Source organism: Lissotriton vulgaris, chromosome 8 (genome assembly GCF_964263255.1).
Source record: "Lissotriton vulgaris chromosome 8, aLisVul1.2, whole genome shotgun sequence".
NCBI classification, from domain to species: Eukaryota; Metazoa; Chordata; class Amphibia; order Caudata; family Salamandridae; genus Lissotriton; species Lissotriton vulgaris.
The window spans coordinates 732043580-732620295 of NC_141696.1; the positions used below are offsets into that span (position 1 = coordinate 732043580).

Consider the following 576716-nt stretch of genomic DNA (forward strand, 5'->3'; position numbering starts at 1 on the left):
AATTCTTCATCAGGTTGCCGAGAGCATGGCAACACAAAATGGAGTCTGTTGGGTCATTTTAATTACAGTTCAACACAGACATAGTTATCCGTATAGGCCACAGAAAGGCTAAGAAGTAAGTTTTCTTTAACTAGAACTAATATTGCTGAAATGTGCTTAAAAGCCGCAATTTTGCTATTTATTTAGTAGTTCATATTTTTCACAGTGAAAAAAATTTGAGAAATCGGCTGTTGATCGGAGCTCAAACGCCTATGGAAACTAAGTCTAATGTTTCCAGAATCTAACTACACAAAACTGACTGCAGCTAACTTTGTGGTACACTTTGAAAGATGCATGCATTTTCGGGGAAACGGAGGAGCTGAATCATGCAACCATCCTATTGATCCATGGATGAAGAAGCTTGATACAATGTTTTTGACATATATTCCTGACTTTTATATCAGTACGTGTTTCTAGGTAGAGGCATTGCTTTTTCTCTTTTCCCTTGCCAGACTCTTGAAGGTTGTGGTCACTGCTGCTCGTGTTACCCCTTTGTTTTACTTTGCCATTTTGATATTTGACAGATTGCTACTGAAACTGTATGTTAATTTAATTGGATTTATTGAGACTCTTCTAAATTTCTTGAACTACTCTTTTATGGGAAGTTCTGCTGTTCTAATTTTGGCTTTGAAGCTTAATGCCCCTCTAATCTCACGCTTTTCCCTTTTAAATTCAAACTTTTCATGGGTTCTATGAATTTAAAACTCTGATCCTGTTCTTTAGACTAGGGAATCATACTTTTTCGAACGTGCTTAATGCAATATTTGATGCTTGATTCTAACCATTTTTTAAATGAGATTTCTGTAAACTTATTTAATGGACTAATCAAAATAAAAACAACAAAAAATAATGTACTAATCTCTTAATGAGAATAAAGGTTTTGAAAATGTATCCCATCTCTCTTCATTGACTGAATTTTACATAGTTGATGAGATTAAAATTTGCAATGTTGAATGTATTCCTTGACTCCTAACGCAAAATTCAAAGATCCATCAATTGAGGAAAGAAGGACACAGTGCTTAACCCTGTAGATCAGGGGTATTCAAACTGTGGGGCGTGACCCCCAGGGGGGCCGTGGAGTGATAGAAAGGGAGTCGCGCCTTCCCAGTCGCACTTCTGCCCAGGCCCATAGCTTCAGCCCCCCCTCCTTCCGTTTGTGTGTCTCAGCCTGGCGGCTGCAGTGCAGCTCGAGCTGCTGGGGGCTTGGCTGGGCAGTGTCTGGAGTCTTATCTCCGGCACGCCCGAGTTTTTCACTGGTCATTAAAGACCATTAGCATATTTACATACCTTTTGTAAACTGGTTACAGAGGCTTCGTATTTTTTTTAGTTCCAGTTACCCCTGGGCCCCCACTCTGCCTATTCCTTACATTTGCATTTTACATTTACTGGTGTAGTGTGAGAATGCATTCCCTGAAAAAGAATATAAAGTAGGGTTGCTTAAAGGAAATGCCAGCCCTGTGTTGTTTAAAGAGCCTGCAAAGATGTCCTCTTGACAGTAAATAGAGTTATAAATAAAAAAAATGTATTCATTTGTTATGTGACTTTTCTGTCTTTGTTCCCTTTAATTATCAGCCATTAATCATTGAGGCAGCCCTAGAACACAATTAAAAGTGCTTTCTAATTATATTTGCTGTTCTAAGTATGCACAGATAAGAGTGCAGAAAATACAGCTTTAGGTGTCTGCTTATTTTTGCACCATCTGGGACATCAAAAATAATGAGCAGGCAATCCTAATCATAGGACTGGGTGTGGGACAGCAGTGATAGGGGAAGAGAGGGAGTACTGAAGTGGGTGCAGAACAGTGATTAATTTGTAATAAAACATGCGTCAGGGCCCTCACCAGTAGACCACTGCAACTTTAACCACCCACCCATTGCCTTGCTTGCGCGGCCAATGACAATATCTATGCAACAATGAACCATAACACTTGCATAAGTGTGACTATTCAGACTATTGCAAGCCTCCAAAACTATAAGAATGGCATGGGTGTCAGGAGTGTATCATTTTTTATGTATATTGAGTTAATAAATAGCTCTTTTGCTCATCTCTAAATTACACAGATTAGACAGAGCCACCATGTGGCAGACTCTTATAGTGCCAGTGTGCACAATTAGGTGCCAGTGCCGAGCACTCAAAACCACCTTCTCAAATTAGGCACTGGTGCTGAGGTAAAAGGGGAGAGGGACATTGGTTGAAGAAGGTGTTCAAGGACAAAGGTGTGGAAGGTGAATGGGGGACTGAATAGGTGTAAGATACAAATAGACAAAATTTGAATGGAGAGACTTGAGGTGAATGAGAAGTGCTGAGGGGCAGGGAGGTGACAGGCCAGAGAGGCCATGAGATAAATGTGAAAGACTGTTAGAGATGACGGCAGTGAAAAGACAGAATGGCAGAAGGTGGTTAAAGGTGAAGTGAGAGGTTGAATGGGAAGAGTTCAGGAATTGTATAAAGGGGTGATGAAGTGGCCTGTAAATTGAGAGAGGGATCCGGGATTAGAAGAGGAGAGGGGGCGAGAGGAAAGCGGCATAGGTAAACTGCTTAACTCTGCACAAGACAGCCAGGGTTTTAAGGGACCCCTGCTGGTCCAGGCCAGGGCCAGGTGAGCTTCTAATGTGGCAGCACATACTCCTGTGGAGTGGAAGGCCCATCACAAAGGTTAAATACACATCTTTCTGATGTTAATTGCTGTATTTTATTATAAACTGGTACTGATAGGGTGATATTGATTCTCAGTGTTACTGTGTGTAAAAAACAACGGAGCAATGCTAACCCAAAATACGCGTCATCACATAACATTATTTAAATTTTCTTGCCACGCAATGTGGTCAAGCCTGTCGCGTAATTTGGTGCTCACTTGCCTCATAATCCAGTAGCCCGGACTACAGGTTTAGACATTTTTGTCAGGGGGTCCTTACGCCTGAAAATGTTGACAGGGGGGTTCTCTCTTCTCTGCATCTTAAAGTTTCTGCTGTAGGTGATGGTGAACTAGTGATTGAACGTTGACTGGGATAAATATTTAGGAGACCAGTTTGCGCTATGACTCCCGTGACCCAACAGAGGACTATGTAAAAGATGCCGACATTTTAATTATTGACATTTTAACATACTTCAATAAAAAGAGTAAGCCGTTATATTCTTGCCAAAGGGCAAATCCAACCGATTTACGTTTTCCATTAACTCTACCTAATTGTCTGTGATACTTAAAGTTCATATTTACAACGTTAAACGTTATGGGACTAAACAGCAACAAAAAAGTGATTTTCCTATCCCTACTTCCCTGGGAAATTCACACATGAAATCCTCCGAGCAAGCCCTCTGCCCCGTTTGACTATTGTTCTAGGCGGACTTGTGTCCCCGGTGTCCCGCCCTGCGCTCCTCCTCCCCCCCAGTAACAGCACTCTCCCTGCACAGCGCCACGCCGGGAGGCGGCCTGTCTTCCCTGTTTCCTCTCTCTCTGGCCGTCCCCTTTCCCTTGCCCGAGGCGCTTGCGCGGCAGGGAGGGTGCAGGCTTGGCCGAGCTGGGGCTCCGTGAGTTCGGGACAGCGTGGGACAGAGCGGCGGCTGCTTGCTGAACAGCCTGGGGGACACAAGTGAGTGCGAGTGATGCGACGCTGCGTTCCACTGGGACTTCTCTACTGTCGCAGACCGTCGCGTGGCTTGGAATTGTCCCGGGCCAACGGCTGGTGCGCGCGGCCACTGCGTTAATGACTGACACCGCGAGCGCGCCTCAATCCACTCTGTGGTCAGTTTGGGTTCATAGGACGGTGTCCGTCTTTCTGTTAGCTGAGCACCATGTCGGACGTGACCCCTTCTGTCTCTCGCTGGGATTCCCCCCTCTGGACGTTCGCTCGTTATTCTAAGACTGGACAGAGACGAGGCTTAGCGGTTGTAGCTCCCAGTCCCTGGAAGTCCTCTCACTGGACGCGAAGCTCGCACTACGTCTGTTCCCAACCATACAAAGTTGGGGCTCGCGTAAACTGGAGTAAAGTTTCTATTTAACCGCAGTGGAGAGGGTGGCTATTTTGCAGTGTCACGACATTTAAAGTCGTCGTTTTCCGACCCTTAATGAGCTGGGGACCCTCCCGTCTGAGGGTCTCCTGAGAAATACGAATCGCGCTCGACTCCATCAGCCCGAAAGTAAAGATGGTGCATATGTTAATACGCTCTATTGTTTAAATGCCACACTGATTGCCTCAAATCTCAGCGCTCATCCAGTGACCCTGCTACAGCTATTTCACCACAATAACATGCAAGGGGCGGGATGCCTTCACAGGCACGTGACGGCCTCTCTTATTGATCTTTGCCTCAAACACATTAATAATGAATGCTGTGAGCCCTTGGCTGTCTTGTGTCCCAAACTGTTTCGTTTTTCACTTCACTGGGAAAAAAATATGCAGCGTTAAAGACTGCTCGAGACTTTACCGAGTGCGTCACCTATACCACTCCTAAATGTGGAGTTCAAAGTTCTTAGATTCGATATCTGATAGAGTGCATGATCAAAGTGTGAGAAATACGGCAAGATTAAGATTGGGGTGGCTGTTTCTCTGACTCTTTGTAATGGTTGCCAAGCGCGTGCGGTGGGTGCAAGGATGCTACTGTTGGTGTCTCACTTCTGAAAAACACAGACTAGCGGAATTGTCTGGATTGTTCCCGTATGTGACAGTTTGGCAAACGCGCTGTTTCATTTGTTGTTACAAAAGCCTACTTTACACAGCAGCTCAGTCTATTTAGCTATTATTTTCCATTTGCCTTTGATGAGGGATGTCGCTGATTTCTTTTACTTATATAGTCGGCACAACAGCCCAGTCTGTTCAGCTATTATTTTCTGTTTTGTTTTGACGGGGGCGTTGGCTGTTTACGTTATTTTTATGTAAGAGTTCAATCCTTTTGTAGCTCTTTCTTAGGACTCGGAGCTGGTAGCGGCAAATGGCAAACTTAAAAGATGGGGGTGGGGTAGGGGGGTGGTCAGTCCCCTTCATCTATTAATTAATCTCTTCGGGTGTCCTTTTCATCTGTCTTCCGCCCGCAAGTTTGCAGCATGGGCCAGTGGGTCAGCTCACTTCACACGTTGGCTGGCTTGCACCGCGAGTGACAGAATTTTGACAAACACGTGAACAATTAAAAACTTCTACTAGGTTCGGTTGGTAAGGCGGGCACTCAAGCAATGGGACAGTATCTGAAGTGCAGCCATGGGCCACTTTTCTGGGCAGCATGGAGCTTGGGCTGTGTCTCTGCTCTTCATATGCCGCCAGTGGGGACCGAATGGGCTTACTGGCGGCTAATGCGCCTCAGTTACCTCCGTTTTACCAAGGAGGAGGTGTCGTTCCGATTCTCTCGCTGGGCTGACCCATTAATGTGTTCAGGGCGCCTGAGCAGAAACGCCCTCACTTCTATTCAGGTGTTATTCACCATTGTGAACTAATCCGTGCACAAAGAGCCCTGACAGTGTTGTTTTTTTTAAAACTCAGTGAAGTTAAGAAAACATGCCTCCTTTAAGACAACCCTTCCCCCTTATTTTCATAAGACTTAAAACACTGTTTTGTGAAAAGTGCAATCCGCAAATGTGGGGCACTCTTTCTAGGGTGCCGCTCTTTCTAGGGTGCCTGCACCTATTTTGCATCCCTATCCAACCTGACTACTACTGAAGTAAGTGTTATCATGCACTACATTTACCATAATGCATTTGAGTTAATTGAGTGCTGGAATGTGAGGCAGTGTGCTCTCTCCCATAACATCATGTTTGCTCTCCATACCTTCCTTGCTTTTCACCCATCTGCCTTCTTACCTCTCCTCCCATTTACCTTCTGTAATCTGAAGCAGCTTCTCCACTTTATTTGCTGTATAGGCCCAAAAGTCATTTTATCATTGAAGGAGGGGGACATTGAAAGGTTTATGTTTTAGGAGCAATTTTTTGGGGATCAAAGCATAAGTTCCCGCACCAGACCTAACATCCCTAGTTATCTAATTCAAAGGTGCAAAAGGGCTTGAGGCACAATCCCCTATACCTCTGATTGGTAAGCCAACAGTTACCCCACTGGCTCGCCCAAAACGAATACAAAGACAGTTAGCCCAGCACACTTTTTTAAAGGTCAAGCAATTATCAGAATTATAATACAGTTGTCGCACAAAGATGAGTTGATGTTTTGTTTTTCTTATTAAACTTCATCTTTTATTTTCCTTTCTTTTAAAAACCCGTTTTGCACCTGCCAACGCGTTTCGTCCACACACGGTCTTCTTCAGGGCTCACAATGTTTTTTTATGGTGCATTTTCACAGGAAAAATTTAGACCGTATTTGTAATCTGTCAATTTTCGGTTAATAGACATTTATAGCAATGTCAGCGAGAAAATCAAATCTCAGGATCGTCCACAGCAACAGTATCGCTACTGTTGCTGTGGACGATCGCGTGGTTTGATTTTCTCGCATTGTTATAAACACTGTAATATTACTTGGTGCGAAAGAGGTTTACATACAAAAGAAAACCTCCAAAAAACACCCGATATATGGGCCGCCGATTATCCCCAAATTGACTGATTACAAATACAGTCTAAATTGGTCATGTGAAAATGCACCATAAAAAAAACATTGTGAGCCCTGAAGAAGACCGTGTGTGGACGAAACGCGTTGGCAGGTGCAAAACGGGTTTTTAAAAGAAAGGAAAATAAAAGATGAAGTTTAATAAGAAAAACAAAACGACGACTCATCTTTGTGCGACAACTGTATTATAATTCTGATAATTGCTTGACCTTTAAAGAAGTGTGCTGGGCTAACTGTCTTTGTGGACATTGAAAGTTTTGACAGTAGACTGCATGGGATGGGCTAAGGACTTGGTCTGCAGTCTTTTCTAACTTGGTGTAGTAGCTCTCAAAGAATCTGTTGTGACTTTCATCTCTAAGTACGTCCCTTACTAAAGAATGTACCAGTTGGCTCTGTCAGCGCTTGTTTTATTGCTGTATTGCTTGAAATCAAACTCAGTACTGAATTTGGCTTTGTAGGTGGTACATTGTTTTCCGAAGAGGGAAGTGAGCTAGCTGGCCAGCCCCACCCCTCTGCCTCTATGAAACCAATACATGCACTATTGTACTTGGAGATGCAGAATAACTGAACTCAGTAGACACACTCCACCTTGATTTAAAATGAAATTGGTCAAACTTATGTGCGAACATTTACATGTTGTCATACCAGGTGAAGCACTTTGAGCTAACCACATCTGTTGTGTCTGTCAAATTGGCTCTTGAGTTTTAGTTTCTGGCGGCTCCTTCCTGACAATTTGACTGAGCTGGGATTTACACATACCCTCCACAGAATCTCTTATGATGCAGTGCCTGTAGCAAATGCCATAGCGTCTTTAGTGAATTGTGGGGTAGGGGCAGACTCCTGACCTCTGTCTTTTGGACTTTAAGATGCAAGTAGACAAGTGTCCTATTGTGTTCTTTAGGCCACTTCCACATATCACTCTCTTCTGTTGATGCATTGAAATCGAGCCTGCCATGGTTGAAATTTACCTGCTCAAAAAACACCCTGGATGAAAATTGCAAATGGAGACATTCCCCATGAGTTCCCTAAAGGCAACTAGTAGGTCCTAAACTCGGGCCGTGTAAGCACTTCCAGGTAAAATGGGTAGGCTCCCTTGTGGTACATTTCTTATTTCATGTATCCCTCCTTCTTTAGTGGCTCCTTTGTTGCCTAGCCCACACAAGGCTTGAAACCAATGGTCTTTCTATGTCCCACCTTCTTGTTGGTTTCCTGTGGCAAAGCAGCCACTTATGCCACAAACCATTCTGAATAAATGTGAGTGTCCAAGCGCTCTGCAAATTTCACCAACATTACTTGAATGTTTTTGAATTGTGGTCCAGCCAATGGCTCTCCTTCCTCATGCACCAGGAGGCACTTCTGCCGCCGTGGCCTTACTTCTAGGTCTTGCTTCAAACCTTTCACTGCGCACACTCCCCTCTTTTAGCTCCTGCACCACTTGACCCAAGGCTATGCTAGCCTGGACTCTCTTTGACCTGGCAATATTTTTCAACTCAGTCCACCCGTGTGTACCACTGAACCACCTGGATTACCCTTACAGTTTCCATGTCTCTTTCAATCACTTTGGTAGACGAGGGCTCTGTATCTATGAGGCCAGAAGCCATGCTTCAAGGCACTCATGCCTCCTCCTACTGTTTACATCACCATCCTATCGTGCCCAGGTCCTCCTGTGCCATGCTACATCCTGGCCATGGGACTTTCTGCAGGCCTGCTGCTCTCAGCAGGGCGGCTAGTGCGAAGAGAGTACACCAACCCCATTCCCCTATATATTAACTTGTAGCCATAAAATGCGTGGGCGTCTGTCCGAGGGGATGTGCAGCCTGGTGGGTGCTGCCATCCTGTCCCACACATGACCTCAACCACACCATGTTTTCTTAGTGACTCCCACCATGGGAGTGGGTAGTTCTGCGCTGATAGGGCATTAAAGGAGGAGATTTGTCCTGGTACCTACAATTTGTACTCTGTAACTAGGCAACAAGGGTTAATTTGTGGCATTTTCTCTGGTGCATTTTCGTGAACAATTCTTGTATTAGAGTTATAATATCAGCCAAAGTTGATAGCACTCGAATAATTTTAGTTGTCATTAGCAAAGAGCTTATAATAATAATAATCGGGATTTCAGTCAAACTTCATCTATTCGTCTATTGTTGTCATTTTCTTTTTAGGTCTTGCTTGAGACAGCGCATATTTACCAGTGATTGGCTTAATCACCACTCATTTCTTTTCATTGGTCAGTGGCAGCGTGTTTAATTTTTGCAGTCTCACTACAGAGAGTTTTAGGAGGGTTTTACACACACACCACCCCGCCTTCCCCTCCCTTTGCAGGGAGTCAGCTGTGTGTGCTTTAAAAGTCCATTTTCCTTGTTCGCTACAGTTCATTACACAAATAAGCAGAGTTGCCACAACATTCCTTTCTGTATGGAGAATAACGTGCTCCTAAAACCGCCCAGGATTTTACAGTAAAACTTCTTGTGAATAAACACATGTAATGCTTTTAACTCCGGCATTGCCGGAGGCTCCACACCCTTAAGCTAGGAACAGTATATTGCACCAGTGCCTCACTGGTGTTTATATTTTAAACATTTCCACTTGTATTTTTATTTGTATATAACACATGGGTATGTTTTCCCTTGTAACTTGTTTTCTTCTGTGTCAAAAGAAATCATTGCTTGTAAGTTTCCATATTAATTTTCAGATTTGTTAAAAGAAGTGACAGAACGTCCTATTATTGATTTAATCAATCAGGGTTGGTAAAGCGCAGCTACTCACCTGTGAGGGTCTCAAGGCGCTGGGGGGAGGAGGGTTTGTTGAATCCTGGGGTCATCCGAAGAGCCAAGTCTTGAGGTCCTTCCTGAACTGATGCAGTGGGGACTTGGTGGAGGGGGTGTTCGTTCCTGGCCTTGGCTACGAGGTAGGAGAAGGACTTTCCTCCCGTTCTGGTCTTGTAGATGCATGTGATGGTGGCTAGGGAGAGACAGCTGGTCAGCTGTGTCTCTTGGGTGCGTAGAAGGAGAGGCAGTTGTTAGGTAAGCTGTTCCGATGTTGTGGCGAGCCTCGTATGTGTGAGCGAGGAGCTTGAAGGTTATTCTTATTTCGATGGGGAGCCAGTGGAGATCCCAGAGGTGTTGGGTGATGTGGTTGTGACGGATGATGTCTAGGGTAAGTCTGGATGCGGCGTTCTAGACTGTCTGGAATTTGCGGAGTCATTTCTTGATTGTGGCTTAGAAAGCGTTGCTGTAGTCCAGTCTGCTACTTATGAGGGTGTGCGTAAATGTTTTTCTGGATTTGGATGGGATCCATATGAATGTTTTTTGGAGTATTCAGAGGGTGTTGAAGCAGACCAGGGATACAGCATTGATCTGGTGATTCATTGTGAGCGATGACTCAAGTATGATTATGAGGTTTTGTGCATGGTCCATCGGGGTGGGGGCGTTTCCAAGGGCGGGAGGCCACAAGGTGTCATCCCATGTGGAGGGGGTGGAGCCAAGGATGAGGACTTCTGTTTCCTCGGAGTTGAGTTTCAGGCAGCTCTTCATCCAGGTGGCGAAGGCTTTCATCCCGTCTTGGAAGTTGTCTGGTGATGTTGGGCTCCTGGTAAGGGAGAGGATGAGCTAGGTGTCTGCGTAGGAGAGGAAGTTGAGCCTGTGGTTTCTGACTATGGTTGCAAGTGGGACCATGTACATGTTGAAGAGAGTGGGACTGAGGGAGGATCCCTTAGGCACTCCACATCTGGTCTTTGTTGATTCCGAGAGGTAGGGCGGGAGTCTGACTCTTGAGTTCTGCCTGTGAGAAATGAGCATATCCATTCAAGGGCCTTTCCACGGATGCTTGGTTTCTGGTGGCTAGTGTGCAATGGGAGACAGTGTTGAAGGCAGCTGAGAGGTCCAGGAGAATGAGGGCTGCAGTTTGCTCCTAGTCGAGGAGAGAGCGGATGTCGTCTGTTTGCGGCAGATAGGATAGTCTCTGTGCTGTGGTTGCTGCAGAATCTGGATTGGGAGATGTCCAGGACGTTGTTGGCATTGGTGACGGTTGCTAGCTGGGTGTTTAAGGCCTTTTTGATGACCTTGGCTGGGAATGGAAGCAGGAAATGGGCCTGAAGTTCTTGAAGTCAGTTGGGTCTGCGGAAGGTTTCTTCAGGAAGGGGTTGACTTCAGCATGTTTCCATTCGTCGTGGAATGTGGCGGTTTTGAGGGAGCAGTTAATTGTTCAGCGTAGTTCGGGTGCGATGGCCGTGGCGGCTCTGAGGAAGATGTGGGGTGGGCAGGAGTCTGAGGCTGCTCCAGAGTGGATGCTCTTCATGTTCTTTAGGGTGTCGTGTGTTGTGAGCGGGGTCCAAGTGTGAGGTTCCGTGACAATTGTAAGTGGTGTTTTCGACTCGCACGAATATGGTCGAGTCTGGTATCTATGAACCGCAAATGACGAGTTTAGTAAGTGTGCGCAGTTTCGCTGTGCTAACCTAAACCGTTCGTCTGTTACGTGGGTATTTCTATCTGTACCCACGGGTTCCATCTTAGATACGGCATCCATTTTGTCTCTTGCCCTCAAGTAGCCAGCGAACGGACGATGTCCGCTTCGCGACCCTGGGACTCCCAAGATATTTGCGGAAGACACATGTCCTTTGTAAGTGTCTTTATGACGAGGGGGATGCTACTGTAAAGCAGATGGCGCCGCTCGAGGCTCATCTTGCCGCACGGACTTATTGTCTCAGCCGTGCATCTCATTAGGCACGTCCCTTTCATGCCTGTATCTCGTGTTTCCCGATACCTCCCCTTTTACACCCTTTCCGATCTCCCCACTGTCTCCGTCTTCCTCTGCACCTGTCCTTGTTCCTATTTTCGATCTGTTTTACTGCTGATTGGAATTCGCTAATGGTGGGAAGATGGGTTTTTACAGTTGGGAATCGCCAAATGTTTCCGCACTTATGTTCCGGACCTTATGTGTATCAAAGTGACCAAAGCGACCCCTCTGGGGGATGATGGTGGGAACCGAGTTGTAAACCTTTGTGTGCCATGTTGTCCTATGGGCAAAAACTGTATAAAAGGAGCGATCCACAGAAACAATTTGAAGCAGTCTCCCCGAACTACACTCGATGTACTTCCTGTGATTTCTGTGTTCCCTGCAGCAAATAAACCCTGAATCTTTGACGTCGAAGGAAGTGTCCCGTGTCTCTGTCATTCGTACGCCGGAGCAGGTTACCTACGAAGGTTTCAGGTGTTGTGCCCTGGCACCGCTGGGTCTTTAAGAACCCAGTCCTTCAGTTGGCGCCCAACGTGGGGCTGCATCAGTGGTACCGGTCCAAGCCCGACGATCGTGAGGAACTTCGTGTGAAATCTCCGAGGGAAGGTGCACTCCGCTTCATCGATCCTGTTGTCGAAATAAGTGGCCCGAAGACTTTTCCCGCGAAGATTCCCGCCTCCTGACGGCTGCGACGGACTGCTGCCCTGACTGTAGACCTGTTTTGGCGCTTGGCGTAGACCTTGGTATAGCGAGACGATTGACGGGCCTTCCTGGTGACGCCATCGATCTTTGAGTTAAGTATTTGTGGGTCGCTCCCAGAGTTCTTGGTTGTTGACACTTTAGCGAGTGTTTTTGTTGTTAACGCTGTGTGAGTGTTTTTGTCGGTGACACTTTGCTAACGTACTTTGTTGTGTTGTTTGACGACTGCAGCCGCCAAAAACCGAGGGTTTTGTTCTTTGCTGGGACTTGGTAAATCCCGTAACCCTTGAAGTTTGTGAAACTCGGCTAGTGTGCAAGATGCCTGGCCGCAGTACTTTGTTTAGTTGTTTCAGACCTTGTGGTACGGATTCCCGACTGGAGGACTCGTGTCCGATACCTCCAGTTGGAACTCCCACTTATGAACTGTACAGCAAGCATGGGCTAGGCCCAATTACCTTTAACGATTATTGGATTAAATACACGAAGAAGGACGGCGACCTTCGTTGGCCACCTCATGGTAGCTTCGAGGCCCCGATCTTAGATAATCTAGAGATTAAATTGTTCGAAAGAAAGTCAAGGCCGGCCATGTTTGATGCCTTTCGGTTGTGGCGTAAGGAAGCCCGACAGAAAGAAATCAGACAGACTAAACGTAATCACCGAGATAATGTTGCTACCATAGTGAAGAAAGCAGAGCAATTTCAGCGTGATAAGGAGGTTAAGGATAAGGAAGTGTTTGATAGACTACAGCGTATGACCGTAGATAAATGTTATCCCGCTTTGCCTACGGAGTCGGAAAAGAAGGAAGAGGCAGTTGAGGATCCTTTAATGTCTTATCTTATGAAGTCGCCACCTCCGTACGTACAGGGTGCCACAGCCCCTGTGATTCCCCCTGTACCTGTTCTTGCACCTATTCTTCCTTTGCCTGTTCCTCAACCTGCACCCGCCCTTCCGACTGTTCCTGCTCCTTTGCCTGTTGCTATCCCTAATGCTCCTCCGCTTCCACATACTCCTGCTCCCGCTACTGCTCCTGTTTTGCTAATTCCTGCTGTTGCTACTGTTTCTACTCCTTCACTTGTTAGTCCTGTGTCCTATACTTCTCCCTCTACTCGTTCTCGTACTACTCCTCTTGCGGCTAGCTTCTTTCATTCGCTCGGACCTGTTCATGGGTCCGCTGGTTCAGATGGTCCTCAGAGACGTAGTCAGCTTCCTGGTAATAGGGAACGTGCTTCGCTATATAATATGGCGATGGGTTGGATGACGCACCCCCTTAGAAATCCACCACATGTTGTGCTCAACACGTTTTGTCAGTTTAACATACCAACCCAAAGATTTGTGTTCGAGGAAATGTGTAAGGTTCTTCGTGATCAGATATCGGCTGACGCACCTGACGAGGTGCTGACCGCGTTGTCTGATTTTACAGCTTCAGTTCTCGACTGGACTGATAGTGGATACTAATGTTCGACGTGCTGTTGAACGGTTGCTATCTTTTCGTCCCACTCCTATACCTCAAGCCTTGTTTGTCGAGGATGTCGAAAGACAGACAGATGAGTCTGGTCAATTCCCTATGCGTGAAGTTCCACCGGTTTGGATACCAGCTAATCCTAATGCTGCTCCTCCGGTATTGGCGCACTTCCAGAGAGTATGGATACATCTCCCATGGAAACGCTCGGAAGTGTTACAGGTGAAGCAATCTTTGCCTGATCCACGCAAAAATCCTACAGGGTATTATAAGGAATTATCGCAGCTCGTAGATGCTACGGTAATGAATCTTGCCGATATCGATATGTTGTTCGGCAATGTCGTACCGCAGCCGGTATGGGCTAAAATTCGCCATGAAAACCATCCAAATGAATTAGGTGGTGCTTGGGCTGCCATTGTAGCGGCAGATGCCGGACAAGCGGCTGCTACTAAACCCGACCAGTTGATTATTGACCTTCCTCAAAGAATTATAACGCTAATGAAAACTCTTATGCCAGCTATGAAGGTAAACTGGGACAAATTGTCGGCTTGTAAGCAAAAGAAGGACGAGAGTGTTTCCGACTTCTTTACGAGGTTTGAGGAGGCATTCATTGATCATAGTGGTCAGGATATGAGCACTGAGGGTGGTCAGAGGTTGTTCGTGGATAAATTTGTTTCGAACTTACTGCCCGATTTGAGCAATAAATTGAGGAATTCAGAAAGTGCATGGGCCGTTTCTACTTCAGCTCAGATATTGGCTACGGCACAATATTATGAGAATAGAGAGAAAGAAGAGAGCGACCGAGCTGATAAAAAGACCAAAGAGCTAAAAACTAAAGTGCTGCTTCAGCAAGCGTATCCCCCACGTTCAAATCAGAATAATTCACAACAGAATAGATCGCAGCCGCAATCAAACCGATCCCAAACTCGTAATGACTCCTCCTCCCACAGATCTTCGTTAGGGTACAATCAATGTGCTTATTGTAGACAAGAGGGTCACATTAAATTCAATTGTCCTGTTTTGAATGAACGTAATAGTGGTAACTCATCTAGAGGAGGCCGTGGTGGCTCGCAGCAGGCACCACGTGGTAGAGGCCGTGGAGCTCAGAACGATCGCTCAGATAATTCATCAAATCCTGATAATTGTGTTGATCAACGTGGATCGTCGCAAGGACGATCTGCGCAGTACAATGTGGACGATTATTACGTCGATCAGGGAACTGACGACAGTAATTACTAGGACAGCCAAAGACAAGGAGAGGGAGTGGTATCAGTTCCGGTTGATCAGAGAGGGCCTTACGTCGCAGTTGCTACATCGGGCGTCGTTGAGCCTTTTCTGTTGGACACTGGTGCAGCGAAAAGTTCCATTAAGCATTCGAAACTCCCTGGCGCACCTTTGTCTGGCTTAACAAATGTTTCCGTTGGATTCTCTGGCGCCCCTGTTAGCAATCCAGTTTCGCGCCCTTTGCCCCTTAAAATTGGGCCACGTGAGCTAGAAGCTCCGTTGATTTTGACTACGGGTTGTGGTGAAAATCTTTTGGGCCTGGATTTGCTTAAACGTTTGTATGCGACTTTGTATTGTTCTCCTGCGGGTGTAAAGCTTACGTTAGGAGAGAGGGTTGTCTCTCCCATGTACTTGTCCCTCGATAAGCTCCCACCGGAATTGAGTTCTCTTCCTGCGTCTTTGTGGGCAACGGGTCCCAACGATGTGGGCCTACTTGATATCTCCCCATATGTCGTACAGTTGAAATCTAATGTGCGATTGCCACGTATTCCCCAATATCGTATCTCCCTTGATGGTGAACGAGCACTGTTAGCGATCATCTATGATTTGATCGAGAAAGATGTTATTGAGGAGACTCGGGGAAACGTGTGCAACAGCCCTGTACTGCCCATTCTTAAACGTACTGATCCTTCAAATCCGCCTGTTTATCGCTTTGTTATCGATTTACGGGAGGTGAATAAAATTGTGGTTCCTCAATTCCCCGTTGTGCCTGACATCACGGCGCTACTGACTCTGATTCCAGCTTCTGCATCGTGGTTTTCGGTGATTGACTTGAAAAATGCGTTTTTCAGCATCCCGATTGCAGAGGAGAGCAGAGACCTTTTCGGTTTCTCTCTTGGTGGACGCAGCTTCCGGTTCAAACGCGCTCCTCAGGGCTACTGTGAAAATCCATCTATTTACAGCCAAGCCTTGAAGGGTCAACTGGATGCGTTTAGGTTGCCGGCTGGTGCGGCCTTAATCCAATACGTCGACGACTTATTGGTAGCTGCTGATACTCAGGACATTTGCAAAATTGCTACGGTGTCGTTGCTGCAACATCTCTGTGAGTCGAATCATAAGGTGTCCCCTTCTAAACTCCAATATTGTTGTCAAGAAGTAACCTATCTAGGTCACTTATTGTCAAAGGAGGGAAGGAGGTTGACCCCAGAGAGAATTGCAGCAATTGCGCGAATGGCTGTGCCAACAACCCAAAGAGATGTGCGTGCCTTTTTAGGTATCACGTCGTACTGCAGGCAATGGATTCCAAATTTTTCATTGCTAGCGAAACCATTGGTGGCTCTTACGTGCAAGGATGTTTCGACTCCTTTACCATGGACGGAAGAATGTCAGAAAAGTTTTTCTGAATTGCGTGACTCATTGTGTTCGGCTCCTGTGTTGGGTACTCCTGACTACAGCAAGCCGTTTACATTATATGTTCACGAGAGAGAAGGTTGTGCTTTGAGTGTCTTAACGCAACCTTTTGGTGGTAAGCAACGTCCATGTGCATATTTTTCCTCGACTTTGGACCCGGTAGCTAGAGCATTGCCGAGTTGTTTACGAGCAACAGCGGCAGCCGCGGTCTCTATCCGACAATCAGCAGGATTGGTCATGGATAATATGCTTACGGTGATGGTTCCGCATGCAGTCGATACTCTTTTGAATCGTACGAAAACTCAGCACTTGACGAGTGCGAGGTTGTCTGGGTACGAGTTGACGCTGTTGGCAAGCCACATTCAAATAAAACGTTGTAATGTTCTGAACCCGGCAACTTTGTTACCAATTAGCGCAGAGTCAGATGAAGTAGCAGAACATGATTGCTACTTGAGGACAGAGGAAGAAACAAAAGGTCGAGTGGACCTTAAAAACACCCCATTGGAAGATCCGGACGGTACACTGTATGTGGATGGGTCATGCTTTAAGTTGCCGAATGGCGATGTGACTACTGCTTATGCTGTTGTAACGTTGAATACTGTTGTTGAGACTGCAAGGTTGAATCAGAATTCTGCCCAGGCTGCAGAGCTGATTGCTCTTACTAGAGCGTGTGTGTTAGCGAAAGGGAAACGTGTGAATGTGTTTACCGACAGCCAATACGCATTTGGCGTCGCACATAGTTTTGGACGATTGTGGAGAGAGAGAGGTTTCTTGACGTCGCATGGTACGAAGATTCAGCATGGCCAGCTTGTGAATGATCTTCTGGATGCACTGACGCTGCCTAAGCAAGTTGCGATTGTTAAATGTAGTGCGCATCGTAAGGTGACGGATGATGTTGGTCGTGGTAATGCGTTTGCGGATGAAACTGCTAAGGAGACTGCCCGGAACCTTAGCACTCGAATGTATGTGACGAGTTCGGTTAGGTGGCCTACAGAATCGAGCATGTGTGAGGACACTATCGAAAGTGTGAAAGAAATTCAGAATGAGGCCACCGAGACTGAAAAGGCGAAGTGGAAAGAAAGCACGGGAAAGTTGGATGCGAATGGTTGTTGGATTGATTTGTCTGATCAGAAAAGATGGATGTTACCGGATGCGTATGTGCTGGCCGTTGTGACAATGGCGCATGGGTTAGCACATATTAGCGCGAAAGGTATTTGCAAATTGTTGTCCCCTGTGTGGAAGAATGATGGTATCACGAAATGTGCTCAACGTCTGGTGAAGAATTGTATGGTGTGCATGATGTACAATCCTGGCAAAGGAACCCCAACTCCTCCTGGCAGTTTTGCTCCCCCTTCATGCCCCTTTGAGGTGATTCAATTGGACTTCATCCATATGGAGCGATGCAATAACCTGAAATACGTTTTAGTTGTGGTTTGCGCATTCTCCCGATGGATCGAGGCTTATCCTCTCAAAGACAATACTGCTTTGTCTACTGCGAAAATCCTACTGAAGGAATATTTTCCTCGGTATGGAATGCCTAGAGTCGTGTGGTCAGATAACGGAAGTGAGTTTGTGGGTAGTGTGATGAAGAGTGTGTGTAAGGGCCTTGGAATTAATCAGAAATTCCACAGCGCCAATCATCCCCAGTCAGCTGGATTGGTTGAAGGGTATAACGGCACCCTCAAACTAAAGCTAGCGAAGATTCAGGCTACGACTGGTCTTTCGTGGCCTGACGCTTTACCTTTAGCATTACTGTCAACTAGGGCGACTGTACACTCCCGAGTAGGGCTTAGTCCCTATGAAATAGTGTTCGGCCGTCCTGCGAATGTGTGGGGGGTTCCTAGGCCAGGAATGTTCTGTGATCTTGAGTACCCGATGTTGATCGATTATCTTCATGACTTGACTGCTAAACTGAGGTTAATTCACCAACAGGTTTACGACGCATTGCCGACGCAGACGGAGGGTCCAGGCCACCAGCTCCAGCCCGGAGATTGGGTGGTGACGAGAAATTTTTCACGCAAGAATAACCTGGACCCGAGGTTTACTGGACCCTATCAGGTTCTCCTTGCCACGAGGACTGCTGTTCGTCTCGAGGGACGCAAGAATTGGGTGCATGCCACCCATACCAAAAAGGTCCCTATCCCTTTGCCGACAGACCCGTGGGTAAGGAGAGGCATTGCATCAACTGAAACTGAAGGATTGCCGGCGTTTGTACCTTTCAGCGACGCGCAGCCTGTTGGAGAATCCTCAGCGCAGCAGAAAGACACTGTTGAACAATTATCATCAAAAGACTCAAGACCAGAACACTCAACTGATCAGCGGGACGCTGTCTCTTCAACGGATCCTTTGTTTGACGATCAGACACGTCCTGGGAAAACTCGATACTTTTTACGATCTAGCACTAAAGACTAATAAAAGATCCTGCTTTGTTGTATTGACAACTGCATTATCCCGTTTTCCGTGATCAGTTTTGAACATTCGTACCACTGTAATTATTTTGTACATATATATTGAGTTTCATTCCTTATACTTTTTGCTTTCACAGCTGAGAGACTTTGTTTTTGCATATATACATATTGTGCATTAAAGGCCGTAGGGCCGCGCGCGTACTTCCTTCTGGATAGTAGGTCTTGACGCTAGGTTAAAGGCCGTCGGTTCCTGGGAACTCCTAGGGATTGACTATTGCTACACAGAACGAAGTGCGTCAAGAAACGTTGCGGACGGTCGTAGGGAATGGCATTCTCGAAGCTGAATGATTTGGAAGGAGCTCAGGCTCATAGATTTAAGCTGCAGCAACTCAGTCGTACCAAATGTTTTATATTCCAACTGTTTGTATTGTTTTTGACTGCTTCTGCATTATTGGCGGGTGGGGTGTATTACACGATGTCTTACTTCTTACCTTCTGCTACACCTACTCCTACTCCTGACCCTAAACTTACCTCCACTGTTTCTCCTCATTCCTTTCATATGTTACCCGAACACGAACAGGCTAGACGTGTAGAATTCCGCAACAATTCCTTTATTCAGCTCCTTCATCAGCATCAGTTAGTGGTTAATACTACTAATTGTTGGGTGTGTGGGTTGATGCCACATACTACGGATAAGGGAATTCCATATCTGGTGTTACCGTATAGTTCCCAAGGGTCAGCTCGAGCATTTCAGACAATGTTTCGAAGCGCACTGGGTTTCCACCTCATTCGAGAACCACGTTCTCCCTACTCTGGTCCTACCTCGTATCAAAAACCTTTGTCGATAGCAATAGAGGATTTAGATAGTGATATCTATGATCCCTCGCTTATTCCCGAAGAAGAGGTACAGGCCTACAGGGTCCTAAGTAGAGGTGAATATAGTGCGTTCACTAGTGAAAAGCAGCTTAAAAGCTCGCCTCCGATATGGGTCGTACCCTACACTGGTAATTTTTGTCTCATGGGTCGTGGCCGAAGATCGCAAGCCCGACTTGGAGCAAGTGCTTGCACTGAAAATTACATATTGCCGATGGTCTCGTCCCCTGTGTTTCTGGCTGCCAAGGGTACATACTTTATCTGCTATGATCGTGCATATGCATGGTTGCCCGCTGACTTCATGGGCTCATGCTTCATTGCAAATTTGTTGCCTCCGACGTTCACTGTAGATGCCGATTATCATAAGACTAGAGTTGTGCGAGGCGTAATTAGCGAAGAGGATACTGCCGGTCAAGAGGCAGGAGACTTTTTCAAGGGTTTCCTCCCGTTTTGGGGACCTATGGTTAATAGTAGGAACCTGAGACAGTTGACTCGAGTGGTAGAATCGACAGCTAATATTACTGCCAGTGCCCTTGGTAATATCACCACAGAACTTCAGGCGGATAGACTTATGACGTTACAAAACCGTATGGTTTTAGATGTCATCTTAGCAGATCGAGGTGGGGTATGTAAGGTGATCCATTAGAGCTGCTGCATTTTCATTCCAGATAACGCTCCAACTGTTTATCAAGCCATCTCGAGGTTGCATAAGATCTCCGAATCCATACACGTGGATGTAGGGGATTGGACGCTACTTGGATGGTTTTGGGGCCTGATGTCGACTTGGGGTTGGAAGATTCTGATGATCATTGGAGTCGTTGTGGTGTTCCTGTTCACGTGTTGCCTTTGTGTGCAGTGTGGTCCTGCCTTATGTGGCCTCTGTGCTACAACGTGTATGAGACAGCCACCTGTTACCAAGGGGACTCGGTTGGACAGAGCTATGCTACAGCAACATCTCGATGGTCTGATGAATATCGAATATGATTCCGACTAGTGCTTGCCTACATGAGGGCAAAAGGAGCGTCTGAGGTTCCGTGACAATTGTAAGTGGTGTTTTCGACTCGCACGAATATGGTCGAGTCTAGTATCTATGAACCGCAAATGACGAGTTTAGTAAGTGTGCGCAGTTTCGCTGTGCTAACCTAAACCGTTCGTCTGTTACGTGGGTATTTCTATCTGTACCCACGGGTTCCATCTTAGATACGGCATCCATTTTGTCTCTTGCCCTCAAGTAGCCAGCGAACGGACGATGTCCGCTTCGCGACCCTGGGACTCCCAAGATATTTGCGGAAGACACATGTCCTTTGTAAGTGTCTTTATGACGAGGGGGATGCTACTGTAAAGCAGATGGCGCCGCTCGAGGCTCATCTTGCCGCACGGACTTATTGTCTCAGCCGTGCATCTCATTAGGCACGTCCCTTTCATGCCTGTATCTCGTGTTTCCCTATACCTCCCCTTTTACACCCTTTCCGATCTCCCCACTGTCTCCGTCTTCCTCTGCACCTGTCCTTGTTCCTATTTTCGATCTGTTTTACTGCTGATTGGAATTCGCTAATGGTGGGAAGATGGGTTTTTACAGTTGGGAATCGCCAAATGTTTCCGCACTTATGTTCTGGACCTTATGTGTATCAAAGTGACCAAAGCGACCCCTCTGGGGGATGATGGTGGGAACCGAGTTGTAAACCTTTGTGTGCCATGTTGTCCTATGGGTAAAAACTGTATAAAAGGAGCGATCCACAGAAACAATTTGAAGCAGTCTCCCCGAACTACACTCGATGTACTTCCTGTGATTTCTGTGTTCCCTGCAGCAAATAAACCCTGAATCTTTGACGTCGAAGGAAGTGTCCCGTGTCTCTGTCATTCGTACGCCGGAGCAGGTTACCCACGAAGGTTTCAGGTGTTGTGCCCTGGCACCGCTGGGTCTTTAAGAACCCAGTCCTTCAAGTGAGCAGGGTCTGTTGGGTGGCGTCGCTGGGGGTGGGAGCTGAAGTGGTGCGGAGGTCTTGGTTGTTGAAGTTGTCATAGATCATCTTAATCTTGAGGTGAAAAAAGGTGCTGAGTCTGTTGCAGAGGTCTTAGGAGGGTGGGACGTCTGTTGTTTCACTGTTGGGTTTGGCAATTCCTTGATGATGGAGAAGAGTTCTTTGGTGTTGTGGACGTTGGTGTGGATTCTGTCTTGGAGGAATTTCTTCTTTGTGGATTCAAAGAGTTGATGGTGTGCTTTGGTGGCTGCTCAGTAGGCGGTTCGTGTTTCTGTGGTTCTGTTGTTCCTCCACGCCTTTTCAAGTCACCGGCAGGAGCGCTTAGATCCTTGGAATGCAGGGATGAACCAGCTTACTTTCTTATTGTGCCGTCCTGTGACTGTCTTGAGGGGGGCGAGGGTGTTAGCGCAGTTTGTGATCCAGTGGTGAAGGTTGCATGCCGAGGTGTTGGCGTCTGGTGTCGGTGGTGGTGGGGTGCTGATGAGGGCAGAGGTGAGCCGGTCTTCAGTGACTTTGTTCCAGCCTATATGGGGAGCCGGTGGGTGTGCTTGATACGGTGGGTTTTCTGAAGGAGAAGTGGATGCAGTGTTGGTCTGCCCAGAGGAACTCAGCTGTGTGGCTGTAGGAGAAGCTGTTTCCTTCTGTGAAGACTGGATCGATTGTGTGTCCTGCTGCGTGCGTGGGGGCGGTGGCCAGTTGCTTCAGTCCTATGTTGGCGAGGTTCTCTAAGAGGGTGGTGGTGGTGGGGTCATCTGGTGGTGGTGGGGTCATCTTTGTTGTCCAGGAGGAAATTTAGGTCTACAAGTAGTCAGTGGAGGCGGTAGCACGGGGTTGCTACTGTAACACTTAAAACACTTAAGTGATCATTCACCTTGTGTAACTTTCACCGCGCGGGCTGCCTAAGTGAGCTAGTGACAGTTATTCTGATAGTAAAATAGTTATGTAGTGTTTTCGACAAAACTCCTTACAGAGAACATGTAATTTACAATTTTCAATACCGAATTTAAATTGGTGCACAGCCTTTCTCGTAAGGATGAAAGGCTGAGTTCCCTTGCATATTTATATTTTGCTTACTGCCCAAGCTCAAGCTTTTTATGGATGGGCCTCACGTGATCCTAAACTTTCCTCTTTTCTGTACCTATGTGCCCTGTCTACCTTTCAGTTTATTTTCAGTGCACAGGGGTTGTCCTGATCGTGCTAGTCTGTGCAAGTGCTTAGCAGATTCGTTTTAGTACTTTCACTTCAATATTAATTTGATAACATATGTATCTGCATATGTCCAAGTGAAGTACCATAACCATATTCTATCATGACATACCATGAATTACAATAACTTATATACAATGGCAGGTCATATAATACTATACGATATGATAATATGAGGTACCTTACTATAAAATCACCGGCCATACTATCCTATACAGTGGCAAACCAAACCTGTCAGAAAGCAGGGCTTTTTGCACATGTCCTCCCACTTTTTCCCCCATTTGAACTACTAGATGCTTGATTTTGACTCTGACAGTGCACTGGAGCGTGCTAACGAGGCGCCAGTGCTCTTTCCCCAAAACTGTTGTGTAAATTGGCAATCTCAATTGACAGAGCTTTCCTTATACACCCCTAGTATATAGTACAGGGTTACCCAGGGCATAGGTGGTAAATGGGGCCGAAAGACTGCAGCACATGTTTTATGTTATCCTGGGTGACCCATACAAACTGCTCACAGCAGGCCTACTATTGCAGACTCCTGAAGTGGCACAAACTGCTTGAACTAGACTGTACCCTCACTGTACCCTCACTGTGTGGTACTGCTTTTGGTTTGTGTCGGTCACTCCTAGAGGAGGCCTCCTGTTTACAGGCGGCAGGGTGCAGTATAGAAAGAGTGTAGACATGTAAGTGCAAGCTTATATGACTCTATAGTGTCTTTACCATTAAAGTACACAATAAGTGATAGGCAGTCAATAGAATAACATAGGACTTGCACCTGTACAGACCTGGGTTGCTAGCTCCATTATAGTACCACCTAGATATGTTGAGTTTGGAATCAAACAACGTGCCTTCTCTCCCCTGACACAAATCTGGCGTCAAGGGAAGGCTGGCATGCACCCAGGAGGCACCTTAGAGGTTGCCCCAACTTTACTGACCAGCCTGCCCTTTCCCATGCCTGTTGCAGCCAAGACATGAATCTGACATCCTGCCAGACAGTGTGATCACTCCCATGTGCCGAGAACAAAAGCTGGGCAGAAAAGAGGTCACATCTCCTTCACTCCTACTCAGCAGACTAGTGAAGTGACACATCAGAGTGGTGAGTTTCAAAGTTTGTGCCACCTCTGGTATGCATCTGTGCTATCCCCCTGAGGACACAGCCCTCCCTTGCCCCTGGCACGCTAGCACCCAGGCAAGGTAGGAAATTAGGTATGCAGGAGGTGTACGCCTCCAGGAAGACTGGCCACACCTCCAGGGTGGACAGCCTGATCTCTACACCTAAAATAGAATTCGGCCATCTGGGTAGAAAAGGTGACCTCAACGCTCGGATGTGGTCACGTCAGGGGTGGATTTGCTGCAGGGACTAGCTGCCCATTGGCTACTAGCTCCCACCACCGCAACTCCTAACTCCTCTAAATCTAGGATTTAAAGGTCACCTGACACTCGGACCTCAGATCTGAACCACTTGCATCAAAGAAGGACCAAGAGGAGACTTGTGTCGCCAGCAACTGGACTTTGCCCATTGCACCAAAGCAAAAGAGGGGATACTTTGTATCTGAGGCATCAGATTTGGAACTTAGTGAACAACTCTGCCCCCCTTTTCAATTTTTTATTTTTTCAGCATAAACAAACTTTATTGGATTTCATTCTTACCCAGCACCAAACAGTTATGTCAAATGCAAAGATCATCTCTTCTTGTATTTGTCATTAACCTCATCCCTGCGGAGGATATCCTTCTCCTGTGCTGGGCCCTAATGTAAATGTGTGTGGTCATGACAAGCTGAGCTCGTCATGAGCATCTAAGGGGTTAACATAACCGTTAATATTAAAACTTTACAATCCCACCCACCCACTGCTGTGCCCCTTATTCACATAACACATGTCGGAGTTACAGTGTAATGCAACCATGACAGCCCCATCAGTCCAAAAGAGCCTTCAAACTGTACTTAAGATTCAGTCGTGCCCTATCTGATCATCAATCTCCGCTTGCTTGGAGTCAACCATCCAAAAAGAAGACGTCCCTACAGAGTTCCTAATAATGCACTTGGAGATGGAGGTTCTGGGTTCGTTATACAGTCCACCAGTGCCTCCCAGGCCCGGCCACATCTATCCTCTTGAAGCAGCAGTGTGTCTTCATAATCCGCTTATCGTTCCAATTCTCTCTGTCACACTACCTCCCAGGGTTCCCCTGGAGCCTTCTAAATTTCTTGTAATATCCTGATTTGCAAGAATAAAAGCTAGGACCTGAAACATACTTGTGGCTTTGGTTTTAGCAGTGTCTGGAAACCAACTTAAGTAATGTTCTGGAGTGTGGGTGACGTCTCTCTGTTACTGCAGCGAGTACACTAATGACTTCCTGCCAGTAGGCAATGAGCATCGGGCAGTACCAGAACATGTGTATACATTTCTCTACCTCCTAAAGCATTTTGGACACTTTGTGCCTTTTGTATGAAAGTATTGAGTTAATCGCCCTGGGGTGATATACAACCCCAATCTATAGCATAAAAATTAATATGTTTAAAGTGAGTGTTTCTTGAGATTTTGGCAACTCTCTCCAATATGCCCACCCAATCCTCTTCAGGTATGGAGTTCCCCAGATCTTCCACCCAATGGACTCCGAGGGTAGAGAATGACCCTCATCCTTGGCTATAACTTGGCACTACCTGGCAGGGAGATGCCAGAAGCACCCTCCGACTCCCTTGGCTTAGTGGGACTAGTCCCCTGCAAATTGCAGGTAAAACTATTCTCGGGAGCGAAAGCTGGCCATCGGGCCCTCCAAGGGATTGCCCAAATACTGATGGTGTAGTGCATTGTGGGAATTGTAGTCAGGTCTTCCCCTAAATTTCAAGCCACTAATGCACTCCCTTGGACCTCCAGACGTTGAAGTTACCTTTTACTACTTTTACCGCTACCCAGGCTTGTTGGTCACCAGATCGGTTACTAACCCCTTAACTCGACACTGCAATAAGAGGGCATTCCATTACACCTGCAATTAATGTCTGAAACAACCACGCTCTTGTGTATTTACATCTTATTTTCAGCAGAACCTTCTCAGTGGAAAAAGCAGCTTTACTACTGGTCCTGCTCAGCACCATGGCCAGTAAGGACAACTCTGCACTCGTATTCCATGGGTTAGGTGAAATTGAACGAACTGACTGGGCCGGGTCCTAGGACCTGCAGCACCTTTATCATGCAAGGGTACAATACAACTCGACCTGCAAGTGACCGATTGTCTCTAGTGGTTTTTGCCATTGACTGCAATGTTTTCTTTTCCATGTATTTTATTGCACTGATTTAATATTGCTCAAATCATCTACAACTATAGGTATATGTATGCTATTCCGTTAGTTTTAGTGTCTAAATTAAGATAAAAATACACTCTATTACTTGGTTTTGGATTTCTCTTGAGCCGTGTCAATTAATTATTGTCCATGTAGGCAGGGTCGGATTGGGATCACTATTCGGCCCGGGCACGGACGAAAAAAGTGGCCCACATTCAAGAGGCGTGGCCCATATTTAAGGGGCGTGGCCCACATTCAAGGGGCGTGCCATTTCATGAAACACCATTTGCACAGACAATGAATGAAAGTGGGAGGATACTGTGCGTGCACACGACACAGGGCCAAGGTGACTGGCCTACATGCTGAGCAACTAAAAAAAATAGCAAGGGCCCTTTTTGTCACAAAATTTTTCCAGCCCATCAACACAGGAGCACCTGAAAAGCAGCGAAGCCCCTGCTATTACTAACCTACTCAGCCCTCCTCAGACCTTCAGCTCAGGAGCACATGAACAGAGGTAAGGCCCCTGCAATTAGTAAATTAATCAACCCTCCAGGCCTTGGGAAAATGTCCTGGCAGGGGAGCACAAAACACAGCTTTCTGGGTCATCCAAGGTAGCCAGGTAGCCAGGGGGGAGACTGAGGTGAAGCTGGTGCATGGTAAGTGCCTTCCCAGTGTGTTCTGGCAGTTTGAGTATTTACCATTTACTGTAGTATTACCCTTGTACCTGTGTATGGTACCCTTTTGTAACTTGCACACATCACTTTTCTCTTGTAACACACTGTTTGCTACCTCTCACTTTTGTTTCCTTTAGATACTTGCACAAGTGCCACCATTGCCTACATAACGTTTGTTCTTTTGCTGGAGTGTCTGCCATTAATTGCAGTATTATACCTCTACTTGTATTTTGTACGCTTTTGTAACCTGCACACATATCACTTTTTCCTCCTGTAATGTATCTTTTGCTGCTTGTATTTTAGTTGCTCACTATTGTCATTTTTGATTCATGTAACTTAACGTTTGCTTTTGTAATTTGTCCACTTATAATTTTCTCCATGTATTATTGCTGTTCCTAGTGTGAAGTGCTCTGACACCTTCGGGTAAAGTCTGCGCTATATAAAATCGCATAAATAAATAAATAAAACAAAAAAATCCCAAACATCACCAGGCCCCCACAGCAAGACCCATTCTTCCTCGTCCACTATGCCCTGAATGTGAAGGGCTGTGGGCGAGGTGTTAAGACTAACACCGTTTCTGGGCTGCATGGGCGCCAGCGGGTCGAGGTGCAAATGGCTCAAAGGCCTGAGAAACACCTGGCCCCCAGGGAGGCCGATTATTGCAAACAATCACCCCTCCCCAGCCCAGCCTCAGCTTGATTGCTTGGCAGGGTAGGGGTGAAGGAGAGCCCACAGCTGACAATCGCTGTCTGGCCGCACAGCGAGGCTGCTTTCATTTTCTCAGTCTCTGTCTCCGTGCACTCTGTGGGCCGTTTTTTTTCTCCCCTTTCCTAGTCCACTCTCTGTGGACTGGGACAGGGGAGAAAGAAAAACGGCCCACAGATGGCACTGAGGCACCGGCCCTTCGGCCCATTCCCGAATGCCCGCCTTGCCAATCCGCCCCTGCATGTAGGTACTCTGAAATGACTGACACATGTTCCCCTAGTAAAGCCGGGCTGCTCTTTGCCACTCTACCAGGACTGAGAAGGATTTATGAGTGTGAATCCAAGAACCATCTTTGGGGTATTGTGATATTGCATGGTAATGCTACCCAGCCATACCACATAATATTCCACTTTCCTACAATACCATGCAAAACAGTGACAAACCATACCATACAATACTAGACCGTGACAGGCATACCATGCTAGACTATATCATAACAGGAGATACAATATCCTATCTTTCTACACAACAGGCCATAACATACCATGCTATACAATATAACCAAACAAAAAAATTGACGAGGGCAATACATCACACATTAGAAAGACCTATTGGTTTTGCCAATGCTTGTTTAGTCTGCTGTCTACAGCATGGGGCAGTGGGTCAGCCAATCTCAGCCACTGGCTAACTTCACTGCAAGTTATGGGAGTTTGCTCATACACAAGGAGCTCATCTGCACAAACATTGTGTCCCTTCAGTGCCAGGGCTTATAATAGCAATGTGTGATTTAGAGACCTAAAACTTTTTAGCTTGACAGCTCCCCAAAAATGACGTTTCGCAAAAACCATGAAAAAACAAAGCGAGTATTGACAAAGACTTAAGACCGGCATCCATTGCCAGACCTATTTGCTTTGCCAATGCTGTTTGTGTTGTGTAATAAGCTTTCTCAATAGCACCTCTTTATAGACGGTCTACTTAATTGTGTGCTTCCAGACCTATGGAATCAATGTTTGCTCAGTCTGTTGGACTCTAGTTTTGGTGTAGTGGATCTTAATTGCCTCTTCTTGCTTTGCTGTTACAGAAGGTATGCTTCACGTTGTGTACCTCTGTAAAAGGGTGCGCCAATTGTGGTACATTATGCCATAGTACATATAGGTGCAATAATTTCACACTGTGCAGGTTTAAAAAAAAACTGCCTAGCGTAAGCAGACATTAGTAAAGCCAATAGATCCCGTGTATGGGAGAGCTCTTGGTTTTAGCAATTTGTTTTAGCCATGTGGTACAACGGTGTGGCTGCTGTTCAGCACGGCTAAAAGTTAGTGGTGTGGCATGTCGTCCAGTGAAGTAGAGGACAGAACAAGTTCACACCCAAGGAGTCGTTCTGGCACAATTGTTGTCAAGTACAAAGCTCCTTGAACTCTGCCCCCAAAAGCACATGCTAAAAAAATTAACGTGACCTTCTGTAATGTAACTTGTGCGCATGTAATGTGCTCCCTTACCTTCGGGTTGAGTTTGCTCTGTAAAAATATTGTAAAAAAGAAGAAATTGTACTTCAATCACAGCATGAGCAGCGGACAGACATTAATTAAGAGAAATTAATTTGTACTTTGTCCATGAGCCCCACAAAAAATTGAAGTGAAGCAGAAACTAACGTCTGTGACAAATTAGAAGGCAGTTAAGAAGAGTGCTAATAATGCCTACCAATGGTAAGTAATGTAATCTGGTTCACTGCAAAAGTGCTTAACCCCTTCGACGCTAATGACAAAGCCAGCTCGTCATGGGCGTTACCTGCGCTGCGCGGATGACGAGCTGGCTTTGTCACGTTACGCGGGATTTTTGAAAATGCCGCGCACAGCGGGAAAAGCCGCCGCAGCGATGCGGTTAAATGCCCTGGGACCAACTTTGCGCCATATAAAACTGCAGGAAAAACAAACAGAATGTATATATTTCTTGTAAACTGACTATTCCCACGAACCAAAGGCTGACGGTAACCTTTCCTCATACAAATGTGCAAACCTTAATGTGCATTTTACCACATTCAGGTGCAGAAAAATACAATATAGATGGATCCCAAATTAGACGATGTCCAATTAATGGGTTCAAACGTCATCCTAAATGAAAATCTCAAGGTTATAAGGAAACTAAAAGAAATAAAACACCGAAAAATGGGCAGGAAAAAAATTATTTATATGCATAATCCAAAATTATATCATATGCGAATCCCCCTTTTAAATACTTCCACGATCTTTGTGGGATTCAGAAAATTAAACAAGCACTGGCAAAGCCAATAGGTCGGGCTAATCAATATCTATTAGTTTTGTCAAGGCTTTTTTTGTTGGTATAATATGGTAGGGAATTGGATAGTATGGTAGGTCATGGTACATTACAGTATGTCCTCCGCACAGGCCCACTGTGACGTTGGACGGCCGGGGGCCGTCCGACGCATGGAAGAGGTTCATATGGTATTTATACTATGGTATGTACACCGGGTATGGTATGGCCTGGCCTGTCATTGTATAGTATGATATATTAAGGTGGTATTTTACAGTATGGTATGGGCTTTCATTTTATAGCATATTATGGTATGGCGTGGTCTGTCATTGTATAGTATATTATGGCCTGTCATTGTGTATTGTGGTATTGTACGTTGTGGCCTATCGTATGGTATGGTACAAACTTTATTCCTGCCTACAGTATAAACACAGAAGATGACAGCCAAGAAAACATACAGTTGCATGAACTGCTTTACTAAAAATGTAAAAATGCATGATGAAAAGGAAGAAAATGCTTTTCAACAAACTGGGCAAGAAACAAAACGGGAGGAATGGGGCAAACAAAAACGCAGGAGGGGTCAGGTGCAAGTAAAGACAAGCATTTACAATGCAACGGTTTCGCCTTTGCAAAAGTTAGAGCTATTGGCATTGTAAATGACAAAATTGCCATTTATGTGTTGGTTTTGAAAACGGATAAATAAATGGCATTGTCATTTACAATGCCAATAGCTTAATCTCTCGCAAATGCCACACACAGACCCACACCTACACACACACAGACCGACATCTACACACACACAGAGCCCCCCCCACACACACAGAGCCCGCCCCCACACACACAGAGCCCGCCCCCACACACACAGAGCCACACACAGAGCCACACTTATGTCTACTATAGGCAACAAAAACGTGTCCCATCAAAACAAAGATAGAAGGACTCATGTCAAAATAGAGGATGCTCTTCCAAAACGACTTCTCAGTTAACAAAATTTCAGCCATTATAGCTTTGAAACATGTTTGACATCTTAGTACACGGTACTTCGACTGACAGAACAAGTTCAGGTTGCCCAAAAAAGGGAGGCACCTCTTCGCTTCAGAAATGCGCCCAAAATTACAGCCTCTAGCACTCGTGACACGCTGTTGTCGCGGCCTCAGCAATTAGCATGTAAACTGATAGAAAACTGCATGAATTAAAAAGCTTTCCAGAAATGTCGTATGATAGCGTGGAAAGCCGGGTCAAATGCGGTGTCAGCGGAAACAGGCCGCAGTGACAGCAGTGGGAAGAGCCCGGGGGAGGGAGGCTGACAGTGCCAGGAACGGCAGCTCAAGAAACGAAACCTAGTGCCACTGACAGCTACCCACGTGTGAGTGCCGGTGGCGGCGTGGTTATCAACTGGTAAGATCCACTGTCGGAGGCTACAGAGCTACCTTTAGGCACACACGTCTGCTAGAGGCGCCAGGCCCACTCTCTCTCAGCATTGGCACATGTTTCACGTTTTGTCTGTGTTCCCGCACTGTGTCAAATAAAAATGTGATACCAGATCTTACGTAATCTTGTAAAGAAGCAGATAATATTTACAAGAGTCCTCTAATACTTCCCAAAGTTCTATCCAGATTTCTTAGTGGTATTTACCGCACGCACGGCTGCCTTTACTGTTTGAAGATGCCCTCAAGGTACCAGACGTTAGAAACAATTTCTATCCAAGAACTTGGTAAACAAGTGGGGCCGGAGACACGGACAGCGGGAGGGGGGGGGGGCGGGAACGGGCACACAGACAGCGGGAGGTTGGGCGGGAACGGGCACACGGACAGCAGGAGGGGGGGCGGGAACGGACACTTACCTGCATTAAGTTGAAAAATAGCAACTCTGAACACGGCCTGCAGTGCCACGGATTTTAGATCAGAATGGGATAACTCTAAGATTGCGGGCAGTGGGAGAGAAGGACAAAAATAGTCGAATTTAAACTTTTATGAGCCAATGATGCTCAGCTGGCGAAGTGTCTTGCACGCAGCGATGCCTGGCCTTGATAAATATGGGAACAACCGATGCACAAAGAAATCTGGAACGGCTGGTGGACACACACTGTTTTACTCTCTTCTTTCGGAAACCATTCAAGCATTTTCCGGAACATTGACAGATGTTTCACGTTTTGTCTGTGTTCCCGCACTGTGTCAAATAAAAATGTGATTCCAGATCTAACGTAATCTTGTAAAGAAGCAGATAATATTTACAAGAGTCCTCTAATATTTCCCAAAGTTCTATCCAGATTTCTTGGTGGTATTTACCGCACGCACGGCTGCCTTTACTGTTTGAAGATGCCCTCCAGGTACCAGACGGTAGAAACAATTTCTATCCAAGAACTTGGTAAACAAGTGGGGCCGGAGATACGGACAGCGGGAGGGGGGGCGGGAACGGGCACACGGACAGCGGGAGGGGGGGGCGGGAACGAGATAAAAAAAAAGTAGTAAAAAATGCCGCTTACCTGCAAATCAAGGAAAGTGAAATCGCGCAGCCCACCCCTGCAAAGCACACGTTGGAAATGAAACAAACATGCCGAGACAAAAAACAACCGTGAACATTGGCAGATGTTTCACGTTTTGTCTGTGTTCCCACACTGTGTCAAATAAAAATGTGAAACCAGATCTTACGTCATCTTGTAAAGAAGCAGATAATATTTACAAGAGCCCTCTAATACTCTAAGACAAAAAAAAAAAACGCCCACCGCTGCATGACGTTGTTAAAGGGGCGGAGAGCGAAAAAATCGCCGGAACGCCCACGAATCTGCTCGGGCAATGACTGACAGATCTCTCTTCCAATGGCTAGCCTCCATTTATGTAGCTAGCCAATGGAACAGAGAGGCGGGTTAAAGCCCCATACTGATTCTCAAAAGATTTCGCCTGCGCGAACACTGCTACGCAGTGGACGCCAGGCGAAACCTAAAAATGAAAGTATCTTGGAAAGCAGAAGGACAGACACTGGGCGAGAAAGGAGTCCTTTGGCCATGCTCCAAGGGATGGACAAACACATGAAAAGAAAGTGCTGCCAGCATGTGCTGACCAAAGAGAAGCAAAGAAATAAGTGTTGATTAAGTCAACAAATGGGAGGGCTCTAATCCCACTGTAAGTAATGTTTTGCAAGTATATCATTATTTTACATATGGACCGGGCAGCTGTTTGAAATGTTTGATCACTTGCGTCAGATTGGGCAGCTACCCAAATATCCAACCACTTATATTCTGAAAGAAATATAGCTACCAGCTTAATTTTGGGTGAAGGACTGCACTTTTGTTTCAACTTTGACAAAGCGCGAGGGAATATTAACTATTTTCCTGAGTTATTATTCTCAAACCTAGGCATAAGAAAGTCCCTAAAAGGGACGAAACACACGGTGACTAAATATCATCCATGAGCTACAATCATCTATGGAGTAATAACATCAATCTACCTACAAAGCACCACCTACAATTGTGCTTATAATGAAGAAACTGGCAAATTACTTTTATTGTGTAAATGATATTATGTGATACTAAACTCAATTAAAAAGTGAAACACTGCTTACCTGAATGTCCGATGTTCAAAAGAGGAGGAAGGAGGAGAGGGGGAGAAGGGGGGTGGAGGAAGGTGGTGGTGGATGTGTACACACCAAATAAAGGGGGAACAATCAGAGAAGGCAAAATAATCCACAGGGCAAAATGTGCATGGTGGAAATGCTTCAAATGAATAAAATTAAGATGACTGACAACGTATGGACATTGGTAACGTGACCTGTAGCCCTGCTCCAAACGGTAGACGAGCACTTGTTGGGTGTCAGAATGGCACCTGTGAGGGTAAGAAATGAAGTGCTTGTTAGGTTGCAGCTCTGCAGCGCAACAAATTAGCAGGCACCAATGTTAGCCTTCTACTTTACTCCTCCAAGCGAGCCTAAAACATTTCTAATAATCCTGAGACCCTTGATTATTCTACTTCACATGAAGAAGCATGCTCCTGCCCTTCTACAATTCCCTATACATTTCCAGTTTCATTGTTTGATGCGATTGACATGCCAGGGAGAAATATGGGGAAAGGAAGCTTCAGCTGCTTCCATCATTATGCAGGGGCGGCTCCTCCACTAGGGCAAAGGAGTGTTGCCCCACTGGTTTCTCGCAGTGCTAGAAGCAGAAACATAAGATGGTAATAACTTTCCGTTATTACCATTTTATGTTTGGTTGCGGGTGGGCAGGGCTGCTCTGCGAGCAGGGGATGACTGGTGTGCCCACTCCTGAGTGTGCAGAGACTGTTTGCTTGGCCCTCTGGGGCCCCCCAAAACCAGCCATGCTCACTCTGCCCTTCTCAGCCTGCATGGAGAGCATGGCCTCCCCATCAGCCCCTGGCTGGGCGGCCTCCTGGCCAATCACAACAATGCTTGCAGCGTTGTGATTGATTTAGGGGAGGGAGCCTGGCTGCCTGGTTCCTGTTCCTATTCAGAAAAGGGGGTGGTGATGAACAGAGTGTCTGAATTAAGCAGACCACTCTTACCCACCCTAAGCGTGGAAGGGTATTCTCAGATGTGAGACCCTTGCTCATTGCACCATCAGGATTCAAGCAAACCGGGCCGAAGACGGCTGTAATGCCAGAAACCGGTCCCCGGGAGCTTGTTTCCTTCCCAGTGTAAGAATTGGCTTTTGTAGTTTGGTTTGCCATGTTCCCATCATGCACTGGGACAGGAACAGACTAATTTGCATACAGCCAGGTTCTGAAACTGGGATGGTGCAGTGAGCTAAAAAACGGTGTTGGATCTAGCCCTGATCTCTTGACTGGGTGAGAGCTTTCTGCTTAATTCAGAGACTCTGTCCCTCACCATCCCTTCTTGTAAATATGGTTCCTGTTCCTGGCGGAGGCAGAAGAGCAGGAGCAGTGAAGACTGAGGGACCCAGCCGGTGGAAAGGTATGTTTAAATTTTTTAAATTATTATTATTACATTAAACCCCTGTGCGACCCCCCGGACACGATTGTCACTATGGCTTGGATAAGAGCGCTGCACAGATTTGGTAGTTCTCATTTTGTTCAATCCTGAACCACCTGTTCTCCGACAAGTGAGCGAAAAGAGTTTTTAAGATTGGTCTCTACAAATTAGCTTTGGTTCCGATCTCATCTGCCTGATCCCTTCCAAGCCTCCCTCACACACACCAATTAACTCTGCTCGCACCTCCAGTAAGTATCATGTGAGCCATAACAGTATCCAACAGGTGCTGTGTCGTGTTCTAGACAACACCTAATTCAACCTACCTAAATGCAAGCTCCATCCATAACATGTGCTCACATACCTGTTCAGGTGTGTGATCCTTTCATGATGGCGTTACTAGTGCCCACTGAGCACAACTGGCTGTCATGCCTAGCAGGCGCTTGACATTCACCCATATTGGGTGTCAAGTACATATTATCTCCCTTGTTTCTGAGACGTCCCCATCCATTTTCTATTCTTAGACATCCATGAGTGCTAATCATTAGAGGAACTTTTTTTTTATTTACATATTGGTTCACATGCCACACATCACAAATTCCAACTGCTGGACACAAAAAGTATTTTCCACACCATTTGAAGTGTAATTTAGTCCCCTTCACCACTGAAAGAACATACAAAATAAATGAAATACATTTTAAAAACTGGGCGAAATCAGCACACTTGATTCGAATATTACTAGACTAATACATTTTCATCCTCGTTACAACCCGTAATCATGTCAGAATAAAAACAAAGAAAGCAGGTGCTTAGGCTAGAATGTATCATTTTAGGTCGAACTTTAAACTATTTTGTTTACTTCTTACAAATGTTTCATTCATAAGTGCCGTTTACGGGTACACTTACACTGTTGGGGAGAATGATTGGCCTACGCATTCAGTCTTTTTCTTACATGATAAGGTCGAGCTTACAGGCTACGCTCACGAGCTGCTGTCCCTTGGCGACCACCTGTATCTATAAAAAAAAAAATCCTTAAAAAAGGGGCTTGTGGCCCACGCATTACACATTTTTGTGCCTGGGGAAATTAGGTGATTTTTCAGAATCACAGAATGTTGAACCGAGTCTTGGATTGGAACCAGTTCCCCACTCTCAAAATCAGCAGCTCTGACCGTTATGACGCCTCTACTCCCTGGTGTAATAGAGTGTTGCTTTATTTGGTCTGAGTTAGCTCTGGGGTCTGTTTCTAAATATAAAATAATTAAATGTGAGCTACTTTGGTCTGATTTGTGGCAGGGGCGTGGCTTGACTGTCCATGGCTATAGAGGGTCTGTCAATAGTATATGCTGATGTTTGGCTACCCAAGAAATGCTTAGTCGCCCAAATATTGATACCACTCCGTAGTAATGTGTAAATTACATTACGATGTCATTAGTTCTAAAAAAAAATGTTAAGACTTAAGGAACACACAGTATTTACAAGCTCCATTAAAGGATACCAATTAATTATATTTACTGTGTCTGATGGACTTCTTTACACACTCCTTTGTGGTGTGTGGTTTTTTTTGTGTGTTTTTCTACGTTTTTAGTACTTTAGTACTTTCTTGTACACTCACTGTCCCAATTAGTTTTGGCGAGTGTTTACATTTCATGTCAAAGTTTTTGTTTTAATTTTACTACTTTGAGTACCATGATTGAAGATGCTTTAAATTGAAATAAAACATATGCACCCAATTTCGTTACACGGCCAGAGCAAACGCGTAAGATGCTTTTGTCAGCATATTTTTTTAAACTCCAAAGATGATGTCCAATTTCTCTGTTACCTGTTGCTTTCCCCACTATGGGGTGAAATATCCTTGGTGCTAAACAGTAGCGAATTAAACCCTTTTGAGGCCCCTGGGCACTCGAAATTTCGGGCCCCCTCCACAAATGATCTCCTAATACGTTTTTCCTTTTACCAAAAGATAATTTTAATTAACTAATTATATTAAATATTAACAATGATGAATGTTATTACAAATGAATTGGAAACAATTTAAGACAGCTTGATTGTAATTTAATTATGAATGTTAATAAAAATGAATTGGAAACCATTTAGGAAAGCTTGATTGTAATTTTCTTTAAAAATCAAATCAATATTATTTTGATCCATTGTCGCGGGCCCCTAAAAGGAGCTGGCCCATTGGCCGGTTCCTACTTTGCCTATTTGGTAATCCAAGACTGGTGCTAAGCACTAATGTTCTTATTACTTTATGGGAAAATATCCTGTCTTGGAGGAATGAAGGGGGCGGGTCCGAACCTGAACTGTCTAGAGCAGTGCTTTCGAAATAAAAAAAAAAATTAAAACGCTTTCACCTTTACTCGACTTAAACTGATCAGCAAAGTGGGAATGAGTTTTGAAATTAACTCCACCCAAATGTAAACGCTTTTTTCTCGCTGAAAAGTCTGACCTTGTGTGTAATATGTGCGTTGTGAATACTGTTTATTTAGTGGGAGGGATCGCGGGTTGCATTTCTGCCACCATAGATGACCTAGTCTGTTTTCATAACGCCATTGGTTGATATATAATGTTGTTTCACTGGGCTGGTCTCTTTTTTAGGTCTCGCCTGTCGATGCGCATGCGCATCGAGCAAGCGAGACTATAGGGGCTCATCGACTCTTTATCTAACTTGCAAGGAATCGTGGCGATTCCTTGCAGTGCCCGTGACTTTTAAGGTCAATGCGCATGCGCATTGAGCTTATGCGCATGCGCATTGACCTTAAAAGCGCGTGCGCGTGCACGTCCGTCTCCTAACAACACACACACACCCTCTCCCCCGCTCCGCCCCCTCCCGCCGTGTCGCATTTCTCTTTCTCCTCCCCCTCCCCTCTCTCCCCTCCGTCTCGTTTCACACACACCCTCTCCCCCGCTCCGCCCCCTCCCCGCCAACACCGCCTCGCGAGCTCGTCATTCCAAACCCGCCCTCCCCCACCTCCCCCCTCCTCCTCTCCTCCCCTGCCTGCCGCTAGCCTTGCCTACTCTCTCGCACCCTCCCCCAGCTCCGCCCCCTCACTACTTGTTTTCTTTGCCCTTCCTTCCTCTTTCTCTTGCTACTTTCAGTGTTTAATACTCTGCCCCTTTCTTTTTCCCGCTAATCTTCTCCCTCTCCTCTTCCGTGTGCCCCATCTCGTTCCATTCCTCTTGTCCACCCTGGCGCTTTCCTCCGTCACCACCTGCCTTCTCTCTGTGTCCTTCTCCGCTTCCGTGTCTATTTGGAGAAGGACAGACGGAGATCCCACTAGCTCGCGGTACTCCATCCGAGGACGGCGGCCGAAACGGGCTCCAACATTTCCACCAATCATGTGTACCTTCTGGCTTCTGGTAACTCTCTGTTATTCCGTCTATGACAAGAAGTTGATACCGTTTGCTGCAGTTGTGTGATAAATGCTGAGACGGGCCAAGCTCCGGTTCTGCGTGTGTTTCTCTGCCTGTTTGTGAGCGCGAAAGAATTGAGATGGTTCTATGTTCCCTGGCTGCTCTTTTCCTAAGCACCTTGAATGTCGAAACCCGACCAGTTTCCCCATGGCCCGTTGCAAATGAGCAACCGGTATTGCATTTGTTACAGACTTATTTATTTTTTTTTTTTTCCAATCATATTCCGGTTTTTGGTCGTGCCTGCCAGACATCGTAGCTTTCTGGTTGCAAAAGACTTATTGTTGGTTTGCTATGAAAATACATATCGGATTGAAGCCTGCCCGTTGGTTACCACTTGTTGGCATTCCTGTCACCCTCGTTTTTCAGCGTCTTTGTGTCCCAGCTTGTCATTTGTGTCTTTGTCCCTCTCATGAAGCCAAGTCTCTTTACCATCTCTTTTGATTGGATTTTTTGCCCCCACCCCAATTGCTTTTCAAGCACTATTTTTTTCTTTTTGGTTGAGCACTCCATGAGAGTGTACGTGTTTTCCACCTGTCTCCGTCATGTACCTCTATCCCTCTGCAGTCTTTGTAGTTATCTGTTACCTGTGTGCTTCTCCCTGCCCCGCCTCCATGTTTTTGCACACACTCTTGTGTCCTCCCCGTTGAGCTTTTGCTCGTGTGCTTCTCCCCCATCTACTCCACATTGCTTACTTGCCCCCTGCTTCTCTTTCCCACCACGGCTTTCTGTGTTTGTCACCCGGCCCTTCATGTTGCTTCCCCACCTTGCCCTCCTTTGTTGTCACTTGTTGCTTCTCTTGCCCACCCCCCATTGCTTCCCCTCACCTGCACTCTGTGTTGCCACACCAGCTCCCGCCACCTGCACTTCAAAAAATCACAAAACACTTGCATACGTATTTTCTTTTAACTTGTTGATCCAGCTCGGATCAGTAATAAAAAGAACAACGGAAAAAAAAACCTGAAACTATCTGCGTCATTTTGTAGGCATGCAAGTGTGCGGGCACAGCAACTAAATGATGCAACTGGTCACATCAAGGTATTTTTTTTTATTTAGCCATGCTGCACATTTCATGGTGCCGTTCAGCCTGGCTAAAATCCATTGACAAAGCCAATTGGTCTCCAAGGTTAGACCTATTAGCTTAGCGAATGCTTTGTATCTTGTGCTCTTAAAGGTAGAGTTGCCAGTGTATTATAGGCCATAGCTGCTGCCGATTACCAGGGCAGCCTTTCGTTCAAGTGGAGCATTATGTGATCACTACTTCTGGCCATAAATGCTAATCCATGCACTTTGTTCACAAAACACGTTTTCCCAACTCCTCTCGAGATTTCAGGCTTAGCCTCTGACAGTCATTGTCCCATGTTCCACCCTCTCCCCCACCCCAGCTCAAGAGTCCTCCTCTGGTTCATCCCACCTGTCATTCATCTACTGCCTTACATGCTTCTGCGTCGGAGGGCAACTATTTGGAATCATTTGAACAGGAATGCTTGGTTTTATCTACGTATCGTTTACATCAAAATGAGGTAAATTTGGTACCAGTTAGCCTCTCTGTTAAAAGTCTACCCTTTTTTGATGCGGTGTCTGTTAAAGTGCTGAAAACAACTGCACACCTCACCCTCACTCACCCTCAACCCCTCACCCTCACCCACCCCCAACCCCTCACCCCCTCACCCTCACTCACTCACCCTCACTCACCCTCACTCACCCTCACTCACCCTCACTCACCCTCACTCACCCTCACTCACCCTCACTCACCCTCACTCACCCTCACTCACCCTCACTCACCCTCACTCACCCTCACTCACTCACCCTCACTCACCCTCACTCACCCTCACTCACCCTCACTCACCCTCACTCACTCACCCTCACTCACTCACCCTCACTCACTCACCCTCACTCACTCACCCTCACTCACCCTCACTCACCCTCACTCACCCTCAACCCCAACCCCTCAATCACCCTCACTCACCCTCAACCCCTCAGCCTCACCCTCACCCACCCTCAAAAACTCACCCTCAACACCTCACCCTCACTCACCCTCAACCCCTCACCCCCTCACCCTCAACCTCGAACACTCCCCCTCAAACCTCACCCTCACTCACCCTCACTCACCCTCACTCACCCTCACTCACCCCCTCACCCTCACTCACCCTCACTCACCCTCACTCACCCTCACTCACCCTCACTCACCCTCACTCACCCTCACTCACCCTCACTCACCCTCACTCACCCTCACTCACCCTCACTCACCCTCAACCCCTCACCCTCAACCCCTCACTCACCCTCACTCACCCTCACCCTCAACACCTCAGCCTCACCCTCACTCACCCTCAACCCCTCACCCTCACTCACCCTCACTCACCCTCAACCTCATGCTAAAGATTTACAAAAAAACCCATAAACAATTCTAAAAGCACTAACTCTAATGCTGCGAGACCTATTGCATTTCTAATGCTTGTTTTGTTTGTTTTTTATAACAGCGAGTAGTGAATTTGTATTCAGTTCCTTTTAAAACTTAGCGTATTTCATAAAAAAAAATCTTATTGATCAGAACTGTGACTTCAGTGAAATTGATTTACCTTTCCTTAACTTTGTAAAACTCGGACAAAATTATTCCATTGAGGATTTGTCGCCTTTTACAAAACTGAGTGGTTAAGTGCCATTTTGTTCAACACTCTGTGAGCCTCACTCTGAAACTATAGACCTAGGTGTAGAATCAATGTCGTTTGGACTGCTGGCTAAATTGAAGCACAGGCAAAGTCCATAGGTCTGGCTTCAATGTGTTAGCACACGGAGGTATACACAAATATATAGAAGGGTATTAGTGGCTTGCCACTGTGTATCCTGTCTGTTTCTGTCACTTTAGACCCAAAGTGAGTGGCATTAAACATCATAATGTTGGCTGATGTCTCAGATCCTGGCGTCCTTAAACTCTAAGTGAGAAGGCGCAGGGAAGCTTGCCTGTTCTTGCAGGCAAGTGTGTTGATTAGTGTTTGGGAGCATTGGGGCTTGCCGTTTCCTACATTTTAACCTGGGCAAACATCTGCGAACACACATGCACCAGGACAGTGAATAACAGTTTTACAGTTCAGTTCAAAGCTTTATTTCGCTATGTGTGGTATCATAAAAGCACATTTACAATTAAAAACACAGTTCATTTAACAGTGCATTTAAAAAAGATTACTTATAAAATCCTTTTATATTACAATAAATAATTAAAAGAATATTACACTTTAACAGCTTTGTTGATATATTAAAATAAAAAAAGAAATTCAGCTTGGATTTAAATCATCAAATAGCCTTCAGCCTAATCAGCCAGGCCCAACTAAGAAAATTGGGGCACCCCACACACTAAGGTTGTACTACAATCAGCCTTAAGTATTCTAATTGTAGTACAGCCTTAGTGTGCGGGACAGTGAATAACGTGCCACCCTTCCAGAGACCGGATTAAGAGATGCAGTTTCCACTTACCACTGACAGCAGAAGCATGCCTTTATTATCCACTAGCTCAATGCAGACAGTAGAGCTTTGCAGTGCCGTCTTAACGCATGGGCACGCTAGGCAATTGCCTGGGAGCCCAATGAGCATAGGGGCCCCACGAGCATAGGAGCCCAATGCAGACCAGAATTTAACATTAATTTTCTGTTAAACATTTTTATTCCTGTGAATGGTTGTGTAGGCCGGGCCCAGTGCACTGCTTCGGCCATGGGCCTATAATGCTGTTAAGACAGCCCTGGAGCTATGTGTCTCCTGTCGCAATCGGTGGTGATACCCCTTGATTGCCACTACCCTTTACTTGCCACAGGTAGCAGAGCTACCTTTTGTTTGACAAAACAATCACTTGCTCACCTGACTAATCTTGTGCTCTATATACAGCAGGTTTACACCTCGCTTATCACAGATGACTTCAGAGCTAGCCCCCTATAGCTACCAGACTGCACAGCCATGCATTGCTCCAATACTCTTTCCAAGAGCACACCAGTCTCTACGGTTAACTTGCAGCCTACCTGCCTGTTCCGTCTGCTTCCATCCATCTATCACATACATCCTGTAGCTGAGCCCCCCCTATACGACAAGATATTCACACTGTTAAACAGAAGGCAATGCTACCCACAGGGGATCATTGAATTGGATAGTTAGGTTTGCTTGTAACAATATCTGTATGTTCCCCGTTCTACAAAACACCATGGTAGGGGAAACGGCCTTTATTACACCACCTGTGTTTAATCTGGCCAGGGGCAGCTTGAAATAACACCCTATCCCCGACTCTGTAGAGGAGATTTACAAAGGCACTAGGCAGACGGACGGTCAAAACTGACATGGATTAGGTGGAGGATCACATGACCAACCCCTTACAGTAATGCACCCCCTCAGAGACCCTATACAAAACACACATCTGAGCTTGTCCGGCAGGTTGCAGTGATCCCCCACCCCCTTTGGAATACACTGTAGGGAAAACCCAATATTAAACCATTCTTTTAATATAATGGGTACAACCTGTCCATGAGCAGTCCAGTAGAAGAACCTATGAGCAAACCCACATTTGTCTGTAATGAAAAGTGTATATGGGTCCTTGCAATTGTAGAATATGTACAGGGTTACTAGAATTATGCGATTCTGCCTCAGATGCAATTTTTGGATTTGACACATAATCTGTAATCTGCAGCATAATCTGCAGATTTCCCCCAAAACGTTTGTTTCTAGCTCAAACTGATTAAAAATTACTAAAATATGGCGACACTACACTCATAATAACTGGCACTCCAAACACAGACTGGCTACAGTGTGGGCTGATCAAAAATTTGACTTGTCAATTTCGAGAAACCAATGACTGGAGGGGGAGGGGTAACCATTATTTTGCTGCTGTGTTTGTGGTTTTAGGTGCAGTAGCGCCATGGCCAATTGGCCTGAGGGGCTCATTTCCCTGATCGATCTGTACATAGTAACGCCCTTCGCAAAGGTTGACTGGTCATCCTTCAGTTGCTTATTGCTGTATTTGGGTGTTTTAGTATTAAGAAGATTAATTATTTGCCAGACAGTGTTATCATGTGTAAAAATTACAAAATAATTAAGAAACACTATCAGAAAATGAACCACATTACGCCGCTTAATTTGCCTTTTATTGCGGCATAATTTAGTCAGCCCTGCTGCATAATGTGATCTTCATCTGCCGCATAATTCCGCTTGCCCTGGATATGCAAGAATCACCACGTAGCACACTTAAGGTTAAAAATCTTTCATTTGCAGATCTCTGTGGTTTAAAGTAAGCAAAATAATTGTATCACATGTAGGCTCAAAATACCATTAATATGCAAAATCACCCTCGATGCAACATCCCCAGGATTTTTAAAACTCTTCTAGGTGCACAAATACATTCTTCACTTTAGCATTCAGCCACTGCAGGGAGAAACTCTGTTTAGGCAGAGCCTGAAATACTCCTTTGACTTTATCCAGCTGTTTCTATCTAGACCTAATGAGCTCCAACACCGCAGAAGGATCTGCCTTTAGATCTGCTTATGTTTTACTACCGCTTCTGTGCTTCTAGCAGCCCCTTCCTTAAAATAGCATTGCCATCGCTGTTTATCAATCTTGGGACGGACTGGACTCTAGAACGGCTCTCTCTTCCCCTCACACCCCCTTGGGGGAGTGTAGCCATGTAAGGAGTCAGTGTTGCTGCATTTTGGGGATCAAGAGCATGCCACGGGAGCTTTAATCAGCAAAGGGTATACATTATGTAATGTTATGCAGCCTGTAGGCTACCTCTGCTCCTCCCAAATGCATAACTTGCTAGTGGGCGGTTTAGGCAGCAGAGGGACTTCTTTACCTCTTGGTTCTTTCCCCGCCTGGATGCTGACTGGCATAAACAAGCAGATGCTATCACTCATGATAACTGACACTGCAAACACAGACTGGCTGCAAGGTGTGCTCTTTAAAAACGTGACATGGCACTTTCAAGCAATCAATACCTGGGGGTCAGCAGTCCATTTTTATTTGGTGCTGTCTTTGTAGGTTTAGGTGCAGTGGCACCGGGGCCACTTGACCTAAGCAGTCTGTTGAACACTGATAGACAAATATTGATTGTGCGATGAATTAAAATTATTGCTCAATTTTAGCTCAATCAATGTAATATCTAGATATAAATATTTCTCCATCCTGAGAGTGTCAAGCAAACAGGCACCGACTCCGTGAGAACTTTTGGCACAGATGGCGTTTATTCCATACAACAAAGGTCAGGCGCGTTATCAATCTCTCTATAAAACGGCCATACAATCTCTAGCTCTCCTGATAGGGATGTAAAGTCATTGCTGCTCCTTAAGGTGATTTTGGGCCTTGCATGTATATGGACTCCCCACTTGACTCTGTTCCGTTGTGGCCAGTTTTATATATTTTAAAAACTGTGCTCGCCGTTGAATAGGTCCCTCATCTGGAGAATAGCCTCTTTAGTTGCTCGCTTTTAGGGAATTACTTTTATCTTTTTGCTTAACGACTCAATGAGCGTGCATTTGTTCTAGTTGTCTCCTTTGTGTGCTTCTCCTCCTGCACTTCTGTCTCTCTCTCTCTCATCTGTGTATGTCCCTCCTGTGTGTGCTCTTCTCTCTCTCTCTCCCCTGCACTCAGTTTTGCTGTCTCTTGCTTGTGTGCTTTTCTCTGACTATTTTGCTCTCCCTCGTGTGCTGCCTTTTCCTTCCCACTCTTGGTTGTTGTTTTTCACTTCTCAGTTGCAACTAGAGACGCACTGGATTTGCCAATGTTTTTTTTTGCAGTTGCAGTCATAAGTATTAAATTACCTTTAATTTCTGCCTTTGCAAGTATGGTTATATTATCAAAGCCATGCATCAACAAAGTCTCTTGAAATACAGCTACCATATGGAGCCAACCACTGGATAAAGATATACCCCAGCAAAAACAAACAAGCAGCAAGGTCCTCTGACTCCCCCATTTATGCACATATTGCTACACATGGATCCCTGCCATGATCTGACTGACCACTATCCATAATAATCCATCACTAAACCATACACTAGAGTACTCCAGCCTTACCGACCATAGTACAGCAGGACATGCTTCAAACAACAACAAAAATCTACAGACTCCTTTGACACCAGTAAACAAAAAATCCTAGAACGGCAACGGGTGCTCAGACCCCTAAGGTTTTTTAAGGCTATACACACGATGGGATTGAGCTATGTTTTCTCGGTGGGACTCTGAGAGTGTGGTTTTCAAGCAGTTATGAGATGTGCAGACTTTCAGTAGCAAGTTGCAGCCCTATTGGTCTGTCAAAGACAGGTTAAATATATAGTTAGGTTTTGGCCATGATGGTAGCTTCTATTTTGTTTCAGCGTGTAAGATATCAAAACTAGGAGCCTTTTCAGGTTTTGAGATCTCTGTGTTAGTGATCTGATCTGGAACCTCCCAGTGCATATGTTACAAATGAAACTCTTAAAGATCCCTGTTGTTCCTGTTACACATTGGTAACTTTTATAACACTTTAAATCCGAAAATGTTTCGACCATGGCTCATTGATAGCACGGACAACCCAGGGATAATCCCTGTCCTTTGGAATCTCACTAATCACAGTGGTATGAGACCCATACAGTAGGTAAACCGATTATCATTAATTATTTTGCTAATTGATTTAAATTTTGAAATGAGGACAGTGTCCACGTTGTATATAACCTGCTGACATTAGCTTGCAACATTAGTAATTCAGTGAAAATACAATAAATTAAGTTATTCATAGCAGAATGGAGCATTTAAAATGGAATACAATACTTCAATGTCCTGCACTATCTGATACATGTAATGATAACCAGGGGTTAACTGAAATCTGCACTTTGGACAGCATGGTGTTGAAGAACCACTTTATGAAACCTTGGAAAAGGGTCACGTCTCAGACATAGTACGATATTGTAGACCGTGCAGCAATGTGTAGTGTTTATTAAAGTGTGCACGGGTCTCTAACCCTTTCTGTAACAAGAGCTACTTATGTTCAATGAAAATTATCCCGAGCTACTAATATTATTAGCAGGGCCGGACTGACAACCAAAACCAGCCCTGGCAAAGTGCTCGGCCGGCCCCCTGGGGGTGCGACCGAGCTCTTTGCCGGGGTCGGTTTTCGCCCGATATTGTTACAGGCCTGCAAAAACGGCCCTGTAACAAAAACGGCCGCCAGGGCCCAAAACGGGCCCCCACCCTTGCGGCGCACCGGGGGATTACCCGGTGCCCGCAACGGCCAGTCCGGGCCTGATTATTAGTGTTGTAATAGTGACAACATCAAACAAGATTAGTGCCATCCTATGCAGGATTACCAGAAGGGATTACCTAAGCGCATCAGGAAGTGTTACCAGCAGCAATGTAAACAAGCATTTGCAATGCAATACGTCGCGCATTTGTGAAAGTTTGAGCTATTGGCATTGTAAATGTTAATGTTTTTAACTTATGTTTTTCTTTGAAGTGCACTAACGTTAACAGGTAAAGCTACTTACTTGTAAATGTTTAGTAAAAGCGGGCTGTTAATAAATAAAGGCGCGTGGCCGTGCTGTGTTGGAAGGGGTCGGCTTTGGAGAAAATTCCACAAACACTGCAAGCAGACGAGCCCAAAGTGAAAGCGGCGCTGTGCGTGGCCATGCTGCTTCTAATGTGGGAGGGTTGTTCTATGCTTACGTACGGAAAGGGGGAGATGTGTGAAAACCTGTTGATAACATCCTGGGGTGATAGAAGTGTTCTGTTTCCTCAGGTGGGGGGTAGTAGAAACTGGTCAAACTTTCATTGATGCCAGTAGTCCAGTGAGTGTAATTGGGAGAGCACAGAAAGGACGACAGCAGAGTTCAGGCACATTGAAACTCGTGTACTCTGGAATTTGGGATTTTGGGAAATAGGTAATTCAGTCACTGACCGAAAAAGAAGCCAGTTTGAATAACCTGGGATTTATAATTGTTAGATGTGCGCTAGAATTGCAGGTATTTTATTGCAAAGGGAATATTGAGTAAGCACCTCGGCTTTGCCTGCGGCCACCAGGGAGTCCTCCTGGCTCCAGACGGCACGGTCTTGCTAAAAGCCTGTTCAGTATTAACCCCTTCCCTGCTCATGACGAGCTCAGCTCGTCATGCAGTACACTGGTCGTGTGCTTATGACGAGCTGAGCTCGTCATGAAATAAAGCCTTTCAAGCTTTTCCAGCACAGGAGGAGAAAAGCCATAGCAGTCATGTGGTTAAAAGCCATTTCTGGGCTTCTCTTTGCCTGCTGCTGTTATTTGTTAAATCTTTGTCTGTGGCGCTCGAGCTTCGGGTTGGTAACCATTTCGATGGACAACCAGGCCCTAATGCAGTTCTGACCTCACACATCTTTACTTTTTATTTTAGCTGCGGCAATAAATGCCGGTGAGAGGTTTTGATGGCTGTAGATCGCAGCTGATGGGAGAGAAGCTTGGTCGTTCTAGAGCAAGGTGGTAACAGAGAGCAACGCAGGGGGTAGTTTTTCGGCATGTAGCACATTGTCCAGTTGCCTAGTGAAGGGCGTGACAAAGTGTCACTTTTATAGGGTGTCATGGTATGTTGTTTTGTGTGTTTTGGTAGCTAAACATCACGATAAATGCTGTGGAATAACCTTAAATAGATGGAACTTAAACTGACCATTTTGATTGCAGCAGCACGCATGCTTGAATTTAGCCTGCCTTCTGTGCACTTCAGTGAGCTCCAGCTCGCCCTCACCGTACTCCCCTTCCCCATGTTCCACGCCGAGCCTGTGTTTTGAAACAGAAGGCAGCAAGGTGCCAGCTGTCTGTGTGTTAAATGAAGGTTGCTTGATGTAGATTGTCGCTTGCTTTCTTTAACAAGGGAAAGGGATTGAAAAATAAAATACATTACCTTTGCAGTGTGTTAAAGGGAAATAAAACTGAATGAAAGAGCAATACAATAAATCTCCTCTGCAGCATTTAAACACTTTAAAAAGAACAGGGTACAGGAAAGGGGCTGCAGGAAAGGGACAGCGGGCCATGCCTTCTATAGCTATATGGAAAAAGACATTAAGTCACAAAATAGTGTCCAGTAATAGTAAATTAAAGATACTGAGTAACCACACATGTAAAAGGGCCAGTACTTATGGGAGGTAACAACAAAGTAGAGGGAGGTACTAAGGAGGGACTAACACGCCTATTTACAAATCAGAAGCCCCATTTACAAAGCACAATGACACAAGCCAATGAAAAATGTGGGCGAGGCTTCAAGCCCCTACCTGAATACAGCATGCCTCGAAGATACAGCGCAAGCACTGCCTAGGCGAGACCTAAAAAGGTGTTGTTCATTTGTTATGCCTTTACATAGGTAATACTTAAGTCATAGTTGCAATGCTCGTGGCTAAGGTAATGTTAGTAATACATCTTCCTAACACCACATGAGTCATTCCTCAAATATCAGCTTAAAAATTATTTTAGAAATTAAACCACTTTTCTTCAGACATCCTCTTACGAGTTCTGAAAATAAACACATTTTTATTTCGAATACATACATTTCAATTTTAGTATATATATATTAATTCTATCAAACAAAATCTCCTAATTTGGTTGACTGGGCCACACACACGAGTCACTCAAAGGCAGCTGAACTGTAGTTTCTTATACAATGTAGTATCTAATAGGGTCTAGTCAGGGGAGTAGCTTCAGGGGGGTGTTTGGGGTGTTACACCCCATAATAAATGTATTTTGTGATAACTAGTTGGGTGCAGGTGCTTTCAGTCGGGTATGGTGAAGTGTTTGTCGGATTTCACAGGGAATTTTTACACAGGCACACACTCTCCCTCTCTGTTTGGAAACACTTTAAAAATGTTGGTTATTTCACAAAATAATGTGCTTTCTCTCCCTTAGTACCCATACCAATGCATGTTCCTCTCAATTTCCGCTACCACTTAAACCCCTCTGGTGCGCCCTGCATTTGATATAATGTGTTTTAACATTATGTGCCAGTGTTTTTTTTAGGGAAATCTTACTGACCAAGCGACACCCCTGGGTATGGTACCCGATATTCTGTCTGACATAGTGTAGTGTCCACTAAAATGTACAGTCCAGCACAATTGAGTGTCTGGTAAAGTGCACTGTCAACTGAAGCTTTGAGCTTTCTAAACTTTAGTGTCAAACAGTCATTAGGAGCAACCAATTGGGAGTGGGATTGGTTTATGTTGTCTAAGTAATAGAGCTTAGCAGTCTGTAGGGTTTATGTATGTAGGGATGTACGGTATAAGAATTTACTGTCTTTTAGTATCCTGCATGCTTGCTGGGATAACATGTTTTGGGATTTAGGCTGCAAAATGTACTGGTTAGGATTTAGGACTGATTGGTACTGTGGTTTATTCGGATACTCTTGATAGCTTTAATGCTATACATTCACAACCTTAAACACAAGACATCCCATTGAATTCTAACCAATGATTCACCATTGTCTAGCCGTGTGAAAGAACGATCTGAAATAATGACAGTCCCTTCACCATTTTGCGCTGGAATTCCGAACATTAAATTCTTTTTCTTAGTCTCTCCCTGGGACTCAATCAGCGTTTAGGTCTTGCCTATGACAGCACATGTGCTCTTGCTTGCAAGAGATATTGTATAGAACACGGGGCTTGCAGCCCGCTCATGGGCTTCATTGTCACTCTTATTTGCTGCCTTCAACTTGGCCAGCGTGTGCTTGCTTCACTTGCTCTTCGTTCGGCTGGGGCATGCACCAAGTACTGATTGCGCCACTTTAATTGTTTTTGTTCTGCTCAATCATGCTGTGATTGTGGTGCTATTTTTAGGTCTCACCTAGGCATTGCTTGTGCTGTCTCTTCGAGACATCCTGTATTCAGGATATGGGCATTCAACACGTCGAGTGCTTCTGGTTGGCTAGTTGGCCTACCTTTCTAAATTTCTTTACTCTTTTTGGTGATTACTGTCCATATGTCCCGCCTTTGTGTGCTTGGTCCAGTGGACATCACCAATTTTGTATTTATTTTTTGGATGGCCATCTCTGGCCAACTGTTGCCTCCTCGCTCGCACACCCTCCCTCCTCTCATCACTGCCGTCGTTTCTGCGCTTCTGCTGACCTGCACAACACTGCATTAACTTTTGTATCAGTGGCGGCACACTGCACTTTAGCTTTAAACAGCTAAAGCGCAGCGTGCCACCATTGCTACAACAGTAAAAAAAACATAAAATAGGAGAGCGGACGCCTCATTTCTTTTCCATCTGTATAGCCAATAGCTCTGCATTTAACAAATGCAAGTATTATTGCATCACAAAGGCTTGTTATTTTTCTTCTCTTGTCATCCTTGTTTAACATCTTGCCATTGGTAGCTATGTTTTACTATGCCATATACACATCAAAGATGCCCTTTTTGCCTTTGAAATGGCTGTTTATTTTGACATCAGATGTTATCTGCTTTAACATGTATTTTCACAGGGGCGTGGCTTGGACGGCAGAGGTAATGGCTGCCTAATCCCGACTCTTGGAAAATGGAGGAGTGACATCACCAACAATCTGGAGTTCTAGACGGCGGAAATTGAAGCGGACGCCAGCTCCTGTAATATGAAGGTTGGCGGCATAAGTTGTGGCGAAGTGGGCTCATACTAACAGCTCTAATTGCCGATAACCCGAAGAGAAAAGAGCGGATCCAGACCGACTCGGTATAAACAAAATGGCAATTGCAGCGACAGACTCATCAGAGACATAGTAAGATTCAAGTAGCTGCGAAAGTGTTGCACGCTCATATCTCGCAGATCACTCTCGGGCTCGGTAGATGGATACCCATTTTAACGCTATTCCCCAGAATACAATAAGTTAATCGCCCCCAGCCACGCGTTCAGCCTAACTGCCTGACCCTGCTATGGCGACTCGCGCTGTATGCAGCCCGTTTTTTCGCTCCCTCACATCTCCGCTTATGTGAACGCAAGGGCTCCAGGCATATGGCACCATTTGCAGGATATCACCATAGATGATGCTCCCGCTCACCTTGCAGCTCCAGGCAATCATCAAGGTGTCTTGAATAAAAGCAAACCCACCCTCAAAATAGCGACCTAAGGGCAAAACAGAAGTGCAAAACCAGGCTGACTAGCTGATGCTCCCACTCACCCTGCAGCTCAGGACACTCATTAAGAAATCTTAAATAGGCATACCCACCTTCAAAATGGCGTCTTATATAAATCATACCCACCTTCAAAATGGCAATCTAAGGGCAACACAGACGGCAGGAGAATGCGCAATCTAATAGTGAAATCCAGGCTGCCTACACTGCTGCGCCGATTAACCTTGCAGGTTAAAGCCACAAAGAGGCACAAATGCGATGAATGAGTGGAATGAATATTGAAGGTGAGACGTTTTGAGTAACTGTGAAGAATGGTTGTAGCCACGTTCAGGAATACTGTGAATACTGCTTTCAGGAATACTGCGAGAAGTGGAAGCTAGTGAAGTACTGCAGAGAATTGGAGGCAGTGAGGACCTCAGGAATTATTGTGTCTCCCACCTCCCCCAGAGTTACGGATTGTCTGCAGGTTGCCTCAATCTGGGCTACACATCACAAGTTTCAATCTACATGCTTCATGACTCAGTTTGCAGTTTGCATTTCTCGGCTTCACACGTAAATAACATCCCTACAAAGTATACTTCGGTACGCAACACAAAAAGCGCTATAACAAAGAAGGCAACAGCAGCCATTCTGACCTCTCACAAACATGAGGGTCGTGTTGTACTACAAATGGTGCTACTGATGTAAATGATGCTCTCCCACTGATTCGGCTACAGAAACTTTGCTAAGCACATATGCAATTAGCGCACTTGGTTTAGTGGAATTGTGGTGGCACATCACGTCCAGGTTCCACGTCATATCATAACTTTGTTTGTATCGCCATATCAAACTGCACCTGCACAAGGACGAACAACAGAGGTGCCCAAAAGGATTTCAACAGCTGTCGTCACTCTGGCCACTAACGTCTTGAAGCTAAGGATCCCTGGTATACCCTTAACCATACCTCTGCAAGTTTCAACCTTATCAGCCGGACCTGTCTCTGTCATACGGAGTTGACACCCAAGTCTCTTTACTGCTCCTTCCATCAACTGAGGCGCGCTGTACGACACAAGATGGCCAACAAGGAATTCAGAGCTTCCTTTAAAAAATCTAAAGCAGAACCATCTATCTCAGACTCACCGATTAAAGCCAAGTCGGATCTAAACAGTACAATGGACATGATAGTAAAAAAATTAGCTGAGGTGCATGACCTGATGAAATCGACAAAACAAAATACTGATTCCATTCAGCTGGAACTCACCGCCATCCAAGCGGATATGAACACAATGAACCTAAAAATTAACGATTCGGAACACGGACGGAACAACGCGGAACAAAGAATAAGTGACGTCGGGGATGTTGCCACTCAGGCTGGCAGAGAAATTAAGCACCTCCGAGACACCACAAGTGAGCTTAAAAGTCATCTAGTGGAACTGGAAGACAGAAATAAACGTGGCAAAAAACTTATTTTTGGGATCCCAGAAGGTTCAGAGGAGGCTGCGGGTTCCTGCGTAACATTTCTGGAATCTTGGATACCCATGCTTACTGGGATAACATTTCAGCATGGTTTAGAATTGGACAGAGCTTATAGGATTCCCTTGTTCAACTCCTCTAACAGGAAAGAAACATGCCCAATGATATGCAAACCATTACGCTACCAACATATAGAGGCCATACTTAACTTTGCCAGGAAAAACCATCAAGTTTTATGGAAAGGCCACCGAATTAACTTCACACAGGACTACTCGAAGGAGAGGGTAGACATAAGGAAGGGATTCCTTCAACTGCGAGATAAGCTGAGAGACCAAAGCATTCAATTCTCATTTGCAGGTCCTTCTATGTTTATAATCTTTGAAAATGGGAAACCGCACTTCATTACAAACCCCATAGAACTGGCGCAACACTTAGAAACAGATCCAGTACAAGAGATGGACCATTCTGCAGGAGCCTCTAACAAACGGAAGACTTGATATCCTTTATCTAATAATGTATTTGTTATGGTCACTCTTCTTTTTCAAGTTCTGTTGTTCACACAAATACATTTGTATAGTCTCAATCATAAGTGTTCATTACTGTAAGGCAGCTAATTAGACACAATTAGGGGCTGTACTGCTTTGTTTTTTCATGGTATGCACTGCACCATTACTTAGACTTATTGTTCACTGTATTGACTGGCAGAGAATTGCTTTGTTGGGTTGTCAGATAACCACCAATGGGTTAAAATATTAACAGGCTAAGAAGTTAAGTTAAATGCAAGTACTCACTAATAGCTGGTTAAGATACTATTGGGGCTCCCATTGTTAGATGCGAGTACTGCTTCCATATAGTATGATTCTATAACTATTTCATGGTATACACTCCAGAAGTAACAATGTTCAAATTAACACCCTCCAGGTTGCCGGATGAGGGACCTGCCGTCGCAGCCCCTACATCCGATTTTCTCGGGGAGGGAGTGGAAGTGGGGCTGGGGTGGGGGGGTCATAGGGTAAACAAGTTTGTGGGTGTTTTCTTTTTGAGTTATGTAAATTTTATTCTCTCCGTAGATTATGTTGATTTGACAGGTATGCTCTATTTCCAGTGCACGGTCAAGGTGAATCAAAAACGATACAGTGCAGTGTTTGAGGGCAAGGACACCATCTATCTGTACAGGCTGGCTCCTTTACATAGCGATCTATAGCTCTACAGATGGCTCAAGTTAAAGTCATTGCAGAGGACCTAAATGTAAAAGGGGCTAAATCACCCAGTCAAGCGTAAGAAAATCTTTGATTATTTGGCCAAGTCCAAGGGTGACATCATTCTTCTTCAGGAAACTAAACTCTCAGAGGCGGACGTGGGCTTTATTAAACAGAACTGGATCTCCCTTATTTCCTGCTCACCTGCAGTCCATGAGAAAAAAGGGGTCATTACTCTTACAGCCAGAAAATCCAATATTTCCACTGTCTCACACACACATGATGAAGAAGGCAGGATATTAGTCACACACCTGAAAAAAGGAGACACCTCCATTCATGTCCTCAACATTTATGGCCCCAACTCCGATGAGCCCAGCTTCTGGGAAAATATTTCGGATACAGTAGCGAGCCTCCCCCAAGATGATCTCATCGTAGTTGGTGGTGATTTCAATTTGCCTTTAGATCCACTCCTTGATCGTCAGTCCAAATGTAGATCTCCCTCCCCGCTCTACTCCTCTCCACTTTCCTGCTTCTGACCTCTGCCCTCACCTGTCCTGGCCCTAGTACCCACCCTGTTTACCTGTGAATTTTCCCTCGTCATTTGAGATCTAGCTATTTTGTCTGATGCCCAATGGAGCTACCTGGTTTAGCTTAAGGGGAGACAGGTCGGGGATTTCCTCCTTGGACGTCACCTACCCAGTCGGTCTCTAGCCAGACTTCCTTTCGTCTCTCCTGTCGTCTCTTCCCACACCCTCCCTCTATTTATGTCTCTCCTTCTCTCCTCTCTCAATGTATTGAGACTGAACTATTTTGTCTGATGCCCGATGGAGCTACTTGGTTTAGCTATAGGGGAGATGAGCCGTGGACTCCCTCCTTGGTCGTCACCTACCCAGTCGCCTTTAGACAGACTTCATTTTCGTCTCTCCTTGTTGTCTCTTCCCCTATCCTCCCTTTCTCACCTTCCCTGTCCCCTCCCCTCTACGCTCCATTTATTTTGCCATCCATGTTTTTTAAATGTTTCCCATTGAGACCTAGCTATTTGACCAAAGCCCGATGGAGCTATCTGATGGCTATAGAGGAGATGGGTTTTGGGACTTCCCCCTCGACCGTCACCTACCCAGCTGGACTTTGGGCAGACTTTCCTTCGTCTTTCTGCCGTATCTCCCTCCCACCCCTTTACCCTTACCCCCTTCCCCTCCACACTTCACTTATCTTGTTTTCTATGCTCTTGTAATTGTTTGTCTAGCAAATGATGTAAATTGTAACTGATGTAATCTTGTAATTTTGTGGAACCTCATGTAAAGCGCTCTGCTACGTCCGGGTCTAGCCAGCGCTATATAAAACTCTTAAAATAAAATTAAAATTAAATAAACCAACACGCTCACATATAGTTCTTAACAAAATCTGCTCAAAGTTTAATCTTAGAGACTCATGGCGCCATCAACACTCCGATACAAGGGATTACGGGCCAGATGTAGGTCACCAAATACCGGTCGGTAACGGCCGATTTCGGCCGTTACCGACCGGTATTTGGTGATTGAGTTGTAGGGTGCCTGAATTTTACAGAATCAGTAAATTTACCAATTCGGTAAATCTATATGTAGGTGGCACTGCAAACAGTGCCACAGGCCCCTAAGAATTCGTTATTTAACATGTAATACTATTGCATGGTAAATAACGAATTCCTGTGTACATGCACATCTGTGCATGTACACCTGTGCCAGGTGGCACACAGACATGCCCTAAGGGCATGTATGTGTGTCACATGGCACACAAGCCAGAAACAGGGGTGCAACATGGTGTCAAAGTGACACCCTGTCCCCCTTGGCAATTCGGTATTTTTACCGATTTGGTAATTACTGAATCGGTATTTGCCATTGATTCTTATGGGCTGCAAGGCCCATAGGAATCAATGGCAAATACCGATTCGGTAATTACTGAATCGGTAAATACCGAATCCTACCGATTCGGTATTTGTTACCGAATAACTACCTACATCAGATTTACCAATTCATGAATACCGAATGGGTAAAATTCGGTATTTATGAATCGGTAAATCTGATTTACCTACATCTAGCCCTACACGTTTTATTCAGCCCCACATAATTCCTATACTAGGATTGATTACATTTTAATTTCAGGCGCATACACACATCTTATAGACCAAACGGACATAGCCCCTATACTAGTATCAGACCACTCTTGCATTAACACCAAACTAGCTGGTGCTAATTCCATTCTCCCTCCTAAAAGATGGCGGTTCAACGAGGAAGTACTTTTAACCCAGCTGACAAAGTAAAGATCGAATCTGCTATTCACAAATACATTAAATATAATGATATCCCAAACACAGATGCATTCACATTGTGGGATGCTCTAAAGGCGACCATCAGAGGGGTCATCATTGGAATTAAGGCACAAATCAATAAAAAATTAAACTCAAAATTAGTCATTAGAGAAAGTACTCAAACTCCTAGATACTTCCCACGGCAGGACATTAGACGATGAAGAGACCCTAGACCAACTTGTTAAGAAAAAATATGAATATAATAAAATCGTGAGTAAGCAAGCAGGAGTGTGGATCAACAAATTCAAGGCACTCAAGCTTTGCGAAGGAAACAGGGCAGGCAAACTATTAGCCTCATACCTTAAACACAAACAGACAGTTCACGGTTTCCTTGATCAAAGACTCTAATAATAACATTCAAACAAAACAAAAAGAGATCCTACAAGCTTTCCACTCCTTCTACGAAGATCTATATAAAAGTAAACCACCAACAAACTCGGAAGTATGTACTAGCTACTTAGACTCCCTAAACCTACTGAGGTTGGCAGAATCAGAAAATGCAGAACTAGGGAAACCCATATCTGAAAAAGAATTAACCAACTCTATCAAATCTCTCAAAAGCAACAAAGCCCCGGGCCCAACGGCTTCTCAGCTTCTTTCTACAAGACGTTTGGTAGTTTCCTTCAGCCAATCTTATTAAAAGTATTCAATAACATTGCCAGAGAGGGGCGTACATCGACTTCAATGAAAGAAGCTAATATCGTCATACCGAATGAAGTGAAAGACCCTCTTTTACCCCAAAATTACAGGCTGAGCTCCCTGATCAATGTGGACAGTAAATTATGCAAAAATCCTACCTGTGAGATTGAAAGAGGTTTTCTCTAAATTAATCATCAGTAACTCTCAGGTTGGCTTCCTCAAATACCGAATGTCGAATGACAATACTAGACTCTTATGTCACATACTCGAGAAGGTAGTATTATCATCTGTCCCCTCTATTGCCATCACTTTGGACGCTGAAAAAGCGTTTGAGAGAGTTTTGTGGTCATTCTTGAGACACTGTATGATGTCTTTTAATCTGGGTAGTCCTTACATAAACATGGTCATGGGTATGTATTCAGATCCCACTGCCCGTAGAACGATTAATGGCATTCTTTTGGATGCCTTTACATTAGAACAGGGTACCAGGCAGGGTTGTCCTCTTTCCCCCTCCCTATTCCTACTAGCGTTAGAACCACTAATCCAAGACATCAAACGCAATAATGATATAAAAGGAGTCACTTTTGGACATTCTCAAGTGAAACTTGCCGCATATGCGGATGATATTCTTATAGTCACAAAAGACCTGGGCTCATCCATTAAGGCCCTGATTCATTCCATTGAAATGTACTTCAGCCATTCTGGGTATAAGTTAAACAGGGACAAATCTGAAGTTAAAACCTTAAATGCCCACTGCACCTGGGAGGTACTAGGAGATTCAGGACTTACCTGGCAACCAGGATGTATCAAATACCTGGGAATAGATTTCAGTAGCACTATCTTAGAGTCACTCCAACGCAATGAGACAAACACCCTGGGGAAAATCAAAACCCTCCTCCAGGCATGGTCCCTTAGAGTCATCACATGGTAGGGGAGGATTGAGACCATCAAGATGATGATTACGCCCCTAGTGAACTATTTAATTACCATGCTTCCCCTCATATTGTCGGACGAATTCCACCACAAATTGGACGCCCTGCTCTCAGACTTTTTATGGCAGGGGAAAAGGGCCAGAATTAGTCTGAAGGCACTCAGGTTAGACAAATCCAGGGGGTGGGGTAAACCTTATAGACTTCAAACTCTACCAAACAGCATTTCTAGCAAAACAGGGTTCATACTGGCTTGTACCACCAGAAGATCTACCCCAGTCTGACTAGAAATAGAAAAATCATTACTCAAAAATCCTACCTCAGCAGCCCTTCTAACTTCAAACTTCACCAACGTTACTTGTTCAAAATCAATTTTTAAAAACACTATGGCTGTGCTATTGAAAGTAGACCAACACTTAGATACCAGCATTCGAAGCTCTAATCTCGAGTCCCATTGGGATAATCACAAAATCCTCTACAAAGGGAACACACTACACAACGAAACCTGGATTGATAGTGGAATATTTTTTCCATATCAGCTGTTCGACTCCGCTTACCCTTTAACATTCAAAGAAATCCAGACTAGATACAACCTAGACCCCTTAGTGTTCTATAATTAAAAAAAAATAAAAGCAGCACTGACGAAAGATAAACTTTTGCCCTCACCACCCCCCCTTCCACAATACATAGAGAGAATAAACAAATCAGGACATCAAGTCTCTTGGATCTACAAATTAATCCACCCACAACACACCACCCACCATCAACAAGAAGATTGTATTTTTATGGGAGTCACACTCCTCTTCCCCGCTGTCTGAGGCCGCTTGGTCCAATACTTGGCACTCTGTCTCGAGGAATAAAATCTCACCAGCCCTTTCCCAGACTAGATTCTGGCTTCTAAATAAGGCATACTTGACACCGTCCCGCCTACATACACACAAAATCCGTGACAACCCTACATGTTGGAACTGTAATAAAGAGGTGGGAGACCTAGCCCATCTATTACTATTTTGCAAATGTGTGATACCCTTTTGGGACAGTATTTTTGACTTCATTCATCTCCAATCTCTTTTCATGCTCCCTCAAAAGAGAACTTTCCACGCTGATATTTGGGTTCCTCAGAGTAGAAACCCAAACTGACAGCAGCAAATAAGCTCATCCTAAATAATTGTAAAGACACACGGAAAGCTTCTTTCAAATGATGGCTGAACTAGGTCTCCAACTTAAGGGGTGCTGACAATCTGGCCCCTAAAAATTCTCCATGGAAACCCCCACTCAGACACATGTGGGACAGTCTAGATCGATATTTCACATCTCACAAACCGCCATGGTCTGGGAGTCACGAAGGTCCAGCCAAAGGACCATTTCATTGCCCTCACACTAGCTCTCAGTACCTTAAAAGTACATATATCCTGTATACGCATACCTTAACCTATTCGGTATCTATAATTAGCGATGTTTCTTTTGCTTCCTAGTTTTTCCGTTTTCCTATTTCTTTAGGCTTCTATTATTATATTTTACATCCCATAGAATTTTGTTTATGTATACCATATATTATCGCGGGTCTGAGGTTATATGAGGTGACAACTACAGCCTTTTGTTGATCTCAACTTGTTGCTGATTGTTTATCCTGCTTGCTGTTCTTACATTGCCATGGTGTCACCTTCATTCCAATCCTTATTGTATTATGTCATCTCTCATTGCATATATTCATTTGTTTTTTCATATGTGCTATATTATTTGTTCAGATCTGTTAAAAAACAACCAATAAAAAACTATTGAAATTAAAATGTATTTTCACTTAGACATAGACCTGGGCACAATGGCTTTCTTTGTGATAGGATTTTTTGCCAAATGTCATTTTTTTCCACGCATGGTTAAATTAACTGATTTCCTCAGAATCACAGGGGGATTGTGACGACTTAACAAGCATTGGCAAAGCCAATAGGTCTTGCCTTTCAGACTATTCATGTTGCCTTTTGTTCATGTTGCACACCTTGGGTATTGCCAATTTGTAGCCATGCTGTATAGCAGTGTGACTGCGGGGCAGCATGGCTAAAAATAATAATAAAAAGGTCTATGATGCATCCAGCACTAGGGCACTTATTAAAAGAAAAGAAAAAAAATCATTTGCACCTAGCAGTGCCATAGCACGTTTTTAAAATGTTTTCGGCACACTACAAAGCATCAGTGCTGTTATACAGCATGGCTACTACTAAATATTGTCAAAGCCAATACCTCTCATAGGCGAGACGTATTAGCTTTGCCAATGTTTTTTTTTAAATAAAGCTCTACATGGCTACAGATTTTGCCTGGGTGCAGTGCAGTAAATGGGGCTAATAATATCTTTGATTGTATTTAGAACGAACAGTGAACTGCTCTAAAGAAAAGTTTTGAATGGGGTTAGCGGTGAAAGAGGTTAATGATTTAGAGTGTGGTCGATGACAAAGGGCTCCTTGTCCTTGTCCTAGCAATTAAGTGTACGGCAGATGCTCAGTCAAATGCTTCAGGCAGTCCGCTCATGCTCTGGCTGGAGATTGCAGTTAATGAAGAAAGTTCAGGGCCAATAATACAATGAGTACAGCAGAATAATCTTTTATACTGTGATGACTGTATAATGCCCACAGAGTTTCTGTAATTATTGTATCCATACATCTTCGATATTAAGTATGTATTCCACTTCAATTTAAATGTATATGCTTTCAGAACACAGTCTAGAAAGGTCCTATGCCTTTGCATTAATCCTGAGGGAGAAGTAAAATGTCAGCTATATAACAATTTTGTTGGCATCTTGACTACTAAACCACCAGCAATGTATTTGTAATGTGAAGACCCCGTGTGAACACAGCATGGTGATCAAAAAGTGCTCGCTGTGACATGCTAATGAAACAAGTTTTGGTGAACTCGATAGGTCTGGCTTTTTGTTTGGAGAAGCGTTTGATGGTAGCTGGATGATTTTATTTGCATTGTCCCCTGCTGTACTAGAAAGAAAATCTCACAATGAAGCAAACTCTTGGGCTGCATTAGTATAGAAACTGGGCGTGAGACCACTTTGAGGAAGAGACTGCATCAGCAAGCTGTATCCCTCAAAAGAATAGTTTTATGAAAAAAGTCTCAAGATGAAGTGCGCCTTGTAATCGCTTATCTTGAAAGGCGTAAAGAGCAAACTATCTCAAAAAAGGCGATTTAGATCCAGGATTTCATTGTATTTTTAAGAAGGGCTGTGTGGTCACACATCTTTGCTGTCATGAAACATGTTGGATGTATGTGCTTTTTTGTTCACAAGTGAAGGGAAACATGATGTGTGGTGGCGATTAGTAGTAGGACTTACCTTAATGAGAGACGAATAGGAAATTAGAAGCACTTGCTAAACAACCCGTAAATTATCGAAAGTTCGGTGGGTCAAAAAAGTCAATACATCAAAGTATACACACTTGATCTCCAGCTCTGGGTTGTATCTACAGTCTAACAAATAGACTACTTGATGGCCCCATCAACCTAAACTTAAAGTATGCACAAATGCGACAATGGAGTCCTCTTCATTATGCCCTGGTCTCGATGGGCAGCCCATCCAAGCAAAGGCAAACCATTCATTGTATTGCTGTGTTTTAGACTTTGCTTATTGGGTTACTGCTGGGGCACACTGTGTGCTTTGAATCCTAAAACATGTAGAAGTTGGCTAATCCGTGATTGTCTTATTTACCTTTCATATAAAAAACACAATTTATGGTGCAGAAAATACGCCTATGGCTTAGAATTTTAAGCGCCCTGCAGCAGATGCCTTTGTTGTAGAGCAACGACTCTTGAGAAACCTAACGGAGATGAGCCCATGCCGTTCCGGTTCTCAGATTCGGATTCAAAGTGTTGGCAGCCGGATTTGCGTTTGCCTCTCGATTCATTTCATCCTTGGTCCCCGTATTGGTTAAAGGAATTTCTGTGAGCATTGAGACTTCAGGAAATTCACTATAGGATAATTATATTCCTCTGTGGTAATCATCCAACCATCAAACTCCAAATAATCGTTAATCTGGAGGGTACATCCTGGTCATCTGCTTCCACTCAATAAGAACATTGATGAAAAATAGGACCGGTAATATTGGCACTTTAGACTTGAGCGGAAGTACGTTTAGTCCCCAGAACTTCCTGTCTTGAAGAGACTCCGACATTCAGATTGTAGTCGAAACGTCGTCAACAACTAATATAGGATACTCCTGAAAATACCGGAACATATTCACATTCTGGTTTACTTGGAAATTTCCAAAGGACATCCATAGAAATTCCAATAACCTGCTCCTTTATACAGTTACTTTCTGTTTAATCATATGGCGGTTATGGTCACTTCACTGGAGTCACATTGAGTCACTTTTCTACTGTTTTATATATGTGTACATAGTATCAGTATATGTGTATTCTGCGAGTAGTTTTATTGAGAAATGTTGTATGAAGAAATAAATAGCACCCACTTCGGCTGAAGTGAGTATTAATGATCCATTCTTTTAGGCTACTTTTCGTATGTTAAATACTACAGTGTGTAAATTCGTTTAAACATATTGTTAAAGTATTTTTTGTCCGGCATTATAAAGTCATTGCAAAATAATATATTTGCATAAATAATATTAATTGTTTCAAATGAGTTACTGTGTGAACGATTGTGCTTAAGCTGATTTATTGTACGAGTGGTGTTGGGGCAGGCCTTACTGTGGCAGCCATCTGGGCGGACTCTCACCTGAAATGTGACCTCTTCAAAGGAGATGGCGAGTCTAAAGATATGGCATTAGCATACTAAGTTACTCTTTAACATTCAGTTGAATGCAGATGCGTAGCAAAAACTTGTCAACCTTGAGCCAGTCCACCATTTGCCTACACCTACTTACTGACACCATAGTTGACAGGAGAACATCGAAAGAGTGCTTACTGAGTGAGCTTTTTGGTAATTGTTTGACTGGCAAAGGCCTTATGGGAGTCAGCCATATGGCAAGCAGCTCACGAAGAGAGCAGCTGAGGTTCTCCGCATGGCCAGTTTTGCTCCTTAGACCTAACTTGCCACTGCTCCGTTGGCTGCACACGCAAGAGTCACAGAGTCTGCAATGCTTTAGCTGCCTCTAATCAGCAAACGATTAAACTAGTCTAATATGCCTTTCTGCCCCAGGATAATCACTCAGGCGAGTCTTTTCCTCATTCTTGCCACATTTCTCTGTCACAATCTATTTCCTAAAGTCCTACAACATCGACCCTCTCATCTTTCTCTACTTTAACTCTGGATCAAATTATCAAAACCATCTCAATAGTGAAATCAGGATCCCCCATGGACTCATGTCCGCCGAGAATTCTTCACTTCGTTCCAGAGATCATTGCAACATCTCTCTTGCCTATCTTTAATCTTATGGTTACTTCAGGGCATTTCCCCATCGATTGGAAGAAAGCATCCATCCTACCACTTTTAAAGAAATCTATCTTAGATCCTAATAACCCCTTGAACTACAGACTAATTTCATGGCTGCTGTTCCTACAAAAACAATAGAAAGGTTTATAAATCAAGTACTTTCCACCTTCATCACTGAAAGTGGCATTCTTGATCCATCACAGTATGGATTTTGGGCTCATCACAGCACCAAATTGGCTTTAATTACGGCAACGTAAGAGCTTAGACAAACCCTAGATGGCAGGGGGAGCACAGCCCTGCTCCTACTAGACCCGTCAGCGGCTTTTGACACGGTCAACCACAATGTGTTGGTTGACTGTCTTTCCTTGCTGGGGATCAGGGACAAAAGCGCTCGCCTGCTAAGTTTTTTTATGTCAGATCGGTCTCAATGGTGGCCCTTGGAGACTTTGTTTCCCCTCCCTTTCCCTACCCTGTGGAGTCCCTGGGGGATCATCTTTGAACTCTACCTGTTTAACTTGTTTGTTATTCACCTGGGAAAATTAATTTCAAGTTATGGCTTTACTCTTGTGTCATATGCGGATGCCACGCAGATTATCGTGTCAATCAACAGTGCACTCGATGAAACTGCAGCCCGACTTCAAGATTGTATGGGCCATATAGAAAATTGGATGCAAAACAACTGTCTAAAATTAAATTTGTCAAAAACTGAAGTCATTCTCTTTTGGCATTCATCTTCAACATGGTCAGACAGTTGATGGCCTGGTCACATGGGTTCTTTACCAGTACCCTCAAACAAAGTGAAACATCTTAGCGTTTTCTTCGATACCAATCTATCATGCGATTAACCACAACATGTCTGCTTGCTTTTTTATTCTTAAAATACTGAAGAAGGTGCTTCCTTTTATCCCTTTCGAATTGAGGAAACAATGGTCACTGCACTTATCGCATCTAGGCTTGACATCTGCAATGCCCTGTTGACCAGTACGAGTAAACGCAGCATTCATAAACTTCAGACTGCTCAAAATGCAGCAGCAAGAGTCCTGTTTGGGCTCACACGCTATGGATCGGTCACTAAGACTCTCATAAATAGCACTTGTTGCCAATTGCCAAGCATATACAGTTGAAGGCCTTATGCATAGCCTTTAAAAACCCGCTTGGTCTTGGTCCTTGGCAATTGTCACAACATTTGAAACCTTAAAACCCGGCTAGCCCACGCAGGTCTTCGGATTGTGGAAATTTGATCTTTCTTAGGGTGCGGAAAGTAAAATGGGAAGGAAAAAGCTTTACCCATACCACCAACACACTCTTGAACTCCTTGCTTATCCTATAACACTGAAAAGAAAAACCAATCTGCTTAAATTTAGGAAAGGACTGAAAACTTGGCTTTTTAAATAGTGAGTGCACCGTAATATTTTATATTTTATATCCATTTGTCTAAAGTAGCCTCCCTCGGGTATATGTAGTGCTATATAAATTCTTGATTTCATTTAACTTTAAAAAATATATATTTTTAGTGAGTTTTCAACTTATATCAATTAGTTTCCATACACATGTCATAGCATGAAACAGTGATATCCATTTAGAAACAATCCGCATGACAACATTAATACAGCATCAATTAACAGAGCAAACTTTGAGGCACAGCAGAAGGCTGTGCCTGCTTGTATCCTATGGCTAGAGTTTGTGTGCATCAGCGTGTCCTCTCTGGTTCTGTGACTCAGGATATGTGCGAGTGCTATGACATACTACTGTCTTATGACTCATGTTGTAGGATGGTGGGCAATAACTATATTGGGGCAATTTAAGATATGACACGGTTGGTGTAACAAGTTCAGAGTTCCCCAGCTTCTCCCCCTCCTAAGTTAACGCATGTATAATTACCCTTGCCCATTAGTTCTCACTTACTTGTTGTATAGTGCTGTTTGTGGTGTGGGCGCATCTGGCGACCCTTGTGGCCAGCTTGCTTGCACCACTGGACTGACGACACCATGTATATGCCCACATTCAATCCGCAGCATTGGCGATGAGTGGGATCTTGTCCGCGCCCTCACCAGCTCGCAGCAGCTCAGTTAGCATTGCATCCCAGCTCGTGGCCATCGGAATCTTGCATATGCCTGTGATGTCTTCATGGCAGATTGCAATGCTTTCCGCTTTGGCCAATTTCATTTCATTTCACAGTGTGCAAACGAAATACAGAAGCCACAGTGTGAGGTCACTGCAAGCTTTTGGGATCCCCCAACTGGAGCTGCACAGTAATGGCCTGCTCAAATTTGAGGCCTGTGCAACTATGCTGGCTGCATCAATTATCAGTATGCCCCACGTCTTTGCTTTAGAAGAAGTTAAGATACCCAGATTTCTCTTACACACTCCTCCCTCTGCAGGTCCCGAAGATACTTGACTAAGCAGGAACAATTAAAATTAGTATATCTGCTTTCAAAAATAAATAATGACCCATTAAAACAAGTTACGTTCTAGTCTGTGTTATTTTATAACTGTAAGCACAATTGAAATCAATACGAGCAGAAATGAAAGACTGATGTTACTATTGTAACTGAGAATCTAATGCTACTCCTGGGCATGCGAACATTGTATTGATATTTGTAGTACTTGATGTAGTCCAAGCAAAGTACATTGTAAGTCAATTCGCCACCTTCCTTTCATCTTAATAAAAATATTAATGCTTCTATGTAAGAAAGAGCAAGGTTCCTGCCATAGATATTTTAGAGTATATTGATTTCCAATTTGATGGAATACTTTAAGGACTTGAATGAACTACATTCCTCGGATTTTAGTAGTGTAAGCATTTTCTTTTTTGTATTGTTTGCCTTGTTGCAAGATACAGCTATCAAAGAGAGGAATAAAGTGAAGAAAGCTCATTTTTATAAAGTTCTTGTAGAAAAGTAGGCTGTTACTTAGTTTTTAGGTCTGGCATTAGCCAAGGCCTTTTGATTTTACTAAAACTATATGTATAACTTATTTAAAGGAGCTTTCAGCCACTTCACTTTACCCATTGGTCTGTTGCGGTGTCTTCCCTTTTTGGTTACGCCCGACTCCAACATACAACATGGTGCAATGGGTCAGCCTACTTAAGCATCTGGTTAACTTCACTTTGAGTGACTTCATTTTGCTCTTTCATAATGAGCACATATGCAAACAAGGTAGTTAAGGTACCTTTAGTGCCAGTTTTGCCTTATGTGATAGCAGGACAAATTTGAAGTGAGCACAGGACATTTTCCAGCTTTATCTGTTCTTTATCCTCCCAATGTGGTTGTAAATTCCTTTTGAAGTGAGCTGCTGCTATTTAACACAATACCATATTATCTTCCTGGACGTAGTTTCACCAATGATTGAACTTTGCCCAAAAAGAAAACCAAACCTTATCATGTTTGATTTACAGCACACTTGTAACAGTTTCATTTAAACATAGGTGGGATGTAATTTGAGTTGTAGTATTGAATATTTTATACTGTGATCCCTTATTCCTTGGTTTCATTTTTTTGCATTTCCCCCTTTTTTTTCCTTTTATTGCCGCCTTTTCTTTCTGTCTTTCTATTGTGGCTTTGCTTTCTTTCTTTTTCCTCCTTTTCTTTTTATCTTGCCTATTTTGTTTTTTCCTTCATTCTTTTTTCATGCTTTCTCTTTGCTTCATTCCTTTTTTCATTCTTGCTTTTCTTTTTTGTTTCAGAAATTATCTTTCTTTCATTCTTTATTTCCGTCTTTCCTTATTGCCTACTTAGTTCCCTTCAGTGCCATGTGTACCATGGTAATGTGTACTTTTTTGAAACCAGAAAACTCCGAAACCTTTAGCCAATGTTTTTCTTTAGATTTAATTTGGGCCAAGCGGCATCCCGAACAATAACCTTTTACAAAAACCATGACAAAACAAAAAAAAATTGGTGAAAGGCTGATGGCCAATGCCAGGTCTGTTGGCTTTGACAGTGCTTGTTGTTTTTTGTATTCCGTGAGTGCCCCTTTGAAGGTGCAGCACGTGAGTGCAAGCAGAGATGTGGGGGAAAAAGAAAGGGTACAAGATATGTTTGTGCAGCTATCCCATGGCCTTGTGCCACTTCCTACTGAAGGTGAAGGGTCTAATTTTGACATAGACCCACTCTGCTAAGACGTAGACTGGTATCAGATTACATTAGTGTCTCGGGGGCTCAGTGAGGATTTGCACCTGCATTTTGAGGCCTTGGTACACATCCGTATTGCAGAAGGGGCTGTAAACACTTCTGCAGCCATTTCTGTAATATCCAATTGTGTGGATGTGCATTTTAGGCATATGTTTTGATGTCTAGTGTTTGTTCCCTCATTTGCATGGGGGAGTGGCATTTGGCAAAAGTCTTAGCTCCTGCATCCCCTACCGCATTATTGGCAGACAAGCTCACATGAGGTGCATTAACAATGAGCTACTTAGGAAGTGGGCTCCGTTATTGAACCACCATATCTGTGCCATTTGTACCTGGGACCTCAGGTGCCCTTCGGTAGATTGGTGTATCCATCAGTATAACTGCCTGTGTGCTGGGATTGTGGCCCCTGCCCTGTTCCTAAGATCAGGCTAGTCGCCTGGTGTTGAAAGACTTTTGACATACAAAATGCAAAATTCAGTGCCAACCTTTTACTCCTCTCCTTCCATCTGGTCTCTACACTATGCCTTCGTCTTCCTGCCATATTAAATCCTCTGCTCTTCTTTTTTTCTCTTTCTGCCTTTTGTACTTCGATTTTTCCATTCCTTCTTATGTTCCTCCTTCGGTCCTGCGACAAACCGCTTTAGCGGTCTGTCAAGAGAGCCCTTGTCATCAGTAGAACATAAAGCGGCACAAGGAGGTTTATTAAGCTTTGTATCAACCCTTCAGCCACTGTGTTTAGGTCGAGCTATTTATAGCTCTGAACTATTGCAGTGGAAACAACCACTCTTGAACAAGCGGATTCCTCCCAATGCATGTTGTCTACTGAAGCGTGATGCTTCGCCAGGCACGCGCTTGGCCTCACACCCCATTCCCTCCCACTCGCTCGCTCCCCCGCCCACCACCAAGCTCCCCCACAGCAATGCCGAGAGCTTTTCAAGCGCCCACTTCCGCGTTTTACCTTGCATTTGCTATACGTTGTCAAACTTTCCACGAAGTTGGAGCAGTCCTGCTGCTCAGTCAGTGCTTGTTTGAATTATGTATTTTGTTTGCTCCTTGCACGCTCTGTAGTTACTTCAGACCGGGTCAGCCTACTGCTTGTTTTATTTATTAATTTACTTTGCTCCTCGAATACCCACTTAGGAGACAACTACCATTTAACACATCCCCTCCCTTGCACTCGCTCCCCCGCCCCCCCACCATGCTCCCCCACAGCAATGCCGAGAGCTTTTCAAGCGCCCACTTCCGCGTTTTACCTTGCATTTGCTATACGTTGTCAAACTTCCCACGAAGTTGGAGCAGTCCTGCTGCTCAGTCAGTGCTTGTTTGTATTATTATGTCTTTTGTTTGCTCCTTAAACGCTCTGTAGTTACTTCAGACCGGGTCAGCCTACTGCTTGTTTTATTTATTAATTTACTTTGCTCCTCGCACGCCCACATAGGAGACAACTACCATTTAACACATTCTATAGTGACTTGTGATCGGGCCGTCCCACTGCTCAGTCAGTGCTTTTTTTTGCTGGCTCCAGTGTTACCTACCCTGCTCTTTATATTTACAGGTTTCTCGTTCCACTGCTCCGCTTCTTATCTACAGCTGCTCTTCTCTTATCATCCGTTGCTCTTGTGATAATGCTCTGCGCTTTGCTTCCTCCTATAATATGCATGGTGTTATAAGGATAAATGTCTCAAAATTGCTCTACATACGTTTGTCATACTGTTGCTCCTCATCTTATCGCGCACTTCTTGTTGTCTGCTACTTCTCCTGCCATCTGTGGCCGTTTAGGGGCATTATTTCCCTCCAGCAGTGGTGCCCCGTCACAATGTTGGTCTATTTAACCATCCCTGCTCTTTAGATTAAGTGCTGTCAGTGTTCCATTTTGGCTGCTCCTCCTCTTAATACCTGCGTGTCCTCATCTTATCATCTGCTGTGATATCGCTCTGCTGGGTTTCCTGCTATCATTTGCGGTGAGTTGTGAGGATAAGTGTCTCAAGGTTGCGGTCCATACGGTTGTCACATACTGGTGCTCCTCATTTTAGCGTGCACTTCCTGTTGTCTGCTACTTTTCGTCATCCTTGTCTGTGACTGTTTAGGGGCATTACTCCCCTCTAGTAGTGATGCTTTGCCAGTGTTGGTCAGTGCACCCTCGGGGCTGACTGCAGCAGGTCATCAGTCATTGCTGTGCAGGGTCTTCTTGTTTGTCATATACTAAACCCATTTGGTGATTTTTGAAAAGCCTTTCGGACTCACAAAATGGGTTTATTAAGTCTTTTTGAATCGCAGTAAAGGGTGCACAGGTAGAGCTGCTTCTTCATATTTGTCAGCACCCGAGGGATTTGGCAATGGTCTAAGTGGGAAACCTTTTTTAAGCAGCACTTGAGAAGTTGCATATCCTGCGCTGCATACAGAAAAGGTTTCACACACGCACAGTGAGAGAAGTTTATTTCTGCGCAGGCCAGTAAACACCTCGTGAATAAAATCTGTGAAATTCAAGAAACTAGACTAAAAATCCACTGCAGCCATAACAAGCACAACTGTTGTAGGAACTGGTAATTTATATTCTAGACAACTTCAGGCTTTCTAACGGCGCCAGCAATTGCTTAACCGTTTATTTATTTAATACCCACGTTCCCATGTAAGTCCAGAGTAATTATTAAAGGTCCACCAAGTGATATTGTTTCCTTATTCTTTGAATTTCTACTTTATTAAATGCCTAATCTTTTTCGAGTTCTTATGTTTTTTGTACATTTTCAAATTAAGAGCAGCACATACCATACTGCATTATTCCCAAGAGGGACTCCTGTATGTTTCTGTATTTAACTGTAGTCTTCTAAACTCCCTGTTTTCTTCTCCTGTGCTAATCTGCTGTTCTCTTCCACCCTGCATCCTACTTTAACTCTGTGTTCTTTTTTGCTGTGCTGTTATGCTGCTCTCTTCCACACACCTCCTTCTCTAACTCCTTGTTCTCTTCTCTGCTCCAGAGCTGATCTGCTGCTCTATTCAACCTGCCTCCTTCTCTACCTCCATTTCCTCTTTTCACGTACTGTTCTGCTGCTCTCTTCCACAACACCTCCTTCTTTAAATACCTGTTCTCTTCTCCTGTGCTAATCTGCTGCTCTCATCCACCCCACCTCCTTCTTGAACTACCTATTCTCTTATGCTGTGCTGATCTGCTGCTCTCTTCCACACACCTCCTGCTCTAACTCCCTGTTCTCTTCTTTTCCCCCTCTGCTGATCTTCTGCTCTCTTCCACCCCACCTCCTTCTTTAATTCCCTGTACTCTCCTCTTATCCTGCGCTGATCTGCTGCTCTCTTCCACCATGCCTCCTTCTCTAAGTCCATGTTCTCTTATCTACTCTTATCTATCGCCCTCACTCTATATATCTATCACCCTCACTCTATCTATCTATTGCCCTCAATAGATCTATCTATCTATCTATCTATCTATCTATCTATCTATCTATCTATCTATCTATCTATCTATCTATCTATCTATCGCCCTCAATAGATCTATCTATCTATCTATCTATCGCCCTCACTCTATTTATCACCCTCTATCTATCTATCGCCCTCACTCTATTTATCACCCTCTATCTATCTATCACCCTCACTCTATCTATCTATCTATCTATCTATCTATCTATCTATCTATCTATCTATCTATCGCACAAACTCTATCTATCGCCCTCACTCTATCTATCGCCCTCACTCTATCTATCGCCCTCACTCTATCTTTAAATCTATCTATATATCGTCCTCACTCTATCTAACTATCGCCCTCACTCTATTTATCACCCTCTATCAATCTATCGCCCTCACTCTATCGCCCTCATCTATCTATCTATCGCCCTCACTCTATCTATCGCCCTCACTCTATCTATCTATCGCCCACACTATATTTATCTATCGTCCCCACTCTGTCTATCGCCCCCACTCTATCTATCGCCCCCACTATATTTATCTATCGCCCTCACTATATTTATCTATCGCCCACACTCTATCTATCGCCCTCAATCTATCGCCCACACTCTATCTATCTATCTATCTATCTATCTATCTATCTATCTATCTATCTATCTATCTATCTATCTATCTATCTATCTATCTATCTATCTATCTATCGCACAAACTCTATCGCCCTCACTCTATCTTTAAATCTATCTATATATCGTCCTCACTCTATCTAACTATCGCCCTCACTCTATTTATCACCCTCTATCTATCTATCGCCCTCACTCTATTTATCACCCTCTATCTATCTATCGCCCTCACTCTATTTATCACCCTCTATCTATCTATCGCCCTCACTCTATTTATCACCCTCTATCTATCTATCGCCCTCACTCTATTTATCACCCTCTATCTATCTATCTATCTATCTATCTATCTATCTATCTATCTATCTATCTATCTATCTATCTATCTATCTATATATCGTCCTCACTCTATCTAACTATCGCCCTCACTCTATTTATCACCCTCTATCTATCTATCGCCCTCACTCTATTTATCACCCTCTATCTATCTATCGCCCTCACTCTATTTATCACCCTCTATCTATCTATCACCCTCACTCTATCGCCCTCATCTATCGCCCTCATCTATCTATCTATCTATTGCCCTCATCTATCTATCTATCTATCTATCTATCTATCTATCTATCTATCTATCTATCTATCTATCTATCTATCTATCTATCGCACAAACTCTATCTATCGCCCTCACTCTATCTATCGCCCTCACTCTATCTTTAAATCTATCTATATATCGTCCTCACTCTATCTATCTATCACCCTCACTCTATCGCCCTCATCTATCGCCCTCATCTATCTATCTATCTATCGCCCACACTCTATCATCTATCGCCCACACTCTATCATCTATCGCCCACACTCTATCATCTATCGCCCTCACTCTATCATCTATCGCCCTCACTCTATCATCTATCGCCCTCACTCTATCATCTATCGCCCTCACTCTATCATCTATCGCCCTCACTCTATCATCTATCGCCCTCACTCTATCATCTATCGCCCTCACTCTATCATCTAGCGCCCTCACTCTATCATCTAGCGCCCTCACTCTATCATCTAGCGCCCTCACTCTATCATCTAGCACCCTCACTCTATCATCTAGCGCCCTCACTCTATCATCTAGCGCCCTCACTCTATCATCTAGCGCCCTCACTCTCTATCTAGCGCCCTCACTCTCTATCTAGTGCCCTCACTATCTAGCGTCTATCTAAATATCTATTTATCGTCCTCACTCTGTCGCCCTCACTCTATCGCCCTCACTCTATCGCCCTCACTCTATCGCCCTCACTCTATCGCCCTCACTCTATCGCCCTCACTCTATCGCCCTCACTCTATCGCCCTCACTCTATCGCCCTCACTCTATCGCCCTCACTCTATCGCCCTCACTCTATCGCCCTCACTCTATCGCCCTCACTCTATCGCCCTCACTCTATCGCCCTCACTCTATCGCCCTCACTCTATCGCCCTCACTCTATCGCCCTCACTCTATCGCCCTCACTCTATCGCCCTCACTCTATCGCCCTCACTCTATCGCCCTCACTCTATCGCCCTCACTCTATCGCCCTCACTCTATCGCCCTCACTCTATCGCCCTGTCTATCTATCTATCGCCCTCACTCTATCGCCCTGTCTATCTATCTATCGCCCTCATTCTATCGCCCTGTCTATCTATCTATCGCCCTCATTCTATCGCCCTGTCTATCTATCTATCGCCCTCATTCTATCGCCCTGTCTATCTATCTATCGCCCTCATTCTATCGCCCTGTCTATCTATCTATCGCCCTCATTCTATCGCCCTGTCTATCTATCTATCGCCCTCATTCTATCGCCCTGTCTATCTATCTATCGCCCTCATTCTATCGCCCTGTCTATCTATCTATCGCCCTCATTCTATCGCCCTGTCTATCTATCTATCGCCCTCATTCTATCGCCCTGTCTATCTATCTATCGCCCTCATTCTATCGCCCTGTCTATCTATCTATCGCCCTCATTCTATCGCCCTGTCTATCTATCGCCCTCATTCTATCTATCTGTCTATCTATCGCACTCACTCTACCTATCGCCATCACGCTATCTATCGCACTTACTCTATCTATCGCACCACCACAGCATCACTCAGAGGCACCACAACATCACTCAGAGGCACCACGACATCACTATGCACTACCACAGCATCACTGAACGTCACAGCATCACTCGTTGCCACCACAAGATCACTCTGGGCCGCCACAGCATCAATCTGTGCAACCATTCAACAACAACTGTTTCAAATATATACTCACAATGTTTCAAGCTTTATTAGAAATGTCACAAAAAGATGTTGTTATTTCACTTTTGTTGTTGGATTTTCGTCTCAATAAAATACACTGAACATAATCTTCATAAAAGGTCATTACAAAAAGGTACGCTAGTGCAATTATAAATTACAATAACTTTTATTTAATTATAAAAAAAATAAAAGACATTATGTGTATCAGCAATACATCTAAGTCACGTAAATACATCACATATTGCATTACAAATGCTATAAGTGTCACATTTGCGAAAGTTATAACTATTGGCATTGTAAATGACAAAGCTATTAATTTGCTATTTTTCAAAACCAACACATAAATAAAAAATGTGTAATTTACAATACCAATAGCTCCAAATTTCCTAATGCGAGACCTATTGCATTGCAAATGCTTGTTTTATTTAGTTGCCAGTGCCTGGATGAGCTGTCCTTCAAGGCCTTGTCATTTTGAGGATGGTGACTTTTCGATTTGTGTCCCCATTAGATTGTGGTGATGTTGGGTAATCCTTTTGTTAAACTCCAAATGCAACATGATGTGTAGTATTACAGTAAGGCTCTGTTTCTGTTTTTGTGCACAGAAGATACAAACCTAACTGCAATGATGCAAACTCATCTTACATACAGAGCTGCTATAACATAGGGTGTAGAAATTCAAGCATGGGGAATTGGCAGGTGATGCTCCTCCCTACTCCCAACAGTGTAAGCGGACAGGTGTAGGGCTGGGGCTGTTAAGTCTTTATGCTCCTCAGTGTTTGCTGGCGAGAGGGTGTAGGGGGGGGTTGTGGGCTGTTCAATACTCTGGCTTTTGCTTCATGGAGTGGAGGAATAATTGCATTTTTTGGGAATAGGTGATCCCACAAGAACTTCTGCGGCCCTCCTGAGCCCTTCCTCTGGTGTTCAAACTCGTTAGACTGTATACTATAGGTCCATAGCGCCCCTCAGCTGGCCGGATTTGAATCCCTTTGCCTGCACTCAATCACCTCCGCCTGGCTGTTTAGAGGCACCCTCCCAGCTTGCAGTTCATCTGATGCCTACAAAGATCCCTTCGCTGGTCTTCACGTCCTTTTCCAGTCCTCACGGACCCTCCTGTGGCTGTCATGAAACTTCAGCCTACCCGAAAAGATTTCAAAGCTATACGTTTGTGGTTATTTTGTCCTTTCCCCCTATCTCCCACCACAACCCATGAGGGGATAGCAAGGGAAACTATTGTATTTTTCTATGCTAACCCCACTTGTGAGTTCGGTTAGGAATACACCAATGTTGCATTTTCTTTTTTTACCCAATAAATAATTGTATTTTACATGTGATCATTTCTTAATTTTTTTCCTTTATTTTTTTACAAAAATTGCTTTGCACACAATTTTGACTTTTTTCAAGTTATAACTAGGACGACCAGGTCTAGTGGTGCAGAGCGTTTTAAAAAGTGGGTTAAGCAACCACATGCATTTTTAGGTCTCGCCTACGCAGCGTGCATGCGCTGCATAGGAGGACCTTTAGCCGTCGTTCTGCTCTTTTTCGAAGCACATACTCGTGCTTGTGGCGGCATCCACCTTGCGGGAGCGAGCAGGGGCGCGCCACAAGCACGAGTATGTGCTTTGAAAAAGAGCAGACTGCACATGCAAACACGCACGCACCACTCCTGGGCAAGACAACACATGATTGCAGCTCTTCTCTGGCTTCAATTTATGTCCGCGCTTTCACTTTTGCTTTTGCCACAGACTGTCCCGCTCTCACTCACTTCCTCACGCGGCAGCTCGGATCCCGGCCCGGCTCTTCCGGTCTTCTCCGGCTCCAATTTATGTCCGCGCTTTCACTTTTGCTTTTGTCACAGACTGCCCTGCTCTCACTCACTTCCTTTCGCTGCAGCCTCGGATCCCGGCATGGCTCTTCCGGTCTTCTCCGGCTACAATTTACTTCTGCTGCCCTGTCGGGTGGGCTCTGACGTGAAGGCTGCTCTCGCTTTTGCTTTTTTTTCGCACCATCCGTAGGCCGCAGATCAGACTGCCCCGCTCTCACTCACTTCCTTATGCGGCAGCCTCAGATCCTGGCCCAGCTCTTCCAGTCTTATCGGCTCCAATTTACGTTCGCTGCACTGTCAGGTGGGCTCTGACGTGAAGACTGCTCTCGCTTTCACTTTTGCTTTTTTTTCTCACCATTCGTAGGCTGCGGATCACAGACTGCCCCGCTCTCACTCACTTCCTTACACGGCAGCCTCAGATCCTGGCCCGGCTCTTCCAGCCTTATCCGGCTCCAATTTACGTTCGCTGCACTGTCGGGTGAGCTCTGACGCTGCAGCTCTCTTCCCTGATGCCAGCTCAGGGCTTCGTTGAGCGCCGACCCCCTTCTGTTCAAGGAGGTCTCCCGCTGCCTTGATAATCGCCAAACCAGCCGTGTTCCGCTCATGAGGTCTGACTCTGCTGGCTGCACACTCAGCGCTGCTCCCTGTGACTCGATGCCCCCGAATTACAGGATATATCCCGGATATTTTGTAGCCTGGACAGGATCTGTTTTACTTAGTGGACATCTTGGTCCTCGACTAAGCCACATCCCCCCCATCTTTGATTATTTAACTCAATATCAGTACTTCAAGGGTTTGTGCACTCTGTGCTGCAGGCCAATCTTATTTCACCTAAATACGAACTCGGGTGCTTCAGGAGACCACCCCCATCCCCAGAGTATGACCACAGTGTACTGCAGATGAATATCCTAACCTCAGGGCATAAACACCGGGTGTTACAGTTGAATATGTCCCAACAGACTATGTGAACAAGATGCTGCAGTTCAGTATTGGCATCCGCACACAGAGCATGACCACTGAATGCTGCTTGTGAATACACCCATCGCTGCAGCATGAATGCTAGGTGCGACAAGCCAGTCTGATTACTCCAAAAGACTGAACACATTTTTCTACAGATGAATACAGCAGCCACGCTGCTCTTGAACATAGCTTACAGACATTGCTAAAGCCAATAGCTCTGGCAAACCACTTACAAGGTCCCAAAGGCGAGACCTATTGGCTATGCCAATGCTTGTCTGACTTGTAAGAGAAGGGCAATTTCGCAATAAAGGTATTTATAGAGCAGTGACCCAGCTAGAGAGATATAGCGCCAATAAGTTTGGGTACAGTGTGATCCGACTCGTGATTGCTACCAAGGAAAAAAATGTTTGTGGGTTGAGAGTCTGAAGGTTTAGCGCTGCAATACCATATGAAGAGGTTTGTTTTTAGCTCTTTCCGAATTGCAGGAGGGCTAGAAAAGTATGGATGTTGATTCGAATTGTATTCCAGATCTTTGGAGCCAAGATTGAGAACGTCTGTGTTCTATTTTCTCTTCTTTGAAGTTGGTTGTTTCTAGTTGGCCAGTGAGCTAGCTTTTAGTGTGGTTCTACAGACCTGAGGTAGCTAATTTCTTAGCCAGGTAAATATTTTTTCTGTCTTTTTGCCATGGTTGTTCCTAGTAGTGCATTAACCAGTGTGAACAATTAATGCAGTTTCCATACTTCTTTTGTATGGCATTATCTACAGTACTGTAGTTGTGGATCAGTTCAGCCCTGCAGCAGACGTTACATCCTCTAAAAACTGGCACAATCACTCATTTATAAATATCTTTTTCCTCCTTTGCTCTTAAGCAGACCTCTTGTCGTGCCAGTTCTTAACCTTGTCACACACAATACTGGCGGGGCATGTTTGCGCAAATATCAACTGCGAAATTTTAAAAAGCTATGTTGGCATTGTTTGAAATGCTATAATCTATGTATCCAACCACAAAATTGGTTAGTGTGGCACCTCAACTCTTACAAAGCTATTGTAACAAATAGTGCTGACTGGAAGTAAGGTGGCAATTGTCAGGAATTCATCCCCTGTTGGCAGTACAGTAACACAAATACACAGTACGAGTTTTTATAAAGCACAACAGTTTTTTTCCATTTCGATAAAATGTTAAAAATGTGCTTTCAATTTGACAAATTCGCCATTTCAGATATATTCAAGAGCTGTTCTTTCAATTATAAGGTTAGGTACTGTTGTGGTCTGTGTCCTAAATTTTTTCAAGCAAACTGTACGCAGACGTAACTTCTTTTTACTTCTGGTTTGATAGCGCCTCTGTCTACAATACATTTTGTTAACAATCCTTTAAAATATTCGTAGTTTGGGCCTTGGCTCCACCCTGACGAGTAACAGTCTTTCACCTCATGCTGTTGACTTCAGGTGATGTATAAATCCGAAGGTCAGTAGGATCTGCCATTTAATGCATGAGGGACTATTTTATATCTGAGAAGTACACTTGCGTCATGCTGTTTATCACATTCTCTTCTTTATCGCCTATGTGCATTTTATTCAGAAAACAATACTTTTTAGGTCACGCCTTCATGGGCTGCGCAGTTGCGCAGTCACGCTGGCGAGATTTTAGTTTTTTTAGGAGCTTTCACTAGCGGGGTTTAAGCCCCGCCCCTCTTTCCCATTGGCCAGCATCACTGTTTATGCTAAACGGTGGCCAGCCATTGGGAAAGAGGTTAGTGTGACGTACACTTTTCTCTTGGTCAGACGGCCTGCTTGGACGGGCTCGTCTGACTTACGTGTGTAGTAAAAGCTTTGTTATCTTAATGGTTTTGTTCATCGTGCTTAGCTCAACACATCCTGTAGCCGGAAGTCACTTTTCAGCAACTATCTGGTTCACGGTCTAGTCGTCCGCTACCCGGAAGTAGACTCACTCGTACAACGCAGCAGGGCGGGAATTTGCTTCAGAGTTCGTATCTCATCTCGCCGAACACAAGACGCTGACCGGACATGGCTATATTTTCTCAACGCTGGAGCATATACTCGAGTAAGTGCTGGAAAGGGTTTTTCTTAGGCAGGCAACGTGTAACTAACTGATACAAGGCAGGGTGTGAGCACTGCTGCTTTTTTGTTTAGGCATACCTGGTGCTGCCCTCGCACTTGATGTTTAATCTCAATCTGATGACGAATGTAACAATCTTTTGGGTCCCCCCCCCCCCCCCCCCCCCTCCCCACGATGACACACAGCTTTATTCACTTTTTCTTGTGAAATATTTCCAGTCAGTCGTAGGTTGAGAGCAAGGTGATGAGGTAGTTGGTCCAGAGGGGAGGGGTGCGAAGTTGCCAGCAGGTCAGGATGAGTCACCTCAAACATTTCCTAACTTACGTGTCAAACACTTTCAGACAGCGCTCCGGGCCCCAATTTGCCCTTCACGGATCAGCGCACTTCTATCACATTAAACACCTACCTGTGAAAGTTCATAAAATGCCAACTCCAAGATGGCGCAGGCACCGTGGAGGAAGGGGCTGGTCATCCTCTGCGAACACCTTGACCTCCTGCCTGCCCTCCCTCCCCTGTAACTTCTGTTATTAATTTCCCATGTCCACAGCCCCCCTTTCCATGGAGGAGCTGTGCAGGGGTACTCACGTGGCCCCTTTCCGTGGGCGCGCAGAGAGCCCGGGTCCGCATCGAGTGCACACCCGAGAGGCGCACCGAACAGGCAGCCATTCTGGGTACAGTTTTTCTGTGTGTCCAACAATCTCGCTATTGTCAGGAATGTAACGGGGGCCTTGTTCCCAGACTGAGCCGGGAGGTTCTCACACCAACTCCTGACCCCCTGCCTCCCCCGCTCCAGTGCGAACAGAAGCCCGCAGCTCGGACAATGTGGGGTCTGGTTAATTCAGAGACAACGGCAAAGGCATGGGACCCCTTTCCTGCTTCTCACTGCACAGAGGACAGTTACATCTATTGGCATGGTGCACGTGCTGCCATTGGCTTAGCCTTTAGCGACATTCTTTTTACATAGCGCTTGCTATTAATTACAGAGCCTTATGAAGCACCACCTGTATCCTTGTGGCTACTTCAGAGCGTTATTGCGCATCGGGAAAAGTATGGAAGAATGGTGGGGTGCGAATTTCAGCCAGAGAAGAGAGAGGAGGGGGGGTGCGAAGCTGACGTGTTACACCGCAGTCCTCCGCACAGGAAGTTTTGCCTTACAATCTTTCTGGGCAGATGAAGTTTGAGAAGTGCCTCAGACTCGCAGTCAGGGCACTCCTCGACCCTTGACCCGGACTCTTTAAAGGTCCTTCCTCCTTGTTTCAGCCGCTGAAGGTCTCTGGGGATCTTGTGCGTCATAGCGGGGGAGTAGCTATGAATAGTTAAGCGGGTGCTGTGGCACTGAGTCCCAGGGGCTGTGAGGGGGCCCACTGCATCACAATACCACAATTGTGGATGTTTGTCCTACCCAAGCACTCATACCTCATCACTGCGCCATAATGGACAGCAAATTTCTTAAGTAAAAGGTGCTCAGAGTAGCCACTGTAATAATGGCAAATGCAATGTTTTAAGAAAGATGAAAGGCTGAGCCAGTGCACTGGGGATATCTAGACTCATGTCAGCAGCAGGTGCTAATGCACTGTTTACATATCTGGATGATGTTAAGCATAGATTAAGTTAAAGCCATTTTTTGGGAAGGTAGGTGGTTCATATGGCTTGAGTACCACTTGACAAGAAACCCCTATAATTATTTGGGTTGCAGTGAAGTGGAGGGGCCAATGCAAAGGTTGATTGGTCACCTTTTTGTTGCCTATTACTGTATGAGGGAGGTTAACTAGTACTAATGAGATAACAGGTTTTCACAGACAGTGTTAGCGTTTTTTGTAACAAGCATTTGTAATGCAATAAGTCTCGCATTTGCGAGAGTTTGAGCTATTGGAATTGTAAATGACCATGCCTTTTATTTATGTGTTTTGAAAGCCTGTCGCTAGGCTCAACCTAAAAATCCCATTTTCGAGAATTGGAACGCTTAGTTAAAATTGTGTAGCTATCTGCTGTAACTTACTTTGAACATAATTAGCCGGCGCATGCCTACCATCCAGAATATACAGTTTCCGTATGACTAGGTAGATTTCTCCATACTTGTTTTTTCTAGTCTTGTGCGGTTTGTTCAGTCTTGCTAAATATGCCTTTGTGGGTTGTGACAACATAGGTGTCAAACTGACCTATTGCTAGCAATATACAGTCAGTGGACTTTATCCCCACTTCTTTCAACCATTGGATATTTTCGAGCAGACTCTTTTTGCCACTGTCTTGACAATTTGACAATCCAGTCTTGGCTCAGTCCAGTGGATATTCATATTTCACCTAATGCTATTCACCCCATCGCTTGCCTAGACCTTCATGCATTATTATTTAACAGCCATAACCCTCTGTCCGCTGCTGCTGGATCCCTCCCATGTGTGCAGCTCTTATGTGCGAACAAAGACATGCATGCGTTAAACTCTGAATTATTGGCTTTGCCGGTGATTTTTGTTAGTTAATAATCCTTTGGGATATGGTCCTGTGGACTACAGTAGAGCGATTGGAAAAATGAGACGGGAGAAGTGTCTGTTTTAGCAATTGATGAGTTCTGTCAGACAAGTCAACAAATCAAAATCAGCTCTTCAGCTTCCACAGTCAGTCACAAGGCATGCAGCCAGGGATTGCCCTTATCCCCTGTTCAGCATCTACATGAAACCAATAGAGAAGATGTTACCATAGCACAATCTCCAGCTTCAAATGTACACAGATAACGTTCAATTACACTCAAGGGTAGCTCTATCTGAGGTCCAGAGGAAAAATATAAATATCTGTAAAGCTCCCTTTCAACACTGGATGAAGACCACCGACCTATGACCAAACGACTCACAGACTAGCTCCTGTGAGGAGGTGGCCTCACAACTAGCTGCCTCCCCACTCATCTAGACTACATACTACTGTAAATGATGTACAAACAGTAAAGAACCTACCAGGTCTGGCTTGACAAATTTCTTTAGATCACCAAATTTCTACGGTAATGAAAAACACCAACTTTTATCTCGTGCTCCTAAGGAAGATCTGTTGATTCAAGTTCCACACCACATTGAACTTTGGAGCCGTCAAAACATTGTCCACATCGGCGCATCTAAGAAAGCAATGCAAAACTACAATATATATTCAAAACCAAGCAGCAAGAATGTACCACAACTTTAAGAAATTAGACCACATCACCCTGTCTTTCAGATGATAATAACCTGAGGACGTCTGCTCTGACATCTTTTTATGTTGCAAACACAAGATGATGATGAACGGAGAGCTGAAGCTTTTCAGACAGTCACGCCCAGTCACAGATCTGGATTGAATCCAGGGGTGGCTCCTCCTTTAGGGCGGAGGAGCGTCGCCCCACTGCTTTCTCGCAGTGCAAGAAGCAGAAACATAAAATGGTATTTTAAATACCATTTTATGTTTCTGCTTCTCGCGCTGCGAGAAAGCAAACGGTATGCCTAGTTAGGGGCGTGCGGGAGAGTAGGCCTGGTTGGGGGCGTGCGGGTGGTGATGTTGGGGAGGAGTGGCGTGCCCACTGATGTGGGCCCTGACAGTTTGGTCGGCCCTCTGGGGTCAACCAAACCAGTCATGCGCACTCTTCTTTTTCTATATGTAGGCTGCATGCAGGCTACGCAGAGAAAATGGCTGCTCTACAGGAGCCCGGCTGGGCGCCATCCGTACCAATCACTGCGCTGCCATTGCAGCATTGTGATTGGCTTAGTGGAGGGAGGATGCCTGCTTCCTGTTCTGCTAAAGCAGCAGGAAAACGTGGGACCCGGCCAGAAGCAGAGGTGGTGCAGGACCCGAGGAGGTACTTTTTTTATTTTCCAATTAGTCCCCCCGCGTGAACCACCCAGTAATGCTAGTCGCAACTGATTGAATCCATCATCATCCTTTAGGTCACTTCGCCACCCCAGATCAGACGCAGCCATTTGCAAATCAGTCTTGACCCTGTTCCTCATGGGAACAGTCCAGCCCGAACCTCCAAGCCAGGTCTTCCCTGGTCCAGAAACAAGCATCCTGGGACAGGTTTCAGGGTAACACCACTCATCAGCCAGGCTAGCTTGAATCCAGTAGCAAAGTGAGTAAGGGACCCATGTCTGGCACAGCCTGCCAACTTAGGGCAAACAAAGCAAACACAAAGAGATGTCTTGCTACCCTTCCCCTACTTTAGGAGCAAGGCCCCTTTAATGTGTAAAGCACATTTAACCACAGTAGAAGTCGTCATTTAAAAACCTGTTCGAAATGGATGATTCACCAGCCGCCCCCCCACCTCCAACTGACTGGGCGAGAAGACCCGACTAACCAAGATGAACAGTTTCCTTACAGCGGCGCTGCATACTGTCTCCATCACAAACTAGCGCTATACAAAACTCATAAATATGTACAACCTGGTACTTTTTGGCAATCGTTTTTGCAATGCTTTTGGGATTAATTTTCCAAGCTTTTCAATGTCATAAATGTAACTGGCTGAGGCCAGCTTTAAGCATTTTTTAAAATGAATTTATCTTTTCCCGTGCGTATGCCCTCTCCCAAGAAACTGAGAAAGATTCACAAAATATGCAAACTCTACAATGTGGTATTTGCAGATATAAATATAGCCTAAGACCAGGTTCCGATCTGAGGAATGTATGAATTGTAAGCGCGCCACTCCTAATGTGGGAAGAATTGTTTAGCATAAATGTGAAAACCTACCCTGCTTACAGTTTTAAATGGTAATTTAATTCTTTGCGTTTATGCAGCAGATAGGTGGTTTATGCTCAGAACATTCCAGAATAGGGTGAATCGACTGGGAATTAATCATAAACGTTTTCCAGTCAATATGTGTGAGTTCCTAGTTATGGTGGTAAGCAGGATCTAAATAGAGATTGCTCCCTCTCCATATTGTTTATTAATAATCCACCATTGAGTGTGGTACTTCATGATGGTCTTGTTTTTAGGTCTCGCCTGTCGATGCGCATGCGCATCGAGCAAGCGAGACTATTGCGAGTTATCCACTCTTTATCTACACTGCAAGGAATCGTGGCGATTCCTTGCAGTGCCCGTGACTTTTAAGGTCAATGCGCATGCGTATTGAGCTTATGCGCATGCGCATTGACCTTAAAAGCGCGTGCGCGTGCACGTCCGTCTTTGTTTACCCACTCCGCCCCCTCCCGCCGTGTCGCATTTCTCCTCCCCCTCCCCTCTCTTCCTTCCGTCTAACGCCCTTCCGCCGCAACGGTCACATCCTGCCGTGTCGCACCTCTCCCCTCTCCGCCCCCTCCCCGCTCCGCCCCCTCCCCTTCCCTCCGTGTCGCATTTCTCCTCCCCCCTCCCCTCTCTTCCATCCGTCCGTCTTGTTCAATCGTTCTTCCCCTTTCCAGCCTTTTTCTAATTCAGTTCATGCTTCTTTTTATCTTACCATATTTACTTCTGACTTTCCTGTTCCAGCCCTCTTTCTTGCACATTTTCTCTTTATTTTCCCTTCTCACTTCTGCTATCTTTCCAATTCTAATGCATTGTCCTTGACACACAGAATCTCCCTGGATCACTGTTATGGCTTACTTTGAGCCCATAGGCCTCCCCTTGCGCTCACAGTCATGTGATTGTATCTTGCCTTTGGGTGATGTACTTCTGTCCGAGAGACCAAGGCAAGAGGCCATACATAATTTAATTTAATAGTCTGACTTTCTCCGATCATTTTCAAAGGCGGGCGGCTTTTAGCAAATGCCCATTTTGCGCAGTCCTTGAAACGATTCTGTCTGTTCACTGTCTCCTCTCCCTCCGACTCACTTCTTTGTTCTCTCTTCACCGACTTCTCAACCTCTTCTGCCATCACGGTTTCCTTTCGTCTCTTTCTTACTCAGCCTCCCTCTCCTTTCTTTCTACTTCTTTGTGATAGGGGATAACCCTCCAGTTAACACAAGTGATTTCTACCTATGATGAATATCACGACCTCGATGTGAAAGGCTCGGCTCCTCTCGCTTCCCACCGGTTTTGTTTATACAGGTGTCCAAAAGGCGTTCAAATGTAGTCAGAAGTTGACAAGGGAGATGGTTAGCACAGGATTCTTGTAACGTGACATTACATGTAACGTGTGATCATTGTACCACCAGACTTGCATCAGCGCTAACAAAGCACGTTGGTCTATAGAGGCCAGGACCTTTCATTCAAACAGAAATGCAGCTGCAACACTTGAAATATGCGAAATGACTCACGAGTCCCTTCAAAATACGGGTTTCATCATCATAAGTAGAACCCCTCGAATCACTACTCGGATTTCGCACCTCTCCCCTCTCCGCCCCCTCCCCGCTCCGCCCCCTCCCCTTCCCTCCGTGTCGCATTTCTCCTCCCCCCTCCCCTCTCTTCCGTCCGTCCGTCTTGTTCAATCGTTCTTCCCCTTTCCAGCCTTTTTCTAATTCAGTTCATGCTTCTTTTTATCTTACCATATTTACTTCTGACTTTCCTGTTCCAGCCCTCTTTCTTGCACATTTTCTCTTTATTTTCCCTTCTCACTTCTGCTATCTTTCCAATTCTAATGCATTGTCCTTGACACACAGAATCTCCCTGGATCACTGTTATGGCTTACTTTGAGCCCATAGGCCTCCCCTTGCGCTCACAGTCATTTGATTGTATCTTGCCTTTGGGTGATGTACTTCTGTCCGAGAGACCAAGGCAAGAGGCCATACATAATTTAATTTAATAGTCTGACTTTCTCCGATCATTTTCAAAGGCGGGCGGCTTTTAGCAAATGCCCATTTTGCGCAGTCCTTGAAACGATTCTGTCTGTTCACTGTCTCCTCTCCCTCCGACTCACTTCTTTGTTCTCTCTTCACCGACTTCTCAACCTCTTCTGCCATCACGGTTTCCTTTCGTCTCTTTCTTACTCAGCCTCCCTCTCCTTTCTTTCTACTTCTTTGTGATAGGGGATAACCCTCCAGTTAACACAAGTGATTTCTACCTATGATGAATATCACGACCTCGATGTGAAAGGCTCGGCTCCTCTCGCTTCCCACCGGTTTTGTTTATACAGGTGTCCAAAAGGCGTTCAAATGTAGTCAGAAGTTGACAAGGGAGATGGTTAGCACAGGATTCTTGTAACGTGACATTACATGTAACGTGTGATCATTGTACCACCAGACTTGCATCAGCGCTAACAAAGCACGTTGGTCTATAGAGGCCAGGACCTTTCATTCAAACAGAAATGCAGCTGCAACACTTGAAATATGCGAAATGACTCACGAGTCCCTTCAAAATACGGGTTTCATCATCATAAGTAGAACCCCTCGAATCACTACTCGGATTTCGCACCTCTCCCCTCTCCGCCCCCTCCCCGCTCCGCCCCCTCCCCTTCCCTCCGTGTCGCATTTCTCCTCCCCCCTCCCCTCTCTTCCGTCCGTCCGTCTTGTTCAATCGTTCTTCCCCTTTCCAGCCTTTTTCTAATTCAGTTCATGCTTCTTTTTATCTTACCATATTTACTTCTGACTTTCCTGTTCCAGCCCTCTTTCTTGCACATTTTCTCTTTATTTTCCCTTCTCACTTCTGCTATCTTTCCAATTCTAATGCATTGTCCTTGACACACAGAATCTCCCTGGATCACTGTTATGGCTTACTTTGAGCCCATAGGCCTCCCCTTGCGCTCACAGTCATGTGATTGTATCTTGCCTTTGGGTGATGTACTTCTGTCCGAGAGACCAAGGCAAGAGGCCATACATAATTTAATTTAATAGTCTGACTTTCTCCGATCATTTTCAAAGGCGGGCGGCTTTTAGCAAATGCCCATTTTGCGCAGTCCTTGAAACGATTCTGTCTGTTCACTGTCTCCTCTCCCTCCGACTCACTTCTTTGTTCTCTCTTCACCGACTTCTCAACCTCTTCTGCCATCACGGTTTCCTTTCGTCTCTTTCTTACTCAGCCTCCCTCTCCTTTCTTTCTACTTCTTTGTGATAGGGGATAACCCTCCAGTTAACACAAGTGATTTCTACCTATGATGAATATCACGACCTCGATGTGAAAGGCTCGGCTCCTCTCGCTTCCCACCGGTTTTGTTTATACAGGTGTCCAAAAGGCGTTCAAATGTAGTCAGAAGTTGACAAGGGAGATGGTTAGCACAGGATTCTTGTAACGTGACATTACATGTAACGTGTGATCATTGTACCACCAGACTTGCATCAGCGCTAACAAAGCACGTTGGTCTATAGAGGCCAGGACCTTTCATTCAAACAGAAATGCAGCTGCAACACTTGAAATATGCGAAATGACTCACGAGTCCCTTCAAAATACGGGTTTCATCATCATAAGTAGAACCCCTCGAATCACTACTCGGATTTACCATGGGCAGAGCCACTAGGATTATGCGGCAATGCAGGACTGAATCCAGCAGCGTGGTTATATACCCAATGTGCCACACTTGTAGCCTTTTATTCATCATATACTCTTTTATTTAATTACGCTGTCTGCCTTCCAATGATTTGGGCCAGTGTCCTGGCTATCTAACCCATGTACAGTAGCCCTTGGGGCCTTCTTTGTAATGCTTGCCATTTTCCGCAACCTCACCCTCACTCACCCTCAACCCCTCACCCTCAACCCCTCACTCTCACTCATCCTCACTCACCCTCAACCCCTCACCCTCACCCTCACTCACCCTCAACCCCTCACTCACCCTCAACCCCTCACTCACCCTCACTCACCCTCAACCCCTCACTCACCCTCACTCCCTCACCCTCACTCACCCTCACACTCACTCACCCTCAACCCCTCACCCTCACTCACCCTCAACCCCTCACTCACCCTCACCCTCACTCACCCTCACTCACCCTCAACCCCTCACCCTCACTCACCCTCACTCACCCTCAACCCCTCACCCTCAACCCCTCACTCACCCTCACCCTCACTCACCCTCAACCCCTCACCCTCACTCACCCTCACTCTCACTCATCCTCACTCACCCTCAACCCCTCATCCTCACTCACCCTCAACCCCTCACCCTCACTCACCCTCAACCCCTCACCCTAACTCACCCTCACCCTCACTCACCCTCAACCCCTCACTCACCCTCAACCCCTCAACATCAACCCCTCACTCACCCACCCTCACCCTCCCTCACTCACCCTCACTCACTCTCACTCACCCTCACTCACTCTCACTCACCCTCACTCACCCTCACTCACCCTCACTCACAGTCACTCTCACTCACCCTCACTCTCACTCACCCTCACTCTCACCCTCACTCTCACTCACCCTCACTCTCACTCACCCTCACTCACTCACCCTCACTCACTCTCACTCACTCTCACTCACCCTCACCCTCCCTCACTCACCCTCACTCACCCTCACTCACCCTCACCCTCCCTCACTCACCCTCACTCACCCTCACTCACCCTCACCCTCACTCACTCTCACTCACCCTCACCCTCACTCACCCTCACTCACCCTCACTCACCCTCACCCTCACTCACCCACCCTTACTCACCCTCACCCACCCTCACCCTCACCCACCCTCACCCTCACCCACCCTCACCCTCACCCACCCTCACCCTCACTCACCCTCACTCACCCTCACCCTCACCCTCACTCTCACTCACCCTCACCCTCACTCTCACTCACCCTCACTCACCCTCACTCTCACTCACCCTCACCCTCACTCACCCTCACTCACCCTCACCCTCACTCACCCACCCTCACTCACCCTCACCCACCCTCACCCTCACCCACCCTCACCCTCACCCACCCTCACCCACCCTCACCCACCCTCACCCACCCTCACCCACCCTCACCCACCCTCACCCTCACTCACCCTCACTCACCCTCACCCTCACTCTCACTCACCCTCACCCTCACTCTCACTCACCCACCCTCACTTACCCTCACCCTCACTCACCTTCACCCTCACTCACCCTCAACCCCTCACCCTCAACTCCTCACCCTCCCTCACCCTCACTCACCCTCACCCACCCTCACCCTCACCCACCCTCACCCACCCTCACCCTCACTCACTCTCACTCACCCTCACCCTCACTCACCCTCCCTCACCCTCCCTCACCCTCACTCTCACTCACCCTCACCCTCACTCACCCTCACTCACCCTCACCCACCCTCACCCACCCTCACCCTCACCCACCCTCACCCTCACTCACCCTCACTCACCCTCACTCTCACTCACCCTCACCCTCACCCACCCTCACCCTCCCCCACCCTCACCCTCACTCACTCTCACTCACCCTCACCCTCACTCACCCTCACTCACCCTCACTCTCACTCACCCTCACTCTCACTCACCCTCACTCTCACTCACCCTCACTCTCACTCACCCTCACTCTCACTCTCACTCACCCTCACTCTCACTCACCCTCACTCACTCACCCACCCTCACTCACCCTCACCCTCACTCACCCTCACCCTCACTCACCCTCACCCTCACTCACCTTCACCCTCACTCACCCTCAACCCCTCACCCTCAACCCCTCACCCTCCCTCACCCTCACCCACCCTCACCCTCCCTCACTCACCCTCACTCACCCTCACTCACCCTCACTCACCCTCACTCACCCTCACTCACCCTCACTCACCCTCACTCACCCTCACTCACCCTCACTCACTCACCCTCACTCACCCTCACTCACCCTCACTCACCCTCACTCACCCTCACTCACCCTCACTCACCCTCACTCACCCTCACTCACCCTCACTCACCCTCACCCTCACTCTCACTCACCCTCACTCACCCTCACTCACCCTCACTCACCCTCACTCTCTCACCCTCACCCTCACTCACTCTCACTCACCCTCACTCTCACTCACCCTCACTCACCCTCACTCACCCTCACTCACCCTCACTCACCCTCACTCACCCTCACTCACCCTCACTCACCCTCACTCACCCTCACTCACCCTCACTCACCCTCACTCACCCTCACTCACCCTCACTCACCCTCACTCTCTCACCCACTCTCACTCACCCTCACTCACCCTCACTCTCACTCACCCTCACTCTCACTCACCCTCACTCTCACTCACCCTCACTCACCCTCACCCTCACCCTCACTCACCCTCACCCTCACCCACCCTCACCCACCCTCACCCTCACTCACTCTCACTCACTCTCACTCACCCTCACTCTCACTCACTCTCACTCACCCTCACTCTCACTCACCCTCACTCACCCTCACTCACCCTCACTCACCCTCACTCACCCTCACTCACCCTCACTCACCCTCACTCACCCTCACTCACCCTCACTCACCCTCACTCACCCTCACCCACCCTCACCCTCACCCACCCTCACTCACTCTCACTCTCACTCACCCTCACTCACCCTCACTCACCCTCACTCACCCTCACTCACCCTCAATCACCCTCACTCACCCTCACTCACCCTCACTCACCCTCACTCACCCTCACTCTCACTCACCCTCACCCTCACTCACCTTCACCCTCACTCACCCTCAACCCCTCACCCCCTCACCCACAATCCCTCACCCACAATCCCTCACCCACACTCACCCTCACTCACCCACACTCACCCTCACTCACACACCCCCACTCACCCTCACTCACACACCCTCACTCACCCTCACCCTCACTCACCCTCACCCACCCTCACCCTCACTCACCCTCACTCACCCTCACTCACCCTCACCCTCCCTCAACCCCTCACCCACCCTCAACCCCTCACCCTCACTCACCCTCAACCCCTCACCCTCAACCCCTCACTCACCCTCACTCACCCTCACCCTCAACCCCTCAGCCTCACCCTCACTCACCCTCAACCCCTCACCCTCACTCACCCTCAACCTCATGCTAAAGATTTACAAAAAAACCCATAAACAATTCTAAAAGCACTAACTCTAATGCTGCGAGACCTATTGCATTTCTAATGCTTGTTTCTTTTTCCTGATTTACGTTGGAACGCGGTTGCCATTTCCATCCAATAGACCTTTGTGGTTGACTGAGAGGCAAAGGGGTTAGCAGTCAGTAAAAAAAATGTAAAGTATGGTAGCCCATTTGACATCTCCTTAAGGACCAGGAATCTCTAAATAATGTTTAGTGGGTTTATTACAAGTTAATAATCAATTCAAATAAATGCAAATTGAGTATCATTTTGAAACTTTTAAAAACCCACTTATTCCCTTAATCTGCTGCATTTGTTTCTCTGATTCCCGCCCGGTCTTTTTGTTTAGGTTTAGCGCTGGGATGCTTCCGGGTAACTACGCGCTCTATAAATCCTCATTCATTCATTCCTCATTCATATATAATTCAAAAGGAAGCGTTAGTCAATGAAGTAAATTCACTTTTGATACCATTAGATATACAACAGCGCAGCCACATAAATACAAATGGCACAATCCAGAAGTTGATGTTCCTTTAAGAAACGAAAACGCTCCCTTACCAGCATGTATACATCTTAAAGACATCTAACCAGTGCTCTAGGTTTAGATGAGGATGGTTCAGAATTAAAAATCTCAGAGAAATGTAATAAGGAGAAGGGTGTCAGCATAGTGAAGATTTCAGTAGAAATCTTCTAAAAGGGAACACATGTTGGCATATAGCTTTACACACTCAAGAATAGAGCAGCAGAGAGGTCTGTCTGTACCTTTCAATGTTCAAAGGGGTCTGCTCTAAACTCTACAGTGTATACATTAATGAAAGAATTCAGATACATCCTCATCATCCGATCCTCACACACCCTTGGTGTTGCAGTTCACATTGCACAGGCATCCCACGAAACCTGGGCATTCACATAATAATAATAATAATAAAAGAGTTTATAAAGCGCCTGGTGACGCCATCTCGGCGTGTCCCCGCGCTGTGGAGAAGAGTACCAGGATGCAGAGGCAGACATTATAGGGTGAACAGGTAGGTTTTTAAGGCTTTTCTAAAAATAGTTTCTGTTTCAGCTAGTCTGATGTTCATGGGAAGGGCATTCCAGTTTTTGGCCGCAAGCACGCGGAAGGAGCGTCCTCCCATCCTGGCCTTCTTTATACGAGGAATTTTAAGGAGACCAGTTCCCATAGAGCGAAGTGCTCTATTTGGCTCATAGGGTATAGCTAAATCTTTGAGATATTCAGGGGCTCTCATAGAGTTGATCCTGTAGCATATAAGCAGAGTTTTAAAGAGGATCCTTTTCTTTATGGGAAGCCAATGAAGAGCATCCAAGGTGGGTTTAGAAGGAGCTCTTTTGGGTAACTTAAGGACTAACCGTGCTGCCGTATTTTGTAGGACTTGAAGCTTTTTCTTGTTCTTTTCAGTTGTCCCTAAAAGAAGCACATTTCCGTAATCAATACGGGAGGTGACTAGTGCTTGGGTCAGGGTGCATCTGGCCTCTAGCGGAAGAAGGTCTAGAGTGCGATTTAAAGTTTTTAGCACCCCGAAGCACTTCCCTACCACTTTGTGGACGTGACTGTCAAAGGAGAGTTTGGGATCAACCCAGACCCCCAAGTTCTTGGCTTCCTTGGCAGGGGTAGGTAAAGGTCCTAGACAGGAGGGCCACCAATCCTGAGTCCAGCTGGTATCGCTACCACCTATCACCAGAACCTCTGTTTTGGAGCCATTAAGTTTTAGGCAGTGTTGGTTCATCCAACCTGCCAGCTCCTGCATGCAGTTTTTGAAGTTATTTGCAGCTAAGGTAGGGGCTTGGGATAGCGAGATAAGCAGTTGGGTGTCGTCGGCGTAGGATACTAATTTTATGCCATACGATTGTACCACATCTGCTAGAGGGGCCATATACAGGTTGAACAGGGTAGGGCTCAGGGCAGAGCCCTGAGGCACCCCCTGTTCAAGGGAAATGCTGTCTGAGAGGAATGAGCCTCTTTGGACCTGAAAACTGCGGCCCAGAAGGAAATCTTTGAGCCAACCTAGTGCTGTCTTGGTGACCCCAGCTTTGTTTAGACACTGTAGCAAGATGGAATGTGCTACAGTGTCAAACGCAGCGCTGAGGTCCAGCATGATGAGTGCCATTGTGTGACCCTCGTCTGCTCCTGCCCGAAGAGTTTCAGTCGCTCTAAGGAGAGCAGTTTCCGTGGAAAAGTTCGTTCTGAAACCAGATTGGGATCCATGTAGGGAGTGGTTGGATTCTAGGTGAACCATCAGTTGTTTGTTTACAATTTTCTCGGCCACTTTCGCAAGATAGGGGAGGAGGGAGATAGGTCGGAGATTTTCTAAGGTTTCCTGACTGATGTTAGGTTTCTTTTTAATGGGCAATACTATCGCTTTTTTCCAATCTTCCGGAAGACAGGCCATGGAAAAGGATACTAGAATAACATGCCTGAAATGGGGTTCCAGTACTTGTAGGCTAGTAGTTAGAACATGACCTTGGGTAGAACACCATTACTGATACACGACGAATAGGTAGCTTCTTCAGCCTGTTAGCTCTTTACATCTCTGTGAAACTGTTCTTCTCATTCTCACCATCTCTAATACACATCACTCCTTTGTCTAGCTACAGAAGCTTTGAAACCACATCTGCAGAAGAGAGAACATGCAAGGCAAACATGCATTTCAAATTCAGGCCTAGTTAAATTAGCTTAGTTAAACACTAAAATGTGCACCTTGAACACATGATTATACGTGCACGTATGATTTCAAAGGTAATGCAACTGTTCTGACCCCCCACTACAAGCTCAGTCACTAGACACTGCAGGAGCGAAGAAGAACTCAATCCTCTACCCATGCATCCAACTCTCCTGCCCTTGATAAATCACAGACAGGAGAGAAAAGATACCTTGGGAGAAGGGCGGGAAAAAGGGGAAAATAAAGACCCACAGCAAAGGACCTCCAATCCAGTCTCCTCAACTTGGCCGGGGGGGGGGTGATATTCACAATTACCACTGACACTGCAACAAAGAGAGGAAAAGAAACACAAAGAAAGAATTAATACAGATGAAAAAGAACATGTCCCCTCCCGTCCCTTCCAAGCACTTAGCTTACCCCCACTAGGTCAAGCTGTCCTCTTAGGTGTATCGTTTCTCCATAAGGTCCATAGGCAGAACGTATCGTGAGTGCAATATTCAGGAAATAACCATAACTATTCAAGTTCTAACTTCTCTGGAAAAACCCAAACGTGGGGGAAAAAAACCTGTGTTTTAGGAATACTTAACACAGCAAGGGATACCTTCCGATAAAACGGCAAACACAAAAAATGCAAAAGGAGAAAGGGCAATGGTAACCAAGTAATGAATTGCCTCTGGGAACCATACGTCACTGTTCATGATTGAAACCCGACAGGCGAGGCACTAAAGAAGAGTCCAGGATGGGGAATGCTCGAACGATGTCCTCGAATTTCCAAAAATGATGTTAATCCCACTCCAGTCTCGAAGAAGCGCTTCCAAACGTGCTTGAAATACCCACTGAGAAATGTCAGTGTGACCAACACAGCTGATGGGAAAGTCCTTCCGGGGGCATAGACCGGAAACAAAACCAAGCACAGAAGCGACGCCATCTTGTTTTCGTCTGTCAGATTCCTTCTGACAGTGGTGAGTTTTTGGATACCGAGGCAGTAGCCTCATTACTCCACATTAATTTCGAATTTTTTAGTCGCTGTTTAGGTTGTCTTATTGATGTGTGACACTTTGTCACAGTTGAGGTTGTATCACATGGTCAGCTCAGTGATGGGCCGAATCACAGAAGCACTGACGTGCTTGCCTTAAATGCGGGACAAACCACCGTGCATCTGTGAACTGCCCGCCCACAGCCCCTTAGGGTAGCCAAACAGACAGCATAGAAAGAGGACAGAGAGAGTGGAAAAATAGCAAAGGCATATCTACGCTACTGCCTCCGAGACATGACCGCAACAATCTAATGTCACCATGGGTAAATGAGTTCATATTTACATACATATAGCATTTTCGAATAAATGCAACATATCTTGAGGCATAAGTGTAAACATGTATGAGAACTACATTTTTTCATGGTTAGGCTAAACATTAGTGTGCACACGTTTATGAATCTCTAGTTTCTACTGTGCGTGCATTTCAGTAATACACTTGAATTCTTGACTCCATTAATAAAGTTAGGCACAGAGTATATGGTGCTAGATGCACATAAATATTGCACTTCTGTGACATGTAAGGGTGGAGCTAAAATTGCGCTGCTCCATTTTCTTGTAAATGTTCCCTAGTTGATTGACCGTGCTCACGTATGCAAACGGCAGCAAGAGTTGTATATGGTCCTTCATTAAAATGAGTATTTCTTCAAGTCTATGTTTAAATTACAAAAATGAATTTAATTACCAAGAGCTGCAGTGCAGGAAAGAGTTGTGGGAAGAAATGAGGGTTCCTTGAAAACATGCCAGTGGCTACTAGGGTAGTGATTACTTTGCCCTGATAAAGACCGCACTTATTTTAGCAAATATTGAAGACTGTTTCATTCCATATTGAAAATGACCTAAAGCAGGGCTCGACAAATCCGAAAAATGGTACTAGTCCTGCTGGTCTAGTACCATGGAAAATCCCCTCGACCTGACTGCAACCCACTTGACCTCCGTCTCTGAAAACGGAGCAAAAGTGACAAGTTAACAAGATTTAAAGGCATCTTTATTGCTCATTCCCTTAATGAGCAATAAAAATGCCTTTAAATCATGTTATCTTGTCACTTTTGCTCTGTTTTCAAAGACAGAGGACAAAAGTTAGTTTGACTTCCTACTCGCCAGAAAGGGCGAGTAGGACCTAAAAATAGCTCGTCCTCATCCATTCTCCCTCGCAAATGCGAGCGGGCGAGTGGATTTGTCGAGCCCTGCCTAAAGGAGTTCTACGTGATTCACAAATACATATTAAAATGGGCACCCAAACATGTCTATGATCATTATTTATTTGGGGGACCTGCGGTCTCCCTTAATGTGTCAGAAATATACATATTGGTTAAGAAACTAAGTTTGGCAACTCAAAGTGAATCTTTCCTGAGGGTTGAGGTGGGTGGATTTATTCTCTGAATGTCTCCCCATCAGTTTCCTTTCTTCATTCGATCACCAAGGTGTATACATTTTTGCCGTAGTTTGGCTGTGACTGTCTGCTTCTTGCACTGGACTGTTCTGAGTTGACGTCTGCATTTGTAATTTTATGGTCTCGCCTACGCAGCGCGCATGCGTTACATAGGAGACCTTTAGCCGTCGTTCAGCTCTTTTTCAAGCACATACTCGTGCTTGTGGCGGCATACACCTCTCTCTCCCGTTGCAGCCTGCACGTTTTTTTTAAACTCTCAGCCCGAGGCACGCGCTTGTTTCCATTTACTTTTGTCTAGACTGAGAAAAGATGATCTTGGTTGTGTCTCGTTTTAATGGACCACCGGGTGTCGAATTGAGCGACCAGTAGCGTTCTTTGTGTCATTCTTTTTATACCTCTCGTTTTCCCTACTGAGTTCATATAGTAGGTTAATAACACTTCTATTTTCAACTTAGATTGTTCTTATAATGCATTATATCGAGGGGCATCACTATGCACTAGTTTGAAACTGGTTTAGAGCATCACCTTATGCTTGCCACCTTTCTGTATTGTTTTAAAAGCGGCGTTTGTGTGGTTGCGTGTTTCAGGCTTGTGTTTTTAGATTCAAGTCTTGCAGTGAATGTAAACTCTGAACTAACGCCAATTAAATTAACGTCAAAAGTATAATATTGTCCGTATGAGTTCTTTAGTGGGGTTTGAGCTGATTTGAGTTGAGTAGCTTTTTTACAGCAGTCAGCCTGGTCTTTAGCTATAACTTCATCTACCACAGCGTACCGTTCAAAAAATGAACCTAGTTTGTCCCCAAGAATATCTTCTCACCGCAGCTGCATACACTATTGTACCAGATTTTTGTTTGAATGGGAAAGACCCTTCATCGAGTCTCATTGTATTAGATGCTCTTCCATCCACCATTAAGTGGCATTTATCTTTTCTTTTCTTTCTCAAAATGTTAAAGCCATCTGTACCTCTATTTTCTTTTAATTCTGTTGTATTTTTTGTGACGTGTTAAATATTTGGGTACCCATTTCTACTCGTAGCAACTCAAAGCACTGTAGCTTAATGTGTGACAGGAGTACATCAGCCTGATTTGGTTTACTTGTGGTGCACATGGCCTGGTGTAGCTTGGCTGTGCAAACCAAGATGAGGTAGACCACACAGAAGCATTGAATCTCTATATTCAACAAATAGTCTGCAGCCAAGAGCACTGTATGAATAGCCCATGAGCAAGGTCGCCTGTGCAACTACACAACTGACAAACACTAAACTAAAACATTCAGGACTGGAATAGTGTCATATCGCTGTTTGATATCACACAATACAAGCATGTACTGCACGTCTTACTTCTAAAGGTGATCCACACATTCACATTATTGATTGAAGCCCTAATGATTACTCATACCCAGATTATAGCGTAATTTTTCCATGAAGATCTACCATTTTGTCTTTCTTTCAAAACCACACACACATTTTGTTCCACGGCTCTACATTTTGTACTTTTACAGCATGCCTATACATTTCAGCACTAACCTTTGTTTCACCTTTCCATGGCTTTTTGGAGAAGACTAGTATTTATTATATTCTCTCTTTCGGAATATGTTCCACAATAAATTGATAGCAATTCAATTTTACTGTTAAGAGCCTATGGCCGGACAAACTGGCGGGGCACCCAGGTGCCTTTAACTCTTAAAACCATTTTCTTCATCTTAATTCCTTCTGAGTGCCATTTTGTGCAACATTTTTGCTAGAGCTTAATTCCTGGTGGAGACTATTGGCGCACATTGAGCATTTTTTTGTTTTAACTTTATTTATTCATCATTTTATATGAAACAATAAAAGACCACATGACAATGTACAATTAGCAAACAGATGCAGCTTGGTAGAAGGCAGGACAAGCTAGTCGAGGAACATGAATACAGAGTAATAGTGCATGTTTACAAGAAGAGTTGTACACATGTTCGAATTTATACAGAGCTCAGAACACAACAGTTTAGGTCTAGTCGGTGGGTTCCAATAAATTTAGCAATTATTGCGTGATTAGAAACGTGCCTCAGTTCATTCTTGCCTTTCGGTTGTGGAGCATCTAAAGCAGCCTCTATTAAAATATATTGTGGTTTTATGTCACCATTCGCATTGCTGTTCAAAAATCAGTCATTCCCAATTATTTTAGCATTTGGAAAACTAGATAAGGTTTGACTTAATATGTAGGAAAGCTATAGAGAATTCAGTCGGGTTTCAAGAAGGCGCTTATAAGACAGTAGTTTTTCTTAATTTCTGTTTGATGAACGACATCTGAGATGTTCTTAAAAAGACTGTGATGTAATTTACCCATCACTTCTTGGATCGTGTGATCTTAAATCAGCACATATCCTTAACTTACAATCTTAATTGGCAAGCAATATTTAGGAAATCCAGGACGTGAAACCCAAGGGCTCAGATACAGCTATGCACAATTTCTCTGAAATGTTTGAATGGTGTCATTACACCCGATGGTACATTACTTAGCTTGTGTTTTGCAGATCATAGAGCTGATTGTTGTATCCCTTTTCAATTTCTTTCTTGTGTGGGGGGAAAAACCCCTGCAACCATCTCATTGTCATTTCTTCTGCACTGAAACAATTACAGTGAGTACTTACGGTTTGTCACAAGGTCCAAGGAGTACGTTCATATTGTGTTAATTGTATTTGCTTGGTGTATGCTGACCATTTTTGACTACATTTAATTTACCAGTTGTGGTTCTTCCTTAAAACCCTCACTGCTTATTCCATCAGTATTATGACTCGCCGGTGTTCTAACTAGCTTATTTAGTATAGCGCTTAACGCCCGCAAAAAGGCATGGCGTCAATAAAGTAGAAGCTCTCACTGGGTCCTGCAGTGGTGTGAAATCCTCTGCGCACGATGTTTGAGAATCCCCTCTAGCGCCAAGAAGCCTAATCCATAAACTTAACTTTAAAAATGCTGTTGGAAGGTCCAAGGGGCCGCTTAGTAGCACCTCTCTCTCTCGCTCTCTCTCCTCTCGGTTTCTCTCTCCTTTTCTCTCTCTCTCTCCCGCTCTCTTTCTCTCTCTCTAGCTGTCTCTCTTCGGCTCTTTCTCTCTCTCGCTCTCTCTTGTGGGGGCGGGCCAGTGGGGGGGGGGGGGGGGGGGGAGGGGGGAGAGCTACAGTAAATAAAAAAACATTGGCATAGCCAATATGTCTCGCCTTTGGCACCTTATAAGTGTTTAGCCATGCAACAGTTAATATTGTTGCAGTAAGGATATTATGCTGCATAACTAAATACTTATAAGGTCCCAAAGGTGAGAGATCTATAGTCTATGCCAATGCTTGTTTGTCATGTTGCTTCTTTTAAAAGCTTCTTATTTTCTGTGAGCCATACCTAGTTCTGACACAAAGGAAGAACTCCAGGTTCTTTGTATCTGTATTGGGTGGGTTTGTTTCCTGAAGGCTGGCTGCTCCCTGCCTCCGCTCCCTGCCTCCTTCGAAAAATCCTCTCAAGTTAGTGACCCCTCTTTGGACAGGTTCTACTTAAGACCATAGATTTTGTCTTGAAAGGCCTCTAACCATCTCTGTTTCAGGCTGAGCAATTCTATGGGTGGGATCTCCGGTTGAAAACACTTACCTTACCAGACAGAATACCCAAATGGCAAGAATATTTATTCTAGAAATGTCGCCCCCCCATGGAGGAATCTCTCCAGTGCCAATAAGTTACGACAATTCCCTTGTCTGCATAGATCAAACTTTTTCAAAGCCTCACATAATGACTTAAGCCTTGTCCTGTCCCTAAACGTACAAGTGATTCAACTAGAATAGAGACCCAAAGGTAGAATGACCATAAGTTAAAACTTTCCAGCTGATCACAGGCAGTATCTCCATATCCGTTCATGGTGCTCTTCATACAAATCCTTGTTAAAGAGTGCCCTGGATGTCGAGCCAGTCCCAAGGTTCCTTCCTTTGAAGGCTCTTCCTCATCTTCCAAGACGCACAGAGGGTAAGACTCCTCTGCACTGACTAATATGGCAGGGTATATGCATTTCATCCTGTTCCATGATGATATAAGGTCAATGCATGAATTCACTTTCCACCAAGACTCCTTATCGGAGTTCCTAATCTGAGCATGGCCGGTCTTGTTCACGGATATCCTTCCACTCCATGCCTGAGATTTCCCTTGTGTTAATATAGAATGGACTTCTAAATAATGTAATCAGTGGCAAATGTCCATAAGAAGAGGGTCACAAATTTTGTTCAAGTTGCCGGGTAACGTATACAAAGTAACAGATCAGGTTGTAATTTTCATATTTTTTTCTGTGATAAGTTTGGGTTTTATAATTTGAATACGTATGCTGTACATGGCTGTTTTTTCTGATTCCTTATTTACAAAACAACAAAGATCCTCAGCCGCATAGATCTTTAAAGTTTATCATATTCTCCATGTTTCATAAGTCTTTATTGATTATAATAACTTATATAAAGAGTAAGCACATGCATATGCTATGAATTTCATTGCGTGTTAAATTTTCAGTGTCCTGAAACCTACTGCCTGCTGACTTACTGACAGGCGCGTGACCCATGCCATATATGTTGATATGTAATACCCATGACCCTTGCTACAAACAATCATCGTTTCACATCAGGGCCCACCTACCTATAACTCAAGGTATAGCATAGCACCTAGGTGTGAGCATTGCAATCTTGACTCCATGTACCTGGTACTTGTCAGAGAATTTTCATTTCTATTTTGCTTATCTAATGTAAGGGGGTGTTAATGCTGTTAACAGTTTGTTACTTGGTCCTTTTCACAATTGACTTATGTATCTTATATAGTCCTCACAAGCCCAAGTGGACTATCCCCACTTTCAAAGCGAATGCAGCCTTTTCACTAGAGAAGTAAAACAAGCATTTACAATGCAACGGTTTCGCCTTTGGAAAAGTTTGAGCTATTGGCATTGTGAATGACAAACTTTTTATTTATGTGTTGGTTTTGAAAACAGATAAATAAATGGCATTGTCATTTACAATGGCAATAGCTCTAACTTTTCCAAAGGCGAAACCTTTGCATTGTAAATGCTTGTTTAATTTACAGATCCAAGATGGTGAACGCCACTTGCTGCAGAAAATATGTGTAAAAAAAATTCTATTCGATCGAAGTGCCTTTTCTGGAAACGTAGTGGCTAGTAGCAAACCGGAGTTGCCAGGCCCACCAGCAAATGTAATATTCATTTTTAAAATGCTGTATAAGGACTGCGAGGGGTGGGCGAGCATTGAAGGAGTGGATTAATTAAAAAGAAAGAAAGCGGGGGGAGAACAGTTCGAGGAGGGCAATACAGGAACGTGGGCTGCATGGGGTGCTGGAATTTAGTAGGGGAGAAGCACAGGAGTGACGAGTTTAAACACATGCTCCAATATGTAGTCAGCCAATCAAAAGTATGATAAAAAGAGGCTATGCTGTAGGGAAGGAGCAAACACAAGCCCACTACATTTTTGGTAGGGTCCTCTAGCGGCTTTCATCAACGATCAGCTAGAAGGTGGCTGGTATATCTGGTAATGGGTACCTGTTAAGGATTGCTGTAAGTATACAATGCACGGACAAGATGCAGAATTACATTTGTAAAAGGCTGAGTGTACTTCCTAGATGGAAAATAGGCATGCATTCTAATGTAGGCAAAAGGATCTACCCGAAACAGCTAATCGAAAGAAAGTAAGATTAAAAGGCAAATCTTGAGAGATTCAAGTTGTGATTGACGATGGCTCTACAAAACAAACTGAATCTTCCTGTGTCAAAGAAAGCATTAGCTAATGGAGCTGAACCAAAGCCCCTTAAAATGTTTAGAATAGAGTAGTTTGACCATGACATGTCAAGACTGTATAGGACTCAGTCTACTGTTGCAGCCTCTGCAAACATGTAGCAAACACATTCTCGACTGCATTAAAATAATTCTAATTCAAGTGGTATACATAGTGAGAAACGAGTTCAAAAGTGCTGTATTTTAAGGCAATTACCCCAGTCACTGCTTACTTTATGACGAGCTGTGGAAATACAATCTTACCCGATGCAGGACATCTCTGGAGTGAGAGGCAGCAGGACTGTAGGCAGCATCTCAAACCTGTCAACTTCTTGCAAGGCATGCAATGCTGGAATAGCCAGAGCAATGGTAGAGAAACTCTTTAATTCAAGGCATTAAACAGCAGGTTTTACCATGGCTCCCCAAAATCTAATCCTGAAGCACACTTCCTATATTTTACCAGAAATGCATTTTCCTGATCGAGAGCTCACATGATCCTTCCACATCTCGGTGCTATCTTTTCCAAGAGAACTCTCCATGTATTAGCTGTTCAAGCTTTTCCTGCTGGTCTTTTCCTGAAATTTGTACATTATTTCTTAGTGACTGAAACAGCCCAATTTGATATTTACTATCATGTTCCTTAGTCCCTAAGCAGCAAACCTGACAACAAAGCCTTGATACATGTTTTCAGTATCTCTGCCTTTATTTACTCTAAGGATTCTTTTCTTTACCAATATTCGCTGCGTCTACATTGAAAACCAATTCTTATTTTCTATCAAAATTTGATGATGGTGTCAGATACATTCTCCATGGTATTTTCTGCACAGGTTCATATCACAGGGTCACTGCCCACCTGCAGTTCGCTCGAATGTTGGGCCTGTGTGTTTTAAGGATACTAATAAGTTGTTATCCTCAGTTATGCACACGCTTAAAGGGGTCTGGTTAAACCACCTCATATCAAGCCTGAACTTTTAATAGATTTGTTTACCAAGTGAGAATTTCAACTCTAAACTCTAAAGATTAGCACCATTACCTGCAAATAACAGTGTTCGGGTCCATGAAATACAAACACCCTGCTTCTAGAAGGAAGATGTGGGCTAGCACTTAGGTGATCTGACTGTAAGACATGAGTTGAAGTCACAGGTTCCTGACTTCATCACTTTGGGTAATGTTGGGCAAACTTCACCATCTTGCTGGGCCTCGGCTGCTTCCATATCTGCAGAAGTGGCCGAGGGCTTAGAAATGTGCTAATTTCATTTCAAATGCTTTATAAATCACTGGACATCAGGGTCAGATTAGGGAAACTAAAATCAGCCCTGACATAAATGCTTAAACAAGCTTGTCATCTCGTCACACAATCTCTTTCCACCTATCCATTCCCTCTCTCTACTTCTCTTCTCTCTCGCTTTTCCCTCGCTGATCGCTTTCTCTCTACCTTCCACCTCCCTCTCTCTTTCTCTCTCTCTTGAAACCTCTCCTCGATGACTCCAAGTAACCTCGGGGAGATGTGGGGGATTGACAGAGGCACCAAGAGTGGGCTTGGGCTTTAAGAACTGGCCTCAAGGGCTCCACCCTAACGGGGAAATGCCCAGTTGAATAAAAGACCTGTACGGTCATGCTGAACATTCATGTCTATCTTCCATCTTGTGTATTCGGAAATCTGTATGTACCTCAAAACGCTGATCTAGCATTGAAAGGCTTGTTTAAAATGCATTAGAAGCTGGACTAACCCTTGGTCTTTCAGATTCCTCATTTCTGTCTGTGTAGTAGCTTGCTTGCCCAGCATCTCGAGAGCAGACTACTAATGTTCATGGGCTAATAAGATCCAGTCTACATCGGGTAATTCCTTCTTTCCATAAATTTAGCACTGTTGCTAATCTCACAATTACAGTTGCTTACATTTTTACAGACCATGTAAAAGGATCATCCTTAAGAAGATAAATGGGAATTAAATCTGTACCAGAAGCTTTCAGTATTTCTTAGACCTCGAGCCATTCCTCGACCATTGTATATGCTGCTACTGAAGTGGAACTAGGTATAACTTTCTGAACTTTTCTATCACGGATATAAAGGCTAACCTTGCAGGCTTAAGCTTTGCAATCTCCTCATTGCTTATGTTCCTTATAATTATTTGAAACTCTCTTAATTAAACAGGATGTAATTTATATATATCTGCCGGCACGGGTAGGACGTTTGCTGCACTGAGCTTTGCTGCGTAGTTTAATTCCACCACGCAGCGTCCTACTTGCCTGGTCTGTCTGGGGCACCCCAGACTTTTCGCTTGTGTCTACCCCCAAGAGACGTTCTTTATGTCCATGTAAAGTATACAGGACATGCACTTTATTGTCTCCCTTTTTTGCATATTATTCACAGGGCATGGTTCACATAGCTTCCATTTTCCCCATCCCTGTGAAGTGTAGAATTAGGTCTTCCTGGTCAAATGCCACGATCCACTATGGACTGTAATAGGTATGAAACAGGTTGACCTCTCCACCCATTAACTTTGTAGCTAATTAGATCGTTACATAATTTCTACGCTCACATCAGGTTTTTATCCTTGAAAAAGGGAACCTGGAATTAAAACTTTACTTCCTGTCCGGATCCCTTCAGTCAATTTTAACACACCTTTTTTTCATCCATTCTACCTCACACTTCACCACCCGTCAATGCAAAATACATTGGCTAACAAGGGTTCTCACCTCCAGCCATCGCTGCGCCTCAGTGAAAGCCGGCTCGCAGTTTTCCGTGGAGCTGTCTCTCCACTCCATGGCCGGCGGGACTGGTGCAGGCGCGGGCAGGGGTGGTCAGCGGGCGGGCAGGGTTGATCAGCGGGCGCGCCGAGACTTTATGCCGCTGCAGAGCTGAGCTGGAGTTCCCTCTGCCTGGCCAGTCAGTCCTGCTGCTTCAATGAATTGAACGAGGAAGCGGCGGGTCACACGCCCCTTCCCTGCTGCTACCGCTGTCTGGGGCACCAATGTAATAAAAAACCTGCGCACTCCCGCAACGGAGGAGGTTTGAAGAAAACTTTCTGCAGGACGCTCCTCCGCACAGCGGTAGAATTGTTCCACAAATTGAGTCACCCGTTCGAGGAAAGCGGCGGGCGAGCTTCTTTCACTCCGACTGACTGGGATAAAAGTCAAACTGAACACATTCGGTAGGAAGAGACTCCTGAACTGAAGCAGCCGTGGGACTGGGAGCACGGTTAGGGGCTGGGCGGGCCCCGGGGTGGGACTCGCGTTCCGCTGGGGGCGTGGCACAGGTGGGAGAGTCAGGCGCTCCAGGTACTAGTCAAGGAAAAAAGTAAGAATGCAGACTATTGCGGTGGATGCGCAGGATCGGCACACGGAGGTGGGAGGGGGGACGGCGGGAGGGGGAGGGAGGCGGGGGACGGCGGGAGGGGGAGGGAGGCGGGAAACGTGCCGGGGAAAAACACTCACGATGCCTCCGCCCCAATACATCGGTCCCAGTGCTGCTCTGGATGTGGTGCCTCGGGTGACTGCTCTGAAACAAACAAGCACCTACGAGGACACGGGGGGGGGGCGGGAGAGGAAAGGACGGCGGGAGGGGGGCTGGAGAGGACACAGGGGGCGGGAGGGGGCGGGAGAGGACAGGAACGGCGGGAGGGAGGCGGGAAACGTGCACAGGACAGCGAGGGGAGGGGGGACGGCGGGAGGAGGGACACAGAGTAAGGCAGGACAGCAGCAAGCACGGCCCGGCCGGACCAGATTCGGGGGCGTTCCCGGCTTTTGGCTGACGTATCATGACGTAGCCAAAAGCCAAAGATTCTCGGGAACGCCCCCGAATCTGGTCCAGCCATGACGGACGCCTCTCTGTTCCAATGGCTAGCCTCCATTTATGGAGCTAGCCAATGGGACAGGGGGGCGTATTCCAGAGTCCTTACTGAAATCAAGAGATTTCTCTGGAGGCGGAGCTTACAGCTCCGTTCCCCAGCGAAACCTAATAACAAGCATTTACAATGCAATGGTCTCGGCGATATTATTGGTAGAGCTATTGGTATTGCTCATTATTATTATTATTATTTTTTTTTGTATCCCTAAATGGCATTGTTATTTCTATTGGCATCAGCTTCCCGCGTGCGTCCATCTTCTGCGCACACTGTATGTATTCGAAGCCCTCACCGGTTGCCCCCACGACCTGCCCTGCCCCCCCCTCCCCCCGCCAGAGTCGTGGTTAGCCGATGGGCCTCTTCTGGCCGCTGAAGCCGCTTCCCCTGCCCCATTATCAGCTCTTCACGCCGCACCCTCTGGCTGTGCGGGGACAAAAGGGACTGGAAGAGCCCCCGCCTGCCCCCAGGGGGCAGCCACTTACCCTGATAGCGGGGCACTTACTAGCGCCGCAGCACAGCATCACCGCGACTCTATGAATATGTCAACATGATCTGGGGGGGGGGGGGGAGCGCGGGAGGAGGGAGAGGGGGGCAAGGAGCAGAGAGAGGCCGGCCCAGGAGCCGGAGCACACCCCACGCCCGGCCCGGTCGGCACAGACGTAGGCTCAGCTCTCACCCCGCGCCGGCGCTTCACAAGTCCCGGGCAGATAAGGCGGTGGGAGGAGGCAGCGCGGGCAGCTTTTTATCTCCCCTGCACCTCCAGCTCAAGCTGACCCGTGTTTTAACACCCAATGCCCGGGCTCCCACCCGGCCCTTTGAAGGTGTTTGGGCAGCCAAGCACTTTCGAAGGAGGGGGGGGGGGGGACACAGTCTTGCATTGGCAGGGATCAGAAGTGAGGGTCTGTGCACTGCGACTCAAGTCAGTGTGACCTTTAGCTGCATACACAATGTTTTTTTTTTTTAATTACATGAAACCACTCCTTCCATTCCACGTGTACGCGTAATAGACTTGCATGGTGTGTTTATACATTATAGAGTGCATGAATATATGAGCTAGACAAAAAGTACCACACTCATACACAAATCACAACACACCATGCACACAACTACATTGACTTGTACACCCTTGCCACGTACTACACACAAAACACCCGCTTACATTAGCTCACATACGCACTAAACACTCACACATACAACACACCACCAAACAACCCGCTCCCTCTCACATGCGCATGCACAAGACACAATTCTACAGCCACAGTTACAGCCTCTGGTAATATAAGTATATAGTGCCAGCATTTTGATGAGTAATATGTTGCTATGGCCCGGATGTATGCACATGCGTCTATATACACACACACACAGTGCAAAGCTGTCCGTTTCTGCACGTCAGAACTATTGAAAATAAAAAACACCCGTACCCGCCTGAATCATCGTTAAAGCCTCAGTGACTGTGCCAACCTGTCACCTCCCACATTGCCATCTCTTACCCCACAAGCAAAGTGCTACATGCACAACGACGCCTCAGGTGTGTCGGGAGGGAGGTTGCAATGTAACAACAGCAAATAAATTCATGAATATATAATTCCTCTTGGAGGAGCTGCCAATCTGTGTATGCTAGCTATACCAATTGTATAGTAAACACACCATGGTGCATTTCTGTAAGGGTTGCCATTTTGCATACGTAAACAACGCAATTTCTGTGATTTGAGCGAGTTGCCTCTAGAGCAGAGCCCGCCATTGTGATCTGGGAACTTTTATGAGGAGCGAATACATTAAAAATGTATGTTAAGCATTTACTGTTGGCTTCTGCGAGCAAACAGTACCATATTCCTGCAGAGATATTACACAGAAAACCCTTAGAACATTGCACCCGTGCGTGCATGTGTTTGCCTCCTCTGTGTGCGTGTGTGACGGGAAAGGCCGCACCATAAATCTTGTGGGTGAACTGGCTGAATAGCTTTATCTCCCACCGCACTTTTAATTTGTGTGGTGGGTGTGTGTGAGTGTGCGCGCGCGTGTCTGTTTGTGTCTGTATGTGTTGCACAAACTCCACGGTGGCCCTTCTCTGGGGACTCGTCATATGGACAAGACAATCCAGTGCGTAGCCGCACCTGACCCCCACACGCGCAACACCCACGTTACCACTTGTGGCTACCTAGGCGTGCAGGAGTGTATGCACTCACATACAACACCTCTTCTCATAGTTCCTATGAGATATCTGGCCCTGTGTAGGCGTGTGCGAGGGAGAAAGAGGGGGCATTCCTTACACACTGTGCATATTTCCACGCAGCACAACCGCAGGATCTAAGTGCTGCTTGTGTGTGAAATATAGTTTAGTACGGAATCGTGTATATTTCATTTGCCCCTTTCGATGTGGGCTCACTGGCACTCTGTATCTGTGTGTGGATTTTTACCATGCTGTCCTCGGGCGGGCTTTCTCAGTGTGCGTGTGAGAGAGAATATAATCTTGTCCAGTTAGTATTTATTTCCACTCGTTCTCGTTGTTAGTCCGCTATTTGGCCTTGTGTCTATCTATATGTGTGTTTATGAGAGAATGGCAGAAATTAGCATTTCTTATACAGAGTGCACCCCCCTTGCTGTTCTTGTGTGTGCCCGTCCACCGTGTACATTTCCGCATGCCTCTCCGCACATGGACTACACCACAGAGGTAAGTAGAGAGAGGGGGTGGCTTTTGTACCCACGGTGTGTGAGCATACTTCACACCCCACGCCTGGCCCGGTCGGCACAGACGTAGGCTCAGCTCTCACCCCGCGCCGGCGCTTCACAAGTCCCGGGCAGATAAGGCGGTGGGAGGAGGCAGCGCGGGCAGCTTTTTATCTCCCCCTGCACCTCCAGCTCAAGCTGACCCGTGTTTTAACACCCAATGCCCGGGCTCCCACCCGGCCCTTTCAAGGTGTTTGGGCAGCCAAGCACTTTCGAGGGAGGGGGGGGGGGGACACAGTCTTGCATTGGCAGGGATCAGAAGTGAGGGTCTGTGCACTGCGACTCAAGTCAGTGTGACCTTTAGCTGCATACACAATGTTTTTTTTTTTTTTAATTACATGAAACCACTCCTTCCATTCCACGTGTACGCGTAATAGACTTGCATGGTGTGTTTATACATTATAGAGTGCATGAATATATGAGCTAGACAAAAAGTACCACACTCATACACAAATCACAACACACCATGCACACAACTACATTGACTTGTACACCCTTGTCACGTACTACACACAAAACACCCGCTTACATTAGCTCACATACGCACTAAACACTCACACATACAACACACCACCAAACAACCCGCTCCCTCTCACATGCGCATGCACAACACACAATTCTACAGCCACAGTTACAGCCTCTGGTAATATAAGTATATAGTGCCAGCATTTTGATGAGTAATATGTTGCTATGGCCCGGATGTATGCACATGCGTCTATATACACACACACACAGTGCAAAGCTGTCCGTTTCTGCACGTCAGAACTATTGAAAATAAAAAACACCCGTACCCGCCTGAATCATCGTTAAAGCCTCAGTGACTGTGCCAACCTGTCACCTCCCACATTGCCATCTCTTACCCCACAAGCAAAGTGCTACATGCACAACGACGCCTCAGGTGTGTCGGGAGGGAGGTTGCAATGTAACAACAGCAAATAAATTCATGAATATATAATTCCTCTTGGAGGAGCTGCCAATCTGTGTATGCTAGCTATACCAATTGTATAGTAAACACACCATGGTGCATTTCTGTAAGGGTTGCCATTTTGCATACGTAAACAACGCAATTTCTGTGATTTGAGCGAGTTGCCTCTAGAGCAGAGCCCGCCATTGTGATCTGGGAACTTTTATGAGGAGCGAATACATTAAAAATGTATGTTAAGCATTTACTGTTGGCTTCTGCGAGCAAACAGTACCATATTCCTGCAGAGATATTACACAGAAAACCCTTAGAACATTGCACCCGTGCGTGCATGTGTTTGCCTCCTCTGTGTGCGTGTGTGACGGGAAAGGCCGCACCATAAATCTTGTGGGTGAACTGGCTGAATAGCTTTATCTCCCACCGCACTTTTAATTTGTGTGGTGGGTGTGTGTGAGTGTGCGCGCGCGTGTCTGTTTGTGTCTGTATGTGTTGCACAAACTCCACGGTGGCCCTTCTCTGGGGACTCGTCATATGGACAAGACAATCCAGTGCGTAGCCGCACCTGACCCCCACACGCGCAACACCCACGTTACCACTTGTGGCTACCTAGGCGTGCAGGAGTGTATGCACTCACATACAACACCTCTTCTCATAGTTCCTATGAGATATCTGGCCCTGTGTAGGCGTGTGCGAGGGAGAAAGAGGGGGCATTCCTTACACACTGTGCATATTTCCACGCAGCACAACCGCAGGATCTAAGTGCTGCTTGTGTGTGAAATATAGTTTAGTACGGAATCGTGTATATTTCATTTGCCCCTTTCGATGTGGGCTCACTGGCACTCTGTATCTGTGTGTGGATTTTTACCATGCTGTCCTCGGGCGGGCTTTCTCAGTGTGCGTGTGAGAGAGAATATAATCTTGTCCAGTTAGTGTTTATTTCCACTCGTTCTCGTTGTTAGTCCGCTATTTGGCCTTGTGTCTATCTATATGTGTGTTTATGAGAGAATGGCAGAAATTAGCATTTCTCATACAGAGTGCACCCCCCTTGCTGTTCTTGGGTGTGCCCGTCCACCGTGTACATTTCCGCATGCCTCTCCGCACATGGACTACACCACAGAGGTAAGTAGAGAGAGGGGGTGGCTTTTGTACCCACGGTGTGTGAGCATACTTCCTCCTGTATTGCCCCTGCAAGTCGGCTGTCCGGCTCGGTTTGTTTGGATGTCGGTGTGAGAAGGAGAGAAGCAATTCTCTCTCCTTGGGGTATCTCGTCTGGTGTGCGGGATGCGGATTTTGAGTGGAAAAGAGGTGTATTCCCTGCACGCACTTTGGAGGCTTCCACCTGGCTCTCTTCAGATGGAATATCAGACAGTTGTGTGCGTGCGAGGGAGAGAGAGAGAGGTGCACGCGTTGTAAACATGAACGAGCGAGGCATTTCTTGGCGCGCTGTCGGGACATGGAATCCGTAGTGAAACGTGCAAAGCCTACAGCCCCGCTCTCTGCTCGCTCCCTATCTCTACAGCGATCAGGGCTTAATTTGTAAAAACAAATCGTGAAATGCCGCCCGCCCTTGTTGTCCGAGGTGCCGGCCCTGTCTTTACACCAACGGGATAGAGGTGAAGAGGAAAGCCGAATAGTTGTTGCATTGCATTTCATTTCACAAACAGCAGCGGGCTGGGGGCCTCCGCCGCCGCCGAGCCCCGCCTGGAGCCGGGCCCCGGGGACGGGCGGCGGGCAGCGCCGAGGCATTCTCCTCCAGCCACCCCAGGGGCTCGCTCCGCTCCGAGGTCATCCCGCCCGCTCACATGGAGGGAGGGCCGCTCTGTCGCAGTAGGACCCCCACCTCCGGAGCTGCACATCGCTGCCCACGAGCTGGAGAACAGCTTCCTCCCGCCTGGGGAAGAGGAAATGGAGCCCACGAGGCTCTTCTTTGTCCCAGCCGGCCCCGCCCACCGTCAGGCACGGGCGCCGGCTCCTCTCTCTCTCTCTTCTTGCGCTGCAAGGCGGGGTGGCACGAAAATTGGCACAAGTGCGGCGTGGGCAGCCGCGATGAACATAAAGCGCTAGAACAAACGAGAAATGACGATCCTCACCGGCAGATGATTAAAAAAAAATGGCGGCAGCACCTACGAGGACACGGGGGGGGGGCGGGAGAGGAAAGGACGGCGGGAGGGGGGCTGGAGAGGGCGGGAGGGGGCGGGAGAGGACACGAACGGCGGGAGGGAGGCAGGAAACGTGCACAGGACAGCGAGGGGAGGGGGGACGGCGGGAGGAGGGACACAGAGTAAGGCAGGACAGCAGCAAGCACGGCCCGGCCGGACCAGATTCGGGGGCGTTCCCGGCTTTTGGCTGACGTATCATGACGTAGCCAAAAGCCAAAGATTCTCGGGAACGCCCCCGAATCTGGTCCAGCCATGACGGACGCCTCTCTGTTCCAATGGCTAGCCTCCATTTATGGAGCTAGCCAATGGGACAGGGGGGCGTATTCCAGAGTCCTTACTGAAATCAAGAGATTTCTCTGGAGGCGGAGCTTACAGCTCCGTTCCCCAGCGAAACCTAAAAAAGGGTCAATATTTTGTGCATATCATTGCTACAAGAAAATGAACAGTTAATACTGTTTGTTTCTTTTTCAGAAGGGGATCTTGGGCGACAGCTGACCAGAGAAAGGTCTGCCCCCACCGCCCCATGGTTTTTAGGTCTCGCCTGAGCCAATGCGCTTGCGCATTGCTCCGGCGAGATTATAGTAAGCAGTCCGAAAAGTCTTCTAAAGTGGCGGATTAGGCACAGTTCATGTGAGACAGGCGCATGCACAACGCCAGCCACATCACACACCACCATTTGTCTGTGCCTCAGCATCCAACTTCAAAGGCTGCCGCTCTCCCGCCCCCGCATCAGACTTCAAAGGAATGCGCTCCCGCTCCCCCACCACAGCAATGCCGAGAGCTTGTTTCCTTCACGTTCTTCTTCTCCTGCTTTTCCCTTTCCCTTTGGCCATTTGCCTTTGTCACCTCTGTTTTGCTGTATTTTCGACTCCGTTTATTTGTCTTCTGGCTGTGTGTTTTTCTCGCAGCTTCTTTCTACGTGCCCGTTGTAACGTTCTTCTACCTCCGTTAACCCGTCATGCGTCTTATTTGTCTGCGCATTCTCTGGCTTCCTTTTAAATCTTGTTCTATGTGTTGTCTGTCGCTTCATTCCTTTCCTCCTCTGTCTGTCTTGTTGCGTCCGTAGTCTCTATCCGTGTCTTTTCTCCCTGTGTCTGTTACTGTGTGTGTGTCTCCTGTCTCCTTGTATCTGTTACTGTTTGTGTTTGGCTTTCTCCCTGTGCCGGTTACTGTGTAAGTATGTCTTGCTCTCTTTGTCCCCCAATTTTCCTTTTTCCTGCCTCTTCTCTTCTATTATTCTTGGTATGCCTGCCCCTCTATCTGTGCCTTGTCTCCCCATGCCTGTCACTGTGTGGGCTTGCTTGCTCACTTTGTCTCAGCACGTGGAACACTCGTATATCATGAGGACTTATGTTCTGTTTAAATCTGAAGAAATACTGAGAAGAAGTTCCCTTGAATGAGATATTCAATAAAACAACTTAAGTAACAAATCAATTGAAATGAAATGAAATGAATGAGATTTATATAGCGCACGACTTACCCTGGGGCATCTCAGCGCTTGCTTAGGGAACCCGTCCTGGTATTCTCCTGTGAGATATCCCTAGCAGGGCATCCACAAGGTGAAAGTCAGGCATCCCACCGCGAGGGGCCGTTGTGGAGATTAAGCAAGCTATTGCCCAGAGTCGCAGAGTGTGAACCCATGAGTCGAGTAGGCACCGGAGCGAGAATTAACGAGTCCGTGGAATTTTTGAGCCCAAGACCCGCCGAGGCGGGGAATTGAACCCTGGTCCCGGGCCGAACTCAAGCTCCAGGTCTGCCGCCTCTAACCCCTGAGCCACACTTCTCCACAATTAGGACAATAAAGTTAAGAACATTGTACACAATTTATTAATATTATAAAATATATTAAGAAACACAAGTGGGCAAAAGCGCCACTGTACACAAATAAAAACAAATAAGTTGAATGAAAAATAGTTAAAACGGTTTTTTGACATACATGGAGATCAAAATCGACCAGCAATATTGATACCGGGAAGGGGGAACAGACAACAGTACGACATCCAATTGTTACAGTACTAGGTGTACATTCAAACTCAATGTGATACCTATGTGCTGTGCACAGTTTTTATATTGTATCAACACAGGTATCCGAGTCTAGGAATTGTACTTGAAAGTGCGTCGACGCGTTTCGGTGGTTGAAATAGTTTTGGACCACCTTTATCAATACATAAATCTGAAGAAATGCACAATAAAGTTAATTCATTTGCAACCGCATTGGTCAATAAAGTTCTATCGTTCGGAACCTCACATGGGCATTCCCTGGCCTAGATACAAAAGGGACTGGCTGCGCACAGCTATCATGCAGGGGTCACATGGTACAAGGACGTCACTAACCATGCGCCGGTGAGTTCTGCTGGTCAACTTTTGTTTTCGAACACCAATGCAGATTGACTTATGGGATGTTTTCTCAAGTTAGTCTTAGTTTTTTTTTTAGATTCCGATTCGGATACGTAAAGAGTTACACATGATAGGTAAGGTGCCGTTTTGATATTTTGTGCATTGAGCGTGTTTGAATGTGTTCTGTAACCACTTTCTTTTATGTGTCAGGAATTGTTAGAACCTACACATTATTTTGAGCACTCTGCCTTATCGGTATATACATTTCAGAGGTATTGATATCTTTTGTACATAACTATATTCATGCCGACAGGGAACGTTAAGTGGGGATGTCACATACTGGACAGCACGCATACAGTTCATGTGATCTATGCGCGTGCACACCTTCGCCCGCCACATAACACACCACCATTTGTCTGTGCCTCGGCATCAGACTTCAAAGGCTGCCCCTCCCCACTACCACCCCCCCCCATCACTCAGGGGCACCACCACATCGATCAGGGAGACCACCACATCACTCAAGGACACCGCCACATCACTCAAGGACACCGCCACATCACTCAAGGACACCGCCACAGCACTCAAGGACACCACCGCATCACTCAGGAACACCACCGCATCACTCGGGCACACCACCGCATCACTCAGGGACACCGCTGCATCACTCAGGGACACCGCTGCATCACTCAGGGACACCGCTGCATCACTCAGGGACACCGCCGCATCACTCAGGGACACCGCCGCATCACTCAGTGACACCGCCGCATCACTCAGGGACACCGCCGCATCACTCAGGGACACCGCCGCATCACTCAGGGACACCGCCGCATCACTCAGGGACACCGCCGCATCACTCAGGGACACCGCCGCATCACTCAGGGACACCGCCGCATCACTCAGAGACACCGCCGCATCACTCAGGGACACCGCTGCATCACTCAGGAACACCACTGCATACCACTGCATCACTCAGGAACACCACCACATCACTCGGGGACACCACCACATCACTCGGGGACACCACCACATCACTCGGGGACACCACCACATCACTCGGGGACACCACTCAGGGACACCACCACATCACTCAGGGACACCACCACATCACTGGGGACACCACCACATCACTCGGGGACACCACCACATCACTCGGGGACACCACCACATCACTCGGGGACACCACCACATCACTCGGGGACACCACCACATCACTCGGGGACACCACTCAGGGACACCACCACATCACTAATGGACACCACCACATCCCTCGGGGACACCACCACATCCCTCGGGGACACCACCACATCCCTCGGGGACACCACCACATCCCTCGGGGACACCACCACATCTCTCGGGGACACCATCACCACATCACTCAGCCCAACCACATCATCACTCAGCAATACAACAGCACTGTACTTGCTTGCTACCAATAATCATTGCCATAGCCAATAGGACTCGCATTAGGAAAGTGTAAGCTATTGGCTTTGTGAATAACAATGCTATTAATCTATATATTTTCAAAGCCAACACATATTTAAAAAATGTGTCATTTACAATACCAATAGCTCACACTTTCCTAATGCGAGACCTATTGCATTGCAAATGCTTGTTTTTGGGACAGTGGATCAGTCGGACGACTGCGCGGGGTTTGGCTATTTTTGGGCTAGATCTTAACCCAGGGGTTTAAAAAATGACATTTTGCAGTACCAGCCACATTTCTGTCTGGTGACAACGTAGCTGGGTACCTGGTTAGCAAATGTGCCCTTACTTCGATTCACACACGAGTCTGGAACAAATGTGGTTGTTAAATCCAATCACTACCCTCTCTCACAACATCCACAAAAGGACGTGGTTCCCTAGTGCCCAGCCGGATACTGAAGGATTGTCAAGGCTGCATTAGCGTTGTTGAATACTTTGATATTTGGCTGATAACAAGTGCCAAAAATTGAGTTAGGCCAAGTCTGTTTGGAAGAGTGTACATGAAAGCAGCCTGCGGCGGCCATGACGCGCTGCTCTTTACCCATTAAATAGCAACTATATTTGCTTTAGAGTTGCAGCTTCTTAAAGTAAGCACTCTTAAGGATCGATACATGAAAGCGCTTCTATTTTTAGGTTTGCGTCGTTCTGCAGTAACAGGGTATGGATGGGCTGGAGCTTCAGGGTAGGTGCGATGCAATCATTCAAATGTATGTTTGAGGAAATGTCGCTGGGGTTTTCATACTGGGCTCTTGTTTGCATGCCCGCCCCTTCAAGGGATACAATAAACAGAGCATATTAATATAGAGGCAGCATTATGTCAGACGTTACTCCCAGGGGCGTAGGAGATACTCAATTTCTGGGGGGGACAAGGACAACCTTTTGGAGTTTCCAGTGACTCGATACAAATCGACCATTGTCTGAGAACCATACACTACGTTAAACAAATACAATCACATAGGGGCATATTAGCAAGGAACCTCGTTAAAATTATCGCAGTTTTAGCGACAGGAAACTGCCGCTAAAACGACGATAATGGGCATGCTAATATGCGTTATAGAACTCCAATAGAAGACCAGGTTAGATGTCCTGAACATCTAACCGGGGCTTCTATTGGAATTCTATAACGCATATTAGCAAGCCCATTATCGCCGTTTTAGCAGCAGTTTTCTGCCGCTAAAACGGCGAACATTTTTACGAGGTTCCTTGCTAATAATATCCCATAGTTTTGTAGTGAAACATTGATAAAGGTAGGCACGTAGTCACAGTTTGCAACTATGTTTTAATTGTTATTTATATTCACAAAGTAATTAGACCAAATGTGAAAGAACATGTTTTTGAAACGTACATCTTCATGCAACAAGCAAACAAAGGTGGGAAGAAAAAGGAAGAATAAACTGAATTCTCTTTGCAACATTCCTAAACCTCAAAATGCAACTGGAGTAATATTGGAGTGTATCGGAGACAGTCTAGAAGCACACAGAGCTGTAAGAGCAGAGAAATGTCCACTTTGTAAAAGTGGCATATGTCAAATAGTAATATGAAATCCAATCTTACCAGTAAAGAGGATTTATCATTGCCATTCCAAAGAAGCAAAACATGACACAGCTTCTCTTTTCTAAATAGGAATTACAGCTCAAAAGAGTATACAGAGGAATTCCCAATGTTCATCTATGAGAGGAGTAGGCTTCACAGAAGTGAAAAACAAGTGTAGGTGTTTTTCACTACAAGGACATGCAAATCTTAAATGTACATGCCCTGCCTTTTAGTAACATAGCACCCTGGCCTATGGGCTACCTAGGGCCTACCTTAAGGGTGACTTATGTGTAATAAAAGAGAAGTTTAAGGCTTGGCAAGGGGTTTTGAATACCAAGTCGACATGGCAGTAAAATTGCACATACAGGCTGCTCTGCATTGGCAGGCATGAGACATGGTTAAAGGGCTACCTGTGAGGGTGGCACAGTCAGTGATGCAGACCCACATGTAGCATTTAATTTACAGGCCCTGGGTATATGGTATACCACTGTAACCACATGGCTGCTGGGCGTTTTCCCCCCCTGTGCTGGAAAATGCCATTTTAGTGGCACCATGACGAGCTCAGCTCGTCATCAGCACACGACACCCGTGGGTGATGACGAGCTGAGCTCGTCATCAGCATCGAAAGGGGTAATAAGATACTTGTAAGTAAATTAAATATGCTAGTTGTGTATACACCAATGTTACCATGTTTGGGGGAGAAGTACACGCATTTTAGCAATGGTCAGCTGCGGTAAAGTGCTCAGAGTCCTAAGGCCAACGAAAAGAATCAGTATAAAGAGGAGGTAAGCAGGCAAAATGTTTGGGGGAAGACCACACAAGGCTGGCAGGTTTAATAGCATGGTATAGGATTCTGTGTGTTTGAGTACTGAAGTCAGTTGGATCCCTTTTGGAAACCCCTTGTTTAGTAGTGCACAAATGAGTAGTGCATGGAATACACTAAAGTACAAAAACTTTGTTATATGGGAGGCTCACAAAAACTATAAAATGCTCAAAACAAGCAAATATGCCTTGTGCTAGGATTATTCGAGCTAAAATATTGAGCATTTAATTGAAAGCGTGGAGACCGTGCTCAAGACTATGATGTTTATTTACAAGTGACATTTGGAGAGTTGCATATTAACAGTGAAGTCATCTTTGGAGAATAGTTATTGCTACAAAGAAAAAAGGTCAGATGGGCAGGATAACTTGGATATGGGTGGTGATGCTTCAGAAGATGAGTCGGGGTGTCCAACACCAATGACTCTGCTTCTGAGCATGTCCAAGAGGAGTCTGAAGACCCCTTAATGGAGAACTCAAGTCCCCAGGGAATATCTCTAGTGACACAGAGGGATGCCCTTGAGGTAGGACCCCCTTTGTTCCCCCTGGAGGGAACAGAGTGCTCAGGGGAGGTCCCTCCTCTGCCACTGCAATAGAGACCTCCATCTCTAGCAAGAGAGATTATTCTTTCGAAATGGAATACCACCTGTTCAACGTTGAGAGAGCAAAGCTCAGAATCAAGAAAGAACATTTGGCCCTAGATAAGGAAACCCTAGAAGTCCAGAGGGCTTAGAAGAATTTGGTATTAGAATCATCCCATGGTGGCAGCACTAGTGAACCTAGAGTTAGGGAACACTCCTTTGACACTAGGAACTTGAGCAGGATAGTCCCTCCTTACCAGCAGGTGATGACATTCATAAGTGGATTTCTGCTTTAGAGAGGGCCTGTGTAGTTCAGAAGGTTCCTCAGGGCCAGTGGGCAGCTATTCTGTGGCTCTCCTTTGCTAACAAAGATGATAGAGATAAACTCTTAACTGTGAAGGAAGAAGATGCAGACAATTACAAAGTCTTGAAGAGTGCCATCATAGGTGGGTTTGGGTTAACCACTGAGCAATACAGGGTTACGTTTAGGGACACACAAAAGGCAAACACTTAAGACTGGGTAGATTTTGTATATAGTGCTATTAAGGCTCTGGGAGTCTGGCTTCATAGAAGTAATGTGCATGATTGTGAGGGACTGTACAATTTACCTGTGAGCAAGCACATCCTTAATAATTGTCAAAATCAGCAACTGCACCAGTACATGGTGGACTCAGATCTGACATCTCCCCAAGATTTGGAAAGAAGGCAGATGAGTGGGTCCGCACCAGGGTGAAACAAAAGTCTCATGGTAGTAGTGACCAGAAGAACCAAGATTCTTCTAAGGTTCAAGAGAAAAGTGGGAAGAAATCTAAAGAAAAAAAGAGTCTTCGAAGGTCCTCAAAAAATCTTCCTCTGGGGGTAGGTCCAATTCATCTTCCTCCTCTAACAAGAAACCTTGGTGCTATTTGTGTAAGGCAAAAGGCCACACAAATACTGCTACTATTAATCCTAAACCTCCTAGTGCCCCTAGCAATAGCACTGGTGGTAGTAGTGCCCCCACCGCCAAAAGAATGCCTAAGAAAGTTCAGTGGACATTTAGCTGTCAGAAGGCCTTTGATAACCTGAAGCAAGCCACGTGCCCTGCTCCAATTATGCAAAGTCCTAATTACTCCAAAGAATTCATTGTACAAACAGATGCTTCTGAGATAGGGATATGTGCAGTATTGTCACAGCTTCATTCAGAAGGTCAGGATCAACTATTAGCTTTTATAAGCAGAAAGTTGACCCCCCCAGGTAGATGCATTGGTCAGATAAGAGGGAGGCCTTTCCTGTGGCCTGGACCTTGAAGTTGAGGCCATTCCTGTTTGGCACTCACTTCATTGTTCAGATAGACTATAAGCCCCTCCTATGGCTTAAACAGATGAAGGGTGAAAACTTCAAACTTTTGAGGTGGTCCATTTCTCTACAGGGGATGGACTTTTCAGTAGAACGTACACCTGGGAGTAAAAATGCCAACAAAGATGGACTTTCCAGATATTTCCACTTAGAAAATGAAGACTCAAATGGGCAAGGTTAGCCCCATGTCCTTACGTTTGGGGGTGTAGGAAAGCAGAATCTGCTTTCATGGTTACCCCCACTTTGTATCTGGTGTCAGTGTGTTTTGTCTGTAGACTGCTTGGATCCTGCTAGTCTGGACCCCAGCAACTGTGCTCTCTCCCATAAATGGGCTCTGGTAAGTACTTGGGTACAGCCACAATTGGCTACTGGTGTACCCTTATAAGTCGCTAGTATATGGTACTAAGGTACTCAGGGCATAGGTACACCAGAGGCTCCCATGGGCTGCAGCATGTATTTTGCCAACAGTGGAAGTCCACTTAAACTTGAGTACAGACCTGCCAATGCAGCCTGTGTGAGATGCTGCTTGCACCTCTCACAGCAGATATGTTTCCTTATGTGTGAGGTCACTGCACTCAAAATCTATATGTCACCCCTATGATAGACAGGGTGCTTGGTTACAAATGTGAGGGTGCCCCTGCATGAGCTGGACACCCCTACAAACCCCGGATTTGATTCTCCAGGCTTTGTAAGAGCGGTCAGCCATTTTAAGGTTATAGTGGACATCAGTTATTACGTGATATCTAACTATATAATGGCTGCACTGGACCTGGTCATGTTTTGTAGCAAACATGTTGGAATCATACCTCAACACCAATTCTAGCGCTACAAGGATGATCCCAAGTACTGGGGGGCTCCTTAGGGGACCCCCTGTACTCCAAGTAACAGCCTTTCAGGGTCTGCCAGCAACCTAGTGCTGCTGCCAACCACAGACCCGATTCTGCCCTACTGCTACTGAGCTCGTCACGAGAAGGTAGAAAAATATGTTTCCTGTCACAGGGAGGTGTGGCTTGCTGGTGGCTTCAGATTGCTTTGAAGGGCACATTTGCCAGTTCAGGAACCCCAGGCTTCCACTTTGGCGCAAAACTGGACAAAGACCAGGGGAGTATCCTTCCCTTTGTCCAGCCCCTCCCCTGGGAGGGACCCCCGAGTCATTCCAACCCTTTCCTTAGGGTACTTAAGGGCTCCCCTGTGGGTAGGTCCTCAGATTCTTCGTGGAACAAGGCACTCAACCTCTGAAACCAAGACACTCTTTGACCATTTTGACACTTGGACTTCGGCGGACTTCGACTGGACCGAAGACTGCATCAAGGAAGACTCCAACTGCTCCTGGCCTCACTGCTCTTCAAGTCTTCTGCGTCATCTGTGTCTGTGCATCATCCAGGTTCTCCAGAAGGCCTGTGGGATCAGGGACATCCAAAGTATACTCCCTTGGCGTAAAGGAGTCAACATGCGACTCCTACACCTTGTAACCCTCACTATCTTATGTAACACATCCTGTAAATTGATTTACGTACATATGATTTATTGTCTTTGTATAACGTGGATGTGTGAATTAAAGAACTCTGAAACCCTGGACTGGATAGTGGTATAAAATTTGAAATAAGACAAAATAGTGGTATTTAAATTGTTATTTATGTAAATATTAGGACAGACCAACACATCTAACACAATATAATGCAAGATGTGTGCTTAGACTATGTCTGGTGCTAATTGTTCTCATGTTCCAGGGCGAGGTTCAACTGCTCAAACATTTCAACAAAACATTAGGTTTTTGAGTGGCTGAATTGTGCAGTGTGAAACAGTCAAATAAAGTAGGGTCCCAGCTGAGGAGGGGCAGGATGCAGTCAGCATAGCTTCCAAGGCTTCAGAATGCTTTGTTGGACATTTTCATAATATCAGTATAATTATGAGTGGCATATCAATGACTATGAGTGACACTTTCTCGTGAGCAATGAAGACGAGGGAAACATATAAATATCAGAAATTACACCCATATGAGCAATGAAAAACTCTAAGGATATCTTAAAATTGCTACAAAGCACCAGAAATGGAAGGGCACAAACAGGAGACTCCTCCTTGCAGTCCAGCTGCACAGACTATTAACACCAACTCAATTGACTAATCTGAAAGCAATTTAAGCTTTATGGGCAAAACAATATTTTATAAAGTAAACAGCTTCAGTTATGGTCCACTGCAAAACTCATTACAAGAACATTTTTAACGTTTCTTCCACACTCATATGTTGTTAATACTCCACAGTGTTGCAGTGGACCAATTCAAAGGGGTTGGGTGTCACACAGACTCTGGGAAAGCACCTCAATACTAAATATATTTGTAGCTAAAGTGAACGTTTAAAGGTTCAGGAGTCCCACCGTTAAAAATAGATTTGCATGCAATATACTAAAATACGATACTAACTGGGAGAAAATATGACCGGCCCAAACTGTAATCTTGACACCATGTGGAAGAAAATTATGGGCCTTATTTATGAGGTCGTGCGTCCCTTTTACGCCGCCGGTGCGTCACTTTTTGTGACGCACCAGCAGCGTAAACAATGTGCCTTGTTGCACCATATTTACAAAGTGACGCATCTAGGTAGATGCGTCACTTTGTAAACCCCTGCGCCACATTATACCTGCGCCAGGTATAATGTATGCAAGGGGGGCGTATTGACGCAAGGAAGGGTCGTAGAAGTGACGCAGTGAAATCTATGAGATTTCACCGTGTCACTTTTAGGACGCCGTTGCGTCAAAATCTTGCGCCTGCCTCACAGCAGGCGTAAGACTGATGCAGGCCCTTTCACATGGGGCTTGCCCCATGTGAAAGGGAGCATTGCTGGAGTTGCGTCACTTTTGTGACACACTCCAGCAATGCGTCACTTTTGCGCTTACAGATACGTCAGAAATACTGACGTATCTGTAACTCCTTGAGACATGATGCGTCATACATTAAATATGACGCATCATTGGTGTCGCAAGGAGTGCGCGGTGAAAAGTGACGCATCGCTGTTTTCACGCAGCGATGTGTCACTTTTCATAAATGAGGCCCTGTGTTTTTTCAGTGCAGACAATATGTGGGCATATTAAAAGGAACTACACATAATTTATTTGGTACATTTGGTTTGAAAAACAATTTAAAGAGACTCCACAATCCATGTTATTCCTGGAGAAGCGTTGTTTAACATTTTAGAAATAAATTGAAACGTACATGTTAGTGCTTCCAAAAGAGGTGCACATTCACATACAGTACTGCTGGTAGATACACTTCAGCAGATTGATTCGCACAAAAATTAACTCATACGTGAACTCCTTTTATAAGCACAGGAATCTTTCATTTTTCTAATAGCAATACACTTGTTTTACATTTTGCTGCGCACACTACCACGAACATGCTCGCACCGGACTCCATCTCGGGGAATATGAGCAGCACTGTACTCACCACAGCACGTGAAACACTGCCTTGGATCAGGGATAGGAGAGCCTTGTTATTACACACACAGCATGAATCTTTTGGTGACCTGGTGACCAGTACGTGGGAGGAGGAGGGTGGGTAAGGACTAGCTCCAAACAGGGGCAGGCGCACTGCCCGCTGCCCAGCCCCCCAGTGCTGGATCGCGCCAGTGGGCTGTGGCTGTCAGTAGTGAGCAATCTACAAACTTAACTACCTCTCTTGATTTGTCCTGTAAATTCAGACTGCAATCAGCTCTGGGGGCGAGTGATGAGGTGTGAAAACCTTCTTGGAGTTTTTGATGCACAACAAAAGGGAAGGGCACAGGTCATGTGCAGGGCCATTAGCACGTCAAAGCACTCGCGCTTTGACATACCGATGGCCCTGCGACAGACAGAAGAGAGAGGAGAAATTCTTTCATCACCTCGTCCCCCTCACCCTCGTCCCCCGCGTCCCCCCCACTACAAAATCTGGGGGGGATATGTCCCCCGCGTCCCCCACACTTCCTACGCCCATGGTTACTCCTGACATCCTGTGTGGAGCAGGCGGCGCGCCTGGAAGCTGAGCGCCTCGTGCTGTTTCCTCTGCTCCGAAGGAGAACGCAGGAGGATGTTTACGTCGTGCTGCAGCAACGAGATAAAGCAGATGGTGAAAGTGTTATGTCATGTTTCACTGAATGACATTTGCCATGATTTCGTTTTTTCGCCTCTCCTACCAGACAGCCCAAGTTATCCGGTTGCCCGTCACTCTGATCTGCTTGCTTATTTAATGAATTTATTCAAAGAGTTTTATATAGGTCGAACTTGATCGTAGTTTGCCTTCCTCTTGTTGCATCTATTCCTCCCATGGACCATACCATCTTCAGAGTCCTTTTGATTGGCTGACTTGTATATATCCTACCACTGGCCATTTTAGGGAACATCTTTTCTTTTTCGTTCAGCACTTTTGAGAGTGCAAGTGCATGTGTTTTTGAGCAGTCTACCCTCCGCTCTTCTTCAGCCCTTCAAATACTCTCCTTGCTCTGTGTTGCTCCCCACCCATTCCACTTGTCTGTAAAAGCACAGCATTCGGGATATTTTGCTTGGGTATGGGTGAAGAGCATACTTTAATGGTTGTTTGTTTTAATTCCTGCATTCCACGTATTGCATGAAAGCAGAAGCTTTGTCAAACAAAGGATTTGATGGTAATGGAGGGAATGGCTGTTTGCTGCCCTCACTCAGTTTGTGTGTGCAGAGGGTGTACTTAGCATGATACTTCACATTGAGACTCATAAATCTGCTCCTTAGACTACTATAGAGAACCAAATTGGCTGAATTCTGCGGAAAGCAGATTAGGCCTGGGCAAGCTTTTCCCTTTACGTTCTGAAACTTCCTTATACTTTTAAAGTCAGTTCAGAGTATCCTGAGTGAACAGTATTTGAACCATGCCATTTTTAAAGATTGAAAACATTTGATTTAATATACAGTTTTTTAATAGCTGCAGGGGAATATTTATATACAAACAAAAAGTGACATACAGCATTAACAAACAATACGCTTAGCCCCCTGTGGTCTAGTGTTCAATAGGCAGGTTCCAGAGTCTCAATTCCCTCTCACTAACAGTAGTGGTTATTCCCCATTCACTATAATTAACATTCAGGCTAGGCCCCTCTAGTAGTCTGAGTCTCAGGAGACCCACTCTGAGTCTTTTAAAGGTCAAAAGTGTTAAACTCACAAAGTGCTATGTAGAGGAACAAGCTCTCCGGGGCCTTCCGGCCTTATGATCCATCTTTTCCGCTCCTGCAGGGATTGCACGACTATAGTCTGTAGAAGCATTTCACTCACAGATGTCAATGAGATATCCTGCAGTTGCTGTTGTGAGTAGCACTAGTAGCTCTTCAGGGGCAGCTGCTGGCTATCTATTGACCTTCCTCTAGTTGGATGGTAAGTTCCTCTGATCCTTCCCACAGGTGGAGGGGATGAATGCTTTAGTTCCGATCCTCAGTTGGTAGCTGGGAATCACACTGGACACCCCAGTGGTCTCTCCTCTTGCCGATGGCTTGAAACATACAACTGTCCTTGGCCTTCTCGGTGGCCCCTCTGGCATACAGGATCTCAGTTTTCACTCCACACACGGTCTATGACCTGATTGGCAAGGCAGTGATCCCAACGACTGCTAACTTCACAGTAGCCCCACTGGCATATGGGGTCACTAACGTCAACGTGCACATAGGCAACAACCGGATTGGTGTTACAGCAGTCTTCTCAGACCTTATTAAAGGGATCCACTCTTCTGGATCTCACACCCTTACAGCACTCTCCTCTTCCTCACAAGGCACGCTCATCTTGGCAAGCAGACAGGCACTGGCACTCCAGGCCTACTACAAGAAGAAGAGGTCCTCTGAGAAAAACATATATGGGTGTGGACCAGGGGAACAGAACACTATACAAACAAATTCTGCCTTCACCATCTAATTTCGGAGTTGCTCATAGGTCTACAGATATATAATTAAAAACGTTATAGTAAGGTTAATTTCTCAGTCACAATGTTAACCTTTTATACGAAGAAAAAAAAACGGAGAAATTCACCAATTATTGTTAACCCCTTAAGTGCTGCTGACGGCCAATGGTCGTCAGCAGCGCTACCTCCCCAGTGCTGCGCACGACCATTGAACGTCCATTCAGCACTAGTTCTAATGGACAGCGCAGCACTGGGGAGAAATGTTTACACGCAGCTAAGGTGTTAAGAGCAGTAACAATAACTTGCACCCACGCCATTCATTGCTTATGACTTCACTTATGACATCACTCATCACATGTTCTATGGCATAATTTATGACAACACTGATGACATCTCAAATAACATCACTGATGACCTCATCCATTGAGTGTTTAAGTTTGTTTCATAGTTGACATAGTGGCTGGTAACTGCCATATTACTTTTATACCTAATTTTGAACAGCCAGCGTCAACTAATGGATGTGTTTACAAAACTCTTCTAATTCATCATAGGTGTGTAGAGGCATTGAACACATTATAAATCTTTGTACGGAAGAGTAACTGTGCCTGTGCGCAGGTAACAATTGACTTGTGTTCATTATGTTCCATGCATGTTTTTGGTTCTGCAGAAAATGTTTTTAGAATGGCTAAGTTTCTACGTACTACACAGTAAGTATTGTAAGCAGCCTGGAGTTACTGGAGAGAAACGTCTCAGCATAACAAGTTCTCCTTAACATTGAAGACTGTGTGCAACCGGTACTAACTTTTGCACATGTGTTTGTTTTGCTTCAGAAGATGGTAAAAGATTTAAATGCAGTATGAAGGCTGCAGGTAGTGTGATCTTTACCAACTTCAGAGTGTGTCTATTTTAAGTGAATAGTCACTCTTTGAACATGTTTTGGATAGAATGTACACTGTGCTTATTAGATACTTTTTTATTACACTACAGTGTGTTTGTCATGAGAGTTTTACTGTCTGCAAATAGTCTGATACAGGCTGTGTGTAGTAAGGGGTGGGGAGATCTCTCTGTAATAAGTATGTGTAGTAGGGTGTGGGGAGATACAGGACTCTCCTTTCAGAAATCTCTTAGATGATGGGTGTATGTAATAGGATGTGTGGGGGGACTGACCTCTCCTTTCAGACCTTTCTCTCAGAAGACTGGTGTACATAGTGGGGTGTGTGGAGGGACTGACCTCTCTTGTGAGACCTCTGTAATGATAGGTGTGCAGTAGGTTGTGGAGAGGGACTGGCCTCTCCTTTCAGACCTCTCTGTCAGATGACAGATGTGCCTTGTAGGGTGTGTGGAGTGACTGGCCTCTCTGCTGAGACCTCTCTCTCTACTGATACGTGTGTGTAGTAGGATATGCGGAGGGACTGGGTTCTTCTTTCAGACGTCTATCTCAGATGATGGGTGCGCATGGTAGGGTGTTTTAATTAGCCTCACCTCTACTCCCAACTCTTCTCAAACCAATGAGCATAAATAGTAGAGTCTCATAAACACTATCTCCACTAAGACTCCTTCATATAGTAATAAGTGTGCATAACAGAGTGTATTCAGACATCACCTTCTCCTTCCTACTTTTCATGATCCCGCAATAGTCTTGCAGGATCTTAACTTTTTTGGGAAAATAGGAATTGACCAGCTACTCATCCTAGTACTTGTATATTGCACACTCTGTGACTTGGGGTGAGTGTCTGAAAAGTTTCAGCGCTCCTCCATCATCTCCTTGTGTTTGCTTTGTTCGCCCTAAGTTGGCAGGGTATGCCCAGACGTGGGTTCCTTGCTCACTTTGCCACTGGATTCAAGCTAGCCTGGCTGATGAAGGGTGTTACCCTGAAACCGGTCTCAGGATGCTTGTTTCCGGGTCAGGGAAGACCTGGCTTGGCAGTTCGGGCTGGACTGTTCCCTTGAGGCACAGGGTCAAGACTGATTTGCATATAGCTGGGTCTGAACTTAGGTGGCGAAGTGAGCTAAAGAACAATGATGGATTCAAATCAGGTCTATGACTGGGGGTGAGCGTCTGAAAAGTTTCAGCGCTCCGTCCATCACCTCCTAGTGTTTCCTTATTTTAAACAGGCCTAAAAATCTTGATCTTATCTTGTCAATTTGCTGTGCATTAAAAGACCTAGGTCAAATGTCAGGCTCTGTCTTGCAAGGGAACTTGGTGTTTACTTTTCTTTCTCTGACTTCAAAGTGAAATGATTTATGTGACAATCTTGCTGGCTACTGGGTGTAGGACATGATTTTGTTTTTCTAGCACACATCATTTAAATAAACTGTGCAAGTATATTAGAATATAGCAGAATTAGGAACCTAAATGAAGCACATTTGTAGTTAATTCTAAAATGTGTTGGAAACAAATGCTTTAATATGATCAAAACAAATCATTACACTAGATGATGCCATTTCCACACATTGTTTGTGTGCTCTATAGTTTTATTGGTAACACTATGTCTATGCAAATGTAATAATCATTTCAATTGAAAATGTGTTGTCTGTATGGCAGTGTGTTACCACACCACGCATACTCCACAGTATGCCTCTTCACTCTACTCAGCACCACTCCATGACGCTGCACTCCACACCACTCCACTTTACACCACTCTATGCCACTGCATTCGGCTCTATGCCACTCCATACCACTCCATCCCACTGCACTCAGATCTGCGCCACTCCATGCCACTCCCCTCAATGCCACTGCACTCTAAGCTTCTCCACTCTATTCTGCACCACTCTTTTCCAATGCACTCTGCGCCTCTTCACTTTGCACCATTGCACACTCGGCACCACTGCGCTGTACTCAACGCCACTGCACTTATATTCGTTGATATTGGAGGTCACGATGAGCACACAGTCAAAGCTGTGACGGAACAGAGACTTGCACGAAAAGTATGCCACTAGCCACTTGGGAAACAAACTGTTGTGAAAACGCAGAAAGTGTTTTTTTCAACATTTTAATACGCACCGTACAGTCACGGAAATATGCTGTGAATGTTTACGTTTAAAATGACAACATGATTGATGAATTACAGGAGGAGCATTACTTCCATGTTGATGAACTTTATTTTGGATAAAAGACGTATCCACAATGGTGATTTTTAAAGATTGAGAAAGGCAGCAAACTGCCGAAACGCGTCTCTGATCCATGTGGCATGCAATAAATTGAGGAACTATTCAGAGAGCGCGGGTCTCTTTTCGATGAAAAAGACATCGTGTTAACATATAAATAGATATATATATATAGATATGTATTTAAAATGAGGATAAAATGGATTGACAACAAAATTAAGGAGTAACTTGTGCAAAACCAAATGTTCCAAGATGGCGTCATTACTGCCTAAAACGGCTTGTTTTGCTTCCAAACACGTATTGTCCTTTCTCTAAAATAAACTGGAGTGAAAACGTGTGGAGTGCCGGTTCCGTCTCTGTATTGAAGGAAAGAGGTGTTTTTGTAGATATAGATATAGATACATAGATATATGTATTTTTTTATAGATGTATGTATGTAGAGATATGTATGTATAAATAAAATCCGCACATTCATGTGCCTGTTTGCAGGAGTTCTAAAAGTTTTTTTAATAGTCTTTTGTCCAGCTCTATTGTTTTCAATACCCATCTGAGGGCGTTAGTATTTATAGTGAATTGTTAGGTCACTACTTGAGTTTTTGTATTCTAAATAGAATCCTTTACTTCAGTTAAGACTCTTGACATGTTTTGACCCTGCTGCTTTGAACTGAACATATTTTCTTTCTTTTGTTTTTAGCAGGCCTTGCGTTGTCCAGTGTCTTAGCTGGTATTTAAGAAAGCCATGGGCAGTGGTAAGCCATTTTGCTTTTTCTGGTTTTGCTGATGTTGCTCTTGGTATTGAATCATAGAAACTTATATGTAAAAAATTGCATAAACATAGAAACTGCTGTGGTAATTTTCATTGTACTGATAACAAACTACTACAATTTAAAAAAAAATGTGCTGCTTGAGACCCATGTGGATGCTTAAAATAATTGTATTATAGCACTCCGAAGTTTAGATTGGTTTGCATTTACTGCCTTGTAATAGGAATTGAAGCCTTGATAGTTTAAATCTGGGAGCCTTGGATTGTTGACTGAAGTAGAGCAATGGATGAGCTCCTCCATAATTTAGCAGTTGAACGCCTGTTAGCAAAACAAGGTTTAATGAAGTATTTTGAGTTTACCCTTGAAGATGTGGATCAAAACAAAAGGTCTCCTTCAGAGGAAATACATATAAACTATCTAGCATCATTACAAAATGATTAAAATTGAGAATCAAAACAGAATAAATTCCCAAACTTAGTAAAATGGAATACAATTTAATGAGCTGAAGTGACAGCAAGATAACAGAAATTGGTCAGTAAGATAAGAAGTGTTTTACTTTTTACGAAAAAAGCAAATGGAGTCCATAGTAAGCAGTTGGTAAAGCAAATATCAATGTTAGTCTGTTGCATAGTTTACCTGGCCTTCAGTGCTTTTTCAGGCTGACTGCGATGGAGCGCAGGTTGGGCAAAGGCTAGCAGTTACCCTGGATAAACAGTTATATCTTCTTCTGGTTGGCCAAGGCAGAACACTGTGGCTGAGACGAGCTCCACAGAGCTAGATACATTAGATGTGGCGTCCTGCTGAGCCCTTGAATTTTGGCACAAAAATCTCTAAGTTTTCCTATGGCTTTGGGCACTTAGCACTATTTGTTGGTACTGCCTCACTTTTATGGAGCTTGAAATTCTTCAGCAGAGCTCCACAAAGCGAAATACCCTCATACCACAGTTTAATAGTAATCACAAACTAAGCGCTCTGTACACTGAGGGGGGTGGGGGGTCGTTTTGACCATGAATAAGCAGAACTGTGACGATGTAGAATGAAATTGTGGTAATGTGAAGAGTCTTACGAAATTGGGCCCTGAAAATGCATTGGTTTGAAAACTGAGTGAAATACATTCAGAGCAAAGGTATAATACTGGGATCTGCAATACATTCAAAACGATACACTGGAAAGAACCAGGAAACACATTTTCAAAAAGATTTGATTGGGAGTGTATAGAAAGTGGTGACTGTTTCACTGTTGGTGTCTGCATTCTGACAGCAAATACAAACACAAACATTGGTTAGAGTGCAGCGGTGTTCTGCAACACCACAATATTGCTTGTTCATGCTAAAAAACTACCCTGATGATGACCCAGTACTTAAAATAGGGTTGAAACACCATTGACACCAGTAACTTTTAGACGAGGGGATTTTTTAAAATTAGGCTTGATGGACGCATATATTTGGGTCCATCATCAGTGTTTTGTCGCTTATTGATCTTTTGGGTCATCTGTATTTGGATGCCTCCTTAATTGTATCCCTTTCTCGCAGTGTGATCACATGAGATCGAAGCAGGACTTTGTATGCATAAAAATATTTTTAATTAAATAGTGATGAACTTTTTTTTAACAAGAACGATTCTACGTGATTATTTTTAAATACTGATGTAATTCATATAATTTATGGACAGCAAATAACTTGAGAAGTATTTCCACCATGAGCAATTAGTGCTTCATATATATGCCACATGTGGTGAACGTTTGTTTCAATGTATACTCTCCCCCCTCGCATTCCTTTGATAAGGACAGGGTGACGTTCCCGGAGAGTGAGATGTTATTGATGATATTTCTCTCGGCCTGCTAATAGAGAGCTACAAGCTGGGCTGCTGCCCTAGATGGGCTATTTTCCTCAGGTACTGTATATAGGGACAATAACACACAAAAAGCCCTTGTCGCACGTCACACATAAGTTAATACTACTTGAGACCCCACTTGTCAGTTTCAAGCGGGGAAGGTTCTAGTGTGTACCTACGAACCCGCCCATGACATGTGCTTTTAACTAAATTGTAAAACAGGCCAGGTTTATCATGCTGAACCCTCAATCAATGAGGAAAAATATGACTATAGTACGTGCCTCATGGATGCAACCACCAGGGAGCGATTGGCAGGTTCTAGCCAAATTATTTACTCTCTGCTCATCGGCATTTTCCTAAATTAGGGAACGAAACCAACACCCAAAACATGTGTGTAAGTATCTTATATGAGTGCAGCCTAAAAACTATTCTTTGTGTATAGCGCACATCTCAACACCTCCCCATGATTCTGCGCGAACGGAGGAGAACTTCTTCCTCACAAGCACAAAAAAGTTAAAAATGAGTTGCGGAAAAACTCTCTGCATAAGTCTTTAAATTTGTAGTGCCCGCACTCCTAATTAAAAACCATACCTTGCTTTAGACCATTTTATATAGAACGGTTGTATTTAGGGACCCTGGTTCACATCTTTACCTGGACTATCCTCTGCTGGGGTAAATGTAGTTGTATGTCCTGCAGGGGGTGGAATTCTGTCAAAACTGATTTTGAGCCTGTCAGGTCTTAGGCAATCTTCCTACCAGGCATCTTAGCAATATTTGTACTAAACCATACTGTTGCCCACAAGAGCATATAACTTAATTGTGGCTTGTTCTGTGTCTATGCAGGCTTATCTACACCTTGAATATGCCAGTTAGTTGCCATGTTTCGGGGTATGGCACCTGCTTTAAGAGCTTAGCTCTGTCTCAATGCCCAGAGGTGCAAATATGCCAGCAATATGGCTAATAAAAAAAATGCAGAGCCCACACACAAATGCTGATTCTTATATACACCAATCGATGGCCATTTTCACCCGTAAAGTGGATTACTATAATTTGTGGGTCTTGACTTATGGTAATTTATATGACTCTTGTGAAGGTGCATAAGGTGAACCTATTTTCTCTAAGGTATAGACAGGCTGGTGGGAAATTATTTAGCAAGCTAGAATTCAGTAAAATACTTAATAATGCTGCAGGTCAAAGTAATTTGGAATGCAAAGTACTTCAAGAGTGTCCAAAGCAGCTGACAAAGTGAAATAACCATTGTTAAGAATGGTTGAGGGCACTGGAGGAAGTATTTGCTTTAACATGTTTTCAGGTGCAGTGATGTCTGACGAGAGGTAGGACTCCAGTTGATTCGTCCTTTATGATATACTGACTTTAATGTATAGCAGTTTTAGACAAGCAAATTGTAGGTAACATTAAAATGGAGTAAATAAAAACAAAAATGGAACCTCTGTGTCATCTGGTTGATTCATGGAGTGAAGTCTGTTTTCTGGAATACAAGGTAGGACCTTTAAACGTCAAGGAAAAATCTGTTCCGATGTGTACACTGTATGAAAAGTGGTTATTAGTTGGGGAGGATGGGAGTCCTTTCCAGATAATCAGTCCAAAATGTTAAGCTAAACCCACAGTTTCGATAATTTAAAATTGGACTAAACCCCTGGTAGCTATGGAACATAGTAGACCGGTTTAACAAAGGAAAAGAGTGTGTAAAGTATTTAGCAGTATGAAAACAATTAAAAAGTCAAAACACATCAATAACAATCCTACAGCCAATGTCTAAAAATCAAGAAACATGTAATAAGCACATTTATAAAATCATGATTACAATCCAATGAGGAAAATCACGGATAAGAGTTTTTCAAAGTTAGAGGACAAAAGAGTTAAGAAAAATTGAAGCGCATATCAGAAGTACTGTTTGTGGTGGACTGGTGACTGCAATTAAATCGGAGGTCTGATGCACCAAATAGGTCATCCCCGGTCAAAGTTTATACTTTCTGACTGGAAGTCGAAATCCTCTAGCTGGGCAAGGTAGCAGGCTGTGTCTGACTAGCTCCACTTGAAGTCCCATGCCCGTTGGCTGAGGTCTCACTGAAACTGTTAATTTTGGTAGGAAAAGCTCTGCTTGGCAAATTATAAAATTAGCACCCATTAAAGTCCTCTTGTCAGTTGGATACTTTTTGCACTTTTCCCTTGTCAATATTTCTACTTTGGGATTTAATTTATTTTTTTTGAAGCTCAGAAACGTTCAGCAGGTCAAAACTAGAAGCCTTAACTGGGAGGCCTCACCTAAGCCAGATACCTTAGCTGACCGAGTCTGCTGACGTCTTCATTTGGGCGAACAAAAGTTCAGAGTGGGACCAACTTGATTTTCATTCCTGCTGAGGTCGTGGCTTGGGTGGATAGCCTTGGGTGGTTGATCTTTGTCATCCATGGTTCTGGAATTTGGCAAAATGTTAGTCCTTACTTCTCCCTACTTACTGGAATAGCTTCTCTTGGTCAATTTTAGGACTCTGGGATGGCAACTGGAGTACAGGACCCACTCCAGCAGAGGCCACTATCAAATTCCATTCCATGTCCACAAGCCACTGGTCACTACGTGAAAAAGCCTCTTGGACCTTTCAGCATCCTTGTAGCTACACAAGAGGGCATTCCGCTGAACCGCAAAGTGCACTTTCCACTTCTAGGTCCTAAATACAAGTGAGAACAAGTCCAGGTCTCCTCACAGATCACAGACAGCAGTTTCAGATGTCTTCTATTTAGGAGTGAGGTATTCTGAGGAGCTGGGAGTGGATGCCACTTTTGTACAATTCAGCCACCGCCAAACCAAAGGGGAAAATGTTGCCAAGGGAAAATCTTCCCTGTTACATTACATCCTGTTTGACCTATTGCAAGCTGTTCCAGAGTGTACCATTTTCAGGAAATATCAAAATGGCAAAACACTTCTGCCCTTGGACAGGGCTGGTGGCCCAGGGGAATGAGAATGGTCTAGGTCTAGGACAATCAGCAGCCCCCTCCTTCTTAAGCACACCAAACTGGTTGTGGGATAAGCTACTCCTATACACTGGAATGGGGCCAAGCCTAGGCCTAGGATCATTGGATCATTGGATCAATGTGTCCCTCTTCCCCAGGTCTCAATTTACAGTTCACTATGAATGGGGCGCCCTCATCAAAGTCTTTCATGTACAGAAGTTCCTAAATCCTCCCTTACTTCCTTTCCTGAGAGGATGAGTCCTATACCTCACATCTGGGTCTTTCTCCTGGAGCTTCAGGCAGGAAAAGTCTTGTTATTAAAAGCTACGTTTCTTGTATATTTATCAAAACTCAACATTCGCCATTGGACCAGCATTTTAATACATTTTAGAATTGCTCTAAGCCAAAGTTACTAATATAATTGTAATTATACTCTAGTTTCTCTCATGGAAACGAATAGATGCCTTTTTGGGTGCCAGTCATCGTAGGAACATGCCAATCCTAATGTCTTGCATGTTCCACCTTTATGAACTAGGAACCATACCTTGTGAGCTGCAAGGCCAACTTATTGGTGACATACAAAAATTGAGGTGATCAAGCATAAAGATTTTCTCACTGACTCTTAATATTTTAGTGACCTACTTCATCCCTAGTTTTTTTTTTAACTTTATTTACCATTTGCATCATTACGTAGAAATGAAACATAATTGCTCACTGTCAATACTATTTCGTTTAATTCCATACATGAATAAGAATAACATGTCCAAGCCAAGGAAGCTAACAGTGAAATTTAACTTGACGACCCTTCTAATATGACCAAACAGTACATCCAATTGATATTCTCACCCGGACTCCACTTGAACCTGAACTATCAAGACATTAATGGACACCTAAGAAACCTGCACTGGCTCCCGGGCAACAAGAGAATCACCTTCCGTCTCCTCACCCACGCACACAAAGCCCTACACGATCTAGGCCCGAGCTACCTCAACAACCGCATCAACTTCTACGCTCCCAAACGACACCTCCGATCAGCCAGTCACACCCTCGCCGCCGTCCCCCGCATCTGAAGAATGACAACAGGAGGAAGGTCCTTCTCCTACCTGGCCGCCAAGACCTGGAACTCCCTCCCGACCGACCTGCGCCTGACCCAAGACCACCTCGCCTTCAGGAAGAAGCTCAAGACCTGGCTGTTCGGGGCAGTAGCAGCACCCCCCCCCCCCCCCCCCCCCCCCCTAGCGCCTTGAGACCCTCCGGTTAAGTAGAGCGCTCTATAAATGTCTATGATTGATTGATTAACAAGTTCTAACCCCGCGTAGTGTAAGGTCAACCCACTCCAGTTGGCACTCTACCCTGCTCTAACTGTAAATCTGAAGCCTGGTGGTCCTTCTTAATGAAATTCCTGAGCGGAACCTAAATATCCTTTGGGCGTGAGGAGCGAGGCAGCGTGCTGGCATAAACCTCACTATTTGTGCCACAGAAAGCTAAACTGTTGAGCCAGCTCTGAAGAGTGGGGGCCCTTTTAACACCCCAATTGATGGCAATCTCTCTTTTAGCTAACAAGAAACTGATAGCTGCAAATGTCCGCACCCCTTTAGGGAAGTTGACCAAATACCCCATGTGGGCGACCTCAGGAACGGGGACAAGAGTCATGCCAAACATATTTCCCAGTGTCCGATGTACCGCCTCCCAATAAGGCTGTATTTTAGTGCATGTCCAAGTGAGGTGAGCGAAATCGGCATGCGGTGTCTTACACTTCAAACAGTTATGTGGTCTGGACGAATTGATTCTGTGACTTCTCTAGTGTTATGTGTATCCTGCTCAAGAACTTAAAATGCAGTAACTTATGGCTAATGTTTAATGAAACATCTTTCGTGACTGCGCAGCCCTTTTCCCATTGTTCATACAGTATGGGATGACCCAAGTCTTCCTCCCAGTCCCTGCGGAGTTGGTCGTCATTTACAGGGATTAAAGCCGAACAGGCTTTATATAGTTTGGAAATAAGGTGTTCCCCCACCCTGGGGTTCAATGATTACGGACAGAGGAATGAACAATTCGGGCTCAATGGGAAAGCTGGGGAGAAGGGCTTGCAACGCCGAACGGACTCTGCTCATAACAAAACAGTCCATAAAAGTGGCAGTGCGAAAGCAGTCCTCCTCAGCCATGGAGAAGACATGTCCGCCAGGGAATACATCCCCAAATTTAGCGATGTCAAATGTGGCGAGAGTGCGTTGCACTAGTCTTTTGCCCATAATTGGCAGTCAGCGCGTGTTTGGGATCGGTAGGGCCTAGGAATATAATATGGAAGCACCCAAGGTGTGCCTTAGCTTGTCCCAGGCCCAACTGGTGGTGAATACAGTCTGAATATCTTTAGGATCTCTGGATACACCTTTGGGATACTTCATCCTTAGTTGACATGAACCATGAGGCAGGCATTAGTCCGGGCACTGTATAATAGTTAAAGTGCAAGAAAAAAAGCACCTTCAGCTAGTGAGGTATACGTGTAAAATGCAGGATCTGTGGAATTTGTATCAATTTTATTATTAGAGGTAATTGTATAGCAATGGCCCTGCCACATGCGCAGCAGACTGCTTCACACTACACCACGTGAATAATAACTGGAGCAGTATAAAATAAAAACTTCAGATTATCTTCAGCTGTCTGAAACCGTGGCTATAACTTGGGAAGCATAGAAGGATGGTGGGTAGTAGTTTAGGCATGTTTTAAAGAAGTGAGGTTCATAAAAATCATCCTATCAGATACCAGTCTATTACTTCTGGCAGTAGGTTCTTGGGTAAAAACAAGAGAAGCACTAGTTAATTGTTTTAACTTTTTTATTTTAGGATTTTCGAGGGTGAGCTGATTTTCTTCCAGTTATTTCTTGGGTATCCAACAATTATGCAATTGCTAATTTTGATATGATACGCCCACATCAGTGTCATTGTACCTAAAGCACGAAACTTTTCTTTTCAGTCTGGATCTAATTAGGAACCAGTCCAGGTATTTGAGAATGGTACTGACTGATGCATAATTAATTTGCTCCTTTTGACAAATCACCCTGCTGCATGCAGAGAATCTTTGAGATGCTACTGAAGGCTAGGCTTGCAGCTACTGGATTGCACTGATGATGTGCAAGACCACCCCTTTTCTAATGATAATTTTACTTTATTAAAGAAGTGAAGCTGGAAAAGTTACATATTTGTTAGCTCTGGGATGTGTGGCAACATTTTCACATTTTGCACATTTGTGACGACGAGAGAATTTAGTGCATGAGCTGCCTAGTTGGTTGAGAGCTTGCAGTTATTTGTATGCTGGTGATTGGGACATCTTTAGTGTAGAGGAGCATCTCTGTTTTGTGCTGGGCGAGTTTCAGAGAGAGCACTCTCCTCCAGTTTGTCTTTATAAGAAGTTGTTTAGTATAGAGTCTGATGTCAAATTGGATTGAGACTCTCAATTAAATCTTGGGGTCAGCAGTGTATTGGTGTGCAGGATAGCAACTTCCAGACGCTTTAGATCTTAATGCTTCGTGTAGATATTGAATAGAAGGTGATAGGATAAAAACTGAGCAGTTCAGTATACTTTGTGATGTACCAAATATGTCCAGTTAGCTAAGAAAATGAATTCACAGATTTCTGGGTTGGAAAATGTGTAAATTGCTCCATAAGTAGTGCCATGATGATTGGATGGGGATACCTAGAATTGGTGTGTCATACTCATCATCTTATTTCTTGTAAAGTAATGTAAACTGCTCAATGTGATGTGTTTAGTGGTTGCTCTGACCATTGCCGTTATTTCTTTCTTGAACACATGAAACTGCCTTTATGCAACCTGCCACATTAATCTATGTTTCAGTAATCATGTGAAAAGACTTCTTATCCTTCAGCCGAAGCTGCAGACAATACTCGTCAGCATACTGCAGACTGATACACTACCTCGTCTTCTTGAACCTGCATACCATCTGCTTAGTTTGCCCTTGCTTTAGAGAAACAGTATGTGCCTTAGACAAGGCAGAACCTCTCATCACTGGCTGAAACACTGTTCTACTTCCTGTCTCCTCTATCAGTACCCTTACTCCTGGTCTAGTGGATCAGTATTTTATTTGTGGAATGTAATCATTGTATTTTTCCCTGCAGAGACGATTGAGAGGTGCACTACCCAGGTATCCAAGGATAAATAATGAAGCCAAATCAGTTCCTTCGTAGAAAAAAGTCTTTAATCATATAAATCCAAATGCATGTATAAAAAGCAACAGCCAACGCGTTTCGTTCTTGAAAGAACTTCGTCAGGGCAAAATTTGTGTTAGATGAAAGTCTCACTACGTAGTTGGATTCAAAAGTTGAAGGAGCAGATGTTCCTATATATGCGATCCGGTAAGAGTCCGTCACTATTGGCATCGAGTGCTTTGGTTCTTGCCCTTATCATGGTGGCCTATGTCTCAAAATCGCATATATAGGAACATCTACTCCTTCAACTTTTGAATCCAACTATGTAGTGAGACTTTCATCTAACACACGTTTTGCCCTGACAAAGTTCTTTCAAGAACGAAACACGTTGGCTGTTGCTTTTTATCTATGCACTTGGATTTATATGATTAAAGACTTTTTTCTACGAAGGAACTGATTTGGCTTCATTATTTATCCTTGGATACCTGGGTAGTGCACCTCTATCGTCTCTGCATCTTTGTTTCCCGGTTTTCGGTTGTACCCTATAACGGTGGGTACAGGAGCAGTGTATGTACACCATAGGAACATAATTATCGCAAAATACTTTGGGAATTAGGGGTTGTGCGGCAACTGGAGTCCACCGTTGGCCATTTGCATTACAATACAATTGTATTTTTCACTGCCTGCAATCCCTCTTTGTTTTGGCCGCTGTCATAAACCAATCCTGCTAATTTGCTTACCTTAGAAGCTCAGAAGAACAGTGTCTTATGCTTGAAGAGACCTCATATTGTCTACCTGAGGATAGGTTAACTTTCATCAGCTGCTTTGTTTATTGCCTTACTCCATTTCACAAACCTCTTCCTTTCCTCACAATGCTGGCCAATTTGTTCCCTCTTGTAATGCTATACGGCACATGTAATGGCAGTCACACTCATGTACAAGGAAAGATACTTCTAGCCTGCAGTCGGAAAGTTTCTACTGCTGCTGGAGAAATTGGTAGAACTTACCACTTGTGTTTGCCTTGAACTATTCTCTAAAGTCACCAGTCCTGCATCCTACAAGCCTTTGAATTTTCCTGAAAGCTTGAGCTTAAAATCAAGAATAACCATTCCTTAATGTGTTTTTGAACTAAGGGCCTGATTAAGAGTTTGGCGATCTTGCCGCTGTCCTGCCGCGGCGGCAGACCAGTTAACGCCGCCACCCGGCTCCATCCCGTCCTCCGCATTATGATGTTTCTCATGTGCTGGTGGTCTCGCAGCTGTTCTACTGATGGAATGCACTAGGAACCTTAGTTATATTTCCTCAGTGCAAAGTACATATGTGTGTATTTACAGAAAGCAAGTCTGAAAATGCACACATTTGTGTTACACCTATGAAAAACATATCTTGTCAAACAGCACAGGTTCACAGCCTATGTAACAGTGAAGAAATGTACGAATGGCTTACCTTAGTAGTTGATACCAACAGTATGTATTTTCTTTGTGGGCAAGTGTCTGCAGCAAAGGAAGGACCTGGACATTGTGCTCTGTGATGGGAAGAGAGGTGGAAACTGGATATACGGTGAGTTTGAACATACTTTCCTGTGTTCCCACCAGGTCGAGTGTGGAGGTTTTCCTGCCACAGTCGTCTTGGCAATAAGGCACATCAATCCGCACAGCAGTTACGGTGTCTGGCTTTCTACCATCCGTCACTGCAGCCTTTTACTCTGTCTATGCAGGGTGAGAAATCCTGGCGGTGGCAGCGGGAACAGGGTGGTGGTGCCTCCACCAACATCGAAATACGGCAGGTGAACCTCAAAGCCAGCTGGTGGGGACTCCGATGCTGCAGCGACAGTGGTCCAGAGACTGCCAGAGTCGTAATTAGGCCCTCAGTTCTGCACAGAAAAAAACATTTAGATAATGCAACACCAGCAGCTCATAATTTGAGTCTGTGGTTGCCGGTGCCTCCCGCCGTCACTCTTGTTTTTTGGGGAACTGGTCTTATTTTTCCATGATTAGACTTTGACCATCAACATGAGAGGCAGAAAAGGATGGAACAAATGGGAAAAGAATAATTGAAAGAGAGTGAAGAATATAGAAAGCAAGGATGAACAAACATTTACAATGCAACTGTCTCGCCTTAGCAAAAGTTAGAGCTATTGGCATTGTAAATGACAAATTTTTAATTTATGTGTTGGATTTCAAAACAGATAAATAAATGCCATTGTCATTTACAATGCCAATAGCTTAATCTCTCGCAAATGCGAGACCTATTGCATTTGCACTCACCCACACACACACACACAGACACATGTGGTGGATGTGGGGGTGGTGGATGTGGGGGTGGTGGATGTGGTGGTGGTGGATGTGGTGGTGGTGGATGTGGTGGTGGTGGATGTGGTGGTGGTGGATGTGAAGGTGGTGGATGTGGTGGTGGATGTGGTGGTGGATGTGGTGGTCGTGGATGTGGATGTGGTGGTCGTGGATGTGGTGGATGTGGTGGTCGTGGATGTGGTGAATGTGGTGGTGGATGTGATGTTGGTGGATGTGGTGGTGGTGGGTGTGGTGGATGTGGTGGTGATGGTGTATGTGGTGGTGTATGTGGTGGTGGATGTGGTGGATGATGTGGTGGTGGATGTGGTGGATGATGTGGTGGTGGATGTGGTGGTGGTGGATGTGGTGGGGGATGTGGTGGGGTAGTTTGTAAACTACAGCATATAATGTTACGAATCCAGAACATCTGAAACATACAGGAAAAATGCAAAGTAAAGGCTTTGGCGAGCGGGGGCCAGTGACCGCCATTGTTTTAGTCGTGGATAGTGTATTATTTTCAATATGCCAGTATAAGGGTGCCACTGAGACACAGCATTGTGTATTCTACGTCTTTACCAAGTGATGCAAACCACTGTTGTAGAGTCCGAGCGCTTCCAAATTTACATTGAATCGTATGAGCCTAACGGGTAAAAAAAGGACAAGCTGCCTTCAATGGCCCTTAAAAGAAATAAAGCTAGTACTAGCACAAATAACGACTTAGGTCATTTATGACTGCTGTGATGTTTACATGTTTCTCCGACCTAACAAACCGAAACTATGCTTTATTATACTGACACCACTTCGGCCAACAAACTCGACATGCGACTGCTCTCACTCTATGCTAAAATCCATCAAGTGTCTGTCCTCGCATGCAGGTGCTCGAACTGCCTCAGTGCTAGCTGAATGGTGGACAGGAAGTTGGGGGTTTAACTTTCCTGGCGCACCCGGTGCGAAGGACGACTGTTTGTAAGAAACGTGAATTCATTAACGCTGCATTTACCTCCATGAACTTCCCTTGTTCTTATTGTGGTCCTCGTGGGTTATTGATTGTAAGTCCGCTGTCTCCTAGCTGACTGCACGAAATATCAACCCCAGGCACCGAGAGAAAAGAAAGAATGATACTCCTGTGTGTAAACCATCAGCCAGCGATGGTGTGTAAACCGAGGGATAGCTCTGCTGCCTATGACTGGGCCGCCTCGTTCATTGGCTGCGTCTTGAGAGACTCTTAAGCCAAGACGCTGTGATTATACGAACAACGGAACCCCAACAATCACTGCAAACAGACACAAGCCATTTCCAGCTCTCCTCAGGAATCCGCCCACAGCCCGAATGGCAGGCATCACAAACACACCAGAATGCACTGAATGCTGATAACAGAGGCAACCACCAACAGCATCGTGCCAGCGTTCCTCCATCGTAAAATGGAGTTCCCATAAACACCAATACAACGGCCCTCCACTGCTCAGAATATACAGCCTTGTAAGACACGCCATCTCTGCGAGTAAACACTGTGCAACCAGAACACGCCTGGGTGCAAATACAGCCACTGCAAGCTGAACGTATATGCTGAGAGATCCCCACATGCAGCAAATACCCAAGCAAAGATAACACACGAGTGCTGCAAATACAGATGAAAATGTACAGCATGCTGCTAATGCAACCGTATTGCAAATACACATACACCATACATGATCCAAGTACCTACCACAGCAAACCTCACTCCCGCGCGCACGCTCGGCAGCAGCTAGGCGAGGATCTGATAAGTTGCTCCCAGGTACTCACCGTCGCCGGAGCCTAGCAGGGTTAGAAGCAGGAGGAGGGGGAGGCGGGAGCAGAGCGCGAGCCGAGACATCTTCACCGCGTGAGGCAGGGAGAAGTGAGGAGGCTGGGCGCGAGCAGGGGAGGAGGGGTGGGGGAGAGGGACCGAGGGGAGGGCAATAGAGGGAAGGAACGAGACCAGGAGAAGGAGAGAAGGGACGAGGATGGAGGAAGGGAAGAGAAAGGATGAGAGGAAGATAGGGCAAAGGGAAGGGAGCAGCGCGGAAATAACTCGCCCGCCCCAGCTCCAGAAAAAAAATGGCAGCCGCAAACTTAGTGAGAAAAAAAAATAAAACAACACTCACAATGGCCCACCGCTGCATGATGTCAAAAAGGGGCGGAGCTTAAAAAAACACAGGAACGCCCACGAATCTGCTCCGAGAATGATTGCCACATCTCTCTTCCAATGGCTAGTCTCCATTTATGGAGCTAGCCAATGGAAGAGAGAGGCGGGTTCAACCCCAGTACTGGAGATCAAAATTTCTCGGCTGCGCGACACTGCTGCGCAGTGTACGCTAGGCCGAGACCTAAAAAGAACCTACAAGAGGGAGCTTTAGTGGCAGTGAGTGTAGAGTAGTGGTTGAAAGCGGCATGAGCTGGAATCAAGCGAGGAAGTCTTACTAATTAGGATCTCCACCATTCAACAGGCAGCCTGTTGCCTTTGAGAGAGTTTGGGAACCAGCATTCATTTTACGAATTAAGCACTGAACACCAGTACCATGAACAGCGGGAGAATGATGACAGCTGGCTTACTGTTCAGACCTTATTAAGCATGGGCTGTAAAATTCTGATCCCAGTTCAAACTTCGGTTTGCGCAGGGATCTGCATTGAGTTGTGCAGTAAAGACCAGCATATTATTATGGGAAAATGCACAATAAATTTCCAAACATGAGCAATTTGGTGCAGAAAGCTTAAACTCCATATGTAATTTCCAATTTTCTAGAGAGAAACTTTGAATAGGAGGTATTTACTCCACCCCTTAAATACTGCACACCGTTCCGACCAACCTGTTACCAGGGCATTTGTTACATGTGCAATAAACCATCTGGCTGATCATAACAGACATTCATTCAGCTTAGTCTGGCAATAATTTGCCAAGTCACCTAATTTCGCAGGCAGATGATAAATGAAAGCTTCTGCCGAGACCACTTTCAAATTTGGTGACTTGGTCTGGTCTGATACGCAATAGTTTGCTGCCTACATAGGAGCCCGCACACGAAAGGAATAGTGAAATGGCTGTACGGTTCAGCGGTAGAAGTGGAGGGGGATCGGTGGCCACGGCGTGCCCCTACTTCTAAAAATAATTTCAGCCCGTTCCCCTACTTCTTTCTTTGAAATAAGCATCCCGGGACGGAGAGAATAGTCCTACTAAAAACGATAATTTTTTTTTCAGCTTCCAGGGGCTGCTCGCACTTCTCTGTTGACCTCCAGAGGCTGCAGCAGCCCCTCCCTGACCTCGCACAGACCGAGGGCAGGCCTATTGTCATTCTGATTGAGGCTGATTATCCCCTTTGGAATGACAATGCGCCCGCCCGCTGCCTGCCTTTAGCATATGCCAGCGAGATCTGCATGAGGTGTCTCTGGTATCTGGGTGCAGGCCATGGCTCGTTGTGCAACAAATATACAAGATGGGTCCGCAATGTGTAATCAAAACTTTAAAACAATCCCGCTGGGGCGTGAGAGGTGCACTGTGGGCAGTGTAATCTGCTGTTTGGAAAACACAACCCTGACGTCCACGACGCGGAGTAAGCGAGGAAAAGCATTACATCCGATCAAGCTATTTTTTATAGACAGTATACTTGTAAAAACACTTGTGGCTGTCAAAGGCGTGCCCGAAGGTGCTTGCTTCTTCTAATACGTTTTATGGAATATATATTTTGCTTAGTGCTCTAAGCTGTGTTTTTATAAGTGTGTTTTGCTGCTCGGTACGTGATGTATTAAAGGGGAAATCCGGCGAATATTACATTAGTCTCAACACCCAGCAGACGTAATTGAACAAGGGAACATCGTGGGATGCCTATTGTTGGAGATTGTTCGAAATACAGGTCTTGATAAAGAGAACGGGGTTTTCCTTTAAACTACCAGACCCCTTTAACTGGAGGCCAACGTGATCTTAAGCCCTCCTCTGCGATCCTGTGGCCTTTAAGGTGTGAGGCTCTGCTCAGAGGAGAAGCCAGAAAATCAAAATGCCCCAAACTTTGAACTACACTTATAATGGCAAGCAGCACGTGATGTGATTGTGCTTTGCACTCCCTAAAAGAGAGGCCTCCACTGCTCCATCCAACCAAGGGAGTAGTCAGAAAATTAGAAGGCCCCCCATTTTGCAGTAAACCTCTGATGCACACCAAGCAAAATAAGTAAATGCGCCCATCTTCTACTCGAAGAAGTGACGGGGACAGGAGAAGTGACGGGACATGAGAAGGAGAAGTGAAGTGAAGGGACAGGGGAAGGAGAAGTGACGGGGACAGGAGAAGAAGTGACGGGGGCAGGAACAGTGAACGGGGCAGAAGTGAAGGGACAGTAGAAGTGAAGGGACAGGAGAAGTGAAGGGACAGGAGAAGTGAAGGGACAGGAGAAGTGAAGGGACAGGAGAAGTGAAGGGACAGTAAAAGTGAAGGGACAGGAGAAGGAGAAGTGACGGGACAGGAGATGGAGAAGTGACGGGACAGGAGAAGTGACGGGGACAGGAGAAGTGACGGGACAGGAGAAGGAGAAGTGACGGGACAGGAGAAGGAGAAGTGACGGAACAGGAGATGAAGAAGTGACGGGACAGGAGAAGTGACGGGACAGGAGAAGTGACAGGACAGGAGAAGTGACGGGACAGGAGAAATGACGGGACAGGAGAAATGACGGGGCAGGAGAAATGACGGGGCAGGAGAAGTGACGGGGCAGGAGAAGTGACGGGGCAGGAGAAGTGACGGGGCAGGAGAAGTGACGGGGAAAGGAGAAGTGAAGGGACAGGAGAAGTGAAGGGACCAGGAGAAGGAGAAGTGACGGGACAGGAAAAGGAGAAGTGACGGGACAGGAGAAGGAGAAGTGAAGGGAGAAGGAGAAGGGAGGGGGACAGGAGAAGTGACGGGGACAGGAGAAGTGAGGGGCCGGAGCGGTGATGGGGGCAGGAGAAGGGAGGGGGACAGGAGAAGTGACGGGGGCAGGAGAAGTGACGGGGGCAAGAGAAGTGACGGGGGCATGAGAAGTGACTGGGACAGGAGAAGTGACGGGGACAGGAGAAGTGACGGGGACAGGAGAAGTGAGGGGCCGGAGCGGTGATGGGGGCAGGAGAAGGGAGGGGGACAGGAGAAGTGACGGGGGCAGGAGAAGTGACGGGGGCAAGAGAAGTGACGGGGGCAGGAGCGGTGACGGGGGCAGGAGAAGGGAGGGGGCAGGACTGTTCCCATTGGGCGCAGAATCTAGACTGATTTGCATATGGCTGGGTCCAAACTGGAATGGCATGGTGAGCAAAGAAACAATGGATTTAGGCCCAGATCTCTGTACTGGGGTGAATGTATGATATTGTTCTGCATTCAGTTGTTCTTTTTGCTATATTATGATTGAGCAGCTAGCTGGCGACATGAATATGAAGGAGCCTTTGTGGGTTTCCGTGAGTCTGGATTCTCCTGAAGAGTCCCTTTCTCTTCTGAGTCCTGCTTAACACATGTGTACAGGAGGAGCCCTGTATTCATGACCTCAATGTTTGAGACAAAAAATAATCATGGATTTCTGAACATTGAGTAAAAGCATTAAGGTAACATGTTGTTCCTGCTTATATTTCACACGCTTTACATAAACCTGTATTCCCTATGACTGTTTGCTTTTTCCTGAATTAAACCTCAAACATGTTTATCCATTGTTTTAATTAAATAACGTTCTAAGCTGTAACTGGTCAGTGAAATGCTAAACGTACTAAAAATTGGTATGTTTTGCTATTTCTAGCCACGCCCCTGACTCCGCCCACTGATTCAATCTTCGGTTATTCCCGCCCCCTGATTCTCCGCCCACAGTTCCCCTACTTTTCTTTCCCCACTTCGACCACTGGTACGGTTATATAAGCAAAGATCATTTGCAAGTAAATGGAAATATCGAAATACAAATTGTGAATGTGATTGTTTTAGTGTTCTGTCTTGTAAGCAGTCTCTCCTCTGCCTACTGCCTCCTCGTGTGACCTTCCCTGTTTCGCTTCTACATTTTAATCGGTCTGTTCTGTCCAGTAAGAGCTTGTTATGTCTGCATTTATGTTTGATTTAACAGTGACTGCTTCCTGCTGAGGATTGTTAGCTTAGGTTTAGATGTGATAAGGACTTCAAAGGGGGGGTTGCTGATTGGAAACATCAAGGGGGCTGTCTGGGACAATGAAGGGCACAGGACAATTAGTAGCTAATTATGTTGCTCTAGTAATGCCAGATATGTTTTCGGCTATCTGTGGCTGCCAGAGAAGATTGGTAGTATGCCCAGAGGTTTGTAGTAAAATCGAGCCACAAGAAAGATGCAAGCTAGGCCTGCCTGCTGCAGCCAACACCCCATAAGACAGAAGAATATTTCACTTACTTTCAAGAATGAGTGGGCTAGGATGGTGCACCCCCGAAACGTAATATTCACTTTTTTGCTGCCTGGTGAATACGCAGGGGACTTGAGACTTTATAGAGTACTACCCAGTACCCAAAACTTAAATGCATTTCTTCTGCAAAATCACTGACTGCATCCTCAGTACGGTAGCAAGGATGTCACGGGCCCGGGTGCAAGCGAGTTAAATAGCATTCCCTTTGACTGCTGTTGGGATTGCAAAATACAGCAATTAGTAGGGTTTAGTAGACCCCTCAAAACCCCGGTGCCACTATACCGGCCTCACCAATGGTAGCTACACCCTGGTGCAGTCTCTTTGGGTTTCCTTAAACGACTCTGATGGGCTAGGCTAGCACCACTGTGCTGTAGACCTCTCTACCTCTATAAAACTGCTGAATGTAATGTGCACATTCCTTTTGATCTGTTCTGTTACTCTCGGTTTGGCTCCCGTAGTGTTCTCTGTGTGATTAATTGGGACCCCACAGGGGTGGACTTGTGTCTCTCATGGGTGTATTCTTTGGTTGATAAATTGTGATCCCACTGGATGAGCACGTGTCTCCTGAATGGACTACATATTTTATTCTTTGGTTGATTGAACATGTCTCTAAAGAATGGGCTTCTGTCGTATCTGGCTGGACAACTTATAGGATTTTGTGGTTGATTTATCAAGGAACCTGGGCACCTAGCCGGCGACTTGCCTGTGGCCTCCAATTCTTGCTTGTTCAAGGGTGATCCAGTTGCCGCTGCCATTTGACCAAGTTGACACAGATGCTGCCTGGGTTTTACTACCTGGGTTTTGCCGCTCACCGTTCTTCCTGCTAACAGAAGCCCCGCCACCCCAGGACCTACTTAAAGCGTGACCTTACTAGTAGGCACCTGGGCTCTTAGCCTGCCACTTGCTTCCAGTTCCTGCTTGTTCCAGCCTGATCTAGTTGCCGCTGTTTGACCAAAGGACATGCCACTGCCCGAGTTTTCCTGCCTGGGTTTTTCTGCTCACTCTTCTTCCCCCAAACTGAAGCCCTGCCCAGCTCAAGACCTCCTTAATGCAGGTTGAGGTGCGACTGCGAGAGGACGCGCCAAAGCCAAGGCTGTTTGCACCTGGACCATGCCCGGCGCCACGAACTCTGGGCCTCTCGCCCCTGAGGTCACACCATCGCGGAGCTCTACACGGTTGACCCCAAATGCCTCAACAAACACTGCCACCGCTCCGAACCAGGCTCACCTGCACCCGCTGCCACTTCTTTTGCCACACCAGAATATACACCAGTCTGCCCTCCCACCAGCCCTACCCAAACACACCACAGATACCAGCTGAACAAAAACATCAACTCGCATGCACCCTTCTCAACATACACTCACAATGCAACACACCCCCAAAACTTAGGACCTCCTCAAACCCGAAGTCCTCTTCCTCCCTGAGACCTGGCTAACCCCATCTCCACGCCAAACATTGCCACCACAATACCCGAAGGCTACAAGATCACCCACCACGATTGCATTAATAAGGCGGGTGGAGTCATCGCCATCATACACCAGGAATCCATCCAAAGCACCACCACAATTTACATCACCCCAGTCATGGAACATTTCATCGTCCGGCTCCAAACAGATAGCAAAACCTATATTAGGGGCACCCTTGTCAACTGTCATCCTGTTTCACGTCTAGCCTTCTGTAACTTCATCGCCCCACCCCCCACCATAGACTACAACAACTACATTTTCCTTGGCAACCTCCAATTCCATCCCGACGACCACAATGATAACACTACCAGCCTCCTTGACCGCATGAACAACATCATACTCAACCAAACTCGTGCCCGACCCCATGCAGCCACTTGCTAGACCCCATCTTCATCTCCAGCTACCACATCAGGTACATCGACACCACAGAACTCACCTGGACCAAACTCTCCATCATCCACTTCAACATCACCAGCTCATGGACCTCCAACCCCAGTCTACACAACACCCCGACCGCAGCTGGAGCAAAGTCTTGAAGGACAAATGGATCAATGCTCTCACCAGCACCTACCCCATCTCCTCCAACCTAGAGCAGAACATTAGAAAGTTCAACAATGTGCTCACCAACTGCAACCACAGCATCGCTCCCATCAGTAACGACACCCACAGAAGGTCCACCAAGCCGACTAACTGGCACGCAGAAATCCTCAGAACCACTAAACGACACTGTACACAACTGGAAAGGAGATGGCGCACTAGCAAAGACATGACCATCAAGACAACCTTCAAGACTGCCCTCAACCTCTACCACAGACAGTTGAGATAACTAAAGAAAAAGGCCTGAGCCTCACACGTCGAATTGAGCTCCAATAACAGCAAAGAACTCAACATTGTCAAAGAATTCTCCAACCCCTCAGCTGCATAAAACATTACCCCCTCACAGGAACTCTGCGACAACCATGCAAACTTCATCTACAACAAGATTGCCAACATCTACAGAAACTTTAGATGCCTACCTGAGGTCACTAACTTCCTCAAGCAACACAGCGACCCCACTACCACCACAGATCTCCAACTAACCAAATGGAGCCAGCTCACCCACAGGATACTGCCTCCATCATGAACTCCTTACACTCAAAAGGCCCCAACCGACCCATGCCCTCACTACATCTTCAACCTTGGCGAAACCAGAATCAGCTACGTGCTCACCACCTTGTTCAACACCTTAATTACCAGACCACCTTTCCTGAGGACTGGAAACATGCAGAAGTCAATGCTCTACTTAAGAAACCAATCAGCAGACCCCAGGGAACTCAACAACTACAGACTGCTTCAGTTCCCGGCCAACGTATTAGAAAATGCCATCAACCAACACCTCTTCTCATTTCTGTAATGGAACCTTTTCCTCATCTCCCCCCCAATCAAGATTCCATAGCAACCACATCACCAGGAGAGCCCTTATAGCGACTATCGATGACTCGACCCCACTCGACCAAGGAGAGACTGTGGCTCTGATCCTTCTAGACCTCTCTGCTGCCTCCGATACGGTCTCCCAACACACACTCATTACAAAGCCTTCACCCCCAAACCCTGGGAAATCATTTGTGCAGTACCTCAAGGATCCTCGCTCAGACCCACCCTCTTCAACACTTGGGACACCTCTGGCCAGCATTGTCAAATTCCACAGACTCAATATCCATTTATAGAGGTGGAGAGGTCTACAGCACAGTGGTGCTATCCTAGCCCATCCGAGTCATTTAAGGAAACCCAAAGAGGCTGCACCACCGATAGACAACTAGTCCCTATACGAAGACGTCACCAAGACCAACTTCCATAACTGCTGGACAGATGTCGCTAACTGGATGAAGGACAACTGCCTGAAGTTTAGCATGGACAGGGCAGAGGTACAGATCTTTAGAAACAAATGCTCCAAATGGGACACATCCTGGTGGTCCCTGGGACTTGGACCTACTCCTACCCCCACTGACCTTTCTAGTAACCTAGGCAGCATTCTGGACAACAAGCTAACCATGATAACTCAGGTCAACTCAGTCTCCTCCTCCTGCTTCTTCATCCTCTGCATGCTTCATAAGATATTCAAATGGCTGCTCCAAAGCTCAAGCCTTCCCAACATGCAGGCCCTTATCTCCAGCTGACTGGACTACGGCACTGCTCTCTGCACAGGGATCCCAACTCACCTCCTCTGAGGACTACAGGCCATACAGAACGCTGCAGCCAGACTCTTCCTGGATCTCCCTAGATGATCCCACATCACTCCCTACCTCAAAGAACTGCACTGACTCTCTGTACAGAAAAGATGCCAGTACAAGCTCCTGACCCACGCATACAAGGCCCTACACAACTGCGGACCTGCCCATTTGAACCATCGTCTGACCTTCCATCAGCCCACCAGGCACCCATGCCCTACTTCTCTTTCTGTAACCCCTCCCTCCAATCTGACATAGCAGATGTGTAGGTTGCTCCTTCTCCTACGTAGCAGGGCAGACATGGAACAAACTATGCTTTTATCTATGGACCTCTCCATCTCTTCCAGAGTTCCAAAGGACCATGGAAACCTGGCTATTCGTCTAATCAGCTGGACCCTACCAATACTTGGATACCCTAACGGGTGACAAGAAGCACTCTACAAATCTGCTGACTGATTGATTAATGGTTCAATCTGTGGAGCCTTTTAGTCCTGCGTAATCACATAAAGTACTTAACTTGTATACCAGATTGGTCCTTCTCAGTAATGGCTCCTACTTTGATGTAGATCACCCTAAAGATATTATGCATCTCGTGCATTACTGAATCCATAGTTGCACTCTCCACAGCTCTTCATATTTAAGTGCAGTTGCATAAGGTGCCCCAGTTTGATAAATGTCTTCGAACTGCTCACATCTCGCGCAATATCTCCCTAATAAGACCTATTACATACCGCTGCCTTTCATCCTTGCACTCTGAAATGGCACCCAGGAACCTAATGAAAATCTGAGTGTCTTGCAGCCTTGTCAGGGTATGTGATCTGCTGTGCAAATCCTACAATGCAATAGCCTCCCACCAAAGAGCTCAACAGTATTTACCAGGTAGTGTGTAAGGGGATTGTTGCCTCACTGCCCCTCCCTCCTCTGGCTCAACAAAACAAACTAGAGTGCTGACCTTTCACATCGAGTTCTGTGTTGGCGTTTTGCTTGAAATGGCATACTGACAGGCATCTCTGGGAAGTTTTGTGCAAATGGAAGAGATCATGAACAGCGAAGTCTTTGGTGGTAATTGTTGTCTGTCCCTAGCCGTTGTCCCTCATTTTCGGGGAACTCTATGAAATTCTTTACTTGATTTAAGATCTGACTAACTGGTGGAACCGAAATGTTTAGTGATAAAAATAACGTGTTGTCTTACATAGTATTAGCTTCTACTATGGGCAACTTGAGAGCTTTGTAAATGGCGGCGGTAATGGTTTCAGGGCAGGTCAGTCCTAGTCAGATCTGATCCTCTTTGAGTGGCATCATCCTTAGGGTCGTCATGCATTCTGGTGGATGGTGCATTTAACTGGTGCAGGCCTCAGACTGTAAACTACAGCCAAATGGCTCAAAATTCTAAAGGTGTTGCATCTGCCTTTTATCTTTAGGTTGATAACTTGTGTGCTGCTGATTTTGATAGTAGCAATACCTGTTATTCTTAGTGTACAAAGAAAAAAAAGATGTGCCCGTTAACACTCCACAAAAAAAATCTAGTTAAAATCATGTTGTAATTGGCTTAATAAGTGAAGTCCCAGGGTCCACAGATTTAAAAAAAAAAAAAAAAAAAAGTGCACACAAAAAACATTGCTGCCCATTGCACTGACTGAATCCTTAGTGCATGAAATTGGTTGTAAATATGCCACAGTTCGAAACGTTTCTCTGCATCACTGACTCCTTTCACTGGATAAAATGGACAACACATAGTTTTGCAGGAATGATCTTGAAATTGAGGAAGCCATTCTTAGTTTGTCTCCTTTGTTTTATTTTTTTTATGTTTTACATCGATTGGGTCCCCCTGTTGTAATTGATTGGGGTCTCCTTGTAATTGATTGGGGTCTCCTTGTAATTGATTAGGGTCTCCCTGTAATTGATGGGGGCTCCCTGCGGACCATCATCACATTCCGTGTATCTCGCAAAGAACTACCGAGCAGGCATTCAATCACACAAACACCCATCTGCCATCACACATACCAGGAGGAGAGACCCTACCTCTCACTAATAGGTAACATCGCACATCATTGCTCCAATGAAAATCTCATGCACAGACCACCACTATATTAATTGCACGTACCAACACACATACACACACACCTCATTCCACACACAATTTTACATCATGCATTTTTGCAGCATAGCACTCTCACATGCACGACATCACACAACATCAGGCGCACACAAAGGCTTCAAACGTCACCACCAAGCCCCCCCCCCCCCTCCCCCCCCCCCCCCCCCCCCCCCCCTCCCCGTCGTGTGTGTCAGCCCGTCCGGAGACACTTTCCCGGCCTGGCGACCGTCTTATTGTAGCCACACCAGAGTAATTCTTTAAAAGACCCTGTGCATGTTAACGAGGCGTTGTTGTGTTTTCCCCCCTTCTAAGAGCCCCTGCATCTCCACTCTGCCTATTACTGGAAGAATTAGACCCCCCCTCTCGAAATTTTAGCTAGCCACCCCCCCACCGAAATGTTGCTCTAGCTGCGCCTCTGCACAACATACACCATCACACCCGAAACACGCACACTGTGAGGCAATCTGCATTCTGTCTGCTGACTGTATGCCAAAATGTGCACTGCTGCGGCCCGTGTTGGTACGGTTGTGTGTGTGTGAGGACAGGGCACTGCTCCCCCTGCCCTCTCCTGTCTGTTACCCGATCTGTGTGTTTTAAAACAGCTTGCATTGTTGCTGTCTGTGATCTCCCACGTTTGTTGTTAATGGAATTTGTTCAAACCACTTTTCACTAAACGGATTAGCTTTGTATCTGCGTGTTGAGTTACATTTTCAAATGTGGATGGTTTGGCCTATGAAAGTAGGCGTTTGTCATTTAAAAAAATGGTATTCCCTTTTCAAAACATCTGAAGAACACTCGCGGCTCGCTATCAGCGGATTTTAATGGTGGGGAAGTAGGGTAGTCTATTTACTGCAACATGAAACATCTGACCTGCTCAGACTTCCACCACATGACCACGTGGGAATGATCCTGAAATAGCTCACATCAGATATGCACTCACGTTTGCCCTGCACGTATAGAGCTGCTAATGGGCGAGATATATATTTTTGTGTGGGGAAAAAGGTTTATTGTTGCGTACCATTAGAATGATAACATAATTTGTTCCCAGTGCATATGATGATGCTTTAGTTTAGAATTCTAGTTTACATAATGCAGTCCTGAGCTACGTGTTCTGTGACATTTACCAGATCATCACACACATGCACAGTACTGGAATTGACGGGCGACCAGACAGATTTCAGCAGAGGCAGCTGTTTTTTCTTGCCTGAGAATCGCCCTGCTGCAGTGTGGCTACAATGGACCACAGGCAGCGACATCTGCGTCATGCACTTCACTGTGACGGGCAACTGAGGCCTCTTTTCCAGTATCTGTACCTGCCTTCATGCACAAACTTCAATTAATTTTGTCTTGAGTGTTGTCGTGGCTGGAAGAGAAAAGCAGCACAGCTGGAACATGGAACCTACCTAGCGATCCATTAAGGACAATAAAGAAATTCCCTCGGAATGTAGCTTTACTAGTTCCAAAGAGATAATCAGAGATTTGAAAGAGTTTTGATTGTCTCAGGTAGTGGACCTGTGCAAGTATTATTACATTAATAATAAGTGTTATGGTACATAATACATACTGAATTATTGGCGCTTTAAAAGCGTTTAACACTAACTATTGAAACCCATTGTATCACCGTGAGAATAAGAAACGATTCAATTAAGACCTGCAGTGTTTCAAACGTGTTTCTCCCAGGTTTCATGGAGCTGTTTCAAGAGGTTCTCATAAATAAACAGGATTTTTACTTGAAATCTTCATCTAAATTAAACAAGGATCTCCACATCAAAAGCTTTAGCACTCTGAGCTAGTATGCACCATATAGAACCCTGTAATCTAGATTTAAACGCTACACTGCATCAGGTACATTAAATCCCTGAGCTATTTTGTGATAACTGAGACCTGTGACGAGAGTGTGTGCACAGACTCTAGCAGCAAATACATTAACCACGAGGCTTACATTTCTGTATTGCAGGTGATTTCACCCCTAGTTTAAGACGAAGTAAAGATTTGTACGTTTAACTACACCAGCAAAGCTTTACCATCACCTTTTTCCTAATTTCCCTGTTTCTTTGGGTAAAAGAGTTTGTAAAAATGAATGCAGAGGTTGGCTGTCATTGTCTCAGCTCCCCACTGTGCTTCCCCTCATCACTCTGATCCCCATGGTCTCCGTTTTAGGGTTCTTGGAGTCTCCCCCTCCCCCTTTTTCCAGCATTTCACTGTATTTTCATTTTCAGATGTCTCTGAAAATGAACCACTGTTAGCCAACCTGCCTATCTTACTTGTCGCTCCATTTTAAACATGGCATCTTCTGCTGAATATTGTTTTGGCCCCTGTCCGAGTGCAGTTGTGCCAAAGTGTTTTTTTAAGTGCGCCTTTTGGTTTCAAGTTGCACATTCAACAAATATTGCACATTTTTTCTCAGCCTAAATATCTCGATAGATGTGGCAGAAAGGCGCCGTTTGTGTACCCTCGGCACGAAACCAGACCTAAACTGGAAATAATATTACAAGCCTGCTGCTAGAGCAATTACCAAGTAGTTAGGCCTGTATGCTTTCTTTGCCAGCAGCTGGGATATTGGCTCCACTCAAAGTTGATGCCAGAACATCCATTAATATGCACTTAATGGTTTTCCTTCTCGATCTTTGCCTACTGTTGGGATGAATTTAGCTTATTCCCTAAATAATGTCTCGCAACAGCTGACTTTGTGTTTAGAGCCAACTGGCAGTGAAGTCTTTTTGTTGCGGTCCGCTGCTCTTTTTTTGGTCTGCCTTTTATGTCGAGGCATGTATCCAACAGGAGAAAGATTGTTAATGAGGTTGGATGTTTTTGCTGCTTTTTGTAAACATCAGACCCATACCTTGGTGCTTGTGCTCCAACAGTTTCACTGCTTTCGAAACTACATGAATAATGGTGAAATGGATATTTAATTTATTTCAGTGTTTTGCAGTTGCATAGGGTGAACACAGACGAACTGATCCCCACTATTGGAAGCCTTTGTGAAATTATGTTCAGAATTGGATATTAGTTTTTTTTCTCTCTTCCATCTCCTTTGTAGGTCGAGCGTCAGCGAAGGACCTATGGTTATCGCTTTCCGGGGAATCTGAGACAGCGTTCGGGCACGCGCCTCTGCTGTCTCAGGGGCATGCGGGACCCATATTGGCAAAAGATGGCAATGTGGGTAGGGGACAAAGCTCACAGACGCGACAGCAACCTTGAGTGCTTGCCGGAGTGTTTACCATACGAAAGCAAATGCCAGCATCTGTGTGCAAATGCAGTGTCATCAAAGCGTGCAGCAACCTAGACCGGTAACTTGTGATTGCGGGCAAATTACTTGTATCCTCAAGCTCAAAAAGAATGCCTAAATCAAATTCCTTCATCCGGTAACGTAACCTTCGAGTTCGCACTATGTAACAAAGCAAATCAGGTAAAATACAAAAGATGCTACGGAGAAGCACATGCATAATCATTTGAATCACGAAAGAGGGTAAAACTGGTGCATGTAAAAAATTGCAATATGGTTTTGGGCTATAAAACCAGAGGCGAATCTGCATTGTGTAGTGCTGGAATAAGAGTAAGGGTATTATTGCACAACGCACGCCTTTTTATGGCGACACACAGCATGAAAAAGCAATAGACTTATACACTCAGTGACCGCTATAAAACAATTGTATTTTTCTTCTGGGCTTAATTACAACATTGTTAAAAGCTCATCATCTGTGAGAAAATGCCCGATGAGAGAAATGGTAAATGTACATTTGAAGTTAATAACTCCTCATCAGCAAATATAACCAAGCAAACACGATGATTGTTTTGTTTAATACAGTTTGTCTGCACACAACTAAAACTGCAATACGTCCCACAGGAATATATAGCTCCCCTTGAATCGTAATGTGAGTGCATTTTAATCATAAACGGCTGGTATAGTTGGAACTAAGTAATGTATCAATTAGTTCAGTGCCTTTGAAATTGAAAGCCCCCCCAAAAAAGTTTATACTAGAAAATAAACTCCCTTTGCCACCCATAAAAAAGACAAACATGCTCGGCGACAGCTAAAATAGATATAGCTATCGATGAAAATGCATGGGTAGAGTTTTTCTCTAAATTGTATAGTGATACCCTAACGAGCCACAACTACCAAGTAAGCATCACCCGATCCCACTAGAGTTCGAATTAGAGGAGGTCAAGGTTGCGATTAAATCTTCTCAAAACAATAAAGCCCCGGGCCCAGATGGGATCCCAAGTGACCTTTACAAAAAGAACATAGATCTTTGGGCACCTATATGTTTACGTGTAATGGGGGAATGTTGTGATATTGGCTTCATTAAAACCTGGGCTGAATCACTGATTATCCCGATATATAAAAAGGGGGATAGGGAAAGCCCATCAAATTATAGACCAATTTCACTACTGGATTCAATAGTAAAAATTGCAGGAAGAGTAATCTTGACTAGGCTCCAGGACTGGGCTGAAGATCAAAATATCTTGACCCCAGTACAATATGGTTTCCGACTAGGGATGGGTACTGTGGAACAAGTGCTAAACTTTGTTCTTTTGCAGGGGAAATATACCAGTGCAAAAGAGGGGTGTTTCTACGCAATCTTCGTCGACCTTTCGTCGGCGTTTGTTTGTGTTATACATGATAAACTGTGGTTGACATTAGAAGAGATGAAAGTGGATTCTTCGATAGTCCTCTTCCTAAGACAATTATATTCGAATGCCTCTGCCAGAGTAAGGTATGGGCTAGGGGGGGGAATGCACAGGGTCTTTCCGCATACAGAAGGGGGTGAGGCAAGGGTGTGTGCTGGCCCCATTCCTTTTCTCTCTTTACACTAACAGCTTGGAGAGGGAATTGGGTGCCAGCAACATTGACTCTCCTAAGGCCGGGGATACGCAGATCAGCTCCCTCTTGTATGCGGACGACGCTGTGCTGATGGCAAGAACAAAGGTCGGCGCGCAAAAGGTATTGCATAGATATATAACATACATGGAAGAGAGGGGCCTAAACCTGAATGCAAAAAGTCCTATGTGATGGCTTCTGGTAAAGGAGGAGCCAGATGTAAACAACTTAAGGCGGCAGGCACCCTACTACAAGCCACAAAAACATTCCCATATCTAGGGGTCACAATCGAGGCAACAGGGGGATGGGGCCCGAGGTAAAAAACAGAGCGCTAGCATTTAAACGCTCAGTTGCGGCGATAAAGCATTTCGCCAGTAAATTGGGCAGAAAACAACCTGGTATAATGCTTAACATATATGTGGCCAAATGTAGAAGCATCGCCCTGTATGGGGCAGGGATATGGGGATATCAGGATGTAACGATGCTCCAGATTATTGAAAATATTTTTTTTCGCTATCTTTTGTCCCTTCCGGCAAGTATGTCAAATTATAATTGCCATGTAGAACTAGGCATGGACTATTTGACAGATCTGATTAAAATCCAGCCAATCTTACTCTGGAGGAGAATTTGGGCAACGCAAGAACTGGCTCTCAATCGAGAAATTATCCTGGATGTTAAAATATTAGCCAACGCAAAAAGAATCAAATGGCTTGAGTATGTGAGGAAAGCCCTGACGGACATTGACAAGCCAGAATGGTATGATAAACCCGAATCAATTGGGAAAATTCCTAAAAAAGTCTTAAAAAACCGGTGTATGGAACATTTTAACACCTTAAGGCTTGGGAATGAAGTCAGCAAAAGAACTGTTTTCGAACATCAGCCGCTGCTGATTACCCTCAAAATGCAACCCTACCTAACTCTGATCACTTTGGGTTTTGAGTGCTTTGTCCTGACCAGATTCAGGTTCAATATATTTCATCGCCTGGTTTCATATCCGGAGAAAAATGACTGGAATAGAACTCTTGCGCCATGCGACAACATATCTATCCGGTCTACCTTCCATTTGGTACTATTTTGCAAACGGTATAAAAAAGAACGGGCGAGATGGCTGAAATCTTATCTTCGAGATGGGGCGTGGAGGCAATGTAGGCCAGCTTATTTACATCTCCAACAATTAGGAAACCCCCTATGTATTAGTTCTATGTCGATGTTTTTAAAAAGTGTCGTAAAATCACGGAATCTATCATGAATTTATTAATTATCGATTTGTCACCACACTTGGATTTAATGCTGTTTTTATAACTATTTATTGTGTATATCTATAATGTGTAATTTGTTTACTATGTACTGCTTTTATGATTTTTTTACTTGGTGAAAATCGAATAAAGTACTTGAATTGAATTGACAAACATGCTGCCTTTTAAATCAAAAATGCGTTGTACTTTTTGCAGTTTTTAAAATCCCCTGTCAGTTAGAGCTGGCAAATAATGAAAACAATTGTACGACGTAATTTTAACAGCTATAGGTTTGCTTTTAGCTTTAGCCAACCTTTATATATGTCGAAGATTGTGGCAGAATCACACCTTTTGGCACAAAACCTGAGCCAGGTTAGAGTAACTTTGCCTGGGAAAAAAAAAATCTTGCAGGATCTGGTAATAGAAGAGTCTGGTTACCTATCTGAGTGAATGCATTAGCATCTGTTAAGATTCTTATTGGAACTACAAGCTGCATTTGAGATGTTGGGAAACAAAGCAATTGAGTATAGTGCCATAAACTATAGGATGTTCCCTACCCACCAAGTACAAACCCAGCTCCCCTAAAGCCAACGGAAATTAAATGTTAACATCTGTGCACAAATGTCAAGTGTTCAAAGCGTGCCTCAACATGGCATCAACATCTTGTAAATGTGGGAAATCTAGTTTTTTTTTAGTTACCGCTGGCAGTAGATCTTGCTAGTTTGATGGTTTCAGTATTCATTTACATCCCTTTAATGAATGGCTTTGAAATCGTTTTCTTTTTTTAAATGCCAACATTGACAAAGTCGGTCTTTTTGTCTCTTGCATAGTAAAACTGTTTTGCAAGCTTCAGTAAGGCACATGGTACTGTGTAGGCTGCAGCAGTCATACAAACGCGCGTTCTTCTTTTGTCTTTGTTTTCATATCACTTCTACCCAAGCTGTTTGTACTATCTGTAGTAGCTCTTCAGAAGTGCTGGCATATTGGGCAATCCTGTCTCCACCCCCGTGAAGCACGATCAGCTTTTCCGAGAAAGTGACCTACTTCTCGTCTATACCATCCTGCAATGAACCCCAAACTCGCCGGATTTTTAGATACACCAGATTGTCTAGAAATCTACTGACATCTCCAGCATGTTAGAGAAGAAACATGTAGGGGTGCAGAGGTCAGTCGAAAGAGGCAGCCTCTTACCAATCAGTTTAGAGAAATTGAGGAATCCCCTTCATAGATTATTGCAAACAGCACTTTGAGCAACTGCTTCTGTATATGGCGACTCTTGCTGTCACTCTACCGCCCTCACTCTACTACTCTACCACCCTCACTCTACCGCCCTCAATATACCACTCTACCGCACTCACTCTACCGCTCTCACGCCCTCACTCTACCTCACACACTCTACTGCCCTCACGCCCTCACTCTACCGCCCTCACTCTACAACTCTACCGCCCTTCCTCTACCACTCTACTGCCCTAACTCTACCACTCTAGCGCTCTCACTCTACCGCCCTCACTCTACCGCCTTCACTCTACCGCCCTCACTTTACCACTCTACCGCCCTCACTCTACCGCACTCACTATACCACTCTAGCGCCCTCACACACTCACTCTACCTCACACACTCTACTGCCCTCACGCCCTCACTCTACAACTCTACTGCCCTTCCTCTACCACTCTACCACCCTCACTCTACCGCCCTAACTCTACCACTCTAGTGCTCTCACTCTACCGCCCTCACGCCATCACGCCATCACTCTACCGCCCTCACTCTACCACTCTACCCCCCTCACGCCCTCACTCTACCACACTCACTTTACCACTCTACCGCCCTCACACGCTCACTCTACTGCCCTCACTCTACCACTCTACCGCACTCACTCTACCGCCCTCACGGTCTTCACTCTACCATCCTCACTCTACCACTCTACCGCCCTCACTCTACCACTATGCCGCCCTCACTCTACCACACTCACTCTACCACTATACCGCCATCACCCTAACACTCTACCGCCCACACTCTACCGCCCACACTCTACCGCCCACACTCTACCGCCCACACTCTACCGCCCACACTCTACCGCCCACACTCTACCGCCCACACTCTACCGCCCTCATTCTACCGCACTCATTCTACCGCACTCACTCTACCGCCCTCACTCACTCTACCGCCCTCACTCACTCTACCGCCCTCACTCACTCTACCGCCCTCCCTCACTCTACCGCCCTCCCTCACTCTACCGCCCTCCCTCACTCTACCGCCCTCCCTCACTCTACCGCCCTCCCTCACTCTTCCGCCCTCCCTCACTCTACCGCCCTCCCTCACTCTATCGCCCTCCCTCACTCTATAGGCCTCCCTCACTCTACCGCCCTCACTCACTCTACCGCCCTCCCTCACTCTACCGCCCTCCCTCACTCTACCGCCCTCACTCACTCTTCCGCCCTCACTCACTCTTCCGCCCTCACTCACTCTCCGCCCTCACTCACTCTCCGCCCCTCTCTCACTCTACCGCCCTCCCTCACTCTATCGCCCTCCCTCACTCTATCGCCCTCCCTCACTCTATCGCCCTCCCTCACTCTATCGCCCTCCCTCACTCTATCGCCCTCCCTCACTCTATCGCCCTCCCTCACTCTATCGCCCTCTCTCACTCTATCGCCCTCTCTCACTCTATCGCCCTCTCTCACTCTATCGCCCTCCCTCACTCTATCGCCCTCCCTCACTCTATCGCCCTCCCTCACTCTACCGCCCTCCATCCCTCTATCGCCCTCCATCCCTCTATCGCCCTCCCTCTATCGCCCTCCCTCTATCGCCCTCCCTCTATCGCCCTCCCTCTATCGCCCTCCCTCTATCGCCCTCCCTCTATCGCCCTCCCTCTATCGCCCACCCTCTATCGCCCTCCCTTTATCTATCACCCTCCCTCTATCTATCTATCGCACTCACTCTATCTATCTATCGCACTCACTCTATCTATCTATCGCACTCACTCTATCTATTGCATCACCATAGCATCACTCAGCACCACCACAGCATCACTCAGTGGCACCACAACATTCAACAAGCAAATGCTATAGGTGTCATATTTGCGAAAGTTAAAACTATTGGCATTGTAAATGACAAAGCTATTAATTTCTCTACTTTCAAAACCAACACATAAATAAAATAATTGTCATTTACAATACCAATAGATCAAACTTTTCTAATGCGAGACCTATTGCATTGCAAATGCTTGTTTTAGATCTGGCTTCAGATAGCCTAATTATTACATGGTCTAATGTCATCCATTCTTCAAAAATGCCTAATAAGTGATGTTACAGGACAGTGGTCTTTGGGTCAGCCAACTTTACCCATTGGCTTTCATGTGTTTTATTTCATGGTTTTAAATTAGTTGGATGGGTGCTCGTTGTAGCATTCATGGATGTTTACGGTGTCTTCTTGTGTTCCCATTAGGTTGTGTGGCAATAAAGCTTCGCGTAGTCATTTTGTTACCTGGAGATGAGCAGGAGCAGTGCGTGTACTTTGCTGCTCTTAGCTGATAAAATTACATTTAAATAGATGGTTCACGGCCCTTTTGTTTAAACATTGTTTGCCGATGGGTTGCTTTAACCTATCGTAAACACAGTTCTATTTACTAATCGCTTTTAAGTGTTCTTTTGTTTTCATAGCACGCTGTTGAATTTACAGCTTTTTTCATTCACAAAGTTAAGACATGTATGCACAAAACTTCTGGTCCTTTGTCTAAAGGGTGTACTTGCAATAGTTTGCCCTGTCTGCTTTTTACGTTCCCCACTTGCAATGCAAACTTCTTCTCATCTTCTGAATTCTTTTCATAATACTTTTCTTTGCATGTGTGAGCTAAGTTTAGCTTTTCTAATCGAGACTGTTTAGACAAGGGGACCTGCTTCAATATTATTGTAGCTCATGACTGATTCGGCCTGGGATTTTCTTTCTAGGTCAGCCGGGGCAAACACACGTAAAGTTGCTCAACTATTAACAAACACTTAACCGAATACTTCAGCCAGATCCATAAGCTCTGTCAGCACACGTGTCCCCCCCCTTTTTTTTTGAATAATTTCTTTTTTTTTTGTGGTCTTACCTCTGCTAACATTGCGGGAATGGAGGATTTGTCGCAGAGCGATTTAGCAAGCTTCCTACTCTGTGCTCTCTGTAGTTGTCACCGCTACTGAAATGGGGTTTCTGGGCCAAGCAATCAGTATTTTTAAGCCTAGGTTTTAAATAGATTTCCTCAACATGCCAAAATCTGTAAATGTTTTTTTAAAAAAAAGTGCTCAAATGTTTATGTATGTAGTAGCAAAAGATTTCCATTACAAAAGTCTCTTACTTTGATGTTGCCAAAATAGGTGGAGTTGAAAAAAGGAGGACTGAGATATTGCTCCCGTACCATTATAGTCCCCTGTCTCAAGAGAGGGGGATCTTCAGCGACCTTTGGGGAAACCGTCATCTGATTGGCTCCTTCTTGAAAAGGGGAGTTCAAATTAGTATAAGGAAAATATCAAAGGAGTCTTGTCCCTTTCCAGTCCTTGACAGTGAAGTGCTTTGTCTGCTTAAGGGACCCCTCCCATTTCAATATAGGGAGAATTCCTGAAACTTATAAAGTATTTCTATGGTTTGGGATAGAAAGGGTGATGAGATGGTGGGCAAATGTGTGTGCCCCCTTTCCTTGTTATTCCCCATTTGTCATCCCTTGCGGTGTGATGACACCTGGTTGCTGTGACTTGTTACCCTCTGTCCTACAGGCTCTGATATTTTTTGTCTGATTGGTATTGTGCACGTAAGTGCCTAGAATTCATTTAGTAAGTGTTACCGGTTTCTGAAAGGGAAACTCTTTGAGTATCCAAGTGAAGCAGAGGTAACCTGTTTTTGCACAAGGAGGCAATGCCACTAACGGGAATGTATATTAATTGGGCATTTAATTTGCTTAGTTATTTATTCCCTATAAAATACTGTGTTGTGTGACAGACCCTACAAAGTTTTGAAAAAAATGTTAAAATCAAAACGCTGGAATGCTCCGTGCTCAGATATGATTGCTTTTGCCATGCCAGAGAGTACTGCCTCACTTTGGACCTTAGTTTTTACTGTTAACTGAGTGACCGTGCTTTTCTGTCTTCTTATTTCCTTGTTTCTAGAAGAGTGAAAATGATATGAAATGCATCTAATAACAGAAACAAGACCAGGCTAGTGTTTGATAAGATTTTCTAGAGGATACTGGCCTTGTTCAAGATATTGTGATCTTTCTCCTCCGCTCTGAACTAGGAGTGTGATCTCTCTCAGAAATAGGCATCTTGTTGTCTCTTTATCAATAGAAATGTTTACAAGGATTTGCCTTGGCCGTCACATTTTGGCCACCTTCCAGGTGGCGCGTGGCACGCGTCAGGGATGCCGCCCCCCTCCTCTTTGCTCTGGCAATGGACCCCCTAGCCATTCGCTTCCGAGAGGAGGGAAAGGAATGTGGCATACCACTGGTTGGTACCACCCATAGCGTGTCCCTGTACGCCACCGACCTACTGTTATACGTACAGGACATCATGATAAATCTCACACCCCTGTGAACCACACTCGCTGGCTTCACGGCCACAGCCGGGTTGAAAGTCAACTCGGCAAAATACACTATATACCCCCACACCCCGATGTTCCCCAGAGGGATATATGCGTCTGTACCGCCAGGCTCACCTGAAGTGTGAGGGCTCCTCTCTTCTTAGGGGTCAGAATTTATCATAACCCCAATGATCTCTATGAAGGCAACCTGCGCAAGGCATTGGCAGGCATACAGGCCCAAGTAGGCTTTTGGCATACCCTGCATCTGGACCCCATTGGCAGAATCATCTTGGCAAAAATGGTCATAGTACCCCGTCTCCTCTACCATTTTGCAAATCTGTCAGTTATCTCCACACAATCCTTCTTTCCGGAACTCAACTCCCTGATATGTCTCAACGGTCTTCGAAGGGTTGCCCTAACAACGATGCAGCTACCAATAGATTGGGGAGAGCTAGGGCCCCATTCTTCGAAGTAGGCTTTCTAGCAGCACAGCTCCAGGGGCTATCTCGCTGGACATCGGGGCAGCATCTGGAAGAGACAGGCTCAGAAACGGGGCCCTTGTCGATACCAGCACCACATCGTCTACTCCTACCCGGCATCCGACCAGTATCAACACATCCCACACAAGCAGCAGTAGCCAGATCCTGCATGCTAAGGATCCACCGCCTATCCTGCGGAACTCCACTATACACCAACCTGCTGCCACTGGCGGGTCTGCCCAAGGCAGCGGTCACTATACTGCTCAGGCCATGTGGGTATGGACATACCACACGCTCCTTGAGATGAACTCCCTGTTATAGCGGAGTAAAATGGACTCCCACACGGACAATTCCTCTTGCTTAGATAAATTATCTCGGACTGTTGACAGATTTGGGGCCTACCCAAGGGGGAAACCGTGACACACCTGACCCGCGCCTACACACAATCCTAATCCTGGGCTCAGGATGACACTTAATCACCTGGATATATAGGGCTGTTTGAGAGCTCACAGCAACACCACTCACCCAACTAAGACAGAAATGAGAAGAAGTTTAGCGCCTACTACAGGAAATAGAGTGGGAATATGCCTTAGAGTATCCTAAGAAAGTATGCAGAAAACTACGGTTTAAAAATATACAATTCTACATCCTGCACCGCTCATACTTAACACCAGCAAGACTCCAACGCTTCTTCCCAGAGAGACAGTTCCTGTGCACCCGCTGCCAGCTCCCCAACGCAACTTTCCAGCATATGTTCTGGTATTCCCACACCTTACAGCCCTATTGGGGTACAGTCCACAGCACATTTCTAGAGAGCACAGGTTCACTGATATGGCCAATTGAGGAAACAAGTGCTCTAGGAGTGACCGGATGTCGTAAACACAGCAAAGTGGAGACACGGTTTGTATCACTAGCCCTCCTGCTGGTAAAACGGGATATCAAGATGCACTGGTGCGTGCCCGCAGGGCCCCTGCCAGCAGCCAGGTCCGGAGTGGTAAATAAATGGGGTACAGTGAAGGAGAGCGCATTAACATACGAGGCAGTATGAGGGGTACGCCGCTGTCTTATTTCCATTAAAAGGGCCTCACTCCTCCCGCGCTTCCGACAGCAGGTGACAGCAACCCATCCACCCATGACACCACCAACTCTATTTGGGGCACCAGACCCGAAGCACTCAGCCGAAGACACAAATGAGCACCCACCTCTGTAGACCCTCCCCAGCACTACACACACGGATGCCCAGGTTAACCTCTGATGGAACAGCTTTGTCCCACGTCATGATAAAACCTCCTGCACCATAGCCACCGAAGACAGGTCCCTGCACACCCACCCCACTTCCACTACCAACCACTCACCCCAGGTCAATCCCAAATTAGAAAGCAAATAGCCATCACCAACTCTCCACCTTTCAGTTACATCACAGAGAGATCCACCTCCCCAGGGGGGTAAACCTACTTCTCTTTTGAACACCTCTATTCTCATTATATCGGTTGTTTACTCTCGCTTATCTGTAATCCCCGTTCAAAACCTCTAACAATGTAATTTGACATAGCGTATGTAATTCTAATATGATACTGATGTTGGATGTAACTCCAGAGCGGAAAATCCAGTAAAATGTTTTTTTATATTTTTTTTATTTATTTAAATCAATAGAAGTGTTTACCCCCTTTTTAGGACGGTAATAGTTTACTTTTCGACCAGGGCCCATGAACTGTGTAAGTGACCCTCACACTGGTGAAAAGCCATTGAAAAAGGCTGTAGTTCTGGGATATGAGTAGTTATGAGGTTATCTCATAGTTATCTTTTCTTTTACTTTCTCACTGTCGCATACATTCATATCGATGTATATAAATTAGTTTTCTTAACAGAATAGCAGCTGTGAGTGGCGCATCTGGTTTCCATTTTTGTTTTTATTCTGACTGTCTAGGGAGAAGGGGAACAATGGGCACGTTGCAAGAGTCACAACTAAGCCGAACAAGGGTGTTGATGTACATGTTCCTGCCTCTTAGTATTAGGTTTTTGTTTTGATTTCAGAATAAATGCCCTTTTTGCCAAGCCCAACGCATGACCAACAGAAACCCTCTTGCATCTTACCAGGCACTACAGCTTGGTAAGCTTAGCCAACAATTACGTCAGCGACATACCTTCATTGTTCAGTCAGTTCTGAAGCATAGACAAGATCGTATTCATATCTTAAAACTAGGAGCAAGTGCATTTGAGGGAACCCACCATCTGAATGCTTTTCAGTAGTCTCTATACTAGATGTTGCTCACTGGTATGCACTTCAGCTGGATGAATGAATCCAGCATGGATATCTGACTTGTCTGAACTAATTGTGCACCTTGCCTTCCTTGACCAGTTGTAACAGAAAATACCTAACCCTACAGGACATTCCACACTCCAGATATGCCATCTACTACAACCTGGTCGATACCATTTTGGTTTTCTCACCACATGAACTTGTTTCATGAAAAAAGTCTGTTGTGAAAGTTCAGGGACTGCCATTATCCCCCAAAATTTCACCACACTATAAGCTGTTGTGGCTGTTGTGGCCGAGGGAGTAGAGGTATATCTTCTTTCCTTATTGCCCTCTCTGGAGGGTCTGAATCTTGGACAAAAGAATTGGAACATCGCTGGTAAGTTTGAGAAAAACTGTAAGACTTCCATATTGGATTTGTCAGAATCACATAGGGTTTCTGCCTTCTGAACTTCGGCTGTCCCCTTGGGATCATGATGAAAGGAGATTTGCATATTTGATATCTGAGCCCATCGGAATAAAATTGGAAGTTGAGTGGTCGTCCTTAGTGCACGTGGGTTCCTGCTACTTTGCCACAACTGTTTGTGATCACTACAACACACCCTTGCACTTAATGATCAGTTATTGGTGTCCCTCAGGAAGTGAGCTTTTCAGTCAGCAACGACTATGATTTTGCCCAGGAGATACTCCACCACTGCTGAAATGGTTTTTCCACATGAGAAGTCTTTCTGACAGCCTCTTAGACCTCTTGCGCGGCAAGTGGTTTATGACCCACACCAGATACGGATTAGTCCTTAGTAAAAACCGTTTCCGATTTTGCCCTTGGGAAGGCACTAGACCAGTGGTTCTTAACCATTCTGTGGACATACACTTAATTATTACTGGAAACCCGGGGACACTAACTGAATCATTATTCTAATCCCAGAACCCCCAACTGAGTGAATATTAGAAGGCGAGCACCCTGGCTAAGCATTTTCAATGATTTGAACCGAAAACAATAAACAATAAGTAGGGAAACAAGCATTCATCTAATAAATACACAAATGATGAAATGTTTTATTTAATTCACATTAAAAAAAGGTATTTAAATGGGAAGGTTGGGGCTGTTCTGAATTCAATTGATGCCACTCATTGCCCGTACTATATTTTGTTTGATGCATTTGCACAGCTTTCACTTACATTTTTCTTCATTTATGTTTATTTTAATAATTTGTTGATATTTAATTTTCTTAGTTTGGGACACCCAGAGAAGGTTTTGGGTACCGACGCCCCTGGTACACAGGTTAAGAACCACTGCTCTAGACCATGTAGTCTACAAGGAATTCTAGGCAATTGCTATGCAGCCTTAACTAGTTCCCTCGCCATTTTCCAAGGTGGAAACTTCTCCCCAACCTGTGCCCCATACCTAGCCTTCTGGCATCAGGCTCAATTACTGTATCTGGCACCAAAACAAAAATGTCTGTAGGACTCCATGTGGTTCAGCATTCCCTGCTGGAATGTATGAGCTTCATATGCTGCCGGACCGGTTACTGAACTGTGCTTGACAAAATTGCCGCCATCGGTGATCTGGAGGCCCGCAGTTCTAGATAACACCCTGAATGAGATCTGCTGGGCTACCAACACTCCCCACATTTCCTTTTTGATGCCATCTGTCTTTGCTGTGTTCATTGACAGATTGCTTCTTTCTAGTCCAACAGAAACTCCTTAACCTTTCAGGGCACTAGTCAGATTTGAATTGTTTGATCATATATCCCAGACATTTTAATTATCCATCATCTAAAACTAATGCACCAGTCGTTCGATGTCATGCACTCACCTGGTCCCTACTGTAGAGACAACACTGGAGCCAATGGTGGTCATCCTGTCCCACCCGAACACAATGTAAGTCAAGGAACCGAAACCTTAGATCTCGTACAGTCCTCCTGGGGGAAGAGGGGTTGGAATAAAATAACAGACTTGCGGTACTGGATCTGCTCAGCAGTTGCACAACACTGCGTAACAGGATTTGTCACTTCTGAGACAACCTGCGTTTGCGAGGTAGATGTGCACTTAACCAGATCCCCTGGCTTTGTGATGATGCAATGCACTGGAAATAACAAGAGGAGGCAGTTACCATCAATACACTAACAAGTCTTTACATGCAATCAATATGACTTACCTTTAATGACACAAACATGACAGTTTAATCAGCAGCTTGGCATGAGAGCAGTAATTCCCAAATCACAGATTGGAGTGTGGCGCTCCTAGGAATAAACTTCAAATACAGATTGAAGTTATTGGCACTCCCAAGGACACACTCTGAACAAAGATTGGAGTGACGTACACTCCGTGGGATACCCTCAGAGCAAAGGTTGGAGTGACTTGCACTCTTAGGGATACAATCAAAACACAGGGTAGTGTGGGGTACAAGGTTGATGCATATATCTAAGATTCTGAAGTGCTTTCTCTTGGCACTACTGTTCATCAGAGAAACACATGAATAAAGTCTTGTATCCTTGATCGGTGACAGTTCTATTATCAAGATTGTATGGAGTATGAACACACAAGAAGAGTTGGAGTAATTCACAGAGAGGATATGGAGGAAAAGTCTATAGTCTTTAAAGATGGGGATACTCGGTCCTGGTTACTACTGTAGGAGGTTTAGTGCACAGTAACCGGATATCAAGTACTTAGCCTAGCTCTTCCCCTTGACTGAAGTTTGAAGATGTTCTTGAGGTTTTGACTTGGGGAGTCCGGAGTAGCTGTGCTGGAGGGAGTGAGTAGGAAGAAGACAAAGGAGTGGGTGCCACGTGAAACCACCTGTTTGGATGTGCTTTAAGGAGACTGGAGCACTTCTTGATACTGGCAGGATTGTTCAGGCAAGTGGGAAGGGTGAAGCTTATTCTGCAGGGAGCAAGGCCAAGCCTTGATTTGGGTTTTGGTGGGGTTTATCTACTCACTTGGTGATGTAATGGTTGTATCTAGATCACATGGGGAACATGACTATCTGAAAGATTCTCGAACCTTTGGTAAAACACGTTAGCACTCTCTCTTTGACTTTACAGAAGGGCAGGTGCAACTTATTGTTCGGAACCAAATAAAGACAACTAATGTATTGTTTTCGCTCAAACGTGCATAATGGAAAACAACACCGAGGCCCCAGAAACAGCGAGAGCAAGGCTGCCTTTGGCTCATGGGATTCAGGGTGAAGCTTGCAGGGATTTAATGGAAAACCACACCAAGGCCCTAGGAACAGCCAGTGCAGGTAATTCATTGGTTCACCGGATTTAGGGAATGCTTGCATGGTCTCAAGCATAATGGAAATTGTGTTTGCTGAGCAAGCATCGGGCATGAGGGATGCTGGTGGCGCATCAGTCTTGAGGGATGCTGGGGAAACCTCGGTCATGAGCGAGCTGTGGGAACATCAGTCATGATATAGCTTGTGATAGGGCACCATAGGAATAAGGCAACATGAGTACTGTGCTCTAGGCTACTTCCCAGAGGAGACAAGGGGGTTGTGTCGGAGAGTGAGCAGGAGGGGGCCATGACATAAGGTTCCTAAACTGTGGGGTACACGTTGGCTGCCTAAGTTATCATTCTCTTCCCTAGGCATTCAAATGGCCCACCACTGGTTTTATGAATATGGTCTAGTATCATAGGGTGGATGACAGCCTGAATGATGGGACATAGTGTTGCTCTTTATGCCACCTTTTAGATGAAGTGGCAGAACCTTAGATGGGAGACCTGGTCTGGATTCATAGGAAAGGCACCCTGCAGGTTTAACCTGGCACACAGACTACTTCCAATGGAACGTATCTAGCTGGTGAACACTCTCCGTCTTGAAATGTCTGTATATTAACTGGGTTGTTAACTTAAAGGCTTAAAACAGGGAGAAGCCCCTCCTTCTTGGTCAAGTAGATGTAGATCTCTAAAACTTAACCACAAAGGAATGACAGTTGATGGAAATGTTGCTTGTTTTTCCATGGAACATAGTTCTTTTTGGCCATATGGGGTTGTACAACGTTTTGATAAAGCTATCTTGAAACTCTGTACAATCAATAGGGCACAAGCAACAAATGAGTTCTCTCACAGCCTGTGGAAGAACGACTGAACCCTACCTCGACCTTTGCATGATAAGTCGTCGGGCGTACTGGCCCTCCAAATGGGAAGAACCGGGCGAATCTCTTCTGGTTTTTGCCAAAATAAATATCTCCTCAGCATCTGCATATTCTGGCACCTTGGAACCTGCCATGGGTGAACAACCATCCACTGCCACATGCAGCCCTTCAAAAGCTCTGTGCGAACACCTTACACATGAAGGACTGAGCTTTCTTCAGTGCTGTAAACATTTTTGTTTCTTGAGAAATGGTTCTATTAAAAGCATAACCTTGGTGACCTGGATAGGCCTCAGAAGTGTCTGTTTACTCCAAATTGCAGACCCCCCCTAATCCGGATAGAGCATCGCCTCTTGGTGGAGGTGACCTAGTTTGCGTTTCACCGATGACGCAGGGTCGTCTGTGATCACCCAAGATAATCAGTTCTTTTGGATGCACTGATTGGTCCCTTTAACCTCGTCGGCCATGTACATTTTTAATCAGCTGATCTCACACCAAGAGTACATTTGAGTGGCATGCCCTTCAAGATTTGTCTATTCCTATCTTAGGATATTGAGAGAACTTCCTGATAACCTGCGCCCCACAGATTCACCCTGTTGGAAACTTGGGCTGGTAATCTGCTGGTTTTGGAAGTCATCTGATGTGGGTGGGGCGGTAGGAAAAACCTGATTGAGAGGAGCTGGCTGTGGATCTCTGGTGAGCCTCTGGGTGCTCTGCTCGTGCTAGTTAACAAATAAAATGGTGAGTTGCTGTGTGCAGTTGCCTCTGAACAAATGGTAAACAGAACTCTGCCACTCCTTGCGTTTGTGCCTTTGATGGTGTGCTGCAGATGTGCTTCCTGGACACATCTGGGACCTTGGACACAGAGCACTGCGTCCCTTGTGAAGGACAAACTGTTCTGACTTGGGTCTCCCCAGCCTACTACACTCTATGCAAGTCCAGTTTGCACTCTGGTAACCTGCAAACAAAATGATGAACCAGAAAACCAACCATGTTAGGCAATGTTAAAAACCAATTGTATAACATATATAAATAACACTATAAATCTATTTTAGCGCCATGCTATCTAAAGACCATTCATTAGAAAATATGCTCTTCATTGGTTGTCACAGCAACAAAGAATGAGTTGGAAAGACTTGAAGATCAGGACTTTTTAGAACTACATGGTAGTGGATTGGCTGTTTTGGCGACATGATCTTCATGTTGTTCACTTCTTGGGTTTATAAATAAATGGTTTGAGCAGTAAAGATGAACATAAACCGCCAGTTCTGTCACAGAACTGCTTGAGTCGCCATCATTTAAATACCAGGTGTGCAGTTCCTGATGCACACATGAGGAATGCACACTCCAACAAATAAGAACGGTAGACAAACTGTACTGTTTACAAGCATTTTTCTAGATAATGTATTTCTCAGTTACATTTCCCTTTATGTTTAGATCATTTTTATATAGTCTGCTCTTAGTCCCAGACCTATAATCTACTTCTGCTCTATGATCCACCTGATAAACGCCAAATAAACAAAATATAGTTGGATTTTAGGGTTTAGGAATACATAGGTTATTAATGATGAAAACCTTCGTATCCATCTGGCGTTGCTCTCTTGAACACAGCAAGGTGTTGCAACTAAGGAAAAATGGATAGAATGCCTCTTGATTTATTGTCCAACTGCTCACTTGGATCCTCTCCAGGTGGAGTTGGTTAGCATGTGCTCCATGATTGAATTTGCACCTTAATTGCAATTCACCAGTAGTGTCTGCTGCCTTCCCTTTCCCTGCTAGTTCCTAGTTTCTCATAAAACTTGTTGCTGCCCCCACCTGAGTGAATAGGACTGTTTAATCTCTATTAATGACTGGAGGCTAGCCTTGTAGAGTTCAGAGGATCAAACCCACCTCCCAAAAAAAAGGCGGAAGTTATTTTTGTAACTATTGAATTCCTTTGCTCATCCTCAGTAACTTTGATCTCTGATCCGGGACTAACCAAATTCTCTTTAGCATTACTACAATAGCAGGCGTGCGGTAAGAAATGCTAAATGTGATATTATCTATTCTAGATCCACATGCTGTTAATTATTTTGTCATCTTGTGGTAGGATCCAGAGCTTGTCTTTGGTGAAAAAAGCTTTACTTTTTGGTGTTGACTATATAAGAGCCAACAATACTTCCTATGAGGTTAAGTATAATTGCACAGAGCCCCAGTATGTTCGCAGAATTCCTGTATTCTTTAGTGTCTTTTTGATGAGCACCTAGAACTGTTTTAAGTACATTACCAGGGCCGGACTGGCCATAGCGGGCATCGGGTGTTTGTTCAGGAGGCTGGAAGTGTGCGGTGCAGTTGGGGCAGGTTTTGCAGGGATGCTGGTTTTGTTTAGCAGTAGTGCTTCACGCTGCCCCAGAGGAGTGGGGGGAGGGCGGTCTGACAAAATTGCCAGAGCTGCTTTGGATTCCCAGTCCGGCCCTGGACATTACCCTCAGATTGCTTACTCTCCACCTGTAGCCTCTGCACAGTATCAACATACAGAGTTCTCGCACCTGTTTCAAGGTTCATTTCTCACTACAGAAAAGTCTCAAACATCTTTACTGTTCTGGGAATCATCTGTCGGTGGCTAGCTTAGAATTCTCTGCTTAAGCGATTGCATCTAATTTGCGAGCCGCTCCCTCCTGCTTCTCAAGACATTGCTGCAATTCTGCCTACCGTTGTGTACCCTCTTACAGTTGCTTCACGGCAATCTTCACTTTTGTTGAACAGTCTGCACAATCTACCTTCTTGATTTACTTTATTCCGATTTGCATTTGCCCCATTTTGGTTTCTAAGTTCCTCGACCTCTTGTTCAATTTGTCGCATTGGGCGTGCATTTTCTCTATGGTTGCCAGAAGTGATTTTACTCCTTCTGTCTGTTCTACTGCAACAGAGGGCAATTTGGTTGGCCAGAGATCTTCATTGAACAACATTTTCAGGGGGTGTAATATTTTAAGCTTGCTTCAGAGCAGACCTTCTCACCCCGCAAGCATTTCCTTTTGCGATTTCCTCATGCCGAGTGCTGTAATGACCTTGAAAACATTGGCTTCCTTTCAGTTGTTGATTCAAACTCTCATGTATGTGTGTGAAGTGAATGTAGGGCATAATGATGCACGTCCTCCACCAGCTCTGGAAACTGTCCCTACCTTAAGGAGATGAAAGCTGTATGTAGCATGGCTGCCTCTTCTCAGTGCGATTAACTATTGAGTGTTTAGGTTGTCCCAGTTGGTAGGAAAATGGTGGTTCACCAAGATTGATCTCACACCTCAAATAACATGTCCTGCCCGGGCAAGGTTGCTGGTTCATTGGTGAATCTTGGTTCTAGATCAGTATAATCCACTCCCCCAGTTTCTTCCTTTGCTATGTCAAGGCTGGTTCCCCCAACGAAGTAATTTTCGAAGCCCTCTACAACCCAGTCATGGTGTTCACCATATTTCCTCTGTGTGGCTATGGGAGGACTATCCAGTGATTTATTGTTCCACTCACACTGACTCGTTCAAGTTACTTCTCAGCTGGGAATGAACTCCAGTGTTTCTGCCAGGGTCTTGTGCTGCGGACAAAAATCCTCATTCGCTGCAGGAAGAAGACCCGACGGCAGCGAGACTGCTTGCAGAGCTTCAGTCAAGCCCTCTTTCATCTTGCAAAGACCACCCCGTTCCCCCTTTGTTTTTTTTAATGAATTAAAAAGCAGAACTTTTTAGTTAACTGTGCTGATGCACACATTTACAAAAGTATTCTTAATTGTAATTGCTGTGTATGTTTTTTCAGCTCTGCTGCAATTTGATTTAAAACCAGTGCTAGAAGGCAGGGGATTTCTCTGGATCCCAGTTCAGGTATTTGCACGCTGGAGCTTGGATCTGACCATCCAAGGGAAACATGGTGGATTTCTCCTGGTAATAACAAAGGAAGGGCTGGCTCTAATCAGTAAGGCTGAGCCTGGCATCATAAACAACAAAGGAGAATGCCAATACTGATACTCAATTTCAAACAGGAATGGTGACCAATGTATAGACCACAGTTCAATACATCTGTGTGCTATTTAATAGCTGTTTATTCAAAAGTATTTAACTTGCAAACAATTTTTGGAATTTCAAATACAATTCAGACAATATTATATGACAAAAATGGAAATAGAGACACCAAAATGAACTAAAACATCATGCATACCGTCGCTCATTAATCTTCAGTCCTATCACAATCGGACAACTCACATTTATTCATTCAAACAATGTATTCAAATCAAACTGGAGAATGAATACACCAAAAAGTTGAGTACTTGGTCTGCCACAAAATCCAAAGGAATATATATTATTCAAAAAAATACACCATATCTGATTCAGTTAGATTACTAAATTTACAACAAAATGTGGGTGTATTGTTGCCAATGCAGATGCGAAAACAAATTAGCAAAAGGGCAAAACCAGCAGACCCATCGGCCTACGCGTTTCGAATCCCTATGGATATCTGGATTCTCTTCAGGGCCAATCAGTTCAGTAAAAGCTTAGCTGACAAGAGACGTTCATGAGCAGGAGCTCCTCAAGTGAAGTCCACCGTATAACCAGATCGTGCAAAAAATATTCAATGAATTAGCACTGGTCCCATGAGAGCCAAGGCGACCAGAAGTCGCCATACGCTGCGTCCGGGCAAAAGAATGAATTCAGTTCAGCAGCCATTGGTTGTAGCGTCTTCTGGTCCGGATCTACTACGGGACACAGCTTTCCCCCTGCTGCATTTACGCTTATTCGCTTGGCGATTCCGTCCGTCTGGCTGCTGAACTGAATTCATCCTTTTGCCCGGACGCAGCGAATGGCGAGTATTTCAAAACCCAAATGCTTGACCAGCTGAGCCAGAGGGAGATCTAGTTATTACAAAGTGTGGGGCTCAAAGCTGAGCCATGAGGCACTCTCCTTTCTAGACACAAAGTCTTAGATTGGAAAGGACCAGGCATGATTTTTTGTGTCCTGTTCTTAAGGAAGTCTTATTAGCCTGTTCAAGGCAGTACAGTGTTTTCCCATCTCAAATAGAACGGGATGAGATATGGTATCAAAAGCTGCTGACAAATCGGGCAGGACCATCATCATGGGTATACCTTCATCTAAAGAGGCACTAAGTGAATAGAATACCACTACCAGAGTGGTTTCTGAACTATGAGCAGGGTGAAAGCCTGATTGAGAGGGATCAAGAAGATGATGTGCTTGTAAGTGAGAGGAAAGTTGTCTGTTGACATGAGATTCTAGTAGCTTGCTAATCGAGGGCAACAGGGAAATAAGACAGTATTTTGACATGTCCATAGGATTGGCCGAAGTTTTTTTTAAATAGGAGTAACAAAAGCGGTTTTCCAATCTTTCGGCATTGTTGCTGATTTCAAGGATAGATTGCATAGAGCTGTGACCGCTGGAGCAAGAGAACTGGAGAGCAAAGCTATTATATGAGGGAGGCAGAGATCTGCCGGAGACCCTGATTGTGTTTTAGTTAGAGAATCTAGTACTTGAACGCGTAATAAGTTTAAATCTTTCTAGCACAGCCTGAAAACTGCTTCCTGACTCCTTGTCCTGATTTATATATGTGGGTGCCAGTGGATCATTGTGGAAATTACAATAGATATTGTCTATTTTTGTTTCAAAATATGAAGCCAGGGAGTCACAGTGTTTGGGAGGTTGTGCTAACTGAGCTGCAACCAAACTGGTTGGTGTGCTCCTTTTATAACTTTAAACAGCTCTTTTGGCGAATTACCAGCCAGATCAATTCTACATATGGTGTTAAGTCTTCTAGCTGATTTGATTTTTGCGTGGTACACCCCTAAAGCTTCTTTGTATTGGTGCCTGTGAAGAATGTCTTTCGAAGCTCTCCATCGACATTCTAGCTTCTTGCAGTTGGATTTAACAATTTTTTTATTCTGCTGTGTACCACGGGACATTAGCTCTAGTTGATTTAGTGGTATGGGTTTTGTATAGGATGATAGTATCAAGCGCCTCCGTATAGGACCCTGAGAACATATCCCAAGCTGCATTAATGTTTACTGTATTATCCATGTCTGGAGTTTTAAACACCGCCTGAAAGGTGGCTGCAGATAGCTGCTTCCAGCATCTACTTGTAACTTTTCCTGGGCCAGATATTGAAGGAGTGTGCTCGACAGCAGTACTGAATTTGCTTAAATAATCTGTCCAAGTGAGAGGGTCAGGTTCGTCAATATATATAGACTTTGAAAATAGCAGGTCCCGAGTGTGGCCAGCAATGTGTGTGAGCCCTTTTTTAGGTCGAAGCCTGGCGTTCACTGCGCAGCAGGGTCGCACAGGCGAGATTTTTTGATTTCAGTAGTGTGGCTTTAACCCGCCTCTCTCTTCCATTGGCTAGCTCCATAAATGGAGGCTAGCCATTGGAAGAGAGATGTGTCGATCATTGTGGGAGCAGATTCGTGGGCGTTCCTTTGTTTTTTTAAGCCCCGCCCCCTTTGTTTCGTCATGAAGAGATGGGTGTTTCCTTTTTTTTTTGTTCAGGATGTTTGTGGACTCCATTTTTTTCATGGAGCTGGGGCGGGCGGGTCGCGAGTTCGAAGCTCGCCGTGGCATCAGTAGGTAAACTCGCCCGTAATTTGAAAACAGCCTCGCGCTGCCCTCCGACAAGCTCAGCAAGATCCAGACCCTCAAGCTGGCTGCGCGCTACAGCGACTTCCTCTACCAGGTGCTGCAGAGCGATGAGCTCAACTCCAAGATGGCCAGCTGCAGCTATGTTGCCCACGAGCGGCTCAGCTAAGCCTTCTCGGTCTTGAGGATGGAGGGGGCCTGGTCCCTCTCCACGTCCAGGCACTAGGGCAGAGGGCCTCCTCGCTCCGGAGCCTGCAGGTGAGTGCGTAGCATGTCCCTCACACCCATATGGCCCCCTCACTCCTGGGCCTTAGCCTGTAGGTGAGGGTCACGTTGTGCAGACCGTTTGTGCGTATCATGTCCCTCACACCCACATACACTCTTCACTTTAACATGAACGGTTGCACTAGTGTCGAGGGCCCCTTTACTCCTGGACCGGAGCCTGCAGGGCGAGCTCACCTCACGTAGAATGTGTTTACTTATATAATCCATACATGTGATGCACAGGCCTCTGCACTGGATGGAGGGCGCCTGCTCCATGCTCACCCAAAACCACAAGACGCGTTCATCACGTGACTGAGGGTGTCTGGTCCACGCAATAGGAGTGAGGCCTGGGGCCGCAGGGGAGAACCAGGCGTCCCTTCACAGTGTAAACAGTGTGCACTGCGAGGCCCGACGTATTGCACACACTCCAACATCGACAACCACTGCGGAACTACGGGGCGGGGTTATCTTTTCGAGGCATGGCCCCGTCATTCTCAACCAAAAGTAAGTCTAAGGGGCAGGAGACACACCGTGTGGAAACTGGTGACCAGTTTGGTGTGTACAGATGAGACCGACTTACCCACAAACATCCACTACATTAGGACCTTTGCTCACGGCCACGGTTTAGAAGTGAGGTGTGTTGACTTCAGGTGACAACCAGGCGCAGGTCATTGTGTGAACTGTGTGCACTGCTGCTGACAGAGCAGACGGGGGCGCTGGGGCGGTCCCCGAGACTGAGGTGAGGGTTTGGCGTGACATCATATACAATCTGTGCGCACTGCCCAGGGTCCCTACAGGGTAACTGCTCTGTGTCTAGGTAGTAGGGAGGCCCACCCCACTGCAGGTGTGAAGAGGCCGGTGTTCCTCGAGGGCACGTTAAGAATGGTTGTTCGATGCCCAACTTGTCTTCCAATGAGAGCACATTCACTAGAGGGTAGAGGCCTGCCCGTTCCTGTCGCTTCTAAGCACTAGGCCGTAGAGGCAGAGGTCTACAAGTGAAAACTCGGCTTCCACCAAAGGAGTATGCAGGTGAAGCCCGGGTCCCCGTTTTCTACAGCCTGCTATAGTGACATGCATTTCAAGGGTGGGCCCTGATTTCTTTTCTGATCGGTGTGTACGTCAAAAGGATAGTGACTCCTGTACACGCATGCAGACTAGACTTAAGCGCTTTCTCTGGTGGCTGCAGACGGTGGCCTCTGGCACATAGTACGGGGGGCGTGCCATAGGGTGACTAGTGCACACTTTGTGCGCGCACTGCTGTTTAATGCCCCCTACTCGCATGCACACTTACTGCTGGCACGAGATAGGCTTCCCTACTGCGTGTGGGCACTGGGGCACCACTGCAATGCTATCCCTTCCAAGGGATGGTCGCTTTCACCCAAAATATATTTCACTAATACAGAGAGTGGGTGGCTACCGGGAGGGGGCAGTGTTCCTGGGCCTGCTAACCATGTCTGTACTGTGCACACAGACTGGCATTGAATTGGCATCAGCAGTTAACAGCGGGCATGTTAAAGTAGTCCCTGTCCGTATCACATGAGCACACAACCTTAAAGTGTATTGGAACTGACAATTAGTACACTTATGACTTACACACTGCCCACCAAAGGACACCCCCCCGCCCCCCACCCCATAGACACAAGACTAAACGTGATGCCTCTTATGAACGCAACGAAATGTGACGGCCACCTTCCAAAGTGCATCACTTCAATGCTATAAATGAAGGCTTAATACGAGCAGTCTGGGATTAAGTCGTTTTAACATTTGTTTGGAAGCTGTATCATTTTTGTGAAATGCGTTTTTTAAATGATTCATTTTAAGATGTCATTATTTAGCAACCCTATTCATTTTAAGCAGGTAACGTTATTTGAAATATTTAGCAATTTAGAAAAATGTACGACTCTCAGCTAACCCGCCCCTCTTCCCTCGTGGTGCGTGCTTTTCCCCTATTCATTTTAAGCAGGTAACTTTATTTGAAATATTTTGGAATTTAGAAAAATGTACGACTCTTAGCTAACCCGCCCCTCTTCTCCATTGGTGAGTGCTCGCTTTTCTTGACGTTTTCTTGCCTCTGTTCCGTGATTGCTTTTCTGCCCCCATTCCCTCGTTGCGCGTGCTTTTCTGCCCCCCTTCCCTCATTGTGCATGCTTTTCTGCCCCGCTTCCCTCGTTGTGCGTGCTTTTCTGCCCCCCCTTCCCTCGTTGTGCGTGCTGTTCCCTGCATGTGACCCGGTTTTTGTCCCTCTGTTCCCTGCTTGTGCCTCGGTTTTCGTGCCTCTGTTGCCTGCTTGTGACCCTGTTTTCGTTCCTCTGTTGCCTGCTTGTGAACCGGTTTTCGTGCCTCTGTTGCCTGCTTGTGAACAGGTTTTCATGCCTCTGATGCCTGCTTGTAACCCGGTTTTCGTGCCTCTGTTGCCTGCTTGTGACCAGGTTTTCGTGCCTCTGTTGCCTGCTTGTGCCTCTGTTCCCTGCTTGTGATCCATTTTTTTGTGCCTCTGTTCCCTGCTTGTGATCCGTTTTTTTGTGCCTCTATTCCCTGCTTGTGATCCGGTTTTTTTGTGCCTCTGTTCCCTGCTTGTGATCCGGTTTTTTGTCCGTGTGTGTGGCTCTGTGTGTGTGAGCAAATGCAATATGTGTCGCATTTGCGAGAGATTAGGCTATTGGCAATGTAAATGACAATGCCATTTATTTATCTGTTTTCAAAGCCAACACATACATAAAAATGTTGTCATTTACAATGCCAATAGCTCTAACTTTTGCAAAGGCGAGACCCTTGCATTGTAAATGCTTGTTTATCAAGTGGAGGTCAAGCGTTATAAGATTGAACAACAGATTGGCAATGTCGGGGTCACATTCTAGCACAGCATGATAGTTAAAATCTCTGATTAGGAGAAATTAGCTAAATAGCTAAAGAAAATACAAATTTGTGACTTACATGTTACATAATGTGCTTTGCAGCATGCACATTAACCCTCTATGCTAGCATGAGTCAAAATTGTGACTGGACAAAACACAGAACACTCCCTGTACGTTTTTTTTTTAATATTATTTTTTTTTAAGAGTTTTATATAGCGCAAACTAGACCTGAGAAATCGGGTATCAGAGCGCTTCCACATGAGCACCAGTTTCGTTACAGATGGACACATTCATTTTTTTTAGGCACTAGGAGATAAAGTGATTTGCCCAGAATCACAGTATGATGAGCGTCATTGCCGAGACTCGAACAACGTCCCCCAGCTTTGTGGTCACCCGCTCTAGCCGTAATGCTACATTTCTCCCCGTTTAGCCCTTCCTTTCAGTGGGCTTTGACCCTAGCCAAATGGTCATCTTGAACGGAAGCTTCCATCTTTGCAAAGCAAGCTTTCATTTGACCCTTTTAAACTCCTACTCAGTCACTAGTATTCCTATTCCAAGCAAAGTGGCTTTTTCGGTCACACTACGAAACCTGTATCCACTCCAGTGAATATTAAGGGATAGTCCAGAGTAGACCAGTGCCCGTCCGGTATCACTGTCGCTTAACAAGCGGCAGGAAATCATCCTCACCAGACCGCCTTTCTTTATTGTATCAGCAGAAAGAACAAGCAGCCTGATTCATGAAGCTAAATTGCGCTCGCAATAGCTGCGAAAATGCTATCGCGGGCGCAATTTCCCTAATCGGTATTCACCACAAAAATAGCGAATTCGCTAACACAAAATTGCGAAATCGCTAAAAGATTCACAGAATCCCGGCAGTAGACCAGTTGCGATTCGGAAATAGCGAGAAATCACGAATTCTGCGAAAAAAATAGCGAAATCGCAAATTCCTCGCAATCGGGATTCATGAAAAATCGCAATTAGCGAAAAAACCCAAAATCGCATTTTGCGAGGCGCAATTTAAGGACAACCCAAAGCAGGTGGTAACCATCAAACCCATAGTAAAAAAAAGTTTTTTAAACCGTTGGCCAATCAGCAACTGGTGCTGGCCTGACCAAACACACTTAAGGAGAAGCAGCATCAGCATAAGGAGTGTCACATGGTGGTCAGGCGGCGAAGGCTACAGCGAGCAGCACGGAGGAGACGCAGAATCCAGGCCAGGATATTCCGCCAGCAGGTCACCCTGCTGGGCCAAACCAGAGAGCAAATATACGCAAAGTACCGCCTGAATGGGGCAATGATCATCAAGCTAATTCAGGACCTTGACCCCCTGATGCAGCACCCAACAAGGCGGACCAATGGATTTGTGACTAAACAACTACTGCCTAAACCACGACTTCCTAAACCACGAAATTTAAACAACGAACTATCCTTAACCACTACTTATTTTAGAACGACTTCCTAAACATCGAAAATACTTTAATTTGCCAAATACTAATTGACGCCAGTATTTTCTCTTAAATCAACATGTTTAATCTGTGCCCATCAGCGTGCTCAATCGAGCAGAGTAAGATGAAAGGCTGTGCTTATCTTCTTAATCTCCAAAACAAGTGATGAGCACAAAAACGTCAAGCTGAGCTCGTTGTTCTGACTTATTTGTTTAGGATGTTTCCCGTTTTTAGAGGGTCGTGGAAGTTAAAGTGAATGATTTACCTAGCCTGCTTAAAGTCTGAAGCTGCATTCTGTTTTTTTAATTTGGATGGTAAAAAAGAGCGCCTCTAGGGGTGTTTTTATTGTTTATGCAATTATATTCTAATGCTGTATTTATTTAACTATATGGATATTTAATACTGATAGAGATGTATTTCTCTGTGCAATGGGGGAGAGGGGTGGTGATCCAGACGGAAATAATTATTGTCAAACTTTAATATAAAAATATTTAAATAAAAAACGTAGGTCAATTTCAGTGAGATGAGCACTCAGCTTACTGAATTCTAATAGAGTGCGCGCTCTGCTTTCTAGCAGTGAAATGTGGTATTAAATAGTTAAGAATCCTGAAATCAAATCTTTGACTTCTTTGCTAAATCAAGAACTTTAACGGGCCAGCACCCAGGAATCGAAATAACACCTGCTTCCAAAAGGCCTATTTTTACTAGAGCAGTCCCTCTGTAGAGATGCACACACGGGAGACAACAAATTAATTGGATTAGAAGTGAATAGCCACAATGATTGGGGGTCTGCAACCCAGCTGCGTAAGCTGTGTGGTTAGTAAGGAAAAGGAAAATAGCCTATGGAACAAAGAACATATTTTTAAAAAAATGCTTTTCCATTCAACTTCAGAAAAATTAAAAGGGTGGCAAATATCAGAGCAAGCAGTTATAAGGACTCGAAATGCTTAGTAGTGCATTTGTCATATTCTGTGCCACATTCTTTTGAGGAGAAACTGACAATATAAAAATTCTGACGTTAACAAGCGATTGAAGGAAGCAAGAAATCATCTTTCAAGACACATAATATATTATTGTGTTGCCCATGAGCCTACGTGCACATGTCATAATTCGGATTCTGCTGTTCTGAAAAGTCGTTGTTCCGAACTTCGTGGTTTAGAGATTCGTGATAACATCACTTCGTTGAATATGAGTCTTCGTTGTATAAACTTCGTTGTTCCGGTTAATCATTGTTCTGACTTCGTTGTTTAGGATATTTCCCGGACCAATGCCGTGCCAACACATGTCCAGGTATTGTGTAGCCTGCACCTCCTGGTCTCCGGGAGCTTCCAGGGGATAGTTGCGGCTGCTGGGGGGATATCCCAGCCCACCATGTCCCGCTGCCTAGGGAGTTTCTTTGACGCAATGCTGACCCAGCTACACCACCACATCAAATTTCCAACAAGCCAACAGGAATTGGATGAGACCAAGCTTCAATTCTACAATGTCGCCCATTTCCCACACGTGATAGGATGCATTGACTGTACCCACATCCACATCTGCCCACCAGCTGCAATGGAGTACATGTACCGCAATCGCAAGTCCTACCACTCCCTCAACATCCAGATGGTCTGCAATGCTAAGACATACATCACGGACATAGTGGCACAGTACCTGGGGAGTACACATGACTCATTCATATTCCGGCACAGCGGCCTCCACACACGACTGGCCAGGGGAGACTTCGGGGAAGGACACCTACTTGGTAAGTACACTTTGCCCACAAGGTCACACTGCGATGAAGTAGCTGCGCTGCACAGGCACTCACCCTCTGCTCCTCTCATTCAGGTGACAGTGGCTACGCCCTGCGTGAATACCTCCTCACCCCATACCTCAACCCTGCTACACCATAGCAACGGCGTTACAACGTATCACACATACGCACAAGGAATTGCATTGGGAGGACTTTTGGGCTACTGAAGAGCAGATTCTGCATACTTCACAAGACAGGTGGGGCCATGTACTACAGTCCTGATGTTTGCTGCCGCATTGTGGCTGTGTGTGCAATACTACACAACATTGCTACCAAGCGCCGGATACCTGTAGACCTCTCTGGCAGTGAATCGGAAGGGGACGACCGGCCACCTGCACATGTGCGCCATGCACGCGGGGAGAACCCAGCTGAAGGCCACAGACGCCGCAACCACATCACAATGAACAGTTTCTAGTGCACCCTCTCCCCTCACCCAACAAATCAAAATTGCATGCAAATTGAAATAATGACAGAACGCCAATGTGTGATGCTATAATAAATATTATTGTTTGATTCACAATAATAGTGCAAGTTGCCATCCTTCCTATGCAATCAGTATTGCCCCATACTGCTGCGTCCAATACACAGGGCAGGCTTATAGTGTTAAGCCTGTGCCTGTAAAAGCACATGTCAGTCAGGTGCGCCTCCGGCGCGAAGCACCCAAGCGCCTCTCCGGCTCCTCCTCAGCCACCGCACGTGACCCTGCAGTGGGCCTGGTGCTGCGTCTCAACACCCCTACCTGTGAGGCAGACTGGCTGCTCACACTTGAGGTGGCCTTGCTGGCATCGTCCCCCCCGACATTGCCAGGTGGAGCCGGGCTGAAGTGCCATAACGGCAGTGGTGAGGTGCTCTAGTACTCTGGCCACATCCTCGCAGCATTGAATTAGCTGCTGCGCCAGGGACCGGCGCGATAGCTGCGACGTGACATTCCCGATCACGTAGTTCGATCGTGTGTAAGCCGTCAGCCGCGTCAGTAGCTGCCGGTGGCGGCGGCGGGCCGTGTTGCGCTGGGATATCAGAGCAGCTGTGTTGGCCTCCATGGCTGCCGTCATGCGGTCCATCCCCTCCCCCACACCTGCCATGGCTGCCGTCATGCGGTCCATCCTCTCCCCCACACCTGCCACATTGCAGCCAATGTTATACAGCTGCATCTGTATGGCCCCTTGCCGGCGTGCCTGCAGCTGGTGAATGCGTAGCATTCTACGCTCTATACTCATGCTCGGCAAGCGCACTTCCATCCCCCTCCTGGCGCTGGGTGCATTGTTCTGCAGGCGAGCCCTGCCACGCCTGCTATGTTGGCTTGCCACAGTGGGTGGCCGCTGTGTCACCGCTGTCGCTGGACCAGATGTGGATGCGCCAGCTGCTGGTGGAGTAGAGCTAGGCGTGGATGGTGCGCCAGACTGTGGAGGCACAGATGTTGTGGGCCTGGCTGCAGGGGTTGGTGCTGCGCCAGACGGTGGAGGCACAGATGTCGTGGGCCTGGCTGCAGGGGTTGGTGCTGCGCCAGACGGTGGAGCCACAGATGTCGTGGGCCTGGCTGCAGGGGTTGGTGCTGCGCCAGACGGTGGAAGCACAGATGTCGTGGGCCTGGCTGCAGGGGTTGGCGCTGCGCCTGTTGGTGCAGGCTGTGTTGGTAACGGCACCTCCTCGACATCCAGTGCTTGCTCATCGATGAGCAGCCTGTCACTGTCGCTGCTGTCTGCGCCACCTGTGAGGGGAAGTGGACGTTCATTAGTTGCATGTATCTGTCACACGTGCAGTTGCTACATGCATGCTGGATGACATTCCCTGACTGGCTATGGCATTGCGTACTTTGGAACCTGTCTGGCTGCATTGGGGTACTTGTACATTGTGGCCACACTACATGTCCCACAATGCTTTAGGGCATTACCTAATATGCACCGATGGCATGACTTTGGAACATTATGGGAGGCTATAGGGTCATGGCCATTCATAGGGGACAGGGTCGCAGTCGCATGCCACTTACCTTGGCTCTCTTGGGTGGGGCGGGATGAGTCCAATCTGGTGACTCCAATGCACGCCTCGGCCTCCAACGTGTCTTCGACGCGATCCTCCATGGGGGTGTTTGGAGGGACTGTAGGTCCTCCCCCTCCAGTGGCCAGGGACTCTCCCAGCCTCTCGGCAACCTTCTCCTTGGCACGACCTCGGAGGTCGTACCACCTCTTCTTTAGTTCTTCAAGTGACCTGTCGGCCACGCCCACGGAGTTCACTGTGGCCGCTATCCCGACCCAGATCCTGCGCTTCTCCTGCTCGGGAACCCTCCTTGACTCTCTCCCAAACAGTTTGAAGTGGTTCTCCACCACCCCTTCGATGAGGTGCTCCAACTCCTGTTCGAAGAACTTCAGTTTTCTCTTGTGCCCGGTGTTGCTGGGCCCAGGTACTGCCTCCTCAGCCATTGCTGCAGTGGAATTGGAAGTGGTATTCCAAGTTTGCAGGTGTCCTTGCAGGAGCTGACTCTGTTGCTGCCTCGAGGTCTGCCTCACTGTGGTGAATGGGGGTGGGAACTGGCTGCTTCCTGGTTGTGATGTCATCACTGTGCTCGAAATGCGACTTCCCGTTTTCCCGATCTCGCGATTTTGCGATCTCGCATTTCGCGATCTCGCAATTGGCGATATCGCTATATGCGATATCGCAAATCCTACACGGATGTTGCCAAAAATAGCGATTATTCTGCGATTTTCGATAATGGCAAACGCTTTTTGCGGCCGCGTGCGAATCGCATTTTTTTATCGCAAAAAATCATGTATACCGATCTGCGATTTCTAAATTGCGATTCGCAGTTAATCGCAATTTGAGAATCACAGATTCCGGTTTTCATGAATCAGGCTGATTGTGACTTGGTGATTAACCAGGATGCATACTTTGCTTTGGACATAAACTCCTCCCCTAACACGTGACCCAATGGTACTCAACCTGGCACTCACCGAGCGAGCACATTAGCTTTATAATTGGGAATTACGGCAAAGGCCTACTGCAGCCCTGACCGGATCTCATTGATTATTTCATTGTATTGTTGTTTAATGACCTCGTTCTCTCCCATGCCTTTGAGTAACAGGATAGGAGACATTGATTTCTTTTGATTGAGGTCATGAGTAGAAACGCCTTCTCTGTAATTGTGTGTTGGATTGACGTCCCAGGTCATGCTCTCTAGTCAGCCCCTTAATCTCTTGTTCATTCCCACAACAAGAATGTAGTTGTACGGGACAGAGCTTTTTATAGCCCTGTCAAATAAATGGATCTTTATTACCCAAGCTTTGCTAGTCGATCACAATCCTTCAGGAAACCTCTCAAAACCTTCCCTTTTCATCAGTAAATGACTAGACTATTTTTTCCTTTTAATTTGCTTTTATGGTGTTTCATGAAGCTTTGCAGGTGAATGGTTAATATATTTACCATTATGAAAGATTAAAATATTGTGGTGTTGGGCTAGAGAGTTTCTCCTTTAACTGTCCCCGTCATGCAACTGTCCTATTGCCATGGAAGATCCCACGTTGGCTTGAATTGAGGAGACAATGAGATTAGACTGTTGGGAAAGTTCCGCCTTCTCTGGTTTAAAGCTGGGGCACTATGAAAATGACAAATTGTAACAAGCATTGGAAATGCAATAGGTCTCGCATTAGGAAAGTTTGAGCGATTGGTATTGTAAATGACACTTTTTTTATTTATGTGTTGGTTTTGAAAATAGCAAAATTAATAGCTTTGTCAGTTACAATGTCAATAGTTTTAACTTTCGCAAATGTGACACCTATAGCATTTGTAATGCAATGTATGTTGTATTTACGTGACTTAGATGTATTGATATTACAAATAACAATGGCTTTTAATTTTGTAAATAATTAATACTTAAATAAAAGTTATTGTAATTTATAATGGCAATAGCTTAAACGTTTGTAAATAACTTTTGGGAAGATTATGTTCAGTGTATTTTATTGTGACAAAAATCCAAGAACATTGCATTTGCACCTACATACACACAGAGCCACACACACACACACACACACACATATAGATGTGGTGGTGGTGGATCTGGGGGATATGGTGGTGGTGGATGTGGTGGTGGTGGTGGAGGTGGTGGATGTGGTGGTGGATGTGGTGGTGGTGGATGTGGTGGTGGTGGATGTGGTGGATGTGGTGGTGGATGTGGTGGTGGAAGTGATGGTGGTGGGTGTGCTGGATGTGGTGGTGGTGGATGCGGTGGTGGATGAGGTGGTGGATGTGGTGGTGGTGGTGGATGTGGTGGTGGTGGATGCGGTGGTGGATGTGGTGGTGGTGGATGCGGTGGTGGTGGTGGATATGGTGGTGGTGGATGCGGTGGTGGTGGATGTGTTGGATGTGGTGGTGGATGTGGTGGTGGATGTGGTGCTGGATGTGGTGGATTTGGTGGTGGTGGATGTGGTGGTGGTGGATGCGGTGGATGTAGTGGTGGATGTGGTGGTGGTGGGTGTGGTGGATGTGGTGGTGGATGTGGTGGTGGATGTGGTGGATGTGGTGGTGGATGTGGTGGTGGTGGTGGTGGATGTGGTGGTGGTGGATGTGGTGGTGGTGGATGTGGTTGTGGATGTCATGGTGGATGTGGAGGTGATGGTGGATGTGGTGGTGGATGTGGTGGTGATGGTGGATGTGGTGGTGGATGTGGTGGTGGATGCGGTGGATGTGGTGGTGGTGGATGTGGTGGATGTGGTGATGGTGGATGCAGTGGTGGTGGTGGATGGGGTGGTGGTGGTGGTGGTGGGTGTGGTGGATGTGGTGGTGGTGGGTGTGGTGGATGTGGTGGTGGATGTGGCTGTGGATGTGGCTGTGGATGTGGCGGTGGATGTGGCGGTGGATGTGGCGGTGGATGTGGATGTGGCGGTGGATGTGGTGGTGGATGTGGTGGTGGATGTGGTGGTGGATGTGGTGGTGGTGGGTTTGGTGGATGTGGTGGTGGTGGGTGTGGTGGATGTGGTGGTGGATGTGGCTGTGGATGTGGCGGTGGATGTGGCGGTGGATGTGGATGTGGCGGTGGATGTGGCGGTGGATGTGGTGGTGGATGTGGTGGTGGATGTGGTGGTGGATGTGATGGTGGATGTGATGGTGGATGTGGTGGTGCATTTGGAGGTGGATTTGGAGGTGGTGGTGGATGTGGTGGTGGTGGATGTGGTGGTGGTGGATGCAGTGGATTTGGTGGTGGTGGATGTGGTGGTGGAAGTGGTGGTGGAAGTGGTGGTGGAAGTGGTGGTGGATGTGGTGGTGGATGTGGATGTGGATATAGAGCATACTTATGGCATGACTAAAAAAAAAGCAAGCTGGTTCTGAGACGCTGCGGGCTCTTAACGACTGAGATGAAATCAGCAGCATTCCTGGATTTCTTAAAGTTTGTCGGAGGGGAGGGGGGCCGTGGGCTTTGTAGCACGGAGCGCACAGCGAAGTGAGTTGTGCTGTTTCTACTCCTTGGTTCAGGGTGAACCCTTAAGGAACTTTAAACGAGTGAATATTGCTGACTTCGTCTTTCTATTGTTCATGAAGGTTTTATTAAATTTGTGAAGGCAAACAATATGAATGACGAGGCTGTATCTCATTCTAAACTGAATCTATGCTCTTCCGAGTGCTTTAAGGCAAATGTGTTATATAAAACAAGCATTGAAAAGCCAATAGGACCAGCTTATTTTAGTCAAAGGCAATAGTATGCACACACACACACATTCATACATATGGTGACAAACGACAGTTGTATGAGGAAATGTATTGTATTGTATGTTAGATTTCTATAGCGCCTTATCACCCAGGGGTCTCTAAGCGCTTTGCAGAGAGTGAGCACCATACTAGAGGGGAGAGAGTTAGGCATTACCCCAGGCCTCCTGAAACAGCACCGTTTTTAGCTTTTTTCTGAAAGATAAAAGGTTTGTTTCTTTGCGCAGGCTCTCTGGCAGTTTGTTCCATGCACTGGGAATTGTATGGGAAATGCACATAGTATTAATGCGGTGGATGCATGGATAAGTTTATGGTTGGATGGGCGTGCCTGCATGCAGCGGTGGGTTGGTGGGTAGGGGTAGCTGCACACATGGATGGATGCAAGTGTGAATGGGTGGGTGAATGGATGCATGGATACGTTTATAGTTGATAGGTGTATACTTGGATGAATATATGGTTGGATGGGCGTGCCTGCATGCGAGGGTGGATGGGTAGGAGTGGCAGCACACGGAGATGGATGAAAGTGTGAATGGGTGGATTTATTGAAACTGGATAATTTCAGATACAATTTATAATAAGAGGCGCTTTGCAGAGCTGGCGACGCTGCACCTCTCTAGATGTCACGTTAAGTTTGCTGAACTATGGGAATGTCACACCGAAGTGAAACCCTTCCGTTAACGAGCTGTGCAGGTTCCCGGGCCGACTCTCTGCACTTTATCCACAGTGGGAGAGTGACATGAGTCGAGAAAAACATTCAGTTAATAAAACCGCATCCGAACCAAGTCCTGCAGCTATGAAAAGAGCAAATACATGTAATAAAGGTATTGTATTGAACGTTTTACGCTGAAGCAGATACCAAGCACAGGGGCTATGGGGGGGGGGGGGGGGGGGGAATAGTTCCTCCATGGTCTATGTTCCGGCAACACACGTAGATGGATGAAAGTGTGAATGGGTGGGTGAATGCTTGGGTGAAACGATGCATGGGTGGATGTTAAATGATGGATGTCGGAAACAGCTCATTGAGGGAGTTCTGTGAAATAAAATATTCACCAAATGGCCCCATGCGTGTGGGTTTGTATTTAGATCACACACCGAACATTCAAAACGCAAAGTACCTGGAAGAATCCCGAAAAGTGTGGGCAGTGTGCGCAATGACAGAACGGAAGGCAAGAAACTGAACAAGCAGAAACAGACTGAGTAACTGGAACGTAACCTCATCTCTGTGTGTCTGCCGTGTCCAGGAGTCAAATGAAGTGAGGGGCATGGAGGCAGCAGACGCTTGGGAAGGAGTGACAGGATGACATAGGTGGGGGCTGGGAGGGGAAAAGAGGGGGAGAGAGCAGAGGCCGTATAATAGATACATTCACTCCGATGTCATTCTTTCATCAAAACTCCTGGGTTTTACCAAGTCTGCAGCAAACTTTCAGTCCGTCTAGGACCTTATGAATTTCTCATGAGGCGGTTTTATACATTTTGGTTATCCATTCGTTGTGGGCAGGAGATGGGGAGATTACCAGTGACGGAGGGCGGACGGACGGCACAACAGCGGCAGAAAAAAAAAAAACGCGGCCGCGAAATCAAAGCCTTTGATGCAGCAGGGGGCTGAGCGGATCCCTTTGAAGAGCTGCTGGCGTGAAGTGGCAGAGGGGGGCATAGCATTCCTTTGAAGAGCGCACGCTGGGGAATGCCTGTGGGAGGGAGGCATGTGCACGCGCTTTTTATGTCAATGCGCTTGCGCATTGAGCTTCCTTTTCACGGGCACTTCATGGAATCGCCCGATAGTTGCCCTCTGGTTGAGCTCCTATAAGCTTCGCAAGCTCAAAGCGCATGCGCTTTGACAGGCTCGACCTAAAAAGTGAAAGCTTAAGCACAAACTACCCCAACCCTGGGGCATTGTCGGAGGAGGGGTCCGGTTCTTAGCAGACTGCCCAAACCCCGGATTGTGAGAGGGTAACCTTCAATTAACACCTACAGAGACAAGGTTTCAGGCACATAGTGTCAGTAGTTTCAAGCAATTATGACCAATAAATAAGGCACACTTTAAACAAAAGAGAAAAAATAGCCCAGACGCGTATAGATTTCTAACGCCAAGGAGATAAAAGCCTGGGCAAGTGGCGTCTAACAGCAATGGATTGAAAAGCATTTCGTGGGCGAGAGCAGTGCTCTCAGCAATTTGCATTGTTGACAGCTACAAAATAAACGGAACCTGGTACCAGCCACAATAATTTGAAGAGCATGTGTTATAGGCAAGAAGGTGCCCAAGGATATCAATCACGTGAAAAATCGTTCAAACGCATGATGCACTGAGGATATCAAATTTATATAGGGAGTCTCACACGTAAGACTCAGTAGATATTTAATATTTTACCAGCATTGAAGCACAGAATAAAATGCACACACATTTTAAAGCATTCCTGATTCTATCCTGGGAGCTCGTACTCCAAGGTCACTCAGCTACAAGTAAGAGCTTGACAAACCATACAATCTTCTCCCTAACTGGTTTGAGCAATATAATGTGCTCTATTAAGATATATATTTTAACCTCTTTCTATTTCCGGATCGTACACTAACCTTGTTTTGAGTAACTGTTATTTTGCAATTTAATTGCAAATCAGCCGAGAATGAAAATGTGTTTCCATGAAAAAAACCTAGTGGCCGAGGTGTAACACACCTAACTCCCCCATAATAAGGCAGATTGAAGTAATATGACAAAGGGGCACACAGATCATTGTCAAAATCTCCAGAGGTGTGGGCAAATAAATGGGAGTCGACATGTTTTTCTGTCTTGATCCAGATCCCTTATACATCTGAAGCTACCATCACCAGAAGCTGGAAATGCCCTTCCCTTTGAGTAGGCTATGACACATTCAGGCATTATGAAAATTCACAGCTTACGACCACACAGGGGAGCCACCAGTTATATAAAATTGGGGCAGTTAGCTGAGTTAAATGTCGAATGAAGACTGTAATTCATTATGTTTCTAGCCAACATAGTCAAGTACACAGAATCAATACTTGAACCTTGGATCTTATGAACATATATGGAAGAGAGATGGTCTAGGGAAATAGCTGAATAGACAGAATACGGTCTGAGAATAATGAACTGCCAATAACAGATAAATAATGATATATTACTATTGTTACCTGAAGGTTAAGAATGTGCTTACTATGATGGAAATAAGTACTGTGCTTTTAATTGAAAATTCCATTTTTTTTAAAGTATAAAGACACTGAGGAGGCTAATTTAAAGTTGGGCAGAAATTGTTCTCTCTCTTGTTTTTTAATAGCACTTGAAAGTTTAACACATTTGTGCAGAACTGCTTTAAATAAAACCTACATCTTAATGATTATTCCACAGCAATCTTGTATGAAAAGTTAAGTTTAAGAAACACCATTTCATTTTGGATTGAATGCACTCCTAGTCACACAATATTAAGAGTTCAATTGTATCCGAGTAGTGGCATCAATTGTATCTGAGTAGTGGCATCCTATTAACCAAACAGGTCACTGTTTTAGGATTTAAAGGACAGCTGTTGGCGCACTTATTTCCCACCAAAACACACTTTTAATAGGTTCCTACACAAAATGTAAGCCCTACGTTGCCCTATCATGCATAATCATAGCACATCATCATAATAGGTGACCAGTACCAATCAGAGAACTGGAAATTACACAATAAAGATTAATGAACAAAGTCTGATAATATCCACAATGATGAAAGCATGCCGCATCCATTTGAAAAGCTTAACATAACACCAAGAGCAATACCATGAACCAACTGAAAAATATTTACCGACACCAAGCTTTAAAATAAAACCGTGCATCTTGCTAGCAGGCATTGATTGTCGCTCGCATAACAGAACTCTTATCTCTCTGCTCTTGCTTCTGAGCGAACTCTCATTGAACATGCTTATGTTTGTTATTGTCAGAGTTAGACGATAACAAACATAGTTAGGCAGTACGAAGTCATTGACACATAATAGCTGAATAAAACGCACATATGAACCAATTGTCACACACAAGAAGAATATAACTGACGGGCAAATTACCACGCGGAAATATGTTATGTCCATGCAGGGTAGCAAATAGTACTAAAAGGTAAATAAAATACACAGGAAACCATACTTGACAATTTCCTAAGCACGAATCAGAAATCATTTTCAGATTAAAACGTTGAGAGGACTGCTAGAAATAGAACAACTCTTAATCCATCCTTATGTTCCTTTCAAATCCATTTCAAGGAGGGCGGAGGGCGGACGGACGGCACAACAGGGGCAGAAAAAAAAAACGCGGCCGCGAAATGAAAGTAAAAACCGCGGCCACGAAATCAAAGCCTTTGATGCAGCAGGGGGCTGAGCGGATCCCTTTGAAGAGCTGCTGGCGTGAAGTGGCAGAGGGGGGCATAGCATTCCTTTGAAGAGCGCACGCTGGGGAATGCCTGTGGGAGGGAGGCATGTGCACGCGCTTTTTATGTCAATGCACTTGCGCATTGAGCTTCCTTTTCACGGGCACTTCATGGAATCGCCCGATAGTTAACCTCTGGTTGAGCTCCTATAAGCTTCGCAAGCTCAAAGCGCATGCGCTTTGACAGGCTCGACCTAAAAAGCAGAGAGCCATGTGGAGGAGGAATGTGTCTGCAGCGGAGCTAGTTGTCTCGGTTTTTATTTTCATAGATGGGTGCCGACTTTGTAACCTGACTTGAGAGGAGTACTGCTGTCCCCTGGGAGAGAGGAAGAGGACCGAAGGAGACTTCCCGGAGGGGCAATGTGGCTGTTAGAGTGAACCCATGGTTGGGTCTCTAAGCTGCAGCCTGAGACTGTTGGCGTGTGTAAGAGCCTGCAAGCATAAGTTACACACAAGTGATAGAAGCGAAAAAGATGATTAAGGGATGAGATTTGTTCTCAATGCTATGGCAGATCGCTAAGTGCAAAGAAGTTCCTTGGAGAGAAGTTGTGAGTGGCTTAGGAACTGAGGTGCCTGCCTAGAGCCATGAGGGAGATAATGGCCACTCAGGAATACAATCTTCAAACAATTCAGCAAGGAAGACAAAAGTGACATTGGATAAAAGATTTCTAGAAAGAAGAATTGTGAGAGCCAAAAGCATCAGTTCAGTATCAGACAGGAAGGTAAAATAAGAGAAAGGACTGGATGTAGGCTAGAATTCTGTGCGGGACCTCGCCTCCCATTGACTTAGGGTGGCTGTTCCTCTCTGTTCTCAGATGCTAAATTGGTGGAACTAGAAATACGTGCAGAGCAAGTTCTAGCCAATCAGTACAGGGAAACGTTTCATCATTAATCTGAAATGCCCCTTTTGCAAGAGGGATACAGTTCATTTAAATGTCTAGGTATCTACTTATGAATTTTAATGGCCTGTTGATTTTCCATGTCATTAAGGAGTACTACCTTTTGTCTTTACTTAGTTCATTAATTGCAGCATGTATCAATATCGTTTATCCATTGTTTATATATTCTGGGTTGGGTGATGAGGCGCTTCTGTCTGTTTATGCTGTCTATTTTTGGCCACTTTTAAAAGTGTGTGGGTAATTACTACTGGAAGTAGTTCCATCATTGTGTATTGGCGAGCTACCTAAAGCGGCATATTTTTGAGTTTTGGAGTAATGTTTAATGTGTCTACATTCAAGCCACTCCTCTGTGGGGTTTCTAAACCTCATGTCTCCTCTCCTGTTTATCATTCATTTTTAGACACTGATGCAGCCTCTCTGCTCTTTTGGCTTTATTTAAAACCTTATGGTGATGATTGCAGGCTACTCCATTTGGTTGGCAGCGGAGATTCGGCTGTGTGCTCTGATTAGGCTTTTGGAGAGCTCAAGCTTAGCACTTATTTAAGGTTTAGAATAGGGACCTGCTGCTCCTAGGTTATTAAACCAAAATTGTGGCGTAAAGGTTTGTGGCAAGTTTCGGTGGGCGATATACTCTTCTCAGGTCTTCAAGAGAAAAACTTGTTTCTTTTGTTTACCTGGGTATGATTGAAACATTGAAGGAGGACCCATAGTCAAATTTTCTTTTCCTTAGTTGAGGAGACTGAAGGACATGTCTTACTATGCCGCTTTCACCGGGCATGGTCAGTAACTACTCCTCTGTTCTCATAATTGGGTTACGCCAACAGCTTGTATCATGGTTAGTTGTCTCATATTCTTTTGGGGTGGCTTCAGTGAGTGAAGAAGGTTACTGCTCAGCTCTTACCATGATGTAGACAAAGCTGTATATCACTCAAACTTCCTTCATTACACTGACTCTGGTTCGGATTCAGAGGGTTCTGCTATAGAAGCTGCATCTAGACGTATAGCTCATTCTGAACATAATGAAGTTTGATAGCACTGCTATCTGGGAAGTTGTAATTGGTCAGTAAATAGAGTATTTGGCCACTGCCCAGTTTGAGTTTATCAGATTGAGGTTGCAATTACCCAAAAAACTAAGTGTATGATCTTGCTTTTATTAGAATAATTTCTCAGTAGAAGGTTAGGGTTGGAAGGGCAGGTTAAGGCAATTTTCTTAAAGAGGTGAGCCTGGAACCACAATTTCAGTTTTGAGGCTTTAAAGTTTTATGCTGCCTTGGTTCATCCACGCTTCACTTGCCTTTAGCCCATTTAAGACATTGGTGAATTGCCCTGTGTGCCTGTGACTCAGTGGTACTTGTGTGTGTTGTCTGCATAGGTTTGGAAGAGGATATTGTGGGAGTCCAGGAAGAACATAAGGGTTTTAAAATGGATGTTAAAAAGTATTGAACCTTGGGAAAGTCATCAGGTTACTTGGTGAAGAGAAGTCACTTAGCTTGCTTTCTTGTGACTGGTCTGTCAGAAAAGACTTATCCATTTCACTCAGCCATGAAAGGCAACTGATTGTAGATTGTGTGGAAGAATGGTGTGGCCTACTGTATTGAATGTGGTTTATAAGTCAAGCTGTATGAGCCTGCAAAGTGAATCTTGTTCAGCCACGTTAGGTATGCCACCCCGTATTTAATGATGGGGATTTCGCACTCTTAAAGTTATTGTCACAATCATTGAAGTCCTTTCCTTGCACGTGAGCTATTCTAGCTTTACCAATGAGGCACAATGCTGGGTCTGCACACAATTCCTGGTGAATTCTGAGGGTTCCATTAGAAATTGGTAGAGTATCTAAATGTTCTTTTTATTAAAAAAAAATTATTCTGGGAGAACTTTGAATTTAAAAACAAACAGGTCAAGTGTGTTGTTGAGATTTTGGGAAGGGTAGCAGTAGTGAGGGGGTTTGAGGACTTACCTCTAAGTAGGACTGACGAGGATGACTAGTGAGGGTCTAATGCAGTAATACTCAAAGTACAGTGCAGTCTTCATGACCTTTACATGGCGCCTTCTGGCCAACAGCAGCACTGGGCTTCTGTTTACTCAAGTCATCACTAATATTAAAACAACATTAAATAAACTGGCAGTCATTTATTTAAAAGTAAATTGAAGTTAAAAAAAAGGGAAGTAACTAGGGTGCCCTGCACCTCTTATGTTTAGGAACAATTTAATTTGTAAAGACCTCTTGCAGCAAGTGTGTAAAAATGAGTTCTTCAAAATTCAAAATGTGTGTTTCATTAACGTGGAGAACCGTTCCACCTTAGTATATTATATAATTGCCTTGAGAATTATAATTTCTTTTTTTTAGAATTTAGAGTAATTCATGCTCCCCCGCCAACCGCCTTTCCACACCACCAACCCGGACCACAGTGGCATTAACCCTTTCACTGCGGGGCTAATTTCCCTGCGGTGCGAGGGGGAGGGGGGCCGCGCACGGCGCCGCTGTGCTGATGACGAGCCCAGGCTCGTCATGCAGCACGGTGCTCGTGTGCTCATGACGAGCCTGGGCTCGTCATGAACCCGCCCGCGCAATGGAACGCTCAGCACAGCGGGGGAATTAGCCCCGCGTGTGAGCGTTCCACGGCTCATGACGAGCCCCGGCTCGTCATGAGCACACGAGCACCGTGCTGCATGACGAGCCTGGGCTCGTCATCAGCACTGAAGGGGTTAAAGAACTAAGACGCAAGCCAGTTGTTACTTGCATCCTTTGGTTGGCCTGAGTTCCTGTTAAACATGGTCAACAACAGGGCTCGAGTCGGGGTACCACGCGGGTGGACGGCATCCCCCCACTTATTTTACCGGGTGGACGCCATCCCCCTGCCAAACAGCTGGACTTCACTCTTTGGCCTCTCGGGGACGAGATCGGAGCTCACAGCACGCTGCACACGCGCTGGCCTCTCAGATGCAATCGCATCTAAGGGGTGAGTGAGGAAACTCAATGAGCCCGATGATGTCACTTCCTGTTGTGACGTCACCTCCGGTGACAGCGTCCTCCACTTCTTTTTTTTAGGACTTGTGCCCTGGTCAACAATATAGTTATTGAATGAAACGCAGAAGGTTTTGTACAGCCTGCATCCTGAAGTCCTATATTTCAAGGTCTGCTTTTGTGATGATGAAGAAAAAGGAGGGACAGTGAAATAAAAGACTTGCCTAAGATCACACAAATTAGTCAAGTGGGAAAATCGGTATTGGTCCCATGTTTTCTGGTATCACCTTGTGCTAATTCAGCCACTAGAAGTACATACTCAGCTACTCGTACACCCCATGCAAACCCCCTTCTCCCCCCTTAATTATATCAATACGGCCCTCGGTCACACCACACACCAAACTTTTTGGCCCCTGTGGAAATGTGTGTGAGTAATATTAGTCTAATGTGTAGAGTGTGCAAGGGTGGCAAACTGATCATATAAGCACACACAGCTGCCCATTAGTTTAACGAGCCTGGTTCGCGTTAAACAAAAACTAGAACATAAATTCCTAAAGCTTCTCCTGCATAATGGCGTCGTGTAATTACGAGCTAACGATTGCTCGGTTATATTCAGTCCCAGTTTAAAGAAATACTTCGAAAGCAAAAACAATATCAGGTGGAATCTTTATCGTTTTAAAACCACGAATGCACAAGCAGGACAACAAACGGGGTATTGTGCCCAATGCTTTCTGCTGAAAGCGTGCCTCGTGCCAGGCTGCGCCCTGAACGGGTTCCCGGGCAGCGTTCCATGCACGCGGGCAGTGAAGAGTGGCGGATGCTGATGCGCCTTTCAGAGCGCTCTTTCATAGGGGCTGTGACTCATGGTCATTTCCCCTGGGTTGGGGAGGCGCGTGCTGCTCCTGAATGGGATTGTTCAGTGCATGCTGAGCCGTGCAGCCCGGTGACCTGGCCGTGTCTCGAATGACTAACTTGGCAAGTGAATCTCTCACTCCGAGCTGGAGGGGAGCTAGAGCGTGACAGTAACTTTTTAAAGAGATGGTAGCTGGCTTAAATCAGATCACTGGAAAGCTAGAAACCAAATTTGGGATGTGTAGGTCTCTGTTCGCTATTCTCTACGATGCACTCTTTGCGAGAGTACATATTAATAGCCGGATTACTAACTAACATGAGGTAATTTCCCCCAACCCTTGTCGTCTTTTCTGCAAGCGGTAGCCTCCTTTGTCCTCCCTTTATATAATCCCAATGAAAAGGCGTGAAAACCTCACTTTATTCTCCCGCCTTGTTTCGCGCCATCACCCCTGTTCTAGCGTCCTACCCAGTGAAGAGCTTCTGTCTTTCTGTACACTTGTCTTTGTGCAGCGTTCTGTCGCTTTAGAGCTTGGGCTAGCACAGAGCCACTGGAATTATGCGGCGCGGCAAGGAAAGCCAAATCATGTTGCATAATGACACATTTTATGGTAGTATTCCTTCATTATTTTGTGATTTTCAAACTTGTTAACATTGTCTGGGCATTAGTTGCACCTCATTAGTAACATATTAACACCAAAATATAGCAAGAAGCAACAAAAAAAGTAACTAGTCAACCTTTGCAAAAAAGCCCTTCCCTGTCCTGACATGTGCTTTGTTGCATTTTTAGTAACTTTTGAACAGTTTTAGCTTGAAACTATTTTGTTTTTGTTCAAATCTGTCAATTATGCGGCAGGCGATGGATTATTTGGCAAATGTGGGAAATCTATAATTATTAGAAAATTGCCACGACCGCACAATCTCATAATTCCAGTGGCCCTGGTTTAAGGGTTAATGTCCACACATTTTTTTCAATAAATTCAGGACTAATTTTTGTTTTCCGTAGTACATGTTTGGTCTTTATCGTTGCCTCAGGCACATCTCCACCTAAATGAGGAAATGTGGTCCCTGTATAGACTGCAAAATATTAGATGAGGTTACATAAGTGGCACAACGTATGCCTCCGACAGAACTCCCTTATCGTGCAGGTAAGTCATACTTATTTTCTTTCCACCATTTGCACTAGACACACTGCTGTCCCGCATGACCAGATTAAACTTTGCATTGCACATTTTGGGAATTTGGATGAATGTTGTGTGCTGGGCTTCCAGGGCTGCAATGTTTAACATATTTTGACACCAAAAACCCAAAAGACCTATGGCTACTTTTTAAAAACTATACAGCATTTAATCAAAAGAACCTGAAGCAGTAGGAACATTCCCACAATTGACACAGAAGATCACCGAAACAGAAGCCAGACTGCACACTGCACCTGTCAGAGCAAAACATATAGATCAATGTGTGCAGTTGTGGACTGAGAGGGGTGTCACAAATAAGATCACAGTGCCCTATCCCTATTGTACTAGAACAAACAGCTTTGATCATTAAACAGTGATGTGGCCGCTTCACCTACGAGGATGTTCCTCAGAGGATTTGAGGCAACATAGTGCAGAACCATGTTCTGTGTGAACCTACTTTATCAGTGTGTTTGTGAAAAAAGAGAGAACACAGCTTCTTAATATATCTTTTTTTGTTAATGGAATTACAACAAGAAATAGTTTATCAAAATGCTCTCGCTCATATACTTGGGTGATCTTTTTCTGCCATTGGAAGACCAGCCTTTACTAAGGATGAGGATGTTCATCGACCTTTCTTCTTAAGGGGCATCATATTTGATCCTTCCTCACCTGGCGTCTGATGAGGATTTCAGCACCTCCTTTCACCAGTAGGGTCCCCTGAACATTTATTAAATGCTTTCGGGATTGGGCGTTTCCCTATAGTATTTAGTCCTTTTGTCCATCTGGTAACAGATGTTCTTACTATAACCATAATCAGATTCGACTATTTTGAGAATAATGAAAAGAAAGTAAGATGGATCTTTTTACATTGAGGGATTTAAAATCCACTTGTGGGGCGTCCGTAAGCTCTCTCTAGTCAATCTAGAGGATCTGATGTTCCTCACCGAGGCTTCGGTCTTGAAGGTGTTCACGTTGGCTTATAGCAAACCTGAAAATGTCTGAAGTTGATTGGGTCATCAGCTTTATCTTCTCTCTGATAAGACTGACTGAAAGGGATCGCCTTTAAAGACATTTGTGACTGGTCTAGTTCTCTTGCCAGTTTTCAGGAGATTATGGACTTTCTTATTAATGCATTCTGAGTCTTAGAGAACTGCTCTTATGCTCATAGCATATTTGTTGAAAGGCCTGGAAGTTGTTTCTCCCTCTTCCAGACCGCGACTCTTCTCTGTTAGAAGTGGTATTTATCGGAGGGAACTTTCTCTGCGCCCGTGCGACTAACGCTCAAGGTAATACGTGTAAAGATCCGAACGGCCCAGGGGAGTGTTTTGCCTTCTCTTGATGGAGCATCTGGCTGACAGCAGATTCTCTTTATCCATTTCTCGTTCACCTGAGTATGAAGTCTTTTCCTTTTTCATTAGGTCTCGCTATTCGATGCGCATGCGCATCGAGCTTGCGAGCATATAGGGCTTTAACCAGAGTTAAACTAACTGGGCGATTTGGTGCTGTGCCCGTGGCTTTTAGGTCAATGCGCAAGCGCATTGACCTAAAATGCGCGTGCACATCACCAAATCGCCGTCTGTTCCCTCTCCCCGCTCCGCCCCCTCCCCTGCCCGCCGTGTCGCATTTCTCCTCCCCCCTCCCCTTCTCTCTCTTCCCTCCGTCTTGTTTATTTATTTTTTTACCCGCTCCGCCCCCTCCCCTGCCCGCCGTGTCGCATTTCTCCTCCCCCCTCCCCTTCTCTCTCTTCCCTCCGTCCATTGGTCACCTACTCTCACACAATCTGCTTATTTCCACCCCAGTGGTTTTTGTAGTCTTGACTGTTCATCTCATCCCTCGCTCTCACACGCTCCTGTGTGGGCTGTGGGCACATCAGGACAGGTCTGTGAGGGGCGTGCACACTGCACTATAGGTGCACTATCATCCATTGCCAGCTCAGACATATGGAATGTCTCCAGCCGTGAATTCACCTCTTTGACATGTTGGGTGCACTTCTTTTCGTACAGCCCTGTTGAGGCTTCAGTAGGTTTGGTCTGAACACGTCACGGGCAGCATGCCAGGGTGCAACGATCATTATAGCTGTACGTCGCGCACAATGTCTGACCGCCCCAGGAATCTGGTGTGTACGCCTCTTTGTGTTCTCTGCACTCAGTTCTGGCTCATGTTGCGCTGTATGTTGCAAACTGTTTCAGTTGTGCAGAGGCTGTGTTCTTTCGGTGCATTCGCCTTTTTCCTTGTGTTTTTCAGTTGCGTACTGCTCTGTGTGTAGTCTTTGCATTTGATGCACGCTGGTTTGGTTTTGTATGGGCTGTGTGTTCTTTATGTGCACACTGCACTGGCTTAGTGCCCCGTCTTTGCATTTGATGCACGCTGGTTTTGTTTTGTATGGGCTGTGTGTTCTTTAGGTGCACACTGCTCTGGCTGTGTGCAGTATTTGCATTTGATGTACGCTGTATTGATTTTGTATGGGCTGTGTGTTCTTTAGGTGCACGCTGACCTGGCTCTGTCTTTACCGTCTTTGCATTTGATTTGCTCTAGTTTTGCATTGGCTGTGTGGTGTTTAGGTGTATGCTTATTTATCCCTGTGTGCATTTGTGCATGCTGCTTTAGCGGTGTACTTGCTCTGAAACAGGGTGCAGCAAAAGCAGTTTTTCATAAGCTGTGTGTTCTTTACCTTGGAGCGTCCTAAATTTTAGAATGACAACCATTGCGACTCACCTAGGTTTAATGGACATGTGGTGTGCCCCCCCCCCATGTCATTTTTTCTAATACTGCTACATTTATTATTAAATAGCAATATCGAAAATCTAATTGCTTGCATATGCTGGGACTTTTTCAACTCGACTAAACTGGCGCATGATCCACCTGTGGGTCACACAACCCACTGTTTAGGAAATGCTGGTTTGGCTGCATGCTGCTTAATCCCTGTGTACTTTGATGCACACTGCTCGTGTTATGTGTACTTTCGGAACTATTAATGCATGCTGCTTCAGTTGTGCATAGGCTGTGTGTTCTTTAGGTGCACGGAACTCATGTTCTGTGTGAACCGTCTCTGCATTTGATACATGCTGTTTCGGTTTTGTATGGGCTGTGTTTGTTTTTGGTGCACGCTGCTCTGACTGTGTGCACTGTCCACCACATCCACCATCATCTCCACCATCACCTCCACATCCACCACGACATCCACCTCCACATCCACCGTGACATCCACCGCCACATCCACCACCACCACATCCACCACACCCACCACCACCACATCCACCACCACCGCATCCACCACCACCGCATGCACCACCACCACCACACCCACCACCACTTCATCCACCACCACATCCACTACAACCACCACCCCATCCACCGCATCCACCACCGCATCCACCACCGCATCCACCACCGCATCCACCACCGCATCCACCACTGCATCCACCACCACATCCACCATCACCACCACATCCACCATCACATCCACCACCACATCCACCACCACATCCACCACCACATCCACCACCACATCCACCACCACATCCACCACCACATCCACCACCACATCCACCACCAAATCCACCATCACCTCCACATCCACCATGAAATCCACCGCCACATCCACCACCACCACATCCACCACCGCCACATCCACCACCGCCACATCCACCACCACCACCACCACATCCACCACCACCACCACATCCACCACCACCACCACCACATCCACCACCACCACCACATCCACCACCACCACCACATCCACCACCACCACCACATCCACCACCACCACATCCACCACCACTTCCACCGCATCCACCACCACCACATCCACCACCACCACCACATCCACCACCACCACCACATCCACCACCACATCCACCACCAGGTGCAAATGCAATGTTCTTGGATTTTCGTCACAATAAAATACACTGAACATAATCTTCACAAAATTAAATTACAAACGTTTAAGCTATTGCCATTTATAAATTACAATAAATGTTATTTAAGTATTAATTATTTACAAAATTAAAAGCCATTGTTATTTGCAATATCAATACATCTAAGTCGCGTAAAGACAACACACATTGCATTACAAATGCTATAGGTGTCACATTTGCGAAAGTTAAAACTATTGACATTGTAACTGACAAAGCTATTACTTTTGCTATTTTCAAAACCAACACATAAATAAAAAAAGTGTCATTTACAATACCAATTGCTCAAACTTTCCTAATGCGAGACCTATTGCATTTCCAATGCTTGTTTTCATGATGTACACTATGCCTCTGGAATGAGAGGGGATATTAACATATGACGACTTCCTAGTTCATCTGTTTGATCTAACAGTCACTAAACGATACAATCTATATTCAATAATTGTGTTGATTCAATATATTCGTATTTCTCAGGGTAAAAAGTTAATAGTCCCAAATGATTTGTACAGTTAAATTAAAAGTTTTAGTCTGAAAAGTAGTTTGAAATTAAAATAGTAGTCCATTTAAAAATCCCTGATTTAATCGTGATGGATAAAAAGTAAATGACTGCCTAAAATGTAAAAAAAATAATAATAATAATGTAAAATGAAAAAAACGTTTGCTCAATGCCCAAGAATATTACGAAACAGCGGTAAGACTGCTGTTGGAACTTTTGGGGTGGCGATCGGAGGTGACCCCCCCCCCCCACCCTGGCAGTGAGTGGATTCTAGCTTGTGCCGAGCATAACTTCCATTGAGGCGCTTAGGAACTCCTGATGAGAAACGAGGAATGAAATCAGCAGCATCTTCCTGGCAGTTGCCGTGTTGAATCTGTGCTTTACTGCTGGCTGCATAGAATAGGGACTGGCATTGCGGTTAACTGGACACACCAGTTTTGCTTCGGTTGTGGTCACCAGCTCTATTGGTGGAGCCTGTCGCTAGCCTAGGGACTCTGAAGATGATTTACTCCAGCACATATCCTGATCTGATGGCTCTCTGTCATCTGTCTTCTCTCCCTCTGGTCAAAATAGAAATCACCTTTTTGGACTAAGATGGAGAAGGGGGCCCCATGGTGTCCACCAATCGCATATGCTCTTGGTCGCAGATATGAGAGTACGTAATGTGCTCAAAGAAGGGACTTTGACCGCTCTTGGTACCACACTAGGTTAGAGCAGCACTTTTAATGCCTCAGGAGAGATATACAGGACATGGTTGAACACACATTCCACCCTATTCTGATAAATAGATGCACGCATTAGGTGCGGAAGGAATTTTGGGTGAGAGAATGATCCACTAAATCTATTTTTATAACTGACAATTGAAAGCACAGAGGGTGACCGCTTGTGAGTTTACAGCACTGGACAACTTGGTCTCCGAAAACAGAAGACCATCCAGATGTACTTCTGGTCAATAAACACAAACTCTCGCTAGGAGAGCATGTTTGCAACGATGAGCGACAGCAGTTCAGGGCTTGCGTGCTGGAGTAGTTGACAAGATCTGGGGCTCCATTGACCACTTTTTCATCATGGTGTTATTTCTGGGCTTTCTGTGACTAAGAACATTGACTGTACTGACTTAACGTTAGGTCCACCTGTGACCGAATGAGGCACAGGGATAATTTGAAGAGCCATAGAGACATGGGGAGCCGCCATACAGTCTGCGCTTTTGAGGCTTCTCGGAATAAATCCTTTGGGTAATCCACCATAGTATCACAGATTGAAGATGTGCTGCTGTTAGTAGGAAGGGGTAGGAAGAGCCCCTAAGTAAACCCTCTAGGGAGATGGATTGAGCATGGCCATTTTATCATTGGCCTGCCTGGACAACCTTTTTGTGGTTGGGATGCAGGTACTGTTTAAGAGCCCACCTTCCACCACCCTGATCATAGTAGTTGGCGTGGGCAAATGCAAGGTTAATTGCTGACCAGTAGTGTCAGGCAGCGACATCCCAGCCCCTTCATCCTCACTGTGACTTTTCCTAATCTGGGAAGATCTGGTTGGGAGACTACAACCCTAATGTGCACTGGCCTATCCCCTTCTATGGGGTAAAATGGTCAGACAAATACTAGCCACCCCAGTCCCAGACAAATCTCAGCAGCCACTGCACCACTAGTTTCTCTGGGGCCTTGATGGGCTTGGGAAAAGCCTTTTTGGGAAAGAGAGTTGAAAAACCATGCTTGTTGCCCAAAGCACGAATGGGATCTGCAAGAAGTGTACAAGAGGTACAAGCTGGCAGATGAACATGGCCTTCCCTCTGGCGAGGTAACCGTCTTTCCCCTAACACTCTTCAGAAAGAGGGCTCTTACATTGTGAATATCGAATCTGCAGAAATGAAACAAAACTGAACTAAACGAAAGGATTCCTGATATCTAAACATTCCATAATCCGTGATATGGCAAGTAAAATAGGAAAAAAAGGATTTTTTGAGCTATTAAAGGACAAGTGTTTTGCAACAGATTATGAACATCTCTTATTTTTGGCACATGTTAAATGGTCAATCCAGGTAATAAAAAAAGAACTAAGTGGTAGTTTAGATACTACATAAGTTTTTTTCCCCCTGAAAATATCCATTGGAGCTCTACAACCTTTGTCACTCGGCCCCTAAAGTAGCACATGACTTGGGGAGGAAACTAGTTGCTTTGTTTTTTGCATGTCCTGATGAAGCATCGGGTTTCAAGGCATTGGAAAATACACCATTCTGGAGGTAAACTAGCATTGACAAAGCCAATTAGTGTTACTTTTCAAGGCGGAAGAGGTTTGTCATTCTGCAGTAAGACAGTGCTTAGAACTGATCCTAATTTGAGGTAGCTTTAATGTCAATTTTAGAATATGTGCTCTTAGATGGGACGGAAATCCTCTGACTTAAATTGTGCTGTACTACAAGAGATTACTTCAAGTCCGCCATTTAGTTATGCATCTCCTGCGGGGAAGTTTGAGTACAAGTTGAACTGCAGCCTTTTGTATCACTTGTAGTTTCGAAGGGCCACGTGTATCAATATTAGGAATAGCGATGACCTTATTGCGATTTTCTGGGAATCGCAATTAGGCAATCGCTATGCCTAATGTATGAAACTCCAACCCCCAGATTCATCAAGAACACATTTTGCGATTCCTTACTAGCGAAAAATACTGATTCGCTATTAAGGAATAGCAAAATGCTATTCATCAAGAAATTACTTAAAAAATAGTGATTTCTAATAATTCCTTAATTGCGACTCGCAAATTGCGAGTCGCAATTAAGGAATATCTCCCCATTCATTCCTATGGGCCTAGAGGCCCCTAAGGAATGAATGGGAAGACCATCTCAATTTGCTAATCGCAATTAGCGATTCGCAAATTGAGATTGCGATTTCAAGGGTGCAGGGGTGTCCAAAGGACACCCTGTTGCACCCCTGAAATTGATGTGTGCACATATGTTGCGCCCACACATGCCCTTAGAGCATGTGTGTGCTCAACATTCAACTTTTAAAAATGCACTTTAGTGCATTTTTCAAAGTTTTTGCTATTTACCACGTAGTTAGACTTCCCGGTAAATAGCGGCCCCAGATTGCGAATTCGCAATTTTAAAATGGTTCATGAATTGCATTTAAGGAATCTCAAATTGAGATTCCTTAAATGCAATTATTCGCAATTTAGCGATTTCTAGAATTGCGATTTTTGCATTTGGGATGCTGAATCCCAGATGCAAAAATAGCGCTCGCAAAGGGCCAGATTCTCAGAATCTGGCCCTTTGCGGGCCGATTTTAGTTTGATGAATCTGGCTGCAAGAGTTTTATTTAGCGATTCTTAGGGGGTCGCAAATCGACCTACCTAATTTTTAATAATGAGGTAGGTAGCAAATTGCTCCCCCTAGGAATCGCTAAAATTACAGGGATGATTGCCTGCTAGGGTGACCACACCACTTTGTTTTTTTTAATGCAGCCCATTTTCCTTAGAAGAAAACGGGTTGCATTTAAAAGAACAAACGAAAGTTTTCTTTTCATTTTTTAAGGGCAGGAAGTGGTCCCAACGTTTTTGACACCATTCTCAAAGGGGATGTGGGTCCCTTGGCGACCCCTTCCCATTTGCGAATGGGTTACCACTAACTGGAGGTAAAATGCAAATGTTTCGCGCGTGCATTCATGGTCACAAAACATTAATACTTAACGCTGCGATTTGGTATTTAGAAGGAACGCCCTAAACATGCCCCTTCCAAATACCAAATCGCAAACCCATTTTGCGATTCGGTAACAGGTTACCAATCGCAAATTAGGGTTTGATGCATAGGAAATGCCAATTTTATGTCCGCAAATGGACCGATTCTGCGAATCATCCTGTTTGCAAACGCAAAATGGATTCATACATGTGGCCCATAATACGGTGTAGCGACTTCCAAATGGAGACTGTTGCAGTAGTCAATCCTGGAGGTGATCAGCTGATAGGCCTCTAATTTCCTGGCTTAGTTTGCATTGCATCACAGAAGGATTTTGCTCGGATTAATCCGGGAATCTAATGCCAGGTGAAGTAATTTGCCATGTTTGCCTTGCAAGGTTTCAGAAGGTGATTACTTTGATAACAACACTGTCATGTGTTTTGCCAACTCCTTCATGTAACCATTGTGGCGGTGGAACCTGGATCTGGCCGGCTGGACTTGGCAAAGCCTCCCACACGTCAACTGAAGGTCGTTTTACTAATGCCTTGTTTAGAGAAAGGAGTGATTCATAAAAGCGGGGGACTATCTAAATTCACGCAAATATAAAGACTAATCGAATCCATGCTTCGTCTCTCCCGTTTTTTTTATTTAAATTTTTAATGGAAGTGTTTGTGTGCTGCGGAGATGATTTATTGTTTTAAAAAGAATGATCTGGATTTATGGCAAATGATTATATAGGAAAAACTTGCATTCTTCTTTGCCATAGGAGAAATAGAGCCCTGCTTAACATTGGTTAACGTGTCATTTCGACGTCTGGTGCCCCAGAATTCGACCATTGACGCTAAGATAAAACTAAGCACAACCGGCGTTTCTGCTTAGGATCCGAAGTATATAAGCTTCTCAGCCTAGGATTGGTTTTCATCCTGTGCAATGTATTGGGAATTATAACTTCTGGAAATTCTTGTTTGTACAGCGTTTTTTACCACAGTTTTGTCATCTCAGAGCATCGTGAATAACCGTTGTTACCCTGTTCAGGGAGCTAGTAGGTTTATCCACCTGAAAAGGATGAAAGGCTGAATTGGCCCTGTTACGACATGCACTTTTCAGATCTCAACTGTAGTGATTTGCAATTTAACTGGCTGCCAAACGGGATCATTCCTAGTGGATGTATAGGAACCCTAAGGGTTAAAGTACTTAAAAGTCAGACGATGGTGAATTATAACCCGAAGGATAGTTGATGTGATTTTTTACAAAAAAAGAAAAAAAATTACCAATTTGCACCCCCTGTTTGCCCCTGGTGAATTTGCCTGTTTTATTAAGTAAACATTTTACTTTACACTTGACCTGTTTTTTTTTGTTTTTGTTTTTTGCCTAACTGCACATCTCCGGCAAATCAAAAAAACATATCCCACTATGGTCAGCTTGTTTATGCCCATTGCTTCCTATTCACTACAATGGCAGTAGTCTCGAAAAAAAAAATACAAAACCTCCACTAAAATCTGTCATACTCCGAGGAGATGGCAGAAACAACTGCTATGAATATCTCTAGCCTGCTGCAACCCATAACCTGCAAGCCATCGCACCACATGAGCAGGAGAACTGTTAGCATGGTGAGGTTTTTATGTGCATGTGAGGGGCGGAGGCTATACTTATACCAGATTGTTTCCCAGTAAAACCTTTAACTTGCATAAGGGATGTCACTACCCCTTGCTTTTATCAGTCGGCCCTATGCATACACTGCAATGCAGTACTCTGATGCTGAAGCGCATCAAGAGCCAACGATTTTATATGTGATGCAGATTTTCGCTCTTTTCCTAAGACCAACTCTTGGAAGCATAAGTGCAGTGATCTAGGCGAGTGCTTGGTTTGTAAAAGAATGAGTGTCGGTGACCAAAAGGCTATTAAATGTCAGCGCACCGAATACCAGGCCTGCACTGCCTTAAATTTATCTCTTGACTTTTCACTGCACTACTAGACACTCCCTGCCCCTGATCTCATTTGTGCAGGGACCTGCTGTCTCCCTACCAGACGTTTTTTTAGGTCTCGGCTAGCGTTGCTGGGCACATGCGCAGCTCGTTCGGCGAGATTTAATGATTTTGAGAATTTTCAGTCAAGGGCTTTAAGCCCCGCCCCTCTTTTCCATTGGCCGGCGTCCCTGTGTATGCTAAACGGTGGCCAGCCATTGGAAAAGAGCTCTTTGTGATGTGTTCTTTAAGCTTTTTCGGCCGGCCCACTTGGACGGGCCTGTCTGCCTTTCGTGCGTCGTGAAAGGTTTCTTATCTTTATGGGGCCATGTGTTTCAAACACATTGCCCCATAAAGACAAGCTCCTCCGCGTGTTTTTTTTTTTGCATCTCGCTTTCACTTTAAAGTGAAAGCAAGATGCAAAAATAAACCACGGCTGCCTGGCGATCGCTTGTTTAGGACTTGTGCCCTGATGCTAAGGGGCTTTTCCTCAATTGCGAGCTTGTCGAATTTCAAAATTAAAATATATGGAAATAATCACTTGCTTGCGGTCTCCGTAGCATATAGCTGCACATAATGCTGTTTATGCATTAAAGCAACATCTGCGTGCAGCAAAAGCTGCTAAAGTTCACCTCGAGCACTAGGACCAGGGCTCCTTTTGACAGGTGGTAACTTTTCTTCTATGTTCACAGTGCCGTGTCACTGGTCCATTAGACATAGAAGGGGGACAACGTTTTTCACGAGCCTCCGGCCTGGTACTGGGGTGGAGTGGTGACGTTGCTCTGCACAGCCACAGCCGTTGAATGTGTGACGCCAGACAGAGGCAGGCGCCTGGTTGGAGCTCCCAGTTCCTCTGTTCTCCGTGTACAGCCTCGCTGTGTCAGTCCGGCATCGCGCCCGGGACTGTCAGGCGCTTGCTTTGCGGGATGTATTAGAACCCACTTGGCCTCGAGATGGACGCCGTTGGAGTCAGGCTGGAATCGGCTCTAAAGCAGGCCGAGGTAGCGGCCGAACGGCTGTGGAAGCTGCTGGGGCTGGGCCTCTGGTTACTCCACAGTGAGCTAGGTCTTGACCTGGGACTGGAACCTGCACACTTCCTTTCCTGGGCGCTTCTGCTGGTGCCCGCGCTGCTGCTTAGTCTGATATCCTTTGTCGTGGCCTGCGCAAGCAGGAGGAAGAGCCGCGCCAGCCCGGCTGAAGCTGTCAGCGGCGTAAACAGCAGGGTCCATGAGCACCAAGAGCGAGGAGGCCAGGAAGAAGAGCAAGAGAAAGGGCCCCGAGAAGAGTAAGGTGAGGGTCTAAGACGAAGTAGCTTTGGTTCACTTATTTTAAAGCGCCTCCTTTTCAAGAGTATTCAGCATTTATTTTTGGTACAGATACGGCTAGTTTTGCGTGTAAAATGTATTCTTGTAGTGCAGTATATATCTGAAAGAAACAGGTTAGTGTTAGATTCCTTACCTTAGACTAACCCCAGGCGTCAGACTGGATCCGGAAAGTTTTGCGTAGCAGTACCCCTGTGCGTCGGTAGGCGTCGTCTGCGGCTCCGTGTCCGTCGTCGGCGTCGTTTGCGCCGGGATGACGTCGTCGGAGTACTTAGACGCCGCCCAGGCGCGCTGACGTCAGTTCTTTTTTCCGCGCCAGCAAGCGCAGATCCGGAAAAAGCAGTACTTCTTAGTCACTTTTTGACTAACTTTTTCGATCCTTTTTGGGTCCTTTTTTGAGTCAGAAGACTCTGTGCCGGTAGGGATGCCTGGGTTCAAGCCCTGTGCTGACTGTAACCGTCTGATGTCGGTTACCGACCCCCACCGTCGGTGCCTGTATTGTCTTGGGGCCGACCACGATGACAAGTCGTGCCCCGACTGCCAAGCCTTGACGTCGAAGGCTAGGCGGGAGCGGTCCCGTAAGCACCTCGAACTCCGGCGGTCGGCCTGCGCCGTTCACGGTCCAGGTCGAGGAGGATGTCGAAAGACCGGTCGCGGGGCCACAGTCATCGCAGCTCCGCGAGTCGACACCATTCGTCGGGCTCCAAGTCCTCAGGTAAGAGGCACAAGAAGTTGAAGATACAACATCGCTCTTCCGACTCCCCCTGACGCTCGCGCGATGCGGCCGGGGGTTCGGGCGACACCACCCACGCGGCTCCACAGGAGGCGCAGGCGCCGCTGCCTGCTCCATACCCGCCAGTCCCTGAGCTGAACGCGAAGCTGGAGTAGATCGATGCTTTCCTCATGGCCATGAGGTCGCTCTCTCCTCCGTCGGGTCCGGCTGTGGCGCCTTTGGGCCCCGCGGCCCGACTGGGAGCCCAAGCGGTCCGGGTGCTAAGGCCCGGCACCGTCGGGTGCTTCGGCGCAGTCGACGACTTCGGTCCCGACGCCGCAGGGCCCCAACGCCACAGGGCCCCACCGGATCTCGGTCCGGGTCGCCGCTGGTCGACCTTACGACCCCTTCGCCGGCGCCGACCCCCAGGGTGTCGCCCCCTCCCTCGGTCCGGCGTCGCTCGACGCCGCATTCGACGCCGAGAGAAGAGCAATTCTTCTATGATCCGGCCCCATCTATTGCACCTGATTATCAGGAGATGGGAGACGAGGAGGATTGGGAAGGGTCTGAGAACCCTCTGGCATGAGAGTGCCAGTCATATCAGGACTGGGCAGTGGATCTAGGGGAGGCCAGTGGTTTGGACACTTCGCCCAAAACTGGCTTTATCTCCCCTCCTACCGTGGCTACGGAGGACAGGGCTGCTTACAGCGTGGTGCTGACGAGGGCGGCCAAGGCCTTCGGTCTTGAGCTCCCCGTCGCGGCCGTGAGGACTGACCTCCTCACCGAGGTCCTTAAACCGCAGGCAAGCTCTTCGGAGCCTCTATTGCTGTTTAACGAGGCCCTTACTGACATTCTGTTGGGCACTTGGTCCAGGCCCTCTACAGGTCTCCCTGTAGATCGGAACGTGGCCAGGCACCACCGCCCGGCCCTGGGCGACCCTAGCTTCCTGTCCACCCACCCCACCCCGAGAGCCTGGTTATCCAGGCCTCTAACTCCCAGACCGCATTCCCAACAGCCCCACCTGATCGGGAATCCAAAAGGTATGAGCAGTTCGGTAAGAAGCTGTTCTCCTCACTTAGTTTGGGGTTGCGGTCGGTCAACACCGCTTGCCTTTTGGGCCGTTATACCCACTCTCTTTGGGACACGGTCCCGGACGTGCTGCCAGCTTGCCCGGAGGAGGCCCGGGTCAAACTTGCTCAACCTTGCGGAAGGGTGGGATGCAGCACGGTACTCTATCCGATGTGGGCTGGATACCACAGACTCGCTGGGCAGGGAGATTTCCACAACGGCGGTGGTTCACCTCCTCGCCTGGCTGCGGTCCGCTAACTTTTCGGCTGATGTCCAGAATTCCCTCATTGACATGCCTTTTCATGGCCGTCGCCTCTTTGGCGACAAGGCAGACAGTGCGTTTGAGCGTTTCAAAGACTCCGAGGCTACGGCCAAGTCCTTGGGCCTGTCGGGCCAGCGCCAGCAAACTTCAGCCTTTCGCTCCTTTGGTGGCCAAGGAAAAGACGCCCCCTCCCGTCCTGCCAGCCACGGGCCGCAGACTAACATCCAGCCCGGCGGTGGACGTGGTAACCGCCGTGGCGGTGCCAGGGGACAGCAGCGAGGCCAGTCCACATCCACTCCCGCAGCATCCGCCTCAAAGCCTTCCTAGTCCGAGCTTTCAGGCCCATTCAACGTCAGTGGGGGGCAGGGTTCGCCATCACCTCCTCCACTGGCGCTCCATCAAATCGGACAGGTGGGTGCTGCAAATCGTCCGAAGGAGCTACTCCCTCCCCTTCGAGGCGACCCCTCCAGCCATGCCACCGCAGTACCACCGCATGTCGGGGGATTACTTGCAACTTCTGCAAGAGGAAGTTACGGCCCTCTTGGCCAAAGGGGCCATAGAGCGTGTTCCTGGGCCAGAAGTAGGGTGTGGTTGTTACTCCCACTACTTTCTGGTTCCCAAGAAGGGCAAAGGGGGCCTACGCCATATCTTGGACCTGCAGAACATCAAAGGCTTCCTCCAGAAGGAGAAGTTCAATATGCTGACTTTGGGCCAGGTCTTAGCTGCCCTAGACCCAGAAGACTGGATGGCAGCGTTGGACTTGCAGGGCGCATATTTTCACATCCCCGTCCTGCCGGCCCATCGGCGTTACCTGCGGTTCACGATAGGCCGCGAGCACTTCCAGTTTACCATGCTCCCCTTCGGCCTTACCAGCGCCCCTCGGGTGTTCAAGAAAGTGATGGCGGTGGTCGCAGCTCATCTGCGCAGATTAGGGGTGTCAGTCTTCCCCTATCTCGACAACTGGTTGTTGAAGGTGGGCCCACACCAGACAGTCGTCATCCACCTCCAGACTACGGCCGACCTCCTGCACCTGCTGGGGTTCTCCATCAATGTGCCAAAGTCACACCTGTGTCCCTCTCAGAAGCTCCTCTTCATCGGAGCGGTTCTGGATTCGGCGCAGTTTCTGGTTTTTCCTCCCGCACAGCGGGTTTGGGATATTCAGGCTCTGATTCGGATCTTTCAGCCTTAATCCTGAGTCTCGGTCAGGTTGACGCTGCGGCTTCTGGGGCTGTTGGCCTCCTGCATCCTTCTGGTGCATCACGCCGGGTGGCGGATGCGGGCTCTGCAGTGGGACCTGAAGTTTCAGTGGGCCCAGCATCAGGGCAACCTGTCCGACCACGTCCTGATCTCGGAGGGCACTGCGAGACAGTTGCAGTGGTGGCTCACGGACCACGATTGGGTCAGCGGCAGATCCCTCTCCGTACCCTAACCGGAGCACGTAGTAGTGACGGATGTGTCCCTCCTGGACTGGGGGGGGGGGGGCACATGGGAGAGGTGGAGATCAGAGGCCTCTGGTCTCCGGCGGAGACCCGGCTCCATATCAACCTTCTGGAGCTGCGGGCGATCCGACTTGCACTGAAGGCATTCCTTACCTCTGTCCGGGGAAGTGTAGTGCAGGTGATCAAGGACAACACCACTGCCATGTGGTACTGCAACAAACAGGGTGGGGTGGGGTCGTGGATCCTTTGTCAGGAGGCTCTGCGCCTCTGGCAATGGCTGGAACACCAGGGCGTTACCCTGGTGGTTCAACACCTGGCAGTTTCCCTGAACACCAGGGCGGACGAACTCAGCCGCTGGTGCATGAAGGATCACGAATGGCGTCTGAACTCGGACGTGGCGCATGGCCTCTTTCAGCGATGGGGAGAGCCTTGGTTAGATCTATTCGCCACCGAAGAAAACGCGCAATGCCATCAGTTCTGCGCATTGGAATTTCCAAGGCGGTACTCGCTCGGAGACGCTTTTCGTTGCGAGTGGAGCTGCGGTCTATTGTACGCCTTTCCGCCTATACCACTTCTGCCCATAGAGCTGAAGAAGATCAGGCGCGACCGGGCCCAAGTTATCCTTGTGGCTCCGGACTGGGCACGAAGATACTGGTATCCCGAGCTACTCAGCATGTCAGTCGATCCCCGATTCGTCTGCCTCTTCAGGAGGACCTTCTGTCGCAGGAGCAGGGGACAGTCCTCCATCCGAACCTGTCCAATCTCCACCTCCATGCGTGGAGATTGAGCGGCGACAGTTGAGGCCATTTGACTTACCTCCTGAAGTCTGTGATGTGATTCTGGCAGCCAGGCATCCCTCCACAAAATCGGTATATGCCTACAGGTGGAACAAATTTGTGGCATGGTGCACTGCAAAGGCTGTGGATCGCCTTTCTTTCCAAGGTTATCCTCTTTCTACTTTCTCTTGCCCAGCAGGGCTCTGCTCTGGGCACTATCAAAGGCTACCTCTCTGCCATTTCCGCCTTCTTGAGTCTTCCTGATGAGCCTTCTCTTTTCAAGTCCCCTGTTGTAAATAGATTCTTGAAGGGCATCACTCACATGTTTCCTCCTGTTCCTTTCATGATGCCTCAGTTGGATTCGAACCTTGTTCTGACTTATTTGATGTGCGCTCCTTTCGAGCCACTTCATAATTGCCCTCTTTGTCTTCTAACTCTTAAGACTGCATTCCTGTTTGCCATCACCTCTGCCAGGAGAGTGAGTGAGCTCCAGGCTCTTTCTTCTCAACCTCCTTTCCTCTCTGTCCATCCGGACAAGGTTGTCTTGAGAACGCGTCCCCTTTTCCTGCCAAAGTAGTAACAGCCTTCCACATCGGGCAGTCCATCACCTTGCCCACCTTCTTTCCGCCTCCGCATCCCTCGAAAGAGGAAGAGAGGCTCCACCGCCTGGACCCAAAACGTGCGCTCTCATTCTATCTGGACCGCACACGCCAGTTCCGGGTGGACGACCAGCTCTTTGTTGGTTACGTGGGCGCTGAGAAGGGACAGGCGGTGCACAAACAAACCATTTCTCGGTGGGCCGTTTTGTGCATAAAGGCTTGTTATTCACTGGCTAAAAAGGAGCCTCCTGTGGGGCTGCGTGCCCATTCCACTCGGGCCACGGCGGCTACTACTGCCCTGGGTCGGGGAGTTCCCTTGCAGGACATCCGCCAGGCAGCTACGTGGGCCTCGCTGCACACATTTGCTAGACACTACTGCCTGGACAGCCAAGTCTGGAGGATGGCTTTTTCGGCCATTCTGTTCTCCAGGACTTTCTGGCGTGATCTTTGGTTCGCAGACCCACCACTGGGGTTGGTATTGCTGGGGTATCTTTTCTAAGGTAAGGAATTCAAAACTAACCTGTTTCTTTCAGATGCACAAGTTACTTACCTTCGGTAACTATATATCTGTAAGAAACAGTAGTTAGTGTTAGATTCCTTATTCTTATATCTTCACAACCGTGTGTTATCTCAACTCAGACATGATATGAGAACTTTTTACCTTGAGATTACCTATGGTGGAACTATTAGTTGCGTTGGGACGGCTCCTCCACTAGGATGGAGGAGCGTCGCCCCACTGATTTCTCGCAGTGCGAGCAGCAGAAACATACAATGGTAATAACTACCATTTTTAAGTTTCTGCTTCTCACACTGCAAGAAAGCAGAAGGGCTTGGTTGTGGGCAGGCTGGTGGGGCTGCTCTGCGAGCAGAGCTGGGCAGGGGAGAAGTGGCGTGCCCACTCCTGAGTGCGCATGGCTGGTTTGGTCGGCACTCTGGGGCCGACCAAACCAGTCATGTGCACTCTGCCCTTCTCCATGTACAGCCTACATGGAGGACATGGCTGGGCCATTATCCTCTGGCTGGGCGGCATCCGGACCAATCCCAAAGCTGCTTGCAGCATTGTGATTGGCTTAAGGGTGGAATCCTGGCTGCCAGCTTCCTGTCCCATCCTCAACCCCACCCCCCTTCCCACCCGTGAGTCAGGCCGGTCCCAACTGCAGGCCCAGTCCGGAGATGCTTACAGCAGAGTTCAATTGAAGGATGATGCCAGTTTATAGTGTGGACTATAGTTGTGTTGAAAAGCAATGCTTGACAGGAGATTCTTTATTTTTTTAAAATAAATTTCAGGTGTTATTGGTGGCTGGTGAATTCTAAACGGTTGCGGTATAGATCCCTTGACCAAATGACTGTGGTGGTGCGGAGTGGTGCTGTGGTGGTGCTGTGGTGGTGCTGTGGTGGTGCGGAGTGATGCTGAGGCAGCGCTGAGTGGTGCTGTGCTGGTGCCGAGTGATGCTGTGGTGGTGCTGTGGTGGTGCTGTGGTGGTGCTGTGGTGGTGCTGAGTGGTGCTGTGGTAATGCTGTGGTGGTGCTGAGTGGTGCGTGCTGTGTGGTGTTGTGGTGGTGCTGAGTGGTGCTGTGGTGGTGCCGAGTGGTGCGGTGGTGGTGCTGAGTGATAATGTGGTGGTGCTGTGTTGGTGCTGAGTGGTGCTGTGTTGGTGCTGAATGGTGCTGTGTTGGTGCTGAATGGTGCTGTGTTGGTGCTGAGTGGTGCTGTGTTGGTGCTGAGTGATAATATGGTGGTGCTGAGTGATAATATGGTGGTGCTGAGTGATAATATGGTGGTGCTGAGTGATAATATGGTGGTGCTGAGTGATAATGTGGTGGTGCTGAGTGATGCTGTGGTGGTGCTGAGGGATGCTGTGGTGGCGCTGAGGGATGCTGGGGTGGCGCTGAGGGATGCTGGGGTGGCGCTGAGTGATGCTGGGGTGGCGCTGAGTGATGCTGGGGTGGCGCTGAGTGATGCTAGGGTGGCGCTGAGTGATGTTGGCGGGGCGCTGAGTGATGTTGGCGGGGCGCTGAGTGATGCTGGGGTGGCGCTGAGTGATGCTGGGGTGGCGCTGAGTGATGCTGGGGTGGCGCTGAGTGATGCTGGGGTGGTACAAAAGGGGGTGGTGATGGACGGAGCATCTGAATCAATCAAACACTCACACCCAGTCAAAAGATCTGGGTTTAATCCATCACTGTTCTTTAGCCCACAGGCTGGACTGTTCCCATGATGCACAGGGTCAGACTGATTTGCATATAGCCGTGTCTGAACTGGGGTGGCGGAGTGGGCTAAAGAACGGTGATGGATTAACCCCAGATCTTTTGACTGGGTGTGAGTGTTTGATTGATTCAGATGCTCTGTCCATCACCGCCCCCTTTTGTACCGCTTTTGGCCGCCATAAGTGTGGCAGGGTATGCTCAGACGTGAGTCTCTTGCTCACTTTGCCACTGGATTCAAGCAAGCCGGGCTGAAGACGGCTGGAATGCCAAAAACCGGTCCTCGGAAGCTTGTTTCCGGTCCAGGGAAGACATGGCTTGGCAGTTCGGGCTGGACTGTTCCCATGAGGCACAGGGTCAGACTGATTTGCATATAGCCGTGTCTGAACTGGGGTGGCGGAGTGGGCTAAAGAACAGTGATGGATTAAACCCAGATCTTTTGACTGGGTGTGAGTGTTTGATTGATTTAGAAGGTCTGTCCATCACCACCCCCTTTTGTACCGCTTTTGGCCGCCGTAAGTGTGGCAGGGTATGCTCAGACGTGAGTCCCTTGCTCACTTTGCCACTGGATTCAAGCAAGCCGGGCTGAAGACGGCTGGAATGCCAGAAACCGATCCTCGGAAGCTTGTTTCCGGTCCAGGGATGACATGGCTTGGCAGTTCGGACTGGACTGTTCCCATGAGGCACAGGGTCAGACTGATTTGCATATAGCCGTGTCTGAACTGGGGTGGCGGAGTGGGCTAAAGAACGGTGATGGATTAACCCCAGATCTTTTGACTGGGTGTGAGTGTTTGATTGATTCAGATGCTCTGTCCATCACCACCCCCTTTTGTACTGAGTGATGCTGGGGTGGCGCTGAGTAATGCTGGGGTGGCGCTGAGTGATGTTGGGGTGGCGCTGAGTGATGTTGGGGTGGCGCTGAGTGATGCTGGGGTGGCGCTGAGTGATGCTGGGCTGGCGCTGGGTGGTGCTGTGGTGGTGCTGAGTGATAATGTGGTGGTGCTGAGTGATAATGTGGTGGTGCTGAGTGATAATGTGGTGGTGCTGAGTGATAATGTGGTGGTGCTGAGTGATAATGTGGTGGTGCTGAGTGATAATGTGGTGGTGCTGAGTGATAATGTGGTGGTGCTGAGTGATGCTGGGGTAGCGCTGAGTGATGATGTGCTGATGCAAAGGGCAGAAAGGCACAAAAAAAGAGTCTAACAGAGGGCAGAAAGGCAGAAAAACAAGCACTGACACAGCCAACAAGATTAGTGTGAAGCGATTTATTGACAAATCAGTAGCGCATGTATGTATCACCACTATGCATGTGCGTACCCATGCAAGGACAGGTGCTGTATTTCTGTTTTTTAATTTGAGTAACATGAAAGCTTTACGGTGAGCGAAGTGAAAAAAAATGTAAAAAGAAAGTGGAGCGGAATTTGAAAATACTTATAAAGCTTCGTTCAGTAAGTGTTTAGAAGTCTATCTCGATGTATGCCTTTTTCCTTCACACTCTTTTTGTTATCACAGAAATAACAAGATTGAACTGAGGAAAAATAATCAGCAGTTGAATGAAACAAGACTGTGTGTAATATTTCGTCCTTTCACATAAATACACCAAATGCTGCAAGAAGAAAAAACACCTCAGATGCACATTTGTTTATTCCACCTGTGAAATGTTTGGCTACACCACCCTCTATTTCTTGGCTACTGTATAACAAATCAGTTGAGTGACATGCTTCGCCTTTCCCACCGTGCCGCCCCCAAAAGAAATCACTACATTGCAAGGGTTACAGTGAAAGCATTCATTCTTTGCAATCCAAACAGAGCAGCGCGTTCAGCGGTGGCGGAGCTGCTACTTCACCCATTTCACCTTGCAGCAGCAGGCGGAGGCCTGCACTCAAAGCAGCCACGTCCCTCCCCGCGATATAAAAGGTTTGTAAAAAAAAACAGATTCCACTGACTACGACGGGTATAAAGCAAAGCGCTGCAGCTGAAGTCCGGCACCACCCATTTCATCGCTACTGTATGACGAATCATTTGAGCAACATTCTTTATTTTTCCCACTGTGGCAACCAAAAAAATAAAACCAGTGTTAAACGTGCCATTGTGTCTGGATTGCATGCCCGCAGTTTCTAAAGTGGACAGAGGGTGCCAGCAGAATGTTCATAATGTGATGTTATGAAGCTGAAAATCACCAAGACCTATCACTGACGAGATAATGCGCATGAATAGCAGCATATGTGTACATAATGGGCCCAGCAGTAAACAAGGGGGAAACCTCTAAAATGACCTATATTACTTTATACTAGAGCAATAAAGTTACACAACAATGAAAGAAAATGGAAAACATGGTCAGTGGCAGTGACATCGGCCGGAGGCGCCCCTTTGTAGACCGGAATATCGCCATAGTGAAAGGTCCCACAGTCATTGGAAGGTACCTCTATGGAGCCATAGAAAGCACTACAGTTATATAATTAAAAAACTGACCACATACAGTGGATCTACAACTCCTAGGTCTGCACAATTGTACATAGGACCAGAATACTAGCGCCCAGTGATACCACCCTTTCTTTTACGTGTCTATAAAACTCTGATATAGATACAGATAAAGAGAACCCCTTGGTTTTAACAGTATGAATGCACCTGTTTTTTGTCCAGTCTTTTGTTGGCTCTGAAGAAGGTGAAGTAAAATAACTTTATCACCGAAACGTACGTAGGCCGTACGCACCAGAGACCCTCACGCATAAACCAATTCAAACTTTGGAGAAACAAATGAAAGGATCAAAAAAGACTAGCAACGCATATACAAAAAAAGTATGATCCAAAAATAATTGGTCTTAACGACTTCCTGAGGTGTCCACCACAGGACATCTTTACATGTTTTCCATTTTCTTTCATTGTTGTGTATTGTGTCAGGTATGTTAGCACCACTAGGATGAAAGTTTGAATATGTATGAATGTTGGTATGAGTGAAAATAATTGTATATACAAAGTGTAGGGGTTTTTGTTTAGGCATGATTGATTCTTGTATTTTAATTGATTAGTACATATGTTTCCATGTCACTGTATTGTAATTTTTGATAAAATAATCACAAAAAAATGAGAAAAAACTTACTTGTTTTGAAAATGATAGAAAATAACTGAAAGAAATAAAATATCAAAATCAACTTTACGTGAATGTACTCTTGTTTCTTGTAGCATCATGATTGTAATTTTGAAGTAACTTTATTGCTCTAGTATAAAGTAATATAGGTCATTTTAGAGGTTTCCCCCTTGTTTACTGCTGGTTTGCTACTCCCTCCTCTAGACCTACATAATTTTACGGAGTACCCCTTTTTTCCCCATACGTAATGGGCCCAGCCAGGCAGTAGGAAGATTCCGACGCGCGCCCCTCTGCAGACTCCGCCTGCATTCCAAGAGGCGCGCGTCGCGATCAGGTCTGCCATGGCATGCTGTGGAGAGAAGACCTGGCCGCGCACAACGTTATCCTATGGGGAAACGCTGCACGCGGCCAGGTCTTGTCTCCACAGTTCTTTTTGTGCAGAGACGCCGACTATAGTTCTCGATACGAGAACGCGCTTTCAGCGCGTTCGTCGTAGCGAGACCTAAAAACGAACACTATCCATCTCACATTGTTTTTCCGCTAGTCCAATCTGTTTTAGGAACAAAAAAAGCTTCTTGCCTATTTTTTAGAAAAAACTAAATTGTAATGTCTAGTTTTTGCAGCATGCACGATCTCTGTAAGGATTTTATTTCTTATACAGTAATGTTTATACAATATAAGCACACCTTATTGTTTGATGGATCACATACCAACACAGTGTGACTAATGTGCATTTATGTAATTATATTTTACCTCAAATTGTTTTATATTCATAGACATTCCGGCTTAAGGGTGCAACCTATGCCGTTGCACTAGGTGCCAAGGTGAAGCGGGTGGCCTCAGACTAGTACTATTCAATATGTCTTATTTGTAGATCTTTCAGAATATCACTTGCATGAACTCGGTTGCAAGAATTTTGCTGCACAACATTAGGTGAATGTACCTTTTTGTAATGAACAGTAGGTTTACATGCTATTGATAGTGAAATTAGACATTGGGCTTTTAACCCAGATTTTTTTCTCGTTTGTTATCTCCAGCGGTGGTGCGTCGCCCCAACAAAAAAACGACCGGAAGGGAAAAATAAAATGATAAACACTCTTTTTATTTTTCCTTTCATGACGAGTCTTCGGGGTGGGCCCTGGGGGAGACTGGCACTGAGAGGAGTGGTAGGAGCACTCCCTTCACTGCGCATGACTGTTTGGGTGGCCATCTCAAGCCGGCCAAACCATCATCCACAGTGAAAGTTCTCTCCAACCCAGCTGCATTGCCAGGTTGGAGAGAGCAGGCACAGACTCACTCTGTCCTGGAGTGCAAATGGACGGCGCTCAGGCCAATCCTGAAGCTGCTCTCATGCTTGAGAGCAGCTTCAGGATTGGCCGCAGGGCATTCTGGGAGCCTGCCCTGCCTGGAGAAGAGAAGCAGAAGAGGGAAACGCGGCCTGTTGAAGGTAAGTTTTTTTTAATAACTTTTTTTATTCCCCCACCTCCCGCCTTTCCCGCTGCACATCCAGCACACCTGCTACTGGTTATCTCCACCCCACATGTCAAGTCATGTTGATTTTTATCACTGCCAAAAAAATGCTCACATGCTTGCAGATGTTCAAAGTCTTCGCCATGTTATGGTCCGGTAAGACGTGTTTTTTCTTAATAATATGCCTGGATCAACATCTGCCAGATGAGTAAATGCCTGGCTTTAAAGATGGTCTCCTCAGTGTGCGTTAGCCTCGCACAACTGCTTGTAATCGTCTGATACCGTTGGCTCCATGTGTAAAATTACTCTAAGTAATTCAGCCCCGATATCCACAAGCAACTATTTGATACCCATAAGCAACTATTTGGATGCAACGTACTTCTGAAAATCTTCTTAATAAGTTGGGATTTAATAATTGAAGTATGGTTTGATATCCAACAAATTCTCTTCATTACCTCCTCTCCGTCTTCCTCACCACAGTAAATACTAATGAGCATCCTGCTCCCACTGAAACTCCAAGCAAAAGTTAACTTACTAGTCTCCCTATCCCTCCAATATGGCCCCCAGTGGCAACCACGAATCACATAAAAGGATACAAGATCCACACCACGACCTGTTTTTTTGTTTCTGCACTACTCCGAGTGCTGTTCATATTCCTGTTCTACAGGTGAGTTGTGGGCGGCGGTCCTGCTTTACCGGACTCTTGGGCCCCATTCTGAGGGGGGGGCGAGTTGGTTTTCACGCTTGTATTGCCTGTTTCACTCCCCCCTTGGTTGGCGCTTAGGGCGTTTTCCCCTGTCCTGCTCTAGCGGACGCTGGGGATTGCTGTGCCGGTCTCTTTTGTATTGTGATACCGGATCCTGCTTTTGCGGACTCAGCGTATCTTCCCTGTTTTCGTGCCTCGGTTGGGGGGGGGGTGCTGGTGTGTCTCATGCGGGTTCCCTTCCTCCCACATGCTTGTTTCTTTTTACTGTACTCCCGAGTCCTGCTTTAGCGGACTCGTTTTTTTTCCCCACTGTTTTCATGCTTATTCAGGGGGGGTGAGGGCTGGTGGTTCGCTCGCCGGTTCCCTCCCTCCCACATGCATGTTTGGTTTGGCTGTACTGCCGTGTCCTGCTTTGGCGGACTCGGCGTGCCTTGCTCCTTTTCTTACTGTTGCAAGGGGGCTCCGTCCTTCCTTGTGGTTGTCCGCTTCCACGTCTCCAGCGGCTGGCTCGGTGGGCTCGTTTGCCGGCCAGGGAGGGGCCGTGGCTTCATACCGTCTTGCTGTGGTTTAGCGCGATGTATGCTGCCCGCCTTCTGGCCGCTAATGGCGGTGTTGTGCTTGATAAGGTCACTTCTTGGCTTGCTTGTTCTTATATGGGTATTTCCCCTCTAACGATTCGGAGGGTTGTCGTCCTGCCTCTGGCTTCTATCATGATTTTCATGGGCGTGCCGATGGCCGGCCTGGGACGTTTTACTTATGGTACGTGCCTTGATGTAGGGGGGCGGCGGTCCTGCTTTAGCGGACTCTTGAGCTCCGTTTTGGGGGGATGCAGTGTCATTTGTTCTGTTTTTTTATCCTCCCTTGTTGGGCACTTTATGCATATTCCCACGTCCTGCTTTAGCGGACTAGCGGGGTCTTGCTTTCAGTGCCGGTTCTGTTTCTGCTACTGACAGAGTCTTGCCTTTGCAGACTCAGCGTCTTATCTGGGGGCCTGATTTTGTTTACTTGTGTTGCCGAGATCTGCTCTAGCGGACTCTGCATGTTTAGTGGTGCCTCCTGATGCCGCCATTGTGCTTGTAGCAGTCCCTGCGTGTTTTCCAGGGTGCCCGCCCACACGGACCAGGGTTCGACTCCTGCCTAATCTGTGACGGTTTCCCCAGGTGGTACTTTTTCGTAGGTCCCGTGTGTGTTTCCCTGCACGCCTTCCTGTTTGTGGCCACAGCATTTGATTTCCTGCTGTTGGTCATTTTTTAAGGCGGGCAAGTGGGGGTGGGGGGGCTGCTTTCGCTCGCGGTTTGTGTCCACTTCTGATACTGCATGTATTTATGTAGCGCTTGCCTCGCGGGTACTTGTAGGGTTTGGTGTTTCCCTCCACTTGTGCTTTTGCATAATCAGTATGTTGTTGGCTTCCCTCCAGGTCACGCTGGTGGGTCACGTCCGTGTTCTCTTCTCCTGACTGCCCCTCTCATTTTGCATGTTACTGTGTCCTGCTTTAGCGGACTTGAAGTTCCCTGCTTTCGGGCCTCCCTGTTTTGCTTGCATGGGAGGGGATTTGACTCTGGGTTTGTAGGTCCCTTGTTCTATCCCGGGATTTGTCACAGTTTGGACTTCTGCTTTGTATGTCGCAGAGCTGTTTGATATCGACTCGTTTTGACGCTCCTCGTTATCATATCCTTTAATTGCTGTGCTTCTTGGGATCATACAGTGACATGCCTGCAGCGTGCTGCTCCTGGACTGGGGCTCTTTTCTCTGGTTTCCATGGTGATGGTACGCTTTTGGGGTGCTCTTACTTGCCATGGTGATGTTGCTGGTCATTCTTTTTCCGTGGCCGCAAAGGGTTCTTCTGGTTCTCTGGACTCAGTCCCTTGCCTTGCATTGTTTCCACAGCTGTTGGTCCCTGCGGTGGCGGCTACCTTGCATGTTCAGGAATCGCTTCCCCCTCCCGTGAGGGCCAGCTGTGTTCCGGGTCCTTCCCATGTCACGGTGATGGAGGAAGTTGTGGACCTGCATGGTCTTTTTATGCTGGGGTCGGATCTTGGGGTTATTCTTCGACGCATCCGTTCCTTCCTGTTGTTTCCCGAGTCCATGTTGGATTTCCCCTGGTTTCTGATGTGGATGGTGGGATCTCTCACGGAGGCCTATGTCCGGTAATGGCTCTGCCTTGGTTGGATTGATGTTTGGTTCCGTCACATGCCAGTTGGTGTCCTTGGGGTTGTTCCTGCCTCTGCTCATTCATTGGGCTTTTGGATTCCTCCGGTTTGTGGGATGCTTCTCTCCATGCACCTGTCCTTTTGACCTCTCGTATTGGTTTGCCTTTTGGCCTGTGTTCCTCCCCTCGTGTCTTTGCTGAGGTTCTGGCACCTCTGGTTGGGCTTTATCATGGGAGGGGGGATTGTGTCCTTCCTTACCTGGTTGTTTGGCTGAATCTGCTTCTTTTTTCTCTGAGGCAATGCTCCATGTCCATGAGGGTTGCCTGGTCCTCTTGGGTCACGGTTTCTCTTGCTTCCTGATTCTTTCTCTGGATCGGATGTACATCGGGGCTCCCTTGGGACGCTGTTGGGTTTGGTGTTCGGGCATCATACACTGACTTTGCCTCTGGAGTCTGTTTTCGGTCCCTGGTGTCGGGGACTTGCCCTCCAGTGTGACTTTGGTTGGAGGTCTGGGTATTCTGTCTGCCTGCTTGCTGGTGTAAGTGCCTTGGGCTCCTCTCCCTTTGTCTCGTATGATGAGTTCTCTTGTTTTTCTCATTGATGCCCCTATGGTCTGGATTTCGATCTGGGGGTTCCTGTGCCTGCCCTGGTGAGGGTGGTTCTGTGTTGGTGGCTGGATGTCTGTCATCTGTTCGGATGTCGCCCGTTTCTGTTTGTTCCCTCTCGGACGGTCACTGCGTGTGTCTGTCTGTGGCCTTGGGGGGCTTTTCTGGATGACTCTTTGATGCGGACTGGTGGTCGGTGGCTCTGCTTTCTTGTTCTCCGTTGCAGGGGGCTGAAGGCTATTCAGTTGGGTCGCTGGACGTTTACCAGCCTTACTGGTGGTTCGCTGTGTTGGTGTCCGGGCGGACTCTCATGTTGTCATGTTCTGCTTCTCTCTGTAGGGAGGGTTACGTTGTTAGTTCCCTCAGTTTCCTCTGTCGACTCCATTGTTTCAGGCCGGGGTCATGGTTGGCCTCACTGTCTGCGGTTTCTCTCCTGAACTGGGGGAGTGTGTTGACGGGCTGTCTGTGTGTGATCTTCCCTCCGTGGGGTCTTTTTATCTTGTACAGATGGTATTCCTGCCGTTGTTGTTGTGTTTTGAATATCGGATGGTGGACTTGCTTGCTTCTTCGGTCCTTGGCACGTTCCGTTGTTTCTCCTCTTTTATGACTTTTCCGTGGGCTTGGAGGTGGTTGCGATGTCCTTCCAGTGGCCGAGGGGCCTGTTGTCCGCCTTCCTCTGGTTCCCCTACTTCCGGCACTTGTGCTGGGGTTTGGCTGTGTTGGGGCTTTGGTGCCTCTGGTGGTTCCGGGTTGGCTTCGCCCCGTGGTTTCCTCTGTTGTTGGTGGCGGCGTTGCGTCCGGGTTGGGCGTTGCCGTTCCTTTCATTTCCATTTGTTGGACCCTCCGGTTCATCTTCCGGTGTTCCGGTCCGTGTTCCTTCGGGTTGGCTCTTGTGCAGTGTTCCCTGTTCCTGAATGATTGTTCATTTGGAGTTGTGGGCCTTCTTCTGCTGTGGGGGCGCCCCTCTGCTTTGTTGTCTTGCGCTACGCTTTGGGTCTCCTTTGCTGTTAGGGTCTGCACTATGATTTGGCTCCTAGTCGGGGCCTGGATATTTTTTGGGGGGGTCTGTGTTGGTTGGGCCTGGCCCTTTCTACCCTCCATGTTTTGGGGGGGCGGCTACCTTAGGAGTTTTTTTTTCTTGGTCTCCCCCATTGTAAATGTGGGGCCTTTTGGAGGCTTGTCTTTCGTGTCTCTGGCCCTTCTGCCCCCTTGTCCTGGGTTATCTCCTCCCTGTGAGACTTTTCGTAGGTGTTGGTGCATTGCACGGGGTTCCATGGTCAGTTGGAGTACAGGGACTTGTTGTTTATGATGTTTGGAAGGTTTCGGTGCTCTTGCATACTCTTCCTTCTTTTGTGCCTGCTTGTGCTCTTCTTAGTCTGTCGGCAGGGGTGTTGTTTCCTGTTGACTCCTTTGCACATTTTTGGTTGTATAGCGTGCCTTGATGAATTCTTAGTCTCGCACGGCTGCTTTTTCTGTGGTGGTCTCTTGTTTGTCATTTTGGCTGCTCTGTAGGGGTCTGTTGTCATCTCTTCCGCTCTCAACCGGTGGAATTGGGTGGCTCTCCTTTTGGAGTCTGTTTCAGTCGTTAGTTCCCTCTCGTTCGTTTTGGGGGCATTCTTCTGGTTTGTTGCAGTTTCTTGGTCCGCCTTTCCGGTTGTTTCCATGGGTGTTTGGCTGGTCGACCACTTGGTCTTACCCTCATGCCTTCTTTTCTCGTTACCGGCTTGAGGTTGGTGCTTCTGTTGCCATTGCCTCTTTGATTCCGTGCTCAGTGGTTTCTTGAGGTGTATCTCTCTACTTTGTTGTCGCTGATGTTTTTTGTTGTGCTGCCTTCCTTGTGTGGGCTGTATTTCCTATCCATGAAGCTGATATTGCTTTGGTATCTGCTTATTAGTAATTACTGTGGCGAGGAAGACGGACGAGGAGGTAATGCCCCGGTTACTTACCGGCAATCTTCATTACTCCGAGTCCTAGTCTTCCTCGCCACAGTATAGTTTCCCTTCCCTCCCAGCCCTTTGTTGTGGCTTCATGTATATGGCTTTGGTTTACAGGTCGTGGTGTGGATCTTGTATCCTTTTATGTGATTGGTGGTTGCCACTGGGGGCCATATTGGAGGGATAGGGAGACTAGTAAGTTAACTTTTGCTTGGAGTTTCTGTGGGAGCAGGATGCTCATTAGTAATTACTGTGGAGAGGAAGACTAGGACTCGGAGTAATGAAGATTACCGGTAAGTAACCTGGGCAACAACATAGATTAGTATAGTATTTTAATTAGAAAGCTGTGATTTTAAATAAGAAATACATACATTTCAATTTGCATTAGTTAATACTGTCCATCTTTCAATGGCCGGGAAAGCTGCAAGCACGGAAGAGATCCAGTTTCAGCGTGGTTCATGCAGGTAAAGCCATAACATGTATTTTATGCAGGGAGGGTGAGAGGGGTGGACATCTTGGGGCGGAATTTAGGCCCCTCTATTAATGTGTATATTTTTCAAACTCCACGATTATGCCTTCATAGCTGCCAAGATTTCAGTTTCCTTATGTATGACATATGCAGATTTTCAGTGTGGAGATTTTAAAAGAATAAACGTCGCTTTCTGCTATTTAGCCGTTCTTAACGCTCTTTAGTGTCCAGCCGCTATGTAAATGTAAATGTAAATGTATGTGTCTTGTAAAGCGCACTGCTGCCCTGAGGCGTTGTGGCGCTGTAGACCGCTGGGGAACCCGTCCTGGCTATCCCTGTGAGATGGTCCCTACTGGGTATCTCCAAGGTGAAACCAGGCAACCCCGGCGAATGTGGGGGGCCGTTGTAGAGATGAGGCAAGCTAATGCCCAGAGTTGCCGAGTGTGATCCCTGGTTAGAGTAGGCACCGAGGCGAGAATTAGCGAGTCCGCTGACCCTGGTCCACGACCCTGCCGCGTCGGGAATTGAACCCTGGTCCCGGGCCGTTCTCTGCTTCCGGGTCTGCCGCCTCTAACCAGTGAGCCACACCACTCCACTCCAACTCTTCAGCATTCACTTGCACCAGGGCAGAACATAACTGTCCAATTTACAAATAAGTTCAAAAGCAGCCACAGCTCCGGAAAAGACGGTGCTTTCATTTCTAAACTCTTACATTATTTGTTATTTTTTTTATCCTCCTAACGCTGGTGACATTTTTCTCACACGTCCTTAGTTTCCCATGAATCTCCAAGCACAGCCCAGACCCTTGATGGACTCTCACAAAATTGACTGTTACCGCGTTCATTATTCACAGAATTGATACTTGTTTTAAAAAAGAAAAGGGTTTCAAATAGAGAAAAGATGTTACATGAAAATATTGGATTGTTTTACAGGGGTTGGCAGGTCATTTTTAATGTGAACTTTAGATTTACATTATAGAGGTATTTCAATAGAAGGTGTGGTTCGTGTTGAATAAAATAGACTTTCAAATGGGCCTTGCAGGCTTCAGATGTGCATCATTCTTCATGGTTACTAAGAGCGACGAACACATAACAACCAATGTCCTATTCAATATTAGCATCCGCATAAGTGTAAAATTGCTTTTTACAGATAATATGAGCTTTATCTAAGGATCTAATTATATTTCTCAAATATTATGCTATTTTAAAGATTCCCTGGGTAGTCCTCTCTTGTAAGTATCATATCATGCTTCGTGTAGTCTTCAGCGATGTCCGTTTTTAGGTTTCGCCTGGCGTCTGCTGCACAGCAGCGTTCACGCAGGCGAAATCTAATGTTAAAGACAGTATGGGGCTTTGTCCCGCCTCTGTCTTCCATTGGCTAGCTCCATAAATGGAGGCTAACCATTGGAAGAGATTGACTGTCAATCATTCTTTCCCCGTCGGAACACGATTCGGGGGCGTTTCCGTGTCTTTTTTTAAGTCCCGCCCTCTCCTCTTCCCATTGGCTGGAATTTACCTTCCAGCCAATGGGAAGGGGAGAGCACGAAAAACACTCCCCCGAATCTGCCGGCCCGGGACACCCCCGTGACGTTATTCCCCGGGCCGCGTGGTCCCTGTTTTAAGCTTCATGCTTGATTATTGAAAGTTGAGCAGTTATTCGGTTTCAATATGAAACACTCCATTGTTCTAGTAAAAATGCTGTTTCAGTTGTTTCCCGATTAACACTGCATCCAAGCAAGTACAAATGAAAATGTAAATTAAAGTCTCCTGTTTACTACTTTAATGCGCTCACCCTAGATTTCAGACAAAACATTTACAAAAATCATTTTTTCAGGCTTCCTCACCTTTGAAACCGGTTGAAGCACGATGACACAAAATACATTTTAATCACAAATGTAACAATCTTCATACGATAAATAAGATTATAAAACGTATTTGACTAGCAGCATGGCGGCCAGAAAAGATACATTCAGAAACACAAGTGTGCCGTCTAGCTCGGTGTTTAGAATGGAAGCAACTCTATGATATCATTGGGGAACCACGAGAAAGCGAGGACTGGGTTGAAGGGTTTTCTTATTCCCCACACGAGCGCGACAAAGTGTCTGGCGGGTACAGTCACACGGAAAGGGTGCGGCTTCTTATAAACCATTGGCGATCAGCGTTGTTTAGGCGTTTATTGCTGTAAAGGGGTATATGAGAGTGACGTGTTTAGCCTAGATCTTCGTTGGTACCCCAAGGGCATCATTAAAGTAAGCTTCTGTTACCGAGCTTTTATGAGTACCCCCGGGGTATTATTAAGAGTTTAACAGACCTGCCGGTGAGCTCAGTCCGCGCATGCGCTCTTCACAGCCTTCATTCTGTTCAGCAGGGCGGAGAAGAGCAATGCAGTAGCGGGAGGGGGAGGCGAGCAGCCGGGATTCTTAGATCCAGAGGCCCCACCGCAGCTCCACCGTTCCGGCACGTCCAGGTCTCAACAGGTAAGGATCAGTTCTACGCTGGGCAAACACACTGTCTGTTCACCTTTTGCATCCTCTGTCCATCCACTTTCAATGCCAACATCCCCGCCCCCTCCTGCCTGTGCCACCGGCTGCCAATGTCCATTCCAGCTACACCCTCTTCGGAACAGCGGTGGTGTGGTGGACGCAAGGCACACGCCACGCTGGGCAGCAGCTCATTCAGAACGTACAACCCCATCGTTGAAAATGGCCATATAAACATACCTGGTAAGCAAGCCTGTGTTGGCTTACCAGGCATGTTTATATGAGTTTCTACACAAGCCAGTGCCAGCCTCCGCACTCTCAGGTCTTCTTGTACAGCTGGCCCGAGTCATTCCCGTCCTCAGAGCACTTCTAGGCTTCCTTGCGCGGCTAGACTGATCAGATCTCAGATCCAACTATCACTCTAGTCCGTCTTTAACAGCCTATAGGACCGTCCTTTAGTGGTAGGCGAGAAGATATTGCTGGTAACTTGATTAGCCAGTCCCAAGACGCACCACCGAGATTAGCTCGTAGGCTTTGGTACGTGGAGTTTATAAACAAAACTTTTGAAGTTCTTGAATTTCCCTTCTTTAGTAGTTGTATAGATGCCTTTTTAGGACCTCACTCTAACTGACAATTAGGATAGAGTACACGAAACAGAAGATTCATATTAATTATGGGGGTATTTTGAAGGCATGTGTCAATCCATTCCTCGAGATTATTGAGCATGAAGACATATTCTAGACACATTTAGGTAAAGATGACTAATAAGTCTGATGTTAAGTGAGACATAGATAAGGAGCACATAGAAATACCTGTTCAGCTTGCTCAGTATAACAGATCTGTCTGAACAAGCTGTACTTCCAGTAAATGACTGACAAAAGAGCAAGAGATGAAACCATTTTATTACTTAAGACCATATTGCCTCCACCCTTCTCAATACTCCACTGAGCATGTTTCGGGCTGGCGGGCTTGGACCCAGCGGCCCCCTTCCTTAGGATATCCAGTTCAAACAGCAGATTTTCTGTTGAGGACTGATGATGTCCATGGTTGCGGCAGTCTTTAGGAGCTATGTGATTTGCCATCTGTTTTGATTTTAAACCGTTTGCGATTTTAAGACCTTTGACTGCTTTTTCCTCCCCAGAAATGCCAGAAAATCGCATTAAATGGTGGTTGGTGACTGACGCAGGCTGTTTTTCAATTGTCTTTCAAAGAGCGATTTCATAATTCAGCAATAATGGTTGAAACATTTTGATACCCTCAACTCCTGCGTGTTCCCACACCAGAGGCGTATATTCGTTATGCTTTCCATAGCGATAGAAGAACAGAACTTCATGACATGATCTGTAAGTTTCCCTATGTAAAGTGACTGCAAAAAAGGTGAAAGAAATCCATTCTGTACTGACATGTTTCTTAGGCCCGAACCCGAAGGCAAAGTTCCAGAATGCCGTACATTCAACTAGAAAGAAAAAGTTTCAAACTATGGTTGACAATATATATTAACACGTTTAAAACTCCCCAAGGATTCAAAAGTTGGAAGTTAGGGTGATAAGGGTTTTGGAAAAAGTCGTTTAATTACGTACCTCCTGTAAGGTGACAGTTTGTGTTGCATTATTTACACCGGTCCCTGCTTTTTTGTTTACTGCTTTCTAATTGGGATCTACTTTTTTGATCCTGTGTTTACTAAGCTTTTCAATACAGCATGTTTATCAATCCCCGGAGGTGGTGCCTGTGAGAACCGGGATGAGCTGGAAACAACCCACACCTGCAGTTTGAGAGACAGTGTGCATGAGAGACAGCAGTGTGTGTAAGAAAGACAGAAGTGTGTGAGAAACATCAGTGTGTGTGAGAGAGACAGCAGTGTGAGACCTTTTATTTATGTTTTGGTTTTTGAAACAAATAAAGCGAATTATTTGCAATGTCAATAGCACAAACTTGCATAAATACGTGACCTATTGCATGCAAAATGCAATAGGTCTCGCATTTGCGAGAGATTAAGCTATTGCCATTGTAAATGACAATGCCATTTATTTATCTGCTTTCAAAACCAACACATGAATAAAAAGTTTGTCATTTACAATGCCAATAGCTCAAACTTTTTCAAAGGCGAAACCGTTGCATTGTAAATGCTTGTTGTAAATATTGCGGTGCATCATATGTATTGCATGGAGCAAATAAACCACTGTGTGCTCACAATCCTATTTGTATACTCCTAGGGTAAAGTGTCTGCCAGTAAAATCACTATGTGAAGGTTTTCAAAATGCATAACCGCACTACAGTTTAAAACGATTCCTATTTGTTTGATGGGAGGTTTGTATTAGAAGAGGAAAAAGACAGGCCCTGGAACACTTTCCAGGCATTATTTACTTAACTGCTAAATCTCTTTCTCTGTCTGGCCATCACCCAGGCACTCATCCTCTGTTTCCTTTAATCTCTCCTGTGGCAACTGTCATTCCGACATACACTATCTGTCCCCCCCCCCATTCTGACATGTTTATTTCTTCCCCCCTACACTCACCCTCTTACCTCAGTCTTTCGTGGTCTACCTCTGGCGTCTTTACTTCTATATATATTATATTAAACTGATTTTAGACTCTGTCCACACAGCCTTTAATGTGCCTCATTGCCATTACGCGCAGTCTGCTCTCAGAATCTGGCATCTGTTGATTCTCTCCTAGTGTCCGTCTGCTGCTTGTGTTGTAATTCAGGTACTATTTTCCAAACTCTACCCTCCCACTGTTTATGCCCCCCACCCCTCACAATAACAACATGGAAAAGCTATAACAAACAAGCATTAGAGCTGGCAGGAAGTATATACCAGCATTGCAAGGACAATAAAAATTGGAATACATTTTTTTATGTTAATTCTTTTTTTTAATAGGGTCGTTCAGTTGTCGATAATGTCTTCTTGGTAATATGTAATTGGTAACAAAAATGCTTATGACACTTTTCTATTATAACTCTTCAATATGCTGCACAGCAGCCACACTGCTCTACAACATAGCTTAAATACATTGGCAAAACCAATAGTTGTGGCCAAACACTTTTAAGGTCCAAAGGCAAGACCTATTGGCTATGCCAATGCTGGCCATGCTTTGCAGTGCCATCAGTTTAGGAACAGGCCTCTAGTTGACTGGATTTTTCTTAATGCCCGTCTTGTTTATAGTTCAAGTGATCACATTTATGCCATGACAATGAATATAAATTTGGCCCTATAACGCGTTATTTATAACAACTATACAGTTAAACACATATTCACTCATTTATTACTACAATGCAACGGTCAAATACAAGTGTATTGCATAGTACAGCAAAATTGGCTTAAGTAAAACATTGCACATTTATTCTCCTCCAAATAGTAAAAAAGAATTACTGAACTGAAAGGCTTGTTATTTATTAGGTCACTAGTTGAAACTGTCACAATAATGAACGTTTTAATTTTACTATATTTTTTTGCAAGCGTATGGCAGACTTCTGAATGTTGCAACATTTTTTGTTGTTGCATTTTTGCTGATTCTTTAGTTTAAGCTTGTAATGAAAAATAACACAAATATTACTATTGCATCAGATTGTGAAGGCCAGATCTACTGGCTTTACTAGTGCTTCCTTTTCATGCCCCTTAAACTGCAGAACTGTCTTCCTTCAGACTCCGGTCTGAGACGAATACTGAATTTGGACGTAGCAACAAAGTTACATTTTCATTTAAGCAACTTAAAAGAGCGACTTTAAGAAGAAGACAGAACATGTATCACCATTTAGTAGGGCGTCGAATGAGCAGGGAAAATAATCAGTTATTTAAAATTAGTATAAAAAACAAATGAAACGAAACGCACTTTGGACAAGATTTGTTGCTGAAGACAAATAGACTATTTTTAAAGAGGCTATGATTAATGTGCACAGGCTTTATATAGTCACTCAAATTGATGGGAGCCAGAGGGTAAAGTAGACTGTCCCATTGCTGTATTCTGTAGTGGTAGAAAGAACATGTCAATAACAATTTAACAGACCAATGGAAGCCCACTGACCACCAGCCCCTACATGTATGCATATCGTGTGCATTTTTTAAATAGAAAAACAATCGTCCAGAGAAGACAGCTAATGGTTCTCCCAAAGGCCAAATCTAAAAATTGGAGGCCTCCACTTCCCTCAAAAGATCAGATCATAAGGAACAAAAATAACCCAACCCATTTTCTAAACCAGTGACGACTGGGAAAGCAAAGGTTAATAAACATGCTTTCTATCCGAACACACCTTGCATTATTATCAGCAAATGTGAGCAGCTCTGTTCATTTGTCTTTAACGCTTAACATGCCAAGGGGGGAACTGTGTATGGGACTTTTCGAATACCCAAAAGCCCACCACTCCTATCACAGTACGAAGTTGAATAGCCCTAGGTTTGAAACTTTTTCTTTGCGGATGGTTCAGTTCTTTTAACACATCCCTGTGTACAAAAAAAAATGCACAAAATAAGGCCTTGCAGACTAAAGTTGGCATCGCTAATCTGTTTAGGGAAAAAGGTGTTCTTATCTGTTGCAGGATGTAACAGTTATATGTAGATTAGTTCTGAAAGCACAAATGCAAGTGTTGGGTACATTAACTGATGCAAAGACTTGTTCCATCTGTGCTTTAGGAGGTGCTGATCTAGCTTTCCTAACTGTGCGTCTAGTTGGGTGTGCTTATTTCTTAAAAAGAATCCTGTAAGTGTTCCTACTACAGATTTGACAAGTCGATCTACCAAGGAGTAAAAACTTCTGTTTTTCAAACGTGGTACAGGTAGTCACAGATTGCAGCTTGACTTTCATCTCAGGTATGTGGTTATAGAGAGGCCTGCACTTCACACTGCAGCGGATCAAATTCCCTTTGTGTACAATTATCGTACTGAAACACAATTCTAATTCTGCTTAAGCTGCCTGCTTCTTTAGCACAACAGTGCACACCTTGGAAGAGGTTCCCACGGTGTGCTGTTGTCTGGCAGACGGGCATCCCAGGGGGGGGTTATTTGAACTTCTGTTTTGATGAGAGTGATGCGTATGGAAAGTTCACGCCTCCCTGAAGGCACCAGAACTCTTTTTGTGAAATAGCTTGTTTTGTTTGTAAGTTTGGTTCAGTTTTCAGAAATCTCAGTCGGATATTTCAAAGTGGACCATGTCAGGCCAGTCAGTGCCCTGAGGCCTAGAGAGCTGGGAGGCAGGTGGCCAAGCCCTATAATAAGTATTGCTTGTGTCCCTGGAGCTGCATAAACCAGATGCAATTGCCCTGTTACTGTAGCCAGGAACCTCCTTTGAGGCTTTGAGTTTTAGAGGTTAACGAGGTGAACAGAGGAGGCCTAGGGAAGGTGTTGTGGAGATGAACCCATGATACAGCCAGCACACTAATAACCCGTAATTAGTGGATTGTGCAATCAGTTCTCACTTTGCAAAAGAGAGCATGTATTTTTTTTTAAATTTCAAAAGCTTACTTTATTATGCATGGGGATCTGCAATTAAAAGCAGTTCTACTCAAATCATAGACAGCTGGAGCTCTATGGTGGTAGTGCCCCTTTTAACTGTAAGATACGTGAGACCAGAGAACCTCTGGTATCATCCCTAGTTGGCAGGTTCTCTGGTCTCACGTATCTTACAGTCAATTAGACGTCGTAGGGCCCTCGACGCCTCCTTATTGAGCACCTCCAAAACCAACAAACATCATCCAACTTAAGCAAACTTGACTGAACCAAATACAAGCTGTGCATCACCACAACTACTACTGCACAGTGCCCCTTTTAAGCCACATGTAAGTGTCCTTGACATGTTTCGACCTGTTTGCCTATCTGAGAATCATTTCTGTCTGTCACTGTGCAGCTGCGGCTCCTCCACTAAGGCAGAGCGTCGCCCCACAGGAAAAATAAAATAGTAGCACAATGTTATCATTTTATTTTTCCTGTACTTACCCAGTTTGGTTTTAGGACCAGGGCAGGGCTGTCAGCCAGCAGGGTGAAGTTGTGGTGGGCACTTTCGAAGTGTGCATGACGGTTTGGCCGGCCATCTTGGGCCGGCCAAACTGTCATGGGCACTTAGCATGTTCTCCACCCGAGAACATGCACAGCCTCCTGCTCCCTGTCTGAGTTCAGAACTACAGCGCTCAGACCAAGCGCAACGCTACTGTCATGCTGGTGACAGCAGCGTCGTGATTGGCTATGGGAGTCTGGGAGCCTGTGTGCTTCCTGCTTCTGTGGGACTGTGCACTGTCGACAGAAGAACATAAGAATGATGGAGGCACTGACGGCATCTAAGCGCAATTTAATTTTTTTAAACCCCACCCCTGCTGCCCTGAAGAAGCCACCACTGCTGTCTGGTATTTATTATCTGTGCATGTAAAATGTTTACATTTACTACTTCCTTTGATTTATATCGAATTAACATGTCTCATGGTGCTGCTTTGGGCCCAGCAGACAAGATTTCATTTGGCAAAATTGAAGAATGAAGGAACAATGAATTCTTATGCAACCGGTGCCTAGTACGGTCATGGGTCCTGCCACTGTAATTACCAAGGATAATAACATTACATGAATTACAGTGGCATTGGTGGGACAGTAGTGCTCTTCGAAGCAACTTTCCCAAGAGGGAGCTTTTTTCTGTCACCTGCCTACCTGAGCGCAAAGAGGACCTTGCTTGCAGGCCTGACGCACAGACTTCCCTGCAGCAGAAGTTTCTTTGAAGTGCACAGTCAGTGGTCTGGGCAATGTATTTATTGTAATGCAGTTGGCATTATTTTAAAAATATTGCCTCACCCCTGATTTTGTTTCGAAAAGCAACTATGGTTTTAGGGCGAGCCTGGGAGAGCATGCACTAGCGCATGCGTTTCACTTGAGATACACTGTTAACAAAAAACGGCCTGAAATGATGCTTTAACACATAATGATGCAGAACACCCCAATTCACCCCACTCCAGTCCAGGCCACCTCACCCCATACCAATGCTCCCCACTCAATCCAATCCTCCCCAGACTAATCCAATCCACGCACTCCAATCATAACCACTCGCCCCAATCCATTCCAATCCACCACACCCCAATCCTCACAACCCACCCCACTCCAATCTTTCGCAATCCAATCTGCCCCAATCCAAACATTCCACACTCCTGTCTGCCCCGCTCCTATCCAAAACAATCTGCCCCACTCCAATCCAAAATCTGTCCCACTCGATTCCAAAACAATCTGTCCCACTATAGTCTGCCCCAGTGCAGTCAGGCCCACTGCTGTCTGACCCACTCCAAAACAATCTGCCTCACTCTGGTCCAAAACAATCTGCCTCACTCTGGTCCAAAACAAGCTGCCCCACTCTGGTCTAAAACAAGCTGCCCCACTCTGATCCACAACAATCTGCCCCACTCTGATCCAAAACAAGGTGCCCCACTACAGTCTGGCCCAGTGCAGTCTGGCCCGCTGCAATCTGGCCCACTGCAGTCTGTCCCACTCCAAAACAATCTGCACCACTCCAGTCTTCCCTGTTCCAATCCAAACAGCCCCCCCTTTCCAATCCAAAACAGCCTGCCCTGTTCCAATCCCAACCAGCTTGCCCATTTCCAATCCAAAAGAGTCTGCCCCACTCTGATCAAAAACAACCCGCCACATTCCAATCCACCACATCCAATCCTCCTCAATCCAATCCTCCTCAATCCAATCCACCCCAGTCCAATCCACCTCAATCCAATCCAGTTCACTCCACTTCAAACCAGTCCACCTCAATCCATTCCTCCTCACTCAATCCAGTCCACCTCACTCCAGTCGACCCGACTGCAATCCAATCTACTCTAGTCCACACCACCTCACTTCAATCCACCCCAATCCAGTCCCCCCAACCCATTTCAGTACACACCACTCCAAACTAATCTACCCCATCCAGTCTACCACACTCTACTGCAGTACACTCCACCAAAACTCCACTCCAATCCACCCCAGTTCACTCCACTCAGTCCAATCCACCCCAGTTCAATCAACTCCTCCACTGTAATTCATCCCACTCCAAACCACCCTACTCTAATCCAGTCCATCCACCCCACGTAATCCAATCCACTATCTCAATCTACTCCAACCCACTTCACCCTATTCCACACCACTGCACGCCACTCTAAGCCACTTCACTCTACGACACTGCACTTTGCAACACACTGTGTGACTGCACCACTGAACTCTACTCAACTCTACAACACTCTACTCTGCATACTCCACTCTGACGCACTACTCTAACAAATCCAGTCTACAACCCTCTATTACCACCCAATCCACATGCCGCTAACTTTTAAAACCCGAGCCCCCGTGTTAGAGTAATCCTCTTTCCCAGGATATGTTCTGTGCCCCTCCTGCTCAACAGCATATGCCCCACATAGGAAAAGTCAAACCTATATATAACTTAATTATGCAGCCTCCTGTTTGACCCAAGCTTCTTGTGATTTTTGTTACTTCCTTGTTTGGATAATACGTTGTGTAAATTGAAGTGAAAATACACCCTTTTCCCCATTCTTGAGCAGAAAACTTTTGCATATGGTTATGGTTTGAAGTATACATATTTTAAGTATGTGCAGTGTAATCTACACTATTTTATAGATCATTTATCATCAGTCAATTTAGGGCAAACATATGCCATCGGGATAGTTTAGTGATGAATGTTTAGATACAAATTGTCAAAGTATAGAGGGGGGAAAAGGTAAATGCAAGAAAGGATAATTATAAGAAGGGGGATGGGAGCCACCTTAGCACTATTTGTAACGGTGGAGTTAGATTCACTGACCACAATAGGAAGGTTTACCAAACTTTATTAATGCAGCCTGGGTCAGAGCACGGTAATTTGTAAGACAGAAATGTAGCTTTCAGCTAGTTGGAGAGAAGCAATGAGATTGGGTCTCTCACTAGTGGACAGACAACCTTCGACCCAGGCAGCATGTCGGTAAAGGTGGTCTAGGACTAATAAACTGTCCTTTCTTTATCTTCCTCGTCACCACTGTTTTATCATCAAGTTTGCTGCTCACATACCTCTCCCCTTGGATTCTATCATGCAGGCTCTCTTGGTTACTAATGAGGGCGCCATGAGTCCGAGTGGCATTCAGTGATGCCAGCTATGCAGCCTCATTTGTCTCATTTGGATTTGGTCTTCCTGCTCTTGCGCCAGGAAACCCTTATATTTCATCCCATTCATCTTGTTTCAGCCTGTGTGAGGAAGTCTTCTCCCGCGTAATGGAGCAGAAGGGACACCAACCCTGGTCTGGTGATCTGTATGTTTAATCTGGGTTCACCTCATGATGGGGTAGGAGACAATTCTGCATGAATAATAACAACCCTGGCTTATCCACATTCTTTGTGCATCCCAGCCAACATTTCTTCTCAAAGACATCCACAAGCATGTGTGCCTGGTGCTCTAGCAGTGTTTGGATCCGATTCCCCTGACTGTCCTCATCACCAGATGGTAGGGGCTGAGAGTGGTGGAGTGGCATCGCTCTTACGAGGGTAGCAGGTGTATAGTGTAATAAGCAACCAGGACGGGGGGGGTCGGGTGGGGAAGAAGGGGGTGGGGGGATTGAAAAAGAAAACAAAACACTTATCTAGCTTCAGCCGGCCGCCTCTTCTCCTCTGTCCTCTTCTTCCTGTTTGGAGTCCGGCAGCAGGGAGCACGCGGGCTCCCACACCTCCCTAAATCAGTCACAACGCTGCACTGCAGAATTGTGATTGGTCTGAGTGTTGTGGTTCGGCGCTCAGACGGGGAATGGGAGCCTGGACATGTTCTCCACCCAGGCTGTAATGTAACCTGGCTGGAGAACATGTAAAGTGCGCATGAATATTTGGCGAGCCTGAGACCGCCGGCCAAACATTCATGTTACTCTTTGAGTGGGCAAATCACTCCTCCCCCTTGCCTTTGCACTGTCAGCAGGGTAGCCCCACCCGCATCAGGAAAGAGAAAACTAAAATGATAACTTTGGTTATTATCATTTTAGTTTTCCTTTAACTACTGCTCGCAGAGCAGTGGGACGAAGCACCACCACTGTAAACAGCGCCACCTCTCTACACTGCTAGTTTATTTTACCTTTTGTCCATCCTGTGCAAGGTCAGCTGGAACAAAAAATAGGCCCGGGCACCAATATAAAAGTGGCCCCCATTAGTGACCAACATATCTAAAAAAAAAAAGAGACAAACATGTTCAAATCAGACAGGTTTTTAACTTATAAAGACATGCTATTATTTTGCAAGGTATGGGAGTCTGCATGCATTTGTTTGCTGGCAATGCATCTAGGGTGTCAAGAAAAGCAACAGTAACAAGCATTTGCAATGCAATAGGTCTCGCATTACTGATAGTTTGAGGTATTGGCATTGCAAATAATAATGCTACGCCACTAGCTCATACTTTAAGTAATGCGAGACCTAGTTCATTGCAAGTGCTTGCATAATGAGCCAGGAACCAGCATTGTATGTCTCAGTGCAGTACTGCAAGCTGCTCCTAGAGATCCCTTGTGAGCAACGCACCAGCACTGCATGTCTAGGTGCAGTACCACAAGCTGCTCCTAGAGGTCCTTAGTGAGCAAAGCACCGACACTGCTTGTCTATTTGCAATACCACAATTTGCTCCTAGAGGTCCCTAGTGAGAAAGGCACATCACTTCCTGTCTAGGTGGAGTACTGCAAGCTGCTCCTAGCGGTCCCTAGTGACCATCATAAACCTTGGGTCACATATGGTATTGCACCCTGCAGAAGATATGGTAAATCCACCCTCCCCATAATGCATTGAATTCAAGACCGGACCACAAATACATTCAAATAGTTAGGTCCATGTTTACAATTAGTAGCTTTGAAATGTGACAGAAGAATTAAGATATTAATTCCGGATTAGGTTGTAATCTATCTGAAGCTGATGAAGGGAAATGTATAGAAGGTCTAATATAAATGTGAGATGTGCTAGCGAGTAAAGTAACCACTGCCAACCTATTTAAGGGCCAAGTGAGTGTCCTGTCTGAAGGCCTTTAAGAAAATAGTGGCTTGAGGCTGTAATAAAAACCTAGGGCATGACAACACGTGTAACAGGGCGTGTCCTCATGCGAGGTTACAAGAAGAGACAAGCCGGTACTAAGGAGGGACTACTAAGCCTAATGACCAATGAAAAGGCACCATTTACAATGGACAGAAGCCAATTAAAAAGATGGGTGGAAAGTAGGCTGAGCTTTATGCACATATCCTGAATACAGCATGTCTCGAAGAGAGAACTCAAGCGCTGCCTAGGTGAGACCTAAAAAGTGGTTCACCTGGCCATGGAACTGGCCCATAAACTGCTAAAAAAACTGCCCACACACTGACCTCTCAAAGGACGATAAAAAGGAAATCTTAATGTGGCCAGCAAAACAGAATCTTCATTGTTTCAATGGACTGTCAGCATTTACATCGTTTCCTCAGCAAAGCCTGTTTGTACCAAATGCAGCCTGATTTTTAATACAAATAAATGAGCGTCACCAACTTGCATAACTCCTTAGATGTTTGTAATTTAATGGTGACTGTCAGGCTAGTTCTCCGTTGCCTTTGGACTCCGGGCAATGAAGAGTACTATGCTATTAGTTGTGCATCACCAAGTTAAGTGTCTTGATTTCTTCCGATCTCACTAAAAACTTTGTTTCCACCATACTTCAGAATTACAAAAAATGAGCTTCATTTTGCTTTCCTATTGGCTGAATGTGTACTGTTCATTTACAGGTATTTACATTGTGTTGTGTGTTAGGAAAAAATGACATCCTTAAGCTGTCCTTTCACCCCTCATGTGGCCCAGTAGGATTGCAGCATAATTCACTTTACTTTTATTCCTCTGAATGCAAAGTGAAAGGAGTTAGTAAACACCTGTCTACATGTTGAGAAATAAGCAGCAGAAGGCACACACAGACTTCTGACCTCTGTCCTCTGTCTCAACAAATGTGACACAATAAATACAGAATTTAAAGGCATTTTTAATGATTACCTGGACTTGGGCGACCGTGGGTCGCGATCCACAGTTTAGGAACCACTAGCTTAGATGCTACTACCAAAGTGCAGTGTTTGATCCTGTTTGGTATTGTCACCTCGTTTGATATCGTAACATGTTCCTGGGTGCAGGGAGCGCACACAACACTTTGCGGACGAGTGTCTCCAGACCTCACTATCTGGGCACTATTTGTCAGGAAGTGGTCGTTCTTTTTGGTAAGGTACTGAGGGAAGCACCGGTTGTAGATCTTGATGTAGTGATCCTCGTAGCCTCAAGTAGAAACTCTTGTTTGGTGAGGATAGATGTGGGCAGGGTGCAGATACAGGCCACATGGACTCTAACACACCTGCCGCCTTACTTGCAAGGGAAAGCAACGACTGTGAAGCTGTGGTGGCAGAAGCACATTGTTCCTACTCCAAGCCACTCATAGGAAAAGTAAGGAATGGTAGGGGCTGGGGGGGTGATCTCTTAATTTTGTAATCATTGCCACCAGTTTGGGCAACAGTTGTACCAGTGAAGGCAGATGCATACAAGTCCTCACAGCCATCAGTATGACCACGAGGACAGCTGTAGTGGCAAAGGCGGGAGGACATGGGTCCACAAGTTTGTCTCAGGACTCTTCGGAGGGGAACAGTGGATTACATAGGCGAGCCCGCTCACATAGGGTGATCTCGGCACCTATCACAGTTTGTTCCGGGTCGGCAGTTGCATCCTTCAGTCACCCAAGATGATGCCCCACCAAACTCCCTGCGGCAGGACTCTGGATTATTGAACCTGGCTCTTGTTTGATGATGTGGAGATTCTCTGCTCAACAGGCAATTCTTCTGTGCCCCATCAAGGGAGATAGCTAAAATGATATGGTTTCAGTTGTACAGAAGAGCCCTTCAAAGTCAAAATTGAACTCGGAATAGGGCAAATGACCCTTCCTATACACAATCGCCCCTAAACCTTTGGAGTGAGTGAACAATTCAAAAGTATGTTTCCTTGATGCTAGCCATATCTCCAGGACCAGAAGAAACCAAGGGGAACTGTAAGTCTCATGTTGTGATTTACAAAGTGGACAACGTCTGTCCAATCAGATGCTGTTGCAGTGCCTTGGCTTCTTATGCAAAACACGCAGATTGTGGCAGATGACTAACAGCCAGTCTTTGTCTAGGTGTACAGCTCTGCCTATACCCCTTTGCCACAACCTGTTGTACTTGCCTTGTGTCACTCAAGCCCCAGCTGGCCTGCTGGGACTACTTTGATCCAGGAAGGGCGAGTAAACTTCTTTCTCCATTAAAGTGAATGAAAGAGCTGGTCAGTGGGCAGGTAGGAAAGGGGCGAGTATCTCTAACTACCTCTTAGCCATCTGGAAAATCCTGCCACCTAAAGGGCTACATACATACTGGGGGACCTCAACTTTTAAGGGTATTCCACTTTTTGTTTATGCGTCACTTCTCCTAAATAGCACATTAATTCAGAAGGGCCCAATGAAAGCCGCCTCCCACTGCAGTGCTGCCAAAAAAGCCTGTGCCCCATTAGTATTAATCGGCTGCCACAAACTAGCAGTCTTGTTGTGGCCTGCTCATGAGGACATTAGTCACCCATCATAAAAGAAGTACCACTTGCTGCCCCTCAGTACCCAGTAGAGTCTAGCACTCCGCGTTGCACGTGCACCTGTCGGGGGCTCCTGCGCAGGAAAACGTAAACATTCAGTCAGAATGAAAAAATGAGGAGCAGGGGGAGCTCATAATCGCTCTGCTATAAACCTTTGACTCTATGGTCTTTAGGAAAACGCTCCTAGAATTAGTGTCTTGCAATATGCAAATGCGTTTGCCCATGAATACATTTTGGAAGAAGGTATACTTTACTTTTAATTTAAGATGTTTGATGCTTTACCCGGAATATGTTGCATGCACTAGTCTGTTTGAAAACCTATTTGTGGTGCGTTTCCCATAAACTCGACTACTTACTTATGTACTGAGCGAAGAAAGGGCCACAAAACCTACAATCTTATCTCCCACCTGCACATTAATTTTCTGGTGTCTGGCAGCTGCACCAGCAAAATGTGTTAAAAGGAAAACACAAGTATAGGAAATGCATTCTTGACATTCAGTTGACCTTGAAAGCTATGAGGGCACTTGTTTTCATTTAACACGCTTCCTTCCTGCTCACTCAGGATCTTGTTTGGAAGGGCTACATATCCTGCCACCAGAGGAGAGGAAATTGCTCATTTTATTTTTCTCCAGTTGTTTTTCACACTTGTGGTGAAGATTACACTTTTTTAATTGTGCTTCTTAAGGAGACACCGAGAGCACAGTCCACTTCAACGTCTTTGACAGGACACCAAATATTGTCATCTGGGAATTGGATCTTAAATCTCAGAGAATCCAGTTGTCATTAGCGAGTCTAGTAAAACCTGCAATTCCTGGACAAACGTTTCTATAATTCCCTTCTTTGTGCAGCTTCCATAAGAAGCCATTAGCTTTAAGACTAGGCTTGAAACTGGGCTACTCATTGCTCCGACATCAAAGCAGTGAAAAATGTGTTCTGAAGCTGATGCAGATTTGCTCTTTCTCTAGGTCTGCAGAGACTTGAGGGAGGTGGCGGTATGGTTGTTGGTTCTGCCCTGGCTTCTTGCTCACCCTTTGCAGTCTTGCCTGTCAGCTGTGGGTCTGCATAAAATAACCACTGGCATGAGATTGAAGTTGGACTGATGCGGCTCTCAGGGAGTTGCTCGCAGCATGGTGCTGGCTCCCCACACTTGAATTGAGAGTAAAAAGTGGGGCTTCAGGTTGGAAAGGAGAGGGCCAGAGGGGATGTGTAGAGGATATGAGGAAGAGAGGGGAGTTGGCAACATACCAGGTAGTACTGGGGTGGGTAGAGGGTTTTATTGAGGGTGGCATAGGAGGATGTCTGGTGTTGCATTGAGTATTTGGGAAAGAGAGAGTACCTACAAAGCGTGTATGAAGCCCGGTTTATTTTAATTTGTTTTCTGTGTTTGGCAGCAGGGCTCGAGTCGGGGTACCACGCGGGTGGACGGCGTCCCCCCACTTATTTTAAGGGGTCTTACTGGGTGGACGCCGTCCCCCCTGTGCAAAAGCTGTACTGAGCTGGTGCTAGTGCTGTCTACGGCTCCGGGTCATGTGCTGAGCGGACATTTCCCAAAGACAGTATAATTAAGGCCCCAGGCAGGGCGCCTCCACTCCAGCAAGTGAGCCATTACCGACACATGCACCCCCCTGGCAAGCCCATTCAGTGATACGTCATGGCTGGAGTTAGGTTACAAAAGCACAAACAGCCCCTCCAAAAGCTCCTCGAGTGCGATTCCGAGCCTCGCCCCGCCTCTCTGGCGCTCCTCTTCGGGGTAAACTGTCTGGTTAGCTAGCTCAGTGGGTAAAAGCAACTGCATTAGACATCAGTGTATGCCTTGCAAGGCTCATGTTTTTTTCTCTCACTTTTCTGCCATCTAGTTTTACCCGAGTGCTCTGGGCAAAAGTTGGGCTGTTGCAAACTTTGTCTACTAAGTAAGACTATTCTCGATTACGGACATTCTTAGTAGGTCATTGCGTCACTTTCAGATGAGCTCTGTAGAATGATATATGAAAGGTTTCTGCAATATTAGGTACTCGTTGCCGTTTTGTGAAATTATTATTTATTTTTTAACTGAATTTTGAACTGGTTGGGGTTTGCACAGGTGGAATGCGACACGCCAGCGAGGCCGCAAGCCCCCTTCACACAAAAGATAGCCCCTCCACGCATGAGCGTCCCCCCCACTTCTAGTTTTTTTTACCTTTCGTGACGTCACTTCTGTCTCTGAGCGTCCCCCCACTTCTTTATTTAGGACTTGTGCCCTGTTTGGCAGGCAGTCGATAATGACTAGAAGGTGGTGAGGTGAGAGCAGAGTACCAGGCATTTATAATTTTTCATTTTCAGCTAGGGAAGTAGGGTATTTTGTGAGGTCTAGGGGCCATAAATATCATACAATCAAATTATTTTCCATAAGATACATGGTACAAAGGGGTTCACACATGATAAATAGTCGGGGGGGAAACAAAGGTACACCATAAAAACTTCAGATAAGGTCCATTAAATAGTGTGATATGGAAAAGTTTCAGTATTTAGATTGTAGTCTAGGGAATTTAAGATGTAATTTAAAACGGTAATAATAACAGTACAATTATACATGGGTAGCTATTCTGCAGTTTTCCACCCCTGGGTTTCAAGTGATGCCATAAACAACTCAAGCTTCGTTTTATTGTTTGGTTTTATTGAGCTTTAAACCCTTGGCAGGATACAACAAAGCTAACTATCTATAATTCTTTTTGGTATGCTCATATTGTAGCATGATTTCTCCCCTTTAATAATAAATATCATTATTCCGCTGCATTAAAATGTTATCTTTATCCTCACCATTGCCTGCTGCCAGATCAGTGGATAGTGTGAAAAGTAACTGCCTGTGGAAATCACCCACAACAGTCCTACTAGAGAATCCAAAGGAGGGGAGCTTTTCTTGATTTCTTTCCTTCTCTAAAAATAGAGCTGCCCACTGTAAGTCAACATTCACGGTGATTTATTTATTTAACTCATGGAGTTCATTTCAGGAGAAAATGGATCTCTGCTTCTTACACACATTCCATACCACAGAGCCTGCGTTGACGGCGACTTGCATCAAAATGCTTGAAATATATATTCTTATTTTTAGTGTACACATTTTTTCATACGTTAACAACCAGAAGAACCCTCATTAGAATGAGTAGGAGACCAACAACTTTAGTGACTTTGGCAGAATCCCACTGTGTTTATATAACTAACAAAACGGTATTGGAGGGCTAAAGGGACGTTTAACGACCTGTCTAAGTTCCATCCCCTTATAAAGGCAACATGAACAACAAACAAACTTAGAGGTCTAACTCAGAAACCTGATCTGAATAACTAGCCGTATATCTTTATGTCTGGAAAGTACACCAAGATAAAAAGTGACTATCAAAAGTAAAAAACAGACCAGATCGCCAGCAAAGGGCCACCAGTGACTATTGGTCAAAACTCAGTTAGGATTTCCATCAATACCTTGTATGGATCATTGTTTTCATTTGGGAATCCTGCCTGGGTATTCTGTCTCTTGATCATTGAGACATGCGGTATACCCACATCGTTGGCATGGAGTATGACCTATAGTAACTAGATTAAACCAAATGATGATGGTCTGATGGGGGAGTGCAGTGCAAATGAATAAGTGTGAGTGTGATGGTTAAAACAGGATAGGGAGCTTCCACGGAATTACTTTATTGAGCGTGGGCCCCTTCCTAGTTAAAAACAAGAACAGTGCAACAACATAAACGCAGTTTAAACAAATAGCTGCGAGAGGACCAACATGTTTCAGCCTGATTGGGAAGGAGCCCAAGGCTTTCGTCAGGGTCTCTGTTCTCAATAAATGCTACTGCCAATTGGTGAAAATAGTGTGAAAAATTACAACAAAAAAACACACACGTGAATTATAACAGTAAAGGATATATTTCTCCTGTATCTGTTTCTATTCCTCCTTGACACCTGGTGCAATCCATAAACATCAGAAGAAAACAGGTGTGGACCCTTAGTAGGTTCAAAAGGTCTGTGTAACAAAAGCCATTTATTCATAAATGTTCAGAATTATTTGAATACTCACCCAGTGTGCCCGGGGAAAGGACCTCACCTCTTCCTGGACCTGGCTCAGGTTAATGTGAGACCCCACTCTGCAAAGGACAAGACAGCCCCTAAACTTAATACAGATAGAGCGAGACTCTTGTACCCTGCTCTAATCTAAATACAGTGTTAGGGGGGCGCCTATAAGTCTTGTACATAGAGCCAGATATATGAATGTAAATTTGTCACTCAAAACGGTCCTAGCATCCTCTAAAGACTCTCCAACTCTACTGTTGAAATAACTGGTTTGTAACATGTACATAGGATAAAAAGTATTTTTTGGTTAGTATATTCAGTGTAGTAGATGCCGCCATAAGAAAGAAAGAAGAGACTCAGCATCCCCTTTTCCCTAACTGTCTAGCAAGAAGAACCAGGGAAGTAAAATGAAGGGGGGGATTATATGGGGTGGGGTGGGTTGCGTTGGTGTAGCCCTCACACATTAATCCCCAATTATTAATCAGTTGATTCCTAGGATCTTAATTTATAATAGGCCTGCTCATGTTAAAGCAAAACAAAACTGAAAAATACCCCAGAACAAGTATGGAGCCTACCTGTCCGTCGTTGTCCCAAACCCGGAACTGAGTCAGGGGGAGGCATCGGGCAGTTCGAAAGAGCCTCAATTTCATTCATAGTATTAAAACTAGTAAATATCATTGTATACAAAGAAAATGGCGGTAGTGTTTCTCATCAGAGAAAACGTCCGCACCTACTGTTGTAGTTATTCTCCCCGGGTACGTAATGCGTGAGGTATCAAATAGAGGTGCACTGAGAACTTGATAAGACACCCACCACCAGGGGTGTTTGAGCAATGCAACTGAATGCAAATACCAAGAATCAAGAGAAAAAACCAAATTACACAAGCACCCTCTTCAAAGTCCATTAATCTATGAACATAATTGTAGGATAGTGGTGTTATTTCCAAGGTTATTACACCAACATCAATCAATGGTTCAATGGCAATTCAAAGTATGGATCCAAAACCAAATCTTGTGCTTCAAGTTCTTTATTATTCAAATATGTTAAAAGTTTCCCAGCTTTACACTGCCGACACGTGTTTCGCCCTCTCCAGGGCTTTTTCAAGGCTATCTTGTTCTGGTCTTATGCTGCTCTGGCATCGGAGAGGTCTAGAGTTCGAAAAGATACGGGTATGAAGCGTTTGTGCGAAACCTATTGGATGTCTTGGTCACAGCGAGCTATTCAGAAAGTGGGTTCCCTCTAAGTAACTTTAATTTTGTTAGGTCCCTCGTGGAGCATTGAAAGAACAAAACGATTTTGATGCAGATTTGTCTTGACTCAGTGCCTTGCAGTGGAGACTCGGCGCCGAAAACTACGAGAATAAGACTTATCAAGGTCTTCAAGAATCTCTAACTCAGCAAAGATAGGATTTACCTCCACGCAGCGAGTCGCACCCCCACAACAAGACAAATCTGCATCAAAATCGTTTTGTTCTTTCAATGCTCCACGAGGGACCTAACAAAATTAAAGTTACTTAGAGGGAACCCACTTTCTGAATAGCTCGCTGTGACCAAGACATCCAATAGGTTTCGCACAAACGCTTCATACCCGTATCTTTTCGAACTCTAGACCTCTCCGATGCCAGAGCAGCATAAGACCAGAACAAGATAGCCTTGAAAAAGCCCTGGAGAGGGCGAAACACGTGTCGGCAGTGTAAAGCTGGGAAACTTTTAACATATTTGAATAATAAAGAACTTGAAGCACAAGATTTGGTTTTGGATCCATACTTTGAATTGCCATTGAACCATTGATTGATGTTGGTGTAATAACCTTGGAAATAACACCACTATCCTACAATTATGTTCATAGATTAATGGACTTTGAAGAGGGTGCTTGTGTAATTTGTTTTTTTCTCTTAAATATCATTGTAGTTTACCGATAGTAAAGCCCCTCGCGTGCTCTCGCGAGATTACCCCTAAACTACAAGATGATGTCACAAATTTGGAAACCGTAGTTCTTAAGCAGAAAAAGGAGAAGAACCCGACCTTGATCTTTTTCTGCAATGATATTTACTAGTTTTAATACTAGATTCTGAGACACACCACTGGGGTTTCTTTTGTCGGTTATGCCTATGAGGCAAAAGATTTCTACCCTATTGAATGTGGAATACTTAAACAGAGTCTGGGACTAGTGGATTGGCTTCTGTGACCTCCCATTCACGAATGAAATTGAGGCTCTTTCGAACTGCCCGATGCCTCCCCCTGACTCAGTTCCGGGTTTGGGACAACAACGGACAGGTAGGCTCCATACTTGTTCTGGGGTATTTTTCAGTTTTGTTTTGCTTTAACATGAGCAGGCCTATTATAAATTAAGATCCTAGGAATCAACTGATTAATAATTGGGGATTAATGCGTGAGGGCTACACCAACGCAACCCAACCTGCCCCATATAATCCCCCCCTTCATTTTACTTCCCTGGTTCTTCTTGCTAGACATTTAGGGAAAAGGGGATGCTGAGTCTCTTCTTTCTTTCTTATGGCGGCATCTACTACACGCAGGTCGTTGCACTGAATATACTAACCAAAAAATACTTTTTATCCTATGTACATGTTACAAACCAGTTATTTCAACAGTAGAGTTGGAGAGTCTTTAGAGGATGCCTTGACCGTTTTGAGTGACAAATTTACATTCATATGCCTGGCTCTATGTACAAGACTTATAGGCGCCCCCCTAACACTGTATTTAGATTAGAGCAGGGTACAAGAGTCTCGCTCTATCTGTATTAAGTTTAGGGGCTGTCTTGTCCTTTGCAGAGCGGGGTCTCACATTAACCTGAGCCAGGTCCAGGAAGAGGTGAGGTCCTTTCCCCGGGCACACTGGGTGAGTAATCAAATAATTCTGAACATTTATGAATAAATGGCTTTTGTTACACAGACCTTTTGAACCTACTAAGGGTCCACACCTGTTTTCTTCTGTTGTTTATAGATTGCACCAGGTGTCAAGGAGGAATAGAAACAGATACAGGAGAAATATATCCTTTACTGTTATAATTCACGTGTGTGTTTTTTTGTTGTAAATTTTCACACTATTTTCACCAATTGGCAGTAGCATTTATTGAGAACAGAGACCCTGACGAAAGCCTTGGGCTCCTTCCCAATCAGGCTGAAACTTGTTGGTCCTCTCGCAGCTGTTTGTTTAAACTGCGTTTATGTTGTTGCACTGTTCTTGTTTTTAACTAGGAAGGGGCCCACGCTCCATAAAGTAATTCCGTGGAAGCTCCCTACCCTGTTTTATCCATCACACTCACACTTATTCATTTGCACTGCACTCCCCATCAGACCATCATCATTTGGTTTAATCTAGTTACTATAGGTCATACTCCATGCCAACGATGTGGGTATACCGCATGTCTCAATGATCAAGAGACAGAATACCCAGGCAGGATTACCAAATGAAAACATTGATCCATACAAGGTATTGATGGAAATCCTAACTGAGTTTTGACCAATAGTCACTGGTGGCCCTTTGCTGGCGATCTGGTCTGTTTTTTACTTTTGATAGTCACTTTTTATCTTGGTGTACTTTTCAGACATAAAGATATACGGCTAGTTATTCAGATCAGGTTTCTGAGTTAGACCTCTAAGTTTGTTTGTTGTTCAGAATCCCACTGTGACCAAAATGACCCCAATTATACATTAAAAGGATATTGTAAGTCACTGATGAGTTCCGTGATCTTTCACAGGAACTGTTTGTTGTCTATTTTTGTTAGAAAACTCCTTGGCTTGTAGGAATGCTCTGTTCAATAGGGATCTTTATTCCACACACAATTTTTGAGAAGTAATTTTTGTATTTACCAGAGCACTTTTTCTTATTACAAAATATTTGTAAGGTCACAACATTCTTCTATAAAGAAGAAATACCATGTCCCGCAGGACAGTGCTGGTTTCAACGAAGGCTGTCTTGCAGAAGCCTAAAGTGCTGGCATCTTCATAGGCCTTGTTCCTGGTAGCCTCATTGTGAGAAGAATAAGCTTATCTCAAGGTGGCCAGTGTCATTGGAAGGGCTCTGTTCTGGATGGTCTCACATTCCCTGATGCCAGTTTCATAATGAGTCACATCAGGCAAATGCCTTCTATGCAGCAAAAGGAAGATCACCTCATGAGGGCCAGCACCACCTTCCAGTAAAGATTCTCACAACTCCGGCTACTTGGGTCAGAAGACCAACTGCCTTTTCGGAGGTTAGTGGACCTCCTCCGACAACCATACATCAACCAATAATGAAATAAAAAGCCACACATTTCTACTTCTGCAACCTTCTCACAAGCTTCAGAACCCACAAAAGCGAAACTGAATCTCACCCCATTGCTAAAAACAGGAAGCTGCTGTAAGAAGGTAAATGGTTTTCCAAGACCTCATCAAACCCCCAAAGGCGCTTAAAATAAGCTGTGTTTAGGCAGCTGTTCCTTCTCTTCAATGTCGATGTTGTGTTAAAAACATGGTGGACCTCTCTGCGCCTCTGTACACCCTGCCAACTATTTTTAATTTCAGTCTATGTGGCTACTCTGTTCGTTCACCAACACAAATCATTCCTTTTAAACCAGAAAGTTAAAAGTAACCGTTAAACATCTGGCCCGCCAAAAAAGTAACCAGTTTTATAATTTCAGTACATAGCATCATAGAACAGATTCTTCAAATACAAAATTACCATCATTCCACACACAGTCACTAATACCACACAGAGTACTATTCTCCCAAACATAACTCATACACTACTTCAATATCAGTTGTCACCACATGATTGAGGGATAAGTTGTCAAACCATGCTGTATATTCTGTCCGCCGTATTACAAGTGCCATAAAATATAAAGTGCTTGTCAACACGCATATGGAACATCCACCACGTTCATGACTGAGTATCCCATCTATCCAACTCTAAATAAGGTACACAGCCTCAAAGACTGTTTATGACATTACACTTCTAGAGGTATAGAATAATATATGTCAGAATTACATTAAATATGCATAATGAAACGCTTCTCGTGCTCTCAATCAAACAACCTATCAAAATGTTACAATCCATAAGAGAAGAAGCAAACACTTACAAAGCCCACACAGTAGGAGGTAAGCTACGCAGCATGGATTGGTATTTAGATTAATATCATTGTAAATAGAAGAGTATTCATAGCATTAGCGCAGACCTAATAAACCTTCACTCACAGATAAGCTAAAATCCTGAATAAAAGAAAGAAACAAGAATCAACCAATCAAAGCAGAGTTCAACGGATGACATGGAAAACCGGCATGCTTATATTGGAGAACCATGCACATTTACTATACCTACTGTTTTTCAACAATGCTGTACATTTCATACCACAAATAAATAGGGCAATATAGTTTCTTGAGGGGGGGGGGGTTAGGGACAAGAACATTAGACACAAAAATTTACATTAACAGAAAAAGTACTTGGAGTACTCAAAGCGATAAATAAACACCTAAATGAGAACGCCCAGAAAACAGGACAAATGCAACAGAGAATGTATGGCACTTAAAGCACAATCCATCCTATCTAGTTAGTAACATGACAGTTATGTAACCATTGAGTGCATTAAAAAAAAAGTATGTGCTGCCTACCTTAAATACCAGAAAGAGACCCAGTGAGATTCAGTAACATAAAATATGTGCAGGGCACTTTGTGTCATCCAACAATGCCCCCCATATGTTTCTCATGCAACATAAACTACAAGCTTTTGAATCTTCATGTTGGTACAGTACAAAGAACATAGGATTTCATAGAATGAGAACCATAATCTCGATTTCCACCATAATCTCTGACAACACTAAAACTCCACACAACCATCACAGTGCACGCTCATCCCTTCTGAACTTGATACTGATCCCAACTATCCTTCCGGAACCGCCAAGTCAGAAAGACAACAGCTTTTCCTTGAACTTCATGCTACACAATTGTCGGTCTACAGTCAAACTCAGTCTAGAGATATCAGACTCTATCCAGTCTCATAATCTTGACATCCAGATCCTCACAGAAAAATAGCTCCGTCTCTCTTCTAACCACACTCTAGACCACCTTCTTCCTCCCAATGAATCCATTTTGTGTAGCGACCGGGAAGATGGACATAGTGGTGCTCTCGCACTCATTCACCGAAATGCCCTAAGATGCTGAACGCTCCCAGTGACTCAGTTTGTCTTTAAAATGCATGTGGAACTTTCGACATCTACTATCTCCACCTGCAGATTGAATGTGATTTACCACCCACTGGGTTAAATCAACACCTTCATCGAGGATTGCATAGATTTCTTCACCGCGCAACTCATCAGCCCAGACAATATCTTCCTTTGGGAATTCAATATCCTCAGGGAAGGCGTGGGTAACCGTTATGTGGACACTTTTACCCCCTTAATGGAAACGATCTCGAACACTGCCACAAACCCTGACCACAAAGACACCATTTTGGATCTGATAATCTCCAACTCCCCCAACAAAAAGACATATGACCCCATCCCAGTCGACTGGTCTGCTCACATGTAGATTCCATTCTCCCATAACGGCACGCATACCAAATTATACAGACAACGCAAGAAAGAGAAAATATGGTTCATGGTCACATCCAACCTTGACCCAGAAGCCATAACCATCATGGCCTTTCCCACCCAATTTTGATTACACAACATCTAGACATTAACGAGGCCGCCGACAAATGTAACTCCTTCATGGAATCCCTTATCGACAATTGTGCAACCCTGAAGTGCAAATTATCCAAAGCAAAACCTTATAGGAGATGGTTCTCTAAAGAGCTTTATGAAGAAAGTGGAAAATGTGAGAAAGAATGGAGACAAGTGCCATCTCATCTGAGTTTGACTTCGCTTCTCAATACAAAGACCAAATCCTTAAAGCTAAATCCTCCCAATTCTGCAAAGAATATACCGAAGAGTCTGTTCGAGATAATCACACAGATGACTAACCCCTCCAACACTTTGGCTCCTAAGTCATCCGTGGCCTGTTGCAACAACTTGGTCAATTTCTTTGTGAAAAAAAAAAAAATCAGAGACATCCATATCTCACTGCCCATCCACGACTCCCTCGTAATGGTTGAGACTCTACCATGCATAGCATATCATGGCGTGGCTGTTTCCCAGAAACTGATCTCTTGTCTTTAAGTGCCGTATAATCGGGGTCTACCCTCTTCGCTTTATGATGGTTTGCGTCTCGTACCACACCGCCAGGGTACCCGTAGGGTGTTTGTTGCGCTTTATAAATGTTGCATACAATAAAATACAATACTACAATCATGGTCATCCTTCTCTCCGAACAGGACCTGCAATGAACAATCTCCAAAGTAAAACCCTTAGACCACCATCAGGAAGCCATTCCAAGTTCAACAAAACTCATGCCACACACCTTCTCCCCTATCGACCACCATGGTGAACTCCTCTCTCAATCAGGGCCTCTTCCCAGAATGTCTAAAAATCGGTCAAATCCCCCCATTCTTGAAAACAAATCCTCTGGTTTCAGAGACCCTGAACAACTACCGCCCAGTCTCCACAATCCCATTCTTAGGCAAAGTAATCAAATGTTTTGTAGGGTCCTAACTCGCCTCACACATTCAAAGAAACAACCTCCTAGACTCTCTCCATTCCAGTTTCCACCAGGGTCACAGTACAGAAACTGCAATCCTCCAAATAGTTTATGACTCCCTCAGAATCCTCAACTGCGGAAACTCCTGCCTCCTGGTCAACCATATGGACCTCCTTCTTACTCTTGAACTTCACATGGGTTGCAGAGGCACTGTACTCAAATGGTTCTCCTTATACCTATTCAACCTTTCCCAAATTGTGAAATTGGGCAACTCGCTTTCGAGACCAGCCAGCGTTCACCATGGGGCTCAAGACTTGATCCTCTACCCAACCCTCTAACCTCAACCTAGAACCTCTGTGTGACTCTTAGAAACTCTGGGCTTCTCTTCCACCTGTGCGCCAACGACACCCAAATGTACTTAAATCTCATCTCCGAAAATGTTTGCCCTGCTCTCAAAAACACTGTTAAAGATTCAAAACTAGATGACTAACCATCATTTCAAACTCAACCCAACACAAAAAGAATTTCTTCTGGTCTCCCATCTGAAAGCAAAAATACCAGTATAAGAATGCATGGCCAAACTTCATACCCTGGATGTCTGCTGCACCGTTGTCCAGAGTGCCAGCTCACTTGGTATCACCCTTGATAATCATCTTAATCTTCACAGCCACATCACAGTCATGGCCAACAGTGCACAACACCAACTCAGGCTGCTTTGGGTCTGGGGGAGGTGAGGCAGCTGGCCACTTGAAGGTCTGCCCCTGGGAACATTGGGGGAATGTTGCTGCTCCGTCACTACGGCAAGGTTTGGGCTCCATTGGGCTATGTTGCGCTGTTAAGCTATACATTCAACCATTTTAGATTGCCAGCCACCATGTTATGAGTGGTCAAACAGGGGCTGGCATTTCGACAGAGAAGCTTTCCAGTTTTTTCCTGTCAGGCAGTTAGGTGTATTGGTTAGCACTTGTCTGCTGCAGGAGGTGATTGATTTGAAGCAGGAATGACCAGTATGAGGGGAATGGGAGGGTATTATCAGGCTGTGTTACCAATACAGGCTGTAAGAGGGCAGCAAACCTGGATTTGATGGTGGGAGTGCAGCTGGCAGCGGCAGGCACAAGCTAGGAGGAGAGAGGCCAGGTTAGGCAGGCTGTGAAGAAAGCGCAGGGCACCCTAGGAGTCCTGGGGCAGGATTGACTTCTAGTGGAGGACCGAGCATATTGGGTGCATACAGGCATTGGAAGGATAGAAGTGCCTGGGCCCTGGGCCCTAGGCACTCTAGACAGGGAGGGCTTGGTAGAGCACGCACCAATAGGAGGCAGTGACATAATTGGTGCAGGTGGATCGGAAGGGAGTTAGGCCCCAGGCTGCAGCCATTGTGGCAGCAGACCTTGAGTGGAGTGACCGGGAGGAGAAAGGTGGTGAGAGAAAGTCCGAAACATGTTCATACTAGGGTGGATCAACAAGCAGCCAGCACCTCTAAGACAGAGCAGCAGCATGGAGTATTATGAATGCAGGGCGCATGGTCTCAGGCGATGGTGGATGCGGACTGGGGCTTAGCTAGTAGTTGGTGGTTGTCAGACGCAGGGGAAGCCCGGTCTGGTGTGAGTGTGTTTCCAATACTTCGGGCCCTTCTGTTTTGCAGGGCGTTCGTGACAGCGGCATGGTGGACTCAGGGTAGCACTGACTGCTCCAATGCACCGAGATGAAGAGATGGTTTGGCCTGGTATGGCCAGCTGGATAGGGACGGGGTACACCAAGATCACTGCCACAAGAAGGCCCAGAACAGTTTGAGCGGTGCACCAGGCTGGAGGGGACAGGACGACCCCTGGCAAACTCAATATGTCACAGCGTACTGCATCGGAAGAGTGGGTGGGAGGGTAGTAGGAACCGCAGTAGAGTCCAGCAGATAGGGGATGAAACATAGCTAAGGCTGCAATGACAAATGGTAAACGCTGCAACAGGTAATGCGAATGGAAATGTGTTGAAGGACATTGTATTAGAAGTGGTACCGGTTATGAACAGGTAGTGAGCAAGGGACACTCAAGTTATGAAGTTGTTGCATTTTTTTGTGTTGAAGTGTCTTGAATTTGACACTTTGTTTAGAGCTTGACATGTATCAGGAGTGGACAATGACATTGTGGATGCTTTGTCTCGTTTCACGTGGAGAGGGCTTCTATGGCTGGCCACCGAGGTAGACAGTCGGGAGCAGGATGCCGCAGGTTTTGTGGACAGTAAGCGAAAGAGGATGGTGGAATCATTGGCCGTGTTGACTAGGCATGTTTATAGCCATGCTTGGGTTTAATGTTTGAATAGCGGGGCGCAGTGGAGGAGGGATGTCTGGGATCAGACAGCAGATGTGGTTTCGTGCTTGCAGTCGTTGATTGAGAAAGGATAGTTCAGGGTTACCATTGCAAGTAAATTAGCGGGCATTGTGAAGTGGGCGTAAAGGCAGGCGTGCCAAAGCCGCCCTGGCACCAACTTGGGTTCTGATCCCTCCATACTAAACATGCGATGGCATGGCAAAGGGGGATGAGATGAAGGGAACTGTTACCTTGTTTGAATGGGGAATTGCCTGGACGTATTTTTGATACATTTAGGCAAAAATTACCTGGTGTTGCAAAAGGGGGTAACTCTCTTGCGAGCGATGAAAGATGATTTGTTGGAAATACAAAAGCAGTGGTCGGGTTGCCACATTATGTGTAGTGTTTATACTGAAGAGAGTCTGGTGAGTGACCTTCAAACCAGCAGCAATGGAAAGAACTAGGATACAAATTAAGAGAGGGGTTAGGACTTTTGATTGAGAGTGAAATATTAGTAGAATTGAGCATGTAGACTTGAGGTATGATATTGGGGAAGTCTTCTGAGGAGATTGGGTGCATCTTTCATTTATTGACAAGGATCTACATTTCCTTACGGTTTGAGAAGTAGTGGCTACGGTGTTCCATATGTAAAGCTTACAGGACCCTAAAGGGGGCAGACAAAGTCAGGAAAGGGTCTTTTTCTGGGTGGCGGTTGGACGAGAAGTTGACATGGGTTAGCCAAGTTTACTGTTGTTGACAGCAGAAATCCAGGCTGAAAGACAACTAGTAGGCAAGTGCATGCAAGGATGAGGCAGGACGTTTGAGCCTCATTAACACGTTAACTTGGAGGTTGAGTTGCATTAAAATTGTATGGCTGGTTGAAGGCCTCAAGCAAGGAATTTTAGCCCAGGAGGAGGTAGTATCGGGCAGGTTAACATTTTGTCAGGGGAGGAACATTGTAGAGGTGGGGGGGTAGTTGAACATAGTTAACTCATTTGTATGGAAAGGTTTCGTTTTGGAAGGTGGAAAGCTCAAGGTGTATTATGTGATGTGCATCTGTTTCAATAAAGCTGCCTTTTTCACACAAACTTGGTGTGGTCTGTGCTGCCCCTCCTATTTTCCAAATAATTGCCATTTAGGAAAAAGCCAGCTTTGCACAATCATCATGGTACGATTTTAAAGGACAGCTCTAAAGACATTTCATTAAGGCATCCTTAATTTTATTTATTTATTTTATAAAGATTAAAACGTGTTTAATGCATGTCATTATTTTTTTTAAAACATGGCGAGTCAATGTAGAACCATTAAGGGCATCATTACAGGCAACATATAAAACAATAAATTGGAGACTTGAATGTCACAAACGTGCACCCACAGTTAGTTCCATGGTCTTGCATATGATGCAGATTTTGACTTTCAGGAATGTTGAAGAGTCCACGAATGTAGATATAAAAACCATAGTCACAGCACACTTTTGTGAATTAAAACATTTTCTCATGAGCTGATCTGCAGATTTCTAATTGATCATACAATTGTAAATACACTTGTGTTCTCTTTTTTCCTCCACTGGACATGTATAGGCTGGGAAAGGGGGGTTGGTGAGGATTTGGTGAATGCCATTAACCATCTAAATTTGTTGCCGTGCACAAATTCACAGGGCATTCCAGCCCTGGAACTATCACTTTACCCTAAATCCAGCCCCTTAAGTACATTTGTTCACACGAAAACCATCATTAGTATAAAACCTTTTTAGGACTACAAAAATAACTTTAGCACCTGTGCGCCAAATTTGCATCCTGGGCCTCTAATCACAGTCCATGTTGAGTGATATGACCATCTTTTAAGCTCTGTATTTCTAAGAAAGAAGAATAGTTTCTGAAGCCCAGGTACATAAGTAACATTGATGTTCTAGAAAATCAAGATTTGCTGCTGTTTGTATTCTCGTTCGAGTAGCTAGAAGATGTGACGGTTGTGCACAAATCCACTATTGCAGTTTGCACGCATTGCCATAACTGTGATCCGTCTTAGCCAAGACTTCTCTTTTGTCAAAAAAATCCAGCCACCTGACTCACCTAGGCAAGTATGGTATATATTGGTTGGCACTGTGACAAAGCTTGCAAGGATCTGAAGGACTCTAGTTCTAGTATCCTCTAGCCAGAAGTACTAATTTTTCATCCTAACTTCTAACGCGTCTTAGAAGGCAGTTCAGTCTGCACTGTGTACGTAACGCACATGTGTTTTGTCTTGTTTTGCAGTAACCATGCAAGCAGGAGTCGACTACTATATAGATGGCCCGATTCATTTTGCTAAAATTGAGGCCAATAAAAAAGTAAATGTGATATTTTATTTTTATGAATCTATATTGCTTTTTCCTTTATTACTGTGAACTGACTAAAAATTAGGTTAAACCATGAAAATGGGACTTGATGTGTGACTCTTAAGCAGAAAGATTATGGATTTTTTGGGATAGAGCTATGTTGGAAAGCTCTAGGTAGTGGGGCGTGTACTGAATTACACGGGTGACAGATAATCTACCTCTTGTTATGTAGATATGAGGTCATTTAATGCACAGGATTCAAGAACAAGGGATTACTAGAACAATATTTTTCCTAAAACATTTCCACTTTTTAACGTCCATATCAAACCCCTAATTCACTATTCTAAACGCAAGTGATTTACCTTCAAGTGATAGGCAGATGCTGCTGAATACTTTCTTACATTAGCCGGAGTTGACAAGAAAGGCAGTCGAGGGGAAATCTCCATCTATATATTGTGGATGTGTATTTTAGGAAATTTGTGTATAGGAATTGTTTCTTTACTGTTCTAGGATGGTGTCAAATTGTTCCTTTTTATTCATAACATATTTCAGGTAGTGCCAATATAGAGGGATGTCTCCACTTCCATCCTTAGTTAGTTATTTTAATGCTGTACAAGGAGATCTGCCTATGAATCTCTTTGCATAACTATATAGAAGAAATAACATATTGATCAGGCAAGCCACCCACATTTGGAAGTTCAGCTAAGTTTCTGAGGGGCAGTCTTCTGGTCCAGGATTTAACCCTTTTTACAAAGTCAAACCTGACTTTTAAATGTCTAAAGGGTGGAAGCAACCTTATATCTTCACCCATTGAAGAGACTATCCCTAAAAATCCCAAGACTAAACATGTGAAGGGAGAAAAAGAATTCTACCATCACATGGTGCAAAAGTTTGGTGTACATTTCAGCATAAATTTCCATCCACCTGTAAAAGGCCACCTTGCCTTTCACTTTTGGGGCGATCCTGAATACCTCTCAACCAGGTTCGTCCCAAGGGGAGAGCTGAGCGGACCAAATCCTCAAGCTCCACAATTTATAAAGGTCCTGTGCACCTGCTACAAAAATCAAATTTATAAAAGAGGTAGCTAAATACGGCCCTCCCACTAAATGCACCAGATGCCACAGCTTACATGATTATTTTTATAGTCTCTCCTGTGACAGTATTTGAACTCATGTATGTGCTCTCGCTTGCCGGAGATATTGTTTACTAGATGGGGCTTGAAGGCAAACCGTTGATTACCATTCCTGGGCTACATTGTCACCCATTTGCTGCCTCCTAATTAGCCAGTGCATGCTGGCTTCACTTCCTCCTCATTCACCTGGAGCATGGACCAAGCACTGATTGTTTCATTTTGATTAGGGATCTTCCGCTGCTGGCCCCGTCATCATTATTGCTCCCCCTTGTTGTCTGTGCTGTCCCTTATTGATACCTCCCTCCTGTTGTCTGTGTTACCCCCACCATCCCACCGCCTGTGTTGTCCCCACCCGCACATTGCCTGTGGTCCCCCACCTGTTGTCTGTGCTGCCCCCACCCTCCATGTGAAAAAAAAAAATACTTTTACGTCTCCAGTACTGGCTTTATAGTAGTGCCTTTTTGGCTTCCCGTTCCTGCGTCATAGTTTTTTTTTATTAACGTTTAGCCATGCCGCACAGCAGCTATGCTACTCCACACATGGCTAAAAGACACTGGCAAAGCCAAAATCTCTCACATAGGTGAGACCTATTGGCTTTGCCAGTGCTTGTTATCCTTTCCCCCAGATGACCCTGTTACATTTTTAAACGTACGTTGCCCTGTGCCTCGCAAAAACATATGACAGACCTGCTTTCCACTGCTCCTTAGTTTCCTGTGCCTTTTTAAGGAACCCAAACCCTCATATAATGATTTGTCATAACATACTGCCTCACCTTGAGGCGATTGATTTTTGCAGATGCGTTTAGCAAATGTAACCGCTCGCTTTCTCGCTATAGTTCGAAGCCCTGCGGTGCGCCTTGGACCGTAATCATTTCCTTCTGACGTTCTTTCAGTGTTCCTGTCGGAGGACAAAGCAAACTCGCTGTTGAAACGACAACCCAGGGCCAACAGCTTCCTGGAAGAGATAAAACAAGGGAACATCGAGCGCGAATGCAGGGAGGAAGTCTGCACCTACGAGGAAGCAAGAGAGGCCTTCGAAAATAATGAAAAGACAGTAAGTGTTCAACTTCAGTTTCACCTTGGGCTCAATAAGAAAGCTAATCAGAAAGCATTCCTGAAGCACAGGCAACTCTTGTTCTTTCATGGGTCTAAATCGGTATGATTGTGAGTGCTATCTTAAATGCTATACCTCTTTTCATGCCAGGTTTGCTCTTCGTTTCAAGAATGTATATATTTTTTTCCATGTTATTATGCATCGTAGCTAAGGAAATACCTACTTCCTATGAATCCTCTGAATATTAGGATTTAAGAGCTCAAAATCAAGAGAATTTAAGAGATATATAGATTTAACGTTTTTAGGAAGCTTGAGGAAATCGTCGCAGGGTAGTCGTAGGCAGACTTTGCTGTAGCCTAAAGCGACAATTATAGCGACCATCATATTTTTTTTTTCATGCATAGTAAGTTAAAATCGTTACATGTCCATTGAAGCGCACTAAAAACAGTACCAAATAATATACCATCAAATTCAGCCGAACCTAACAATTAAAAGAATGTAATATCAGGATCAGTCAAGATGAGCTGAATGCAGTAATACAATTCATCAAAGTCAATATTAAAAATCCACCGGAGCCACTTGAATACAATCCCTTTATACTCCTTCTGCTGGAGGATATGAATCTTTATACCTGTTCAGGCAGTAAAGGGTTAGTTGTGTTGTACAGCCCTCGTACATTAAGGTGCCTGACGTGCTGCTATTATAATATCTACTAAAAGAACATGTGATCTTTTATACCGACGCTTGGGCTATAGTTGAGTTATTTACTGGCATATCCATTAAAATGTTATTTCCTAATTACTATCCCAACCAGTTAAAAATACATCCTGCTTAGTCAAACCATAGAGCACTTACTCCTGAGAGGAATACTATCTTTGCCAGCACTCATGCGGTAGCACTTTGCTCGGCGGAGGAGTCAGAATACGGAGTGCTTAAAATACTATGCCAAGAACAAAGTTTTTTTATTTTATTATAAAGACCTTTATTATCAGTAAAGCCAATGTTGTCATTGAAGCACATACGTACACACATTTCACAGTATCTGCGCACCACTGAGACCGGATAACCAGATGATTTACACAGCCTTTTCAGCCGGCATCCCGGAGGCCCGAGGTGGATTTGCACCAGCCCAGGAGTACAAATAGTGATAACAGCTTGAGGACAGTGTGAAGTGCGTCGTGACAGCTTGCAATCCTCTAATAAACGCTTGTGACCAAGGTCTTAGGAATAGGGAAAGGTCAAAGAACTACAGAAACGGTCTACCCCAACTCCCCCCACCCCCCCATGAGTGTGCCTGTGGATTTGCCTATGTACAGTGGTTCGTGGATAAAACGTGTCGTGCCTAATGAGTGCCCTACCTACTCCCCAACCCTGGAATGACAGTCCTCCCCAATGACTATCTAATCCCATCCCCAATGATACCGTGTGCTACATGCCAACCCTGTCCAACCTCCCTGCCCCCACCCATCCTCTCCTAAAGAGGTAACTACGCAGCTGCCCAGCCTCCTACTCCGATACATGGTCCTGAAGTTCCGCCACCTCCGAGGTGTCTGAACCGGCTTCCTCCCCCTTCTGCAGGTATTCTTGATAGAGGCCCCAAAAGTTTTTCGGTCTGCCCCTGGGAGGGAGGAGGTCACTATATAGTTCAGTTTGGGTACTGCAGTAAAGTAAATCCCCTGCCCATCTTTTCTTGGTGGGGAGAGGCCCCCTCATCCAACAACTCGCCACCACTCTCCTGGCTATCAGCAATGCCATGTCGACTAGACGACGCTGAGAAGGGGGGAGTAACTTAGAGTAACCTAGTAGTGCTAATTCTGGCCTGCGAGGCAGTTCCTCTCCCAGTATCTGATCGAGCTCAGAGAAAACTTCCCCCCAAAAAGCCTGAATACCAGGGCAGTGCCATGCCATGTGGAGAAAGTCGGCTACAGGCGCACAGCAGCGTTCACACTCTGCCGTGGGCCGGAGGCCATATCGGTGCAGTCGTTCAGGGGTGTAATACACCCGCTGTAGGAACTTAAAATGCACCAATCTGTGCCTGCCATTGAGGGAAATTTTACGTGTACTGGAGCAGCAGTATCGCCACATGCTGTCGTCAATGGGAGACTGTATATCTCCCTGCCATGCTTCCCTGGCTTTAGAATGGAGCAGCTGCTGGTGCGCCACTCCCAGCTTGTTGACGTGCGAGATTAGCTTAGCGGATGACTTATTTTTAATGACATAGGTCAGTTCAGGGACCTCCATCGGCTCCTCCGGACCCAATGCCTCCCGGAACGCCGAGCGCAGCCTATGGAACTGAAATTTCTGGAGTAATGTGGGGCCCGTTGATGTGGGGGTGAGTTGATCCCAGGTTTTCAGGGTGCCCTCGATAAATAGGTCCTCCATCCTCGTGATTCCCAAGGAACGGAGCGCCTCAATGACACCCTTCTCCCCTAAAGGGTCCAGCCAGAGTGCCCAGTCGATCGGCATCAGGGGGGAATATAAGATAGTACAGCCACGGGCGCGAGCCAGGGCATGCCAGGCATGGTTAGTCGACTTAAGGGAGTCAAGTTGACCGACAGAGCGGTCCACCGGGAGGCAGATCGTAGCCGGCAGGGGGAGCGGGTCCGCAAACAACCTCTCTAGGATTACATGCGGCGTGCGTGCGTCGCCGTGAACCCATGAATGTAGGTGGGCTGCCTGCGCTATCCGGTAATAGCGTTCCATATCGGGAGCACCCAGACCCCCCATCTCACAGGGGAGAATCAGCGTCGCCCACTGTATCCTGGGCTGCCTGCCACCCCAAGCCAGTCGAATTAGGACTTGTGTGAGCCGTGTAAAAAAGGCCTTCGATAGGACCACCGGGATGTTTGTGAACAGGAATAGAAACCGTGGTAGCACAATCATTTTCATAATGGCGATCCTGCCTAGGAGAGATAGCGGGAGTTTACTCCATGTGTCTACATCGTCGACTAGCTTATTGAAGGCCACACCGTAATTATCCCGGACCAGGACCTCCGGGTCAGTGTGCAGTCGTATACCTAAGTACCTGACCGAGTCTGTGGACCACTTCAGGGGGTATTCCATTTCGAAGGGTTGCGTCACTGGGGTGAGAGGGAAGGCAATTGATTTATCCCAATTCACCCGGAGCCCTGAGAGTGAGCCAAAGCGGACCACTTCCCTTAGAACTGCAGACAAGTTCGATTCCGGGTTGCGGACGTACAACAAAGTGTCGTCAGCATACGTAGAGATGCCTATTTTGTAGGTGGGAAAGCTAATCCCCTCCAGGCTGTCGTACTCCCTGATAGCGCAGGCCAGAGGTTCCACCACTAGCGCATACAGTAGAGGTGAGAGGGGGCAGCCCTGCCTGGTGCCCCTGCCAATATGAATCGGTTCCGACACTCTATCTCCTAACTTCAGCCTGGCCGACGGCCGGTGGTACAAGGCGCCGATCATCTGCAGGAACGGTTCACCCAGGCCAAGTTTCCGGAGCACCCTGATCATAAAAGGCCATTCCACCGAATCGAATGCTTTCTCCATGTCTAGGAAAATCGCTAACGCAGTATTTTCCTGTCGGACATGTTGCATCGTCCCAAGCACAGTACGTATATTGTACGTTAGGTTTCTGCTGGGGACAAACCCAGACTGTACAGGGGCAACCAACTCGGGGACCAAGAGGGCCAGCCGGTTGGCCAGCACCTTGGCGTATATCTTGGCCTCCACGTTCAGCAAGCTGAGAGGCCTGTATGAGCTGCAGAGGTCTGGAGGCTTCCCCGGTTTCAAAATGGTGACCAGCAAGGCCTCCCGCATAGTAAGGGGCATCTCACCGTCCTCGCAAATCGCGTCGAAGAGGGAGATTAGATGCGGGATCAAAATATCTTTGAAGGCTTTGTAAAAACCCACAGTGAGCCCGTCAGAGCCCGGTGCACTGCCTGCTCTCATGCCGGAGAGGGCATCCAGGATCTCGTCCTCCTGAATGGGGGACATCAGAAATTCCCTGTCCGAGCTCGGCAGGTAGGGCATGGCGATGTGGCCAAGGTAGTCGTCCATTTCGTCCTCAGCGCCCAATGTCCTGGACTGATAAAGTTCGGCGTAATAACGCCTGAAAGCGAGGAGGATTTGCTCCTCATCGGTGACCACTTCACCCTCCGGGGAGCGCAGTTCGTCAATTACCAGTGGTCGCCGAGAGCCTCTTACCATTCGGGCCAGAAGGGCGCCCGGTCTGTCCCCCTCCCCGCAGACCCGAGCGGTTGCGTATTTTCCCATGTAGAGAATCTCCCTGTCGGCTAGAGTCTGATACTCCGACAGCATGGGTTTGAGTCCCAAGTGAGTGTCGGGCCCAGGGTCCTGCAACTGCCGTTTCTCTAAATCTGCTAGCTGAGCCTCCAGTGCCGCCAACTCCCGTCTAATGGTACGCAGTACACTGGAATGTTTGGACATAGCCATGCCTCTTATGTAAACCTTAAACGTCTCCCATATTGTGAAAAAGCTGACGACTGTGCCCAAATTAGTAGCGAAGAACTTGTCTAGGTCGTCAGCCAATTCGCCCCGAAATGCGTCGTCCAGCAGGGCGAAGGGAGGGAACCTCCAGGTGAAGGAGGGGATACCTTTCCTAGCGGTGGAAAGATGCAGCAAAATGGGGGAGTGGTCTGAGAGGGTACGCGGGAGTACCTCACAGATGCGGATACAGCCCAGTACAGATGGCGACGCCAACCAATAGTCTATTCTGGTATGGATGTTGTGATATGCCGAATAGTGTGTGAAGCCACCTTTCGTGGGGTGCATACATCTCCATACATCAACCAGGTCTAGCTTGATCAATTCCGCTCTCATGTAGACGGCAGAGGCCACCGGTCTACGAGCAGGGCCAGAAGAGCGGTCCACAACAGGGTCAAAAACAAAGTTAAAATCACCTCCCCATAACATCCCGGGTTGTGCATGTGTCCTACAGTGAGCCGACAGGGCAGCATAGAAGTCTGGGTTATCGTAATTAGGGCCGTATACATTGACAATCAACAAGTCAATCCCTTTACCCACGCACCTAGCGAGGACAAACCGACCCTCTGTGTCCACCACCACTGGGAGCAATCTTAGTTGTGAGGTTGGGTTGACCCAGGTTAGCATCCCCATGAATGTGTTGTGAATCCCGCCGCCACTGTGTTTCCCACCAACCCACGGGACTTCAACATCCTACTGTTGACGGGCAAGTGAGTTTCCTGCAGGAGGGCCAGGTCGACGTGGTGCCTATGTAGGTAGCTAAGGACCTTCCTCAATTTGCGGTAATCATTCAGGCCCGCACATTCAAAGACATCATTTTCAGTGTGTGAGGGCCATGTGTTTCGTCACTCATTGCAGTATGAGACATAACAAGGACAACTGATCCTTCGCTCTGTCGGGGACAGCAACAGCGCCATTCCCAGAGTCAGGGGCAACCACCTGCGGTACTTTATATCGAGTAAACTTCAGTAAATCGCACGGGCGGCATGATGCCGCGTCCACTAAAAGGCATTTCAGATCAAGCACAACTCCAATCAGCATCTCGCTCAATGCAACACAGAACTCCCGCAACCAGTGAAACAAAAACCTCCCTCAGCAGACCCCCTCAGATCAGCCTCCCACCCCCCTACCCACCCACAGCCGACCACCCCCAACCAGGTCAGACAGGCCCCGATTCCACCCCCCATCAACCCGAAATTAACAAATTCTAGAACGTTCTGAAACAGCCTCCTTGGGGAGCCAAACAGCCAAAAGCACCGGGGCAGAGTACGCCTGCTGGGAACAGTACCTCCTACTGTTCTATCGCACAAATCAAGTTCGTCCCACAGGCCTGCCCCCGCTGGTAACTCAGTGTCCTTGGCAAATCACCCCAAAATGCCCCTCTGACCCACTGACCTCCCGCAGGCATACCGCTGGCCAGCACGGCTCCACGTGTGGCAATGCCCCCCTCCCCCCCTAACAGCACGCAGCAACACCGGAATAGTCTGTCTGCCAGCACCGACCTAGAGCCCGCTGGCCTCGGTCACTGTTCCGTCCCGATAGGACTGCCAAGTGCATTTCAACCCACACTTACCGCCCCCCGGGGGGGGGGTGGTTCAGCGCCTCTGAGTGAGGGACAGTCCCCTCCACGTAGTGAAGAAAACAGCGTACACATCAGGGTCCCGCTCAGTCCTGCTCCTCCATGTGAGATGCGGAGCCGGAGTCATCCTCATTGTTCTTCTGGGCTTCCTTGCGTTCCCTGGTCCATTCCTTCAGGGACTTCTGAAGGTCTCTGGGGTCCGTGAAGAAGTGGAAATGTCCCCCTTTGTTGATACGGAGCTTGGCAGGATATAACATAGCGTAATCTAGACCCAGGGTACGCAGCTGCTTCTTGTACGGTGCGAATTGTCTCCGTTCTTCCTGGACCTTAGCCGTGAAATCCGGGTAAAGGGAGATGTCCATGCCCTCGTGCTGTAGCTTGCCTTTGTCTCTCGCCAGGCGCAATGCAGTGTCCCTATCTCGATAATTGAGAAGCTTCGCGATGATGGGGCGAGGGGGCGCGCCTGGCTTCGGTTGCGGGCCTAATGTGCGGTGCGCTCTTTCTACAATGAACATAGGGGAAAAGGCCTCCTCTCCGAGCAAAATCTTCAAAGTTTCTCAACATAAAGTTCCATTTTGCCGGTCTGGGTGGTTTCCGCCACCCCAATGATGCGGATATTAGATCTGCGCGACCTCGCCTCTAAATCCCCAGACTTGTCCTGAATTACCTGGAGGAGTCTGCCGAATTGTTTCCTGTCTTTGTCCCATTCGGTTTGCGCCTCCTCCGCCTCCGTGAGTCGTCGTTCCGCCATGTCCAGGCGCTCCGCATGTTTGTCAACCCGTTCCGCCATGCGGTCCATACGGTACGATAGTGCGTCTATTTTGGAACTAACTAATGCAATACTGTCCTGGATCCCCTTCTCCATGGCCGCAAGCATGTCACGCAGTTCTGTGCCCGCTGGGCTAGTCGCTGTGGCCCCCTTCGGGGACGCCTCGGTAGCCGGCGTCTCCGACCCTTTCGGCCGACGCCGATCGAAGGAGAGTTTGGCCTGCGTGGCGTCGTTCTTTCCCATGGCCGTCTGGATTAGAGGACAGGCAAGAGAGCGGTGAATACCTCGCACCTCACCAGGTGGCAGGGGTCGAAGCGCTCTGGGAGGCGTACTGCTGCCTTCGGCCGCCGGGACCGCTAGGCCTGGGTCGCCGACGTGATGGACCCAAGATGGCGCCCACAGGGGAGTATCTTCAGTTCTTCACCGCTTCGGCAAAATCTCCACTCACCCTGGCTGACTCCGCCACAGTAGCACCTTTTTTTAACTCACTGCACATAGGAGGAGAGGGCCGTAGATCCACCAGCATACACCATTCCAGCTGCGCTCTCGCCAGTACTCCACGGTGGGGGAGCCACCATACAGTAGCACAAGATACTGCTTCTGCGCCGCCGAGGGACCACTTCTCGTGGGCGCAACAGTCCGGAAAGGAGGGCAGCGTCCAGGGGGAAGAGGGCGCACCCGCGCCGGTCGTTCAAGTTTCGGGTCTCGACCCAGCGGACCAATGCTCCGGTCTCTGGGGTTCGCTGCAGCCGCACGTCAGGTGAAGGCCTAGTCCGCGGCCGCCGAGGCGACGAAGATCTCCGTTTCTCTCCACGCGGAGGTCGTAGCCTACCAGGGCCACCGAGCCTCTCACAGATAACCAGAGGTCTCAGTAGGTGAAATAGGGCCAAATGTAGGAGTCCGGACACTTAGCAGGATAAGTTATCAGGATTTTACAGAGGCAAAGGCGAGGAGCCGAAGGCTCACGCGTCCGCCATCGACTAGCTCCGCCCCTCATGCCAAGAACAAAGTTATGATGTGCTTGGATCAGAAAAGAAAAGTTGGCCACAAAAGCCTAATAAAACTGTTATTCCTATACCAGGAGCAGATCGTTAGTGCAATGCGGTAATTAGTAGCTCTCAAAGCGAAATTACCTTATAGAGGGTTGACACATATCAGGGCATCTAAATGTTGTCGGGCTCTCAAGAACAATGGTTTATATAGCTTAATTCGTTCTGAAAATCACAAAGGAGGTTTTATGTAGCCTAGATTCAGTGTTGTGTTTGTAGGTTTCAGGCTCTCAATAACTGTATGCCTACAGTTACGAGCCCCCATTTTAATTTGGGGCTTCCTGGGGTACTTTCTTTGTGCAGCTATAAGGATAGGACAAATACATAAAATATGTGTTAGTGTTTCCTTAGCCTTACTACAAACCCTGCATTTCAAATTTTTGGGCAGCTTTGACCATGACGGCAGCCCATCCAAAGTTGTCAAGGCCCCGAATTGTAAATACGTACTTTCTAAAACATGCGTTTGGATAGGCTTTGTTTTACAAGGCCAAACTCCAGGCACACTTATGATAGAGGGGCAAATGTTGGTTAACCAAAGATATGCCTGTAGGTTATAACGATAAACCTATCTTAATAGGTCAGAATCACTCAATCATTATTTCACTTCCATACATAATGGTGGGAATAAGTTTGTTGTTAAGAATTATAAGCATGGAGACGTAAGTTGCGCGTTTCTGCGATTTTTAGAGTAGACAAATGCAAAAATAAGAGATCCTACTTTGGTCTTAACCGTAAACTGTTTTTTCATAGACGCCTCTGAAGGCGATAGTGACCCCTAAATATTTGTACCCCGATTCACAAGTAAGGGGTTTCTGTTATTATTTTAGGCACCTGGTTTGCTGATATACCTACCTATTTTCAATACGTTCGTTTTTAGGTCTCGCAGACCAGCGTTGCAGCGCACAAGCGCTGCTCGCTCTGCGAGGCTTCTTGTAATCGAGTAGATTTCAGAAGGGGACTTGAAGCCCCGCCCATCATTCCTTTTGGCTGGCGTCATCGTTCATGCTAAACGCTGGCTTCGATTCAAAATGAGGCTTCTTTGTTACCGCCCTTTCTCCTTCTCGGATGGCCCATTCAGACTGTGCGGCTTTACATGGTGGGCGTTATCTGGTGAGAGAGCACTCTTTTTAAAATGGACACAGATGGGGACAAAGGCGGCTGCAGCGCTATGCGCTAAAATTTGTATGCTTTTTATTACTTTAATGAGCGCAGCATCCGCTAGGGACACCACGCTCACTTTATTTATTTTTAGCGGCCTGAGCTCCCTGGAGGCAGCAGTAGTGAGGCAGCGCAATGCGAGGGGGACTACCGGGGGACTGCTCCTGCTTTACACATGCCCGAGGGACGTAGCCCGCTCCGGGAAGAGAAGCTCTAGACTTTATGTGGAAGTGAAATATTCAGCTGTCGGAGCTGCGCTGTACATGGAATGCTGCTCTCTAACTCGCCATCCCTCACTTCGCTGGTGCCTCTCATAACCGGCAGGTCTTTGAACTAGTGCTCACTGGTGGTCGCTCTTGAAGGTTTGTGTTGCGAGAAGGCTAACTGTGGGGCAGATACCCTCTGAGCATACCTGGAGTTTACTTTCGTCGCCCACAGATCCTCTACACCAGTGTGGAACCCCATGCCTCGCCAGCGGACTGTCTTGAGGCCCCCAACTGACTCCAGAATGTGCACTTGGGATCACTGCTGACTGAATCAAGAAAATTCCAGCACACTGTGCACGTGCTTGGTTGGAGCTGCCCTCTCCCTCTTCTGACCATTGCTGAAGTACTTGGCATGGGGGTTGCAGGGATACCTTTGCCATCAAGAGACTGCATGCACTCCACATGGATGTATTGTGCTGAACTTCTGTGGTTGACTTTGGAGGACGCCCACGTCGGGGCACATCTCGCCATATACCTCCTGCTGCCCTTCGATAGCCTGCTCTGTAACTTACTGGGCATTTTCCTCACCCTCTTGTTCACCCTCCTGCTGGTCTTTATCATCGTGCCCCCCATCTTTGGTGTTTCCTTTGGCATCTGCATAATTCACATGAAATTACTGCTCAAGATCTTCCGGGTAAGAGTCTTTTTCTCTCCGTATTTTTAAAACCAATACTTGGTCCGTCAACGTTTTGTTTAATGATTCTCCTGGGCATAAAATACAAACATGTCATCACTTCCCAACACTGTCAATCCAGAGAAACACCGTCCACATGGGAGGGGAGGGATAGAGGCGTGTGTGGAATGCTGTGTTCTGATTGGCCAGCGGAGAAGATATGGTGTTTCAGTGTTAGAGGTGAATGTTTCTCTGCCAGGAGCTGACTAAGGACAAGATGCTTCTGGAAGATTATTTGTTCCATGTCATGCAGTCTTTCTGAATTTGAGGATTGATTTCACAGCTTGCTGGGTATATGGAATGTAACTGTAGATGCTCTAGTAAACCTCTGCTCCTCCCCGCTTAGTTTCTAGCATGTCTCTCTCTCCATATGAGGCCCTGATGTTCTTGGAGAGGTGGGCATAAGTGGTGGAGGAAGCGTCACCATGCAGACACTCTTTTAACAGTCACATTGCCTTCTTGTTGTCAAACCAATACTTCGATACAATCTTTGTGTAGATCAGTGGTTCTTAACCTTTTACTTCTGCGGACCTCAATTATTCATTACTTTAATCCGGGGACCCCCCACTGAATCATTATTGAAAAGTCATCCAGTTACAAAACAGCCCATGAAGCCCAAAGCACCACTGCACGTGAAATTATTTTGCCTACTCCCGTTAGTCATTAGGCCGAGGTTGTAACAGGTGGATGTGCCTGAAGCCAGCTGCACAAGTTGTGTGTCGTACATATGAACTGCTGCTAGAGGGTACACCAATGCTGCAGTGAGACAGAAAGCATGTACAGTAGCTCATGCAGTTGTATCAGCCAGCCCTGTCTGCTCGATCAACTGAGTGGTCTCCATCCCAAGCCTACTGGTCACCTACAGAGAAAACAAGCATTTGCAATCCAGTAGGTCTCACATTTGGGAGATTTTTAGGTATTGCCATTGTAAATGGCAAAGCGTTTTATTTATTTGTTGAAAAAACCTGCAATGATAAAAGGTATTGTCATTTACCATACCAATAGGTCAAATTTTTGAAAATGCGAGACCCATTGCATTGCAAATATTTGTTAAATTTCTGATCAAGCTGTTTGTGCTTGTATACACCTCCAATTTGTTCAATAATCTCTGCAGCCCTACCATCGTTTTAACAATAATAAATTGTCTCCATATAATAGATTCAAAACCAATTTACCGCTCAACTTAGGAGTGTGTGTAAACACTTTATCCAAATTACTCAAAAGATCAGAAAGAAATTACAAAGGAGGGGTGCTAAGACACCTTTGCTTCAAACCCAGTGAGGTGTATATATTTTCCTAGATAACCTGGTTCCTTCACTAAGTTTTACGTGGATCAAAGTATTAGTGTACAAATTTTGCCCTAAGTAATTTAGTTGAAATACCACAGTGGGATAGCTTCTGCCAAAGGATCTCTCTGGGCACACTATCAAAAGCTGCATTGAAGGCAACAAAGCACACAAAAAGAGTAATTTTATTAGAAAAAGACCTTTTCATATACAACGAAAGCGGCATAAGGTTGATAGTGTGCTGGACCCAGGAGGAAAGCCTGTTTGATTCCAGGGAACCTTCTCATTATCGCTAGTCTATTTTTGGAGATCTTGCAGGAGTAAGCTAGCAAAATACTTTGTTTGATTGTCCAAATAACTATAAGACGGTGGTTACCTGGGTTACTCTTGTCTCCTCTTTTGAAGAAAGGATATATAATTGACCCCCACCAGGTATCTGGAGCTTCTCCCCCTCTCACAACTGCCTCACACACTAGGCAGAACGTAGCTGCCCAGAACTCGACATTAACTTTAAAACAGGCCTGAGGTAAGCTATTTGGCCCTGCAGCCCCTCCTTTTTGGCTTTCTGTATCACCATCCGTAACTGTTGATGGGAGTAGATTTTACCTATAACAAGGCACTAAGCTATTATCTTTCTCTGCTGCCTTGTTGTTTTCTTTCTCAAATGCCTGGCTTCACGATTCAAAAGAAAAATTGCTTGAATGTGTATCTCCTAAAGTGGCATGTGTTATGCTTGGACTAGCGTGTGAGTAGTGGATTTGCAAAAAAAGTTACCCAAGATGATTATTTAATATTGACGTTACAAGCTGTACAGCGTCCATTCCTAGTGAGTTTATAATTTTCCAAAACTGTTGTGTGTTCTTCTTGTTACAGGAGTAAAGCAGTTTGGCCCCACATTTCTCCTGATGCTATTTGTTTGCTGCCCAAACTTCTTTTCTATATTATCACCGCAAATGTCTAATGTTAACCATTAAGTTGAAGTCATAGGGGGGCTTTTTTGGCCAACATATTTGTGTAGCAAGATATTTCTTCTGTTGCTTGAGTGTAGTTGTGAAAGATGGGGTTTTGTTCTTCATCATGCTCGGAGTATGGGGTTTCCCGGTACAGTTGCCAGAACATAGTTCAAGAATCTAATTCGTAAATTAATTCCAGACAACAATCGGATTTCTTTCTTTGTGATGGAGGTTCCTCCAGAGTTGAAGGGTAAATTCTTTGATATCATATGCTAACTCCTCACGCCCCCCCAAGGCTTTTCAGGTTCTCAGTACATGCATCATCATACATAATATTGCTGTTTTGATGTAGTATTAAACTAGGTGCGAGATTAATAGTCCCTCTCTGGCTGGTAGTCTATTGAATAAATGTACATTTGCCAATGTGACATTGTTTGGCCAGATTGTCAAACAGTTGTCGATTTGGATTTTTCAAAAATATATGTCCACTCAGGTGGAATGTCCCCATTAACTACCATTTAGAACTCCAGCTGCTGACAGAGAAGTACCTGTCTTTTCACCCAGCTTGTCTCTGCACCTAGTTTGCGGCAGCAACTGAAATGGGATAACCCATGTAATATTCTGGGCATTAATGTGTTCATCTTTTATATTTTTTTGCAGCAGATTTGTATTAAAATCTCCAGCAACTAAAAGGCTGGCTTCCGATTGTGTTGCTCTTGAGTCTTCAACTACACCTTGCATGTTGTTTAACAACCTTGTTAGGTCTCGCACCTGCGATGCATCGCGAAGCGATGTCGCAGCGAGACCTATAGTCGTGGAGTCTGCTTTCAAGGAGACAGGAGATGGACACGCGCAGCATGCCGTATTCGGATCAGGTTGCGCGCGCGTTCACCATCTTCTGTCTCCCTTGAAAGCCTCCAACACACACAGCCACACCCCCGCTTCGCTTCGCACACACACACACACACGCGAGCGCACACACAGAGAGACTCACACACACACACGCACACACGAGCGCACACACAGAGACACGCACACACACACACACACACGAGCGCACATGCCGGTAATACATGCATTACAAATGGTATAGGTGTCACATTTGCGAAAGTTATAACTATTGGCATTGTAAATGACAGCTATTAATTTCGCTATTTTCAAGAACAAAACATAAATGAAAAATTTGTCATTTACAATACCAATAGCTCAAACTTTCCTAATGCGAGACCTATTGCATTGCAAATGCTTGTTTTTCTCAATGAGCCCGGTGTATATAGACCTTTACAGTGATTAATGGGACATTTGTAATTCCCGGTCCATCCAACTATCTTCACAGCCTGCAGCAATGGTTCTTGTCCATCCAGGATCTTTATATCAAAAGGAAAGTCCATACTAAAGTACATAACAAGACCACCCTTAGGCTGACCTTTCAACACCAACTGACAAGACGGAGTAAAGGCCTCTGTAAATCTGGCAAAAGAGATTCAAAGCTCCAGCCAGGTTTCTTCTAAGATAAAATTAAATGTGTGTAAATAAGAGTAGAGGTCGTCTACATCTAGGATTTGTCGAAGATCTGCCTCATTCCATAAGCAGATATGAAGAAAGACTCCAGAGACCATAAATGGTATTGGTCAGGGTGATGTGTCTCATGAGGTCTCCAATCATGCAGTGATGCCTGAAGCTACAGTCGTAGGTAGCCAAGCCCAGTCTTGTACTTTGTCCAGGACATGTGGTCCAAGGGCTTCTGGGCAGATTTTTGTTTTATTTAATGCCATGCTGTGAGCATTCTTTGACATGGGCACTATAGTCTGTAGCCGGACTGGCTATCATTTTATATCAACTACAAAACAAGCCACATTTCCCACATCGAACATACAGGTGAATTCACAGGCTTTTCCAAGCTCTACCCCACTGATAAGAGTGAAACAGAAGCACTCACACATTGCTTGTGGAGCAGCTTGCAACAAACAGGAGCAGAACAAGGCATTGAACGTGTGGGGTGTGGGGCTGTGCACTCTGCTAAAATCTTCCTTATGAAAATTGAAATTAAACAAAAATACTGTCTGCTCCTGTTCAACTTTCCTTCTTAGTTTGTCACTTTACATTTTGTGTTGCGTCTCACTTTTTTATGTTTTTGTGCTTGTGAGTACCTTTTGGAATGTCATTCAAAGTTTTGGGAGGTTGGAATAGCTAAAACATTTTGGTTTGCAACGGAGTTTGAAGTTTAGCATCTGAAACTTTTGAGCATCACTGAACTACTTTAAACATTCAAACTTGACCACCTCACTTTCAAAACCTACAGACATAAACCAACTTACCTCCATTCTTCCAGAGGGGACCAGAAGCCTTAAAAGCAAAGAATTTCTTCGACATGGAAGTCAAATGATTCAAATCACTCTCAGATACATCAAAATATTTTTCTGCTGCTGCCCCTTCTTTGTGGCCCTCCCTCCCTCCCTTAGGAACGGAGAGGCCAGGAAAAGGTTGGTGCATTTAGATAAAATACAACACTCCATTGAACAGTGTTCACATGAACTTTTAACTAGACTTCAAATGAAGGGCAGTTCTCCCATTTATTGACTGACTCCTGTCCCGCCTTTTATTTACGTCTCCATGCCTTACCTGCTGACCTTCCCCATCCCTCCTACCGCTTTCCTTTTCATGCTGTTTATAATTATATTAGGACTCTTGAAGACCGGAACCCTAATGTTCAAGATACATTACTAAAAACTATATGTGACCAGTACTAGCAGAGTGCTGCCCCTAAGGCGAAGTACAAATAAAGAGTGCATATAAGTTCCTCTGGCCATCCATGCCTCGCCCTTCACTTAGTATGTTTCATGGTAAGGCCGCCTGACTTGGGCCGGAGTCCATACCTTGCTTCCACAGTCAACTGATGGCCCACAAAGCTATTTTGACTTAGTAGTTATTAGACGTGAAGAATGTTGTTGAGTGATCTTCTTGGGGCATAGTTGCTTGCCGTGGCCACCTTACCCAGTTCCAACTATGTTATTTTGCTTCATACTGATGAAGGCTCGTTTAGAAATGGATTCTAAGCATGAGGGTCGATTTACTCATACCCTTTACTCTTCATACTGTTAGGAGGCGCCAAGTGCCAGATATAGCATTGTGGTTGGTACTATCTGGTAGTACACAGATGAGACACGTGTTTCATTTCTCTCATACCTTGTCTTTCCACCAGACCTCTCCGACTGCTTTACAACATAAATCCCCTTTGCACGGATGGACCTCCGGACCCAACTTTGTTTTAAAATGTGTTGTTCAGAGATTCATTCTTATTCATTTGTCAAACAGTCATTTACCTGTTTTGCATTTATTAATCCCACTGTTATTTCCCTTTGGATATCGCCCACAAAAGTTGCTGCTGATTACCTGAAACCTAATTTCTATTTTGTGTGTGGTTATATATATATATATATATATATATATATATATATATATATATACAGTTTCTCTGAAATTGCACTACATCTGGCCTGCCATTTGTTGTTTTAGTGCCATCTGCACACGTTATACTTTTATTTCTACTTTACTGTGGCCAAATTGGAGTGTTGAATTAAAAATGCTAAAAAAAATTTTCTTACCAATGCCAACATGCTTTCGGCAAAGTCAGAAGTTCAGCATTCACCTTTTATAAGCGAGGTGTATTGGTTTTCCCAATGCTAGTTAACTTGTCATTGTGTTTTTGCGAGTAGATCTTTCATATCATATGCTTGCCTGTTTTATGTATTCAATTTGTCCACTTTTGCAGTTTTCAGTTACATTTTAATTGACTAGTTGTATCTTGTTTAAACTGTTGGTCTCACGTGGCCTACAGCAATGCGATTTTTTTAAATTACATTTTCAATTTATTCCGTAATTTAAATTGCATAAATATTACTTTTTTACATAAACATTAGTCTAGTCCATGTTATGCCTTATTTGTCCCATCAGTATTGATTACTTATTGGATATCATTATAAAGTTCCATTACTGGTGTGTTAATTTTAAATGTTTGAAATCAATGATGTCTTTCTGAACTTTTCTGCTATGAGCTCTCCTTTAATGTTCATTCAGCCTCCCTTGGTCTCTTTACCAGTCCTCATCCTTCCTACGCCTCTTCCGCATTACTTTATTTTTCATTGGTAGGTGCCAATCTCTGTAATGTGTTTCTACCTGCTAGTTGTTTGAATCCTAGACATAATTGATAGCAAATAAATCTTTGGCAGTTCATTTATAAGTACTACTGCATCTGTCTTTTCATCTTATAGCTTATTTTGTGATCATTAATTTAATTAAATGAAATGCACACATTTCTAGATTCATTATCTGCTTAAAAAGAATTTTGGAAAATTGGAGTCGTTGCTTCTAGTGCTTAAGCTCCAGGAGTCCTTGCTTCAAGTTATAACTTAGTATTACCCACATGGGTGGTTATTAGACATATTGTCCGACTTTAGCCTCAGTGTGTTTGTGCACTACGTCAAAGTGAAGGTATGTACCCTCTGATTTTTTCTTAGGGGATTCCTCTATTATCTGGAGTAATTAGCCTACAGATCCATTCACATATCTGGACCTTGGACTGGTCATAAAGCTTCATCTTGTGTTTAACAAGTCCTTAGGTTTTTTCCGGCATGTTAGTTATTTAGGTTTAAAGCATTTTATTAAGTACAGTGGTACAGCAGCGAAAACATAAAGGGAAAAATTGCAATAAAAGATATCAATAGCAAAGTAAGTCAGTGCTTTCTCCAGGGCTTGCCGCCACTTATAAAGTTCAACAGTTCCAGCCGTATAAAGAACGCCCTGGGTGGTCATCTTAAGGTCTGTATCGGTGTGATAGGCTGTAAACTAAGAACCTCCCTTCTGTACCTTTCTTTAATCGAACAACCCTCCCCAACAACCACCCGTGCCCACCCCACTACCTCCCCCTCCCCCCCCCCCCCCCCCCCCCTCCGTCCGGCGCTGCACAAAGAAAACAGAGTCACTCGCTCCACCCGTCCGTGTCCGCCCCAACTTTGCGTGTGAGGTTCCCCCTCCCCCTTCCTGGCCATTCACTGTAGCGGTGTTGTAAGTCTCAGGAGCCTCAGGTATCTTGGGCATGTAAGCTCCTTGAATTCGGTGGCTAGTAGTGTATGGAAGGGTAGCCACAGCTCTTCAAATTGATCAACCTCCCCAGCCATTGTGAGAGATATTTTTTCCATCCCCAGAACATGCCACAGCCTGTGTAGCCAACCCGTAAGGGAGGGGATAGTGGATGTGCGCCAGTGTATTAGAATATTCTGTACCGCCGAGCCCAACGCAATCGCAATGTGCCTCCCCCTCCGGGATTTCAGCGGGTACATTAAGGCATTGGGGAGTCCCTGCAGGGTATAGGCCGGGAAGCGGGGCAACTCTATCCCAAAACAGCTATCTACCTCGTTGATCACCTCTGCCCAATATTCCTGTAACAGCGGGCAGTCCCATAAAATATGTGTCAGTGTGCCAACGTGCCCGCAATTGCGCCAGCATGCAGTGTCTAAGAGCCGGTTCATTTCATGCAGGCGCTCCGGAGTGTGGTACCAATACGTGGAGACCTTGGTGAAGGTTTCGGTGAGTCCTACGTGATATGCTGAGTGTCGTGCTCGGTACGAGATCTGCTCCCACTCTTTGTGGCTTAGCGTTCTCCCCAGTTCCCTGTTCCATCTCTCCCTGCCGGGGTTGTAAAAATGTGAAGGCGGTGGTTGCAGCAATTTATACAGATCAGATATGAGTTTAGTGTCCGACGTACGCGTCGCCAGCCATCTTTCATAAGGTAGCAAATTCCTGTCAGCCGATTCTCGCACCCGTGGCTGCAGGGCCCAGTGCCGAACCTGCCAGTATCTCATCCTATCTGCCTCAGTCAGCTGGTAATTCTCTTTGAGGTTCTCAAAGGGGAGGATCCCGTCCTCACCGTACACATGAAAAAGCGCTCTGCATCCCTTCACCCGCCAGTGGGTAAAGGCTCCTGGTTCCGTCCCCGGTGTGAAGTCTGGGTTGTCCACGATCGGTGTGAACGGAGAAGAGAATGTGGTGAGATCAAAAGGATTGGTAGTGGCGTCCCATACCTTCAGTGGCACCCTCGTGATGTAAGATGCGTAAAGGTTCGGGGGACGGTGCTGTCTGCTCAGGAACGGTATTTCCTGCAGGGGGCGGCCCGCTACTGCCTGATCCTGGAAAAGCCAGTGCTTATCCGACTCCCACCTGCTCCACTCCACTAGGTATCTGAGTTGCGACGCTTGGAAATACTTCTGAAGATCAGGGATCCCCGGCCTCTGGTGCCAGAGTCGTCAATGCCCTCTTCATTCGGGGTTTGCGGCCCTGCCAGACAAATCGGGACAGATCAGTCTGCATGTGCCGTATCCAACCCTTAGGGGGCTGTAGCGGAAGTGCTCGGAATAAATACAGGATCTGGGGTAAGACAGTCATCTTAAGTGCCGCTATTCTGCCTAGCCAGGATATAGTCCCCTTGTTCCATCTCCCCAGCTCCTCTTTTACTTTCTTGCTCATCGCCTCGTAATTAACCGCTACCGTCGCCTGTAACGTGGGAGCCAGCAGGATACCCAGATACGGCACGTGGTGCCGTGACCATTGGAGCGGGAAACGCCTCTGTAAGTCCTGCCTCGTCGCAGGCGTCAGGGAGACATCCAATGCTGTGGATTTCCCCACGTTCTTTCTGAATCCAGCCGCTCCCGCGAAAGCCTCAAGCTCTTCCATACATGCGGGTAAGGCCCGCCTCGGCTCCTCTAGTGTGAAAATGACATCGTCAGCATAGAGGCTAACCGTGTGGATATAACCTCCCATCCGCACACCGATGGCGTCCGGATTCTGTCGCACTCTCTGGGCAAAGCGCTCCATGTAGAGAGCAAAAAGGAGCGGGGACAATGGGCATCCCTGCCTAGTGCCTCGTTCGATGTTGAAGCGCCTCGAACCACAGCCATTGACACGCACCGTCGCCGACGGGAACTTGTAACAGTTAAACACCATGCTTCTGAATTTCTCCCCTATGCCCATTCTTGCCATCACCCGCTCCAGATACGGCCAGTGCACCCGATCAAATGCTTTTTCGGCGTCGACCGAAAGGAGCATCCTCTCCCCCGGGATCCGCGAGGCTTTTTCCATTATATGCACTAACCTTTTGGTATTATCTACCGTCTGCCTGCCTGGCACAAAGCCGGACTGGTCCGGTTCAATCAGCCCAGGGAGATACTGCGCCAGTCTCGCGGCAAGGATCCCCGTATAGATTTTGAGATCGACATTTAGGAGGGAGATCGGCCTGTACGAGCTACACTGAGCTCTATCCTTCCCAGGTTTAGGTATGACCGATACTGTCGCCTGTAGGAGATCCGGCGGGATTGCACCGGGGCAGGCGAAAAAGTTAAACAACTTGGTCAGAATGGGCGCCAGGATCGTACAGAACGTTCTGTAGAAAAGGGCGGTGTAGCCGTCTGGGCCTGGGGCCTTCCCGTGTTTCAGCCTAGAAATTGCCGCAACAACCTCCTCTATCCTAATCTTGCGTGCTAGGTAGTCGGCTTGTGTCGGTGCCAGGGATGGGAGAGTCACCGAGTCTAGATACTCATCAGGCTCGCCCGTCATCGAGTCATCCTCCGCATAGAGCCCTGAGTAGAATTGGCGGAAAGCCGCAGCTATTTCGACGTCTCCTGTGACCGACTGCCCCCCTGCCACCGCAATCTCCTTTACTCGACGGCTCTGGTGCGCGATTCTAAGCTTAGCTGCCAGTAGTCGGCCACATCGATCCCCCCCTGTATAATATGCGTGTTTTAGACGCAATGCCGCATATTCGGCCCTGTCTAACTCTAAAGACGATAGTAGTTTCCTCGCCGTTTTAAGCTGCTTCCAAATCCTGGGAGCCCCAGTGCGACGATGTACTTGCTCCAGTTCCCTGACCTTTTGCGTGAGTTCCTCTCGTTTAACCTTTCTCTCCCTGTTTTCGGCTGAGGAAATCGCTATGAATTCCCCCCGCAAGACTGCTTTAAGCGCTCCCCACTGAGTCGCCAATTCGGTATCGGGGTTGGAGTTATGCAGCTGAAATTCTTTCACAGACTCCGTTATGCGCTGCACCACCGCCTTCTTCCTCCAGAGGACACTATAGGATTCACTCAACTCATACACAGACCTATAGAATACCATGGTGTACATTTTCACATAGACCCTATAGAAGAAGATTTCCTCATGGACACTTTTGCACCATCTCAAAGGTCCACTTCCATTCCCCCAATGTTAAAAGGGGTAATCAAACACGCTAATGACATTTTTAAAGATCCTGTAAGGGTTTGAGTCATTAACCCACTAGTGGAAAAGAAATAAAAGTCTGCCACAGCTAACCCTGTCTATATTAAAGGGCAGCTTCCCTTAGATTTCTTGGTAGTCTCCAAAGCCAGGAAAAGGGTTAACTCTCAGACCTCAGGCGATGCTCCGCCTCTGATAAGGAATCAAAACTGTTGGATGCATCTGGTAAAACACCAGCGTCCCCGGCAGCCAACATATGGAGAATTGCCAACACACAGGCTTTGCTGGCTATGAATGATAGGGCACACTATGACGAACTAGAGACCCTACTACCACACCTTCCAGATCAATATAAAACAAAGGCCAATGATTCCCTATATTTTCTCATACCAAAGAAGGACAGCACCCTGAGGCCCATTTTGGACCTTAGACCCTTAAACCTCTACATACAGTCAGACCATTTTCATACGGTCACTCTTCAACAAGTCCTTCCTCTACTCAAAAAAGGCGATTTCCTTGCCACCTTAGATCTAAAGGACGCCTGCTTCCACATTCCCATTCACCCTGCTCACAGGAAATATCTTCAGTTTGTAGTGGACGGTCAGCATTATCATTTCAGGGTTCTTCCATTCGGAGTCCCCACAGCACCCAGAGTCTTCACGAAATGCCTGGCAGTGGTAGCAGCCCACTCAAGAAGACAACAAATTCACGTCTTCTCGTACCTGGACGACTGGCTCTTAAAAGCCAAGTCACATACTGAGTGTATAAATCATACATGCGCCACAATTCAACTACTCCACGACTTTGGGTTTACAATAAACCTCACAAAGTCTCACCGCCAACCGTTCCACATCCAACAATATCTAGGTGCCACAATAAACACCTCAACAGGCCTTGCATATCCCAATCCAGCCAGGATAGCAAGCATGCAAGCCCTTGTAACAAAATTCCAGCCGGAACACTCCATTCCAGCTCTGGTGTTTATGCAACTAATGGGGATGATGGCCTCTTGCATATTCATAGTATCGCATGCAAGACTCCAGATGCGCCCCTTACAGAAATGCTTTGCACGTCAGTGGAACCAAGCTCAAGGTCAGATTACAGATCTGGTGTTGGTGGACGGCCGCACACATCGCTCTCTGCAGTGGTGGAACACCCAAAACCTTTCCAAAGGGCAAACGTTCCTAGAGGTTGTTCCACAGATCATGCTAACAGCAGACTCATTGCTCACCGGCTGGGGAACTCATCTACTACATCACACCACACAAGGCGCATGGACACCTCGGCAAAAGCTACTCCACATCAATCATTTGGAGTTGCTGGTAATCTTTCTTGCATTAAAATCATTCCAGAAACACATATCAGGCAAAGCTGTCTTAGTCCGGACGGACAATATAACAGCAATGTATTACTTACAAAAACAAGGAGGGACGCACTCTCTGCAGCTCTCTCAACTAGCACAGAGCATATGGATGTGGTCTATTCCTCAAAACATATTCCTTTTAGCCCAACATCTTCCAGGAATGCAGAATCAGATGGCAGATCTGTTAAGTCATCAAAGCCAACAGATTCCCGAGTGGGAACTTCATCCACAAGTTCTTAAACCGTTTTTCCAAATGTGGGAGCATCCAGAGATAGATCTCTTCGCCACACATTCAAACAGAAAATGCCCAAGCTTTGCCGCCAGATATCCACACCCATTGTCCAAAGGCAATGCCATATGGATAAACTGATCAGGCAGATTTGTGCACACTTTTCCGCCTCTCCCACTCACTCCATTAGTGGTGCGCAAGCTGCAACAAGAGTCACTAACACTGATCCTAGTTGCTCCTACATGGGCCAGGCAACCATGGTACCAACATTACTGGAACTATCAGTAGTCCTGCACCAAAAACGACATCTCTCCCCACAACTCTTAACGCAGAACCAAGAAGAGATCAGACATCCAGATTCAGCTCAGCTCAACCTAGCGACCTGGATCCTGAAGTCCTAGAATTTGGTTACCTCAATCTTCCACCTGATTGTATGACCGTTATCAGAGAGGCTAGATGTCCCACCACTAGAACCTTCTATGCAGCCAAGTGGAGAATATTTGTTATATACTGTACCAATAACACAATCAATCCTCTAGATGCGTCTATTCAACACATCATATGTTACCTTCTGCATCTTCAAAGATGTAATCTAGCATACAAATCAATTAGATTACATCTTGCTGCCATAGCAACTTACCTGCAAAATAGACAACATCTGTCGTTGTTCAAGGTACCTGCCATTAAAGCATTTATGGAAGGCCTCAAAAGAATAATTCCTCCCAGGGTACCATCCTCTCCAGTGTGGAATCTAGACATCGTACTCACTAGATTAATGGGTCCTCCATTTGAACCTCTACAAAAAAGTGAGCTACAATTTCTCACATGGAAGGTCGCTTTCCTTGTGGCCATCACATCTCTCAGAAGAGTCAGTGAGTTACATGCACTAACTATTCAAGAACCATTTTTACAACTCCATCATAACAAAGTGGTTTTTAGGACAAATTCCTTCCTAAAGTTATTTCGCCCTTCCATCTCAACCAATCTGTTGAGTTGCCAGTGGTCTTCTCGCAACCACAGACAGTAGCAGAAAGAGCTCTATATACACTGGACATAAAAAGAGAACTTTTCTATACTATATTGACAGAACAAAACCTTTTCGTAAAACAAAACAACTTTTTGTATCCTTCTCACCACCACATAAAGGCAATCCCATATCAAAGTCTAGAATTGCAAGGTGGATTGTCAAATGTATACAAATTTGCTATCACGAAGCAAAACGTACACTATCTATTCCCCTAAAGCCCACTCTACCCGTAAAATAGGGGCTTCCATGGCATTTTTAGGGAACATTCCCTTAGATGATATCTGCAAAGCAGCTACATGATCCACACCGCACACATTCACACAGCACTATTGTGTAGATGAGCAGGCAAAACAACAAGCTAGTGTGAGCCAGGCTGTACTCAAAACACTATTTCAAACTACTGCAACAGATACCAGTGGTTGTCACTAAGGGAGAGTACTGCTATGCAATCTATGCACAGTGTGTGATCTGCAGCTCATATGCCTCGAACGGAAAATGCTACTTACCAGTATGCATCTGTTCTTGGCATGTAGAACTGCAGATTCACACACGTCCACACGCCTCCCCGGCTACCTTCATCTGTACCAGTATTATCTTATTTAGATACATCACATAGGCCTCTTTTTCTGTTTCTTACAAAACTCCATCATTTCCCTTCTTGGCGAAAAAACAATTTGAAGATGGAGTCGATGACCATGCGTCATATTGTCCACAGGAGGAGTCGCCTATCTCGTGACTTCCAAAGACTTCTTCCAAGACAACAACAAATGTAAACATCTGGGCCCAACACCAGATGGCGATCTATGCACAGTGTGTGAATCTGCAGCTCTACATGCCAAGAACAGATGCATACTGGTATGTAACATTTTCGTTCCACCCCTCATGCTACAGTCTACTAAGTAGTAATGTTCAGGAAGACACTATTCAGCACCTGCTTGCTAACAAAGTTAATGGAATTACCTCTAGTAGCTATACATCATCCTTGCTTCATTGTCCAGGTCTCCACCCTCCAGGATCTGGAATGCAGGCAATGCACTTCAGTGTTTGGGGAAAATTATCCGCACCCCCATCTTAGCCAAGCTTTGAGAGAACATCAGAAGGCGTCCGCTCCAGCATTTCCAGGACCTACTCTTTTTAGTGTTTGCATCATTTACTTAGTGTCTTTCTCACATTCCTATGCTCATGAGGTTACTGCTGCCTTCCATCACAGCCTAAAGCTACCCACATTTCCCTATATATGGGTCTAGTCAGTACTTTAAGATTCCAGCCCTTGAGCTGATCAGCTGATTCTGCTGAAACAGAGGTCTAGCAGTGGCCTTTCATGGAGTCGAATTAGTTGCCTGATTCTAGTGTTTGTCCAAATTAACAAACATAATACTGCCTTGCATGCAAATAATGTTTTTCTACAGCTTTGCATCCCCAGACTGCATGCCATCTTAAAAAGTAGTCTTGCATTTCCATGAAAATTGACCTTGACTTAAAACCCACAATATTTGCCTCTCCTTTACTTTCCAATGACCATTTACTTACTTTCAGTCCTCTTCATGACTCCTCTCTCTAAGCACAGCTAACTCTTAAGTCACATGCATTCATGCATACCCTAATCCCTATTATTTATCTGTAAGTTACCTACATCTCATTTCAAAGATCACATCCTATCTTTTTAACGTCGTACTGTTGCAACCAAACTATAGCTGATCACCTGTTGCTCATCTATAAATATCGCTAACCATCTACATGAATTCACATACCCCCTCTCCTACTAAAGATCATGCCGTACTTCTAATAATCTAGTCTGTCATGTACAAACGGAAGTATGCCATCAGTGGTTTCTTTAGGAGCACATGAGTAATCCCAATAACAAACGATAACCACTGGAGAAAAACAAAAACGCTAACCTTGGGTTCTGGAGCAGCATGCTCCTGGCACAAAGAGCTTTAATACCTCATGGGTAGCAAGTGCTTTATAAATGTGAATGCAGTACAATATCCTCTATAGCTATTGGTCATGTCCATTGCCCGGTAGTGTGCAAGTCCACTGCAGTAAACTACCCATCAGCAACTGAATGAGCATGAAATAACTGGCACATGCCGCTGAACGATAGTTTACTTTAATTTAGTTCACCACTGCAGTTCCCGACAAGCTACATGATGACTCCTTGACAGCTCACAATGACCGTCGGATACAGGATGATACTAACTCTATCCCCGCAGATCGATCCTCTTTTATTTCTCCAACCTATGTCTTCTTGGTACCATAAACTTAAAACCAAATATCTCCAAATGGACAACCCAGTGCAGTTAACAGCTAAGTACTCTATGATCATAAAATAATTCATAAAGAGAACTGCAGTGTTGCTCAAATCTGCTGGACTACTAAAAACCATAAACTGTGTGCCTCTCTCTCACACTTATCCATCCATCACACTACTAAGCTCTGCATCTTATATCTTGATAACCGTACCCAAGTGGTCAACACGCACAACAAGGAAACACTTCCCACATAGGATCAAAACATAGAAAACAGAATTCCAACCACAGACCTACACAGTGTAGCCAGCTACCCATGTAGGCAAGCTCTTCAGCACCTCATGTGGGGTAATGACACCATATAAATACTGCAATACAATATGGGTGCTATGAGGAATCCTGTTTCTACTATTCCTGCCTCAAGTGAATGCTCTTTTTCAAGCAGTGGCTAGCTCAAGAATCGACTTGCCAAGGAATTACTGGAGACTTTCTTATCAAAATGATATACAATCTCCTGAGATCACGAAATGATATTTCTGATCAGGGCCGGTCTGAGAACCAAAACCGGCCCTGGCAAAGTGCTCGGCCGGCCCCCTGGGGGTGCGACCGAGCTCTTTGCCGAAGTCGGTTTTCGGCCGATTTTGTTACAGGGCCGATTTTGCAGCTATGCTGCAAAAACGGCCCTGTAACATAAACGGCCCCCAGGGCCCAAAACCAGCCCCCACCCTAGCGGCGCACCGGGGGATTGCCCGGTGCCCGCAACGGCCAGTCCGGGCCTGTTTCTGATGCATCCTTTGTCTAAAGCCCCCCGACCAGATTTCACCACATCCTGATGCTGCTCCTCGTCACTAGTCCTGAGCAAACAATGTATCAAGTACAAGACCCTTTAGCATTTTTTTTTAACAAGGTTGTGCATGCTTCATCCTGCACTTCCACATTCCGAACACAATGCTGGTAGACAAGATGCCTATGATCTGTCACCCCAAAGTAGCAGAATGTGATACATTAAAACAAGTTGAACATATCACCCCGGAGAAGCTATGATTCCTGACCTACTGGACCCCCCTCTCTCTACACGTGCACAAAGCGCCGCAAAACAACCTCCATACAGCCCGAGGGCTTTATATTGTCTTGTATTGTAATTGTATTGATATAGCTCTTACTACCCCTGACGAGGCCTCGAAGCACTTTTTCGGCGAGTAGCATGCTACTCCGGGACCCATAGAGGATTAGTGTTGAATTAGTATAGTGAAACATGCAAGTACATTTTAAGTGGTGGATAGGTTAGTCAGTTATTTGGATTTGGAATGATAGCAGAAGGATAGAGGAGGAAAAAAGGTTTGTATTTATATAGCGCTTGTTACCCCTGATGGGGTGTTGAAGCACGCTATTCAGGAAGCCCATAAAGGATTAGTGGTGAATTAATATGGTGAAATATGAAAGTATTTCAGTCGTGGATATTAGTCAGTTATTTGGCGTGAGAAGGAGAGCGGAGGGATGAAAGGGGAAGAAAGGTTTGCATTCATATAGCACTTGTGGATGTTGAAGCTCTTTTCTGGGGAGTAACACGCCACTCCGGAACCCATAGAGGATTAGTGTTGAAAATTAGTATAGTAAAATATGAGCTAATTTGAGCAGTGGATAAGTTATTCAGTTATTTGGGTAGAGAAGGGTAGGTGGCGGGATAGTGAAGGGAAAGAGCTTTGTACTTTATATAGCTCTTGCTACCCCTGATGGGATTTTGAAGCGCAAGTAGCACACAACTCTGGAACCCATCAGGATTAGTGTTGAATTAGTATGGTGAAACATGAAAGTAATTTTAGTGGTGGATATGTTAGTCAGTTATTTGAATTGAGGAGGGTTGCGGAGGGGTAGAAAAGAGGGAATAGTTTACAAAGGTTTGTTTTGGGGGATCGTTATAGAACGAGGTGTCAGACGATGCAAGGAGGGGTAGAGTAGGAGAGAGCCTAGAAAGGGGTATTTTGGGGATCATAGTAGTGGTATGGGGTTTGGGATAAATGAGAGAGTGGATGTAGGGAATATATTGATAGATGTATAGGATGAGAGATAGGGTAGTGCATTGTAAACAGTAGTAGAAAGAAGTTTGAGGGTAATAGTAGGGTACACCCCTGACCATGGGTTGAAGAACTGCGCATCCATTGTAGCTAGTATCAAGATTTGTAAATGGGCAGCTCTGCCCTGGAATTTGGCTCTGGTGTAGGGTCCTTTTGGGGGTAGAGTAGCGTCTTGGAGTATAGGTAGGTAGAGGGGGCATGTGCGAGGGTTTTGTGTAAAGAGTAACCTACAGACTAAAGGTGTGCATGTATCAATAGTAACTAGCGTAGTATAGAAAGCAAACGGTGCATGTAAACTTCAAGAAATCTGTTGGCGAAGCAAGCTCTCCAGTCCTGAGAATCGTACAGAACCCAGACGTGGTGGTGCGTTCAGGAGTTCGTGGTAAAATGTTCTGAGCCTCACTGTCAACATTTCCTATTGAGGCTCTTGAAAGGAGGGGCTTTGGAACGCTACACTGCTCGTGTGGTTTTGAGGGTAATGATGAACCGGCATGGGGCAGCATGTAACTCAAGCTTACTCATTCCTGTTCGGCCTTCCTCTTTCTTAAATTTGCCACAAATTGCAGGTTCTTATTTTCCGTTAAAGCAGTTTTTTCCCTCCATTTTCCTTTCTTGTGTTTGCACAGAGGTCATTGACTGAAGCTCCCGTGTCTGCAAATGTTTTCCACTGTGGGAGTCTGCAGTTTCAACATTGGTGACTGGCGCGCTGAAGGGTGATGTGAGCTGATGATTTCACGTGTGGTTTACCAGGGAGACTCTTCTAAGCATTTAGAGGTGTTTTTTGCATTTGTGCTTCTACTCGTGACAGGATGACTTTGAGCGAGTCATAAGTGGAAAAATGTACTTAGATGTACAGAGGTGCGTAGATTAGGTGGGTGTAATTCTCCTCAGCTATTCTAAGCTAGTGCGGCAGTGAGACGGATTCTTACATAGCTAATATTATGTTTTTTTTTCCTATTCCTGTCACTCCCATCTATTGACCCGTATTGATGAAGCCCTCACTCGTGTTTATTGATGGGCTCTGAGCTGTTTAAGTTTCGGATTTCTTGAGTCGACAAACTATTACCCTTGATTCACCTTCCTCTTCTCGTACGTTAATTCGCCTATAAACGTACAATGTTTACATTGATGGGCGTCAATAAAAATAACTAGGGAGCTGGCCTGGAGTAGAGTTACAAAGGATTTATTTAGCAGTGCATAAGAGCCTGTCGTAAGGTCCCTTTAGGGCCCACTTAGTTCTCCCTTATTTTAGCCTAAATGCAAGTTGTAGACTGTTCTGCGTTGCACTCGTTGCACCCAGCACGTTTATTTTTGTGCCACAATAATATTTTAGCAAAACACTAACTTTTTGTTATGGACTGTTCTCTCTGTGACACAGTTTGAACATCTCGTACAAGGTCAAACAACACTGTGCTTAGTTAGCAACATAGCTTAGCATTTAGACACAACAGAGGTTTACATCTGCTTTTTAACCCCTTCCCTGCGCCGCCAATTCCATCGCGGCATGGGGGGGCTAGGGGGTGTGTGCGTCGCTTCGGCGCTCATGACGGCTCCATGCACAGTCACAGACGGGGAATTAGTGCTGTGTGGGAGGAGCGGCATGGCGGCTCCACGCCGTCATGAGCACACGCGGCCCGTGGCTCATGACGGCGTGGAGCCGTCATGAACACGCAGCGGGTTAAAAAAATGACACCTCGTAACATATACACTGAGACGTGCCATTTGAAAACAGAGAGGGGAATTCTTGCGGAGGAGAAGTCCTGAGACGAATGTGCCAGCCTCGCGGTGCCTGAGATGCAGATTACCTAAAAGTAATACAGGTATGGGGTTCGGTTCAAATCACAGTGATCCGATATATCACTGTGCCCCAGTAGTGAGGATAGGCTGAGGCAGATATAAGTCTTAAAACATTGTAGCCTTCTCATTGTATATAGTTTACTTGTTATGCTACTTGCGCTGCTGGCATGCATGTGTTTTCTAGTTGCAGTGCAGTTGTTTTAAAATATATTAGAACATGATTGTTTCAATAAATATTGTAAACTGTTCTCATCTCTGTTTTGTTTATTTTAGACATATATGAGTGAGGAAATGAAAGGTGGTGTATCTTTTTCCACGGTTCGCTGAAGGGACTAGAGTGTTGTGTTCTGGGGTGCTAACTTACCTGTTACTTTTGGAATGTTAGGAGGGCAGGTAAGGCACTATGATCTAGTAAGGATTGTGGTCATAGGTACTGATGTGGTATGGTGACTCAGTCCCTACATACTGACGTTCTGTGATCCCAGGCATAGTTCTGTTTACACAGAATGCCTGCAACAAGGCAATTGGAATAACAAGCTAGATCCCTTTTATGCGTTTTTGGGCTGGTTTAGTGATGCTGTAATAGCCTTCTATAGACACAAAGCTATACCAGATGACACATTATTTTGGTATCCTCAGCATTAACATTGATATTGTCAGAACAACCCATCCAGATTTTACGATCAGTATCTTTTGATCCCATCACTTACTCCTAATCCAATTCTTGGTGTAACCAACAGCATGCCTCGAATTCTGCCCCTACTCTCTTTGCCTAAATCTTGTAGAGTCTTCCCAGTCTGGGCACCCACCAATAACCATGCCACACACAAAGCTTAGTATTACATGTCTTTATTCCGCTTTGTGTAACTGCAAACTCCATATTCGAAAACAAGCTTTCATGACATTGCACTTTGACACCTACATCACAGCTCTACGGAGTCTGTCAGGAGCCAAAAGGGTTCAGTTCTAAAATATTGCAAGACACTACATCTCCCTGTTAAATGAAAAAATTACATAATTTGTTAACCAAATCCCTAAGTAAATATAAATAAAAAAAAATTCAATCAGCCATCTTGGCACTTTAAGTACTTGGACTGATCTGGTAAACTGGAAGCGGTCATCTTCACTGTCAGACAGTGAAGAAGTAACAGCAGTCTCTGGGTTCCCAGGTTGTCTTTCTTTCACCATCTGTATCAGAAGACTGATGAATCAAATGCCCAAAGTGATAAAAGTCTCTGGTAACAGAATTCCCAGGATGCTGGGCAGTCCCCATATGTCCCTTGGTGGAGACACAGTAGAAAGGTGCATCATCATATGGAGCATCGGATGTCTTCCTTTTCAGTTTGTGGGCTATTACTAGAGACGCTGCCTTAAATTCAATGTCTTTGTATGTTGCCTCTAGTCATCATAGGCTTTCATCTTTTCTTTACTTACCAAATCCTTAATTTAAGTTGTATTATCACCTCCTTCTCTTTTGTTGGTCCATTGAGGTAACTAGGTTGTCATTGCTCTCGGAAACATCACATTTGCAGGACTTTCGCCCTTGGTTAAGTGAGGTATTGAACGATAGGCTCATAGGGGGAATTCAACACAGTTTGCAATTTGAACCTCTAAAGATTTCCCTCCTGTACCTCTTTCTTTAGCATACTCATAAAACTCTCAATGAGACCAGTGGCCTGCAGCCACAAAGGTGTACTCTTTTGATGCTTTATGTTCAGATGCTCCAGAAAATGCTTGAATTCTTTACTGTTGAATGGCTGGCCATTATCGGACTTCAAAATGTCTGGAACGCCCAATGTTACAGAATTGCAGTCTAGTCTCTCAATGATTTTCTCAGGATTTGTGGATGAGAGATCCTCTATTAAAGGAAATTGAGAATACTCATCCTTCAAATGATGTACATTGTCGAGTGGACTAAAGAAATCGATGGCTATTCTTTCCCATGCATGCTTAGGGAGTTCTGACATGGTAAATGTATATAGAGTAATGTTCTTAGAGAGGCAATTGCATATTAGACCAGCCTTGAGTTCCTTTTCAACCCTCTGATGTAAATATGGAATCCAAACTCTATTTTGGAGAGCTCAGTGCTTTTAGTATTCATCATCACTGGTGAGAGGTCGAGCATATCTGTTCCACGACTGATGTGTAATTATATCTTTTAAGTTAGGCATGTCACTATAATAGCTTGTGGCAGTGATTATCTGGGCTAACGATAAGGCAGCTGGCGTATTTGACTTAACAATTAAAATAATGTAGGCTCCAGCCTTCTTGGATGGAGTACCATGACCTTGTATAGGCACTTAGAAAAGTAGTTAGCAGGGTTTTGATCTGTCCCTGGGTGATATACTATGGTGTAATCATACTCTTGTAGTCCCCGCCATTCAATGTGAGGAGGCATCTTGGCTTTTGCATTACCAAAAATACTCAATGAAACTTGATGATCAGTTACCAGCATAAAATACTTTCCCTACAGGAATACATGGAAATGTTCACAATTCCATATCACGGCCAAATGTTTTCTTGGGTTTAGAGTAGTGCATGTTCTGTTTGGGACAATATTCAACTTATGCCACAATATGCCTTCTAGCATATGGGGGGTCCACTGTGTTGTGTCAGGATACTACCTAACCCAATGAGCAATGAGGCTAGCGTCAACAACAACCTCTGTGTGAAGCTTTGGATTGAAATAGGCCATTTCAGTAGCAGTTTCAATGGCTTTTATTTTTCTTAAAACTGCTCTCACATTTCTGTGACCACTTAAATGAAATAAATTCTTTGTTAACTCTTGTAAGATGCGCTTATGGTCACAGTCTTGTATGTATCTTGAACAGTAACTGGCCATGCCAAAAAATTAATGTATCAAAGAAACATCTTATGGGGCTCAACATTAGACAGCACGTGTACTTTAGCACGATCGGGTGTCATACCCCCATCAGAAAAGATATGGCCAAAGAATTTTAATTTATTTTTGTGGAACTCACACTTGCCTGCATTCAAATTCAGGCCTGGATCAGTCAGTAAGCAACATACTTGAGTGAGAGCTTTATCATACCCTTTTTGTGCGGCAATAAAAATCAATATGTCATTGCTCTACTTTTTTTAAATTTAGAAACAGATACCCAGGAGGAAATCATGAGGATTTTCTCAGATTTTCAAGGAATAGGTGGTTATTGAATAAACAAGTCCAAAACCGATATCATATTGTGTAATTGTTCGGGTAACTCCCTATTGCCAGAATTTAGGTCAGTATATAACTTTCACCCAAAGAGATGCTTAGGGATTTTTGTCACAGAGAAAGTAGATCTATTTCATTTAAATTATACCCGGTTGCTAAAAAAAAGTGAATCAACTGTTAACACGATGGAATCGGTTCCCATTATTAATTCTAGGTCGAGTCCCACTAATTCATATGTCTATTCTTCCACTATTTAATTTTCTCTTCAGCGCCGTTCCATGTGCATTACAAGCAGCTTTTTTTAGAGAGGTAGATAGTATGTTCTCCTCATTTTTATGGTCATATAAGGTACCGCGACCGGCCCTTAGCACTTTAAATCACCATGTTGCAGAAGGAGGGTTGTCGCACCCAAATATTAGGAATTATTACAACTCAACTTTGCACATCATAATTTCAGATTTTTCTTTTTGGACAGTCTGATGGCAGATAATTTCTTTATGGAAAAGATCTTGAAGGAATACAATATTACTGATATACAAGAAAAACGAAGTACCCTAAGAAAGTACGATATAGGACTCTTCAATGGTTACTCAAGCGAAAATCCCAGTTTTAAAAATGTTTCAGTATTCCAAGATTTACTAGCTCAACCATGCTGTCCCACTTTTTTACTGTGGAAAGATGTTTTATAGAGTCTAGTATTCTAAAAAAAATGGAAAGAAAACGGGTATGTACAAATTCAGGATTTTTTTTATAGGTAACTCTTGGAAACAATGGCCAGAGATCGAATTGCGGCTTTTGCATTCTAAAACAATTTTAAATTGGTCATTTATCAGAATAAAACCCTTGTTGGCAAAATTTGATATAAAAAATACTACAGTTAGAATAAATATTAGTGAAGCCTTTGATTCCCCAATCCAACGGAGGATCAGTGCCTGAGTGAAAATCTTTGAGGAAGATAACATTCTTTTGCCATATGATAGTGAAAGATGGTGGAAAAGGAAAGGGATGCAGCTCTCAATATCAACATGGAACAGAATTAATATCTTCAATACATCAACACTTAAAGGCTCAAATTTTAAGCGCATGAAATTCTTCTCAGAATGGCTGATTTATAGGACTCCTTCCTTCATAAGTTATATCCCCAAATAGAGGATAGGTGTTTTCGCTGCGCAAAAGAAGGAGGGGGCACATGGTTGCATATTGTTTGGGAATGTCCAAAAATCAATGGTCTGTGGGAGGCAATTGAAATCTATCTCAGATCCACTTTAGACCCTTTAATATCCATTGAGGCATCAATTGCAGTTTGGGGCTGTTCCCCCGATAGTACTTTAAAAGATGAAAGCCTATACATGGCAGCATTGGTGGCAAGATCTTCCATTTTACAATGCTGGCGATCTGATATAGTTCCCTCTTTTCAGGCATGGAGAGCGAAACAAATAAAATCAAAGAGTTGGAAAAAAATATGCACGAAGATCAGGCTCAATAAAAAAAGTTTGAGAAACGCTGGAGTCTATTGGGGTTATAATCAAGTGTTAGAGAAAATACATTTAAAACTGTTAGCTTAGAATTATACCTAAATGTTCAGCACCTGAACTTTAAATGATATGTATTCTAGGGGGTAAAAAAACTGTTAAATCTGGTAGGTTAGAGTTATATTTAGGTATTCAGCACCTGCACTTGAATTGATTTCTATTCGCTGCAACAGGGAGCTGTGAACACTAAGCACTTTATCCGAGAACTTTACAGTTTTTTTTTTATTATATTTATTTTTTCCATGTTGCACACACTTTATACATTATAAAATTTTCCAGCATTAATACTTCATGCTTCATAGCTAAATAAACTATTTTTACAAGATATACAAGCTTTTCGTTACACATTTCCACAAACGGTGTTTATAAATTTCTTAGTTAACCACAGTTAAAGCTTAAGCCCTTCTTGGGTCTACCTGAGACCCAATTCCTTCCTTCCAAATACTTATGGGTTGCCTTATTCTTAGGCCTAATGTCCTTCCCCTTTTCCCTTTTCGTGCATAGATATTCTTATATTATACGCATTCAATAGATTAGCCAGCCAGGTTTGCAGTGTCGGTGGGTTTTTGTCAAGCCAAGCCCTTACTAGGGTCAATCTATATACTGACATTGCCACAAACAGAAATTGCTGATGTGTGTCAGCCCCTTCCAATCCCAAACCTAAGATTATTCTAGCTGGGCTAAGATTGACTTGAATCCCCAGGGATCTATCTAGAAAACCCTCAATGTCCCTTATTAGCGTGTGTAATTGAGGGCATGTAGCGAAAATGTGGATACTATCTGCTTCACTAGCGTTGCATCGGGGACAATTTATACCCGTGCTCCCTCCCCATTTGGCTATCTTGGCAGGGTATGATACAGTGAATACATAGTTTTGTAGTGTTGTGACTGCATGGGGGATGAGCACAGTATAGTACGGCCCAGGTCCAATGATTTTTAAACCACCCAGCGTCCACGCTAAGTTTTTCCGCCCATTTATTGCCCACCTTTCCTAAGTCATCAGTTTTCCCTTTAATCAAACAGGCATAGAAAGACCTAATGGTGCGATCCCCCAAAAGTCTAATTTTTTCCAGTATCTCATTCCTGCCTACTCCCACAGGCCCCCCTGCTTTATCATTAAAAAAACTCCTAACCTGGAGATACTTGAAAAAATCTCTATTGTTAATACCATATTTAGTTCTTAAATCTGCGAACTGTACGATCCCCTCTATATCAAATAAGTCCCCGATCTGGATAATCCCACTGTTTGCCCATTCAAACATTGCTTCATCTGCAAAGATTGCATGAGGAAACGACCTGTTTCTAAAGAGTCTAGTGTATCTGTTATACTTCCCAATTTTACTTCTTTTCAAAAAGGCAGTCCATATCTTAACAGCAGTTGAGACCGTCTTGAACCTTGTTCTTTTAAAGTAGCCATAATCAATACAGTTTAAAAAGCAGTTTCCCGCGTCTGTCCCTAGGACCGTAGCATACACTTTAGTAGACAGGTTATTAACTCTTTCATCCAGGCCATTTCCTCCTATTAAGCCCTGCATGTACTGTAGAGCAGCTGCCATATAGTATAACCTGAAGTCCGGTGCACCCCCCCCCCCTTTCTCTTGGGAGCGTCATATATTTATATGCCCTACGCGCCTTTCCATGGGCCCAGATGAATCTGTTGCATAATGTCTCTAATGTATTAAACCAACTATTCTCAATGAATAAAGGAATCGATCTAAAAAAGTAAAGAAATTTTGGGAGAATCAACATCTTAATGACGTTAGTGCAACCCATCAGTGAAAGGTGTAAATTATTCATCCTTATTAGATCTATCTTTACTCTTGTCATCAGAGGAGCCATGTTTATCTCTACCACCCTATCCAGATTTGCTGATATAGCCACCCCCAAGTACATGGCTGAACCAACTTTTCTAGCGTCATTACACCCTGAATAGCTATTTTCAACGATCTGTGTCTTGGGTTTGTTCAATTTATATCCCGAGATTTGACCGAAGCGTTCCGCCTCTGCCTCGATTTCCCTAATGGCAGTGGAGGGGTTAGGTGTCAAAATAGCGACGTCATCCGCATACGCAAGAGTTTTTATTGCACAGCCGTTTATATTCATCGGAACAATCTGTGGATTCTGTTCCAGCCTGCGCAGATAGGGATCCAGGTATAGCGCAAACAGGTGGGATGATGGACAACCCTGTCTGGTCCCTCTACATATCTTGACTGCTGCAGAGTATCCCCTATTGACCCTAATCTTAGCCATTGGATTGATATACAAGGTCTGTATGGCCTTAATGAAACCCTCCCCAATTCCATTCCACCTCATAGCTGACCATAGGTATCCCCAGTAGACCCTATCAAATGCCTTCTCTGCAGCTAGAAACAGCGCTGCCATGGGGTCTCCTAGGGTACCTGCTGCATCAAGCATGGTAATAACCTGCCTAACATGCTGTGTGGTTCCTTTACCTGGGTTGAACCCATGCTGGGAAGGACTGACTAATCCCTCGATCACCCCTGCTAATCTTTTAGCTAACATCTTTGAGTAAACCTTGACGTCAGCATTCAACAGGGTAATTGGGCGGTATGAACCTGGTTCGGTTATTGATTTACCTTATTTTGGTATTACGATTATATTGGCTGCACCCCAGGACTAAGGGACGGATTCACCCTTTTGTGCCATTGCCATGATGTTAAACATGTCCCCTATAATCGCTGTTTGAAAAGTTTTAAAGAATTTCACCGGGATCTGGTCCGGCCCTGCTGCCTTCCCAGAGGGCAAACTGCCAAGAGCAGTAACTAGTTCCTCTACCCGGAGTCCAGCATCTAACTCCTCCTTTTCCATTGTGGAGAGTACCGAGGGAGGCACCTCACTTAGATATGTTTCTACCTCTTTCGTACTTACTGTAATGTCTGAGGAGTAGAGATCTGTGTAAAACTGTTTAAAAACCTCCCTTACCTGTCCTGACTCTGTTAGCAAGTTTCCTTGTGTATCGGCTATTTCTTTAACGTCTGCTGTTGCTACTCTCTGCCTGGTCCGCACGGCTAAGATATGTCCCAAAGGAGAAGACCAGGTCAAAGGTGGTGTCCTGTCCTGTAAGTGTGCGAAAATCATATGGACACAAATGTGAAAAAGAGATAAAGAGTCTTACTGGGCTATAGGAGTCCCATCAGACCACCCATTATGGCGGCATTTCATCATATGGGAATTAGTGCTCGTTCCAGGAATCACCTGGATCAACTCATGGCAGTGCATGCGTCGAAACCGACAAGTATAGCCACAGTAATGCTCAAAGAAATTCAAAATGGAAAGTCGTGCAGTGCTAATGAAAAAGTGCTAACTAAAATTGGCTACCCAGATTGCTAACCGTGATTAGTATGGGTGTCAAGATTAAAAACACGCCTAGTAGTGAGTGAATAAGATTACCTGATGGCGATGTGCAAGTGGTCACTTGCACATCGCCATCAGGTAGTCTTATTCATACTAATCACGGTTAGCAATCTGGGTAGCCAATTTTAGTTAGCACTTTTTCATTAGCACTGCACGACTTTCCATTTTGAATTTCTTTGAGCATTACTGTGGCTATACTTGTCGGTTTCGACGCATGCACTGCCATGAGTTGATCCAGGTGATTCCTGGAACGAGCACTAATTCCCATATGATGAAATGCCGCCATAATGGGTGGTCTGATGGGACTCCTATAGCCCAGTAAGACTCTTTATCTCTTTTTCACATTTGTGTCCATATGATTTTCGCACACTTACAGGACAGGACACCACATTTGACCTGGTCTTCTCCTTTGGTGTTTTTCAAGTTGTTTGCAGGGGCATGAGTTGACAGGTCATAAAATTATTTCCCCTTTGACCCTCCGCACATATGTTTTTTGAGTAAGATATGTCCCACCCTTTCACTCAGCTCATGTGCGTTCTCCCTATTCGCCATATATTTCTCAACCATTTTTTGGGCAACCCCTTCCAGGTCATCTGCTCTCAGCGATATTAGTTTAAGTATATTTTGTTCTATCGCGACCTGTTATTGAATAGCTACTACTAGTTCTTCAGCCTTTAGTAGATTTAGCCGTATTTCCTCTGTCTTCTGTTTCTCTTTTTTTTGTGCGGACAATACAAAGCTTAACGTCTCCCCTCTAACAGCAGCCTTAAAAGCATCCCAAACTATCCCTGGGGGTGCTGTCCCTCTATTTATATCTCAGAAATCCTTGATCCATTTTGTCATATACTCCCTATATATGTTATCTTGCAGCAGCGACCTTTTAAAAGTCCATTCCACCTCTTTTTTATTAAAGTTCCCTAATTTTATTGTCAAAACCAATGGGCTGTGATCGGATATAATTCGGGGTTGTTTTTCAATTTTTGATTCGTCGATTAATCTATTTGAAATGAAAAAGTAATCAAGTCTGACCAGCACCTGGTGAAGTGATGAGAAGAAAGTGCTACCATCTAAGTTTGGGTGCCATTTTATCCAGGGATCTTCCAATGAGTTGTGGGCCGCCATATCAGACAGTGCCCTATACACCTTCCTTTTCCTGCCTCGATATTGTGAGCCTAGCTGCAAGAATGAACTGGTTGGGTCATGCAGATTGAAATGCCACAACATACAATTGGCTCAGGCCATTGTGCTAATTCCCCATCCAGATACTGGAATACATCTGGGTCGTCCTCTGTAGATCCGTATATTGTAACTAAGGTGAATATCTCCCCCTTAAAGGCTATCTCGGTCAGCACCCACCTACCCCATTGATCTTCTTTCTTCCTCCTTATAATTGTATCCCTGCTCCTGCCCAGCACAGCCACCCCTCTAGTTTTGGTCCCTTGATTTGATTTTGCCATAACTTCGAACCCTAGTTGGCCCAATAGGTGGGCGTTGGTGCCCTCTATATGGGTCTCTTGCAAACAAACCAAATCAATGTGCAGTGTTCTGAGTAGTGCTGCTACCTTAAACCTCTTTTTTTGTTCATTGAGCCCACATACATTTATCGAGGCTATTCTACATGCCATATAGCTTTATTGCTTACATCCCCAAGCTGATAGTCATCTATTTTATCTGTACTTTGCTGTATATCCTGTGTTCTTTTCCCTACCCAAGCTTGTAGTGCCGATTTCCCAACATCGAATCCTTGTGCAACATTTCTGCCCTTCCCCCTCCCTTCCCGTCCCACCCCGTCCCACCCCTACTGTCCCCTCCTTACCTACACCCGTGCCCTACCCTCACTGAGCTCCCCCCTCCCACCTTCCCCCTCCCCAAAGAGACACCCTGGGTACAAGTTCCCAGGTGTGGTTGTCAGTTAGGGCAGTCCGTGTCAGAGAGGCCCCGTGGCCCGGAATCATATAAATGTATTCCCTGCATCGCTTAAGAACAAAATCTCTGCCTTACAATGTAAATAGAGCCTCTGACTTGCAATAAGAATTCTAGTCAATATGTACTTATTTTACTGACATGTGAAAATTATGTCCTGCGTTTTAAGTTGTTGCTGTGTATTTCTTCTTTAGAAAAGTGTTTTCAGGACTTTTACTGTTTACCGGCGTCCTGATGATTATTTCCCCCAATTTCGTTCAGATAAGCTTCTGCCTGCACTTCACTAGTAAAGGTTTTAGTGGTGCCTTTATAGATTATTTTTAGTCTTGCTGGGTTTTGGAGAAATATCTTTGCACCCTTTTGCTCGAAAGGAGTAATCAACTGCCTCATCCTCCATCAACGTTCTACAGTCATATGAGCAAAATCTGGGCGCATAAAAAAAGAAAAGTCCTTGAATTCCTTCTTCCTTGAGGGACTTGCAATGTCATAGATGGCTTCTCTTAGTCTAAAGTTCCCTATATAAACCAGCATTGCTCTAGGATACTGCGCTGGTTTCTGGCTGCGTTTCGGGAGTGCCAAGGGGAAACGATGTGCTCGTTGAAGTTCTGTGTTCATATCCCAACCTTCAAGCTCAGGAAAGGCTGCCTTTACCAAGTTGACCATATATCCCCTCGGGTCATCCCCCTCAACACCTTCGGGAATGCCTAGGAAACGCAGATTATTCCTCCTGCCTCTGTTCTCTAAGTCTTCGACTTTTTGCATCAGGTCCTTGATTACTCCATCATGTTCTGCCCCTTGTTTCTGAAGTTTGCTAAAGTCTGATTCTAAGTTTTCAGTGCGAGACTCTACAGAGGCCATTCTGTTGGATATTTCCGAACATGTTTGGTTAACTTTTTCCACCACTCCTCGGAGTTCCTGGATAGCATGATGATTCCTGTTGCTGTCCTTCTTAACGTCTTTGTGGAAATGCTTGATTGAATTTAAGACTTCGCTTAAGGAGGGCTCCCTTGTGTTTATCATATCAGAGCCCTTTTCCTTTGGCAGTGGACTGCTTTTTTGCTGCTCAGGATGACGTTGTCGTTCTCTTGGTTCTCTTGATCAGCTATTCCTATGTTTGCCATGCTCTAAGTTGCCTCCGGGGTCTGTGGTCTCCTCGCCAGTTGATTGACAGTGCCTTCTATGTCTTATTCTTCTTTTTCCCCAGTCATCTTTTTTTTTCCCCTCCTCTTTGGGGTGGACATCTTGGATGAATGCCTGAGGCACTCCCAATACTGTAGTGTTCGAGGCCTCCACAATTGTTGTTGATAATTGGTATGCTGCGCTCCTCTCAACAACTTCGACATTCTCTCCTTCCTCCTCTTTTTCATCCTCCTCCTTTGAGCTGCTTGTTACGCTAGAAATAGACACACCTGTCTCGTAGATATCTGAGCCAGATTCTCCACTTGATGTTACGGATTCCAAAGGCAGCTCCCTTTTTGGGGATGATGTCTGTGTTTCCGATGAGAGATGATTGGTCCTCGAATTTTGAATTAATGGTGGGGGCGGAGATTCTCTCCCTGTAAGAGTATTTAATTGTGCACAGGACTTTTCCAGCATTATTTCCTTCGCTAAATCAATGCCAACTCCTGCAATTTTTCGAACAGTGTTTGTATCGGAAGTATAACCCATACTTTGTCTTTGTAGATCTTGCCAATCATCTGATTCCTTTACAGTTTTGAAAAAGTTTAAAAAGTTGGATAAAATATGTTTAACTTTAAAGACTTAGCACCTGCACTTTATATGGTACTAGCAGCCCGTCCCGACCTTGTCCAGGAGCAATCATGCTTCATGACCCCCGCACGCCCCGACGTTGTCCGTGGGTCCCCCGGATCTTTCCTTCATATATTGCAGTATTATACCTCTATGTTTCCTTTGTACGCTTTTGTAACCTGCATGTGTCACTTTTTCCTCATGTAATGCACTGTTTGCTAGCTCTTGTATTTTGTTGGCTCACGATTCTCACTTTTGTAATGCACGGTTTGCTACCTCTTTTGCTTCATTTAATGCTGACCGCTCCTCCCCGCCTGTATTTCACCTACGCTCACCGCTCCTCCCCGGATGTATTTCACCTTCGTTGACCGCTCCTCCCCGCCTGTATTTCACCTACGCTCACCGCCCCTCCCCGCCTGTATTTCACCGACGCTAACCGCTCCTCCCCGCCTGTATTTCACCTACGCTCACCACTCCTCCCCGCCTGTATTTCACCTACGCTCACCGCTCCTCCCCGCCTGTAGCTTTTGTATTTCACCTACCTCATCCGCCGCTCACCGCTCCTCCCCGCCTGTCCGCCGTTCCTCACCGCCTGTCCGCCGCTCCTCCCCGCCTGTCCGCCGCTCCTTCCCGCGCTGATGTCCGCCGCTCCTCCCTGGCTCCTGATGGCAGTATAAAAGGTTTTAATATACCTGCAATCTTCTTTGAGTTCCAACTGATGACAATTTTTATTTAAATTAAGGCAAGAGAAAACTATTGCAACATTTAGTTGTGTTATCATGTTAGCAATATGTGGACCTGGATGTCATTCTCGTTCAATTGCCTTGTTTGCTTGCTGCATATCAACACATATGCGTGCAGCTCCTTCAGTGTCCAAATTGGGCACTGCCACTATGGTAGAAACCCATGGAGTCAAACTAGTTGAAAGCTCAATAATGTTGTGTTTAAGTAATGATTAAAGTTCTTTTTCAACAACTTCTTGTGAATCAAAAGCAACTTGTCTGTCTGAGCAACAAACCAAACATCTTTATTAATGCATAACTTAACTGTGAGTCTTTAGCTTTCCCAAACCATGAATCATTGCAGGAAATTTACTTACTATTTCGTGGTGAGCATTCAGGTTGTGGCTCAAAGAAATTAGTCCCATATCGGCAGTGGTATTAAAACTGAGCATACCGCCACTTGTTGCTGTACCTTGGAGCACATGGAGGGGTGCTTTTACCTTCATTTTCTTGTGTTTTAATGTCGCTAGAAATGAGCCTTGACTTTTTATGGACGTCGATGCAGCCCAAGTGAACACTTTGGAGTAAGTCGAGGTAATGGAGACAATTCATGATATTTTTCTTCTGGCATTATAATTATTGAAGTGCTCCTGTCGATGTTGAAACGTATCAAGCAGTCATTTATTTTGAATGTTATTTTCTGACAGTGTTTGAATGGTGCTTAGGCATGTCAACTTTTCTTAGACTGGTATTTTTAGGTTGAGCTTTCGAGACCTCTTGTATATACTTTAGTATATAATTATTATGTGTTTGTATTTTGTAGGCTTTGGAGATCAGCTCTAGGACTTGTCTGCTTCCGCTTAGGGTCTTTTTTTCTGTTCAACTGCCTCTATTTAAATGTCTTATTTGAAAACGATCAGTAGAGGTCAGTAAAATACTGGAATTACTTTCTGGTGGAAACTTTCTTTTTTTTTTCTGGCAACTGCCTCTATTTAACTTTCTTGATAGAAAACGACCAGCAGAGGTCAGTAAAACAACAGAATCACTTTAGCATTCTCTAGATTCCAGTCCATAGAAATTGTCTTCCACAAGCACCCGTAGACAATAATATTTTTTTCAAATCTTGTATTTTCAGTGATATGACCACCAAAGGCCCTGATTTTATATTAAAAACAGCTTTGGACTATACCATTTCCTGCTGAAAGCCAATAGTTCTCTCCATGTGTTCCCATACCTGGCGTGTCACGCAGTTTGGTGCTTACTTTCCCTCCATGTTAAAGAACAGTAGATGTTTCAGCACCCAGGCTAATGTGCTGCATAGCTAAATACATATAAAGTCACAAAGGCGAGACCGGTTGCATTGTAAATGCTTCTTCCTCGCATGTGGCTCAACAGTCTTCATCACTTTCATTGGATACTAAAGCAGATAACTGTTTGATGATTATTTAGAAGACAGTCGACTTCGTTCAATGTCCATTTGCCTCAATTGATGTGGCCGTTTGGCCTTGTGGGGTTGTGCCGAAAGTTACTTCTGGAATGTTTTGGAGGCTATTTAGTATTAGAACCATGACGCACTTGCTTTTTCCTTCATTTTACAATCTGTCACAAATTGGTTCTCTTTTCCACAGCTGCTACATATCTGTCCAATGGCGAGATATTTACCTTCGTGTGGAAACTAAAATCCACATCTAAAACGAATATATTTTTATTTCTACACAGCACTTTGTGTTCTTTAGTCTTTTGTTTTGGCTTTCGTTTTATGCTCATGACTAATTTACTTTGGGCCCCTCCAGCCTCCATGCCAGGGGCTTGTGTTAATATCAGTGAATGCGATGTCAATGTACGCCATATTATATGTACACATAACAGTGTAAATACTGGTAAATATGATGTAGATGTATGCCATAATATATGTATTCATATTAATGTCAATACCTGTAAATACGATGTCGATGTATGCTATAACAAATGTATGCTTAATAATGAGAATGTCGGAAAATGTTATATCAATGACCGCCATTTTTGTATGTACACGTAACGAACTCTTATCGTTGCTGTCTAATCCATCTGAGATGACCTCCCCATCAACCCCCAGTCAGAGATACGTGGTCAGACAGGCCTTGTGACCCAAACATACTGATTGATAAGTCACTGGTGGGGGGAGGGGTTACACTTAGCCCGAAGACAAATGCTTGAACAGGGACAAACCAGATCAATCCCACAGATAGGCAGCTGCACCACAACCAGTCTGAGGAGATTGGCCTCAATAAGACCGGTTTGGCCAAAGGCATGCACGTTCCCAAAATACCCCAAAGTCAGATGTCATGTGTTGTTAAGAACACTAAGCCAATCAGAACACAGCACGTACACTACAAGCAGTGGTCATGTGCCCCCCCCCCATCCCAGACATCTGAAAACATACAGGCTGGCCCACATTGGATCTCCACTCCCTTATCAGATGGTTGAAATTGTTTCATGACTGGGCCCAGATTTACGTGCTGTACAAGAATGTGCAATTGGTGTATTGTACTTCAAGAACTGTATATAATGCCGGCCAAAACTTCTGTACATAGAGACAGTCTTCCGCCACAGCTCCGATGCTCTCCAGGCCACTGCGTTTAATTAAACAAACTTGTACCTGTTTTGACAAACGGCTCTAATCTTTTCATTTTTTAAAGTTAAATTCATATCCGAGCAACGTTTGTCTTTCAGCATGCTCCTTAGTTCTGAAATCCATCAACACTCACTCCAGACTAAGAGTTTCTCTCAGCATTTGTTGTCTGAATGAATCGGACAAGCATCCATCAATAACTCCTCAACTTTAAATTAATTGACCTTAGTGTTTGAAGAGCATATCAAGTCTATCCACAAATTAATTAATGGTTTCACCAATGTTTTAGCATTCTTGACTGAAAATGTATCTTTCCTAATCCACGTTTGGTACTGGATTGAACTTTAGATTCAGCGTTTCTTTAATCTGACAGTATTTAGTTTCTTTCTTCCGTTCGCTGCATTTTCTTTGACTTCTTTCACACCATCACCAGCAAGTTTTTTTTAGATACATAGTAATGTTTTTGTTATCAGTCTCTTCAAGTACATCAATGAAATCGTCAAATGTCTATCCACGCAGACCATCTATCGCCAATATTTTGCTTATTGGTGGTATTGAAAGGTGGTGGTGGTTTAAAAAAGGCAGCAGCATGATAACGAACTATGGGAGTGGCTGACTTTGAGGGTGGAGCTTTTTCTGCTCCTGTCAACTCTCCATTTGAGCCTATGTTACTCGTTCTATTGCTGAGGCCTTGCAATGGACAGGCCTCAGAGTTGTCATGGACAATCGGGGAAACAGTTACCTTCTCCCCTGTCTCCACCAGAGCACTTCACTTGCTGGAGACCTCTGGAGTTATGAGCGGGCATCTAGCAGCTGTGGTGGTGGGCCACTTCAGGTTTCAGACAACTCTGTAAGCACAACCCTTGTGCTTTTTCTTGGGTGTCCTTGCCCGGTACTGAGGTCATAATACTCCGCTTACCAAGGCTTTGGTAAGTGCAATGACAATATACTTCTTTCATGCTTATTTTGTCAGTCCGCACTGCTGCCAGTATCAGTAGGTAATCACCCTTTGCAGTATCACTCCGTATAATGTACAACTTTATCTTGCGTGGCAGCACGTTCTCAACCATCAACATGTAAATTCTTTGTATCGCTTCTGTTGTCTTCATGTGCCTTGCAGTGGCTGGAGTTGCGCTTTGACTCCACGTGTATAAAGTGTCAACTCTGATCTTCGACAATGACACATGTGACACGCACAAGCAGTTTGTTTGGACCACAGCAAACTCTGGGAGAGCACGGTTGTGCATCGGGTTACGTATCACCTATCTTGTTGCCATTTGTAGCTTCTTCCAAGCCTGGGTACCTGCCAATAACCACGCCACACATAGAGCTTAGTATTACACGTCTATATTCTGCTGCATGTAACTGTAAACAACATTCTAAAGCAATCTTTTATGGCAATGCGCCATGCCACCGATGTCACAGCTCTAGGGAGTCTATTAGGAGCCATAAGGTTTCTGTTCTAAAATATCATCTAAGTTCTCTCCCAGTCCTTAATTTCTGGGTGTTTGGAACACTCAGTCTCCGTTAAGAGCATCTGGCGTATATTGGTGATCATATGTCTGCGGGTATCTCCTCAAAAATTCATGCTCATACACTGTTAGGTGTTTAGTGTTCCTCGTTAATTTGGTGGGCATAGAGCCATGTATCTTTGTGGAGGTAGTGATAACGCTCTGCTTTAGGCTACCCATCACTGGTGGCATCTGCTTAATGGGGGTGGCAGGGTGGGAAGGAGGGAGAGGGATAAAAATAAAATCCACTTACCTGCAGGCCGGCAGATTCCTCAGGGTCCTCTTCGGTCATCAACAAGCAGGAAGAACGCAGGCTCCTCAAGCCAATCACAACGCTGCGGTCAGCAACGACTGAGACTGTGCATGTTCTCTACCCAGGCTGTGCAATACAGCTGGTGGAGAACAAACAAAGTGCAAATGACTGTTAGGCCGGCCCAAGACGGATGGCCAAACTGTCATGCGCACTTAGTGTGCTCACCCCTCCTCCCCCTGGCATCTGCTCTGACCAGCACAGCCACCCCCGCACCTAAGCAGGAACAGAAAAATAAAATGATAATAAATTGGCGTTATCATTTTTTTTTCCTCTTTAAAGTACTCGCAGAACAGTGGGGCGACGCTCCTCCACCTTAGCGGAGGAGCCGCGCTGCTACCCATATTCCCTCTTGATGTCTTCAAATGTCTTCATTTGTCCTTTATTAAAGAGGAAACTGAGCTTCAGTCACTTGAAGTCCCTCACAAGTTGAGAACCATCCCTTTTCAGCTCAAGTATCAAATCCTGATTTCCCACACTAGTGTGAATAGTGAGGGAGAAGTAGTAAATCCTTTTTTCTTGTAAACCAGAAACTAGCCTAAGTTTGCTGCAGTTGTTGAAGAAGATTACAACCCTTCCTTTGTGTGTTTCATTGTGGTCTGCAGGAACAACCATATAGGGGCCCAGGCAATGATATGAACATCAAGGCACAATTGTTTTTTAGTTTCTCTGCCCCCGCTCTACCGAGAATCCCAAATATAATGCATTTTAGAAAGACCCTAAATATGGCAATATCATGGTGGAGTTGGAAGTGTTTGGAAATGACTCCAGGAAAGACCTTCATTTTCACAGTTGTTATACTACTTAGCCAAAACAAGGCACCTTTGTAAGTCTCTTTAGATCTTGTGAAGGAAGGAGAAAATATACCAAGCATTGGCAAAGACAATAGGTCTCTCCTATGCAAGAGCTATTGGCTTTGCCAATATGTTTTAGACATAGTGTACACCAGCTGAGCAGCTATTCAGCATGGCTTAAAGTTAGTGGTGTAAAGGAGTGTCATGGAGTAGAGAAGGGTGTTATGGAGTGCTGTAGAGTTGAGTAGTGGGGAGTGGAGTGGAGTGGAGTAAAGTGTTTTGGAGTGGTATAGATTTGTGGAGTGCCATGGAGGGATTAGAGCCTCATTGAGTGTTGTGGAGTGATGTAGAGTACAGTGGAGTGGCTTAGAGGGTGTTGCGTGGAGTAGAGTGTTGTAGAGCAGAGTAGATTGTCATAATTGAGTGCCATAGAGTGGAGTAGTGGAGTAAAGTGGAATGGCATAGAGTGGTGTAGAGCAGTGGTTCCCAAACTGTGGTCCGCTGACCCCCAGGGGTCCGTGACACATTCCCAGGGGGTCCGCAGGTCTCGAGCGCATGTCGTCATAATAAACAAAACGCCATGTGGCCTCATAGTACACAAGAGCTGTGAATGACTTCGCAGGGTTGGCGGGGTCTCAATAAAATCTGTCCATTCAGCTTTAGGTGCAAGCTGGAGGGTGGTGATCGGCCTTATTTTACTGTTGGATTCTATCTGGATGCCTCCGAGTCATGCCCACATGGCCACTCTTAGGCTGAGCCGGGGTCATGAGGTGAACTCCTGGGTTGCCGGAGGCTGAGATAGTAATTAGGGATGACAAGAGATCGTAGGTCAAATGCACACGCAGAGGAGTGTTAGTGCCCGAGAATCATGGGTGGAGAGGCGTGGAGGCAGGGGCCTGCTTGAAGTGATAACACAACCTAACGTGGGCTTGAGCCTTTCCCAAATCAATACTTGAAAGATAATAGGGTTTTGGAACGGGTGAATCACTGATGTCTTTGTAAATCCTTAACTGTCACCATTTATCGTTGTTGCGTTAATATATGTAAACGCCTTTAACAGATGTTGGATTCATACAATAAGTATAAAAAAGTTTGGGCATACGTCTTTTTTAGTGTATTTCACAATGATGTTCACTTCTGGAAGTAGGTTTGAGGCTAATTAACTTATAGGAGTAACCTTTAATAAACTAAAGTTTATTCAAATTAAAATGTGTGCACGCCGCTTACAGAAACTGGTTTGATGATTTAAGCGCCATAAATATGGAGTACTATTATCAACTCACGTCACATGAGGTGGTTTGGCAATCTCATGTGAGTGCCTGGGATCTAAAAGGTTAACCAACGCTGCACTGCTAGATTTTTTGGCACCCCTTTGCACAACTTTCTATTAACACTGATGCCCTTTGTCACCAATAAGACTGAGCAGCACCTAGGTAAGTGGGTAGTCTTATCTCCCCAATCCACTGTAGGATTACAGGGTATGTATTCTAATTAGGGGAGAGGATGTAGCCTTGTGGCTAGAGCATTCGACCTCTGACCTGGGGAACCGGGTTATAGTCTTGGCAGCGACGCTCAACATCCTGTGATTCTGGGCAAATCACTTTTTCTCCCTGTGCCTAACAAAAATGAATGTGTACTTCTGTAACGAAACTGGTACTCATGTAAAGCGCTCTGTTTCCCGATGTCTCGGGTCTAGTTCGCGCTATATAAAATGAAAAAAATAGACAGTAGTCTGTTTGCCTTTGAATACCTGAAAACAGGACTCTCTCTGTGGACCAGGTCCTTTTGGCACCTGTTCTCACTGCAGCCTCGCCCTCATCAGGGTAGTAATCACTATGTAAATACCATTATAATTACAATGTGCTTCCGTCTTTTGTCATCAGCCTCATGGAAGTGAAAATAAGCACTATAAAAATCCAGGTTACTTTTTCTAAAAAAGTGCATCTGAATAAACAGAGTTAAGATAACCTTCTTGATATACTGCCCTGCTCCGCCCACGCCCTACACCTGAATAAATAGAGGACTTGACTTCAAGGGGATACAGGCATATTATTTCACTCGCTATGGGTACCTCAGTCACTTAGATTGCTTTGCCACTCCTGAATAATTGTAATTCATTGATAATGTTTTAAATTTAAATTGTACAAATTGCTTGGGGGTCCCCGGATTCCTGTAGTGATTCAGTGGGGGTCCTCAGGAGACGAAAGTTTGGGTACCACTGGTGTAGAGTGTTGTGGAGTGGCATAGAGTGTCAGTGGAGTAGCATGGAATGGAGTGGCGTAGAGTGGAGTAGTGGAGTGGAGTAGTGTGTCGCAGAATAGAGTGGAGTAAAGTTGCATGGAGTTGAGTAGGGGGAGTTGTGTAAAGCATCATAGTGGAGTAGTGTCATGGAGTAGACCAGGGTTCTCCAAAGTTGGTCCTGGAGGGCTGGATCCTTGCCAAATTTTTAGCATGTCCCCATTTAGATAAATGTAGTTATCTGAAAAATCAGATATGGATACGGCCCCAAAGGAGCAACTTTGGAGAACCCTAGTTTGGATTGTTGTAAAGTGGCGAAGAGTGCAGCGACGTAGAGTGGAGTGGCACTGGATGGAGTAGAATGGCGTAGAGTGCAGTGGCACTGGGTGGAGTGGCATAGAGTAGATTGTTTTAGAGTAGGCTGAAGTGGTGCAGAATAGAGTGGAGTGATGAAAGATAGAGTGCAGAGGTGTAGAGTGGCGTAAAGTACAGTAGCATAGAGTTGCGTAGAGTGCAGTGGTGCAGAGTAGGTTAGAGTGTCAGAGTGGCATAGAGTGCATTGGCGTAGAGATTAGTGGTGCAGAGTAGAGTGGTGTGGCACAGTGTACAGTACTGCTGAGTAGTTTATAGTTCTGTGGCAGAGAGTGCAGTTTTGTAGAGTAGTGTCTTAGAGTGAAGGGGTGTGGAGTAGAATAGAGTGGCGTAGAGTGCAGTGACTTAGAGCACAATGGTGTAGAGTGGTGGAGAGTGCAGTCTTGCAGAGTAGAGTGTCTTAGAAGTTCAGTGTAGTAGAGTGTATTGGCGTAGACTGCAGTGCTGTAGTATTACAGAGTAGAGTGCTGTGGAGAATAGTGGCATACAGTAGAGTGGTGCAGAGTAGAACAGAGTGGGGTATCAGGCAGTGCTGTAAAGTAATGTAGAGTACAGTATAGTGGCGTAGAGTGCAGTGGTGTAGAGTGCATTGGTTTTGCGTAAAGTAGTTTAGAATACATTGGGTGGTAGAATGCACTGTTTTAGAGTAGAGTGGTGTAGAAAGCAGTGGTGTAGAGTGGAATGGCTTACACTAAAGAGGTGTTGAGTGCAATGGCAAAGAAAACAGTGGTACATAGTAAAGTAGAGTGCATTGGTGTAGAGTAAAGTGGTGCAGAGCAGAGTACAGAGTTGTAGAGTGCAATGTTGCATAGTAGAGTGCAGTGCTGTAGAGTGCTGCAGAGTAGGGTATAGTGGCCTAGTGTGTATTGGTTCTGAGTGAAGTAGTGCTAAGTGGAATAGGGCACAGTAGATTAGAGTGGTGTAGGGTGGTGCAGTGGCATGGAGTGCAGTGGCACCGAGTAGTGCGGTTGTATAGAGTGCAGTTGTGCAGTGTAGAGTGGCATAGAGTACAGTAGTGAAGAGTTGCCCAGTTGCATAGTGGGCAGTGGTGGAGAGGGCAGTAACATAATGTTAAAAGTACTGTATAAAGGCATAGGGTAGAGGTGCAGAGTAGTGTATAGTGGCGTAGTGTGTATCCGTTTGAGTGCAGTGTCGTAGAGTAGAATAGTGCAGAGCAGAATACAGTAGCGTAGAGTGCAGTGGCATGCAGTAGATTGTTTCAGAGTGGAGAAAAGTGGCATAGAGTGCCATAGAGTGCAGTGGTGCAAAATAGATTAAGTGGAGCGATGATGGGTAGAGTGGAGCGGGGCAAAGATTTGAAGCTTAGAGTAGAGTGGCACAGAGTACAACAGCGCATAGTAGAGTAGAGCAGGTTAGAGTAGTGGCGTAGAGTGGTGCAGAGTAGAAAGGCGTAGATTGAAGTGGCATAGAATGGAATGGTGCAGAGTAGAGTGCAGTGATCCAGTGTGGAGTGGCGTAGTGCGAGTGGTGCAGAATAGAGTGCAGTGGGGTAACGTGGAATAAGCATGGAGTAGTAGCACACTGCCATTATAGACAACACATCTTCTGTTGATATGACCGTCACACTTGCACAGACATACAGTGTTACTGATGAGAGTATACAACCAACAAACTATATTGTGTGGAAATGTCTTCACCTAGTGTTTTGATTTGTCTGATGGCATTCACATATTTGTTTCCACCACACTTCAGAATTACCCCCAGTAGCCAGCATGATTGTCACATAATACTCTCATTTTAAAGTTGGAGAAAGAAAAGTTAGCACCAAGCTCCCACAGAAGAGAGAGCCTGATATTTTACTGCTGACTTTGAATGAACAGCAAATGTGACCAGTTAAGACCAAGATTTAGAGGCCTGTTTACAAAAAGGGAGTACTCGGAAGGATACTGTGAGTAAGATTTTGGGCATGGGAAGGGACGAACTCAAGCTGGATACCCTAAAACAAATAAAAACAGAACATAGAAAGCAAGAAAGTGTTAGTTACAAACCAAAAAGCCAGTGGTAAGCAACGGGTGGAATACATTCCCAGGGATGCAGTCTGAATGTCCCCAAGATGCAGTTCACAAACTGGACAGCTGCGCTGTCAGGTAGGTTTCGACATAAAAATCACCATCTATTAGATAGATTGGAGGAACCAGGTATGTAACCGCTACAGGGTCCCATCGAAGTGGGAATTTCACCTGTAAGCCTGCAGTCTGTGATTGTGACTACATTTCCAATTTGTTCATATTCATCTTGAGATCGTAAAAGGCTTTCAGGTCCACCATAAGCGGAGGTTTTGACTTGTAGGGAGCGGTTATGCTCACCATTACGTCATCAGCAGACATTGAATTCATCCTTATCAATACTGCACCTCTAATGGCTTTTTTAGGTCTCGGCTAAACGCGCGGAAGCGCGTCTCCGCCGAGATCTTTTGTTAGCGACTGTGCTTCCCAGGAGACAGTTTCGGCCACGCGCATCCTTGGAGCCGATTTGAAACTGGAACGCGCGCTTTGGCCAGGCGCTGTCTCCTGGGAAGCTCAAGCACCACACACGCATGCGCATACACACACACACAAGCGCCCATGCACGCACGCGCATACATACATACAGAGACACCCCCCCTGACACATACACACACACGTGCACACACACAAGTGCACCGAGGCCCTCCCTCCCTCCCCCGCCGTCACCGTCGCACACATACATACACACACGAGCATACACGCGCACACACACACACAAGTGCACCAAGCCCCCCCAGCCTTTTGGAACTTACCTGGCCAATGTCGAGGACTCTGCTCTCAGCACGCGGCGCCCAACCTCCTGCTGGCGCGGCCCCGGGGCTCCACACCGCTTACAGGAGCCCCGGGCGCAAGACGCATTTGACTCCGCCTGCCTCCTCTTCCGGTCTTGACGTGGCCCCGCCCCCGCCCCCGTCACAGGCGACCGTGCCTGACTTCCGGGGCGGCCGCGGCGGGATTCCACCCGACCATGCTACGCCACTGCTTGTTATTAATTGTGAAGGCCTGTGGCATGATTTACATGTGAGCTATTTATTTATTATTTATGTTTTGTATGGATTTGTAGCGCTTGAATCACCCCCGAGGGGTATCTCGGCGCTCACGGACCCACATAAGAAAGCTGTCACAAAGGAGCTAGTCTGGAGCAGAACAGTTTTCAAAGTCTTTCTGCTTCCACAGCTCGGATTCTGCACGGGCTCGGAGGGCCGACCCTCGGCTCGGCTCTGGCCCGGCTCGGCTCGCCCTGTTGGCTCACTGACTCACTCCACCCATGGAGCGTCCAGGACTGAGTCTCCTGGGTGCTGCCTGTCTGGAGCGCCAGCATTTGAATAAACCACAGTCCCTGCAGAGCCAAGGGCAGGCCGTGTAGGACATGTTAATGAGTGTGTCCCGCCTGGTCCCCGGTTCTGTCCGTCGCTGCTACCTCCACTCCAGCCCCCCCCCTCCCCACGTCTGTTCAGCATCTCATGCAGCGTGATGGGCACCGCCCACAAGCAAGTGCTTTCTCAGACCGAGCCCTGCTGTTTCCTGCCCATCCCCAGTGAGGCCTCTCTGAAAACCTTCAGAGCTCTGAAATTCTGATTTTCGCGTTTAAAGGCTGACGCTGCCAGTCAAATATGAAGTTGAGACCCCTGAAATGACAGCAGGACCCATCGGACTAAAACACATTTTGGGACGGTGGGGTGAAGTGAGGACAGACAGGGCAGTCTGGGTGACAAGAGAGGCCGGTAGAGCTAGAACAGAGTCAGTCACACGTCAGAAGGGAGCCTGTGAAAGGAGAGCAGAGGCAGGCCAGTCTAGGGGACAAGATAGGCCGGTGGGGCTGGAGAAAGTAAGTTGTATGTCAGGAAGGTTCGTATGAAAGGTGAGCCGAGACATGCCAGTCTAAATGACAACAAAGGCCGGTAGGGCTGGAGATGGGTCAGTCGCTTGCTAGAAGGAAGCCTGTGAAAGGTGAGCACAGACACGCCCGTCTACATGACGAGAGAGACCTGTAGGGCTCGAACAGAGTCAGTCGCATCACGTGTCAGGATGGAGCCTGTGAAAGGAGAGCAGAGACAGGCCAGTCTAGGTGACATGAGAGGCCGGTGGGGCTGGAGCAGAATCAGTCGCCTCTCAGGGCGGTGCCTTTGACAGGCTGCTGGGGCTGGGAACAGTCGACTGACTGTCAGGATGGGCCCACTGAAGGCTTGCAGAGGAATCATCAGTCACATGTCAAGATACCGGCTTGGATTGGTTGATCAGACATTCTGGCTGGCCAACAGGGCCGGCTCAAAACAAGCCAACCCTCCCACCATCCAGGCCCCTGGGCTGGAGGCGCTCAATGACCTGCCTTAAACTGCATCGTTTGCCACCAATATTTCCTTGGATTTTTTTTATGCCATAATCTTTATACATTTTGATGAGAAATGTAAAATCATACGCAGTTTACACACTGTTTTACTGGTTTATTGTTCTTTAAAACAGGCCGTTCACGAGAAATGGGCGGGTTTCCTTGGTGATCGAGCCTGTAAATTGGCCCAGTCAGTTCAACCAACAGGACGATCCGTCAGAGAACCCAGCCGAGGGTGAGGCTGGGGCAGAGTCAGTGACTGCAGCGATGCCCGGCGTGAACTGTAACAGCCCATGTGCCTCATGAAAGCACTCACGGCCCAGAAGTGGCCGCAGGCCTGGGGGGGAGGGGGGGTCTGGGGGTGACACTGAGCAGAGCGCGCGCTGGCGGCCATTCCACCGCCTTATCTCTTGTTATGACAACTCTGCAGCCGAAGGACGCGGCTCCACCAGCCAAAATGTGGCTGTCAAGACCCCCCCCCCTGCTGGAGGGCGGTAAACAAGCAGCGGCGCCTAATTAACAAGCTGCCTGCTGCGTGGGGGCGGATTCAACAGCAGCCCCCCCCCCCCCCCTCTCCCCCTACCCCTCCTCCCAAAGCATGTACGCATGACCCTGAGATCTTGGCCTCACTAACTACTGTGCTGCTGTGAAAGCCGGGGAGTCTGCTAGGGTGCAGTCTACAGCCCCCAGCAGCAGGGGACACATACTACCCTGATTGTGGGGTTAGAGGGAGCCTCTGGGGTGCAGTCTACAGCCCCCAGCAGCAGGGGACACATACTACCCTGATTGTGGGGTTAGAGGCAGCCCCTGGGGTGCAGTCTACAGCCCTCAGCAGCAGGGGACACATACTACCCTGATTGTGGGATTAGAGGGAGCCACTGGGGTGCAGTCTACAGCCCCCAGCAGCAGGGGACACATACTACCCTGATTGTGGGGTTAGAGGGAGCCTCTGGGGTGCAGTCTACAGCCCCCAGCAGGGTGCAATCTACAGCCCTCAGCAGCAGGGGACACATACTACCCTGATTGTGGGGTTAGAGGGAGCCTCTGGGGTGCAGTCTACAGCCCCCAGCAGCAGGGGACACATACTACCCTGATTGTTGGGTTAGAGGGAGCCTCTGGGGTTCAGTCTACAGCCCAGTAAGTTTAGGATTTTGTCTTCAGTTAGTTCTGTGAATCGGGCCCATTGTCTCCATCTTCATCAGGACCTATTGGTTCTCTAATTTTCATATGGATGGAGTGCAGAGTATTGAGTGCAGAGTATTGAGTGCAGAGTATTGAGTGCAGAGTATTGAGTGCAGAGTATTGAGTGCAGAGTATTGAGTGCAGAGTATTGAGTGCAGAGTATTGAGTGCAGAGTATTGAGTGCAGAGTATTGAGTGCAGAGTATTGAGTGCAGAGTATTGAGTGCAGAGTATTGAGTGCAGAGTATTGAGTGCAGAGTATTGAGTGCAGAGTATTGAGTGCAGAGTATTGAGTGCAGAGTGAGTGTGCAGAATGCAGAATAGTGAGTGCAGAGTAGTGAGTAGTGAGTGCAGAGTAGTGAGTAGTGAGTGCAGAGTAGTGAGTGCAGAGTAGTGAGTGCAGAGTAGTGAGTGCAGAGTAGTGAGTGCAGAGTAGTGAGTGCAGAGTAGTGAGCGCAGAGTAGTGAGCGCAGAGTAGTGAGCGCAGAGTAGTGAGCGCAGAGTAGTGAGCGCAGAGTAGTGAGCGCAGAGTATTGAGCGCAGAGTATTGAGCGCAGAGTAGTGAGCGCAGAGTATTGAGCGCAGAGTAGTGAGCGCAGAGTGAGTGTGCAGAATGCAGAATAGTGAGTGCAGAGTAGTGAGTAGTGAGTGCAGAGTAGTGAGTAGTGAGTGCAGAGTAGTGAGTAGTGAGTGCAGAGTAGTGAGTGCAGAGTAGTGAGTAGTGAGTGCAGAGTAGTGAGTGCAGAGTAGTGAGTAGTGAGTGCAGAGTAGTGAGTGCAGAGTAGTGAGTAGTGAGTGCAGAGTAGTGAGTGCAGAGTAGTGAGTAGTGAGTGCAGAGTAGTGAGTAGTGAGGGCAGAGTAGTGAGTAGTGAGGGCAGAGTAGTGAGTAGTGAGTGCAGAGTAGTGAGTAGTGAGTGCAGAGTAGTGAGTAGTGAGGGCAGAGTAGTGAGTAGTGAGTGCAGAGTAGTGAGTAGTGAGTGCAGAGTAGTGAGTGCAGAGTAGTGAGTAGTGAGTGCAGAGTAGTGAGTGCAGAGTAGTGAGTAGTGAGTGCAGAGTAGTGAGTGCAGAGTAGTGAGTAGTGAGTGCAGAGTAGTGAGTGCAGAGTAGTGAGTAGTGAGTGCAGAGTAGTGAGTAGTGAGGGCAGAGTAGTGAGTAGTGAGTGCAGAGTAGTGAGTAGTGAGGGCAGAGTAGTGAGGGCAGAGTAGTGAGGGCAGAGTAGTGAGGGCAGAGTAGTGAGGGCAGAGTAGTGAGGGCAGAGTAGTGAGGGCAGAGTAGTGAGTAGTGAGTGCAGAGTAGTGAGTAGTGAGTGCAGAGTAGTGAGTGCAGAGTAGTGAGTAGTGAGTGCAGAGTAGTGAGTGCAGAGTAGTGAGTAGTGAGTGCAGAGTAGTGAGTGCAGAGTAGTGAGTAGTGAGTGCAGAGTAGTGAGTGCAGAGTAGTGAGTAGTGAGTGCAGAGTAGTGAGTGCAGAGTAGTGAGTAGTGAGTGCAGAGTAGTGAGTGCAGAGTAGTGAGTAGTGAGTGCAGAGTAGTGAGGGCAGAGTAGTGAGGGCAGAGTAGTGAGGGCAGAGTAGTGAGGGCAGAGTAGTGAGGGCAGAGTAGTGAGGGCAGAGTAGTGAGGGCAGAGTAGTGAGTAGTGAGTGCAGAGTAGTGAGTGCAGAGTAGTGAGTAGTGAGTGCAGAGTAGTGAGTAGTGAGGGCAGAGTAGTGAGGGCAGAGTAGTGAGGGCAGAGTAGTGAGGGCAGAGTAGTGAGGGCAGAGTAGTGAGGGCAGAGTAGTGAGTAGTGAGTGCAGAGTAGTGAGTAGTGAGTGCAGAGTAGTGAGGGCAGAGTGCAGAGTAGTGAGGGCAGAGTGCAGAGTAGTGAGGGCAGAGTGCAGAGTAGTGAGGGCAGAGTGCAGAGTAGTGAGGGCAGAGTGCAGAGTAGTGAGGGCAGAGTGCAGAGTAGTGAGGGCAGAGTGCAGAGTAGTGAGGGCAGAGTGCAGAGTAGTGAGTGCAGAGTAGTGAGTGCAGAGTAGTGAGTGCAGAGTAGTGAGTGCAGAGTAGTGAGTGCAGAGTAGTGAGTGCAGAGTAGTGAGTGCAGAGTAGTGAGTGCAGAGTAGTGAGTGCAGAGTAGTGAGTGCAGAGTAGTGAGTGCAGAGTAGTGAGTGTGCAGAGTAGTGAGTGTGCAGAGTAGTGAGTGTGCAGAGTAGTGAGTGTGCAGAGTAGTGAGTGTGCAGAGTAGTGAGTGTGCAGAGTAGTGAGTGTGCAGAGTAGTGAGTGTGCAGAGTAGTGAGTGTGCAGAGTAGTGAGTGTGCAGAGTAGTGAGTGTGCAGAGTAGTGAGTGTGCAGAGTAGTGAGTGTGCAGAGTAGTGAGTGTGCAGAGTAGTGAGTGTGCAGAGTAGTGAGTGTGCAGAGTAGTGAGTGTGCAGAGTAGTGAGTGTGCAGAGTAGTCAGAGTGCGCAGAGTAGTGAGTGTGCAGAGTAGTCAGAGTGCGCAGAGTAGTGAGTGTGCAGAGTAGTGAGTGCAGGTGCAGAGTGGCGTGTGCTGTTGAGTGCAGAGTGCTGTGTATTGGCAATGTAAATGACAATGCCATTTATTTATGATTTAAAGAAAAAAAAGAAATGTCATGAGCAATGCCAATAGCTCTACCTTTAATGATGCCGAGACCATTGCATTGCAAATGCTTGTTCTTTTTTTGGGGGGGAAGTTCCATACATAAGTCAAACTACCAAGGCGAAAGGAAACAGCCCTGATTCGATCCCCCTTCTATAACCGCATGTTCAGAGGCGCTTCTTTTCACCATAATTTGAGCTGTGGGAATCTGAACCCTGGTCATTAATCAGGTTGTAAAGCGGAATCCAAATCTCTCAGGCACCCAGTACCTGTTAAATAACCACCCCATTAACCCTTTCAAACTCGTTCTCCAGGTCTATAATAGCCAATAGGTCTCGCCTTTGGGACCTTATAAGTGTTTAGCCATGTAAATGTAAATGTAAATGTATTGGCATTTATATAGCGCACTACTTACCCGTAGGGTCCCAAGGCGCTTCGACCGCTGCGAAACCCTTCCTGGCTTCCCTGAGAGATGGTCCCTTAATGGGTATCTCCAGGGTGAGACCAGGCATCCCCGGCGGTCTGGTGGGGCCGTTAGTGAAGATGAGGCAAGCTAATGCCCAGAGTTGCCGAGTGTGATCGCTGATCAGAGTGGGCACCGAGGCGAGAGAATTATCGAGTCCGCTGACCCTGGTCCAGAAACCTGCCGCGCCGGGAATCGAACCCTGGTCCCGGGCCGTCCTCTGCTCTCGGGTCTGCCGCCTCTAACTTGCAACACTTGATGGTGTTGCACCAAGGATATTGTGCTGGATAACTAAACACTTATAAGGTCCCAAAGGCGAGATCTATTGGCTATGCCAATGCTTGTTGGAATTTGTAACTTGTAAGTTGAAGAAACATTATTTTTTAATATTAAAGATGTAATTCAAAATTAGGTTCACAGTTTTTCAGTTTTTACATTTAAAATTCACACAGAAACCTAATGTACATTCATATGTAAAATAAAAATATTTGTACTTTTTTTTTTAGTTAAATAAACTTTTTTTTGTACTTTTCTCTGTGCTTGACCATAGGGAGACTCCACAGTCGGGTTGTTGATTTCCCTGTGTAAAGTACAGGGAACATTCTTGCTTTTTTCCGTTGACCCTTTTTTTACCTCTTCATTTTGTCAATTCTCGCTGTGTTGTTCCTTATAATGGGCAGCATAATAAAAAATAGCGAATCGATGTAAAAAAAAGGGTTTAATGGAATGTTGGTTGGGTACAGTACGGGATGTTGTAGTTACTCGGTATTTCAAAGAGGTCCTTTAATTATATGTTTACAGCATCAGTGACAGGATGTTGGCTCTGTGATTAATCATCGTCTGTTTTTAACTGCGCACTACCCTGGCTGGTTTCATCTAACGTTTTATTTACCCACCATGCCGCTGAACAGGTTTGATAGCTGGATTTCAGTAAAGTTAGGAATTGGTTTCTGGACTAGACAGTAGTGGACACTGCCATCTTGTGGTACATATGTGTATTGCATTTAATTTCGTAGACATTTATTTCGTAGAAGATAATAATGGGAGCACAAAGCTATTCCACTATGGTGAAGGCATAGATTCATAATCTGATTAGTGACTTATTAAATATGGTTTTATGCATCGCATAATGTCTTTTAAAATGAAGATGTAAGAAACCCCAGAGGAGTTGAGTGCTGCATGAATTATGACACGCACGCACAGACAGACCGATAGATAGAGCAGCAGATGCAGTGGCACAGGAGCCCTGAAGATTAGGGAGCCCTCTGCACCCCAAATATAGTTATTTTCTTTCTACAGAAAACAGGTCAAATATGGGCCAATTTTCCCTGCCTCCTTGGGGCCCATGCCACAATTGTTACGCCACTGATGCATAAAACTCCCAGCTGACTTCTAATTGCCTTAAAAATACTAGATTTGAAACCTTGTTCTGTGAATCCTCAAATCAAAATGAGAAAGATACAGTAGGTCTGTTAGTATCAATAGATTTTATAGCACAATGTTTATGAAGTCCGTCCATTGTTTTTTAGGTCTCGTGACATACAATGCGCGCAAGCGCATTGAGGGAGCGAGAATTCAAGTAGCCAAAATCCTCGTCAAACCAAGGGCTTTCAGCCGCGGTTTTCTTGAAGTTCACGTGAATCACGTGAGCAAACAAGCGCGCATTCCCTCCCCTAATTATTCATGGCCGGCCGTACTTTCAGTTTCACGGCCGCTTACAGCACATCAAAGGGCTTCGCCCAGCGTGCGCTCTGCGGCTTCTCCTCCCCTATGCCTGTTTATCGGCACTTCTCCTCCCTCTCCCCGCACACAGCCTTCCTTGGATTTCTCCTCCCCCTCCCCAGCCAGCCAGCTGCTGCTCTCGTGTGAGACTTCTCATCGTCGAAGATTTTTCCCACTCGATTTGGCACCGTGCACCTCACTTTGTGACAGAAAGTCTGTCATGCTTCCAAGTGACACATGCAAACAAGGACAAAGGACTGTGCTAAACTTCAGATACTAAAGGCTTCTAAGTGCAAGAAGCGTGCAGTTTCTACCTCTATTCAATAACTTGGCCTCTGGTCAACACTCCCTTTGCGGTGTTAAAAGGGTTTCAGATTTCTGTGTCTTGACTCTTCTTCCCTCTCCTGAAGGTAACAGACCCACAATCAAGATCTTATTCCTGGCAATATGAGCCGCTTCTCTTATCTTTTGACGGAGTGCCCGTACGCCTCGTCAAGGCAAAACCAAATCTATTTGGCGCCAATCGCCGTGAACAGACAACTCTGGTGAGTACGTCCTGTCTGTCTCTCTGTGAAATCGGGACCGCGATGCACCGGAAACAAAGCACTGCATTCGTAATTTACATGCATGCTAATTTCACATTATTTGACAAGCGCCACTCCATGTGAAAAATAACACCCCCTCTTCGTTGTCTCCTATACTTTTATAGTACTAAAGATCTTCTCTCTGAAGTTCCTCTGCTGGCAGTTCTGTGTCCCGCCCAGTAAACCCCCACCCTCAAATCTCGATTTCTATATTCCACTGCACCTGCAGCATCTGGGGATATGTGTTCCTCTCATCGCCCCTTTTTATTTATCCAAGTGCACCTTCAAGTATTTAATCTCCTTGTTTCTATTTCTGTGCTCAGGACATGTTGATAGTTATCACTTACACCTTAGCAGGGCATAGCTACCAGTGGTGCAGCCGGTACAATGCACCAGGGCCCAGAGGTGTGAGTGGCCCCAACTACAGCAGCCTTGAGAGGGCACCTAATTAATCATGCTGTTGTTCAAAGATTAAACAAGACATTTTCCTGTCATATTTGTTGTGCGTTCAAACCTAGAGGTCAAATCTTATTTTTTAACATGAAGGCTGGTGTTTACTTTTCTGTTGCTTGCGGCAAAGGATGAGGATTTTTTAACATGCATTATGTGATAATCTTGCTGGTATAAAGCAAAAGGCTGTATGATGTTTTCTTTTAACAGCAGCCATCCGATCGGAGGAGCTGCAGCTAATGCCCGCACCTCTGTGCCTGCCGTAATAGGAGCACGTGCATCCACTGTGTAGACAGACAGACAGACATACACAGACGATGGTCACAGCATCTGTCCCACATTATATCCACAGACGGCCGGATGGCCAGGCCACACTCGCACAGCTACAGTGGAATTTTCAGGCCACATTCACCAGCTCTCACGCAGGTGTACATGAACGTTCAGGGCACTTAATCCCGCGGACATGCAGCGAGATGTTCTGACCTCCTAATTTTCCGCATAGCTGGATGCTCACACCACCTCTTCCGACACACAGCTGGATGTCCAGCCTTCCCCATCCCACTCACAAAGCTACATCTGGATGCTCCTGCCACCACATCCTACGCACATACAGCTGGGTATTCAGGATACTGCATTCCACTCACACAGCTGGATGGTCAGAACATACCTTGTTTGACACACATAGTTGGATGGTGAGAGCACCTCATTTCTCACACAAAAACACAGGCGTGCACGCACACACAGCACTATCAAAGACACACATTTGGTTAGTCATCTTACCTCATTTCAATCAAAGCTAGCTGTTCAGGCCACATGGTTTCACTCTCACTTACAGCTGATGCACAGGCCACCCCATTCTCCTGACACATAAATGAATGATGTTTCAACTCCATTACACACACACCTGCATGCAAAGTCCTGTTCCACTAACACACAGTTGAATACTCAGGCCACAGCTCATTCTATACACACACAAAAGGATGTTCAGACCATTTAGTTTCATACAAACACAGCTGGATGTTCAGGCCTCGCTCCACTCAGACAAAGCTGGATGTTCAGACCTCCTCATTCCTCTCACAAACAGCTGAATGTTCAGGCCTCTTTGTTCCACCTAAGACAAAGATGATGCCAATACGACTTATTTCCACACACAGCTTGAAGTTCAGAGGACCTACAGGTGCCCACATGCAACTGGATTTTAAGACTACCTCGTTCTATTCACATGCAGCAAGATTTTCAGACCACTTCATATATCACACAGAAAAATGCTGCGTGGCTCAAAGCGAAGCGCACAGCACCATCTTCACACAGCACAGTACCAGAAAATATACACATGCATAGGGGATTCTCATGACACCTTTACTCACACATAGAAGGATCCCAAAGTACCCAAGTAGTGCATTTCTAATCGGTCACCTGCAAAATTCACCCACATAGGTGCATCCCTGATCTCACAAAGAGAGGGTTCACATCACCCCCACTCCCACAAAAGGAGTTGAGAATTCCCATAGAGGGCCTGCTCCCAAAACTTCCACTTACAGACCAAGGATCTCAACTCACCGTCATTCTTTGCACAATGATGGAGGTGCCTAGCTCCTGAACTCATACATGGGGATACAAACCACCTTCAACCACATACAGTCAGGCCTCCAATCAACATGAGGAATCTCTAGAGTTTACATTTACAGACTGTCCCACCTCAGAGGTAACATCAGAAATACACGTTTCGAAAGAATGACACTCAACTCAACATTTACCTTTGCTGTAAAAAGTCTCATTTCGTTTGAAAGATCCTCAAAACTTAGACTTTGAGCAATCTTCAATGGAGAGAAGTAATTGTCAGCTCTGAGACACTCACCTACACACCTCTTAACTGTTAGCAGAACACAAATACCAAGGCTCAGCTCAAAAAGCACTGGCGTTGCCAATAGGTCTCGCAGTAGGAAAGTTGGAGCTATTGGTTTTGTAAATGACAAAGCCCTTTATGTTTTTAAAATGAAAACAAAAATAAAAGGCATTGTTATTTGCAATTGTAATAGCTCCAACTTTCCTACCACGAGACCTATTGGCAACGCCAGTGCTTGTTTGGAAAGAGCAACAATGGATGAGTTAAAGTGCACCTGGACGTTTTTCTTCCGAATGAGCCTGTCGGAAGTTTTTGTTGGTCCAGGGCAAAAAACACTCTCGCAGGACAAATCCTTTTCCGATGGCACGAGCGCCTCGGGCGAATTAAAAAAATACAGTGGACCAACCCCGAGACTGAATGATGTATGGTTTACGCTTCAGTCTAATTTTTATAGCGCCTTGTGGAGCCAAGGAGACATTGAGGAGTTTGTCAGGGAGTTGAAACAATGTAGTGGTAAGTCCTCCGTCTGGTTGCCGGTTACACCGCAGGACTGACAGACATGTGCTTCGGTGATGTACACAATAAACCATCGGTTCTGCGGCCTGGGCATCAGTCGCCATGAAACAAACCCCCTCTACAACACAAGACAAGGTCTGTCTGTTTGTGGACAGCAGCACGCAGCAGGCCTTTCATCCAATGGTCCTATCCCTCCCTCCCAGGAGACAGACACCTAAGATGCGCGTATTTTATCATCACAGAATAAGCGGCCTGTTTTCTTCCCCTGGGGAGACACAAAGAAGGGTCCAGCGCACAGAGACACTTCCTGTTTAGGAATAATGGCCTCTCGCTGCCAAGTGGTGCCTGCACTAGCGTCCTAGAGGCCATGAAAGGGCAAAGATGCAAATTTGAGGCTTGTAGCCGCATAAAGACTTAAAATAGGTTTCATAAAGCAGGAAAGCTACTATAAGGTGCAGATCAAAGTGCTGCTACATGTACCACAAACTCCTCATCGAAACCCAGCGCACCGTGACCAACAGCTCTTCTGCAGCCACAAGGGCAGATAGGGGGTTAGTGTTACATTGGCGTTGTCAACAACACGCTTCGTCACCTGGAGCGGGGGTGGTGTTAACTGTACCCACTGGGGTGAGAAAAATGGGCAGGCGGGGGCTGAAATGAGGAGGTGGGGTGGAGGGGACGTGCATGGGGACCAGACATACACAGTGTTTCCCTTGCGGGAGCGAGCAGGGGCACCATCTGTTTTTAAGATAATTACTAACAGATGACGCCGATGCTCGCTCCCACAAGGGAAACGCCAAACGTGCACGCGTTGCAATAGAAAGCAATGCAAAACGTGCACGCTTTTAAGCAAAGTGCTGATCGATTGCAAGAAGTCCCCTCCTATGCAGCGCTTGTGCACAGCTTAGCAAAACCTAAAAATGCATTCTTATTGGTGCAATGTAGATTTTCTATTCTATGAGATATATTTTATATTATTCACCCACTGTCTACTCACAATAAGACCTGACTGATCTGGCAGGACCAGAAATGGGACGAGCGGTCTCCGGCTGGCTGCTAATATCCCAATAAAGAGTTTTACATCCATATTTAATAAAGAAATCGGAGAGTACGAGTTGCATTGTTGAGGATCCTTACCAGGCTTGAGTATCACAATGATAACTGCATCTAGAATAAAGCCAGAAAGACCTTCTGTGTCCCTGGATATGGTTAAATAGGTGAGTAAGTTTTAGAGCAAACACCCTTCTGAAGGGCTTACTTAAAATAAGCTGCAAAGTCATCCGGCCTGGAGCCTTGCCTTTTCAAGTTGATAAATAGCACTGATTACCTTAACTCTTCTGTAGTGATTGGCGCTTCCTCGCTGTTACATGTGCCTCTGGGGTTTTTAGGTCTCGCCTTTTCCATTCCGAAGGAATGGGAAATGGCGAGAATTCAAGTGCTCAAAATACTCGTGAAACCACAGGTTTTTTCGTGCGGTTTTCTTCGAGTTCACGTGGCCACAGGCACGCGCTTTTGGGCCATAAACTTTAACGGCCATCTGTTCCCCAATGTCCCTCCCACCCTTCCTTTGATCTTGCCGCGAGTTCTTACAGGCTAATGGCCCTCCCCCTCCCCCAGCACAGAGCGCGCATCGCTTGTTTCTTCTCTTCATGGGCTTGTTTAAGTGTCCAGGCTGACTTACCTCGTCAGCGTCTGCCAGAGCATGTGGATGGGACCCGCTGTGCGCCTCAGCGGTCTTCAGTGGAATGTGTAATTTTGCATTTAGTAATGGAGTTCGCGTCTTTTGTGTATTAACTTGCTGTTATGTTCGGCGACCTTCTGACGTAGCGCTTAATAAGGACAATACACAATTAAATCCTGTAACACGATTGGGTCTCTTGGCGCTAATTAACATGTATTGTTAATCAATTGAACGGTCCTCATGTTACCGACCTCGGAGGGATGAAACTTGGGAGTGGATGTGGCGTAGAGCTGCCGACTCTGGAACTGGGAGTCCGTATTAAAATCTCGGCGTTGGCTCACCATCCTTTGAATCTGGGCAAGTCCCTTAATCTCCTCGTGCCTAAAAGAAACTAAACAGTTGGATGTGTCCTTTGGTAAATGTAAGCGGTGCATATGTAGAGCCCTCAATACCTTCGGGTCGAGTTTGAACAATATAAAACCTATTTAAAAAAAAAAAATCGGGGAGGGGCGTGAATCGCCCATTGACCCTGCCTTTGAGTATTTTCTGTGCACTCCAGGGTGCAGTGCCGGGAAAACAACTGTGCAACTTCCCTCCTAACAGCGGGAGAGGGGAATCCTTTTAACAGAAACTCCCACCCTTAGGCCTTCCTGATTGTGGCCTTTGTTTCGGAAATCCAGCCCAGGACGGGCTTAAGGGGCAGTCCTCCGACATATGAATGTCTAACTTTACCCCAGTACCTTTTTACCCCTCCCTTGCTGCGAAGTTTCCACCTATCGATAGGAATAAAACACGGCCAATGCCTCCTATACTTATCAGTTTAAGACTTGCGAACTTTTACTGCTTGTGAAACAGTACAATTTCACTAACTGTCCTCCGAGAGCGGAAGCTTGTCTGTGCCTTACGTCATAGTTAAAAGGCACTGTCCGCCACGGTGACAAAATGTGGGCGTTCAGCACCTCCAGTTTTGCAGCAAGTAACCGGAGGGAACTCCCGCTGCCTAGCACACAGTAGAGTCTACTGTAGTGACCCTTCATAACACAATGGGATTCTTCAGGGTGGGAGTGGTCCAGTGCTCACATGACCGCGTGGTAGAAACGTTTGTACTTTACCAAATTAAGTTCAGATGCTCACACTTTGCAGCGCAGCAGACTTTTGTACGATTACGTGCCCTAAACTGCCAAGAGAACCTATCTGAGTGCAGTCTTTGCAACATCTGAACATCGGGATAATTTTATGTAGACTTCAATAACTCACCGCATAGGGACTTAAAAGACAGGTGGCTATTCTTTGAGATCACCTCTAGGGCTGTCGCCACAACACGGTGATTCCCGTAGGCTTCAACTGCCCGGGCCCCAAATAACCATGCACAACCATCCGTCCTGTTGGGGGTTGTTTCTGTAGGACGATAATTTATAGATGCAAAAAGTCTTAGCTGCTAGGGTTTGCTCCAAAAGCTTCCGAATCAAGCAGCGTTTTTTTAGATCTGTCCGTAGATGACTTAGTAGGTTATGTCATGCAATCAAGTACAGTAAATGGTAGTAGTGTGCTTTAAGTGGGCCCCTTAGCATTTCTTTCATGGTTTTCCCCGTTTGTCATTGCTTGTGTGGGTAACTGATCAACGCCGTGACTTTCCATAGATGGTGACACTGTCACTTGTGTTCCTCATGGGCTTGAGGGCGTCAAGTAGTCCTTTTGTTAGATTGTAGATGCGACATGTAGCTTGGTATTGCGACCCCTTGTGTGCTTGCTCTTTGAGGTGAATATTTAGCAGGCACAACTTAACTGCTGAGAGGTGACACTTTTGTTTAGAAAGCACATGCAATATCGGTGACCTATCCTGCCCTAACGATGTAGCACTGGTGACCCTTGCTCTCATTTTATATATGCTGTCATGATTTTTTTTTCCGGGGGGGGGTTTGGGGGGGGTCGGTCAAAAAGTAAAAATGTACACACTTCAGTATATCTAAAGATAACACAATAATTCCTTTGTCAGGGGTGTCTGCTGTGGAACATATCCTTGCGTAGGACTTAAGGACACACTTTTCTGACTCCTTTTCATAACGCTTTGAGGGTAGAGCTTAAATTTGCAAAGACAGCCTGTTTAGCAAAGGGATCCTGCTCCCACCTTCCATATTGTTGAAGACAGAGCGGTTTCTTGTGGGTATTTTCTAGGACAGCTGGGGGCAGCTGATGGCAAGCGTCCTTGCTAACCAAAAGCCAGGAAGACTAACCTTTTTAGGTCTCGCCTTTTCCATTTCGAAGGAATGGGAAATGGCGAGAATTCAAGTGCTCAAAATACTCGTGAAACCACAGGTTTTTTCGTGCGGTTTTCTTAGAGTTCACGTGGCCACAGGCACGCGCTTTTGGGCCATAAAGTTTCACGGCCATCTGTTCCCCAATGTCCCTCCCACCCTTCCTTTGATCTTGCCGCGAGTTCTTACAGGCGAATGGCCCTCCCCCAGCACAGAGCGCGCATCGCTTGTTTACTCTCCCCATTTGCCTTACTGGCTCGCATTCTTTCTCCCTTTCGCTCTCTTCGTCTCTGCCTCCGTCAGAGCCAGCTTCAGCGTTGATGGCGCCCTGTGCGATAGTTTTTAATCGCTCGGTGCACCCACCACCCTCCTATGACCTCCTTCTCGGTGAATTTCTTCACTACCACCCCGTTGCCATTCATCTCTTCATAAGCCCCGTTTTACAGGCCATACGCTCAGCGTTTTATTTCAGTTTTACCGTACATGCAAACACGCATTTTTCCCACGCGACAATTGACGTGTTTCCCTTAGGCGCAAATTCTCATCCTAGTTTCAAACTGAAACACACAGGTTTCTATTTCGAGTCTGACTCTACGTATGCCATCTTTTCCTGGGGTGCAAATCCTCTCTCAGTTCTCGAGCTCACGTGCACAAAGGATTTTCGACCTCCTCCAGAGCGCGACGGCAAAGAATAGAAGCATGCTTTTGAAACAAAGATTCTTCCCATGAAAGTCATTCTTTAAAAATAGTCCAGACTAATTATCCTGTCATAAACTCGTAATCTGAGTTGTTTTTTTTAAACGTGAGGTTGCTTGCAATATTTTTTTCAAACGTGAGCTTGCTTGCAATATTTGTGCTTTTCCAGGCTGTTTGTCTTTTTATATCTTGTCAAAACTCCCGTGCCGTCAGTCCTTGTTAATATTTGGATACCTTGAGTTTATTGTGTGATATCTTCTTCTTCCGTATCCCCCACCCCCGATATATCAGGTCTGATAAAAATTCTCAGAATGCCTCCGCTATTTTTTTGTTTCTCATAACTGTTAATACTTTGATCAGTATATTTTTCAACTGTCTCCTTTTCCACAATTTTCCTTAGCTTAGTGAATATCTTTCTTTCTTAGCCAATAGATGGCTACTTTATTTTCACAAATGTAATATCTATGTTCAGATCTGCTTAGCACATAGACTTTTTTGTCACTTTTGAGTTCCTGTGTTGTCTGATGCGCTAATACCTTACGCCTTATCGGATTAGACTGTTAAGGCTTGTTCTCCTGCTCCATCAGTGCCAGCTTCTCTTCTACTTGATTCATCAGCATGTTGTGTATCTTGTGGATGCAAGCCAGTGTTATGAATCTACAGCCTTTCCGGTGTTCCATAGAGTAGCTATTGTCATGCCTCATCTTTCAATCCAACATTCTTGGATATCCTTAGCTATGTCCTTGTCTAGTACTCTGTTCCAGCATGAGGTGGTCATTGAGTCTCCATCTCTACCTCAGTCCTCCTTGCCCCATGGTGGAGGATGTACTGTGTATTGGAGTGTGTTTTGTGCATGCTATCTGACCAGTTCTTGAGTGTGGGTGTGTTGCATTTGGCTACTGCAAATAAAAAGTAATCAGGGCATGAATGCAACTTGTGGACTAAGGAGTAAAAGCTAAAATCTACTAATACTTGATGTTGAAGTCACCACAAGTCATGTAAACCTCTTCATTCTAGCCACTCTTCAAAGTTATTTGAAATTATCATTGACCACCCATATCTCGGTCTAGCTCTGTCTCAGGAGTAATTAATTAATTAGTTAATTAAATTTTTACAATTCATGAATTAATTTTTGAGCTTGTAAAGCACACTGCTACCCGTAGGTTTCCTGGCGCTGTATAACGCTGGGGAACCCGTCCTGGCTTTCCCTGTGGAATGGTCCCTGCTGGGAGTCCCCAAGGTGGAGCAAGGCATCCCCGGCGTTGATGGGGCCGTTGCGGAGATTAGGCAAGCTAATGCCCAGAGTTGCTGAGTGGGACCCCTGATTAGAGTAGGCACCGAAGCGAGAATTATCGAGTCCGCTGACCCAGGTCCACGACCCTGCCGTGTTGGGAATTGAACCCTGGTCCCGGGCCGACTTCTGCTCCCGGGTCTGCTGCCTCTAACCAGTGAGCCACACCACTCTACATTCATAACTATGTTTAGATCTTATTCACAGATAAGTCTTACATCTGCGTAAGTAAAGATGTCTGAAATTGCCAAATTAAGAAACAAAAATATGACTACTTTTTTCAATGAACTAGCCAATTGCTGTTCTGTAAGTTACCTGGAGTGCATTTAGACTAATCTTTCTGAAACAAATTAGACTCCTGCAAGAAACATATGTTTCCCTTCATATCTTTAAAAAGATTTGAAAACTGCCAGACACCTGGAAGGAGTATATACCATCCTTTAATATTTAAGCTGGCAATCCTGAGGATAACGTCTAATTTCAGTAAGCCTGTAGTGGACAGGCCAGCACTGCTCTTACATTCAAGGGATTATGCCCTAATGTATCTGGTTACATCTCTAGTCACACGTGGCATGAGTAATTTCCGCACTGAACTTTCTCGAACTCCCTCTCTATTTAAAGCAACCAGCTTAATAGTTGCATTTAACAACAGTAGGAGAATCTCTCTTCCTTAGTGAAACATTACCCATCTTTTCTCCATGATAATTTTACATTATTTCTTATTCCCAACTCCACTTAGGTAGCTCATATCTTGCTTTATCTTCATGGTCTGGAGCTTAGATCTCAATTTTATTGTGCTTTCTTACCTTTTTTCACCTTTTATCTTCGAGGGTTGTGGATATTTCGTTTGTTGCTAGTTGGTCTGCTGCAATGTGATCCCAAGTCAGTGAGGAGGACTGTTGCCTTTGTTAGTCTCTCCCTTCCCCTTCTCCTCCCGACCACAAACATGTCTCCTTTTTTTCCGGTTATAGACACCTTCTACGGTTCTCCCAGGTAAAGTGAAGCCGGAAGGGATGACCCCATTGATGTGAGGTATTTCCTCTTAAGTAATCAGTGATGGGTTTAAATACTCTCCACCACTGGAGGCAGCGAGGCTCTGAAATAGCTGGATTTTATGCCTTTCGTAACCGTTACATCTTTTATGTGTGTGTTCACCATTATTTGTACCTTTTCCTCGAAATAGAGCACACTTGTTATAATGTCTGATGGGTGGGCTCGTCCACAGCCTCCACCCGCGACTCTGTGTGTTAGCAAGATATATAGGAGGCTGCTTTCAAGTTGTTTCTGATAGTGTGAGATATTTTGTACATAACCCTAATGTCTTGCCCCTCAGTGTGTTGAGGAAGACGTTTTATACATATATTATTGCACCTCAATCGGTTTTCTAAATTATCTTGTTTAGGAAGGAACACCTCAACTGTTTCTTCCATTAAAAGAGCTATGCTTTCAGTATAATGACAGCTCTCCAGAGTGCTAATCTGTAGTCATTTTGTGATCATCAAATCTGTTCCATATTGTGGTAACGTCTTTCGTACATCCTGAATAGAGGATTTTAGATCAGATTTAATGGAGCTTGTGCCTATGACTGTATGTCCTCCATATGTGATCAAAAAGCCTTGTGTGATTATTTTCTGAGGTTGTTGTGTTGAGCCTGGTTGTTTATCAGGATTATCTAGTTAGTAGCACCTCTTTTGTCATGAACATGTCTTTCTTATTGGCCTATTTTCTTCACACTCTTGTGGAAGCCTTTTGAGTCTAAGGAACAGCTTAGATGTAGTATTGCGAAGCATTGTCTCAGCACGAATGTCAAAGATCCCCTTTCTTGCTTCCCTCTCTGCCTATCCTTAATTCAGTGAGAACGTTATCTCTTTTTGCTTGCCCACAATACATTACAATTGTCCATAGAGAAGGCTGCACCCATACACATCAGCAATTTGCCAGTGTTTAGTAATAGTGAGAAAGTCAAGTCACAAACAACATCATTCCCAGGATGCAGAGCTTTTCACATGTCTCCATAAAACCTCATTTGTTTGGCAGAGTGCTTCACTTGACAGTGCCCTTTCACTTCTTCCAGTAATTCATCATTTCCAAGCCAAATATTGCTACCTGGGAAAATTTGTCATCTTAGATCCCAGGGCTGTAGAGAACTCCCTTTAGAAGAACCACACCATCAACACGCTCTCATGAGTCCATGTGGGAAAGTAGCTGTAGGACAGCTGGTGGGTTCTAATAGTTTCACACGTGTACTTACAGCACCACCCAGTTTCCAAGAGGACCTCACATAAAGGACTCGCCACCCAGTGTCAAAAAGGCCCTGTGCATAGAGCTGGTCAGCAGCAGTTCTTCCTGCTGCTCCCCATGCCTCCTCCACCTGGTGGCAGTCAATGAGCTTATCGGTAGAACCTTGCTTTTTAAGACCTTTCAACTGGCAGCAATCATGACCTCCATTGTGCTGTGCTCCGTCAACATAGTTCTCAGCCACCGATGTGCCGGAGCCCAGCATCTCCCTTTGCTTCTCTGCTGGGGGCCCTCCACTCCTAACCACTATTCAAGACGCATCTGCAGCCAAGGTCTGGAGCTTATTCCTTTAGGATCTCCTCACCTCTGCCGCCTTGGTCAGCTAGTCATTCCCAAAAGAGCACCCGGCTCTCGCGGCTGCCTCTGACTCTTCCACCATCAGGTATCAACACTATTCCTTCTGCTCTCCGACTGCTCCAGATTGTTGGCCTTTGGTAGAGCTAGTGGGTCGGTCCAAGTGTGATGCAGTCATCTTGTGAGTCTGGGCCTAGTGCAAAGCACAGGAGAAGAACCCCCATTCCATTCCATTTTATCTCCTAACCATACCCCGTTCCAGCTTTATTTAGGATAATTATGTTTTTAACTGATGTAAAGTTTGTTTTATTTATTGCTTGTAATTCTTTCTCATTCTTTTAGGTTGCCAATAATTGCGATCCATAGGTCCCTGAAAATACCCTAGTCTTGATCTTCGACATTTCAAATTGATTTGATGCACACTCCATTTTGTTTAGGGTTGGGTGGAACTCTCGGAGTTTCACTCGTGGAATTCCGCAGGTTACATAAAAACTCAGCGAGATTCCTCAGAGTTCCACTAGCATGCGGAATTCGGTATGTCTGATGTCTTGCTGCTTGTGCTGATTTTTAGACCCGGAAAGTGTTCTGCACTGTAAAGTCAGGTCGAATAGCACCACAGAGCGTGTCAGAGGGCGCTGCTTCTTTCTGCTGCTCAAGTAGATTTTCTACATAAGCAGCAGCTTTCTCAACGCTGACGCTCACGAGGTGCAGCGACCTCCAACGTCGAGGAATCTTGCCTGGAGGCGTTCTAGCACCTAGAAATTGCAGAAGGGAATCCATATTCTCACTCGCCAACTTATAGGTGGTGAGCTGCGCGCGAGAAGAAAAACTGCCACTCGGTGGTTGGCAAAGATTAACCCGAACTCCGAGTTTCAAGCAAAATGCGAAGTGAGCAAAACTGTGAACTCTGCCATAATTGTTCACACCCACCACTACTTTTGCTGTTCTTTAGCTCATCGTTTTGTTCCATGCAGGTCAAATCTCGCAGTTTTTCAATAAACGTCGGTACTGTTGAGTGCGGGGACTGGGCCTCGCACGTGGACTGCTCAGCAGACAAAGAGACACATGTACACTTAATTCAATGGTGCCGGAAAGACCCCGAGCGGTCTTCCGCTTCTTTATTTTATACCCTGGAGCGATCCCCCCCCGGGGGTGTGGGGATGCGTGTGATGATGGATACAAAGTATAGAGAGGCCCGGGTGGCTCTCTACATCCCTCCTTCAATTTAGTCTGTCCTTCTGGCCGGGGACTCATCAGGGTGAAGTCCAGGCAAAGTCTCTTAGTCTCTGGCTCGGACCCGGATTGGGCCTCAGGTTGTACTGGCGACTTCGGCACACCGGGGAGGCCACAACCCCAGCCGGGGTTGTCTCCTCACTCCTTGCCGGAGAGGCAGGGCACGACGAGGTGGTGTTGCGTGCGGTAGTGTGACTAGCCTCTCCGACCGGACTTCCTCCAACTTGTTGAGGGGAAGGGGGGCCGAACCAGGGTCCTGCAGCTTCTTGAGTGTAATCTTCTTCTGGCTCCTGACTGGTGACACTCGCGGGGGAGCCGGCTGGCCCTCCCGCCTTTTTGAAGCATGATACGTTCCGGGTCACCGTTTGATGACCCCGACGAACAGTGAACATCGTTCCTTGAATCTTCTCTACAATCCATCCCTCGGGCTCATAGGGTGTTCGGAATTTCCACCCTGGATGACGATCTCGAACCACCATGGTGTCTCCTTCTTGTAGGCCCGGTTGTTGGGCATGCCGGGCCTCACTCGCTTTCTGGTTGTTGGTTTGTCTTCAGGACTGGATGGCCTCGCCATCTCTTGCCTCGGGGGTCCAGTTGTACGCAGTCGGGATGTTGCCTCGAGGTGCCTTCTTGAATAGCACGTGCGCTGGGGCACACTTCGTGGTGCTATGTGGTGTCGGCCGGTAGGCACCCAAGAACTGATCCAGAGCTGCTTCTGGGTCGTTTCCACTGTCTACAGCAATCCTGAGGGCCCTGTTGAGTGTCCTCATTAGTCTCTCTACTTCCCCATTCGCTTGGGGCCACAGCGGTGTGATCTTTCGGTGTCTGATCCTGAGGTTCTCTAGATAGTTTTGGAATTCTCTTCCTTGGAATGGCGGTCGTTGTCGGATTTTATCTCTTCGGGGAGCACCATTGTGGCGAAGATGTGGTCAAGGGCTTTCTTGACTTGGGGAAAAGCAATTGATGGAATTACCTCTACCACTGGAAATTTGGAAAAAGAGTCCACCAATACGAGCGCGTGTCTGCCATCGGGGAAGCTCCCAAAATCGACGCTAAGGTGGGTCCACGGAGTCTGAGGGGCATCTTCCATTATGACCGGCACTGGCGCCGGGTCTCCGCCTGTAATGGTGCAGGCATGGCAGGAGCGTACTATCTCCTCCACCATGTTGTCCATGGCTGGGAACCAGACCTTGTTCCTCAGCCGTGCCTTGGTCTTGGCCATTCCCTGGTGAACGGTGTGTGCGATCGGCAGCATATGCCGCTGAAGACTCTCTGGCATGACAATCAGATGCCCTCGGAGTACGACTCCTTCGTCTCCTACGCTCAGTCACTCCGGACTTGCCAAAGTTGCTGCCGGGCATGGCTGACTTCCGGAAGCAGGATCTGGATCCCGTCTAGGAAGTGTGCCCAGCGATTCTCCTCGAGAGCACGCTTGACTCGGGATAGCGTTTCATCATTGGCAGTGGCTTCGCCTATCTCCTGCAGCGTCATTGTGTCTGGGCACGCAGCTTGTGAGATCATGTGGACAGACTCTTCCACACCTGGTCCATCGGCGAGGGGAAGAGCCTGTTTCGTCATGTCCGGATAGGGGGAGAGGTAATCTGCAGGGTTGTGTGCTCCCGGTCGGAACAAGAGTTTAAAGTTGTATCCTTGCAGCTGAACGGCCCAACGCTCTATCTGTGGGGGCGCGAGTCTGGATGATCCCGTAAACAGAGGCAGCAGAGGTTTGTGGTCTGTCACTACGTTGAATTCTTATCCACATAGGTATAAATGAAAGTGTTGGCACGCCCACATTATTGCCAGGGCCTCACGCTCAATCTGGGCATACCGAGTCTCCGTGTCGGTCAGGGCCTTACTCGCGTATGCAACTGGTTTCCACTCATCCACGCCATATTCTTGCAGTAGCACGGCTCCCAGGCCCACCGGGCTGGCATCCACGATCAGTTCGGTTTTCCGGCACGGCTGGAAGTATGCCATTACTGTCTTGTCGAGAAGGCTTGCTTTAATATCTTGGAATGCCTTGTTAGCTGTGCTGGTCCACTCCCACTCGTAATCCTGTCGGGTGAGTGCCCTCAGGGGTTCTGCCAGAGCCGCTAAGTTTGGGATGAACCGGCCACAATAGGTGGCCATGCTGAGGAAGCTCCGCACCTCGGTGGGGTTTCGCGGAGTGCTTGAGGTCCGGATTGCTTCCGCCTTCTTGGGGTCAACCTTCAGCCCCTCTCGTGTGAACGTATATCCAAAGAAGTCGATGGATTCTTGGTAGAACGAACACTTTGATCGATGCAGGGTCAGTCCGTGCTCCACCAGCCTCTGCAGTGTGGCTCTCAAGTGGGTGTGATGTTCCTCAAGAGTGTTGGAGTAAATGAGTATATCGTCACTGAGGTTTATTAGCCCTCTCAGCCCTGACAATACCTCTCGTATGGCGTTCTGGAACACTTCCGCTGCTGAGGATACACCGAAACTCAGCCGCCGGATCCGTCTGAGCCCTACGTGGGTCGAGAAAGTTCGAGTTGGTGGTACCCCGAGTTGAGATCTAACTTGGAAAACTACTTCGCCCCATTCAGGTCTGCGACAATGTCGTCCATGGTCGGGGTAATATAGCGTTCTCTCTTCACGGCGGCGTTGAGGAGCCTCATGTCAGCGCACAGCCTGATTGCGCCTGGTTGTTTGGGCGCTACAACCAGTGGAGATACCCATGGGGTCGGACCTGACACCTTTTCTATGACTCCGAGATCTTCTAGCCTTTTGAGTTCAGCCTCCACCTGTGGTCGGAGGTTGAATGGAATCCGCCGGTGCCTGAGAGCGACCGGGCGCACGGAGGTGTCTATGTGTAGATTAATTTTCTTCCCTTTTAGCTTCCCCAGGCCACTGAATAGCGCTGGGAATTCCTGCAACATATTGTCCGCATTTAACTGATGTACTTGGTTTGCAAAGAATACAAGTCCTAAGTCTTCTGCTGTGTGACAGCTCAGAAGAGTGCCCTTCTTTCCTTCGGTAATGTAGAAGCGAGCTTCTGTCGAGTATTCACCGTTCACGATGGTGGTGCTGATTACTCCGGGCAGTGGCAGCGGGTCTGTGCCTCCGTAAGTGTAAATGCGTGCGCTTGAGGGTGCAAGCACAGGCTTGGGTGACATTTGCTCATATTGTTCAGAGTCCATAACATTCACGTACGCCCCCGTGTCTGAGTGCTCGCATTTCGATGCCTTCAACGGAGACGGTGCACATGGGCGGTGGTCTCCTCTTCGTGGATACCCTGCTGATATACGAGATGACGTATACTTCGTCGTCATCTTCATCCTCATACTGTGGTCTTCTTTCCTGAGCTTGGTTGTCGGGGGGCGGACGTTCAGACTCTAGAGACAATTGCCTGACTCGCTGTGTCAGTTGTCTGGGTCCATATCCTGCTCGGGGTCTTGGTGCATTCGGCCTGTATCTCCCTCCCTGGCACACTGCTGCAAAGTGGTTCAGTCGGCCACACTTTAGGCATGTTTTCCCTTTTGCACTGCATGTCGCAGTTGCCGGGTGGTCTTCCCCGCAGTATGCCCCGGGAGGGCATCTGCCGCGGACGGTTCGGCTGGGATCCTCTTTGTATCGAGTCTACTCTGTTATTCGCCACAATGTGTTTCTCTGCGTATTGTGTCCTTTTGCAAACAACCAAAATATACATATTTGAGACCTTGACAGTTGCCTTTTTTGATACACACAGTCTCTCTCTCTGCATGATTCATAACCACTTTAATTACATTTAAAATGTCTTATCTTTGCATGTCATGTTTACACCTTTTATTCAGTAAATTCAGGCAGTGTGTTGTATTTACTTTAGCTGGTCGCACGGTGCCATCTAGTGGTATGTAGTAATTGTGCAGTGAAATATCATGAAAAGAAGTTTCCTTTTATCGGTAAGACATGTAACGTCTTATTATACGCATTTTCTCCTTCAAATAACATAACACATGAGAATTAGAAATGTAAGACCGGAGAGTATGTTTCTGGGTCCAGAGCATGTCCGTTGTGCTTTTCACCCCTTAATAATGTTGTGGCCGTTTCCACAGTTCAGAAAGGAAAGATCTTTGCTTAATGTTCCGCCAACATTTATTTACGTCTGCCCGACCCTGTTGTAAATTGAGCTGCGATTCTAACTTGCAGATTTGAGCCCCCGAGAGTAGATTCTCATGCCAGCGGCATTGCCGCTCTGTGCACTCCGAGTAAAGCGATGGGTTGAACCACCAATCACAGAAATTACGTTTGATTTTAGCCAAATGTATTTTTAAGTAACGTGGTCGACAGGGCTGTTTCCAAACACCTCTTGTTTGAGTGTGCCTTAATGGTGTGCTTTCTCGTTAATTGCAAGATTCGTGTAGTTGTTTTCCTTGAAATGACTCCTGGCAAGCCGACAGCTAATTCGGGTTATTGAAAGGGAAAAACGGCATACATGGAAAGAAAAACCCTCTGGCGGCTGCCATCGCAACATTAGAACAATCCACTCACCTGCATTTGTTAGGTGAGCATTGAGGGGCGGGACCTGAACTACTTTCCCAATGTATGATTAAGCCATCCAATAACAAAACAAGCCTCTAACCAAGTGCACTCCTGGGGCTCAGACGAGTTGTATGTGGACTCTGGGGACAGCCTCAGGTGTGAGCTCGTCCTGGGGAGTAATTCAAGTATGTGCTGGCATCTCAATTATCGCGAGAGCTAGTCAGTGGTGTCAATGACAGACTGGGTTTCCAAAAAGTTATGGATGGAATACTTGAATACTTGAATTCATCTTAGCCACTGGATATTACTCTGGCGCGTCCAAATCTATTGTTATTTTGCACACCATGCCACTTCAGTTAAGATCCAGTCATATGCAAATCACTCTTGACCCTGCTTAAGTGGGAATAGTCCAGTCTGAACTGCCAGGCCAGGCCCTGCCTGAACCGGAATACAAGCAACCTCGGACCGGTTTATCCCTGAATAGGGCTCATCAACCGGGTACAGCTGGGTTCCAGTCCGCACAGGACTCGTGTCTGGACATACTCGTTCCAGTTAGGCTGACACATTCCAGTATCCAAAAAGTCAGGGTTTTAAGTGGGCCGGGTCCTGTTGGCGCTCAGCACCAGCAGTTCTAAAAAGCAGGTGCTGAGACCGGTCTCTATCGGGCTCTCCATTTTTGCCCCTTGCCCTCAGCCTCGGTGAAGAAAATTCATCTTAACTCTGCAGCAGTACCACTATTCACTGTCTTTGATGCAACTCCAAAGAGACTCTTTCACTGTCTCATCATTTCATAACAGAAGCATTTTCAGTATTCTTTACTACGAAGCCACAGTCCTTGCTTATTTATTTATTTTTTAAAATTTTTGAAAACCTTCATTTAAAACAGAGCACACAGCTATTCAGCCTAACATCCCGGAGGCAAGGCAGCAGGGGTAACAGGAGAGAAATAGTGCCAAACGATTTAGACATAATCATCGAAGGTTATTTTTTTATTAAGATGAAGGTTCAACAAAAGGGCGCCCGAGGGCGCGAAAATGGCAATAGAGGCAATGTGAAGCTGGGCGTCAGGGATGGGTAGGGGAGGAAAGGCAGGGAAGTGAACATCAAGGATAAGATTCCAGAATGGGAAGGAGGAGGGGGGGGGAAGAACCAGGAGAATACAGTACATCAGAGCTCAGTTGGCGTCACAGGTCAGGGTGTCACATTGTCATGCAGGCTGACTGATTCAGGCGGCAAGCACACGTCTCCCCTGTACTCATTCCATGCCCCCAAATTTTATTCCAGGTTTGAGGTCTCCCTCTTGCCACATAGACTGTCTTCTCCCGGAACATGCACCAGTCCATGTTGGCTTTCCACTGTACCAGCAGGGGGGCCGCGGACGCACCCCACTTCTGAGCTATGTCCCTCTTGGCCACCATGTTCCCAAGGGTCACCCACCTAGTCTGCGCAGCGCTGTGGTCGGAAGGCTCCCATACGTTCAGGAGGCATCTACGAGCTTCCGCGTGGGCAGCCACGCCAGTAACCTCCTCCATGACTCGGTGCACTCTCCTCCAGTAGGAGGCTATCACTGGCCATTCCCAAAGGATGTGCAAGAAAGTGGCGAGAGCTCCGCAGCCTCCACGACAGAGACCGTCAGGCGAGAATCCCATGCGCATTAATCGAGGCCCTGTCATATACACCCGGTGCAGGATCTTAAATTGCACGAGGCGAAGACGGGAGGAGATTGCAACCTCCTTAGGGGAGGAAACCGCACTCTGCCAATCTTCATCATCAAGTTCAAGGCCATCCGCCACCCACTGGTCCCGCAAGCTAATGAGGAGATCTGTGCGCACGTTAATCAATTTTTTATATGAAAGGGAGATCGCGCTGTCCGGCATGTGCCCATCCAGTATCCTGTCCTCCAGAGGGGAACTCTCAGGAATGACGCCGTCCGGCGGTGAGGCCGAGAGCAGCGCATGTCTCAGTTGAGCGTAACGGAAAAACTCCGTCGCGCCCAGCTGGTATTCGGGTTGTAACTGGGGGAAGGTCTTAATCGAGCCTCTGGAGAGCATGTCTTCAACCCTGCTGATGCCGATGAGGTCCCACTTATCAAACCCCTTGGTGTGCCATAGTCTACCCAGGATGTCCGAATCAAAGAGGGGAGTGAACCTTGTGAGTCTGCCTTGCCAACCTTGTGCCTTAGTGACCGCCCGCCAAGTGTGGACCGCCGTCCGAGTACGGCCCGTCAACCGCCGGTCGAAAGACTTCGAGTATAGGGCCCGATAATAGTTACCATCGCCCATCAGCCATCTATCCATGGCATAACCGGGACTACCCACAGGGCCATAGAACCCGTGGTTGAGGGCAGCAAATTGAGAAGACCAATAGTAGCGGCGCACGTCTGGGAGAGCAATGCCACCATCGTACCAGGGGAGCGTGAGTTTGTGGATGGCAACGCGGGGTCGACCATCCCAGAGGAGGGTCCGAAGGAGGCCTTCAAGGTCTCGAAAGTAGCGCGCCGGGACAGGGTCCTGGGCGTTTTGCAGGGCGTACAAGAACCTGGGCAGGGACATCATCTTAAACAGAGCGGCACGGCCAAGGAGGGAGAGCGGTAGCTTACGCCAGCTGTCTACATCACGCTGCAGACGCTGGAGAGGAGGGAGTAAGTTGTGGTCGTATCGCAACTTGGGGTTACCAGAGATGTAGATGCCCAAGTACTTGAAGCCGCGTGTGGCAATCTGAATGTTGCAGCCTCTGGGAAGTCGTGGAGTATCTCCTTTAAGGACATATAAGGACGATTTGGCCCAGTTTATAATCAGACCAGAGTACCGTCCGAAAAGTCTGATCACATCACAGGCCACAATGAGGGATCTGCAGGGGGAAGTCAAATAAAGCAAGATATCATCGGCGTACAAGGATACCCTGTCTTCGAAGCCAGGGGCCCACGTAATGCCGCGTAGGTCAGGATGCACACGCAGTAGGGCTGCGAGCGGTTCAAGGGCCAAGGCGAACAAAAGGGGCGACAGGGGGCAGCCTTGTCTAGTACCCCGATGTAGGGGGAATGGCGTCGACAGGCGGCCGTTGACCGTGACATTAGCCATCGGATCCGCATACAGTAGCTTCACCCAGCTCACAAAGATCGGCCCAAATCCAAGTTTGGACAGCACTGCCCAGAGGTATGGCCACTCGAGAGAATCGAAAGCCATCGTGGCGTCGAGGGACGCGAGGACAGCCGGCTCTTCGAGGGTGTGGGCTCTAGCCATGACACCGTGGAGGCGACGTAGATTGAGAGCGGTGTTTCTGTGGGGGATGAATCCCGACTGGTCAGGGTGTACGAGGTCGCCAATAACACCAATCAGCCGGTTGGCGAGCAACTTGGCGAGGACCATGGGTTCCACGTTAAGGAGAGAGATGGGACGGTACGATCGACAGACGTCACGCGGTTTACCCTCCTTGTGGATGACCACAATGGTAGCCAGCCGCTGATCCAGGGGGAGACAGCCCCTCTCAAAGGATTCCAGGAACATTTTCCGCAAGTGCGGAGACACCGCATCCGGGCGGATTTTATACAGTTCAACCGGTATGCCGTTAGGCCCAGAGGCCTTTCCGGTCCGTAGGGAGCGGATCGCCAAAGCAATCTCGTCAGCGGTGATGTCCCTATCCAAATCCGCTCTCTCGTCCTCAGAAAGGCAGGGAAGGTCAATCTCCGAAAGGAAAGCCGACGAATCCGCCTCCGAAAAGTCCGAAGCAGACTCATAGACTCCCCGAAAATAACCAGCGAATGAGTCGACAATGGCACTTGGGTCCGTAAGGACCACACCGTCGTCTCCCAGGAGTTCAGGTACCACGCGACTGGCCATCTCCCTCCTGTCTAACCAAGCCAGCAACTTCCCAGCCTTATCGCCCACATCATACACGCGGCCCTGCTGTTCCTTGGCCAGAGTGAGTGCGGCATTCGCGGCCAAATCGTGGTATTCCGCTTGTTTCAGCGAGAGGGTATGCAAGCCAGAGGGGTCCGGCTCGGGCCCCAACTGGGACTCGAGACGCAGGACCTCCTGCTCAACAAACAGCAGGTCAGAATCTCTAGCCCGGCGGGCCTCGGCGATGAGCGCCTGGGCCTCACCTCGGAGCACCGTCTTAAAGGCCTCCCACAACGTAACGGCCGACCTAACCGAGCCCACGTTTTCGGAAAAATAAAGATCAATGGCTTTGGCCAGGAGAGAGCGGGTCTTGATGTTACGAAAATACCACGGATTGACCGCGGCCGGTCGCTCCGACAAGACCACCCCAAAGTCGAAAGAGACCCATAACGGGGAGTGATCAGAAATGCCCCGCACCAAGAAGCGGGCTTCGGAAACGGCCAATGCATCCGACGCCAATGTGAGGACATAATCGATGCGGGAAAGACTCCCATGTGCACCCGAAAGAAAGGAAAATTGACGGAGCGTAGGATGTAGAAGACGCCAGCCATCTACCAGGCCCCGAGAAAGGAGGACAGCCACATCTGTGGGTTACGTAGGTCCCGGGGCGGTTGGCGATCAAGCAGACCAGAGCAAACCGAGTTAAAGTCACCCCCCACTATTAACCGGCCAGCCGGCATAGACAAGATGGCACCACCAAGGTCCTGAAAGGTACTGGATTGAAGCCCCGGGGGGACGTATACAGAAAACAACGTGAGGGAACGCCCTTCCCATCTACCAGCCACGGCAGCGTAACGCCCCCTGTCGTCAATCAAGGTGACATCTATCTCTAGGGGAAGGGACGCGCGCACGAGGATACCCGCCCCCCGGGAACCGGAAGAGAACCCCGAATGTGCCACCATTTTGTAGCCTTTGCGATTCAAAGCTTTACAAGCGTTGCCCACCAGGTGTGTCTCTTGAAGGAGGACAACATCAGGCATGTGACGTTTGATCAGTTGTATCACCACCCCTCTCTTAATTCGGTCACCCAACCCGTTAACATTCCAACTGAGAATTCGTAACTTTCTACCCCCCATCCCCCCACTGCCCGCCCCACCCAGTCCCACAAGACACCCGCATCAAATACAGTTCAGGAGCACAAATGACCCATTGCCACACAAAAGAAAGAAAGGAAAAACCAACAAACAAGATAAATCTCCCCAACATACCCCCCACCCTGCACCCCTGCATCAGACTAAGAAGCCCCCCCCAACCAGCAGTGTGCCTGTCGCCCCATTAACTACTCTACGAAAGACCCAGAGGAGTAAGGAATCTCCATGAAAACGTCCCGCCACCCACCATGTAAATGAAGGAGAGACCGTTAATTAACGAGTCACAATTCCGGCAGTCATTCGAGGCAGGGGTAGCATCAGCTCCTTGTTCAGTCTCGCCGTTCCGCTCTGCCCGAGGCGCCCCCAACTTCATCCTCCTGTTCATCCCGATGTGGCGAAACCGTGTCCAACCATTCACTGACATTTTCAGGATAGTCAAAGAAAAGGGCACGTCCCTTATGTTCAACACGGAGTTTCGCGGGGAACATCATTGAATACTTGAGACCCAAGTCCCTGAGGTGCCTCTTCACTCCCGCGTAGCTCAAGCGTTGGCGCTGTACCAGCCTGGTGAAGTCCGGATAAAAGTGCACCTCCGCATTCTGGTATTGGAGTGGCCCATGCGATCTGGAAGCTTGAAGGATCGCATCATGGTCCCTGAAGTTGAGGAGGCGCGCCACAATCGGTCGCGGCGTCGCTCCCGTTTTCGGCGGGCCACCCGGTACCCGGTGGGCACGTTCCACTGAGAAAAAGTTGCTCAGTCCAGAGGGCGCCAAATGGGTTTTAACCAAGTCCTCCACAAATAGGTCCGCCGCGGCATTCTCGGACCCCTCCGGTACACCAACTATGCGGACGTTCTGCCGCCTGGCTCGGCCCTCAAAGTCCTCCAGCCGCCTTGAGAATAGATCAGTGGTCATCCGCAGGTTGCGGACCTCAGTCTGTAACTCGGAAACGTCGGAGGTTAGGCTGGAGGTCTTGATGTCGAGCGCCTTCACACGCTCGTTGGTCTTGCCCAAGTCGGCCCTTATAAGGGTAATATCAACGGCCATAGAGTCTACTTTGTGGTTCAGGGTCTCGTGCTGTTGCTGCATGTCGGCCCGGAGGCTCGTGATGGCACCCATGATGTCCACGAGGGTGGGGTCCGATCCATCCGGCGGGCTCGTCGATGGGGTCCCTTTAGAAACGGCCCCCGATGTAGGTGGCGACTTGAGATTCACATATCGCTCAATGCAATTCTGCTGCGTTTGCGACTTGCCCCGGCCACCCTTGTTCGATGTCCTGTCCGGGTCACCTCTGCCCGCCATGATGGGTACGAGAGAACAAAGGCAAGGTGTCCACAAGTCCGGGTCCGCAGCCGGAAGGCAGGTGGGGCCAAGGAGGCAAGACCAGGGTGTAGAAGGCACAAGCAGGAACACAATCACTCCACCAACGAGGGCGGCAGGCGGGCACTACGCAGTCCGATCGTGCGAAGGGACAATGGCACCGTCACGGAGCGGAGTTCAGCTCGACGTAACTTTGCACAGGAACCACCGATTTGGAAGCCGATTGCAGTCCTCGCCTCAGCAGGCCACCAGCAATACAATTCCACCAACGTGGATCAGGATTTCAGGCAGGATATTTGCGGTGGGTCGGACGGTCCACGGAGCTCCGAGCTTACGCGGCCATCTTGGTCGCTCGCGAAGCTCCTCCAGTCCTTGCTTATTTATCTTCTCCAACTAACAATCATTGACTAAGCCAATAGTCCTGGCTTGCGATAGGTGTAATAGATGAAGAATGAGGAGTTTTATAAAGCGCATGAATAACTAGGCGTCTTAGCGCTGAAAGTTGCCAGTTGGTCACACAGTGAGGGCAGGCACTGGCTTAAGACCTGGGTAGGAATAGTGAGGTATTTTCTGAAAGTCTGTCTATTGGTTTGGGTCCTCAGAGTAAGTGGTAACATGTTCCATATTTTGCAGGCGAGGTAAAAGGAGCTTCTACCCCTCCCCATTTTACAGTCCGTACCCTGGGGATGTTCAGAAGGGAGGCCGAAGATGATCAAAGATTACGTTGTGGGTGTACCGTCTGATTATTGAAGTGAGCAGGGCCAATACCGTAAAGTGTCTTGTGAACAATGCACAAAGACTTAAATTGAACCTTCTTCAGAACAAGCAGCCAGTGCCAATCATGAATAGCTTTTGGCACTGGACTAAACATAGGGATTGTAAGCAGTAGACTTGCTGCTGCATTTTGAAGTGACTGTAACTTCCGTACAATCTGTTTTTTTGCTCCTAGGTAGAGGGCAATACAGTCATCTATTCTTGATAGTATCAAGGCTACGGTCGCTGTTTTCTGTAGATCCATCGTGATGAACGGGAGGACTTTTCATAGAAATTTCTGAGTAAGAAAGCAAGATGATGTGGTGAGGTTGACCTGGTCCGAGAAAAGTTAGTTGATCATCTAACATAACTCCCAGGTTCTTTACCTTTCTCACTGGGGATGGACATTGACTGGCAACGAACCACTGACAGAATATCGACCTACAAAATATTGACCTACAGAAATATCGACGCTGGAATATCGAAGGCAAGAATATCGACATCCTATCTACAACATGGTAAGTACAAATATATCGATGTTAAAAATATCGTAATTAAAAATATCGTTTTTTTCTGTTAAATTTTTTTGTAAAATAAAGTAAATAATACTTATAAATAAAGTAAACCTAGTTAAACATAAATAATACATATATAATAATAAAACAATAATTAACCATATACATAAAATATATAGTATATACTTAATAATACGTTTTAATAATTATTTTAATAACTTATAAATTATTAAATATTATAAATTACAAATACATCTACACACATAAAACAATAACATAAATAAAAAGTAAATAATTATGTTTAATTAATTAAAAAAATTAAATATACTTTCAATGTTTTTAAACTTAATTATATACTACATTATCTAAAATAATACAAAAAATATTAAATAGCTAAATAAATAAAACTACTATTCAAAGTCCGAAAAAACTACAGTAATGAAAATGTTGGATAGCGTGGGGCTTAAAATTACTATTCTCACTCCAAAAAATGCAACAGTAGAGAAAGAGTTGGATAGCGTTGGGGTAAAAATGACTATTCCCACTCCAGAGAGTACAACAGTAGGGAAAATCTTGGATAGCGTAGGGGTAAAAATTACTTTTCCAACTCCAGAGAGTGCAACAGTGGGGAAAACGTTGGATAGCATAGGGGTAAAAATTACTACTCCCACTCCAGAGGGTGCAACAGTAGGGAAAGCGTTGGATAGCGTAGGGGTAAAAATTACTATTCCCACTCCAGAGAGTGCAACAGTAGGGAAAGCGTTGGGTAGCGTAGGCATAAAAATTACTTTTCCAACTCCAGAGAGTGCAACAGTAGAGAAAGTGTTGGATAGCGTAAAAGTTAAATATAACATACTTCTAAATAAGTTTTGTTATTTAAAATAATTAATAATTTAATTTTTAAATAACTCTACATCATTTACAAATACCCATTAATATGTATTAAAAACATAATTACAATTGAATAATTAACACTAATTAACAATAAATAATAATTAATAAATATTAGTCACCAAATAATAAATAGTGAACAATAAAATATGATTAATTAAAAAATATTCAACAATAAAATGATTTTTTATACCCAAAAATACTTTTTATGAAACATTAATTACCAATTAATAAAAATTACCAATTAAAAATACAAATTGTCAATTAAGAAAAGTAATTACCAATTAAAAAAAGTAATTACCAATTAATTAAAAAAATTATCAATACCAATAAATAAAAATAAATCATGACTTAATTACAATTAAATTGCTTCCTACCTGATTCCCCTATAAACCCACAACCCGCTACAGAACTTAATCGCAAAAATTAATTAAAATTAATTTATTATTCCTAAAAATTAATAATTAATTTAGTATAATTAAATTACTTCTGACCGTGTTTCCCTATAAAGCCACAACCACTCCGGTACTAAAACACAAAATTGACTTAAAAATAACATTATTAACATATGAAAATAGTATACATATAATTTAAAACCAGTAGAATACTTAACAAAAAACATATAACACATACATATTAAATACATAGTAAGATGCATAACAATCATTCAAATATTGATATCAGTAACATCGAGATTAGTGACATCGATATATTTGATAACGATATTACTAACTTCGATATTACTTATATCGATATAAAAATATTCGATATTACTTATCTTAGGGTCGATATTCTGTCCATCGATATTCGTGACCTCGATATTTTACCTTCGATATTTCCAACTCTATATTTCTGTGGGTCGATATTTTGAAATCGATATTTAGACTGCACCACTGGCAACAACTGGCCAATAAACTTCATTCCAGAATGCAGTATTTTTACCAAATGATAGTACCTCAGTTTTTTCTCTATTCCGTTTTAGAATCAAACATTTTTATTATGCGGTAGAACATCGTAGAACACAGCCCAGCTGCCTACATCAAATCGCCGGCAGGGCGGATGCACACAATAGTTAAACACTGCGTTCGGGTCTACATCGCTGAGGCCGACCCTGTGCAATTGAGGAATCACCACCACCGCACCGGAAGCATATTGACCGCTTTTAGGGGAGTAAAATCAAAAAGAACATCAAAGCAAGACCCCCCCACCTACCCACCCACCCCATGCCCTCCTTTCCCCCACCCACCCCCTCTGCATCAGCTTATCCACATAACACCGGTCCCTCATGGTTCAGTCTCTCCCTGCGTGGTTACAACTAAGATATCTTCAGGCGTGCGCCGAGGCCCCAGCAGGTTCCAGAGGGATAAGCGGTAGTATTTGCAAGTATTTCGGGCAAGTCACTTCCCGAAGATCTTTGGACAAAAGTTGCACAAACGGCACCCAGAGGGCCGCATAGTCGGCCCCTTTCCCATCTATACCCAAAGACAGGCGCTCCATAGCGAGGGTGTGCCATAGCCGCTGGAACCAGTCCAGCGGATCAGGCATTGCTGTGGAGCCCCATTGTGCTAGAAGGACTTGTCGCGCCGCTAGTAGAGCCAACGCTATCTGTTTACCCCTCAGTGACCGCAAGGGAAAAGATTTAGGGTGGGAAAGACCCAGTAAAGTATGCTCGGGCAATCTGGGCAGTGTAACACGAAAAGCAGCATCCAATTCGTCAAGGACTGTTGCCCATTAGTGTTCCAGTTTCGGGCAGCGCCATAGGAGATGAATTAGGTTCCCAGACATTCCGCAACCCCTCCAGCAGATGCCCGATTTCGCTTTGTCCCAAGCCTGCACGCGCGCCAGGGTATAATACCAATAGGTCACTGTTTTATAGGCCGATTCGGTCCCTGTGGTGTTAGAGGTAGTGTTGTGCGCCCGGTAGAACACATGCTCCCATTCTTTGGACGTCAGGGGACGCCCCAATTCCGTCTCCCACCGTACCTGTGCCTTCGTGCGCTGCTTTCTGGGGCTGCGCACAATCATAGCGTAGAGTTCTGAAATAAGGCTGCGGTCATCTTTTTTACAAACCAGCCAGCGCTCAAAGGTCGTGAACGGCCTAGACATAAGGGCCACATGAGTCGGGCGGGTTACCCAATGCGCCACCTGCTCATAATAGAACTCATCGTCTGGACCCAACTGGAAGTAATCCGCTCGTAGAGTCGAAAATGGGATCAGGCCTTCCAAGTCAAAAAGCATACCCACTCGCTTGCAACCTTTCTCCCGCCATCAATGGAAAACTGGCGATGAGCAACCCGGAGGGAAGTCAGGGTTATCCACTATTGGTGTCATTGGGGAGGGGAAGGAGGTCCAACCTTTACGGAGAGCCAGCTGATCCCATGCTTTGAGCGTCGGGGACGGAACCGGAGAGGAGTACAGCCCCCACGCCCTACATTTACGCGGGAGCCAGAGCTCTCTCCAGAGGTTACAGCCGGCCACCGTCTGGTCCATAAATAACCAATGTTTACTGGACATGGGTCTGTTCCATTCCACCACGTATCTAAGACAGGTTGCCTGTAAGTATGCGGAAAGCAGGGGGAAACACAGGCCGCCCGACGCCTTCAAGGAGGTGGTTACCGCAAACGCAATGCAAGGTCTTCTGTTATCCCACAAGAACTTGTTAAGGAGAGTTTGTAATCGTCTTAACATGCCCGGCGGTGGCGCAAGGGGCAGCATCTGAAAGAGATAAAGTATACAAGGAAGCACCGTCATTTTAATCGCGGCAAGTCGAGCAAACCAGCTTAAGACGTGACCACTCGGCTAGGGATTTAGCGACCTGCTCCACCAGCATAGAATAGTTTAGTGAAAGGGTTTTGGCTAGTGTTGGGGCTAAGCGTATACCCAAATAAGTGATATCCGAATGTACCCATTGGAAGGCAAAATCACTCTGCAGGTCTACTACATCAGAGTCCGGTATGGAAATGTTAAGAATTTGTGACTTAGCAAAATTAACCTTAAACCCTGCAGCTGCGTGGCAGGCCTAAAGCTCAGTGGACAAGCACCGTAGGGTCGTATGGGGGTCGGTCAGAGCCAAAATTACGTCATCCACATATAGACTTATTTTATGGATGTCTGCCCCAAAGCGGATACCCGAGATGTGAGCGTGGGCTCGAACGAGCTGGGCAAAGGGCTCCATGTAGAGCGCGAAAAGCAGCGGCGAGAGCGGGCACCCCTGCCGCGTTCCCCTAGTGATGGAAAAAGGGGCAGATCTACAGCCGTTTACCCTCACCACCGCCCTGGACGCTGCGTATAGGCATCGAATCCAACGTAAAAAGTTGTTGCCAATGCCGAAGGCTTTCAATACCGCAAACATGTAGTCCCAGTCCACGCGGTCGAAGGCTTTCTCCGCATCTATAGACAATAGAAAAGCCTGGGCCTTGGAGCGGTGGACCAGGTCCAGTAAGTGGAGCAGCCTCTTAGTATTATCTCCCCCCTGTCTAGTCGGTATAAACCCTGCCTGATCGGGTTCTATCACCCCATCCATTAAGGGGCTAAGCCTCGCCGCAAGCACTCGCGCAAACTACTTAGCATCAATGTTGAGGAGCGATATTGGCCTGTACGAGCCACAGTCGGTCGGTTCCTTCCCAGGCTTGAGAATCACCGTTATGGCTGCCTCAGTCACAGGAGGGAGTGACCACTCCAGTGTCAAGGAAGGAGTTAAAAAGACTGGTCAGAAAGGGAGCCAGCTCCCTACAGAATGTTTTGTAGTATATAGCTGAGTACCCGTCCGGACCAGGTGATTTAGCCAGCTTGAGTCGGGAGAAGGCCTATATAACCTCCTCAATACGGATCACCGAGTCCAGTGCTTCAACTGAGTCAGAGTGGAAAGGAGTGATGTGAGAAGACGCTATGTATCCCGATATGGTCTCCTGCGTGGACCCCTCCCTTGTGTATAGAGATTGGTAAAAGTGGCGGAAGGTGTCAAGGATGGCAGTGTCAGTGTTGTGTGGTTTCGCCCTGCCGTCTTTGATTTCGGTTATGGCATGGGTCTGCACCGCGCCCGCAGCCTATGCGCTAGCATCCTACCCACCTTGTCTCCACAGATGTAAAATGTATGGCGCAGACGCAGCAGCGTACTACACCCTGTCAAGATCTAGGTGTTTAAGCATGCGCCTCTTTGTTTCCAATTCTTTCCACACCCTTGGGGCCCCTGTCCTCTTGTGGATAGTCTCCAAGCCTCAAGCTCTGTGTGCTTCTCCCTGCGTAACTTAGCATAGGTGGCCGCCAGTGCAATGAAATCACCCCCTAACCACCAACTTCAGTGCCTCCCAAGTTGATGCCAAGGATGTGTCCCCCACTGTGTTTTCAGCGAAGTAGTGAGTGATAGTGTCCCGGATCTTGGTTGCTTTGTCTCCCGAATGTAACATAGAGTCCCTAAGCCGGCATCCAGCCGACGGGGGCCTGGTGTTGCAGAGCGAGACCTTTACTGATATGAGTGCATGGTCAGAAAGGGAGCGAGCCGCAATGTTTGCGTCAGATAAGTAAGGTAAAAAGGCTGATGTGGCTAAGAAGTGGTTGAGTCGCGCGTACGTCTTGTGCGCCGCTGAATAAGTGAAATCTCGCTCCTGAGGGTGTTGAGCGCGCCACACATCATGCAGTCCTCCCTCTGCCAGCCACTGCTTCCCATCCTGTGACCATGCACCGGCCTGCTGCGAGCGCTGTCCTTATCTATCCATCCCCCCTCCATCACAAGGTTAAAATCCCCTCCCACCAAAATCAGTGCATCCGGGGACGCCAGGACCTGCGCAAGAGCAGCGCACAGGGAAGATTCCTGCTGAGTATTCGGAGCATATATGGACCCTATTGTGAAGGTCGCCGAGCCCCATTTGACCCGGACTGCCAAGAACCTCCCCCTAATGTCCACCACCTGAGAAAGCACTTTACAATGCATACGACTAATAAACAGTAATGCCACCCCATTCTTCTTGTTCGGGCCGGAGGACCAGAGCTGCACCAGGAAACGCTTGTCCTGCATTCGCCGGACATCTTTAGGGAACAGGTGGATTTCTTGCAAAAGACACACATCACCGTCAGAGTTCTCCAAAAGGGACAGAATTGCAGCACGCTTCGCCGGACTATTAACCCACGGACATTCAGGCTCACCACTCTCAATTCTCTAGTCATTGCAGGACATTCCTAAAAGAAACCCAGCTAACACGCATGCGACGTCCAGACCCAGTCTGCCCAATTGAGGGCACACGACCCGTCAGTGGCTGTTCACACCGCCTCCAAGCTATGGTCTTATCGCCACCAGATCTCAATCCACTCCACACGGGGATGAGGGGCACAGGCACCACCACACCGGTCACCGAGGTCAACAGTATACAACCCAAGGACGACCAGCCAGCCATCGCTGCTCCCTCCGCCCTCGTGCAGTAGGACCAAACCCCTTTCATCGCCACTAAACCCCCTCCCCTCTCCCAAGCCCACCAAACCCCCCACCTCCCATCCCCCCAACATTAAGAAAACCACAAAGAATCAATACATAATAATACTAGAGTGAGGAATAAACAACAGTCCGTTGAACAGGCCCCAATGGCAAGGGAACAAGGCATCCACCAACCCCATTCCCACTTCCTGATACAGGACATTCCCTTCAGCACGGACACTTACAAGTACCTCAGGAGGTTACCATCCGGACCCCCAGGCGCCAGGCAAATCCCTGAGAGGCCACGCTATAGGTTTGAAGCCTCAGGTGTCTCCGGGAGCGTCCATCACCAAGGCCACCGAGGCTACCGCATCCCCTCTCTCCTTCAAGCTTAGCGACCGGTCCGGCTTGAAAGCTGGCGTCTGCTTGCCAACCTTCTGCCATTCTGCGGAGCGCCGACGACGTCTATCAGGGGAGCTGCCAGTCTCAGACGGGGTAGCCGGCCTCTCCAAGCCCAGGATTGAGCGTGCTGCATCCAATGACCAAACCTGAACCAACTTAGACTTCCATTTGATTATAAGCCTAAACGGGTGCCCCCACGAGTAGGGGACCCCTGTTCCCTCAGGTAAGTAGTGACTGGCTTAAAGTCTCTCCGCTTGAGTAGTGTAGAGGCTGCTAAGTCCTGAAACAACACAGGTTGGTGGTCGCGAAAGTGAAGTGGGACGAGGTCGCGCGCCCGCCTCAAGATCCTCTTCTTAAGTTGAAAGTCATGCACACAAACGAGGATATCCGGCAGGGCTCCCCGCGGCAGACCCACGTGATGTATGTGATCCATTTTAATCTCCTACAAATCTTCCTCATTCAAAATTTGCTTAAAAAGGGCCTCCACATACTCTTGCAGGTCTGTACCTTCTCCTTTTCATGGCACCGCCCTGATCCGAATGTTATTTCGCCGAGACCTGTACTCGAGGTCCTCTGTGTGGGCTTGCAGGTCCAGGTTCTGCTCCGTGAGACGGATCACGTCCTGTTGCAGTTGGTGTATAGCCTCCGCTGTACCTAGGTCATGGTCCTCTAAAGTAGCGACTCGTTACCCCACATTGTCGACATCACGCCGCAATTCTCTCATATCCGAGGCAAGCTGGGTGCGTAGCTCTGTGATATCCTCCTTGATGGCGGCAAATAGCTCTAACATGAACGCCTTAGTCGCCGGTGCATCATTGTCTGCCTGATGTGGAGATTTGTCAGAGACCAGCGAGGCAGGTCTGCTGGGTAGGCTTCTGGCTATTGTCTTTCGGCAATTTATCTTTTTTGAGCCTGGCCGTCGCCATTTTGTCATTCCTGGTGGCTCACAATAGAGGCGAGGACAGGACTGCACCTCGTGCGTGGCTCGCTGTCTTTGGCGCCAGTCGGACCAGCCCTGACCTGTATTCCGTTTTAAACCGTTATCGTGAATCCATCTGATGATGTGGGCTATGCAGTTATTGAATCTCTTTGCCCCATTATCTGGCTCTGATGTGAATGGCACCACTAGTTGCGTATCATCTGGGTAACAGATCACAGTATATCCGTAAGAAGGATACGTTTGGTCAGTGGGGCACCGTAAATGTTGAAAGGGGTTGGGGATAATGAGGACCCCTCATGGCGACATTAGGGTTTGCTCTCTATTAACTAAGAACGAGCGGATAATTTTCGAGGACCTACTTGTAATCCTCATTTCAGTTAATCTCTACATGAGTACATGATGGTTCACTGTATCAAATGCGGCCAAGAGGTCCAGCAAAATAAGTATTGCTGTCCCTCCACCATCTGCTAATATATGAATCTCCTCAGTGGCTGCAATTAGTGCCAGCTCTGTACAATGTCGCAGCCGGAAGCTATATTGCGAGGAGTCCAGTTTATGGTTTGACTCTTGAAAATGTACTAGGTCTTTGTTTAGGGCTTTTTCCAGGACCTTATATGGAAACTGAAGACAGGAGATTGGCCGGTAATTTCTGACCCCCGTAGAGTCGTGTGAGGGTTTTTCAAAATAGGGCATACTATTGATTTTGTCCGTGGGTCCCCCGGATCCTTCCTTCATATATTGCAGTATTATACCTCTATGTTTCCTTTGTACGCTTTTGTAACCTGCATACGTCAAATTTTGCTTATGTAATTCACCGTTTGCTAGCTGTTGTGTTTTGTTGGCTCACGATTCTCACTTTTGTAATGCACTCACTTTTGTAATGCACGGTTTGCTACCTCTTTTGCTTCATTTAATGCTCACTGCTCCTCCCCGCCTGTATTTCACCTACGCTCACCGCTCCTCCCGCCACTTTTTCCTTATGTAATGCACTGTTTGTTACCTCTTCTATGTTGTTGGCTCACGATTCTAACTTTTGTACGATTCTCACTTTTGTAATGCACTCACTTTTGTAATGTCCGTGGCTACCCCGGAACCTTCCTTCATATATTGCAGTATTATACCTCTATGTTTCGTTTGTACGCTTTTGTAACCTGCACGTGTCACTTTTTCCTCATGTAATGCACTGTTTGCTAGCTCTTGTATTTTGTTGGCTCACGATTCTCACTTTTGTAATGCACGGTTTGCTACCTCTTTTGCTTCATTTAATGCTGAACGCTCCTCCCCGCCTGTATTTCACCTACGCTCACCGCTCCTCCCCGCATGTATTTCACCTACGTTGACCGCTCCTCCCCACCTGTATTTCACCTACGCTCACCGCCCCTCCCCGCCTGCATTTCACCTACGCTCACCGCTCCTCCCCGCCTGTATTTCACCTACGCTCACCGCTCCTCCCCGCCTGTATTTCACCTACGCTCACCGCTCCTCCCCGCCTGTAGCTTTTGTATTTCACCTACCTCATCCGCCGCTCACCGCTCCTCCCCGCCTGTCCGCCGCTCCTCACCGCCTGTCCGCCGCTCCTCCCCGCCTGTCCGCCGCTCCGTCCCGCGCTGATGTCCGCCGCTCCTCCCTGGCACCTGATGTCAGCACGCACGTCGCGGCCGGCCGGCACTACTTCCAAGGGACTACTTTTTTTTTTAGGTAAATATTTTAAATAACGTATATTTTTTTATTTTATATAGCCTATGTCCATCTACAGACCCTGCCAATTACAATGATGTATCGGGTGTTTGGATTGACGCTGTGGTTCCCGAGTTTACCCGCCTCAAAGGTTCAAAGTTCTTCCTTTATAATAGTAGTATAGATAACTCCTGTAGCTATTTTAAAATCTTTAAATATTAGAAAACATTTTCTCTCTGATTTTAAAATATTTGTCCGATTTAAAATATTTGTGGTAAGGTTGGTTTCAACCCATTAATGCCTAATCAGAAGGAAACATGCTCTGTTCCTAGGCAGTCTGTCCAGGCAAAGGATACCATGTGAGGCCAAAGGTGCACAAGGGATGCGAAGCTGGTGATGTAAATATTAAACAACGTCAGGCTAAGTGAAGAGCTTTATGGAAACCCACAAAAAAGGGGAATAGATGCCTAGCGAGAAGGTGTAAGTGAGACAAATTGGGCCCTTGTAAGACCACAGCCACTTGGAGAACTTGATTAAAGAGACGCCTAGGAATCTAGTGTGAAACCACATTGAAAGCAGCAGATAGATTCAATAGGACCAGTGCTGCAGAGCCGCTTTTGTCCAGATCATTTGGAGATGTTCGGTCACAGACAAAAAAGCTGTTTCACTACAGGGTGAAAACTGGATTTGATTGAGAATGTAGTTGGATAACTGAATAGCTGTTTAATTGCCTTTTCCAGGATTTTAGTGGGCAGATGGAAAGATATGGGTGGTAATTGGCTAAGATATTAGCATAAGCAGTGTTTTTTAAGAAGTGGTGTGTCTGGAGCACATTTCCAGATTACATGCACCAAGCAGAAGTGAGGCATACTGTAAAGCACAGGAAGATCTGGGGAGATAATGTCCAGGAATAATGAGAAATTGTGAGAAGGACATGAATCAAGTGGGGACCCAGACATGATAGAGACAAGAGAAGCATGAAAGTGATCAGAAAGAAATGAGAATTTAGTGAGAGAGGCACGGCTAGAGAGTCTAAAAAGGGACGCAAACCTTGGAAAAGTTGAGATGTAAACCCAACTTGGAGCATAATCAGAGGTTGGGAGAACATTCATGTGAAGACTGTATAGAATTGAAGAATTGCCGCAGATAGTGGGATTTAAGAAGTTTTTTACATTGAAAAAAAAGTACGGGGAGTATTAAGTTTTTTCATCCTCGCGGTACAATTTTGTTTAGACCATGCACACGCGCTGCCACTGAGGCCGCTTCTCAAACTCCGAGAGAGTGCTTGCAGGGGCAGGGGAATGTCATGCCTGCAGCTGTGCAGGAAAAAGAGAGCCTAGAAGGTGTTGTGTGGGAGCTGAGTGGCAGAGCCCGCGTGAGCCACTGGTTCCAGGCTCCAGAGAAGATCTCGCTCCAAGGACACGTACGTCTGATGCAGAGGCTGGAAGGGCCGATTGGAGCCAGGAAGTAGTCCTGGCTGGATTACTTGATATCTAACACATGCCCCACGGAAGCTGAACACAACGCAGTGGTGTGTGGCAAGGTGATGCCCAGCACCCCCGCCCCCAACCCCCAGCCATCAGAAGGTGGTGAGAGGCTCCTGTGGTTCCTCAAATGACAGATCCTCACATGCTTTGTGGTGAATGGGGTCCTGGAGGGTGCCCTGCACCAAATGGCGTCCACGTAACCCCGCTGGTATCGCACTCCTAATGAGATCTGGTTACTGCATTCATTGATTTCCTCTGCCCTGTAGATTACACAGTAAGAGCACTACTGGTGGCTTTTGAACTTTGAAAAAGTTAAGCATTAATACCAAGTCCGCATTTTGCCGAAAGAACATGCACAGCATGTAACCCAACCTTCTTCAGTAGGCTTTCTCAAGAATATTTTCAAAAAATAGTACCACACTAAACTTTCTAAAAATTACTAGGCCTCAGAGCCAGATCTAAAAAAGAATTTTTTAAGCCTTCCTGCATCTTAAGGATTATTGCAGTAGAATCCTACATATGAATTTGCCAATAAGGCAATTGTGTACCAAAAGGAAAAAAAATGCAATATAAGTAGGTCAATCTTCTCTCCGTTCGCCAGTCCGTGAGGTGGAGAGACAATATTATGGGGCCTGGTGTTAGAAATAGATTTAGTGACAGAAATGTTCCTGAGGTGCTGAGCACCAATGGCTGATACTCGACATCCCTCGCTGCAGCCACATCACACCCCATCTGAGAGACCTTCACTGGCTTCCAGTCAACAAGAGGATTACCTTCAAGCTCCTTACCCATGCACACAAAGCACTCCACAATGCAGGGCCAGCATACCTTAACAAGTGACTCACCTTCTACTCCCCCAACTGCCAGCTCCGCTCTGCCGACCTCACCCTCTCCACTGTCCCCCGCGTCCGAAGAGCGACCGCCAGCGACAGATCATTCTCCCACCTCGCCGCCAAGCCCTGGAACACTCTCACCATCCGCCCACGACAGACCCAGGACCTTCTAACCTTCAGAAGATTACTAAAGACCTGGCTATTTGAGCAGTAGCTGCAACCAGCGCTTTGAGACCCGCTCTGGTAAGTAGTGCGCTTTACAAATGCAATGATTGAATGACTGATTGAAATCATTCTCGGTGACAGACTTTCCACCAGTTATTTGTGTTGGATATAATTTATTATTTCCTCCGAAGTAAAGATATGGCTTAAGTGCATGATACAGAAACATTAATCGTCACCTTTGCCTACCTCCTCACACGCTGTTTTTGCTTAACCAACCATTTCTTTATTAGCTCCTAATGGCTTGGTCTGTGGTGTTACAACACCTGAGAGAAATCCTGCAAGACAGCCCTTCTATTTAGTCACTGAGATGGCTCGAATGTCCAGCTATTTGAGTGCACCGAGGAACAAATGAAGTCGATTACACCATAGTGAATGTAAATTACTATGTAGAAAATATTAAATAAATGCATTGATAGAATAGCGGGGTATGCCCTCTCCTTCAATGTGTCTGTAAAGCTGACACTTTGTCCTGAATTTTGACCCTTTCTCCTAAATTCTTTGTCCTGAATTTCTTACAGTCCTGTCCAGAATTTGCCTCCATGTCAGTTGGTCACCCTAATAGGGAGCCCAGGGGGTAAAGATATTAGCGGGGCAATGCCATGACGCCCTAAGTGATGCACCCAGCGGTGTCCAAGTAATGGTGCTGAGAATGGGTGGAGCCAGGACCGTCCACAATCATTTAAGGAACTAAAAAGCCATCAATTTCTCAGCAAGTCAGATAAGCATGTGGAGGTGAGGAGGAAACCAACACAGCAGCTACAATGGACGCACAGAAGCGCCCAAGAAATAGGGCTGGCTTGCGTGAAGAGAGCGTGACTCCGAAAGAGGGACTGCTTGCTTTCTACTTCAGTGGCAGTGCAGTGCCATTCACACTTGTTATTGGGTTTTGGTGATAGGGTTGCAAAGTTCTTACCTAAATGATAGTTCTGGTTTTGAAACGTAGGCGTCTATAACAACACATCTCGGGTTGTATACCAGGCCATAAAATGAGCCGCAGCAGATTCCCAACAAAATTTTCTTTGTTGGTAGCACGCCTACTTTTATTGAAAATTTCTCCCGTCTGTATTCGGTTTGCTCATGTTTTTTGTTGTGACACTTAAGCTGCATAAGTGTTTCAGCACAGGAGCTAAAAGGAAACAAGCATTTGCAATGCAATAGGTCTCGCATTAGGAAAGTTAGAGCTATTGGTATTGTAAATGACACATTTTTTTATGTGTTGGTTTTGAAAATAGCGAAATTAATAACTTTGTCATTTACAATGCCAATAGTTTTAACTTTCGCAAATGTGACACCTATAGCATTTGTAATGCAATGTGTTGTATTTACGTGACTTAGATGTATTGATATTACAAATAACAATGGCTTTTATATTTTTTTAAAATAATTAATACTTAAATAAAATTGTAATTTATAATGGCAATAGCTTAAACTTTTGCAAATAACTTTTGTGAAGATTATGTTCAGTGTATTTTATTGTGATGAAAATCCAAGAACAGAAGTGAAATATTAACATCTTTTTGTGACATTTGTAATAAAGCTTGAAACATTCAGAGAACATATTTGAACCAGTTGTTGTTGAATGGTTGCACAGATTGATGCTGTGGTAGCGCATAGTGATGTTGTGGTGCCCCTGAGTGATGCTGTGGTGGTGCTGCGTGATGCTGTGGTGATGTGATAGATAGAGTGAGGGCGATAGATAGATAGAGTGAGGGCGATAGATAGAGTGAGGGCGATAGATAGAGTGAGGGCGATAGATAGAGTGAGGGCGATAGATAGAGTGAGGGCGATAGATAGAGTGAGGGCGATAGATAGAGTGAGTGGTGGTGGACGTGGTGGTGGACATGGTGGTGGACGTGGTGGTGGTGGACGTGGTGGTGGATGTGGTGGTGGTGGATGTGATGGTGGTGGACGTGGATATGGTGGACGTGGATATGGTGGACATGGATGTGGTGGATGTTGTTGTGGTGGACGTGGATGTGGTGGTGATGGACGTGGTGGTGGTGGACGTGGTGGTGGTGGACATGGTGGTGGACGTGGTGGTGGTGGTGGACGTGGTGGTGGTGGTGGACGTGGTGGTGGTGGTGATGGACGTGGTGGACGTGGTGGTGGTAGACGTGGTGGTGGTGGACATGGTGGTGGACGTGGTGGTGGTGGACATGGTGGTGGACGTGGTGGTGGTGGACGTGGTGGTGGACGTGGTGGTGGTGGACATGGTGGTGGACGTGGTGGTGGTGGTGGACGTGGTGGTGGTGGACATGGTGGTGGACGTGGTGGTGGTGGTGGGCGTGGTGGTGGACGTGGTGGTGGTGGTGGACGTGGTGGTGGTGGACATCGTAGTGGTGGATGTGGTAGTGGTGGACGTGGTAGTGGTGGATATGGTGGCCGTGGTTATGGATGTGGTGGTGGTGGACATGGTGGTGGTTATGGACGTGGTGTTGATGGACGTGGTGTTGATGGACTTGGTGGTGGTGGACGTGGTGGTGGTGGTGGACGTGGTGGTGGTGGACGTGGTGGACGTGGTGGTGGTGGACGTGGTGGTGGTGGACGTGGTGGTGGTGGACGTGGTGGTGGTGGACATGGTGGTGGTGGACATGGTGGTGGTGGTAGTGGTCGTGGACGTGATGGTGATGGACATGGTAGTGGTGGAGGACGTGGTGGACATGGTGGTGGTGGACGTAGTGGTGGTGGATGTAGTGGTGGTGGACGTGGTGGTGGACATGGTGCACGTGGTGGTGCACGTGGTGATGGTGCACGTGGTGATGGTGCACGTGGTGGTGGTGGACGTGGTGGTGGTGGACGTGGTGGTGGTGGACGTGGTGGACGTGGTCGTGTTGGACATGGTTGTGGACATGATGGTGATGGACGTGGTGGTGATGGACATGGTGGTGGTGGACGTGGACGTGGTGGTTGTGCACGTGGTGGTTGTGCACGTGGTGGTGGTGGACGTGGTGGAGGAAGTGGTGGTGGAGGAAGTGGTGGTGGAGGAAGTGGTGGTGGTGGACGTGGTGGTGGTGGACGTGGTGGTGGTGGACGTGGTGGTGGTGGACGTGGTGGTGGTGGACGTGGTGGTGGTGGACGTGGTGTTGGTGGACGTGGTGTTGGTGGACGTGGTGGTGGACGTGGTGGTCATGGTGGTGGTGGTGGACATGGTGGTGGTGGTGGACGTGGTGGTGGTGGACATGGACGTGGTGGACGTACTGGTTGTGGATGTAGTGGTAGTGGTGGTGAACATGGTGGTGATGAACGTGGTGGTGGTGGACATGGTGGTGGACGTAGTGGTGGTGGATGTGGTGTTGGTGGATGAGGTGGTGGACCTGGTGGTGGTGAGTATGGTGGTGATGCTGGACCTGCTGGTGCTGGACGTGGTGGTGGTGGGTGTGGTGGTTTTGGGTGTGGTGGACGTGGTGGAGGTGGACGTGGTGGTGGTGGTGGACGTGGTGGTGGTGGAGGTGGACGTGGTGATGGTGGAGGTGGACGTGGTGATGGTGGATGTAGTGGTGGTGGAGGTAAACGTGGTAGTGGACATGGTGGTCGTGGAGGACATAGTGGTGTTAGGGAATGTGTCCCTTGGCCCGGTGATTTGGCAGCCTGTAGACAAAAATCATAGGTGATCACGCATCAGCATCTTCAAGATAGGGCACGGGCCCAACCTTTGAGTGCAGTCGCTCCCTGAAGACCCGCTCCCCATATTATAAGAGCATGTTAAACAATTGTTCCAATCCCTTGTTTAATGTTCTGGACGTCCAGTAGCCCACCTACAATTGACCAGAGGGTCTACGAACAATTTGGCATATCCTGATAATACAATTTGAATTTGAAAGTGTTTTATTAAGCGCTCGTATACCTAGCGGTTTCTTGGCGCTGAGGGGACAAAACCTTAAAGGGAAACAATGACAATGTTAATTCAGGACACAAAAGCCTGTGAGAACAAGAAATTTTTCAGCGTGCTGCGAAACTCCAAATAAGACACTGTCGTCCTGATGGAAAAAGGCAAGGAGTTCCAGAACACAGGAGCAAGAACAGAAAACTTAGAGCCACCCGTTTTGCTCTTCCTGAACCGGGCAACCACCTAGAGAGACAAAGAAGAAGACCGTAATTGTCTGCTGGGAATGTAAGGTATAATTTTGGAATTGATAAAAACCAGGGCCGTCCCAGCGAGAGCCTGAAATGTCATACAGCCCATCTTAAAAAGAGCTTGTTCTCTAATGGGGAGCCAATGAAGGGATTTGAGGAGAGGGTGACATGGTGCGATTTAGATAAACCATAGGCTAGTCTAGTGGCTTAGTTCTGTACAAGTTGAAGTCGTCGAAAAGCATAGGCGGGAACACCATTGTACAGAACATTGCCGTAGTCTAGACGGGAAAGGACCATTGTCATAAGGATCAATTTGAGGGCTGGAAAGGAAAAGAACCGTGAAATTTTACGGATAGTGCGTAGGGCAAAGAAACAGGAGGAAACCACCGAACTAATCTGGGAGTGAAGGGTGAGGTGTTGATTAAGTGTAATCCCCAGGGTCTTGACAGAAAAAGGAGTGGGAGGAAGACCGAGGGAAGGGGGCCAAAAAACCGGGGACCAAGGACTAGAATTTCCATCAGTGAGGAGGAGTTCGGTTTTGTCAGGGTTGAGTTTAAGGTGGTTGAAATTCATCCAATCCCTGATGAAAACCATCACCGATTGGAAATTGTGGATAGAGTGAAGAGAGTCTGACAAATTAAAAAAAAGCTGGAGGTCATCGGCGTAATTGAACACTGTGACCTCCATTTTCTGCAAAGCAAAAATGAGAGGAAAAATATATAAATTAAATAAAAGGGGAGATAGGGAAGAGCCTTGAGGGACTCCACATTGCACCTTGTGTGCAGGGGCGGAGAGGTCAGCCAGATATACGGCTTGGGTGCGGTCCCCCAAAAATGAGCAGATCCAAGCCAGAGGAGAGCCCCCAATGCCTGCCGCCTCGACACGGGAAAGAAGGATGGTGTGGTCCACCGTGTCGAAGGCGGCAGACAAATCAAGGAGGACGAGTGCCTGAGGAAGGTTGACATCGATCCCCTCTCTAAGGGTGTCCATCACCGAGACAACCACTTTTTCGGTGGAATGGAGCGGGCGGAACCCTGCTTGACATGGAGCGAGACGAACCCTGCTTGACATGGAGCGAGACAACCGCTGTCCTCAATACAAGAACTGAAAACTTTGGTGGTATGACGCTCAAGGACTTTACCCAGGTAGAGGAGAAGGGAGATGGGCCGGTAGTTTGTTAAAGCAGAAGGGTCTGCACCAGGCTTCTTCAGGATGGGGATAATAGTGGCCGATTTGTGAGAGTAGGGAACCACTCCAAGCTTAAGGGACTCGTTAAGGAATGTGAGGGGAGGGAGGGGCAAGCCAAGAAAATATCTTGCAGGATGTGAGCTGGACAGATATCAGATGGAGATCCTGACTTTACACAAGGAAGCAAGGAGCAAAAAATTTCCATAGTCAGCGGGGCTATTTGGTCTAAATCATAAGTATTGAGTGGCGAAGGAGGATTAGAAAATGTAGGGGAAGAAGGGGAGATGTAAAAATCATTTAGTGAATCACATAAAGATTGAGAAGGGACTAGCTTTAGGGAAGCTCTATCCAAAGAGGCCAGCTCAGTGACTGGCAAAAATTTCTCTGGGCTGATTCTCCGCCCGAAGGATTTTGCCAGAAAAGAAATTAGTTTTCGCCTCAAGGATAGCCTTTTTATACTAAGATTGAACTGTAGCATACAGCAGTTTTGACGCCGGGCAGTAAGTGCGTCTCCATACGCGCTCTGCTCGGCAGACTGCCAATTTTTTTTACTTTAAGCTAAATGCTGAACCATTTGTTGGCTTCATGGGCACGTCTAATCCTGACCCGCCTAAGGGGGGCCACTAGGTTACAGGCACTAAATAGCCATTTATTTATGGCCTCTGCTTGGAGTGACAGAGAAAGCGTTTCCAGTGCTGGGCAAGAAACTGAAAGAGAGGAGCAAAGGGAAGGAATGTCAGCTTTGCTCCAATTGCGCGCCCAGGTGTTCTTGGGAAAAGAGGGTTTCTTAGCTAGACTCCCGTCGAGAGAGAAGGAGATCGGGTAATGATCAGACCAGCGGCACGGGGCAACAGTAGGGGCCGGGATGGCAATATTAAGTGCCCAAATTTGGTCCAAAATGTGACCCTGATTGTGAGTTGGAGTGTGGATATGTGATACAAAGTTCAAACTATGGAGTAATTCAGTGAAGTCTCTGGAGGTGGCGTCTTCAGCCGGAACAGAGGGCCAAAAATTAAAGTCTCCGAGCACCAAAACCGATGAGTTGTTCACTGCAAGGGTAGCTAATAACTCCTGAATAGAGGGGAGGAAATGGGACATGTGATGAGGGGGACGGTAGATTAACACACAGGTAATTGGGATTTGAAAAGAGACAGACCGCACAACCAAACAATCGACCGCCAAAATAGGTGGGTAGGATAGCAGTTGGAAGTGGAGGCCAGATCAAATAATCAAGGCAACCCCCCCACCCGCCTTCCCAGAGGGCCGGTCAGTGCGTAAAGCGTAGTAGGAGGCGGGCAGGGCAGCAAGTAAATTAGGCAGGGAGTCTGGGCAAAACCAGGTTTCTGTAAGAAACATCAGATCCGGTTTATGTGAGTCCAAGAAAATAAACAGATCTAAATGATGTTTGACCGCAGATCGTGTATGCAGCAAAAAGGCCGAAATGGCCGTTGTCGGGCTCACCGGAAGGGGAAGGGGGGAAAAATTACTAGGGGATCGAGATAATGAGGGCATATTGCAGGCAATGGAAGGGAGGGGATGTGCTTTGGCGAGACCGATGCTGGCGACAGCTGCCAGGGCTGCAGGGTTAAGCTGCCAAGGGCCTTGTAGATCAGAGGAGTAAGAGATAAGATGGGCCTTATGATGTGCCCCAGGCCCATGTCGGCCGCGGACGGGCGCAGACAGGCTTACCTTAGGCGCACCTTCGGCGCCTAAGGTACAATGTCCTACATAAAGCAATGCTCAGAAGATTCCACTCCGGTTCTTGTTACACTTGAGCTCTGATGATTATCCTGTTGTTTTAAGAGATCAAAAAGCTGTTGACTATAAAAGTGGACATGCTGTATTATAATTTATCATTGTTTTTTGGGGGGTGTAACTTTACAATTAGTAATACACATATATGTATGTACACTATACATGTGTATCACACTTTGCTTGAACAGGGAGCATGAGGAGGAAAATAAAAGGTGAAAAGCAAAAAAGCAGAAAGGGAATTCACACAAACTAAAGCCAGAGGTCAGTGGCAAGATGCAGAGAAAAGGCGGGGTTGTGCAGAAGGCTGAATAATATCGCGGATTAATACCGCGCCTGACACCAGTTCGAGGGTCGACCAACTGGCGACCGCCTGGAATAACTCTCCTCCTGACCTTTCCCTTCCCCTTTGTCTTGATAAAGACCCGCCGCGACCACCAACTGGGGCGCAACCAGGGTCGAAACGTCGACGCTCTTACCTTGGCCAAGCTAAACTCCAGGAACCTGGACATTAACCAATTGGTTTTCCTTGGAATATTTACTTATAAAAGGACTGGCCTCAAAAAAACGACGGAAAATACCTCGTTTCCCTCCCCCTCCCCCGGTCCTTTCCCCATGTGGTTTTATTGTAAATAATTCGTTGTGTATATAAGTGTCACTATATATTGCACTTGTCACCCTAATCACTACTGTCACCATTCACGAATTTAAAGTGTTTACCAGTAATGTAGTGGAATGAAGTAATTCCTATATACTGTTTCTGTTTTCATGTTTTTAATACATATAAAAACTTTGCATATCAGAGAGTGTTTTGCTTGTTATACATTTAGGAGCTGTTTTCAGCTTCCTCCAAAGGAATTGTTTTCTCTACCCAACAGAACCATTTTGTTTGTGAATCGCATATACCCAGGTTCTGAGGGACACAGGGTCACCCCTTTTTGCTAAAATTATTCTGAAAGAAACAGGACTGGAGAGCTGAAGGCCTACGCCCTGCTCATCGCCTCACCAGAGGCCCAAAACTGTCAACCTCCCAAAGCCCACAATCCCCCTCCTAGCAGAGATGGCCCAACTGCACCCCCCTCGAGGGCCCACCCCTGAGCTGGAAGTCCCTTGACTATGCCAAAATCGTCATTCCCCCAGGCCCTTCTCCTCCGTATTCTCCTCCTCCTTTCTCCATTCAAGCATAGCTGCTACTAGGGCGGATGCATGCCCCCCCACCCTGGCTCTCCCCCTCCCACTGCATCTGAAACCTCCTTCCCTTTTTGAGCCAGCTCTGGCATTTCCCATGGAAGGAACCCTCCCATGCCTAAATTGTCATCAAGGCAGGCCACTGTGTCCCACTCCCTCCCCTCAGCTGACTCCTCCCAGTGTCCAAATATATCCAGGCATGACCAAGCTGGCCTGTCCTCCACTTCCTCTCATACGTAGAGGGGTGACTCCTGAGCCCCCCCCCCTTCTTGCCTCCAAGACAGTCCCTGGGCTCCCAACCCCTACCGCCTCTTTCCCCTTGCTCCCCCGCTTCTGCCAGTCCATCAAAACCCGGGCTAGCCCTGCCCCCTGGCTAGCCCCGCCCCTTCCCCTCCCAGCTGCATATACTTCCCAGCGGGGCTCCACGGGCACTGCATGCCTGCAGGAGCCCCTCTTCCCAGGCTCTCCTTGTGTGCAGATGGCTCCTCTGATTCCACCCGCTTCCTGGCATTACTTTTCCCCACGTAAACACGCCTACCGCGCAACCCGGGCACGTCCCAGTCCTCCACCCTCACATACCCAGCCAGGCCTTCAAATCTGCTACCGCTCCTGACGACCAGCCCACAGGAAGTTCACCTCCCTCTGGATGCATTCCTCATGCAGGTCCTTGCTTCAAATATCCTGGCCCCTACCTCACATGCAGGCACTCCACTGGATACGGAGCAGCCGCTCGCCTCCTCAGACGCTGCCCCTGCTGCCTGCCATGCACGCGGTGGGGAGTAAGCAATAACTGCCAGCGCTACTCCTGCAGGGACCCAACAATGAGGGCGTACCGGAGAGGACAATGCCTCACCGCAAACCACGAGGTCTCACCTTCCGGCCTCCTTCAACACCTGCATTGTCTTCTCAACCTGCCTGGCTTTCTCTGTCATTGTGCACTTCAATATTGTGCTGCAGGTAAGCTACCGCAGAGTAAAAGCACAAAGATTACCACTATTCTCAGAATACCAGCCACCAGGATTACCACTATTCCCAGACTACCAGCCACCAGGTCAGCTGAACCTAAAATGGTGGCAGGTAGCCCAAAATAACCCCCTAATTCTATGCTGAGCTACATTCGGGCTATAATGTAGCCCAACACTAAATGGCAGTCACTGGGCTGCACCACCCTCCCAATCTGCCCCAGGGGCAGACTTCCATTTGCTCAGCTGCCCCCCAAGCCCTCCTTTTGGTAGCAGGGAGCGGCTCACACAGCCGAAGACCATCTGGTTTAAATAAGGATCTCAAAGTCACCGTTTGAGATTGCCACTGACTCTACTGCTGGTAATGACCAGAGTGCTACTGCAGGAAGTGGAGAGGGGTTAGTGCTTCTGGGATTCACAGCAGGATCGAGAGTTAGCGACACTGACCCCTAAAGTAAGAGGAACAGAGTGTAAGTCAACAACACGAGGAAGAAAAACCAGTTGAAGAGCCAGGAGGAGCAAATATCGTTCAAGAAATGCTAGAGTCGGCAAGCCAGGCAAAGCTAATAGGGGGACACGAAGCTAGCAACGTGGGGCAACACTGAACAACAATCATTGCAGTGAATAGAGGGAGCCGAGTGACTGCAATTTCTGTACAGTGCTCCGAGCATCTCTTCCGGTCAGAAACACCAGCATATCCTGTCTTTGCAATTTGCTTTGTGCTCACTGCGTGATGGATAAGATAATTTTCATAAATAGTAACTTTATGTCCCCATTTATAACTAATGGATGTTTCACTGCCCATGCATTGGAACAAGATACTTCCTTTAGCACTGTAAGAATATGTGGTGATTGCTACAATTCCTGATGAGGGCTCCCTCCCTATAAGTAGATATATTGAGAGAGGTATGGAATGAGTTATAGAGTAGTCCTAGCATTGGGAGAGTTGAAGGTTTTTTTTATTTTTATTTCTACTGTAGGAGTAAAGTAATAGATAAATAGCTACATAACTACATAGAAAGATATACATGTATATGGAAAATAATAAAGAGATATACAGTCTCATGTACATGTAAGGCTAAATAGTTAGAAACTCGAACTTACAAATGTTGCTGTGAGTAAAGTTAATTTATTTGTGTATTTGTATTAACTTTTTTGGGGGGGGGGTATGAATTTTATGCATTTTTTGGTATATATTTTATTTTAGTTTTATACTTTCCCCAATATTTCAATAGTGAAGCACTTATCGATACAATTGTTAGGATTATATTTTCACATTGTGATAGATAAAATAAAGCAGAGGACCCATGAGCATATAATCTAATAATGTATGTGTATTATGCAGTGACCTATATATGTGTGAAGTATAAATAGATTTTAACCGTAAGTAACATTTACATTTGTTAAGCAGAACTTTATGTATATCTGTATATTTTTAAACCATAAGTAGTATATATATATATATGTACAAAGAAATGCACATATGTAAATACATACATATGATCATATTATACATCTTTACATGCACAGGCATATGTTGTATATTTGTGTTTTGAGCATGGTGGTTATTTAAAAAGTCTTCTGAAGATAAGAGAATCATCCATGGATCTTATTTTTGGAGGTAATTATTCTATAGTTTGGCTGCTTGAACAGAGAAGATGCGCCACTCATATTTTTTTTAGGTCTCGCCTACGCATCGCGCATGCGCTGCATAGGGAAATTACCTTTAGCAATTGATTCCCCTTTTTCTGCCAAAAACGGGCATGCGTTGCATTGCTTTCAATGGCAACGCGTGCACGTTTGGCGATACCCTTGTGGGAGCGAGCAGGAACCATCTGTTAATAATTACAAACATATTTTTCCTGCTCGCTCCCGCAAGGGAAACAGGTGCAGACTCCCTCCTCTCTCCCCACCTCTGCTGCCTCCTCCTTTTCCAGCATGAGGCTCGCGCGTTTATTTTTTACGTTTTACTCTCAAGTAATTTTATTTCCTTAATACTCGTATTCCTTGATGCGTGGGAATTTTACGAATCCCCAAAACGTTTAGAAGAATACCTTCATCAGGGGTTTGTGAAAATCATGAATACATGGCCTGTTGCATCGCAAACGGGGCATGAAATTGTTGCGGCCTATTTGGGCCCAGGCAGTAGGGGCATGCAGCTTAGTTGCAGTGGCACAGTCGCCCCGTTTTGGAGTACAATCCGGAGCAATTGCAGGGGTTTCAACCATTTGCAGCCTTACCTTTTGCGAGTTAAGCGCACCTTAACATAGCATAGCATAACAAAACACAACAAAACATAGCATAATAAAACAAAACCTAGCATAACAAAACAAAGCATAGCATGGCATATCATAACAAAACACAACAAAACATAGCATAGCATAACAAAACATAGCATAGCATAACAAAATAAAGCAAAGCATAACAGACTTAGAAGATCCAAGACTTGGTAAACGTCGCCTGTCAAATGCAGGCCTGACAGGAAGGCAAAACTGCTGAGCTTGCAACGGGGTGAACATAGCCTCGACCGAAGATCCCGTGGTGCGGTGCAAATCACTTAAACACCCCTCTAATGCCTCAGACGCAGACATTCCATGCTCTGATGATTGGGGGGGGGGCCACGGCGGCACATATCTGGAACGACAGCAGCAACTGAGCGAATGCCCCCGCAATTCATAGGAGCATCATTTGAGCACTTTCACTGCCGACCACAGGGGGTCAGATATATCTGCGATCTCTACTGCATCTTTCAGAGGGCTTGTCAACTCGTTTATAACGCGCTACCCCGGTACAGCAGAGGGTAACACCAGCCCTGTGGCACTGAGCCCGCCAACGCTTTTAGACCCCCCCCTCAACTCATCAGTGTTCCCCCATTCAACCCAAGGCCCATGAATAACTTTGAGACTAAGGGCCCCTCTTCAAATTCTGCAGGAGGGCCCATCATATTGTGTTACTCCACGGGGGCAGGGCCCCCAGCGTGGCACATGCCACTCTGGCCTTCTACTGTGAAGGAGACACCTGTTACCCTCTTGTCTGGGTGTTTCAGAAGCAGTATAATAACTCTAATCTGATTGTACAGATGTTTTGTAACACTTCAATGTCCTTTTGTCAGACTCTGAACCTAGGAGTCCAGGGGATGGAGTGCTGACTCCAAAGCCGAGGGCCCGTCTGAGACAGGGGTACAAGACACCCTATTTCGATTTCAACGTCGCAAATTGCTAAAGTAAATCACGGAATCTGTTTATTGTGATGTAGTTACCAACTGAAAGAAATCGCATGTTTGGATTGAAAGTGGCGATCCTTAAACATGATTATTTAAGCAGTGCACGTGACATGAACAGCTGGTGGCATTTCTTCTATTTTCGTAGTGTTTTACTATGAGCCCTTATTGTACGAGTTGTTTTCTCGCTAATTTATATTTAGGTCATATTTATCGCTCATGTGAAAAGAAGCAACTGAGGAATTGCAGCTTTAGTACTGTAAATTGCGTGTACCTTGCTACAGTTTTTAAACTCTCTGGCAGACATTATTTTTTTAATTAACTTGAGGGTTTTACATCTGTGTAGCACAGTGCTAGGTTGTTTATTGTCATATGCACAAATATATTTGATTCGTTTTTTTAATTAACAGCTTTTGTAAAGCACTACTAGCCACCAGACCGCTGCCCCAGTGCGCTTTGGGTGTAGGCACCTACAAAATAAGCGGTCGTAAGGTGGGAGCTCTTTTATAAGAAGCAGGAATACTCTGGTAAGGAAGTCTCACACCTAATCCATGAACGGAGTCCTTGAGGTTTTGTTTAAGAGAGCAAGTCAAAATGCTGCCAATACTTCAGAGCCCTTTTTACTTAAAAAAGTTACTGAAGATTATAAAAAAACAAGCATTGGCATAGCCAATAGGTCTCGCCTTTGGGTCCTTATAAGTGTTTAGCCATGCAACAGTTGATGTTTTAATACAACGGATATTGTACTGCATAAATAAATACTTATAAGGTCCCAAAGGCAAGACCTATTGGCTATGCCAATGCTTGTTCTTGTATGCTGGCGTTTTAAGGCGAGGTGCCAATCTGAAGCCGAGGTTACTTTGTTGTATGTATTTAGGGATTTTATTCCTGATGAAAAGTGGTCCTGTTCCGTGTGTTGCTTTGTGGGTGATACAAAGCAGCTTGAAAGGGTTTTTTTCTTGCAACCAGTAACCAATGTAGGACCCTCAAGGCAGGTAAAATGTGGGCTTGTCGCTGTACAAGTAGGAGTAGTCTAGCAGCAGAGTTCTGAATTCGTTGTAGTCTTTTCATTGTTGATAAAGATGATCCGTGATAGAGGCCATTGGCATAATCCAGTTTAGACAGTACAAGAGATAGTTGCTGGGACCTTATATGGAAATTTGTGTGTATTTTAAGGGTACTTTAACCCTTACAGTCTGATAGCACCGGTCCTATTTTTTGTATCAGGTATGTTTGTACCTATTTTTAATGTGGATTTGCCGTTATAATAATGTGTGCAAAATAAGTGATTTGTACTTGCCTAAAAACCCAAGGCATAATATATTTGCTGAAGCTGGAGGTTGCTTTTGATTTTGGTTGTGTAATTTTCAAATTTTCATTAAACTCTATCGTCCACAAGATGGCAGCATTCAATGTGAAATGACAGTCCTTTCTCTAGCTCCTTCCGTCTAAAATTCTAATCTGTTATGTCAGTTTTTTTCTCGGAGTGTTGCTGCTTTGCACTTCATTTATTTCACACCAAGGAAGAGGACATACTTTGGGTCCAAAGTTCTTTACTTCTCCTAACTTAATAAAAATCAAGGTTAAATCTGTGTTTTGGTTCCCTATTTCCCCTCAACTTTGTTCTGCAACATTTAGTTTACATGTCCATTTATTGTCCGATATATGTTTGGCGCTAAACAATATGCATGAGCCTCAATAGACAAAACTGTAACGCGTTTGATTGTTATGTCATGTCCTTTTGTAAGGCGGTACAAAAGGGGGTGATGGATTAAACCCAGATCTGTTGACTGGGTGTGAGTGTTTGATTAGTTCAGATGCTCTGTCCATCACCACCCCCATTTGTACTGCTTTGTTCGCCAAAAGTTGGTAGGGTATGCTTAGATGTGAGTCCCTTGCTCACTTTGCCACTGGATTCAAGCCAGCCTGGCTGAAGACGGCTGTAATGCCAGAAACCGGTCCTAGGAAGCTTGAATCCGGTCCAGGGAAGGCATGGCTTGGCAGTTCGGGCTGGACTGTTCCCATGAGGCACAGGGTCAGACTGATTTGCATATGGCCATGTCTGAACTGGGGTGGCAGAGTGGGCTAAAGAACGGTGATGGATTAAACACAGATCTGTTGACTGGGAGTGAGTGTTTGATTGGTTCAGATGCTCCGTCCATCACCACCCCCTTTTGTACCGCTATGTCCTTTTGTAAAGCACACTAATAACCCGTGAGGGTATCCAGGTGCCTAAATTTAACATTAATACTCTTGAAAAATAGCTCCAGATTTTGGGAAGTAATAAATCAGCCATTATTTGAAAACAATGTTAATACTGTGTTAGACTGTAACATCACTGATGAGGCCTGGATTGCCCACTTTGAGCAAATATACAGTGTCCCTCAAAGTGGAGATAACACCACGAACTATGCCCCTAATTATGTTGTACAACGCTTAAGGTTTGAGACTGAAGAAACTGAAAGGCCCATTGGGGAAATGACCAAAAAAGGCCCCCGGCTCGGATGGGGTCCCTGCGGACCTGTTCAGAGCCACTCCCAAATTGTGGGCAAAAGTCCTAACAAACGCTTTTAATTCTATATGGCAGGACAGTATCCCCTCTACATGGACCACATCAATCATTGTGCCAATTTTTTAAAAAGGTTCTAGACAGGACCCTACATGCTACAGACCGATTTCACTGATCGACTCCTCTGTAAAAAATTTGGGTCGGGTCTTAATGCATAGATTGAACGATTGTCTAGCTGATAGAGGTGTCCTGTCAAAAACTCAGTACGGTTTTAAAGCAAAACATAGTACTATAGATCAATGTTTGAGTTTACATCTTTTAATCAACAAGTATACTGTGGCAAGGGAGGGGTCCATGTACATGGGGTTCATGGACCTCTCCTCTGCATTTGACTATGTAAATAGATCCAAACTCTGGAACATCTTGCTCGAATTGGGGGTAGACGCACCCTTAGTGCACTTCATAGCAGAACTGCACACAAACCTCACGGCTAAAATCAGAGTAAACTCAGATGGAAGATGCACCAAGCAATTTAGGTCAGACAGGGGCGTCAGGCAGGGGTGCATTATGGCACCCTTGCTGTTCACACTTTATATAAACGCCCTAGAACAAACCCTAGGGGAGGTACTCGCAGACAGTCCACATGTGGGGGAAATGGTTTTACCTGTTCTACTATACGCGGACGACGCGGTCCTCCTATCGCAAACCGGGGTAGGCCTACAAAGACTGCTAAATAGCTTTGGCTCCTTCATGCAGAACCTGGATTTAAAAGTAAACGCTAAGAAATCCCAGGTTCTCATTATAGGAAGAAGTAAATCAAAAAACAAAGCAAAACCTTCTTCTGCAATGGCGAAATGGTTTCCAGGGTCCCCACATTTCCCTACCTGGGGGTGGTCTTTGATCATAATGGTACCTGGCGGGCACAAAATCATAGCCGCTCGGTGGCATTCACAAGAACAGTCTCAGGGCTTATGGGGTTCAGTAAAAAATTGGGAGCTAAACCGATTAAGGCAATTCTGAAAGTATACGAATCAAAATGCCTGTCGGTTGCAACCTATGGGTGCAAAATTTGTGGTTATACTAGAGAAGAGAAACTACAATTAGTAGAGAACAAGTTTCTAAGAAGCGTACTCTCAGTTCCCCAATCAACCCCTACTTTTTCAACCCATACAGAACTGGGACTTGGGTATATTTCAGATCGGATCAAAATTGCACCCTTGATTTATTGGCTAAAAATATGGGTGAATGATGAGATTCCCCTAAATCATTCAATAATCAAGGATTGTCAGACGCTGGACAATGCACATAAAATTCCCTGGTTGGCATATATAAGAACTGGGTTCCAGAGAATAGGGCGTATTGGTTTATTTACATCCCCAGAAACCATAACTAAAAAAGATATTAGCTTAACGAAGAAAGCCCTCTTGGATCTTTTTTCTTTAGAGCGGGAGGGGATAGAGATGGGAAAACCCAGGGTAAGAGAAAATTATGCACTGGTCACCTGTATAGGGCAGGAACCGTATCTGGTCACAGTAAACAAACCCTATCATCGTTTTCTTTTGACCAGATTTCGTCTCAACCTAATTCATTATACGTTGGGTGTATATCATAAATGGTGCTCCCCTGAACAAGCAGCCCCTTGCTCTTGTGATAATTTCTCATCTCAAAATACCCTACATTTCCTGATGTTTTGTGAACATTTTATTGAGTGCAGGAGGAAATACCTGTTGCCAATCCTCCGAGAGGCAGGATTCTTACAAGTTAGACCGGCACTAGTGTACCTAAAACAACTTGGTTCACCAAAAATAATGTTTCATGTTGCCAGTTTTTTAATTGCGGCAAATCGAATAAGGAGGAGAAATGTCACACTTGCACCGCTCTTGAATATTTGTGATAAATAGACCTCATGATTATGTATACTTCCTTTTTTTTTTATACATATATATGATATGAAATGAGTTTTAAGAAAAACATTGCTCTATTTTTATGGAATTTTTAATCCTATCGAAATTTATTGTAATTGACTGTACATTTTTTAATCTAATTTCATTGTAACTGTTTGTATGTTTATATGACTGTGCTTTTTGTCTTTATATGATATTAATTTATCGAGAATAAAGAAATTGACTGACTGATTAATACTATCAGTATCATTCAGGCCATAGTTGAAAACCCTATTTGCATCTCGGAATAGAAAGACGTCTTTTCTTTAGCATTTTTGCGATATGTTAAAAGGCCAAAGATGTGAAATGTTATTGTAATACCTGAATTGTTGGCGTCAGGCCCCGGATTACAGTTTCTGAAATTGCTTCTTCAAAAATAAGAGATATCCGTTACCATCACTGGCTTCGCCTTAAGTGCCCCTCACAGTGCTCCTGCTACTCCAGCTGTCTCTACTCCTAAAAACAACAAGAACAATTCATCAATCAATCAGGAGTTTATAAAGCGCGCTACTCACCCGTGAGGGTCTCAAGTCGCTGCAGTGGGCAGCTTCGGATCAGTAGAAGAGCCAGGTTTTGAGGGCCTTCCTGAAGGTGTGCAGGGTTGGGGAGCGTCTGATGTTCACTGGGAGCTCGTTCCAGAAACATAGCATAGCATAACAAAACATAGCATAACAAAACAAAGCATAGCATAGAATAAAAAACATAGCATATCATCACAAAACAGCATAGCATCGCAAAACATAGCATAGCATAACAAAGCAAAGCATAGTATAGCATAACAAAACATAGCATAGCATAACAAAACAAAGCATAGCATAACAAAACATAGCATAACATAGCATAACAAAATAAAACCTAGCATAACAAAGCATAGCTTAACAAAACACAACAAAACATAGCATATCAAAACATAGCATAGAAAAACACAGCAAAACAGAGCATAGCATAACAAAACATAGTACAGCATAGCAAAACATAGCATAACAAAACAAAGCATAGCATAACAAAACATAGCATAGCATCATAAAAAACATAGCATAGCATAACCAAACAAAGCAAAGCATAACGAAACATAGCATAGCAAAACAAAACACAACAAAACCTAGCATAACAAAACAAAATATAGCATAGCAAAGCATAACAAAACATATCAGAGCATCACAAAACATAGCATAGCATAACAAAACAAAGCAAAGCATAACAATACATAGCATAGCATAACAAAACACAACAATCTAGTATAGCATAACAAAACATAGCATAACAAAACAAAGCATAGCTTAACAAAACCTAGCATAACATAGCATAACAAAACAAAACCTAGCATAACAAAGCATAGCTTAACAAAACATAGCATAGAATAACAAAGCATAGTATAGCATAACAAAACATAGCATAACATAGCATAACAAAACAAAGCATAGCATAACAAAACCTAGCATACCGTAGAATAACAAAACATAGCATAACAAAGCATAGCTTAGCAAAACACAACAAAAACATTGCATAACAAAACATAGCATAGAATAACAAAGCATAGCATAGCAAAACAGAGCAGACCATAAAAAACACAACAAAACATAGCACAACAAAACATAGCATAGCATAACATAGCCTAGCAAAACAAAGCATAGCATAGCAAAACAAAGCATAGCATAACAAACATAGCATAACATAACAAAACAAAACACAACAACACATAGCATAACAAAACATAGCATAAGAAAACAAAGCACAGCATGGCCTATCATAACAAAACACAACAAAACATAGCATAACAAAACAAAATATAGCATAGCAAAGCATAGCATAACACAACAAAACATAGCATAGCATAACAAAGCATAGCATAGCATAACAAAGCGCAGCATACCAAAACATAGCATAACATAAAACATAGCATAGCATAACATAACATAGCATAACATAACAAAACATATCATAGTATAACAAAACATAGCATAGCATAACAAAATAAAGCAAAGTATAACATGACACAACATAGCATAACAAAGCATAGCAAAACACAACGAAACATAGCATAACAAAACATAGAATAGCAAAACAAAACATAGCATAGCATAACAAAGCACAGCATAACAAAACAAAACATAGCATAACAAAACATAGCATAGCATATCAAAACAAAGCATAGCATGACATATAACAAAACGGAACAAAACATAGCATAACATAACAAAGAATAGCATAACAAAGAATAGCATATCGCAACAAAACAGAGTAGCATAGCACAACAAAACATAGCAAAACAAAGCATAGCATAACAAAACAAAGCATATCATGGCATATCATAACAAAACACAACAAATCATAACATAGCATAACAAAATAAAGCAAAGCATAGCATAACACTACAAAACATAGCATAGCATAACAAAACATAGCATAATACAGCACAGCATAACAAAACAAATCATAACATAATACATAGCATAACAAAACACAACAAAACATAGCATAGAATAGCATAACAAAACATAGCGTAGCATAATAAAACACAACAAAACATAGCATAACAAAATATAGCATAGCATAACAAAACATAGTATAGCACAACACACAATAGCATAGCATAACAAAACACAAAAAACATAGCATAGCATAACAAAACCCAACAAAGCATGGCATAAACACAGCACAATAAAGCATAGCACAGCATAACAAAACACAACAAAGCTTAGCATAGCATAACAAAAAACAACAAAACATAGCATACCGAAAAGTAGCATAACATAACAAAACATAGCATAACAAAATACAAAAAAGCATAGCATAACAAAACATTGCATAGCAAAGCATAGTATAACAAAACATAGCATAGCAAAGCATAGTATAACAAAACACAACAAAACAACATAGCATAACATAGCATACCATAACAAAACATAGCATAGCAAAACAAAGCATAACATTATACAACACAACAAAACAGCATAGCATAACAAAACATAGCATAGCAAAACACAACAAAACATATAACAAAACATAACAAAACATAAAACAAAGCATAGCATATCAAAACAAAGCATAGGATAGCAAAACAAAACATAGCATAGCATAACAAAACAAAGCATAGGATAGCAAAATAAAACGTAGCATAACTAAACAAAGCATAGCATAACAAAACACAACACATAGCATAACAAAACATAGCGTAGCGTAACAAAACACAACAAAAGATAGCATAACAAAACAAAACATAGCATAGCAAAGCAAAGCATAACAAAACATGTAGCATAGCAAAACATAGCATAGCATACCAAACAAAAAATATAGCATAGCATAAGAAAGCATAGCATAGCATAACAAAACATAGCATAGCATAATGAAACTCAAAAAAACATAGCATAACAAAACATAGCATAACAAAGCAAAACATAGCATATCATAACAAACCATAGCATAGCATAACAAAACATAGCATAACAAAACACAGCATAGCAGAACAAAACAAAGCATAGGATAGCAAAACAGCATAGCATAACAAAGCATAGGATAGCAAAACAAAGCATAGCATAGCATAACAAAACAAAACAAAGCATAGCATAGCATAACAAAACAAAACATAGCAAAACACAACAAAGCATAGCGTAGCATAACAAAACACAACACAACAAAACATAGCATAACATAACAAAACATAGCTTAACAAAACAAAGCATAACATAAAGCATAGCAAAACAAAACATAGCATAGTATAACAAAACATAGCATTACAAAACAAAGCTTAACACAACAAAAGATAGCACAGCATAAAAAACATAGCAAAGCATAGTATAACACAACTAAACATATCATAGCATTGCAAAACATAGCATAGCATAACAAAACACAACAAAACAGCATAACAAAACAAAGCATAGCATAACAAAGCATAGCATGGCATAACATAGCAAAGCAAAACAAAGCATAGCATAATAAAACACAACAAAACATAACATAGCATAGCATGACAAAACAGCATAACAGCATAACAAAGCATAGTATAACTTAGCAAAACACAACAAAACATAGCATAACAAAACAAAGCATAGGATAGCAAAACTTAACATAACATAGCATAACAAAACAAAACATAACAAAACAACACATGGCATAACAAGACATAGCAAAACACAACAAAACATAGCAACTCTATCGCCCTCACTCTATCTATCTATATTGCCCTCACTCTGTCGCCCTCACTCTATCTGTCGCCCTCACTCTATCTATCGTCATCTATCTATCTATCTATCTATCTATCTATCTATCTATCTATCTATCTATCTATCTATCTCTCTAGCTATCTATCGATCACCATCACTCTATCTGTCTATCTCTTTCCCTCACTCTATCTATCGCCCTCACTCAATCTATCTATCACCCTCCCTCTATCTATCTATCGCACTCACTCACTCTATCGCACCACCACAGCATCACTCGGCACCACCACAGCATCACTCAGGGGCACCACAACAACACTATGCACTACCACAACATCACTGAACGCCACAGCATCACTGGTTGCCACCACAACATCACTCTGCGCCACCACAACATCAATCTGTGCAACCATTCAACAACAACTGGTTCAAATATGTTCTCTCAATGTTTCAAGCTTTATTACAAATGTCACAAAAAGATGTGAAAATTTCACTTCTGTTCTTGGATTTTCGTCACAATAAAATAAACTGAACATAATCTTCACAAAAGTTATTTACAAAAGTTTAACCTATTGCCATTCTAAATTACAATAACTTTTATTTAAGTATTAATTATTTAAAAAAATTAAAAGCCATTGTTATTTGTAATATTAACACATCTAAGTCACGTAAATACAACACATATTGCATTACAAATGCTATAGGTGTCACATTTGCGAAAGTTATAACTATTGGCATTGACAAAGCTATTAATTTTCAAAACCAACACATACATAAAAAATGTGTCATTTCCAATACCAATAGCTCAAACTTTCCTAATGCGAGACCTATTGCAAATGCTTGTTCTGCGGATGCGAGGGATCTCTAACAGGGTGAGGTTGGCGGAGCGAAGGTTCATCCTGGGCATGCGGAAGGAGACTCTGTCGTTGAGGTATTCGGGTCCTATGTTGTGGAGGGATTTGTAGGCGTGGATGAGGAGCTTGAAGGTAACCCTCTTCCCAATGGGGAGCCAGTGGAGATCTTGTAGGTGTTGGGTCATGTGTTCGTACAGCTGAGTCCAGAGGACATGTCTGGCTGCGGAGTTCTACAGAACAAGCATTGGCAAAGCCAATATGTTATGTGCTGATGTAGTTGGCTGAAGTACTTCAAAGTAAGACAAAAAACAAAAAGTGCACTGCATTGATATCTTACTTATATTCTATAAAGTCCTGTTTCAGTTTCCATAAATTTTAAATGAAGAGGGCTGCAGTTGTAAAGTTATCTCTCCTTCAGTTGATGTTTGCCTTCAAAGTTTCAATGTTTGCCAACAGACCCAATGCAGGCAGGAGGGGGCTTAATTGTAGCTGTCACCCGGTTACAACTGTCTTTGCTTCTATATAAATCAATAAGGAAAATACATTGTCCTGTTTTTTTCCCTCAAAATTTCCAACTTCACTGTTCACATGTATGAAATCAATACACCCAAACAGCCCAATGTATTGCATGAAGCATTAATACTCCTATGGGTTAGGTCAAAACATAATTGTTGATATCAAGCCAATGGCAGAAAAAGGCTGGTGGAAGAAGGCTTGTGGTACAAGGGGTGGACCTAACACTTACTTTACATATATTGTAAGTTCTAGCTCTGTCAAACCCCAGGCCTAAAAATCAAACCAGAGTCAAAAAACCCTGTTTACTTTCCTTTAGCTTCCCATAAGAGAATAGGAAGACGGAGAGAGAATTGTGCCAAAAATCTGCAGCATGGCCTACTTGAAGGTTTCAGTCTAATGTGGCATCAGCAGAGGGCCTGGGGAACTCTGGGCGCAGTGGAGTAAGTCAGGCAATTGGCTCCATGACCGGGGAACAAGAGGGAAACTGACTGACTGACATTGTGATGCTCTTGCGCCTTTCAGTAGGTATTACACAAGGTCCGTGAATACTTATGCTTCACGACAAACAGTTCCGCTTCTCTATCCCGAATAGTCTTCAGATGCATGATGGCACATTTTTCACACAACTTGGAGTGGTGTCCAAAACCCACACACCAGAGACACAACTCGTCCAGGTCCATGACCAACAACTGGTTTTTACAGTCACAATATGGTTTGAAATCTGACATTTTAGAAGGTGGACTTCATTTCCTAGCGCACTGGATTTCGTTTGGAAGTCGTCAGAAGACCAACAAAATTGGAAGTCGGGCTCCATAACTAGCCAGAAGACAAGCAACGAAAGGAAATGACTGTAATACACAGGGGTGGCGCTTATATGTGGCTCTGCTCCGTCACAGCTGAGATTTCATGACTAAGGTATCATACGCTGGGAAGGCAGAACTGTGTTTTATCTTTTGAAGTCTTTTCCTCTGTATTAGCCTACTTGGTGAGGAGATGGATTGAGTCCTCCATGCACTGATGTAGAGTAACAGATTCCAAAATAAGTCATCTACATACTGCCTTAGAGTAAAAAATCTGTCTCATCTACGTAAATAGGTTCTACAAGGTTCGAAGAGGCAGGCAAGTCTTTTCAGTTAATGCTGCCCAGTTGTGGAACAGGTTGCTGACTACTCTTGAGATCGCTCACAGGAAAGCCTTAAAAACGTGGTTGTTCCCCATGTAAATATGCTTGTACCGGTCCACCATTCTCTGCCATTGTCTTCCTTCCAGACAATTAAAGCTCTCCGCTCCATGATACCAGTCTGGTCACAGTGCGCTCTATAAATGCTACACATAAGTAATATAATTAGCAGACCACAAGTGAAACAATATCCTGCTGCTCCTGGGGTCTTTCCCTGGCCCATCCTGTTTTCTCTTACAATTCTTCCCCCTCCTTGCTCCTCCTCCATTTTGAGGAGTTCCTAGTCTCATGCCCTTAATTGCCTTCTGCAAATTCTGTAATTCAATGACTTTAATTTTGATTCTGCATTTTTTTTCTCTCGTTAGGTGCCAGAGTGGTCGGCGACCATCACCAATATAGCTGAATTCTAGTCTGTCATCCAATTCAAACTGTGGACAACTGACTTCAAACATTTAGTAATAAATCCCTGTAAAAAGTCAATATATCTATTGATCGATTTACACCTCTACTGAGGTCAACATATAGAATAAATACATAAAAATACATTGTTGTAAAGCAATTCTCTCTAAACCAATGATAAAAAAGATTTTAAAACCTATACCTATTGTGGCAAATGAATTTATTTGGAGCTAAATTGATTAAGGCAGACAAATCCTTAACTGTAAATATATTAAGCCTAATTACGATTCAGGTCTGTCCACTACTGACGATCCGTCAGTTGCAGTCCGACCTACGCATTATGATGTGGTCGGAGGGACTGACCGCTTTCCGATGGCCGGAAACGCACCATAATCCCTTAAGGATGGGGTTTCCACCATCGGGATTAAGATTTTGGTTTCTGACAGCCATTCCATGTCGGCTTTTCTGCCATGGAAGGCTGTTCAAATGCAACATTGGGGGCCCCTAGCATGGCCCCCTTGCCTCCGCATGTGGGCCTGGAGGAGTGACTGCACTCGCCTGCTAAAATGTAAAAAAACGTATTTTGTATGTTTGCTGGACTTAACTTAATAAGAAACAAATCAAGTCATTGTTTCCACTTTTAATGCTTAAACATAGCCCCTAAAGTAATCCAAGAAATAGAGCAACATCATGTCATTCCATTATTCCATATTAAAAGCTGTTACACAGTAAAATAATTTATAAACAAAAAATGCTGCATGTCCAGTGTCAGTTCCTCCGTTGTGAACAAAAACCCTCATTTAATTTTAATAGGAGCAAAATGTGTTTCCAAAGTTTCAAACAAAATGTTTTTGCTTTGAAAGATGACAATGTTTACATAATCTGGTCCCTGATCTTTGTTGAACCAAAGTTCCACTTGATTTTTTTTTTTTTTAGATGTACATCTCATCATGTGCTTTGTTTGGCTTTGCTGAATGCAGGACTCTATTTTTGGACCTCTAAGTCGACAGCTCCATAAAAACAAATTCTGTATTTGGGCTCCCTACAGGATGTGCTGCACTGGTACATCCTGCACTGTACTTTTGGGTAGACTCATCCATTTCTACCAGTGGTATTTGTATTGAAATGCACCAACATGGGACACCATTTTCACTTTGGATACCTATATAAAAATGTTTTTCAGCTTCTAATCCGTATGTTGACTATACCTTTGCTTTGGACGTATTTAAAGGCATCACTTTGTGCCAGAAGCTATCTTGTGAGGGAATTTTCTAAACTTTCTCTCCCAGACAGTAAATTCCTATACAAATACATTGGTGCGCATTAGTATGGCATTGTTGGTGATGCTCTCAAATATTGATAACACTTGTATTAACAAGGCTATTTTCTTGCCTCTGGTGTGTTCAGTTTGGATGTACCCGATTTGGGCAACCTTCTGATTGTCTTGCATGTCTTTTCAACACATTAAGTCAAGGCCAGCAGGTTTATATATCCCGTTGACTTACCGCGATGTGATCGATCATACTCTATTTGGGCTATGGAAACCTCGCAAGTTCCCGGGAAATAAAATGAAGTGAATCACCTTCCTCTGTATCTTGGTTACCGGTTGCCAGAAGATCCACGTTCAAGCTGCTTTGTATCACCCACAAAGCAATACATGGAATGGGACCGCTCTTCATCAGGAATAAAATCACCAAACACATTCAACAAAGAAACCTCCGCTCTAATGGAGCATCTCGCCTCAAAATCCCACCATACAAGAAAAAAACCATGGGTGGCACATACTTCTCTGTTCAAGTAGCCAAACTATGGAACTCTTTACCCCCCCCAACATAAGGTCCACCAACAACCACCTTATCTTCAGAAAACTACTCAAGATTTGGCTCTTCCCCACATAAGCACCATACGCAAACAGAAATTTACAGCATATCCCTCTGTATACAAGCATTTTTTTCACTATAGATATGTACCTATCTTTGTGTATTACTTTGTATAAACATGAAAAATAATTGTTGTTGAGAGAAAAAATAATAATGATAAATACATAAAAATCATCTTTGGTCTACAGCGCCGGGACGCTCCTTAGCTGGAGCAGCTGTGCGCTATACAAAAATATATAACATAACATGTACATACGTCCATTGTGCATCTTTGTACCTTCCATGTATTTGGATCTTAGTGTCTGTTACTTTTCTCCTGAAAAAGCATATCCTATGCACTACCCTATTTCTCATCCTGTGCCTCTATCAATATCTTTAATCTACATATACTTACCTCCTTTATGTATCTACTAGCAGCCCATCCTGACCTTGTCCGGGAGCAACAGGCTTCCCCGACCCCCGCCCGCCCCGACATTGTCCAGCAGCCCGGGACCCCGCCCGGCCCGTCCCCCGCCTGCCCCGACCCCCGCCTGCCCTGACATGGGTCCCCTTACCTCAGCCGCTGCTCCTCCCGCCTGTCCGCTACTCGCACCGCCGCTGGCCTGTCCGCTGCTCCTCACGTCACCGCTCCTCCCCGCGACATGTCCGCCGCTCCTCATCGCGCTCCTGGACGGCGCTCCTCCCCGCGCTCCTGACGTGAGCACGCACTTCGCGGCCGGCGCTACTTCGGAGGGACTACTTTTTTTCTGTACATTTTTTAAATAACGTTTTTTTTAAAAAATGTATATAGCCTATAACCATCTACACACCCTGACGATTCCAACGGTGTATCGGGTGTGTGGATTGGCGCTGTGGTTCCCGAGTTTACCCGCCTCAAAGGCTGAAAGTTCTTCCTTTATTATAGTAGTATAGATATACTTTCAATTTAATTATGGATCTACATATTTATCACTTTCTTCTAATTTAGCATTTCCAATGCACTACCCTATTTCTCAGCCGATACTTCGCTCAATATATCTTCTAGCCAAACCTTCTGACTCTTCTCAAACGTCTTCTACTACTCCTTCCAATGCACTACCCTATCGCTCATCCTATACATCTATCAATATATCCTCTACATCCACTCTCTCATTTATCCCAAACCCCATACCACTACTATGATTGCCAAAATAACCCTTTCTAGACTCTCTCCTACTCTACCCCTCCTTGTATCATCTGACACCTCTTTTACTATACCGATCCCCTAAAACAAACCTTTCTAAACTCTTTTCTCTGAGTCCACCCCTCCAAAACTACTTTTTACTCATCCAAAAGCCTCCTGCTATTGCTGAGACCTAAAAAAAATAATCTTTTACTCTTTTATCCCTCCACTATCCTTTTCAATTGAAATTAAATTAACAGACTAACATGTTCACTTCTCAAATTCCATATTAAACTATACTAATATACTAGCCAAATAACTGAATAACATATCAACTACTCAAATTACTTCATATTTTTATACTATACTAATTTTCAACAGTAATCTTTTATGGGTCCCGGAGTGGCGTGCTACTCGCCAGAAAAGCGATTCAACACCCATCAGGAGTAACAAGTGCTATATGAATGCAAATCTTTCTTCCCCTTTTATCCCCCCGCTATCCTTCTCACTCCAAGTAACGGACTAATATCCACCACTGAAATTACTTTGTATTTCACCATATTAATTCACTACTAATCCTTTGTAGGCTTCCTGAATAGTGTGCGCCAACAAGCGCTATATAAATACAAACCTTTGTCCTCCTCTGTCCTTCTGCTATCATTCCAAATCCAAATAACTGACTAACCTATCCACCATTTAAAATGTATTTATATATTTGGGTCCCGGAGTAGCGTGTTACTCGCCGAAAAAGCGCTTTGACGCCTCGTCAGGGGTAGTAAGCGCTATATAAATGCAATTGCAAAACAATACAATTGCATTACATCCTTCTGGATCACAATCAAACTAAACCAGCATCTGCAAAGCCAATAGGACTCCCCTATGCGAGAGGTATTGTCTTTTAGCCATATAGAGTAGCGTAGAGGAGAATGGAGTGTAGTGGGTTGACGTAGAATAGAACAGAGTGGCCTGAAATAGAGCAGAGTGGTGTAGAATAGGGTAGTGTAGAGTGGCACAGATTAGAACAGAGTGGTTTAGATTAGGCTTGCATAGAGTGAAGTGGTGCAGAGTGGAGTGGCGTAAAGTAGTACACTTGTGGGTGTAAATAACTTAAAAAATTAACCAAACATAAAATCGGCACAAAGTTCTAAGGCATAAAAACCCTGTTTGACTCTGTGAGCCGTATGCATGTGTGACTCTTCCAGACTTCCTTAAGAGCATGCAGGCCCTGGACACCCAATCGATTGGTTGAAAACATCTGAGTTGTATGGTGACCCATGGTGCATGGTTTTGCGACCTACTAACAGGGTCTGATTATATAGGTTTACGTTTTGTAAGACGTAATAAAAAACGTATGTAAAAAGGTTTGAGGTGTAAGGGGGATATGTCAGAAAAGCAACGAAAATAGGCATGCAGTGACGAGCCTCATGAAGGTGTAAATGTGTTTAGTGTGGCACTTATACATTATAACAGCTTAATCCAACCCACGTAAAATGTAAAAAAAAAATGTATTGTCATGCAAGCAAGCCAAAAGATGCAGGCGTAGATGAACAATGTCCACAAATGAGTTTGAAAATGCGAAGGATGGAGAAAGCAGCACGAGAACTGGAAACCGAGGAAGTGTCCTGAAATGCGTACTTCAATCAGTGCAATCAGCGGACACTAAATTAGGTTGAATCAATCTGTGCTTCATTGAAGGAAAAAGAAGTGAACCCCCGTCATGCACTGGCCAACTAGGAGGCAGAGAGGAAGAGTGAAGTCAACAAATGTTAAGCAATGGGCGTGCCCCTTTAATGTAAACAATACCTCTTGCTAGAGCGCATGCAGCACGCGTTGTCACATGTTTAACCTAAAAATTGAGCTTGTTCATCCTCTTACTTTGGTTTCCCTACAGCAGCCTCCTTTGACTGGTGGATGCCTGACAGAGGCATGTCCTCTTGTTCTTGGTTGTGAAAAGCAGCCTAAAGAGATATAGCAATTAGTGTGGTAGCTTCTCTTAGCTCCTTCTTGGGCCTCAAGTCTGAGTGTGCTTGACTGTTGTGTGCAATTGCAGCCCAATCACGATCTTGGACCGAATATATTCCAAAGATTGTGTTCACTGTTGTCAATGCAAGAATTCTAATACCCTTGACTGCAATAAGATTGGTTGCTGTGTGTGTCAGCATACATGTTGTTGCAGGAAAGATGAGGAGTTTTGTGCCTTTGTTTTTCGGATTGGTTGTTGCCGCAAATTCTGTTCTTCAGCCAATCTTTGTAGCTTTACTATGCTGGATGTAAATTTAGAAATTTTCATCTTGATCTCCTTTGTAAATGTGATGTAATTTCTCTATGGCACACATTATATACCTTGACAATGTATTTGCGGAAAAAATGGAAATACTAGGAGGTTAATGGGATTTGTCGCCTATTGATCTTCTATTTAGGCCAGGTGAAGCACATTGATGAATGGTCTTTAGTTATCCCAATTTTATTGAAAACCTTTTTTGACGAACATGGTAGAAACAATAAGCACTGTCAGCTCTATATTTTTTTATATCTTTAAGTCGAATGAGGTATGTAACAGTGATTAGTTTTAAAAGGTGGCATGGTCTGTGAAAAGAATTTTGATTTCAGTGCTCTTTCTGGCCACAATTTTACAGATGACATTACATTTGTTTTGGATTAGGAAAATAATTGGCTGCATAAAAATAATTAGCTTTTATTTAATAACAATGTAAAAGAATTACGTTCTGTGCGATTATTGAAATTTAAAAATACTATATGTTTATAATGTTTCTAATAGATTTTCTTTGTGTTTCAGAGTGAATTCTGGAAGGATTACACGAGTGGACTTCAAGGAGACACCAGCTCTGGCAGTAACTGGTATCCATTTTATCTCGCCTTCCCCCTGATTATTGGCTTCTTCATAGTTCTGGTTGTCATACTAATCGTGTGGAAATGTTTGTTTCGGAAGAAAACTCGAAGACAGAGTGCTTATGCCCACAGGGGAGCCCGGGACACCGTTGGAGATACTGTGACCATGTCAGATGGTAGTGGACGTCTTCCTCATCAATCAAGTGTTGTCCTTTGCCCCCTGGAAGAAATTTATGCCAGTGGCGGAGTGCCTGATGGTTTTCCAAGTTTCGCTGATATGCGCTCTGATTCAGTGACCACTAGGTTGTCCAACTGTGAACCTCCGCCTTCGTACGAGGAAGCTACTGGAGAGACAGGTGTGAGGAGAACTGGAGTGACCGATCATACTGATCCACCTCCGCAATATGAAGAAATTGTGAGCTCAACCTCTACCAGGGTCGCTGCAGTAGCACCTCTTGCATCTAATATCAAGTGAAAAGCAGAAGAAACAAGTGCCTCAGAAATGGATTTTTTTCTAAAAACCACTAATGGAAGGACATCATAGCACTTTCTCTGCTTACTGTTGACCTGACCTTTTAAGTGTTTGCAAATATTTGAACTTTTTGCAGTTCTCCTAATAAGACAAGCCACTCTTAACAATGAGAGACGTTCTGAAAAATATTGCAGGAGAACGCCTTAGGATTTATTGTTTTCTCTTGCCCAATACAGGTATTACACTCAAACAGAAAAAAACTATGCATTTGACTGAAGTATGGGATTTCTATATGTTTGGATTTACCAGGTCCAAGTTCTCCAAAAATACATTGCTGTACAGTAGCCCTTATGTGGTCATCGCTCTTTGTGGAATTTTAACATTGTGGAATTTTAACAGTTGTCTTACTTGATTAATTTTCGTGATCCCTCGTCGAATTTCATCTCTATGTATAAACTGTATATCCATCGCCTCACTCTAAAGCATGATATTACACTAAATGTGCTTTTCAATAGAAGTTGGTGCAAAATATATGTCGATCTGGTGGGCAGCAAACCTTGCACTTGATCCACGGTGGTGTGCAATAACACTTTTTTTCTATCTGAAATGTAAGCTGTGTGTGCCTGAGTTGATCTTGAATATAAGTGATGAGTTGTTGGGGCTTACAATGAGCTGGCCCACCGGTTTAGTGTACTGTCTAAAAATCATATGGTTCACAGTGAGGCCAACTTTAACCAGATACCTAACCCATTTTTCAAGTTGCGGTTGAATAATAATAGAATGTAAGAATATTACCGCTTCTTGCGATAAGTCCTTTGGCACCTTTCTTTTGGTAGTTTTCACATTAAAATTTGGTTTACTATCACTTAATAACATGATGTACAACACATAGGGTAGATACACATGGAGTCTGCTTTGCGATGATGTGGTTGCTACACTAAATGGAATAACTCCCAGTATGCTGGATTCACGCCATAGTATTTGCTTTGTCATGATCTGGTTTAATTTTGCTTTGCAATGGTGTTAACTCTTTGATGCTTTATTATTTTGTTTCTAATTTTTTGTCAAGGGCACACAATGATTTCACCAAATTACCACTATCCTAGCCCGATATATATGTGTTTTCTGAATTTGCACTGATCTAGCTCAGATTCAGCAACCCCACAACTCCTGTCCGACTATGAAGTGTACTGTGTTCCTGCCCACCAGACTACTCATCACCATCCTAATTCAAGTCATTAAACCTCCCTAAAGTCTATCTGGTATAGAAAAAAGGCAATGGGGAAGCTTCTTCCTATTAACAATAGATCACACATCTTTGTTTTTTCATTCTACCAAGAATTGTATCAATGCAACATGCCCTATAGAATGAGTAAGTAACTGCCCTATGCATGTTACATGCCTTCTTCCTACACCTGCCTGTCATATCTGTAGACATTGCGAATATGGTTCTGCAGCTTATATCTAACTCACCCAGAAGAAGCGTTTTTAGGAGGTAACATAAATACAATATTGCTAAGTTAACAGATCACCTTAATATTTTCTATGGTTTTTCTGATTATGGTGTCTCCAAGTAGAGGATGTTCTGTGTTGACCTTGATGCAGGGGCCAAGATACCCACATTTTATGATCGGTTCTTGAGCATAGTGTTTATATCCTGTAAAGGGTTTACAAGGCCCAAACCTGAGATGTAAGTACTGAACACTCCTGTGGATAGGCCTTAGGGGATTTTGTATGGCACAATTTTGGGCCGTTTGATCTTTTGGAGAATCAGACAAAGGAACGAGGTTCATTAGTTGAAGTAACTGTTTGACTGCTCTTGGGCAGTCTTCAAAGAACTATAGTTTAAGTTAGAGATGGTCAGAGGCCCCTAGCAGTAGCTAGCTTTTTACACTTTCGATAGGAACTTGCTGAAGGATGGTTTAATTATGTCAGCAGTACATTCAAACTGAAGAGTTTATGGGAAAGAAATGGGCAGATTCCTTGATATCAAAGTTGCACCAGTAGCCTGAAATCTATTGCACAACCAATAAAGTCTGGGTATGGCCTGTAACATTCCCTTAAAATGTAAGAAGTTTTGCAGGATGGTGTGTATGAATTGACAGGGGTCATCCCCTCCTCCTCATACATAGATCACAGATGTGATAGGACTAGATGCCACCTGTTCTATTAAACACTCCGAACTGGTGGCAGAGAATGTGAGATTGGTGATAGAGCATTTTCAGAATGTTTGCTTAGTGTTTAAACAGGTGGCATTTGGGAAAGAGTAAAGAGTTGTCCATGGTGTTAGCCACTCTGTTAATTCAAGCAGGCCTGGAGTGTGTGGTGTCCAGTTACTGCCATGTGTATGTCACTGTATGCTGAATCTGGAAGCTTGCTTTCACTATGCCCTTGAGTAACATCAGATTACATTAGCGCCGCCACGTACTGGCTATCAAACGGTTGTTCTACTGTAATTTAACATCCAGGTGTAAGATGATAAATTGTAGTTACACATTACATTGTGCTCTTCTCAGATCAGTGAACACTTTAAGACCAAAGTAAATAGTTTGGTGGCCACCACTTTCTCCTTAGGGAATGGGTCCAAATTGATACTATGGAGTGGAAGGATGAGCCACACCTGTCAGATTGGTGTGTGACCTTTGTGGAGAACCAGGATAATTTCCAGCCACCTTCTTGTGCCTGAAAACTTTCTGTAGTGTTTCTGCTCTGTAAGATGTGGAAACAGGCCTGCGCTCTATAGGATGTTAATTCTGTATTTCCGACACACATATGTGGCTCTATTAGCTCGGACCACAAGTGGGAAAATTCCCCTCTGCACCAGAATATGTAAATCATTGGCATATAAATTAGAACAACTTCGTGTCTCAGGCCAGGCATTCTACCTAGATGCATTCATAATTAACTCTGGACAGCTTTTTCTATTGAAGGCCTTTTTGTTGAGAAATGAATGTGCCGTTATGATCAAAAGTGAGGATTCAGTTAAGCCACTGTTGCTCTTCAATCCTCCTTGGGCTTTGATTGGGTTATTGTGTGGAGGTTAGTTGCTGGTTTGCACATAGAAGCTAAGCTGATAAGTTCTAAAGCATCTCGTGCCATTGATAATTAGTACCTAAAGCAACCTTTGTGGAATGTGTCCAATCATTTCCATCGTTTCTGACTACGTAAGCGTAGTCATCTTTGAACAACCAGTGTAGGACATTCACACCTTTTAGAAGTCTCTAGGAGATTATAGAAAGATAAGGGAGTTGAGCTAAGTCACATGATTTTCCAGACCACTCTCCTCCTAGAAGGAACGTTGCACTTTACTAACGTTTACTGAAGTTTTTCCCATACCATGTCTGCAAGCCATGTACGTCTGGGAGTTCACCATTTATCGGCTAATGTGTAATCTTATGTTTTCCTCTTTATTTTACCAAAAGCTCCTGAATGGGGCTCATTACCCTTGGGCCATTTACTCCTTTTACCAGAAATATTTTTATGTTTCTAGTTGGTGGTATCAGACTCTCACTGATACTCTTTTATGTGGCCTTAGGCCGGTATTCCAGATTGTATGGCAATAAGTGCACACCTTTATCGAGGGGAAAGGTTACGTTTACAATTGGAATTATTTTACTTCCTGTGTCAAATTAAAATTGCATGCATTTTACATAACTAAAACATTTTAATGTCCAAATGTGATGTTGTAATGCAGATTTATTTGCATTAAGCAATGCAAGTGAATAAACATTGTGATTTTCTTTCCTAAAAATAGTTTGACCTTCTTTTTTTCTTTTCTTTTTTTTTTTTTGCTCTCCATTGCCATTGAACTCCTTTTTTAAAGCCTTTGTTGCCCACGCCTCATTTTGTGGTTTGTTCAGTCATTTGTTCTTCCCCATTTGCAAATATGTCCATCTGCTTATTTAGTGCCTGGTGGAGTGGTTTTGTGTAACAGACAACTTGTACGCGAAAGCCTTTTGTTCACCTACCAAAAACGTATTGCTTAGAGGCTGCAGCTTTGCTTAACCTTGTTCAGCTTTGTTGTCATTCTCTTTTACTTGGTTTTTATTCACTGCTTTGACTTCTTTTCATGTGTATGTGGTTTGCCTGGATCTTAGCCTGTTTTCCATCCTTTGATTAGCTGACTTGTTTCCATCCACTGCTCGCAGTCTGGGCCGGACTGGCCGTAGCAGACACTGGGCGTTTCCCCGGTGGGCTGTCAGGGTGGGGGGCGGTTTTGGACCACTTGGAGGCCGTTTGGCTACTGGGGGCTGGTTTTGCAGCATAGCTGCAATATTGGTCCCCTGTAATAAAAGCAGCAAAATCTGGACCCGGCAAACAGTTCGTCCCCCTCCTTACCCCCTGGGGGTCAGCCGAGCTGTTTACCAGGGGCGGTTTTGGTTTCCAGTCCGGCCGTGCTTGCAATAAGGGAACTACTTGTTTCTTTTTTTTAAGCACTCCATGATAGTGCATGTGTTATCCATCTCTCTCCTTCGTGTGATTCTCCCCTCCCGCCAGATAGTAGGCCCATGCTCTTTGTTGTGTTCTCCCTCATACTGCTCTCTCGCACATGCCCTTCTCCACCGCCAAATTCCTCCCGTGGTTCTTGTTGCGCTTTCCTGCATGTTTTTCTTTCCCCTATTCCTACATCCCTTCTCCCTCCCACCCAGCTTTATTTTATTGTACACCCACCCCTCGTGGTTCTTCTTATATATATTTTTGTACTTTTATACATTTCTTGGCGGGCCCGGCTGGCAAAATTACGCTTTAGTGCAATGAAAAATTATTTTTGTATCTCCTGCGGCGTCGCCCAGCCTGCTTTCGTGATATATTCGTTCATTGTGAGGTAGGTAATGTTGGTTCCCACTAGACACTTCCTTGAAATGTGTTCTGGACCAAGGACTGGGATAGAAAAGGGGTCCAGGCACCCAAATAAAAGTGGCTCCTATTTGTGAATCAAATAGCTAAAAATATAGCCTGTGTTTACAAATTTGGGAAGTTTTGCACTTGTAAAAAACGTGCTATCAGTATTTTGCGAGGTGCAGAAGATTGCATGGAAATGAGCTTGCTACAGACAGTGTTTTTTTGTTTTAATATCAGGAAAATTAACACTTAAAAAAATGTCCCCGCAGACCATAAAACAGGCCCACAAATAGCCAAAAAAACTACCTACAAACTGACCTGTCAGGCCAGCCCGCCGGGCACTGTCTGATTGCCACATAGGCCAGTCCGACACTGACCAGGATGCAATTTTATTTTGTAACAATTTGCTCGTGCAACAGAGATGAGCCCTACAAAAGCATCCCAAAGACAACTGTGGGACAGCAGAATTTATAAATAAATAATTCAGTTAAACCGTTCTTAAACATCTTAAAGATAACAAATGCAGGCACGTACTGCAAGTCCGTTTGTTCAGAATTCTAAACTGCTAGTCAGTTTTTAGTGAAATTGAGATTTAGCTGCAATTTGTAATTATATGGACATTTCCGGATAAAGAGAGCTGTGGGTCTCTATAAGTCTGACATATTTTTAACATGACGTAAGATGGAGTAGGACTTGAACAGCTAGTTTCCATCGCTCTGTCCCTCCTTTTTGGTTTGGAATGTGGTATTTCTGACACCTGTTCTTACTAATTACAAGTAATATTTCATTTATAAAGGAAACCCTATTAGTTGGCTTAAGGAGTTATTTCTACTAATATTTTACTGCTCGTTTATTTCACTGTGTTCGAATATACACGTTTTGCATTTGTTCTCAGGGCTGCTGATTGAATGAAATGAACAAATGAATGAGTGCAGAATTTATTAAGCGCAATCTTTTGTCCGGAGGCATCTTTATTGCACCTACAGAATCATCCAATGCAAATACATTTCAATAAAATTAACTAAGGCCCATGCATAGATTTAAAAAAAAGTTTTGCCTTTCTAAATCTTGCAGGTTGCTCTAGTTGGCAATGTAGGACTTTTCGTTTGGGGTTTATTTTTTGCACAGTATACTTGCTTGTTTGTTTTATAATAAATCATGGTTTAGAACCATTTTTTTCTCAATTTGTTGGAGTACATTGCAGGGTAACAAAGCTTGTTTTAGGAAACACATAAAAGATTGTTTAGACTTCAGTTTGAAAAGGCTAATGACTCAGTGAAATGAAAAAGTGAAAGCAAATGCTGGTGATCATCACGTCATTATATTTATATGTGTGTGTGTGTGTGTGTAGATATATATATATATATATATATATATATCCGTTTGAAGGTAAGGGCTTAGCGCGTGCGCTCTCAGGAACAAAATCAAAGAAAAGCGATGTTAAACGAGGATTTATTACATCATAAATCCACCAATATGACCAGTTTCAACCGTCAAGCGGTCTTGCTCACACAAACTAAAAAGTGCAAACAGTGTCATAAGTAAACATTTAACATAGTTGTAGGATTAATGCCTAGTTGTCCAAACTTATCAACCAGGCATTAGTCCTACAACTATGTTCAATGTTTACTTATGACGCTTTGCATGCACTTTTTAGTTTGTGTGAGCAAGACCGCTTGACGGTTAAAAAGGGTCCCGTTGGTGGATTTATCATGTAATAAATCCTAGTTTGACATCGCTTTCCTTTGATTTTGTACACACATAATATTAAACACACATTCATTTTCAGGACATCCCTTCTCTGCTATAGTCACATCATAGTATTCTGTAATGCATGGAAACATTTCTATGGAACAATAGTGTCCAGCCGTCCACAAAGGCGAGGTCCATTTCATATTTTCAGGATACCCACTATGTTTATATTTTTATTTAGATTCTAAATGTATATCCGTCTGATATCCTGAAAATGTGACACTTCTCTGGTTCTTGTGGAATAAGGTTGGACCCCAGAGCATCCCCAACCCTTTAGGCCTGTAAGGATCCATTAATGCCAGTAGCAGTAACAGATCCACCTTCCACTCTACAGTCTGTGCCTTAGGCCATCTACTGTGATTGCGCAGAGCGCGACAGCTTTCAAACATTGAAGGAACAGACTAAAGTCTGTGAAGCAGCTGTATTTACAGCCCATTTGTATGTGTTCTGGTTTTGGACTCTACTTAATACAAGGGTTTAGCGAACATCACTTGGGTGGCGACATCAAGACTGCCCCTGTAATATGGATGGTAATTTTCCTCCCTGTGCTAATGGATACTGGGGTACTGGTAATGTTAGGGGTAGGGAGGTGGGTGTGGTTTATGGATGATTACCAATAGGATCCATAACGTTCACTGAGAAAATTAGAAAAAAAGAGGGGATTGGATATTTAATTCCCTATTCCGCTGGCTATTCCTCCATTCCTCCTTGTACTTCTCCCTGAAATTTCAAATACTTTCAGCAGATGTAGCCTCCATGAGAAAGAAATGAGACCTGCAGTGTTCCTGCAGACCTTTGCATTCCAGTGGAGTTGTTAATTCCTGTTGCATCTCCATCAGAATTAATAGTACACTCAGAAGGTGGCGTTGGCGGCATAATATTCTCGTTTTTGACTGTTTCGCCCATGAATTATGCAGCTATGACTAGTAGTCAAAGCTTACAACCCAAACACTCTCACTGTGCACAATGATTGGATCTCTTTCACCTGTGTATAGTTCATCTAAATGCCTACTGGTAGCCAGCAGCTTTAAAAATCTCCTTTTGTGGGATAGGCCTGTCTCAATGTATGGAAGTCTTACCACATGCAACTGACACTAAAATTCTAAAGTTAGACAAACCACACAAAAAGGCATCTGTGAAATGGTGCCGACCAAATTTGATGCAGCTGCTTTGTTGCAAGTCAGAGAAGCAACATTTATCGTTTTATGATGTTTGTCAGCTAGTCTGTAGGTCATCTGCCATATAATGTGAACTGCGGTTAACAAATGATGTATGTTCTAGCCAGAACAGGTATGACATAACATGATTTTTAGCGTCCTTTTCTTTGATGCAGCACTGCTTGAAGGAGCACAGAAAATAAATCATCCATCACTTGATATGTTACTTCACCATTTGGTGAGACAAAGGAAAGGTGTTTGATTTGCTTGTTCAGTAATGCTACCTGATTTATTTTTATTTGTTTGAAGGATAGACCATTTAAAAAGTTAGTGACTCCTACTTGAGTTGAATCTCGACTCCACATCGGCTGTTTTAACTGTCATTAAAGAAATACTCATTGTAGAAGTTACCTACTTCGCGTTCTGATTTAATGAAAACCTGTTGTATTTGTTGTGGAACCCAAGAAAAATATGCTCACCATGCATTCGTATAAAGCTACAGTTTGACATGGACCATATCGCTACCCGGTGAACAATTTTGCCTCCACTGCAGGCAGTATATTGATTACAAAATGAATACTTTGAAAATGTTTTTGTTTACATTAAATGAACTTTTTTTTTGGCTTCAATGTGTACAGATGTCTCTCGAGTTTTTGGTATGCTAAATTAAACTATTTTTAAAAGGAGAAACCTTTTGTGTGACTTTTTTTTACATTTATTTTGTCTGCTAGCATTTCAAATAACAATAATGAGCTTTTCACTAATACTAGGTAAGATTTGATTAGGAAAATCAATCAATAACTTGGTGTGCAAATAGTTTTGAGTCTCCATATCTCCTTGGCTACAATTCCTGTACTTCCCAGTATAGTACTTTACATAGCCTATAACTACCCTATCTTGCATCCTCCCTATCATTTGATTCCGTTTCACACGGACTTGTCTTCTTTTGGTATACTTCCAGGCCTTTCTTGTCTAGAGTATGTTTGTGAAAGTACCACTGTTCTTCCAGTGGTCACAATTGTATTCCACACCGAGAGGCTTCAGAGTATTTTGGTGTATACCATGCATCATTATATTTAAGCTGAAGGAACAGATGTTTCCATCCCAGTTGTAGTCCCCCTTGTAGACCCAGATAATTCTTACACCCCTTAATCTCTTGATCCCCTATGTTCCTGTCTATGGGTGGCATAGTTTAATTAGGCGGCAGTGGGGGAGAAAAAAAGAGAGTGGGGGTGGGATCTGAAAGACACACGTAGTGATAGATTCCTTAGATTCCTTACCTTAGAGTTACCCCCAGGCATCAGACTGGATCCGGAAAGTTTGTCAGCAGTACCCCTGCGCGTCGGTAGGCATTGTCGCATGGCTCCGCGTGCGTCGTTGTCGTCGTCACCGAGATGACGTAGCTGGAGCTACTTAGACGCGCCCACGCATGCTGACGTGATTTCTTTCTTTTTCCGTGCCAGCAAGTGCAGATCCGGGAAGAGCAAGTACCCCCAGTCACTTTTTGACTGAGTTTTTTTCAAGCCCTTTTGTCTCAATTCTCTTGAGTGGATCGACTCCTGGTGTCGTAGGGATGTTCTGCTTTAAGAGAACGTAGAACAAGCTTTTGACTCTCGAGAGAAGGCGGGGCAAGATGACGACCGCTTAATGTGGCTGTAGCAGTGCTGCGGTGAGGACGCTAAGGAACAGGAGCCCGACGGGGGTATAACGATACAGCCAGGAGACGCCCGGCGATATCGTGGGAGAAAGGAAAAGAGTATTGCAACCACCTGGGAAACTGAAAGGGATGCTGACGGCTCTTACCTGCCGGGGATCAGCGAAGCAACTCCTCCGGACGCTGGTGTATGAGTTGGAAGCTTTCTCCCCCAGCCGGAATCGCCTCGCTGGGTTAGGAGGGTGGAGCCAGGTGCGGAGCAGAGCGGAGCTCAGCGGCGGTTGTGACTGGAAAAGAGACCGGAGCGCACCCCGACAGAGGAGGTGGCTGCAGAAGAAGGCGATGGCTCCAAAATTGAATCAGGGGTCGAAAGCGGCTGCTCAGAAGAAAAAAGCTCAGTGGGAAGGAGCCGAAGCTGATGAAGCTGAGGACACACGGAGTGATGATGTGCCCCCGGTGGAACAACTAAAGAAGAGGCAGCAGGGCGCCCCTAAGACTCGACTGGCCACCGCCTCTATAGCAGACATGTTCTCCAAAGCGGGTAAGGAGAAGAAGGTGGCCAAAGATTTGGGGGAGAGCGATTCAACTTTGCCGGCAGCTCAGGAAATGGCCTCATTAGGCGAAGCCCCCATTAATTCAGTCCTACCCTTAGGACAAGCTACCCTGGTGCCCGAAGGGGAAACTCGGAGCAAAGGTTTGTGCCTAGTTGAGGCAACAATTCCAGTAACGGAAATTCTAGGCAAGGGGGAAAATGATAAGATTAAAGCAGGGCCCCTGGCTGTGGAACAAATGGTGAGCAGTTCTCATCCTGTGTCTCGGGTCATCAAAGATGCTAAAACGATGGAGCTCACAGAGGAGGCAATATTGGATCCCCTGGTGTCCAAGCCCGGGGCGGCGGAAGGCAGAACAGCTGGCGGAGGTGGTATTGAAAAAGAGAATGCCCCGAGTGAAGCCTTTTTTTCGGTCTCAGATGGGAGTAGGTTGGTCAGAGGACGACGAGGAACGTAGCTCGTATTTGGATTCAGATAGTGACCCGGAGCTCAACCAGCCGGCGACCGCGTTAAAGTCTTTAGCGGCAGCTAGAGGTCAGGCACTCGCACAACACGAGCTGAGCTGGGACCATTCATCCGCCCTGCCCTTACAGGGTAGCCCAAGGGTGGAACTTGCACAAATGTCCCTTTTGGAAACTATACATTAAGAAATAATAGATCATAGGGAGGAGACACGCCAAGACAATCGTAAAGCCCAGGCTGCAATGAGGAAGATGCAGGGCGTGGTGAGGAAGCTCTCTAAGGCCTGTGCTAACACTGGGAACAGAGTTTCAAATTTGGAAGAGCTGGAGGTAGCTACTGAAGCGGAAGTGGATGAAGCCGTCACTGAGGTCGATGCCCACTGCTCTCCGGTGGTGGACATACAATGGAAGCTGGAGGAGATGGAAAATAGGCTCAGACTGAACAACTTGAGGGCCCTGGGAATCCCGGAGGGGGCCGAGGGCTATCCTCCTGGAGAAAAAAGGCTATTTTGCAAGGAGGATAGAGGCTGCCTCTAACTCCTGTAAGGAGATTTTTACAATTGTCAGGGAATTTACGGCCCCTCGATCAAACTCGACTCAGGTTGCTCCTTCTGAGTCTTGGGCCTCGGATCTTGCCAGCTTCTTTACTACCAAGATAAAACTGATCCAGGACTCTTTTCCCTTGATGGTGACGGAAGTTCCCTCCAGCTTTGAGGACGGATCCGTTTTTTTGGCCCCTTTGGGCCCAGTCTTGGCAGATTTTCCGCCTATTTCAGCCTCCTCGTCATTGGCACTTATGGCCAATCTTAAACCTGGGTCACCTCTTGACCCATGCCTGGCCAAATTTCTGGCAAAAATGGCGGAAGTTATAAACCCGTTGGCGAACCCTCTTCTGAATCTCTCCCTGAGTCAGGGAGTGGTCCCGCAGGCTTGGAAGCAGGCGATGGTCATCCCCCTTCTTAAGAAGCCTGGCCTTGACCCGGTGGCCTTGGCCAACTATAGGCCTATCTCTCTCCTCCCTGCGTTGACGAAGATCTTGGAGAAGCATGTGCATACTGCGCTTTCCAACTTTTTGGAATCCCACAATCTGTTGCACTCTACTCAATCTGGCTTCCGCTCCAATTTAAGCACAGAGACGGCGCTATTGGAGGTGTCTGAAGCCATTAGAGAGGTACTGGATTCGGGGGGCAAAGCAATGCTTGTAATGTTGGACTTGTCGGCGGCCTTTGATACCGTCCCCCACGAGGGACTCCTCGCCAGGCTTTATGAGATCGGTCTGAGGGGGACGGTGCTTAGCTGGTTTAGATCATTCTTGGCTGGCCGCCGACAAAACGGTCTGGGCCTCATCTAGCTCTGCCGGGATGCCGCCTTTGGGAGTCGGAGTCCCGCAGGGCTCTGTGTTGAGCCTGACTCTTTTTAACATCTTTGACCCCTCTGGCGGCTTTGGCGGAGTCTTTTGGGGCCCAGATCGTATCCTATGCCGACGATACCCAGCTCCTCTTTACGTGCAGGAAAGGAGAAGACTTTGATGGAGAGAGTATCTGTGAGTGCCTTGGGGCTGTTTTTAAATGGTTCAAGCTCAACAGCCTCAAGTGCAACTCCGACAAATCTGAGGTACTCTTCTTCCGCTGTCCCTCCGACCCAGATTGGCAGGAATGGTGGCCTGTTAATATGTTCCCTCCATTGTGCTCGTCCCAGCTAGCCAAGAACTTGGGGATTAAGATGGATAATGGTCTGACGTTAAGATCTCAGATCCTTAGTCTCACTGGAACATGTTTTGGCCTCCTCAGGATGCTATGTAAGTTCCTTCCTCTGCTCTCGGAGGAGCATAGGAAGATGGCGGTGCAGGCCTTAATTGGTTCTAGACTGGGCTATTCCAACGTCCTCTACCTGGGCCTGCCGGAATATCTCTTGCAGCGGCTGCAGGTAGTTCAGAACTTGGCTGCGCGAGCAATATTTGGCCTGTATAGGAGAGCCAGAGTTTCTGGCCTTTTGCAGTCGCTTCACTGGCTGCCTATCCGGAAGCGGATAGTTTTTAAGACCTTGGCCCACAAGGCTCTCCACGCCGTGGGTGCAAAATATCTTCAAAGGAGGCTTGCCTTTTACCATCCGGCCCGTTCTCTTAGACCTGAAGCTCTGTTCCTTGCGGTGGTTCCGCGAGTAAAAGGGGCCCGTATTGGTGGCCGTTCTTTTAGGCTGTTAGCGCCCCAGCTCTGGAATACTTTGCCTTTGGCATTGCGTAGCACCGCTAATCTGTTAACCTTTAGGAAGGGCCTTAAAACGTGGCTTTTCGCTCTTTAGACTGTTTTTTTTTCTTCTTGTTCCTTTGTTTCTGCTGATCCACTTTATTTTTCTGTGTTGTGTTGTTACTGTTACAGCTTGTGTTATTCTGTTACAGGTTTCAATAAAAGCGCCGGGACACACTCTGGAGTAGCCGTGCGCTATAAAAGACAAAATTAACATAACATAACATTAGGTCATATATTATTAAGCTCTTCCAGCAAGCCTTCCCTGAACTGTCCAGTTGGGACTGGTCGAACGAGCTACAGAGAGTGCACCGCACCCCCTTTAAAGTACGAAGGAACGCCAAGGAAGGAGACAAACCCAGGGCAGTTTTGATTTTCCTCGGAAACTTTATCCTTAGGCAGGCTATTGCAGAAAGGGCTAGACCAGACGGCAGGAGAAGCAGTGACGGGGTGTAATTTTTCGTTCGCCCGGACTTCTGCCACGCGACAGTGGAGAGGCGTTGGCGCCTCAGGGGCATGATCAAGTCTTTTCAGAACAAAAAACTTCAAGCCTTTTTGATAAACCCGGCGCAGCTAAAAATTATTAATGATGGGAGGACAGTGTATTTCTCCTCAGAAATTAAGGCCAAAGAGTATCTAGACAACTTGAGCAAATAGGATGGGCCAAAGTTTAAGAAGATGCATACAAAGTATCAATGCCGGGTGTATGGTTTCTGGTTGTGAAGCTGGGTGTGATGTTTATTGACGTTAGGGCTCTTTTGGTTAGTATTGTAAGGGTTATTGGCATTGTCCTCACCGCAAACACTGCATGTCCATCACATGCACAGACCATGTCTGTGCGCTTCACAGAGTGGGGGGGGGCTTCGGGGGGCTGGGTCAAAAGAGGGTGGGTTGGGGGGCACAGTGGGGGGGCGGGGAGGAGAGGGGGTGGGAGGGTCTTCACGGGGAAAACAAGAAAATGGGAGGGAAAGGTGCATTTTTGATGGTTTATTTGGTCAGAGGGTTTGTTTAACAGAAGACAGGCAGAATGAGGTTCAGGCCATTATGGTTGGTCAAGCTAAATGCCAGGATGGCAAACGTTAGAATTTGCACACTGAAGGCGGGAGGATTGAACAATTGGAGGAAACGTCAAAGATTGGCCTATTTTGTGAAATGTAACAGAATCGACTTTCTTTGTTTACAAGAGACGCATCTTCCATGGGCAAAGAGGAATCTCTTGTTCCTTAACGGGTTCGAGCTAGGTGCTTGTTCATCAAAATCCTCGACAATTAGGGGGGTTGCAATTCTAGTTAGGAAGTCCCTGGGAGGGGTTAAAAAGGTTAAGGTAGATAGCTGTGGCAGATGGGTAATAGCGGAGATGGAATCGGGCTATTCAATGTGTGTAGTCTATGGATCTAACGAAGATAACCCAGAGATCTACGATTTTCTAGAAGTGGAATTAGTTAGCTGGCCTACACCTTTATTATTGTGTGGAGATTTAAATATCTCTGCGAATTGGGACGATAGGGTAAACTATGCGGGCGGAAACCTAGAGTTTTCAGGGCAATAAAGGCCCTTATGGGGTCGCTTGATTGATGGATGTATGGGGCTCTTAGGAGCCAAATAATCCTGGATTCACCTACTTCTCAAACCCTTTTCAGAAGTATACTAAATTAGACTATTTTTTAATCTCTTCTTCTGAAATTAATAAAGTAGGCATAATTAAATTGCAGAGGACGATATATAATCTTAATCCGCTGGTAGTGTCATATGAAAGGGTTTTTGTTGAAAGGCAATGGACATCTTGGACATTCGAAAGGAGTCTATTGGTGGATAAAAGATTTGTTGAGCACATTATGAAGTGGACTGGCGAATTCTTTGCGGCTAATAGATATAGCTTCTCTCGTAATGTAGTTTGGAAGACATTTAAAGCGTCCTTAAGGGGCGAATCAATACGTTTTTCAGCCAGGTTGAGAAAGGAAGATAGGAGGGAGGTAGAGTGACTACTGTGGTTCTGAAAATTCCGGACCCTGCCATAATGGTGTACCAAGGCCTAAACACTCGTGCAGAAAATATCATCATACCACGACGAATTTGGTATCAATAGACCGGTAATGATCAGGACATTATGTGTGTGTATTTTCATCACGATACAATGATGCATGCAGGAGTTATTGGCAAATTCATTCTGAGCCCACAGGCCCCAGGTTGTGAACAGCGTCCATTTTAGTTGTTGCCCTTTACATAGGCATATACATGAGCCAATGATTCTGGTAGAGCAAGTATTAAAGGACACGTACCCCTTAGCTTGAGTTCTTCCTGACTCCCATTTGACCTGAACAGGCTGAATCTGCCTACGTGATGTTGGCTTCACCAAACCAGTCCATGCCCTCTAGTCAATCTATATTAAAGATCTGAGCAACTTGTTGTGTACATTGGCCTGAGCAAGATTAGAAGGCCGAATACAGTAGCCATGCCTGTTTATGACCCACAAGCATCCCTTATCCTACATTTCTATCTTCCACACCTGGCTCTGTTTCTCTGCTTCTGGGCTTTTACAATGGGGAGGTGACCGTTTATATGATGGGGAGGAAACCAGTTCTATTGTGAGTTTCTCCGGCCTGCACAGGAAAATATGTGAAGTTTGACATATGTTCATGATGGAAGATGGGTTGGTCAGTTTGGGCAAGTAGAATGGAATTCATAATTATAGCCTGCTTTGTTATGGTACCATGGGAGCGACCTACAATGATGTGTTTCACAGCAAGAATGTGAGCCTAGGGCCAAACTTTTTGTATAAAAGGCCTGCCTGAGAAAGCTCAGGCAGGCTCCCTCTTTCAATTGTAAAACTACTGTTGGACGACGAAGCCTCATAATTAATTATAATAAAGATGTCTTTTGATTTTACAGATTGGCTGTCAATTCCTTTGCTGCTTTATTATGCAAACTGCTGGATAGATCCCTGGTGGGGAGAGTGAGTCATTTTCCACTTTTCTTCAGTTGGCTGCCCAACTCGGGGCCTTATCATGGAGTGGTTATCTGCAGGAGTGTTTTGTCAAAGGATGGAAAAACTACTGGGGAAGACAAGACAGAATTCTAGCAAAAAGAGGTACTCTGGGCACAGGGTTTTCTGGGGGATTATCTGTCTCTGTGGCCCAGTATGTTTTTTTTTATTTTTCTGACTTAAAACTCTCCTAAAGATGTCACTCCTGACTAAGGAAACCATTCTTTTTTTGCTGTAAGTATTTTTTAACAGACTGTTAGTGCAGTGGGGAATTGACAGTTACAATTTGGATAAATATTTGTGTATATGCAAATTGCAATTTGTATAGGCAGTTGAATAGGAGAAAAAAATAAAAAATTTGGAATCCGTCTTTATTAGATTTATCTGGCAGTATGGGCAGGTCAGGCGCTCTACAAATTTGTTGTCACTTCCTAGGGAAAAGGGCGGACTGGTCTTACCAAATTTAAGATTATATCACTGGACTTGTCTTCTGACCCAAATGTTGGTTCTTTTCCATTCTGAGACGAGCACTGGTGAAGCAAGCATTGATGTTCAGATACCTCCCTCTATCTTTGATTTGCTGTTTGGGAGAAAGGCTCTAGGCCTATTGTTGTGTGAAGTCGACCGGAGATTTTATAAGAAGGCTAGATTTAAGATTTTGGATGGGGCGTGGCGTGTTTGGAAAGCTAGCGTAAAGGCTTTTAACATTTCCAAGGTTAACCCATATTTACATATATGTAACTCAAGCCTCTTCTCACAGCTGGGTGTAGATAGGACCCTGAAGGATTGGAGGGGGATGGGGATTAAGACACTGGGGGATATTATGGAGAGAGATGGGGTAGTGAGCTTTGATGTCCTGCAGTGTAGGTTTGGAATTCCTTCTAACTATTGGTTTTTGTACGGTCAAATTATACGGTCCCTGAAGGCATTAAGACCCAAACCGCCGCCTCCGGCTAATATCCCCCTGCTGGAATTTCTGACTGGGGCTGTAAAAAGATGAAGATTATATATAATGTTTTTCTTATAGGAATTCAAGATGACTTGGAAAAGATAGAATCAGCCTGGGCTATGAAACTGGGGAATCCCGATGTTGATGTCGACCTTGCTCCTTATCTGAATAAAAAGATTTTTCGGGCTTCAAACTTGTGGGCCCAGCACTATAAAACAGTGTTTAACCTTTATTATACGCCGGCTAAATTATTTGCTTGGGGGGTCAGGGAAGATGATAGATGTCCCAGATGTAGGGTTGGACAAGCAGACCTACTGCATATGTTCTTCAACTGTAGTCTGCTTGCCCCAGTCAGGTCTGAGATAGAGACATTCTGGCAGGGGCTGCTAGGTCATAAGATTGATCTATCCCCTACCCTGATGTTACTGGGTACTGATTCAAACTCGAAGCTGGGAAAAGATGAGGAGGCCTTGGTTTTTATCTCAATGGCAGTGCTCCGGATTTTAATATCAGCGGGTTGGAAAGATTCTGTGGCCCCGTCCTTTCAAATGTGGCTTTCCAGATTTCTCGGAATACATAATATTGAGTCCTGTCTATATGAACATAAGGGTGTGAAAACTCTGGACTTTGGAAGAGGTATCTGGGCCCCTATTACAAAATGGAGGGAGGCAAAGTTGTAGCACCCGACCTGGTATGCTGCTTTTTTTCTGCAACTTTAGACAGCAATGGGTTTTAAAATGTTTCTGGATATCATCAATGCTGGTTAAGATCAATTGAATCGTCCCAAATCTATATTTATGTATTTATCATGGATTGTATTTATTGTGCCTGTTGCTACAGTTTTGTATTTAAAGCTCTGATTAATTGAATTTTAATCTTTCTCTGTAATGCACCGATAAATCCCAATAAAAAAATATTTTAAAAAAATGGGATATTCTGCTTTAAGAACTGTGGGGACTGTCACCACATGATGTCTGCAACGGACCCACATTCCATGTGTCTCTACTGCCTGGGGTGGGACCACGACTCCTAGTTGGTCCCTGACTGCCGGGCCATGACTCCGAAGACTTAGCGGGAGTGGTCCCAAAAGTTGCTGTAAGTCCGGCAGTCGGCTCTGCGCCACTCAAGGTCCCGGTCGTGGAGCCGTCACCATTGTTCCTCTGGATCTAAGTCTTCGCACTCGGGGTCAGGTAAGTCGAAGCATTCCAAGAAGAAGTCAAAGAAGCGTTGTTGCCTTTCGACTTCCCTAGCCTGTCGCATGACGTGGCTGAGGGTGCAGGTGGTGCCACCCCCTCGGGCGGAGCCTGCAACGTCGCCGCCGGCCTACCCGTCCTTTCTTCCTTCTGCAATCCCTGCTCAGGTGCAAGAGTTTCTTTCTGCCATGGCCTGACTGGGCCGTCTGGCCCTGCCAGTGCGCCTATCGGCCCTGCAGGCCCGACTAGGGGTCCTGCCCTTCCATTGCCGGCGGCTCCAGCGTCCTGCGCCGCAGGACCCCCCTGGACCCAGGCTCGGATCCTGGTCGACACCGGTTGACCTCATAACACCTCCTCCGGTGTTGACCCCTCCTCCGGCACCACCTCCGACGTCGTCCGGTGCCACCGCCGACGTCGGCCTCAGTTTCAGCCCTCAACCGGACACGGCGCCGGATCGGCGTCGCTCAACGTCGATTCCAATGCTGATGGGGCCCTTTTACCTCTATGTCCGTCCTTCTTATTATCAGCCTGTTTCTAAGACTTCTGAGGAAGGGGAGGACTGGGAGGAGTCTGAGGACCCTCACACAACAGTGTGATTATAATCCGGACTCGGCAGAGGATTTGGGGAACAATAGTAATCTTGACACCTCACCTGACCTTGGCATGCTGTCTCCCCCTACCGTGGCTACGGAGGAGGGAGCCAGTTATGCAGTGGTGTTGCGTAGGGCGGCCAAGGCCCTCCATCTCGAACTCCCTAAAGTGGCCATCAGGACCAACCTCCTGACAGAAGTGCTTCAGCTGGCAGTAACCTCTTCGGAGTCCTTGCTGCCTTTTAATGATTCACTTTCTGACGTTCTTTTGGGCACTTTGTCCAGGCCCAACCCAGGGGCTCCTGTGGACAGGAACGTGGCCCTTCGCCATCACCCTGCTCCGGGCGACCCCCTCTTTCTCTCCCAACACCCCACTCCCGAGAGCTTGGTTGTCCAGGCCTCTGCTTCCCAGAGCACGTTCCCTTCCGCACCTCCGGATAGGGAATCCAAGAAGCTGGAACAGCTTGGTAAGAAGTTGTTTTCATCTGCTAGCTTAGTGCTGCGGTCGGTGTACAACGCATGCCTCTTAAGCCGTTATTCCCACTCTGTGTGGGATACGGTTGCGCAGGTGCTGCCCAACTGTCCGGAGGAGGCACAGACAGTACTCTCCCAAGCTATAGCAGCTGGGAGAGAAGATTCAAAGTTCACCATTAGTTGTGGGCTTGATACCGCCTACTCGCTGGGCAGGGTGATTTCTACAACGGTGGCGCTTCAGCGCCACGCCTGGCTGAGGACAACTGGCTTCTCCAGGGATGTCCAGAACACTCTGATGGACATGCCCTTTGATGGCATTTGCCTTTTTGGCAAACAAGCGGATAGTGCGTTGAAGCGCTTTAAGGACTCACGGCCTACGCCCAGTCCTTGTGCCTGTCGGCCACTCGCCCTCCTCCGCCTTCCACTTTTCATTCCTTTTGTGGCCACGGAAGGAGTGCCCCAAAACGTTTGTTCCAGAGCCACAGGCCTGTGCAGCAACATCCTCAGTGCGGCCGCGAACGTGAGAAACGTCGAAGTGGTTCTGGGGCCAGAGGGTGGGTCACTCTACCTCCACCCCACAGCATCCACTGCAAAGCCTTCCTAGTCCGACCTTTCAGGCCCATAAAACGCCAGTGGGCGGCAGAATTTGCTATCACCCCCACAAGAGGGTGCTGCAAATTATCCGAATGGGCTGCTCCCTCCCATTCAAGACTGCCCCTCCAGCCAAGCCATCTCAGTACCACTGCATTTCGGGGGACCATCTTGCGCTTCTTCAGCAGGAAGTCGCCGTCCTCTTGGCCAAGGGGGCCATTAAGCGTGTTCCTGGGCCAGAAGTAGGACGTGGTTGTTATTCCCACTACTTTCTGGTCCCCAAGAAAGACAAGGGCCTGCGTCCTATTTTGGACCTCAGGAACGTCAACCGCTTCCTCCTGAAGGAGAAGTTCAATATGTTGATGCTAGCACATGTCTTGACTGCCCTCGACCCTGGAGACTGGATGGTAGCGTTAGATGTGCAGGGCGCATATTTCCACATCCCCGTCCTGCTGGCCCACCGGCGTTGCCTGCGGTTCACGGTAGGCCACGAGCACTTTCAGTTTACCGTGCTCCCCTTCGGCCTTACCAGCGCCCCTCGGGTGATGACGAAAGTGATGGCGGTGGTCGCAGCTCATCTGCGCAGATCAGGGGCTCCAGTCTTCCCCTACCTCGACGACTGGTTGTTGAAGGCGGGCTCGCCCCAGGCAGTTGTCTCCCACCTCCAGACTACGGCTGACCTGCATTTGCTGGGGTTCTCCATCAAATTGCCGAGGTCGCACCCGATTCCCTCTCAGAAGCTCTTGGGTTCATCCTCCCGAGCAGTGAGTCTGGGATATTCAGGCTATGATTCCGATTATTCAGGCTCTTCAGTTTTCGGTCAGGATGACCCTCCGGCTACTGGGCCTGATGGCTTCTTGCATCCTGCTAATTGATCAAGCTAGGTGGCATGTGCAGGCTCTGCAGTGGGACCTGAAGTTCCAGTGGGCACAGCATCAGGGCAACCTGTCCAATCACACTCAGATCTCGGAGGGCACTGCACGCCAATTGCAGTGGTGGCTCACAAATCGCGATTGGGTCAATGGCAGATCTGTCTCCCTTCCCCAGCCGGAACACACAGGTGTGACGGACCTGTCCCTTCTAGGATGGGGCAGCCACTTGGGAGAGGCGGAGATCAGAGGACTGTGGTCTCCGGCGGAGTCCCGGCTGCATATCAACCTTCTGGAGCTTTGTGCGATCCGGCTTGCACTCAAAGCATTTTTTCCCTCTGTCAAGGGGAGAGTAGTGCAGGTGTTCACAGACAACAACACCACCATGTGGTACTGCAACAAACCGGGCATGTGGGGTTGTGGACCCTCTGTCAGAAGGTTCTGCGCCTCTGGACATGGCTGGAACATCAGGTCATTTTCCTGGTGGTTCAACACATAGCAGGTTCTCTGAACGCCAGGACGGACAAACTCAGCCGCAGGTGCATGATGGATCACGAATGGCGTCTGAACTCTGACGTGACACAAGGTCTCTTTCCGCAGTGGGGAGAACCTTGGTTAGATCTATTCGCCACAGAAGAGAATGCACAATGTCATCAGTTCCGCGCGTTGGAATTCCCAAGGCGGCACTCGCTAGGCAACGCGTTTTGTCACAAGTGGAGTTGCGGTCTACTATATGCCTTTCCACCTATATCAGTTCTACCCAGAGTGCTGAAGAAGATCAAGCGCGACCGGGCCAAGTCATTCTTGTGGCTCCGGACTAGGCTCGAAGAGTATGGTATCCAGAGCTACTCAGCATGGCTATCGATCCCTCGATATGACTGCCTCTTTGAGAGGATCTTCTGTCGCAGCAGCAGGGGACAGTCCTCCACCCAACCCTGTCCATCCTCCACCTCCTTGTGTGGAGATTGAGCGGCGGCAGTTGGCGTCTTTTGACCCGCCTCCCGAAGTTTGTGATGTAATCTTGACAGTCAGGCGTCCCTCCACTAAAACGGTATACGCCTGCAAGTGGAATAAATTTGTGGCATGGTGCACAGCAAAGGCTGTGGATCCCCTTTCTGCCCCTCTTTCAGAGGTCCTTCTATTTCTCCTTTCTTTGGCCCAGCAGGACTCTGCTCTAGGAACTATCAAGGGCTATCCCTCGGCCATTTCAGCTTTTTTACGGCTTCCAGATCAGCCTTCTCTTTTCAAGTCCCCTGTTGAAATTAGATTCTTAAAAGGCATTACTCATCTTTTCCTTCATGTTCCTTTCATAATGACTCAGTGGGACTTGAACCTGGATCTGACATATCTGATGTGTGCTCCCTTTGAGCTACTTTGCAACTGTCCTCTTCGTCTTCTTACTTTAAAGACGGCTTTCCTGGTGGCTATCACCTTTACCAGAAGAGTGAGTGAGCTCCAGGCCCTTTCTTCTAAACCTCCTTTCCTTTCTGTCCAACCGGACAAAGTTGTTCCAAGGACTCGTCCTTCTTTTCTGCCAAAGGTTGTCACTGTCTTTCACATTGGGCAGACCATCACTTTGCCTACCTTCTTTCCACCTCTGCATCCCTCAAAAGAGGAAGAGAGGCTCCACCGTCTGGACCCAGAACGTGCGCTCTCTTTCTACCTCAACCGCACACAACAGTTCCAGGTGGATGACCAGCTCTTTGTTGGCTACGTGGATGCCAAGAAAGGTCGGGCCATGCACAAGCGGACCATCTCTCGGTGAGTCGTTCTGTGCATGAAGGCTTGTTATTCTTTGGCTAACAAGGAGCCTCCAGTTGGACTACATGCCCAGTCTAACAGGGCGACAGCAGCCACTACTGCTTTGGGACAGGGAGTTCCCTTGCATGACATCTGTCAGGCAGCTACGTGGGCCTCGTTGCACATGTTTACCAAGCATTACTGCCTGGACAGTCAAGTCCGGAGAGACCGCTTTTTGGGCTGTTCTGTTCTCCAGGACTTCCTGGTGTGATCTTGTTTCGCAGACCCACCACCGGTGTTGGTATTGCTGGGGTATCTATTCTAAGGTAAGGAATCTATCACAAAGTGTTTCTTTCAGATGCACAAGATACATACCTTCAGTAACGATATATATGTCAGAAACATTAGTAGTGATCGATGCTTCATCGCCCCACCCATCCTCCCCGTTCTGCGAACTGATTTCTAGGGTTAAGGTCCTCCCTTTCAGGGCCCTAGTTTCATGGCACCAGTGGTCAGTTTCTTGCATGGCTCTGCGTTCCTGACGCGGAAAGTCATGTACAGAACTGACGTCAGTGCACGTGGGCGCGTCTAAGTAGCTCCAGCGACGTCATCTCGGCGACGACGATGCCAACAAAGCATGCAGAGCCGCACGACGACCCCTACCGACACGCAGAGGTACTGCTGCCGAAAACTTTCTGGATCCAGTCTGACGCCTGGGGGTAATTCTAAGGTAAGGAATCTATCACTACTACTGTTTCTTACATATATATGATTACCAAAGGTAAGTCACTTGTGCCTTAGGACCATGAGAAGGGCAGTCATGGGAGACAAGGCATGGATTGTGTTGTGGTGAGGGGTTGAATTTGGTAGGTTTGGTGATTGCAAACGTGGGTGTGTAGTAAGGGCATACAGTGTAAAGGGAGGAGGCAAGGTTATTCCGAAAAAAGTGGAAGAGTATTGGTATAAGGGGAAGAGTTAGGGTGATGAGATAAGATAACCTATCATTAACAAAATGCCTTTGTTTGTCATTCTTTCTGTTGTATATAAAGTACATAGGTATAAACTATTTCATCATAATCAAGTTCTATTATAAAACATGCTTTTTGTCTAAAATGGATAACAGTTGTTGTGGAAAAGCAGAATCCATATAAAATGTTACAACACCACCAATTTTGGCTATTCTTTTAACCCCTTCGCAGCGGCGCAAATTTGACCGCGGTGCGAGGGGGCGGGCGCGGGGCTTTGGCGCTCATAACAAGAGAACAAAACAATTGCCAATACTGAGACTAACTGTTCAACTATTCAAGATCATTTCATGAAAGAAAACATGAAATTATGCTTTAAGGATTGCAATTTAGTCCAATGTGCATTATTCAATAAACATTTAATTTTTCAATTATTTTTTCAAAGGACAACATTTTTAGTTGTGCATTTCAGTACAAATAAATAAACACACATTTGTAAGAGAAAAATAGTGAAGGCACGCTACAGCAATTACAACACCATACATTTGGCCAATTACACATTCATATCACATTCATGCGAACATTCAACCTAAAGACAAAAAAGAAGAGCAAGGTCCCTTTAACACAGCTACCTGTATGTTTGAACAACCAATGTATTATGTGTTTACAAATTTAAATTAATCCAATTTTACAGGGAACATGATTTCCAAAGTACACAAAACATTTTTTAAGTGTGCAGGGACCAGGTTGGTCGACGCGTTTCGAACCCCCTCTAGTTTTAGGGTTCTCCTCAGGACCAATAACTATCTACAAAAAACGAAAAAACTAAATGATTTAGACTAACTCAACTGGTACCTGACCTATGGCCTTAGGTCTAATAGACGGCCCCCTTGTCGCTATCCTACCTTCAGTTCTCCAGCTTGTAACTACAATCCATATATGTCAAAATCCATGTGTCAAACATAGACAACACTGTAAGAAGAAGAGAAGGAGAATGAAGAGTGCTTAGTGCTCACAACATATCAAGGGGGAAAAAAAATTCCACTAAATTCCACATGACACTCCAATCGAGTGACTTACTGTCAATAATCGGTATTTTGTCCAACTAATCTTGCGTGATGTATGGATTACGGCCCATCAATCTGTTAAACCGTGGGAACCGATGGTGTTCCAAGACCCGGTAGTGTAATTAAAATTGGAATCTTTTTAGCAGCGACTGGTAGACTGGGGTTCGCTTTTTTAGAAGCTGAACTGACATCCTGGATCACTTACCCCGAATTAGTCGGTTGCGTGAACACGAGTTGAAGGCATCTTTGACTGCTCCAATTATGGGTCTTCTTGTCCCCTCCTAGAGGTAAAAAACATGTGGTCGCGTTAACAAACGGAACGCCCTTCTGACACGACGTATTGCAGTGGCATAGTCAGATAATGCTCTTACCGGGCGGTTACGGGTTCCGTGAACCGAACGATTCTGACTCAGTCTGCCAAGCGTCCGCAGCACACAGGCGGGGCGTATTAGTTCCTACTTCCTCATGCGCCTGCCGCTAAGGAGTCTGGTCTTCGTAGTGGGTAGGTTTGCAGTTATTCCTCATGCGCCTGCCGCTAAGGGGTCTGGTCATGGTAGTGTGTAAGTTTATGGTTGTTATTACCAGATGGGCTTGTCGCTTACACGTGTGGGCTTAGTAGGTTATAGATACTTACTGTGGAAAAATTATGGTATATTACAAATGCAACTTTAAAAAGCATTAGCCAAAGGCTCGCAGATTAAGGGCACGAAATGTCTCAGATGTTTACAGGGGTTTCAATATTTCAGAAATTTCGTTAAGGCCGTTCGTGGCTGTATTGTACTTCATAATGAGGAACGCTTCTTTTTGGCTTAGCCGTGCTTCAAGATCACCCCCACGGGTATCTTTTTCAATCTTGGAAAGAACAGTCCATCTGAGCTCATTATCCTTGTGGTCCTTGGTGATCCAGTGACTGACAAGTGGCGCATTCTCGACTCGTCTTCGTATTCGAGATTTATGTTGAGTAATGCGCTGTCTGATTTCCTGTGTTGTTTTTCCAATGTATAAATTAGGGCAGGGACACATCACTGCATAGACCACATTTCTAGTCTTGCAGTTCGTAAAAACCTCATGTTTCCAAAAAATGTCCTGGTATACAAAGATAGAACTTTCTATAGTTTGGTCGCAACAAGTGCATGTGCCACATTTGTGGTGACCACTTACGGGAGTTAGACCTAGCATACTCCTTAAGGTCGGTGCTTGAATCGATGGTCGTGATGCGCGAACAATGTGATTGGCCACGCTTTTCTCTTTTCGAAATGCAAAAAGTGGTGGTGCTGCAAATTCTTCATGTAGATTTTTAATCAAATGCCAGTTTGTCATAATTAATTTCTTAAGTTGGTGGGCATTAGGACAGAATGTGGTGACACACACAGCTCTTTTTAGGATCGGTTTGTTTTTTGTCTCCATTAAATTTTCACGAGGAGTCCGCCACGCTCTCTTAATTGAGTGCTTCAGAAGTTTTTTGGGGTATCCTCTTTGTATTAGCCGGTCTTTTAGTTGATTGGCATGGCTAAAGTAATTTTCCTTATTTGAGCAGTTTCTATGAATCCGTAAAAATTGTCCATACGGTAAATTCTGTTTGAGACTGCGCGGGTGGTTACTACTGTAATGTAGAGCTTTGTTTCTGTCAGTATCCTTACGGAACAAAGTGGTAGCCAATTGTCCCTCTGATGACGCCACTTTTACATCCAAAACATTGATAGTTGCATTAGATGCGGAGCAGCTGAATTTAATGTCATTGGTCCTTAGGTTTAACCATTCAACAAATTCATTGAGTAATCCATGAGATCCTGTCCAGATTAAAAATACATCGTCAATATAACGCATGTAATTGGAGATATGTTCAATATAAGGATTGTTGTTATATATGAACTTCTTTTCATATAACCCCATGAACAGAACAGCTAATTCGGGCGCAAAAGGGCACCCCATGGCTACTCCTCTTATTTGGTAAAAGAATTCCGAGTCAAATGAAAAGTAATTTTTTTGTAATGCAAATCTAGCAAGTTCCAAGATGAAGTCTGTGGGTACTCGCACCGGTTGTTCTCTGGTGTCCAAGAAAAAGGATAGTGTTTCCAACGCTTGGTCTTGGGGGATCTGGGTATATAAAGACACGACGTCTAGTGTCACGAGTAGTTGTTTTGTTTCATCAAATTGTACTGAGGAAATTCTGTTTAGGAATGCCGTAGTATCTTTCAAGTGGGCTGGGATGTCTTCAATGAAAGGTTTTAGAAAGAAGTCAATGTATTTGGCTACAGGATCAATCAAAGAATTGCAACCAGACACTATCGGTCGGCCTGGGGGGTCAGTTTCACTTTTGTGCAATTTAGGCAATACATAAAAAACAGGTATTCTAGGGTGCTTGTTCTGTAAAAAAGCGTATTCTTTAGAACCCACAAATCCTAGTTCAAATCCTTGCTGAATAATTTCAAAGAGTTGATTTTGCAATTCAGTTGTAGGATTCTTTCCAATTCTCCTATAGCAACTGATGTCATCAAGTTGGCGAAAAACTTCCTTTTTGTATTTATTGATGTCCCAGAGCACCACTGCTCCCCCTTTGTCTGCCTGCTTGATGACCAAGGAATTGTCGTTTTTTAGTGAAAATAATGCGTCTTTCTCATTTTTGGAGAGATTGTAATGCACATATTTTTTCTTTAACTCCATGTTTTTTTATCCCCGATAAAATGGTTCTTTCAAAAGTTATAACTTCCTTTGGCACTTTCAGGCTCCCTGGGATGAAAGATGATTTGTTCCTCAGTTCCGTGACATCCCCTGTTGGAGTTTCCTGGATGTCCGTGAAAAAAGTTTTGAGGCGAATCTTACGACAGAATTCAATAATTTCCAGTTTCATTTTTATGAAGTCCGTTTGCCTCGAAGGTACAAAACTTAAGCCTTTCCTTAGGATCGAGAGTTCCGGTTTGGTCAATATTCTGTCCAATAGGTTAAAAATCGGAGATTCCTCTAGCTCTTGTAATATTGACTACGGGTCGTCATCTCCCATGGTTGGGCAAAGCGTGTCTCGCCTCTGCCTCTCTGTTGGCCTCTGCCTAAAAAAGGCGTCTGATTCTGTTGTTGCTGTGGTTGTTGTTGATTTGGTTGGTTCCCTTTCCTATTGGGATTAAACCTTGTATTGGTATCTGCTTCTCCTTCTGAAGATGAAGATATATCAGAGAATGTTAAGAACTTTTGTCGGGATCGACCCTGGTTTCCTTGTAAAAATCTCCTTGAGTCCACCCGTGTATAAAAGTCTTTATTTAAGTATGGATAGGTGTTTTCCAAAGAAAAATTATTTTTGTCCGAATCGAATTTATTGCTTTTCTGGGTCACAGTGTAGTCCTTGAACTCCAATATTTCCTTTTCCACTTTATCCAGTAGTCCTTTTATATCCGTGATCAATTGATTGTTTTTAATTTCAGTCTCTAGGGCCTCAATTTCTTCCAACTGTTTTAATGACACTCTGTGTGCTGTCTCAACAGTGAGGACCATCAAATCCCTGCTGCATTTAGTCTCAATACAGCTATAGCTTTTCTTATATTCTGGGTCGTCTACAAAAACCACCGGAATGTTGCGAATCTGGAGTCAAAAAAGGAATCGTGCCCGCACGTAAATGTTGTAAAAGAAAGTGACCGTGGAGGTCAGTACGTATTTGTTTTTTGCGTAGTCTGATGAGTTTATCTGATTCGTTCTGAGTTTTTGCTGTGGAACTTAGGGTTGCGGAAGCGAATATAGGGGGAGCGCTCATAAGATTTTGTATATGTTCTTCGCTATAGGTGAGCGTGTCTTTTTCAGCCATAACAAAAAATGTTGTGAGATAAGGAGAAAAAAGGAAAGTGGACAGAAAATTTGGACACACAAACGTAACACAAAACAAATTGCTAGTGATGACACCAAAGTCACACAAATTACCAAGGAAGGTCAGTTAAGCGTGGCCAAATCAATGCCACCAAAAATATCCTCGCGAGATCTCTGCCCGCTCCAAAACCTAAAAACAATAATGGGTCCTGGCTCTCACTCAGCAAGGCTGAGCCAATACAATAAGAGAACAAAACAATTGCCAATACTGAGACTAACTGTTCAACTATTCAAGATCATTTCATGAAAGAAAACATGAAATTATGCTTTAAGGATTGCAATTTAGACCAATGTGCATTATTCAATAAACATTTAATTTTTCAATTATTTTTTCAAAGGACAACATTTTTAGTTGTGCATTTCAGTACAAATAAATAAACACACATTTGTAAGAGAAAAATAGTGAAGGCACGCTACGGCAATTACAACACCATACATTTGGCCAATTACACAAATTTAAATTAATCCAATTTTACAGGGAACATGATTTCCAAAGTACACAAAACATTTTTTAAGTGTGCAGGGACCAGGTTTGAAAAAATAATTGAAAAATTAAATGTTTATTGAATAATGCACATTGGACTAAATTGCAATCCTTAAAGCATAATTTCATGTTTTCTTTCATGAAATGATCTTGAATAGTTGAACAGTTAGTCTCAGTATTGGCAATTGTTTTGTTCTCTTATTGTATTGGCTCAGCCTTGCTGAGTGAGAGCCAGGACCCATTATTGTTTTGAGGTTTTGGAGCGGGCAGAGATCCCGCAAGGTTATTTTTGGTGGCATTGATTTGGCCACGCTTAACTGACCTTCCTTGGTAATTTGTGTGACTTTGGTGTCATCACTAGCAATTTGTTTTGTGTTACGTTTGTGTGTCCAAATTTTCTGTCCACTTTCCTTTTTTCTCCTTAACTCACAACATTTTTTGTTATGGCTGAAAAAGACACGCTCGCCTATAGCGAAGAACATATACAAAATCTTATGAGCGCTCCCCCTATATTTGCTTCCGCAACCCTAAGTTCCACGGCAAAAACTCAGAACGAATCAGATAAACTCATCAGACTACGCAAAAAACAAATACGTACTGACCTCCACGGTCACTTTCTTTTACAACATTTACGTGCGGGCACGATTCCTTTTGGACTCCAGATTCGCAACATTCCGGTGGTTTTTGTAGACGACCCAGAATATAAGAAAAGCTATAGCTGTATTGAGACTAAATGCAGCAGGGATTTGATGGTCCTCACTGTTGAGACAGCACACAGAGTGTCATTAAAACAGTTGGAAGAAATTGAGGCCCTAGAGACTGAAATTAAAAACAATCAATTGATCACGGATATAAAAGGACTACTGGATAAAGTGGAAAAAGAAATATTGGAGTTCAAGGACTACACTGTGACCCAGAAAAGCAATAAATTCGATTCGGACAAAAATAATTTTTCTTTGGAAAACACCTATCCATACTTAAATAAAGACTTTTATACACGGGTGGACTCAAGGAGATTTTTACAAGGAAACAAGGGTCGATCCCGACAAAAGTTCTTAACATTCTCTGATACATCTTCATCTTCAGAAGGAGAAGCAGATACCAATACAATGTTTAATCCCAATAGGAAAGGGAACCAACTAAATCAACAACAACCACAGCAACAACAGAATCAGACGCCTTTTTTAGGCAGAGGCCAACAGAGAGGCAGAGGCAGGACACGCTTTGCCCAACCATGGGAGATGACGACCCGTCGTCAATATTACAAGAGCTAGAGGAATCTCTGATTTTTAACCTATCGGACAGAATATTGACCAAACCGGAACTCTCGATCCTAAGGAAAGGCTTAAGTTTTGTACCTTCGAGGCCAACGGACTTCATAAAAATTAAACTGGAAATTATTGAATTCTGTCGTAAGATTCGCCTCAAAACGTTTTTCACGGACATCCAGGAAACTCCAACAGGGCATGTCACGGGCCTGAGAAACAAATCATCTTTCATCCCAGGAAGCCTGAAAGTGCCAAAGGAAGTTATAACTTTTGAAAGAACCATTTTATCGGGGATAAAAAACATGGAGTTAAAGAAAAAATATGTGCATTACAATCTCTCCAAAAATGAGAAAGACGCATTATTTTCACTAAAAATCGACAATTCCTTGGTCATCAAGCAGGCAGACAAAGGGGGAGCAGTGGTGCTCTGGGACATCAATAAATACAAAAAGGAAGTTTTTCGCCAACTTGATCACATCAGTTGCTATAGGAGAATTGGAAAGAATCCTACAACTGAATTGCAAAATCAACTCTTTGAAATTATTCAGCAAGGATTTGAACTAGGATTTGTCGGTTCTAAAGAATACGCTTTTTTACAGAACAAGCACCCTAGAATACCTGTTTTTTATGTATTGCCTAAATTGCACAAAAGTGAAACTGACCCCCCAGGCGGACCGATAGTGTCTGGTTGCAATTCTTTGATTGATCCTGTAGCCAAATACATTGACTTCTTTCTAAAACCTTTCATTGAAGACATCCCAGCCCACTTGAAAGATACTACGGCATTCCTAAACAGAATTTCTTCAGTACAATTTGATGAAACAAAACAACTACTCGTGACACTAGTCGTCGTGTCTTTATATACCCAGATCCCCCAAGACCAAGCGTTGGAAACACTATCCTTTTACTTGGACACCAGAGAACAACCGGTGCGAGTACCCACAGACTTCATCTTGGAACTGGCTAGATTTGCATTACCCCAAAATTACTTTTCATTTGACTCGGAATTCTTTTACCAAATAAGAGGAGTAGCCATGGGGTGCCCTTTTGCGCCCAAATTAGCTGTTCTGTTCATGGGGTTATATGAAAAGAAGTTCATATATAACAACAATCCTTATATTGAACATATCTCCAATTACATGCGTTATATTGACGATGTATTTTTAATCTGGACAGGAACTCATGGATTACTCAATGAATTTGTTGAATGGTTAAACCTAAGGACCAATGACATTAAATTCAGCTGCTCCGCATCTAATGCAACTATCAATTTTTGGATGTAAAAGTGGTGTCATCAGAGGGACAATTGGCTACCACTTTGTTCCGTAAGGATACTGACAGAAACAAAGCTCTACATTACAGTAGTAACCACCCGCGCAGTCTCAAACAGAATTTACCGTATGGACAATTTTTACGGATTCGTAGAAACTGCTCAAATAAGGAAAGTTACTTTAGCCATGCCAATCAACTAAACGACCGGCTAATACAAAGAGGATACCCCAAAAAACTTCTGAAGCACTCAATTAAGAGAGCGTGGTGGACTCCTCGTGAAAATTTTATGGAGACAAAAAACAAACCGATCCTAAAAAGAGCTGTGTGTGTCACCACATTCTGTCCTAATGCCCACCAACTTAAGAAATTAATTATGACAAACTGGCATTTGATTAAAAATCTACATGAAGAATTTGCAGCACCACCACTTTTTGCATTTCGAAAAGAGAAAAGCGTGGCCAATCACATTGTTCGCGCATCACTACCATCGATTCAAGCACCGACCTTAAGGAGTATGCTAGGTCTAACTCCCGTAAGTGGTCACCACAAATGTGGCACATGCACTTGTTGCGACCAAACTATAGAAAGTTCTATCTTTTTATACCAGGACATTTTTTGGAAACATGAGGTTTTTACGAACTGCAAGACTAGAAATGTGGTCTATGCAGTGATGTGTCCCTGCCCTAATTTATACATTGGAAAAACAACACAGGAAATCAGACAGCGCATTACTCAACATAAATCTCGAATACGAAGACGAGTCGAGAATGCGCCACTTGTCAGTCACTGGATCACCAAGGACCACAAGGATAATGAGCTCAGATGGACTGTTCTTTCCAAGATTGAAAAAGATCCCAGTGGGGGTGATCTTGAAGCACGGCTAAGCCAAAGAGAAGCGTTCCTCATTATGAAGTACAATACAGCCACGAACGGCCTTAACGAAATTTCTGAAATATTGAAACCCCTGTAAACATCTGAGACATTTCGTGCCCTTAATCTGCGAGCCTTTGGCTAATGCTTTTTAAAGTTGCGTTTGTAATATACCATAATTTTTCCACAGTAAGTATCTATAACCTACTAAGCCCACACGTGTAAGCGACAAGCCCATCTGGTAATAACAACCATAAACTTACACACTACCATGACCAGACCCCTTAGAGGCAGGCGCATGAGGAATAACTGCAAACCTACACACTACGAAGACCAGACTCCTTAGTGGCAGGCGCATAAGGAAGTAGGAACTAATACGCCCGCCTGTGTGCTGCGGACGCTTGGCAGACTGAGTCAGAATCGTTTGGTTCACGGAACCTGTAACCGCCCGGTAAGAAAACCGGAGGAAATCCAAAATTGGAAAGGATAGGGAAATTTTTCTAGAAGCTCAGTCGAGCTATTATAAACAAATAAAACTGGCCAGAAAAAACTATCTCTCCCTTCAACTTGCAGAGGCTGGTAACAATCCAAGGGAATTATTTAAAATTTTGCAAAGTTTTGTGAAACCCATAGCCAGTGAAAGCCCGGACGATGCCTCACAAACTCTTTGTGATGAGATCCCCAGGTTTTTCGAAGATAAAATTAATCTTATCTACAACAAAATTGTGGCCTCACAAAATGCAGGAGGAACTTCGTCACCTTCACCTGATCCACCAATGCCAAACAAAAATTCCTTCCTTACAATCCCACCAGTTAGTGATTTAGACCTCCCACTCCTCATTAACCATATGAAAACCGGCTCTCCCAATGATCTCCTCCCTGCAAAAATGGTGCCCCCTTTGATTTCCATCTTGGGACCCTCTATTCAGTCTGTAATGAATACTTCACTGGCAAAGGGACAAGACCCTAGGGAGTGGAAGATTGCGGTGGTAAACCCCATCAGGAAGAAGGCTGCTTCCCCCTGGACGGATCTTTCCAACCTCCGCCCCATCTCCCTCCTACCATACATCGGTAAGATGACAGAGAAGCACGTAAACACCCACTTATCTAACTATATCGAGGCAGCGGATGGCCTGGACCCGTCACAATCTGGGTTCAGGCCAAATCACAGCACCGAATCGGCCCTACTTGCAGTGTCCAATAACATCAGGATGACACTGGATGATGGCAGGTCCATGATTCTGGTGTTGTTGGATTTATCCGCTGCCTTCGACACGGTGTCTCATGAAGTGCTTCTCGGCCGTCTGAGGGATGTAGGGTTGGGAGGAGTGGCGCTGTCCTGGATGGAAAGCTTTCTCTCCTGCCGATCCCAAGAAGTCAGGCTGGGCTCACATAAATCCATCTCCAGGGGTGTGCCACAGGGCTCATGCCTAAGCCCCACATTATTTAATGTGTATGTGGCCCCCCTGGCCGACTTGGTGAGGTCTTTTGGGTTTACCCCGGTGTCCTACGCCGATGACACCCAACTTCTGTTCCCTTTTAAAACCTTCACCCCTGCACTGCAAAAGTCTTTTTCAGAAGGAATGAAGGCAGTATCAAGATGGATGGCGGAGAATTGCTTACAGTGCAATGTGGGCAAAACAGAGGTCCTACTGTTTGGGGAGGCGGTGACATTGTGGTCTGATGAATGGTGGCCCGCAGAACTAGGACCAGTACCTATCCCAAAGCAGACTGTTAAAAATCTAGGAGTACTGTTTGATCAAGACCTGACCTTCAAACATCATGTCGATCAAGTCGCTGGCACATGTTTCAGGATCATTGGTCTACTGAAAAGGGTGTTCCCTTACTTACCTGATAATCACAGGAAGACTCTAGTCCAGGCATTAGTTACCAGTAGATTGGACTACTGCAATGGCCTTCTTTTTTCAACTAATGAAGGCCAAATGAACAAAATGCAAGTAGTCCAAAATACGGCGGCAAGGTTAGTCCTCAATGCTCCACCCAGGACCCCCTCCCAACCTCTACTGGCGAAACTTCACTGGTTGCCTGTGCGGCAACGCACTAAATTTCAAATTTTGTGTACGATTCACAAATGCTTGATAGGGAAGGGCCCCAAATATCTCTCTAAAGCATTTCAACCCTACATCCCTGGCCGCTCCTTACGATCCAGCAGCCTTCACCTATTACAGGTCCCTAAAATAAGAAAGTCTCGTCAGGGAGGCCGGGCCCTGGCACACACTGGACCAGTGCTCTGGAATTCCCTTCCCCTACATTAAAAACCATTACCAATCACCTTCATTTCCGTAAAACCCTCAAAACCCATCTTTTTAGTAATAGTTAATCTCTTCAATTTTCTTAATCACTGAAACGATTGTGCACAGGACAGTCTCCCCCACTGGCAAAAGCGCAGAGATACCCCTTCGGGGGTTTATTCAGGCGCTATAAAAGCACATAAATAAAATAAATAAATAAGAGCATTATCTGACTATGCCACTGCAATACGTCGTGTCAGAAGGGCGTTCCGTTTGTTAACGCGACCACATGTTTTTTACCTCTAGGAGGGGACAAGAAGACCCGTAATTGGAGCAGTCAAAGATGCCTTCAACTCGTGTTCACGCAACCAACTAATTCGGGGTAAGTGATCCAGGATGTCAGTTCAGCTTCTAAAAAAGCGAACCCCAGTCTACCAGTCGCTGCTAAAATGATTCCAATTTTAATTACACTACAGGGTCTTGGAATACCATCGGTTCCCACGGTTTAACCGATTGATGGGCCGTAATCCATACACCACGCAAGATTAGTTGGACAAAATACCGATTATTCACAGTAAGTCACTCGATTGGAGTGTCATGTGGAATTTAGTGGAATTTTTTTCCCCCCTTGATATGTTGTGAGCACTAAGCACTCTTCATTCTCCTTCTCTTCTTCTTACAGTGTTGTCTATGTTTGACACATCGATTTTGACATATATGGATTGTAGTTACAAGCTGGAGAACTGAAGGTAGGATAGCGACAAGGGGGCCGTCTATTAGACCTAAGGCCATAGGTCCGGTACCAGTTGAGTTAGTCTAAATCATTTTGTTTTTTCGTTTTTTGTAGATAGTTATTGGTCCTGAGGAGAACCCTAAAACCAGAGGGGGTTCGAAACGCGCCGACCAACTTGGTCCCTGCACACTTAAAAAATGTTTTGTGTACTTTGGAAATCATGTTCCCTGTAAAATTGGATTAATTTAAATTTGTAAACACATAATACATTGGTTGTTCAAACATACAGGTAGCTGTGTTAAAGGGACCTTGATCTTCTTTTTTGTCTTTAGGTTGAATGTTCGCATGAATGTGATATGAATGTGTAATTGGCCAAATGTATGGTGTTGTAATTGCCGTAGCGTGCCTTCACTATTTTTCTCTTACAAATGTTTGTTTATTTATTTGTACTGAAATGCGCAACTAAAAATGTTGTCCTTTGAAAAAATAATTGAAAAATTAAATGTTTATTGAATAATGCACATTGGACTAAATTGCAATCCTTAAAGCATAATTTCATGTTTTCTTTCATGAAATGATCTTCAATAGTTGAACAGTTAGTCTCCGTATTGGCAATTGTTTTGTTCTCTTATTGTATTGGCTCAGCCTTGCTGAGTGAGAGCCAGGACCCATTATTGTTTTATGGTTTTGGCGCTCATAACGGCACCACGCCGTCATGAGTCACAGGCGGTGTGTGCTTATGACGGCGTGGTGCTGTCATGACTCCGCCCGCTCATTAATTTCCCCGCACAGGCGGGGAATTAGTGCCGCGTGGGCGGAGTGGCAGAGGCATGACTGCACCACGCCATCATGAGCACACAGCTACCGTGCCTCATGACGGCATGGTGCCGTCATGAGCACGCAAAGGGTTAAACTGCTGGTGTCAACTGAGTTCTCATACGCCTTAAGGGTTGACCACAGGAACAATGCAATACAATAGCACACACCCTGGTCCCCGATCGTTTGGATGAAGTAAAGACCCACCCTACATTGTCGAAAATTGTGTCTCCGTATAGGAGGTTAAATGAATTTTCTCCTAGGCTCTTTATAAAGTTTACAACAAAAAAACCAGATGTAAATCCGATTGTGGAGAGGAGCCATCACATGGTCATGGGGGTCAATCATACAGTGAGTGCCTATTGTCCTGGTGCCCCAGCATCAAAGCGATGTAATATAGTTGGAACCTTACTAATATGAAGTGGCGTTGTAAGTTGGAAACCTGTGTGAGGTAGGAATGCATGTCCAGAGGGATGGTGGGAGACAGTTGGTAAAGATTTACAGATGGTTTCAAATGATGAGCCTCCCTTCTTTCCTACATAGCTTTCAGGTGGAAGGCATCCTCCAGCTTGGCTTTGGTAATCAGCCTACGAGTTGGATTTTCATAGAGTTCTGAAAGGCCCACTGCCCCTATAGTCGTTTTTACACAGTGCAATCATTTAATTTGATCAACATGATACAATTTAAGGCAATCACTCCAGATGTTTTGGTTTAATTTTACAGTTTCCTACAGATGGAATGCCACAATATAAGCATATTATGTCACAAATAAATGCGGGGATAACATATCATAAATAGATAGCGGAAAAGGGTTAGTTGGGGAGTTCAAGCAAGAGTAAAACGGCTGCTTTGTGGCACAGTAGTGATGGGCAGCAGAGAGGGGAGACGATATAGTGGTGGAGGTGAGAGGAAGATAATGTAAGGCTGCAGCTGGAATAAGATGATATACACTGAGGTCCTAGGGTAAAATGGCAATATTTAAGGTGGGCGATAATAGAGACGCAAGGGATTTCCTGCCAAAATGGTCTTTAAAATAAGAAGCCAACCAAGAGGACTCAATTCCCTTCATCCATCTGCCCAGAAAGTGATATCACTTATTTCTTACCAAAACTGTCTTCATTTAATGAATTTTGTTCGTGAGGATACTTTCCAGATTCAGACTTGTATCTTAATTTTAAACAGTGGCCTGTGTAATCAAATTAGTATCTGATGTGATTTTAATCAAACTAACTAACAATCAATTAGACAGGGAGACCAAATGATATAGTCTGAGAAAACAGGAGCAACACGGGATATTCTTTTTTTGAAAAAATAATTCTTATTTTTATCAATCATAAATTTATAGGGTACGTATCAACAATTCACGTTGATTGCAATGCTTACAAATGAAAAGGGAATTACTCAATTCTTCCTACAATTCATCTGAAAAACAAGTCCAATCCAATAATAAAAACAGTAAATGACATCTATTTTTTCTTAAATTAAAGGTCACTGATACAATTGAAGAACGAAACGTCGACTATAGAGTCCATTTCTCCATCTGTTATTAATTATATAAATCCTTCAGACCTTCTTCAGGACAATACAGTATGCATGTGGCAGTGACCCCTAAAAACAACATATTGTAATGTATTACTTTTATGTCTATAGAATTTCAAATCTCTTCAGAAATAACAGATTACCCTGTATAATAAACAACAATTTCTTTGTTCAACGATTCCATATTCTTACATCAACTTAATCAAAATGCTGAACCAGGAGTCCTAATTACCTGAATCTTGTAAAAGACAACTCTATTGGTGAACAACAATTTCTTTGCTCAATGATATCATATTCTTACATAAACTTAATTAAAATGCTGAACCTGGAGTCCTAATTCCCTGGATCTAGCAAAAGACAACTCTATACACATTTGTCATTATTTACAGTATATTAAATTCAAGACAGCTTATTTCATGAATGAATCCGGTTATGACCTCAGAATCGACTACGGTCAAACGACTCTCAATGGCAGTCTTGGTTATTGTCTGGAATAGGCCCCGCTTCCGGGTTAAGTACTTTAAAAGAGAGGCATATTGAAGTCACTGTGATGTCAGATCTCACGTGACTTCGAGAGACTTCCGCGTTTCAATCTGACAGGTTTCTGCGTTGCACGGCGAAGGTTTGCCTTCATAAAAAAAGTCAAGTGGGGATACTTTGGGAACTAATGTGCAGGAGCATAAATTACTGCATGATGTTGCTTAACTCTATAGATAGGTTGCAATTGACCTTTTTATAAAACATTATGTAAAGACAGTCGCGTTGCATTTAGAATAACAAAAGTGCTGACTTTCACGGTACAAACCCGAATTAAGCCACGTGTAACATCGCAAACATTTGCCCCCATTTTGCATTAAGCAAAGAGGATTTACCCTTTTTCTTATACATGGCTCGGAATATATGGCGAAATAAGTGTCTTATGGATATGTTGATTCTCCCTCCAAAACGCGCAATAATATAATGAACATTATCGCTTTGAGTGGTATTTCGGCTTCACTCATTTTTTGTTAGCGTACATAAACATGCCCCTAGTCAAACACGCTAACGTGCATAACATGTCCCAAGTATAACACTAAGGTCGTTAGCATGGCTCGTTTTAAAACTTTGTCTATGTTAAGCAACAACAAGCTGCACTTAACATTAGAATACTGCCCGTTATGTAATGAAACACATCAAAGAAAAAATATGACATTCACAAACACACAGTTCTCCTGAGGTCCGAGCTCTAATGTTTCTATAGGCAGGCCCCCAGGTCCCATTTCCTCCTCCCTATCGCCAACCATGTTCAACCTGTTCATGGACCCTCTTACTGATCCTCTCAGCCTCACCAAGATAAACTTCCACATGTATGCAGACAACACCCAAATATACATAAAGATACGTATAACCGGTCCTTTTCTGGTATGGCGCTAAGGATATGGAACGACTTACCCAGTGAAACAAGAATGATCCCTTCCACTGCCTCCTTCGATAGAGAAGTGAATGCTATCCTCATGCCTTAATTCACTTGAACTCTGTCTATTCATTGTATTTTTTTTATTGTGTTGTTCTTTGTATACTATATCATGCCTTCTAACTATGCCCTGTAAAGCGTTCTGATAATCGCAAGAGTTTTGTTCGCGCTATATAAAACCTTCAAAATATAAAAAAATACTATAGGCAACATCCAGGGAAAGCCTTACTAGTACTCAGTCTTAGGAGAACACTCACACTCCTTTTTAAAGTAAACCGTGTTCCAGCACTGCAACAATAGCTAGCAAGCAAGCTCTCCCACTGCTGACTGGCCTGATATCAGTCTTCCCCACAAGCGCTTGGAGCACCAGCTGAATCAGGTGAGTTCTACCACACGTGGACCAGGCAGGCTAATCTCTGCAGGTGCCGAGTTTTTCACACACGGTTGTGCCACTAAAGTGACTGGAGGTTCTTGTGGCTGTTCCTTGCAGGGTAAGTGTCTGGTCCACACCCTGGTGGGGGTTGATGTGACGATCCTGAAGTGGGTCCCTCCTATTGATGATTGTGTGCAAGTGATAGGGCATGGGTTTAGCACCTGCTCATTTTACCATACTCACCTGGGCCCATAAACACATACACACTTTGAACAGGTGACCCACTGTACGCTTCCATACCAAGTTTAGATTTACCTATTTAGGACCTATACCATTGACTTACCAATCCTTATAGCTGGTATCTAAAGTCCTAAGGGATCAAGGGAGTTGGTAAGAAAATAGGTAGTAAAATGACTCTTTCTGTATAAAATAACCACAGACTCTGGAAAGGTTTAAACACTTTATCTATGTAAATTATTAAATGTCAGAGTCCATGCCAATTTAACCAAAGTTTGTTCAATTAGAAAGAATATGATTAAAGCAAAATGAGATGAAAATATTACAAAACTTTCTTTAAGCATTAAAACATAGGAAGGGGAAGAAAAGGAAACTGTTCAATAACCATTCCTCATGAATTTATAGTCACCTAGAATGGTGTGAAGTCCAACCCTGGCCACGAGCTGGGATTGTAGTGTAGTTCCGATTTTCCCTATAGGCCCTGCGCATTGGAATAACAAAAACAGCAGTGTAGACGTAGGACTGAGGTCTTCTAGGTCTCTACTGACTATGTTAGACGTAATTTAGGTTTGCACCAGCTAGCTCAGAGGTCACTGGAAACTTTCTTGACTGAATAGGAAGTGATCAGCTTCCCTGGCTCAGACAAGAAGGGATTCAACTTCCGACAACCGCATAAACATGACAACTTTGCTCCCTCAGAATAAGAGTCAATCTCTAGAGTCGTGTGAAACAATAGACAGCTATTTCACTCAGTCAGTTGTGCATATTTAATTTCACCAGGGTGCAGAGAATAGAGAGACGGGCATTTTCAATAAAAGGTAGTATTTATTTAGCAGTCTTCCTTCTCATGCAAGAGAAATGAATTGCTACAATTGCAATACTTATTGTAAAGTACGTACAGTAAAAGGAATATTATGAAATAATACTGTAAAAGCATTGATATGGTTTCTTAGCTATAAGACACTTTAAAATGGATAAAATATATATACATATATGCAGAGGCTAACGTGCTCAACTGGTGCTTCTAAACTACGCCTACCCCGGTGTATCTGACCTAAGCCTAATACTTGGGAAGGAGTAAGTAAGTAGCAGTTTAAGTTAAGTAGGTTTGTTGCCAAGGATCTGTTCAAGAATTCTCTCTAAGGGTTTAGTCAGCACTGTACCTTGGGAATAGAATGTAGGAGGTCTGGTATCTCCATCTCAGGACCGATATCCCAGTCACCCGCAAGGGTAGGCTGGAAACGCCGGAGCTGGATTTTCTCGGCAGGAGAAAAGACAGCGTCTTTCTCAGAGCGTCAAAGAGGAGGGGCATCGTTCGTGGGCTCTCCGCGTCTGCTGGGCTCTCGGAAAGTAGATTAGCTGCTCTGCTCCAGAATCACCACCGTGTGTTTGCTTAAGGCAACGTTGGTATATTTATACCTGAAAGGTGCAGAGTTTGACGTAAGGTTTGGACATAAGACGACAATAAAGATGTCACTAAGAACTGGCCGTTCTTACAGTGCTCGCAGGAGTTCTATTACAAATCAAAACAAAGCAAGCAGGGCTTTCCCAGGTTGCTGGAGGTTTGGTGTGTCAAAAGAACTTGGTGTGCTCTCTAGGAGTCGAAGGAAGTAGCTTCTGCAGTGTCTTGGACTGCAGGGTCGATTTACTGAAATATGGTTCTGATTATTATGCCATTATAGGGATATTATTGAATATAGCCGCATAGGGGCATAAAGTCACAATATTGAATCGGGTTCCTAGATAAAACACATCAGGATAAAGGACAGAACCCCGAAAGTGCAGGTGCCAGCAGGATAGATTAGGTGCACACCAGATTCAGGACAGGTGCGGACCAAATTGGATCAGGACAGGACCACCACAGGTCAGGACCGGCACCCACAGCTAAAGTGCAACGCCAGCGTCGCACCCCTCTCTGCAGCTAACAGTCCGACCCCGATTGGGTTATGGAACTCCTTCCCAGAAACCCGATTGGGTTATCGAATCTTCTGACAGAGTGCTCCGCCAGCACCTCTACTCTCGATCGCCTATTGAGTGCGTTGGGTCAGAGACAGGTCAGCTATTCAGACAAGTCGGACAATCTAACTAGCTAAGCCTACCTTAGATATACCATTTTCCAGGGCAGTGTACCACCCCCCAATGTTGCAAGTTGTGTACTCCCACAATTTGGTTGGTCAAAAGATGAGGAGAGGTCATCACATCATACCAGTCATGAGGTTACCTCATCCATATATTCAAATTTTTGTTCCCTCCCATAACTTTATTTTTCCCTTGCACTTTTATTCCACCCAGCAGTGAATGTATCAATATCAATAACATTGTAATATAACAATTCCGTTTGGCTTCCTCTCCAAGGGTCAGGAGGTAAGGTTCCCAGGAACATCTTCTAGCAAGTCAGGACTTGGCCGGGTTTCAATGCCAAGGTTTCAGGCATTTGAGCTTTTCTGCAGAGGCGCAGGTTCTCCAAAGATGGAGTTCAGAAGTACATGTCAGGCCCAAAATACGATACATGCAAAATAGAAGAGAAACAGTTTTAGAACAAGGAATAAATGAATGCACTGTATACCATTTATCTCTACTCTATTCCCATTTACTTTTATTGAACTATTGCATTAGGATTTAGGCAGAACGAACAATATTTAGTAAAAGCAGTAGCAGGTGCTTTAATAAGTAAAACATGAAGCAGCCGTCTTAGTTCTAGTGCGCAGAAGCAAGAATGTCCCTCCAAGCAGAGAAATACGTCATGTCATGTGAGTGTGACAGACGCATGTGCAGTACAGATCCCGTGTTGGGGCGGCGATATTAGTGCACTTGCATTACTCGTTAGTAAAAACACATAGTCAAGCTTCCCCTAGATACTATAAATGTTGTGTGGTGCAATATTAGTAAGACGAAACATATTGGTTAGCATATTATTACGTTATTCTGAGAGGACTGAATCCAAGCAAGTTGCTTTACGTGCGCAACCTTGCTCCATCACAAGTGTTCCTATAGCAGTCTCTCTTCTCTGGTGGGAGTGAGTGGATCATGTTGTGCGTCGTTTTGCTCCCGGTGAGCGTATCTGGGGTTTGCGGTCACCATATTCTCTCTGCACTTGGGCTCTAGCCCATTCAGCACAGCAAAGTACTCAGCAGCGGCCCCTCCTGGCATACGGGGCCATAGCTCACCACAACACAAGGGCTATAGCCATCACAGCACAGCAGTTTTTCCATAGCAGCACTTTCTGGCATACAAGATCGCCGATGCTCACTACGCATGGGTCTGGCCTAATTTGGTGTGGCAATGCACACTGCTTAATTCACAGCGCCCCTCCTCTGGCATATGAGGGTCCGAAACTTCGTCCTGCACATTGGCAATTGTCTGATATGTGCAGCACGGTTTCCTCACACCTCCCAAAGGGAGTCCATGCAACAGGGCTCCCCACTGGATCTTGCTCTCTCCAATGCGCTCCTCTTCCTCACAGGACAGACTGGTCTTGGCAAGCAGGCAGGCTACAGGGCAGGTGGTCTTGGGTCCCTGAGTGATATCCCCTCACCCAACAGAGAGACTAGCACAGCCCGTCTTGCTGCTTGGCAGATGACAATTTTTGAGTTCTGAAGCTTCCAGGCACCAAACGTGATTTAGAGTCTGAGTCATTGATAGTTATCCCCCTGCTGACCTAACTGGGAAAAGTAATGGAAAAGATGATAAACGCCTAGCCACACACCTCATTGACAACCACCTCCTCAACACCACTCAATCCAGATTAAGGCCCAACCACAATACAACTAATTGCTGCCTGGGACAACGTCCAGATGATCATGAATAGAGAAAAGACCACAGCCCTCATCCTACTAGATCTTTCTGCAACTGTCAACATCATCTCTATCCCATCCTTATCCAACGACTGCAAGAAGCCAGTATCCAATGTCCCCCACTTCACTGGATTTTCTTCTTCCTGAAAGACAGCGCCTAGTCTGACAGCCAGTTAAAGAAAATCTTGCCAGTGGTTCCGAAATTATTGGTAAAAGCATGCCACACATTCTGCTGACTTCAACAGTATTACAACGTCCATGGAGCAGTAGATGAGGTTTACCAGATCAGATGGAACAGAAAGAGCTGGGGACTCCGTCCCATCATCTGACTGAATAAAAACGACAGTGAGACCCACACAGAATGTGTTGATCTAAGAACATTGAAAGACATATGCCACATTAGAAGACATGTAATTTGCTAGTCATCTGAAAGCTATCAGTTTTATATCCCTAGCTGGCCAGCCCACAAAAACATCTTGAGTTTGGTAGTAGGAAAAATATCTACTTGTTCAAGGGGCTTTCGCTACAGATATGTTCACTTGTAAACATTTTCACAAAGCTGACGGTAGGTCTGCGTTCCAATGCAAGAGTGTAGGTGTTGGCTTACTTGTATGACCTGCTTAACAGCTTTATTAAAAGTCTCTAAGAAATTTTCAGTCAACACTGGATTGAGTCTACTTTCTTAAACTATCAGTAAATGAGGAATTATTCCAAATGAAGCCACCAAATGACAGCCTTTTATTGGAACAATACTAGCTATAAGGAAACCTGCTGCCATTACTGCTAGCAGGAAAGGCTTTAGCCAGAATAAACGAGTATTCAAGTGAATTGTGAAGACTTCTTTGATTGATAGAATCAGTAGTTCACCTTTTCTGACAGATAATTCTAACGGCAGTCTACTCACCTTGTGAATATTCCCAGGGGCCAGGCTGGATCCATTAGATTTTGACAACATGGCCCCTGTGCACCAGTAGGTGGCATTGCACATCTCTGTGCCAACCTCGTTACGCCCAGGAAGTGACACTCAGAGCTGCATAAAACCACCATCCCTCTGTGCTGATATCATTCTTTTCTTTCTGTGCTTTTGTATGCAGATCAAGAGCTATCTTCCTTTTTTTCTTGTCAGTTGGCGAGTAAATGGAATACGGTGTAAAGGAACTTGTTCCCTCCTAAAGCTACAGTGTTTCAACAATGAAAGGGCTGTTGCAAACAGATGGCTGTGGCAGATTTCCACAAGGTGTATCTCTGGTGTTTGAGTTCAGGCCACGCATTCAAGATGTGTGAGGAGTATGTCCTTATAAATCTGAAGGCGATCTGAGAACGTAAAGCCAAACTGTTTGTTGCAGAGCACCAGAAGAAGTTGCGTAAGTCCTATTTCCACTTGTAATTTAGGGCCCAAACCCCAATCTGCTCACTGTACCACTCGTAATAGGTCATCATTGTGGTCCAAGTCTTCAAGTAAGTCGAAGAGAATGCAGAAGGCGGTCAATCCTGAATTCCTGGGGCCATGGGCAACAACTAAAAAGATTGAGGCTTCCAAAGAAGCCATGTTGTAAATCTTTGGCACCCTTCTGGTGCCCTCAGATGCACCTTTGGGCCCCAGTCCGATTATTGCAAACAGATCCATCCTCTGCCGAGTCTGTGCCTCTTGAACCTGTTTTGGAACAAAGCTTGTGCAAAGATCCACACATGTTCCTGCTACGTGGGGCCAGAGGAGAATGCTGTTTGTATTGCCCTGTCCGACTCTGAACCCAATTTGTCCCAACCTCAACCAAGGTCATGTCCAGGAACAGTTCCTATGCACCCGGTCCTGGGTCATTCTCAATAATGACAAAACATTACCTTTACATAGGAACTGCTTTCCATGGTTCCATTAACTTTTTTAATCAGACTGACCATATTCATCAAGCTTTCAGTGAGGTTGTATGAATGAAGCACAAATGGTTAAACCACAGGTGCCTCTACTACGCAGCCCAAACCACAAATGCGTCTTAACACCTTGGCTGCTATGGCTTTTCCCGTCCTGTGCTGGAAAAGCTTGAAAAGCATCATTTCATGATGAGCTGAGCTCGTCATAAGCACAGCTCCAGTGTGCCTCATGACGAGCTGAGCTCGTCATGAGCATCGAAGGGGTTAAACTTTACCACGCAATTTGGTGGTGTAAGAGTGAAGGGGTATGTGTGGCTAAGGTCTCCACTACCCTGACTGCCCCCCCATCACTGCAGTGTTCCTAAAACCCTGCCCCTTTACTAAGACTACCCCGACCCCCTCATAGCCTCCGCGTACCCATTCCCCTTCCCCTTCCCTAAGACCTAAAACCCTACCCCATTACTTAGACAACCCCCTCACCCCACGCTGTCCCTTAAGCTACCCCAACCCCTTCCACTGCCCTGAACCCTACCCTGACCCCAGCCCTAAAAACTACCCCAACTACCCATTCCCCTCCCACTGCCCAAACGCTTAAAACCCTGCCCCTTCACTTACACTACTCATAACCCTCTACCCCTGTGCTGTCCTTTAAACTACCCCATCCCCTTCAACTGCCCTGAAACCTACCCTGACCCTCAGCCCTAGAAACTACCCCAACTACCCTATCTCCTCCCACTGCCCTAAAGCCCTGCCCCTTTACTTACACTACCCCGACCCCCAGCCCTCGCGCTGCCCCTTACCCTACCCCAACCCCTTCCACTGCCCTGAAACCTACCCCAACCCCCCTAGCCCCACTATCCTCACCAAGGCGTCTTCCTGCTTCCGTCTAGCCAGCAGCTAGACAGCGCACCTACGCATATGCATGGATTAGGCATATGTTTGGTTAAGGCAAGCGTGGTTGCGCTTGCGTAGTTTGAACACACCTGGTTAAGACCGCAGTGTTCCGCAGTGTTCCCCTTTCAGTGATTATGATGACATACCCCACTGTATTGTGATGACAATTTCTACGTGGACCTACATGAGGCCAGTGTATTAGACACTGCTCTTGATACTGGTATGTGCTCCCGTCCTAGGCCTTCAATAGAAGAGACAGTCTCATTCACTGTTTTTCCTTTTTGAACTGCTGCCAGAGCCCGCTGAGCCTATGTGATCCAGGGGACATAGTGGCCGGCATGCTGCTAGCGCCGTCACTCACGTGCACCAGGAGGGGCTTAAATCATCCACGGGAATCCCACAGCGTAGGAGCCCATTTTTCCTTTTCGAACTGCTGCCAGAGCCCGCAGAGCCTACGTGACCCAGGGGACATCTCGGCTGCCATGCTGCTAACGCCACCACTCACACGTGCCAGGAGGCGCTTAAATAGTCCACGGGACTCCCACGGTACGCGCATGGGCGAAGCCCATCTGCGCCCGGACATGGCTGGGCTGGGCTGGGCAGGGCAGGGCAGGGCCGGGCCGGGCCAGGTCTCTTGGCTTCACGCGGGAAGGGAAGGGACATCGTATTGTTGATACTAGCTAATCTTAAGGTAAGGAGCATGGGAAAGCGTAAAACTGTAATGCCCTCTGCAAAGGATCGCCCATTAACAACATCAATTACTAGTTTTTTTACTACAGCTTTGGGGGCGATAATAAGTGAGATAGGGTCTGTGGAGGAGAGACTGGGGGCTACTCAAAGAGCTTTACATAGTGGCACATTGTCAGAGCTTGACCCTGAGCAGGACCTTGGGCTGGAGTGTTTAGTACATAGGGTTTCGCTCTAGTCTTTTTAGAATACTTGATTGGAATGTTTCACATAAAGAATGCATTTACTCCTATGTTCTGTGCTTTGATATGATATGGTGGTTCTGTTCTGTGGCAGTTACTGGTTGCTGCTGCAGAGAAGAGTCCGCTCTTGTTACTTCACTGGAACTTATCAAAGGACTTTCCAAACTTACTTGGATCTCTCTGCAATTTATTTACTACAACTTTTTGGTGACGATACTTTCAACCCATCGCGTTACTTTCATGCTTCCAGCCTCGCATGTAGTTCAAACAAGAGCGGACAAGACTGAGTTTCTTCACGTCTCCTACATCCTCAGTCCTCAACTGTTATTCAACTTTCAGAATTTCTCTGGTGAGGTGAGCTTTTTATAGACTTTATAATTTGCCTTGGATATCGTTTTCAAGAGTGCGTGAAGAAACGTGTTATATATCTTGAATGAGGAAAAGCACGATACTTTGTAATAGTATGCAGGACAAATTTATTTGAGGAACAATTGTCTGGGCTGTATTGCGTTTTCTGGGCGTGTTTGTAAATCGCGCAAAGTTCGCACTAAGCCGCGTATACACTGCCTCTTACGTTAACGCTAGTCCTGTTCCCTTTGTTGGATTCCTCTCTAATGGTGACGTCGTAGAATGCCCGAGGGAGTTGGTGAAGAGCTAGTGACGTTTGCCCTTGTCACTGACTGTCATCCAATCAGCTTCACCAACGTGACGCCTGCACACATGTCTGCCTCCAAGTTCTGGAAAACATCGCCTCATCCAATCCACGTTTAGTTACATAACCGCATGAGTCAGGGAAGCCCTCTTGTTTCCCTTCGGTTACTATAGCAACTCGGCTCCAGTACACTCGCGTCTACGGACACTGTTTAAAAACACCGACATCGTGTTGACCTGCGCATTTTTCTTCGGAGTCTTCGTCGGCGATACACACACCAATTGTGTGTCCAAATAAGGTTTTGGACTTTCAGTTTGTTTCTTCGGCGATACACACGTCATACCAATATTGTTTCAGATACTTCTTACACGCCTTATTTCACAGTGCTATTCATTTTCAATCACCACTTTCATTTTTTTTGTTTTGTTTTCTCAATAGTTGCTAGTGGTTTGGTCATTTTTAAGTCTGTTTGCGCTGTAACCTTCATTTGTTTAGGGATCATCAGTACCATGACCACACAAAGCTCCCCACAAAATTGTACAGTTGTACTTCCGCCAAGTTTTCTCCCAAATCCTGGCCAACCTAGTATATCTTGGGAGGACTGGTTTCCGATGTTTGATAACTACTTTGATGCGCTTGACGCACAAGAGTTTTCAGCCAAACGGAAAAAGGCACTTTTGTTGAGTTCATTAGGGAAAGAGGGCCAAAGGGTCTTCAAATTCCTTCCTGAAGCTCTACAAGCTAATGGACAATCCCTTCCAGATAAATACAAAGAAGCTATTTCGCGTTTAGAAGTAAGATACTCTAAAGAAGAAAACTTAGTCATGAACAGGTACAAATTTGATACCAAGAGTAAAGAAATTGGCGAATCTATCGATGACTTTGTTTCAAGACTTAGAAAAATGTCAGTTAAATGCAAGTTTGGCAACATGACTGATGAACTGATCAGGGATCAGCTCATAGTCCAGTGCAACAATAAAAAAAATCCAGGAACGCTTGAGGCAGCTAAAAGTACAATCTTGCAAATTGCTATTGAATTGGCTAAAATAGTAGAACAGTCAGAGGGTTGTATGAAGGAACTTGAGAAAAGGTCAACCGCAAGTGATGTCAACGAATTCTATGCTCAAGAGTCTATGGATTATCTTCAGAGTGATGAGGAACAATGAGAAATTGCATCGGTTAAGAACAAAAAAAACATTTAAAAAAAGTTGTGTCCACGAAAGTTCAAAATTCTTCGAGGATCTATAATGCCAAATTGTGTAATAGGCGTGGCAACAATGGCCATTCTTCTGACTTCAAATTTTGCTTTGCAGCCAAACAAGAATGTCTTAAGTGTGGACGATTGGGTCATTATGCAAGAGTTTGCAAGATCAAAGTTCGCTCTAGTGTTGCTTGTGTAACAAGTGTGACTGATGAGGGTTTCAAAATTCTAGTAGTAGGTTCAAATTGCTCTGGTGCAGAAGAGGAACACAAACGTAGGAATAGGCCCAAAGCTCCATTCACAATTAATGATAGAGTTGTTCACTTAATGGTCAACACTGGCTCACGGTACACAATCATTCCCAATGCCTTGTTCGTGGAAGTGTGGGGCACAGGACCTCTTCTTCCTAAAGACATTTTTCCAGGGGGTTAACAGGGAGAACCTGTAGACATTCTTGGTTATTTTGAAGAAAACATTAAGTTTTCTTCCAGAGAAATTCTAGGGAAAGTTTATGTGTCTGTGTCTGGTCCTGCCATTTTGGGGTGAGTTCATCAATACGACCTAAGCATCCTAATTAATCCTCGTGCTAACCCACAGGTTATGATCATTGAAGATGGAGACTTGAACACTATTCTTTCTGAGGCTGCAGATGTATTTGGGGAGAGCCTAGGTCGTCTCAAAGGGTATTCTCATAAGGTTATTTAAAAAAAAACGCAATCCCTATACAACACAAAGTTAGGCGGATCCCTATTGTTTTTAGAGATGAGGTCAAACAGCTTATTGATATGTTGGCAACTGGAGTTATTGAGCCTGTGGAAGCTTCTCCATGGATTTCTCCGATTGTCATCACGAAGAAGTCGGACGGCAAACTTCGCTTCTGTGTGGACCTGAGATCTTTGAATCAGTGTGTAGTTGCGGATACCTTCCCTTTGCCCAATATTATTGAGTTGGTCACTACTCTAAAGGGGGAAAAAGTATTCTCTAAGCTGGATCTCAGTAGTGCTTACCACCAGATCGACTTACACAAAGATTCGAAAAGTTTGACAGCCTTTATCACTCCCTGGGGTACCTTTCAGTTTACTCGCCTTCCTTTTGACCTCAATTCTGCGGCTAGCGTGTTTCAGAGGATGGTTTCCAATATATTTGACGGTGTAGGAAACATGGTATATTTTCAAGATGACATTTTAGTTTATGGGCAGTCTCTTGAACAACACAACACCACTCTAAAAATTGTTTTGGACAAACTGTCTTCTGCTTGTCTCATGCTTCGCAGGGATAAGTGCATGTTCTCAGTTGACCATGTTGACTATTTGGGCTATACCATCACTCCGTTGGGTATCAAACCAAAAAGAGATCTGTGTCAAGCTATTCATTCTGCGCCTCAGCCGAAGGACAAGGATCAATTACGTTCCTTCATGGGGCTTATTGAGTGCTACTCGAAGTTTGTAAAAAACTTTTTGGATAAAACTGCATGCTTGAGGCCTCTGTTTAAACGTGGGGTCAGCTTTTCATGGAATGTTCAGCATCATGAATGTTTTGACTATATCAAAAAGGAGATTTGTAATGCCAAAGTGTTATCACCTTTTGATGTACATAACAAATCTATTGATACAGTGGACGCTAGTGCGACAGGTCTTGGCGCTATGCTTTCACAGGTCAAAGGTGGGTCCGAATCCACTGTTGCCTTTGCTTCAAGGACTTTGACTGACTCAGAGAAAATCTATTCAGTCATCGAAAGAGAAGCATTGGCCGCCTCCTGGGCGGTGGAGTATTTTAGAACGTATCTTTGGGGCATGAAATTCGTCCCAAGAACAGATCACAAACCCCTCATCAAGGTTCTTTCCCCAGGGGGGGCTGGTAAAGGGTCTGCTAGACTTATGAAACTAACTGCAAGACTCTAAGAGTTCCAATACTCAGTTGAATATATCCAAGGATGGAAAAATGTACAAGCGGATTGTCTCTCTAGAATGTCTTTGGATTGGCATACCTCTCATGACACTGAGGTATCTGAAGACATGGAAGATATTGCTGTTGCTTCTATAGAAGACGCTGTGTTTGTTGGTGAGGGCGTTTTTTAAGCTAGTGACTGGGAAAGGGAGATGGTCAACGATCATACGCTGCAAGAGGTTATTAAGCTTGTAAAACTTGGTCCTAGGTGGGAAAGTTCTGTTCCTGTCTCAGTCAGACCTTTCATCAAGGTGTTTGATGATCTTTCTATCATCAATAATAACATTTTAGTTAAAGATGAGAAATGTATACCTCCATTTGGCCTCAGAAACAAACTGTTAGCTTTAGCTCACGAGGGTCATATGGGCCAAACTCTCACTTCGTCGCCTTAAAAGTCATTTTTGGTGGCCTGGCATTGATGCTCAAGTCGTGGAGTGGGTGGAGAATTGTGTCATTTGCAGAGAAGGTGAGAAACGTCTGAAAGTGGGACCAAAATCAGTTGTGGCGCATATACAAAATCCTGGCTTACCCTGGCATACCATTTGTCTTGATTTCATTGGTCCTATGGGCGAACTCAATGAAAGAAATAGGTTTGCCATTGTGGTTGTGGATGTTTATTCGAAATGGTTAGTTGTTCACTGTACCGACGATGTCACTACTGAGAGTACTATTAAGTTCTTAGGCAATCTTTTTAAAGATGAAGGCATCACTTCTGTAATTAACACCGACAACGGCACATAGCTTACTTCAAAAGAGATGCAAACATTTTTAAAGGGTTGTGGTATATCGCACCATTGTACGTCCTTGTACAACCCCCAAGGGAATGCTATATGTGAGAGGGCCAACAAAGTTGTTAAGGGTATCATTCAAATGGCCTCTTCTAATGGTTATATTGTGAGAAAAATGGTCGATGAAATGTTATGGGCCTAGCGTACAACTCCTTTGGTTCATGGTCAGTATTCACCTTTTCAAATAATGAGGGGGCAGATTCCTGGTTTGAAATTAGTACCAGCTTGGATGAAGCAAGTTGTCACATTACAAACAAAGCATTCTGTCATTTCTCCTGATATGAATGTTGTTAAAAAGTGAATATTCAACACGAGGCACAATCCATTTGACATTTGGAACCATTTTTTCAACAGATGAAAAAAATACATTTTTTGATGAAAAACGATGACCCCGTCGAACTTTCTCCAGATGGTCAGAAATTGTCATTTTTTTAATGTTTTCTCTTTTGACTGTAAATGACTATTAAATGTGAATGATCACTTTTGGAACTAAAATGGGTGTGTTTAGAGTCATTTTTCTGCCAGAAATTGGTTGAAATAGTAGGTTCTGAATAGGTGGAAAGGTCTGTAAAAATTGCAATTTTGGTAACTGTAAGGCTTTAAAAAGTGTTTATTCAACATGAGGCACTATCCATTTGACATTTGGAATAATGTTTTCAAGAGTTGAAAAAATAACTTTTTTGATGAAAAACGATGACCCCGGACCTGTCGAACTTTCTCCAGATGGTCAGAAATGGTTATTTTTTAATGTTTTCTCTTTTGACTGTAAATGACTATTAAATGTGAATTATCACTTTTGGAACTAAAATAAGTGTGTTTAGAGTCATTTTTCTGCCAGAAATTAGTTGAAATAGAAGCTTCTGAGTAGGAGGAAAAGTCCGTAAAAATTGCAATTTTGGTCACTGTGAGGCTTTAAAAAGTGAATATTCAACATGAGGCACAATCCATTTGACATTTGGAATAATTTTTTCAACAGTTAAAAAAATCAATTTTTTGGATGAAAAACGATGTCGAACTTTCTCCAGATGGTCAGAAATGGTCATTTTTTTAATGTTTTCTCTTTTGACTGTAAATGATTATTAAATGTGAATTATCACTTTTGGAACTAAAATGAGTAATTAGTCATTTTTCTGCAAAAATTTGGTTGAAATAGTAGGTTCTGAGTAGGAGGAAAGGTCTGTAAAAATTGCAATTTTGGTCACTGTGAGGCTTTAAAAAGTGGTTATTCAACATTGACATTTGGAATAATTTTTTCAACAGTTGAAAAAATCAATTTATTGATGAAAAACGATAACCCCGGACCTGTGGAACTTTCACCAGATGGTCAGAAATGGTCATTTTTTATTGTTTTCTCTTTTGACTATTAAATGTGAATTATCACTTTTGGAACTAAAATGAGTGTGTTTAGAGACATTTTTTTCTGCCAGAAATTGGTAGAAATAGTACGTTCTGATTAGGAGGAAAGGTCTGTAAAAATTACAATTTTGGTCACTGTGAGGCTTTAAAAAGTGGTAATTCAACATGAGGCACTATCCATTTGACATTTGGAATAATCTTTTCAACAGTTGAACAAACCCATTTTTTTAATGAAAAATGATGACCCCGGACCTGTCGAACTTTCTCCAGATGGTCAGAAATGGTCATTTTTTAATGTTTTCTCTTTTGACTGTAAATGACTATTAAATGTGAATTATCACTTTTGGAACTAAAATTAGTGTGTTTAGTCATTTTTCTGCCAGAAATTGGTTGAAAAAGTAGGTTCTGAGTAGGTGGAAAGGTCTGTAAAAATTGCAATTTTGGTCACTGTGAGGCTTTAAAAAGTGGTTATTCAACATGAGGCACAATCCTTTTGACATTTGGAATAATTTTTTCAACAGTTGAAAAAAATCACTTTTTTGATGACAAACGATGACCCCGGACCTGTCGAACTTTCTCCAGATGGTCAGAAATGGTCATTTTTTAATGTTTTCTCTTTTGACTGTAAATGACTATTAAATGTGAATTATCACTTTTGGAACTAAAAAGAAGTGTGTTTAGAGTCATTTTTCTGCCAGAAATCGGTAGAAATAGAAGGTTCTGAGTAGGAGGAAAAGTCTGTAAAAATGGCAATTTTGGTCACTGTGAGGCTTTCAACAGTGAATATTCAACATGAGGCACAATCCATTTGACATTTGTAGTAAGTTTTTTCAACAGTTGATGAAATCAGTTTTTTGATGAACTTGGAACTTTCTCCAGATGGTCAGAAATGGTCATTTTTTAATGTTTTCTCTTTTTACTGTAAATGACTATTAAATGTGAATTATCACTTTTGGAACTAAAATGAGTGTGTTTAGTCATTTTTCTGCCAGAAATTGATTGAAATAGTAGTTTCTGAGTAGGTCGAAAGGTCTGTAAAAATTGCAATTTTGGTCACTGTGAGGCTTTAAAAAGTGGTTATTCAACATGAGGCACTAACAATTTGTTATTTGGAATAATTTTTTCAACAGTTGAAAAAATAAATTTTTTGATGAAAAACGATGACCCCGGACCTGTGGAACTTTCTCCAGATGGTCAGAAATGGTCATTTTTTATTGTTTTCTCTTTTGACTGTAAATGACTATTAAATGTGAAATATCACTTTTGGAACTAAAATGAGTGTTTAGGGTCATTTTTCTACCAGAAATTGGTTGAAATAGTAGGTTCTGAGTAGGAGGAAAAATCTGTAAAAATTGCTATTTGGTCACTGTGAGGCTTTAAAAAGTTGTTATTCAACTTGAGGCACTGTCCATTAGACATTTGGAATAATTTTTTCAACAGTTGAAAAAATCAATTTATTGATCAAAAATGATGACCCCGGACCTGTGGAACTTTCTCCAGATGATCAGAAATTGTCATTTTTTAATGGTTTCTCTTTTGACTGTAAATGACTATTAAATGTGAATTATCACTTTTGGAACTAAAATGAGTGTGTTTAGAGTCATTTTTCTGCCAGAAATTGGTTCAAATAGAAGGTTCTGAGTGGGAGGAAAAGTCTGTAAAAATGGCAATTTTGGTCACTGTGAGGCTTTGAAAAGTTAATATTCAACATGAGGCACAATCCATTTGACATTTGGAATGTTTTCAACAGTTGAAAAAATAATTTGTTTGATGAAAAACGATGACCCCGGACCTGTCCAACTTTCTCCAGATGATCAGAAATGGTCATTTTTTAATGTTTTCTCTTTTGACTGTAAACAACTTAATTAAATGTGAATTATCACTTTTGGAACTAAAATGAGGATGTGTTTAGAGTCATTTTTTTGGCAGAAATTGGTAGAAATAGTAGGTTCTGAGTAGGAGGAAAGGTCTGTAAAAATTGCAATTGTGGACACTGTGAGGCTTTAAAAAGTCGTTATTCAACATGAGGCACTATCCATTTGACATTTGGAATAATTTTTTCAACAGTATAAAATATCAATTTTTCTTGAAAATTCATGACCCCGGACCTGTGGAACTTTCTCCAGATGGTCAGAAATGATCATTTTTTTAACATTTTCTACTTAGACTGTAAATGACTATTAAATGTGAATTATCACTTTTGGAACTAAAATGAGTGTGTTTAGAGTCAATTTTCTGCCAGAAATTGGTTGAAATAGTAGGTTCTGAGTAGGAGGAAAAGTCTGTAAAAATGGCAATTTTGGTCACTGTGAGGCTTTAAAAAGTGAATATTCAACATGAGACACAATCCATTTGACATTTGGAATCATTTTTTTCAACAGTTGAAAAAATCAATTTTTTGATGAAAAGCGATGACCCCGAACCTGTCAAACTTTCTCCAGATGGTCAGAAATGATCATTTTTTAACGTTTTCTCTTTTGACTGTAAATGACTATTAAATGTGAATTATCACTTTTGGAACTAAAATGAGTGTGTTTAGAGTCATTTTTCTGCCAGAAATTGATTGAAATAGTAGGTCCTGAGTAGGAGGAAAGGTCTGTAAAAATTGCAATTTTGGTCACTGTGAGGCTTTAAAAAGATGTTATTCAACACGAGGCACAATCCATTTGACATTTGTAATAATTTTTTCAACAGTTGAAAAAATCAATGTTTTTTGATGAAAAACGATGACCTGTCGAACTTTCTCCAGATGGTCAGAAATGGTCATTTTTATGTTTTCTCTTTTGACTTTAAAGGAATAATAAATGTGAATTATCACTTTTGGAACTAAAATAAGTGTGTTTATGTTTAAAGTATTTTATTTGGTGCAACATACATGGACGAACATACAGAAGGTATGAGGCATCAGGTCAGTGCGGACAAGGCCGCGCCCACAGCGGTATATCTTCAAAGGACAGTTCGATCGTGGGCCAGTCCGCAGCGGCATTGAAGGATATGCATTGCTGCAGTGTTAACTTACCTTCCCTTCTCAAACTCCCCCCAATTCCCAACTCCCAAATCCCCAATTCCCCTGCCCCCCCGCCCACCCATCGTCCAGTGTGCAGGTCTTTTCCGAGCCGTCTACCTAGGTCGCCCTTAGCGAGAGAGGTGGATCCCTGATTCACTCAGGAGGTCGGTGCAGCAGGGCTCGTGAGCCTCAAGAGGCGGAGGTATTTGGGACAGGTGAGTTCCTTGAATTCAGTGAGCAGCAGAGAGTGGAATGGTTGCCAAAGATCGTTAAATTGCTCTATATCCCCCGCTACTGTGAGTGATAATTTCTCCATGCCCAGTACATGCCATAATCTATGTAGCCAGCCCGTGAGAGAGGGTATCGTGGTTGTGCGCCAATGTAATAAAATGTTCTGAACTGCTGAACCCAGTGTGATAGCTATCTGTCTGCCCCTGCGTGATCTGAGGGCATACACCAACCCATTTGGGAGCCCTAACAGGGTATATGCGGGGAAGCATGGCAGTTCTGTGTTAAAATGGGAATCAAATTTGTCTAACACTTTCTTCCAGTAGGGCTCTAGAAGCGGACAGTCCCATAGAATGTGTGTCAGTGTGCCCCGGTGTCTACACCCTCTCCAACATGTGTCTTCCTTGCTACAGTCCATTTCATGGTCCTGCTCTGGCGTATAGTACCAGTAGGTAGAGACCTTAGTCAGCGTATCAGTGAGGCCCATGTGGTATGCCGAGTGTCTTGCCCTGTAGGATATCTGCTCTCATTCCTTGTGGCTCAGTGTCCCGCCCAACTCCCATTCCCAGCGCTCTCTTCCCGGGTTATAGAGGTGCGAAGAAAGTGGTTGCAGTAGCCTATAGAGATCTGTGATCAATTTTGAGTCTGATGTTCATGTCAGAAGCCATTTCTCGTATGGGGAGGAGTTGTCTATCGTCCGACTCCCATACCTGTGGATGTAGTGCTCAGTGGCGAACCGGCATATAGTGGAGTCTTTTAGATTCAGGGAATGAAAATTCCTGTCGAAAGTGCGGGAAAGGGATGACTCCTACTGGGCCATACATATGACACAGGGCTTGACACCCGACCGCTCGCCAGTGGGTAAAGCCCCCCCTTTCCATCCCCGGAGTAAAGTCCGGGTTGTCCACCAACGGTGTAAGTGGTGACGGGTATGTAGTGAGATTATGTGCGAGGTTGGTGGCGTCCCAGACCCGCAGGGGTACTCTGGTGACAAAGGAGGCATACAGATTCGCTGTCCGGTGAGGCCGGCGTAGAAACGGGACTTCCTGCAGGGGTCTGCCCGCCACTGCCTGATCCTGGAAGAGCCAGTGCTTATCTGACTCCCACCTGCTCCATTCTACCAGATAGTGCAACTGTGCTGCTTGGAAGTACTTACGAAGATCCGGTATTCTTAGCCCTCCTGCCTCTGGGGCTAACATGGAGGGAGCCCTGCGCATTCTGGGCTTCCTGTCTTGCCAGATAAAGCGCAAGAGGTCTGCCTGTAGCTGTGGGATCCACCCGACCGGTGGCTGGAGCGGCAAGGCCCGGAACAGGTAAAGAACCTGGGGTTGGACCGTCATTTTGACAGCAGCTATTCTGCCTAACCAGGAAAGAGTGCCGCGATTCCATCGCCCTAGTTCCTCCCGGATCTTCTTGCCCAGTGCGGTGTAGTTAGCCGTCACCATGGCCGGCAAGGTGGGGACCTGCTGGATCCCCAGGTAAGGCACCAGCTCCGACGACCAGAGCATGGGGAATTGGCCTTGTAGGTGAGCTCTAGTGGCTGGCGTAAGGGAGATGTCCAGAGCCACAGATTTCCCCATATTCATTTTAAAACCTGCGACCGCACCAAAGGAGTCCAGCTCCTCGATGCAAGCCGGCAGGGTCATCCGGGGCTCGTCTAGTGATAGTATTATGTCATCCGCATAGAGGCTTATGGTGTGAGTAAAGCCACCGAACCGCACCCCGTCGCCGCCGGATTGTTACGCACCCGTTGGGCAAATGGTTCTATATAAAGGGCGAAGAGCAGTGGTGAGAGCAGGCATCCCTGCCTGGTACCGCTCTCGATGTTAAAGCTCCTCGAACTATAACCATTAACTCGCACCACCGCAGTCGGTAATCTGTAGCAATTAAGGATCATGGAGCGGAACTTGTCTCCTATGCCCGCCTTCATCAAGACCTGTTCGAGATAAGGCCAGTGCACTCGGTCAAACGCCTTCTCAGCGTCCACCGCCAGCATCATTCTCTCTCCAGGAATCCGAGAGGCCTTCTCCAAGAGGTGAACGATCCTCTTGGTCTTGTCCACCGTCTGTCTCCCCGGAACAAATCCCGCCTTGTGGTATCGGGTTCCTAAGGCCTACATGCTCCGTAGATAACCCACTTACACTGAAAGAACTGTTGGCACAGAAACTGAAAAGTACAAAGAACAAGTTTATTAAGACCCCATGGGGTGGTGGTACATTCCTACAGCACCCTTCGGCAATGCAAGAAGTATCACACCGAACATTGGTGTGAGTCCCTCTTTTATACAATTTACAAGCAATAAAAAGATAGGCGGCACAAGGTTACAGAGTTTATGTACATATATGGTCATTTTTGGAGCACAGCCAACTCATGGGAGGGGTTACAACCCCACTGGTCAGTTTGGCGGCACATTCCTAAGGGGTGACTGGTCAGTTGGAACTGCGCATGTACAGGCTTGACCGTTGCTAAAAATAGCCTGTTGCTGGGCAAAGTCGAGTGGTCAGTGGTACGGACAACGGACTAAAGGGCATGCTGACCACGAGGCCGCTCATTCCCTAAAATGGCCGCCGTAACACAAAAAATTGCGTTTTCGAGTATAGCCAAGTTAAAGGGGAAAACGTGTAGCACAGCTAAGCGCTAACCCGGCCATTGTCAAATTACGACAGACGACCCTTTTAGCGTTTAGCTGAAGCTACCTCATAGTGGACGTAATCAGGATATTCATCTTCAATATCAATTAACATTATTTGAGCTACTTCTTTATGAAGCATTGTTTCATTTTGAGCAAGAGCTCGTCTTGATGGTATGCAAGCTGATAAACACATGGAACATAAGGCTGGGCCACATTGTATACATAAACATACAAAGAACAGCATCCCAACAATAATACATAAAATCGTCAGCAGTTTCCAACCCCAAGTGGTAAGCATCGACCAGAACCACCCTGAAAGAGTCCAAGTGCCATTGTCCGGGTGTATTTCTGCAGCTATCTTGTGAAGCTTTGATATTGCATCGTAAACAGATGGCGAATTATCTGGCACGTACACACAGCAGCTACTTCCGATTATTCTACATTCCCCCCCACGGTCAGCTAGAACCACATCTAGAACCATACGATTTTGGAGCGTAACAATCCTAGAAATTTGGAGTTCTTCTGTTATGTTCCCCAATGCAATAGCAGTATCATTTGCTACAGCCTCAACAACACGAGTCAGCCGTCGTATTTTCCGACTATTCAAGGCAGCCCCCACAAATGAAAACAATCCCAAATTAAAGTCCACATATTGTTGTAAGGCAGTATCAGTCTGGTCAATATCGTCCAAGACCACAGCACGTTTAACACGATTTAGTACAAAGTCATGGTAGAGTACATAATCATTATGGTACATTGGTGGGGCGATGAATACAGGGGGCAATACGAAAGATACGTAACATGTACCTAACCATCCTAAAGGGAGCTGATGATAGCCTTTATTACCACAAATAAAGTAAGTATTTCGAGATGCCACAAAGGATATGCCATTCGGACTGTCAAATGTAAGTGTAGTGTTACATTCACTTTTCCCCACCAGTATTGTACCTTTATTACGGATGCAAAGGTCTGCCTTAGTAGTGATAACATTGATAACATGTGAACTGGACATATTAATGTTCCTTTGATTACTGTAAACACGGGGTGCAGACACATTATCGGGGCGATACTCTTCCCATTCAAATCGAGTACCCTCAGCTCGTGGATACCCATCCCTGTCATGGTAGCAAATTTTGTTCAACCGGAAGAGCACCCCCCCTTTCGTTGGCCATCGTAAAGTGAATAGAAGAGTGTACCAGGCGTTGCAGGAACCATTATGCGAAAATGGGAGTGGAATGAGTGGAGTGCCCCCTTTCTTCTGATGCCCAGGCAACATCCCACACACCCAACAGTTTGAAGTGTTCGTCATATTGTGAGTATGATGCAAAATCTGAATAAAGCTATTGTTCAAGTAAGTCTGTCGGTGCCGTTCTTCATGATAGGGCAAAGTGAAGTGAAAATGTTCAGATGGAGCCGGGGTAGTTGGCAGCAAATGTTCACGTACAGGCACCACGAGTTCTACTACCCAGGCTATTACTGCTATCACCACAATTGTCAATACGAACAAGATGGCACCAAGTATTCTTTTGTCTCGTGATGCAGAAGACGCCATAGTTCAAAGAGTTCACAATGTCTCAAAATGTATATATCTAAAAAGGAAAAATACGGTGCTGAGCTCCGAGGTAGCCGTTGTTTTCTTCTCCGGGGTCAAGACGGGTGTCGCTACTCTTGGCAGAACTGATCCCCCCCCCCCCCCTTGAGATTCCCGGCTTCCGTTTCACAAACCCCAGAGCGGTAACCAACCAGTCTCGAAAAACAAAAATCTTCTTTCTATCGTGGCCGCAGGTCGTAACGCTGTCGTCCCAAAACAGTGTGGTCCGGGAAGGCTCCCTCTACTTCGGCCGATGTCACAGCTGGGCTCTTTTCTTTATCCAGAATCTCCTTATAGTCGGTCAGTACAGCAGGATTCACCAAATCTGGAGAGACACGGCGGCAGTGAGTTGAGTGCACCCACCGCTTTCTGTTGGTCACTCGCACAGCTGTTCGAGTAGCCAGGAGGACCTGCTCGGGGCCACGCCACCTCGGTTCCAAGCTGTTCGCCCTCTCAAACGACTTCACCATCACAAAGTCACCAGGACGAAGATTGTGAGCCTCTCCAGTAGAATTGTCAGGGAGCGCTTCTCGAACCTGTTGATGAATAGAAAGCAAATCATTTGTTAATCGTGCCAAATAATCGTTCATCATTATGCAAGGCACATCATGTATCAATCGCGGCTTAGGCACTCCCCATATGTTCATAGGCCTTCCAAACACCACCTCATACGGTGTGAGGCCTGTTCGAGAGTGGGGCACTGATCTAAGAGAGAGCAATGCTAGCGGCAAGGCATCCGGCCACTTTAATGACGTGGACGCCACAATCTTAGCCAGTTTCAACTTCAACGTGGCATTGTACCGCTCAACGAGACCTGCTGACTGAGGGTGGAACACAGCATGAAACTTCTGCTGGATCCCCAACCCTTTCAGTACATACTCCACAATTTTCCCAACGAAATGAGGCCCATTATCGCTCCACAAAAATTTGCAAACTCCAAATCGAGGGAAGTACTCCTTGAGCAACACCTTAGCTGTTGTCAGAGCTGTATTATCTTTCGTGGGGAAGGCCTCAACCCATTTGCTAAAGGCGCACACCACCACTAAGACATACTTAAGGTTATTGCAGTGCTCAAGCTGGATGTAATCCATTTGGAGTACCTCAAATGGTGCAGAAGGTGGAACGAACCCTCCTTTCGGAGTATGGGTCCCTTTCTCAGGATTGTGCTGTAAACATATCAGACAGGTCTGCACTACTCTCTTGGCAGTATTGGCAATCTCAGGATGCTCCCAAACTCGTGATAACAATCGAGTGATTGCAAGAGCTCCCACATGCGCTAATCCGTGTGTCATCTGAACCATCGCCTGCAAGTAAGCTGCAGGCAATTTCCATCTCTCCATGTCCTTGCTTCTCCAACAACCCTCATCATCTAGTACCCCGTCTGCTGCCAATGCCGCAAGTTCTGATTCAGTCGCTGATTTTTGGATATCTAGTATTTCCGCTCTAGCATCATACCATCGCTCAGCCTGTGATTTCGTGACATACATGGAGGAGTCAGTTCGGGACATAGCTGTTTGTCTTGCTATGCTGTCTGCAAAAGCATTTCCTTGACCCACTTTATCAGTGATCTTTTTATGGGCACTGCATTTAATTATCGCTACTTTCTTTGAACAGAGCAACGCATTTAGGAGATCACGCACCAGTTCTCCGTGCATAATGTGTACTCCATGAGAAGTCAAAAACCCACGTTCTCTCCAGATTAGCCCGAAATCATGTGCTACTCCAAAGGCGTACCGGCTGTCTGTGTATATGTTCACACATAGGCCAGCACTCAATTCGCAGGCTCTTGTCAAGGCTATCAGCTCTGCTGCCTGAGCCGATTTCTGTGGTATTCGTGCTGTTTCTACCACTGTCTTAAGTGTCGTGATCGCATATGCTGCGGAAGTCGTACCATCTGGCAGCCTCAAACACGATCCATCAACCCAGAGTTCCCCATCCACATCTGGAAGTGGCATATCCTGTAAGTCGACACAACCCTTTGTCTGTTCCTCGGTCAGGAAAACACAATCATGATGTTTTTCTTCCTGACCCTCCTCAACCGGATAGGGCAATAAAGTGGCAGGGTTCAGGGTAGCGCATCTTTTCAATGTAATGTGTGGCGCCAAAAGTGTAAGCTCATATCCTGTCAAACGTGCGCTCGTGAGATACTGTGTTTTTGTTTGATTCAACAGGGCATCTACTGCGTGAGGAACTAGCACCAACAATTTGTGCGATAAAACTATTCCCTCACTTTGTCGTATGGCTACCGCTGTTGCTGCAACTGCTCGAAAACACCCAGGTAACCCTCGTGCTACAGGGTCAAGAACCGCTGAGAAGTATGCACATGGTCTCTGCTTGTCCCCGTGTGTCTGCACTAACACTGATAACGCGCACCCATCTTTCTCGTGCACGTACAACGTGAAGATCTTTGTATAATCTGGTGTACCTAACACGGGTGCAGAGCAAAGGGCTTGTCTCAGTTGATCAAAAGCATTTTGACATTCATCTGTCCATTCAAGGGGCATTGGTGTAGTTTTGGACAGTAATGCTAACAAAGGTTTTATAATATGCGAGAACCCCATGATCCACTGTCTACAAAAGGACGTTAATCCTATAAAGGCACGCACATCTCTCTGAGTGCGGGGGACTGGTGTATCTAGAATCGCCTGAATTCGATCTGATGTTAATGCACGCCCCTCCTTAGACAAAAGATGACCGAGGTAGGTCACCTTGGGTCTACAGTATTGGAGCTTTTTCTTTGAAACCTTATGATTGTTCTGAGCCAGAAAGGAAAGCAAGGCCAGCGTACTCTCTTCACATTGTGCATAAGAGTCTGCAGTCAACAAGAGGTTGTCAACATATTGAATAAGGGCTACTCCAGATTGCAATTGAAAAGAATCAAGCTGTCTTTTTAAAGCCTGGCTGTAAATACTAGGGCTCTCAGTGTAACCTTGAGGAATACGACAAAATCTATACGATTTATTATTTAACGTAAAGCCAAATAAATATCTGCTATCAGGATGGATGGGGATGGAAAAGAACGCATTTTTCAAGTCGATGACGCTAAATGTCATCGCCGTTGGGGGAACCAATGTGAGCAATGTCGTGATGTCAGACACCACCGGATATTGGGGGATGACAATTTTGTTTATTTCTCTCAAATCAATAATAAATCGATAGACCTTGTCGTCAGTGTCTTTCTTAAGAATCGGAAGAATAGGGCTGTTGCAAACATTATAGGGAACTTCCTCCACTACACCTGCAATGATCAAATCTTGAACAATGTGTGTCAGGGCGATTTCACCTTCCCTGGAAATCTTATACTGTGGTACTCGTGGCAAAAGCACTCCCTCCTTCACAGTAATTCGAATAGGTGGAATAAGCATCTGTCCCACATCCGTATCTGAGGTCGCCCATAACGTGTGGGAGAGAGAGGCTAATGCTTCACTTTCTTGTATAGTGCAAAATCTGTCTGATTCTGGATAATTGTCGTTCAAAATAACTCGCACTCCCTCCGGAGCGCAACGTATCGTTGCTCGAAAATATTTGAGCAAATCAATGCCCAGAATATTATCTGGGGTATAAGGTGACAACAAAAATTGACCAAAACTGAAAATTGTATCAAGACAAAGTGCAAGAGGCTTCGATAATGGGCTAGGAGTGGGTGTGCCATCAAACCCTATACATGTTATCATGTCGCCAGACAGGGGAGCCCTCGGAACCAAGTTTTTAGACAAAACGCTACGAGTAGCTCCTGTGTCGACTAGAAACTGATCAGTAGAACCCAAAATGCCCGCTGATACATATGGACCACTCTGATCTACTGGCACTTCAACTGATTCCGTACCCCATCCTACGCAGTCCTATGCATGCACATAATCCTGATGCTCCACATTCTCACCCTCCGATATCTGATACTGGTTCCGTCTATCAAATGTATTACGGTCATCCTGGCCACGGCCCCTCTCTTCAAACCTACCACGATCACCTCAGCCACCTCTCGCCCCCGAATAACTATTCCTTGACCTTCCACCTCCTCAACCACGCTGACTACGTTGCTCACGAAGTACCGGACAATCATCAGCCCAATGCCCAAACTCCTTACAATAGGCACATTGATCCTCCGCTATATCCGTACGCCCGTACGACGCATTACCCCCTCCTCGTCTGCCTCTATCATTCCCCCTAGATTGCGTTCCACGAACCTATGCCAACATCACCTTCGTTTTCAATTCCTTCGCTTTCTTATCAACACTTTCTTTAGCCTCCAATTCCTGCCGCTCATAATACTGAGCCATAGTTAACAAAGACGCAGGGGTCGCCGTGGTCCAGGAACTTTCGCTCGTTTTCAATCGCTTCGCAATCTCCGGTAGGAGATTAGCCACATACTTATCAACGAACAGATGCCTACCCGTATCGTCTGTTAATGATTGCCCACTATAATCATGAAATGCTTCTTCAAAGCGTGTAAAGAAATCAGATACTGATTCATCTGGCTTCTGTTTACATGAAGCCAACATAGTCCAATCAATCTTTTTAGGAGGCACCAAAGTTTTTAATTTAGTCAAAATAGCCGTCGGAAGATCTAGAATCAAAGCACACGGTTTACATGCAGGTTCCCTTTGTAAGTCAGCCTGCTCTAAGTCCTTCCAAGCAGCCCCAAAAGTTGTTTGGTCATTAGTTTTACGAATCAACCTCCACATATCAGGGGGAAGAATTAACCCAAAGAAGAGATCTATATCAACAAGGGTCATAACACAAGAGGAAATGGCCCCCTCCACCCCTTCATAAAACGCAGCTGGATTTTTACGAAGATCAGGCAGGGAGTTCTTTAATGCCATAACATCTGCTCTATTCCAAGGCGTATATACCCAATTATATATAAAGTACCCCTTCGCATCCTTCGACGTTTTATCGTCATCTGTACCCTCTCCCTTTGGAGGAACATACAAAGGTGCGGCTTCACGCATAGGCATAACATGCATTTTGGTATTCTTATCTGAACCCCGAAGAGGACACTCTTTGCATTCCTCCGTCGACCCCAGCACGGACTCTGTAGCATTTTTCCTTTCATCCCGCAGTCTGGTCGCCTCATCCCGCAGATGAAGTAGTCGTTTGAAAAGGTCGTCAATATCTGAAAGAGCAAATAAACCTTTATCCAAATTCTCACAATAAACTGACACAGCTTTGGGTTCTAGAGTCTCCGAATATTTACGAAAGCGAGTAACAACTTCATGCGCTAAAGTATTTATGAAACACATTAATTCTCGTTCTGACCACAATTTCCTTTCAGCTAAAACCGTTGCTACAGTTACATGATCCATATTTAATTTCCTAGCAAGACTACGCAAGTCCGCGGCTCTTTCCGTAGATAACCTGACACTCGAATTGTCCTTTCCATCCGACTTATCCCGACCTTCATCACCGGAATCCTCGGACGGAGCCGTGGCGTGGACATACGGAGGCGGAGAGCGATCTAGTAACGAAAAATCATCAATTTCATTATTAAGGACAGGATAAAGCGGACGACGAATAGGAAATTGACCAGCCGTTTGCAAGTTACGTTCCCGTTCCTCCCTCTCTTTCTTCTCCTGCGCTTCCTTTTCCTCAAGCTGTAAAGCCTTATCTCGAGCAGCCTTGCGCTGCTCTTTGTCCGCCAAGGCAACCTCACGCTTCATACGCTCACGCACCGCTTTCTCCCACATTCGTACACAATCAAACATATTCTGTCTAGACCTGCGCTGAAACAAACATTGCTCCACAAACTGAACCTTTCGTAAATCAAACGACCCATGTAGTGCCCATTGCAATTCGGGATCGGTTCTGGTATATTTATGCCCTAATTTACTGTACAGTATAGGGGGGAAGGCCGAATTTTACATACATCTCACGATTTGGAGTTCCTTCTGGGGGAGCCGGCTGTGATTCCGCTAACCTAATTGTGGTACCATTTCCAAAACAGCACATCCCTCGGAGCGTGCTTAAAACAGGCATGTTCAAAAAGTATCACGAAAGCGCGATACCATATAAAATGGCACTAACAGTACTTCACACAAATGTGCCGTTCAGAGTAAAAAAAAACTAAATTAGAGAAACATCTCTACATGCCTGCCTATGTGAAGTGCACTACACATATAATTCAAAGGTCACAAAGTCAAAAATGTTAGCTAACTCAAATCATAGACACAATCATAGAACTTCGGCAAGCGTCCGGAGACTACCTTACCGATCGCAAATCATAGAACTTCAGTAAGCGTCCGTAGACTACCTTACAGATCACAAATCTTACCCAATTTCAAATATCCAGATTCCAACTGCCAAGGTCTTTAATCGAATCAGCCAAACAGGCACTGCACAGCAACGCAGACGATCAAGATCTCAGTCGGGGACCGGTGCCACCTGGAAGGTCAGATCAGAAGGAAAGGAAGAAAACACCGCGGGTGCCAAGACTCGGGTCACTCAGTGGCAGCGTACGCGTCCATGGCGAGTTTCCAATCCTTCGTCACAACCTCTCCTTCGGGCATCCGAGTCACCGATGAGTCCCTTCGTGGTCGCCAATTTGTGGTATCGGGTTCCTAAGGCCTACATGCTCCGTAGATAACCCACTTACACTGAAAGAACTGTTGGCACGGAAACTGAAAAGTACAAAGAACAAGTTTATTAAGACCCCATGGGGTGGTGGTACATTCCTACAGCACCCTTCGGCAATGCAAGAAGTATCACACCGAACATTGGTGTGAGTCCCTCTTTTATACAATTTACAAGCAATAATAAGATAGGCGGCACAAGGTTACAGAGTTTATGTACATATATGGTCATTTTTGGAGCACAGCCAACTCATGGGAGGGGTTACAACCCCACTGGTCAGTTTGGCGGCACATTCCTAAGGGGTGACTGGTCAGTTGGAACTGCGCATGTACAGGCTTGACCGTTGCTAAAAATAGCCTGTTGCTGGGCAAAGTCGAGTGGTCAGTGGTACGGACAATGGACTAAAGGGCATGCTGACCACGAGGCCGCTCATTCCCTAAAATGGCCGCCGTAACACAAAAAATTGCGTTTTCGAGTATAGCCAAGTTAAAGGAGAAAACGTGTAGCACAGCTAAGCGCTAACCCGGCCATTGTCAAATTACGACAGCCTGGTCCGGATCCATAAGACCCGGCAGGTGGGGGGCTAGTCGGGCCGCAAGGATCCCTGTGTATAGTTTTAAATCCACATTCAAGAGGGATATCGGTCTGTAAGTGCATCCGGTCTTTCCTGGGTTTGGGTATAACCGTGAGTGAGGCTCAAATAAGTGTGTTTAGAGTCATTTTTCTGCCAGAAATTGGTCGAAATATAATCTTCTGAGTAGCAGGAAAAGTCTGTAAAAATGGCAATTTTGGTCACTGTAAGGCTTTAAAAAGTGAATATTCAACATGAGGCACAATCCATTTGACATTTGGAATCATTTTTTCAACAGTTGAAAAAATTCTAATTTCTGATGAAAAACGATGACCGCGGACCTGTCGAATTTTCTCAAGTTGGTCAGAAATGGTAATTTTTTTTATGATTTCCCTTTTGACTGTAAATGACTATTAAATGTGAATTGTCACTTTTGGAACTAAAAAAGGTGTGTTTAGAGTCATTTTTCAACCAGAAATCGGGCGAAATAGAAGCTTCTCAGTAGTAAGAAAAGTCTAAAAATGGCAATTTTGTGCACTGTGAGGCTTTAAAAAGTGATTATTCAACATGAGGCACAATCCATTTGACATTTGGAATATTTTATCCAACAGTTGAAAAAATCTGTCGAACTTTTTCCAGATGGTCAGAAATGGTAATTTTTGTATGATTTCTCTTTTGACTGTAAATGACTATTTAATGTGAATTATCACTTTTGGAACTAAAATAAGTGTGTTTAGAGTCATTTTTCTGGCAGAAATTGGTCGAAATAGAATCTTCTGAGTAGGAGGAAAGGTCTGTAAAAGTTGCAATTTTGGTCACTGTGAGGCTTTAAAAAGTTGTTATTCAACATGAGGCACTATCCATTTGACTTTAGGAATAATCTTATTATATAATAATTTCTCCAGATGGTCAGAAATGGTCATTTTTCAATGTTTTCTCTTTTGACTATAAATGACTATTAAATGTGAATTATCACTTTTGGAACTAAAATAAGTGTGTTCAGAGTAATTTTTCTGCCAGAAATTGGTCGAAATAGAATCTTCTGAGTAGGAGGAAAGGTCTGTAAAAGTTGCAATTTTGGTCACTGTGAGGCTTTAAAAAGTTGTTATTCAACATGAGGCACTATCCATTTGACTTTAGGAATAATCTTATTATATAATAATTTCTCCAGATGGTCAGAAATGGTCATTTTTTAATGTTTTCTCTTTTGACTATAAATTACTATTAAATGTGAAATATCACTTTTGGAACTAAAATAAGTGTGTTCAGAGTAATTTTTCTGCCAGAAATTGGTCGACATTGAAGCTTCTGAGTAGTAGTAAAAGTCCGTAAAAATGGCAATTTTGGTCACTGTGAGGCTTTAAAATGTGAATATTCAACATGAGGCACAATCCATTTGACATTTGGAATAATTTTTTCAACAGTTGAAAAAATTAATTTTTGGATGAAAAACGATGACCCTGGACCTGTGGAACTTTCTCCAGATGGTCAGAAATGGTCTTTTTTTAAATGTTTTCTCTTTTGACTGTAAATGACTATTAATTGTGAATTATCACTTTTGGAACCAAAATAAGTGTGTTTAGAGTCATTTTTCTGCCAGAAATTGGTTGGGAATCCCTAGCGAGTTTAACCGGGGGTACCCTCACGAGGTTCAAGTTTTACCAACTGTCTGCTTGGTGGGGGAGCCAAAAGTGGAATACAGAAGAGGAGAGCCCCCTGTTGGAACTAATAAGTAGAAACACGGGGAGGAAGGGTGAGACCGCCGTATGATATAACATTTTAGTGGGAAGTAAGGATAACCTTGAAACAGAAATTATTAAAATATGGGAGTCTACCATAGTCCAGAATCCAGATAGCTTAGTGAAAGCTTGGAAAGATTCCTTTACAATGTCTCAAAATATTATAAAACCTTCAAACTTGAGAAGAAATCATCTATTTACAATGTATAGGGTCTATTGGACTCCGGCTAAACTTTCTAAAATGTCAACAGTACAATATACTTGTCCTAGATGTAAGCTTCCTGAAGCTAACGACACTCATATGTTTCTGGACTGCCCTGAAATAGTTAATTACTGGAGACAAGTCTGTTGTTTTTTGGAAGAGGTACTGTTATTTCCATTCACATGTACCCCTAGATTAATTTTCTTTGGTCTTCAAACTGACTATGACATTGACAGTTATATATCACAGTTTATTTTTTATGTGGTTGTCATCGCCAGAAGAGAGATCTGTAAGGAGTGGAAGTCGGAACTTCCCCCAAAATTTTCAGAATGTCGTAAAAACATCATGGCGGTGAGTAAATTTGATATACTCTGTGGAGGGGAGAAGTCTGTTAAATTGTGGTCTGCGTTAAAAATCTGGTGTGATAAATAATAGTCCAATGATTATGCCAGAGGTTAAGTGGTCCGGTCCTCCCAATGTAGCAAGAAACACCGCAAATGGGAGTTGGATGGGAAATAACCCTACCTCTGGGCAATCTTCGCTGGCTATCCACAAACATCAGGGCTGGAAAGGAAGGTTTGTGTCAGTGGCTTGAAGAATGCCTATTTAGAGCTAATATCTACTGGTGGCATATATGAGGACACAAAAAAAAAAAAAAGAAATTGGTCGAAATAGAATCTTCTGAGTAGGAGGAAATGTCTGTAAAAATGGCAATTTTGGTCACTGTGAGGCTTTAAAAAGTAAATATTCAACATGAGGCACAATCCATTTGACATTTGGAATCATTTTTTCAACAGTTGAAAAAATCAATTTTTTGATGAAAAACGATGACCCCGGACCTGTCGAACTTTCTCCAGATGGTCAGAAATGATCATTTTTTAACGTTTTCTCTTTTGACTGTAAATGATTATTAAATGTGAATTATCACTTTTGGAACTAAAATGAGTGTTGTTAGAGTCATTTTTCTGCCAGAAATTGGTTGAAATAGTAGGTTCTGAGTAGGAGGAAAGGTCTGTAAAAATTGCAATTTTGTTTACTGTGAGGCTTTAAAAAGATGTTATTCGGTGGGGCATGGATAAGGCGGCGAACATGGCGGACGCAGCCTAAGCGAGCTCCGTCCCGCCGATATTCTATCCGACGAATATCCTGCGTCTCCCTGACCCTGAGACATCCTGACCGGGGTGTTTGGCTGCCGGAGGCTGCTGCGGTGCCCCGGCTGTAATTGGAGCGATTTTGCCGCTTGCCTGGCAGAAATCCGGACCTCGAGGCGGTGCGGCCTTGCTGGCGCACGGAAGCCGGGGCCTTGAGTTTCAGGACGCCAGGCGGAAGTGCAGCGCGGCCGGCGTGGGTGCTTAGCAGTGGGCGAGCCCGCACTTCCGGTGAGTGGAAGACCGGAGGGCGCTGCAGATACGGCATGGAGAGGTCGCAGCGGTTAGCAGCATCACTGCCACAATCAAGTATCGAGGGCTGTGCCGCCTGAGACGGTGAGGGGCACGGGGGGAGATGGGCAGGCCCCATTCGGCGGTCGTGTCGGACCGGGGGTAGACTGCTGGTTCGCGGGTGTTGCGGGATGCCTCTCCCGTTTCCTCCCCCTGCCCCCGACGGATCCTAGCAGACAGCGGCGGCGCTCGCCGGGGGGGAGGTGAATGACTTTTGCCGGGCCCAGCGAAAGGCCATGATGGGATTGCGCCTCCTGAGCGGCGCGCTATTGTATACCCCCTGTTCGGCGGAGTTGCGGGACCGCTGAGGAGCCTCCCCAGGACGAGGGGCCTGGGCGCTGTATACCGATCCCTGAGTGGGGAAAACGAGCGGAGACACGGAGGAGCTTGGAGGTGGTGGCGAACCACACGCGGATCCTGTGACTGATTACACGCAGAGGCCCTGGCCCTCGACGGAGGTCCCGGACGAAGTGGTGGTGAGGCCCTCGGAGGGTCACCTGAACAACGGTGAGACCCATACATCCCCGGCATTGGTCATGGAGCGTCTCTGAATTGTAGGGATGTAGGGGGGCACCGAGCCGCTGATCGGGTGCTGGTGTAAGGAGGTGAGACAACGCGGGCAGACACACGGGCTGGCCTAGGAGTGGACATTAATCTCCTTTTCAACATTCCCATAGCACCCTGGACCCTGTACCTATCTTCATAGGCCATCATGACGAGGGGTGGCAACAGTGGGGGTACCTCGAAACAGGGCATGATAGACAAGTTTACGGGGCCGACTGGGGGCACCGGAGCATCGGGGGGCCCTCCAGTGTCTGGCCCGGATAATGCAGCCCTCATGGCGGCAATAACACAATCCAGTGACATGCTAGATGCAAAAATAGGGGCAGTTGGGGCCGATGTTACTCTGCTGCGCCAGGACTTGCGAAACGCTGTGGTCCGCATTACTGGAGGTGACACCAGAATCGCGGGAGTGGAGGATGATGTGGCGACCCTGAAAAAGAAGGTGGCCAACATGGAAGGGATTCAGAAGGGCCTTGCCTTGCGAGCTGAGGATGCAGAAGGATGTGTTCGGAGAAACAACCTACGCTTTGTGGGATTTCCGGAGGGTTGTGAGAAGGGTGGTATGGAAGCTTTCCTGACCCACTGGTTGGAGGGGTAGCTCCCTCCGGAGTCCCTTTCGTGCTGTTTTATTATTGAACGCGCGCACCGAGCACTGATACAAAAGCCGCCGGTGGGGGCCCGCCCTCGGCCGGTGATAGCCAAACTCCTCAACTACCATGATCGCGACACGATCCTGCGGCAAGCGCGCACAAAGGAGCCTCTATTATTTGACAACCACAAAATCCTGATATTCCCGGACTACACCAGGCTGGTACAGCAACATCGTCAGTCCTTTACCGCGGCCAAGGCGTGACTGAGGGGCTTAAATATCCAGTATGCTTTGCTCTACCCGGCCCGTCTGCGTGTGGTCTTTCAGTCCTGGACCCAATTCTTTCATACTCCAGAAGAAGTCTTTGCCTGGACAGATTTGACAGTCCGGATCAGAGTACATACCCCACCGGGTCGAGACTCGGACTCATCCTCCACGGCGGGGCCCCCTCAGACCCCCCGGCGATCGCGAAGCAGGAGTAATTGGAGATCACGAACTAAGAAGAATCCTCCTCCAAATGATGGGGCTGCAGAGGCCACCGAAGGTGCGGACTCTCAAAACCCGGAATCATGAACTCCGAAGATGTGTGCCGGCCTTCAGACCAGGGCCCGGGGAGGAAACTGGACTCCTCCTGGCACAGATGACTTTTGCAGTTTGCTGCCTGAGACTCCTGATGAACAAGTAACTTTGTGACTAGGGGACGCGGGTTGGGGGACGACAAAGGGAGGGCGGACACGACCCCTCAGTTCAGAGGAGTTTGTTAGTGGGGGGTAAGTTGGGACTAAGTGGGTAGTTCATGGGGATCCTTTGGGATAGTGGGTCTCTGACCCCCCGTTGGGGGCCGGAGACGATCTATACCGCGACAGCTACTTCAATGTTGCTGAGGTATGGGGAGGGGGGAGGTGGGGGAGTTTTGGGGGTAGTTAGGATTGGAGAAGTAGCGGGGGGTTAGTTGGGGGTGTGTCGGGGAGAGGAAGGGGGGGCTGCTTTCATCTGCACAGTGTTCGATCAAGTCCTGCAGAAACATGGTTTGTATGTGTGGTCTCTGGCACCTGGGCCATTCCTCTTTCTGCTTATAGATGGCAGTTGATACTCCCGAGACAGGTCCTCAGAGGGCGCTGCTGTGTGTGGTGAGCTGGAATTTAAGGGGAATGCTAGACAGGATAAAGCGGGGCGCGGTCCTGCGACAGGGCAAGAAAGAGAAAGCTGATGTTCTATTGCTACAGGAGACTCACCTCATGGGCACCAAGACTCTTAGTCTACAGCGCTACGGATATCAGCAGGTCTTTCATTCAGGTTTTGTAAGGGGTTCTCGGGGATTGGCTGTCCTGATACACCGCAGGTTATCCTATGTTCATGAGGCCCATTGGATTGATACACAGGGCAGATACATATTTGTCCAGGGCAAGATAGGCACTGAGGTGGTTGTCTTTGGTAGTGTATATGCCCCACCTCCACTACAAGGCGCTCTTATTGAAAAGTTATTTGATGTATGGGCTGGGATACCACAAGCTCTAGCAGTAGTGGGTGGTGACTGGAATGATGTGATGAATGCACGAATGGATTGCCACAGGCTGGGGGGAGACGTACCAACAGACACACCAACTAAATTGAATGGCATGGTAAGAGGGATGGGATGGGTTGACGCATGGCGACACCAACACACCCAAAGTCATGAATTTACATATGTTTCGGCAGTACACAGGTCCCTCTCTAGGATTGATTATCTGTTTGTCCCCCACTCCTGGATTGGGAGGGTGAATTCCACTTCTATCCTCCCGCGTGGCCTGTCAGATCACTACCCAATTGCGATTGCCATACTTCTTGATAAGAAATGACAGCCATTCCGGTGGCGTCTTTCCACATGGCACTTGCAACTAGACACCTACCAGATGCACATGAGGGAGGCGGTTGCTCACTACTGGAGCGATAATGACAGGTCGGATACTGACGACATGACCCTGTGGGAGGCCTTGAAACCTACGCTCCGCGGGGTGGACATTGCTTGGTGTGCGGTTGCTCGTAAGACACGCAGGGAAGAAATAGTGGAGGCTGCAAATCGGGTTAGAGACCAAGAAGAAAAATGTAATACTAGAGGAGGTGTGGAAAATGTGGGTCAGTTGCTATTGCTGCAGCAATCGTATGCCTCCTTGCTCTTAGATGAGGCTAAACAGAAGTGGCTGGCGACTCAGAGTAGGATCTATCAATGGGGCGATAAGTCCAGCTCGATGCTGTATAGACTTTGCCAGAGCACCTTTCATGCGCAGTCCTTACCGTGTCTCCGTGATAGTGAGGGAACGACCATGACGGACCCGGCGGCCCTAGCGGCCAGCTTTGCACAATATTACGCCACCCAATATGCCCCTGAGAGTCCCTCCCAGCAGAAGATGTTGACAAATTCCTTGCTGACCTTCCGCCACGGGCGATTTCGGATGAAGGGCGTACCCTCTTAGAGCTCCCTCTATCTGCGGAGGAGCTAGACACTGCCTTCGGAGAACTAAATGTTGGCAAAGCCCCTGGACCCAACGGGTTCCCTTGTGAATTTTTCAAGAGATTCCACGTCCAGCTAGGAACGTACTGTAGACGAGCGCTGGAAGCGGCAAGGGAGTGTGGTCGACTCCCGAAGGACTGGCGACATGCTGAAATAGTGGTTTTCTGTAAACCAGGGAGGTCCCCTCAACAGCATGAGTCCTATAGACCGATATCATTATTAAACACTGAGGCGAAAATATTGGCGAAAGCCCTGGCCAACCGTCTACTCCCGTATATTACAGATCTGATATATCCGGATCAGGCCGGTTTTATGCCCCACAGAGCAACGAGACACAATATTCGACACGCACAGGTGGTGGTCGAGACAGCCCGAGCGGCGGGGATCCCTGCGGCACTTTTGCTGGCCGATATAGATAGGGCCTTTAACTCAGTGAGCTGGTTCTACCTCCGTGCGCTCCTGTCCTGCCTAAATCTTGGACCCCACTTCCTATCATATTTACAGCTCTTATATACGGACCTAATGGCGTCGGTGAGAGTGGCTGGGGCGGTGTCTGACCCCTTCCCCATAGGTCGGGGCACCAGACAGGGGTGCCCCCTATCGCCATACTTATTCGCCCTGGCCATGGAACCGCTGGCAGCATGGGTACGAGTGGATGCACAGATGCGAGGTGTTGAATGGGAGTAGGGGCCTTCCGATAGTATCGCACTCTATGCCGACGACGTTCTATTTTTCCTTACGGACCTGAACAAATCCGGCCTGCGGGTCCTTGACATTATGCGAATATTTGGGGAGGTTTCGGGCCTCCACTTGAACTTACGTAAGTCTGTGCTATGGGTGCTAGGTGAGCGCCGGGGCCTGGGGCCCTGGGCGGCCGCGTTGCAGGAGACGAGGGGAGGCCCTAAATATCTAGGCGTTTTCCTAACAGACCTGCGTGGGATCTCTTGGACACGTAACGTAGTGCCTGTATGGGATCGGATCCGATCCAATATGGCTACATGGTCCCGCATGCCCCTAAACGTGTACGGCCGATCGGCCATATTTAAAATGGTGGCCCTCCCATGTTTATTGTACCAACTGCAAAACCACCCGTACCACCCGTACCCTATTCCACCGCAGTGGTTCAAACAGGTGAACTCGGCACTCGGTCAGTTTCTCTGGGCCGGGGGTGTGGTGAGAGTTTCCACGTATTGTGGCGGCTTGGCGACGTCGGACATTTTGTCCTACTATCAAGCCTCTCATTTATTGATACTGAATGAGTGGTGGTATGCAGACCGGGGTGACCCGACCTACGCCCTTGAGAGATATTTAATGGACCCTGACACGCTGCACACCATACTTTATTCGACAACTAAGAGGAAGAGGCTCCCAGGGGTTACTCAAACAGTGTTTAATATATGGCGTGGAGCACTTCGTCGCATGGGGTGGTGGAGCAGACTAACGAGGGAAACCCCGCTGTGGCAGAACGGACAGTTGCCGGCATTGGCTGCCCTGCAAGGGTTCCGAGGGTGGGACACAATTGGTATATCAGCCCTAGGTCACGTCGTCAATGGCGGGACCCTCAAGTCGTTCCAAGAGTTGCGGGAGGAATTCGAGATGCCCCAGTCCCAGTTCTAAAGATACTTACAGTTCCGTCATGCTATCACACCCACCTTGACCGGCCTAGACTCACTGCCGGAATTTAGCCCGCTGGAAGCTAAGGTGTTTATGGGGGAACTGGAGAGTAAGAAAATTTCTAATATATACCAAACACTGGTCACGCACTGCTCCTCTTCCCTGGATAGCCTACGGACTAAGTGGGAGAGCGATGTTGGGGCGCTTGAGGAGGAGGACTGGAGGGAAGTGCTTGAGGCTCCGAGAGGAGTGGCAATCACGGTACGCCTGCGATTCATTCAGTTCAAATATTTACATAGGGCCTACTTCCCTAGGGAATGGCTGTGGAAGGCCAATATGATTGCGTCCCCGGAGTGTTTGCGATGTGGTCGGGAAGTGGGAACATTTGTGCATACAGTATGGTCGTGTAACGGTCTGAGAAGGTTTTGGTCGGGTGTGTGGGACTGCTTGTCTGAGGTGTTGGACTGGGAGCTCCCCCGCTCGCCACAGCTGGGACTACTTCACGTCTTGGAACAGGTGGGGGGGAACATTTACAAATGCCATTTGCTGCTTCTGGGCCTCACAGTGGCTAAGAGGGGTGTGGCCAAAGCCTGGAAGGATCCTAGGGCCCCCCTGGTGGGAGTCTGGAAGAGAGGTCTAGATTTTTATATGGGACTAGAACACCTGATCTTTGAGGCCAGGGGCTGTCCCCGGAAACATTATAAGATCTGGAAAAGGTGGGCGGATTATAGAGGACTATGGCTGGAACCGCCAGAGCGTGACGAAGAAGAAGAAAGACAATTGGTCATTGATCCCGGGGGATGAGGAGTACACACTAAATGTTTTGTGTCATCCTATTTATACATGGACTGGCTAGACACTGTGCAGGGGGTGGGGGAGGGTCTCGTGTGGGGGGGTGGAATGGTAGAGGGAGGGGGGATGTTGGAATGTTGCCCTTTATTTTATTTTGCATACAAGAAAACACTGTTGTTTGAATTGCCTACATGTGATTACTCCATTAATGCTCACAGCTTCTCCGGAGTCCGGGGCGCTGTGCATATTAGACATCTGTTCAACAACATAATAAAATTTTGTTTTGAAAAAAAAAGATGTTATTCAACATGAGGCACAATCCATTTGACATTTGTAATAATTTTTTCAACAGTTGAAAAAAAATCAATTTTTTTGATGAAAAATGATTACCCCGGACCTGTCGAACTTTCTCCAGATGGTCAGAAATGGTCATTTTTTAATGTTTTCTCTTTTGACTGTAAATGACTATTAAATGTTAATTATAACTTTTGGAACTAAAAATAAGTGTGTTTAGAGTCATTTTTCTGCGAGAAATTTGTTGAAATAGAAGGTTCTGAGTGGGAGGAAAAGTCTGTAAAAATTTTAATTTTGGTCACTGTGAGGCTTTAAAAAGTGAATATTCAACATGAGGCACAATCCATTTGACATTTGTAATAATTTTTTCAACAGTTGAAAAAATTAATTTTTTTGATGAAAAACGATGACCCTGGACCTGTCGAACTTTCTCCAGATGATCAGAAATGGTCATTTTTCAATTTTTTTCTCTTTTGACTGTAAATGACTATTAAATGTGAATTATCACTTTTGGAACTAAAACTAGTGTGTTTAGTCATTTTTCTGCCAGAAATTGGTTGAAATAGTAGGTTCTGAGTAGGAGGAAAGGTCTGTAAAAATTGCAATTTTGGTCACTGTGACGCTTTAAAAAGTGGTTATTCAACATGAGGCACTTTCCATTTGACATTTGGACTAATTTTTTCAACAGTTGAAAAAATAAATTTTTGGATGAAAAACGATGACCCAGGACCGGTGGAACTTTCTCCAGATGGTCAGAAATTGTCATTTTTTTATGTTTTCTCTTTTGTCTGTAAAGGATTATTAAATGTGAATTATCACTTTTGGAACTAAAATGAGTGTTGTTAGAGTAATTTTTCTGCCAGAAATTGGTTGAAATAGTAGGTTCTGAGTAGGAGGCAAGGCCTGTAAAAATTGCAAATTTGGTTACTGTGAGACTTTAAAAAGATGTTATTCAACATGAGGCACAATCCATTTGACATTTGGATGAAAAACAATGACCCCGGACCTGTCGAACTTTCTCAAGATGGTCAGAAATGGTCATTTTTTTATGATTTTTCTTTTGAGAGCTTCAGCTTCAGAAAAACCACAACCCACCACCACCCGCAACAGGTTCCTCACAGGAGCTGGAGCAAGATCACCGCCGACCAGCTCACCACCTCCCTCAGCCAGAACCCACCTGCCAGCACATCGGACCCCAACGAAGCAGCCCGCACCTTCACGCAGTGGCTGACCGCCTGCGCCGACGACCTCGCACCACTGAAGAACCCTCCCAGCAGACCCAGAAGCAAGAAGGCCCCCTGGTTCACCGACGGATTCAAGGACTCCAAGAAGACCTGCCGCACCCTCGAGAAAGCCTGGCCCTCGACCAGACCACTGACAACATGACCGCCCTCAAACACGCCACCCGCAAGCACCACCAGCTCATCCACACCACCAAGAAGAAATCACTGAAGGAGCGACTGGACAACAACGCCCACGACAGCAAGGAACTCTTCAGCATCGTCAAGGAGTTCTCCAACCCCAGCACCGGCAACAACGACATCACCCCTTCACAAGATCTCTGTGACTCCCTCGCCTTGTTCTTCCACCGCAAGATCGTCGACATCCACAACAGTTTCGGCGCACCATCCACGCACCCAACCGTCGAACTAACGCACCCCACCGCCACCCTCCGCACCTGGACCATGGTGACCACCGAAGACACAGCCCGCACGATGAACACCATCCACTCCGGTTCTCCAACCGACCCCTGCCCACCACGTCTACAACAAGGCCGACTCCACCATCGCACCCCAACTCCGGGACGTCATCAACACCTCCTTCAACACTGCCACCTTCCCGCAGAGCTGGAAGCATGTCGAGCTCAGCGTCCTACTGAAGAAACCAACAGCGGACCCCACCGACCTCAAAAACTTCCGCCCCATCTCGCTCCTCCCTTTTCCTGCCAAAGTCATTGAGAAGATCGCCAACAGACAGCTTGCCGCCTTCCTCGAGACGAACGGATCCCTAAACCCCTCACAGTCCGGTTTCAGAGCCAACCACAGCACCGAGACCGCCCTCATCGCTGCCACTGACGACATCCGAGCCCTGCTCGACAACGGGGAAACAGCGGCACTCATCCTCCTGGACCTCTCCGCAGTGTTCGACACTGTCTGCCACCGCACCGTATTCCAACGCCTCACCAACACCGGCATCCAAGAGAAGGCACTGAAGTGGATCATCTCGTTCCTCGCCGGAAGAATACAGAGAGTCCGCCTCCCCCCATTTTGATCCGAGGCCACCGAAGTCATCTGCGGCGTCCCGCAAGGATCATCACTCAGCCCCACCCTCTCCAACGTCTACATGAGACCTCTCGCTGCCATCACACACCAACACAACCTCAACATCATCTCCTACGCCGACGACACCCAGCTGATCCTCTCCCTCACCAGAGACCCCGACACCGCCTGAACCAGCCTTCACGAAGGGATGAAAGACGTCGCCGAGTGGATGAAGAACAGCCACCTGAAACTGAACTCAGACAAGACGGAAGTCCTCATCCTGGGACCATCACCCTCCGCCTGGGACGACTCCTGGTGGCCCCCAGCCCTGGGCACCGCCCTCAAGCAAACAGACCACGCACGCAACTGGGCTTCATTCTGGACTCCTCCCTCTCGATGACCAGACAAGTCAACGCCGTCTCCTCATCATGCTTTCACACCCTTCGCATCCTCCGCAAGATCTTCCGATGGATCCCAACCGAAAACAGGAAGACAGTCACCCAGGCCCTCGTCACCAGCCGACTGGACTACGGAAACACCCTCTACGCCGGAACCACAGCCAAGCTACAGAAAAGACTCCAACACATCCAGAACGCCTCCGCCCGACTCATCCTGGACATCCCCCGGCGCAGCCATATCTCCGGCCACCTGAGGGACCTGCACTGGCTCCCCGTCAACAAGAGGATCACGTTCAGGCTCCTCACCCACGCACACAAGTCTCTCCATGACCTGGGCCCCAAGTACCTCAACGACCGCCTGAACTTCATCACGCCCACCCTCCAGCTACGATCTGCTAGCCTCGCCCTCGCCGCCGTACCACGCATCCAAAGAGCCACCGCCGGAGGCAGATCCTTCTCCTATCTGGCGGCCAAGACATGGAACTCCCTCCCCATCCACCTTCGACTGACAGAGGACCACCTCGCCTTCAGGAGGCAACTCAAGACTTGGCTGTTCGAGCAGTAGCGGACCCCTTCCCCCAAGCGCCTTGAGACCCTTCCGGGTGAGTAGCGCGCTATACAAGTGTTATGATTGATTGATTGATTGATTTGACTGTAAATGACTATTAAATGTGAATTATCACTTTTGGAACTAAAATAAGTGTGTTTAGAGTCATTTTTCAAGCAGAAATTGGTAGAAATAGTAGGTTCTGAGTAGGAGGAAAGGTTTTTAAAAATTGCAACTTTGGTCACTGTGAGGCTTTAAAAAGTCGTTATTCAACATGAGGCACTATCCATTTGACATTTGGAATAATTTTTTCAACAGTGGAAAAAATAAATTTTTTGATGAAAATTGATGACCCCGGACCTGTGGAACTTTCTCCAGATGGTCAGAAATTGTGATTTTTTAAGTTTTTTCTCTTTTGACTGTAAATGACTATTACATGTGAATTATCACTTTTGGAACTAAAATGAGTGTGTTTAGAGTCATTTTTCTGGCAGAAATTGGTAGAAATAGTAGGTTTTGAGTAGGAGGAAAGGTCTGTAAAAATTGCAATTTTGGTCACTGTGAGGCTTTAAAAAGTCGTTATTCAACATGAGGCACAATCCATTTGACATTTGGAATAATTTTTTCAACAGTTGAAAAAAATCAATTTTTTGATGAAAATTGATGACCCCTGACCTGTGGAACTTTCTCCAGATGGTCAGAAATTGTCATTTTTTTAAATGTTTTCTCTTTTGACTGTAAATGACTATTAAATGTGAATTATCACTTTTGGAACTAAAATGAGTGTGTTTAGAGTCATTTTTGTGCCAGAAATTGGTTGAAATAGGTTCTGAGTAGGAGGAAAAGTCTGTAAAAATTGCAATTTTGGTCACTGTGAGGCTTTAAAAAGTCGTTATTCAACATGAGGCACTATCCATTTGACATTTGGAATAATTTTTTCCACAGTTGAAAAAAATCAATTTCTTGATGAAAAACGATGACCCCGGACCTTTTAATTTTAATTTTAACATTTAATCTTTTGACCCTAAATGACTGTTGGATGTGAATTATGACTTTTTCAACTAAAATAAGTGTGTTTAAAGTCATTTCTGTGCCTGAAATGGGTCAAAATTGAAGCTTTTGAGTAAGCAAAACTCTGTAAAAATGGCAATTTTGGTCACTGTGAGGGTTTAAAAAGTGGTTATTCAACACGAGGCACGATCCAAATGACATTTTGAATCATTTTTGGTACTGTCCAAAAAATCAATTTTCGGATGAAAAACGATGACTCCGGACTATTCGAACGATCCCAAAATGGTCAATATGGATGAAATTTTAACATTTAATCTTTTGACTCTAAATGACTGTTGGATGTGAATTATGACTTTTTCAACTAAAATAAGTGTGTTTAAAGTCATTTCTGTGCCTGAAACGGGTCAAAATTGAAGCTTTTGAGTAAGCAAAACTCTGTAAAAATGGCAATTTTGGTCACTGTGAGGGTTTAAAAAGTGGTTATTCAACATGAGGCACAATCCAATTGACATTTTGAATCATTTTTGGTACAGTCCAAAAAATCTATTTTCAGGTGAAAAACGATGACTCCGGACCTGTCGAACGTTCCCAAAATGGTCTATAATGATGACATTTGAACATTTAATCTTTTGACTCTAAATGACTGTTGGATGTGAATTATAACCTTTTCAACTAAAATAAGTGTGTTTAAAGTCATTTCTGTGCCTGAAACGGGTCAAAATTTAAGCTTTTGAGTAAGCAAAACTCTGTAAAAATGGCAATTTTGGTCACTGTGAGTGTTTAAAAAGTGGGTATTCAACATGAGGCATGATCCAATTGACATTTTGAATCATTTTTGGTACAGTCCAAAAAATCAATTTTCGGATGAAAAACGTTGACTCCGGACCTGTCGAAAGATCCCAAAATGGTCTATAATGATGACATTTTAACATTTAATCTTTTGACTCTAAATGACTGTTGGATGTGAATTATGACTTTGCCAACTAAAATAAGTGTGTTTAAAGTCATTTCTGTGCCTGAAATGGGTCAAAATTGAAGCTTTTGAGTAAGCAAAACTCTGTACAAATGGCAATTTTGGTCACTGTGAGGGTTTAAAAAGTGGTTATTCAACATGAGGCACGATCCAATTGACATTTTGAATCATTTTTGGTACAGTCCAAAAAATGTATTTTCGGATGAAAAACGATGACTCCGGACCTGTCGAACGATCCCAAAATGGTCAATATGGATGAAATTTTAACATTTAATCTTTTGACTCTAAATGACTGTTGGAAGTGAATTATGACTTTGTCAATTAAAATAAGTGTGTTTAAAGTCATGTCTGTGCCTGAAACGGGTCAAAATTGAAGCTTTTGAGTAAGCAAAACTCTGTAAAAATGGCAATTTTGGTCACTGTGAGGGTTTAAAAAGTGGTTATTCAACATGAGGCACGATCCAATTGACATTTTGAATCATTTTTGGTACAGTCCAAAAAATCAATTTTCGGATGAAAAACGATGACTCCGGACCTGTCGAACGTTCCCAAAATGGTCTATGATGATGAAATTTTAACATTTAATCTTTTGACTCAAATGACTGTTGGATGTGAATTATGGCTTTGTCAACTAAAATAAGTGTGTTTAAAGTCATTTCTGTGCCTGAAACGGGTCAAAATTGAAGCTTTTGAGTAAGCAAAACTCTGTAAAAATGGCAATTTTGGTCACTGTGAGGGTTTAAATAGTGGTTATTCAACATGAGGCACGATCCAATTGACATTTTGAATCATTTTTGGTACAGTCCAAAAAATCAATTTTCGGATGAAAAACGATGACTCCGGACCTGTTGAGCGTTCCCAAAATGGTCTATAATGATGACATTTTAACATTTAATCTTTTGACTCTAAATGACTGTTGGATGTGACTTATAACTTTTTCAACTAAAACAAGTGTGTTTAAAGTAATTTCTGTGCCTGAAACGGGTCAAAATTGAAGCTTTTGAGTAAGCAAAACTCTGTAAAAATGGCAATTTTGGTCACTGTGAGGGTTTAAAAAGTGGTTATTCAACATGAGGCACGATCCAATTGACATTTTGAATCATTTTTGGTACAGTCCAAAAAATCAATTTTCAGATGAAAAACGATGACTCCGGACCTGTCGAACGTTCCCAAAATGGTCTATGATGATGAAATTTTAACATTTAATCTTTTGACTCAAATGACTGTTGGATGTGAATTATGACTTTGTCAACTAAAATAAGTGTGTTTAAAGTCATTTCTGTGCATGAAACGGGTCAAAATTGAAGCTTTTGAGTAAGCAAAACTCTGTAAAAATGGCAATTTTGGTCACTGTGAGGGTTTAAATAGTGGTTATTCAACATGAGGCACGATCCAATTGACATTTTGAATGATTTTTGGTACAGTCCAAAAAATCTATTTTCGGATGAAAAACGATGACTCCGGACCTGTCGAACGTTCCCAAAATGGTCTATAATGATGACATTTGAACAGTTAATCTTTTGACTCTAAATGACTGTTGGATGTGAATTATAACTTTTTCAACTAAAATAAGTGTGTTTAAAGTCATTTGTGTGCCTGAAACGGGTCAAAATTGAAGCTTTTGAGTAAGCAAAACTCTGTAAAAATGGCAATTTTGGTCACTGTGAGGGTTTAAAAAGTGGGTATTCAACATGAGGCATGATCCAATTGACATTTTGAATCATTTTTGGTACAGTCCAAAAAATCAATTTTCGGATGAAAATCGATGACTCCGGACCTGTCGAAAGATCCCAAAATGGTCTATAATGATGACATTTTAACATTTAATCTTTTGACTCTAAATGACTGTTGGATGTGAATTATGACTTTGCCAACTAAAATAAGTGTGTTTAAAGTCATTTCTGTGCCTGAAACGGGTCAAAATTGAAGCTTTTGAGTAAGCAAAACTCAGTAAAAATGGCAATTTTGGTCACTGTGAGGGTTTAAAAAGTGGTTATTCAACATGAGGCACGATCCAATTGACATTTTGAATCATTTTTGGTACAGTCCAAAAAATCAATTTTCAGATGAAAAACGATGACTCCGGACCTGTCGAACGTTCCCAAAATGGTCTATGATGATGAAATTTTAACATTTAATCTTTTGACTCAAATGACTGTTGGATGTGAATTATGACTTTGTCAACTAAAATAAGTGTGTTTAAAGTCATTTCTGTGCCTGAAACGGGTCAAAATTGAAGCTTTTGAGTAAGCAAAACTCTGTAAAAATGGCAATTTTGGTCACTGTGAGGGTTTAAATAGTGGTTATTCAACATGAGGCACGATAAAATTGACATTTTGAATCATTTTTGGTACAGTCCAAAAAATCTATTTTCGGGTGAAAAACGATGACTCCGGACCTGTCGAACGTTCCCAAAATGGTCTATAATGATGACATTTGAACATTTAATCTTTTGACTCTAAATGACTGTTGGATGTGAATTATAACTTTTTCAACTAAAATAAGTGTGTTTAAAGTCATTTCTGTGCCTGAAACGGGTCAAAATTGAAGCTTTTGAGTAAGCAAAACTCTGTAAAAATGGCAATTTTGGTCACTGTGAGGGTTTAAAAAGTGGGTATTCAACATGAGGCATGATCCAATTGACATTTTGAATCATTTTTGGTACAGTCCAAAAAATCAATTTTCGGATTAAAAACGATGACTCCGGACCTGTCGAACATTCCCAAAATGGTCTATGATGATGAAATTTTAACATTTAATCTTTTGACTCAAATGACTGTTGGATGTGAATTATGACTTTGTCATCTAAAATAAGTGTGTTTAAAGTCATTTCTGTGCCTGAAACGGATCAAAATTGAAGCTTTGGAGTAAGTAAAACTCTGTAAAAATGGCAATTTTGGTCACTGTGAGGGTTTAAATAGTGGTTATTCAACATGAGGCACGATCCAATTGACATTTTTTTTTTTTTTAAGACGTTTATTAAATATTCCAGTTGTACACAGCGTCTTGCACACAACCCTGAGGCTGGCCGCTATTCATCATATGCAAGTATCACAATAGTACCACAGTATTTACGACCATCCTCGCCAAGTTGCTGATTATGAATACATCACCTGGATACATTCGGATAGGAATATTCACTGAACTAGTCCGTCTTGTTTTGTATTTAAACAACCATAACTTGTCTCCATCAAAAGTAGGATTAAAGCAGTCAAAGTCAACATCCTACAGGGTTATACATCACAAGCATTGGCAAATGGGTCCCAAGTATACTTATCATACTATGGAACATTTCCTATCTCAAGCCATACCACCCGCCTTGATTAGCACTCTCCGTGTCTCCTCCCATCCAGCACGACATACCTCAGAATTCCAACCACGAACCCTCCCTAGGCGAAGTATAAGCCACACACGCTAAATCGCATTTCCCTTGACCACTGCTCAGCGTACGGAGTCCCAGAGAATTCCCCTCCGAGTCCCACAACACATTGAAGGCCATGATAGAGCAAAGTCATAGTATCATCCCCTCTACAGGTCATCATCAGGTTCTAGCAGTTCCTCTGGGGGGTCACATAAGTTCCCTCGATATTCGTTTCAATTTTTCCATATTCTCGACCATTTCTTAGGGCACCCTCTATGCACATACACTGCCTTTTCCGCCACCATTGCAGAATCCATATCGTTACACCACCGAGTACATGAGGGTTTAACACCAGATCCCCATCGCCTAGCAATGTTACGCTTTGCAATGGCCATACCCAGTGTCGCCCAGATTTGAAGTCCCTTGTTCATATCAGTTGGTGACCAGATATTCAGTAGACAACATTTAGGTTCATTCTGCAGCACCACCCCCGTCGCCTCCGATATCTCAAACAAAACCTCCTCCCAATATGATTGTATGTTGGGGCAATCCCATAGGGTATGAAAGAAGGTCCCCGGGGATCCACAGCCTCTGAGGCAAGTAGGTTCCAGGGTGCGCCCTAGCTTGTGTAGTAGAGTACGTGAATAATACACTCTATGTAGTATTTTTAAGTGTACCAGTTTCAGTCGCGAAGGTATGGTGGTCTCTCTGGGTGATGCCAATGCATGTAACCAGTCCTCATCCGCTATGTCCCCCAGATCCACCTCCCACCGACTGCGCAGGACCACCGTGGGGTCAGGGAGATTATTGACGAGCTTTCGATACGTAAGGGAGATCGCCTTCTTATCCAGGTGGTCAGTGAGGAGTCTATCCTCCAGGGGGGAGGATGCAGGAAGTATTGCACCAGATGGGATGGCTCCCTGCAAGGCATGTTTGATTTGTGCATAACGAAAGCGTTCATTTACTCCCATCCCATACTTCTCTTGTAGGGCCGGGAATGAAATAATCTCCCCTCTTATCCATAGGTCTCCAATTGTTGAGATGCCAATTAGATCCCACTGCCTGAAACCTTTCGAATTCGACAGCGTGCCAAGTTTGCGGGTATCCCAGAGTGGTGTGGCAAGTGTAAGAACCCCCTCCCACCCCAGAGCTCTCTGTGCAGTGTGCCAGATCTTGATTGTGTGAGCCGTTGGGCCCGTGAGTGTGTGCCGGCGTTTGTCAGAGTATAGCGCCTTCATAAGGTTGCCTGGGGGCAGGACGGTTCTGTCCAGAGCGTAGGCCGGATCTTGTTGCGAGGCATGTATCCACTGATTCACCACCATAAGCTGTGCTGCCCAGTAATATAATTTGATGTTCGGTAAGGCAATGCCCCCATCGTACCAACTACGTGTCAATTTAGCCTGTGCAATGCGGGCCGGTTTACCGTCCCATAAGAGTGCGGTGATCTCTGCATCGACCGATTTGAGGTAAGTGAGAGGGACCGGAAATGGGGTGTTTTGCAAGACATAGAGGAGTCTAGGAAGCGAGAGCATTTTAAAGAGGGCTGCCCTGCCTAGTAAAGTCAACGGAAGGGAGCGCCAGTGCTTCACATCCGACTTTAGCCTCTGTAGAGGTTTCAGTAGGTTTTCCTCCATGAAGACTGTGACCTGTGGAGTGACGTAAATGCCAAGATATTTAAACCCTCTGGTTACCGTTTGTAAGATGCAGCCATGGGGTAGTATGGGCGGTGAACCTCGTAGGACATACAAGAGCGACTTTGCCCAGTTAATTGTATATCCTGAGACCTCTCCATAGGTTGTAAGTATGGTCATTAGTGTCGCTAGGGACGGGGTCGGAGACATTAAATACAGCAGCACGTCATCAGCATAAAGGGAGATGCGGTCTTCCCAGCCCTCTCCCCACGAGATGCCCCGGATCTGTGGATCCATACGGATTTTCACCGCCAGCTGCTCTAGAATGAGGGCGAACAATAGCGGGGACAGGGGGCAACCCTGTCGGGTGCCGCGACCCAAAGTGATCACTCGTGACGTGTATCCATTCGCAATGATCTGCGCTAGGGGTGCTATGTAGAGGAGCCGAACCCAGCCACAGAATTTAGGGCCAAAGCCCATTTTCCTGAGCACCGCAAAGAGGAACGGCCAATCCACAAGATCGAATGCCATGGTCGCGTCTAATGAGAGAATCGCAGCATCCTCCCTGAGTGAGGGAATACGGTGTAGTATTCCATTAAGACGCTGCAAATTAAGGGAGGTGTTTCGCCCTGGCATAAAGCCGGACTGGTCGGGGTGGACAAGTGTTGTGAGGTGAGGTTGCAGACGCTGAGCCAGGAGTTTCGCCAGCACTTTAGCATCTGCGTTCATCAGCGAGATCGGCCGATATGAGGATGGCAGGTCAGGTGGTTTACCAGGCTTGTGTATAGTGACAATAGTGGCCAACCTCTGATCCGGCGAGAGGGAGCCCCGCTCCAAGCAGTCTGCATACATGGGGAGCATATGGTGGGTAAGGGTTGATGACATCGTCTTATATAGTTCGATTGGCAGGCCGTTAGGCCCCATTGCCTTTCCGGTGTTCCGGGCCGCCAGGGCCAGCCCCAGCTCCTCCCCCGTTAGATCATCTTCTAGTGACTGTGCGTCTTCCTGTGAGAGTGTGGAGAGGGGAATATCATGCAGGAAGCGTGTGCACTCGTCTTCTGATATTCCTGAACGTGCTGTGTATACTGATTCATAGTAAGAAGCGAGTTCCTCTACTATTTCAGCGGGAGATGTAGTGTGTGTGCCATCAGAAAGTGTTAGGGCGGCTATCCATTTACTCGCTCTTTCTTTCCTCTCAATCCATGCCAGCATTTTCCCTGTCTTATCTCCTAATTCATAGACCCTATGTAACGTATCAGTCAATCTCGACTTTGTCATGTCCACTGCATACGCTCTAAATTCCTGAGATGCTAACGTCAGTGTGTGTGCCGTGTCTTCCGTGGGGTCAGAGGCGTGCGCCAACTCCGCGGTCTGGACCGCCGTTTCGAGCGATTCAATGGTTGCCCTCTGCGCTACTTTATGCCTCGTGATAGTGGAGATAGCTTGCCCCCTGATCACTGTCTTGTACGCCTCCCACAGTATCGACGGTGAGTCGACCGAGCCCACATTGTCCTCGAAGTAATTCGCGGTAGCCGTTTTTAGCGCTTTGGAAATGGTACAATTCTTAAGAAACCCAGGATATATCGGATAAATCCGTTGACGTCTGTCGGGGTGTACTGTGTAGGTGAGTAGCACCGGGGAGTGGTCAGATATTCTCCGCGGTAAGTGTTCAATGGATGCAATCTTTTCCGGGGGTACTGCTAGTGTCAGTAAGTAGTCTAACCGGGAAAGACTAGAATGTACTCCCGAAAGAAATGTGTAATGTCGGTCCCGGGGATGTTTGAGTCTCCATACATCTAACAATCCCAATGCGTCCAAGAATTCTCGGAACATGTGGTCAGCTCTGGTAGCCCCTCGAGGAGGCTGCCGATCCATGGCAGCGTCCAGCACCGCATTGAAATCGCCTCCAATAATTAATTCCCCTTCCGGGAGTCTAAGCAGTAAGTTACCTAGGTCTTGGAAGGCCCCTTGATGCAACGCCGGGGGGATGTATACCGTCAGTACGTTATATGGCCGTCCCTCCCATTGGCAACTGATCGCAGCAAAGCGTCCCTGGTCATCAGCCCATGTGCGCTTAATAAGTAGGGGTGCATTTTTGGAAACCAGGATACCCACCCCACGTGAACCTGAGGAGAATTATGCGTGAGTGACCATTTTAAACCCCCAGCGGTTAAGGGCCTTACAGGCTGTACCCACCAGATGCGTCTCCTGGAGTAATACTATTGTCGGCGCCTTTCTCTTAAGGAATTGGAGGACCAAACCCCGCTTAATTTTGTGGCCCAGCCCATTTACATTCCAGGAGATGATAGTGAGTGGGGGAGCAACCAGTGAGTGTGGGTGGGGGAGAGGCGTTAAGAGGTTGTGGTCAGCCATGTCTGTAGGTGCACCTGTGCGTCAGTGGCGCCGAATATAGCAGTCGGACCGGGGTCCAACAACAGTGCACGTGGGAAGCCCTGCCTGTGGCGATGAAGAGTGCTTGGACTGGTGTAGGGGCAACACAGAGAGCGCTCTGCGCTTGAGTGTAGAGCCGGCCTAGATAGAAACCTGAGACCATTGGAACCTTGGGACCCAATAACTAAGCAATCATTATGTACTGAGTGCCGGGGCGGCAATGCCCCCAAAGAAGACACTCGGACTAAGGGACCACACCCTATATTGTGTCGTGTGGGGCACAGAACAGTTCCAAACCCCTCCCCTCGTCTAGCTAGAAGGTCCATGGAGAATACTAGGCTCATTAGGAAGCCTCGCCTGTGGCGGCATTGAAGATCTAGCAGTGTGTACTTGTGCTCGAGTAAGTGCCCTGTGGTCGAGTGTACATATAACCCTAGGAAAAACATGAGACTCAACAGAGAACAATAGAACTTCGCAAACAACCCCCCCTGCCCACCCCCCCTCCCTGCCTCCCTGCTACACGGACATATAACCGCCCGCTTCCCCAACTTAGCAGAGTGCCTACTCCCATTGTTCCCCAATGTACTTGCTTGCGGGGTAAGTGTTCCGTGGTATGAGTGACCCCATCACTCACGAACTGCTCTTCTCGTTCATAGTCCAACGGCAGCCCTTTCACCTCCCGTTGCCACCGACGGATCTTACAGTGCCAGTAAAGAACTCATATTTCAGGACATCGTTCGTCGGCTTCCGGCCCCTCTTCCAGCTCCTTGTCACGATTATCTTCGGTCGATGTTGGCGAAGTTCCTGTATTGTCGAATCGTTGATTTCGTTGGCCTCTGCCCGTGCGCCTAGTAGGTTCCACCCTACGCCAACCGTCCAGCCACTCCCAAGCCGCCTCCGGGGTATCAAAAAACCAAGCTTTATGATCATCCACGACCCTCAGTTTTGCCGGGAACAGCATCGAATAGGGCAATTCCTTTGCCCGCAAGGCCTGTTTAACCTCCATGAAGGTCTTGCGGCGTCGGGCCACTTCGGCAGTATAGTCAGGAAAGAAGGCCAGCGTGGAGTTATGTATCTTGATGGGCGGGGTATTCCGAGCCGCTTGAAGTATGACATCCCTGTCCCGGAAATTAAATAGCCTGGCCAGGACAGGCCTTGGCGCTGCTCCCGGTTTCGGCGTGTCACCTGGGACCCTGTGCGCCCTCTCCACGGAGAAGAAGTTCGACAGACCTTTCGGTTTCAGTTCTGTTTTGATAAGGTCCTCTATGTAAAGGTCCATCGCCCGTTTGCCTTCCGATTCCGGTAGTCCAAGGATGCGGACATTGTTGCGCCTAGCCCGCCCCTCCTGATCGTCCAGCTTGTCCTGCAGTTTCTTAGTGACCGCCTCCATCCGTTCCATGGCCAACTGTAGTTCGGAGGTGTCCTCAACCAGGGATTTCGTGACCACTTCAACTTGCGCCACCCTCTCGGTCATCTTGTGCAGGTCCGCCCTTAGTAAGCCGACGTCCGAGGAGATGGCCCCCACTGTAGTCTGGACATTAGTGAGCGTCCTCATTAAGTCTTGGAGTGTTACCTTTTTTCCTCCGTCACCTTCGGGGCTCCTGCCCACGGACGAGCGTCCTTCTGGGTGTTGCGAGGGGGTCTTCTCGAACGCGAATTTTTCCAGTCTCGACTGAGCAGTGTTGTGTCGCGTTCCCTTTCCCGCCATTCCAGCGGTCGCACGGGGGCCGTCAGGCGTGTCAGCCTCGGCTATTGTCCAGATTGAGGCTTGGCCCTCTGAGGGTCGGGCGTGCAAGTAGGAAGGTCCGCCGATGAGGCAAGTCCGGTCAGGCGTCAGGGGTATGCTCTGAGAATGGCTCAGTGGGTGGGATCCCCCTATTCCGAGGTCCGGCAATGTAGTGAATGGCGACAAAACAGGGCACGACGGGGTTTGGCCAGATGGGAACCCCCAATGCAATGCGCCCCGCGACGTGCAGGCCTCTACGCCACCGCGTTCTCACCGTCACCACGGGCGAACAACGATTCCTGGGGGACGAAGGTGCACACAATGGTAAGTCCCCTCACTGCGTGCAGGGGGAAAGCCTCTCGGGTCCAATGCCCTCCCTCAAAGTTGTGGCAGGAGCGTAGAATGGGTTGATGCCTTCGTGATAGAGCCTGTACGCCGGTTGGCCCCCGCCCGGGGTGCACCGACACCCGCTCGCCCTCAGGCACGAATCAGGCAGGTCGCTAGCTCACCAGCGCGGTCACGGGCCCAGCAGCAGTGCAGGCGAGGTCCGCGCCGCAGGAGGGACGGCACGCCGGGCAGCAGATGGGCGGGTTCGCCCCGGCACAGTGTCAATAAATGTCCCACCTCCCGCCGGCAGTATAGACGGTGGCAGGGGTGGCGAGGGGAGGATCAGGCTTACGTTCCAAGCCAAAGCGGCAGTCTCACCCACCGTCACCGACGTCGTTGTTTCCCCGGCCTCAGGATGTGCTCCACCGGCCCCCTCGATCACAATCAAGTCCAGGGCGGGGGGGGGGGGGGGGGAATTCGTGGGGGCACCGCCGACCCACCTCGGAAGCGCGCCGCCACCGGTGTTCACGTCCGCCGCCCGAAGCAGGATGTTTCCTCCGGTCTCGATGCGGGAACTTCCGGTCTGGTCCCCTGGCGTCCCTTCACTTCCGGCAGGATAGGGCATTCAGGACAGGCCGGTGCAGCCACGATGCAAGCAGGCCACAGTCAGGCACTTCACCTCGGAGCAAATGCCGGTGTCGGATCAGCACCGGGGTTTCAGCGGAGGACGCCGCTTGGAGTCTCCACTTGAAAGCAATCGCCAGAGCAGCAAAAAGCCACGGATTAATGGGAGGATAGTGAGATGGGGTCTAGATTACCACGGAGCTCCTCTGCTAGGCAGCCATTCCAGTCGGCTGCTAGCCACGCCCCCCCCAATTGACATTTTGAATCATTTTTGGTACAGTCCAAAAAATCAATTTTCGGATGAAAAACCATGACTCCGGACCTGTTGAACGTTCCCAAAATGGTCTATAATGATGACATTTTACCATTTAATCTTTTGACTCTAAATGACTGTTGGATGTGAATTATGACTTTGCCAACTAAAATAAGTGTGTTTAAAGTCATTTCTGTGCCTGAAATGGGTCAAAATTGAAGCTTTTGAGTAAGCAAAACTCTGTAAAAATGGCAATTTTGGTCACTGTGAGGGTTTAAATAGTGGTTATTCAACATGAGGCACGATCCAATTGACATTTTGAATCATTTTTGGTACAGTCCAAAAAATCTATTTTCGGATGAAAAACGATGACTCCGGACCTGTCGAACGTTCCCAAAATGGTCTATAATGATGACATTTGAACATTTAATCTTTTCACTCTAAATGACTGTTGGATGTGAATTATAACTTTTTCAACTAAAATAAGTGTGTTTAAAGTCATTTGTGTGCCTGAAACGGGTCAAAATTGAAGCTTTTGAGTAAGCAAAACTCTGTAAAAATGGCAATTTTGGTCACTGTGAGGGTTTAAAAAGTGGGTATTCAACATGAGGCATGATCCAATTGACATTTTGAATCATTTTTGGTACAGTCCAAAAAATCAATTTTCGGATGAAAAACGATGACTCCGGACCTGTCGAAAGATCCCAAAATGGTCTATAATGATGACATTTTAACATTTAATCTTTTGACTCTAAATGACTGTTGGATGTGAATTATGACTTTGCCAACTAAAATAAGTGTGTTTAAAGTCATTTCTGTGCCTGAAACGGGTCAAAATTGAAGCTTTTGAGTAAGCAAAACTCTGTAAAAATGGCAATTTTGGTCACTGTGAGGGTTTAAAAAGTGGTTATTCAACATGAGGCACGATCCAATTGACATTTTGAATCATTTTTGGTACAGTCCAAAAAATCAATTTTCAGATGAAAAACGATGACTCCGGACCTGTCGAACGTTCCCAAAATGGTCTATGATGATGAAATTTTAACATTTAATCTTTTGACTCAAATGACTGTTGGATGTGAATTATGACTTTGTCAACTAAAATAAGTGTGTTTAAAGTCATTTCTGTGCCTGAAACGGGTCAAAATTGAAGCTTTTGAGTAAGCAAAACTCTGTAAAAATGGCAATTTTGGTCACTGTGAGGGTTTAAAAAGTGGGTATTCAACATGAGGCATGATCCAATTGACATTTTGAATCATTTTTGGTACAGTCCAAAAAATCAATTTTCGGATGAAAAACGATGACTCCGGACCTGTCGAAAGATCCCAAAATGGTCTATAATGATGACATTTTAACATTTAATCTTTTGACTCTAAATGACTGTTGGATGTGAATTATGACTTTGTCAACTAAAATAAGTGTGTTTAAAGTCATTTCTGTGCATGAAACGGGTCAAAATTGAAGCTTTTGAGTAAGCAAAACTCTGTAAAAATGGCAATTTTGGTCACTGTGAGGGTTTAAAAAGTGGTTATTCAACATGAGGCACGATCCAATTGACATTTTGAATCATTTTTGGTACAGTCCAAAAAATCAATTTTCGGATGAAAAACGATGATTCCGGACCTGTCGAACGATCCCAAAATGGTCAATATGGATAAAATTTTAACATTTAATCTTTTGACTCTAAATGACTGTTGGATGTGAATTATGACTTTGTCAACTACACTAAGTGTGTTTAAAGTCATTTCTGTGCCTGAAATGGGTCAAAATTGAAGCTTTTGAGTAAGCAAAACTCAGTAAAAATTGCAATTTTGGTCACTGTGAGGGTTTAAATAGTGGTTATTCAACATGAGGCACGATCCAATTGACATTTTGAATCATTTTTGGTACAGTCCAAAAAATCAATTTTCGGATGAAAAACGATGACTCCGGACCTGTTGAACGTTCGCAAAATGGTCTATAATGATGACATTTTAACATTTAATCTTTTGACTCTAAATGACGGTTGGATGTGAATTATGACTTTGCCAACTAAAATAAGTCTGTTTAAAGTCATTTCTGTGCCTGAAATGGGTCAAAATTGAAGCTTTTGAGTAAGCAAAACTCTGTAAAAATGGCAATTTTGGTCACTGTGAGGGTTTAAATAGTGGTTATTCAACATGAGGCACGATCCAATTGACATTTTGAATCATTTTTGGTACAGTCCAAAAAATCTATTTTCGGATGAAAAACGATGACTCCGGACCTGTTGAACGTTCGCAAAATGGTCTATAATGATGACATTTTAACATTTAATCTTTTGACTCTAAATGACGGTTGGATGTGAATTATGACTTTGCCAACTAAAATAAGTGTGTTTAAAGTCATTTCTGTGCCTGAAATGGGTCAAAATTGAAGCTTTTGAGTAAGCAAAACTCTGTAAAAATGGCAATTTTGGTCACTGTGAGGGTTTAAATAGTGGTTATTCAACATGAGGCACGATCCAATTGACATTTTGAATCATTTTTGGTACAGTCCAAAAAATCTATTTTCGGATGAAAAACGATGACTCCGGACCTGTCGAACGTTCCCAAAATGGTCTATAATGATGACATTTTAACATTTAATCTTTTGACTCTAAATGACTGTTGGATGTGAATTATAACTTTTTCAACTAAAATAAGTGTGTTTACAGTCATTTCTGTGCCTGAAACGGGTCAAAATTGAAGCTATTGAGTAAGCAAAACTCTGTAAAAATGGCAATTTTGGTCACTGTGAGGGTTTAAAAAGTGGGTATTCAACATGAGGCATGATCCAATTGACATTTTGAATCATTTTTGGTACAGTCCAAAAAATCAATTTTCGGATGAAAAACGATGACTCCGGACCTGTCGAAAGATCCCAAAATGGTCATAATGATGACATTTTAACATTTAATCTTTTGACTCTAAATGACTGTTGGATGTGAATTATGACTTTGCCAACTAAAATAAGTGTGTTTAAAGTCATTTCTGTGCCTGAAATGGGTCAAAATTGAAGCTTTTGAGTAAGCAAAACTCTGTAAAAATGGCAATTTTGGTCACTGTGATGGTTTAACTAGTGGTTATTCAACATGAGGCACGATCCAATTGACATTTTGAATCATTTTTGGTACAGTCCAAAAAATCTATTTTCGGATGAAAAACGATGACTCCGGACCTGTCGAACGTTCCCAAAATGGTCTATAATGATGACATTTGAACATTTAATCTTTTGACTCTAAATGACTGTTGGATGTGAATTATAACTTTTTCAACTAAAATAAGTGTGTTTAAAGTCATTTGTGTGCCTTAAATGGGTCAAAATTGAAGCTTTTGAGTAAGCAAAACTCTGTAAAAATGGCAATTTTGGTCACTGTGAGGGTTTAAAAAGTGGGTATTCAACATGAGGCATGATCCAATTGACATTTTGAATCATTTTTGGTACAGTCCAAAAAATCAATTTTCGGATGAAAAACGATGACTCCGGACCTGTCGAAAGATCCCAAAATGGTCTATAATGATGACATTTTAACATTTAATCTTTTGACTCTAAATGACTGTTGGATGTGAATTATGACTTTGTCAACTAAAATAAGTGTGTTTAAAGTCATTTCTGTGCATGAAACGGGTCAAAATTGAAGCTTTTGAGTAAGCAAAACTCTGTAAAAATGGCAATTTTGGTCACTGTGAGGGTTTAAAAAGTGGTTATTCAACATGAGGCACGATCCAATTGACATTTTGAATCATTTTTGGTACAGTCCAAAAAATCAATTTTCGGATGAAAAACGATGATTCCGGACCTGTCGAACGATCCCAAAATGGTCAATATGGATAAAATTTTAACATTTAATCTTTTGACTCTAAATGACTGTTGGATGTGAATTATGACTTTGTCAACTACACTAAGTGTGTTTAAAGTCATTTCTGTGCCTGAAATGGGTCAAAATTGAAGCTTTTGAGTAAGCAAAACTCAGTAAAAATGGCAATTTTGGTCACTGTGAGGGTTTAAATAGTGGTTATTCAACATGAGGCACGATCCAATTGACATTTTGAATCATTTTTGGTACAGTCCAAAAAATCAATTTTCGGATGAAAAACGATGACTCCGGACCTGTTGAACGTTCGCAAAATGGTCTATAATGATGACATTTTAACATTTAATCTTTTGACTCTAAATGACGGTTGGATGTGAATTATGACTTTGCCAACTAAAATAAGTGTGTTTAAAGTCATTTCTGTGCCTGAAATGGGTCAAAATTGAAGCTTTTGAGTAAGCAAAACTCTGTAAAAATGGCAATTTTGGTCACTGTGAGGGTTTAAATAGTGGTTATTCAACATGAGGCACGATCCAATTGACATTTTGAATCATTTTTGGTACAGTCCAAAAAATCTATTTTCGGATGAAAAACGATGACTCCGGACCTGTTGAACGTTCGCAAAATGGTCTATAATGATGACATTTTAACATTTAATCTTTTGACTCTAAATGACGGTTGGATGTGAATTATGACTTTGCCAACTAAAATAAGTGTGTTTAAAGTCATTTCTGTGCCTGAAATGGGTCAAAATTGAAGCTTTTGAGTAAGCAAAACTCTGTAAAAATGGCAATTTTGGTCACTGTGAGGGTTTAAAAAGTGGGTATTCAACATGAGGCATGATCCAATTGACATTTTGAATCATTTTTGGTACAGTCCAAAAAATCAATTTTCGGATGAAAAACGATGACTCCGGACCTGTCGAAAGATCCCAAAATGGTCATAATGATGACATTTTAACATTTAATCTTTTGACTCTAAATGACTGTTGGATGTGAATTATGACTTTGCCAACTAAAATAAGTGTGTTTAAAGTCATTTCTGTGCCTGAAATGGGTCAAAATTGAAGCTTTTGAGTAAGCAAAACTCTGTAAAAATGGCAATTTTGGTCACTGTGATGGTTTAAATAGTGGTTATTCAACATGAGGCACGATCCAATTGACATTTTGAATCATTTTTGGTACAGTCCAAAAAAATCTATTTTCGGATGAAAAACGATGACTCCGGACCTGTCGAACGTTCCCAAAATGGTCTATAATGATGACATTTGAACATTTAATCTTTTGACTCTAAATGACTGTTGGATGTGAATTATAACTTTTTCAACTAAAATAAGTGTGTTTAAAGTCATTTGTGTGCCTTAAATGGGTCAAAATTGAAGCTTTTGAGTAAGCAAAACTCTGTAAAAATGGCAATTTTGGTCACTGTGAGGGTTTAAAAAGTGGGTATTCAACAAGAGGCATGATCCAATTGACATTTTGAATCATTTTTGGTACAGTCCAAAAAATCAATTTTCGGATGAAAAACGATGACTCCGGACCTGTCGAACGATCCCAAAATGGTCTATGATGATGAAATTTTAACATTTAATCTTTTGACTCAAATGACTGTTGGATGTGAATTATGACTTTGTCAACTAAAATAAGTGTGTTTAAAGTCATTTCTGTGCCTGAAACGGGTCAAAATTGAAGCTTTTGAGTAAGCAAAACTCTGTAAAAATGGCAATTTTGGTCACTGTGAGGGTTTAAAAAGTGGTTATTCAACATGAGGCACGATCCAATTGACATTTTGAATCATTTTTGGTACAGTCCAAAAAATCAATTTTCAGATGAAAAACGATGACTCCGGACCTGTCGAACATTCCCAAAATGGTCTATGATGATGAAATTTTAACATTTAATCTTTTGACTCAAATGACTGTTGGATGTGAATTATGACTTTGTCAACTAAAATAAGTGTGTTTAAAGTCATTTCTGTGCCTGAAACGGGTCAAAATTGAAGCTTTTGAGTAAGCAAAACTCTGTAAAAATGACAATTTTGGTCACTGTGAGGGTTTAAATAGTGGTTATTCAACATGAGGCACGATCCAATTGACATTTTGAATCATTTTTGGTACAGTCCAAAAAATCAATTTTCGGATGAAAAACGATGACTCCGGACCTGTTGAACGTTCCCAAAATGGTCTATAATGATGACATTTTAACATTTAATCTTTTGACTCTAAATGACTGTTGGATGTGAATTATAACTTTTTCAACTAAAATAAGTGTGTTTAAAGTCATTTCTGTGCCTGAAACGGGTCAAAATTGAAGCTTTTGAGTAAGCAAAACTCTGTACAAATGGCAATTTTGGTCACTGTGAGGGTTTAAAAAGTGGGTATTCAACATGAGGCATGATCCAATTGACATTTTGAATCATTTTTGGTACAGTCCAAAAAATCAATTTTCGGATGAAAAACGATGACTCCGGACCTGTCGAAAGATCCCAAAATGGTCTATAATGATGACATTTTAACATTTAATCTTTTGACTCTAAATGACTGTTGGATGTGAATTATGACTTTGTCAACTAAAATAAGTGTGTTTAAAGTCATTTCTGTGCATGAAACGGGTCAAAATTGAAGCTTTTCAGTAAGCAAAACTCTGTAAAAATGGCAATTTTGGTCACTGTGAGGGTTTAAAAAGTGGTTATTCAACATGAGGCACGATCCAATTGACATTTTGAATCATTTTTGGTACAGTCCAAAAAATCAATTTTCGGATGAAAAACGATGATTCCGGACCTGTCGAACGATCCCAAAATGGTCATAATGATGACATTTTAACATTTAATCTTTTGACTCTAAATGACTGTTGGATGTGAATTATGACTTTGCCAACTAAAATAAGTGTGTTTAAAGTCATTTCTGTGCCTGAAATGGGTCAAAATTGAAGCTTTTGAGTAAGCAAAACTCTGTAAAAATGGCAATTTTGGTCACTGTGATGGTTTAAATAGTGGTTATTCAACATGAGGCACGATCCAATTGACATTTTGAATCATTTTTGGTACAGTCCAAAAAATCTATTTTCGGATGAAAAACGATGACTCCGGACCTGTCGAACGTTCCCAAAATGGTCTATAATGATGACATTTGAACATTTAATCTTTTGACTCTAAATGACTGTTGGATGTGAATTATAACTTTTTCAACTAAAATAAGTGTGTTTAAAGTCATTTGTGTGCCTTAAATGGGTCAAAATTGAAGCTTTTGAGTAAGCAAAACTCTGTAAAAATGGCAATTTTGGTCACTGTGAGGGTTTAAAAAGTGGGTATTCAACATGAGGCATGATCCAATTGACATTTTGAATCATTTTTGGTACAGTCCAAAAAATCAATTTTCGGATGAAAAACGATGACTCCGGACCTGTCGAAAGATCCCAAAATGGTCTATAATGATGACATTTTAACATTTAATCTTTTGACTCTAAATGACTGTTGGATGTGAATTATGACTTTGTCAACTAAAATAAGTGTGTTTAAAGTCATTTCTGTGCATGACACGGGTCAAAATTGAAGCTTTTGAGTAAGCAAAACTCTGTAAAAATGGCAATTTTGGTCACTGTGAGGGTTTAAAAAGTGGTTATTCAACATGAGGCACGATCCAATTGACATTTTGAATCATTTTTGGTACAGTCCAAAAAATCAATTTTCGGATTAAAAACGATGACTCCGGACCTGTCGAACATTCCCAAAATGGTCTATGATGATGAAATTTTAACATTTAATCTTTTGACTCAAATGACTGTTGGATGTGAATTATGACTTTGTCATCTAAAATAAGTGTGTTTAAAGTCATTTCTGTGCCTGAAACGGATCAAAATTGAAGCTTTGGAGTAAGTAAAACTCTGTAAAAATGGCAATTTTGGTCACTGTGAGGGTTTAAATAGTGGTTATTCAACATGAGGCACGATCCAATTGACATTTTTTTTTTTTTTAAGACGTTTATTAAATATTCCAGTTGTACACAGCGTCTTGCACACAACCCTGAGGCTGGCCGCTATTCATCATATGCAAGTATCACAATAGTACCACAGTATTTACGACCATCCTCGCCAAGTTGCTGATTATGAATACATCACCTGGATACATTCGGATAGGAATATTCACTGAACTAGTCCGTCTTGTTTTGTATTTAAACAACCATAACTTGTCTCCATCAAAAGTAGGATTAAAGCAGTCAAAGTCAACATCCTACAGGGTTATACATCACAAGCATTGGCAAATGGGTCCCAAGTATACTTATCATACTATGGAACATTTCCTATCTCAAGCCATACCACCCGCCTTGATTAGCACTCTCCGTGTCTCCTCCCATCCAGCACGACATACCTCAGAATTCCAACCACGAACCCTCCCTAGGCGAAGTATAAGCCACACACGCTAAATCGCATTTCCCTTGACCACTGCTCAGCGTACGGAGTCCCAGAGAATTCCCCTCCGAGTCCCACAACACATTGAAGGCCATGATAGAGCAAAGTCATAGTATCATCCCCTCTACAGGTCATCATCAGGTTCTAGCAGTTCCTCTGGGGGGTCACATAAGTTCCCTCGATATTCGTTTCAATTTTTCCATATTCTCGACCATTTCTTAGGGCACCCTCTATGCACATACACTGCCTTTTCCGCCACCATTGCAGAATCCATATCGTTACACCACCGAGTACATGAGGGTTTAACACCAGATCCCCATCGCCTAGCAATGTTACGCTTTGCAATGGCCATACCCAGTGTCGCCCAGATTTGAAGTCCCTTGTTCATATCAGTTGGTGACCAGATATTCAGTAGACAACATTTAGGTTCATTCTGCAGCACCACCCCCGTCGCCTCCGATATCTCAAACAAAACCTCCTCCCAATATGATTGTATGTTGGGGCAATCCCATAGGGTATGAAAGAAGGTCCCCGGGGATCCACAGCCTCTGAGGCAAGTAGGTTCCAGGGTGCGCCCTAGCTTGTGTAGTAGAGTACGTGAATAATACACTCTATGTAGTATTTTTAAGTGTACCAGTTTCAGTCGCGAAGGTATGGTGGTCTCTCTGGGTGATGCCAATGCATGTAACCAGTCCTCATCCGCTATGTCCCCCAGATCCACCTCCCACCGACTGCGCAGGACCACCGTGGGGTCAGGGAGATTATTGACGAGCTTTCGATACGTAAGGGAGATCGCCTTCTTATCCAGGTGGTCAGTGAGGAGTCTATCCTCCAGGGGGGAGGATGCAGGAAGTATTGCACCAGATGGGATGGCTCCCTGCAAGGCATGTTTGATTTGTGCATAACGAAAGCGTTCATTTACTCCCATCCCATACTTCTCTTGTAGGGCCGGGAATGAAATAATCTCCCCTCTTATCCATAGGTCTCCAATTGTTGAGATGCCAATTAGATCCCACTGCCTGAAACCTTTCGAATTCGACAGCGTGCCAAGTTTGCGGGTATCCCAGAGTGGTGTGGCAAGTGTAAGAACCCCCTCCCACCCCAGAGCTCTCTGTGCAGTGTGCCAGATCTTGATTGTGTGAGCCGTTGGGCCCGTGAGTGTGTGCCGGCGTTTGTCAGAGTATAGCGCCTTCATAAGGTTGCCTGGGGGCAGGACGGTTCTGTCCAGAGCGTAGGCCGGATCTTGTTGCGAGGCATGTATCCACTGATTCACCACCATAAGCTGTGCTGCCCAGTAATATAATTTGATGTTCGGTAAGGCAATGCCCCCATCGTACCAACTACGTGTCAATTTAGCCTGTGCAATGCGGGCCGGTTTACCGTCCCATAAGAGTGCGGTGATCTCTGCATCGACCGATTTGAGGTAAGTGAGAGGGACCGGAAATGGGGTGTTTTGCAAGACATAGAGGAGTCTAGGAAGCGAGAGCATTTTAAAGAGGGCTGCCCTGCCTAGTAAAGTCAACGGAAGGGAGCGCCAGTGCTTCACATCCGACTTTAGCCTCTGTAGAGGTTTCAGTAGGTTTTCCTCCATGAAGACTGTGACCTGTGGAGTGACGTAAATGCCAAGATATTTAAACCCTCTGGTTACCGTTTGTAAGATGCAGCCATGGGGTAGTATGGGCGGTGAACCTCGTAGGACATACAAGAGCGACTTTGCCCAGTTAATTGTATATCCTGAGACCTCTCCATAGGTTGTAAGTATGGTCATTAGTGTCGCTAGGGACGGGGTCGGAGACATTAAATACAGCAGCACGTCATCAGCATAAAGGGAGATGCGGTCTTCCCAGCCCTCTCCCCACGAGATGCCCCGGATCTGTGGATCCATACGGATTTTCACCGCCAGCTGCTCTAGAATGAGGGCGAACAATAGCGGGGACAGGGGGCAACCCTGTCGGGTGCCGCGACCCAAAGTGATCACTCGTGACGTGTATCCATTCGCAATGATCTGCGCTAGGGGTGCTATGTAGAGGAGCCGAACCCAGCCACAGAATTTAGGGCCAAAGCCCATTTTCCTGAGCACCGCAAAGAGGAACGGCCAATCCACAAGATCGAATGCCATGGTCGCGTCTAATGAGAGAATCGCAGCATCCTCCCTGAGTGAGGGAATACGGTGTAGTATTCCATTAAGACGCTGCAAATTAAGGGAGGTGTTTCGCCCTGGCATAAAGCCGGACTGGTCGGGGTGGACAAGTGTTGTGAGGTGAGGTTGCAGACGCTGAGCCAGGAGTTTCGCCAGCACTTTAGCATCTGCGTTCATCAGCGAGATCGGCCGATATGAGGATGGCAGGTCAGGTGGTTTACCAGGCTTGTGTATAGTGACAATAGTGGCCAACCTCTGATCCGGCGAGAGGGAGCCCCGCTCCAAGCAGTCTGCATACATGGGGAGCATATGGTGGGTAAGGGTTGATGACATCGTCTTATATAGTTCGATTGGCAGGCCGTTAGGCCCCATTGCCTTTCCGGTGTTCCGGGCCGCCAGGGCCAGCCCCAGCTCCTCCCCCGTTAGATCATCTTCTAGTGACTGTGCGTCTTCCTGTGAGAGTGTGGAGAGGGGAATATCATGCAGGAAGCGTGTGCACTCGTCTTCTGATATTCCTGAACGTGCTGTGTATACTGATTCATAGTAAGAAGCGAGTTCCTCTACTATTTCAGCGGGAGATGTAGTGTGTGTGCCATCAGAAAGTGTTAGGGCGGCTATCCATTTACTCGCTCTTTCTTTCCTCTCAATCCATGCCAGCATTTTCCCTGTCTTATCTCCTAATTCATAGACCCTATGTAACGTATCAGTCAATCTCGACTTTGTCATGTCCACTGCATACGCTCTAAATTCCTGAGATGCTAACGTCAGTGTGTGTGCCGTGTCTTCCGTGGGGTCAGAGGCGTGCGCCAACTCCGCGGTCTGGACCGCCGTTTCGAGCGATTCAATGGTTGCCCTCTGCGCTACTTTATGCCTCGTGATAGTGGAGATAGCTTGCCCCCTGATCACTGTCTTGTACGCCTCCCACAGTATCGACGGTGAGTCGACCGAGCCCACATTGTCCTCGAAGTAATTCGCGGTAGCCGTTTTTAGCGCTTTGGAAATGGTACAATTCTTAAGAAACCCAGGATATATCGGATAAATCCGTTGACGTCTGTCGGGGTGTACTGTGTAGGTGAGTAGCACCGGGGAGTGGTCAGATATTCTCCGCGGTAAGTGTTCAATGGATGCAATCTTTTCCGGGGGTACTGCTAGTGTCAGTAAGTAGTCTAACCGGGAAAGACTAGAATGTACTCCCGAAAGAAATGTGTAATGTCGGTCCCGGGGATGTTTGAGTCTCCATACATCTAACAATCCCAATGCGTCCAAGAATTCTCGGAACATGTGGTCAGCTCTGGTAGCCCCTCGAGGAGGCTGCCGATCCATGGCAGCGTCCAGCACCGCATTGAAATCGCCTCCAATAATTAATTCCCCTTCCGGGAGTCTAAGCAGTAAGTTACCTAGGTCTTGGAAGGCCCCTTGATGCAACGCCGGGGGGATGTATACCGTCAGTACGTTATATGGCCGTCCCTCCCATTGGCAACTGATCGCAGCAAAGCGTCCCTGGTCATCAGCCCATGTGCGCTTAATAAGTAGGGGTGCATTTTTGGAAACCAGGATACCCACCCCACGTGAACCTGAGGAGAATTATGCGTGAGTGACCATTTTAAACCCCCAGCGGTTAAGGGCCTTACAGGCTGTACCCACCAGATGCGTCTCCTGGAGTAATACTATTGTCGGCGCCTTTCTCTTAAGGAATTGGAGGACCAAACCCCGCTTAATTTTGTGGCCCAGCCCATTTACATTCCAGGAGATGATAGTGAGTGGGGGAGCAACCAGTGAGTGTGGGTGGGGGAGAGGCGTTAAGAGGTTGTGGTCAGCCATGTCTGTAGGTGCACCTGTGCGTCAGTGGCGCCGAATATAGCAGTCGGACCGGGGTCCAACAACAGTGCACGTGGGAAGCCCTGCCTGTGGCGATGAAGAGTGCTTGGACTGGTGTAGGGGCAACACAGAGAGCGCTCTGCGCTTGAGTGTAGAGCCGGCCTAGATAGAAACCTGAGACCATTGGAACCTTGGGACCCAATAACTAAGCAATCATTATGTACTGAGTGCCGGGGCGGCAATGCCCCCAAAGAAGACACTCGGACTAAGGGACCACACCCTATATTGTGTCGTGTGGGGCACAGAACAGTTCCAAACCCCTCCCCTCGTCTAGCTAGAAGGTCCATGGAGAATACTAGGCTCATTAGGAAGCCTCGCCTGTGGCGGCATTGAAGATCTAGCAGTGTGTACTTGTGCTCGAGTAAGTGCCCTGTGGTCGAGTGTACATATAACCCTAGGAAAAACATGAGACTCAACAGAGAACAATAGAACTTCGCAAACAACCCCCCCTGCCCACCCCCCCTCCCTGCCTCCCTGCTACACGGACATATAACCGCCCGCTTCCCCAACTTAGCAGAGTGCCTACTCCCATTGTTCCCCAATGTACTTGCTTGCGGGGTAAGTGTTCCGTGGTATGAGTGACCCCATCACTCACGAACTGCTCTTCTCGTTCATAGTCCAACGGCAGCCCTTTCACCTCCCGTTGCCACCGACGGATCTTACAGTGCCAGTAAAGAACTCATATTTCAGGACATCGTTCGTCGGCTTCCGGCCCCTCTTCCAGCTCCTTGTCACGATTATCTTCGGTCGATGTTGGCGAAGTTCCTGTATTGTCGAATCGTTGATTTCGTTGGCCTCTGCCCGTGCGCCTAGTAGGTTCCACCCTACGCCAACCGTCCAGCCACTCCCAAGCCGCCTCCGGGGTATCAAAAAACCAAGCTTTATGATCATCCACGACCCTCAGTTTTGCCGGGAACAGCATCGAATAGGGCAATTCCTTTGCCCGCAAGGCCTGTTTAACCTCCATGAAGGTCTTGCGGCGTCGGGCCACTTCGGCAGTATAGTCAGGAAAGAAGGCCAGCGTGGAGTTATGTATCTTGATGGGCGGGGTATTCCGAGCCGCTTGAAGTATGACATCCCTGTCCCGGAAATTAAATAGCCTGGCCAGGACAGGCCTTGGCGCTGCTCCCGGTTTCGGCGTGTCACCTGGGACCCTGTGCGCCCTCTCCACGGAGAAGAAGTTCGACAGACCTTTCGGTTTCAGTTCTGTTTTGATAAGGTCCTCTATGTAAAGGTCCATCGCCCGTTTGCCTTCCGATTCCGGTAGTCCAAGGATGCGGACATTGTTGCGCCTAGCCCGCCCCTCCTGATCGTCCAGCTTGTCCTGCAGTTTCTTAGTGACCGCCTCCATCCGTTCCATGGCCAACTGTAGTTCGGAGGTGTCCTCAACCAGGGATTTCGTGACCACTTCAACTTGCGCCACCCTCTCGGTCATCTTGTGCAGGTCCGCCCTTAGTAAGCCGACGTCCGAGGAGATGGCCCCCACTGTAGTCTGGACATTAGTGAGCGTCCTCATTAAGTCTTGGAGTGTTACCTTTTTTCCTCCGTCACCTTCGGGGCTCCTGCCCACGGACGAGCGTCCTTCTGGGTGTTGCGAGGGGGTCTTCTCGAACGCGAATTTTTCCAGTCTCGACTGAGCAGTGTTGTGTCGCGTTCCCTTTCCCGCCATTCCAGCGGTCGCACGGGGGCCGTCAGGCGTGTCAGCCTCGGCTATTGTCCAGATTGAGGCTTGGCCCTCTGAGGGTCGGGCGTGCAAGTAGGAAGGTCCGCCGATGAGGCAAGTCCGGTCAGGCGTCAGGGGTATGCTCTGAGAATGGCTCAGTGGGTGGGATCCCCCTATTCCGAGGTCCGGCAATGTAGTGAATGGCGACAAAACAGGGCACGACGGGGTTTGGCCAGATGGGAACCCCCAATGCAATGCGCCCCGCGACGTGCAGGCCTCTACGCCACCGCGTTCTCACCGTCACCACGGGCGAACAACGATTCCTGGGGGACGAAGGTGCACACAATGGTAAGTCCCCTCACTGCGTGCAGGGGGAAAGCCTCTCGGGTCCAATGCCCTCCCTCAAAGTTGTGGCAGGAGCGTAGAATGGGTTGATGCCTTCGTGATAGAGCCTGTACGCCGTTGGCCCCCGCCCGGGGTGCACCGACACCCGCTCGCCCTCAGGCACGAATCAGGCAGGTCGCTAGCTCACCAGCGCGGTCACGGGCCCAGCAGCAGTGCAGGCGAGGTCCGCGCCGCAGGAGGGACGGCACGCCGGGCAGCAGATGGGCGGGTTCGCCCCGGCACAGTGTCAATAAATGTCCCACCTCCCGCCGGCAGTATAGACGGTGGCAGGGGTGGCGAGGGGAGGATCAGGCTTACGTTCCAAGCCAAAGCGGCAGTCTCACCCACCGTCACCGACGTCGTTGTTTCCCCGGCCTCAGGATGTGCTCCACCGGCCCCCTCGATCACAATCAAGTCCAGGGCGGGGGGGGGGGGGGGGGAATTCGTGGGGGCACCGCCGACCCACCTCGGAAGCGCGCCGCCACCGGTGTTCACGTCCGCCGCCCGAAGCAGGATGTTTCCTCCGGTCTCGATGCGGGAACTTCCGGTCTGGTCCCCTGGCGTCCCTTCACTTCCGGCAGGATAGGGCATTCAGGACAGGCCGGTGCAGCCACGATGCAAGCAGGCCACAGTCAGGCACTTCACCTCGGAGCAAATGCCGGTGTCGGATCAGCACCGGGGTTTCAGCGGAGGACGCCGCTTGGAGTCTCCACTTGAAAGCAATCGCCAGAGCAGCAAAAAGCCACGGATTAATGGGAGGATAGTGAGATGGGGTCTAGATTACCACGGAGCTCCTCTGCTAGGCAGCCATTCCAGTCGGCTGCTAGCCACGCCCCCCCCAATTGACATTTTGAATCATTTTTGGTACAGTCCAAAAAATCAATTTTCGGATGAAAAACCATGACTCCGGACCTGTTGAACGTTCCCAAAATGGTCTATAATGATGACATTTTACCATTTAATCTTTTGACTCTAAATGACTGTTGGATGTGAATTATGACTTTGCCAACTAAAATAAGTGTGTTTAAAGTCATTTCTGTGCCTGAAATGGGTCAAAATTGAAGCTTTTGAGTAAGCAAAACTCTGTAAAAATGGCAATTTTGGTCACTGTGAGGGTTTAAATAGTGGTTATTCAACATGAGGCACGATCCAATTGACATTTTGAATCATTTTTGGTACAGTCCAAAAAATCTATTTTCGGATGAAAAACGATGACTCCGGACCTGTCGAACGTTCCCAAAATGGTCTATAATGATGACATTTGAACATTTAATCTTTTCACTCTAAATGACTGTTGGATGTGAATTATAACTTTTTCAACTAAAATAAGTGTGTTTAAAGTCATTTGTGTGCCTGAAACGGGTCAAAATTGAAGCTTTTGAGTAAGCAAAACTCTGTAAAAATGGCAATTTTGGTCACTGTGAGGGTTTAAAAAGTGGGTATTCAACATGAGGCATGATCCAATTGACATTTTGAATCATTTTTGGTACAGTCCAAAAAATCAATTTTCGGATGAAAAACGATGACTCCGGACCTGTCGAAAGATCCCAAAATGGTCTATAATGATGACATTTTAACATTTAATCTTTTGACTCTAAATGACTGTTGGATGTGAATTATGACTTTGCCAACTAAAATAAGTGTGTTTAAAGTCATTTCTGTGCCTGAAACGGGTCAAAATTGAAGCTTTTGAGTAAGCAAAACTCTGTAAAAATGGCAATTTTGGTCACTGTGAGGGTTTAAAAAGTGGTTATTCAACATGAGGCACGATCCAATTGACATTTTGAATCATTTTTGGTACAGTCCAAAAAATCAATTTTCAGATGAAAAACGATGACTCCGGACCTGTCGAACGTTCCCAAAATGGTCTATGATGATGAAATTTTAACATTTAATCTTTTGACTCAAATGACTGTTGGATGTGAATTATGACTTTGTCAACTAAAATAAGTGTGTTTAAAGTCATTTCTGTGCCTGAAACGGGTCAAAATTGAAGCTTTTGAGTAAGCAAAACTCTGTAAAAATGGCAATTTTGGTCACTGTGAGGGTTTAAAAAGTGGGTATTCAACATGAGGCATGATCCAATTGACATTTTGAATCATTTTTGGTACAGTCCAAAAAATCAATTTTCGGATGAAAAACGATGACTCCGGACCTGTCGAAAGATCCCAAAATGGTCTATAATGATGACATTTTAACATTTAATCTTTTGACTCTAAATGACTGTTGGATGTGAATTATGACTTTGTCAACTAAAATAAGTGTGTTTAAAGTCATTTCTGTGCATGAAACGGGTCAAAATTGAAGCTTTTGAGTAAGCAAAACTCTGTAAAAATGGCAATTTTGGTCACTGTGAGGGTTTAAAAAGTGGTTATTCAACATGAGGCACGATCCAATTGACATTTTGAATCATTTTTGGTACAGTCCAAAAAATCAATTTTCGGATGAAAAACGATGATTCCGGACCTGTCGAACGATCCCAAAATGGTCAATATGGATAAAATTTTAACATTTAATCTTTTGACTCTAAATGACTGTTGGATGTGAATTATGACTTTGTCAACTACACTAAGTGTGTTTAAAGTCATTTCTGTGCCTGAAATGGGTCAAAATTGAAGCTTTTGAGTAAGCAAAACTCAGTAAAAATGGCAATTTTGGTCACTGTGAGGGTTTAAATAGTGGTTATTCAACATGAGGCACGATCCAATTGACATTTTGAATCATTTTTGGTACAGTCCAAAAAATCAATTTTCGGATGAAAAACGATGACTCCGGACCTGTTGAACGTTCGCAAAATGGTCTATAATGATGACATTTTAACATTTAATCTTTTGACTCTAAATGACGGTTGGATGTGAATTATGACTTTGCCAACTAAAATAAGTCTGTTTAAAGTCATTTCTGTGCCTGAAATGGGTCAAAATTGAAGCTTTTGAGTAAGCAAAACTCTGTAAAAATGGCAATTTTGGTCACTGTGAGGGTTTAAATAGTGGTTATTCAACATGAGGCACGATCCAATTGACATTTTGAATCATTTTTGGTACAGTCCAAAAAATCTATTTTCGGATGAAAAACGATGACTCCGGACCTGTTGAACGTTCGCAAAATGGTCTATAATGATGACATTTTAACATTTAATCTTTTGACTCTAAATGACGGTTGGATGTGAATTATGACTTTGCCAACTAAAATAAGTGTGTTTAAAGTCATTTCTGTGCCTGAAATGGGTCAAAATTGAAGCTTTTGAGTAAGCAAAACTCTGTAAAAATGGCAATTTTGGTCACTGTGAGGGTTTAAAAAGTGGTTATTCAACATGAGGCACGATCCAATTGACATTTTGAAGCATTTTTGGTACAGTCCAAAAAATCTATTTTCGGATGAAAAACGATGACTCCGGACCTGTCGAACGTTCCCAAAATGGTCTATAATGATGACATTTTAACATTTAATCTTTTGACTCTAAATGACTGTTGGATGTGAATTATAACTTTTTCAACTAAAATAAGTGTGTTTAAAGTCATTTGTGTGCCTGAAACGGGTCAAAATTGAAGCTTTTGAGTAAGCAAAACTCTGTAAAAATGGCAATTTTGGTCACTGTGAGGGTTTAAAAAGTGGGTATTCAACATGAGGCATGATCCAATTGACATTTTGAATCATTTTTGGTACAGTCCAAAAAATCAATTTTCGGATGAAAAACGATGACTCCGGACCTGTCGAACGATCCCAAAATGGTCAATATGGATGAAATTTTAACATTTAATCTTTTGACTCTAAATGACTGTTGGATGTGAATTATGACTTTGTCAACTAAAATAAGTGTGTTTAAAGTCATTTCTGTGCCTGAAACGGGTCAAAATTGAAGCTTTTGAGTAAGCAAAACTCAGTAAAAATGGCAATTTTGGTCACTGTGAGGGTTTAATTAGTGGTTATTCAACATGAGGCACGATCCAATTGACATTTTGAATCATTTTTGGTACAGTCCAAAAAATCTATTTTCGGATGAAAAACGGTGACTCCGGACCTGTTGAACGTTCGCAAAATGGTCTATAATGATGACATTTTAACATTTAATCTTTTGACTCTAAATGACGGTTGGATGTGAATTATGACTTTGCCAACTAAAATAAGTGTGTTTAAAGTCATTTCTGTGCCTGAAATGGGTCAAAATTGAAGCTTTTGAGTAAGCAAAACTCTGTAAAAATGGCAATTTTGGTCACTGTGAGGGTTTAAATAGTGGTTATTCAACATGAGGCACGATCCAATTGACATTTTGAATCATTTTTGGTACAGTCCAAAAAATCTATTTTCGGATGAAAAACGATGACTCCGGACCTGTCGAACGTTCCCAAAATGGTCTATAATGATGACATTTTAACATTTAATCTTTTGACTCTAAATGACTGTTGGATGTGAATTATAACTTTTTCAACTAAAATAAGTGTGTTTACAGTCATTTCTGTGCCTGAAACGGGTCAAAATTGAAGCTATTGAGTAAGCAAAACTCTGTAAAAATGGCAATTTTGGTCACTGTGAGGGTTTAAAAAGTGGGTATTCAACATGAGGCATGATCCAATTGACATTTTGAATCATTTTTGGTACAGTCCAAAAAATCAATTTTCGGATGAAAAACGATGACTCCGGACCTGTCGAAAGATCCCAAAATGGTCATAATGATGACATTTTAACATTTAATCTTTTGACTCTAAATGACTGTTGGATGTGAATTATGACTTTGCCAACTAAAATAAGTGTGTTTAAAGTCATTTCTGTGCCTGAAATGGGTCAAAATTGAAGCTTTTGAGTAAGCAAAACTCTGTAAAAATGGCAATTTTGGTCACTGTGATGGTTTAAATAGTGGTTATTCAACATGAGGCACGATCCAATTGACATTTTGAATCATTTTTGGTACAGTCCAAAAAATCTATTTTCGGATGAAAAACGATGACTCCGGACCTGTCGAACGTTCCCAAAATGGTCTATAATGATGACATTTGAACATTTAATCTTTTGACTCTAAATGACTGTTGGATGTGAATTATAACTTTTTCAACTAAAATAAGTGTGTTTAAAGTCATTTGTGTGCCTTAAATGGGTCAAAATTGAAGCTTTTGAGTAAGCAAAACTCTGTAAAAATGGCAATTTTGGTCACTGTGAGGGTTTAAAAAGTGGGTATTCAACATGAGGCATGATCCAATTGACATTTTGAATCATTTTTGGTACAGTCCAAAAAATCAATTTTCGGATGAAAAACGATGACTCCGGACCTGTCGAAAGATCCCAAAATGGTCTATAATGATGACATTTTAACATTTAATCTTTTGACTCTAAATGACTGTTGGATGTGAATTATGACTTTGTCAACTAAAATAAGTGTGTTTAAAGTCATTTCTGTGCATGAAACGGGTCAAAATTGAAGCTTTTGAGTAAGCAAAACTCTGTAAAAATGGCAATTTTGGTCACTGTGAGGGTTTAAAAAGTGGTTATTCAACATGAGGCACGATCCAATTGACATTTTGAATCATTTTTGGTACAGTCCAAAAAATCAATTTTCGGATGAAAAACGATGATTCCGGACCTGTCGAACGATCCCAAAATGGTCAATATGGATAAAATTTTAACATTTAATCTTTTGACTCTAAATGACTGTTGGATGTGAATTATGACTTTGTCAACTACACTAAGTGTGTTTAAAGTCATTTCTGTGCCTGAAATGGGTCAAAATTGAAGCTTTTGAGTAAGCAAAACTCAGTAAAAATGGCAATTTTGGTCACTGTGAGGGTTTAAATAGTGGTTATTCAACATGAGGCACGATCCAATTGACATTTTGAATCATTTTTGGTACAGTCCAAAAAATCAATTTTCGGATGAAAAACGATGACTCCGGACCTGTTGAACGTTCGCAAAATGGTCTATAATGATGACATTTTAACATTTAATCTTTTGACTCTAAATGACGGTTGGATGTGAATTATGACTTTGCCAACTAAAATAAGTGTGTTTAAAGTCATTTCTGTGCCTGAAATGGGTCAAAATTGAAGCTTTTGAGTAAGCAAAACTCTGTAAAAATGGCAATTTTGGTCACTGTGAGGGTTTAAATAGTGGTTATTCAACATGAGGCACGATCCAATTGACATTTTGAATCATTTTTGGTACAGTCCAAAAAATCTATTTTCGGATGAAAAACGATGACTCCGGACCTGTTGAACGTTCGCAAAATGGTCTATAATGATGACATTTTAACATTTAATCTTTTGACTCTAAATGACGGTTGGATGTGAATTATGACTTTGCCAACTAAAATAAGTGTGTTTAAAGTCATTTCTGTGCCTGAAATGGGTCAAAATTGAAGCTTTTGAGTAAGCAAAACTCTGTAAAAATGGCAATTTTGGTCACTGTGAGGGTTTAAAAAGTGGGTATTCAACATGAGGCATGATCCAATTGACATTTTGAATCATTTTTGGTACAGTCCAAAAAATCAATTTTCGGATGAAAAACGATGACTCCGGACCTGTCGAAAGATCCCAAAATGGTCATAATGATGACATTTTAACATTTAATCTTTTGACTCTAAATGACTGTTGGATGTGAATTATGACTTTGCCAACTAAAATAAGTGTGTTTAAAGTCATTTCTGTGCCTGAAATGGGTCAAAATTGAAGCTTTTGAGTAAGCAAAACTCTGTAAAAATGGCAATTTTGGTCACTGTGATGGTTTAAATAGTGGTTATTCAACATGAGGCACGATCCAATTGACATTTTGAATCATTTTTGGTACAGTCCAAAAAAATCTATTTTCGGATGAAAAACGATGACTCCGGACCTGTCGAACGTTCCCAAAATGGTCTATAATGATGACATTTGAACATTTAATCTTTTGACTCTAAATGACTGTTGGATGTGAATTATAACTTTTTCAACTAAAATAAGTGTGTTTAAAGTCATTTGTGTGCCTTAAATGGGTCAAAATTGAAGCTTTTGAGTAAGCAAAACTCTGTAAAAATGGCAATTTTGGTCACTGTGAGGGTTTAAAAAGTGGGTATTCAACAAGAGGCATGATCCAATTGACATTTTGAATCATTTTTGGTACAGTCCAAAAAATCAATTTTCGGATGAAAAACGATGACTCCGGACCTGTCGAACGATCCCAAAATGGTCTATGATGATGAAATTTTAACATTTAATCTTTTGACTCAAATGACTGTTGGATGTGAATTATGACTTTGTCAACTAAAATAAGTGTGTTTAAAGTCATTTCTGTGCCTGAAACGGGTCAAAATTGAAGCTTTTGAGTAAGCAAAACTCTGTAAAAATGGCAATTTTGGTCACTGTGAGGGTTTAAAAAGTGGTTATTCAACATGAGGCACGATCCAATTGACATTTTGAATCATTTTTGGTACAGTCCAAAAAATCAATTTTCAGATGAAAAACGATGACTCCGGACCTGTCGAACATTCCCAAAATGGTCTATGATGATGAAATTTTAACATTTAATCTTTTGACTCAAATGACTGTTGGATGTGAATTATGACTTTGTCAACTAAAATAAGTGTGTTTAAAGTCATTTCTGTGCCTGAAACGGGTCAAAATTGAAGCTTTTGAGTAAGCAAAACTCTGTAAAAATGACAATTTTGGTCACTGTGAGGGTTTAAATAGTGGTTATTCAACATGAGGCACGATCCAATTGACATTTTGAATCATTTTTGGTACAGTCCAAAAAATCAATTTTCGGATGAAAAACGATGACTCCGGACCTGTTGAACGTTCCCAAAATGGTCTATAATGATGACATTTTAACATTTAATCTTTTGACTCTAAATGACTGTTGGATGTGAATTATAACTTTTTCAACTAAAATAAGTGTGTTTAAAGTCATTTCTGTGCCTGAAACGGGTCAAAATTGAAGCTTTTGAGTAAGCAAAACTCTGTACAAATGGCAATTTTGGTCACTGTGAGGGTTTAAAAAGTGGGTATTCAACATGAGGCATGATCCAATTGACATTTTGAATCATTTTTGGTACAGTCCAAAAAATCAATTTTCGGATGAAAAACGATGACTCCGGACCTGTCGAAAGATCCCAAAATGGTCTATAATGATGACATTTTAACATTTAATCTTTTGACTCTAAATGACTGTCGGATGTGAATTATGACTTTGTCAACTAAAATAAGTGTGTTTAAAGTCATTTCTGTGCATGAAACGGGTCAAAATTGAAGCTTTTCAGTAAGCAAAACTCTGTAAAAATGGCAATTTTGGTCACTGTGAGGGTTTAAAAAGTGGTTATTCAACATGAGGCACGATCCAATTGACATTTTGAATCATTTTTGGTACAGTCCAAAAAATCAATTTTCGGATGAAAAACGATGATTCCGGACCTGTCGAACGATCCCAAAATGGTCATAATGATGACATTTTAACATTTAATCTTTTGACTCTAAATGACTGTTGGATGTGAATTATGACTTTGCCAACTAAAATAAGTGTGTTTAAAGTCATTTCTGTGCCTGAAATGGGTCAAAATTGAAGCTTTTGAGTAAGCAAAACTCTGTAAAAATGGCAATTTTGGTCACTGTGATGGTTTAAATAGTGGTTATTCAACATGAGGCACGATCCAATTGACATTTTGAATCATTTTTGGTACAGTCCAAAAAATCTATTTTCGGATGAAAAACGATGACTCCGGACCTGTCGAACGTTCCCAAAATGGTCTATAATGATGACATTTGAACATTTAATCTTTTGACTCTAAATGACTGTTGGATGTGAATTATAACTTTTTCAACTAAAATAAGTGTGTTTAAAGTCATTTGTGTGCCTTAAATGGGTCAAAATTGAAGCTTTTGAGTAAGCAAAACTCTGTAAAAATGGCAATTTTGGTCACTGTGAGGGTTTAAAAAGTGGGTATTCAACATGAGGCATGATCCAATTGACATTTTGAATCATTTTTGGTACAGTCCAAAAAATCAATTTTCGGATGAAAAACGATGACTCCGGACCTGTCGAAAGATCCCAAAATGGTCTATAATGATGACATTTTAACATTTAATCTTTTGACTCTAAATGACTGTTGGATGTGAATTATGACTTTGTCAACTAAAATAAGTGTGTTTAAAGTCATTTCTGTGCATGAAACGGGTCAAAATTGAAGCTTTTGAGTAAGCAAAACTCTGTAAAAATGGCAATTTTGGTCACTGTGAGGGTTTAAAAAGTGGTTATTCAACATGAGGCACGATCCAATTGACATTTTGAATCATTTTTGGTACAGTCCAAAAAATCAATTTTCGGATGAAAAACGATGATTCCGGACCTGTCGAACGATCCCAAAATGGTCAATATGGATAAAATTTTAACATTTAATCTTTTGACTCTAAATGACTGTTGGATGTGAATTATGACTTTGTCAACTACACTAAGTGTGTTTAAAGTCATTTCTGTGCCTGAAATGGGTCAAAATTGAAGCTTTTGAGTAAGCAAAACTCAGTAAAAATGGCAATTTTGGTCACTGTGAGGGTTTAAATAGTGGTTATTCAACATGAGGCACGATCCAATTGACATTTTGAATCATTTTTGGTACAGTCCAAAAAATCAATTTTCGGATGAAAAACGATGACTCCGGACCTGTTGAACGTTCGCAAAATGGTCTATAATGATGACATTTTAACATTTAATCTTTTGACTCTAAATGACGGTTGGATGTGAATTATGACTTTGCCAACTAAAATAAGTGTGTTTAAAGTCATTTCTGTGCCTGAAATGGGTCAAAATTGAAGCTTTTGAGTAAGCAAAACTCTGTAAAAATGGCAATTTTGGTCACTGTGAGGGTTTAAATAGTGGTTATTCAACATGAGGCACGATCCAATTGACATTTTGAATCATTTTTGGTACAGTCCAAAAAATCTATTTTCGGATGAAAAACGATGACTCCGGACCTGTTGAACGTTCGCAAAATGGTCTATAATGATGACATTTTAACATTTAATCTTTTGACTCTAAATGACGGTTGGATGTGAATTATGACTTTGCCAACTAAAATAAGTGTGTTTAAAGTCATTTCTGTGCCTGAAATGGGTCAAAATTGAAGCTTTTGAGTAAGCAAAACTCTGTAAAAATGGCAATTTTGGTCACTGTGAGGGTTTAAAAAGTGGGTATTCAACATGAGGCATGATCCAATTGACATTTTGAATCATTTTTGGTACAGTCCAAAAAATCAATTTTCGGATGAAAAACGATGACTCCGGACCTGTCGAAAGATCCCAAAATGGTCATAATGATGACATTTTAACATTTAATCTTTTGACTCTAAATGACTGTTGGATGTGAATTATGACTTTGCCAACTAAAATAAGTGTGTTTAAAGTCATTTCTGTGCCTGAAATGGGTCAAAATTGAAGCTTTTGAGTAAGCAAAACTCTGTAAAAATGGCAATTTTGGTCACTGTGATGGTTTAAATAGTGGTTATTCAACATGAGGCACGATCCAATTGACATTTTGAATCATTTTTGGTACAGTCCAAAAAAATCTATTTTCGGATGAAAAACGATGACTCCGGACCTGTCGAACGTTCCCAAAATGGTCTATAATGATGACATTTGAACATTTAATCTTTTGACTCTAAATGACTGTTGGATGTGAATTATAACTTTTTCAACTAAAATAAGTGTGTTTAAAGTCATTTGTGTGCCTTAAATGGGTCAAAATTGAAGCTTTTGAGTAAGCAAAACTCTGTAAAAATGGCAATTTTGGTCACTGTGAGGGTTTAAAAAGTGGGTATTCAACAAGAGGCATGATCCAATTGACATTTTGAATCATTTTTGGTACAGTCCAAAAAATCAATTTTCGGATGAAAAACGATGACTCCGGACCTGTCGAACGATCCCAAAATGGTCTATGATGATGAAATTTTAACATTTAATCTTTTGACTCAAATGACTGTTGGATGTGAATTATGACTTTGTCAACTAAAATAAGTGTGTTTAAAGTCATTTCTGTGCCTGAAACGGGTCAAAATTGAAGCTTTTGAGTAAGCAAAACTCTGTAAAAATGGCAATTTTGGTCACTGTGAGGGTTTAAAAAGTGGTTATTCAACATGAGGCACGATCCAATTGACATTTTGAATCATTTTTGGTACAGTCCAAAAAATCAATTTTCAGATGAAAAACGATGACTCCGGACCTGTCGAACATTCCCAAAATGGTCTATGATGATGAAATTTTAACATTTAATCTTTTGACTCAAATGACTGTTGGATGTGAATTATGACTTTGTCAACTAAAATAAGTGTGTTTAAAGTCATTTCTGTGCCTGAAACGGGTCAAAATTGAAGCTTTTGAGTAAGCAAAACTCTGTAAAAATGACAATTTTGGTCACTGTGAGGGTTTAAATAGTGGTTATTCAACATGAGGCACGATCCAATTGACATTTTGAATCATTTTTGGTACAGTCCAAAAAATCAATTTTCGGATGAAAAACGATGACTCCGGACCTGTTGAACGTTCCCAAAATGGTCTATAATGATGACATTTTAACATTTAATCTTTTGACTCTAAATGACTGTTGGATGTGAATTATAACTTTTTCAACTAAAATAAGTGTGTTTAAAGTCATTTCTGTGCCTGAAACGGGTCAAAATTGAAGCTTTTGAGTAAGCAAAACTCTGTACAAATGGCAATTTTGGTCACTGTGAGGGTTTAAAAAGTGGGTATTCAACATGAGGCATGATCCAATTGACATTTTGAATCATTTTTGGTACAGTCCAAAAAATCAATTTTCGGATGAAAAACGATGACTCCGGACCTGTCGAAAGATCCCAAAATGGTCTATAATGATGACATTTTAACATTTAATCTTTTGACTCTAAATGACTGTTGGATGTGAATTATGACTTTGTCAACTAAAATAAGTGTGTTTAAAGTCATTTCTGTGCATGAAACGGGTCAAAATTGAAGCTTTTCAGTAAGCAAAACTCTGTAAAAATGGCAATTTTGGTCACTGTGAGGGTTTAAAAAGTGGTTATTCAACATGAGGCACGATCCAATTGACATTTTGAATCATTTTTGGTACAGTCCAAAAAATCAATTTTCGGATGAAAAACGATGATTCCGGACCTGTCGAACGATCCCAAAATGGTCTATAATGATGACATTTTAACATTTAATCTTTTGACTCTAAATGACTGTTGGATGTGAATTATGACTTTGTCAACTAAAATAAGTGTGTTTAAAGTCATTTCTGTGCCTGAAACGGGTCAAAATTGAAGCTTTTGAGTAAGCAAAACTCTGTAAAAATGGCAATTTTGGTCACTGTGAGGGTTTAAAAAGTGGTTATTCAACATGAGGCACGATCCAATTGACATTTTGAATCATTTTTGGTACAGTCCAAAAAATCAATTTTTGGATGAAAAACGATGACTCCGGACCTGTCGAACGATCCCAAAATGGTCAATATGGATACAATTTTAACATGTAATCTTTTGACTCTAAATGACTATTGGATGTGAATTATGACTTTGTCAACTACAATAAGTGTGTTTAAAGTCATTTCTGTGCATGAAACGGGTCAAAATTGAAGCTTTTGAGTAAGCAAAACTCTGTAAAAATGGCAATTTTGGTCACTGTGAGGGTTTAAAAAGTGGTTATTCAACATGAGGCACGATCCAATTGACATTTTGAATCATTTTTGGTACAGTCCAAAAAATCAATTTTCGGATGAAAAACGATGACTCCGGACCTGTTGAACGTTCGCAAAATGGTCTATAATGATGACATTTTAACATTTAATCTTTTTACTCTAAATGACGGTTGGATGTAAATTATGACTTTGCCAACTAAAATAAGTGTGTTTAAAGTCATTTCTGTGCCTGAAATGGGTAAAAATTGAAGCTTTTGAGTAAGCAAAACTCTGTAAAAATGGCAATTTTGGTCACTGTGAGGGTTTAAATAGTGGTTATTCAACATGAGGCACGATCCAATTGACATTTTGAATCATTTTTGGTACAGTCCAAAAAATCTATTTTCGGATGAAAAACGTTGACTCCGGACCTGTTGAACGTTCGCAAAATGGTCTATAATGATGACATTTTAACATTTAATCTTTTGACTCTAAATGACGGTTGGATGTGAATTATGACTTTGCCAACTAAAATAAGTGTGTTTAAAGTCATTTCTGTGCCTGAAATGGGTCAAAATTGAAGCTTTTGAGTAAGCAAAACTCTGTAAAAATGGCAATTTTGGTCACTGTGAGGGTTTAAATAGTGGTTATTCAACATGAGGCACGATCCAATTGACATTTTGAATCATTTTTGGTACAGTCCAAAAAAATCTATTTTCGGATGAAAAACAATGACTCCGGACCTGTCGAACGTTCCCAAAATGGTCTATAATGATGACATTTTAACATTTAATCTTTTGACTCTAAATGACTGTTGGATGTGAATTATAACTTTTTCAACTAAAATAAGTGTGTTTACAGTCATTTCTGTGCCTGAAACGGGTCAAAATTGAAGCTTTTGAGTAAGCAAAACTCTGTAAAAATGGCAATTTTGGTCACTGTGAGGGTTTAAAAAGTGGGTATTCAACATGAGGCATGATCCAATTGACATTTTGAATCATTTTTGGTACAGTCCAAAAAATCAATTTTCGGATGAAAAACGATGACTCAGGACCTGTCGAAAGATCCCAAAATGGTCATAATGATGACATTTTAACATTTAATCTTTTGACTCTAAATGACTATTGGATGTGAATTATGACTTTGTCAACTACAATAAGTGTGTTTAAAGTCATTTCTGTGCCTTAAATGGGTCAAAATTGAAGCTTTTGAGTAAGCAAAACTCTGTAAAAATGGCAATTTTGGTCACTGTGAGGGTTTAAATAGTGGTTATTCAACATGAGGCACGATCCAATTGACATTTTGAATCATTTGTGGTACAGTCCAAAAAATCAATTTTCGGATGAAAAACGATGACTCCGGACCTGTCGAACGTTCCCAAAATGGTCTATAATGATGACATTTTAACATTTAATCTTTTGACTCTAAATGACTGTTGGATGTGAATTATGACTTTGTCAACTAAAATAAGTGTGTTTAAAGTCATTTCTGTGCATGAAACGGGTCAAAATTGAAGCTTTTGAGTAAGCAAAACTCTGTAAAAATGGCAATTTTGGTCACTGTGAGGGTTTAAAAAGTGGTTATTTAACATGAGGCACGATCCAATTGACATTTTGAATCATTTTTGGTACAGTCCAAAAAATCAATTTTCGGATGAAAAACGATGACTCCGGACCTGTTGAACGTTCGCAAAATGGTCTATAATGATGACATTTTAACATTTAATCTTTTGACTCTAAATGACGGTTGGATGTAAATTATGACTTTGCCAACTAAAATAAGTGTGTTTAAAGTCATTTCTGTGCCTGAAATGGGTCAAAATTGAAGCTTTTGAGTAAGCAAAACTCTGTAAAAATGGCAATTTTGGTCACTGTGAGGGTTTAAATAGTGGTTATTCAACATGAGGCACGATCCAATTGACATTTTGAATCATTTTTGGTACAGTCCAAAAAATCTATTTTCGGATGAAAAACGGTGACTCCGGACCTGTTGAACGTTCGCAAAATGGTCTATAATGATGACATTTTAACATTTAATCTTTTGACTCTAAATGACGGTTGGATGTGAATTATGACTTTGCCAACTAAAATAAGTGTGTTTAAAGTCATTTCTGTGCCTGAAATGGGTCAAAATTGAAGCTTTTGAGTAAGCAAAACTCTGTAAAAATGGCAATTTTGGTCACTGTGAGGGTTTAAATAGTGATTATTCAACATGAGGCACGATCCAATTGACATTTTGAATCATTTTTGGTACAGTCCAAAAAAATCTATTTTCGGATGAAAAACGATGACTCCGGACCTGTCGAACGTTCCCAAAATGGTCTATAATGATGACATTTTAACATTTAATCTTTTGACTCTAAATGACTGTTGGATGTGAATTATAACTTTTTCAACTAAAATAAGTGTGTTTACAGTCATTTCTGTGCCTGAAACGGGTCAAAATTGAAGCTTTTGAGTAAGCAAAACTCTGTAAAAATGGCAATTTTGGTCACTGTGAGGGTTTAAAAAGTGGGTATTCAACATGAGGCATGATCCAATTGACATTTTGAATCATTTTTGGTACAGTCCAAAAAATCAATTTTCGGATGAAAAACGATGACTCAGGACCTGTCGAAAGATCCCAAAATGGTCATAATGATGACATTTTAACATTTAATCTTTTGACTCTAAATGACTGTTGGATGTGAATTATGACTTTGCCAACTAAAATAAGTGTGTTTAAAGTCATTTCTGTGCCTGAAATGGGTCAAAATTGAAGCTTTTGAGTAAGCAAAACTCTGTAAAAATGGCAATTTTGGTCACTGTGATGGTTTAAATAGTGGTTATTCAACATGAGGCACGATCCAATTGACATTTTGAATCATTTTTGGTACAGTCCAAAAAATCTATTTTCGGATGAAAAACGATGACTCCGGACCTGTCGAACGTTCCCAAAATGGTCTATAATGATGACATTTGAACATTTAATCTTTTGACTCTAAATGACTGTTGGATGTGAATTATAACTTTTTCAACTAAAATAAGTGTGTTTAAAGTCATTTGTGTGCCTTAAATGGGTCAAAATTGAAGCTTTTGAGTAAGCAAAACTCTGTAAAAATGGCAATTTTGGTCACTGTGAGGGTTTAAAAAGTGGGTATTCAACATGAGGCATGATCCAATTGACATTTTGAATCATTTTTGGTACAGTCCAAAAAATCAATTTTCGGATGAAAAACGATGACTCCGGACCTGTCGAACGATCCCAAAATGGTCTATGATGATGAAATTTTAACATTTAATCTTTTGACTCAAATGACTGTTGGATGTGAATTATGACTTTGTCAACTAAAATAAGTGTGTTTAAAGTCATTTCTGTGCCTGAAACGGGTCAAAATTGAAGCTTTTGAGTAAGCAAAACTCTGTAAAAATGGCAATTTTGGTCACTGTGAGGGTTTAAATAGTGGTTATTCAACATGAGGCACGATCCAATTGACATTTTGAATCATTTGTGGTACAGTCCAAAAAATCAATTTTCGGATGAAAAACGATGACTCCGGACCTGTTGAACGTTCCCAAAATGGTCTATAATGATGACATTTTAACATTTAATCTTTTGACTCTAAATGACTGTTGGATGTGAATTATGACTTTGTCAACTAAAATAAGTGTGTTTAAAGTCATTTCTGTGCCTGAAACGGGTCAAAATTGAAGCTTTTGAGTAAGCAAAACTCTGTAAAAATGGCAATTTTGGTCACTGTGAGGGTTTAAAAAGTGGTTATTCAACATGAGGCACGATCCAATTGACATTTTGAATCATTTTTGGTACAGTCCAAAAAATCAATTTTCAGATGAAAAACGATGACTCCGGACCTGTCGAACGTTCCCAAAATGGTCTATGATGATGAAATTTTAACATTTAATCTTTTGACTCAAATGACTGTTGGATGTGAATTATGACTTTGTCAACTAAAATAAGTGTGTTTAAAGTCATTTCTGTGCCTGAAACGGGTCAAAATTGAAGCTTTTGAGTAAGCAAAACTCTGTAAAAATGACAATTTTGGTCACTGTGAGGGTTTAAATAGTGGTTATTCAACATGAGGCACGATCCAATTGACATTTTGAATCATTTTTGGTACAGTCCAAAAAATCAATTTTCGGATGAAAAACGATGACTCCGGACCTGTTGAACGTTCCCAAAATGGTCTATAATGATGACATTTTAACATTTAATCTTTTGACTCTAAATGACTGTTGGATGTGAATTATAACTTTTTCAACTAAAATAAGTGTGTTTAAAGTCATTTCTGTGCCTGAAACGGGTCAAAATTGAAGCTTTTGAGTAAGCAAAACTCTGTAAAAATGGCAATTTTGGTCACTGTGAGGGTTTAAAAAGTGGGTATTCAACATGAGGCATGATCCAATTGACATTTTGAATCATTTTTGGTACAGTCCAAAAAATCAATTTTCGGATGAAAAACGATGACTCCGGACCTGTCGAAAGATCCCAAAATGGTCTATAATGATGACATTTTAACATTTAATCTTTTGACTCTAAATGACTGTTGGATGTGAATTATGACTTTGTCAACTAAAATAAGTGTGTTTAAAGTCATTTCTGTGCATGAAACGGGTCAAAATTGAAGCTTTTGAGTAAGCAAAACTCTGTAAAAATGGCAATTTTGGTCACTGTGAGGGTTTAAAAAGTGGTTATTCAACATGAGGCACGATCCAATTGACATTTTGAATCATTTGTGGTACAGTCCAAAAAATCAATTTTCGGATGAAAAACGATGACTCCGGACCTGTCGAACATTCCCAAAATGGTCTATGATGATGAAATTTTAACATTTAATCTTTTGACTCAAATGACTGTTGGATGTGAATTATGACTTTGTCATCTAAAATAAGTGTGTTTAAAGTCATTTCTGTGCCTGAAACGGATCAAAATTGAAGCTTTGGAGTAAGCAAAACTCTGTAAAAATGGCAATTTTGGTCACTGTGAGGGTTTAAATAGTGGTTATTCAACATGAGGCACGATCCAATTGACATTTTGAATCATTTTTGGTACAGTCCAAAAAATCAATTTTCGGATGAAAAACCATGACTCCGGACCTGTTGAACGTTCCCAAAATGGTCTATAATGATGACATTTTAACATTTAATCTTTTGACTCTAAATGACTGTTGGATGTGAATTATGACTTTGCCAACTAAAATAAGTGTGTTTAAAGTCATTTCTGTGCCTGAAATGGGTCAAAATTGAAGCTTTTGAGTAAGCAAAACTCTGTAAAAATGGCAATTTTGGTCACTGTGAGGGTTTAAATAGTGGTTATTCAACATGAGGCACGATCCAATTGACATTTTGAATCATTTTTGGTACAGTCTAAAAAATCTATTTTCGGATGAAAAACGATGACTCCGGACCTGTCGAACGTTCCCAAAATGGTCTATAATGATGACATTTTAACATTTAATCTTTTCACTCTAAATGACTGTTGGATGTGAATTATAACTTTTTCAACTAAAATAAGTGTGTTTAAAGTCATTTCTGTGCCTGAAACGGGTCAAAATTGAAGCTTTTGAGTAAGCAAAACTCTGTAAAAATGGCAATTTTGGTCACTGTGAGGGTTTAAAAAGTGGGTATTCAACATGAGGCATGATCCAATTGACATTTTGAATCATTTTTGGTACTGTCCAAAAAATCAATTTTCGGATGAAAAACGATGACTCCGGACCTGTCGAACGTTCCCAAAATGGTCTATAATGATGACATTTTAACATTTAATCTTTTGACTCTAAATGACTGTTGGATGTGAATTATGACTTTGTCAACTAAAATAAGTGTGTTTAAAGTCATTTCTGTGCATGAAACGGGTCAAAATTGAAGCTTTTGAGTAAGCAAAACTCTGTAAAAATTGCAATTTTGGTCACTGTGAGGGTTTAAATAGTGGTTATTCAACATGAGGCACGATCCAATTGACATTTTGAATCATTTTTGGTACAGTCCAAAAAATCTATTTTCGGATGAAAAACGATGACTCCGGACCTGTCGAACGTTCCCAAAATGGTCTATAATTATGACATTTGAACATTTAATCTTTTGACTCTAAATGACTGTTGGATGTGAATTATAACTTTTTCAACTAAAATAAGTGTGTTTAAAGTCATTTGTGTGCCTGAAACGGGTCAAAATTGAAGCTTTAGAGTAAGCAAAACTCTGTAAAAATGGCAATTTTGGTCACTGTGAGGGTTTAAAAAGTGGGTATTCAACATGAGGCATGATCCAATTGACATTTTGAATCATTTTTGGTACAGTCCAAAAAATCAATTTTCGGATGAAAAACGATGACTCCGGACCTGTCGAAAGATCCCAAAATGGTCTATAATGATGACATTTTAACATTTAATCTTTTGACTCTAAATGACTGTTGGATGTGAATTATGACTTTGTCAACTAAAATAAGTGTGTTTAAAGTCATTTCTGTGCATGAAACGGGTCAAAATTGAAGCTTTTGAGTAAGCAAAACTCTGTAAAAATGGCAATTTTGGTCACTGTGAGCGTTTAAAAAGTGGTTATTCAACATGAGGCACGATCCAATTGACATTTTGAATCATTTTTGGTACAGTCCAAAAAATCAATTTTCGGATGAAAAACGATGATTCCGGACCTGTCGAACGATCCCAAAATGGTCAATATGGATAAAATTTTAACATTTAATCTTTTGACTCTAAATGACTGTTGGATGTGAATTATGACTTTGTCAACTACACTAAGTGTGTTTAAAGTCATTTCTGTGCCTGAAATGGGTCAAAATTGAAGCTTTTGAGTAAGCAAAACTCAGTAAAAATGGCAATTTTGGTCACTGTGAGGGTTTAAATAGTGTTTATTCAACATGAGGCACGATCCAATTGACATTTTGAATCATTTTTGGTACAGTCCAAAAAATCAATTTTCGGATGAAAAACGATGACTCCGGACCTGTTGAACGTTCGCAAAATGGTCTATAATGATGACATTTTAACATTTAATCTTTTGACTCTAAATGACGGTTGGATGTGAATTATGACTTTGCCAACTAAAATAAGTGTGTTTAAAGTCATTTCTGTGCCTGAAATGGGTCAAAATTGAAGCTTTTGAGTAAGCAAAACTCTGTAAAAATGGCAATTTTGGTCACTGTGAGGGTTTAAATAGTGGTTATTCAACATGAGGCACGATCCAATTGACATTTTGAATCATTTTTGGTACAGTCCAAAAAATCTATTTTCGGATGAAAAACGGTGACTCCGGACCTGTTGAACGTTCGCAAAATGGTCTATAATGATGACATTTTAACATTTAATCTTTTGACTCAAATGACTGTTGGATGTGAATTATGACTTTGTCATCTAAAATAAGTGTGTTTAAAGTCATTTCTGTGCCTGAAACGGATCAAAATTGAAGCTTTGGAGTAAGCAAAACGCTGTAAAAATGGCAATTTTGGTCACTGTGAGGGTTTAAATAGTGGTTATTCAACATGAGGCACGATCGAATTGACATTTTGAATCATTTTTGGTACAGTCCAAAAAATCAATTTTCGGATGAAAAACCATGACTCCGGACCTGTTGAACGTTCCCAAAATGGTCTATAATGATGACATTTTAACATTTAATCTTTTGACTCTAAATGACTGTTGGATGTGAATTATGACTTTGCCAACTAAAATAAGTGTGTTTAAAGTCATTTCTGTGCCTGAAATGGGTCAAAATTGAAGCTTTTGAGTAAGCAAAACTCTGTAAAAATGGCAATTTTGGTCACTGTGAGGGTTTAAATAGTGGTTATTCAACATGAGGCACGATCCAATTGACATTTTGAATCATTTTTGGTACAGTCTAAAAAATCTATTTTCGGATGAAAAGCGATGACTCCGGACCTGTCGAACGTTCCCAAAATGGTCTATAATGATGACATTTTAACATTTAATCTTTTCACTCTAAATGACTGTTGGATGTGAATTATAACTTTTTCAACTAAAATAAGTGTGTTTAAAGTCATTTGTGTGCCTGAAACGGGTCAAAATTGAAGCTTTAGAGTAAGCAAAACTCTGTAAAAATGGCAATTTTGGTCACTGTGAGGGTTTAAAAAGTGGGTATTCAACATGAGGCATGATCCAATTGACATTTTGAATCATTTTTGGTACAGTCCAAAAAATCAATTTTCGGATGAAAAACGATGACTCCGGACCTGTTGAACGTTCGCAAAATGGTCTATAATGATGACATTTTAACATTTAATCTTTTGACTCTAAATGACGGTTGGATGTGAATTATGACTTTGCCAACTAAAATAAGTGTGTTTAAAGTCATTTCTGTGCCTGAAATGGGTCAAAATTGAAGCTTTTGAGTAAGCAAAACTCTGTAAAAATGGCAATTTTGGTCACTGTGAGGGTTTAAATAGTGGTTATTCAACATGAGGCACGATCCAATTGACATTTTGAATCATTTTTGGTACAGTCCAAAAAATCTATTTTCGGATGAAAAACGGTGACTCCGGACCTGTTGAACGTTCGCAAAATGGTCTATAATGATGACATTTTAACATTTAATCTTTTGACTCTAAATGACGGTTGGATGTGAATTATGACTTTGCCAACTAAAATAAGTGTGTTTAAAGTCATTTCTGTGCCTGAAATGGGTCAAAATTGAAGCTTTTGAGTAAGCAAAACTCTGTAAAAATGGCAATTTTGGTCACTGTGAGGGTTTAAATAGTGGTTATTCAACATGAGGCACGATCCAATTGACATTTTGAATCATTTTTGGTACAGTCCAAAAAATCTATTTTCGGATGAAAAACGATGACTCCGGACCTGTCGAACGTTCCCAAAATGGTCTATAATGATGACATTTTAACATTTAATCTTTTGACTCAAATGACTGTTGGATGTGAATTATGACTTTGTCATCTAAAATAAGTGTGTTTAAAGTCATTTCTGTGCCTGAAACGGATCAAAATTGAAGCTTTGGAGTAAGCAAAACGCTGTAAAAATGGCAATTTTGGTCACTGTGAGGGTTTAAATAGTGGTTATTCAACATGAGGCACGATCGAATTGACATTTTGAATCATTTTTGGTACAGTCCAAAAAATCAATTTTCGGATGAAAAACCATGACTCCGGACCTGTTGAACGTTCCCAAAATGGTCTATAATGATGACATTTTAACATTTAATCTTTTGACTCTAAATGACTGTTGGATGTGAATTATGACTTTGCCAACTAAAATAAGTGTGTTTAAAGTCATTTCTGTGCCTGAAATGGGTCAAAATTGAAGCTTTTGAGTAAGCAAAACTCTGTAAAAATGGCAATTTTGGTCACTGTGAGGGTTTAAATAGTGGTTATTCAACATGAGGCACGATCCAATTGACATTTTGAATCATTTTTGGTACAGTCTAAAAAATCTATTTTCGGATGAAAAGCGATGACTCCGGACCTGTCGAACGTTCCCAAAATGGTCTATAATGATGACATTTTAACATTTAATCTTTTCACTCTAAATGACTGTTGGATGTGAATTATAACTTTTTCAACTAAAATAAGTGTGTTTAAAGTCATTTGTGTGCCTGAAACGGGTCAAAATTGAAGCTTTAGAGTAAGCAAAACTCTGTAAAAATGGCAATTTTGGTCACTGTGAGGGTTTAAAAAGTGGGTATTCAACATGAGGCATGATCCAATTGACATTTTGAATCATTTTTGGTACTGTCCAAAAAATCAATTTTCGGATGAAAAACGATGACTCCGGACCTGTCGAACGTTCCCAAAATGGTCTATAATGATGACATTTTAACATTTAATCTTTTGACTCTAAATGACTGTTGGATGTGAATTATGACTTTGTCAACTAAAATAAGTGTGTTTAAAGTCATTTCTGTGCATGAAACGGGTCAAAATTGAAGCTTTTGAGTAAGCAAAACTCTGTAAAAATGGCAATTTTGGTCACTGTGAGGGTTTAAATAGTGGTTATTCAACATGAGGCACGATCCAATTGACATTTTGAATCATTTTTGGTACAGTCCAAAAAATCTATTTTCGGATGAAAAACGATGACTCCGGACCTGTCGAACGTTCCCAAAATGGTCTATAATGATGACATTTGAACATTTAATCTTTTGACTCTAAATGACTGTTGGATGTGAATTATAACTTTTTCAACTAAAATAAGTGTGTTTAAAGTCATTTGTGTGCCTGAAACGGGTCAAAATTGAAGCTTTAGAGTAAGCAAAACTCTGTAAAAATGGCAATTTTGGTCACTGTGAGGGTTTAAAAAGTGGGTATTCAACATGAGGCATGAACCAATTGACATTTTGAATCATTTTTGGTACAGTCCAAAAAATCAATTTTCGGATGAAAAACGATGACTCCGGACCTGTCGAAAGATCCCAAAATGGTCTATAATGATGACATTTTAACATTTAATCTTTTGACTCTAAATGACTGTTGGATGTGAATTATGACTTTGTCAACTAAAATAAGTGTGTTTAAAGTCATTTCTGTGCATGAAACGGGTCAAAATTGAAGCTTTTGAGTAAGCAAAACTCTGTAAAAATGGCAATTTTGGTCACTGTGAGGGTTTAAAAAGTGGTTATTCAACATGAGGCACGATCCAATTGACATTTTGAATCATTTTTGGTACAGTCCAAAAAATCAATTTTCGGATGAAAAACGATGATTCCGGACCTGTCGAACGATCCCAAAATGGTCAATATGGATAAAATTTTAACATTTAATCTTTTGACTCTAAATGACTGTTGGATGTGAATTATGACTTTGTCAACTACACTAAGTGTGTTTAAAGTCATTTCTGTGCCTGAAATGGGTCAAAATTGAAGCTTTTGAGTAAGCAAAACTCAGTAAAAATGGCAATTTTGGTCACTGTGAGGGTTTAAATAGTGTTTATTCAACATGAGGCACGATCCAATTGACATTTTGAATCATTTTTGGTACAGTCCAAAAAATCAATTTTCGGATGAAAAACAATGACTCCGAACCTGTTGAACGTTCGCAAAATGGTCTATAATGATGACATTTTAACATTTAATCTTTTGACTCTAAATGACGGTTGGATGTGAATTATGACTTTGCCAACTAAAATAAGTGTGTTTAAAGTCATTTCTGTGCCTGAAATGGGTCAAAATTGAAGCTTTTGAGTAAGCAAAACTCTGTAAAAATGGCAATTTTGGTCACTGTGAGGGTTTAAAAAGTGGGTATTCAACATGAGGCATGATCCAATTGACATTTTGAATCATTTTTGGTACAGTCCAAAAAATCTATTTCCGGATGAAAAACGATGACTCCGGACCTGTCGAAAGATCCCAAAATGGTCTATAATGATGACATTTTAACATTTAATCTTTTGACTCTAAATGACTGTTGGATGTGAATTATGACTTTGTCAACTAAAATAAGTGTGTTTAAAGTCATTTCTGTGCATGAAACGGGTCAAAATTGAAGCTTTTGAGTAAGCAAAACTCAGTAAAAATGGCAATTTTGGTCACGGTGAGGGTTTAAATAGTGGTTATTCAACATGAGGCACGATCCAATTGACATTTTGAATCATTTTTGGTACAGTCCAAAAAATCAATTTTCGGATGAAAAACGATGACTCCGGACCTGTCGAACATTCCCAAAATGGTCTATGATGATGAAATTTTAACATTTAATCTTTTGACTCAAATGACTGTTGGATGTGAATTATGACTTTGTCATCTAAAATAAGTGTGTTTAAAGTCATTTCTGTGCCTGAAACGGGTCAAAATTGAAGCTTTTGAGTAAGCAAAACTCTGTAAAAATGGCAATTTTGGTCACTGTGAGGGTTTAAAAAGTGGGTATTCAACATGAGGCATGATCCAATTGACATTTTGAATCATTTTTGGTACAGTCCAAAAAATCAATTTTCGGATGAAAAACCATGACTCCGGACCTGTCGAACGTTCCCAAAATGGTCTATAATGATGACATTTTAACATTTAATCTTTTGACTCTAAATGACTGTTGGATGTGAATTATGACTTTGTCAACTAAAATAAGTGTGTTTAAAGTCATTTCTGTGCCTGAAACGGGTCAAAATTGAAGCTTTTGAGTAAGCAAAACTCTGTAAAAATGGCAATTTTGGTCACTGTGAGGGTTTAAAAAGTGGGTATTCAACATGAGGCATGATCCAATTGACATTTTGAATCATTTTTGGTACAGTCCAAAAAATCAATTTTCGGATGAAAAACGATGACTCCGGACCTGTCGAAAGATCCCAAAATGGTCTATAATGATGACATTTTAACATTTAATCTTTTGACTCTAAATGACTGTTGGATGTGAATTATGACTTTGCCAACTAAAATAAGTGTGTTTAAAGTCATTTCTGTGCCTGAAACGGGTCAAAATTGAAGCTTTTGAGTAAGCAAAACTCAGTAAAAATGGCAATTTTGGTCACTGTGAGGGTTTAAAAAGTGGGTATTCAACATGAGGCATGATCCAATTGACATTTTGAATCATTTTTGGTACAGTCCAAAAAATCAATTTTCGGATGAAAAACGATGATTCCGGACCTGTTGAACGTTCGCAAAATGGTCTATAATGATGACATTTTAACATTTAATCTTTTGACTCTAAATGACGGTTGGATGTGAATTATGACTTTGCCAACTAAAATAAGTGTGTTTAAAGTCATTTCTGTGCCTGAAATGGGTCAAAATTGAAGCTTTTGAGTAAGCAAAACTCTGTAAAAATGGCAATTTTGGTCACTGTGAGGGTTTAAATAGTGGTTATTCAACATGAGGCACGATCCAATTGACGTTTTGAATCATTTTTGGTACAGTCCAAAAAATCTATTTTCGGATGAAAAACGATGACTCCGGACCTGTTGAACGTTCGCAAAATGGTCTATAATGATGACATTTTAACATTTAATCTTTTGACTCTAAATGACGGTTGGATGTGAATTATGACTTTGCCAACTAAAATAAGTGTGTTTAAAGTCATTTCTGTGCCTGAAATGGGTCAAAATTGAAGCTTTTGAGTAAGCAAAACTCTGTAAAAATGGCAATTTTGGTCACTGTGAGGGTTTAAAAAGTGGTTATTCAACATGAGGCACGATCCAATTGACATTTTGAATCATTTGTGGTACAGTCCAAAAAATCAATTTTCGGATGAAAAACGATGACTCCGGACCTGTTGAACGTTCCCAAAATGGTCTATAATGATGACATTTTAACATTTAATCTTTTGACTCTAAATGACTGTTGGATGTGAATTATGACTTTGTCAACTAAAATAAGTGTGTTTAAAGTCATTTCTGTGCCTGAAACGGGTCAAAATTGAAGCTTTTGAGTAAGCAAAACTCTGTAAAAATGGCAATTTTGGTCACTGTGAGGGTTTAAAAAGTGGTTATTCAACATGAGGCACGATCCAATTGACATTTTGAATCATTTTTGGTACAGTCCAAAAAATCAATTTTCAGATGAAAAACGATGACTCCGGACCTGTCGAACGTTCCCAAAATGGTCTATGATGATGAAATTTTAACATTTAATCTTTTGGCTCAAATGACTGTTGGATGTGAATTATGACTTTGTCAACTAAAATAAGTGTGTTTAAAGTCATTTCTGTGCCTGAAACGGGTCAAAATTGAAGCTTTTGAGTAAGCAAAACTCTGTAAAAATGATAATTTTGGTCACTGTGAGGGTTTAAATAGTGGTTATTCAACATGAGGCACGATCCAATTGACATTTTGAATCATTTTTGGTGCAGTCCAAAAAATCAATTTTCGGATGAAAAACGATGACTCTGGACCTGTTGAACGTTCCCAAAATGGTCTATAATGATGACATTTTAACATTTAATCTTTTGACTCTAAATGACTGTTGGATGTGAATTATGACTTTGTCAACTAAAATAAGTGTGTTTAAAGTCATTTCTGTGCATGAAACGGGTCAAAATTGAAGCTTTTGAGTAAGCAAAACTCTGTAAAAATGGCAATTTTGGTCACTGTGAGGGTTTAAAAAGTGGTTATTCAACATGAGGCACGATCCAATTGACATTTTGAATCGTTTTTGGTACAGTCCAAAAAATCAATTTTCGGATGAAAAACGATGACTCCGGACCTGTCGAACGATCCCAAAATGGTCTATAATGATGACATTTTAACATTTAATCTTTTGACTCTAAATGACTGTTGGATGTGAATTATAACTTTTTCAACTAAAATAAGTGTGTTTAAAGTCATTTCTGTGCCTGAAACGGGTCAAAATTGAAGCTTTTGAGTAAGCAAAACTCTGTAAAAATGGCAATTTTGGTCACTGTGAGGGTTTAAAAAGTGGGTATTCAACATGAGGCATGATCCAATTGACATTTTGAATCATTTTTGGTACAGTCCAAAAAATCAATTTTCGGATGAAAAACGATGACTCCGGACCTGTCGAAAGATCCCAAAATGGTCTATAATGATGACATTTTAACATTTAATCTTTTGACTCTAAATGACTGTTGGATGTGAATTATGACTTTGTCAACTAAAATAAGTGTGTTTAAAGTCATTTCTGTGCATGAAACGGGTCAAAATTGAAGCTTTTGAGTAAGCAAAACTCAGTAAAAATGGCAATTTTGGTCACGGTGAGGGTTTAAATAGTGGTTATTCAACATGAGGCACGATCCAATTGACATTTTGAATCATTTTTGGTACAGTCCAAAAAATCAATTTTCGGATGAAAAACGATGACTCCGGACCTGTCGAACATTCCCAAAATGGTCTATGATGATAAATTTTAACATTTAATCTTTTGACTCAAATGACTGTTGGATGTGAATTATGACTTTGTCATCTAAAATAAGTGTGTTTAAAGTCATTTCTGTGCCTGAAACGGATCAAAATTGAAGCTTTGGAGTAAGCAAAACTCTGTAAAAATGGCAATTTTGGTCACTGTGAGGGTTTAAATAGTGGTTATTCAACATGAGGCACGATCGAATTGACATTTTGAATCATTTTTGGTACAGTCCAAAAAATCAATTTTCGGATGAAAAACGATGACTCCGGACCTGTCGAAAGATCCCAAAATGGTCTATAATGATGACATTTTAACATTTAATCTTTTGACTCTAAATGACTGTTGGATGTGAATTATGACTTTGTCAACTAAAATAAGTGTGTTTAAAGTCATTTCTGTGCATGAAACGGGTCAAAATTGAAGCTTTTGAGTAAGCAAAACTCTGTAAAAATGGCAATTTTGGTCACTGTGAGGGTTTAAAAAGTGGTTATTCAACATGAGGCACGATCCAATTGACATTTTGAATCATTTTTGGTACAGTCCAAAAAATCAATTTTCGGATGAAAAACGATGATTCCGGACCTGTCGAACGATCCCAAAATGGTCTATAATGATGACATTTTAACATTTAATCTTTTGACTCTAAATGACTGTTGGATGTGAATTATGACTTTGTCAACTAAAATAAGTGTGTTTAAAGTCATTTCTGTGCCTGAAACGGGTCAAAATTGAAGCTTTTGAGTAAGCAAAACTTTGTAAAAATGCCAATTTTGGTCACTGTGAGGGTTTAAATAGTGGTTATTCAACATGAGGCACGATCCAATTGACGTTTTGAATCATTTTTGGTACAGTCCAAAAAATCTATTTTCGGATGAAAAACGATGACTCCGGACCTGTTGAACGTTCGCAAAATGGTCTATAATGATGACATTTTAACATTTAATCTTTTGACTCTAAATGACGGTTGGATGTGAATTATGACTTTGCCAACTAAAATAAGTGTGTTTAAAGTCATTTGTGTGCCTTAAATGGGTCAAAATTGAAGCTTTTGAGTAAGCAAAACTCTGTAAAAATGGCAATTTTGGTCACTGTGAGGGTTTAAAAAGTGGGTATTCAACATGAGGCATGATCCAATTGACATTTTGAATCATTTTTGGTACAGTCCAAAAAATCAATTTTCGGATGAAAAACGATGACTCCGGACCTGTCGAACGATCCCAAAATGGTCTATGATGATGAAATTTTAACATTTAATCTTTTGACTCAAATGACTGTTGGATGTGAATTATGACTTTGTCAACTAAAATAAGTGTGTTTAAAGTCATTTCTGTGCCTGAAACGGGTCAAAATTGAAGCTTTTGAGTAAGCAAAACTCTGTAAAAATGGCAATTTTGGTCACTGTGAGGGTTTAAATAGTGGTTATTCAACATGAGGCACGATCCAATTGACATTTTGAATCATTTGTGGTACAGTCCAAAAAATCAATTTTCGGATGAAAAACGATGACTCCGGACCTGTTGAACGTTCCCAAAATGGTCTATAATGATGACATTTTAACATTTAATCTTTTGACTCTAAATGACTGTTGGATGTGAATTATGACTTTGTCAACTAAAATAAGTGTGTTTAAAGTCATTTCTGTGCCTGAAACGGGTCAAAATTGAAGCTTTTGAGTAAGCAAAACTCTGTAAAAATGGCAATTTTGGTCACTGTGAGGGTTTAAAAAGTGGTTATTCAACATGAGGCACGATCCAATTGACATTTTGAATCATTTTTGGTACAGTCCAAAAAATCAATTTTCAGATGAAAAACGATGACTCCGGACCTGTCGAACGTTCCCAAAATGGTCTATGATGATGAAATTTTAACATTTAATCTTTTGACTCAAATGACTGTTGGATGTGAATTATGACTTTGTCAACTAAAATAAGTGTGTTTAAAGTCATTTCTGTGCCTGAAACGGGTCAAAATTGAAGCTTTTGAGTAAGCAAAACTCTGTAAAAATGACAATTTTGGTCACTGTGAGGGTTTAAATAGTGGTTATTCAACATGAGGCACGATCCAATTGACATTTTGAATCATTTTTGGTACAGTCCAAAAAATCAATTTTCGGATGAAAAACGATGACTCCGGACCTGTTGAACGTTCCCAAAATGGTCTATAATGATGACATTTTAACATTTAATCTTTTGACTCTAAATGACTGTTGGATGTGAATTATAACTTTTTCAACTAAAATAAGTGTGTTTAAAGTCATTTCTGTGCCTGAAACGGGTCAAAATTGAAGCTTTTGAGTAAGCAAAACTCTGTAAAAATGGCAATTTTGGTCACTGTGAGGGTTTAAAAAGTGGGTATTCAACATGAGGCATGATCCAATTGACATTTTGAATCATTTTTGGTACAGTCCAAAAAATCAATTTTCGGATGAAAAACGATGACTCCGGACCTGTCGAAAGATCCCAAAATGGTCTATAATGATGACATTTTAACATTTAATCTTTTGACTCTAAATGACTGTTGGATGTGAATTATGACTTTGTCAACTAAAATAAGTGTGTTTAAAGTCATTTCTGTGCATGAAACGGGTCAAAATTGAAGCTTTTGAGTAAGCAAAACTCTGTAAAAATGGCAATTTTGGTCACTGTGAGGGTTTAAAAAGTGGTTATTCAACATGAGGCACGATCCAATTGACATTTTGAATCATTTGTGGTACAGTCCAAAAAATCAATTTTCGGATGAAAAACGATGACTCCGGACCTGTCGAACATTCCCAAAATGGTCTATGATGATGAAATTTTAACATTTAATCTTTTGACTCAAATGACTGTTGGATGTGAATTATGACTTTGTCATCTAAAATAAGTGTGTTTAAAGTCATTTCTGTGCCTGAAACGGATCAAAATTGAAGCTTTGGAGTAAGCAAAACTCTGTAAAAATGGCAATTTTGGTCACTGTGAGGGTTTAAATAGTGGTTATTCAACATGAGGCACGATCCAATTGACATTTTGAATCATTTTTGGTACAGTCCAAAAAATCAATTTTCGGATGAAAAACCATGACTCCGGACCTGTTGAACGTTCCCAAAATGGTCTATAATGATGACATTTTAACATTTAATCTTTTGACTCTAAATGACTGTTGGATGTGAATTATGACTTTGCCAACTAAAATAAGTGTGTTTAAAGTCATTTCTGTGCCTGAAATGGGTCAAAATTGAAGCTTTTGAGTAAGCAAAACTCTGTAAAAATGGCAATTTTGGTCACTGTGAGGGTTTAAATAGTGGTTATTCAACATGAGGCACGATCCAATTGACATTTTGAATCATTTTTGGTACAGTCTAAAAAATCTATTTTCGGATGAAAAACGATGACTCCGGACCTGTCGAACGTTCCCAAAATGGTCTATAATGATGACATTTTAACATTTAATCTTTTCACTCTAAATGACTGTTGGATGTGAATTATAACTTTTTCAACTAAAATAAGTGTGTTTAAAGTCATTTCTGTGCCTGAAACGGGTCAAAATTGAAGCTTTTGAGTAAGCAAAACTCTGTAAAAATGGCAATTTTGGTCACTGTGAGGGTTTAAAAAGTGGGTATTCAACATGAGGCATGATCCAATTGACATTTTGAATCATTTTTGGTACTGTCCAAAAAATCAATTTTCGGATGAAAAACGATGACTCCGGACTGTCGAACGTTCCCAAAATGGTCTATAATGATGACATTTTAACATTTAATCTTTTGACTCTAAATGACTGTTGGATGTGAATTATGACTTTGTCAACTAAAATAAGTGTGTTTAAAGTCATTTCTGTGCATGAAACGGGTCAAAATTGAAGCTTTTGAGTAAGCAAAACTCTGTAAAAATGGCAATTTTGGTCACTGTGAGGGTTTAAATAGTGGTTATTCAACATGAGGCACGATCCAATTGACATTTTGAATCATTTTTGGTACAGTCCAAAAAATCTATTTTCGGATGAAAAACGATGACTCCGGACCTGTCGAACGTTCCCAAAATGGTCTATAATTATGACATTTGAACATTTAATCTTTTGACTCTAAATGACTGTTGGATGTGAATTATAACTTTTTCAACTAAAATAAGTGTGTTTAAAGTCATTTGTGTGCCTGAAACGGGTCAAAATTGAAGCTTTAGAGTAAGCAAAACTCTGTAAAAATGGCAATTTTGGTCACTGTGAGGGTTTAAAAAGTGGGTATTCAACATGAGGCATGATCCAATTGACATTTTGAATCATTTTTGGTACAGTCCAAAAAATCAATTTTCGGATGAAAAACGATGACTCCGGACCTGTCGAAAGATCCCAAAATGGTCTATAATGATGACATTTTAACATTTAATCTTTTGACTCTAAATGACTGTTGGATGTGAATTATGACTTTGTCAACTAAAATAAGTGTGTTTAAAGTCATTTCTGTGCATGAAACGGGTCAAAATTGAAGCTTTTGAGTAAGCAAAACTCTGTAAAAATGGCAATTTTGGTCACTGTGAGGGTTTAAAAAGTGGTTATTCAACATGAGGCACGATCCAATTGACATTTTGAATCATTTTTGGTACAGTCCAAAAAATCAATTTTCGGATGAAAAACGATGATTCCGGACCTGTCGAACGATCCCAAAATGGTCAATATGGATAAAATTTTAACATTTAATCTTTTGACTCTAAATGACTGTTGGATGTGAATTATGACTTTGTCAACTACACTAAGTGTGTTTAAAGTCATTTCTGTGCCTGAAATGGGTCAAAATTGAAGCTTTTGAGTAAGCAAAACTCAGTAAAAATGGCAATTTTGGTCACTGTGAGGGTTTAAATAGTGTTTATTCAACATGAGGCACGATCCAATTGACATTTTGAATCATTTTTGGTACAGTCCAAAAAATCAATTTTCGGATGAAAAACGATGACTCCGGACCTGTTGAACGTTCGCAAAATGGTCTATAATGATGACATTTTAACATTTAATCTTTTGACTCTAAATGACGGTTGGATGTGAATTATGACTTTGCCAACTAAAATAAGTGTGTTTAAAGTCATTTCTGTGCCTGAAATGGGTCAAAATTGAAGCTTTTGAGTAAGCAAAACTCTGTAAAAATGGCAATTTTGGTCACTGTGAGGGTTTAAATAGTGGTTATTCAACATGAGGCACGATCCAATTGACATTTTGAATCATTTTTGGTACAGTCCAAAAAATCTATTTTCGGATGAAAAACGGTGACTCCGGACCTGTTGAACGTTCGCAAAATGGTCTATAATGATGACATTTTAACATTTAATCTTTTGACTCTAAATGACGGTTGGATGTGAATTATGACTTTGCCAACTAAAATAAGTGTGTTTAAAGTCATTTCTGTGCCTGAAATGGGTCAAAATTGAAGCTTTTGAGTAAGCAAAACTCTGTAAAAATGGCAATTTTGGTCACTGTGAGGGTTTAAATAGTGGTTATTCAACATGAGGCACGATCCAATTGACATTTTGAATCATTTTTGGTACAGTCCAAAAAATCTATTTTCGGATGAAAAACGATGACTCCGGACCTGTCGAACGTTCCCAAAATGGTCTATAATGATGACATTTTAACATTTAATCTTTTGACTCAAATGACTGTTGGATGTGAATTATGACTTTGTCATCTAAAATAAGTGTGTTTAAAGTCATTTCTGTGCCTGAAACGGATCAAAATTGAAGCTTTGGAGTAAGCAAAACGCTGTAAAAATGGCAATTTTGGTCACTGTGAGGGTTTAAATAGTGGTTATTCAACATGAGGCACGATCGAATTGACATTTTGAATCATTTTTGGTACAGTCCAAAAAATCAATTTTCGGATGAAAAACCATGACTCCGGACCTGTTGAACGTTCCCAAAATGGTCTATAATGATGACATTTTAACATTTAATCTTTTGACTCTAAATGACTGTTGGATGTGAATTATGACTTTGCCAACTAAAATAAGTGTGTTTAAAGTCATTTCTGTGCCTGAAATGGGTCAAAATTGAAGCTTTTGAGTAAGCAAAACTCTGTAAAAATGGCAATTTTGGTCACTGTGAGGGTTTAAATAGTGGTTATTCAACATGAGGCACGATCCAATTGACATTTTGAATCATTTTTGGTACAGTCTAAAAAATCTATTTTCGGATGAAAAGCGATGACTCCGGACCTGTCGAACGTTCCCAAAATGGTCTATAATGATGACATTTTAACATTTAATCTTTTCACTCTAAATGACTGTTGGATGTGAATTATAACTTTTTCAACTAAAATAAGTGTGTTTAAAGTCATTTGTGTGCCTGAAACGGGTCAAAATTGAAGCTTTAGAGTAAGCAAAACTCTGTAAAAATGGCAATTTTGGTCACTGTGAGGGTTTAAAAAGTGGGTATTCAACATGAGGCATGATCCAATTGACATTTTGAATCATTTTTGGTACAGTCCAAAAAATCAATTTTCGGATGAAAAACGATGACTCCGGACCTGTTGAACGTTCGCAAAATGGTCTATAATGATGACATTTTAACATTTAATCTTTTGACTCTAAATGACGGTTGGATGTGAATTATGACTTTGCCAACTAAAATAAGTGTGTTTAAAGTCATTTCTGTGCCTGAAATGGGTCAAAATTGAAGCTTTTGAGTAAGCAAAACTCTGTAAAAATGGCAATTTTGGTCACTGTGAGGGTTTAAATAGTGGTTATTCAACATGAGGCACGATCCAATTGACATTTTGAATCATTTTTGGTACAGTCCAAAAAATCTATTTTCGGATGAAAAACGGTGACTCCGGACCTGTTGAACGTTCGCAAAATGGTCTATAATGATGACATTTTAACATTTAATCTTTTGACTCTAAATGACGGTTGGATGTGAATTATGACTTTGCCAACTAAAATAAGTGTGTTTAAAGTCATTTCTGTGCCTGAAATGGGTCAAAATTGAAGCTTTTGAGTAAGCAAAACTCTGTAAAAATGGCAATTTTGGTCACTGTGAGGGTTTAAATAGTGGTTATTCAACATGAGGCACGATCCAATTGACATTTTGAATCATTTTTGGTACAGTCCAAAAAATCTATTTTCGGATGAAAAACGATGACTCCGGACCTGTCGAACGTTCCCAAAATGGTCTATAATGATGACATTTTAACATTTAATCTTTTGACTCAAATGACTGTTGGATGTGAATTATGACTTTGTCATCTAAAATAAGTGTGTTTAAAGTCATTTCTGTGCCTGAAACGGATCAAAATTGAAGCTTTGGAGTAAGCAAAACGCTGTAAAAATGGCAATTTTGGTCACTGTGAGGGTTTAAATAGTGGTTATTCAACATGAGGCACGATCGAATTGACATTTTGAATCATTTTTGGTACAGTCCAAAAAATCAATTTTCGGATGAAAAACCATGACTCCGGACCTGTTGAACGTTCCCAAAATGGTCTATAATGATGACATTTTAACATTTAATCTTTTGACTCTAAATGACTGTTGGATGTGAATTATGACTTTGCCAACTAAAATAAGTGTGTTTAAAGTCATTTCTGTGCCTGAAATGGGTCAAAATTGAAGCTTTTGAGTAAGCAAAACTCTGTAAAAATGGCAATTTTGGTCACTGTGAGGGTTTAAATAGTGGTTATTCAACATGAGGCACGATCCAATTGACATTTTGAATCATTTTTGGTACAGTCTAAAAAATCTATTTTCGGATGAAAAGCGATGACTCCGGACCTGTCGAACGTTCCCAAAATGGTCTATAATGATGACATTTTAACATTTAATCTTTTCACTCTAAATGACTGTTGGATGTGAATTATAACTTTTTCAACTAAAATAAGTGTGTTTAAAGTCATTTGTGTGCCTGAAACGGGTCAAAATTGAAGCTTTAGAGTAAGCAAAACTCTGTAAAAATGGCAATTTTGGTCACTGTGAGGGTTTAAAAAGTGGGTATTCAACATGAGGCATGATCCAATTGACATTTTGAATCATTTTTGGTACTGTCCAAAAAATCAATTTTCGGATGAAAAACGATGACTCCGGACCTGTCGAACGTTCCCAAAATGGTCTATAATGATGACATTTTAACATTTAATCTTTTGACTCTAAATGACTGTTGGATGTGAATTATGACTTTGTCAACTAAAATAAGTGTGTTTAAAGTCATTTCTGTGCATGAAACGGGTCAAAATTGAAGCTTTTGAGTAAGCAAAACTCTGTAAAAATGGCAATTTTGGTCACTGTGAGGGTTTAAATAGTGGTTATTCAACATGAGGCACGATCCAATTGACATTTTGAATCATTTTTGGTACAGTCCAAAAAATCTATTTTCGGATGAAAAACGATGACTCCGGACCTGTCGAACGTTCCCAAAATGGTCTATAATGATGACATTTGAACATTTAATCTTTTGACTCTAAATGACTGTTGGATGTGAATTATAACTTTTTCAACTAAAATAAGTGTGTTTAAAGTCATTTGTGTGCCTGAAACGGGTCAAAATTGAAGCTTTAGAGTAAGCAAAACTCTGTAAAAATGGCAATTTTGGTCACTGTGAGGGTTTAAAAAGTGGGTATTCAACATGAGGCATGATCCAATTGACATTTTGAATCATTTTTGGTACAGTCCAAAAAATCAATTTTCGGATGAAAAACGATGACTCCGGACCTGTCGAAAGATCCCAAAATGGTCTATAATGATGACATTTTAACATTTAATCTTTTGACTCTAAATGACTGTTGGATGTGAATTATGACTTTGTCAACTAAAATAAGTGTGTTTAAAGTCATTTCTGTGCATGAAACGGGTCAAAATTGAAGCTTTTGAGTAAGCAAAACTCTGTAAAAATGGCAATTTTGGTCACTGTGAGGGTTTAAAAAGTGGTTATTCAACATGAGGCACGATCCAATTGACATTTTGAATCATTTTTGGTACAGTCCAAAAAATCAATTTTCGGATGAAAAACGATGATTCCGGACCTGTCGAACGATCCCAAAATGGTCAATATGGATAAAATTTTAACATTTAATCTTTTGACTCTAAATGACTGTTGGATGTGAATTATGACTTTGTCAACTACACTAAGTGTGTTTAAAGTCATTTCTGTGCCTGAAATGGGTCAAAATTGAAGCTTTTGAGTAAGCAAAACTCAGTAAAAATGGCAATTTTGGTCACTGTGAGGGTTTAAATAGTGTTTATTCAACATGAGGCACGATCCAATTGACATTTTGAATCATTTTTGGTACAGTCCAAAAAATCAATTTTCGGATGAAAAACAATGACTCCGAACCTGTTGAACGTTCGCAAAATGGTCTATAATGATGACATTTTAACATTTAATCTTTTGACTCTAAATGACGGTTGGATGTGAATTATGACTTTGCCAACTAAAATAAGTGTGTTTAAAGTCATTTCTGTGCCTGAAATGGGTCAAAATTGAAGCTTTTGAGTAAGCAAAACTCTGTAAAAATGGCAATTTTGGTCACTGTGAGGGTTTCAATAGTGGTTATTCAACATGAGGCACGATCCAATTGACATTTTGAATCATTTTTGGTACAGTCCAAAAAATCTATTTTCGGATGAAAAACGATGACTCCGGACCTGTTGAACGTTCCCAAAATGGTCTATAATGATGACATTTTAACATTTAATCTTTTGACTCAAATGACTGTTGGATGTGAATTATGACTTTGTCAACTAAAATAAGTGTGTTTAAAGTCATTTCTGTGCCTGAAACGGGTCAAAATTGAAGCTTTTGAGTAAGCAAAACTCTGTAAAAATGGCAATTTTGGTCACTGTGAGGGTTTAAAAAGTGGGTATTCAACATGAGGCATGATCCAATTGACATTTTGAATCATTTTTGGTACAGTCCAAAAAATCAATTTTCGGATGAAAAACGATGACTCCGAACCTGTCGAAAGATCCCAAAATGGTCTATAATGATGACATTTTAACATTTAATCTTTTGACTCTAAATGACTGTTGGATGTGAATTATGACTTTGTCAACTAAAATAAGTGTGTTTAAAGTCATTTCTGTGCATGAAACGGGTCAAAATTGAAGCTTTTGAGTAAGCAAAACTCAGTAAAAATGGCAATTTTGGTCACGGTGAGGGTTTAAATAGTGGTTATTCAACATGAGGCACGATCCAATTGACATTTTGAATCATTTTTGGTACAGTCCAAAAAATCAATTTTCGGATGAAAAACGATGACTCCGGACCTGTCGAACATTCCCAAAATGGTCTATGATGATGAAATTTTAACATTTAATCTTTTGACTCAAATGACTGTTGGATGTGAATTATGACTTTGTCATCTAAAATAAGTGTGTTTAAAGTCATTTCTGTGCCTGAAACGGATCAAAATTGAAGCTTTGGAGTAAGCAAAACTCTGTAAAAATGGCAATTTTGGTCACTGTGAGGGTTTAAATAGTGGTTATTCAACATGAGGCACGATCGAATTGACATTTTGAATCAGTTTTGGTACAGTCCAAAAAATCAATTTTCGGATGAAAAACCATGACTCCGGACCTGTTGAACGTTCCCAAAATGGTCTATAATGATGACATTTTAACATTTAATCTTTTGACTCTAAATGACTGTTGGATGTGAATTATGACTTTGCCAACTAAAATAAGTGTGTTTAAAGTCATTTCTGTGCCTGAAACGGGTCAAAATTGAAGCTTTTGAGTAAGCAAAACTCTGTAAAAATGGCAATTTTGGTCACTGTGAGGGTTTAAAAAGTGGGTATTCAACATGAGGCATGATCCAATTGACATTTTGAATCATTTTTGGTACAGTCCAAAAAATCAATTTTCGGATGAAAAACGATGACTCCGGACCTGTCGAACGTTCCCAAAATGGTCTATAATGATGACATTTTAACATTTAATCTTTTGACTCTAAATGACTGTTGGATGTGAATTATGACTTTGTCAACTAAAATAAGTGTGTTTAAAGTCATTTCTGTGCCTGAAACGGGTCAAAATTGAAGCTTTTGAGTAAGCAAAACTCTGTAAAAATGGCAATTTTGGTCACTGTGAGGGTTTAAAAAGTGGGTATTCAACATGAGGCATGATCCAATTGACATTTTGAATCATTTTTGGTACAGTCCAAAAAATCAATTTTCGGATGAAAAACGATGACTCCGGACCTGTCGAAAGATCCCAAAATGGTCTATAATGATGACATTTTAACATTTAATCTTTTGACTCTAAATGACTGTTGGATGTGAATTATGACTTTGCCAACTAAAATAAGTGTGTTTAAAGTCATTTCTGTGCCTGAAACGGGTCAAAATTGAAGCTTTTGAGTAAGCAAAACTCAGTAAAAATGGCAATTTTGGTCACTGTGAGGGTTTAAAAAGTGGGTATTCAACATGAGGCATGATCCAATTGACATTTTGAATCATTTTTGGTACAGTCCAAAAAATCAATTTTCGGATGAAAAACGATGATTCCGGACCTGTTGAACGTTCGCAAAATGGTCTATAATGATGACATTTTAACATTTAATCTTTTGACTCTAAATGACGGTTGGATGTGAATTATGACTTTGCCAACTAAAATAAGTGTGTTTAAAGTCATTTCTGTGCCTGAAATGGGTCAAAATTGAAGCTTTTGAGTAAGCAAAACTCTGTAAAAATGGCAATTTTGGTCACTGTGAGGGTTTAAAAAGTGGTTATTCAACATGAGGCACGATCCGATTGACATTTTGAATCATTTGTGGTACAGTCCAAAAAATCAATTTTCGGATGAAAAACGATGACTCCGGACCTGTTGAACGTTCCCAAAATGGTCTATAATGATGACATTTTAACATTTAATCTTTTGACTCTAAATGACTGTTGGATGTGAATTATGACTTTGTCAACTAAAATAAGTGTGTTTAAAGTCATTTCTGTGCCTGAAACGGGTCAAAATTGAAGCTTTTGAGTAAGCAAAACTCTGTAAAAATGGCAATTTTGGTCACTGTGAGGGTTTAAAAAGTGGTTATTCAACATGAGGCACGATCCAATTGACATTTTGAATCATTTTTGGTACAGTCCAAAAAAATCAATTTTCAGATGAAAAACGATGACTCCGGACCTGTCGAACGTTCCCAAAATGGTCTATGATGATGAAATTTTAACATTTAATCTTTTGGCTCAAATGACTGTTGGATGTGAATTATGACTTTGTCAACTAAAATAAGTGTGTTTAAAGTCATTTCTGTGCCTGAAACGGGTCAAAATTGAAGCTTTTGAGTAAGCAAAACTCTGTAAAAATGATAATTTTGGTCACTGTGAGGGTTTAAATAGTGGTTATTCAACATGAGGCACGATCCAATTGACATTTTGAATCATTTTTGGTGCAGTCCAAAAAATCAATTTTCGGATGAAAAACGATGACTCCGGACCTGTTGAACGTTCCCAAAATGGTCTATAATGATGACATTTTAACATTTAATCTTTTGACTCTAAATGACTGTTGGATGTGAATTATGACTTTGTCAACTAAAATAAGTGTGTTTAAAGTCATTTCTGTGCATGAAACGGGTCAAAATTGAAGCTTTTGAGTAAGCAAAACTCTGTAAAAATGGCAATTTTGGTCACTGTGAGGGTTTAAAAAGTGGTTATTCAACATGAGGCACGATCCAATTGACATTTTGAATCGTTTTTGGTACAGTCCAAAAAATCAATTTTCGGATGAAAAACGATGACTCCGGACCTGTCGAACGATCCCAAAATGGTCTATAATGATGACATTTTAACATTTAATCTTTTGACTCTAAATGACTGTTGGATGTGAATTATAACTTTTTCAACTAAAATAAGTGTGTTTAAAGTCATTTCTGTGCCTGAAACGGGTCAAAATTGAAGCTTTTGAGTAAGCAAAACTCTGTAAAAATGGCAATTTTGGTCACTGTGAGGGTTTAAAAAGTGGGTATTCAACATGAGGCATGATCCAATTGACATTTTGAATCATTTTTGGTACAGTCCAAAAAATCAATTTTCGGATGAAAAACGATGACTCCGGACCTGTCGAAAGATCCCAAAATGGTCTATAATGATGACATTTTAACATTTAATCTTTTGACTCTAAATGACTGTTGGATGTGAATTATGAATTTGTCAACTAAAATAAGTGTGTTTAAAGTCATTTCTGTGCATGAAACGGGTCAAAATTGAAGCTTTTGAGTAAGCAAAACTCAGTAAAAATGGCAATTTTGGTCACGGTGAGGGTTTAAATAGTGGTTATTCAACATGAGGCACGATCCAATTGACATTTTGAATCATTTTTGGTACAGTCCAAAAAATCAATTTTCGGATGAAAAACGATGACTCCGGACCTGTCGAACATTCCCAAAATGGTCTATGATGATGAAATTTTAACATTTAATCTTTTGACTCAAATGACTGTTGGATGTGAATTATGACTTTGTCATCTAAAATAAGTGTGTTTAAAGTCATTTCTGTGCCTGAAACGGATCAAAATTGAAGCTTTGGAGTAAGCAAAACTCTGTAAAAATGGCAATTTTGGTCACTGTGAGGGTTTAAATAGTGGTTATTCAACATGAGGCACGATCGAATTGACATTTTGAATCATTTTTGGTACAGTCCAAAAAATCAATTTTCGGATGAAAAACGATGACTCCGGACCTGTCGAAAGATCCCAAAATGGTCTATAATGATGACATTTTAACATTTAATCTTTTGACTCTAAATGACTGTTGGATGTGAATTATGACTTTGTCAACTAAAATAAGTGTGTTTAAAGTCATTTCTGTGCATGAAACGGGTCAAAATTGAAGCTTTTGAGTAAGCAAAACTCTGTAAAAATGGCAATTTTGGTCACTGTGAGGGTTTAAAAAGTGGTTATTCAACATGAGGCACGATCCAATTGACATTTTGAATCATTTTTGGTACAGTCCAAAAAATCAATTTTCGGATGAAAAACGATGATTCCGGACCTGTCGAACGATCCCAAAATGGTCTATAATGATGACATTTTAACATTTAATCTTTTGACTCTAAATGACTGTTGGATGTGAATTATGACTTTGTCAACTAAAATAAGTGTGTTTAAAGTCATTTCTGTGCCTGAAACGGGTCAAAATTGAAGCTTTTGAGTAAGCAAAACTCTGTAAAAATGGCAATTTTGGTCACTGTGAGGGTTTAAATAGTGGTTATTCAACATGAGGCACGATCCAATTGACGTTTTGAATCATTTTTGGTACAGTCCAAAAAATCTATTTTCGGATGAAAAACGATGACTCCGGACCTGTTGAACGTTCGCAAAATGGTCTATAATGATGACATTTTAACATTTAATCTTTTGACTCTAAATGACGGTTGGATGTGAATTATGACTTTGCCAACTAAAATAAGTGTGTTTAAAGTCATTTCTGTGCCTGAAATGGGTCAAAATTGAAGCTTTTGAGTAAGCAAAACTCTGTAAAAATGGCAATTTTGGTCACTGTGAGGGTTTAAAAAGTGGTTATTCAACATGAGGCACGATCCAATTGACATTTTGAATCATTTGTGGTACAGTCCAAAAAATCAATTTTCGGATGAAAAACGATGACTCCGGACCTGTTGAACGTTCCCAAAATGGTCTATAATGATGACATTTTAACATTTAATCTTTTGACTCTAAATGACTGTTGGATGTGAATTATGACTTTGTCAACTAAAATAAGTGTGTTTAAAGTCATTTCTGTGCATGAAACGGGTCAAAATTGAAGCTTTTGAGTAAGCAAAACTCTGTAAAAATGGCAATTTTGGTCACTGTGAGGGTTTAAAAAGTGGTTATTCAACATGAGGCACGATCCAATTGACATTTTGAATCATTTTTGGTACAGTCCAAAAAATCAATTTTCAGATGAAAAACGATGACTCCGGACCTGTCGAACGTTCCCAAAATGGTCTATGATGATGAAATTTTAACATTTAATCTTTTGGCTCAAATGACTGTTGGATGTGAATTATGACTTTGTCAACTAAAATAAGTGTGTTTAAAGTCATTTCTGTGCCTGAAACGGGTCAAAATTGAAGCTTTTGAGTAAGCAAAACTCTGTAAAAATGATAATTTTGGTCACTGTGAGGGTTTAAATAGTGGTTATTCAACATGAGGCACGATCCAATTGACATTTTGAATCATTTTTGGTGCAGTCCAAAAAATCAATTTTCGGATGAAAAACGATGACTCCGGACCTGTTGAACGTTCCCAAAATGGTCTATAATGATGACATTTTAACATTTAATCTTTTGACTCTAAATGACTGTTGGATGTGAATTATGACTTTGTCAACTAAAATAAGTGTGTTTAAAGTCATTTCTGTGCATGAAACGGGTCAAAATTGAAGCTTTTGAGTAAGCAAAACTCTGTAAAAATGGCAATTTTGGTCACTGTGAGGGTTTAAAAAGTGGTTATTCAACATGAGGCAGGATCCAATTGACATTTTGAATCGTTTTTGGTACAGTCCAAAAAATCAATTTTCGGATGAAAAACGATGACTCCGGACCTGTCGAACGATCCCAAAATGGTCTATAATGATGACATTTTAACATTTAATCTTTTGACTCTAAATGACTGTTGGATGTGAATTATAACTTTTTCAACTAAAATAAGTGTGTTTAAAGTCATTTCTGTGCCTGAAACGGGTCAAAATTGAAGCTTTTGAGTAAGCAAAACTCTGTAAAAATGGCAATTTTGGTCACTGTGAGGGTTTAAAAAGTGGGTATTCAACATGAGGCATGATCCAATTGACATTTTGAATCATTTTTGGTACAGTCCAAAAAATCAATTTTCGGATGAAAAACGATGACTCCGGACCTGTCGAAAGATCCCAAAATGGTCTATAATGATGACATTTTAACATTTAATCTTTTGACTCTAAATGACTGTTGGATGTGAATTATGACTTTGTCAACTAAAATAAGTGTGTTTAAAGTCATTTCTGTGCATGAAACGGGTCAAAATTGAAGCTTTTGAGTAAGCAAAACTCAGTAAAAATGGCAATTTTGGTCACGGTGAGGGTTTAAATAGTGGTTATTCAACATGAGGCACGATCCAATTGACATTTTGAATCATTTTTGGTACAGTCCAAAAAATCAATTTTCGGATGAAAAACGATGACTCCGGACCTGTCGAACATTCCCAAAATGGTCTATGATGATGAAATTTTAACATTTAATCTTTTGACTCAAATGACTGTTGGATGTGAATTATGACTTTGTCATCTAAAATAAGTGTGTTTAAAGTCATTTCTGTGCCTGAAACGGATCAAAATTGAAGCTTTGGAGTAAGCAAAACTCTGTAAAAATGGCAATTTTGGTCACTGTGAGGGTTTAAATAGTGGTTATTCAACATGAGGCACGATCGAATTGACATTTTGAATCATTTTTGGTACAGTCCAAAAAATCAATTTTCGGATGAAAAACGATGACTCCGGACCTGTCGAAAGATCCCAAAATGGTCTATAATGATGACATTTTAACATTTAATCTTTTGACTCTAAATGACTGTTGGATGTGAATTATGACTTTGTCAACTAAAATAAGTGTGTTTAAAGTCATTTCTGTGCATGAAACGGGTCAAAATTGAAGCTTTTGAGTAAGCAAAACTCTGTAAAAATGGCAATTTTGGTCACTGTGAGGGTTTAAAAAGTGGTTATTCAACATGAGGCACGATCCAATTGACATTTTGAATCATTTTTGGTACAGTCCAAAAAATCAATTTTCAGATGAAAAACGATGATTCCGGACCTGTCGAACGATCCCAAAATGGTCTATAATGATGACATTTTAACATTTAATCTTTTGACTCTAAATGACTGTTGGATGTGAATTATGACTTTGTCAACTAAAATAAGTGTGTTTAAAGTCATTTCTGTGCCTGAAACGGGTCAAAATTGAAGCTTTTGAGTAAGCAAAACTCTGTAAAAATGGCAATTTTGGTCATTGTGAGGGTTTAAAAAGTGGTTATTCAACATGAGGCACGATCCAATTGACATTTTGAATCATTTTTGGTACAGTCCAAAAAATCAATTTTTGGATGAAAAACGATGACTCCGGACCTGTCGAACGATCCCAAAATGGTCAATATGGATAAAATTTTAACATTTAATCTTTTGACTCTAAATGACTATTGGATGTGAATTATGACTTTGTCAACTACAATAAGTGTGTTTAAAGTCATTTCTGTGCCTGAAATGGGTCAAAATTGAAGCTTTTGAGTAAGCAAAACTCTGTAAAAATGGCAATTTTGGTCACTGTGAGGGTTTAAATAGTGGTTATTCAACATGAGGCACGATCCAATTGACATTTTGAATCATTTGTGGTACAGTCCAAAAAATCAATTTTCGGATGAAAAACGATGACTCCGGACCTGTCGAACATTCCCAAAATGGTCTATGATGATGAAATTTTAACATTTAATCTTTTGACTCAAATGACTGTTGGATGTGAATTATGACTTTGTCATCTAAAATAAGTGTGTTTAAAGTCATTTCTGTGCCTGAAACGGATCAAAATTGAAGCTTTGGAGTAAGCAAAACTCTGTAAAAATGGCAATTTTGGTCACTGTGAGGGTTTAAATAGTGGTTATTCAACATGAGGCACGATCCAATTGACATTTTGAATCATTTTTGGTACAGTCCAAAAAATCAATTTTCGGATGAAAAACCATGACTCCGGACCTGTTGAACGTTCCCAAAATGGTCTATAATGATGACATTTTAACATTTAATCTTTTGACTCTAAATGACTGTTGGATGTGAATTATGACTTTGCCAACTAAAATAAGTGTGTTTAAAGTCATTTCTGTGCCTGAAATGGGTCAAAATTTAAGCTTTTGAGTAAGCAAATCTCTGTAAAAATGGCAATTTTGGTCACTGTGAGGGTTTAAATAGTGGTTATTCAACATGAGGCACGATCCAATTGACATTTTGAATCATTTTTGGTACAGTCTAAAAAATCTATTTTCGGATGAAAAGCGATGACTCCGGACCTGTCGAACGTTCCCAAAATGGTCTATAATGATGACATTTTAACATTTAATCTTTTCACTCTAAATGATTGTTGGATGTGAATTATAACTTTTTCAACTAAAATAAGTGTGTTTAAAGTCATTTGTGTGCCTGAAACGGGTCAAAATTGAAGCTTTAGAGTAAGCAAAACTCTGTAAAAATGGCAATTTTGGTCACTGTGAGGGTTTAAAAAGTGGGTATTCAACATGAGGCATGATCCAATTGACATTTTGAATCATTTTTGGTACTGTCCAAAAAATCAATTTTCGGATGAAAAACGATGACTCCGGACCTGTCGAACGTTCCCAAAATGGTCTATAATGATGACATTTTAACATTTAATCTTTTGACTCTAAATGACTGTTGGATGTGAATTATGACTTTGTCAACTAAAATAAGTGTGTTTAAAGTCATTTCTGTGCATGAAACGGGTCAAAATTGAAGCTTTTGAGTAAGCAAAACTCTGTAAAAATGGCAATTTTGGTCACTGTGAGGGTTTAAATAGTGGTTATTCAACATGAGGCACGATCCAATTGACATTTTGAATCATTTTTGGTACAGTCCAAAAAATCTATTTTCGGATGAAAAACGATGACTCCGGACCTGTCGAACGTTCCCAAAATGGTCTATAATGATGACATTTGAACATTTAATCTTTTGACTCTAAATGACTGTTGGATGTGAATTATAACTTTTTCAACTAAAATAAGTGTGTTTAAAGTCATTTGTGTGCCTGAAACGGGTCAAAATTGAAGCTTTAGAGTAAGCAAAACTCTGTAAAAATGGCAATTTTGGTCACTGTGAGGGTTTAAAAAGTGGGTATTCAACATGAGGCATGATCCAATTGACATTTTGAATCATTTTTGGTACAGTCCAAAAAATCAATTTTCGGATGAAAAACGATGACTCCGGACCTGTCGAAAGATCCCAAAATGGTCTATAATGATGACATTTTAACATTTAATCTTTTGACTCTAAATGACTGTTGGATGTGAATTATGACTTTGTCAACTAAAATAAGTGTGTTTAAAGTCATTTCTGTGCATGAAACGGGTCAAAATTGAAGCTTTTGAGTAAGCAAAACTCTGTAAAAATGGCAATTTTGGTCACTGTGAGGGTTTAAAAAGTGGTTATTCAACATGAGGCACGATCCAATTGACATTTTGAATCATTTTTGGTACAGTCCAAAAAATCAATTTTCGGATGAAAAACGATGACTCCGGACCTGTCGAAAGATCCCAAAATGGTCTATAATGATGACATTTTAACATTTAATCTTTTGACTCTAAATGACTGTTGGATGTGAATTATGACTTTGCCAACTAAAATAAGTGTGTTTAAAGTCATTTCTGTGCCTGAAACGGGTCAAAATTGAAGCTTTTGAGTAAGCAAAACTCAGTAAAAATGGCAATTTTGGTCACTGTGAGGGTTTAAAAAGTGGTTATTCAACATGAGGCACGATCCAATTGACATTTTGAATCATTTTTGGTACAGTCCAAAAAATCAATTTTCGGATGAAAAACGATGACTCCGGACCTGTCGAAAGATCCCAAAATGGTCTATAATGATGACATTTTAACATTTAATCTTTTGACTCTAAATGACTGTTGGATGTGAATTATGACTTTGTCAACTAAAATAAGTGTGTTTAAAGTCATTTCTGTGCATGAAACGGGTCAAAATTGAAGCTTTTGAGTAAGCAAAACTCTGTAAAAATGGCAATTTTGGTCACTGTGAGGGTTTAAATAGTGGTTATTCAACATGAGGCACGATCCAATTGACGTTTTGAATCATTTTTGGTACAGTCCAAAAAATCTATTTTCGGATGAAAAACGATGACTCCGGACCTGTTGAACGTTCGCAAAATGGTCTATAATGATGACATTTTAACATTTAATCTTTTGACTCTAAATGACGGTTGGATGTGAATTATGACTTTGCCAACTAAAATAAGTGTGTTTAAAGTCATTTCTGTGCCTGAAATGGGTCAAAATTGAAGCTTTTGAGTAAGCAAAACTCTGTAAAAATGGCAATTTTGGTCACTGTGAGGGTTTAAAAAGTGGTTATTCAACATGAGGCACGATCCAATTGACATTTTGAATCATTTGTGGTACAGTCCAAAAAATCAATTTTCGGATGAAAAACGATGACTCCGGACCTGTTGAACGTTCCCAAAATGGTCTATAATGATGACATTTTAACATTTAATCTTTTGACTCTAAATGACTGTTGGATGTGAATTATGACTTTGTCAACTAAAATAAGTGTGTTTAAAGTCATTTCTGTGCCTGAAACGGGTCAAAATTGAAGCTTTTGAGTAAGCAAAACTCTGTAAAAATGGCAATTTTGGTCACTGTGAGGGTTTAAAAAGTGGTTATTCAACATGAGGCACGATCCAATTGACATTTTGAATCATTTTTGGTACAGTCCAAAAAATCAATTTTCAGATGAAAAACGATGACTCCGGACCTGTCGAACGTTCCCAAAATGGTCTATGATGATGAAATTTTAACATTTAATCTTTTGACTCAAATGACTGTTGGATGTGAATTATGACTTTGTCAACTAAAATAAGTATGTTTAAAGTCATTTCTGTGCCTGAAACGGGTCAAAATTGAAGCTTTTGAGTAAGCAAAACTCTGTAAAAATGATAATTTTGGTCACTGTGAGGGTTTAAATAGTGGTTATTCAACATGAGGCACGATCCAATTGACATTTTGAATCATTTTTGGTGCAGTCCAAAAAATCAATTTTCGGATGAAAAACGATGACTCCGGACCTGTTGAACGTTCCCAAAATGGTCTATAATGATGACATTTTAACATTTAATCTTTTGACTCTAAATGACTGTTGGATGTGAATTATGACTTTGTCAACTAAAATAAGTGTGTTTAAAGTCATTTCTGTGCATGAAACGGGTCAAAATTGAAGCTTTTGAGTAAGCAAAACTCTGTAAAAATGGCAATTTTGGTCACTGTGAGGGTTTAAAAAGTGGTTATTCAACATGAGGCAGGATCCAATTGACATTTTGAATCGTTTTTGGTACAGTCCAAAAAATCAATTTTCGGATGAAAAACGATGACTCCGGACCTGTCGAACGATCCCAAAATGGTCTATAATGATGACATTTTAACATTTAATCTTTTGACTCTAAATGACTGTTGGATGTGAATTATAACTTTTTCAACTAAAATAAGTGTGTTTAAAGTCATTTCTGTGCCTGAAACGGGTCAAAATTGAAGCTTTTGAGTAAGCAAAACTCTGTAAAAATGGCAATTTTGGTCACTGTGAGGGTTTAAAAAGTGGGTATTCAACATGAGGCATGATCCAATTGACATTTTGAATCATTTTTGGTACAGTCCAAAAAATCAATTTTCGGATGAAAAACGATGACTCCGGACCTGTCGAAAGATCCCAAAATGGTCTATAATGATGACATTTTAACATTTAATCTTTTGACTCTAAATGACTGTTGGATGTGAATTATGACTTTGTCAACTAAAATAAGTGTGTTTAAAGTCATTTCTGTGCATGAAACGGGTCAAAATTGAAGCTTTTGAGTAAGCAAAACTCAGTAAAAATGGCAATTTTGGTCACGGTGAGGGTTTAAATAGTGGTTATTCAACATGAGGCACGATCCAATTGACATTTTGAATCATTTTTGGTACAGTCCAAAAAATCAATTTTCGGATGAAAAACGATGACTCCGGACCTGTCGAACATTCCCAAAATGGTCTATGATGATGAAATTTTAACATTTAATCTTTTGACTCAAATGACTGTTGGATGTGAATTATGACTTTGTCATCTAAAATAAGTGTGTTTAAAGTCATTTCTGTGCCTGAAACGGATCAAAATTGAAGCTTTGGAGTAAGCAAAACTCTGTAAAAATGGCAATTTTGGTCACTGTGAGGGTTTAAATAGTGGTTATTCAACATGAGGCACGATCGAATTGACATTTTGAATCATTTTTGGTACAGTCCAAAAAATCAATTTTCGGATGAAAAACGATGACTCCGGACCTGTCGAAAGATCCCAAAATGGTCTATAATGATGACATTTTAACATTTAATCTTTTGACTCTAAATGACTGTTGGATGTGAATTATGACTTTGTCAACTAAAATAAGTGTGTTTAAAGTCATTTCTGTGCATGAAACGGGTCAAAATTGAAGCTTTTGAGTAAGCAAAACTCTGTAAAAATGGCAATTTTGGTCACTGTGAGGGTTTAAAAAGTGGTTATTCAACATGAGGCACGATCCAATTGACATTTTGAATCATTTTTGGTACAGTCCAAAAAATCAATTTTCGGATGAAAAACGATGATTCCGGACCTGTCGAACGATCCCAAAATGGTCTATAATGATGACATTTTAACATTTAATCTTTTGACTCTAAATGACTGTTGGATGTGAATTATGACTTTGTCAACTAAAATAAGTGTGTTTAAAGTCATTTCTGTGCCTGAAACGGGTCAAAATTGAAGCTTTTGAGTAAGCAAAACTCTGTAAAAATGGCAATTTTGGTCATTGTGAGGGTTTAAAAAGTGGTTATTCAACATGAGGCACGATCCAATTGACATTTTGAATCATTTTTGGTACAGTCCAAAAAATCAATTTTTGGATGAAAAACGATGACTCCGGACCTGTCGAACGATCCCAAAATGGTCAATATGGATAAAATTTTAACATTTAATCTTTTGACTCTAAATGACTATTGGATGTGAATTATGACTTTGTCAACTACAATAAGTGTGTTTAAAGTCATTTCTGTGCCTGAAATGGGTCAAAATTGAAGCTTTTGAGTAAGCAAAACTCTGTAAAAATGGCAATTTTGGTCACTGTGAGGGTTTAAATAGTGGTTATTCAACATGAGGCACGATCCAATTGACATTTTGAATCATTTGTGGTACAGTCCAAAAAATCAATTTTCGGATGAAAAACGATGACTCCGGACCTGTCGAACATTCCCAAAATGGTCTATGATGATGAAATTTTAACATTTAATCTTTTGACTCAAATGACTGTTGGATGTGAATTATGACTTTGTCATCTAAAATAAGTGTGTTTAAAGTCATTTCTGTGCCTGAAACGGATCAAAATTGAAGCTTTGGAGTAAGCAAAACTCTGTAAAAATGGCAATTTTGGTCACTGTGAGGGTTTAAATAGTGGTTATTCAACATGAGGCACGATCCAATTGACATTTTGAATCATTTTTGGTACAGTCCAAAAAATCAATTTTCGGATGAAAAACCATGACTCCGGACCTGTTGAACGTTCCCAAAATGGTCTATAATGATGACATTTTAACATTTAATCTTTTGACTCTAAATGACTGTTGGATGTGAATTATGACTTTGCCAACTAAAATAAGTGTGTTTAAAGTCATTTCTGTGCCTGAAATGGGTCAAAATTTAAGCTTTTGAGTAAGCAAATCTCTGTAAAAATGGCAATTTTGGTCACTGTGAGGGTTTAAATAGTGGTTATTCAACATGAGGCACGATCCAATTGACATTTTGAATCATTTTTGGTACAGTCTAAAAAATCTATTTTCGGATGAAAAGCGATGACTCCGGACCTGTCGAACGTTCCCAAAATGGTCTATAATGATGACATTTTAACATTTAATCTTTTCACTCTAAATGATTGTTGGATGTGAATTATAACTTTTTCAACTAAAATAAGTGTGTTTAAAGTCATTTGTGTGCCTGAAACGGGTCAAAATTGAAGCTTTAGAGTAAGCAAAACTCTGTAAAAATGGCAATTTTGGTCACTGTGAGGGTTTAAAAAGTGGGTATTCAACATGAGGCATGATCCAATTGACATTTTGAATCATTTTTGGTACTGTCCAAAAAATCAATTTTCGGATGAAAAACGATGACTCCGGACCTGTCGAACGTTCCCAAAATGGTCTATAATGATGACATTTTAACATTTAATCTTTTGACTCTAAATGACTGTTGGATGTGAATTATGACTTTGTCAACTAAAATAAGTGTGTTTAAAGTCATTTCTGTGCATGAAACGGGTCAAAATTGAAGCTTTTGAGTAAGCAAAACTCTGTAAAAATGGCAATTTTGGTCACTGTGAGGGTTTAAATAGTGGTTATTCAACATGAGGCACGATCCAATTGACATTTTGAATCATTTTTGGTACAGTCCAAAAAATCTATTTTCGGATGAAAAACGATGACTCCGGACCTGTCGAACGTTCCCAAAATGGTCTATAATGATGACATTTGAACATTTAATCTTTTGACTCTAAATGACTGTTGGATGTGAATTATAACTTTTTCAACTAAAATAAGTGTGTTTAAAGTCATTTGTGTGCCTGAAACGGGTCAAAATTGAAGCTTTAGAGTAAGCAAAACTCTGTAAAAATGGCAATTTTGGTCACTGTGAGGGTTTAAAAAGTGGGTATTCAACATGAGGCATGATCCAATTGACATTTTGAATCATTTTTGGTACAGTCCAAAAAATCAATTTTCGGATGAAAAACGATGACTCCGGACCTGTCGAAAGATCCCAAAATGGTCTATAATGATGACATTTTAACATTTAATCTTTTGACTCTAAATGACTGTTGGATGTGAATTATGACTTTGTCAACTAAAATAAGTGTGTTTAAAGTCATTTCTGTGCATGAAACGGGTCAAAATTGAAGCTTTTGAGTAAGCAAAACTCTGTAAAAATGGCAATTTTGGTCACTGTGAGGGTTTAAAAAGTGGTTATTCAACATGAGGCACGATCCAATTGACATTTTGAATCATTTTTGGTACAGTCCAAAAAATCAATTTTCGGATGAAAAACGATGACTCCGGACCTGTCGAAAGATCCCAAAATGGTCTATAATGATGACATTTTAACATTTAATCTTTTGACTCTAAATGACTGTTGGATGTGAATTATGACTTTGCCAACTAAAATAAGTGTGTTTAAAGTCATTTCTGTGCCTGAAACGGGTCAAAATTGAAGCTTTTGAGTAAGCAAAACTCAGTAAAAATGGCAATTTTGGTCACTGTGAGGGTTTAAAAAGTGGTTATTCAACATGAGGCACGATCCAATTGACATTTTGAATCATTTTTGGTACAGTCCAAAAAATCAATTTTCGGATGAAAAACGATGACTCCGGACCTGTCGAAAGATCCCAAAATGGTCTATAATGATGACATTTTAACATTTAATCTTTTGACTCTAAATGACTGTTGGATGTGAATTATGACTTTGTCAACTAAAATAAGTGTGTTTAAAGTCATTTCTGTGCATGAAACGGGTCAAAATTGAAGCTTTTGAGTAAGCAAAACTCTGTAAAAATGGCAATTTTGGTCACTGTGAGGGTTTAAATAGTGGTTATTCAACATGAGGCACGATCCAATTGACGTTTTGAATCATTTTTGGTACAGTCCAAAAAATCTATTTTCGGATGAAAAACGATGACTCCGGACCTGTTGAACGTTCGCAAAATGGTCTATAATGATGACATTTTAACATTTAATCTTTTGACTCTAAATGACGGTTGGATGTGAATTATGACTTTGCCAACTAAAATAAGTGTGTTTAAAGTCATTTCTGTGCCTGAAATGGGTCAAAATTGAAGCTTTTGAGTAAGCAAAACTCTGTAAAAATGGCAATTTTGGTCACTGTGAGGGTTTAAAAAGTGGTTATTCAACATGAGGCACGATCCAATTGACATTTTGAATCATTTGTGGTACAGTCCAAAAAATCAATTTTCGGATGAAAAACGATGACTCCGGACCTGTTGAACGTTCCCAAAATGGTCTATAATGATGACATTTTAACATTTAATCTTTTGACTCTAAATGACTGTTGGATGTGAATTATGACTTTGTCAACTAAAATAAGTGTGTTTAAAGTCATTTCTGTGCCTGAAACGGGTCAAAATTGAAGCTTTTGAGTAAGCAAAACTCTGTAAAAATGGCAATTTTGGTCACTGTGAGGGTTTAAAAAGTGGTTATTCAACATGAGGCACGATCCAATTGACATTTTGAATCATTTTTGGTACAGTCCAAAAAATCAATTTTCAGATGAAAAACGATGACTCCGGACCTGTCGAACGTTCCCAAAATGGTCTATGATGATGAAATTTTAACATTTAATCTTTTGACTCAAATGACTGTTGGATGTGAATTATGACTTTGTCAACTAAAATAAGTGTGTTTAAAGTCATTTCTGTGCCTGAAACGGGTCAAAATTGAAGCTTTTGAGTAAGCAAAACTCTGTAAAAATGATAATTTTGGTCACTGTGAGGGTTTAAATAGTGGTTATTCAACATGAGGCACGATCCAATTGACATTTTGAATCATTTTTGGTGCAGTCCAAAAAATCAATTTTCGGATGAAAAACGATGACTCCGGACCTGTTGAACGTTCCCAAAATGGTCTATAATGATGACATTTTAACATTTAATCTTTTGACTCTAAATGACTGTTGGATGTGAATTATGACTTTGTCAACTAAAATAAGTGTGTTTAAAGTCATTTCTGTGCATGAAACGGGTCAAAATTGAAGCTTTTGAGTAAGCAAAACTCTGTAAAAATGGCAATTTTGGTCACTGTGAGGGTTTAAAAAGTGGTTATTCAACATGAGGCAGGATCCAATTGACATTTTGAATCGTTTTTGGTACAGTCCAAAAAATCAATTTTCGGATGAAAAACGATGACTCCGGACCTGTCGAACGATCCCAAAATGGTCTATAATGATGACATTTTAACATTTAATCTTTTGACTCTAAATGACTGTTGGATGTGAATTATAACTTTTTCAACTAAAATAAGTGTGTTTAAAGTCATTTCTGTGCCTGAAACGGGTCAAAATTGAAGCTTTTGAGTAAGCAAAACTCTGTAAAAATGGCAATTTTGGTCACTGTGAGGGTTTAAAAAGTGGGTATTCAACATGAGGCATGATCCAATTGACATTTTGAATCATTTTTGGTACAGTCCAAAAAATCAATTTTCGGATGAAAAACGATGACTCCGGACCTGTCGAAAGATCCCAAAATGGTCTATAATGATGACATTTTAACATTTAATCTTTTGACTCTAAATGACTGTTGGATGTGAATTATGACTTTGTCAACTAAAATAAGTGTGTTTAAAGTCATTTCTGTGCATGAAACGGGTCAAAATTGAAGCTTTTGAGTAAGCAAAACTCAGTAAAAATGGCAATTTTGGTCACGGTGAGGGTTTAAATAGTGGTTATTCAACATGAGGCACGATCCAATTGACATTTTGAATCATTTTTGGTACAGTCCAAAAAATCAATTTTCGGATGAAAAACGATGACTCCGGACCTGTCGAACATTCCCAAAATGGTCTATGATGATGAAATTTTAACATTTAATCTTTTGACTCAAATGACTGTTGGATGTGAATTATGACTTTGTCATCTAAAATAAGTGTGTTTAAAGTCATTTCTGTGCCTGAAACGGATCAAAATTGAAGCTTTGGAGTAAGCAAAACTCTGTAAAAATGGCAATTTTGGTCACTGTGAGGGTTTAAATAGTGGTTATTCAACATGAGGCACGATCGAATTGACATTTTGAATCATTTTTGGTACAGTCCAAAAAATCAATTTTCGGATGAAAAACGATGACTCCGGACCTGTCGAAAGATCCCAAAATGGTCTATAATGATGACATTTTAACATTTAATCTTTTGACTCTAAATGACTGTTGGATGTGAATTATGACTTTGTCAACTAAAATAAGTGTGTTTAAAGTCATTTCTGTGCATGAAACGGGTCAAAATTGAAGCTTTTGAGTAAGCAAAACTCTGTAAAAATGGCAATTTTGGTCACTGTGAGGGTTTAAAAAGTGGTTATTCAACATGAGGCACGATCCAATTGACATTTTGAATCATTTTTGGTACAGTCCAAAAAATCAATTTTCGGATGAAAAACGATGATTCCGGACCTGTCGAACGATCCCAAAATGGTCTATAATGATGACATTTTAACATTTAATCTTTTGACTCTAAATGACTGTTGGATGTGAATTATGACTTTGTCAACTAAAATAAGTGTGTTTAAAGTCATTTCTGTGCCTGAAACGGGTCAAAATTGAAGCTTTTGAGTAAGCAAAACTCTGTAAAAATGGCAATTTTGGTCATTGTGAGGGTTTAAAAAGTGGTTATTCAACATGAGGCACGATCCAATTGACATTTTGAATCATTTTTGGTACAGTCCAAAAAATCAATTTTTGGATGAAAAACGATGACTCCGGACCTGTCGAACGATCCCAAAATGGTCAATATGGATAAAATTTTAACATTTAATCTTTTGACTCTAAATGACTATTGGATGTGAATTATGACTTTGTCAACTACAATAAGTGTGTTTAAAGTCATTTCTGTGCCTGAAATGGGTCAAAATTGAAGCTTTTGAGTAAGCAAAACTCTGTAAAAATGGCAATTTTGGTCACTGTGAGGGTTTAAATAGTGGTTATTCAACATGAGGCACGATCCAATTGACATTTTGAATCATTTGTGGTACAGTCCAAAAAATCAATTTTCGGATGAAAAACGATGACTCCGGACCTGTCGAACATTCCCAAAATGGTCTATGATGATGAAATTTTAACATTTAATCTTTTGACTCAAATGACTGTTGGATGTGAATTATGACTTTGTCATCTAAAATAAGTGTGTTTAAAGTCATTTCTGTGCCTGAAACGGATCAAAATTGAAGCTTTGGAGTAAGCAAAACTCTGTAAAAATGGCAATTTTGGTCACTGTGAGGGTTTAAATAGTGGTTATTCAACATGAGGCACGATCCAATTGACATTTTGAATCATTTTTGGTACAGTCCAAAAAATCAATTTTCGGATGAAAAACCATGACTCCGGACCTGTTGAACGTTCCCAAAATGGTCTATAATGATGACATTTTAACATTTAATCTTTTGACTCTAAATGACTGTTGGATGTGAATTATGACTTTGCCAACTAAAATAAGTGTGTTTAAAGTCATTTCTGTGCCTGAAATGGGTCAAAATTTAAGCTTTTGAGTAAGCAAATCTCTGTAAAAATGGCAATTTTGGTCACTGTGAGGGTTTAAATAGTGGTTATTCAACATGAGGCACGATCCAATTGACATTTTGAATCATTTTTGGTACAGTCTAAAAAATCTATTTTCGGATGAAAAGCGATGACTCCGGACCTGTCGAACGTTCCCAAAATGGTCTATAATGATGACATTTTAACATTTAATCTTTTCACTCTAAATGATTGTTGGATGTGAATTATAACTTTTTCAACTAAAATAAGTGTGTTTAAAGTCATTTGTGTGCCTGAAACGGGTCAAAATTGAAGCTTTAGAGTAAGCAAAACTCTGTAAAAATGGCAATTTTGGTCACTGTGAGGGTTTAAAAAGTGGGTATTCAACATGAGGCATGATCCAATTGACATTTTGAATCATTTTTGGTACTGTCCAAAAAATCAATTTTCGGATGAAAAACGATGACTCCGGACCTGTCGAACGTTCCCAAAATGGTCTATAATGATGACATTTTAACATTTAATCTTTTGACTCTAAATGACTGTTGGATGTGAATTATGACTTTGTCAACTAAAATAAGTGTGTTTAAAGTCATTTCTGTGCATGAAACGGGTCAAAATTGAAGCTTTTGAGTAAGCAAAACTCTGTAAAAATGGCAATTTTGGTCACTGTGAGGGTTTAAATAGTGGTTATTCAACATGAGGCACGATCCAATTGACATTTTGAATCATTTTTGGTACAGTCCAAAAAATCTATTTTCGGATGAAAAACGATGACTCCGGACCTGTCGAACGTTCCCAAAATGGTCTATAATGATGACATTTGAACATTTAATCTTTTGACTCTAAATGACTGTTGGATGTGAATTATAACTTTTTCAACTAAAATAAGTGTGTTTAAAGTCATTTGTGTGCCTGAAACGGGTCAAAATTGAAGCTTTAGAGTAAGCAAAACTCTGTAAAAATGGCAATTTTGGTCACTGTGAGGGTTTAAAAAGTGGGTATTCAACATGAGGCATGATCCAATTGACATTTTGAATCATTTTTGGTACAGTCCAAAAAATCAATTTTCGGATGAAAAACGATGACTCCGGACCTGTCGAAAGATCCCAAAATGGTCTATAATGATGACATTTTAACATTTAATCTTTTGACTCTAAATGACTGTTGGATGTGAATTATGACTTTGTCAACTAAAATAAGTGTGTTTAAAGTCATTTCTGTGCATGAAACGGGTCAAAATTGAAGCTTTTGAGTAAGCAAAACTCTGTAAAAATGGCAATTTTGGTCACTGTGAGGGTTTAAAAAGTGGTTATTCAACATGAGGCACGATCCAATTGACATTTTGAATCATTTTTGGTACAGTCCAAAAAATCAATTTTCGGATGAAAAACGATGACTCCGGACCTGTCGAAAGATCCCAAAATGGTCTATAATGATGACATTTTAACATTTAATCTTTTGACTCTAAATGACTGTTGGATGTGAATTATGACTTTGCCAACTAAAATAAGTGTGTTTAAAGTCATTTCTGTGCCTGAAACGGGTCAAAATTGAAGCTTTTGAGTAAGCAAAACTCAGTAAAAATGGCAATTTTGGTCACTGTGAGGGTTTAAAAAGTGGTTATTCAACATGAGGCACGATCCAATTGACATTTTGAATCATTTTTGGTACAGTCCAAAAAATCAATTTTCGGATGAAAAACGATGACTCCGGACCTGTCGAAAGATCCCAAAATGGTCTATAATGATGACATTTTAACATTTAATCTTTTGACTCTAAATGACTGTTGGATGTGAATTATGACTTTGTCAACTAAAATAAGTGTGTTTAAAGTCATTTCTGTGCATGAAACGGGTCAAAATTGAAGCTTTTGAGTAAGCAAAACTCTGTAAAAATGGCAATTTTGGTCACTGTGAGGGTTTAAATAGTGGTTATTCAACATGAGGCACGATCCAATTGACGTTTTGAATCATTTTTGGTACAGTCCAAAAAATCTATTTTCGGATGAAAAACGATGACTCCGGACCTGTTGAACGTTCGCAAAATGGTCTATAATGATGACATTTTAACATTTAATCTTTTGACTCTAAATGACGGTTGGATGTGAATTATGACTTTGCCAACTAAAATAAGTGTGTTTAAAGTCATTTCTGTGCCTGAAATGGGTCAAAATTGAAGCTTTTGAGTAAGCAAAACTCTGTAAAAATGGCAATTTTGGTCACTGTGAGGGTTTAAAAAGTGGTTATTCAACATGAGGCACGATCCAATTGACATTTTGAATCATTTGTGGTACAGTCCAAAAAATCAATTTTCGGATGAAAAACGATGACTCCGGACCTGTTGAACGTTCCCAAAATGGTCTATAATGATGACATTTTAACATTTAATCTTTTGACTCTAAATGACTGTTGGATGTGAATTATGACTTTGTCAACTAAAATAAGTGTGTTTAAAGTCATTTCTGTGCCTGAAACGGGTCAAAATTGAAGCTTTTGAGTAAGCAAAACTCTGTAAAAATGGCAATTTTGGTCACTGTGAGGGTTTAAAAAGTGGTTATTCAACATGAGGCACGATCCAATTGACATTTTGAATCATTTTTGGTACAGTCCAAAAAATCAATTTTCAGATGAAAAACGATGACTCCGGACCTGTCGAACGTTCCCAAAATGGTCTATGATGATGAAATTTTAACATTTAATCTTTTGACTCAAATGACTGTTGGATGTGAATTATGACTTTGTCAACTAAAATAAGTATGTTTAAAGTCATTTCTGTGCCTGAAACGGGTCAAAATTGAAGCTTTTGAGTAAGCAAAACTCTGTAAAAATGATAATTTTGGTCACTGTGAGGGTTTAAATAGTGGTTATTCAACATGAGGCACGATCCAATTGACATTTTGAATCATTTTTGGTGCAGTCCAAAAAATCAATTTTCGGATGAAAAACGATGACTCCGGACCTGTTGAACGTTCCCAAAATGGTCTATAATGATGACATTTTAACATTTAATCTTTTGACTCTAAATGACTGTTGGATGTGAATTATGACTTTGTCAACTAAAATAAGTGTGTTTAAAGTCATTTCTGTGCATGAAACGGGTCAAAATTGAAGCTTTTGAGTAAGCAAAACTCTGTAAAAATGGCAATTTTGGTCACTGTGAGGGTTTAAAAAGTGGTTATTCAACATGAGGCAGGATCCAATTGACATTTTGAATCGTTTTTGGTACAGTCCAAAAAATCAATTTTCGGATGAAAAACGATGACTCCGGACCTGTCGAACGATCCCAAAATGGTCTATAATGATGACATTTTAACATTTAATCTTTTGACTCTAAATGACTGTTGGATGTGAATTATAACTTTTTCAACTAAAATAAGTGTGTTTAAAGTCATTTCTGTGCCTGAAACGGGTCAAAATTGAAGCTTTTGAGTAAGCAAAACTCTGTAAAAATGGCAATTTTGGTCACTGTGAGGGTTTAAAAAGTGGGTATTCAACATGAGGCATGATCCAATTGACATTTTGAATCATTTTTGGTACAGTCCAAAAAATCAATTTTCGGATGAAAAACGATGACTCCGGACCTGTCGAAAGATCCCAAAATGGTCTATAATGATGACATTTTAACATTTAATCTTTTGACTCTAAATGACTGTTGGATGTGAATTATGACTTTGTCAACTAAAATAAGTGTGTTTAAAGTCATTTCTGTGCATGAAACGGGTCAAAATTGAAGCTTTTGAGTAAGCAAAACTCAGTAAAAATGGCAATTTTGGTCACGGTGAGGGTTTAAATAGTGGTTATTCAACATGAGGCACGATCCAATTGACATTTTGAATCATTTTTGGTACAGTCCAAAAAATCAATTTTCGGATGAAAAACGATGACTCCGGACCTGTCGAACATTCCCAAAATGGTCTATGATGATGAAATTTTAACATTTAATCTTTTGACTCAAATGACTGTTGGATGTGAATTATGACTTTGTCATCTAAAATAAGTGTGTTTAAAGTCATTTCTGTGCCTGAAACGGATCAAAATTGAAGCTTTGGAGTAAGCAAAACTCTGTAAAAATGGCAATTTTGGTCACTGTGAGGGTTTAAATAGTGGTTATTCAACATGAGGCACGATCGAATTGACATTTTGAATCATTTTTGGTACAGTCCAAAAAATCAATTTTCGGATGAAAAACGATGACTCCGGACCTGTCGAAAGATCCCAAAATGGTCTATAATGATGACATTTTAACATTTAATCTTTTGACTCTAAATGACTGTTGGATGTGAATTATGACTTTGTCAACTAAAATAAGTGTGTTTAAAGTCATTTCTGTGCATGAAACGGGTCAAAATTGAAGCTTTTGAGTAAGCAAAACTCTGTAAAAATGGCAATTTTGGTCACTGTGAGGGTTTAAAAAGTGGTTATTCAACATGAGGCACGATCCAATTGACATTTTGAATCATTTTTGGTACAGTCCAAAAAATCAATTTTCGGATGAAAAACGATGATTCCGGACCTGTCGAACGATCCCAAAATGGTCTATAATGATGACATTTTAACATTTAATCTTTTGACTCTAAATGACTGTTGGATGTGAATTATGACTTTGTCAACTAAAATAAGTGTGTTTAAAGTCATTTCTGTGCCTGAAACGGGTCAAAATTGAAGCTTTTGAGTAAGCAAAACTCTGTAAAAATGGCAATTTTGGTCATTGTGAGGGTTTAAAAAGTGGTTATTCAACATGAGGCACGATCCAATTGACATTTTGAATCATTTTTGGTACAGTCCAAAAAATCAATTTTTGGATGAAAAACGATGACTCCGGACCTGTCGAACGATCCCAAAATGGTCAATATGGATAAAATTTTAACATTTAATCTTTTGACTCTAAATGACTATTGGATGTGAATTATGACTTTGTCAACTACAATAAGTGTGTTTAAAGTCATTTCTGTGCCTGAAATGGGTCAAAATTGAAGCTTTTGAGTAAGCAAAACTCTGTAAAAATGGCAATTTTGGTCACTGTGAGGGTTTAAATAGTGGTTATTCAACATGAGGCACGATCCAATTGACATTTTGAATCATTTGTGGTACAGTCCAAAAAATCAATTTTCGGATGAAAAACGATGACTCCGGACCTGTCGAACATTCCCAAAATGGTCTATGATGATGAAATTTTAACATTTAATCTTTTGACTCAAATGACTGTTGGATGTGAATTATGACTTTGTCATCTAAAATAAGTGTGTTTAAAGTCATTTCTGTGCCTGAAACGGATCAAAATTGAAGCTTTGGAGTAAGCAAAACTCTGTAAAAATGGCAATTTTGGTCACTGTGAGGGTTTAAATAGTGGTTATTCAACATGAGGCACGATCCAATTGACATTTTGAATCATTTTTGGTACAGTCCAAAAAATCAATTTTCGGATGAAAAACCATGACTCCGGACCTGTTGAACGTTCCCAAAATGGTCTATAATGATGACATTTTAACATTTAATCTTTTGACTCTAAATGACTGTTGGATGTGAATTATGACTTTGCCAACTAAAATAAGTGTGTTTAAAGTCATTTCTGTGCCTGAAATGGGTCAAAATTTAAGCTTTTGAGTAAGCAAATCTCTGTAAAAATGGCAATTTTGGTCACTGTGAGGGTTTAAATAGTGGTTATTCAACATGAGGCACGATCCAATTGACATTTTGAATCATTTTTGGTACAGTCTAAAAAATCTATTTTCGGATGAAAAGCGATGACTCCGGACCTGTCGAACGTTCCCAAAATGGTCTATAATGATGACATTTTAACATTTAATCTTTTCACTCTAAATGATTGTTGGATGTGAATTATAACTTTTTCAACTAAAATAAGTGTGTTTAAAGTCATTTGTGTGCCTGAAACGGGTCAAAATTGAAGCTTTAGAGTAAGCAAAACTCTGTAAAAATGGCAATTTTGGTCACTGTGAGGGTTTAAAAAGTGGGTATTCAACATGAGGCATGATCCAATTGACATTTTGAATCATTTTTGGTACTGTCCAAAAAATCAATTTTCGGATGAAAAACGATGACTCCGGACCTGTCGAACGTTCCCAAAATGGTCTATAATGATGACATTTTAACATTTAATCTTTTGACTCTAAATGACTGTTGGATGTGAATTATGACTTTGTCAACTAAAATAAGTGTGTTTAAAGTCATTTCTGTGCATGAAACGGGTCAAAATTGAAGCTTTTGAGTAAGCAAAACTCTGTAAAAATGGCAATTTTGGTCACTGTGAGGGTTTAAATAGTGGTTATTCAACATGAGGCACGATCCAATTGACATTTTGAATCATTTTTGGTACAGTCCAAAAAATCTATTTTCGGATGAAAAACGATGACTCCGGACCTGTCGAACGTTCCCAAAATGGTCTATAATGATGACATTTTAACATTTAATCTTTTGACTCTAAATGACTGTTGGATGTGAATTATGACTTTGTCAACTAAAATAAGTGTGTTTAAAGTCATTTCTGTGCATGAAACGGGTCAAAATTGAAGCTTTTGAGTAAGCAAAACTCTGTAAAAATGGCAATTTTGGTCACTGTGAGGGTTTAAAAAGTGGTTATTCAACATGAGGCACGATCCAATTGACATTTTGAATCATTTTTGGTACAGTCCAAAAAATCAATTTTCGGATGAAAAACGATGACTCCGGACCTGTCGAAAGATCCCAAAATGGTCTATAATGATGACATTTTAACATTTAATCTTTTGACTCTAAATGACTGTTGGATGTGAATTATGACTTTGCCAACTAAAATAAGTGTGTTTAAAGTCATTTCTGTGCCTGAAACGGGTCAAAATTGAAGCTTTTGAGTAAGCAAAACTCAGTAAAAATGGCAATTTTGGTCACTGTGAGGGTTTAAAAAGTGGTTATTCAACATGAGGCACGATCCAATTGACATTTTGAATCATTTTTGGTACAGTCCAAAAAATCAATTTTCGGATGAAAAACGATGACTCCGGACCTGTCGAAAGATCCCAAAATGGTCTATAATGATGACATTTTAACATTTAATCTTTTGACTCTAAATGACTGTTGGATGTGAATTATGACTTTGTCAACTAAAATAAGTGTGTTTAAAGTCATTTCTGTGCATGAAACGGGTCAAAGTTGAAGCTTTTGAGTAAGCAAAACTCTGTAAAAATGGCAATTTTGGTCACTGTGAGGGTTTAAATAGTGGTTATTCAACATGAGGCACGATCCAATTGACGTTTTGAATCATTTTTGGTACAGTCCAAAAAATCTATTTTCGGATGAAAAACGATGACTCCGGACCTGTTGAACGTTCGCAAAATGGTCTATAATGATGACATTTTAACATTTAATCTTTTGACTCTAAATGACGGTTGGATGTGAATTATGACTTTGCCAACTAAAATAAGTGTGTTTAAAGTCATTTCTGTGCCTGAAATGGGTCAAAATTGAAGCTTTTGAGTAAGCAAAACTCTGTAAAAATGGCAATTTTGGTCACTGTGAGGGTTTAAAAAGTGGTTATTCAACATGAGGCACGATCCAATTGACATTTTGAATCATTTGTGGTACAGTCCAAAAAATCAATTTTCGGATGAAAAACGATGACTCCGGACCTGTTGAACGTTCCCAAAATGGTCTATAATGATGACATTTTAACATTTAATCTTTTGACTCTAAATGACTGTTGGATGTGAATTATGACTTTGTCAACTAAAATAAGTGTGTTTAAAGTCATTTCTGTGCCTGAAACGGGTCAAAATTGAAGCTTTTGAGTAAGCAAAACTCTGTAAAAATGGCAATTTTGGTCACTGTGAGGGTTTAAAAAGTGGTTATTCAACATGAGGCACGATCCAATTGACATTTTGAATCATTTTTGGTACAGTCCAAAAAATCAATTTTCAGATGAAAAACGATGACTCCGGACCTGTCGAACGTTCCCAAAATGGTCTATGATGATGAAATTTTAACATTTAATCTTTTGACTCAAATGACTGTTGGATGTGAATTATGACTTTGTCAACTAAAATAAGTGTGTTTAAAGTCATTTCTGTGCCTGAAACGGGTCAAAATTGAAGCTTTTGAGTAAGCAAAACTCTGTAAAAATGATAATTTTGGTCACTGTGAGGGTTTAAATAGTGGTTATTCAACATGAGGCACGATCCAATTGACATTTTGAATCATTTTTGGTGCAGTCCAAAAAATCAATTTTCGGATGAAAAACGATGACTCCGGACCTGTTGAACGTTCCCAAAATGGTCTATAATGATGACATTTTAACATTTAATCTTTTGACTCTAAATGACTGTTGGATGTGAATTATGACTTTGTCAACTAAAATAAGTGTGTTTAAAGTCATTTCTGTGCATGAAACGGGTCAAAATTGAAGCTTTTGAGTAAGCAAAACTCTGTAAAAATGGCAATTTTGGTCACTGTGAGGGTTTAAAAAGTGGTTATTCAACATGAGGCAGGATCCAATTGACATTTTGAATCGTTTTTGGTACAGTCCAAAAAATCAATTTTCGGATGAAAAACGATGACTCCGGACCTGTCGAACGATCCCAAAATGGTCTATAATGATGACATTTTAACATTTAATCTTTTGACTCTAAATGACTGTTGGATGTGAATTATAACTTTTTCAACTAAAATAAGTGTGTTTAAAGTCATTTCTGTGCCTGAAACGGGTCAAAATTGAAGCTTTTGAGTAAGCAAAACTCTGTAAAAATGGCAATTTTGGTCACTGTGAGGGTTTAAAAAGTGGGTATTCAACATGAGGCATGATCCAATTGACATTTTGAATCATTTTTGGTACAGTCCAAAAAATCAATTTTCGGATGAAAAACGATGACTCCGGACCTGTCGAAAGATCCCAAAATGGTCTATAATGATGACATTTTAACATTTAATCTTTTGACTCTAAATGACTGTTGGATGTGAATTATGACTTTGTCAACTAAAATAAGTGTGTTTAAAGTCATTTCTGTGCATGAAACGGGTCAAAATTGAAGCTTTTGAGTAAGCAAAACTCAGTAAAAATGGCAATTTTGGTCACGGTGAGGGTTTAAATAGTGGTTATTCAACATGAGGCACGATCCAATTGACATTTTGAATCATTTTTGGTACAGTCCAAAAAATCAATTTTCGGATGAAAAACGATGACTCCGGACCTGTCGAACATTCCCAAAATGGTCTATGATGATGAAATTTTAACATTTAATCTTTTGACTCAAATGACTGTTGGATGTGAATTATGACTTTGTCATCTAAAATAAGTGTGTTTAAAGTCATTTCTGTGCCTGAAACGGATCAAAATTGAAGCTTTGGAGTAAGCAAAACTCTGTAAAAATGGCAATTTTGGTCACTGTGAGGGTTTAAATAGTGGTTATTCAACATGAGGCACGATCGAATTGACATTTTGAATCATTTTTGGTACAGTCCAAAAAATCAATTTTCGGATGAAAAACGATGACTCCGGACCTGTCGAAAGATCCCAAAATGGTCTATAATGATGACATTTTAACATTTAATCTTTTGACTCTAAATGACTGTTGGATGTGAATTATGACTTTGTCAACTAAAATAAGTGTGTTTAAAGTCATTTCTGTGCATGAAACGGGTCAAAATTGAAGCTTTTGAGTAAGCAAAACTCTGTAAAAATGGCAATTTTGGTCACTGTGAGGGTTTAAAAAGTGGTTATTCAACATGAGGCACGATCCAATTGACATTTTGAATCATTTTTGGTACAGTCCAAAAAATCAATTTTCGGATGAAAAACGATGATTCCGGACCTGTCGAACGATCCCAAAATGGTCTATAATGATGACATTTTAACATTTAATCTTTTGACTCTAAATGACTGTTGGATGTGAATTATGACTTTGTCAACTAAAATAAGTGTGTTTAAAGTCATTTCTGTGCCTGAAACGGGTCAAAATTGAAGCTTTTGAGTAAGCAAAACTCTGTAAAAATGGCAATTTTGGTCATTGTGAGGGTTTAAAAAGTGGTTATTCAACATGAGGCACGATCCAATTGACATTTTGAATCATTTTTGGTACAGTCCAAAAAATCAATTTTTGGATGAAAAACGATGACTCCGGACCTGTCGAACGATCCCAAAATGGTCAATATGGATAAAATTTTAACATTTAATCTTTTGACTCTAAATGACTATTGGATGTGAATTATGACTTTGTCAACTACAATAAGTGTGTTTAAAGTCATTTCTGTGCCTGAAATGGGTCAAAATTGAAGCTTTTGAGTAAGCAAAACTCTGTAAAAATGGCAATTTTGGTCACTGTGAGGGTTTAAATAGTGGTTATTCAACATGAGGCACGATCCAATTGACATTTTGAATCATTTGTGGTACAGTCCAAAAAATCAATTTTCGGATGAAAAACGATGACTCCGGACCTGTCGAACATTCCCAAAATGGTCTATGATGATGAAATTTTAACATTTAATCTTTTGACTCAAATGACTGTTGGATGTGAATTATGACTTTGTCATCGAAAATAAGTGTGTTTAAAGTCATTTCTGTGCCTGAAACGGATCAAAATTGAAGCTTTGGAGTAAGCAAAACTCTGTAAAAATGGCAATTTTGGTCACTGTGAGGGTTTAAATAGTGGTTATTCAACATGAGGCACGATCCAATTGACATTTTGAATCATTTTTGGTACAGTCCAAAAAATCAATTTTCGGATGAAAAACCATGACTCCGGACCTGTTGAACGTTCCCAAAATGGTCTATAATGATGACATTTTAACATTTAATCTTTTGACTCTAAATGACTGTTGGATGTGAATTATGACTTTGCCAACTAAAATAAGTGTGTTTAAAGTCATTTCTGTGCCTGAAATGGGTCAAAATTGAAGCTTTTGAGTAAGCAAAACTCTGTAAAAATGGCAATTTTGGTCACTGTGAGGGTTTAAATAGTGGTTATTCAACATGAGGCACGATCCAATTGACATTTTGAATCATTTTTGGTACAGTCTAAAAAATCTATTTTCGGATGAAAAACGATGACTCCGGACCTGTCGAACCTTCCCAAAATGGTCTATGATGATGAAATTTTAACATTTAATCTTTTGACTCAAATGACTGTTGGATGTGAATTATGACTTTGTCAACTAAAATAAGTGTGTTTAAAGTCATTTCTGTGCCTGAAACGGGTCAAAATTGAAGCTTTTGAGTAAGCAAAACTCAGTAAAAATGGCAATTTTGGTCACGGTGAGGGTTTAAATAGTGGTTATTCAACATGAGGCACGATCCAATTGACATTTTGAATCATTTTTGGTACAGTCCAAAAAATCAATTTTCGGATGAAAAACGATGACTCCGGACCTGTCGAACATTCCCAAAATGGTCTATGATGATGAAATTTTAACATTTAATCTTTTGACTCAAATGACTGTTGGATGTGAATTATGACTTTGTCATCTAAAATAAGTGTGTTTAAAGTCATTTCTGTGCCTGAAACGGATCAAAATTGAAGCTTTGGAGTAAGCAAAACTCTGTAAAAATGGCAATTTTGGTCACTGTGAGGGTTTAAATAGTGGTTATTCAACATGAGGCACGATCGAATTGACATTTTGAATCATTTTTGGTACAGTCCAAAAAATCAATTTTCGGATGAAAAACGATGACTCCGGACCTGTCGAAAGATCCCAAAATGGTCTATAATGATGACATTTTAACATTTAATCTTTTGACTCTAAATGACTGTTGGATGTGAATTATGACTTTGTCAACTAAAATAAGTGTGTTTAAAGTCATTTCTGTGCATGAAACGGGTCAAAATTGAAGCTTTTGAGTAAGCAAAACTCTGTAAAAATGGCAATTTTGGTCACTGTGAGGGTTTAAAAAGTGGTTATTCAACATGAGGCACGATCCAATTGACATTTTGAATCATTTTTGGTACAGTCCAAAAAATCAATTTTCGGATGAAAAACGATGATTCCGGACCTGTCGAACGATCCCAAAATGGTCTATAATGATGACATTTTAACATTTAATCTTTTGACTCTAAATGACTGTTGGATGTGAATTATGACTTTGTCAACTAAAATAAGTGTGTTTAAAGTCATTTCTGTGCCTGAAACGGGTCAAAATTGAAGCTTTTGAGTAAGCAAAACTCTGTAAAAATGGCAATTTTGGTCATTGTGAGGGTTTAAAAAGTGGTTATTCAACATGAGGCACGATCCAATTGACATTTTGAATCATTTTTGGTACAGTCCAAAAAATCAATTTTTGGATGAAAAACGATGACTCCGGACCTGTCGAACGATCCCAAAATGGTCAATATGGATAAAATTTTAACATTTAATCTTTTGACTCTAAATGACTATTGGATGTGAATTATGACTTTGTCAACTACAATAAGTGTGTTTAAAGTCATTTCTGTGCCTGAAATGGGTCAAAATTGAAGCTTTTGAGTAAGCAAAACTCTGTAAAAATGGCAATTTTGGTCACTGTGAGGGTTTAAATAGTGGTTATTCAACATGAGGCACGATCCAATTGACATTTTGAATCATTTGTGGTACAGTCCAAAAAATCAATTTTCGGATGAAAAACGATGACTCCGGACCTGTCGAACATTCCCAAAATGGTCTATGATGATGAAATTTTAACATTTAATCTTTTGACTCAAATGACTGTTGGATGTGAATTATGACTTTGTCATCGAAAATAAGTGTGTTTAAAGTCATTTCTGTGCCTGAAACGGATCAAAATTGAAGCTTTGGAGTAAGCAAAACTCTGTAAAAATGGCAATTTTGGTCACTGTGAGGGTTTAAATAGTGGTTATTCAACATGAGGCACGATCCAATTGACATTTTGAATCATTTTTGGTACAGTCCAAAAAATCAATTTTCGGATGAAAAACCATGACTCCGGACCTGTTGAACGTTCCCAAAATGGTCTATAATGATGACATTTTAACATTTAATCTTTTGACTCTAAATGACTGTTGGATGTGAATTATGACTTTGCCAACTAAAATAAGTGTGTTTAAAGTCATTTCTGTGCCTGAAATGGGTCAAAATTGAAGCTTTTGAGTAAGCAAAACTCTGTAAAAATGGCAATTTTGGTCACTGTGAGGGTTTAAATAGTGGTTATTCAACATGAGGCACGATCCAATTGACATTTTGAATCATTTTTGGTACAGTCTAAAAAATCTATTTTCGGATGAAAAACGATGACTCCGGACCTGTCGAACGTTCCCAAAATGGTCTATAATGATGACATTTTAACATTTAATCTTTTCACTCTAAATGACTGTTGGATGTGAATTATAACTTTTTCAACTAAAATAAGTGTGTTTAAAGTCATTTCTGTGCCTGAAACGGGTCAAAATTGAAGCTTTTGAGTAAGCAAAACTCTGTAAAAATGGCAATTTTGGTCACTGTGAGGGTTTAAAAAGTGGGTATTCAACATGAGGCATGATCCAATTGACATTTTGAATCATTTTTGGTACTGTCCAAAAAATCAATTTTCGGATGAAAAACGATGACTCCGGACCTGTCGAACGTTCCCAAAATGGTCTATAATGATGACATTTTAACATTTAATCTTTTGACTCTAAATGACTGTTGGATGTGAATTATGACTTTGTCAACTAAAATAAGTGTGTTTAAAGTCATTTCTGTGCATGAAACGGGTCAAAATTGAAGCTTTTGAGTAAGCAAAACTCTGTAAAAATGGCAATTTTGGTCACTGTGAGGGTTTAAATAGTGGTTATTCAACATGAGGCACGATCCAATTGACATTTTGAATCATTTTTGGTACAGTCCAAAAAATCTATTTTCGGATGAAAAACGATGACTCCGGACCTGTCGAACGTTCCCAAAATGGTCTATAATTATGACATTTGAACATTTAATCTTTTGACTCTAAATGACTGTTGGATGTGAATTATAACTTTTTCAACTAAAATAAGTGTGTTTAAAGTCATTTGTGTGCCTGAAACGGGTCAAAATTGAAGCTTTAGAGTAAGCAAAACTCTGTAAAAATGGCAATTTTGGTCACTGTGAGGGTTTAAAAAGTGGGTATTCAACATGAGGCATGATCCAATTGACATTTTGAATCATTTTTGGTACAGTCCAAAAAATCAATTTTCGGATGAAAAACGATGACTCCGGACCTGTCGAAAGATCCCAAAATGGTCTATAATGATGACATTTTAACATTTAATCTTTTGACTCTAAATGACTGTTGGATGTGAATTATGACTTTGTCAACTAAAATAAGTGTGTTTAAAGTCATTTCTGTGCATGAAACGGGTCAAAATTGAAGCTTTTGAGTAAGCAAAACTCTGTAAAAATGGCAATTTTGGTCACTGTGAGGGTTTAAAAAGTGGTTATTCAACATGAGGCACGATCCAATTGACATTTTGAATCATTTTTGGTACAGTCCAAAAAATCAATTTTCGGATGAAAAACGATGATTCCGGACCTGTCGAACGATCCCGAAATGGTCAATATGGATACAATTTTAACATTTAATCTTTTGACTCTAAATGACTGTTGGATGTGAATTATGACTTTGCCAACTAAAATAAGTGTGTTTAAAGTCATTTCTGTGCCTGAAATGGGTCAAAATTTAAGCTTTTGAGTAAGCAAATCTCTGTAAAAATGGCAATTTTGGTCACTGTGAGGGTTTAAATAGTGGTTATTCAACATGAGGCACGATCCAATTGACATTTTGAATCATTTTTGGTACAGTCTAAAAAATCTATTTTCGGATGAAAAGCGATGACTCCGGACCTGTCGAACGTTCCCAAAATGGTCTATAATGATGACATTTTAACATTTAATCTTTTCACTCTAAATGATTGTTGGATGTGAATTATAACTTTTTCAACTAAAATAAGTGTGTTTAAAGTCATTTGTGTGCCTGAAACGGGTCAAAATTGAAGCTTTAGAGTAAGCAAAACTCTGTAAAAATGGCAATTTTGGTCACTCTGAGGGTTTAAAAAGTGGGTATTCAACATGAGGCATGATCCAATTGACATTTTGAATCATTTTTGGTACTGTCCAAAAAATCAATTTTCGGATGAAAAACGATGACTCCGGACCTGTCGAACGTTCCCAAAATGGTCTATAATGATGACATTTTAACATTTAATCTTTTGACTCTAAATGACTGTTGGATGTGAATTATGACTTTGTCAACAAAAATAAGTGTGTTTAAAGTCATTTCTGTGCATGAAACGGGTCAAAATTGAAGCTTTTGAGTAAGCAAAACTCTGTAAAAATGGCAATTTTGGTCACTGTGAGGGTTTAAATAGTGGTTATTCAACATGAGGCACGATCCAATTGACATTTTGAATCATTTTTGGTACAGTCCAAAAAATCTATTTTCGGATGAAAAACGATGACTCCGGACCTGTCGAACGTTCCCAAAATGGTCTATAATGATGACATTTGAACATTTAATCTTTTGACTCTAAATGACTGTTGGATGTGAATTATAACTTTTTCAACTAAAATAAGTGTGTTTAAAGTCATTTGTGTGCCTGAAACGGGTCAAAATTGAAGCTTTAGAGTAAGCAAAACTCTGTAAAAATGGCAATTTTGGTCACTGTGAGGGTTTAAAAAGTGGGTATTCAACATGAGGCATGATCCAATTGACATTTTGAATCCTTTTTGGTACAGTCCAAAAAATCAATTTTCGGATGAAAAACGATGACTCCGGACCTGTCGAAAGATCCCAAAATGGTCTATAATGATGACATTTTAACATTTAATCTTTTGACTCTAAATGACTGTTGGATGTGAATTATGACTTTGTCAACTAAAATAAGTGTGTTTAAAGTCATTTCTGTGCATGAAACGGGTCAAATTTGAAGCTTTTGAGTAAGCAAAACTCTGTAAAAATGGCAATTTTGGTCACTGTGAGGGTTTAAAAAGTGGTTATTCAACATGAGGCACGATCCAATTGACATTTTGAATCATTTTTGGTACAGTCCAAAAAATCAATTTTCGGATGAAAAACGATGACTCCGGACCTGTCGAAAGATCCCAAAATGGTCTATAATGATGACATTTTAACATTTAATCTTTTGACTCTAAATGACTGTTGGATGTGAATTATGACTTTGCCAACTAAAATAAGTGTGTTTAAAGTCATTTCTGTGCCTGAAACGGGTCAAAATTGAAGCTTTTGAGTAAGCAAAACTCAGTAAAAATGGCAATTTTGGTCACTGTGAGGGTTTAAAAAGTGGTTATTCAACATGAGGCACGATCCAATTGACATTTTGAATCATTTTTGGTACAGTCCAAAAAATCAATTTTCGGATGAAAAACGATGACTCCGGACCTGTCGAAAGATCCCAAAATGGTCTATAATGATGACATTTTAACATTTAATCTTTTGACTCTAAATGACTGTTGGATGTGAATTATGACTTTGCCAACTAAAATAAGTGTGTTTAAAGTCATTTCTGTGCCTGAAACGGGTCAAAATTGAAGCTTTTGAGTAAGCAAAACTCTGTAAAAATGGCAATTTTGGTCACTGTGAGGGTTTAAAAAGTGGGTATTCAACATGAGGCATGATCCAATTGACATTTTGAATCATTTTTGGTACAGTCCAAAAAATCAATTTTCGGATGAAAAACGATGATTCCGGACCTGTTGAACGTTCGCAAAATGGTCTATAATGATGACATTTTAACATTTAATCTTTTGACTCTAAATGACGGTTGGATGTGAATTATGACTTTTCCAACTAAAATAAGTGTGTTTAAAGTCATTTCTGTGCCTGAAATGGGTCAAAATTGAAGCTTTTGAGTAAGCAAAACTCTGTAAAAATGGCAATTTTGGTCACTGTGAGGGTTTAAATAGTGGTTATTCAACATGAGGCACGATCCAATTGACGTTTTGAATCATTTTTGGTACAGTCCAATAAATCTATTTTCGGATGAAAAACGATGACTCCGGACCTGTTGAACGTTCGCAAAATGGTCTATAATGATGACATTTTAACATTTAATCTTTTGACTCTAAATGACGGTTGGATGTGAATTATGACTTTGCCAACTAAAATAAGTGTGTTTAAAGTCATTTCTGTGCCTGAAATGGGTCAAAATTGAAGCTTTTGAGTAAGCAAAACTCTGTAAAAATGGCAATTTTGGTCACTGTGAGGGTTTAAAAAGTGGTTATTCAACATGAGGCACGATCCAATTGACATTTTGAAGCATTTTTGGTACAGTCCAAAAAATCTATTTTCGGATGAAAAACGATGACTCCGGACCTGTCGAACGTTCCCAAAATGGTCTATAATGATGACATTTTAACATTTAATCTTTTGACTCTAAATGACTGTTGGATGTGAATTATAACTTTTTCAACTAAAATAAGTGTGTTTAAAGTCATTTGTGTGCCTGAAACGGGTCAAAATTGAAGCTTTTGAGTAAGCAAAACTCTGTAAAAATGGCAATTTTGGTCACTGTGAGGGTTTAAAAAGTGGGTATTCAACATGAGGCATGATCCAATTGACATTTTGAATCATTTTTGGTACAGTCCAAAAAATCAATTTTCGGATGAAAAACGATGACTCCGGACCTGTCGAACGATCCCAAAATGGTCAATATGGATGAAATTTTAACATTTAATCTTTTGACTCTAAATGACTGTTGGATGTGAATTATGACTTTGTCAACTAAAATAAGTGTGTTTAAAGTCATTTCTGTGCCTGAAACGGCTCAAAATTGAAGCTTTTGAGTAAGCAAAACTCTGTAAAAATGGCAATTTTGGTCACTGTGAGGGTTTAAAAAGTGGTTATTCAACATGAGGCACGATCCAATTGACATTTTGAATCATTTTTGGTACAGTCCAAAAAATCAATTTTCAGATGAAAAACGATGACTCCGGACCTGTCGAACGTTCCCAAAATGGTCTATGATGATGAAATTTTAACATTTAATCTTTTGACTCAAATGACTGTTGGATGTGAATTATGACTTTTTCAACTAAAATAAGTGTGTTTAAAGTCATTTCTGTGCCTGAAACGGGTCAAAATTGAAGCTTTTGAGTAAGCAAAACTCTGTAAAAATGATAATTTTGGTCACTGTGAGGGTTTAAATAGTGGTTATTCAACATGAGGCACGATCCAATTGACATTTTGAATCATTTTTGGTGCAGTCCAAAAAATCAATTTTCGGATGAAAAACGATGACTCCGGACCTGTTGAACGTTCCCAAAATGGTCTATAATGATGACATTTTAACATTTAATCTTTTGACTCTAAATGACTGTTGGATGTGAATTATGACTTTGTCAACTAAAATAAGTGTGTTTAAAGTCATTTCTGTGCATGCAACGGGTCAAAATTGAAGCTTTTGAGTAAGCAAAACTCTGTAAAAATGGCAATTTTGGTCACTGTGAGGGTTTAAAAAGTGGTTATTCAACATGAGGCACGATCCAATTGACATTTTGAATCGTTTTTGGTACAGTCCAAAAAATCAATTTTCGGATGAAAAACGATGACTCCGGACCTGTCGAACGATCCCAAAATGGTCTATAATGATGACATTTTAACATTTAATCTTTTGACTCTAAATGACTGTTGGATGTGAATTATAACTTTTTCAACTAAAATAAGTGTGTTTAAAGTCATTTCTGTGCCTGAAACGGGTCAAAATTGAAGCTTTTGAGTAAGCAAAACTCTGTAAAAATGGCAATTTTGGTCACTGTGAGGGTTTAAAAAGTGGGTATTCAACATGAGGCATGATCCAATTGACATTTTGAATCATTTTTGGTACAGTCCAAAAAATCAATTTTCGGATGAAAAACGATGACTCCGGACCTGTCGAAAGATCCCAAAATGGTCTATAATGATGACATTTTAACATTTAATCTTTTGACTCTAAATGACTGTTGGATGTGAATTATGACTTTGCCAACTAAAATAAGTGTGTTTAAAGTCATTTCTGTGCCTGAAATGGGTCAAAATTGAAGCTTTTGAGTAAGCAAAACTCTGTAAAAATGGCAATTTTGGTCACTGTGAGGGTTTAAATAGTGGTTATTCAACATGAGGCACGATCCAATTGACATTTTGAATCATTTGTGGTACAGTCCAAAAAATCAATTTTCGGATGAAAAACGATGACTCCGGACCTGTCGAACATTCCCAAAATGGTCTATGATGATGAAATTTTAACATTTAATCTTTTGACTCAAATGACTGTTGGATGTGAATTATGACTTTGTCATCGAAAATAAGTGTGTTTAAAGTCATTTCTGTGCCTGAAACGGATCAAAATTGAAGCTTTGGAGTAAGCAAAACTCTGTAAAAATGGCAATTTTGGTCACTGTGAGGGTTTAAATAGTGGTTATTCAACATGAGGCACGATCCAATTGACATTTTGAATCATTTTTGGTACAGTCCAAAAAATCAATTTTCGGATGAAAAACCATGACTCCGGACCTGTTGAACGTTCCCAAAATGGTCTATAATGATGACATTTTAACATTTAATCTTTTGACTCTAAATGACTGTTGGATGTGAATTATGACTTTGCCAACTAAAATAAGTGTGTTTAAAGTCATTTCTGTGCCTGAAATGGGTCAAAATTGAAGCTTTTGAGTAAGCAAAACTCTGTAAAAATGGCAATTTTGGTCACTGTGAGGGTTTAAATAGTGGTTATTCAACATGAGGCACGATCCAATTGACATTTTGAATCATTTTTGGTACAGTCTAAAAAATCTATTTTCGGATGAAAAACGATGACTCCGGACCTGTCGAACGTTCCCAAAATGGTCTATAATGATGACATTTTAACATTTAATCTTTTCACTCTAAATGACTGTTGGATGTAAATTATAACTTTTTCAACTAAAATAAGTGTGTTTAAAGTCATTTCTGTGCCTGAAACGGGTCAAAATTGAAGCTTTTGAGTAAGCAAAACTCTGTAAAAATGGCAATTTTGGTCACTGTGAGGGTTTAAAAAGTGGGTATTCAACATGAGGCATGATCCAATTGACATTTTGAATCATTTTTGGTACTGTCCAAAAAATCAATTTTCGGATGAAAAACGATGACTCCGGACCTGTCGAACGTTCCCAAAATGGTCTATAATGATGACATTTTAACATTTAATCTTTTGACTCTAAATGACTGTTGGATGTGAATTATGACTTTGTCAACTAAAATAAGTGTGTTTAAAGTCATTTCTGTGCATGAAACGGGTCAAAATTGAAGCTTTTGAGTAAGCAAAACTCTGTAAAAATGGCAATTTTGGTCACTGTGAGGGTTTAAATAGTGGTTATTCAACATGAGGCACGATCCAATTGACATTTTGAATCATTTTTGGTACAGTCCAAAAAATCTATTTTCGGATGAAAAACGATGACTCCGGACCTGTCGAACGTTCCCAAAATGGTCTATAATTATGACATTTGAACATTTAATCTTTTGACTCTAAATGACTGTTGGATGTGAATTATAACTTTTTCAACTAAAATAAGTGTGTTTAAAGTCATTTGTGTGCCTGAAACGGGTCAAAATTGAAGCTTTAGAGTAAGCAAAACTCTGTAAAAATGGCAATTTTGGTCACTGTGAGGGTTTAAAAAGTGGGTATTCAACATGAGGCATGATCCAATTGACATTTTGAATCATTTTTGGTACAGTCCAAAAAATCAATTTTCGGATGAAAAACGATGACTCCGGACCTGTCGAAAGATCCCAAAATGGTCTATAATGATGACATTTTAACATTTAATCTTTTGACTCTAAATGACTGTTGGATGTGAATTATGACTTTGTCAACTAAAATAAGTGTGTTTAAAGTCATTTCTGTGCATGAAACGGGTCAAAATTGAAGGTTTTGAGTAAGCAAAACTCTGTAAAAATGGCAATTTTGGTCACTGTGAGGGTTTAAAAAGTGGTTATTCAACATGAGGCACGATCCAATTGACATTTTGAATCATTTTTGGTACAGTCCAAAAAATCAATTTTCGGATGAAAAACGATGATTCCGGACCTGTCGAACGATCCCAAAATGGTCAATATGGATAAAATTTTAACATTTAATCTTTTGACTCTAAATGACTGTTGGATGTGAATTATGACTTTGCCAACTAAAATAAGTGTGTTTAAAGTCATTTCTGTGCCTGAAATGGGTCAAAATTTAAGCTTTTGAGTAAGCAAATCTCTGTAAAAATGGCAATTTTGGTCACTGTGAGGGTTTAAATAGTGGTTATTCAACATGAGGCACGATCCAATTGACATTTTGAATCATTTTTGGTACAGTCTAAAAAATCTATTTTCGGATGAAAAGCGATGACTCCGGACCTGTCGAACGTTCCCAAAATGGTCTATAATGATGACATTTTAACATTTAATCTTTTCACTCTAAATGATTGTTGGATGTGAATTATAACTTTTTCAACTAAAATAAGTGTGTTTAAAGTCATTTGTGTGCCTGAAACGGGTCAAAATTGAAGCTTTAGAGTAAGCAAAACTCTGTAAAAATGGCAATTTTGGTCACTGTGAGGGTTTAAAAAGTGGGTATTCAACATGAGGCATGATCCAATTGACATTTTGAATCATTTTTGGTACTGTCCAAAAAATCAATTTTCGGATGAAAAACGATGACTCCGGACCTGTCGAACGTTCCCAAAATGGTCTATAATGATGACATTTTAACATTTAATCTTTTGACTCTAAATGACTGTTGGATGTGAATTATGACTTTGTCAACTAAAATAAGTGTGTTTAAAGTCATTTCTGTGCATGAAACGGGTCAAAATTGAAGCTTTTGAGTAAGCAAAACTCTGTAAAAATGGCAATTTTGGTCACTGTGAGGGTTTAAATAGTGGTTATTCAACATGAGGCACGATCCAATTGACATTTTGAATCATTTTTGGTACAGTCCAAAAAATCTATTTTCGGATGAAAAACGATGACTCCGGACCTGTCGAACGTTCCCAAAATGGTCTATAATGATGACATTTGAACATTTAATCTTTTGACTCTAAATGACTGTTGGATGTGAATTATAACTTTTTCAACTAAAATAAGTGTGTTTAAAGTCATTTGTGTGCCTGAAACGGGTCAAAATTGAAGCTTTAGAGTAAGCAAAACTCTGTAAAAATGGCAATTTTGGTCACTGTGAGGGTTTAAAAAGTGGGTATTCAACATGAGGCATGATCCAATTGACATTTTGAATCCTTTTTGGTACAGTCCAAAAAATCAATTTTCGGATGAAAAACGATGACTCCGGACCTGTCGAAAGATCCCAAAATGGTCTATAATGATGACATTTTAACATTTAATCTTTTGACTCTAAATGACTGTTGGATGTGAATTATGACTTTGTCAACTAAAATAAGTGTGTTTAAAGTCATTTCTGTGCATGAAACGGGTCAAAATTGAAGCTTTTGAGTAAGCAAAACTCTGTAAAAATGGCAATTTTGGTCACTGTGAGGGTTTAAAAAGTGGTTATTCAACATGAGGCACGATCCAATTGACATTTTGAATCATTTTTGGTACAGTCCAAAAAATCAATTTTCGGATGAAAAACGATGACTCCGGACCTGTCGAAAGATCCCAAAATGGTCTATAATGATGACATTTTAACATTTAATCTTTTGACTCTAAATGACTGTTGGATGTGAATTATGACTTTGCCAACTAAAATAAGTGTGTTTAAAGTCATTTCTGTGCCTGAAACGGGTCAAAATTGAAGCTTTTGAGTAAGCAAAACTCAGTAAAAATGGCAATTTTGGTCACTGTGAGGGTTTAAAAAGTGGTTATTCAACATGAGGCACGATCCAATTGACATTTTGAATCATTTTTGGTACAGTCCAAAAAATCAATTTTCGGATGAAAAACGATGACTCCGGACCTGTCGAAAGATCCCAAAATGGTCTATAATGATGACATTTTAACATTTAATCTTTTGACTCTAAATGACTGTTGGATGTGAATTATGACTTTGCCAACTAAAATAAGTGTGTTTAAAGTCATTTCTGTGCCTGAAACGGGTCAAAATTGAAGCTTTTGAGTAAGCAAAACTCTGTAAAAATGGCAATTTTGGTCACTGTGAGGGTTTAAAAAGTGGGTATTCAACATGAGGCATGATCCAATTGACATTTTGAATCATTTTTGGTACAGTCCAAAAAATCAATTTTCGGATGAAAAACGATGATTCCGGACCTGTTGAACGTTCGCAAAATGGTCTATAATGATGACATTTTAACATTTAATCTTTTGACTCTAAATGACGGTTGGATGTGAATTATGACTTTTCCAACTAAAATAAGTGTGTTTAAAGTCATTTCTGTGCCTGAAATGGGTCAAAATTGAAGCTTTTGAGTAAGCAAAACTCTGTAAAAATGGCAATTTTGGTCACTGTGAGGGTTTAAATAGTGGTTATTCAACATGAGGCACGATCCAATTGACGTTTTGAATCATTTTTGGTACAGTCCAAAAAATCTATTTTCGGATGAAAAACGATGACTCCGGACCTGTTGAACGTTCGCAAAATGGTCTATAATGATGACATTTTAACATTTAATCTTTTGACTCTAAATGACGGTTGGATGTGAATTATGACTTTGCCAACTAAAATAAGTGTGTTTAAAGTCATTTCTGTGCCTGAAATGGGTCAAAATTGAAGCTTTTGAGTAAGCAAAACTCTGTAAAAATGGCAATTTTGGTCACTGTGAGGGTTTAAAAAGTGGTTATTCAACATGAGGCACGATCCAATTGACATTTTGAAGCATTTTTGGTACAGTCCAAAAAATCTATTTTCGGATGAAAAACGATGACTCCGGACCTGTCGAACGTTCCCAAAATGGTCTATAATGATGACATTTTAACATTTAATCTTTTGACTCTAAATGACTGTTGGATGTGAATTATAACTTTTTCAACTAAAATAAGTGTGTTTAAAGTCATTTGTGTGCCTGAAACGGGTCAAAATTGAAGCTTTTGAGTAAGCAAAACTCTGTAAAAATGGCAA

The 576716-nt window shown here is 43.9% G+C and overlaps 1 protein-coding gene across 2 annotated transcripts; it reads left to right on the plus strand.

Moving 5' to 3' along the window:
* Window positions 1–3492: 3492 nt before the first annotated feature.
* On the plus strand, window positions 3493–393335 carry PRRG1 (proline rich and Gla domain 1). Of its 2 annotated transcripts, none has more exons than XM_086934613.1 (4): window positions 3493–3629; window positions 128254–128305; window positions 262242–262402; window positions 389060–393335. In XM_086934613.1, the coding sequence occupies exons 2-4, from the start codon at window positions 128296–128298 to the stop codon at window positions 389585–389587; spliced, it is 699 nt and encodes a 232-aa protein (XP_086790739.1). In that variant the 5' UTR covers window positions 3493–3629; window positions 128254–128295; the 3' UTR covers window positions 389588–393335. The 2 variants fall into 2 exon arrangements, with proteins under 2 accessions (XP_086790739.1, XP_086790738.1); XM_086934612.1 differs by having other exon boundaries at window positions 3496–3629; window positions 128251–128305.
* Window positions 393336–576716: the final 183381 nt, after the last annotated feature.

Bases quoted from the DNA above. Each gene is read 5' to 3' on its own strand.
- PRRG1 (XM_086934613.1), top strand. The intron at 262,403-389,059 runs GTAAGTGTTCAA...TTTGTGTTTCAG, and splicing joins TCGAAAATAATGAAAAGACA to AGTGAATTCTGGAAGGATTA.